Below are 461179 nucleotides of genomic sequence, written 5' to 3' on the forward strand. Positions count from 1 at the left end.
AAATAAATGATGTCGAAATCCCTGAATCTTATAAATAGTTGTCAGAAAAGTTTAGTAATATTGAAAAATTCTCATATGGAGTTGATTCCATTTTAAAGTATTTATTGGCAAAAATAAACTTTTACACTCATGACAGGAAATAATACTGAAAAAGTATAGACTTGTCTTTGGCTTAATTTTTTAAAGCAAACATTGCGAACAAGATTTCCACAAAGTTTCAAAATTGATAATAGAAAGAAAGACCAAAATTCATGACAGAAGATGCAAACTGTACCACAATAATTGTTACTTGAAATACTTTTTCAACCAATTCCTCTTTTGATGTTACTAAATTGAAGAATTTTAAGAGGCACGGAAATTCTCCCAGATTTCAGATCAACCGGCACCTTTCTATTCCCAATTTCTGGCGATTTATCTGACAATGCTTCAGCTAATCAATCGTTTTGCAACTGGAGACGCATATTTTTAGTTAATTTCAACGTCTTTACATGTTGCCAAAAAGTAAAATAATTCAGGCCAAAAGGAATTTCAGGCAATGCTTACCTGAAATTTCCTGTCATCAGTATTAATGGTACCCAAGTGGCCTGATGTTTGTAAGAAAATCTTGCAAAGTATCGCACCATTGTACAAATTTTGAAAAATTCGTGATCCATATTTTTTCTCCTAAACCCATAGTTCGAGATATCTTACTTTATTTATATCTATTTAATGCATTGTGGAAGCTAAATGAGCTGCAAAAAAAATTAATTTACTTTCAAAACTTACCTACAGAGCTACAAATTGTTTGAAACTTATAAGAAAAGAAATTTTATACAAAAGAATTATTTATTTCCTTCCCACATGTATAAAAAGGTGGAGAATATTTATACACTTATTAATGAAGTAGAACGTCAAATACAGTATGGCGATTGAATGAAAATATTTTCGTTCGTACCATTTCTCAATAGTCTCGAAATACTTAGTCTCCTCTCTCTGGTGTGATGCGTAAATTTGATCAGGGAACAGAAGGGTTTCAGGTTCGAGATCCGATTCCACCGAAGAACCGTCATGTAAGCGGATGTGGACCATGTTAAATCTTTCGAGGTCAAAAGTCCTCCCACTGGTATGATGTGGAAGTTTGGAGACGGAGGTGCCAGCTCCGATGTCGTCCTTGTCATCTGACCGTCAAAATTACTAGGTTTTTCCGAAAATAGCCCTAGTGTTGCTTTGAAAACGGGACGTTAGCATAACTGAAACTAAAAAAAATCAGAATAGGAAGGTAAAAACAAGTTCACAATATGCAAAATTACACCTTTCTTAGCCATTTAAATATCATGCCCGCGTATCACATGTGCATCGAGTTATCGTATCTTTAAATTTATGAGTTAGAATCAAATTATTCATAGGCATTATAATTCACTACAAAAATTACGTGAAATCTACATCTATAGTGTTCTCTTAAATTTTTTTTTTTTTTTTTTGTAAAATTAAGGACAGTAAATTCCAAAAAACGGAAAGTGCAATCTAATTAGAAGACAAAACAACTAAAGGCTTCATAGAATTAGAATTTTCAGTCCCAATATTCGCGGACAAATCCTGAAAAATTAAATTCCTTTGATAAGATATCGCAAGCGGAATCACTTAACATTCTCTACCTTAAGTATTTAAAGTTTGGGATGCTTCGTGCTCCATGTCTATATATTTCCATGACTAATAAGAAAAGCTCTAAATCATGTCATTAGCAATATAAAAATTGTCAACATATTAGTGAAGATGTTAACAAGTATAAAAAATTATTAAAATCCGAAATTTTGTAACGTGTAAATTTCAAGTTATAAAATTTTGTAAATTTCATATATTTAAATTTATGAGCAAGCATTATTAGTGTTTTGACTACGTGCATATTTTTTGTTGTATTACTTATGATTGTACCATTATTTTATTGGAAAAGCGATATTGTTAGTAAAAGATTTCTTACATATTTGTTGTTGTTTATGGGAAGTATATTATTAGGAAGATTAAAATATCAATATAGCAAATGTTCCCCAAAAATTGTGTAACGAAAAATAATTTTGTAAAGTAATTTGGAAAAGTAATTTTGCTTTCCAGATCTGTTGGTTCCGTCGTGGGTGGATGGTTTTACGGATAGCTGCTCTATTGGATGCTGATAGGATGCCAGGTCAATGACCCACGGGCTTGGAGACGAATTTGGCGACAAAATGGATTATACTAAAATCTTCAGGAATTTTAGCGATAGGACCAATAGGAGGCGAATTATGCTTTTTTTTTTGTTGTTGTTCGAGAACTTTCTACGCCATGCTCCGGAAGTTATCGGTTCAATCGGTCATATACTGAATTAACGACGAATTAGTTGGAGCAGTCCAGCGAAGCGCAAGTGTTGAGTGGATTGAGAATTGAGCCATGTGCCGAATCTTGGAGACAAGTATTGAAGCAGCAACGAGTTCGTGTGTTGAGTAGTCAGTCGTATAGTTGTGAGTCGGCAGTTCAGGCAGGCAGTATTAAAGCGAAGAAACAGTAGAGAATAGCAGGCGTTCGGAGAGACCCTAGTGAATAGCTACATTAATTGGTTGTTTACTACCTATTACTACTTGTGGCCTGTTGTTTGATATAAGCGCTTCTTTGTATTGCTTGTGTACGTCTCGGCTGTGTATTTGTAGTTTGTGTATCCGTGTTAACAAACGTCGCTATTTGTTATTGAGGCTTGCTGACTGTGTTACACCATACACCTACTACAGCGAACCCGTTGAGTTAACGGAATAATTTTTCGTAACAATATTAATTCATTCATATTTTATCATCGTCAATAAATTATGTTTCATCCAGTTGCAGTCAAAAATCCTGCATACTTCCTGTAATAAAATTTTTTCAAACGTAGCATTTAATGCTGTATTTAAAAGAATCTGTGTACTTAAGAGCAATAGGAATTTTTGTGAGAATTTTCGTCTTACATGATCTTATTCAAAATAATTGCTACTTAAATTTCAGATTATAAACCAAAAGATCAAATATAACTGTTAAAGTGTTGGATGTCAAACACCAGAAAAAAAAAGTAAAATCTTCAAATATTTTCCCTTTATTTGTTTTATAAAACTCGTATATCTCATTAAAAATTCAGCATTTTTCATTTCTGAAATACCTTAATAACTTCGTTTCATTTTACATTCAGGTACTCTAAAACAACGCTTCTTAAAACTGGTTACTTAAAATAATTTTGAGATCTCAAAAACTCACGTAGTTCCTGCTTATTTCAGAATATTAAATATTTGTAAGCAAAAATGTTTTCAAGAAATCATTCTCAGTTTCGAAATTCCATTACAATTTTTTAAACAATCAATATTAAATTAACTCTTTTCAATTTTCATTAATTAATGAGCCATTTTATTATTCATATTTCTATTTCTTTCTTCCAAAAACTTTTTGAAAGAAAAGAAGCGTTGCTAGAAGAAACCAAAGATCTTTAAGAAGCCGTGCTCTCAAAGCCCTTCTGAATGAGTATAGTAAGAATATTTGGTATATACTCATTATAAATGCAATAAAGTTTGGATACAGAGATTTCTTTTTTAACTTCTGAGCTTTAACCCTCAAATGCATTATGTTGCCAATTGTCTACATACAGTTCCACTTAATTTTATTCAAAAACCCGTTGATAACCATAAACAATAAATCATGTATGAAAGAAAAAAGTTGACATTACTTTTGGCAAGTAAGTTAAAGCGTGTTTTTTTTTTTTTTTTTTTTTTTTTTTGCATTTGAATGTGGTGGATGATGAAGTTCAGTGTGTTACTTGAATAGATAGTTTCTATTGTCGAGTTCCTATAAAGAAGTTATTTATCTAATCTAACTCTAACTATTAAAAATTACTTCTCATCTCTTATCAGATAAGCTATCAATGTTTGATATTGTATTTGAAAATTATATTAGATACAAGCTGGATTTTTTGGAAATACTGATTGTTGCCAAAAGTCTACATACAACTTTTTTCAAAATAAATATGCCATATAATTACCTGGATTTTTTTTATTTATTTTTTATGTAACCTATGACTATTTTCCATCAATAAACATTTTTTTAAACTCAAAACAAATAAGCATGCATTTAAGGTTAAGTGAGTATTGATACAAAAATAATTTAATTTTGAAATTCGTTGCACATTTCGCAATTGGGGTAAAGGAAAGAAACTCCTCATAGTATAATACCAGATAATGTGGGGAAATAGGCTCAGTCTAGCACTACATAACTGAATTTGCTCGAACTCAAAGAAATTAGAGGAAGACTCATTATGGATAGTAATTTTAACTCAATATTACAATACCCTGGAAATTTAAAAATATTAAAAGAAACGACGGAAAAGATTTCTACTCTTTTACCATCTGTTTGAAGATTCTTTGAACTTCCGTTGGCCGTTGTTTTCTTATGTAAAAATTCGGATAGCATAACATGAGCATAACAGTTACAATAATCCCTGTTTATACGGCTTAGTTCTGTGGTAACGGGGTGGCTGGCTGTAATTAAGAATAAGTATGATGTCAGATAATATTCATTTAGATGACATGATAATTACAATTCTATGTAACACTCACGTTATGCGAATTAATTCTGTTAATCTATTATAAAATATACATAATTAGTTTTATTGAAATCCTGCTCTTATTACATTTAGAAATGTTCGTTTACGAGGCCATGAGTATAAAAGGTGTGTAGTAAGATTTAACTGCAAAAATTAAGCATTTTTTAAGCACCCCAAAAAAACTAAGCACCTTTGTACATTCATGTTTACGTAGCCCCCACGAATTTTCTAAACATAATATATTTTCTGTTTTAAAATAATATTTAGTTTTTATTGAAAAACTAACAATTTTCAAATTTTAAATATGTATTTTTTCATCTTAATATTTATTTTTATATATGCACAACGTCTTCAACTGTAAAATAAGGAATTTTTTTCCTCATGCTTAGATCAAAACTGGATAAAAAAAATTATAGGACGCCGTAAAAAAACGATTAATATTTTATCCTGTATTAAAAATTTTCAAGAAACATTTAGTATATTTTTTATTTTATTAATATTGATATTTTTAAATCTCAATAAATATTTTGCATGAATATTAATGGATCCAAATGAATTGAATGTGGAAACAATCTTTGAAAAAAAATATTTGAGAAAAAAAAACTTTCTCATGTTTTAATTGAAATATTCTAATGTATGTCGAATTCTAAAAATGGTTATAATATTGTGTAGAGAGTGAATCGGACCTTATCGCTTACTGAGAATGTCAATGCTATTACTTTTTTGTATATGAATTATAGAAGTATTGTAATCGACAAAAAATTCGAACTCGAGATTTTGACGAATCTCCATGTTCCAAACCTCCCTGTGTCCAAAAAACACATTTTTAAAAAAAATCCTATCTGTCTGTGACAAAAATAATTCAAAAACGCTTTGAACTAGACGGATGAAAATTGGTATAGGTCTTAACACCGAATTTGCAGATTTCTATGAAGTTTTGAGCAAAATCCAATCAGAAAAAGTCTGGCTGTTCGAATATAAGTTAACACGATGATAACAAAACGAAGAGAGTGGGATGGATAAAATTCGGTACACATATTTAACATCTACAGAGTAGATATGGATCAAATTTTAAGCCAAATCCTACAGGGATTTGACCATATGTCTGTCTGTACTTTCAGAAACATGTAAACGCAATAACTCAAAACGCAGTGATTAAAATATATCAAATTCAGTACGCGATTTTGACTACAATTACAGTTCTGTGCCAAATTTTGGTTTGAATCGGTTGGGAAAGACGGGTCTCGATTTTAGGATACTATTAACCTCATGCCAGTGATTAATCGTCAAAAATCTCGCCAAAGATAACACAATAATTTCAGTAAAAATGCTAAATTCACAACAAAGGTTTATATTTCGTAAATATAATACGCAGATGTCACTCAAGGCGTTCTCTGGGAAAACACCTTTATGAAAGAGTATGCCAAAAAGTCTGGGGAAGATCACTCCTGCTATTCTTTAATTAATAATTGATAAAAAATGGAAATTTGATGGCATATTGATCAAAATCTATCTAATTATATTTATATGTTACAAACTTTGGAGATTTATATCAGTGATTCCCAAACTATTTTGGTTGTGGAACCCCAAAATTTGCTGCCAATGATCGCGGAACCCTGAATATTTTTTAATCAACGACTTTTCAAAATGCAATATCTGATATAAAATGAAACAAGTATTACTTTAGTATTTCAGATTTTATTTAATTAAACAAAACAAAAAAAAATTATCATAGAAATAATTAATAAAAATACAAAACATAAATTAAAATAAATGGAAAATCTTTAATGTGAAGAATGCACCTGCTTCTTCGATTCCATGACTCTCTTAAAATTGGGCGTTAGGTTTGATAACTGAACTCGCATATCTGGTGCAGCATCGAGTTTGTTACGATATTTGGTTTTTGTCGCAACATATTTTGAAAACCTAGCTTTACACAAATAAGTGGTTGCAAACGGCAATAGAATTCGAAAGCCTGTTTTGCTAAATTTGGATATTCATAGAATACATCTGACCAGAATATTGTTAATGAAACTGTTCTAAATTTGGCTTCTAATTGTGTATCCGAACTCAATTCAATCAAATTTTCATAATCCATGGAATGAAATCCTTTTGGTTTTCCTTTTATTTTAAAAGGATTTTGTACCCAGTAATTATCGTGATTATCTAGGTTTGGGAAATAATCATTGAGTGATTGTTATGAACTGGACAGATGTGTTTTTATACCATCACGAATTTCCATATCTAAATCCATTTCAGATTCTTCGAGAAAATCACTAAGCGTCTGGAAACACTGGAAGTTATTTTGTTCTACAGCTGAAATCCAATATTGTATTTTCCTTGAAAAGGCAACAAATTTATCTTTTGTTTCCAATATGTTGACTTGTTTTCCTTGCAGATCCAAACGTATTTCGTTCAATTTTTCAAATATGTTAGCAAGGTATGCAAGTGTAGATAGCCAAGCCATATTATTTAATCTGTCTGATAATTCAAATTTATGACCAATAAAATAAGCTATCAGTTCCTTTCACAATTGAAATATTCGTACAAGCATTTTATCACGCGATAACCATCTAACTTCCGTATGAAGAAGTAAAGTGGTGTGAAGACTACCCATATCTTCGCACATGGCTTTGAAAACACGTGATTGCAATGGTTTACTTTTGATAAAATTAATAATCTTCACTGATTCGTCTAGAAGATTTAAATGTCACCGAAATCCTTTTTGTAACTAATGCATATCTGTGAACAATGCGATGAGTACTGTTACATTTTTTTGCAACATTTTTAATCGTGTTACAGCACCTTTCACTTATCCTGTCATTGCTTTTGCTCCATCTCTGCATAGTTCAATACATTTTCCCCAGTTAATTTCATACGTTGTCATAAAATTATCAATGCAGTTAAATATATTCTCCCCCGTGGTGTTAATGTTCACATTTTCACATAAAAACAAATCTTCTTCAATTTTTTTATTAAAATCATACCGAACGAAAACAAGCAAAATTGCAAATCCAGCAACTTCTGTGGACTCATCTAGTTATAATACATAAGCGTTACACGCCTGCAACCGTGAAATAAGTTCTATTTCAATGTCATCGTCAGTATCGTTAATACGCCTTTTTACAGTATGGTTAAAAAGAGACACACTTTCAACTTGTTTACTATACCTTTCGCCCAATTTACGCGAAACGATATCTTGAACACAAGGTATAATAAGTGATTCACCAATAACATGTGCCTCGCCTGCTAGAGCAATACGGTAAGATACTTTACACGAGGCTTCCGTTATCTTTTGATTATCTGTTTTGAATTTCTTTACCATAAAACTCTTGCTTTTATTATGGCTTTCAAGTTTTCTTTTTGCCGGCGTTCTGGCATAGGGGTAGCGCGTCTTTCCCGTGATCTGGGCGTCCTGGGTTCGAGTCCCGGTTCGGGCATGGTTGTTCTTCATCTGTTCTATCTGTGAGATGTGTGAATGTGCCCCCCTGTAAAAAGGGGTTGTGCAAACGAATGTGATGCTTGAGTAGCTAAGACGTACTCTTGGCCCTAGTTGGTGCTACTAAAACAAGAGACGCTACCTTGGCTTAAAATCGCTGACTTCGTCAGCCAGCTTGTCCATGGCAAGTGCCATTATAAACAACAACAAGTTTTCTTTTTAAAAACAGAAATATCTTTGCCTTTTATCTGTTGGGTGATTTTTTTCCAAATGCCTCAGTAGATTTGCTGGTGCTAAGGAACTGTTTGCCAATATTTTGTTGCAAAGCAAACAAACCGCATCTGGTTTGTAGTAAATCCAATTGACATCTAGTAAATCCAAACGACAGGGAACAAGTAGTTTTTTATTTTTTTATACATTACTTTTATTATCATTTTTTTTTCTTTTCCATCTAATCGATGTCATTTAAGAATATGCAATGCAGACAAGTCAGTGATTTTTATGAAAACAAATAAAAACGTGCTTTGCATTGATCAACTGGTGCGGTTATAAGAAGCCAAGGGACATAGACAATCACCAAAGCAGTAACTCGGAAAAGAAGTTTGGAATATGCCACTATGGCCATCTATTGGTAGGATCGAAAGTTTGATCCCGGTTAAACATCCATACACCGGTATATTGCACGAAAAAAAAATACATAAATTTTGGGGGTTGATTGTAAACTCTCCGAGGAAAATGTGAATATATTAAACACCATTCTTATTTTTTTTAATCAAATAAAATTTGTCACGCGGAACCCCTTCCTTTTTTCGTGGAACCCTGGGGTTCCACGGAACCCATTTTTGGAACCACTGATTTATATAATATACATAAATTATATAATATATATAAATTTATATTTAGATAAAAAAATAGATTAAAATATTAACAGCTCAAGAGAATAAGAGAAGGAGCATGTACCATTCCCTGACACAAACATATATGTAAATTAATATCGAATGACATTTCGATATATAATGATAACAATTCTAACTCGATCTACTTTTTTTCTTGAAAATATCAAGCAATTAAAAAAAAATTTAAAGATCCATTTACCTTATAACATTAAAATCAATAGCTGTAAAAGTAAAGTTCAAATTTATTTTTTTAGATTAGAATTTCACCATTTTAGATTTCTTTTTACAGTTTATTTACTTTCATTTTAGAATTATATTTACATATATTGACTGTGAATAAACGATTCAGAGAACTGCAATGACACGCAAATATTTTTTTATATATATTTAGCCATGCATTTCAAAAGAAATTGAAAAGTTTACTAATTTTAAGGTAAAATCATTTTTCTTGTGACTAACCACTAACATTTAATTCAAATGCCAATGTATTTTCTCGTTGCATCGCTCCCCAAATATTTATGACAATAGATAAAACGCCCATCAAACGTAAACAAATCACTCCCTACCCACTCACAACCCATTATTTGAAATTAAATACATTCATAGATGTAAAATTTCCGATAATCAAATAAATAATTTATATACAATAAACATAAAATAAATCCACAATCCTAATATAGTTATAAAAATGTATCAAATGTCATACTTTAAAATTTGGCATTCATTTTTATATTTAAATGTGAACACTTTATTCTTTCATGCAGAAATATAAACGGAATAGTTTGATTAAAAAACGTATATGAGAAATAAGGTTTTTTTTTCATAGAATAAATATACATATTTTAAAGACTGATGAAACAATGAAATTAACATTTTATTTTTAATTTTAAGATAACTCGCGTTAGAAATGACATTTTTTTTAAAATTAATACTTTTGGGTTATCATTAAAAAAGGCAAAATTTGCTTAATATTTAATAAACCAAAGTTTAATTTAAAACTTTGAAAAAAAAACGCTCTCAATTTAACATTCCATTTTCCAAAATATATCTATACTAAATTTAGTACTTCTACGTACAACATCCATTTGTAAGACAGACAGACGCAAATATATACATATATTCATTTGTTAGATATGAAAACTCATTTTCTTCTTCTTAACCCCCTTCGTTCTAAAGAGAATCTGCCGTTATGTAAGCTGCCAAAGCTGCGCATGCACCAGTTGCTAGACGTTTACGACAAATGCATTCTATAACTAAAGATCTTTTCGATGCTGTTCCTAACTTTCCTTCGTGTTCTTAGTTATTCATTTACTGTAATGCTTCCGTGTGTGCTTTGCTGTATAAATAAATTCTTTTGATGTTTTGCAATATTCGCTGCTTAAATCTCCAACTTCGCTTTTATTCTTAGTAAAAAACTTATTTTATGAATTAAAATTCCTAAAGTATGAAAACTCGATACCTTAATTTGGAGTTTCCTGTCTGATTTAAAATATCCTTTTTTTTTTTTTTTTTTTTGTCTTATCTAAAACCTTATTATTTGAGTTATTGTAGCTGTTTTTGTTTTATATTACGGTAATTAAAACTGAAATTTAAGACATTTTTGATGAGTAAGACAACTGAAAACGAAATGATACATAATAATATAAAAAAGATTTTTTTAACTATTTTTAGTACATTTTACACTCATGTCCAAAATTAAGGTCACAAAAATATTTTTCAAAGTAATTCTAAATGGCTACCAGTAAAATTTAAACAAATTATATTTTACATATTGTGAAGGACCGGTAACACGATATTAACCTTTGTTGAAGGAAAAAATGTTGTTTAGCATTAGTTTTTGAGGAACTACTGAAATTAGACCGTTCAGGCATCTGGGATTTTTGCCTGCAATTTTGTGAATATTGCATTAAAACAAAAAATTTTTACCTGTTTCCCCAATGAGAATGAGTTCTCATAATCGTTTAGACGATTTCTTGAGATGGAGAGCCGTTGGCAGGCTTATAGCTGAGCAGTCTCAAGCGGAGGTGGCTCGATGGTTACAAGTGGCACCAAAAGTGGTATTAGGTTGTGAAATCAATTCCAAATCAGTGGTACTGTAACCAGGAAGGTCGGCCAAGGTCGTCACAGAGCAACGACGCCTGCACAGGATCGCTATTTGGTATTAAGAGCATGATGGCATAGGCTGACAACGACTCCTCAACTTGCTCGTGACCTTGCTGCTGCGTCTGGAATAAGAATTTCCAGACAAACAGTATACAGACGTCTAACAGAGAGGGCCCTTTATGCCCAGCGACCAGTTGAGTGCGTCCCTTTGACTGCATCCAACAGAAAAGCTCTGTTTTTTGTGGTGCCGAAAACATCAGTCTTGGGCACAGCAAGAATGGGGGCGTGTTCTTTTCAGTTATGAGTCGAGATTTACCATACAGAGTGACACTCGTCGAACCTTCATCTGGAGAGAGTGAGGAGCTCACTATCATCCCTCCTACGTAAAAGAAATCGACAAATTTGGTGACAGAGGAATCCTTGTCTGGGGTGGCATAATGTTGGGCAGTCTTACACCACTGCACGTCTTCGATGCGGGTACTGTCAATGCACATCGCTATAGGGATGAAATCCTTGAAGCCTATGTGAGGTTGTTTCGGGGTGCCTTTGGCCCAGACTTCATGTTTATGGACGATAACATGCGTCCACACAGAGCCCAGATCGTTGATGATTTTCTTGAGGAAGAGGATATTTGATGTATGGACTAGCCCTCGAGGTCTGCGGATCTCAATCCTATTGAACATGTTTGGGATGGTCTCGTAAGAGACATTGCACAGCGTAACCCTCCTCCTAATACCCCCCAAGAGTTAAAAGCCGCGCTTTTGGAAGAATGGGCTTTGTTGCCCAAGCATTTATTGACACCCTCATAAACAATATGAAAGCTCGTTGGGAAGTCTGTATAGCAGTGCAAAGTGGTCACACTCCATATTAGACAGGCTTTTCACGAGATAAATGCTTTATCTCTGATTCATAATGTAGCTATTTTTGATATATCCTGTTTCTTAATTCCCAATTAAAATCTTTTCCATGTTGTTATGTGTTTATGTTCTTTCTTTCCTTGTAGTGTACCTCTGTGCCAAATTTCGTGGCAACACAGTGAAGAGTTTTTGATTTTTCGCAGATTTTATGTTTGTGACCTTAATTTTGGACATGAGTGTAATATATAATGTTTGCCTGGCCTCTAACCTCCACGTAGCTGTTCCGGCCTCACGGATGAAAGGAGATGAAGTGAAGAGAGAGAAACAGTTGCGCGGGAATGCGTGGTTGACTCCGGAAAAAGAGTGTGTTTTTAGGAGCTCCGGTGGAAACTACGAGAAATGGGTTTAAATTTATATTGGAATTTAATTGTACATATGTATATAGCCATCAGTCATTTAATCCTTATAATACAACGAGAACCAGAAAATGAATCTGATTTGGTGATTAGATTACCTTGCAAAGGTAAACGTTACAAGCTTTCATTAACCATTGGATAGATATAAAATGTTTAAAAATAATATAAAAGCTGATCTGCTCGCCGTGCTTCATGTGATTGGAGAAACGGCTGATCAAACTTATAAAATCACAGAATTAAAAGAAATCTTCTTAAAATCGAAAGAATATCTGAAGGATGAAAAATTTGTCTCAGACTTTCTCGCCACTGCAGTGGCAGAACGTAAAAGGATGAGTAAATCTGTTGCGCTTGCAACGATAAAACGAAATGGAAGATGAGACGCATAACAGTACTGAGAATATTTTGCCTTCAAATATTGTCTATTTCTGTTCCTAAAAGGAATGAAGCTTGGAATCTATTTTTTGATTCAATTGAAAGAGCTTTTAAACATAAAAATGTTCCGAAAGAATATGTCTGAAATCCTGCCTAAATTAATCGGGGATAAAGAACAAATATATTGGTTTACATAAATGAGGATGATTTAAAAGATTATGAAAAAATCAAACCCTAATTTTAAAAGTATATGAACGTTTTCCTTTTGTTTGCTTAGAAAAATCTTAAAAAATCTAAAAGGCACTCAGGAGAAACCAATCAACAATTTGTATCTCGTTTACGATCAGGGTGACTTCACTATTGCAAGATTCGCAAAGTAAATGATTTTGATTGATTAATATATTTACTCATATCGAATAAAATTTTTGAAACTTTAGATAATGAGATTTCTGCTCATGTGGTGGTTCGTCAAGAAGAAAATTAGCTTCAGCCTGATGAATTAGCGAAAGAATGCAATATTTATTTTAATGCAAAAGGTAGATGTTTTGAAGAAATAAAGAATGAAAAACGATCTGTTTATCGAGAGTCAACATATGAAAACCTTCAACCTCGGTTAAAAAAGCCCCAATTAAATGAAATTAAATATGTTTCGAAAATGCGCGAGTGTTACATCTGTTCTAATTATTCACATTGACGAAAAATTGCCCAAACAGAAGGGATAAATATGAATAATCGAATAAGTCAAGTAATGATGTACAAAGAAGACCGATAAGTGTTTGTAAATAAACCTTGTGATAATACTGCAATCACCACTTCGATAAATTTTAAAAATTTATAGTGTTCTAAAAGCGTAAATGAAATTAATTTATACTCCTTCGCAAAAAGTTTCTATTTGTATCGCTGGAAGGCAAATCTATACAATAATTAATAGTGGCGCAGAAATTTCTATTTTAAATACTACGTTGATTCCAGAAATTGAAGGAAAGGGAAAAATACTATTAGAATCAGTTTTCAAAGAAAAAGTAAAGGCAAAGTTAGCAGTATTGCCACTATATTATAAAAATCCAGAGGATTGTGAATTTTACAGTTCTAATATGTTGTTTGCATTGACAGATTGGTCTGTTTGCTTATCCCAGATTCTAGTAACAAATTATATGCCAGATGGACTGGACCAAATGAAATAATTGACATTATAAATCCCCATTCTTATAAAGTTAAATTATCAGATGGTAATGTGCGACATCTACATGCCAACAACAACAAAAAAGATACTTTCATGCTAGAACACAAACTATAGGAGTTATTTTTTAAATTGATGTTGAATGTGGAGAAATTCACCCTACTACTATTAAAACACTTTTATAAGCAACAATAACATTGAAGTGGATGTTAATCATTTGAAAGAAAGTAAACAAACAGAATTAATTAAACTTTTAAGTAAACCTGCACTGTTGTTCTCCAGTGAAATTCAAGTTGCCAATGTTGGTGAACATAAAATTAGTTTAATACCTAGTGCTGAAAGGAAGAAACCGTATATTTACAAAATTCCTGAATCTTCAAAGCCTTTTGATAATCAAATAGCAGAGTTAAAGAGTAAGTCTTATAGAACTCAGCGAAGCAGAAATAGGATATCCCATAGTATGTGTAGCAAGAAAGATGGTAGTATGCGTTTATGCATAGATTTTCCGATTATTAAATGTGGTAATAAAACCCTTCGATAACCTTATGGAGAATATAACTAATTTAATCAATCGAATCGGACATGCTAACATTACCACTTGTCTAGATGTGCTAAAAGGATATTGGGAAATTCCTTTAGAAGAACAGAGTCATGATTTTACTTCGTTTAAGATTCATCGTGCCCAATACAAATGGAAGATGATGCCATTACACAATGCCGCAACATCCTTTCAGAAAATAATGAATTGTGGTTTCAGTGAATATCGTGAATTCTGCTAAGCATATCTTGATGATATTGCTGTATTTTCTTGTGACGCATCTTAAACATTTAAATAACGTGTTGTCTAAATTAACAGAACCGAAATTCGCCGTTAATGTTAAGAAAAGTTGTCTTCGCAAAAACACAGATTTAATCTAATCTAGGTCACAATATAGGTGCAGGAAGACATCAATAGGAGCCTGAAAAACTACGTGCTATTTAAATCATCGAAATGTCTAAAAACAAAACAGCTTTGAAAAGTGCGCCAGGTCTGCCTATTACTACCGTAATTACATCAAAAAGTAAACTGAAATAGCCAAACCTCTAACAGATTTAACCAGGAAAAATATTCTAGAATTTATTCCTAGTACTGGCATTGAGGAACCAGCATTCCAGGAATTAAATCATTTATTATGTGAAGCTCCTAAATTCTGTACTCCGGATCCTATGAAACCGTATGTTATCCAGTGTTACACTAGTTCCTATGGAGTTACTGCTTGTCTGTCTCAAAAGGACGATAACGGTATTTTATATCCTATCAGTTTTGATTGCCAAAAATTTAAAAAAGTGCAGCAGAACTGGGCAGATATTAAGCATGAAGCATATGCTGTAGTGTGATCAATTAAAAAATTCGAAACTTATGTACTTGGTATAAAATAAATGGTTGGTGCTGACATTTAAATAATAACTGATAACAATCCTTTAACATTTTTACAAAAATCGCTCCTCAGTCGGCTAAGCTAAAACGATGGGCTTTGGTTCTACAGACATGTAATATCCATATTTCAATGCCAATGGTCTATCAAGACTAGTGCTGATTAAATTCTCACGAGTGTTTATTTTAGATTAATGCAATAGTATGTTTGTATCAAGGCTTCTTTTCACCTGTACTTATATATTGCTTGCATTTAATTTGTGTGCCTAGTAGCATATTTTACATGTCCATTATTTTAGAAAGGCATCTATTCAAATTGTTTCATCTATAGTTACATGTATTATTTCTATTCAATTTGTTTGCACTAATGATATACGTTACGTGTCTATTATAACAAGGCATCTATTCATGTTTGACTGAAATTATTTGTTAAAAATGTTCAAAAATATTAATGCTTATGAGTAGATATTCTATTTTAGAATCCTGTAAATGTATATGGGCACTGTATGTATGTCAGATTTTACTCTGCTCTGTGTGGCGCAATATTATCGGGGGGGGGGTATGCCTCTAACCTCCACGTAGCTGTTCCGGCCTCACGGCTGAAAGGAGATGAAGTGAAGAGAGAGAAACAGTTGCGCGGGAGTGCGTAGTTGACTCCGGTAAGAAAATGTGTTTGTAGGAGCTCCGGTGGGAACTACGAGAAATGGGTTTAAATTTATATTGGAATTTAATCCTTATAATATAATAAACTTGTGTTGCCTAGAAAAGTGTCATCACTTGAGTCAAGCAAGGTACGCGACAATGTTGATTTATGTTTATAACATTTGCTATGTATCTGTTATAATTTTGAAATATTTTCAGTATGCCTTCCTTTGTCTTTCGCTGCAGTTTTATCAATTTAGGTAATTTTGAAACACTATAGTATATAGATTTTAGACTGATGATGTAATTTTTGGCATAAATGCATGAAAAATATATAAAGGATACTTATGATTACTAGCAATTGCTAAAAGTATATCAGGTAAGCAAATATGAGTGTTCAAGTAAGTTAACTGAAGGAGTATTCAAATATGTTTTTGAATGACAAATCGTAATAAAAACGGATTAGTCAGGAAAACGACAAAGAAGAATATACTTCAAATTAAAACTTGAGAAAAAGAAATTGTATAAATCTGTAGGAAAAGAAAGATTAGCATACAAAACTGGTAAGTATTGGGGAAATGTCTTTTTTTTTTTTTTTTTTTGCAGTGTAAATTACAAACTTAAAATTTATTTTATAGAAATGTGATTTTTTTTTTAATAAATTTCTTTTTTTAAAAAGATAGTTAAAATTTTATTTTGAAAATTTGCCATACATTTCAATTATAATACTACCATTTAAAAATAGTGTAGTTTTGAGATGTTACAGGATATTTTACACACTATCGCGTTTGGTCCAGCCGGCAAGGAAATTGCCATGCATCTTTGTGCTTACCATATTCCATATGCAAAATGACAAGTCATATAACCAATAAATAATTTTTTACTTTCAGATTACAAATAAAAAATGCAATAATACTGAAATGGAACCTATAAAGAGAACCAGAAAAATTCACATTTGAGATACCACTGCTATTCTGCAAATTGATATTTCGAAGCTCATATAATACGCTATCTCAAAAAAGCTTAACATCCGTACCTGGGACTTTGTCTAATTTATTTATGAAATTTCAAGACGATCTCTTAAGTAATTACCTCCTCCGTATAAGTCAGTTAAACACCACCAATTGTCACTGATTTGTACTTCCAGCTTAAGAAACAACTCTTTGTTACTTTTAAGTGATCATAATAAAATACCATATTTTTGTGTTCGAACTTATCGAATTAAATAAATGAGTCAAGAAGAAATATGTCAAAGATTGATGAAACTCAATAATTTAATGAAAATTGTTATATATCGGTAAAGAAAATTTCAAATGCCAGATTGATAGTTCAAATGATAAATAAATATTGTTTCGACATATAAATAATATTTTACGTGAAGAAATATATTCGTCCATGATCTTTTTGCATAAATTCATTTAAAAACAATTAATCTTTCTTAAAATACAATATGGAAATTATTCAGATTGTATAAAAAAGTATTAAATTGAACTAAAAGTTATTAAATATTCAAAATTGAATTAAAAACCTTTCCAAATTTTGCCAAATCTCACTCTTGTTGCAATTACTTCTAAAAGAAGTTTTTAAATACAACCGTTTTCGAAACAGCATTGATTGACAGTTTTATTAAAGGTACGGAAATGGCCCATATTCAAAAGGTATGCAATCTTTTTTATGACTTTACGCAGCCTGTAGTAAGATGCTGTTTGCTTTTAGCATTGCAAAGTGATATCAGTTGTGCTAATTCTATAACAATTTTGAAAAGAACATTTTTAAAAAAAACTTTCTACGTACATATAGCATGTAGATAAGAATTAATGCCTAATATCCCGAGAAATGTGTAAACGAATCAATATTAATACGACATTTTGTAAATAAGAATAGGCATCATATTTGAATGAAAATTAAAAAATGACAAAATAACTACAAAGTTAAAATTTTAGGAGGCTCTTTGAAGTTCTGAGAACTTGCAATACTAGGCACATACATGCCAAGAAAAATCGCATGTCAAAATGAAATGGCTCAGGCTTAAGATAAAATTCAAACATCTATTCTTTCAAAGATGAAAAAGAATGATCCATTGGAATAAATAAAGTGTTTCAAAAGGGTTGAAGCAAGCACTGCAACTGTTTACGTATTAAAAATAAGTAGGCACTGTAAACTGCAAACATATTCAGAATAAAATAGAAAGTATGTTTTAATAAAACTGCCCAGCTAACTGTTCTTTAAAATTGATTCAAACAGAAGGAAACAAAGATTATATCATTTTTCTTACTATTTAAAACAGCAAAAAATAGGTACAATATGAAAATCAGCAATGTTGTTCTTTAGATCAGTTACAGGACAGTTCTGAAATTTGAACACATTTTTTTGGTTGAAAGAATGCTTTTATAAATGACTGGACCAATTTTTTACCCCAAGTAATGCACCACAAGGAAAAAGAAAATTTCCTGAAAAATAAAATAAATAATAATTCCAGTAACGATCTTTGTGGATTCTGATTGCTCTAACCACGTAAATATTCATCAGCCGAGAGGCTGTTCTAAATAAAATTTGAAAATATGTCCAGCTGCTGTCAAAGTTGCACAATTTCTTCCCCAACTTGTTCGGGAATACATGGGCTTACCAGTATATTATATTTATACATATATATTGAAAATTTTAAAAATTCCAGAGGAATAGTATAGATGTGAATAAGTAAATTAAATAATGCTATCTAACACTCTGGCATGCATAATTAATAATGAATTTAATAAAAAATAATGTTACTACTTAATTTAACTAATTAAATATATTATTAATTAAAAACAATACCAATACAATTGAAATTAATTTTAACAAATTATCATATGAACGAAACGAATATTACACAATAAACAAATTAAACGAAGTTTATGAATTTGAAAAGTCCATAAAACACGTTCGCAGTCACGGATCACGTCTGCTATTCCGACCATCCATCTAATTCGACGACTCCGTCTTTGCTACCACAACTATAGTAGAGAAGGATTCGCCTAATTAGATAGATAGTTCGGTAAAATTAATTCAGATGTTCCGATATTCGTGTTATTTACAGATGTGAAACACAGGTGAGTCATGCGGCAATCAACGTGTTAAATGCTTACGTGCGAGTGACATTAAATTACTTGAGAGAACATGAAGAAATAATTATTCCAACCAGATTTACTATTATTGTTACAGCTGTGAGAGATATTTTGTATGATACAAAGGATTCTAAATTTGAATCATCACCAATTCTTTTAAATTTATATGGGAATGAACTGACTCCATTATATTTAAAAGAAAGTTAGTCTGCGAATTCCTCTTCTAGGAACTCAACTGCCACAATTTGTGATTTTAACGTATCCCCCTCTTCTCTATTAAAAAAAGGCATGCATCAATGAGAAAATTCGTAAATGCACGTCTCGACAGAATTCTCAAGTCTAGGTCTTACTGCTTTTGTGGCTTTTTTCCCTCCCTTGAGATACCTCTATTTACAATTAATAAATGCTCTTCAACATTTTGAATCGTGCATAATTTAATTAATAATAAAAATACAGGCATGCAGTTTTTATTATAATTAATTGAAGCAAAAGAAAATTTTTCTCCGATAGATCAATTGTCCAGAGGGGATTGCAAAAAAATTTAAATGTATCGTTTAAGAAATATATATATTTGAAAATTAATTTAATTAACTATAGTTCATTTCAGCAACTCGAGACTATCCAGAATCGTCCACAAATGAAACTTTCATTTTGGACGATTTTACCTCGCAGAGGGTTGATAAGCAGTAAGATGAGTGTATTTCCATCAACTCTTTGTTAAGCATTGGTCTTCATTCGGATGTGCTTTCTGCGAAGTATTATATTATTAACAACATTATTTTAATTCGAAACTATTCGAATTTTGTTTTCTAGAATCCAAAAAATATTCAGAGTAATAGAAGTCCTTCCTTAATATAGAATGTTTAATTACACTTGATAAATCAATCTATCATCAAGACTGTGCGAAGTTATTGAGAAAGATTATAAGCAACTACTGAATAAGTAAAACAAATTGTTCACTGTATGCAATACTAATATTTTTTCCGAACACCACGATGATAATAATACGTTTACATATGTCAAATTATTCAACTCGGTTAAACTACTATATATCACAGCAATTTTATCTTGGCAGAAATGAAACACACCAAAAACAATAAATTTAACGCATAGTGTAAAAGCAAACTTACTTTATTCAAAGGAAAACATTATGAGTGTAGTTAAGAAATTTCTTTACCATGTGGATTAAAATCTAATTTCTTAACAAAAAAAAAGTTAGAATTGGATTTATAATCCCTTTAAAGAATACGAGTCAACACTGACATCTATTTGCAGAAGTTCAACTAACCTTCAATGCACAAAATGAAACAACTTTTCACAGCATAAACTAGTCTTAAACTTGAGAAAATCATTTTACATGTCATTAAAAAATAACTATGTACATAAGAATTTGATACAGTACACAGCATTACAATAAAGCAATTGTAAACAATTTGCTTTTTTATGAACGAGAAAGAAAAAAAATATATATAGGTATGATCACAGCATTATACATGATTATTTCACATGCATGTCTCAACAAAAATTCTGGCAGTCCTATTTTGAGTTTTATATACACATAAACGATTTGAAAAGACGTACATAAGTGTAATAATTGTTTGAATACATGCATCATTGATATCAGGAATTAGAAGAATGATCACAGTATTTATTGCAGGTGTTAGAAATAAACATCCGTTAGCACAATCAACTTCGTAATTCCTTATTCTGCATGAATTCATAACACATAGGCAAATGATACACAATTACTAAAAAGCTTTTCAATTTATGCTTCTGTACAGATGAACAACCAATCTCATGAATTAGTTTCTTTTTAAAACTAGGACAGTTTCAAGAACACACAGCATATAAGATACATTAAAAAGTAAAACACACATTATATCACACAGGCATTAAAATTCGTTAACTGACAACAGTAATGTTTTTCCTACGCTTGCCAAATAGTGAAAACATTTAGATGCAACAGTAACATGCTACAAACAAAAATAAGTTTTAGAAAAATCTAAGAATTTTTTTTAATTCTATGAAATTAAATTTTTTTTGGTAGAATGGTTATCATTAGTAAAATAATTTACAATATGAATAAAAAATACCACTGTTGTAAAAATCTTATCAAAGCAAATGATTCAAATGTTTAACTATTATAATCCATAAATTAAAATTTAGTAAATTTCTAAAATGAATCTCTCCTAGCACCTCTTGATGTACTTATTTAGCACAAAGGAAAATAAATTCAAGTAAATACAATAACCAATTTTAACACAGAAAAATTGAGCAGTAGAAGGAATTTGTCAAATTAAATATAAAATTTATTTCATTAAAAAAATCGCTGATATAAAACTAAAAGGACCCTTATTTTTAAGTCAAATTTCTAAAGCTGATAATATATGTACGTTTATAAACACATTGTAATAATAAGAAAATTTAAATATATATTTACTGATTAATTACTTTTTCCTTTAATAATTTCATATTTAAATGATATTATGGTAAATATAACTACAAAACTTAAATAATATAACATGTTAAGAGCCATTTTTCATTCAATAAACTTTAAATTTTGCCTATTAATATTGAAAACTAAGCATATAATTGGGAAGGAAATAAATTTAAAAGATTAGCATGGAAAACTCATTCTATATTTGGCTAAAAATTAGCATTTGAGTAATCTCTTTATATATTTACATACAAATACCTAATAATCATAATCGGTTATAAATACGTACAGACACAGACATATTAAATCACATCATTCTTTTAATACCATCAATGGTCTGAAAGATATATGCCCCAATGGTATACTTTTAATACCATCAATGGTCAAAGATATATGGCCCAATGGTATACTTTTAATACCATCAGTGGTCAAAGATATATGCCCCAATGGTCAAAGATATATGGCCCAATGGTATACTTTTAATACCATCAGTGGTCAAAGATATATGCCCCAATGGTCAAAGATATATGGCCCAATGGTATACTTTTAATACCATCAGTGGTCAAAGATATATGCCCCAATGGTCAAAGATATATGGCCCAATGGTATACTTTTAATACCATCAATGGTCAAAGATATATGCCCCAATGGTCTGAAAGATATATGCCCCAAGATATATATAAGCAGTCAATTATTACTGATATTTCCAAAAGCGGGAAATAAATACTTTCGGACAAAGATATTTCATGCAGATTCACAAGAATAATAATAATAATAATAATAATAAAACGTAATATGCACATTTTAATGGAATCAAACATCTCTTTCTATCATAATATTTTAAAATAGATTTTACACACACATACAAAAAGAAAGAAAGGCCAGATCTTAATTGTAGTTTCATCAAAATATTTTGAAGCTATTGGTAAAACAAACGCATTTCAAATGTTATATAAAATCTATGAGAATATGTATTTAGAAAATGCACACATTTAACAAATTATATATATTTAGGAAAATTAAATCTAAATATCTAAAGATTTTAATGAAAGGCGTTTCAACTTCAGAACATATTAAGAATCTACTTCCTAACGATATACTTTAATATTTGCACAGTTAACTATCAAATCGAAATACAAACATTCCTGATAAACATTTATATGTAAATCAAGATTTGAAAAAATTGGATAATACAGTGAATTAGGTAAAATCAAATAAAATGCAAGAACAATTGAAAAAGTTATAGACAGTAAATAACAGGATTTAATACAATAAGTGGCTGTTTCATTACATTGGTTTTAGTTGAATGCTTGCGATACTTTACAACTGACTTTTAAACATTCTTACTGAAACTAAAACGATAAGAAAAATCAACAACGAATAAAATATTACGTCATTCACAGTATGCATGTACCATCTACTATTAAAACTTCTTTTAAAGTGAAGGTCTTAAAATGTTACAGGTTAATAAATCTTCGGAAGATATGCACAAAATTCAAGAACTTAGGAAAATGCTTTAAAAATATTGATTCCTTAATTACTTACTCAATAAAAAAATACTATCAGAATGAATTTTATAAGAAAATTAAGTTTTCAGAAGAAAAAAAAAATCAAAGCAGCAGAATGAAACAAATGAGTATAGATCCAAACAACCAGACTGATATTTGAGCAAAAGAAACAAGTTATTTGAAAAACACATCCTGTCCCCCCCCCAAGCCCGAAATCTATCCATTATTTTATATGCAATAAAGTAAATCTAGCTTTAAAAAAAACCACTTTAAACTTAAAATAATTTCCTTTTGTGAAAAACACCAAATTAAAAGTACAAAAACAAATCCATCGAAAATAAAAATCTTGCAATAAGATGCATCAAGGACAAATCATCAAAATACTGTACACCAGATTGAGACATTTTTCATCAAGTTCTGACAAGCAGAGTATTCAGTGAAATGATATAAATGTTCTTCCCTAATGGTTCCTCAATCAATATTTTTCAAACATCATTTCAAGAAATGCACTCCCAATGTAAATATGAGTTACAAAGAATATCATAACAATCTACACTTGAAGTACTAATAACTGAAAACTGCTGCTATTTTAACAGAATTGTAACATATTGTATGAATTTTGATGCAGCCTGTAATAAGATCTTATGACTGCAAAAAAATGTTCTATGTTGTTAAATGACAAGTTGTTTCTCAAGAGATAAAAAAAGAGTATTCAAGACTTCAAGAGTTTTCAATAAAACACAAAGAGGGCTCACAGAAAAATTAAGTACTTATTATCTTGACTACAGAAAATTCGTTAACACCTGAAAAAAATTAATTCTAATGATTTTATTGTGCTTTGGGGAGCTCAGAATGAAATTATCATCAACGTTAATAAGTTTGATAATAATAATCAGTTAACTGTTATATAAAATACTAAACCACTTGAATCACCATGCACACATTTTCTAACTGGAAGCACATACTATTCCAATTTCCAGGTAAATTATAGCTAGATTTATAGAAATGTTTCCTGCAAAATCATAGAACAATACAAACGGAAACAAGAATTTTCTTCCACAAGGGAACAAGAATAATGCAGAAAATTATTACTTAACAAAGGCCTGGAGTATATCAAATGAGTATCATACAAAGAAATTGAAGAAAAATATAAGCACTAAAGGGTAAATTAAATTATATAAGTGAACGGATATTTGCACATGCATATGAAAGTATGTTTATCAAATTTTTTTAAATTTTATTTCAGAACAAAAGTAATTCAAAGGATAAATGTCTTTAATTTAAAGTTATATTATTTTAAACAACGTTCAAAACAAGTTGAGCCTATATAGCCTCCATTCATGGCTTTTCGAACATTTTGCTCAAAAAGTCTTCGATTATTTTGCAATACTTCAGCTGCTTCTTTGTTCAAAGGATCTTCAGGATTGGGTTCCTATTTTATCAAAAGAATGCAATAAATAAATAAATAAAAATAAATCAATATTTGCTGCTATTATATATTTATGAACACATTAAAAATGTATCATATTTTATACCTTTTAATCATGAACACAATCTTGCAAATCCAAAAAATAATCTTACATATCCAAACTTAGATAATAATAATTTTAATTAAATAAATTATACTAACATCAAATCAATTTCTAGATGTTTGAAGTCAATCTTTATATTAAGGATGAATCTAAATCAATACAACTTTTAGGCAAGTTAAAATCAATAAATTGTTAAAATCTTCAAAATTAATAAAAATATTTTCAGAAGTCAGAAATGTGACTTTAGATACACTTATTCACAAAAACATTTATTCAAAACAATTCAACAATTTCAATTTATAGAAACAAAATTGTTCGAAAAATTTTCAATCATAATAATGATGAACATTTCAGTGTGATTTCAGATAACTGCAATTTGTATTCTGCAATTTAAATTGAAGAAATTTTTAAGTGCAGCTTTAATTTGCATATCCCTTTTCATAAAACAAAAAAAGATATGAACAAAAAATTTCATGTTCTTCCAGTTTTAAAATATTTCTTTACGAGCAAGAAGCAAACTTGGGTACTACAAAATGGTTTTTTAAATAATATATTTAGGAAAATACAATTTCACCTTCTAATTTTAACTTCAAGGAAGATTACTATTTGCCATTGAATACTGAAGTTTCCCATAATTTGCAGAACTCATTTTTTCATAGCATTTCTGCACGAAATGAAAATGATTTTGAAATAAAAAAGAAAGAAAGAAAACAAGCACAAATAGCAAAGTACTTTTTCTTTTTTTTGATAGTATATAAAAAATGAGTAGATATTTAAAATAGTATTCAATTCACTAAACTGAGCAGAAATTATTATAACATAGCGTACGCGTACTGTTTATACTAACATTTAAACATTATATAAGGCTATTTCAGAAAAAAAAAAAAAAAAAAAAGTTTAAATGCTTCAATTTTTAAACATAATATGAAGTGATGTAACTACACTGTAATAACAATCAGATTTATATAGTTCTTAATACCATTAATTTCTAGTGATTGCTTGGAATTTTAAAGGAAATCATATATCATGAGATATTTACCAGTACACCTAAACTAACTTATGTTTCCCTTTGACAAAACACAACAAATATAGAAAAATTTTAAGAAATTAACATCCAAAACAGTTTTAAATCTCCATTTTTTTCAGATCTATCTGAGCAGTTTCAAACACAATTTATAGTTATTAGCATATTTTCTTAAAAAAATATTGAAGTAAAATATTCTTCAAAGTATAGTGATTTGATCCGACTATAATTGGCCAAAACATGAAAATTACTAACATTGAATCTTAAGAGAAGCTTGTAGTATGCAAAGAGCGCTGGCTATCACAGAAATGGAAATCTATCAACTGGAATGTTTTATTTATTTTTAATTGATCTTAGGCTAAGATCAAGATTTAAATGAATTCAGTAGAGGACAAATAATATAATTCAACATCTAGAAACTAGAATTTCAGAAATTGCAAGACTGTTGGTGTCTTCATGCATTTTTATAATTAGTATTCACTGAAGAATCAATAAAGAATAGCAGTAAGATAAAACATACGACTTCAATTTTAATTTAAGTCTTTAAAAAAAATTAATACTTTTAATTTGGGGGTGTTAAAATAACAGAAACAACTACTTGCATTATAAGAAAAAGGCAATTGATTTCTTAAATTTTCAAACCATTTTACATAGATAATAGTAAAAAAAATGTAGCACTTACCAGAAATAAATACTGCAGCCCATAAACAATAGAATTGATAGTTAAAACTGGTTTCCAATCCTCTCTAAAAATGAAAATCAGACTCATTGAAAAGATAAAGATTACTATTTATTGCCAAAATAAGATCCTTAGCCTATTATAATTGCAATAATTAATGAGCTAAGGATATTAAGAAAATAAAAATGTCTTTCCTTTCTAACACAAATGCAACTTTTCTGTAATTTTCTGCACAGGCAAATTTGCAAAAAAACATTTTTATATGCAATGAGCGGTCAACAGATGAATATGAAAATACAATGAAAAAGGAAACAAAATATTTCAGTAAATCTATTGTGCTTATATGCACTTATAATGAAGCATTTAATAATAAACACATACAACTATATAATATAAATGATTAAAATTTGTAAAAAATACCAACAACACATGAGAAATAAACTCAAGTATAAAGAAGAGTCACAAAGTATGGAAATGTAAGAAAGGAGATTTATTTAAATTTACCTTAATAACACTTTCATTTGCTTCTTGAAAACATAATATTTTAAATACACATCAATTTCTACTATGTACAGAGCACAAAAAAACATGATCATATCATTAGAGGTAAGATTTTTCAGCCTAAGCCATTTAAGAGTAAGTCTGTTTCATGAACAAAACAATGAAGAAAAATTCAGACATGAGAACTTTTTAGGGCTGCTTTAATGAAAAATTTTAGAGTTCTATTCCCTCAGCATTTAAAATAATATTATATTATTTTAAAAGAGAATAAGTAAATTGTATCAAATATTTTAGGAAGATCCCAATATAATATAAGGGGTGGGGGATTTGGCAATCCACTCTACATTAAACATAATACTCAAAAGAAAATTTAAAACAGAAATCAAAATGTATAATTTTATTTGTAATGGCTCTGGTTTTATTGATATATCAATTCAAAATATAAGTTATTAATCATGTGACTTCTGTATTTTCTAAGAATCTGAATTTTCAAATAAAAATTCTAAGTACTTATTAACTAAAATAACAAGCAATTGGATTGAGCTTGTTTGTATTTTTTTAAAGTGAGTAAATTAACCAGTTTAACTCTTAAATGAAAATTAAGAGAATCAATAAATATTTATTAAGTTCCCAATCAGACAATTTTCTAATACTCTCAATGTCAATAATTATTCTCACCCCACCTTAAAAATTAGGAAATGCTTGGAAACGTTTTGAACCCAGTGCAACAAAATTAGCATCAATATACAAAATGCAAAAGATATTGATAAAAATTATTAATGTAAATTCAGAATTAAGTAATTTTAATAAAGCCATTTAAGTTTTTAAAATATGTTTATCGTTTTCATTGCAAAATATTAAATTTGATATGATAATCTTACAAGAGTGTATAGTATATGAGCAATATAAAGTACACACAATTGGCTTCATCTGGTAAGCTATCATTTTCATACCAATTTCTGGGGAGGTGGGTTAATTTATACCTTTATTTTTATTTTATCTATATATTATAAAACAGAAAGTTATAAATTGTAATAGCATTTCTGTGAGTAAGTAATCTCATTTTTCTTGAATACAATAAAATAAAAGTCAACCAATGAGTAATTTTTAAACTTAGTTTCATCCCTATCAAGCCAAGATGGGAAAATTATTAAAGTAAACATCAAAAAATTAAAGTGCATTAACAATGCAATTTAAGTTAGAAAAGATAAATACGGAATGAAGTCGTCTTTTACAGAATACATAAATAGCCTTCAAAAACTAATAAATCTTTAACTAAATTAGAATAATGCATCATTCACAACACAATTTTTTCTATAACCTTTATTATATATATTTAAGTTGGTGAATGATTAACTTTTAAAGCACAATAGTTAGAATTGGTCATGGTATACACTAAATAATCATCTGTTAATGCACAACCAAAAACAAGAATGAGGCAAAAGGATTCATACTTGCATGCTAAAGCTACTTTTCTGTAAGAACATTTAAGATATATTTTCGAAATATTAAGCAAATGCCTTTATTTCTCAAGCTTTACTATTTAATTTTCATAAAGGAGCACAGTAAAAAGAAATAATAATAATCACACATACTAAGCCGATTTTTAACCATCAATCAACTACTACAAGTATAAAAAAATCCAATATTAATCACAGTTGCTTTAAAAATTAAATATGAGGAAATTTTGATGGAGAGAAATAAATTTTAAATGTTTTAAAATGATGATGACGTATATAAATGCTTTAAGCATCCAAGAATGTACTCAAAAGATATCTTTAAACTCACCATGCAAAAATTATTTGCATTTATTTCTGATTTTTTTTATTATTGTGCAATGAGAACTTAATACTCATCAGGATCACTTAGAATCCTCACACTGGATCACACGATTATTGCTAATAATTTTAATCATAAATTGGCAAATACAAAAAATATTTCAAACATAAACTCACCTTAATATATTTAAACAGACATTTCCATCTAAATCAATGTTAGGATGATAAACCATAGTTTCACATTTCACTTTAGGAGGTTCATGAGGATAATTTGGACTAACACGAAAGCTGAAGGTGAAAGAACCACCTCGATAAAATCCCTAGAATACAAAGAAAAAATTATGAAATTCAGATGATAATTTTAAAATAATCAAATAATAAAAAGCTGTCTAAATGGTTAACATGCAAATGTTTCAAGAAGGGAGCTAACAAACGGATCTTCAAAATACAGTAGTCTCATTATTTGTCAGCTCATTTTAATAGCATGATTTCGGAATCAATAAATTAAAAAAAAATCACATATTATAGAGGGCATTTCATAGTTTCTAATATCCATGATATCTTTAGTTTAAATTACCAAGAAGTAATTTGTTTGTAGAGTATCAAGATAAAGCAATCGTGCAGTAAGAGTTTGAGATTCTAAGTTAATTAGGCCGCTATGATCAAGAATACTACAGATGGTTTTTCATTAAATGTTTTTTTTTGGGGGGGGGAGCGCTTTTTAATCAGGTGAAGTTTCATTTGTATTTTTTAAGATACGACTTTCATTATAGCAATGAAAGGGAACGATTTAGCGTTTCAATTGACAAACTTAATGAACTAACAGATGAAGCCAAAAATGATAAAACTGAAGCGGTGTGAGAAGCGCGAAGGATAGAACCTGGGACCTTGTGGTTAGCAATCCAGTAACTAAACCATTATACCAAAACGATTGTTCCGGTAGAAGAGTTGTTAACTGGCTTATATGCTATTCACCACAAAACAAATCAACAGGATAGTTTAAATGCAATCAAAACAATTTTGACATAAATTACAACAATTAGAAAGGCTTATATACAGAAATGGTGTAATTTACAAGAGAGAGAGCAACACACAATTAGAAAACACTCATCTGAAGTGTAAGAACTTATCACAAAACTTTTAAAAAATAAGTCTTTAAACATGCATTCCAATGCTGTTTTATAATTTTAATTTTGACTGATTTGTTTTTTAATTAGAAAATTTCTTTTTATAGTTTGAAATACAGAATTTTCATTCTGTTGTATCAGAGGCAGCATTAGCAGGGGGACAACTGCCCCTTCCCGGCAACCGCATGTCCACCCTTGTCTCTCGTCGACGAGAAATTTAGAGTTTCGTCGGCAAATATTTTCACCACTTCAAGACGGTTATAGAGAGCAGGACCTTAACGATTATGATAGTTCAAAAGCCCTCTTAAAGTTAGTATACAGTAAACAATCGAAATATCCAAATAACCTCGTTTGTGCATGTGAGTTTATTAGCCTCGGATTAGAAACATCTGAATTCTTGCCCGTTACTGCAACTCCTATTTAAAAATTATTTTAGATAAGTGACTAGGCTAAAAAAAAAAAAAAAAAAAAAAAGGCTGAAAACATCGAAAATTTTTATTAATTATTCTGGTTTTCTGAAAACTTTCTTTGGTAAAACCGTTTGGATACAGTGTCTACATTCATTTTATATAGCTTCCAAGACAAAATCATACATTTATTGATTTAGCATACCATATTCTGATGCAATCGATACAAAGTTGAATGCATTCTTCTTCAAGAATTATTCTCCTCTGGTTTAAAACTCATACTTTTGGCAAGTATATAACTGAGAAGAAACTTATGCAAAATTTTACAAATGTACACACTAAGTCTTGAAATTCATATTTCAAATCTGTTGGCTGTTTTTCCGAATATTTTTTTTTTTCTGACAAGTAAATCTTTAACATTTTGTTTCCAAAGAATTCAGTATTAACATTTCTGATATCAGCAGAGGAATGCTCATTAAAAAAAAAAAAAAAAAAAATGTTAGTTAAAAGTTTTTAGACCTTGAAGAACATAATTATTTTTTATGACACTGAAAGTTTTCAAGCAGCCAGTTATCTTTTTCATATCCTGTGCTAAAAATTGTAAAGAGCAGACAGTCTATATAATCGAATGTAAAAAATGGCTGAATAATTTTAACCAATGACAAAAAGCCTGACAGTAAAATCTTTGACACAATTAGGCAAAATATCGATATGATTTAGATTTTGGTGTTATAACTGTGCCCTTTTCAACATATAATATCAACTATTCTTCACTCTGATTTCTCGCTCAGAAGCAGCTGCATACTCTAGACAACTAGATTCTCTAAAAATTCTTGGAAAGTTTCTCATTCTCTGAAAATTTGAAGTATTATCCTCTCTTTTTGCTAGTGAACCTTAGAATAAATAATACATATTAGATGAAAAGAGGTTTGAAATTCCATGCAACCATTACCCACATTTATTAATAAAGTTGCAAATTCATCATTCTATATGTCGAAAATTTCCCACTTACTAATGGACTATATCTATTAAGATAGATAAAATCTACCACAAAACCAATTTTCAAGCAGAACACAAAAGTTTTGTAAATTATCTTTGGCTATGGAATGAAAGTTGAAGCCTCATATCTAATTTCAGCCTCCTATTCCCCCTCCCCAGGACTCCTTGAATGTAAAACAAACAGACTATATATTAAGATCAACCAGACTCTTAAATAGAATACCCTGAATGTATAGAACAATGACAAATATGCAAATGCATAATTATAAGAACTATATAAACTCTCATAATTACAAGAAGTATATAACTCTCAATATACTTCCAGGGGCCAATTTAGTTCTGCATCTAAGCATTGTGAAGACCAAATGAATGACATAACAACATTATCTTTAGCTGCTGGAACTGGTGAAGATTCCTTCCTTATGTGATGGATAGTCCTAATTGCTGCAACCTCTATCCTTTCTCTTCAGAAAGAAAATCAGAAATTGACAGTACTCCCATTTTAGCAGTACTTTTCTCTCTCTTTCTTAAGGTAAAATTAACAGTTTGATCAAATTGTTATGAAAAGTGTCAAAAAAAAAAAAAATGCATGACATCCGATTTATTGGTTTAAGATGTTGAGTTGGTATGCAAAAACAGACCTTTAAGTTTACACCTCCATGTGTTACTGAATTAGAGGTAGAGTGGGCAAGTCGGAAAATTGGTTTTTCATGTTTAAACAAAAGGTATTAATCTGAGAGGAAAAGCTTAACTTGAAAAGCTATAGATATTAAAAAGACCTATACAATGATCTATTAAATGTTAAAATAGCTTAATTATATGCCCTTGGCCAAGAAAGCAGATATGAGCATTGTAGGCCTTGGCCCACATGGGCTGTGATGCCACTAAGTTTAGTTTATACCAAGGAGAAATTTTAAAAAGTTAAAATTTCAGAATTTTTTTTGTAATTCTATTTAAGGACGAGTTAAACAGGTGGAAATACTCAGTAAAAACTTTAGATTAAAATCAGCATTATTTTTCGACAAATGACTAAATACTTTTCTATCTGTTCAAAATCGCAGGCTGACAACAACAAAAACCTCTTATTCCAAAAATATTGTTTTACGATTTCTATTGAGAATAATGATTGACTGCTAGAAAAAGTGATGAAAGCAAAATTTGAAGGATTTTTTTCCCCCTTGTTGAGGGGCGATTAGTTTTCAAAAATTGTTAAATAATAGGATTTCTGAGTGTAGTCATCAAAAAATGTATCTAGATTAAATAACTGTGACAAAATGTTAATTTACGATTTACAATAAATTAGTTTACGATAAATTTAATTATATGTTAATTTACGATAAATTTAAATTCCTCTTCTTTTTTTTTTTTTTTTTTTAGAAAATCAAATATTATAATTCCATCTAAAATCACATAGCAACAATTTTAGACATGTTTCTTCGGCCAGTAAATCGAAAAAAATGGAAATACATTTAGCTTATTTTTGAAGGACTTTTCAAGGACATAACAAAAAAAAAAAAAAAAAAAAAAAAAAATCAAATACTTTTGCCATGTTTCAAGCACAGCAAAATAAAATTCAAGGAGATTTCAATTATAGTGGGAATCTTGTATAAGTAGCATTATCAGTACATGGCATATTGTTTGCTTTTTACACATTATAATATACCTATTTTAGTAAAAATTTCAAACCACTTTAAAAATAGCTTCTTTTAAAAGAAACAAAAGACAAATTAAGTTTTTCAAGGACACGTTAATTAAAAAAGTATGAAATATTGTAAAGTTTCTTTACATCGAGAAAAGGCAAATTAAAGAGTAAGCCAATTTTATTCATCAATATAGCATTGCTTAAATATAATGCAAGAGCAATACCCTGACCTAGCCAAAGGTCAAGTGGGAAACTTAATGTGGCTGCTGAATAACAACCTCATCTAATATTAAAAAAACTAACTTCATTAAATACTTAAAATATAATCACTTTTTAAAAAACCATTCCACAAACTAAATGGTTAAATAATTAGGAGAGTGAAATTTAATTAGAAGGTTTTGCTTTAAATACAAAATGTTTCCAAAATTGTTAGAATCATTAAAAGAAAATCCTTTTTGCATCTGCCTACATATAAAAATCGCTATCTTAAATTTCAATTTCCTGTCAATAACACTAATAAAAAAAGAAGTTATTTTTGCAACATAAGTTTCAAGTAATAAATTCTCATTGTACAAGTTAAGTTTTCAATAAATTCAAAATTCTAAAATATTTTGTTTACATTCTTTAATTACATTTCATCATAGTCTTTGCATCAACAAAAGTAAATGCATACATACTTCATCCGGGGATATAATGAGTTTAAAATTCAGAAGGTCATCTGGTTCAGGAAACTCCATTTTGCATGTTTTTGGAAGATTAAGCTCATTGATATCTGAAAAAATGACATATTAATAAAGGAATTTTCTATAAATAACTGAAAATTAAGTTTTGAAATTTAAACTGCTATTTTTATGAAATAATTGTAACAATCAATATTAAACAAAATTTTAGTCTAATTTAGTCAAATAAAATTTAACTAATAAAGATATAATAAGAAAAACAAAATTTTAATTCACAAGCATTTCAAAAAGTGCATCCTAATAAGACAACATTTTATATTCAACAGTACAAAAGATACAACAGCTATCATGGTTCTATAGTTTAATTACATAATTTATTTACATCTTTTGAAAATTTAAAATTCTAATTTCCAATTTCTCATATTAGAAATAAGTTGATAAAATATTCTGAATCTTTTACTGCATTTTCTTAAAATAAGTAATTTTTAATGCATACTATAATGATTACATTAAATGTCACATTCGGTCATGAAAGAGCCTTATATGATAGTCGTTTAAGGCTCTTACATTGACACTCAATATTTAACTATTTCGGTAGAATTTGCTTAAGATGACCAGTCAATAAATTATGAAGATTGATACTAATACATATTCAACTATTCAAAAATTTATGAGCTATTTTAATAGCAATAATTACAATCTAACTAGAACTAACAACCAGAATTAAACTAATAATACTTTAAATTAACTCATTTTTCTTCAAAAATTGTTACAACCAACTTCATAAAGCAAAGAAGCCAACTGTCAACATAGCACCTCAAATTGGCACAGTCTTTGGCTCGAATGATGATTTTTATAGTATACCTATTTATAGTTATATATAATATTTAATTATGAAAAACTTTCACTGCAATGCATAAACCTAAATTTTTCATAATAAACAACATAAGTTAAAACACAAAAAAATATTAACAAGATTATTTTTGCATGTAATTTACACAAAAGAAAGAAAAAAGCATTCAAACTGTTGAATCTTTGAATGAAAAATGCAGCTTTAAGAATAAAAAGTTGACTTCAGTTTCATCTAAAGCTATCAAAATCTGTATTATACACAAAAAATATTTGAAAAAAAAAAACTATTTCTTTAAAACAATCACAAAAAATTAGGCATTCTACGAAATATAGAAGATGAAAGAATATTTTAAAGATAAATCTTGAAAATACAGAATCTACTGCTAATCTCCCCATGGCTCTCTCTGGTAAATCCTTCATGGTGCGGTATGCACAGTAACAAGTTTTTTATGGCGCATCAATGCATACATTTGCTAGGGACATATTACTACACAGTACAAAAAAGTAGAAATTTTTTACTGAAGATGTATTTTATGGCTCTGCTTTCATGGTGCATTAATACGTGCATTTGCAATTTCTGTATCACTATGCAATATGAGCAATCAAATAATATTTTCCTAAGATGCAGATTATAACACTCACAAAGAAGAAATAAGTGGGCAACCAATGTCAGTAAGCTATAGCTTGATTTGTTTATTACTTGGCTGCATTAAGCCATTTCTTTGCAGAAAAAATAATATTTATCTTCAACAATTTTTTTTTAACAAACATAATAAATGTTTGTTTCTCAAATTCAAACTTTGGATTCAAGTTTTTAAAAATTAATCTTGATATATCGTGACAAAAATTACTCCTAAAAGTTTTTACACTATAATTTGAAAAATAGAAATTGCATTTTTTTTTCTGCACAAAAAGATTTAATAAAATGCCTTAAATTTATCAAAATAGAAATAAATTTGGAAAAAAAATTGACGAGATGCTTTTAATTTTTAACATTAAACAATAGGAATTTTAATACTGTGACTGGTCAATGTTAATTGATATGGCAAAACAACATAAAATTAATTTCTGATTTCATATTAACTTTTATCACTAAACAAATATGGTAAAAAATAAAGCTAAGGCTATTTTAGTAATACAACCTTAACACAAATGCTTTACATTTCTGAATCCAAAATATCAAGAAAATGAATCAGTTTTTATATTAAAAAATTATTTCATTAAAATTTTTTATGGCAAAAATTATAACTATTTATTATTTTATAAATACCTACAACTTCAATGATCTATTTACCTGTTGCCTAGTGTGTAATTTTCCAAATATAGTAGAATATAAAAATAAAGTTTCTTTATCACACAGAAAATAAACAAAAATTTAAATCAACCAAAAACATTAAAAGTAAATTGCTCACATAAAAATCTCAGTTAAATTTGCAATATTGTCAATTGTAAGTAAAGCATAACCAAGATAAGTAAGATATAAAAACACAATGGTAAAATCTTTGAAAAAGTACATATCTTACCCCCACAAAAACTTAGTCTAAAACTAACATAGAAGAGATTTCATACACTTATTATTATAAAAAAATATATTTAATCAATATTTCATTTATTAAATCATAAATGCAGCAGACATTGTATACTGAAATACTGATAGCTTCTTTTCCTTACATTATAATATTTTTGAATAATATCATAACATTATAATTTTAATCTGAAAAAATATTTTTAATTGGATTTCTTTATTCAAAACTTCACTGCATTCAAATTAAATGAAATTCTGCATTTCACTAAAATTTATTGCAGCAGAAAAGAAAAAGATTAAAACAGACGAATATATATTTATTTATAAAAATTAACAAACATTAAATTTCCGGCTAATATTCATACAAAAGATATAATATGCAATCTTAAATATAAAAAAATAGTGTCAATTGCATCAATTCAATAATTAATTAATCATCTCTGTCAATGACTGAATTATCTGGACCATTACATATTGTTTTTTTAAGCCATAATGTATTCCTTAGGAGTAAAATTACATTTATTCTGAAATCTGTAAAATATCCTAAAAGCATTTTACAGCTACTAATTAACCTATAATTAGGGTGACATATCAGATCAGATGATAAATCTCATTTCTTAAATTGAAACCTTCACATCTAACTGACAATGTATCAGTGTTCACTAAATTTTTTAAGGAATTCTAATTCTTTAGAATATGAAGAGTTTAAACAACAGACTGTTTGGCTTTCATTTGAAAATGTTGGTTTATAGCAGCGGGGAAAGATTTTTAAATTAATCAACTGCTAGTTATTTTGACTTCACTGCCACAATTCTCTAATATTTCCTTTTCACATTACTTACCTTGTTTTTATGGCCAATTAAAAAAAATGTAGAAAAGGTTAAAAAGTAAAAAGTATATTCCAAATTTAAAAAAGATTAAAAACATCTAAATATTTTTTTATTTTTCCCGTTACATAAAATGAATATTTTTATAATAATTATCAGATAAAAAACTAGGTTGAAGTGAATTTTTAATATGACACAAATGTATAATGAATTGCTTACAACAGGGAGGTAAATGCATGGATTCAATGAACAGATCATGCACAATGCTTTGGAATTATTACGGATTAAATGCTTGCCTCACATTGAAGTTAAAATTGCATAGCCGAAGAAACCATAAAGATAATTGAAGCCAAACACCATCAAAATCAAAATTCCAAGCAAACAAAATGAAAAAAATTAGGTAACATATAAAAAATTCTCTACTCCCAGCTCTCTACTTGTCCAGACATTACTGATGAGCACTTTGTATTTAAAATCTAATATCTTGAATGCATTTTAACAATTAAAGATCATTTTAATTATTTTGTGAACATGCAAGTGAAAAACAGAAGGAAATGCAGATTTTATCAGTCATACCATAAGCATTTTAGAGAGAAGCTTAAAAATCAGAATCGTAACTTATTTATCAAAATAATAGAATTAAATACATACAGAAAATACTTTCATACTTAAATATTATAATATTTGTTTAAAATCATATTTGATACAACCTTTTCATCCCCCCCCCAGAATGTCAAAATTATGACATTAAGATTTTTATACTCTAAAAAATAGTATTTTCTAAAAAGATAAAATACAAATAAGCTAAAAGCTCAACAAAGTTAAAAATAACTTAAAAAAAAAAATCACCATATTATAAGATAATTTCGGCACCTATATTTTAAAAGCAACTACAATTAAAATATTTAAATGCTTTAACTGTCAACCACATTGAAACCATATGTGTAATAATACATTCAAAAAGCTGATCTCCCACAAATTTATCTAGATTTTCTGAAAAATCATAGTACTAAGATAGTTTTTACAAAAGAGAAATAGAGCAAGAAACTTCAGATAAAAGAGAGAAAACATAAATGTGATTTTTCTTAGAACTCAATAAGAGGTAATCATTTACATTTAAACACAGTTTCAGTAACAGCCTATTTATTTCAATTATTCAACCCCCCAGAATTTAGATAATCAAATAATGCATCATTGCCTTAAATACAATTTTAAAAATAGTCCAAATTAAAGATTAGTGACAATTTAATCCCTTTATAAACATTAATTTTTGCAATTTCAGCTTTTTGTTAAGATCAAAATATTGTTCGACACATTATTTGTTTTCACATCTATGTAAAAAATTCTTTAATTTAAGGAGAAGCAAGCATGGATTTCTATAACAATTTATTCTTTATAATGTTACTTAATACAATTTTTATCTTTTATCAAGATTTCTTTATAAGTGTCACAACTAGCTAGACATATAATCCAAAGTGGAAGGCAGAAAATAGAAATCGTGAGATAGTTTCAGTTGACAGCATGAGGAGGACATTATAGAAAAATACGAGTCCACAAAACTCAGAAGTTAAAAGTTTCAGTAAAACTCGAGTTAAACTGATAAGAAAATAATTATTTTTAGATAGTGGATAAATTGGAATTATTACAATTTTCCCCTTCTGTAAACCTTGTATGATAGCAGGGCTCCAGCTACCACAAAATTCTAAGAAAATGGAGGAGCAACTAAATATATTTAAATAATTTTAAAAACTTAACTGATCACTACTCATGGTTTGAAACAAATATTCAATATGCAAAAATACAACAAGATAACTATAAATGGATAAAAATTCAAATGCAATAGATAAAATAATATGAAGCAAAACCATAAACTTTACAACAGACTTGTAACAATTTATTATTTCAATTAGATTTGAACATAATCACATATATTAATTTTATAAAACCCTTAAAGAACAGAAAAATGTTTGTTGAAATACCAATGACTTTATAGTTAAATGTCAGTAGCAAATTGCTTAAAAACTGACTCTTGAAAAGAGTGCATCATGAGAAATTGCTACAAAAATTGAGCACCTTTTAAGCATCTTTGACAAAAAGCACTTTTGAACATGCATGCACAAAGACCATATATTTTCTAAGCATAGAATGTTTTCTAATAATGCATTTTTTATTTATTTATATAATTTTAAATATGTATTTCTTAAAATTTTCATGTTTATTTCTGTATTTATATAAAGTCTTCAATAGTAAAATAAAAGAATGTCACATTAATATGATAAAGAAATCATTCTGTAAACTATTATTATACTAAAAGATGAAATTGCCTTTTATTAGATTAACAATGAAAATCTGTTAACCTTTTCAACATTTCTTAAAATTAGCATACTTACAAGTTAATATGGATAAATATATCATTTCTGAAAATATCTATATTGATGTATAAGCATAGCATTACTAAAAAATTTAAGAATGCAGGATCAACAAAAATTTACATCATGTTTACACCAAAACTTAAAAATTAAAATTGATTCTTTAAAAATCTCAAATATGGCATAAAGATATTAATGGATTGAAATGCATTGATTGCAGAAAAAATCTTAGATAAAATAGGAAAAGTTGTTGTAGTTAAATCTTTTTTTAAAAATAGCCAAACAGTTTTATACACCCCCCCCCCCAAAAAAAAACTTAACACAATTAGTAAAACATCACTGTTTAAGAATTGGATAAATTTTTTTTCCCACTGAGCAAAGGACTTTGATAATCATTAAATTATGTTCTGACATGCACATTTAAATATTTCTGAATATTTATGGGGCACTATCGACATAGGATGGAATAATGGCACTATTAAGGAAACTATCAATACATTATAGAATTTTCTAACTAGCCCCTTGGTTGTTTTTAGCATTTTTCAAAACTTTTTTAACTTACCTTGAGATGTCCAGTTCTCTAAAATAATTTACATTTTACTAAAGCTGCATTTAATATAAAAAACATTGCTTAACTTAATTAAATAATTTATATTTTTAGAGAATGTATTATTAAAAAGGCATTTACTTAAAGAATTAAGCATCAAAAAGTTAATTAAAAGCAATGGAAATCAAATTTTTACAAAACTGACTTTTTGCAAAAGTTTCCTATGGTAAAAAGTTTTGTAAGAAACCTAATGTGGGATCCAATTTACAATTTCCCGATCATGAAGTTCAATCTGAACTGACAATCATTAAGACTAAATCAGCATAAATCCTTTAGCAGGAACATAGATAACTATTGAAACAAAGAGTAAAACCATGATGGATCTCTTTAGTTTTAACATGCATAAAATTTTTCCAGTGAAAGGACCAAGTGTGAAATTGGACAAACGTGAATAAAACATCAATTTAAAATAAAGTATGAAAAAAAAGTGATCAGAATTTTTCTAGAGAAAAGCATATTTTTGATAACTGATTTATTTGTTGAAGGCCATTATAAAAGCCAAAATACATGCAACTAAATACTCTTTCTTTCTATGCGAAATATTACAAAAATTTCATTGGTGTATTCTCAATTTTTTTTGAGATAAAAATCTGCATATGTTTATTTAAAATGCTTCTGAAATTTTTCAATTTTTTATTGATTGTTCTTTGTTTTTACTTTAAATTAAACCATTTATTATGTGTAAAAATAAAAATATGTTTGCACTTCTCGTTAATGTGTTATTTATATTGAAAGTCGGATTTATGAAGGAAAAGTAAGATGTACTCTCAATTGTTTTAGCAACTGATTATATTATATATATATATTATAGAACTTAAAATTTGCTAAGATAATTACTGTAAACCTACAGTTTCAAGCCGAAATTTCATTACATTAGATACTACACAATTCACTATCATAATTATGCACTGTAATGAATTATATTTCAAGAGAGTACAGTGAAACCCTTTCAGTATATCATTTCAGATATTGCTAATGGGGATGAAATATTAACCCATCAAGAATTTCTTCCTATAATTTATAAAGTTCGAAAAATTGTTAAGATATTTAAACGTTCCCCTATAAAAAGGATATATTACTAAAATATATACTAACTGAAAATAAAACAGTTATATGTTATATATAACTGTTAATGTTATATGTAGAATATATGTTAACAGAATATATGTTAATATTAGATTCTAAAACACGTTGGTACAGTTTACTCCTAATGATGGAACGATTTTCGAAACTGGGAAATCCAATCCCAAAAGCAATAATCGACTTAAACCTGTAAATTAATTTTTCAGATTGTGAATTCGACTTAATATCCAGAACTATATCAGCTCTACTTCCAATAAAACTGACTATTAAGGCATTATGTCGGAGAGATTCTAATTTATGAACAGCTAATGCAACAATAAATTTCATGTTGCAGTCACTGAAAGAACAGCACGCATCACAATCTGAAGAATTATATATTACGTTGAAAAATCGCACAAAAGAAAGGCATATCGAAATAGAAAATGTTTTATGGTATTTACACAATAATAATGGTTTTAAAAATGAAAATGAAAAGAAGAAAAGAAAATAACCAATTCAAATCTGATTAAGTTAGAGTAAAGTTTCTTAAAAATTTTTTTCCACAAACCTATCCACATTCAGAATTCGGTTCAATTATCGAAGATTATAATGTCACTACTGTCGATAGTTAAAGTCTCTTGAACAAAAATTAGATTTAGCGATAAATAAGAAAATTTCAACAAACCAAAATACAATGCAGAAATCAGCTATATCCAAAACCATTCGACAAGAAATCGTTTTATTTGAAGACGATTTAGAGGTAAATACTTGGAAAAAGTATATTGCGCATTGCTAACAGTACCACCAACTAGCGTAGATGCCGAAAGAGCGTTTTCGACAGCTGATAATTTTTACACAAAATTACTTTTTAGGCTTAATGACAGTACAATCGATGCATTATGTTTTTTAAGATCACATTTCAAAAATTTGTAATAGTACCACAGACTGAATAGTGATATTTACACTTTTTTTGTGATTTAAATAAATAAGATGTTTCTTTACTTTTTTGTGAATATATACTGTTATAATTTATAAGTTACAAATTATTTTTTGTGATATTTACACTCTCTAACAAAACTGGCAAATAAAACAAAGAAATACCTGTGTTTTATTTCTTTTTCTAAAATTTCTAATACCGGTATTAAAACCGGTATCAAGATTTAAAAAATACCGAATACCGGTATTGAAATTTTGGTCCGGTATTGCAATCCCTAATTGACACCTTTCTTTCTGAAATTATTCCTTTGCATTGGTTTTCTTTCTTGATAAATCAAGTAGATACAACCAGTATACTTTTTTAAATTCACTCTGTAAACAAAGATTTGTGATTATGTTTTTGATTTATTGTATACAATAAAAACAAAATTTTTGCATTTTCAAAAAAAAAAAAAAAAGCTTTTTTTGCAGGAGCTTTTTCAAAATTAAGCAATTTAAGGTGCTTAAAAATGTTTTTCAAATTTAAGCAGATTTCATGATACAATACACCATAATGAAAATGTATTTCAATGAATACAAGTTTCAATCAAGTCTGACCAAAACGGACATGAGCTCTGTGGTCTGCATTCAAGCAAAGAGAGGCAATCATAATACAAATCAACAGAGTACTGTACAGAAGCAGCAAAACATTTCTAAAAATTTATTTGATCAATTCTTTTTTCTTCGAATAGCAGAATCACAGGAAATAATCAAAAATCGCCCCTCCATGAAGAAATCATTCTAAATGGATCGATTCTTAAAGGAGGGTAAATAAATGGACTGGCATTTCATAAATTTTGCTTTTTTTTCCTATATATATATTTTTTTTAAATATATTAATAGTTACTTATGACTCAGTTTTAGTTTTATAAAAATATGCACTTCTACCACTGGAAGCTATTAACTAAGTTTGGAAATATGCACTATTTGGATGGGTTGCTTTACCAATAATTCATTAATTTCATTAATACTTTAAAAAATTACTTAATCTTATTTTGAAGGAGTTGCACTCAGATGCGCAAGAAAAGTGGATATCAATATTTTTAATTTATAGAATTATCTAAACTGTTTGTTTACATGTCATTTTCCTCAAGCAACAAAATGTAAAAATGACGAAATTAATACTTGAGAAACATTTTCTTTTTAGGAAGAATTAGATGGAATATTAATGGTTACATAAATTAACATACTTAAATATTTTTAATGGTTAAATCTGGGTTAATCTGTACTGCATCTATCTCCTGAGAAAATAATTTTTTCTCACATACAAAATCACATTCTTTCTACGAATCCAGGGTATAAGTGATCTCCAGTGAACTGAGAAGGTAAGCAGAGACAATTCTTTCTCAAATGAATAAAAATATTTTTTCATGTTCCAAAGCACCCGTAACCTAAAATGCTGTTTACTGCACTAATTGTTTTAACATCTAAGTAAAACATTTCTTGACTTAAGGAGTAGAAAACATGAATTTTTTTTAACTAAGAGCAATTTTTATTCCTTATCGAGATTTCTTTTATGTCAGTCATAACTAGCAGAGGAAGGAAGAAAGCAGGAGGCGATAGTGAGAAAGTATTTTAAACTTTTATACCTTCAGAATGGAATTTTGCAGAGGAAGCATTTTTGGTTTTCAGCACGAGAAGACTAGCAAGGGAAAGTGAAATCTAAGTTTGAATTATTAGGAAATATTATTTTCAGAATGTGAAATTATTATATCTAAATATTTAAAATAATTGGCAACCCCAAAGAACTAGACCCCATACCCAATAACTTGTTAATTCTTCCAATATTTATTTTCTGTAAAAGCTTATTATCCCTAGATATATCATCAATGGTTGTATGCTCCACTATTACTCTTCATCTTCCAAGAGAAAGCTAAAAAAACACTACTTCACAGTACATTCATTTCCAAAAGAAAACATGATAGCATTCCACAGACAAAGCCACTATATCAATTTCTATTTCATACGAAAAGCAAATACATAACTAATGGAGGCACATACACATACCTTCCATGAGATATAAAATAAAACATCGATAGCATCCCAGCTTCAATAACTGAATCAATTTTACCCAGTTATTTCCAGATTTTGCGAATATAACTAATAAGCATACTTTATATTTATTGTACAAGTATAATTTAAAATATTTTCTTTTATTGCGATAATATAATGTTAAAAAAAAGTTGACAGGACTAAATTATTACTATTAATAAGGTAGGCACAATTAGATAGTTATTAATTAATTTTATATCTAATACTTTAAAAATTCATTCTCCCTTATGGTATTAAAAAACACTTCTAGCTACACCACTAAAAAAGTAAATGTACTGGTTACAATTAAATAATGAAAAAATTGTGTAGGATTTAATTTAAAATATTTTGTCAAACCTTTCATTATGTATTACAGAAGAAATAATGTTCTCTTCTCTAATCCCATTCAATACTGAGAAGGGGAAAAAAAAAAAAAAAAAAAAAAATGTAATTTTTCTTAACAGTTTTTTTTTAAATGAATAATAAACAATTGATTGAGATATATCTTCAAAACAAGTACAAAAAACATTTATTTTTACATTAGAAATAAACTGAAACTTTACATTAAAGTTCTTTTTATTGCTAAAAAAAGATTAGTATTCTAATACAATTTTTATGATATTTTCCTTTCAGTAATTAGTACTTGAACAGAAAAAAAAGTCATTATGAAAACACTATACTCATACAAACCATTTTTCAAACAGAATGTTTTAGTTATTTTTTCTTAATAAGTAAATATTTTTAATTTCCTATGTTATCCTGGTTCTGTGCGTTCATATTTAAAAAAAGTTAACGATTTTGTATTCCAATAATTTATTTAAACAAGTCTAAAAGATATGATATTAGCAGAACTAGAAGTATAACCACAGATTTGAAACATTGTTTTAAAAGACAACAGAACATTGTTTCATATGCACATATTTTCAAGGAATTTGGAAAAAAAAAAAAAAAGAAATATTACCACAAAAACCACATTTTCATTCAAATTTGAACAAGCACACCTAATAAATCTTTAATCAAGAATAAAAAAAAAAAATATTTGATCACCTTTAGTACCAAAAGTATGATAAATATTTAAAGATGAATGTTATTGTAGTGCAGTTATATTTATCTAATTTCACTGGATATCTTCTTTTGTTGTTATTATGTATGCACTTGTCATAGACAAGCCCGCTAATGAAGTCAGCAATTTAAGCCGAGTTTTTCTGCAATAGCTTCTGAGCGTAAAAGCCCGTGAGCAACCGAAGGCAGAAGTCTCACTTCTAGCTCATATGAAGATGGCACTCACAAAATTGTTTGAACAACCCCTTTTCACAAGGGATCTCTTTTACACACCTCACAGATAGAACACGGGGAAGAGCAACTATGCCTGGACCGCTGGGAAGACATGCTACCTCTAGGCCAGGATCCTGGCCTATATCTTCTTTCAAAACATTTAATTGATTGTTTCTAAATATTAAACCTTAACGTCATGTCAGAATTTTGAAAATTCTTTATACAGAAAACAATTCATAAACATAACAACAGGTCTTTCCAAAATAATATAAGAATTATCAGAAAATACAATTTTTTTTTTTTGCATCTACTTTTTAAATTTCAATAAAATCTATTTTTCAAGGGGCATTTACAATTTAAGAGGAATTATGATTAGTACCTAATATCTCACAAGTAAAATCTTATAACATCTCACTTTTTTAAAAAAATATTCAACAATTCATTTTCAAGATTTTATGCTATGGACTTCCTGATAAAACATCTAAAATAATATCCATGGCAAGATTATTCATGTGACAGCAAAAAAATTTTTTGAAAGAGTAACAGAAAACAAACCACCAATATTGCACTTTAACACAATCTGTCAAAACTTATTCATTAACAAATGCTACAGAAAAAATTTCCACAGCTCCATACTTATAACATCTTCTATTTTTGAATTCTACAAAGCCAAAGGTATTGCACAAAATTAACATAAGAACACATGAAATGAGAAATTTCAGAAGGGAAATAGAAAATTCCTGCTTTTCATTTATAACGAAAGTAAGAAAAATTCAAAGAAATGTACAATATTCTCACAACAAAAATTAAATTATCATAATCCTCCGCTACAATTTCAAAACAAAACAAAAAAGGTAAGAAAACCCAAGTGTTTACAAGCTGTTCCCGCTTCATAAAGAGATAGAAGATTGTTTACCTTTAGTAATTCTTAATTGAGCAGCTGACGCTCGCTTCTGAGTATTTGCCTTAGCAGGAGATTCTCCATCCTTTCTTTGTTGTTTAAGCGAAAATAATTTAATCATTGTGTATCTCTGATATAACAAATAGTTTACTAGACATACATAGAAAACGAGAATTCAGAGAGAGATATACACTTAGATTTGTTGCCAACGGCTGTAGAGAAACTTGTGCAATAAATAATCACAGAGAAAAACTTCACCAATCAGAAAACTGGAAAACTACAATGAGAATGTGACAGAATTGATTATATTTTTATTTAGTCATTATATTCTACTTGTGCTTAATAGTTTTGAATAAATACATATTAATAAGTACATATTAAATCCTTGTAAATTGCAAACCTATAATTTTTAAATAGTTTAAGGTGAAATACCAAAAGGAATTTATATTTGTAATGTGCGTAAAGAAATAAATTAAATAATTTATTGAATTTAAATAACACAATTTATGAGTAGACTATAAAAAGCCAAAACTTAAGGAATCCAGGTCATCTTTATTTTTAAAAAAATAAGCAAAACATATTAACATAAATCTAGAAAAATAATTTTTTCAAGTGCTATAGGCAAAAAAAAACAAAACAAAAAAAAAAACTTGTAATCACAAAATTTTCTAATTACGCAGGAAAAGCATTAAGTTAATTTTTTTTCTTTCTTTCCGATCTTCAATTTATTTCTAACTTAAATGATGCTGACTGATGAAAATACAAAAGATGCAATAGCACTCATATCGTAATGGTTTGCACAAGGGTAACTATTGGGAACAATAGTTGTCGCTCTGTTACTATCCTTTCAAACAATTGAGACGACGTTGTCAGAAAGATTGTTGTTTTGAAATAATGACTACAGGCCGTTGAGGTCATTTACTGTGATTTATCTGTTAACTCATCAAACTCAATTTCTTTTATTCGTCTAGAAGAGAAGAAGAATTTGTAACAAAAATTTTATTCAACAACTTTAGAAATTTAAAATATATTTTATCATATTAGAATATAGTAAAGTGAATCTCGACCACACATTAATTTTGAATTAATTAAAAATAATAAATCTCACAATGCATACAATAAAATCAAAATTCATGTAAAGAAATTTCTTCTTGGGGGAAGGCTTGGTTTGATATACAATGAATACTTCAACCCACGCCACGTCTCGGAATTTTTGAAAATAAAAAGGCTCACACTTTACAGAATTAAAAAAAAACATTGCGCAAGATTGTTTCATTTTTATTCATAAAAGAATAGCATAATATAAGAACATAAAATAACCCCACAGCACAACATATGGGTTCGAGAATAGTAATTAAAAATGGTGGTTCAAATAATATTCCACCATGCATATTTGAGCATCAAAAAGATGGGATACCTGTAATTCTTTCGTGCCTCATAAGATTTAACATCTGATGACGACGAAAAATAATTATCAAATTAGGCATAACTGTACCAGCTAATCTATGAGCATTCAGAAGTTTCTTCTTTCTGATTTTTTTTCTTTGTAAAAAACTATCAAATACGCCATGTGTGTGAGGGGGGGAAAAAAAATCTGCTGCGAGTTTGTACTGTCATGTCCCTTACGGTGAAAGGGTAGTTGATGTTTTGGAAGCTATCAATATTTTTTACGAATTACAGCCTGAGTTTACAATTTTTCTCTTTCGTCATAAAGAATGGATCGATTCAAAATGTTGAAATTTATAAAATAAGTTAAATTAATGTTTTAATATATTTTACACAAAAACATGCTTTTTCTAATAGTATTTCCACAAGTTCAGATCTTTATTGTATGCAGAGGTAAATTTATTTAATGCCTATCTAATTTCAGTTAGAAAATCAGCAGCCTGAATTGATATTCTGCAAATTACGTTTTTCTTTGTATAAATTGGCAACTCTAGTAAAGCTTTCGCTGTTTCAGTTGTAAACATTTACATGTGAAAAAAGTGCAAGTTTTTCAAGTTCTAAGTACTGAGCAAATGTACCATGGAGAATCGAGAAAAAGAACATTTGTTGGCTTTGAAAGGTTTGTAAACCAGGAAATTTACTTATTTGTAATAAAACTGATTGCATACGTAAATAAATATATGTATGTTTTCTTTGATTTAAATTTGACAGGCGTTATAATTTTTATGAATTCCATAATTTACGTTCCATGATCTGTGATTTGTATCTGTGTCAGATCCATGAAGCCCAAACTTTCCAATTCTTACAAAATAAAGGAACTTGCACTTGAAATTTCACTTATTGAGTGTGTTGATGTTAACGCCCATCTCGTAGCGAAAACTGTCATGAAAAGCAGAATTGTTTTAATTTTAATGCTAGAAATATGGTGTATTTGTGAAAGCATTATATTAACAATATCTTTGTGTGTCTGTATACATATATTATTCATTGTATATTAGCTACTTTTCAGAAGAATTCATGTGAAAGGTCACATTTTATTATAAGTCAATTATATCTTTTTAAAACTACAGCAATAATAAAAAAGGTATTTTAATTGGGTAAAAGTATTTAATTGGGCTGTTTTAGTATTGTAGAAGAACCTTTAGGATCATAAGGTCATGGATTCAGTACATGAATACACAAAGAGTTATTGTATATGGAGATTTGGTGTATGTTAGACTTGCAGTTATGGGGCAAACATTATCACAGGGTATTACATGAAAGTTTCAAAAAATAGAGAGTTGACTTAGGTGCAAAGCCATGTTATTAAATAGGCAAATGCTTAGGGGTTCTGTAACTTTAAAGAGGTATGAATTAACTAAAGGTAATAAAAATTTGTGAAAAATTTAAGTTGGGGTACATTAAAAATTTCTGCAGATTTATTTAAATGTTTTCTTCTTCAATCAAGGCTGTGCTAATTTTCAATTTATTGAAAAAAAATGATATTTTTGAAACATAACTTTGAACGTAATTCATGATGAATCATGATTTTGTAAATCAATAATTACAATTAATTTTCGTTTTCAATTCTTAAAGTAATGTTTATTTGGAACTTTTATCCTTTGGACATTTATATGAATTCCTCTTATCAAAAGTAAAAGTAGGGCAGAAATTGCTGAAAACGTGTTTATTTTTGTTTCCCTTCGTTGGTTTTCTTTGTACATGATAATATTTCTATAAATACTATGATACTTCAATATATAAAAATGCTTGCTTTAGGCTTGTCATTTTAAAATGAATTTTTTGTTTCCTTCTTCAATCAAGGCTGTGCTAATTTTCAATTTATTGAAGGAAAAAAAAATATTTTTGAAACGTAATTCATGATGAATCATGATTTTGTAAATCAATAATTACAATTAATTTTCGTTTTCAATTCTTAAAGTAATGTTTATTTGGAACTTTTATCCTTTGGACATTTATGTGAATTCCTCTTATCAAAAGTAAAAGTAGGGCAGAAATTGCTGAAAACTTGTTTATTTTTGTTTCCCTTCATTGTTTTTCTTTGTACATGATAATATTTCTATAAATACTATGATACTTCAATGTATAAAAATGCTTGCTTTAGGCTTGTCATTTTAAAATTAATAATTTTTTGTTTCCAAAACTGAAAGATTCTAGCCACAGATTTCTATTTAAATATAATAAAAGAATTATGTGTCTTTTATTTCCAGGTATGTGTACTATTCAAGCTAATTTTTAAGCTTTATTTATTTTAATCTGAAATATTTTCCAGAAATAATGGTAAAGTAGTTGTGTAATAATTTTTAATACCTTTGTGAATTTAGTTTACATATAGTACTCCAAATGTATCTGTATGTAAATAAATAAGAAGGTAGATATTATTCAATTTTAAACACCTTTTATAGCCTTTATTGCATTAAGATATCACAGTCCCATTAAGATATTAAAAATATATTAATTATTATGGCCATTAAAAAAAAACACTTAAATTTGAAATTCTGTGCAGATATGCTTAACATAATATTCAAACATTGTTGTAATTTTCAAATAGTTTTTTTTTTTTTTTAAATTTACTTTTTTCTATATGAGTTTTACAAGTCCAAATTTTGTAATACATTTAAAGAATTTTCTTACATGGATAACATTGTAAAGCAAAAAACTAATGATTTTTTAGGAACTCTGAAAATTTTTAATTTATTATAATAATTTTTTTAAATCATTTTTTATCTTTATATTGTTGCTCTAGGCAGCCAAGCAGACAAATGCCCCATCCCAGTAAATATTCTTATTAAATAAACTTCAAATTAAAATCTAAATTCTTTTCATAAGAAATACAAATATTATTAATTTATTACATTAATAATATTATATTAAGTTAATGATTATTACAACTAAATAAAGCCAAAATTCAAGGAGTAATTGTTGCACAGAAGAAAAAAAAAAAAAAAAAAGAAAAAAAAAAGGTTGCTCAAAATTAGTATTACTGATAACTTTCAAATTCTGTTTTCAGAATGTAAGTGAATGTTAAAACAGCAGTGCAAAATTGGAATTTTCAGTAGTGTATTGGAGTTAAATATTTAATATATGCATGAAGTTATATGTGATCTCATACAATCTAAATTAAAAAATGCAATGTCCTTTGAAGTCTTTCAGGTCTACCTACAATAATGCACATAAGGGAGATTGGTAAAAGCATTGTTAATGCAAGATAGAATTACAGTGTTAAAGCTTAATTGTCAGCTATAAAATCCTTTCTGTTTATAAATGTTATGAACTTGTTCTGACATGAATTTTTTACTTAAATGGTAACATGTGTTGACTAAAACTTTATGTAAATGCCATTTTTGTGAATGAACCCTTACCCTCCCCCTTAAGGGATGTAGGAATGCACAATGGGAAAAAGAAAAAAATCAACTTCTTGTAAAGCGCTGACTATTAGTGGCTCTTAAAATTTTCAAACTAGTCTCCTTTCGAAATTAGTCTGAGTGCTAGATCAAACTTTTGGTACTGATTGGGTTTTCATGACCGTTGAGAATCAGTCCTGACAATATCTATGACTGGATTTCAAGGCATTACTTTGTGTATCTGCGAAGTATGTTTTTTTAAATTTTAATCCACTGTCTTTTCTGTAATATGTTTTTTTTATATTTTTAAATATGTCTAATTTTTCTAGTTTCTTGATTTAAAAAAAATGCTGTTTTTTAGTTTTATATATTTTTGTTAGAATAATTTATTTTATATTTAAGAGTATTTTTAATGGTAGAATGGCTCACTTTCATTTCATAGGTATGTAAATTTTGATTCCAATCTAACTTGATCGATTGCTCTATGCTAACCAGACTTGTTCGAACTTTTGATAATTATTGAGCTTTCGATGCTGATCGAATTTTCTTGACCATCAAGAATTAGCCCTGGCAATATTTTATGATTGGATTGCTTTGTATTTAGTGTATTTTGTATATCAGTAGAAAGTATGTTAGCTTTTTCTCAGTTTTATTATTATTCCACATGCTGTTCTGTAATATGTGCCTTTTATATATTTTGAAAAATGTATAATTTTTCTGGGGTTTTTTTATCATTAAAAAAATTTTCTTTTTCAATCTCATATTTTTTATTAATTTATTTTATTTCGTGTTTAAGGTCAATATTATTTTTAATGGATAAATGTTTATTAGTATGATTTATATCAGTTTATATGATTGGAATGTATGTTGCACTTTTTTCAAATTTCCACACAGTTTTAAAACGTTTTCTCTTCATTTTTAATTCATGTGCTTGTTTATTTTCAAATGTACAGTATTTTAAACTGTTTCAAAAATCCTGCATTTAATTGATTTAAGAAATTTGTTTGTGAAAATATTATTATTATTTTTTTTAAGATAAAAATTATTTTGGTAGTAATTTTTCAGTATATAATTGTCTTTCATATAACCTCTTTTTATTTCATTTTATTCTCTTCAATTTTATTTTTTTGTATTTTATTTTCAATTTTTTAAGAATTTCATATTATGTTAAAATGTTAATACAATGATTGGAAATGGCTTTTATATTTAGAAACATGGCAATTTATTGGAACGTTTTTTTTCCATTGAATTTTTAATGATAATTCATACTAGTGATATATACATTTTAATATAATACATACTAGTTATACGTACATTATCACTAATATATATTGACATAATATATAATGGCAAGTGTTGGTTTTATTTGATGTTGTTTCAAAATTGAATTAAAATTGTGAGACCTTTTCTAAAATTTTTAATGCATTACATCATTCTTCCATGAATAAATTTGCGCTCCATATTATTTGTTGTTCATGTTTTACTCATTTCAGAATTACTTGTTTTCATCCTTTTTTGATTTTTGAAAAAGAAAATTGGATGAAAGTTCCTTTAAGTTTAATTAACTAATCCACCTGTTGTTAAAATTTTGGAGTATATTTGAATTAAATCTGCCTATAATAATTTTAAAATAAGAATACAAATTTATGGTATTCATATACATAATTAGTTTTTAAGGCATTAGATTTAAGATTTCGCTTTCTAGTTTTATTAAAACTACTTACTTTTACTTGTTAAAGGCATTATTATGTTATCCCCCCACTTTTTTCATGAAGAATAAAAGAAGCTGCATTTTCTAATTTATAAAATTTACTACATTATTGAAAAAATGGAATATGATACATTGTAAAATGTGGACATTGTTTTGACATTGACACGATTTATTGAAGGAATTTTAACACTATTGTTTTTTAAATATTTTTATTGAAAAAAAAACACGAATATTTTTATTATATATAATGAAAATTCCTTTTATTTGCAGACTTTGTGATTTGTCAATATGGTAAGAGGTGCTATTTATAATGCAGAAAATAAATAATGAAATCGCGATATATCAAGAAATATTGATAAATGTTAGTTGATATATCATGATGATGAAGTTTGGTCATTTCTCAGCCTTAACTGCAATTTTACCTGGAACTGTTCCACAAATGCTCAGATCAGCTGGATTACAAACATGATCAGTCTGGAGAAAATTTTTGTTTATACAAAAATTAAAAAGCTTAGGCTTTTCTTCACAAAATCATTGATTAATAAACCAAATTTAATATTTTTTGTTCATGTGGTCCATTAATTCTATAGACGAGGAGGGGGGGGATGAGAAGATCCAAAGAACTTAGTTGGAGCAGTAAAGAATAATGGTGTATGCATTCTTGTGTGTCTATAATTGTCCGCAAAATTTGAAAACACCACTTCATCATTGGGATTTAAACTCTATGCAATATATTTTGATAGAATTGGTAGAGTACAAAGGTACAATATTACTCTAATAATCACATTGGCAGTTGGGGGGAGTTTGGAAGAATAGGTAAAATAAAAGTTTAGAATTTATGTCTAGATAAAAGATTAGAATCTATTTCTAGTTTCTCCTTTCAATAGAGCTCTATAGCCCCTTGCTTGATTGTAATTTTACCCTAGCTATTGTATTATTTGTATTTAGAACAGAAAATCTAATTTTTATGTTTTAGAAATAAATACAAATTCTTATTTTTTCAATGATTTTTTTCAATCTTATTATTTTTAAAATAAACATATTTTAAATGTATAATAAACTCAAAGATATAGTGTTTACAAACTAACTGTCAAATTAGGCTTGAATGTAATATGCTTTATATGATATGCATCTTAAAAGAAAATTCTGCTGAAGGAAGGATAGGACAATATCATTTGGGGAGGAATGTGACGTGCTGGAACACATTTTCTAGATAGTTAAATATGTTAATGACTAAAGTTTTTAATTTTTCTTAATATTGTTTAATAAAATTAATTATCAGGGCATTTACAATGTAGTAGTTAGTTGATGATTTTAAATTTATTAAAGTATATAAATTATTATATATTATTTTGTTATATAATATATATATAATAAAAAGCAGTAGTGTACAACAGTAAAAAAAGCTGACATTCCATTAACCAAAACAAAAATAAAATGAAATTGAGCACAGATGCATCTAAACTTGTTTTGTTATTCTTAATTTTGCTAATAATTATATCATATAAAGTATGAATATATACTGTAGACTTATGGCACTGTATCATTTCACATAAAAAATTATTTTCTACTTAAAATTATATTTACCACTTAATTTCAATTAAGAGAAATTCTACTGTAAGTATAATAAAGTTAATAATAAATTTTAAGGAAGAAAAATCTGAAGCTAAGTTATGAAAGCTTTTGCTACTTTAAATTAAAAAGAATTACTAATGTATTATTTTTTGCATAAAAATGCTACGAATATGGAAGAAAAATCATCCAGCAAGAGAAAAATATATTAAATAATAAGATATTGTAATCAGTGGAAATGGTTGTAAAATAAAAGTTTTCAAGATGTGTCTGCACCAATAAAGATTTCAAAATCAGCTCTTGTTTGGCATGTCCAAAACCATTAATAATTGAATGAAAAGGATATCAAAATATAATATTTATTAATTTTAATTTTTTTAAACATTGTTCCATTCCTCCCTTATATGTGTCCCATATCTCTCTTATAGAAGGGAGGTATAGGAGAAAAGTGTTACTGTTTTTAACTATACAAATAAAGGCTAATTGTTTGTATTTTGCTGTTCTTTTATTTTAAAAAAATTAATTAAATAATATATATTGTTAGATTTTTATAAACCACACTCGTTTAATTCACTAAACAAGTGAATTAAAAAAATTTTTGTGAAATTTCTCACTCTTCCCAACTCTTCCTAATGATGAGAGAATGAAGAGTTGATGCAGGAATTAGAAAAAAAAAAAAAAAAAAAAAAAAAAAAAAAACTAGTGCATTCTCTACCTAGACATTTAAAAGCTCTTGTTAATGCTGCAGGATGTCTTAATAAGTATTAATTGTCCAAAATATTGCAATATTTATTAATACGTTAGATTCCTTTAAAGTATATGAACACTTTTGCACAATAACTTCTTTTTGTTTCTTTTTGATTATTCATAAAACAAAAAAGTTTTTTTTTTTGTGTGTGTGTGTGTGTGTTATCTTAACATTTTAATGAAGTTTTGTTGGACAGTTTTAGGTATTTTTAAAATATCCACAATCTGAAATATTTACTTTTAGTAATGAATGTAACAATGTTTCTTTAAAATTTGTAAGTGTGTGAACACTTTTGGGAGTCTTTGTATATACCTCCAAACAAAGTGACTGCATGTTGATTTTCTAACTTAATGGAATCTGAACAGGCTTGATGAAAATTTTCCAAATGTTTCAGCTGATCTAGACTGTTCTAGAATCTGTTGCTGATGGTAAGGGAAGTTTTTCTAAACTGAATCTTATCAGCATGTCCTTGGAAAAAACAATTTGGCTTTGCAACCATGCCAAGTGAATGGGACCTTTTGTAAAACATTAAAAATAAGGCAAGATTTTACTGAAAAAAAGACAAGAAAAGTGAGCTTTTGACAAAATTTTTAATATTGATTTAGATAAATCATATATTTTAATAAACGACTGTTATTTATTCTATTGCATTTGAATTTTTGCATATTTGTTATTTTGCTGCAGAATCTTATGATGGCAACCACCTGGCTGTCATACAAGGCTGATATAGGAGAAGGAGAGTTGTAATTTTACTAATTAATCTATGCTCTAAAAATAATTCCTTAATGATTTGAACTCCAGCTTCACTGTGATTTTAACTTCTGAATTGTGTGGCTTATTGATTTTTTCATGGAACTAAGACACTGTGTCAACAAATTCTTTTCTAAAACTTTATAAGCTCAGAATGCTTTCTTATTGTCTTTTCTTCCTCCTTTCACTGCAACAGGCTCACCATGGCTTGGACAAAGAATCTTGATAATATATAAAATTTGACTATTCTCTTAAACTTATGAATAATAAAAACCTTTAAAGAACTCTATGCTGTTTTGTCAAAGCATGTTAATTATATATGAAACATATAAAGATGTGATGACAAATATTAAAGAGTTGCATTTAGGAAAAACTATTTTATTAAGCAGCAGTTTATTTTAAGATTATCTTCTGGAAAGTGAAATACTTAAAAGGGCAAAAGTTATGAAAGCAAACACAAATAGGAGGAACACAAAAAATCCCTGAATTATAATGCAGTTTGTTAATTCTGTATTTTTAGTGCCAGTGGAGTGCTCCTATTTAAAACTTTTCAAGGAAAGCAAAGGAGGCTGTAAGAAAATGTGAAACTGTTCTCCAGAACAAATTATCATACATTCACATATGTATATATGTAACAGAAATTGTTGAAAAATATTTTTTTTAGAAAAATAAATATTATAATCTTTAATTTGAACTTAATGAGTAATATACTTATTGGTTACAAATTTGGTTAAATTTTTCATATTGCAATGATAGAGGCATTTTTAGAGAATTGCGACATTACATTTTATTTTACAATGATGTAAATTTTATTTTAATATTTCATAGAATCTTTTTGTACTTCTATGTTTAAATTAATATTCCTGATTTAAACGACATTATTTGTTCTTTATTATTTTATTAATTTTATTTTGTAGTTCAAAACTTTGTTATTAATTCTTGAAAGGTTTTGCTTTTTTATTCTAATGATGTTCTAAATGCTTTAATTTATAGTCATGCGATTGACTCGACCATCCTTATATACGACACAACCAATTGCCGCTGATTCAAAGTATTTTGCTTGTGCACTTCTAAATGAGGAATTAAAACAAGATTTGGGCTCTGCAGAGAAGCTCAAGTATTGTAACTCTGGAAATTTATTGATGCTGCCTCAAAGTTTTGGGTAATTTTTTTATAGCTTGTGTTTTTTTACAAATTTATTTTATTGATTATTGTCCTTTTTTTTTACAATTTAATTTGTTCCAGATTTTTGAAAAAAAAAAAAAAATGTTTTTTTACATATTTTCTTTATTTGTATTGCATTTTTTTTTGTTGATTTGAACCTTTAATTATTGCTTATTAATTTTCTTACTTTCTTTACTTTTTTCAGTGTTTTATTAGTGATTAGAAAAATATGAAGCCTATGATGCAAAGATATAAAAATATTTTACTGACAGATAATTCAAATTTTTTCATTTATTATCGCTTTTAATGCTATATAGAGGGTAAGAAGGACATATATAAAAATTTCATCTTTATTTATATACATTTTCTGCTACAATGTAGCAAAGAAAAGCATAAATGCCATTTCTTATTTTTTATAACTATTATATTATATATATTGTGAGCTGAAGAGATGTGTATCATCTTTAATATATGGGAATGAGTAGAGAAGATGAGTGGCACCTGGGACAAATCACTTATTTTTTGCACCCAATTCTTGCTCATTATTTTTCTCTTGTGTGTAAAAGTTTCTATTGATAATAAAGGTGAATTTACATTGTTGGCAGTCCTTAGAACTGACTGCAATTCAGTGCAAATGTACTTTAAAGAGTGGGAAGTGAATGTGAAAAATATTTTTTTAAAAATTTAATTAGTAAAAAAATTAAGTAAAATTTTCACATTTTCCCCCATGATATCTTTTGAAAATATTATAGCATAGAAATGATTTTTGCATGAAAGTAAAAATAGAATGATTTTGCATTTCAATAAAAGGCCGTATTTTCAATGATACTAAATTAGTTATCATGGACACTACTCCCTAAGTTTAATAAATTAAAAAAAAAACATTTTTAATTATATTTTATAATATATACTTTTCATTGTTGTAATGAAGTTGAAATTGTTTTCCTTTTACTGCAAATATTATATCCTGGGTTTTTTCATGGGCTTCACTTTACTTTCCACATGCTAAAAACAAAATTGCTTTATCTGCACATTTCCATTTTAAAACTATGCTTTAACTAAAAAAACTGAATTCGAAAAAACTATGTTCAAAATATTCTTACATGGCTTCTCTTTTTCTGCTTTCTGTCTTGATTTTTACCAGTGCCTGATCATGTCAAAAAAATAACTTTTTAACACATCGTAAAAATTGAAATCAGCCCTTAATCATGAAGAAAAGAATAGAAATTTATTTTTAATTAACTATGTGTTCTCCTTTTTGAAAAAAAAAAAAAAAAAAAATCTGAAGTCAAATATTAAAATAATCCTGTTCCAGAAATTTTATAAAATTCAATTCATTGATCATGCCTGGCCTCTTTCTTGCTTTTAATTAAAAAATACTCCTTCTTTTTCATCCCGGCAAGTAGTGATAATTTTCTACATTTATTTGAAGAAAAATTTAAAGATTGCCTGTAAAATTATAAATTTTTTGAACACTCTGTTTTGGTGTGCATTTTGTTTATTTTCACTTTTCATCTGCAGCTTAATGACATTTTAATAAGTATTTTTGCTGTTGGTTTACTTCTATTTTTTCTCAGTAAAAATGTACCACTCCAGAATCCTGTTGATTTTACATGAGTTATACTTGATTTGATGTCAACCAACCCCAAATTCTCTTCATTTGCTTGTACTGTTCCATTAAAAAAATTCAAAGTATGCCATCCACCTTATCTTCAGTGCTAATTTGTCAAGAAAAAAAAAATGGGAAATAAATTTGAAAAAATGTTATTTTCTTCAAATATCTTCTATATTGAATTGTGTATTAAATTAAAAATGCATTTGCTTAGAGGATGCTTATATATTTTTTCAATAGCATCATGAACTGGTTTCTGTTTTATATGATCTTTGAAATTTATGATCAATTGAATCACGATTTACCTTTTTTGAAACTGATTTTTAAATTTCACATTTGAAAAGCAGATATAGTATTATTTAATTTTTAAGAAATTTTGCTGATTTCAGTGTTATGATTTTGGAATTTCAAATGTTTAATGATGAAATGCTTTAGGTTGCTTATTATACATATTAATATTTTGAAAATTTCAGTTTTTGTACCTTTCAAATAATTGATATTCTTTAGTAAATTTAAATTAAATTCAAATCTTGTTTAAAATATTTTCTATTTATGAAGTTTAGCATGGTACAAAAGTTAAAACTGACAAAGATAAAAATAAGTCAGTTATCACCCAATAGTTCTATTTAATCCCATACTACCCTAATAATTCCATGGATGTTAGCTCTTAGGTAAAATATTTTGGTGATAAATGCCAATAACATAATCTTAATAATAAATGGAAATTCTTAATTATCTCTAGCTACTTCAAAAATAATGCCCTAACCAAATATGTGAATAATTATGTAAAAACTAAAAGCTGGAATCAGTTTACATGTTTTGTAGCAAAAAAAATGGTATTTTTCAAAAAAAAAAAAAAAAAAAAAAAGTTTAACTTCTTTTAAATCTTCAGATAATGGTTAAGATATTACTATTTCAATAAAAAAACTTGATTTGGGCAAACAGTTATCAAGACTCATGGTATTAGAAGAGTTAACAATTGGCTTACATATTTACTCCTTGTATGTCCTTCACAAAATGATAGATAATGACTACAAAATTAATGAAAATTCAATGATGACAAAAAGATTGAAAATTCTGATCCTAGTGAAAATCGAAATTTACTTTTAAACACAAAGAATTATCAACATTGGTAGCCTCGTAATTTCAAACGAAGCAACTGTAGCAAATCAATGCCTTTGTCCAAACAGAATTTCAGGACTTGTTCCAATGTTAATGTCGATTTTTAAAATAAATTGCCACCTGCTCTCTGCAGATTTTCTGAAAATCAAGCAATTCAAAATGCTTATCATGGAGTGCAAACCTGCATTTTCAGATTACCTAGGCACCTTTAACTACCTAACACCTTATATTAACCATTTGAAGGAAGAATAATGAGATCAACAAGTAGTAAAAGCATTTCAATATTATTAAAAGAAAACCCTTAACATGTGTTCTAAGTACCGATTTGACATCCTCATAACATAGTATTTTGTGGCAAAACATCATTTGAAAATGATAAATTTTCAAAGTATAACTGTACAGCAAACCCGGAGTACAATTAACTTGCAAAGAAACACATGCTCATTGTTCTTGAAAATTAATCTTGTTTCATAAAAAGTTATTTTGTATTTTCATGGTCATATGTCATGTTATATTTCACTAAGCTTACATTTATTACTAAAATGTATCCCTATTGCAGTCTGCAAAATGATGAAAATTTGAATAAACTAGAAAATTACTAATGTAAATAAAGATATTCTTTCTATATCTCTGAGAATAAAATTACCAATTCTCACTATTCTCAGACTTCTCTTTCTGGAGTACATGTTAAAAACTTAAGAAATAGATTATTCAATTGGTCCCTAAAATTATTATGAAATGACTATGAAATTAAATGTAAAAATTGTGTTACTGATATTTAAACAGATATATTATGCAGACATCTGTTTTCTTATCATCATCAACATCCAATTTATTTACTTTATATCAGTGAAACCAAAACTCAACAAATGATTATTTATGTGAATGTAAATATTATGAAGTTAAAGAAAAAGAAAAATTTGCATAAAGTAGTTGTCCAATTTTCCTTAAAGCTTAAATTATTAAATCAAGCCCATGAATAATTTGATCATCCTTGTATTCAGATAAAATGATTAATTTAATTACTCCTCAATACTATGGACCTAATGCCACTTCTGATATTTCTGGCTTTTTAAACATTGTTCTGTATGTCAACTTGATAAAAAAGAAAGCAAAACAGATTTGTTACAACCAGAGGTGGAAGTAGAGGTTTACTGACGGCGTAGGGGGGGGGGGAGGTAGACAAATTCGACAGGGGGGGCAAACATAGTTTCTCTAACTTAGCTTCAAAATCATTCATATAATCAATTTTTTTATCTTATAAAGATCAATTAAGTATTAGTTATCCTATGCTGAATGATTTCACTTATTATCTTTTTAGATTTTATGAAAGTGTTTCCATTGAGCAAGTAAGTTATTCGATTAACCAAAGTTTATCCATTTCAGATGAAATGTGAAATTTTAGGTAAAATGACATATGGAGAGATTTGGGCAGGTGCATAGTGCGATGAACAGAACAAGCTTTTATAATTATATGAATTATATGTCTTTCAAAATTTGGTGAAAGAAGCATTAAGACCAAACTATGCATTAAATATTTTATTGAAATTATTAGCACACAGTGATCCTGCTCAACCTGTTTGCTGCTAAAGGCGACTAATATAAAATTGCCACAAAAATATTGTTTTTATGTCTGCAAAACTGATGCATTGGTCTTTAATATTCCCTTGCTTACCTTTTATTTTAATATTAGAGAGGAATCAAATAATGTTTATGTAGTATTTGTGTTTTATTTTAGTAAATTCTTACTATTAATAATCACAAATCTCATTTTGATGTTCCAAAGCATAATTGCTTGAAAAACATTTGAAGTTCATGTTTTTAGGAAATAATTTAAAATTTGAATTTATTCTTTTGAAGTATCCTTTTGTGTGATCTTTTTCTCATGATATAAATATAAGGCTTATAATTTGCTTATCTAAACTGAGTTATTTTCATTAGCAAGAAAACAATTTACCATTTCATTCATTTGTCTTTTTTTAAATTTCTGTTGTGAATTAATTGTAGTGTAATCCCCCCCCCTCCCTTAGCTTAATAAACATTTCTTTATAAAAAAGAAGTAAGACAAAAATACTTAATACTCCGTATACTGTTCAAGTAAAACTTCTTTTTCTATTTCTGCTATAAATTTTATAACCCATTTAGTTTTTTTTATAATAATAAGCATTTTGTTTTATTTATTTGACTTTAACTTTACTATAGAAAACCTCTTTAAGTGGCCAGCCTATATATTGGTCATCACTATCAACAACCACTTTTGCTTGACATAGAATTTCTGACTGTTAAAATAATTCGTTGAACAGTTACCGAAAACCCTCTGAGTTGCAAGGATGGTCACCTGCTCAGCTCCAATGAAATCTATTTGTATTTTAATAAGAGAAATAAGATTTAGTGAGAGAAAGGAGAATAAAAACTATATTCTCTCAAAAATGAAGCCAGAAATCAAATAAAAATTGTTCATCCCTTTCACAATGTAGAGAGAAAAGATAACTTTACTCTCTATTGGAGGGAAGAAATTAACTGTCCATTATTGCTGAAATGAGAGTAAGAAATCATTTTATGCTAGAAACCATTATCTTTTTGATCTTGACATTAAACTTCTCTACAACTGTTTTTTTTTTTTTTTTAAATTTGTTTTATTTTAACACATGCATTTGTTTTGACAAAGTAATTTAACAATGCCTAAAAGCCAGCAATAGCTCAACTTGAGGCAAGAAAAGTAAAGATCTTGGAGCAAATGAAACAGATGTTCGATGACAGCAGTGGCATCAGGCTATGAGAAATTAACCAGTATTTAGTCTGTTTTTCACAGAAACATCAAAGGAAATTACTCCAAAAAATTTACACCATATTAAATTTTTTTTTTTTATCTTTTCATCAGCACAAATTTCATATTTGTGCAATTTTTCTTTCATTTGTTGCAGATAATTGTGTAATGAGAATATTTATAGGTACTCCTATTCTGGGTAATGTTAAGACTGAATTATTGTACCACTATTTTTTAAAAATTCTCTTTTATTTTCAAACATGTCTAAAAAGTTTTGGGTTTTAACATATTTTATATAAAAAATGCTTTCTATGTTAAAAATATTTTGCATGAAAGGATTGTAATTCTGAGGAACGCCAGGCATCAATTGATGTGAATACAAACTCTGTTGCTGAGATGGATTGATTCTATGATAATGGTTAGAGGGATTTGATTTGATGGGTGCAGTCACCATGTAATAAAAGTATTACTTTAAAGTATGCATTTTCTACTGGGTTCAATTGCACATAGGCTCAGCATTCTGCATTAAAGTTTTAAAAAATGCTATTTTGGTAAAATATTTTTAATTTTGTTGAACTTTTGAAATTTTTTCTTTTTTAAAAAATAAATATAGGAGAAAAAAAAATGCCATTTGTAGTAGATAAAACAATTTACTGAATTTTTATGTGTGTGCTATTTTCTTTCCTATTTAAGTCATTGCATTTATTTTGCCATGTAACTAGCAATTTGTTGTTTGTAAGATTTGTTTTAATAATTTGAGCTGCGCTGTTTTTTGTAGTCTTAAATTTATATGAGTGATTTTGGTATCTTTTTGATTTTAACATAATTTGAAATTTAAGAACATTTTCTTGTCCTTCGTTTGCTACAATAGTGTACATTAATAAAGACCGAAAAATCTTTTTTTTTTCTTCTTTTTCTTTTTTAATGTCGTTAAACTAAGGAGAAGTTGCAAATTGAGGGGAAATGTAATGAAGAAAGAAAATTAATGAAATTGATTGATTTATGCATGACAAATGCTATGAAAATTGCACAAATAGATTGCTCTTCATTAAGTTTTTAAAATTTTTATATTTTTATCTGTCTGTTTATTATAGCATTTGATATTAAGTATTCAATGCCTTAAGAATAATAAAGTTTATTTTATTATATTGGGTGTATAACATCTGATTACACATTTCATACGAAATAAACAAAAAACATGTGGGATTAATTCAATGTGCAATATTTAGTTCCTAATCATCATCATAATTTTCATGTATCATCTTTTCGACGAATTACAATAACTTTTATGTATATACTTTGCAAGAAATTGTTTATATTTTAAAAAATAACAGCTTCATTCATTTACTTTCTTTATGGCAATACATACAGAATTAGAATCCCCTCAGGAGTTCACCTTTTGTAGATGAGTTCAGGTGTCTCAAGCTATTTATCCCTTCAAATTTACGCTCCCCTTCGCCTTCTACTTTCTTCTTGATTCCTCGACAAAGCCCATCTGTTTTTTCTCGTTTCTTACAAATAGTCGTAAACATCACGCTTTTGCCATGTGTAGAGAGACCTATTAGATGGAGAATGCACCGTGGACCACCTCCTCATTACAAACATTTTATACTTTCAGCTATCATGAATTACCGGAAAATATTAAAGCATGTTATACGCGGCTTTAGTCCGACCTTTATATCTCTTATCCATTGCGATATTTCAAATACCAAAGCTTCGGGGACGCTGACCTGCACCCGCCATGCAGAAGTTGATCGCGAAAGCACTGACCATACCGCTAGGGGAAAGTACATTAATTGATGAAACAATCGATTAATGTACTATTACTGATACGAAAAAAAAAAAAAAAATCAGTCCACCCTAATATGCATTGCTTATATGAACTCTGTGCTTGTTTAAAAGTTGATAGAGTCATTATTTTTCACTTTTTGTTTTCTCCGAAACCTTTCTATTTTACCTCTTTCTTACTTCATATGAGAAAGCTGTACTAACATGTATTGGATTTTAAGGAATGGGGGTGGTGTGGAGGTAGTATAACAGCCTCACAGTTTTAGATTTTCTAGTTTTCGAACTTTGTTTAAGAGTTTCTTTTTGATACAACTTAAATCTATAGCACTGAGGGTATTCTGCTTGAATAAGCAGGAAATATAATTACTTAGATCTCACATATTTGCTGAAATGTGCATAAATATTGCTTACTATTTTAAACAAGATTTATGTTATTTTTAACAGACTACTTGTCTTGCTTTGTTGGATACTCTCTTTTAGTTTGTTTGCTTTCTCGTGTTGAACCAAATTTTGTAAATAATGTTTGAAAAATAGAAATAATATATGTGTTTATATTTACCTGAATGAAGTTTGTGTTTAAAATTCTTTTATTTCAGGAATATATATCTAGGAGAAACTTTTTCCTGTTATATGAGTGTTCATAATGATAGTCAACAAACAGTTACATCTGTTCAAGTGCAGGTGTGTAGGAAATTTGCAAATATTTTAAAGATTATAAATAAATTTGTTTATAGATATAATTTCAATTCATAATTGTATAACTTATTTAATATGTTTCCAAATTCTGGCATGAATTTCATCTGAAATTACAAGCTTGAACACCGTGAATTAAATTAACTTGTTAATTATTCCAACTTATTTTTACTATTATAATTCTTTACTTTGTTACTTAAAGGTATTCCAACTTCAAAAAAAAAAAAAAAAATACTGATGTATATTTTACTTATAAACTCATTGAAATATTTTGTATTCATTTTTAATCATTTTTTTTTGTCATTTACATTACTTTTTCTAATAAATTCTATATATCATCTTCCTGATGTTGATTTTTAAATTAATAAAATATTGGATATTTATATTATTATCATTAAATATTTTTGCAGTGCTCTTTGTTTAGCATCATTTGCAACTGGAGAAATAGAAATTCTTTGAAAGTGAAGCAATTTTTTCATGTGTTCATTTAACAAGAAACTATGCAGTTTTTTTTTTTTTTTTTTTTTTTTTTTTTTTTACCTAAATTTAAGGAGTGTTCCTGAAACATTTCAGATCAGTTTTATTTATTATAAAAAATCCAAGTACCATGAATCATTAAATATGAAGATCTAAATAAATATTATAACTCAGTTTTGTGTGGTAGAAAAAAATAAATATTTGGAAAACATTTTTCTACTTGCAATAGCAGGTTCTATAGCAAATTTAGAAACATAAAATAGTTATTTTTGATACAATTCCCTTGTTTTAATGTTTTATTAATTAGTTGATGGTATGTCAATAATTACTATGAGTTATTTCGTTGATGAATATCACAGTTAATAATTGAAAATTACATTATTATTCACCTCATTTTTGACTGTATTTTTATTGTAGATTCAGTTCCTATTTAACTGTGATAATTTTTTTCTTATCATTTTAGGCGGATTTACAGATAGGACTTCAAAAAATTGTACTCACTGGACAGAGAGGAAATTACTGCTCTTTTTCTCAGCTGAATCCTGATGAAAGTGTAGATGATGTTATACATCATGAAGTAAAAGAAATAGGAACTCATATGTGAGTTGATGTTATAGTTTTTGAATGTAAATTAATAGTAATTTAATTTAATTTAATTTTTAAAAGAAAATTTAGGTTTAAATTATCTGTTTTACTTGTATTATGCTCTTCTTTAATGTTTGAAGTATTGTTAAAGAAAAGTATATATGTGATTATATGCACTAGTGGACAGTTTTATGAAAGAATGTAGAAAAATTTATCATTTTGTGAAATGAAAAATAGTGATGTAGTTGATGTTATTCAGTTGTTTGTAGTGTCTAACTGAATATCGTTTTATGTTGTGTGCAGCATGTAATGCATTAATTGTATCGGTTAGTAGATGAATTTGAAATAAAATATGTATTTCATTCTTAATTAGCCATTTATATCATGTTATAGTAATGATATTTTTCATTCTTCTCATTGAATATTTGTCTCTAAATATTTTCCCACCTTAATAAGTTGCTGTCACTTTTGCATATTATTATATGTTTAGTAATATATAATGAAGTGTAAAAGTCACAGCAATTCAACATTGAAATCTATTTATTTTCTGAAAGAAGCTGAATTTATTTTGTATCAGTTTTCAAATAGTATTATATTGTTTTAGTTTTATTTGGATGAAATGAAATTAGTTGTTTCTTATGGCACTTGCCAAGGACAAGCCCGCTGTTCGAAGACAGCCGATTTAAGCCTGAGGGGGAGCGTCTCTTGTTCCTATAGTAGCGCCATCTAGGGCCAAGAGATCGACTTAGCTACATACACGTCACAACCCTTTTTACGGGGTGGACTTCATTCACGCATTTCATTCACTCAACCACAGATCGTAATTTAGACCTGAATCAGAGAACGACCACCCCTGATCCAATACCCCCAGTGGTATTATTCTCGACATGGAGGACTGTGTGACCACGACAGATTTTACGCGCCTCAGCCACCAAGCACGCGGGGAATCTTCGGTCGGCTCGCAATCGAACTCGCAACCTAAGGGACGCGTTGTGTAAAATTTAAAAAATGAACTTCAAATTCTAATTTTTTTTTTGTATATATTTGCCAAAGAAGTAGTATTTTTTATATTACATTTTTGCTCAAAGAAAAATGACATAAATCTTATTTCTGATTAATTGTAACATCTATGCGTTAGCTTCGTTTACTTTCCTTTTATTAAAATTTTATGCATATTTTAAAAAAATAAGGTATGAAAATACATGAATAACCACAACAGGAAGTTCAGTGATTAAATTAATTAATCTTTTTGCTGTGAAATTTTTGTGATCGATATTAAAATTAATTTCTGAAAAATTATGTTTTCCCTTCCATCTACATTAAGTATGCTATATGCTAAATATTCAACTAACAAATTTTTAAAGTCTTTCCCTAAATTACTGTATTTTTTTTAATTAAAAATTACTCCTTTGCCCAATATTTTAGGCTTTATTGCTGAAAAATTCTATTATGTTTTGGTTCCTTAATATACTAGAATGAAAAATTAAAGGAATAGCTCTTATAACTCGCTAACTTGAATGGATTTATATTAAATTTTTATTTTGCCATGCCCAACATATCTTTACAATTGCATGTTTCTATAAAATATAAATCTAAATTAAGGCCTAGGAAATGTTACATAAAATGTTAGTAAAAGTTTGGTATTACAGATTTTTATGTATTCATAAAAAGATTAATTAGGTATTTCATCCACTGGATGTTATTCCTAATTTACTATTAGTTAATAGGGAATTAGGAAACAGATTTTTGTCTTGATGTAAGTTTTTAATAAAGAAATTCTGATGATGATGATAATAACAAATGATTTCTACCTTAAATTTAAAAAACTTAAATGCATTTTAATTACTTTACCTGTAGTCCATACTCTTAATTAAAAAATTATGCAGTTGTGAGTGAAAAATAACAAATAAAAATATTGAAAGCTTAATGTTGAAACTAATATAAGACTAAGGATGCTATTTTGTAGAAAAACTTTATATTTTTTTAATGTTTGTTTATTTTAAATTTTAGGCCCTCGGAAATTTTTTCTATAGTGCAAAAGTGTTTAAATCTCCCTATTCTAAAATCTTTGAAGCTTGATTTTCAATTGTAACACTTTTCCTTTACAAATTGCTTAGTGAATACAAATGCACATTGTTACTGCACTTATGCAAGGAAAAGACATTAGTTCTTAGTTAAAAAGCAGTGCTTAAAAAAATCTCTCCCCTTTTTTAATGAGAAGCATAATAAGTTTTCCTTACTAATTATACTTTTGCATTGAAAAGAAGTTGATTTATGGGCATGTGACATTTCTACTGTGCCTATGTATAAACTGCCTCTGCTCAAGATAATCAATTACTTGTACATTGCGACATGAACGCACATTGTCCTCTATTAGTGTTAAGTTATTGGATACTGCATCCTTAAGAAACTTAATATTAGAATCAAGAAATTCATACAATTATATTTTAATATTTATAGTTGCTTTGGTAAAAATATTTAAATCAGTGCAATTGGGTGGTAGGATTATAGTATGCCCATTCATAGTATTATCCCACCACCTTTGTACCAATACCTTTCACAGATGTTTTTAGGATTATTGCATGTGTTTTAATTCCAACAGATTTTAATGAGTCTAAGAATTCCTATGAAAAAGGTCCTCGGCCCAGATCTAATCATAATGATTCTAAACTAATTTGACTGGATTTGTTTTGCTGCCTGAGTTAATGAATGAGAAAGCATGGTTTTCATTGCAAGCAATCATTTTTTATTCAGCTTGTCACTCATGGTATATCTGTATAGTCAGTTTTCTGCTATTGAAACGAATCTGCGCTATATTCTGTTATCTGAGGCATGCTTCGATCTTCTCTGGACATCATGGCGCCTTGGAACTATTTCTAGACTCTTTGTGTGCCACTTTTGGCAGATCTGGGTTTTCATAGACTTTTTCCTATGTGCATCATTCTTCTATTTTTCATTCACATCCACTTCTCATAGTTTTTCAAATACCTCATCAATGGCATGTTTCATCTTACACAATAGAAAATTTTATCCAACTACTCGAACAATCCTTGAAAATAGAGTTTGAATCCTCCACTATCACCTTGTAGTTCGGAACGAACATGTGCAACAATTTAATACATTTCTGTGCAAAGAACATCAGATTAGATTACATGATAATGTTAATAAGCTTGCGCTGCGAGCCTACTTTTTTCATATGACCTCATTTGAATTGCATAAAATTTCTGTTTTGTGGTTGTTATTTTATTTTTCCTGCCAGTATATTTACTGAATCAGATTGATTTGAGTTTTCATAATTGTTTCATATAGATTATGTAACCAAGAACGAAAAATCTATGATTGTGTCCTTGTACATCATCTTGTTTATTTTGTAAAAGGATTATGGCTTTAAGTTCTTATTCTACCATTTATCCACTAAGCTTGGTTCTAAATTTAGTCAAAAGTGAAAAAAAAAAAAATACGTAAAAGTTTGGAGAGGCTCATATCCAGTTTCATTATCTCATCTTATTTAAAATTAATAGATCCGTTTTCACTGTTCCATCTTTAGTTATATTTATTTAGCATCTAAAAAAAGAAGATAATGATATAACAAATAATAATATAACAAATCAAAGAAAAGTCTAAGCAGGTCAAACTGACAAAAACAGCATATAAAATTTTTAAAGTTAATCAAGTACAAATTTTGTTATGGAAGATTTTTTTTTTTCCTTTAAAAATTTTCTTTATATGGCTGATGTTTTTTCCCTTTAAAAAGTTCTTGATATTTTATATAGGCAAAGAAAATTTGTAAAGACTTTTAATTGACCAGTTCTGATATTAAAGTAGAAATATCATTTTTAAAGAATATTTTTAATTGTTACTGCAGAAAAACAGAACATATTTGCAGAACACACATTTGAATTAAACAGGTTGCTTTGTTGTTGTGGACTAATTTTAGTAATGTAATAATCACTATTTGCATTAAAGACATTCAAACTAGTAAAAATAAAAAATTGTCCGATCCTTTTTGAAAATTATGTTGTCAACGAAATCTTTAAAAACTATTTTATTATATTTCTTTTCTTAAATATTTATTACTTTTTACTCCATGAAATTTTTTTGAAGTCTCTTCTTTTATTTGAAAAATCTCAGTTGTGGATCTGTTGGTTTTTATAATAACGTTACTACTAAAATGAATTCAACTGAGAGATGCCGCTTATCTCTAAATGTGCTATTCATATGCTCACCTGTATGTTGAAGCGCTTCGGACCTTGAATATTGCTGACAAAGGAATGTGATAGATTGTTTTCTATAAAAAGCCTGTTCTGACATTCGCCGCTTGAAGGAAAATGATCGTGCGACAATTGTAAATCAGAAAACTAGAATCAGAGCTGCCATGTTGGTGGTTAAAATTACTATAGATGCCGTTTTTTTTTTTTTTTTTCCCCCCTCCCTGGAAAGAACTTAGCTTTAGTAATTTTTATTTTCCCTTCAGTTGTAATTCAATTGACTAATGATGAAAAGGGGAAAGTCTCATTTTTTGTGGAAAAATATTCTCTATATGGATAATTTATAATCTATTCAAAATATTCTCTGTTCTTTGCTGTACAATAGTGTTTCCCAAAGTGTGGTACGCGTACCCCCGAGGGTACAATAAGAGTTTGATGGGGGTACAACTGAGGCTGCAGCCAAGATAATGGCAGAAGTACTGATAGGAGATAAAGCAAAACAAACTTTTGACCGCGTACCTCTCTCAAATAATACGGTTCATCGACGAATCGTTGAAAGTCTAATAATGTGAAACATATACTATTGTCTGATATTTCTTAAAGTCGTTATTATGCATTGCAAGTTGATGAGTCCACTGATATTGCGAATTTTGCAAATTTTATGACCTTTGTTAGATACGAAAAAAAATCAAGAAATTCATGACGACTTTTTATTTTACCAGCCTTTATTAAGTCACACAACAGGAGGAGATATCTTTAATGTTATGAATAAGTTTATGCAAGAGAACAAGACTGATTGGAATAGATGTGTTGGAATAAGCACAGATGGAGAAAAAAGTATGGTCGAAATTAATAAAGGACTCGTTGCAAGAATTCGAAATGTTGCCCCGAATGTCATATCCACACATTGTTGCATACACAGAGAGGCTTTGGAAACACGTAAGATGCCCGCTGAACTACAGAAAGTTCTAGATGAAAGCGTGAAAATTAACTACATTAAAAGCCGTCCTTTGAATGCCCAACTTTTTTCTCAAATATGTGAAGAAATGGGAAGTAGTCATACCCAGCTTCTTTTTTATTCTAAAGGTTCTGAATAGATTGTTTGAGCTTAGACATGAACTTCAATGTTTTCTTAATGATAGATTTGAGTTGAGAAATTGTTTACATGACTGTAAATGGCTTTGTAAACTAGCATATTTAGCAGATATATTCTCTGTTTTAAATTGCCTCAACTTTTCGTTACAAGGCAAAAAAATTTCATTGTTTCACGTTCAAGGTAATGTGAACACTGCCATCGCAAAACTAAATTTATGGCAAAAGAGAGGTGGTAGTGGAGAAATAGACTCGTTTCCCTCTCTTCATGAGTTTATAACAAGTTCGACTATTAAAATTGATGCTGATACTCTGAAATGCATAACACAGCATTTGGAGAGTTTGCAAGTGGGCTTGGAAAACTATTTCCCTGATTTAAACAAAAATATTGAATGGATAAGGAATCCGTTTAACATTAACACAACATCCATGCCAGAAGATTTGACGCATGCAGAAGAAGAGCAATTGTTGGAATTGGCTTCAGACGGATTTTTGAAAATTAAACATAGGGAGAGTACCTTAACATTATTCTGGTTACAAATGCAACATGTGTATCCGGTTTTAACAGAAAATGTTCTGAAATACATCTTGCCTTTTCCAACTTCATATTTATGTGAAGTTGCTTTTTCAGCATTTCTGGAGATTAAGTCGAAAAAAAGGAACAGATTATTGGACGTGGAGCCGCATCTAAGATTAAAATTAACAAACAGGGAACCAAATTGTGACGATCTGTCATCTCAGCACAAACAATTTCATGCTTCTCATTGTTCCAAATGAATGTTACTTACAATATAAATTTTATTTATATTTTATTATGAATAATTTTATTTCTCTTTTTTTATTACTTTGTGTATGTCACACACACACACACACACACACACACACACACACACACACACACACACACACACACACACACACACACACACACACACACACACAAAGAAATATATTTTTGTTTGTTATTAAAATACATCCATTTTTTTTGACGAGGGGTACTCAGTGTTACGAAAATTATAGAAGGAGTATACATATATCAAAAGTTTGGGAAACACTGCTGTACAAGAATCTCCCAATGACGAACATAAAATAAAGAAAGAAATCACACTCAGATATTTGCATTTGCTTTCAGCATCAGATGAGTAGATATCGACCAATGCGGAATGCCTGTTGCATATATACTGCATAAGTATTTATGAGACTGACAAAAATGTTCAAAATATATTGTTTGAAAAAATATTGTATTTCATATTATCTTTAGAAACATTTATCATAATTTGGAACTTTGCCATTTATATCGACGGGCATCGAATTATTGCTTCTCAAGGGATTCATTCAAAATCGATTCATTTTAAAGGCTCTATAATTCGATACAAAACTTTCACATGATCTACAAACACCAAGTATTTTATAGATTCTTATTTGATTCCATAAGAAAACACCTTCCCGAAATGGGAGGTGCTATTTAATTAGATATACCGGGGGGGATAACATTTAGATAACGCCAACACTTTTCATACGAAAACCTTTGATTTTATGAATGCATCGAAGGAATTCAAACGTCGTCACAGTAAAATATAAACAAAGAAATCTCTAAATATTCCTTAATTATGATACATAAAATCACTTATTGCATTCATAGTAATTCTTTAATGCATTATTTTATTACCAATAGGTGAAATATTTAGTTATTCTGATTATGTGAATTATACTTTCTAACTCAAGCACTGAAATTTCATACTGCTTGGTGATAAGTAATCAGCACTGATTATATTAAATCCATACTTTTCCTTTTTAATTTCATAAAAGCTGTGAACGAATCGAGACTTAGGAGAATTGTCCAGGGCCCTAATTTTCGTGGTTTGATCTTTTACAATTTTTTTGATTTTCTTTAACTATTGCAGCTACAGATTATTGATTCATAATACGTTGATATTTTGTCTAGTACTGAGTCTAGAAGTAATTTATTTCAGAACTTGCTTCAGGCAGCAAACAACAAATAAGTTATTTATTATATTTAAAATCCAACGTTTCTTTAGATTTTTATTGATTGAAATCTTTAATTTGAAAATAAACGAGCGTAAGCTCCTTTATAATATTACTACAAATTTAATAAAATATAGTTGGTCGAATTTTGTGACTGACAGCAAATATTTCGTTACGCACATAGGTGATTTTACACTTGAACATAATATTTACTTGTTTTTGAACTATAAAACTTAAATATAATATTCTAGATTATCTAGAAGTATTAAAATGTTAATTACGTTTCCAATTTATAAGGCGTAATCAGCTTGTTTCAGTAGTTATATTGAAAGTAGAAAAAATAAATAAAAATAAATCGATGATTAAAATATTTTTTAATTATTATTATTTAAAAGTATCACAACTGCAAAATAGTTTTTTGATTATATTTCATACAACTTTTGATTATACTGAGTGTCAATAGTAAAAACTGATCTATTTTCCTGTCTTTCACTTCCATATTCGAAATGCAAAGTGTATAAAAATTCAAAATAATTTTAAACTTGAAATTTTTAAAAATATATTTAATGAAGAATGAATGTTTTCCTAAATACATCGTTTTTTATACTTTAAAAAAAATTTCTATGAATTTAAATATAGAAGTTGCTTTTGCAATGAATTCTTCCATACGTAATGATATTCTGCATAAAAAATAATTCTATTTTTTATTAATTCTAAAAGAAAGAAATTTTTTAGATAAATATGCCGAACGGTCTGCTTATATTTAGTTCAAAGCTAATTAAAATAAATATAATGTATTCGCAAAAATTCTAAATCTGATACTTTTTCACTATTATTTAAACAGTGTCATGAATGTGACATTTTCTTTTGTAGTTATTTCTCGTATCTAAAGTTTGCGATTTCTATGCAACAAACAGCTGTCTCATCCATTTGACGAGGGCGTCTGACCTTGAGCATTGTGACAAAAGGAATGTGATAGACTGTTTCTTATAATAGGCATGTTCTTGCAATCCCCACTATAGAAGAAAAAGTAATCGTATGATAATACTGCTTCAAGAGCATTGTTGACGCAACGCAAAGTAGATAAGTGGCTTGGCTTTGGCTTTTTGGTCGGCCTTTTCTCAAACGGTTTTGCCTAAGAAATTTTTATTTTGGTTTAGGTTCAATTGTAGTTCAATTAAACGATGGCAAAAAGGAAAGCATTATTTAATGTAGAACAGGATGGCGAAGTTAGAAAAACAAGAACAAAGTTATTTGTGTATGTGAGCGGGACCAATTTTGAGATCCTTTTTCCTTATATAAAGAATATATTTGAATGGCGGAGTTATGCATAGTTGAATTGCATGATGAAAGCGAAAATATTCACGAAATGTTACATCATCCTTTAAGAAATTTCGATTCATGAAAGTTGCAAAATAACCTTCCTCAATCCTTTATTTGGAAATAGGATTTTTTAAAGTTTCCTCCATATAAATGAAGAGTAGTTTCTTTATTTTAAACTTCTTTTGACTTTAAATAAGGAAAAAAACCACGTTTCTTCATAGCTGGCCTTTATTTTCACCTCTTGTCAGTATCAGACACGCAAATCGATCGTTGTTTAGACTCTGCTGCCTATTTAAGAAGCAGTGAAAAATTCAAAAATAATATTGAAATGAGGCCGTGCGTTATATTTGATTATTGTTTGTGATAAGTTTTATCATGTTTTGGAAATTCTGAATTATCTATTATGAGTGTGAAATAAGTTTTATCTGTATTAAAAGAATTTAATTGCTTCTATTAGTCATTTATGATGAGTATGAAATCACTGCTCATTTGTTGTTTGAAAATAATAAAGTACATCTTTGCTAATAAGTGAGCTGATATATTTTGTTCAACCATTTTATTCAGCATTGGCAGAAGCAAAGTTCCTTCATGGCAAAGCGATTTATGGAAGCGTTAATTCATTTCAGTTTTGTTGATTTAATAGAGTATTGTTCATATCTGTTTAGTAATCATTGCAATCACCCTCATTAATTTCCAAGCAAAGCACTGAAAGTCTATCCGATATTTTAGTAGTTCAAGCGATGTTAATTTAAAAATTATTTTATATATTGATTCATTTTAATTAACTATAATAAGTTCCTTTTAACACCGGAGGCGGCGGCCGAAGTTTTTCGACGGTGGGGACAAACATCACCGGCGGGGAGAAAACTAAATGTTCCTTATTTTGCTTCAAAATAACATAGTGATTAATTTAATTTTTATACAAATTTAATTAAGTATTTAATATCTAATAATAATATCTTATATCTTTGTATTAATATCTAATAATAATATCTTTAATATCTTATAATTAACATTTATTTGCAGTAATGAACTATTTATATGGTGTCTGAGAATAAGAATTTTATGACCGAACAACGAGAAATACTAGGAAAGGAAGAATCAGTAACACAATCTCAAATTAATTGTATTGCACAGACATTGGAAACAAATTTTCACATTATTTAAATTTTATACCGAAATAAGATAATACCGGAAGCAAATGAAGATAATTATTAACTTATTATTAAGGGTGGCCAGCCGATCGGGAAAACTGAGAAACGTCTGGGAATTCCAGGGGAGGGGGGTCAGAAAAAAATCGGGGGAAAATCAAGGAAATTTATTACAAATCTGGGAAAATTTTTTTATAAATGTGTACTTTTTATTGAACATGGTAATTCACTGGTGTTTTTTCATAAGTAGAATGAAACATCGTTGGCATCTAATGAAAATCAAACTTTTACTGATAGTCTAAAACAGACTATGGAAGAGAAAGATTAACCACCATATCTAATTTATTGCATATATGTATAATTATATAATATTTTCACCGAAAGTTTTGTAGAAAGTTTTTTTTTATCAGAACGACAAGTTATCTCGAAAATCAAGTGTTCTCGAAATCCACTTTTAACAAGTTATAATTAAGTAACTGTCAAATGGAGATAACAATTGGTTTTTGTGCTCTTCACTTAATGAGCATCTAGAAGTAGTCAGCCAGAACATAATGGCTCGTTTGAATGTTAATATTGAAAATATTCGAATTAAATGTATCATTTGCATTAAAAGTATTTTTTCCCCTTCTTCTATTAGAGTGAAAGAATGAGAACCCAGTAAATGAATTTTGTGTGTGTGTGTGTGTGTGTGTGTGTTTTGAGTATGTTATCGCTTTTATATAAAATAAGAGTAATTTTAAAAATAAAATAAACGAGTCACCCTAAAATATTATGCTATGATATTTCGAACTAGAGACTCGAATATTTTTAAAATGTGTCTTAGATTGTTCGAAAACATAAACTACAGTAGTGATTAAATACAGATTGATTGAATTTCGAAATAATGATACTTTTGAAGATATGAATTAAAGTTCGAAATGTAGGCCTACTAGATTGAAAAATAATGATAACGAAGAAGAAGTGCTGGCTTAAGTGTATTATATCCAGTTTTGTTTCTTCATATTTTTCTTCATGCTTGCGAAATAATCCGATATATATTGGAAAAAAGAGACAAACAATTGTGAAGAGTAAGGGGACAGAAACGTAGACATGACGACAGCTACACTCTAGGAAGAAGGAAAAATTCAGAATTTCATTAAGTGTGCCGATAAATATTCATTTATTTTTATTTTTAGCCCATGGCCCCTTGAAGCATAATTATATAAACTGTGAATTTTTAAAACGGAGTGTGTTCTAAGAGATCCGTAAGGTTATCGTGATAATGTGTATAGCAATGTCAGTGTTTTGTTTAATTTTATTTTCAGATATGTAGTGTTAAGTTTTTGGGTTTAAATTTTAAATGACCTATACAATTTTCTATATTATTTAATTGTGGCCGATAGATAAGGAGACATAATGAACGGATTTCACATTCTGCAGTTTATATGGATGACATCACAAATCCAAACAAACCATTTATAGAAACATATATTCAGTTATCGGAAAAATCTGTTACATGCCATCAGTAAGATCCCTTTATTGTTGGATAAAAGATTCTACTGTAGTATGAAAATTTTTAGAATGTATGCTTGCACATCATATCTTTCAAATGTGTTCTTAACTAATGAATATTGTGACAAATATTAAATACTGAAGTGGTTTTCTTTCTTATTTTAGATTAGCATGTACTGTCAATTATACTACAATGAACAATGAGAAGTTACATTTCAGGAAATTCTTTAAGTTCCAGGTCAGTAATTTTTTAAAAATAAAATATAATGTGAAAAAATTTAGTGAAGATATTTTAGTGAAATGTGATATCTTTTTATAATTTGTGAAAAGCATTCTTAATTAATAAAACATATATAGAGTAAAGCACTATGTATACGTTTAGATGGGACAAACACACACACCAATAATGTAAATGTATTATTGAAATTTTAGTAACTTTGAATATAAAAAATTTAATGCTATTTCTGTAAGTTTATTTAAAAGAAATAATTTCAAAAAAAATGTTAAGATTGTACTAATATATTATTACATCACATAATAATTAAATTTTAAAATAAAGCATTTATCATAAAAGTGAGAAAAATTATTGCATATCTTTAAATGCGATTCTGCAGGGAGGTACCTCAGGTATGAGGGTGAGAAGTTTCCGGCATGGTGGTTGGTTCTTGCCCCCCGGGTGATTACAGAAATGGTGTGGAGTCGATTACCATCTACCGATGATGGGGCGTGTTTGATGATGGGATGTACCGTGGCCGGTGCTGGCCCTTAGGGCTCACTCTTAGTTCTCGCCAATGCTGTGATGGTGGCTCGGACATTCAGATTTTATCTTTGTGTCTCAGAGCAGGTCGGAGTAGTCTATGTGTGATATCTTAAATGGAAATTAAACGGTTATTATTCTATGTGATTTATGTGCATGCAGATAAGTGTTTAGATTTTTTAAAAAATGTCTTAACATTTCTCAAGTGAGGAATGTTACAACCGTCGACTATATATATACTGCTTTGTTGAAAATCGTCTACTGTAGATTTTGTATGCGTGTCCTTGAGCAGCAACTCGGCACGACCACAGTTAATTATAGTTTATGGTCTTTTAAAAAAATCTCCGGCTAGAATCACAATATAACTACACTGTTGTAACACTATAAACTCATGGGATTCCATCCGATTTTCTTTTGTCATTCTCACTGTATAACGTCCTATTGAATTAACATATTTACCATCTGCTATCTTTAGAAGCAAGTTCGGCTTATCTATGAGTATGGCTTTCTGTAGTATGGTACGGCGAATTTGTCAGAAATTATTGACTGTGAAGGGCCTGAGTTAGTTAATGCTATATCTGGTTTGCCTTTCATTATTACTTTGTTTTGATTTTCTTTCTTTTGGGTGATTGCCGCCATCGGAGGATTTTTTTCGCCGATTTCACCTTAGGTGATGGCATATCACTTAGTTTTCAACAGTTTCTCTGGATGGAGAGTGATTAGAGCGTCTATACATTAAATGTGACCTATTTCTGGGAGAACGTCTACTTTCCTGGTAAAACTGGGGTAATTCACTTCGAAACGCCAATTAGGGCTTCCGTTTTCTTTGATGTCGGCCTCAAACTGTTTCTGTCTGACAGCTACCGTGAGAAATCCGAAATATTTGACTTCTTTTCCAGCAGTATCGATAAACGTGATCTGATCAGCCATAGTGAAAACAAACCAGCCTGTCATATTCAGTCAATATAATTCTGACCCAAAAAATGTAATTTTGCTAAATTGAAGAGGGAAGCCTACTTGTTAATTGCCGACGAATTGCGGCGGCGCAAGAAAGAAGTGCGCTTGATCTTGGGTTTGCAGATTCTTCATCCAAATTCAAAGAGCATTCTACCATTCTTTGTATCATTTTCTAAAGAATCGGGATGAAGTTCTGCGGTAGAAGTAGAAGATGGTAGAAATCGTTTTGTTTTTTCTCTCACAATTTGGCTTACGTTAGAAAGTTGATTCTCATTGTTCTCTGTACTAATAACAGTATAGAGAAGATGGAAATCTTTCAAATCTCTTTCGTGTACCCGTCGTTGTTGCCACATATCAACATATTGACATCATTTAATAAATTTGGATTTTGTTGGTATATCTTCAGTTAATAAAACTTGATAGACATTTTCTTGGACGCCTTTTATAAGATAGACAATTTTATCATCTCACCTCATGTTAGGATTTACTTGGTAGCACAAATCTAGAACAGACTGAATGTATTGCTGACTTGTTGAGCTCGGGTTAACAGCTTTATTTCGATTCTATGAATAGGTAATAAGTTATCGGTAAAAGTGGCCGTAAAGATTTTATTTTAAGGTTTTTCATGATGTGAGCGCACTGTCGTTGTTTTCATATCGTTGCTTTGCTGTGCCCATTAAGAAGAAATAAGTATTTGCAAGAATCTTTGTCATCCCAATTGATGTACTTAGCAAGTCGATCAAATTTTTTTAACCTATTTCCGAGTGTTTACTTGCATCTCTAGAAAGGTTGGGATTTCTCTTATGGTATTCTTCTGGGACAAATCAAAATGGATATTTTAAAACAATTTTTGAATTTCGATTAAAAACTTCATTGTAAATATAATTTTATATTGCTCTCATAATTATAATTCCCTTGTTGGAATTTCGTCTTCCACCATTTCTTCAGCATTGTAAATGAAATATGTTCTAAACTGATTTTTTTTTCTATGCCAGGTGTCCAAGCCTTTGGATGTGAAAACAAAATTTTATAATGCTGAGGTTAGTATGACATACTGAAATAATTTCACATTTATTCATGCAATTTTAATTGATACTTTTTAAAGTAATTGTAAAAATTCAGTTTCTTGAGTGTAAAATATTAGCTTAATTGTTAGCTTACTTTTATATAATTTCAATACATATATTTTTATTCTCCATTATATAATATTTTGACATATTTTCTGGTGCAATATATATTAAATAATTAATGTTTACTGTCCCCCCCCCCCCCCCCGTTTCTACTTTGAAATCCAATTGTTTCTCTGAATTGTATAATAGTCTTTTCCTTACCTGAAAAATTAGAGGTTTCATTTTAAAATTAGTTTTCTTTTTGTCTCTAAAAAGTATATTTTGACTTTTATGGTTAATTGTAAGAATTCAGATTTTAATGTGCTGGTTTATTTTTAAACTTTTACGGTTATTAAAATCATATTTTACTGACTATAAATTGTTTTAAAAACGTGTTTGTCACAAGTGTACTGAAAATGTATGAATTTATGTGTGTAAAATTTTGAAATTTTGGTAATCTAACATTTGAAATAATAATAGCTAATGAACTGCTTTTCTTTCTTTTTTTCTGCATTTCTTATACTTTAGTTATCAGATTCAATGAAGAAAATACATAGTTTTTAGCACATAGCTTTTATAATTTTTAGGGTATATGAATTATTTATTCTGTTTTTGTTGCTTAAATTTATTAAAACTAACAGGTATTTTGTTTTGCATGACATCCCTTTTCTACCTCTACTTTGCATGTTTCAGGATTTTATAGTAAGTTACATTTTTTTCGTTTGTTTTCTTTTCTTGGTTCAAACTATTTTGTTGATAATTTTTCATTTCTTTTATCAATATCTTATTGTTTCTTATAATTTGAATGTTAATTTGTTCTTTGAAAAAATTACCAAATTTTTTTTATATATATTTTGATTTTTTGATATTCTTGCATTTTGTTTCTTAAAGAGTAGTCCAGTTTTATTTTTATTTCATGTGCTAAATATTTAAAATAATTCCTTTCTTTTTACCTTTTTTATGTAATAAAAAGAGCTTTGATAAGGGGACAAGAATCCCTGAGCATACACTTAAACTATTGATATATATTTAATCCAAGAATGTTTTATTCCATTGACAAAGTAGTTTGTAAGGATCAAAAGTATTCACTGAAAATTATAAATTATAATCTTATTCATTGAATTTTTTTCCATTATTTTTTTAGAATTTAAGGAATAAAAGGGGAGGGGATATTTTCATGTAAGTCAAGTCACAAATGTAAATTATGCAGTATTTTGATGCATAATTCACATAATTTTGCTGTTTCTGCAGTCATTTTTATGGTATGGTATTTCCATGATGTAAGAACTTGACCATTTGTGAGTCTTCACATTTTAGCTTTGGCTCTTTTTTCCTGGGGTGCAGCATTTCCACAAAATATTCCTTTTTAATTGTATTTTTGTTTTTGAACACTCTTACAAAATGTTTTCTAGCATTAAAAGAATAATAGCCTCTTTTTATTTAAGGGTATCTGTATAGTTGCTTGTTTTGAGTGTAGACACAAAACAGGTGGCAATGGTTTTACCAGGTGTAAATTCTTGTTGAAAAAATGTCTGTTATATCATGGTAAATCAAAAAAAGCATATAAGTAAGTAAGTATTAAAATAAAAATGAATAGAAGGTACTGGATTAAATATTCATCTCTAAAGCATATATAATTGAAATTTATAGCTTTTATTACTTAAAATTCAATTATGTAAATGTTTTTGGTACTTCTCGAAATTCAAAGATTCTTAATATACATATATAGATGCCAGTATTATTGGTAGAATTTGGAAGAATAGTTCTGATCATATAAATCTTGGATCACATGAGTACTGGGTTAAAATACATATGACATTACCATTTGAAATGCAGTTTAAAAGCTCATTTTATTATGATGCTTATACAATTAACATTTGGTTAGTTTTATTATTAGTATTATTATTATCTCAAGCTATAGTGGGAAAAAATCATTAGAAGAGTTTGACAGTTTATACTAAATTTCTTTATTAATATTTCGTGAATCTAGTGTTTTCTGAAATAATATATTTAAAATTTAATTTAACATTTCTTTTACTGGCTGATACAAATGTAGTTATGTAGTTTTAAAAGTTCGTGATTTCACTTCTCTCTTGAAACTAACCAGTTTCTCTTCTAATCACCTTGAAAGTAGTTTTACTTTTTAATCCTATTTCATCATCTCTCATTTGGTGGGTTAATCTATTTGCTAATAAGAGAATGCAATAATAGTACAGGCAGTTTAAAAGGATAAAGTATCTTATCTTAGAATGACATAAAAAGGAGGTGAAAGTGCTCTCTTTCTTTATGAAAACATTTGTTGATGTTAAAAATTTCACCTTCCTCATAATCTAGAGGTTAAAAATCTTACTTCACACTAATGTTGTTGACATTTTTTGCGCTTAGCACTCTGAAATGTCAAGTAATGCGCTAATGTTGGCTAAATATTTCTTGGTATGGCAAGCTTTCCAACTTTTTTTCATTTTATTTGCTTAAAGTTTTAGAGAAACATTATATATATATATATATATATATATATATATATATATATATATATATATATATATATATATATATATATATATATATATATATATATATAGACATAGATGAGACATCTTACATTTTTAAATTCATTTTAATCCATCGGGAAAGCATAATTATTTATAAGCAGAGACGCGGACAAGGCATGTCCGCCGCAGCGCGACACAAAAGCAGAAGTCGGGAAGAAGCGCGAAATAAATTATCTCTCGTCGTATATAACATGAGATATGGATAGGGCAAATATTTTTTTACAGTACTAATATATTATTAAGATTCTGATAGGGATTTCTGATGCTTGTCAATCACAAGTAAGGGAAACACAGGTATCTTTTAAAAAGAATGTGCTTACTGGACATTTTTGCATCCCTTTACGCGGAGCGTGAGAATGTGACGGCGTTTAGCCGATTTAGCAATTTTATAAAGCTTCTCTTGAATTAATTAAGTAGAGAAAGTGGAATTAGATCAAGAAATAAGAGAATGAACTTACTACGGGCTAAATTAAGATAAAACTTTGTAAATTAATTAGAATTGAAATCAGAGTTTAAAATATCATTACACACACACACACACACACACACACACACACACACACACACACACACACACACACACACACACACACACACACACACACACACACAACAAACAAACAAACAAACAAGCAATAATAATAATGTTTCTCTAAAATAATGTTTCTTTCTCTCTCTCTCTATGTATATATATATTATAATTTCTAATTAAATTACCATTAAAAATAATTTTGTAATAACTCGAACTCTGAATTTGCCGTAACTTATATAACTTATATAAATTTTAAATTGCACTACTATTATTTTTCCCACAGAATCAAAATGCTGAGTCGACAAATTCTTTCCTAAAATTATATAATCCTGAATCTTACGACCTCTTTTCCTGGCTTTTTGCTTCTGTATTCAATACATACTTGTCTTTGGCCAAACCATGGGGATAGCCATCATAACAAAAATTAAAAATAGAATTTTTTTTTTTGAAAGTATGAAAAATATAAAGTGTTGAAGAACTCAGCGACTTTTCAAATAAAATTATATATAACGTAACATAATTCTGCAGATGTCAGGGCGACAAGACAAATTTGGAATTAACTTCAATTTATTTTTTCATGGGAGGGCATGGTTTATATATGGGGATTACCGGTGGAACGCGTCATTTCGCTCCGAGACAGAAGAAGAAAAAGTCCTTGAAGTTTTCCTTTCAACGCTTTTTAATAAGAGATTTTTTTATATGGATTTTTTTTTTTAAATTTTTGTGTCAGTTCAAGAAAGGAAATCATAAGTATCTTCGAAAGGAATGCCGTGGGTGTTAGGGATTTTTAACCTAATCTTGCACCGTGAAAACTTTACTAGTCATCAAATTTAGAGTGATTGTTAGAAATAATCAAATATATAGAAGTGGGATTTAGATCAGAGAATAAGGCAAAATTTTAAATAATATGGGTTAGTTTAATATAAAAGGTAGGAAATTAATTAGGATTAAAATTAGGTTAAAGGATATTACATTTATACTGGTCATTACATTATACTTATCAAATAATACATTATACTTATAATGTAATATACTGAAAGGATATTACATTATACTTATCAATATAATGGAAATGCCACAAATAAAAGCAAGTATCTTTATAAATAAGTGTGGGACCACCTTTGGCATTCAATACAGCTTGAATTCCTTTTGGGAATCGAATCATACAAGTGCTGAATAGCGTTTAGAGGAATATTGTACCATTCTTCATTTAGATGTTGCGGAAGTTCTGGGAGAGATGCTGGTTTGGTCTAAAATAGACCATTACAGTTCGATAGTATTAAGGCCGGGGGCCAAGGTAGATGTTTCGCTTTATCCTCCTATTCATGAAATCATGATTGGACAAGTCCCGCTGCATGAATAGGATTATTATAATCCTGGAAAATTTAACCTCCTATAAGAAACATAGTTTGCATCATTTAATGGACCTGGTTAACTAAAACTTCCCTATTCTCCTACCCAGTGATCCATCCTTTCAGTGTTACGATTGGGCCTGCAGAAAACCATAACGCGGTTACCAATGCCATGGCAAATCCACCTCCTTGTTTGACAGTTGGAAGAATCACGATCATATGCTTGTACAGGTCCTCCAAACGTGTACCTGTTCTGTTGTAGAAAAATGTGGGAAAGATGATTTTTCTGACCGTATAACTCTTTCACTTATCAACCGACCATGTTTTCTGGTTATGGCATCATTGTAGACGACATTTAACAGTAACGTCTGACAAGTGGCTTGGGAATTGCCACTGTACCGTAAATATTCTGTTTATGAAGGTTCCACCGTAATTGTTTACGCTAGAGAATCCGGATGCTTAGCTCTGCTGTCAATTTGGCTGCCGTTATTTACTTTTTAGTCATTACAATCCGCTTCAATACCCATTAATTTGCATTGGTGAGCTTGTTTACCCGCGCTGTGTGTACGCTGCCATGACTGTGGATGCCGTACTTCAAAAAATGCCTAAAAAGTGGGATGTTTTTTTAGAATTGACCGCTTTAAAGGTCTGTGAATCTAGCATTTTACATTTATGACAAAAATCCAAGATGTATATAACTTCACTAAAGGTACTTCATGCTACCATGATATGTACTTTTTATATTTAAAAAACCTGTTAGCTATGATTACATTTTAATGTTTACGAAGTGTATTCTTCAATGTTAGTTTTATTCTCAGGTGTTTCTATTATTTTGATAACCATCTATCTATCTATATATATACTTAATGAAATTTTGTGAGTATGAGATTTTCTAAATATGAACCACTATTTTCTTTAAAGTTTATTTGCTTAGTTGTATTTGAAATTTGATTGATATCATTGTTGCCATTCTTTTCAGGATGTACTTCATAAAATTTTCTAAATAAATTTAGAAAAATATAGAAGGACATGAAAGTATTTTGTAAATGGAGGCGTCGTGTTTCCAATTCATAAATTGCATAGTTAAAGTGAAATTTCTAAAGCAGAGGCTGTTATAAAGCAGTTAGCTTCTTATTAAATCTTTAGTTTTTAAAAATACTTTTCAAAAGAAAACCAGATATTCTTAGGATAATACTAAAGATTAAATTTAGAACATAATGAAAATAATTATTGATTTGTTTGATAATTGTCTTTTGGTGATTGAAGTATGATTTAAAAATTTTTGTAATGGGCAATTTGACGGTATTATGTAGAAACGCCATCGATAATTGTTCCAAGTTCGGTTGCCGAATGATATGAATGACTGATTATGGAAAAAACTAATTTTTTTCTTTAAAATGTAATTAATGATATTATTAATTTAAGATTAAAATTGATATTGAAATCTTTAACAAGATTCTATAGGAATACGTTTATATATTTTGGTGTGAAAATTTTTTAAAAAGAACAAACATGTTTATCAAAAAGTAGAAAGAAATTTTTACAGTCCTTTTTTTAACTGTCCAGTTTTGTACTAATTTTTATTCTGCCAGACAGCTTCAGTTTTACTCTCTGAAATACAGGATGACTATTATTAAATTTTATGTTTTTCAAGCTTTCTATATTTCAAACCTTTCCACAACTTCAAAACCAGATGCAGCATTTCTCCATTAACTCTCACTGGGAGGGGAGGGTGATTTACTAACGTATATAACAATTTTATTTTTTAAATTCTGCATTTGAATTTGTTAATATGTTATGTCAAGTTTATTTTGTATCCATTTCAAGAACTCTTTTCTTGCTATGTATATGAAATTATATTTAGTCACCTTATGGCAATGCAGTAAGTAACCCAGGATGCAATATATTTTACTTTTTGCGCAAAATAGGATATATATGAAGTTATTTGATAATTTTTTAAAGTATGGCAATAATTTTAACTGCCCCATTTTTCATGTATTAAGTGAGCGAAATGGGATATTATGTAATTTATCAACAATTTGTGTTAGAAATGTACTAAAATTTTTCAATATTTTGTAATTTATTCCTTATGGTTTAAAATTAAATTAAATTTTTAAGCAAATTTATAGTTTTTAAAATGTTTTAAAATTAAGGAATGTTTTGCTTAATTCCTGAAGAAAATTGTGTTGCATTATCATTTTGTTTAATATATAAAAAAAAATGAGTCTGAAAATTATTTTGTATATATTTTGAGGTTTAAATTTTGTGTAAAAATATTATGCCCATTTTTTATACATTTTATTCTGTTGGACTTTTTGTATTACTAAGTTTTTAATTTTTTTCATCTACTTTTTATTTCTGCAGTGAAATTTTTTTTTAATTTATAAAATAGTAGATTGATACACTTTTATCTTTAATGTATAAGCGATTTAGAATATACATTTTCTATTTATAGCTGATTACATATTTCACCAAATATTTAAACCTTGTTTGAAACATAAAAATTTGATTTTATAGGTGTTTTTTGAATTGTTGGCTATTCTATTTTTTCAGGTTGACGAGGTAAATCATAATCATGTAATAATATGGATAATCAATCTCTACTTCTAATAATTAAATGCAATCATCTGATATAACTATTTCTTAAAATTTATTTTGATAATTCATTTTGGTTTAACTTCAACTGATGGTGTTTCCCTTTTGCACAATCAAACTTGCAGGTATGCCCAATTTTCACTTTTTTTATGGCATGTGTGATTTTTGTTTTGATATTGTCTTTAATTTGTTATTGTTAGATGCCATTTATAAAAGTATTAGTTGTTTTTTCAGATCTGCTTTTCTGAAAATTAACAATATACTTATGTAATCTGAAGTGAGTTATTTTTAATTTAAAGGATAGTTTTCAGATGGGATAAATACTTGGTCATATAATTTTTTGTAGACACATTGTATAAATGACAGGTATTCTAAAAGTATTTAGAAAATATTTCTTTAAATATAGGCTATGAATAATAAAATTTTCAATAGTTATTAGACAAATAATTGTCTTATGATACTTTTCATACCTCAATTATAAACTGACATAATTTTATTTCATGGCAACTTTGCTATGTTTGTTAGAAATCAGCAAAATTGAGACAAATATTTACATAAGAAATAAAAATGATTAATAGTTTAAAAAACTTAATATTTTACTCATGGTTTGTTTACAATTTAACAGAACTTTAAGCTAATCAGCTTATTGATGGTAAAAAAAAAATTCGTCAAGAAATTGTAGTAAACTCCATCTTTTAATGATCATTTACTAATTCTATAAAAAATTTGAGGATCTTTGACTGCAATGAATGCATTTTTTTTTATTGATATGTTTCTATTTTGCCTATGGTAAGCGGAGAGAAGAAGCTCGAAATCTTTTGGTCACTGAGACGTAAAATTCTTAAAAATTATAGGAAAATTGTGAATTTTTTGGCAGTTGATTTAACCAATTACTTCTAGCACCTCTTGATGCTATATAGATATCGGTGATAATTAAATTTGTACTCTCCTTCTTCATATGAGTATATTTTTTTTGTCACTTACTGTATTACAGACTGGTTTATATGATAGTTTGGTCTCTATTATTACTAAATTGAGTCTAATTTTTAAAGTTTGAAAGAAAAGCACTGAGAAATGAACAAATTACTTTTTAATATTAAACTGGCACTTATTATAATCTGTTTTTGTTGCTCCATTTAAATTTTTTGGAGACGTTATTTGAACTTTATAGAAAAGATTATTCAAGTATAGCGATATAATAATAACAATGAGGGAACGAAGGTAAATCGTGGATGGAAATGAAAAAAAGTTAGGGACATCAGTTGGTCATACTGCAAGTCAAGTTTGACCTAACTATAGTTCTAGTGTCTCTAATTTCAAAAAAGAAGGGTTGCTCTGGTCTTAAAATAAGTCAGGCTGCGATTAAGGTGCTTTCTTAGACCGTTTGTCGAACAGCCCCAATCTGCGTCTCTCTTGTGTGTTGATTTCTTTTCTTTCTTATTTTCATGCTTCTATGACGTTTTTGTGTTTTCCTTGATCATCGATTACTCAGAGTGAAAAACTAAGCTAAGAGCATTGAACTCTCAGAGGGAAAACAAGAAAAGTAGATTTAAAAAAAAAACAAACAAGAAATGCAAATTTTATAAATAATTTAAAGGAGTGTTGCAATTATAATGGACGAACCACTACTAGTTTTCTGGCTTAAATGTGCTATATTCACCATGGTTCTCACTCGAGCATTCATTTTTTGTTAATATAGTAGTGACAGTAATTGACAATATATTATTTATGACAGCAACCCATTGTTTGAGGCATTCAAATAGAAATACATGTGACATAATACATTGTATTGCAGTTAGTATATTCATGTGATTATTGTGCAAGTAAAATGTCTTGTTTGAGTATACTGGAACTTTTGCTTGCTGATCTGTATCTCTCTTTCTTGGGTGTTGCAATATTTGGTATGTATAATTCTTTAATTTTACACATTTTCTGAAGAATATACTATTTTGCTTTCTAAAATTTTGCATCACGTGAAGAGTTATGATTTTCTCTACTAAACTGTAAAATATGTGTGTAAAATTTGATTCTTTGAATAAAATTTAGTTCTTTTATGCACCATCATTACTTAGATAAGATGTGTATGTAGGTCTTTTTGAAAAACAAGGGATAGATGAGGAAAATTTATTGCTTAAGGAAAAAAAAGTGGGATAATATTTTTTTAGTTATAGTTATTTGTGAACAAATAGTAATTATTTATGAAAAAGTAATTCATTTGTTTTTTTTTTAAAGTTAGAAAGTCATATAAAATAGAAAAAATATCTATTTATACATTAATACTAATTAAAGTTTGTCTTATTTATATAATACTGGATTATTTATACTCCCCCCCCTTTTTTTTTTATCTGGAAAGGTCAAGCTTGGTTTTCTCCCATTCTTACTAAAATCCTTTATTTTCCTCAACACAGTATAGAAAGAAATTGTTATATCACATATTAGATTAAAGCCTAATTAAACTACTTAACTGAAAAACAATGACTATAGATATGTCTCATGAATACGTGCTATGTTGTAAATAATATAGAATTTTTTAATCCTTTTTATTTCTATGAAATGTCATTGTTACAAACAAATAATATCCCTTTTTTTTCCTTTACAGTCTGATGAAGTTTATCTTGAGGCTCCTCTTCAGAATATTACTTATGCACCAATGTGTTTAGAAAAAGTTGCATTAGAGCCTTCGCCAAATTTTTCTTCAAGGCAGTTGAATACTGTGGAAACTGAGAAAGGGTATTTACCGATTTGATTCATTAATAATCCAAGAAATTTTTTCACATAAGAACTAGAAATTTAATCATTATGTCTCTGGTGAATGAATACTGAATGTATTGCCATTTATAGTCTGTGCTTTAATTTGTTTAATGATCCCTACTCGATTTTTTTTTCAATCTGTAGCATCTTGTATATTGAAATCTGAGATGTCTGCCCCACATTGACGTACTTTCTGAGATATTTTAGCTATATTAAATTTACTGTTTCTGGAAGAATTCTTTTAATTTTTCAAGTGCAGATATTTAACAATTCTTTTTGAGAATCAATAATCAATATTCAATTCATTAACTCCTAATATATCTTTACAATTCTTCTTTTTACATGCAGTTGGGAAATCATTATCCTGCTTGTTGTGGCATAAAATATGAATCCAAATTTATCCCTTTTCTGTTTAGAATTATTCCTGTGTTTGGAGAAGTGAATTGCTTGAATCCCCAAGATAGCAGGCAATACTTGTTTTGTTTAACTCCTAAACCTGGCACTCAGAGTTATTCTAAACTGGTGAAGAATGTTGCAAGTATTGGAAAACTTGACATAGTATGGAGAACAAGTATGGGAGAAAGAGGACGTTTACAAACATCTCAGTTAGAAAGAATGGTATGTTTTCAATTATTGATAACATTTTTAGTAGAAAAATGAGTAAAATCTTCCCTTTCAGATAAAAAAGAAAAGTTTTCTTATTATTATTTATTTATTTTTTATTTTTATTTATTTATTTTTGATATTGAAACATTGAAGAAAAATTACAACTTGTTTGTACCAGCCAGTTTCACAATAAGTTAAGAAATCAGAAAATAATTTTTCCCAGAGCTTTTCATAGAATAAAAGATATTAGAGGAAAATTCTTTGAATAACTTGATGCAAAATGAAAGAAAGGGTATTTCCGTTGTTGAAAATATAGATATTCTTGAAATGATTATCATTTTAGAAACTGAAGGAAATGCATATAATGTCATTATCACATAAACATGTTAAAGAAAGACAGTTTTTGGAAATTAAATGCATGATGAGATATTAAACCAAGTAACTTATGTTAGAGAATTAATAAGTGAAAAATTTAAAGTAATATAAATGAAGCAGTAAAAATTATTTGTTGCAGTGACAAGCATGAAGATGCAGCGTTTATTATATAATGAATTAACATGGTGCATTGTATTGTTAAATAATTGATTCCTGGTTTTATTTCCTAATTTAAATTAACAGCAAACTAGGATATGATATCTTCATTTGTTTATGATTTAGCGGGGTACAGATTCAAGTGTAGGCAAATGAATGTTAGAGCGTTGTTAGTTAAAAATTTCAAAATGGTAAATAAGGCAAGATTTCTGCTGTATGCGCGCGTATGTGTAATAACTTCAAGTTTAAAATTGGAGTTTCTTAACTAAATATATTCATTCTTAAAAAATACTCTTACTTTAAATGCCGAGTTGCTTTTGGTTTTTCACACGTCTCCCAGAATATAACTTCTGTAATTTTATTTGTTTAATGATGAGCTCTTTATCATGGGAAAATCAAATGCATAAAAGAATTGTTGGCTTAGCAATTGTTTTGGAAAAAATCTTTTCTTGAACTTATATAAACTTTGTATGGATTGTTATGCTTTCTCTATTCTATCTTAGTATCGGTGCTTTGGGATCGTAACTTGAGTCTCTGATCATTATTTAACAAAGATATACATACATAATATGTAATGAATTTCAGTTAATCTATGTTCTAAAATAATTTATTTTCTAATCATTCGAATTTAGGTTTGACTTGAACTCTTGAATGACATGGTTTCTTATTTTTCCTCAGTTATATAAGTTCTGAATGCTTTCTCTTAGGATATTCTTATTGCTTAGGATAGGATATTTTCGGTAAATCCATCTTCTCGAACCTATCGAATTCTACATGCATTCCCATAGTCTCTTTCTGTCACATTATCGTGAGCATGCCACTCTGGCCCCTTTTGATGGTTTAAACGATGAGCATTTAAAATTCTCTTGAAGATAAACATTTTGCCTAATAATGAAGAAAATGGATAAAACAATGATTACAAACAGCCTTTTCGTGCTTATTTGCCCAGAAAACATTAAAAAAAATATCTGCAGTCAGAAAATTTTTTCTGTATGGAATTTTCAACCTGGCCCTAACTGCTCATCATTTGCTTCAAAAAGTTATCTTTCATTAAAAATCTGATAGTCCTCTAATGTTGTCTGCGGACTATCTGTATTCTATCTACTATTGTTTCATTTTACAGTTTTGCAGTCTGCCTGATTCAATCACACCCAATTTCCTTGCTCTGGACTATTTCGCGTTGTTCCTTGTTCCTGTATCGTTGTCAGGCCCCAGTGAAGATGCTTCAAAAATAATTCAGTTGCCAACTTTTTGATGGCTATATCTTTTTTTTTTTTTGGTTGTGTCATGTTTATGTTTTCTGTCTCCAAATTTCAAGGTTCTTTTGTATAAAAGCACTCTAAAAATATGTAGTTATTTGGTCCTCTGCTTCCTTTATGATGTCTCTTGCATATCTATGAAAAAAAAATAACAAATATCTTCTGTAAATTTCAACCGCATGCATACACACACAAAGCCTAACGAATGGCACTTGCAAAAGTGTGTTATAAAAAGGGTTTTTCTTACCAATATTTAAATTTGGTATTATTATGATTTTTATTATTCTGTTAATTGATTTTAAGTTCTTATTTGCAAAATTGATGTAGTTTTATTTTGTTTTTAAAGAAAGTTTCTGATTTCAATTGATATTATAATTTTAGAAATTTAACATGATTTGAAATTTTGGAAAATTTTAATTTGCTTATTATGTATTTTTTTGTTTTGAAAATATTTATATTACTGTTCAAATCTTACTTCAGGCCTAATATTGTATAAAATAGTTTCTATTTATTAATTCAAGATAAGGTAATGAAATTAACATGAATAAAACAAATAAAGATCAGTCAGAATGTTCAGAAGCTCAACCAATAATTGCATGATGCTTAGTTCCATGCATGTGAGCTCTTAGTTAAAATATTTTGAAGACAATGGCCAACAATATAGTTTAGATCATATTTGGAAATTCATCAATATCCTTAGTCAATTAAAAATGCCCTGATACTGTGTATAAATTCTTGAAATATAATTAAACATGGGGATGAATTTACTTGCTTCATAAAAGAGATATATTGAATCAACAGAAATAAACTCAACTATTATCAAGCACTTTAAATGATGGGAAGGGCTATAGTTCACTCTCCATTTTCTTGGAAAATTAAATTTAGGTAAACAATTAATTATCAAATTCCATGTTATTATAGTCTGTGTATTTTCTGTAGGCGATTCAAGGTCACATTTTCTACCGCGTTACTGGTACCAGACAACTAATAACGAGGTAGAAAATGTGACCTTGAACTTCCTACAGAAGATACACAAACTATAGAGGAATAAGCAGATGACTTAACCATTAATCTCAAATTTCTTTCTCGAAATCCTCCTAATAATCCTTCAAAATAGTACATAAAAGCAGCACAATCTATAAAAATCCAAAAACTTAATGAGAAAAATTAAAAATTCTGTCCATATTGAAAACCTAAATTTAAGTTCACATTCATATAATTATCAGACAAAATAAATTTAAATCAGATCCAACCGCAAGAAAAACTTCAAGCCTTTTCACTAAGTTAATATGCATTTTCAAAATAAATTGCCATCCTCCCTCACGGCTTTACAAAAAGTAAGGAATTTAAAATATTTGCCATTGTGTTCAGTTTCAAACTTTCAGAGTACCTGCAACACAATTAACACTTCATAACTTGCTTCACCAAATGTTTATACTGCAAAGGATGAAGATTCAATTTGACAATTATTGAAAACATTTGGATACTATTAAAAGAGTATCCTTGATACCAGCTTGACAATATCCATTCTTTTATGGTAACTTAATATAACTTAACCACTGGAAATGGTACCCTCGAAACTTTCTCGCATACTCTCCAGTAAAGGTCTCATTCCCCTTTATCCGCATACATTTGGAGACTTTGGTTGAAAACGCGAATACCTTGCATGGCATTAATGAACAGTAAGTACAAAAATAGATGTATAGCATTTTTACTGAATCTATCGCCTGAATCTGTATTTGGATGCATTTTTGCAGTTGTATAACGTATCGATCTGCATTTCATAAGCTATTATGTTTACATTTTATGTGGTGATTTGAAATTATAAAATGAGTATTTTTCACGGCAGATTACTAAATTATTATGCATGTAGAAATATATTTAAGCAAAATTTTGTTGGATTTTTTTTTATTTATTTATTTGCGATTGTATAGAGCGTTTTCACCCAGGATCCATTGAATGTTGCTTTGTCAATGTGATCTTTTAATTTTCTATGCTATCTGAAGGTATTAAAGATTTTTATTGGGAAACCTAATTCAATTAAAATCTTAATCAAGCAATTAAGTTAAGTAATCATGTCATTTTAATATTACCATGAAAACTCTTTCTCCGATTTAGACGAGCAAGACTATTTTTGTTAAAACATTTTAAAAATACAATCAACATGTATAAAATTTTAGTATTTAACATTAAACTAAAATAACATGAAATAATCCATTGAATAAACGTGTTTGTAGTGCAATAAAATATATTGTTTTGCTTTCTTTTAAGTATTTACTTCCAGTATTACATGTAATCACTGTATATCACATGCTTTAATGCTTAAGAAGGTATTTCAGTTATGAAACATCAAAATAACATATTATATTCTCTACAAATAATATTATGTAAGATACAACTGCTATTGTTCTAAACAATGTATCATATTGTGATAAGTAATTTTAATCTAGCTATTTGTGTTACTTTATCTAGAATTCTCGATTTAACATAACTTTCATTTTGCAGAACATTTGTAGATATAAAATGATGAGCAATTAAATTTTTATGCTTTGATAAATTCACATATATATATTTTCAAGTCTTCCTGACATTATAATGTTCAATTTTGGCGAATGTATATATATTGTTAAAATATATTATCATAGATTTTGCTTGCTGTAACAGTAATTGTTGTCAATTGAATTCCATGTTATTCGTTAAATAAATAAGAATAACTATAAATTCATTGATTTGTGTTATTAATAAACTGATTTACGTATATATAACAAAATTCTAAAGCTTAACTGTGAAATAATATTTAGGAGTTTTCTAAATGCTGCATCTATCATTTTAAAGTTAATAATTTAAATACTACATTGCTTTGAGTTTAAGTGAAACTTGCTGAATTTGTAGTATCCTTTTCAAATATGAAGCAATTTTTTTGTCTTTTATGAAAATATCATTTTGGTAGTTAGTGATAGTCATGAAGGTCGTAAAAAACATGAAATGAATAAATATTGCAGTTAAACTTGTTACAGATCTAACATTGCCTGATGCCACTTTGTGAAAAGGCTTTTCGAAATAATTGGAAATATGATGAATAATAAAGAATTGAGGAATATATATTTTGATAGTAAAAGCGGTTTGTAAAAAAAAAAAAAAAAAAAAAAAATTATTTGAAAGCTATTTTGACTTCTATCAATCTGTTATGCATAATAGAGTGCAAATGAAGTACTTTATTTAATTAATAAAGTTGGATTTATCAAGATTTATGAAGTATCATTTTATTTGATTTGTTATTCTCTTTGCTCTCATAAAATTAACACTCGAATTTTGTGAAAAATGACAAATATAGTGGTGGGACATAGCAAAATTTTTTTAAACATGAAATATTACTAGTTTTTTTAAAGAAATTTAGGCAAATCTTATATGTCGTTTAATATTGGATTAATTACTTTGCCTTGAAAAGATATAAATTTTTTTGTGTGTGAATGGAGTTTCATGTATGTTCTTTTTTTTTAAATTCTTCTGGAGTAAATCTGCATTATTGTTTGTCATTATTATTACTGCATTATTTTTTGAGTCATTCCTTGTATTTGCGTAATTGGAAAAAAAGTTAAAATATCTCATAGAAATATTTTAATGTGATTTAAAATCTCTTGTAGTCCAGTTAAAAACTCCAGTTAACCGACAATATCACAATAACATCATGTTTGAAGATATGAGCTAAAAAAGTTAATGCTTACTGAATAGAAGTTGCATGTTTAAATGGACTTAGACAATTCTATCCCCACGATAGTCTCTCCTAATCATTATGAAATAATGAAACATACCTGGCGGATTGAAAAAGGAGGAGGATGTAAACTGCAAGCCGCCTTTGAAAGTTGTGTTGGAGAAAATAGAATAAAAATTCCTGAATTTCATAAAATATATCGAACTATGTTCATTTATGTCAGCACATGGCTAAGTAGATTCAAACTCCGGTGACAATCTTCTAAGCCTACAAACATTCGAAATTTTATATGCCATTACGCTAAGGAATCCAGGGCTTTCATGTAACAATATGTAGTAATTATAATATGTTGTTTCATTTTGTTTTTCTGAAATATAAAAAATGTGTGTTTTAATTTTAATAATGTGTACAGCATTCAATCTTAATTTATTTAAATTTGGACAACAGGCAGAAGAGCATTGCAATGAATCTCCCATTCTGCCGTTTCTTTATATGATCATTACAAAGCAAATGAACCGAGAAGTTTTAGAAATATGTTTTCAGTTATCCAGAAAAATTTCTTATCTGGTGTAAGCGATGCCCCATTTCTACAAAATACAGAGGTTTTACTTATTTAACTTAAAGTTTATTTTCAAGTCTTTATTATTTTCCGTGAAAAAAGCTACAAAAATTTTTAAATTGAAAAAAAAAATGTTAGGTTAAAAGATCTACCTGTATGTATATAGATTCGAAATTTTATAAAAAGTGAATCAGTTGTGAAATAAATTACTTACTAATATATATATCAGTTTTCATTGCATATAGCAATGTTATTCATATGTTATGTTTTCAGTTTTATTAAAATTTTATTGATACATTTGATATTGTTAGTTCCTTCTGTACTTGCTAAAATGACATTCATGATGCTTTTCTACTATTGATTTATTTTTTTGATTGGATCATAGTTGTTGCAAAGCATTCCATAACAAATATCATTTTTCTTCTTCTAGGCTCCTGGCTATGGGGAAATCAGGTTAATTATTACTGAAATACCCAGCATTGTAATTTTGGAGAAACCATTCCCAGTTACTATAAAAATAATTAATGCATGGTATGATATATCTTATGGATATTATGTTCTTCATAATGACAATTCATTTGTAAAGCATAGTATTTAATGTATTTTAATATTCTAAAATATTTAGTTTTTGAAATAGTTTTTGTATGAAACAGGAATTAGCACTGTTGATTTTAATGAACTTGAGAACTTTTAAAGCTTGAATTTTTGTAACTTTTTGTAAATTATCTGATGTTGGATATAGTTTGGTTTGGTTGAAATATTTAAATATTTTGCAATAGTTCAGTTAAAAGTCTTTAGGAAAATTCAAATATTTTCCAACATTCATGTTACAATTTTGAATCCCTTTTCAATATCAATTGATTATTGATTTAAAATTGCCAAATGAGTTGTTTTTCATATAACAGATTCTTTTATTATTGATTTTAATTTCCTTTATTAATTTATTTTTTATTCTAATATGAATAATCCCTTTTTCGACGAGAAGAACAAATGCAAAACAAAAAAAAAAAAAAAAAAAAAAAAACACATTAGCATCTGTCCTCTAATTCTATTGACTTAACTTCATCAAATTGAATTTATTGCATTAATGTTAATAAAATATTGCGACAAATGATTTGCAAATTTATTATAAAATCGTGTTTTTGAATTTCACATTATTTATTTAGGTTATAAGTGTGACGACAGAAATTTTTAAATGCATTTCTCTTTTGATGCATTGCTTTTACTCTTTTCACTAGCATCTTGAGTTTGAAAGAAACTCTAAAAGAGACTAAAGAGACTTTAGAAAAATATAAAATGCAGGAAATAAATAAATTTATATCGATTAAACTTATCTTACAAGTGGCGGGTTTGAAGTTAACTGTGGCTAAACTATTGGTTTGATCGAAAAGTCTTGTCATATTTAAGAAAACAATTAATGTATTGCCTGTTATGTGTGATAATCTATTGTCATCTTCCATTCATCTTCATAATTTTTCATTGGAGGATCTTACTTTTCGGCGAAAAGTTTAATGAATAATTAACTAAGATTCTCGTCTTAATTAACACGTTCACTGCCACGGTTCAAGCCTGATATCCGGGCCTTCTGTCTAATTAGATGATCTCTTCTTTGCTATCTTTTAACTGCAGCAGAGAAGGTGTCATCTAATAATATATATGGCTTGGTACAATTATATATTATCTGCGACGCGCCAGCGCGTCAGTGGCAGCGAATGTGTTTAAAAGATGTGCCATATAAGACATTTTAAAGCAGGCGAAAATAGTGAGAGTCTGAAAATACGATGTTAGTCAATCTCCATTACTGTTTGACAGGTAGTCGTATTTGCAAGTGGTCTCATGTTGTTTTATTGAAACAAAACTCCATTATGATTGTCGAGTTCCAACCGTTTCTGAATTCATTCTTGTTATTTGGTAAGAATTCTTGATACAATACCTGTGATACTCAGCAAAACTTTGTGCATAATCATGCCGCTAATTACTTTTTTTTTTTTCTTTTAAAAGATATACGTTTCCAATTGCAGTTGCTGTAAACTATTTACTTCTAATCATCATTTTTCGGTTGCTTCAATGAAAGATCATTTCACTTCTACTTAATGAGCATTCCTTCATGTGAACTTTTTTGATTTTATTAAAAACCAAACAATATTGAGCTTGCTTATGCATCCGAACTTCATCATGTGGTTGATGAATGATTTAACAATTTCTTGCATAGTATAAAGGGAATTTGAATCGACCGGTGTCATTTTTTTTTTCTGCAGTGCTGTCCTCCATGTCTATCGTTAACCTCATTTGCCCTTTGTGAACACTCATCATAAAATGAGCCCTCATTTGAATTTATGTTAAAATACAGTATTGCCCCCTGCTCTAAACTTGCATGGTCTCTATATTGCCGATATACATTATGACTTTCTCGGCGACCTAGTAGTTTATATAATTATCAGAAAAATATTTTGTGGAACTTCTAAGCGATTATATTTGGACTTGTTTCCTTAAATATATTACAGTCATGTTTCTTTCTTCTATTATTTTCAAGTTCTTAATATCGCGTGTTACTATTATAAATGCGTTGAATATCGCCATATTTGCACTTATTTTTGAAATTGTTTTAATGAAGCTATATCGATAACAAATTTTATTTATAAAATGTCTATAAAATAATAGCTAAGAGATTAAATTTCTGCGAGATATATTTCTTTATCAAGAAAATGAGAAAAATATCTTCAAAGTTTTGAAATCGTATTAGATATACATAGCATTAGTAAACAAGACGAATTATCTATATGATTTTTTATAACACCGTTTAGTGATCTTTTAAACATAACCCTAGCTTTTGTTTTAGCTGGTTTCTAATTGTAAAAGATTATGAAACATCAATGAAAAATTCAAAAATTGAAAGAAAGGATTGTAGTTTTAGGGTTATCAAAAGAGGGAAAAAAAACCCAAAAACTTTCTTGCATGCATTTTTCTGTCACTGTTTTATATTCAGTCTTATACTCTGTTTCTGAATCTCTGTTTTATATTTGTTTATTTGTGACGGTATTTAAATAACGAAAAGTGAACACATTAATACAGAGACTTGAAATGAAATATTGATGAATTGGTATGTAAAATGAGAAGTGAAGACGTTAATTAAAAACTCGAAATAAGTTGCTGATGTATTTTGCTTCCTTGAAAATCGTAATAAAATCTTTAATTCGATGTGTTCTAAACTAATCTGTTTAAGGTAATTAGGGTCAAATAATTTAATTTTGTTATGTTTTAATGACAAATTATGTAGAGATGACTAATTCTGTGTGACACTATTTTTCCTTAAATTTTTTTATTGAAATTTATGTAAAGGATTTTTTTAAAAATTATTACATATCTATTTACAATATATTATATGAATTTGCATCTGCATAGTGTTGCATTTATGCTAATATATGTTTATTAATTTTTTTTAGTGACCGATCTCTTGATTTATTATTTACGCTTCGTAACTCATTCTCTAATGGAATTTTATGGCATGGTATTTCTGGTCAAAAGTTCAATAATTTAGAAAAGGGGTCACATATTTCAGTTTCATTAGAAGCCATTCCTGTAAGGCCAGGATTGCAGGTTAGTTTTATTATTTATTTGTTAGTAACTTGATGTGAAATAGTAAGAGTTGTGCGAATAGTAATTTTTTTTGTATCAAAGTTATAGTTATTATAGCCGAGTGATCATTGATGACTTATCTTGGGATCATGAGATTTTATGTGAAATAGAATTTGGCGAAATAAAATCAGTATTTGTAGCTATGTAGCTGCTTATTTTTTCCCATGTTATTTTAAATATATAGATTGTTGATTTAATAATATCATTTTTTGTCGTATTTAAACTTTAGAAATTCCTTGAATACGACGACAAATTCCTTGAATACGACGACTTTCGAAATTAATTAGTTTTTTTTTTTTATTACTTTCATTGCTATTTTCCGGCAATGTTTAACTTGGCTCTTTCTATTCATTCGACTTCATTCTTTCTCTCTCTCTTTTAAGAAAAAGTAAAGGGAGAAATTTCTGTGAACCTGACCGAAGGAAATACTGTGAACAAGAAGACTATGACATATGGCCAAAAAGAGGTTAAGGTCCTTTAAGATATCAAAGACTGTTTTCTCTAAATCGTAATGCGCTAAAATAGTTTTCATCAATTTCTGGTCGGTTCCCTTAGATGCCCTTATGACTGAATCTTCTATGAAAAATATGAATTGAATCTCATCTTTTATATGATGGAAATTAAAGGACAGTACATCAAGGCTTTCTGGAGAAATTCCGAAAAAAAAAAAGTGCAAACCTGGAATTGTTTTAAAATTTTGATCACATCATGTGGCTTTATACGCTTTTATTGAGTGCTAATTTTTTCTGTAAATGTCAAAGATGTGCGCTGTGCTATTTTTAATTCCTGTTTTGTTAGTTGTTTGACTTTATGCCTAGCTTTATATGGAACATATGCAATAAATTTAAACAACATGTTTACCTGTAAACTATTTAGTATACTTTATTTTTGCATTTGAATAAAAACCTATTTTTAACGGAAAGAAAGTTAAATTCATTAAATATTTTGTAAAGGTGAATTTTTTGTTCTTGATTTTTATCAAATTCTTCATTTTGTTTTCGCATAATTCCTCATAACGTTCTTTAATTATTCCCCTAGGCTCGGAGATTTCTACGACAGACACTGGATTATTAAAATGCTCTCTCACTGTCACTCTTTTTGTTGTTGTTGCTTTTTGACTTATCAAAATTATGCAGTCGCGTCTTTTCATCACATAACAAAACCTATGCTTTAAGACATACATTGAATCATATCTGCCTGTTCAGTTAATTGGGTTTAAGACTTTAATTGAGATCTCATGATTCACTGTAGTATATTATTTTCAATTCTCACTGAGCAATGCTGTGGCCAAAATAGCAGTAGGCATTTTAAAATTGTTTCGAAAAAATAAGCGAATTTCTATATTATTTACAGCGGCACCTTTGAAAAAATTTAGTTTGTGGGCTGAACAATATAGAAAATAAAGATGTAGGACTTTGTCTATTATACGTTGTTACATGCAGTTGTATATGTCACTCGTTGTTGCATCATCGTATCCTTGTCCAAGATATTTTTATAAATACAGACTTCTCATGCAGTGATTTCTTAATTTTTTTCTTCTAGGCATTTTGATTACTGATCTTTTATATTCAAAAGAAAGAGAAATTCCTGAACATTTTAATTCACCGTTTCTGTTCGTCACCCAGTAGTTTCTCATATCTATGAATTTAATTCAGTTGGGCAACTTAAGAGATATCTTGGATCATAATCACAAACAATGAAAAAATTAGGACATTTTGAAAATCTCGAGTGGTGTTATTTTTACGACTTCTAAATATACGAGTTTCTAAACGAGTGATAACTCATTTTGGTGTTTTTGGATTGATATATTTTACACAATCATGTGGAGTGGAGCGATTTGTGCAACACTTACTCATACATTGGTTGACAGGAAATTCTCCTTGCTGTTTTTAAATCTGTAACTGGTCGTATGAAAAGCAATATGGTATATTGCTAGAGATAGTGACTTCGGGATTCTCTCAATAACTTTGTCCCAGGGGCCTTTTTCATCTTTCATTCTTTCAATTGTTTCATCATTAGTCCTATACTTATGCCACTGCTCATTCCACTCATTTAAGCACGAGCAAATTCTCTATTCTTCATGACTTTGTATACTTTCTGAAATAATATATTTTAATGGACGGAAACTTTTGATTCCTTTAGCCTTTCGCGTTTTGTTCATGGGAAAATATTCAAGCGAGTAAACACATAGAACATCAATGAATAGTATAACGAATTTCTATTTATTGAGTGAAAGTGATCTAAAGTGAAAACATAAATATCCCAGTTGATGTTTGATTTTAAAATTGAAATCTCCCATATGATGGATAGATATATTTCTGTTTTTTCACTCAGGGTTTGACTCCAGTTGCCCCAGAAATAGTTACGATTCTGTCATCTTACAGCAAATAAGAATTTGCTGAATGGTCTTTACAAATGAAGTATATTAGAATGTGTTATTTGTTGATATTTGCTTTGTGTACACTTAAAAAAATGTATTTACTTTCTTTTTCAGAGTGTATCTGGTCTTGTTATTAAAGAACTTTTCCTTAAAAGGATATACAACTTTAATGATGTAACACAAGTTTTTGTCACCACCGATCATCAACCTGATGAACAATCTTCCTGATGAAATCTACTCTAGAAAATGTCCTGAAAATGTTTGTTTGTAAATTTTCTAAACTATGATTTAAAGTTTCTAAAAAGAATTTGTAAAATAAATTTCGAAGTTATCTTTAGCAGTCATTTTTTAAAAATTTATTTGCTTATCTCCTTTATCTCTGTATTTCTTAATAAATATATAATTGCATTTCTTTTACTATCACATATATATATATATATAGTGTCATAAAAAAGTGGTGCAAATGTTTATTTTCCTAAATATTGCACCTAGAGATATATTCCAGTTACAAAGTTTCATTTAAAAAGTTAAGAAATCATATCAAAATATTTTGGCTTCTGTGGAGGTTAAAATAAAAAGTTACAAAAATTAAATTTTTTTACGACCTTTACAGTGAAAAAGTGTTGATTAGTAAAATGTTTCTTTTATATTCATTTGTAAACACAGATAGTTTCAAGCTTCTATCTACAAAACTTGCTGAGATTTAAAAGGACTTGTCATAAATTTAGATGTGCACATTAACTGCATTCAAATTTTGATGTAAACTTTAATTATATCCAAATTTTAGAATTCAAACTTTTAAGATATCTCAGAGAAATAGTGAATATCCGAAAAATTGTTTGATGGTGATTGTGTGTTTGATATTTTGCTTTCCAACAGAAAGATATATTTCGGTGTCGAGGGTTTATTTTCCTAAATATTGCACCTAGAGATATATTCCAGTTACAAAGTTTCATTTAAAAAGTTAAGAAATCATATCAAAATATTTTGGCTTCTGTGGAGGTTAAAATAAAAAGTTACAAAAATTAAATTTTTTTACGACCTTTACAGTGAAAAAGTGTTGATTAGTAAAATGTTTCTTTTATATTCATTTGTAAACACAGATAGTTTCAAGCTTCTATCTACAAAACTTGCTGAGATTTAAAAGGACTTGTCATAAATTTAGATGTGCACATTAACTGCATTCAAATTTTGATGTAAACCTTAATTATATCCAAATTTTAGAATTCAAACTTTTAAGATATCTCAGAGAAATAGTGAATATCCGAAAAATTGTTTGATGGTGATTGTGTGTTTGATATTTTGCTTTCCAACAGAAAGATATATTTCGGTGTCGAGGGACATCTTACAATGTCGATGATTTATATTGTATGCCTTCGTTGCAGAATAATATTGTCTTTCCCGAATTTTCAGCATCCTTCTAGAAAATTTATTTACGGAACGGTTTAGAGTTTGCAGATTACAGGATTCTTGCTATTTGTAGGAGAGCGTGGCCTTATACAAATGATGAAATTGACGTTTTGGTTTATTTTTCAAATTACCCTCTTGTTAGTGTATGAACAGTCAGTTAAGAATACATCATTCAAATAAAATCTGTGCAGATAATACTTCAATGTAATTACTGACACCCATATACCATTCGCAAGTTCTACGGACAGATTATCAGATCATGATCAGCTTCTAGAGTTTTACTATTGGGTCCCATTTCAAATCTGCTTTTCCTCAAAAACGTAATTTGGGTGGATGAATGTGGCTTTAGTCGTGATGAAAGCATCAGTTGTCTAACGGAAAAAAAAAAAAAAAAAAAAAATCCATTCTTCGTTTAAGAGACTCATCAGTAGTAATAATTTTGTACAAATGTCTAATATAACAGTTTTAGAAATTCTCATTGCCTTTGTTTTGTACAACAGCAGTCTGAATGTGATCGATATATTGTCTATGAATGATTTGTCTTAACTATGGCCTCTGATAACGCATTTGTAGATTCATCGCTAATAGATGATGCTTTTTCTCACCATACATCAGCTGTAAGACAGTATTTGGATACTGAATTTCTTTATGCGTGGTTTGACTAAAAAAATACTTGTTGAAATTCTTATATCTATTGACTCCTCTTGACTTATATATATGACTTTCTTATGTTTTGTGTATAACACGTCTCTTGAAAATGCAATATATCTTTGTCGATGAATTCAAGAAATCTGTTTTGATTTTGCAATGAATGAACTTCATCGAGTATATGCAAGTATTATTAGAAAAAAAATGCATTTTTGTTTGGGTGCCGAAGGTGTTAGTTTTCAACAAGTTTTTTAAGAACCTCAAGTAATATTTTATTCGATCATCTTTCAAAAATTTAATTAAAGTTAATAAATGCATCATTATCCAAATACATTTTAATTCAGGTCTCTTAATAATTTTTTGTGATATATATATATATTATAGTGAAAAAAGGCAACGAAAGAATCATTCGAACACCAATCTAAGGTGTGGAAAATTGAGCTAAATCAATAAATTTGGCTTTTAATATCTCAGCAAGTTTTAGTGATAGAAAATTGAAACTTTATTTGCGTATAGATGTTTGCGAGAAAAACATGTTACTTATTGATATTTTTCAAAATGGGAAGCGTATAAAAATTTAAATTTTTTAACTAGTTCCCGACTTCTAGAGTAGCCAAAGTATTTTCGCGCATTCCGGTATCTTATTTGACAAAATTTTGTAATTGAAGATGTGTGCCTAGTTATAACATTTAAAGTAATAAACACTTGTTCCACTTCTTTGGGACACCCTGTATATACAGGGTGATTATAATTAAAGTTCCGATTTCAAAAATCGATAGTTTTAAAACTACTGGTCAGAATGACTTGCTATTTTAGCAGAACAATCGTGAGTCAGTGGAATTTTGTTTGGCTAAGGAAAAAAAAATAGTTCAAAAATATACCGATAGATGGCGCTATCAGGGAGAAAGACCAAAAATGGATTCGTTAAATTTAGGAATATTGTTAGCCAAAAGGAAACAATAAAGTTCAGGGTTTTACTAAAAATTTATCAGCGATAAGACAATACATTTTTATAGCGACAACAGTGGTAATGACAAAAAAAAAAAAAAAAAAAAGCTTCTTGGTACAAACACCTTACTGATGGCTGGTTAAGGCATAAGTTGTTCAGTATGCCCTCCGTCTTGTTTCGCTACTAATTGGAAGCGCAAAACGGTATGCTCCACAACAAATCCAAGGGTATCTGTACTGATATAATGGATGTGGTGTATAATGCTTGCCTTCAAGTCTGCTAGATTCTCAATCTGTCCGCTGTAAACAACATTCTTCAGGTACCCCCAAATCCAGAAATGACACAGATTTAAGTAGGGGGAATGTGGCGGCCAAAATGGCGGCTTATGATCCTAGCATCTCAGAAGTGAGTACTCACCAGCTGCTTAGCAGAAGTAGCAATATGCGAAGGAGCGCCATCTGGCATGAATATAGTACGATCCACACACTGACGCTGCTGAAGTGCCGGAAGGACATGATTACGCAAAAGTGCTTCATTCCACTTGCCAGTAATGGTGCAGGTAACGGGACCCGCAGGTGTGATATCCTCGAAGAAAAACGGACCGACGGCAAGCATTGTCGTTATTTCGCACCACACAGTGACCTTTTCAAACTGAAGAGGTAATGGGTGTAGCTGGAATGAATGCTCGGTCCTCCATATCCTGCAATTTTGCGTATTAACAGAACCGTGCAAATGGAAGTGGGCTTCGTCAGATCACAGATTGTTCCATGGCCATCCGTTGCCCACTTTCATCCGGGCAAGAAATCGTAGTGCAAAAGATTCATGTGTTTCCAGGTCAGCAGGTAGCAACTGCTGCACATGAGTTTTCTTGTACGGATAACAGAGCAAGATGTAACGTATGAATTTACGCAACGTGCTGATCGGCATATCTAGCCAAATCCCCGTGCACTGTTGATTCTAGCATCACTGTTAGTCTGTTCTTGTGATGCTGTAGCCACAACTTCCACTGCTGCAGCCGAAACTGATACCCTTCCTCTACTGCGTTTCACGCCAAATGAACCGGTCTCTTCAAATTTAGCAATCATTTTTCGCAGACCATTTGTGGTTATTGGACCCAATTTTATGGATTTTAATGTCCGAAACTTCCTGATAGCTGTGCACAATCATCGTTCTTATAAAAAAGCTTCAAGAGCAGAGCGCGATCCTTCATAGTCAGAGTCATGATGAAGTATTCAGGCAATGAGCTGGTGCTCTGCCTTTTTATGGCAGCGTCTGCGGTGCGCATGTCACATATAAGTAATTCGCATATCCCTAAACAGTGTGAATCCTGGCAACGCCATTTATCGGCACATTTTGGAACTATGTTTTTTTCTTCGCCAAACAAAATTTCATTGCCTCACGATTGTTCTGCTAAAATATCAAATCATTCTGACCAGCAGTTTTAAAATTATCGATTTTTCAAATCATAACTTTAATTATAATCACCCTGTATATATACAAGGTTGTCAGAATTAAAACATCTCTATTCTGAGCTCTCTATACAGCGAACTACGCAGTGTAAAGTCTCCAAAATTGTTGAACATACTATTAAAAACATGGGGAAACGGATTACGTGGAAAAAATTATTTCCAGAAGCACTGATAGATTGCGCTGTACAACAGAAAACATGCTGAAAAGACATAAAATACACATTTGTAACACATTTTATTCGAACATATCAAACATTCAATTACAAGGACTTTATCGATGCGTGGGAAACTGCTCATTATGGTCCCCTTTCTTGTAAAATCTGCATTCTGTGGACAGCTTGTTCAACTGCGGAGATTGAGATGCTTCTCGCATGCAGGATAATACCGCCTTTCAAATCTGCCAAGATTATCAGATGTCCCCGATAAATAAGATTTTTTGTGTCCCTACAGCCAAAAATCACAGGAATTAAGATATGGAGAACGAGATGGCAAGGTTGTCAGAAGCACACGACTAATTATTCTATCACTAGTAAAATGTTGCCGAAGAAACTGATGTACACAGAGTACTATGTGTGGAGGCGCTCCATATTGCATAAAGGTAATTGAATCAAGACATTGACGCTGTTGCATTTTGGATGCAGCAAATTTTTCGAGCACGTTTTAGTACCTCCTGATGTCACAGGGCCATTGCGCGTATCCTCTTCGAAAAAGAAAGGTTCAAGAATAAATGTGGCTGTGAATCCACACCAGACTGTAACTTTCGATGAGTGAAGTGGAATCTCTTGGAAGGTACAAGGGTTTCCCATGTCCCAGATGCGACAGTTATAGGTGTTGCCTATTCCACTAAAATGGAAATGTGCTTCGTTGCGCCATAGAATCTGTCATGGCAACGATGCATCCACTTCAACTCTTGCCAGAAATGTCAATGCAACGGTCAGTTGCTTCTCCCTGTCGATAAGCAGCAACTGCTGATTGTAACGAATTTTGTGCGGGTAAAATTATGCCATTTTTCTCGGTACGTTCCGAACTGTACTGTAGGAAACACCCAACTGCCGTGACACTGCACGCGCACTACAACGTAATCCGTTGATTATTCAACAATGGCGGTGGCAATATATTCAATGACAGCTGAACGAGTCGATTTGTGTTCTCGACCAACACCTCCTAAATTACAAAGCCTCCAGACGGCTGGAATGATTCATTCAAATTCGTCTAGCGATCTCAACATCCCGACGGCGAAAGTGATGTAGTTCCATGCTTTCTTTATAGTAAATATTTGGTTGTTATAAAATACTGGTTCAATAAATATAACGCATTTTTATCTTTATCATTCAAATAAGATTTTTTAACTTTTATTCTAACAATTATATTATGAAATATCTATAAAATGCATCATTTGAAAGTAGCTATAAAACTCTAATTTAAAAATATTCTGGAGAATTAATATAAATTATTTCTCTCTTTTTTTAAAAAGAATGAGCACGCATAAGATAATTTAACAATTTTATTTAAAAACACTTTTACATGAGGTATGCAAGCTCTCTCACAAGAACAAAAACTCAAATTAAAGGATATTCTGGAGTGCGATATTTATATAACTTTTCTCAAAAGAAATGGTCATGAATAAGAATGTTTAAACTATTTGATTTAAAAGCAGTTTTATATGAAGTATACAAGCTCTCACAAGAAAAACTCATATCAAAAAGATATTCTGGAGTGCAATATCTATATAATTTCTCTTGTAAATTTTAAAAGAAATGGTCATTAATAAGACAGTTTAAACCATTCTATTTAAAAACATTTTTTCATGAAGTATGCTAGTTCTGACAAATGCAAAACTAATTAAAAGATATTCTGGAGTGCAATATCTATATAATTTCTCTTGTAAATTTTAAAAGAAATGGTCATTAATAAGACAGTTTAAGCCATTCTATTTAAAAACATTTTTTCATGAAGTATGCTAGTTCTGACAAATGCAAAACTAATTAAAAGATATTCTGGAGTGCAATTTCTATATAATTTCTCTTGTAAATTTTAAAAGAAATGGTCATTAATAAGACAGTTTAAACCATTCTATTTAAAAACGTTTTTTCATGAAGTATGCTAGTTCTGACAAATGCAAAACTAATTTAAAGATATTCTGGAGTGCAATAATTACAATTTCTCATAAATTTTATAGAAAAGATCATAAGACATTAAAGTCGATTCATTTAGAAATATTTTTACATGATAAAAGCAAGTCGGGGCTTTCTAAATTGTTGAATGAACTTCAACTGCGTAAATAAAATTATTTTATGCAAGGTAAGTTAGTATATACAGTAAATGCATATACAGAAAGGACTTAGCAAATATACATGTTATATTACATGATGCACACAACATCACTCTTCAGTCTTGGATACTTAAGAGGAGCTTTCAGAATATAGTCACTTTTTTCATGAAAATATTCTATATTTCTTATAGCGTCTTCCTTTCTAAAATGCAGTTCACAGATCTGGAAAAGTGTTGAAGATAAATTAGGATTAATTAACAATGAAATTATATATATATATATATATATATATATATATATATATATATATATATATATATATATATATATATATATATATATATATATATATATATATATATATATATATATATTATTTTATTATTATTATTATTATTATTATTAAGATTCAGATAAATGTACACAAATTTAAAAAACATTACTGTATTATAATTTTCTTTAATGTACAGGGTGTGTACAATTAATGGACCCGATTTTTAAAGAATCATATTTTTGAAACTACTGCACATATTATAATAAGTGATCCATGAATTTAAAAAGAAATACACGAAGTTTTTTTCCACCATTGATCAACAGATGGCAGCACTTCATTGATCGTTGGCATTGAAATCCTATAATGGTGACAATGACAGAGAAGAGCTTTTGTGTATTACAGTATGTACGGGTTTCTTCAGTAATTTCGATGCAACGTGCATTTAGAAATTGCCACGGAAAAGAAGCACCAACCAACAAGACCATTCTGCGATGGAATCATCCATTTGCAGAAACAGGTTGCTTGTGCAAAAAGAAAAGCAGCGTCTCGGAAGAAGCAGTGGAAGAGTGAGGGAGAGTTTTCTTCGAAGTCACTTAAGAAGGGGTCAGTTTGCCAGTTTTTATTGAAAATGATCGTAAATATTCACGCCCTCTTGAACGAGTTTCACCAACATGTTATAAACAGATTGAAGTCTTGATTGAGAATTGAAGAACTAATATTTCGCATCACTATAATATTCACCATACTAATATTTTCTATTCAAAATATTGAAGGACTTTTCCTCATATAAATCATTTTTATTATCAAGAACTTTATAGGTAATTTAGAGAAGTTCGAAAATGTCAACATGTTGCATATGTTTGCTCACTTGGTATATTATCAGGAACACCCTTTCCCAAAATTGTGTCTTGAATACTGTTTCAAGCCTTCATCGCTTAGTGAGTCTACTTCTAGCCATTACTTAAGTTCTTGAGTTATTTCACCACTCTCAAGATATTTTACACAATTTATAGTTATATTAAGTTACGTTACATCATCTACATAGAACCAGAAGACTAGTTCGGGGTTGAATCATTGGAGATAAATTTTAATTTATTGTTACTGTTTTTATGTTGAAAGACGATACAAATAACTGACACAAAGTACAAAATGAACGATAGAAACAAATAAATGACATCGAAATCAAATAAATTATGAAGGGGAAAAGTAGAAAAATAAAAATACATAATCTCTACTAATAATAAAAATGTGTTTGTGTATGTGTTGGCGCTCTACAGGCCAGACCATCTGAGCTACAGCTACAAAATTTGTCACACATGTAGTTTGGAAGGGGAAAATATACACCTTGGGGGCGATTTTCTTTTTTTAATTTTCCGAAAATATTATTGTTTAAGAATAAATTTTACATCTTTCGAAAATTTAAGAAATTGTGTTTTTAATGATGCTAGTTTAAAAGTCAAACAAAGATTTCCTGAATTTTGACGATTTATTTATTTATTATTTATCTAATTTCCCGCAATAGATTACATAGATAGTGTGATTTTTTTTCCATTAAGGGAACTTAAAAAGGATTATTTTTAATTTATAAGTTGAATAAAAAAAAGTAAAATTACAATGCTACGAAAGTTACTGGATAGGTGACTGGACATTTAAGTTTTTAATAGCGTTACATTTTCGTTTTTATTATAAGATGTTATATTGCGAAAATTTTCTCACCTTTTCAGATGTAGCTTTTGACATCGACTTCTACTTTTTTTTTATGTGTTTGTGTGTGTGTCATATCGATGCAGGTATTAGTCACAAAAGTCACTGCAAATTTCGTTCCGAGACCCTATTCTTTTTCCCCCTTGAAAAAAAGTGGATTTTTCTAGAGATTCAAAAGTATTTATTATTTTGCCTTTAAAGGAATGTAATTTCTTTAAGTTTGCCATTCTTTTTAATTATGTAGAAATGTTGTTTTTAAATTTAAACATAGAAAATATTTCATTTAAGTTGTATCGCTTATGAATACTGAAATAACAGGCATTCAGGCAATCTACTATTATAAACAATTTCATATTGGAAGACTAGTTTCGTCACCAACACTTTTTACTGCCTTAAACTTAGATCATGAAGGAAATCTAGATGAAATATCTTTATTTAAATAAAATTAAAAAAAATTGTTTTAATCCATTAGAAGAGAATAGGAAAATTGAGTTTTTTCAGATATTTTTAAACTTAATTAAAGGCATTTGTAGTTTTCATGTTTTATGCATTTTTATTATTTCTATTATAAAAGTTGGTATGGGTATAATTTTATGTTTCTTTCCAGTACAATGAGATTGACGAAATTTCAAGGATGGTCACAAAATTCAGTCTCGAATTTTTGTTCATTGTTTGCTTATCTTAAGATAATTTAATCCTTTTTTCTGATGGAATCTCATTATTTTGCCATTAGTAAATGCGTATTGTTATAATTTTAGATGAAATTACAGGCTTGGATTCTTTAAAAAATTGCAATGAATTGAATGATGTTATTTATTGATAGTATTTTTAGCTTTTCTTCTGAACAATTTACTCACTGAAAGTTTAAGGATGCCACATAAAACTTTGTATTTTTTATTTAAAAAAATAATATTCTGAATCTAATTTTCATTAATTTTATTGCATTCTACAATTTTTTTATACAACTGTGGTATTTAATATATATGTCCAAGTTCTATTTTCGACATGTCGAAAAATGAAGTTTATAATATATCCTGTATATTTTTAAGGTGTTATTCGAAGTTTCATGCCGTAGATTACAAACATAAAACTGAATTTTCTAAAGTCGCTCAAGTTTGCAACAGTCGCGCTAGATTTAACAATTTTCTAAAATAAATTTCTTTGTTGGTGTTATTTGTGGTAAATTATTCGTGGAAATTTTTTAGGTAACTCTTTTATTTTGCTTATATTTTCACTATTTATTCTTTTAAACACAGGTGGTTATCAAAAATAATGGAAGTACCTTAGATTTATAAAGAATCTTTTATTAATATGGTGAAGAACTGCTTTTGGCATGTAATATAGCCTGGATTCGTCTAGGAATCGATTCATACAAGTGTTGAATAGTATTTAGAGGAATATTGTACCATTCTTCCCGGAGATATTGTGAAAGTTCTGGGAGAGATGTCGATGGAGGATATCAATTCCATATTGTACGCTGTAAAATAGACCATAACGGTTTAATTACATTGAGGTCGAGTGACTGTGCGGGCCAAGGCAGATGTTTAATTTCATCCTCGTGTTCATCAAGCCATGATTGGACAAGTCTCACTGCATGAATAGGTGCATTATCATCCTGAAAAATTTCATCTCTTGCAGAAAACAAAGTTCGCGTCATAGGATGGATCTGGTCCGCTAAACTTTCTCTATACTTTTCCATAGTGATCCTTCCTTTCAGTGTTACGATTGGTCCAGCAGGAAACCACGATATGGCTGCCTATATCATGACAGATCTACCTCCATGCTTGACAGTTGGAAGGAGACAATCATGAACATACTCTTGTGCAGGTGTCCTCCAAACGTGCACCTGTCCTGTTGTAGGGAAAAGTGTGAAACACGATTCATCAGACTATATTACTTCCTTCCACTTATCAATCGACCAAGTTTTGTGAGTATGACACTACTGTAGACAACTTTACCATTAACATCTGTGACAAGTGGCTTGGGAATTGCAGCTCTGCTATAAATGTTTTGTTTATGAAGGTGGTTTCTAACTGTAATCACTGACACTGGAGAATCCAGATGGGAATTGAGCTCTGCAGTCACTTCTGCTGCAGTTGCTCGCTTTTTAGGCATTACAATCCGCTTCAATACCCGTCGGTCTCTTTCATTGAGCTTCTCTTTCCGCCCACTATTTTGCTTTGCCACGCTGTGTGTATGCTGTCATGACTTTAGACACCCTACCTCTAAAAACGCCTAAAAACTGGGATGTTTCGGTCACACTTGCTCCATCTAGACGGGCTCCTACAATTTGGCCTCTGAAAATCTGAGAAGTCCGACATTTTACGCTTCTGGAAAAAGAAAAAAAATCCAAGAATTGCAGAACTTCAATAAAGCTAACACATATTACCAGAATATATACATTACTATATATAAAAAGAACTGGTGGCTGTTATTGTATTTTAATGTTACAAAGCGCATTCAAAAATGTTACTTTTATTCACAGGTGTGATTATTATTATTCATTTATTATTTTGATAACCACCTGTATATGCATTTAAATAAGAAAAAAAACCTGGTATAAAATAATAAATATGACAATATGTCACATTTGAAATTAAAAAAAGCAGTTATTTTTGTTTATTCAGAAAATTATGAAATGAAAATTACAGTCACCGATGAATTTATATTTATATAATTATTGGTATATATTGACAATTATATTGGCATGATTCACCAGGTAAAAACTAAAACTTTTAAAAATGGGAATTTTCATTTCATCTGCCTGTAATTCATCCTTCGATTTTTTCCAATTAATGTGAGAGTATAAACTTTTTAACTAAAAAAATGATTATAAGTTTTAGTTAATGAAAAAATTATTTAGTGAATAATAAATTATTTATGCTGATGAATCTTATCTCCTGTCTTGCAAGTCAAACACAAAGACCAAAACGTAGTAATGAAAGATACGATTAAATAAAGTATTCAGATAACAGAAGAAAAGATAAAAGTTTTTCCTGTAATTTAACTTGAAAATTCGGTAAAAGAAACAATTGAACGTTAGCAGTGTATTATAATCAACGAGCCAATGATAAAAAAAGCATTTGTTCTTAATAAAATATTGAGGAAAGACAATTTCAAGCAGTGTGAGAAAGATATAAAGTAATCTAACATATACAGGGTGGCCATAAAATAACTTTCCCTGTTTGGCAGCTTCTATTAATAAAATGAATGAACGAAACGAAACCATATTTCATATACAGACTGTGAAAAGCACAAAAAGATAAATTCTGCAGAAAAAAAATTAGAACTAAAAGTTGCCGATAGGAGAAATATTGGTTCTGCTGTCATGTACAAACGAGGAAATTTGCGTATCAAGATGGATTATGTAAAATTCCTAGTGCGTTCCTAAAATGAGAAGAACAAACGACCAGTTATTCGTTCTTGACTGTTGATGTGTGCTTAATTGGGCCCTACGTTAACTTAGCATGCTTTATTGGTAAAACTTTTCTATACTAGACAGTGTAATGACTGGCTGCTCTTAAGCAAATTTGCATGTTTTGAAATAGAACATAAGACTAGCTGTTATGAACATCAAAACTGACAGTTTACACGCAGCAGTGGAGAACGTTATACACCATATACAATATGTTGCACACAGAGAAGGTCAGAATATAGAAAATGTTGCACGGGGTCCAGGAGACCTTAATATTGATGAATAAAAGATTATTTTTTGTGAGTTTCATGAATTCCTTCATAATTTTACCCCTACAGGGCCAGTATTTTCCCTATTGATAACCTTTAGTACAAACGTTTTTTTTACTGAATTCATCTTCCCTTGCCTTCACAGCCTGTTTATGAAATGTGGTTTCATTTCATTCATTCGTTTTAGCTACAGATTCTGCCAAATAGGGAAAGTTATTTTGTGACCATCCTGTATATCTACACATACAAATTATAAAACTAATTAGATTAAGAGCATCAACGATAAATCAACAACAATAAAATATTCAATTAAAATGTGATTAAATTTCATTTATAGGTATTCATTATCATATCCAAATACAGTCGTCCTTTTGTGAGATTTTATTTAATCAAATGTCGTATAAATTTTTAAATCAAAATATCACATAAATCAACATGTCGTAAAACATATTTACTTAACTACCAATAGAGGCCAAACACCTTTGCTCTTACATTGCTTTATGTGATATGCTATTGTTATATGTTGTCAAGAAATTCCCTATATCGTCAGTGGTCCCTGCTGTTACATAAAAATGTTGTATGCTTTGCTATATGTAGTTTTTAATGTATCAGCAATGATATGTTCAGTATAAAGAATTCTTATTAAGCAGGAAAGAAGACGAAGATATATTCTTTTTGTCCGGAGAAAGTTTTAAATATATATCCTTAATTGATTAAGCTGTGCAATTGATGAGAGATTTCTAATGAGATGAAACATGCTGAGGTTAAACAATTGAAATTAGAGTTTGAGAATGAGTATTCGTCCCTTATCTTTTAAAAGAATTGTAGCCATTGAAGAACTTCTAGTACAAAATTCCTTCGTTACGTTGAGATACTTCGTTACTTCGATTATTCGCCAAATTTCTGTAGCAAAGAAGTTATGCCAAAATGGAAAAGCTACAGCAACATGAGTTAATCATTTGAATTGTTATTAAATTACAGGACAATGTTCTAAAATTGTTATTTTATTAGAATATTGTGCATTTCTGCGCTATCCTCAATTAATGAAATATTTTATCTGATTTCTTTCTTTCAGAGAAATAAAACGTTATATATTCGAAAAAATAAAGTATCAGCAAGCAATATTTATGAAAAATGTTCAAATGAAAACATAAAAAGCAGTTATACGAAATATTTTGGAACAAAAAGAGGCAGAAAGAGTCAGAACAATAGATCATGGGGGATTAACAGCTACTGGAAGTTGTTTACACAAAGTCTCTGACTGCGTCACTGGAAAATAACGTGGCAACGAAATTTAAATTCTCTAAAGCATTACTGGTTTATTAAAACTATATTATGCGCATATATGTTGCACAAAAATTAATGCTGGGATGATCCTTCTGCTGCCGATTTAAGTTAAATTTGATCCATTTTCTTTTGTTTAATTATGAATTGTAGTCCACATGAAAAAAAATTATACCTTAAAAATGCACAAGAATAATAATAAAAAACAGATAACGAGTTATATTAATGTATGTATTCGAATGATATATAAACTATATACCAATAAGTAATTGGACACCTGTGATAAAAGAGATAAACACAACTTATTCATATTCAATAGTTAGTAGAGCCTCCATCTGAGGCAGTTATAGCCTTAACCTTCCAGTGCATGCTTTCCACAAGTGTTTGGATGATGGACAGTGGAATTTTCTTCCACTCGGCTTAGAGAAGGCATGTGAGTTCTTTCACCAATTTTGGCATGTAAGTTCTCACACCCCTTAATTCGGCGATCCAACTCGTCCCAGAGGCTTTTTATAGGATTCAACTCTGGACTCTGGAACCAGTCCAATCGGTTCACTCCATTGTCATCATACTAATCCTTGGTGGACCTCGCAATATGACAAGTGGCATTGTCATCTGGCTTACCCTGATTTGGGATCAAGAGTTCTAGTCTATACAACGTGAAACATCCCCAGAATATAATTCCGCCTCCACCAAACCTTACTGTAAGCACAATGCATTCTGACAAAAGGCGTTCTCTATGCAAACGCCAAACACAGACTCTGCCATTCGACTGGCAGAGATTGAATTTTGATTCATCACTCCAGAGAACCTGTTTCCACTCTTCTGCGGTTCAATTTCGACGTACCTTGTACCACCTCAACCGAGCAGCATGGTTTGATTTTGTAGTCACAGACTTATAGGCGGTAGTACGACCATAGAAACCAAGCAAATGTGCTTCATTGCGGATGGTATTTATCAAAACAACAGTCCCGGGTGCTTGTTGGAACTCTTGGAGTATGTGGACTATCGATTTGATGCGGTTTTTCCGAATTAGTTTGGACAACACTCGTCGGTCTCTATCTCTTAGTTTCGTGGATCAGCCGGGTTGAAGCCCATTCCGATAATCACCACTCACCGTCCACTTCTTAATCACATAAGCCACTGTTGATTTTGGAATGCTTAACTCATTAGATATGTCCCTTAAGGAACGACCACTTCTGTGCTGCCCAATAATTACGCCTTTTTCGAAGTCAGACAGCTCTGAATTTTATGACATCTTGCATGCGATTGATGCCAATACTGTTTCCTATACACTATTTAAGTGCAGAAAGCGTGACGTCAATCAGGACCGCAGATATCCACATTTGCATGGGTGTCCAAATACTCATTGGCAGATAGTGTATATATTCGAATAGAGAACTTTCCCCAGTCAAACGTGCAAAATTGCATATAATTAGGAGATTCAATTAGTAACTTTATAGTTTGGATTCCTATTTTTCAGAACTGTAATTCAGCGTTATTGGGAAAGAGCTATGACACGAAAATCGCTTATACAACACTATTGAATTTTTCATAATTAATTTTCTGTTTGGTTATATATATTTTCAAGATTACTAATGATTTGAATGTTTGTGCATGAATCTCAAAATGCCATTATATAGATTTATTTTGTACTTTCCATTAAGCTGAAAAATGTAATGAGTTTTGTTGCAAAATCTCCAACCGCTGAATATACGGCATAGAAATCTATCATTTGAACATGGATCTTTATCATTGAATCTATTATTCTAATATTTATTTCTAGATAAACACAGTAAGAATTAAATAAATATTATAACATTAATTTATGATGTTAGAATAATTCAGTCATTATTTCATTGTGTTGTTTTGTCCTTTGCCAGTTAAATGATTTAATTTGTTTATTCAGATAACTAACTACGATTTGCAAGGAAAGTATCAAAGTGTTACAAGATTTGCAGAGAGCGCCTTTATCCGAGTGTCGTATAAATGACGAACGTTCTTGAGATAGACTGAGTGAAAATTTATAGCCATAAGGGGAAAAAAAACCCCCCCAACATTTTACAAGAATGAAAATTTGATTTTCCTACAATCTTGAAACTTTTTTGGTATGGAATAAAAATCCATACGTTTCGTATAGGCTTTTGAAGAGGCTAAAGTAATGTAGAAAGTCGTCATGCCAATAACGACAGTAATATTTTTTATAAGAGTAATAAAAAAACTCCTCATAAATTTTTCTAAAATGTGAATCGTTTCTTTATATTAAAGATTTTAATTTCTTACATAAAATTATACCATTTTATTGTTTTTGTATTGGCAGATAATTGTAAAATATTTGTTACAGTTCCGTTAAAAAATATGAACTTTACTTTGTAGGGGCCTCTTCCTCAAAGATGACGAAGAAATAGGAAGAACTACTTATGTTTGCTCTTTGTTATGCATATTAGAATATCGAAAGCCATAACTGAATCCCCTTTGCCCTTCAGATTTCTTTTAAATACAGAACAGGGTGTTTCAAAATTGTCGAAATGCGCTTTAACTTTTTATCTACTAGAGATAAAGATAAGTGTACGAGAGATAAGTGTAAAGTGTAAAAGTGTTTAAAGTAATCAGAAAACTATTTATGTATGCTATTAGTACATATATTTATGTACAGTGCTCACTTATCTCCAAAAGGTTAAGAGTTAGATCGCGTTTCAACCGTTTTGGAACACTTTGTATTCTGATGCGAAAACTTTCAATGAATATACTGCGTTCAGCTCTGGCAGTTGTTCCAAAGATGAAATTAAATAAATATTCTGCTATATTTGTTTTATTTTACCGGTTAACTTCTTGGTCCCACTCCTTTTGGCTCAGGAGATTTCTTTACTTATATTATCTTCTTCTAGAAAGGATGTTTAAGTGCATGATTAAAAAAATAGATTACTTTGACAAGACAATTAAAATTAGTCTGACTAAACGAAATACATTTTTTTTCTGTGATTTTAGAGTCTTGAAGAATTTTGGAAAATTTGTGAGCATTCAGCCATTTTGGTAAATAAAAAAAAACAAAAAAAAAACAAAACAAAAAAAACCCCGGAAATCACAAAAATTTCAAATGACCTTGATGAGTTTCTTTGGTGGATCAACGCTTCAAAAAACGAATATTTCTGTGATTCTTGACAAAGGAAGAAATTAGAAGAAATCATTTTCGACTTACATGAATTTAAAGTATTTCATTTAACTAATTAGAAATTAACCTTTCGAAGAACATACAATTGTATAAGTTCTATCTTAGAGAAATATTTGCCAACATTAATATTTAATGACATTGATTTCGATGAATTTTACTTTGTTTCAAAATTTGTTTAACATAATAAACCGGAAAATAAAAGAAATTACAGTCATTTCTCTGTAATGTATCATTTAAAAAAATTAAAACTAGATGCAGTTGTTTTATTTCAAACTTTCATATTTAACTCCATAAAAAGGAAATAAAATCAAAGTAATTCAAAGAAACGCCCTCGATTTATTCCCGCTGTTTTGATTTGAGATCTACATAGAATACAATTGTGCATTTCTCTCAACATGTATTTCATTCTTCATGCATAGCATGCAGTGAAGAGCTTAAAACGCTTAATCAGGTACCTGCATTTGAGAAGAATTTATGAAGATGGTTTTTTTAAAACTGGCTTTGCATATGCTGATTTGATATTGATGCTGTGTGCAGCAGCATTTATTAAATATAACATTATTATTATAAAAATCTGAAATAAAGCAGAAAAATATTTTCTAAGTCATAAATTCAGATATAAAGACGCAGAGACAGTACAGAGAGGCATTATTTTTATGCATAATGTTTAATCAACATTTATATAGTATGAAAAATTAACTGTTTATAGTCTTTCATTTGCTGGCAAAAAATAGAGGCTACCAGAGACAAGCTTCAGGTACTTTTTAAATTTAGAGATTCTCTTGAATCTTGTCTTTTTTTTTAAACTCTTAAAATACTTAAATTTAGTGACTTCTAATTCATATTTTTCTAATTGAAACTCTAGTCTTTCCATACACGAAAGTTATTCGTTGTGGTATTATCGAATTATTTGAAAAGAATTCTAAACAATGAATGAAAGTGAGTTAAAACTTTTATTCAGTTTTTCTCTTCTTTTTATTTCTAATTATTTAAGAAATTTGGGTTTTAGAGTTAACTTTTATTCATCCAAAATTTATAACATTTCAAAATTAACATATTTTAAAATGTTATAAATGATTAACATTAACATAATGGTTAGGGTTGTTACAATAATTAATTTACAAATAAAACTTCGAAAGCATTGCAAATTCGAAGAAAAATTATGTTTTAAAATCTAGATTGTTCAATTATAAAAATCCTGTCTTGAAATACAGAATTTAAGAATTTTTATTGTAATACACCCTTTCTTCTATCATTTTTCCGATTATAAACAATTTGAATCAATTTTAAGTAAGGTTCGAATTTCAAATGTTCTATTTGCTTGCCGAGTGCCGAGTAAAAGTTAATTAACAAATTCTTTTTAACCTGCTTTTCATACTAACATTTTAATATACCTTAATTTCCTTTTCAGAAAGTTTTTTTCTTACTCTTTGATTCTATTTCAGGCAATTAATTTTCATTTTACACATTGTTCTTTTTTTTTCGTCTTGAAACTTAAAAGATCCTCTAACTTGTTTTTATTTAGAATATACACGTTGCGGCCAATGGTGTGTTGAATAATCGGTTATTATTAATACTAACAGGTCATTATTAATAATAATCGCTTCTTTTGGTCAAAGTGAGAAATATCACCAATTCTTCACTTTAACCTGTTATTATTAATAATTCCCAATGAAATTTGGTCAATGTGATTAAACGGTTTATATAGGATTGGCATACGGGTGTACCTCTCTGTATATGCTTTTTAAATTTACTATGAAGTTTTTCTATGATATTTTTTTAACTTCCTTTTCTTTATTTCATAATTAATTAGTCTCGTCTTTTTTTAGGGGGGGGTGATTAGTCATTGAACAAAGCCAGTATCTATCAGTTGAAGGAAAATAAAAGATATTTTGAAGCATTAAAAAAAACAAATGGATTTAATGGCGGATATAGTAGATTATAATTTTTTAGGAGGGAGATCAATCAATGTTCTCTCTAATTTTTTCCGAAGGTACCAAGGTCTCTGTATTTTAAAAGTCTGTGGTATAGAGGTGCAGAAATCCAACGAAGATATCGGGGGGGGGGGGCTGAAAATTGTGAAAAGTAATAACTGTTAAATATAAACGCCAAAAACTGACAACGAAAGAATCGGGGCCTAGCTTGTAAAATAAACAATCAACTGATATTGTCTAGCTGTTGCCAATACATAAAAAAAGCTCGAAAAACTGACATTCACCAAATTTCATTAGTTATTATTAATAATAACAGGCTAATGTGATAAATACTCATAAATTATTCACCTTAACCGGTTTATTTGGTTATTATTAACAGTGACCGGTAAATATTAATAATAAGCGAATATTCAGACTGACCTTAACATATATATATATATATATATATATATATATATATATATATATATATATATATATATATATATATTTCCAAATAATATAATAATTCAAATAAATGTTTAAATATAATCCGGATCTCACCCACTCAAGTCCGCTTGTTAAGAGCAGAAGTCAAACGTACTTTCACATGAAGATGCTTTAGTTTCTTTGTCATCAAGTTTTTTTCAAATTTTCGATTCCTTTCCAAAATTTAATTTTCAGTTTCCTACGAGTAGAAGTGTTTTCTTCGAAGGGAGGATGCCTTACAAGAAATTCTTTGAACCTGCTTTTCATTCTAACATTTAATACAACTTAATTTCTTTTTCAGCAAGTTTTTTTTCTTACTTTTTGATTCCATTTCACAGACATCTAATTTTCATTTTACACATTGTTCTCTTTTTTCTTGAAAATTAAAAGATCCACTTATTTGTTCAATTCCTACTATAAGTTCACACTCTCCCTATATATATTCATATGTCTTGTTCAAATTTTCAATCGTTAATAAAATACTTTTCATTCATCCACTCAAGTTCAAATATATTTTTTAAAACTTGTAGTGGATAACACTTGATGTTAATACAATTTTTTCAAATATTAATTCATTAATTAAATTTAATTAATTAGTTTTATATGGGAGAAAATGATATAAGAATAATATATAAGAATATAATTGATTTCACTATTAATTGAAGAACTGGACTGCTCGAAACTCACTGGAAAGATTCATTGCAATAATGAAGTATTACAAGAGATGGATAGAATGAGAAATTATAGACCACCATCAGCTTCATAAATTAGAAAAGAAAACAAATAGAAAGCGAATAAATAGTAACAAACAAAAATAATAGTCTAACACCATATATAGAAAGGAAAATGGACAATTGCAAGGAAATTCACTTCCTCTTTTGGCACTTAATATTGTGATTCTGTCATATGTATACACATATTTATATTAATTATAATTATTTAATAAAAAGTAACTAAAAGAAAATTTTTCTTTGTTGAAATACGTAGGAATTGACTTAATTTTTTTTATATATATTACTTGTTTTTATTTAAGATTTCCAAATAATATAATAATTCGAATCAATGTTAAAATATAATTCGAATCTCACTCACTCAAATTTGCTAGTTAAGAGCAGATGTCAAACGTATATGAAGATGTTTTAGTTTCTTTGACATCAAGTTTCTCCAAATTTTCAATTCCTTTCCAAAGTTTAATTTTCAGTTCCCTACGAGTAGAGCTGTTTTCTTGGAAGGGAGGATGCCCGCCAGCAAAGACAGCTTTAAAGTCCTATTTTCAAACTCTTCTTTGCGAGCGACTTCAAAGGAAGAATCTGATTTGTTGATAGAGTGAGCGCGACTGATAGAAATCGGAAGCCTGAGGGAAGTTTTCCTCCTGCCGGAAAGTCCGGGATTTCGAATGATAGGATACGACAGGGAAATGTTTTTCGGACAAGCGCTTTTACCCAGACCGAAAGCTATTTATAATCTAGGTGGTGGAAAGGAACACTAATAACAAAACGTCTTGTAATCTACGGACCCCTTTGTTTTTCTTCACTACGGGTGGCCTGAGAAATCGACCCATAATACAGCCACCCTCGTATTTTGCTTATCACAATCCGTTTCTGTTTAGGACCGCCAGGGGGCGCTTCCAACTTTGAGCTGGTACAAAAAGTCCTGCCGCACGATCCTCAACTCCACAAGTCCTGGCGTTCTAAGAAATTGCCGCTTTTCTCGGCCGCAAAACTTCGAACACTTTCCTGCAGAATTTTTCTTTCTTTATCATAGTTGTAGAATTTTTGTAATTTGTTAGGGTACGAATGATAATGAAGGCGAATATTGAATAAGGTGTTTTAGAAGACATTCAGCAAGTTTTATCAAGGAATTGACCCGCGAAAATCAAAATTGGTAAGTGAGAAAATTATACTCATGTACATTAGAATTTGAATAATTTCTATATTAAGTTAATAGAATAATCTATTAAAAATACAGAAAGTAACTCAGAGGGTAAAAATATTAAATAATAAACTAACACGTTTATTTTATTGACGTTTAACGTTTAAATCGGATTTAACAAACAGTTAAAAAGTAACTGAAAGTTTACTTCTTGTTATTTACAATAAATTAACAAGTATACAATAATAATATAGGTTGAAATTTATTTCAAATTTTGTTTCGTGGTTTTTCTGTGAAAACTTCAATTCATTTTTTTATTAGAAACAAGAGAGAATGTAATGAATTTTTATTATAACATGATCCTTAAATCAAAAGCCTTCGCAACGATGATTATTTTTTGTTCAAAATGAGCTTCGTTAAAAGAAAAAACATATAATTCTTTATAAAAATGAATTAAAAAATATTTTTAAAAATTGCAAATTTGTTATCCGTATTCTATTCTTGACATTTCACTGAATTAAATTTCTATGGATATTTTGGATGAGTGAAAAGATTGAAAATCCATTTATGTTGAATATTTTTTCTACAATATTAGATTGATTCTATGCTTAGATGAAATTTTATTTATCTGAAGCTATTTTTTTTATTTGATAAGGCATAATACATAGAAAAATTAGCAATTAATTTTTTTATATAATACGTTTTACGATTAAACTTGAACGATAAGTGAAGGAAATTGAATTCCAAATTTCAGACTGTCGTACGTTTTAACTTGTTATCAATAAAAAATATTTTCCAGAAAATACTATACTTCCTTCATATTACTTAAATACTAATTTCCCGTTTAAATTTTAGTATATGAAAAATTATTTATTATTGTTTATTTATTATTGTTTAAGTATATTTTAAGTACATATTATTTATTTATTATTGTTTAAGTATATTTGTATTCTGTGCATTCTTTGCTGATATGAATGTTGACTGAAAAAGCATTTTTTCACAAAATATTTCATTGGAATTTTTTTTGAATAACACTTGAATAAGTTTTTGATAATACAATACTTCTGGAAAAAAATCAAATGCACATTAAGTAATTATGCATTTTATAAATATGTGTATGTAGCATATTCGAAACTAATTTTTCTGTATCTCACGAATAACACATTTTTATAAAGTATTTCACATATAAATGATTTATTTTCACTTAAAATTATGAAATCTTAATTGAAATTCTCAAAATTTTAAACGAAAGACGTTGAAAAGTTTCATGATAATAAAACAATATAATCATAAAAATGTAATAAAACAAAATAATCATACAAAACTCCCTACTAATTTAAATTGTTAAGAAATTGCAGTTTATAATATTTAATATGATAGTTTAAAGCTGATAAATCTCTCTGAATATTTATTAAAAAATAATATTTTTCCTAAATTGGTTCGCTCTGCGATTTTTTCTAAATATTTTTTTAAATACAGTATTTTAAAAATATTTTAATGTACTTTATTTATTGAAAATGTATAATTATAAAGTATTTATTTCATCATATTCACTTCAGAAGAATTAATGAATTTCTTTTTGAACAAATTATTTATTGTATTTCAATACCTTTGCAAGCATTTTATACTTCAAAAATATTGTACTGGATGTTACAAAATTGCATTTTAAATAGAAAAAAGGGAATCAAACTGTATATTCATTGCTGAAAATGACTTTTTAATAATTAGATTAAACACTGAGTGGCAAAAATAAAATGTTAAGAATATGCAAAAAATCTGCGTTTAACAGTTATGAAAACTTTCTTTGTAATGTAAAATATATGACCGAAATCAACCTTATCATCAAAACCGTTTTGATATCTGAAAAAAGCGAGGTAAATTTCTGAATGTGATTGACTTATAAAATGTGCTATACTGTTAACCATTTTTATGAAATGGCATGCATAGATCTACTACAGAAATATCTATTTGACCCCTTAGATTTTTAAAACTTTTATTATTAGCATCTAATATATATACTATACTAGCATATGCTTATAGTTGTACATTCTTGACTATTATTAGTTTTGATGCTTTCTATTGCTCCTCAATGTTTATGCGAAAAATCTTGAATTCATCTGTTTTAAGATTTAAAATAGTTCATAAAAAGTTGAACTAAGCCTTGTAATTATAAGCTGTGTAAAATATTTTTCAATTAGGAGTAAATCACATTTAAGTGCCCCTGGATTAGTGTTAGAAATATTGCTGATGTTATAAATAATTATAAGTTTTAATTGTTAAATGCAATAAATTTTTATACATTTATAATAATATTATAAATAATTATAGGCTTTGAAAAATTTACCATCTGCTTCATTATTTGATTGAATCCATCTAACAGGAAGGACAAAGATTTCGTTATGATGAAGGAACCACGATACAGCGTATAGAATGTTATAAAATTAGAAATTAATTAAAATTTTTTTAATTAGATCCTTCTCATGGGCAAAGAATGCATAATAAAGAACAAATTTGTATAAGATCACTTTCATTTACTATAAACGTATAATACAGATGAATTAGATGATATTCGAAAATAAAATGCTAATTTAAAAAATACCATGCCTTTTTTCCCCTCAAAATCAAACAAATCCAATTTAAATGGTGGTTAGGAACTTTGAAAATATTATTTGCGCGAGAAGACTAAGAAAACATATTCGTTATGGATTTTAAGTTATTTTCGAATTAAACTAATGAAGTCAATTCATTCGTGTTTGAGTACGGTGGCCTTATGGCAGAGTCTCGGTTTCTAAACTGCAGGGTTTTGGATTCGACCCTCAGTTCCCCAAAAGATCGTCATATATAAGGACCTGATGTGCGTTAAATATGTCGCATGTAGAACGTCTTCCTACTGAAAATTTAAGAAAAGGGGTTGACTTACATATCGACATCGTCATCTAACCATAATTCAAAATAAACTCACATAGCTTTAAAACAAGGGAAAATGAAAACTAATCACGTTCATTTGATATTCATCAAATGTGTTTACCCAGTTAAATTTTATAATTTATTGTACCTTTTGCTCCAGATCATCATAAGACAACGCATAGTCAGATGTTAGACGTCATATACAATTATGTTTGTCGTGTGACTTTGACGTCGTATGAATTGGTTCCATTAAAACAGCATCAATGTTCTGTTACTAATATAGATCCTTCTGTTAGAAAACAGGATAAAGGCGAGTGAAGTTTCTCTGGTGACAGTAAATCTGATCTATGTAAATCCATGTTCCTTATTCAGAAAACGTGAAAAAAGAATAATAAATTTATCTTGATTTATTTAACAAATATCTTTATTAGTGAAGAATCTGTGTGCTGGTTTGCATTTGTGAACAAATAAAACTTTTTTAAATGTTTAACGTTAATTATTATATAATTTCTTTCCTGTCGTTTCAGTTTTATTCTATTATGCCATATCGTCGGTATTTTTAGGAGAAAACGAAGCAGAAACTAGATGTTTCTAATTAGATTGTTAACTCTGTTTCACATTTTAATTTTCACTGTTTAGAAACATTGTTGCTTAAGGAAAAGAAAATAAACTGCCTTTTGAATATTTGAATTCCATTTAAATTTAATCTGGAAACATTTAATCGTTATTTTCAAGGAAATTGCAAATCTAGGTTTTCAAACTTGTTATGCGATGTTGAATTGTTGCTTTTTTACTCGTTGCCTCCTGTTATGGCAGCCCAATCGAAAATAAATAAATAAAATTTCGTTGTTTTAATTCATTGCAGATTATTATATAGTTAACACATTAACAATTATTTCATATTATTGATAAGGAAATTAACTCTATTTTTTAATAAGGCTCAAGCATCAGTTAATTTTCTTGTGCGATTTTTATTATACAGATAAAAAAATTGATGGGAAATTTTCCTTGATAGATGCATGTGCTTTCTTCTTATTCCTTTTCTTCATAAAAAAGATATTTATATACGATGCATGTAAAGATGCGATGTCAGTAATAATTATAAGAATTATTTCTTTAAATCTATAAGATATTTAATATCTTATCTATCTTTAATAAACAGATAAAAAATTTATGCGAAATTTTACTTCATAGATGCATGTGTTTCCTTCTTATTCCTTTTCTTCACAAAAAAAAGATATTTATATACGATGCGTATAAAGACACTACGGCTTGCAAAGAAACATAAGGAGCTCTAGACTTTCTTATTGTTAGTTTATTTGTCTTTTAGATACAGACTTTACAAAGATTTTAAAACACCAGAAATTTAACGTCAATAATCAATAATAGTACTAAGAATAATTTCTTTAAATTGGTAAGGCAGCCGTATAGTTGAAAGAAATATTGTTTTTAATGCCTGTAGTATTTTTACATAAAAATATATATAAATGCAATTTATTGATTTTTTTATTTTCAATTTCAATTTATAAAAAAGCATTAAACGAGTTCATCTGTTTAGAAATAAAATGTTGAGTAGTAAATTGATATGGTTATTGCTGTAAAAATTAATATCTAAATTTTTATCAGCTAATACATGAATTAAATATGTTAAGACAGACATGTAAAGTTTTAAAAGTTTAATTTGATGTTGTTTCTAATAAGCCTTGTTAAGAAACAAAGAATGTTTGCCATCTGTTGTGGTAAGAGCATTAAAATTTAACTTTTTTTTTTTTTCGAAATCCTTCTGTTAATCATTATAAAAACCTGACATATTTTTAAGCCAAATTTGAGATTACAAACTTATTAATTCAAAAAGTTAATTACCGTCCAAAAACTGATACTGTTTTATTAAAAAGTATTATTTTCACTCAGTTAATAGAGAGTTTTCGGTGAAGTACATAAGAATTAATTTTCTATTTAAGTTCCAAAAGCGATGAAAAATGCCAAGTACATCAGCGTTTTTCAGAGTTTTTATTTTTCAAGTAAAAGAACATATTTTTGCAGTCAACCTTAATTTAAGTTATTGCATATGTCATTTTCAATTGATACTTCATTAGATAACACAATGAATTCGGAACTGTCCTGACAAATATTTGTATACAGAAAAGAATTTATTTTGATTTCCCTTATTTAAATTCTTTTGTCAGTAATGTGTCAATTTTCATTAGTACTAACATTTTCTAGTCTTATATGTCCGTTAATTTTTTAAAAAAATCATCAAACGAGTTTTGATTTAGTTGCTTTTCCGCCTGTATGCTAATTCAGAAAAATGCTCGCACACTTGACACTCATTAAAAAAAAAAAAAAAAAAAAAAAGCAAGCACACAAGAAATAAAAAGGCGACTTCTGCGAAGAGAACATTTTAAATGAATTATAATATTCATCTGATGATTTATTTGTTAAAATTAAAGTTCAATATTGAATTCTCATTTTAAATTTTTCTGTATACACATTATTTCTGTATAGACTGAACAAATTTTTAGAAGTATTAGATTTCTGAAAGACGAATTAGAAATATTTTTCCATGCAATGTTAATGTGAAGTGTGATTTTTTTTCTTGGTGGTAACTGGCATTATATAACGGCACATTTTCTTTTGTGGTAATAGAAAACTGTTAGTCGTGAACAGCGCATAGATGACTCATTATGTTGCTTTTCCCTTTCTACCTCATAAGGGGTGCTGAACGAGAAGCAAGTGAATCCAAATAATTTGCAGTGCCTTCAACTATTGCAACCTAATGGTTCCCACAGTGGGTGATTATTTCCCCCTTTTGTTCACAAAATTTAATTTGCTTAAATTCACATACTTTCTCAGTTTGGACTATAAGACATTTTCTACAGAAAATTAACATGAGAACTACCAGAGATCGACATAGATATAGATTCTACCACAAATCGACCAGTCATTTTGACTGATCCGCTGGTTCCAGTGTTACCTTTGCGGAACTTGATTTTGCAGTATGGGCAATGTATTAATGAAATACCTCTGAGTGCGGCAAACGTTTGCTCTTTATGAATTACCGAAACAGAAATTAAAAAAATTATGTAATATATAAAAGGAAAAATACATTAGAACCATTATATTGTATATATTCTAGGCATTAAAAACGTAGTACATATATGAAACACATTGATAAAACAAAAGATAATGTGTAATACGTGATATATAAAAATGCACAAAAATCTTGCAGTTTATATAAAGTTATAGTGATATCGAAGATTAAATAGGATTGACATCTTTCCCAACGTTTCATTAGAATAATAAATAATATAAACAAATATGAAAGTGGCAATGGCTTGCGTAAGAAATCCATATATAAAATTGGAATTAGTAAAATGATGAATGATTTGCCGCAACTAAACAGACAAATAAAAATAAAAGCTATAATAAACATGAAAATGACAAATACTAAAAAAAAAAAAAAAAAAAAAAAAACTGTCAGATTTGATGTAATCAAATTTAATGTTAAAAATCAAAATCAAACGCTTTTTTAAAACTAACTTTGTCTCTAAAGGATGGCTTCTTAAGTAGAAGTTGCGATAAATAGGCTTTGGTACAATATTATATACATAGGATTTGGTACAATATTATATAAAATTTAAAGATATATGGAAAAAGTTGCACTTTTGGATAGAGAAAGAGTACTAAAAAATTCCTACTGTGAAACATAACTTAGTGTTTTCAGTTTTACGTCATCTAGTATCATGCTTTTAAATTAGAAAAATCCAGACAGATCTATTACAGAAATTCTTTGGATAAATGTAGTTTTGTATTTCCGGTATTACACCATCTTCAATATCAAAATATCTTGACTAGGGATTGCAATATCAGACTAAAATTTCAATACCGGTATTCGGTATTTTTTAGACCTTAATACCGGGATGCCGGTTTTAACACCGGTATTAGAAATTTTAGAAAAAGAAAGAAAATACAGGTGTTTCTTTGTTTTATTTGCCAGTTTTATTCGAGGGTGTAAATATCACAAAAAAATAATTTGTAACTTATAAATTATAACAGTATATAAAGAATCACAAAAAAAAAGGAACATCTTATTTATTTAAATCACAAAAAAACTGTGAATATCACTATTCAGTCTGTAGTACTATTAAAAAGTTTTGAAATGTTATCTTAAAAAAAACTAATGCCTCTATTGTACTGTCATTAAGCCTCAAAAGTAATTTTGTGTAAAAATTAACAGCTGTCGAAAACGCTCTTTTGGCATCTACGCTATTTGGTGGTATTGTTAGCAATGCGCGATATACTTTTTCCAAGTATTTACCTCTAAATCTTCAAATAAATCGATTTCTCGTTGGATGGTTTTGGATATAGCTGATTTCTGTATTGTATTTTGGTACGTTGAAATTTTTTTATTTATCGCTAATTATAATTTTTGTTCGAGAGACAATTCCTTTTCACTATCGACATTAGTGTCATCATAATCTTCGATAACTGAACCGAATTCTTCTGAATGTGGATAGGTTTGTGGGTAAAAAATTGTAAGAAAATTTACTCTAAACTTAATCAGATTTAAATTGGTTATTTTCTTTTCTTCTTTTTCATTTTCATTTTTAAAATTATAATCATGTAAATACCATAAGACATTTTTTATTTCGGTATGCCTTTCTTCTGTGCGATTTTTCAATGTAATATATAATTCTTCAGCTAGTGATATGTGCTGTTCCTTCAGTGACTGCAACATGAAATTTATTGTTGCATTAGCTGTTAATAAATTAGAATCTCTCCGACATAATGACTCAATAGTCAGTTTTATTGGAAGTAGAGCTTATATAGTTCTGGATATTAAGTCGAAATCACTATCTGAAAAATTAATTTACAGGTTTAATTCGATTATTGCTTTTTGGATTGGATTTCTGAGTTTCAAAAATTGTTCCATCATTAGGAATAAACTGTTCCAACGTGTTTTAGAATCTAATATTAACATATATTCTGTTTTATTTTCAGTTAGTATATATTTTAGTAATATATAATTTTTTATAGGGGAACGTTTAAATATCTTAACAATTTTTCGAACTTTATAAATTATAGGAAGAAATTCTTGATGGGTTAATATTTCATCCTCATTAGCAATATCTTCTTCAACAATTACATCGTCATTATCTTCATTGTCAATATAACTCTCACTCTTACTCTCTCCAAAGTTGGAATCCGAAGTTTCTATATCCACAGTATTTGGATTGTTCTGTTCTTTATTTTTTGGTATAATACATCTATTACTTCTAATTGAATTTCATGTGCATAGTAGAATTGCTGAATTGCACCAATTAACTTTCCAACTTTTTTCATAAAAGTTGCTCCATCAGTCGTTATGGATACAATATCTTCTTTCCATGTTTCGCTAATTTAGATTTAAGCAATTAATTAAGCCATTAATTAGCTAATTAATTTCGCCCGTTAGGGAGACATAAAAACAAAAACGTATACTATTTTGCTATGTTGGCGATCCCTGAACATATAGTGGAGAAAATTTTAAAAATTTCTAGTAAATATCGAAAAAACGGTATTTAAACTTGTGAATACCGGTATTACAAAATTGCACAAATGGCTCAAAATACCGGTGTTCGGTATCCCGGTATTACAATCCCTAATCTTGACTGATCAAATGTTTATTAATAAGCTAATTGCTTGATTTTTTAAATCCCAGTTTGCTACAAGGAAATGTTTATATACTTCAAAATACGAAAATGTAAGACAATAGCCTGCTGTTTAGATACCATTTTCCGAATTTCTTCCTTAAAGAGCAAATTTCTCCTAGAGCATTTCCAACATAAACAACTAAAAGAAATTCCCTTCTAGCTACAAATCGCTGACGAGGCAAGAAAATCTTTAGTAGAGAGATTAGATGCTATTCATAGAAGAGTATATCACCAAACAATAAACAGCTGAAAAATTACCGGAGAGGTTGGGACATTTGGTTTAAGGATGATGACTTCAGCAAAATCTATAAAGCATCAATAAACTTTTATTTACTCCAATATTCCATTTCACATGTTACATTACTTTCCTTGCCCTATTGTGGATAAAATATTTATTTAAAAGGCAGCTAAAGAGATATATTTTAAGAAACCAAAGCTTTTAATAAAAGTATCATTGATATTAATTGCCAATATTTTTCACGACGACCGCTATAATGTATTCAAAGGATGTTTTACGTTTTTTTTTTGTTACCTTTTGGCTACACGTTTTTATTTCCATTTATAAGCTTCACAAGACAATTATAGAGGGCAATAACGAGTATTTCGAAATTCCTTTTTAAATGCTTTTTGATAAACATTTGCAGAAATGGCCGATATATGGCAGTAGCGGTATTACTATTAGATTTTAACCGGAAACTTGGAAAATACCAATATAGCTATTGTATGAAAAGTTCTACTATTAAAAACATTATCAAAATATTTTTCTTTTTTCCATTATAAAAAATATATTAAAAAAAGGTACATTTATTTTTATTGTAGTTAGTTTATTTGGCACATTATATATATATATATATATATATATATGTTTAAATTTCACGAAAAAATAATTTAAAATTTAAAAAAAATATTTTCCCCTAATTATATGTAGCTATTCAAAGCACACACACACACACACACACACACACACACACACACACACACACACACACACACACACACACACACACACACACACACACACACACACACACACACACACACACACACACATATATATATATAAATTAATGCATTCTAGGGTGCACATTCAACTGTGCATCATTCAGAAAATAATTTCAAACGCGCAGCATTCATTCATCATTAAACTGGTTTTATATCAATTTTTTTTTCAAACAGCGTTAAAATAGATCTGATGGAGGGTCTTCACTTAATCTTTAGTTTTCGAATTCTGTGTTCAAATCATAAATGTTTTTGATGATATGTTTAGTGTTTCGAGAAAAAATTTATAAATTGATAGAAGAAATCTAGTATTTCAAATTTGTAGTTGAGCCCTCATATTAACGTCCTCTTTTGAGAAATTCATTGGGTAATAATTGTTATTTATGGCTAAAACTTGTCCTTACGTTGATGAAATTCTAACCATTGGATAACGGACAAGAGGATTACTCATTCTCTTAATAGAAATATTTTTCGAAAGGCCAGAATAGTCTTTCTCTCTTTTTATGTTTGCGTGTATTAAGCATAATAAATAAAAGTACTGAAATTACCAAACAATTTGATCTCATGAACTTCCATGTTTAGTTCCCTGTGATATTGTGAATCCCTGTGAAATTCATATTTTGAGTTGTGTCTGTTTTTTAAATACAATAATTCAAAATATATCTCGTGAGACAAATGAAATTTAAACTAAGCCTGTAAAATCTGTCTGTTTAATATGAACAGATTAACTCGAAATCGCAAGGAGTAAGATAAATGGTATTTCGCATATAATTTTACTGTTATTGTGCACGTTAGCTCGATAGCTGTAAAACACAACGAAGTACCCTAGTAGCACACATATATTATGCAATATTTTATGATATTAAACAATATTCGCAATATTGTATCATATTGTATTATATTAAATGATAAAATATTGAACAATAATCTATAATATTGTAAAACTGGATGTGCTACTTAGGAGATGGATGAATTTTAATACATGATCGTTATACCAATATTCTTGATTCCAAACAATCAACTAAACCTTGAGGTTTCGATGAGTTTCCTCGTTAAAACTTTCTCCGAATAAAAAAAAAAAAAAAAAGGAAATTACGCCTGCCAGTTTTTTGTGAATTCGATAATTCAAAATCTTACTGAGTTGACGTATGAAATTTGGTATATAATTTTGAAATGCGAAACAGAGATTCCTGTCACATTTTGAACCAAATTTCTGCAAGGGAAGTCCTCTATCCGTGCCTTTTATGTGAGCATAGTAACTCAAAAACACATCGAGTTACATGAAGGAAACTGGAGTGTGATTCATAATCAGAATTATAGATATGTATCGAACTTCACACCAAATAACCCAAAAAGACAAACGCTTAAATAAATAAAATTCAATATGTGAACTTGTGACCAAAATTTAAAATATTTAGCAATTTTGAGATTCATTTGATCAAAAAGAAAGCGTCATTCGACATACGAGTCATTTGCGGTCCTCTCCCTGTAATACATTCCGGAGATACACACTCTTTCAAAGAAAAAGGAAAGAGCATTCCGTAAAAATAAGTAATTCGATTTGTACTTCCTTTCGGCTATCCATGGGGCTCTGCTGTTCTTACTGCCCTTCTTTAGCCATAGTCTTAGCATACGTAAATTCATACGTACAATTCTTTACATACGATACATACATTTCAAACAATTGCAGTAACTTATAATAATATAATTAAAAAATATCAAATAAGTTTAATAAAAATAGTTTTTTAAAAGTGCATTGATTTATGATTTCAGCAAGCATAATTTTTTAAAGTTTAAATCATCTTTTTAGACTTCTAATTTCTAATTTATTATTATACATAATTAGTAATCTTCAAAGTAATTTCTTCCCAAATTCATTACCAAATGACGCTAGTTGTATGGAATCAAAATTTAACTAAATCAATCGATTAACTGAAAATTTTAAAATAGTGTATTTTCATCTGGAATACTAAAGCGTACAAAATTTCAAAGCTCTAGCTTTTTAGGAAGTCATTGAAAAATTTATTACAAACTTCTATAGTTGCAAACATGAAACAACATGACTTTAATAATGGGGTATAAAGATAATTTATGTTTAATCATACAAGCATATGATTAAAAAATAATTAAATCACTTACCTTATTTGTTTAAAAATATTTGCAACAAAAATTTCTAAAGTAAGCTAGTTGTTCTATTGTCTATATTTATATTTTTCTTTGCTAATGAATGTAAATTCTGTACGATTAGAAATACGTTTTTCTTTTAACATTTCAAGTAATGGAGAAGAATTTAAGTATACATATTAAGAATAATTCCTCTGAATAAAAAAAAATAGAGTTTATTAGATGAAATGAAATAAAATGTGAAACTTTCGAAGTATAAATATTGATTGTCATTGTATGAAACTTCATCTGACAAAAAGAGAATAAGAGCAACATTCATAAGCATACGACATTTATACTTACCGGAACATTATTCTTTTAATTCATGCCACAGGGCAACTGGTAGTCAAACGATAAATCCGTATGTACAACCAATCATATTATTGTATTATAACATATGATGAACAGATACTCTACCGAAGTTTCATAAAAGAAACTGTAAAGAAATTCGTATGATTATTCTAATTATCACTCCCAAAAACTATAGATTGTTTTTTTATTTGTATCTTGCACATTTTTGTATTTCTTGCTCTATTCTCTATATTTATTTTTTACATCATATTTGTTTGTTTTTTATTTTTGCCCTTTTTATTCACATAAAATACTTATAATTTATTTTACCTTATAAAGTTTTACTGTCCCCGAATTTATGAATACCGTGTACCTACTTCTGATATGTAGGAATCGTGTGATCTTCTGTATAGTGCACTGAAAATAAATCATGCAGCAATACAATGATAACCAATGTTTAAACGAAAAATATTTTAAATATTTTAAAATTTTAAATTTTTAGAAAAATTATTTAAAAATATTATTTAAAATAACTAATTGTTAAAAATATTTTAAGTAAAAAATATTTGTTGTATTTCTAATGCTGGTATTTTTTTTAAATGAGGATTTTTTCGTAAAGATATTATTAAGTTTTGGTCGTTTATTGTATGTTTATTAACATTTTTATCTATTTGCTTAGTATGAATTATTATGATTTTTATCTATTTGCTTTGTATGAATTATTATGATTTTTATTTATTTGTTTTGTGCCGTTTTAAATTGCACTTTTTATAACCAATCAAAAAAGATAGGCATAGGCTCATTTTTTTAAAAAAATTAGTGAATCATCTGTGGAAACTAATTAAAAGATGAAAAAAAGCAGTTGAACAATGACTTCAGTTGTTGAATTTAATCAGTTGTTTTTAATAATTTTTTTCTAAAATTTGCATTTGGAATAGTGTTGACTATTGTGACGATTTATTATTTTTAAATATTTTTATATACTAATCAATGGAATAGAAAATATTTTCTTTCGTAATATACTATCAAAACAATTTTTTTAATTAAAATAATCATTCTTTTTTAAAGCTAATAAAAAATGCAACTTCAAAAAAATTCTTTTTCCACTGAAGAAAAAAACCAATAATTTGTTTTTTCCCCCATTGTTTTTAATTCATGAACTTTTATTTTATTCCAAACAATCAAATAATATCTATGAAAGCATCAGTGCGTTTTTGGTAGTAGAACGATAGTTTTAATAATTTTCAAAATGTTTTCGGCAGTATTAGGATTCTATATATATATCTTAAAAAATCGCAACAATATTATATAACATTTTATGGGTCTTATTTTTTTTAAATTTCTTTTTTTGAAATGGATCAAATGGATCATATCATAAAAATATTATTATAAACAGATTTCATTGCAATTTTCGGAATTCTCAACCAAACTTTTCCGAAACGGATTATTTTTATTATTCATTCATAGACTTAGTTAACTAATGTTCTTATTGAAAATATCTTTTCCTTGTCGCCAGTTGGATAGCTGTATTATCTTCTTTCTCCATTTGATGTTCATAGATTTAATGGTAAAATCAGGAATGAAATATGGAAGAAAACACGCGTCAGAATCTTTGAAGAGAAAGAACTACTGAACCTTCCCTTGAAACCATTCGTCAAAAGAAATTTGAGGAGAGATCTTCCCACGTTTCTTTAAAAAGAGAATGATCAAAGCACTTTTTTTGATCCCCATTCAAGATTTGATCCCCATTCTTTCATCTCTTCAAACGGGAATTTTTTTGATATATTAAGGCCGAAAAAAATTCTACATTTATTTTCTTAATGTATTCGACTCGAAATAGGACGGGAGGTTTCGCGAAAGCTAATATTTCAGTTCTAGTTGGAAAATTGATTATCAACGATGAAAAACGCCCAAGATATTGAGACCAGAGACATTATTTTTTAAAATACAATATTATAAAAAGAAGCTTACATTTCTTAGGCTTTTCTCAAGAATGTAGCCATAAAATTACGCTGAATACAATATAAAAGATGAATTCATGAGCTCCATTCATTGCAATGAATATATCATCTATAAAGTCTAATTTGATTGGATGAATGAGTTTGGCGCAGCATAGTTAAAGGTGGCTTTTGCGCCAAAAAACAAGAACAAACTCAACCCAACTTGATTGGATGAAATATCAAGCTTTTATCATTAAAAATAATAAGTCAAGTAATTTATTATTGATCTTATATTTTGCTTTCGTATCACAAGCGTTGTTTCTAAAAACGATTTTTAAAACTTCTATATATGTAATGATATTAAATATTTTTTATTATGAAAATTGGACAGCAGAATGAAACATTTAATTTAAGTGTAATTTAATTCATTAGTAGAGTTTGACGGTTTTTCCAACCCGGTTTTAAAAAACCGGTTTTTAAAAGTAAATCTGTCACATTTGAAAACGGACCGGTTTTCCCTGAACGCCTGGATATTCTTCTTCAAAAAAACAAAAAAACCTATATTTTGAATTTTATTGGTTGGGACCGATTTGTCTAGCAACTGAAGGCTTAGGCGATGAGATACCAATTTATTAACCAGAAAAGGTATATCTGAATTTCAGTTAAATGAACTAAAAAATTAAACACTGAAATAAGTTTGAAATTATTATATGCTTTAGAAGAACGAATTCAAGAAAGAAGTAGAATTAGCAACTCTTTTGCTGTATTTGCACATTTCTAGTTCAAAAACCGAAATTATTGAGTTATCTGGAAAGATACTGTAGAATATTTCCGAATTCTTATGAGGAAACCAATTCTGATGAAGAGCAAATCGAAGAAACTATTCATCAGAGTAATGCTTTTTTAAAAGAAGCCATGGAAAAATCAATTCAAAAGTTTCTTGAGGACCCTGAAGAAAAACTTAAAAACCCAAAGACACTGAAAGCTGAATTTTCATCATTTGAGTCAACGAATAAAAGAACAAAAAACTTAAGATTAATTTAAAAACTTAGATTAGATAAACTTGTTATTTCATGCTATGAAAACTATAAAACTAAGCTCAGTAGCTAGTGAACGAGTATTTTCAATTTCAGGCAATATTGTGTCCAAAACAAGACTTAGCCACCGTTCAGTGGATATTTTATGTTTTTTAAAATTATATTTTCTTAGAAGAAATTAAAATTAGTGAAAATAATGTATTTGAAATTTTTGTTTGAGTTTTCGTTATTTTGTGTAAGTGAAATGTTTATGTAATTTTTAATTTTTTTTTCTATTTTGATTTTGACATTGATTTCTTTTTTTGTGATTTTATATAAATTAAATAAAATATTTTTCCCTGTTCTATTTTTTTTTTGGACAAAAATTCGAAAACCGGCTGAAACCGGGTTTTTTTTTTTTGGAAATATTGATTTCGAAAATCAGTTTTTCGAAAAGTCGGTTTTTGTATAAACCCTATTCATTAGTGTCTTAAAAGAGATAGATAACAGGTTACTATTACAATGGCAAAAAAAAAAAAAAAAAAAAAAAAAAAAAAAAAAACCAACGCACTTAGTAATAAATCATTTGAAAGTAAATTCATCAAATATATAAAATACACGAGATTTTGACGAATGTCCACATTTCAGAACTCTCTGAGTTCGAGAAACATATTTTGTATTATGTCTCTCTGTAAACACGATAACGCAAAAAAGTTTTCAGCTAGACGGATGAAATTTCTTATATGAACCTTAGATCAACTTTGTAGATTTTTATCAAATTTTCAACGCCAGAGGTAGAATGTCTGTCTAGTCGTTCGAGTACAAGTAAACTCAATAGTTGCTAAACGCAAAAAACTAAATAAAAAAAATTTGGTACACAAATTTAACATCCAAAATGAATATTTTCATCGAATTTTGAACTAAATCTGTCAAAGGGTTGCTCGTCTATTTTTCTATACTTTCGCTTTTATATAAACGCAATAAATCATAAATGCAATGATTTAACCCTAGAAGGCATGCCTTGTTATTTTTTTTTACAAAAAAAAAAATGTGCGTTTTGAATAATTGCATATAATTTAAGAAATATATTTAAAAAGTTTTAAAATTATTTTTTGGTGAAATTTAAAAAAAAAAAATTAAATTTGTCAAATGGCTACATTATGAATTAAATAATATCTTATTGACACAAATCACATTGTATCCCTTTTTACCAGTATATTTTTCGCAATGCAAAGGAAAAATATTTAAATAGTATTTTTAATGATAGAACTATTCATGAAACAGACATTTTGGTATTTTCTCAAACTTCGAAATTAAATATTATTCTACTATCGCGATTGCCATCTATCGGTCTTTTCTACAAATATTTATCAAAAAGAATTTTAAAAAGAATTTCCGAATACTCATTTTTGCCCTTTGAAACAGCCACTTGAAGCTTATAAATAGAAATAGAAACTTGTAGCTAAACGGCTACTCGATGCATTATAGGGTTAAATCAATGAAATTCTGTATGTTATCTTGTGATGTCAGCTACAGTTTTGTGTCAAATTTTGATTTCACACGGTCGGGAAAAAGATGTCTAAAATACATATTCTCACCATAGATTTTGTAAAAAAAAAAAAAAAAAAAAAAAAAAGATTCATGCCAAAGATCAATATTTTGTATCTATTGTTCGCCAATACCATGTAAGGCATTCGTGGCCTTACCCAAGATTCATAACTTTATGCGGGACAGAAGGATAAGACATTTATTTGAGAATATAAGAGAAAGATCACTCCCTCTGGTTTGTTAATTCTAACTAAAACGTAATAACGTTAATTTAAAATGAGATCCATTCCATTTATGAGTTTTTAACATGATAATAATTTTTTTTAATTATGAAACAATTACGAAGTATATGAGTAATGAAAATCTCAACATTTAGTAATAAAAGGAAATTAAAATATATTAGCTTAATAACTGTTTTTTCCTCAAGCTGATATTAAAATTGCAAGCTGATATTAAAATTAATTCTTGTATAAAAAATAACAAATTATATCAGAAAGCCAATTAATCAAAATCAATGCTACTGAATTTTAAATTTTAAAATTTAATTCTGTTAAAAAACTAATCATAAAGATTTTTAGTATTTAATAAATATTATTATAAGAAATATCACAAGAAATATGTATTCAGTTTCAACTTATAAATATCTGTATAAAAACTTATATAAGGGTAAGACAATATTTAATTCTGAAGAAGAAACAACATATTATAATCAAACTGAAGAAATGTATTCGAGGGAGAAAATTTTGATTATAGAATTCTGATTCTATTTTATATTTCAGAAGAGAATATTTCAGCATAAAATGGCAAAATCTCAGTCTGTACAGATTGTTTTATTTGGGTGGATATTTTGATTAAATTTTTAAAACAAGGAAATCCCAAAATTTTAATAGTTCTCTTTAAAGAATAAATTAAAGGTCCCGTGGCCTGATTCAGAAATCTATGATTTGATTGTATAAATATCGTTATGTGAGATTTTTTAAAGAAAACGTTAGAATACTATTTGCAATAAATCATATCATGAAATTCTACTAGTAGAATTCCCTTGTAAGTCAAAAAATTTCGTATTGTGGAAGTTCAGATAAGGGAACTTGATTTAGTTCAGAGGTTAAGCAGAATTTATACTAAGTCGACACTTGCGCATGCTCATTTATTTTCAAATAATACAGGAAGTTGAAACAACAATTTGAACATATTATGGGAGATTATTAGCCTGAATATTAGCATAGAATCAATGCTCCTTTCTGGAGAAAAACCTTGAAAGTAAATATTAAAATGGAAACATTGCCAAACTTTGAACAGTTTATGATACTTGGCTGTATAGTTATAAAATTGATTATCATGGAAATCATCAAATTTCCTTATTCTTTTAGAGAATATAAATAAATATATTAGCTATTGAATCTTTTCAACTCGTTTCCATTAAATTATCTTGTACTGAAAAAGTTAAATATACAGGAAATTAAAACAACAATTTATAACTTATTATAGAAAATTATAAGTATAAGCATAGTACAAAATTAAAAATAAACATTCTTTTACTATTGACTCAAGAATTTATTTGAGTATTGAATTTTCTCTGTCAGTAGCGTTGATCTTTTGATCTTCTTGTCATCATTCACTGGTTGCCAATCCAGTGAGCCACTCTCCTAGTTTCAAGGCTCTTCAATGTATACATTATTTACTCATGATGCTTTTCCGATATATAACCAATTCATATTGCTTTAAATATGATCTGAAGTGTTCACTAAAATACTTTGGGATAAATATTTTTTTCTTCAAAAGATTTCTTCATCTGTTTAGGAAGTCTAAAGAAATTCAGCAGTTGCCTACTGAGAAATGAATCTCAAAGAATCTCTCAATCACGGCTAAATGATACTTATATGAACCAGATTGTTAATCATCCAGTTACTCTCCCCATTAAATAGTGTATGAAACTATTTGTTATCATATGATATTTGCTTTTAAAAATAAATATTTTTGTGTCCGCGTATGAGGAATATTTAAAACGTCATTTTCTATGAGCTATCGAGTAGCGGCGTTTTTTTCATATTTTTGTACGCAGCTGAATAGAAAACAACTGCAGTATGTACGAAATATAATTTGTTTGTGAGGGAACCACTTTTTGAATTGTTTGATTGCCCGGAAAATGTATCACACCCTATTTTCCCCAAAGGAATAATAGCTGATATAAATCAAGATACTCAGCATGTGAGGAGCCTCAACATGGCAGGTAATAAAAAAAAGAGAGGCATTACAAACGAGTAAATAAACAATACAGTAGATTGGTTTTTCTGCTAATACCCAAATAGAATGCTACTTTTTATTTTATCGTATTCGAGGTGCAGAAAATATATTATAATCGTCAAAAAAATTCGAACTCGAGATTTTGACGAATCTCCACCTCCTGGAATAAGAAACACAAATTTATGCAAAATGTGTGTCTGTGATAAAGATAACTCACTAATATTTTTATCTAGACAAACGAAAATTGGTATATGGTCTTTGCACTCTATTTGTGGATTTCTCCCAAATTTTGAGTAAAATCTTTTGAGAGAAAGTCCATCTGCTCGAGATAACTATAAAAAGTAAAAATCTACATAAATAAAATTTAGCATCTACATTGTAGATATCTATCAAATTTTCAGCTAAATCTAACGACAGGTTGAACATCTGTCGGTCAGTACTTCCAAAAACATGTCAATTAAAAACGTAATGACTTAAATTTATGAAATTTGGTATGTGGGTTTTGGACTGAAAATGTAGTTTTGTGTCAAATGTCGGTTTCAATCGTTTGGGGGAAAGAACACGTCTAAAACATGAATTCACCTTTATTAGAAAGTAAGCGAGAAAGCTTTGGGAGACCACTTCCAGGAGTTCGTATACGTAGTATGTTTCGAGAAAGTATTATAATGCTCCTTAATTAAAATGCGTCTGATGAATTAGCTCATTTCAAACCTTAAAAATTATTTTTAATACTTGTAATCTATTTTTATTGTATTTTCGCTAAACATCAAATGAAATAAAACTGCTATCTCAAACATTTGTGTTTAATCTAACTTCCCTTCTGTTCTCTTGGAGAATTTGTTTCTAAAAAAATCTCTTCGATGAATGCTGAAGAAGCGTCCTTTTTTTTTACTCTCTCGTATGTGATATATAGAAAGAGAAAGTTAAATAAAAATCGACCTCGAGATTTTAATCTACACGTTTTAAACCATTTTTAGAATTTTGTCTTTTTGTTTATGAACTCGAACAAATAGCTGCATAGATGGATTAAACTTGGTATGTGATCTATAAGATAGTAGGTTTCCCTCGAATTTTGGTTGAAAATTGTCCACTGAAGGTTTTTCTGCCTGTCCGTCCGTGCCTTCTGGGAAACGAATGATAAGAACTAGATGGATAAAATTTATCATATGGTTTTATAATCACAATTGTTGATTGGTATTCCATTTTGGAACAAACAGTTGACTGACTTCAGATAACTGTTGGTTCATATTTCCTTGTGTATATGAAGGCAATGATTTTAATAATTGAAATTCATCCAATTATTAGCAAAATGGTATCTATCAAAGATCTGAATCTGTATTTTGAGTACAGTCTCTCAAAGAAAAAAGTCCTAAATACTTGCTTTCCTTCTACTATATACTTGATATATTATAATATTAAGTAAAAAATGATGTGGCTTATTGTGTTAATACACGAAGAAGTTGAAAGGAGAATTATCCCTCTTAATATCTTTAAAAAATGCCTTTAGAAAAAACTTAGAAAAGCAGACAACATTTTTGCTTTCAAAAGTGAAATATATGAAATATAATTCACTATATAATTAAATTTTACATATTAATGCATACAGAAATAAATGAGCTAAATGTTAAAATTTCACCTCTAGAAACGAATATCTTGAAGACGACCTTTGTAATTTTGTATGTACAACGAACGAATAATAATTACATCTTTGTATAGTAATGAACTAAAAATAACTAACGATTCTTAAAAGATAATTTTTTGGCTGCAGCTGCACAAAATTCTTTCAATGACCTGTCATCAAAATTCTTTTCAATAACCTGTTCGTAGGCCTTTTATATTTTTAGTTGTATCTCATCAACAAATAAAAAACAGATACATTCAACGTTTACGTTTTGACATATGCTAAGCATTTCATAGTGTGCTTTGTCATCTAATATTTTAAAATTAATTCAATTTAATCATCAATTCACATTTGATTGAATAAAATATTTGAGTCTTTCTATTCGTTTTATTTGCAGGAAAGTAAACAGCATGAACCTCAGCGTTAGTTGGAATTATTTACAACATTTAACGCTTATAACAAATAAGGGTCTATTTGTATTAATAATTCTTTTGATATGTAATAAAACAAACCTTTTTTTTCCGAGGAAGATATTTTCTAAATTTGCTTTAAAGGCTGTACAATAATAATTTCAATCATAATTTGATATAAGTTAAAATATGCAAAACCTTTGGACTATAACTTAATTTTTGCATTCTCGGGTATTCTGCATCTTTTCAAGAAAATGCATTTATCAAAAAATTGTTCAATTAAAAATAAATAAAAAAAAATTGTTACTTAGAGCAGCAAACTAACATCTTGTTTTTTGCAAACGATACAATTAAAGCCATAGATGCCAAATACAATTAAAGTCATAGATGGTTATAGATGGTCTAACCAGCAATTATGCATAAGATGGTCACATAAATGCATAATATTTAGGCACCATCGGCTGATATCAGGTGTAATCTCTAATTGATAAGATGTGATTTAAATGCCATATTTATTTATAAAATTGAGCTTTATCGAAATCTTGAGTTATTACACGAAAATACGATATTCGACTTAAAAGACTGAATTATGCATTGATAGTCATTCTAAAAATATTTATTTAAGGAATGCATTCTAAATATTACTGAGCTGTATCATTTGTCTCCTGGAAATTGCGGTGAAATTGGTCGATTATTACGTCAGCAATTTCTGACTAACGATACCTCTATCTAAAGAGGTAATCACTAGAGATCTAAATTGAAGCCTGTTTATACCTGAATGTTTGATATCAAAATGGCAATTTTGACCGGGAATATACATCCTAACCAAAATGATGCCAGCATTAAATTTAAAAGCTTTCTCAGTTCCATATCATTAGACCAGTAATGACTGACTTTTCGCTTACTATTTATCTACAGGCTCTATACGTTCATTCAATGCTTTTCCAAAATTTCCTTACAACACTTGTAAATTAACAATAAATTTATAAATGTATAAATTTGAAGAAGGGTAGTAGAATTAAATTAAATATCTAATTAAGATGGTAATAATACAACTTCATTGTAAAAGAAAAGCACAAAGGATATAAATTGACATACCTATGTTTCACAAAGCCGAAAACAATACTTGGAAATCACAAGAATAGCACCAGAGTCAAAAACGGCGAATCTTAATTTTTTTATTTTTCTGGTCTCAGCCGAATTCACTACTGAATTTGCCACTGAATCAGCTGAGTTTAGAAAGGGCTCTTCATATCGTTTCTCAAGAAGGTTCTTGAATGTTATAAGTTGACTCTTTCTACAACTAATTTCTAAACCTGTGCGTGGGATCCAAAATTAGATAAATTTCTTAAATCTTCCATCTGGAATCAAATATAGTGAGAAATTTTCTATCAGTAAGTTTTTCAATCAAATTTTTTCGATGTTCAAATATTAGGACGCTTGTTAAATTAAAGAAGCTGTTTTCCAGCTGAGAATTTTATACTGGTGGAGAAACTCGGCAGTTTCAAACGTCAACTTAACTCTGCGAGGCAAAAGAATTTATGCATAAATAGAGCGCAAATGAATTATGCAGAACCAAAATAATGTTAAATAAAAATAAAAACAATTCTATCCCTAATATCCCTAAATATAGTTAAAGCTTTTTGCTACACTATAGACAATGGCTTTTATTTTAGCCTCCACTAAATTGCAATATCAGCAATCCATACATTACGAGATCTATACCGTGCTGTTATATAATAATTATTAACAGAAACAGTCTGATTGATCTTAATTGAACTGAAATTTGATTTTCAATGCATAAAAGGAAGTACCAGGGAATAAAGTTTTCACTTTAATCGCATCACATTTCTATGATTTATCACATACTTCTTGATGAGAACTGAATCAACATAGCTGATTGGTTAAGTAGACATTCATAACTATTTCTAACGTTGTTATTTTTATGTAGCTGTTTTTAAGGTTCTTAATTTTTTTTATCTATGTTGTGTCCTGTTGAACTCTGATTTACTCTAAGAAATCTGAATTAAGAATATACTGAATATTTAAATTTCCCAATTAAAAAATATCAATATTTTTCATTTTTTTGTATAGTTTCCAGAAATTTGTCGAAATTTCAACTTTTCTAATAGTGTCAATGTTTCATTTCAACAAGGAGAGAGAGAGAAAGAGAGAGAGAGAGAGTGAAAATCGTGAAGCCTTTTCTGCTTCATACACCAACAATTTTCTAGAAGAGGAAAGGAAAAGTGTAGATTTTATAGAATACCAGTAATTGATAATTCGTCATTAATGTAGACTTAACGTAGATAAAATTATCTGAAACAATTACCATTGATATTATTATTTTATATTAATTTTCTTATCTTTATCTGAATCTTATAAACTCTTATATGTGATACTTCGTGTTCCATGTAGACCTAACGTAGATAGTATTATCTCAAATAATTTTCACTTATATTATTATTTTATATTAATTTTCTTATTTTTATCTGAATCTTCTAAACTTATATATGTTCACATTAGCTCTGTATAGTTCTCTTTACTGATAATTCATAAAATGTTCAATCTAAATTCTTTGTAAAATTTATGATCCGGTTGAGAAATAAGGGAAAGCGGCATGATGTTTTTAAAATTTATTATGTTTTATTGATCTTTGAAACAATAAAATTAATTGATCGAATGTTACTGTTTAGAAGAATAAAATCATTTGAAACCATGCTTGCACAATAGGATTATGATAAGAAGTAGATTCGGATTCAAATTAAATATTTTGTCTTCAAATTTAAGGAAAAAATTATAGAAAATTATTTTGCTTCCTGATGGAAATGACAAATGCTTAATGACTACTCTAGTTAGCTCATCTATAAGAACAACTAGTAAATAAAAGAAATCCGTTTTGAATACTGCTCAGAAACTGAATACAGTCATTAAGATTAAGATTCATTATTAAGATTCATTAATGACTTGAAAGTTTATTCTGAATAAGGATTCGAATTAGAACATGTTCATAAGCAGTTGATTAAATGAAAGTTTTTAGTCCTTTATTAGTATTCAAATTACTTATCTGCTGATCTGAACAACTATATCAGATTATCATAACTATATTCGTAGATTTCAGATGTTTTAACTATAGAACAAATGTCTCTCGATGCAAGAACTTTATTTAAAAGTATCGATAGTTAATCTTAGGTTTCGGGAATTTTAACCATTTATAGAAAGTGCGGAGGAGCTGAGTTATCAGGTAACATAGCAAATGATGCTTTGGCGAAATGATAACGAGCTCCTGATTTTACCTTAATAATTTAAGCGGAATTATTCTAAATATGAAACGCCTTATCATCTTTCAGTCTTTACATAATAATAAATGGAAGCAAATTTTAGTCTCTTACTTACTTACGCTTAGTACACTAACGTATCAATTTTAATTATCCTATTGCAGAAATTTAAAAAATTGCTTTTAGATACAATATTTGCAAATATAATTTAAATATTTTTGAAGTGAAGCGAATTGTTTACTTATATGCAGCAAAATAAAAATAAGATAAAAACACACTAGCCGATAAAAATTATGAGATGCCACAGAAATTGTTTTTTTTTTTCAGTCCTTGTAAATTGAGTACAATAAATTGAAAATAATGGAATGCAGAGATGGAAAGTTGAAACAGTAATTCATTTAAGAGCATGTTTAAAGTGATAAACAAATATTTTGAGAGACAATTATATATATTTTGGATATCACGGATTTCCGAATCTAATTAAATTTTCTTTTCCAGGAAATATTTCCTCTCGCGGTAATGGATATCATTTGTTGATAAAAAAAATCGGTTTACTAGAGTTAAAGATGTAATTGATTACGAGAAATTTCATAATGCCTTTAGCAAAAATGAAATTGGAAAACTACTTTCCAGAAAATAGAAAAACCTCAAACGAATAGTAAATTAGAGGATTAGAGAGGCAACATTGTCACATTTTTCACCTCTAAATTTCTATAAATACAAAAATGTAGAGAAGAAATCCTTCTCTTTCAATATTCCCGTTTACGAGAATATAGGGATTAAAATTTAAATAAATTACAATTTCCATAGATCTTTTTTGAAATTTGCTACAGAAAAGCAACCAAGAATGCGAATCCTATTAAATGAAGTAAACGAAGCATCGGATATGCGACGGATCATGCGAATACAAGACCAAAGTCTTAAGCATTTCATTTAGATCGTCAGTATTAAATGACAGAGAGCATGATAAATGCGTTTTGCAACGATAATACACGATTTTTGGTTGGCATGGCGTTTTTTTTATTAAGGATTTATATAACATTTTAGACAAGAAAGACTTTTTTTACTTAATATTTTGTTACAGAATTTTGCTTCGATGTTTTCGTTGCAGTTTTGGTTTTAAATTACTTTGAATTATATGTTTTACGCATTTTTATTCAAAATATAGTAGTTCAAAATCTTATTATCTAGGAAGAGAGGACAGGAACTGAAATTAACCGAATTGGATTTTCACTAAACTATATTTTGATACATAAATATCGTCACTCAAAAGGCAAAAAGTCGTATGTCACATGTTAGCTATATAGCTACTACATACGATGAGTGACGATGTTCTTCAGAAGATTAAAAGTGAATTCCTTAATAACTTCACATCTATGTTTCATGATTTCTTTTTATCACAATTTTTGTGTCTACGTTTTTGTTTAATATTCCTATTATCGAAATTTTTCATTTCCTTGTTATAAGCTACTTTCATTTGTTTATGAACGAAAATTGCTTAATTTAAAATCGGGATATTTTATTTATTTATTATGAGTAGGTATTGTACTGAAATAGCTTCTTAAACTTGATTAATGGGGCAGCATTGCCCGACATTGTTCTTGCGCTAATGAGTTCCGGTATACCAAGGAAAAAATCTATCTATATATTGTTGCTTCAAATGAAAATGCCTTTAATAATATTCAGAGCGTGAAAACGTTCTACTTCCAGATTCTCCAAGATTTGTAAGCAATAATAGTAAAAAAAAAAAAAAAAAAAAAAAAAAAAAATATTTTTACAAAAAATATTCAATTTGAAATATGATAAATGATTATTTTAAATCAAACGACTTTTTATTTACAATAAAAACCTTCTTGATAAAAAAAAATATTCAATTTGAAATATGTTAAATGATTATTTTAAATTTAGCGTCTTTTTATTTACAATATAAATCTTCTTTATAAAAATAATATTCAATTTGAAATATTTTGAATGCTTATTTTAAAACAAACGCCTTATTTACAATAAAAATAGTCTTTACAAGAAATATTCAATTTAAAATATGTTGAATAATTATTTTAAATCAAAAGATTTTTTTATTTACAATCAAATAAAAACACGTTTAGTTTTTTTTAATTTATTTTCCAACTGGAATCCGTAACAGAAATTTTAACAAGTACGTATTTTCGGGGTGATAAGTCCCGCTGGTGTCCCGCTCAAGTATCGTCCTCGCCATCAGAGCGCGGTTCAGAATTACGAGGTCCGTCCCAAAACAGCCCTAGTGTTGCTTTAAAACGGGACGTATGTCGTGATTAGGGATCGCAATACCGGACCAAAATTTCAATACCGGTATTCGGTATTTTTTAGATCTTAATACCGAGATACCGGTTTTAATACAGGTATTAGAAATTTTTGAAAAAGAAAGAAAACACAGGTGTTCCTTTGTTTTATTTGAGTGTAAATATCACAAAGAGATTAAGAGAGTGAGATGATATTGAGATTAAGAGAGTGTAAATATCACAAAAAATAATATGTAATTTATAAATTATAAAAGTATATAAAGAATCACAAAAAAGTAAAGGAACAACTAATTTATTTAAATCACAAAAAAAGTGTAAATATTACTATTCAGTCTGTGGTACTATTACAAATTTTTGAAATGCGGTCTTAGAAAACATAATGCATCAATTGTGCTGTCATTAAGCCTGAAAAGTAATTTTATGTAAAAATTACCAGCTGTCGAAAACGCTCTTTCGGCATCTACGCTAGTTGGTGGTACTGTTAGCAATGCGCGATATACTTTTTCCAAGTATTTACCTTTAAGTTCCTTCTTATAAATCCTTAAGTTCCTTCTTATAATCTTCAAATAAATCAATTTCTCGTCGGAAGGTTTTGGATATAGCTGATTTCTGTATTGTATTTTGGTTCATTGAAATTTTTTTATTTATCGCTACTTCTAATTTTTGTTCAAGAGACAATTCCTTTTCACTATCGAAATTAATGTCATCATAATCTTGGATAACTGAACCGAATTCTTCACAATGTGAATAGGTTTGTGGATAAATAATTTTAAGAAAGTTTACTATAAACTTAATCAGATTTGAATTCTTTTCTTTTCTTCTTTTTCATTTTCATTTTTAAATTCATTATAATTATGTTAATACCATAAGATACGTTTTATTTCGGTATGTCTTTCTTCTGTGCGATTTTTCAATGTAATATATAATTCTTCAGATAGTGATGTGTGCTGTTCATTCATGACTGAAACATGAAATTTATTGTTGCATTAGTAGTTAATAAATTAAAATCTCTCCGACATAATGCCTCTATAGTCAGTTTTATTCTAAGTAGAGCTGATATAGTTCTGGATATTAAGTCGAATTCACTATCTGAAAAATTAATTTACATGTTTAAGTCGATTATTGCTTTTTGGATTGGTTTTCTAAATTTCCAAAATTGCTCCATCATTAGTAGTAAACTGTTCCAACGTGTCTTAGAATCTATTATTAACATATATTCTGTTTTATTTTCAGTTAGTATATATTTTTGTAATATGTCATTTTTTGTAGGAGAACGTTTAAATATCTTAACAATTTTTCGAACTTTATAAATTATGAGAAGCAATTCTTGATGTGTTAATATTTCAATCTCATTAGCAATATCTTCTTCAACAATTACATTGTCATTATCTTCATTGTCAATATCACTCTCACTCTTACTCTCTTCAATGTCGGAATCCGAAGTTTCTGTATCCACAGTATTTGGATTCTTCTGTTCTATATTTTTTTGGTATAATATATCTATTACTCCTAATTGAATTCCATGAGCATAGTACAATTGCTGATTTGCACCAATCAACTTTCCAACTTTTTTCATAACTGTTGCTCCATTAGTCGTTATGGATAAAATATCTTCTTTCAGGGATAATCCATGTTTCGCTAATTTAGATTTAAGCAATTAATTAAGCCATTAATTAGCTAATTCATTTCGCCCGTTAAGGAGACATAAAAAAACAAAAACGTATACTATTCAGCTATGTTGGCGATCCCTGAACATATAGTGGAGACAATTTAAAAAATTTCTAGCAAATACCGAAAAACCGGTATTTAAACTTGTGAATACCGGTATTACAAAATTGTACAAATGACTCAAAATATCGGTATTCGGTATCCCGGTATACCGGTATTGCAATCCTTAGTCGTGATATAACTAAACTAAACTCGGGTTGGTAGGTGGTAATGAGTGGAAAAAGTTAAATCTTTTCAAAAATATGCCAAATAGAAATTGGAGAAAATTCGAGTTGAAAAATCCGATATTCCTCTATAATGAAGAATGAGAATGTTTATTGGAGCATTCCATTTCCTTGTATAAATATATCCCGAAGGAGACTCGAAAATATATTATCGTTAGTTGATTCGTCGTACTCTTTCTACTGGCTAACAGAAATCAAATGTGATTCAAGCAAGGCTTAACAATTCGAATCAAACTAGATTTGGGATTCCTGAATAATTCACACGAATTAGCTGGAAATCACTTATTTCGGCCCTATATAATAGGCGTATTTTATCTGAAAGCAAAATTTAATTGGATTTAAATAATTAATTTATCAAAATTTCATTTGAAAACAGGAACTAATTAAAGAGAGTGAAAACTAAGTGGATTTCGTTGCCGTTTCAAGGATTTTGATTCGTTTCATTTGTCTTTGGTAGATGTTGCTTCAAAGGTAGAATATATTCAAACTGAACAAGAATGAAGTTTATCTTTCCAATATTTACATAAAAGTGAGAAGTTTCTTTGTACTTTGATACTAAAGTACTTCTAAATGATTTGATGGAAAATTACTATTTGAAAACATTAAAAGTCTTTTGAATCAGCGTTCTATTTCTATTCACCAGGCCGTTTCGAAGTGAAATCCTTTAAATGTCAGCCAGATGTAATAATCCCTGTTTAGACGGCTTAGTTCTGTGGTTACGGAGTGACTGGCTGCAATTAAAAATATTTGGAACGCGAATATAAAATTGAATTCTTTTACTTCAAATGAATTTTTTCTCTTAAATCTTACCTTAACTTTTTAAAAATAAATTTCAATAAAATGATCAAATGCTCACACAAAAATGTTCAATGGTATATTTTCCTAAATTGAGAAACATTAAAATTAAACTTAGGTCGATTTGTTGCTCCGTTGGAGATGTTTATAAGAAAGTGTTTGCTGATATTCTGTTGTGCGGAAAGATTCGATAATAGGTTTCTTCGATGATTGAAAATACCCCTGCGAATATCCTCCCGAAGGGAAAGAACTCACCAAGTGGACTACACCATACTCACCATTAACTGAGTTCTCATTTTCTGAGTTCTAGCGTTTATTGCTTTTATGTTATTATCATTGTACCATTGGGCAAAGATGACTTTTTCGTTGTGATTTCAGGATATGGATCCATATTAATTCGAGAATTTAATTGTTGTCGCCATTTAGCCAGAGCTGAAAAGTACAAGAAGAAAAATTCCACAATTTAAGTCATTTAATTTAACAAGTAAATGAATTGTTTGAACAGAGTTCATTGTCTTATCACTAAGCTCTGAGGTCTTTGGAGAAATCGAGATGCAAGAATAGTCATATCACTGACCCTCCAACCCTCCAGAAGGCACACGGATAAATAATAGTGAATGATCGTACCGCCGCAACAGCAACGCTGGCGGGAACTGTGGTTGAGTCTTAAGGGCCATCACCGGCCGCGGTACAACCCTTCCCTAAGAAAGTACGTCCCGTCATCGATAGGAGGAGCTAGACCCCACCGTTTCATGTACCCTTCAGGATGACGAGATCCAATCACCATGCCTGAAACATCTCATCCTCATTTCGAGGTACTCCCCGGGGGGGGGACAGATGCAAGAATAAATATTCTACCATATTTAAAAATAAATTATAAACAATATTTTCTATACAAATATGATTTTTTTAAATACATTTTGATTGCAAAGCAAATTAACTGTAGTTTTCCAAAAAAGATGAGAATATCATTAAATGTTTAAAAAAATGTTTAACCGTTGGTATGTAATACATGACCCATATCAGTTTTTCTGAAGAATAGATTTTACTTAACATTTTTAGTCTTTTATTCAACCTTAGTAGTTTGATGTGCTTAAAGATTTAATTTAGTAATCGAATTTTCATTCATGAACTGTTTGTTCCTGTATGCAATAAAATATTTTGATATTTCTTTTCAGAGATTAATTATAATTTTATTGAGTAGTTTTAATTCCATTTTTGTGATACGATGTGGTAGTGAATTTGATAAGATAAAATAATTGATTTTAAGGTAGCAAGATATTTATAACAATTAGTTGTAAAATATATTGATTATTAAAAAGTAGCAAATCATCAAATTTAAAGGGTAAATTAAGATTAGGGTGCTAAAAAGTAGTAATTATTTTAAAATAATAAATATGGGCAGCAAAGAAAAGTCATGAAAGTGCGAAGCTCCGAAAAATTTTAAAGAAATTAAATCTTAATGAATATGATAAGAAAGAGAATTCGTGAAGAATAATTAAAAGTTGAAGTATATTATAAAAATGTAAAAAAATTAAATTTGCTTTAAATGTTTTTTCAGGGCCTTGCAATTATTTTACTCTTATTTTTTGATTAAAAATAGTTTTCCTTTTTATTCCATTTATAGGAATGTGTTAAAATTTTTTTAAAAAAACCTCATTACTGTTGTAAAAATTCCGATTTACAGCCATTAAGTTTATTTAACTTTCAATGGATGGATTTCGTTTACAAGAACAGTATTATTTATTATTTACAAAGAAAAATATTGTTTCCCTCTCACTTGTATTGCTTCTTTCCTATGAAAGTCAAAGGGTACTAATGAGCAATTAATAGCTCTTACATTTAACAATAAAGATATTTCTGGAGTAAATTCTGTTTGTTAAAGCAGCTTATTTGCAGAACCTTAAAAAAAAGCTTCAAGAAGATTTAAATCTTTCTCGAAACCCGATTGGGATTTACCTACTATTTTATTTGAATTAAATTTCGGATGAATCAGTAATGGGTTAATCGTAAAAGTAATATTTCTTTAATTTTTGGAAAATATTTTATAAAAAGTTATATGATTAATTCTGATAAATAAGCCGTTCCCGTTATTAAATTATTAGTTTATGTTATCCCCCCTGTTTTCGAACATCTATTTTATGTTGATTTAATTTTGTACTTTTTCGCTACTGATATATTCCTACTTTAATAACGTGTTCTTTCACTTGTATTGTTTAGCATCCTGCTGCTAAATAATGAGGTACGCTTTAAGCTCTGAAGACAGAACTTGTGTTCAGGAGCTTTAGATGAGCAGGAGACTGCAGAATTAATTAGTTAGGATCACATGCCAGTTGGCTCTTAAATTAGTGTGCATAGTTTAAGAGTTAAAACAGGGATAATTGTTGGAGTTGAGACTACAAACCTTTATTAATTTCCTAAACATAGTAACAAAACTGTTTAGTGCAATTCTGTGATATCATTAAATAAAAATGAAATTACAATGAGTGGGTTTGAGCTAGCTTATTATTTAAATAATGAGGAGAATCTGTCAAATTTGTGAATATGGCTAAAGATATACTTAGTAAAGTTTTAGTTATCTATTTCGTTTCAGTTCCAAATATTCTGTTCATTTGTTTTAGCTGAAAATGTGAAAAGTACCCTTAAGGTTATAACGTCTTAAAAGAATGCAGTCTATATACTTTGATTACGAAATGCATGACAAATGAATAAATTTACAAGATACGCAAAAATGGATTCTATTCTATTTTTAAATTATCAAAGCGACTAAAGTTACTTGAAAGAGGAGTACAGTGCAAAGTAGGATTAAAATTCGTGAAAACAATTTACATACATTGGGTGTCCCACGAGGGGGGACTTCGTAATTGAGGATGAAAAACTTCCGGCAGGGTAGTTGGTTCTCGACACTCCAGTGGGTATACGAAAAGATCGGGGTCTGTCTCCTCTCATTGATGATGGGGGTACTTCCTTAGGGAAGGGTTGTACCGAGGCCGGTGATGGCCATTAGGACTCAACCACAATTCTCGCATAAATATACATAAACAGACGCCTTGAGAGACAATCAATTTTATAATAGATTAGGCCCATAATTTTATGCGCATCTGCAGTTCTGGTGATAAAACTCTATGTCAAATTTATCGATTTGGCTTTCTGTGCTTTACAACTATCATGTTCACAAACAAGCACATAAAAATATAATTTTTGAAGTTTGTGAGGTCTGAAAAATTCGCAAAAACTTTTTAGAGAATTATTTGATGATTATTATACTATCTGATAGAAAAACAGGGTAATAAAATATCACCATTTATTTTGGCGTTTCATGTGATTACTGTAAAAATACAGTTGGGGATTGACAAAGGGCATACCTCTGTATAAAAAAAAAATCAGTAACAACATCTTACACATTAGTATCCAGTTTCTTTCATTCATACAAACAAAATGGAAAAAAATCCTACGAGAAAGAAAAATGTAAGTAAAAAAAAAAAAAAAAAAAAAGAGGGATGAGGCATAAAGAATATAGCAAGCATTTGTCAGAAGTCCAGTTTTATGGGAGCTGGCTAGTTTTTGCTGTTAAAAGCATTACATGAATGTGTGTGTTCTTTTTAAGTGTTTAACCCAAACTGCCAAAAATATGCCTTCTTTTATATTGCTTATTGTTACTTATATTTGTTATTGTATTGTATATACTGTATATTTATATTGCTTGATTTTCTTGATCGGAGTGTTTAAATTCGCCCATTTTGCTGCTGCACTTTGTATAAGAATGCTTATATTAAATGTTTTAATCCTGCTCCTTTCTAAAATTCGATTTTTTTTTTGCCTCAGTCATTATTTTTCCATTATTATTAAAAAAGAAGGCTTTCCTAGAATCTGAGTTGGATAATGTTCTTTTCTTCCTTGCCGGAAGAATAGAACCGGAAAAAGAGTAAAATGACAGACACTGGAAGAATAGAATGTTTGGGAAGATCCCATGGCTGGAGGTGGGGTGTGGACAATGGGAGTCACTTCTCTGACGTGGTCTATCTGATAAGCCAGTCATTCTCGAATTTCTGTCTTCGAGTATCCAATTTTTTTTAAAGTGGCTTTCTGCTTTTTTCTTAAAAATCTAAGAATGTCTTCTAAGTGTAAAGTACTTTCTTTGAAGTCTAAAATTTAAATTTATCTATGTAGTTAGAACTCAAGAGTTGCAATAATTAGTTTTCTGGTTCTTATGACAAAAGTTTATATTTTATAAATTAGTATTTTTAAATTATTAATTTTAAATTGATAAATTTTTAATATAAAGCTTATTGATTATTTCCAATACTATATAGTAATATACTAGTACTATCTAAAACTTTAAAATTATTAAATGAATTTGCATTAGTTGCATTATTAAAATTAAATTCATATATTTAAATTCCGATTGTACCTCTTTTTATTTATACATAGCTTTTCGGAAGTCTCAAAAAATAAGTATAAACAGAGTTTTAAGTGTGTTTTTTAACCATGTTATAATCTAACTTATGTAATGTGAATTCTTGAAAAATCATGCACTTAACACATGATAATGAAGAGAAAAAATTTGATCTGTAGGGTCAAAGTCATATGAAAGTGAATATAGTTTATTCTGCATATCTCATATATAGTATATACATTTAACACTTTCAATGCTTTCCACGAGATATCTCGTCTTTCAGATACTTCCAATTACAGGTTTCTATGGGCTAAAATTTGTCTCTTATGCCAGTTTAGATAGGTTGAACTTTCTAATACATATCTGAAGAATACTTTTACTTTTATCTAAACTGACATAAGAGACAAATTTTAGTCCACAGATACCTGTAATTAGAAGTATCTGAAAGACGAGATAGCTCGTCGGTAGCGTTGAAAGTGTGAAAAGAAATTCTGCTGTTGATTATATGACATTGGAGGAAAAAATGTTGAATTATGTAAAAAAGCCTATCTATTAATATTTAAGAAATGTAAAATTTTGGAAAAGTGCTGTTGCATTTGTAACAATTTTTGTCATCCAATTAACTCGATTTCTAAGAGATATTTAAATACTTAAAAAAATTCTTTATATTCTTGATTAGCTAACCAATTATTCCCTTGATTTGCATATCGAAACTTCGAAAAATTTATACAACATATGGCCAAATTATACACTTAAGAAATACTTTTATCTCTGCCATCTTTTCAAACGCTGTTATGTACTGAGAAAGTCAAAATAAAAATTTCAAAATAATATTTTTAAAATTATAAAAAGGGGTTAATCATCATAACGACTAGGATGACACAGAAATAAAGAATTCTGAAAAGCATCTTTTATTGTTCCCTATCAAAAAAATTGATTCTCTATTTTGATTTTTTAAATTTAAAATTGATTATAATTTACGAAAATTCTATTGACTTAAAATTCGACTGGCTTTAGTGTCTTAAATGTTTGATTTGAAAATTTCCAGTAAGACAAAATAGTTTAACACTTCGTGTATAACATGAAATATATTGCATGTGCATTCTTATACAATGTTATGCATGATACAGTTTTATTTTTAAATTTCGAATGTACTGAACATTTTTTAAATCTATTTGCTTTTCTTTTGATTTACTTCGAACTAGTTTTGGTATTCTGGAAAGTTCTTGATTGAAGAGAATAATAATTTGTAACAAATAAAACTCTTGTCAATCTTGACAAAATATTCTGTTTGGTTTTCCTTCAGAATATATAAATATTTTCAATTAGTAGAATCAAATGCATTAATTATCTTTTTTTAAGAGATTGATAACAAATGGTAATAAAATGAAATAAATAGTCGTATAATAGTCATGATACCTTTTACTACTTTATGAAATCCTAGAAATCTAAAATTAAACACTCTCTTAAAGATTTGAGTCTTTTTAACTTGTTAATAATATTTAAAATGATTCAAAAAAATCTTATTGAAAATAATAACTACGATTGAAAGGAAATATTGACAAAAATATGTATCTTAGAAATATATTATAATATACAACATTCTAGTAAATAAGGAGAATCAAACATATTGATGATCATCTTTATAAAAAAGATTGATAGTAAACGGCAAGAAAAGGAAATCAGCGATCAGATGATAAAATGCTGTTTTTTATCTAATCGGATATATAAAATTTGAATCTTTTCATTTTCATTTTTTAACAAAAAAGCATTAATTGCTTTTTCGTTCAAAAAATCTATTTGAATCTAATTATTATGACTGAATTGAGATATAAATGAATTAAATATTTCGGAATTTACTTGTGAGGAAAATGCGAAGCCATGGAGCTTTTATTTTTCGCATTGATACATTATTTTTGCTTTTTCCTTATGTGCGACCAACATTCAATGGTAAATCATTGAAGAATGGGTAAAACAGATTTCTTATTTTACTATTATTTTTTTTGAGAATCCTCGTTACGGTAAATCAAACCTTAGGAAGCCACATTCTTTTTGAATTGATTAATGAGGTTTCGGGCTGGTGTAATTTTGATGAATGGAATGCCGGAGAGCCTTATAATTGACTTAGCTTTAGAAAAAAATATCCCCCTTAGAGCTTAGAAAAGATAAATGGACACCGCTGTGTCACTCGTAAAACATAAAAGCTTGCTACATTATAGTGGATAAATTACAAGAGGAATTGATTTATGCATAAGCCTTTTAATTATGCTAATTATACACTGTTGCCAAAACGAAATAATTAAATGAGCAACACAAATGAGAGTAAGTTGTTTACTTGATATTTTAGGAACACACTTGAAGATGCTTGAAATTTGAATAATCAATCAGCAGCTCCGGCAAGAAGTGGGAAACAAATAAGTGAAGAAGGTATGCAATTTTTTATGCTTTAACCATTTGTTTAAATTAGTTTTAAAATTAATCATTATTCAGAGGAAAAATTGTATTTTAGTCAATAAATTATTTAGATTATATATATATTTTTTTTGTCTCTTAACTATATGTGAAGTATCAGATATTATTTTAAAGATCATAGACTTCGGATGACATTGTTTTAAAGTAAAATTGAAGAGTACATTCATCTTCAACGCCATTAATAAGTTATTTAGGAAGGTTTTAATTTATTTTCTTGTTTCAGAACATCTTTAAAGTGATGATGTGAATTTAATTTTATTAACTTCATGTAATGCATAAATCAAAAACAGCGTATCCATTTTCTAATTTAATAAGAAAATAAAGCTCAGAAAATTAATATTAAGAATATTAATGCGAAACGTCCCTTAAAACTCTTACTTTGCTAAAATTCAATTCATTTTCTGCTGATGCTGAAGTTTTTGAGACATTTGTAAAAGAATATAAAATTTGTGTAAAGATCCGTAAACAAATCATTATACGGATATATGAATCATTCAAAAGGAGTCTCATTATAAGCATCTCATGGCTGAGCTGTTAGCCAATGACAATACCACCAGAGGAGTTAGAAACTCGTTTATTACTTATAAACCAGCTTTACAATCAGAAATTCTATGTTAACACCCTCCTCTCCGAGAGGTTTGAGGATGTTATGCAGTCAAAAGTATATAAAATTAGAATAAAGAAAATAGAATCATAAACTAACTATATAGATGCAATGATAATAAATACAAAGTGGTTTTTAGAATGTTTCACTTCATTAAAATGGAAATTGAGCAATGAATTTGAAAAAACAAAAACAAATTATGAATTCTGTTAAACTTTGTTCTAATGCTTTATTATTTTTTGGAAATAATTTAATCTCTTATCAGCCTTGAACGACATCGAAATTCTTTCGGTTCAAAGCTATCGATTCCAGTTTACTTTCTACATTTTATAGAAATGATTGAAACTCTCTCTAGTTTGAAGCTGAATTACTTTTCTTAGTCCTCGTAAGAAAATTTTATTTTCTTGTTCAGTAGTAGTAATTATCAAGCAAAATATGATTTAATAGAAATAACCTTATGTACAATAAATATTTTCTTTTAACTCGAAGTTATCCTCTAATATTATAATAAAATAAATTCTTGAAGTCGAATTAGTAATCTTGAATTTTCAAACTGATCAACATGAGAATAAAAATAAAAATATGTGAATATATGATTAGAAAGTTCATCAACAGATACAAACAGCTTCTGTTGATGACTCTCCTAAGGCTCAAGATGTCTTTCGTTTTAGTACTCTCGGCAGCAAATTTATCTTCTCTGTTTGTTGAGCTTTCCAAAGGTAAGTAATTTATTATAGGTATTTGTATCAAATTGAAGAAACGGTAATAAAGGGTGTTTTAATTACCTTCTCTATCTATTGACCTTTCCACTTCAAGGTAAGTATTTGCAGGACATTAAAGTTTAGTTATATTAACGTCCCGTTGTAAAGCAACACTAGGGCTGTTTTGGGACGGATTTCGTAATTTTGAACCACGGTCAGAGTACGAGAACGACGCTTGAGTTGGCACCCCTTTTCCAAACTTCCACACCACATCAGTGGGAGTATATAGACGTTTGGAACGTATTGAAAGAAGGTGAATTAAAGAATTAAATTACACTATTTAATTTTTTAAACCTATTTTCCATGACATTAGACTTTAGTGTAGTTCTTCCCGTGAGCTATTATTGCAATTTCAAATAAAAAAATCAACGCATTCATTTTTCTTTTTCTTTCTGATTTAAACAGATCCTTGTGGAAAAACTCTCTTAATTTATAAAATAATAATAAAGAACTTCTTGTTCAGAGAAAATGTTTCCATCATTATTTTCCTAAGTCAGGCTTCATGCTCTAGCTTCGCCTCTTAGTAGAGGCAGTTGTATATGCATTTTGGTACACTATCCACCTTGGTTCAAAATTTACCTTGACCATAAAGTATCGACCAACTTTGAAATTTGATATCTACAAAGATCCTGTACTAAGATTAATTTTGATTCAGATGATCACTAAGCTTTCTGAGTTCTGAATTATTATGTTTGCATACACACAAAAAGAAAGATCAACAGACAAAACTTTACATTTGATCCCAAAATTTGATGCAGATATATGATTTTAGTGATAAGATCAGAGTCAGTTGGTATAACTGGGAACGAATTTTGCAGACCTTGTAATTTTTTCCATTTTAAAGTCATCGTATGAAATGGAAAACTAGCCTGAAATTTATGTGAAGGTATAATTCATGTTGTACAAGGCTCATTGAACATTGTCGATTAATAAAATTAAATTATTAACTAAAAAAATCTACCTAACAGGAAAATTTAGGATTATACCGATGTGTTCCCAATTACCCCATAGTTTATGGCATAAACTATGGGGTAATTGAGAACACATGTTTTAATTCTTGATCATAGTAGAGAACACATTTGAAGAGAATATAGTTGGAATGATGGGAAACTGCTGCATATTGCCTCAGAATTTATTTTCTGCTCGTTTCTGATTACCTCAGAGTTCTATCTTTTTTTAAAAAAAATTCAGTAAAAATTCATTTTATTTCGTGAAATATTGCAAAAAAGGTGTTGCATCTAACTATTTCTTCAATTTGATATAACATATAATCTTTCTATTTCAAATTTTGATGAGAAAAGGCGAGAATGAGCCTTTAAAAAAACAGAAATAACTGAATATTTGACACAAAGAAGAAAATATTTTAAGATTTAGAAACCACTTTAGTACGAGTAAAAGCAATTCAATTTCACTGTAGAAAGTAGAGCATCCACTTCAAGCAGAGCGTTCAATATCCTATTTAACTCATTTTACATTAATAATTACATTATTAAAATATACTTTAATTGAAAAGAATTTATTTCAGGGATAAGATCTAGCCGTACAGTTTTTATCTCATTATCGGAAATTTCAAAATATCATTACCAATAGGACAAATTTTGAATTAGTCGAATTGGTACTCTTCAAAGCTCAGTAACTCTATTAGTCCTTCAGATGTACGAATGAAGGATATTCATTCTCGCACCTTCAATGTAATTGATCAAAATATGTATATTTATAGAAAAATCAATCCTGGAGGATTTGAGATAAGCAACTTCCTCCATTTCCATAGACTCCGCTTCTTGTTGAATCAGAATCGTTATTTTTTGAGTACGTTCTCTTCTTCTTTGACATCAGCTTCGACGTTTCTGCTTTCTTCTATACTTGACGTGAAACGCCTTCACATCACTATAGAAGAAATTCACTATTAACCAAATATCATGCTCCAAAAGTAATAACTATTATGTATCACCTGGTAAAGTATTTAAAAATGTCATTTGTTAATCTGACTCGCAGTAATGAACTGGTTGGTGAAACGGGACTCTAGCGTGTTTCTAGATTTAATATCACATCCTATCACATAGTGAATTATTCCAAATATTTAAAAAATGTATGCTTTTATTACGTTTTAATTATATTCCTGATTACCCTGTGATGATGATTGTCAGAGCTAATGAAAATATTGAAGTGTTTTTCAAAAGAAAATCCGAAAAAGGAAATTGAAATGAAGATTTATTATAATCTACAGATACGAAAAAAAAAAACACATCCTAGCAGTTTATCATGCACATAAATAACGTAGGAAATAAAAGAAAGATTTAAGAAAAGTTTTAATTTCACTGTTTTTGAATACGGTTGCAATTAATGTAAACAAGTGGTAGAAAATAACATTGGAAAAGAGCGGGGAAGTATATTTCGTCTTCTTTTAGAATGTCTAAGAAAGCAATGTTTCTCAGCTCGCTAAGTGTACACTGATGAGCACTGTAGTCACCTTCTCAGGTACTCCTTGTTCTAAAGTCATTTGACTCTTCCAACATTTTTTTTTTATATTTAACTAATTTCTGTGTTGAGATTTTCATGTTCACTCTCGCACGGACGAATTTCAACACATATTTCTCACCTATTTTGATGAAAATTTGACAAATTTACAACTCTGAAATTAAGATCCCACATTAAATTTCATCCGTATAGCTTGTTCTATTTGTCAGTTTCATATTTATTTTCGGACATTATACCTAAAATGACTCTTTCAAACTCATGTAGGTCTATAACCTAAAGATTATCAGAATCTGGAGGTCGAAATTTTTGGCTAATGTAGTATTTTTCCATCGAATACTTCGAACACGAGAGAATAGAAGAAAGTGTAAATAAAGAGTCTAAGGCTTGCCGTCATAAATTGTTAGCTCATGAAATCTCTCTCAACTGGTTACTAAATTATTTATTATTCGGCTGTTATTCCAGTGAGTATGATAGTCGGTTCCAATCCCTCGACGAAAGCCGTTAAGCTGTAAATCTGTTTTCCTACAGAGCACCAGAGAGCTTCCGTGAATTTATCGGCACTTATTGGGGGTTTCTGCCAAGGAAAACTAATCGATTTCTGAAAGCATGGATTGCTTACGACTGCAGTCGATTAAAAAAGAATAGTTTTGAAGAAAGTAGCAGAAAGAAGACAAAGTATCCATAACAAATTTTGAATTGTATTTAAATGCATTTAAAATACAATATTTTTTTTAAAATTAATTAATTGAGATATGTTCAGTTTTTCAAATAATAGCAATGGCTTAATGAATTAGTTCACTACTTTATTGGCTTTTGATTGATTTATGCCGTAAGTTAAAAAAATGACCTGAAGACATGAATGAAAGAAAAAGCACTAATAGAATTAGAAAGTATTTTTTCATCCAGAGATTAATTTTTTTAAAGATAATTTAAAATACAATATTAAGTTGAGATATTTCTGACTTAAAAAGAATGGGAACAAACATTATTCTTGACTCCGGAATGTAGAAAATTAAAAAAAAAACTTTTAAAATAAAGTAGATGGGCACTGCAATTGGTTTTAAGAGCAGTTTGAAAATTCATATGTAGCAATATCTAAGTTAAATTCTTTTACAAAAAAAAAAAAAAAAAAAAAAAATCACCGTTGAAGTGTAAACACGGAAGTAACAATAATAAATACGAAAGCATCTTTATTTCGTGGTGAATACGCAAAAAATGGTCATTATTTTTAAGAAAAAGGAATTTTTTACTTAGTTTAAAAGGATGTTCAGGAAGTTTTTATGTTTTTATACTTATAATTAGGCTCTTGAACAGTAACTTTTAATCTTATGAGGATTTAATAAAGGCAATAAGAAAAGTAAGAGACAATTTGCATAGATTTTTTTTGAAAATGCCTGTTGTTTATCTGTTTATTCTTATCATTTGCATTGTTCAAGAGTTCTTAGAAAAGAAAATTCAGAATTACTAATGAATCACTTGACTAATTAGGTTAAAATCAACAAGAAATGTTATCCCAGGCATTTATTTGAAAGTGTGTTTGAATGAGGATATTTGTTTTTATAAATAATAAATTTCGATTTAAACGATAGTAGCATGTTTATTTATCTGTAATAGGGAGATTTTATAGCATTTCTAGAAAAAAAACTGGGCCATTGAAAATAAGGACGGATATAATTACAATAAATTCAATGAGTTTATTTTCACTTGACGAAACATGTATGCTTTCTTTAGCGCTTTATATCAATATACCTGCGGGGCTTTATGCTTATTAATCAATTATTAATTTTCAAAAAAACCTTAAATTAGATATCGCATAAATCTAATTTGCATTGAGGCAACAATTCACAATTCAACAATTTCACAAACTTTAAAGTTGGAATAATGAAATTTGGAAAAGATATCATCACAGAATTTAACTTATATTTTCACATCATATTGGTCAATATACTTCATGTTTAGACCACATACAATTTATTTTCAATGATACATAATATAGTTTTTTTCCAAATATTAGATATCGGTTATATTAAAATGATACAATTTTTCTCACATCTCTTCACATCCAATTGCAATTAGTATCATTTTTTTTCTCAAATGTATTATTTTGGATAAAAAATGCATTACTTTTTATAATTGAGCTTTTCACATATTATTTTAGATTTACATTAAGATGTTTCCTTACCGAGATTTGGAACCCAATAAGTTATTGATAAAAAACTGCTCTAAACCAGATGTTTCTAATTGTCAATGATTACATTATAGAGAAATAGAAAAATTCATTGTTACTGTGATTTTATGTTTATTTTCTTTTGAAAATATAACATAGCAAATAGTGCTATTAATATGCCCTTTTTTTGGCATTCAGCTCATAAAAACTATAAAGTCGTGAAAATAAGATTTATAAGGTTGGAAACAATTTCATTAGTTTCATTATCCATCTGTTAAAACAAATTTGTAGAACTTATTTAATCACATTTGGAAAGTGACTGAATCTCTTTGCCTTAAGTCTCTGAATTCTTAAGTCACGTCTGACTTCCATTCTGGAGGATGCAATTTGCTTCACGTCCTCTTTTGGATAATGATTATTACAGAAGCCTCAAAGTTCTTACATGAACTTTCAGGAATTATAACAAATTTATAATAATATTTTTGAACTTCCTAAGCCCTAAAAGGAAACTTTACTCTCATATACGTATAATTATGCATCATTACTTTTCGAGTGCAAAGGATAAAGAACGGAAAATTACTTTGCATATTTCTAGACAACAACTAGAGGAATATTTGAAATTTATTATTAATGTAGAAAATGTAGTATCAGGTATCGCTATTTCGCTAATTCCGAGGAGAAAATATAGACATTTTTATATTTCCAATATATTTGAAAGTGATGATTACCATATTATTAATTATACTTTCTGAATTATTCTGGTTTGCATCAGATCATTTAACTGGTAAGGTCATTTAATTTGTAATGCCTGATGACTCATTTATTCTGTAAATTCAACTTTTTATTTTTTAATGAGTTTCTGTTAAACAAATAACAGTCGGTTATTCCTATGGAAAGGAAAGCAGTTATTCATTTTTGTATTTATTAAACTGTATTCCATTTTTAGGAGAAAATTGGGTGAAAAATTATTTTCCTGATTTTTTTTTTCTATCTGTATAAAAAAACCAAAAAAATATTTTCGAGAATTCTTTCAGATTTATGCTAAGATGCCAAAGCGTTATTATTGAAAAGCATTAGAAAAATAATACAAGTGATAAGTCAAGTGTTTCTCATAATGCATTGTAGACAAAAGGAGAAATTCATTATTGTGATTTGTGTTTATTTTCTTTTGAAAACATTGCATGATTAAAATTATTTTTCTGGCATTCAATTGATAACAGATTCAATTGAATGTCACACGAATATACTATCTATATGACTGATAACACTATGTTATGATTATGTACAATGAATAATGAGTCCATTGTCATTGCATAATAAATATTGCTAGTAGCTCAAAGAAGCTTACCGAAAGGAGATGTACTAAAGTGTTTTGGTAAAACTTCCGAGGTTTTTCAACGAGTTATGAACCCTTTGACCAATGAATTTACTTAGCTTCCTAATTAAATGACACATCCCATTTGAGACATTTATTATAATTTTAATTCCTATAATAATATGAGGGATTTTGAGATACTGAAGGGTTTTTAAGTGATTTTTGCATTTTAATTAGTTTATACTTTTACTTAATTATAGATTTAAAATTAAAAATTCCTTCATTCGATACGCGAGTTAGACTCGTCATTATATACGAAGGGGTTAATATCAAAGCGTTGTTACCTAGAAGCTTCTTTCATCTCATCAAGCGTTGCGAAATCTAAAGGACCGAAGGAAAGGTGAAAGATCGGATTTAAGCGGGTGATTGAAGGTATTGCTCTTGAATTGACCAGTATTCTTAATGAGAAGAACGATGATAGTGGAAAGTTTTCCAATTAGTTTCGACTAGATTGTCTGTCACATTGAGGTAGGCCAGTGTTTCATCATATCTTTTGTCCCTTCCTACTTAATTCCTCGTTTATCCAAGTTTGCTAGAAATGTAATGATTGATTTAGACGGTGCGTTTGATTCAGCTTTTTATTTCCTTATGTCGGCAAGTATGGATGCTAATTGATGTCTTATTGCACCAGAATTATTTTCCTTAGATCGTTAACTAATTCTTTCACATTCTCTCCAACTTTCTGTCGGATATATTGGTATTACGTGGCTGTCTTTGGCTCATTATGCATACAGCGATTCTTATTTCTTCTGGTGTAAAACTCATTATTCTTGAAGTGAGAAAGAGGGGGTATAAGTGCTTGAAAATGTTTAAAAGAACATATGATTCAGTGTTCATTAAAAATGTTTATAAAGATATATAAATGAACTTATTTTCTATTTGTAATTAATTAAAAACATTTTTCGGTTTACGTTATCTTGCTCCAAAATGCTCAAATTTCACAGATCACCTACAAAAGTTTCTTCAGTTTCCTCTGAATTTTTTTCTGAATTATATTCTTTTGCTAAGTGTTGGATGTAGAATTTAAAAGGAGTCAGCAGGCATTTTTTTTTTATCAAATTCTTCATTTAATAATAAATTGCATTTTTAATCGATTTCGGCTTCCATTTTCGATTAATATGATATGATATCCGGCACATCTCTGTTAATATCCAGAAAAAAAAGCACGACTAACAAGAACGAGATAAGGTGAATTACTATACTATCATGCCAGCAAAAAACATTCTGTCGCCTTTTCGAAGTGGTAATAGTGATTAATACTTGCTGTTGATTAGATTTTACTAATATTATGTATAGAATATGCAAATTACTTGCCAAGGACTACATTTTATACAAGTATAAATGAAGTCAGAAATAGATTTAGTTAGCTATATAAAAGTTTCTTTTAAAGAAATTCTAGGGTGAGTTTGAGATGACCTTGTAATTTTGAACTGCGATTCGATGATGGGAATGGTGCTTGGGATGGTAGGCCCCTCTCCAATCTTTCGTGCTGTACCAATGGGGGTTTGGTTCAGAAGGATTTGACATGCACCGGGATTGCTTACATGACTGTTCTATTGTGGTGTCGAGTCTCTTGCCAGGAGCCTTCTGGTTCCGAGGCCTCGGTTATCATGGTCACCATTTCTGGTAAGAAGTTCTCCTTCTAATACGGATAACAAACTGTTAGTTAATTTGCGGAATTTTATGGTGCAAGTACTAATTTTTGCTGCATTGCGTCAAATCTACTTTTAAAGTTTTGGTAATATAATTGCAACCATTTTAATGAATGTTTTCCATTAAATGACCATCGTTTTATGTTATCAAAATGTTCGAATTATGTAGTCTGTGATGACTATGTTGTAATTTTTTTTCAGATATCAATTGCCATGAATAAATAGAAAACTCTTATTCTAGGCTGTATCGCTTCAGTAAGGTGACATTACGAAATATATATATATATATATATATATATTTTGACGAACTTTGCATTTTTCAGAAACATGAGGATTGCTTAACTGATTTATTTTAACACAACTTAGAAAACTGAAAAAGAAACAGTTTTCGCAAAATTTTCTCGCAAAAAAAATTATTCTTTGAAAAAACTCAAGGTACGTACATAATTCCAAGATTAGTTAATTGATTTACTTAAAACAAATAATTAACTGCTAAGTTCTTTCATATTACATTCACTGCGTGAAGTAAAGACTTTATTAAAAAAAATCTGAGTTCAGACTCAATTTACGAAATAATTTAATTCAATAAACTCACTTATAAAATTAGTTTGCCTTCGAGGCATATTAAGTGTTATTGTTTTACATTATTTATTATTTAATTTTTTTCAATTTCTTAAGATAGCGAAGGGGGTAGTATTAAAGACTTTTCTATGAAATTGTTTTAGATGATACCAGTTAAAACTTATGCTACGTTAACGAAAACAATTATAGCATATTGCTCTTTTCGAATATTTCTCCCGTACACCATGCTGTTTCAGATTCAAGCTATATTAATTAATAAAATTCAAAATTATCGTAATATATTTGATTTTTAATTTATAATTCTGTTTAAATAAGTAATACGCATTCCTATTGACAAATTAACCACAGTTTCTGTAGAGCTGGTTGTGTGTATTTAAGCCAAGGAAAGATGCCTTCTTGTCTCTTTTCTTATTTATTTTGCACACACACACATATAACAACACATGGACGATGACTTCACATATATAAGGTAACACATAATACTATTACAATTAAAGTAGAAATTGCCGCTAACAAAGAGCGAACGAATACTTCTTTTTGCCGCTAACAAAAGAGCGAGCGGTGCCTACTTGCACCAGTTTCACACCAACTCTCAGGGTCAAGTGTTTACAAAAACAGCTTAAGTGCGCTTCCCCCACATTCCAAACATACACATGGGTTAGCGCATACTGCGCCATCTATGTTCAGTATTAATCTTTACTGTATGAATACATATACAAAGAAACAAAAATATAAATAAAGTAATTAAATAAAAACAAAATATTATAAATAATAAAATCACATAAACAGTTTCCTATTCCTGAAGGAAATCGAAGTAAATGTTAGAAAAATCCCCCCCAAAACAAAATGGATGTAATAAAATAATTTGAAAATTGATAATATACTTCAAATGCTTACTCTCCCATTGGTGTAGAGCGGATATTTGAAAAAGAGTTGTTGGATCAGGAATCATCCTCGTCGTGTGATCACGGTTCAAAATCACAAAAAATTGTTTTCTATAGATTTAAATACAATCTTAAAAATATTTTGGCTTCTGACTCATGTTGGTATCCTAAACCTTTCGGTGTGTAATAAGGGTAACTTTAACTGTCTTAAACTTCTGTCCAAACAGTTTTTTTGTTTTGATTCCATTGCCACTCCAGTAAACAGAAAGTCCGTTTTAGAACAGTTGAAATGTCTGTCGCGAACTTTCTCTTTCGTCTTCTTATTGTTTCATATTCTCAACGGTGAACTATCTAATGGCCATGGACTCGCTGAAAATACTGTCCAAAACTACATTTTAGTTTTCTATTTAATCCTTTGAGTTAACAATAAACAGAGTTATGGTTTTTTTATCAATGACAGCAATTCCTTTCATAATTCTAGAACACGACAGCCGTTTATCTGACACTATATATATATAATATTATGAAATGTAATGTAATTGGTAGATCATAAAAGTCTACACCACTATTAGTTTATCTTGCATTATTTTGTCCCTCAAGCCGTAGGACCAAAGTTGTTTTCAATTTACGATTCACGTGGATCCATTACATCCAAGTCAGAAAGTAAACATTTCAAGAATCTGATTTGCGCCGTCGTCAATTCCAGTGCTCGGGTGACCCATTTTCCCAGAATGAAAATGCTCTATTTATGAGACAAGAGAAAACTCTCGCATTTACTTAGTTTATCCGTCACTTCTATTATAATCCTTTAGAATAGCTTTTCGAAGACATGCAGCTACATTGTCTTACTCTTTAATCTTGATGGAAAATGCATGCCAGGTATATTGGATTTGCAGGTGAAGGAATTTTTCGAACCTCCCTTGCAGTAATTTGTTAAGAAACTTTTCCTCTCAATTATTTTGGGTCTCGGAATTCTTTTGAGCTACAAATATTTCTAATACTAAATAAAAAAATCTTTCTGTGGAAGTGGAAGGTGAGAAAATTAATGGAAAGATTGAATTAATTAGATAGAAAAGTATAGAATTTTCACAAGCGATAAATTGTTGAAAAGGCATCATTATTAAATGCGTAGTGAACATTTGTTACTAGTGTGTGGGCGTGAATTCTAAAAGGACCAATGAAAGTGTTATTCTTAAGTTAATTTATAATGAAAATTTCTATGGCTGATGGATGACAGATTCCGTTAGAAGTAAACTTCAAATAAGATACGTGGGGCAGGAGCCAATTATATTTTAGCAGTAAATCAAGCTTTTCATTTGGGCAACTACTAGGTTTTGTAAAGCCGAAGATAATTTAAAATAAATGAAGTTATATAATTTAAATAATTGCATTATTAAATTTAAAGCTTCGTTTATTATCTCACTACTGAAAGAGAGAGGAAAAAAAATTCTATTTTGCAAATTTCGAATCTGTGCAACTGTAGTGATTTATACCATGGATTCTATTTCAACGTCGATTTTTGATAGTAATGAAAGAATACTTACAAAGGCAAAATAGAGTTATGATTAGTAAAATGTTTACTTGAAATTTCTATTACTAAATTGCTTAGAAAAGCAGGGCCACAGTGGTCTGATGGTAGGGTATCGGCTTTAGAGCAGGAGGAATTCTGGTTTGAGACTCGATTCCGACGCGTAAGTGGGGCTGTCGCAAGTTAAATCCGCCAGGGCCAAACGTCCTACCGCTGGTTTGGTGTGGAGGTTTAGAGATGGTGTGCTAATTCAGATGTAGTCTTTTTCATCTGACCGTGGTTCAAGTTTACGAGGTCCGTCCCAAACTATCCCTAGTGTTGCTTTAAAAAAGGCACGTTAATATAACTAAGCTAACGAAAGCACATGTTTTACTGATATTTATCTTTTCGATCTATGTGCAAATAATGGATGAACAGCTACCTAGCTCCAGAACTGAGTTCGAGTATTCGACTAAGAAATATCCACAAGTAATTCATTATTATAACTAGATTTTAAATTCCTTTCATGACATGTAAAACGAAAGTGATACCTAAAAAAGCCTTTGTTGACGATTTCCGACCAAAAGAGACCGAACTTTAAGTGAACTAAGCAAAAATAAAACCACTAGCGTACATTGACACTAATGTTTATCTCCTGAGAATACAGCGCAAAAATTCCATCAATAGTACCAAAAGTTATGAAACCAAAAGCCAACTATAATTTCCTATTCTCATTTGTAATTTCATCTTAGAATATGAAGTTAGTAATGCAAAAGTGAACTGATTTCACAAAGCGCACAACAGATTATTAACTATACGATAATTTATTTTCAAACAATGCAGAATTTGAATTCTTCTGTGACACTTACCGAGAACAGTAGTACCTCAAAATGTGCACGTAGAGTTGATTCCTAAATGCATAACTGTTTCGAAAATTAATTTGGTTATTAGCAAGTGTCTTATGACAATTGTTATTTTTAAGTTTCAAAGCCATTTCAGTTTGAGTATAATGTCACACTCATATGACGAGTGTAATTGAGCATTTCATTGCACGAATAGGTGTGCATTGTATTATTCACTTTGCTGTGGCTTCACGTCAATTACTCTATGTGTTTAAAATTTTAATTGGCTCATTGTTTTGACGTGTATTAGATGAACATGAATTGTTACCAAGCCATTTTGAGTGAAATAATTTGCCTTTTATTCTTAAGACTTCATTAATTTAAGGATACAGAGCAAAAAACAAAAAACAACTGACATGAAAAATGGTTATTTAAATGTTGGCTGCGATTTAAATAAAACAAAATTCTGTTAAATATTTAAGGAAAAATTCAAATGAAACTTAATTCCTTTTTAAATCTTGATTATTTTTTTATCATTTAAAAGTTTAATACAATTATCTTTGCCTTCTATAGTTTTCAAAAAAAAAAAAACCTTACATTTTTACTGGAGAAATACTGCTTTTTTAACTACATTACTGCAGTTTTACTGCTTTATACTCACTGACTGAAAATGTCTTACTTCCTTGAGTTATTTATAACCGTCTTTGAAACAAAACACACACATTTCCCAGTAAAAAATATGTATGTGTTCCCTATCCTGTAAATATGGAGAGACATTGTTTCAGGAGGGCATCTGAAGCCATCAATATTCTATTCCCATCCAAAAGCTGTGAGCTGTTTCACATCACTGGACTCAAAAGGATTCATACAAATGCAAAAAGTATATAGAATACAAATTCTTTCAAACATAGTCACGTAGGAGGATAGGGTCAACTACGGATAAAAACACGATAAATAATCTTTCAATGCGCTTTACTTGAAAAAGATATCAAAGTCAGGATTTGACTCCGCTTCAAAAGTAAACAGAATACAAAAAGGAATAGAATGGTATGTAGAGAGTTCAGTATAGTTAAGAAAGTTTGTTCAGTTGTGATAAACAGTAAAGAAATGGCAGAGAGAATTTCGTTGGTAATCCAGTACAATCTGATATTTGTTTATCAATGTTATTAAAGGAAAAATGTGAAAATAAATCATATGAACATAATACAAATTTATCATAACATTGCATTTATAGTGAATCTGTTATTTCAGAACAAAGAATATTTTAAAATGCGTATTGTAAAATTCATTCATTCACTAGAATATATCAAAAACTAGAGATATAAAAAACGAATTCTTATTATTATATTTATTCATTATGAATTAAACATTCTCTTTATTATGGAAGATTCAAAGATTTGTCTACCCATTTAGCATCAGTTAATGAAATTCACTCCCTCTTTCTCCAGAATGAAAAAATAATGTTAAAAGTGGATTCTGCTGAAATTTTTTCACAGGCCACATTTTGGCACATTTTAGCAATGAAACTCAGCTGGTAAACAGGTCAACAGATTTCTTTGAAATTGTTATGGTGATTAATATTTTCAAAAGTAGTAAACTTAGAATTATTGGAGCGATTTATCAATACGCAACTGAACAACATGTTAATCTGTTGACTTCTAGTTATCACTGATGCATTAACTTTCGATCATTAAAGTTTCTAAAACACTTAAACGCAGATGACATCTTAATGATTACTAAAGAGAATGTAGAGCAAGAAAATTGGTTTTAAGGACGTGTTTTCAGTTTATATGAACATTAACATTATATAACCACATCATGTTTTATGTAGTGCCTATAGTTGCGTTGTTGGAGGAAATACAAATCCTGCCTTTGCATTACACTCTCCAATATATCTGAAATAAATATTGTCACAGATAATTATACAGATACTGTAATATGTGTAAGATAATCTTTTTCACGAACAATCAAAGTGTAGACATCTTCCTAAAGAGATGTACCTTTTCTTGGCGATGGGTTCATTAGCTAAGCATTACTACTATCCTCATCTGCTTCTGCAAAAGCTTATTGTATCTTGCGATTTCTCATTATTAAATATGTGACACATCACCCTTCCCCCTGAGAATTTAGTTGGATGTATGTTAAATTCCTGTTTTCCTTTCTGTTCAATAGCAAAATGGCTAATTAAGAAAGTAATCGAAGAGCTGCCAGATGCTATGCAAGGTGTCCTTGAATTCATAGGGCAAAATTTAAGTGTAGGTAAAACACATATAAAGAGGCAATTTTGGTATAGCAATATGGGGGCGGAAATGAAAAATATAGGTGGAAAAAGTAAGTGTAAGTAAGTATAAGCAAGGCAGAAAAATGTAGTGTCTATAAGCTTCCAATTAACTCTGATGAAAACCTCAATTTGAAATTTGCATTTGCCGCTGCAACTGTTCATGAAACAACAGGTATCTTCCAAAGAGCATGCCAATCTCTTGCTAAATAATACCAGGTCTATATCAATTCTGGTGGTGGCCCATTTGGGCACTTATTGTAATACTATGTAAGTAAAGAGCTATCTTTTCATTTCCTCAACATTTTGGTTTTTTCGCAAAGACTTTTCATTTCCGTCCGTATATTATTACACAAAAAGTGCTTCTTTATACGTATTTTACCTACTTTCAAGTTTGGCCCATGAATTCAAGGACACCCTGTGTGCAATAGTTTATATGATAATTTGTTAACAATTCGCTCCGGAACGCAGTGGTTTGAAAAAATAATTAAGAAGAAATCTAATTTTTGAACCAGTTTTTTAAGGTTTTATTGGTATGCTAGAGTATTCTCCAACTTCACTTTGTACAGAGCAATTAAAGAAAGAATAAGCAAATTGTTTCTTGATTAAGGTTTATAAAGTCCAAATTCCATAGAAAAAGTACTTAGAATGATCTCGAGAGCCAAGAAATATCTTAGAAACAGTGACACGAATCTGGCCTTTATATTGCAAACACTGTCAAATTCTTGCATATAATTTCATCACTATATACATGTTATAATTTATTCCTAATTTAAGCATAATAATTCCGTCATTTACAGAAAGAAAATATTTTGTCCGAATCCAACATTTTCAATTTTTCTGTTGAAAGATAAATTTGCTATGTAATCAGAAATTGATTTATTTTTGCTTAACCCTTATTGGGAAAAACCTTAAATTTCTGTACTCTATGGCTGACTTAAGAAATACTCTGCTTTGAGCTACAGCCTTGCTTTTCCTTTTACACGTCTGACTTCCATGACTCTTGTATGAATATGTGTCCAGAAGATTTTCATACTCGCGTATTTTTATACTTGAGCTATAGTTTTGGTGAACTGAAATTCTCATAAAAGATGTATGGACATAGGTACTATATAAAATGTATTTCCGAATAGTCCAGTTTACTATTCATTTCTAATAATACGAAATCTACAAATCTTTACTATATTCAACCAAATAGTTATCCAAAAAAAAAAAAAACCCAGAAAAGTTTTCTACTATAGTCTTAAGCTGCATATAAAACGGGAGAGACAAGGAACATTGTTATCGATACCACCTCACTTCTCCAGAAAAAGGCTTAGTTCCAGTTGTTTTCTGCATCAGTGCTCGCGCAATCCGTTGGACAACTTTCTCCGACCCAAATCTCCCGAGTACTATTCTGATGGTGTTTTATTTCCTGTCTTCTGAGTTTTGTTATGGAGAAGCATTTTTAGCTACAAGTTTTATTTGTGAGAGGGCTGCTTCAGACTTTAGAGATCTCCTTTCTTTTCTTTTGCATTTTTTAAAAGTTTTTGCTATTTCAAAGAGATATGCGTTTATTATTATTATTTTCTAAATGATAGTTTTTTTAGACTGTCTAGCAATTGTTGTAAATTTTCCCGAAATTCATTCTTAATAAAGTTTAAGCGTATGGAGCTCTAAATTTTAATAAATATATATGTAGATTTTTGAGAAAATACAGCATTCGATATTATTATTTTTTACAAATTTTTGTTTTGTAAATTTTGAAGCTTACGTAGGAAAAGCGTGAGAATGATTTCTCTCCATTCCCTCTTTACAACGCTACTAATATGTGGACGAGAAGCTCCGGGTAGGTAAACGAGTTCTCGCTTCTCTTGTAGGTATGAGGACAGTTAACTACCATCCGAATAATGAGATGTATCTTTTGCGGAATGCTTTGTCTGGTGATGGCACTTGGGACTCTAATAACAGTACCTCTCTTGTCCGTAATTTATGTGACCTTGGATGCGAACTTGGACCTGAACAAGATCACTTGTGGTTACGCAGTTTAAATTTGGACACGAGTGTAATATATTTTTACAACCATAAATAAAAAGGATGTACATATTACGAGATCCAGGAATAAAAACTAAACGAACATCTACTCAAGATTACAAATTTTTTTTCTTATGAATGCTGTTGTCTTATTTGCAATTATCATTGTTTCGATTTTATTGCATTTCTCCCCTATCAGTTACTTACAAAAGAAAATCCTGAATTAATAAATAAGAGACATCAATTCTTTCATCAATTACTATTGTATTAATTACTGGTGTTCTTAAAATTCAAGAAATGTATAAATAAAAAAAACTCATTTACGTTTTTTTTATTGTGGGCAGTGTCTCAAAAATAAATTTTTTCAGCAAATTCTAATGGATTAATTGAAAATTTTCTATTTTAATTTTTCATGGGCCAAATGAAAAAAAAATTTGAAATATTAACTTTAGAAACACATTTTAAAATTTGTTTACATTTTAAGATACATAAATATTGAATCTAATGTTTCTGAAGTTACAGGAAATAAGCTAAAGTTCTTGTCAAAGTTTGAAGTAAACGAATTCCTAAACGTATCGAAATTTTAATAGTCTTTATATCCTTTGACATGGAAAACATTTTTATCCTCAACATCGATGAATCATATATTTAAAGAAGATGAAATCGAAACGAAATCCTAAAACACTTCACAATTATAAACATATATTCTATCATAGTAACAAAATAACTTTAAATAAGTAACAGTGCGCTCACTTCTATTAAAATCTATTTATTTGGTGAAATTATGAGTAACCTCTAAGAGCAATTTCAAACTACTAAAATTTCCAAATGTTGCCAGATTTTGATCATAGCAGGGTTTGACGATTTAGAAAAGCATAATTTTATATTCTATTTTATTTTCCTCTGGCTGTATTCTCTGCTTGCATGATTCATTTCTGTGATTTCAATCTTTCACACAATAGAAGTTCAATGCTATACTGTTTTGTTACTACTGTTAAACAACTGTTTTTCTCTTCTACTTTTCTGGTTGTTTCCAACCTTATATCCCAAAAAATTTCATGCTTGTAGTTGATAAAAACATAGAGAGAATCTATGATAATAGTAAAATTGTTGATCATGAAATAACACTTTCGATAACATGATATTATCAAAATCACGCTAATAGCACATTCAAAACTAATTGTTATGGCAATTCACAAACGAATAAAAGTTTAAAAAGTAACAGACAAAAAGTAAAGGAAAAGGGGAAAAAAGTAAAACGGAAATTATTAATTGAAAAATATTTTATTTGTATACAGTTATTGAAATGTAGAGGAATTTGTGAGATATATTTGTGAGATATACTGAAATATTATTTCTTTAATTCTCGTTATTTGTTCCGCCTCATTTCAAATTGAAATTCTTATTAGGAGTATTTCTATACTTTAAAGGAAGTTAATTCAAGAAAAAAAATTGCACTCCTACTTCATTTTAAGGCTTTGCTTTATTGTAACTAATTCTAGAAAATGGAATTCATTCAAGTTACAAAACAATTTCAAACTTCTTCACAAATCTTATTTAAAAAATTATACCGCATTAGAGAAAAATAGTATAGTAAAATTCTTGAACAAGCTTAAATGAAGGAATAACATATAAGAAAATGATTACCAAAGTATGTCAAACTTTTGGTTTAATTACTATAACTTTTTCGTAGAGTGAATTTCTAAACATTTAAACACATTGGTGACAATAGAAACTTTAAAGTGAAGAAAAGAGAAAAATATTTTGGAATTTGATAGAAACTGGATTTCTAATCACTAAAATGTTGCTTTCTTTAATCGATTATAAAACTTACTGTGATCTTTCGAGTGTATGAAGATATTTAAAAGAATTTCTCTTGCGGTAACTAAAGCCAATGTCGGTCATTAAAACAATGTTGGACGAACATTTTTGGAAGTTTAATACCGAAAATTCTTCCAATTTTTATTTTCTCATATACGAAATACAGAGAATGTGTTGTAATCGTAAAAAAAATCGAATTCCAGATTTTGACAAATCTCCAACTTTTAGACCTTTCTGAGCCCCCCCCCCCAAAAAAAAAAGGCATTATATCTGTCTATCTATCTATCCGTCTGTGACAATGAAAACTCAAAAATGTTTTGAACTAGACGGATGAAATTTGGTATATGGTCTTTACACTAAATTTGTAGATTTCTATCAAATTTTGAGAAAACTCCATTTAACGGAAGTTTGTTGGTCCGGTTGTTCGAATATAAGCTAAAACGATAACTATAAAACGAAGAGAGGTAGATAGATAAAATTTAGCACACAGATTTGACATCTCTATTCTAGACACCTACCAAATTTTGAGCCAAATCTAACAAAGGGTTGGCTATATGTCGGTCTTTACTTTCAGAAGCATGCAAACGCGATAAAAATGCAATATCCTAAATGTATAGAATTTAGTACGTGATTTTGTAACTACAATTGTAATTCTGTGTCAGATTTGCTATTATAAAATGTGATATTCTTTTTATGATTATGAGAAATTTCTTTTTATAAAATAATACAAGACACTAGTTTTATGTTTTGCATAGCTTTAGAACACGATATTCAATCAAGATATTTCATACAAGTTTAATAAGCGAGCTTAAATGTACGTGTCTTTTTCATAAATTAAAAATATTACATTGATTTATAATATTATTTGAAACTTACTGTAGTGATGCATGCATTTTGTATTTAATATTTTTTGCCAGCCAATGCAAATACCGACCTCCGAATGTGCTATGGAATTAGATACTAAAAATAATTTGCTTTTGTATAGATATTTCGTAGAAATCATTTGAAATTTATTACTTTAGTGCAAATGAAAATCCTTTGTTGAATCTTATCTCAAATGACCAGAATTATAAATAAATTTTAATTCCTTGCAAAAACTGATTTTTCTATCACAATAGCTCAACAAATTTGATAAAAAATGTTAATTATAAAAGGATAATTTTGGAATTCTTTATTAAAATAAAGCAAATAAAGAGTACCATCCCTGAAAATGAATTTGCAAATAAACTGATTTCAAGAATCATTAATGTTTATAATAATGAATTTTAAATTAAAGACTAAAAAGTAGAAAATAATTATTGTAAAAATTTCTGTAAATTATACAGACATTTCGTAGAAATCCTTTAAAATTTATTATTTTAGAGTTTTTTTAAAAATTTTTTTTTTATTTTTTTATTTTTTATTTTTATAAAAGTACTTCGTTGAATCTAATCTAAAGCGACTAGAATGATAAATAAATTTTAATTTCTTGCAAAAACTGATTATTCCATCACTATAGCTTAACACAATTTGATAACAAATTTTTAATTATAAAAAGATAATTTTGGAATTCCTTAGTAACAAAACAAAGCCACAAATGACTGAAATCATAAATGCTTATAAACTATTTTTTTACCGTTACAGCGGATTGAATTGTTAAATAGGTTTTCTGTGCAAAAAGGTTATATTGTTAATTAATTTTTTAAAATACAAATTTTAAAAAATTAATTAAGTCAAAATAAATTAATTTTAAAAATTAATTAAGTCAAAATAAATTTTTTTAAATAAATTTATTTTGACACACTTTTATTTGACATGAGTTGCTTTTCATTTGCAAGGATCAAATTTCTTAATCGATTTTTCGCTCGTCTCCTAATATAATTGAGTTAATTAATTTTATTTAAATTTTGATTCTATAAAGAGTAGCAGCCCTGAAAATGAATTTGCAAATAAATTGATTTGAAGAATCTCTAATATTTATAATAATTACTTTTAATTGAAAACTAAAATGTAGAAAATAATTGCTATAAAAATTTCTGTAGACTGTACAGACATTTCATAGAAATCCTTTGAAATTTATTATTTTAGAGCAAATAAAAGGGCTTTGTTGAATCTAATCTCAGATGACCAGAGTTATAAATAAATTTCAGCTCCATGCAAAAACTGGCTTTTCAATCACAATAGCTCAACAAGCGATTTTTTTAATTATAAAAAGATAATTTTGGAATTCTTTTGTAACAAAATAAAGTTAAAAATGACTGAAATCATAAATGCGTATAAACTATTTTTATTTTACCATTACAGCGGATTGAATTATTAAATAGTTTTTTTGTTTAAGAAGATTATATTGTTAATTCTTTAAAATACAAATTTTAATTTATTTTGACACACTTTTATTTAACATGAGTTGCTTTTTATATGTAAGGATCAAATTTCTTAATTTTTCACTCCCTTCCTAATATAATAGAGTTCATTAATTTTATTTAAATTTTGATTCTAAAAGAGTAGCCTTCCTGATAATGAATTTGCAAATAAATTGGTTTAAGGAATCCATTATATTTAGAATAATCGATTTTAAATTGAAGACTAAAAAGTAGAAATTAATTATTATAAAAATTCCTTTTTAATTAATTTGCCCTTTTCCTCTAGTAAGATAAATCCGTCAGAAAATTAATTTTTAACTTGATCTATTTTAAAGTTTAATCTTTAAATAAATCTTTAAATCTGAAGTTAATCTTTAAATAAAGTTTAATCTTTAAGATTTAGCCAGAAATAATGTAATTTAAATAACTGGATATCAAAAGAAAGCTATAACGATCTTTTCATATTTTCAAGCTAAGATAAGGAAAAACTAATGTTGTTCTTAGCAGTGGTTAATGGGTATAGAAAGAAAATGTGTACCATCCTGTACTTCTTTATCTTTGAAGCTAATGGACTTCGCCTAAATATGATATGCTCTTTTTGTTTGAAATGAAACTAGAGATGATCCTGAAATAGCTAACTTGGAAATATTATGTAGGATTTGGATGAAGTAGTTTCATTATTAGAGTCCAGATAATCTTAACAATACTTTCTTTAATGCAGTAGTGAAACGAAGAATTGCTTCACATTTTCATAAATTAGAGGCATTTTTTTAACACTCGAAAAAGCCTTTTATTGTTGCTTCTACTTTTACAAAATTAATAATTAGGATGTATATTTAAGAATTATTTTTCGTACAAATGAAAAAAGCAGGGAATATAAAATAATATTGTTATACGACATTTTATTTAAGTTGTCATGGGTGAAATCGACATCGGTTTTGAATGAATTCGAAATGATGCATAGAAAAATGCACTATCGTTAGGTTGGTCGATTGTTTTCTTTGTTTTATCGAGTTTTTTGGTTGAAGAACAGGTGAAAACAATGTTGCTGGATACTTGATATCGATTAGATCACTGAATTATGATATTGATTCTTCCTTAAATAGTGTATGTTTTTGTGTTTGAATCGATCAGAATTACATTTATCTTTCTCAATCTGACTTTTTATTATGTCCGAAACAACAACAACAAAGAACAAAATTGTTTAAATGGACGAATTTAAAAAAAAAAGACACGAAGATGAGGTCAGTGGCGTGAATACGAGTAAAATATCTATACCAATTGAAAATAAGGATGCAATAAATACTATAGCAGTTTTGAAATGCATTTAACAGCAAGATATGTAGCCCTAAACAGATGTTACGTTTTTAATGGCAAGCGTTCTGCAAGAAAGCAAATTACTATCATAAACATATATATAAAAACAGTTTTCTATTTACTATTTTTTATATCCATTATAATGCTACAGAAATTTTTTTTTAATATCATGGATTAAGTTTAATTCCTGGAGTAAAACAGAGTTTCACCTTTTTCTCCCCCTATTGCTTGATATCGACAATAAACGCTTGTATCAGTTACTTGAAATTCAACTGCAAATGAAGCCAAAAGCTTGTCTAACTGTTATTTAAAGCCAATCTCTATATTTAGAACGAGCCTTTTGATCCATTGATAATCAAATAATGATTTTAAATTCCTTTTTGATTCATTATCTTTTAAAAAATATTATAACAAGCATGATTTTATCATACTATTGAATTTAATGCAAAATTACAAATTTTTTTTAATTAAATTAAATTTTAATTTTTGACAACTTCTTAAGAATTTTAAAATTTAATTACTCTATTGTTTTTTCAAACTCCGATGGACCATTAAAAAAGACAAATGTGGGAAACAAAGTGAATTTATTTTCAAAAATTGTGTATAAAGATGTTTACTTTTCAACGTAATCACTATGAAGATTCAAGCATTTGTCATATCAGTGGACCTAGTTTCCAATCTTCTCTTTCAACACCGTTGCTGCCAGAGATATGCGATGGACTTTAAAGATCCTTTGAAATGTCTCATCAGTTTGGAAGTTTTTTGAATTTTTACTAAAAAAAGAGCACTGAGAAGGAATGACCGAACATTCACCATCCAAAGTCACAATCTTCGCACAATGGTTGGCCAGCTTATTGCTTGGGCGTCCAGGGTCTTTCGTTTCTTACGAAAGACTTTGTCAACTCATTGAATAAGATCTTCTGTCGAACTCTAGCTTCCTTTAACGGAAGAACCGAGTGAATTTAATCTCTTTTCTGGTTAGGATGGCAAAATGATAATTTCAGACTAATGATGAAATTCAAAAGTACATTAAGACTTATCTCACATCATTAGCGGCAGCGTTTTTTCGAAGAGAGGATCTGGAACCTGCTCTAACGCTATGACAAATGTCAGAATCTTCATGGCGGTTATGTCGAAAAGTAACCATGTTTGCACATAACTTTTAGCAATAAATTCAATTTGTTCTCTACATTTATCTTTGTTTTTTTATGGTTCATCAAAGCTTGGAAAAAATAACAACCCTCGTATTTTTGAAATTCATAAACATGAGTTTTAAATTATGATTATTCAGCCATAAAAATAGATAGATAGAGATTTTATTGAATTATTAATTCTGATTAATTATACAATAAATGCCAATTGAAATGATAATATAAGCATATCATGATTTTTGAATTTGCTTCTATTTATTCAATCAGAAATGAATAAGTTTCCGAATTTCTCATAACAATCATTCCTTCTTTCTAAAAGTTTTGATTCTAAAAATAATTATAATACGGTTTCATAAATATTGGTTTGGCTTTTTTTGTTTGAAGTTTCTTCATTTCTATCATGTTATAAATAATGAAATATTAAAATGAACTAATGAAATATTTGTATAATTTTTTTAAAGCATTATTATTTATATGTTTATATGTTGTGTAAAATTATTGGAACTCTTTAATTTAAGCTTAAAAAATATCTTCCTTTTAAAAAAATTTACTAGCTTTAAGAGAATTATTTTGCGGCTTAAAACAAGCAGCTTCGTCTGAATTTTTTATAATTTGTTTCATTTGTCCTGCATATTTATAAAGAGGGAATTTTGCTCATTTCCTGATCTGAAAGAATTTTAAAATTTCAACATTTGTGTGATTCAACTATTTTTATATTTTCTGAATTTTTTTTTCAATTAATCGATTGATTTGATTGAAATTCGATTCTATATATCCAACCGCCATCTTGCCACCTTGCGATTAATTTTAAAAAATTGAATTCTACATAATAAAATTCTAATTAAAATAAATTATAAATTAATAATTCATCATTATATCTAAAACGATCAATTATTAATTAAAAAATAATTAAGATAAAACATTCTGCCTTTTGGTTACTAATAAAAATGCGTTTGTAGAAATTGACTTTATTCATTTACTGAAATATATATGCATTTAATATTTAAGGAAGATTAATTTAATGTCTACCTTTTAATAACTTCATCTTCACTGCTAACATTATTAATACAGAATGTGCTTACATGTTTTTAGAATGATTTCGAAGTCGTTTAATTAATGTTTAAGATGTAAATATACATTTTAAATGTTCGATTTGATAGCCTTTATAACTCGATTATAAGTCTGCGTTTTTATTTCTATAATACAAGTTTTTTTTTTTTTTTTTTTTTTTTTTTTGAAATTACCAGCAAATCGATTTCCATTCCTTTTCTACAACTTTCCAGCGTCTACCAATCGTAGTGGATATGCATTTAGAAAGAGCTTTTTTCAACAGATCACAGATCGCACAATAATCTACTGATAAAATTAAAAAGATTTTGTAGAAATTTGTAGAAAAATTATAAACGCAATACCAGCATCAGTCATCATTTTTTCAAGGAATACATTTGTACTTTTCGATGAATGGTTTGTAGCTTATCTTGATGAAGCTCTACTCGTTGATAGTCATTGGAATAAAGAAAAGAAATTTCTTTTGGAAAGAAAGTAAAATTTTTCTTTTTTGGTCTTTTGAGTTGATTTTAACATTTTTATCCAATCTTCTGAATTTTAATTTCCCAATTATAGGAGAACTTTGCGACAATCATAAACACTTTACTGAAATTTTTTTGCATTGACGGAACTAACTTTGTAGATTTTTTCTCTTTGTTTTCGGAATTAAATAGACCTATTTCTATTGCACTCATTTAGGCAGACTTATGCTTCATCAAGGCTTTTATATTTCACTTATATTTATTTCATATTTTATTATTTTTATTTTTCATTTATATCCGTTTGAATAGTTTTCATACAGGGATTTACAAGCTATCCTAAGTTGAGCAACAAGCCTCGGCAAAAGTTAGTGAACATAATGTTTCTTCAGGTTTTAAGTTATAAATCTTGGTTTATTATTTTATTTATTGTTATTATTGATGTATTTATAGACTCTGCAATTGATTTCTGAATCGGTGGTGTGTCTCTCGTTAATAACAGTTTTCCTTAAGAAATATTAGAAACAGTTTCCACCTTTTTCGGGTATTCGTTTAGAGTCTTCTACTCACATTGAAATAATGATGGACAGTGTGTCCCTTTTTGATTAATAATGTTGCTTACTTTGCTCTTACGCATTTTAATATCATGCATTTCACAACTTTTCTAATTATGGAATAGGGATATTTCTCTCCGGAAAGCGCCTTCATTCTTTCAATCCCTCAATCCACAGCTTGTTTACATGCGCCATTTTGGAAGAAGAATAAATTTTAATGTAGGAGACGATATTTTTCATTTCAAATAATAAAATGTTACCAGAAATCTTTATTTCAAAACATTAGATTTTTAAAATTCTTTATCGAAATTGTTAAAAAAATGAATGAATGCCCTCTGTACGTATTACTCTTCAGAACTTGATATAAAAAATTTGTTATTTCTAGAATTCGTTATGAAATAAGTTTTTTTTTTGTGATATGGAAGTTTCTCTGTGAAATTGATGATTATATTATAGTTTCATTTTAAAGTTCCGCGGAATATCAAACGCGGTATTATTATCTAAAATTCATCAATCATTCGCTGCTTAAATAGCTGCTAAAAGGGAAATTATAACACACTACACACACATAACCATAGAAGACTGTTTTTATTGTGTGTCAAGAATAATATGCAGTAAAGTGCTTTATTAACAATTAACGTTATTTAATATCAGTTTTAATTCAAAACCATATTTGATTGCATAACTTACAAAAAAAAACATAAAAAAAGGAAATGTAAATGTAATAAAAATAATAATTTTTGAATGTGCAGAAAATATAAAATCCATTTTTCCTTCATAATGGCAGTACAAAAAATTATTTTTTGCCTTTTCTTCATCAGGACTAACTTCTGTTAAGAGTGATTAATACTCTTTATGGCACACCTATCCCCTAAATGTAGATTTTTCTTTTTTAAAAATGAATATAAAAAGGTAAGTAAGTTAAAATTTCGCTTTAAAAACCCTTTTTAATAAAATGATGGATGATATTGAAAATGATGTAAAGTTTCTCCGACTTAAATTTCTTTTAATAATTCTTAAGAATATAATGCTATATTATATGATAACATGACACTATATATAGCATTAAATAAAGAATTAAAAGTATAGTTGTAAAAATTGCCAAAAAATTAACCGAAAAAGAAATTTTCAGGAAAATGAAAATGTTTTAAAAATGTTTATCGCTTAATAAAGGCACAGCAAGAAAATCGAAGAATACAACATACTTCGATAATTTTCTGAAGCTTTTAATTTCAAAGATTTAAAACCAGAAAAGTATGAACTAATATTGTTAAAAAAAATCCAAAATATTTTGAGATAATAGTATTGCTTGGTTACGAATAGATGATGAGAAAAAAATAGAATTTTATCTTCGTAAGAATAAATTAAAATTTTCCGCCAAAGTTATTCAACGCATCACTAAACTCAATTATGCTTTTAATTTTAAAGAGAAGATTGATGATAAATATTATTGAAAGTAGTGATTAAACACTATTTTCTCCGTTTTCTTTATTATATCTTTGTAACATTTTGTAAATTATAAAAGTTTGACATTCTTTCTTATTATTAAAACCTATTTTTATAAAAAAAAAAAATTATAGATTAAAGAGACGCACCTTAAAATTTAACATCCCTTTCTCCTCTTTTGACTCATTTTTTAAAATAGTAATTTTTTTTTTTCATTTGGGGATAAATGCACCAGAAAAGATATTTTATCACTTCTACTATTTTCAGCAAAAATCAAATAGAAAATAAACTTAATTTAGGGATCCCTGATTTTTAGAAGGATTAAAATTAGTTTCATTTCGTTATGTATCTATTTAGCATAATGCCTTGTAATATTATTAAAAACGAATACCCGTTTACAGAATTAATCATTCTGTGGAGCTACTCAATTTGATACAGATATATTTTGAATGTCGAAATTGTGCAAATCAAGATCAACTTTTCTAAATTGTATTAAAATTCACATTACCGTAAAATGAAAGTTGATTTTAATACTTTTTTTTAGTTTTCATCCAAAACTTCCGAAATAATTTTGATGCAAAAATGACTTTTACGTCGTTTTAAAATGCGAAAATAAGGAAGAATACTAAATTTACTCACTATAATGTTTAGACAAAGTTTTTGAAATCTTTGCGTAGTTTCAAACAATTTCACATTTTGTTCTCTTTTCTCTGGATGGAGAAGAATAATTCTAGCATAGAGTTACTCGGCAGTGACTGGATAAAAAGTTCCGAAATTCGTCGATTTTTCCCTGTATCTCTAACTCCTTTTTTTTTTTTTTTTTGCTTGTTTCTTACATACTCGCATACATCATTGAAGCCAATCAAAAATTGGACGTCGAGATTTCAATAAATTTCTACCTTTTGAGTCCTGAAAACACACTTTAGTAATTATATCTGTATGTGAAGAAAAATGGAAAGAGTTATACGAATGAAATTTTGCATGTTTCTATTAAATTTAGTGAAAATTCATTAATGAACAGTCTGTATGTCTGTCTGTACAAATACACTTGAATGCAATGACTCCGAAATGCAGTAATTTAGATGAACGGTTTAATGGATGCGGTTTGATCATTTAAAGTGTAAATATGAACAAATGTTCAAGTTTTTTAATTGATTAACTAACTCTTCGTTTATGTGTCAGTTCGCTCCTATTCAAGTCACATTTTACTGTCTCATTGTATCTATTCACTCAAAAACTCAACAAGCCAGATGTGTGAAATTCAGTTTATAGTCCTTTATCAAAATAATAGATCCTTGACAGTTTTTATCAGTTCTTGTCAAAGGATTCTTGGGAATGAGAACACAATAACTCAGAAACATCGGTAACAAAATAAATAAAATTTAATATGTTGTCTTGGCATAAAAATTGTGGTTTTGTATGAAATTTTGGTATCAGTTGATCAGCTGAACGAGGTTCAAAATTACTCTCCATTTTCATTATAATACGAAAAAACACAAAAAAAAAAAAACACACCTTTTTAGTGGAAAGAGTTGAGAAGAGAATTCTCCTGATAGTTTTAAATATTTTTAAAAGATATTTGATTTATTTTTTAAATTTTAAATTTATATTTTAATGAATTATTTTTTCGGGTCAGGGGGGTTGTCCAGTGTTATCGTCCTTTCCTAGATTCCAAGCCTGACTTCTTGAGCTCCCTATACTGCAGTTAAAAAAAAAGACAAGATGGTCATTTTAGGAGAGAGGCACCACGATTATTGTGTTAATTACTCACAACATCTGTGGGAAAAATGATTTAAAAATTCTGAAATTTTAATTCATTAAAACGTAACGATTTTTGCGTATTTAACAAAAAGATTTTCCCATCTTTTAAAATGTATAAACTCATCTTTCTATTAGTATTAATTTCAATGCTATGACATTTATATGAAGCAAAGATTTTTTGTCTTATTTTTTGCTGAATTCTCCCCCTCCCCTGCATCAGACATTACATTCCGAATTTATCCTTCAAGAAAATTGATGATAAACCCTATTTGGAAGGAAAATATATTAAAATATTAAATTAGAAATCGTGTGAGCGTTTGTAGCAAAATGAATGCTTTCTTCTACAAATCTATTAATTTTTGAGTATTTCTTGATTGTTTATTACTTTCTGAATATTTGTAATACAAATTTTACTTGAAAATGAATCTTACTCAAAATTATTTTCCCCTTTTATACTCATGCAGCAAAAGGCTCGGATGCGATATATTTGAGAATCGAAGGAGGATAGTTTTATTTATTTGCTACTCTATAAATACTGATTTAGCCATCGACAATCTTCGAAGCTCTAAGAGAATATTTCTGAAGATAAAAATCCTTCTTCTCTTTTCCCTTTTACTGATACTGAATGCGACCTAATTTCTTAGTTGATTTGGATGCGCTTGTATTCGCTTGCAAAAATTCCTATCACTATACTCATTTTTTATTTGCATTTTATTTACTTTCTATTAGACGTTGTTTTGCCTACAGTTTATTTCATTTTATCCACCAAAAATAACTGAAAAAAAGCAGGTAAGAAAAGTATTCGGCCCAGAAACTATTGAATTTATTTTGTCGAATAATAAATTTTAAATGTTAGTCATTTAGCTAAATTGTTACTGCAAATAAAATGGGTGAACTAGCTAGTCAATGTGAGCCCGTTAGTTTGAAATAAATTTATAATGAGAAAGAAGTTGATTGATTTTGATCAATTTATTTAAAAAGATGGGATTTATTTTGAAATCAAATTGTAAGGATTTAACGGATTGAAAACTTTAGCCATAATTATAATTCGTGATTAATTATTATATATAATAACCGTGACTGATGAATGTTGTTTAATTTTATCCAAAGCATTATAAGGAAGCAGGATAAATATAAATATATTTTTAAAGAAATATGTTTTATTTTTCTACCAGAATTCTATAATTAAACTATACAATACTAAACAATGACATATTTCAGGGATTTTGAATATTACTTTTGCTTTTAACTATATCAGATGTTGCTTGCCGTGTCGCTAATTCAATTTTCTAAAATCAATTAGAAATACATTAGAATTTCGTATACATAATTTGGTATAATCTCATAAATCAATAAATTAAGGGAAGAGTTCAATCAGTCGTGAAAGGACTTTTCTGTGTAAATAAATTTCTAGGGGAAGATGATCTGACACTGATACAAAAGAATGTCGCTACACATATGATCTAACATATGATATCCTACAAATACAAAAGAGCTTTTCTGCATTTTATTAAAAATGATACATTAGCAAAGAAAATCTGACTTCTCTCGTATTTCCAGAGTGTGATCATGTAACAGGATCTTAGGCTGTACAAGAATAAAATAAGGCATTTTTTCTCCTCTTCCAAATTTTCAGGAGACCTGAAACGCATAGAAGATCAGCTTACAAATTGTAACCATCATTATTGATGAACGCGATTTGTAATGCCCTTGTATTGTTCTTATTGATTATGCTCTTATCATAAATAATTATTTCTCTCATCAAAAGTAAAAAAAAAATTAAGACTATTGCTCTCATCGTAAATAAAAACAGAATTAATGAACGTTTTATTTATTTCTACCATCTCCTAGATATAAGGGGGTAAAGATAATTTTTATTTTTTATCTTCGATTGCTTTTTAAGCTATGTATTTGATACTTCATTGAAAAGGCTTCAACAATTATTTTTCTCCCCCTCCCCATAGATAGAGCCCTTATAGAAGTACAGAGGCAGATATTTTTTTCTGCTTACATGTTCGGACAAAAAAAAGTCTACTTTTGCCTTCCGGCTTACCAACGGAATTTTTTTTTTTTTTGATTTTATCAAGGATTCCACCATTCATGCTTGATCATTTATATATGCATTTTCTAATAAAAATAATGACCACTTCAAATCACTAGTTTACACAGATAATATGCATAATTAAGATCAAACGCAGATTATTTTATTATTGAACACAAAAGCAGATTATTTTATTATTGAACACAAAAGCAGACTAATTAGTTTCAGTGAGAAAAGAAAAGTTTAAATTCTTATGAAGCAGTGACTGATAGCTTTTAAAGATAATATCAAATTGTCAATGATTTATTTACTCGAAATATCATTCACGAAATATCTGACTCACAAGAACTCTTTTTAGAATTATAGATGTCTTTCCAATATTCTAACAGATAAAAAGGAATTTTTGTTTGTTCATATTTTATCCGCTGCCGTACTGTCCAGCCGATGGTGATAAAAATTTGCCAACTTATTGCCTTAAACCTAGAAAATCCATGTTTTTCACATGGCCATTTGAATGTTGGATGCTCACGAAACGGACACCACAATTTTTTTTTTTTTAATCAAGAAGAAAAAAAAAATTATGTATTCTAAAGTATGCTTGAATTATAAAATAATAAAAAAATTGAATAAATATTATTTATACTTCTTCTTTATATATAATTTAATTTGATTGAATTTATTCATTGTCGACAAGAAAATAAATGCTATCCTTTCTATCATTCCTAATTAAACAAGATAGCTATTTCAAACGATATTTCTAAAATTATTTCTTCCGCAGCAGCAACGTGCCGAGTACCAGCTAGTTAGTTATAAAAATATATTTGTTTAAATTGTGAAGCTAATTTTATTTCTTTTTTTTTAAACAAAAAAAGCAAAAAAAAAAAAAAGATACCTGTCGAAAATCCATTCAAATATCAACAAATCTTTAGGTTCTAAAATCTAGCTGGAAGTGAAAATGATGCACACTTTGATTCTCACTTCCCCCGGGAAAAAAATGAATAAAAGGATTTTTATTGGATCTGCAAAAATGCTGATATTGCTCTCATATAACAAGGCGAGAAATTCAATTCTTCGTTCTCATGTGGAATATCATTACGAAACTTTTAAAACGTGATCTGTTAAGCAATTGAAAAAATCTCATTCTTTCAAACGTCTTTATTTTTTGGGGGTCGAATTTCCGAAACGCCTTTGAATAAGCCGCTCTTTTCATCTTCTAAAGCATTTCGGTGGATATAGATTCAATTCTTATTTCAAAAACTGAATGGTGATGACCTTTTATGCCCATTTAAGTGCTTTTAATGGACGATTTGATTTTATTACATTTTCTTCAAAAGAATTCTAAGGGATGAAATTTCTATTATATAGAAACTTCCATTCTTATTTATTTCTGAATAATATAAAATATAGTTTCAACTTGGTAACTAGTGAAGAAAAATGTTGTATTTCATTTAATAATTTCTATCTCAAAAATTTTTCACTAAGTAAAATATGACGAATTTTTGTGATATGAATATATATATATTTTTTCAGTAATGCAGCAATGCTTATTACTTTAATAATTTTTAATTTCTATCTCAAAAATGTTTTCACTTTATAAAATACGATGCATTATTGTGATATGAAAATATAAATATTTTTTCAGTAATGCAGCAATGCGTAATATTTTTAAAATTTTTAATTTCTATCCCAAAAATATTTTCACTTTATAAAACAGGATACATTATTGTGATATGAAAGTACAGATATTTTTTCAGTATATTGACAATGCATATTATTTTAATAGTTTTCATATCGCTACAAATTGTAGTAAGTCTATCGCAAATGAAAAATGTTGAAAAAGTTTTAACCGAATTTGGATACGATGTTTGAAATAAAAAAGACAACAATGTTTGTAATACAACGTGATCGTTGAAATTGTAGTTCAAAATAATTTGTTCCAGTTTAAAAATATAACTATTGACGTAATATTTCTAAAACATATGAGAATTCTAGAGTTTAGTTAAATGAAGGACACTTGAACTGAGGATGCAAAAGAGTTAAAAATTAAAATAAATTAAATTTTATTTCGTTGATATTTAATGACAGGATTACTTTTCTATCACATTATCTACAGGTGTGCCCCCATACTAACGGAAGCCAAATGATTTATTTCTAAACTGTAAGAGATAAATATATATGTTTAATGGAAAAAATGTGTTAAATGACGAGAAAATTATATTTTTCTTTTTTTGAGCCAATAAATGTATCTGTAAAAAATTAAAAAATCTGAATTTTTATGCCATCCCTTGGTCCTCTCATTTATATTTAGTGAAATATTTTTGGCACTAATAAATTAAGCAAAGAAAAGTCTGCTCTTCTGCAGGAGAAACTGCCCGAGTTATGAAGCTGTGAATGTCACTATTTAAGACGACTTTAGGCTATCTCAATGGTCACCTTGGGGAAGATTCGCTAACAAAAGGATGCCAATTCCTTGAGGCCATCACTGATTGGCTTAAAATCTTGAAATTCATTTTTCAAGTCTGTTTCAGTTAATTTTCGGCACAAAGGAGTGGATCATTTTTGATTAAAATTTTAGTGTCAAAAATATTTTACTAAACATGACTAAAAAAAATGAGTTACTTCATAAAAAAATTTAGAATATTCTGTTTTTTCAAATGTTCTTTTATTGACTCAAAAGAATAAAATATTACACTTTTCGCCATTTATAACATTTTTTATTGAATTATATACTTATTTCTAAAGTCATTGAGCCACAATTAGAGTGGACAACTTGTATCTGTACTTTTTCCGTAAATACTACAAATCTTTTAAAGAAGTTTTAAGTCTGCAGCGTTATTATAATTTTTTATTTTTTATCAATTAACGTAATTAATTAATGTTGATATTATTATATTTTGAACTTTTGATAGTAATTATAGCATAATTTTGCTAAAATATTTATTGAATTCAGATCCCATACCATCTAGGGTTAAAATCGATTCGTGGATTGCATATTCTTTAACATAGACATTTTTAATATCAAGAAAATCTTTTCTAAATATCAATATAAATTAAAATAAATAATGATATAAATTATATATATTTTTCAATCGCTTGAATCATGATTGAATAAACAACTTTTATTCAGGGATAGAATTTAAATTGAGAGAAAATTTATTTTTAATTGGTTTAGAAATTGGTGAAATCCTTTATTTTTTAAAAAAAATAAAGGATTTTCAAAATAAAGGAATAGAAAATTAAACCAGAAAAAATTCACGAATTCCTGAAAAAGATAATGATTTACATATTTTTCATTCTTTAGGAGATAATGTTACTGCCACTCATACTCATAATTACTGCCACAGATTTCAGGTGGTTGATATAAGCATTTTTGTAAGTCTGATTAATTATGAATCAATTTCAAGATGATTTATGTTAACCTACAGAATTGTAAAACGACTTTGCATTTATTTCAGTGGAATGTATTCAGATCAGGTTCAGAAATTTCATGAACTTAATAAAAATGTACACTGATTGAATTTTAGAGTACTATAATTGATTGAAAAATGTAGAATGATTGAATTTTGGGGAACTATAATTGATTGAAAAATGTACACTGATTGAATTTTAGAGTACTATAATTGATTGAAAAATGTACAATGGTTGAATTTTGATTTTGGGGAACTATAATTGATTGCAAAATGTACAGTAATTGAATTTTGGAGAACGCCAATGGAATTGACGTTTTGTTAGCCATCAGAAAAAACATAATATTTTTAAACCAAGCAGTTGGAAAACATGCATTGGTAACAATTAGAAACAGGTGAAACCATTTTTTTTACTAAAAGGGAAATGAAAATCTTTGAATAAGCTGAAAATCTTCCATATATATTTGTCAGGATACATGTTTAACATTTTAAAGAGATTAAAAAGCAACAACAACACTAGATCATGAAAATTGTGGTATCCAGTAATAATCTTGATGAGGGGGGAGGTTAGGTACAATAAAATATAACCGAATCTTTTTTATTCCATTGTTTTTGAAATTTATTTGGTGAAACATTTTGGGAAATGAATTAACTTGCCACAGCACTTTGTTCAAGTCTTGACTCAATATCTTGTCTCGTGCACTTTGAGTAGAAGTGATGGTGAAGAATCACTTGAAGATGGAATAGAATTTCGTTAAAAGCTCGTTGCTTTTAACGAGATTCTACTTCCACCACAAGAACTGCTTCTTCCCCCAAACCACTCAAGAATGGCTGCAGGCGAATTTGTCCATCCTCATCTCGCAGCTGTCCTGCTTTCTGAAAGCTAGGACCTCATCCTAGATGATTAGAAGAGTATTGGAAGACATGACTTGCCATAAGTCTCATAAGATATTGGAAGGGGGAAGAGGCACTTTTTTGTGTGTTTATTTGTGTGATAAATGCCATTCTTTCCCACATGCTGAAAGACTCCACTGAGTGTGTACAATTTTGGAAGAAATAGTATAATATGCGTATGTCTGATTTTTATATAAAGAAAATCGTATTATCTATAAAGTGAATCGAGTTACATCTAAGTCTGAAGCATACTGTTTAACAGATATATGTATTGCTTACTTAAATATGCACTTAGATTAACAGATATATACTGCTTAAACTTAATTTTTAAAAAAAATCTTTTTGTATCATTTTATAATTTATCGTTAATGAGTATATTATTGAGTTGATTTAGAAAACTAAAATTAAATGCAAGCATCAAAAAAGCTTTTTAATGTAAGGACTGCAAAAAAAAGGAAATAAACAATCTTTATAAACATTTATATAATAAATTTTATGATAATAATTGACAACCACAACATAATCAGCAATATTTTAAGAAGCGCATGCAATCAAAACAGATTTCAAAAATATCTGATTTCAATCTCAAATTTCAAAATAGTCAAATGTACTGCTTGATATGGATTTTTCCACTTGTTAAGGAATGTGAATTTCTGCAAATATCAGAACAGCAATACTTCCTTAGCAAACGAATATTATTCATACTTTTTGAAATCTTACTGCTAACTAATGAATACTTATAGGCGTGATTAAACTATGACGCAAAATAAATGTTCACCGATTATTTTTTGCCATAATTTTCGGCAAAAAATTGTAAAATTTAAGTAGAAAAAACACCTCAAAAAACTTTGTGCAGCACTTTAAAGAGGCAAAGGAATTGCCAATTTATAATGAAGTACACTACTATAATTCAGTGAATATACGCAAGAGTCAAACGCTCATAAATTAACAAGGGTTAATTAGTTAAAACGTTTTCTGCAAAAGGGAATTAATTATTAAGATACCTAAGGCTAGGATTGACTCTTTTCATAAATGATGCAGAAATAATAGACGAACTACGAAAGTTAAACAGAACAAAAACACAAATAACCGGCATTCAAATGAAAGATTTGTTTGGGATATTTGCTGTCGTGCCCACTTAACAGGAATAATTGTTCCCTTCATGATCTTGACTTTCAAATTAATAATGGAGATTAGCAAATGCTAAGGCTTTTGTTATATAAAATTATTTTTATTTTGAATACCTAATGAAACCATAGGAAGTAAGATCTAAAAGTAATGTGTAATGGGTAAACTTTATATAGATAATGTTCTATGAAGTTCTGATATTCAAAACTGAAAAATGAATGATATCTCACTGAGATAGTTGCGTTCAAAACTTGCAAAAGAGAATTTTAATAAGTATTAATGCTTTACTTTGCAGATTTCAGTCGTTAGTTTTTATTGGTGCTAAAAAGTTAATAAATGTTTTCCTTTCTACAGTTTATTCGACGACCACATTATGGATTTATAAAATAATTAATCTTTATCAAATAAATAAATTCGAACGCATATTTTTTTCTCCGTCTGTGTTCTAAATATATTTTAATAAGTAAATGAAATGTTTTTAAGCGATTTTATATAATTTTACTTGTTTCATGTTTATAAAGATAAAATTCTGCAATAGAATCTGTTCCATAATCAGGAAGTGAAGTAAAAGCTTCACATCCTGATTTATCATGATTCTATAAACAATTTATATAAAAAAATGATAAATAATCTTTGTTCAGATTGTGTGTTCCCCATGTCAATACAAAATCTTAATTATAGGATAAGTGATAAATTGCAATTAAATTATGATTTCATAAGAAAAGTAATATCTTTTTCTCAGTTAGAGAATTTATTTTACAAGATTCCCTAATATAGAGTGATTAAAAAGAATTATGGGAGTTGAAATAATATATATATATATATATTAATAAATAGGAAGCTAGTAAAACATTATTTAAAGCAAGTTTCGTGTTTGTAAGAATGAAATTTTAATATCGATTTTTCACCTATTTCCCTAAGTAATAGATTCCTGAAATTTTATATAGACTTTGTTTTTGACGACAGTAGACTATTTTAATTATTTTAGAGTTCTTATCTATCAATTAATGTATTTATTTAACTAACATTTATTTTACGGGGATGACACCATTTTATAACTGTTTTGTGCATATGATGTAGCAGTGTTTTAACCACAATTTTTCATTTTTTTTTATTCTAGTAATAATAAATAAAATCTCATACAGAAGAACCACTGGTACCAAATACTATTTTTATATTCAAAATTGATTTTTTAATAATTTTAACTAACATTATTTACCACTGGAATGAAATTAACCTTGTATGTAATAGCTTAACATACTCATTTTTAAATGAAAAAAAAAATTCCAGGACAAGATATTCTAAACAAAAAATCCTTATACAAGAACAAATCCAATAAGTAAATCCATTCTTGGGCCCAATCACCCATGTCACAAAAGTACTATCCGTGGTTCACGTTTTCTTTTTCTTCTAATCAGCCACTAGGTCAAAGCTAATGCTAAGTTCTGTCGCTGACAGTCCGATTAGGATCGATATCAATCATCATGTGATCGCCGTGCTTCGGCCAGCATTCGATAGATGCCAGAGAAACATCTATCTGCCGACATTTCAGTGAGAGCTGCACATCGGGAACTATCCCTGTCTTTATTTAGGGTGATAATAAGATAAAAAAAAGTGTTGGTGAAAAGGCAATGGGATGCTGTCCCATTTATTTGTGCCAAAAAGGAAATCGTACTTTTTTAGGTCTGTGAATGAAATTATATTAATGATCAGTGATAATTGAAAAAAAATAGTTCAGCTCTTTTAGATATTTACAATAATAATTCAAATTAAAAAAATTAAGTTGACCATTTTTAGCATTAGATATTTATATTAAATTCCTTTCAACTACAATCATAAGCACTTTTCAGAAATTTAGTTACGTTTAGTTCCAATCTTACGTTAGTTAATTTAACGTCTCCTTTTAAAGCAAGATAAAATTAAACTTAGGATCTTATCATTTTGAGCCATGGTCAGATAACGAAGTCGACGATTGAATTGCCACGTCCTCTCCAAGTTTCCGGATCTCATCAGTGGAAGGACTTTGATCTTAGATGAATATATTATTCTATTGATCGGATTTCTCATTTCCGACTCTGAAACGTGGCTGTTGCGACTCAGAGCACAAATGTGAAAAGAATTCAGAAGATTTCCCATACAACTTTTTTTAAAAAATCAATAGAATTTGGATGCATTCATTACACTGAAAATTAAACTTAATATATGCAAAAAGTGATTTATACCACCATTATTATAACAGTTTGATACTAAGTGTTTTAGGTTTCCAAATAAAAGGTGAGCGTTTAACATGGGCCATATTATAAGCAATGATCAGCTCCAAAATGAAAACATTCAATATGATCTTGATATGGCATATAAACCAAAAGTCGTCCCAAATTGCCCCCAAAAGCAGTATGTATTTGAAATCAGTAAGATGGAAAATGTATTGCCTTTGTTACATATAAATGGGGAATCGTTTCTTTTGCTCCAGGCCTTTAGCGCAACTTTTTTATGGACGATTACATTAGAATTCATCAAACTCACTCAAGGCACCTGGACATTTGTATTTTCAAAGAAACTGATTTTTCAATTTCAGTCTTATAAAATAGGGGGCAATTAATTACAGAAATATATATAATTTGTGTAGTTTTGAAAAGTCAAAAGTTTATAAATTATCCTTTCACACCGTTTCTAACTAGAGCTACTATGGTAGAAAGAAATAATTTTTTGCCTTTTTACTTGAAACACGTTTTTTTTTAAAACTTCGGAACGCATAGAATGCATTCTATTCATTACAACCACATGAAATTTTATACAAAAATATTTATAAACATGTTAAATATGTTAACACTCAGTTAAACATATTTTTTTGTGCTGTAGTATTAATCTTTAGAGGCTATTTATCATGCAAAATATTACATATTTTTTAGATTTTCACTACTTTGAAATTTTTATTATTAGCATATTTAAATGAAAATAAGTTCACTATAATTATAAAAACCTATGTTCAGATATTATGCTCATTTCCTCAGAATTAATTTATTGGGCTGATCAAATTGTGATTATGAACTTAAAAATTATCTCATCACAACACATATTTGATATGCAATTAAAAACAAATACATTAAGAAACAAATATTGTTCTACTGTTTTATAATTAAAATAAATAATTCCTTTTGTATGACCTAAATTTTCTATCAGATATTAAATTTTTCTTATGAAAAAAATCCGCTTTATTGACAAATGAAATTTCGACAATTTTCATTGTCGAGAACATCCCAGTTCCCTCAATGGGGACATAGTTTGGAATCAAAAAGAGCCAGTAAATCGATGAGTCTTGTCATTTCTCCAAACTATTGTCCTATCGCTTATATATGGGGTATTATGGGAAGAAGAATTTAAGTAAAAATTCCAGAATATAAAGAAAATGAAAACAAAACTTTGTCATGATCATGAAAGAAAAGCGAATGAATCTACTTTATATTTTAATAACTTATAAAGAAATAAATACGATAATGTTCTGAATCTGCATTATCCTCCAGGACATACATATTTATTTTACAATTAAATTTTTTTTATTCGCCAGCTAATGAATAGAATATTCATTAGTCTGAAATAAAGCCGGAGTACGCCTGTTTAGGAAAATATTTTTAGAATGTATATTAATTAGAAATACACACACGCACGCACGCACGCACGCACGCACGCACGCACACACACACACACACACACACACACACACACACACACACACACACACACACACACACACACGTACAGTTCAACTTTGTAGGATTATTTAAAGAAAACAAAGCAAAAGTGCCCCTTGTTGTTCTTCGGAAATCAAAAATAGCAGTTGAAAGCTTACATTCAAGCCATAAATGTACAATGTAAGCAAGTATTTATATCACAGCTACCGAAGAACAATGATGTTATATCTGCAACCTTTCAAAGCGTCCTTCCCTACATTCTTAAAGTGTGTGGGATTAGTTAGCTATATTCTTTGTATTCCTGGTTGGGGCTCACAGTGAACACTTGAGTTTAAACTTTCAGCGGTTACTTTTTTTTCCCCGATGAACAACAAGGTTGTACATTTCTGTTTTAATTAAATAGCCTACAAGGTTGGGATATCCATTTATGTACGCCCCGTGTATAGTTGGCATCAAGGGAAAGGGGAGTGTTCAACTTGATTCATATTTAGTGTTAGAGAATTCATAATGTTTTGGTCACGCAGTGTGCCTGTATATATCATTATATCTAAGTTGTCTTCTGAACTAATGAGGATGATTGTAGTAGACAAGACAAAAATTTAGGCCAAGTTTAAGGATGATTCATAGAAGTAGTGGCACGGTGGATGAAATTTTCTTTCCCAAAATTAGGCAAATGATTGCCTCCATATAATGAAAAAGTCTGTCTAACTAAATTAACTAACTAAAAAAGTTCTAACTTGCATTAAAAGTTTTTGATAGCAACAAATACTTAAAAAATAAGGGTTGAAAAGGGATTTTCAACCTCTAATTTCGTTTGACCTTGACCATGAACTTGTGAGAGCTCATTACCATGAATTGTTTTCTTTTTCTCATAGCTTCAGCTCTATGAATTGTTTTCTCTTCCTCGCGGCTTTAGCTCTAAAGAAATGCGAGGTTAAAATTGCGATGAAGGGTGTTATTTTCTGTATTCAATCATCCATCTTCGGTTGCTGGGGATATTTTTAAAAAAATCATACATTAGGGATAAAAACATGAGTTTCGAACGAGCATTCGATCTGAAATATGAAAGTTTGTTTCTTTACCGATTGTACTTGTTTGTTTCTTTACCGATTCTCGTACGTCGATAATGGTAAAGGAAAAAAATAATAAGAGAGAGTTTAAGAAATTCTATTAACAGATGCCTGAAAATATGAGATGATTCAAATTTTAAATTTGGATAACAGCTTATTTTACAATAATAGAGATCCATCTAAAGAATGTTTTTTCGCAAGAAATGCAAATTGCTACTTTTACGAAATTAATTTTTTTTTTTTTTTAGAAAATACAAGAATAAAAACTTATCAATTAATATCTGATCTTTAAACAAATAGTGCTTTCTTTAAAACTTAATCGTTTATGCAAAACGTGTGTGCAGAATTATAATACAAACAAATTAATTATTTAGCATAAAAGCTATTGAAAATTACTTCTCGTCATTATGTATTTTGAGCGAAATCTAAAAAAAGAAAAAAATCATATTATGTTTTAAAATCTTTTGCCAGCAGACAAAAGATTTATTTAGTTTCGATTTACTAATGAGATTTATTTTAAATTTTGTATACGTAAAAATTATTTCCAAAGAATCGCTATCTTAATCTTAAATGAAATGAATAAATTGCTCGAAAGTTTGTCTATAACAGGATAATTTTTGTTGTTACTTACTGTTTAATAATCAATATAAGTAAATAATTTTTAGAATCATGTACTAAATGAGCGAATAGTGACAGATGCATTCGCAGTCAATTTAAGGAATATTAACATAACAATACTAATATTCATTAAGGCCACAGCTAACAATACAGTATTATTTTCAAATTCTATTAAAGGGGATTAAAAATTGAGTTTTTTTTAACTTAAAAAAGAACTATCAGTTATGTTTACAAATCACGCGACTATTGTTAAAAAGAGAAACATTTGCAAAGGTGCAATTGCATTTCTGGTAAAAATTTATTTAATAAATATTAAATCAAGTAAATAAATGTAATTTAACTCTAAAATTGATAATGAGTTCCACCTAATTAACTATTTCCAATTAAAGATATAAATGATTTGCTGATTAAGTCATGAATTTCTAACTCGCTTGATAAACAGTTCATTATCAAACACAATTTCAAAGGGCAAATAGTACAAATGCTTGTTTTTTTAAAAATAAGATATTTTGTCGGTTTTTGTTTATAAAATGATAAATTATAGAAATTCGAAAAAAACATTCATTATCTTTCAAGCAGAGATTTTCTTTGTTACCATTAGCCAACTTATTTTTTTTATTAGATTTTTATAACTACATCCTCATCTGCCACGTTATGATAACAAGTGAACATATTCATATGCTTTTTTCATTCATAGATCTTTCTGCATATTATTATTTCAGATAATTTTTCTATAATATTTCAAAGTAGAAAATCGTTGTGAATGGTTTCCAATTATTATCATTTCTTATATGTTTGTAAATTATGTACATAGTTATTTTTGTTTTTTCTTCCGTAAATATTTTGGGTATTTCATAAAATTCCCGTAATATGCCCATCAAACCGTTCATTGACCAGAATGGTTACGGATACGAGGATATGGGACGGCGATCTGTTCTGTATCCTAATCTAATCTAACCTAACCTAATCCTGTCTCTCTCTAATACCTCTTGAATTGATTCGATTGTTTGATATAAGAAGTACACTTTAAGTACTAGAATAATTTTATAGTACATAAATAATTTTGCTATCTAATTCTTGGTTTTCTGATTTTATAAAGAACCTTTAAAGAGTACATAAAGCTTTATCTTAGAACAACAGTGTTTAATTTTTCATTTCTATTGCAAATAATTTCAAGCAAAATTATTGTAACTTTTCTTCGCTTTAAATTTGTTGAATTAATTGAGATCCAAGACTTGCTTGAAGAATTCACATCATTTCTTAGAAGCTTTTTTTTATTTCATGATATAAATTATCTTTTCCTAATTTCAAATAAGATAAAAAACAACGTAACTTTTTCTTTATGAATCTGCATGAATTCATATTTAATATGCAACATAATCCATATTTAATATGGATCCCTTTTTTAGATGGTATAGTTTTTTATAAAAATTAATCCATGTTTAATATGGATATTATGAACCCATATTTTCAAGAAAATAGTTCATTTCATCCTTATACAGAAATTGGGAATGAATGTCTTCAAGAATTGAATTTGTTAGAATTTACCTACCTTCCTGCGTTTCGAGCTTTTACTTACTGTATATGTGATATCGTATCATTAATTAGTATGATTTTAATTTGTCAAAATTACGCATTTATGGCAATATTTCTAAGAGCATTATAATCTTTATGATTTTTGGATCAAAATCAAGGTACTTCTTTTTTCTTAATTGTAAATTTGCACTTTCTACAGTCCTTATTAAAAGTAATTAAATTTAAGAGAAACATTGCTTAAATGAATATTGAATATGAGGTTTTTTTTTCAGTCATTCAACTTATCTAATTTATAATGAAACTATACATTTTGTAAAGACCTGCGTGTGATACAGTTTAAATCATTTTTATAAATGAGTTATACAAGTTCAAAGTCTGAAGAAAATGAATCTAGTTCAAAATTTCATAAAAATTCATAAAACATAGAAATTAAGAAAGATTATTTTACATTATCTTATTATTTTCATTTACTACCTGATATTATTAACAAAAGTTACAATATACTTTTAGATTTTGTGTTCTTGAAGCACAGAAGGCAGCAACAATAATATTAAGGTAGCCGACTACGTTCGAAGCAATATTTTTGAAAAATTGGATTTTTTAAAAACTATTTATGGTTTTTAGATGTATTGTCAATTATAAACACTATACATACAAAAAAATTATTTGGAAATATAATATATTTTGAGAAATAGGAAAATTTGTAGTAAATTTTAATGAAATTTAACCTAAACGGCTAACACTCTACACAAAATTGTAATGCAGCTATCCTATTTTTCTTTGCACACAAGTTATAGAATATAATGATGAATGAAATGAACCAAAATCTAAGAAACATTTTGAGTTGCAAAGAAATTATGGGTAAAAATGTACGAATATATACATTTTTTCCATAAATTTACAACTTAATTTTTCTTAAAACACCTATAAATAAAAAAAGTATTTCACCAACAATAAAACTTTTGGTTCATTTCGTTGCCCACAGTATTTAAAACACACGCTGAAATTTTTATGTAAATACTTCTATTAGTTTTTGAGATATCATGTTAACGGTGGAAATTTTTTATAAAAATTAAAGTTTAAGAAAATTGAAGTTAAAAAAATATTTTTGCTAAAAAATTGTTTAAAAATATCCTGGATGATAGATCAGACCTTCCTTTTCCTAGAAAATACTATTTTGGAAAGAGGAAATCCTGAACTACAAGAAATAATAATAAAAGAAGAATTCGCCAATGTAGTCGAAAACCAGTGTTTTTAACGTAGTGGACCCCTTAAAAAGAATTTTGTTTTTATTCACTTATATTTGACTTGAAATTTTTCATACTTATAAGGATGAAACTTTGATGAATCAATTTTATTGCTTTTAAGGGATGATTTTTGTGGAAATTTTTATTGATGAAATTTTCACTCAATTTGAAATGTTCTAAAGTTTTCAAATTTTGCGCACTTTAATGTTTTTGAAGAAAATTCACAATTTTTATAATTTTAGAGTTTAATTGTCCGTTTTTCGATTAATTTAAATAATTTTTATCTTCATACTGATGATTGCACCTTATAGTGAAATTGTTAAAACCTAATATTGAATTATAAATTAAAAACTAAAAAGTAAAAAATAGTTAAAATAAATTAAATCCTGATATTGAATTGTAAATTAAAAACTAAAAAGCAAAAAAATAGTTAAAATAAATTAAATTCTGCTTTTTAAATTAAAGTGTGTATTATAAAAGAACTTTCATTCAATTTATTTTAACTCCGTCAACAATTGCCTTTCTTTTCTCCAAATACCAAAAAAAGTGTTTCAGATGCATTAATATACGACAATTGTGGTAGATTCTACTTATTACTAAGATGGCTTTACATAGAATTTCCAATCAAAATAAGGCGCACGGTTACTTTTGGTTGCTTTCATACGCATCTGTATTTCTGATGCAATTTCACAAGGTGAGCACTCTTTGCTGTCAAATTATTACTCTATAATGAAAAAACAAATAAACTTTTAAAATGTTTCTTAATATTCGTTAAGAAAAATAAAACACAAAATCTATGTAATAATTATTTTTGGGACACTTATAGCTTTCATTACATGAGTATTATTTGTTGATGTATGTATTAAAGCAAACTAGTCAGAAATTATCAAAGTCTCCGCTCTGAATACTGTTGATTTCTGAAATCAATTTAATTGGCTGAACACTCATGGTTCGTGGAATTCATGGAATTTCAGGCACGCCTTATATAAAAGGCATGAAGTTACAAATATAGAATACATTTAATCAAAACATCGGTAAAGCTGGAAATTAATTCAGCGTAGAATATATTGTATAAATGATAATTTAGCTGTAAAAGAAGCCGTAATTCTAGTTGCAAAAAGTGGGATGACCTTCCAATGATGCTTTAAAACTGAAAACTTTCAATGTTGTATTCTTGATTATGTGTTGAAAAGGCTTGAAATAATCCCAACAATGAAATATAATGAATAAATTATAAAAAAATAAATAATTTATTCTATGAATGCCTACGACTATTGAACAACATGAAGTTTCTATTGTTCTATTGCCATTAAAAATTTAGTTAGATAAGATTGATGAAAGAACATATTTCGTAAAAAGTTAAAATCTTATAGCATTATTTGACAGTTAATGTGCCAGGAAGATTTTAATGTGTGAAAAGTCTTGAATGATGAAATTAATCTTGGTTCATATAAAGGAATCCCATAATGAATGTTAGAACAAACTTCAAAAAAATATTAAAAAAAAACGCACTAAATTTGTGATAATGGAAGCCAATTCGGTATATAAAATATATTATTTATTTTTTTGTTTTATATATGATAGAAACAAGCTGAAACCTCTTTATTTGTGATGAAACAATGAACCGTCAAACACGATAAAGAATGAAGAAAAACACAGAATTTGTCATTTTTCTGCTTATAAACCAGTTAGAAAAAAAGGCCCTTTTTTTGTACTTGCAGTTAAAAAGCCAACAGATTCTATCATCAACTAAAGAACTACAGAGATTTTAAGATTCAAAAGTTCTAAAAAGGGCATCTACTAAAATATAATAACAAAACATAAAATATTTAAGCAATCAAACCATTTATGATCCTATAAATAAAATAATATGGTTTGAAAATACTGAAGCAGAACAACAATCGAAGGAGAAAATGGTCGTTAGGGATGAGAACAAGTATTTTTGGGGAATGCGAGAAATAATAGAAAGAGAAATGGGGCTAACAGAAAAGACAATTCGGCTGAAACCATTAAATGTCACTGATTTACAGGTATTATTCCCGGTAACTTCCAATCATTCAACATTGTGATTTGTGGGACAAAAAAATGATGAATCATCACAGTTAGAACTATAAGATTTTGACAGCAAAACACGAGGGTGTATAAAGAGTACCATTTAATTTCTCCTACATAAAGTACATAAAAGTGAAGATATTGAAACCGTAAAATAAAAATGCGATAAAGGGATTCTGATTTATGTTCACATTTTAAGTCAGTCAGAATGTGAATTTTTTTGGCGAATATGTTTCTTTCTTTTTCTCTATTTCTAAACACGATACTCAGAAATGAAACAGACAAAAGAAGCGAAGTTTGGTACATGGATTATATGTCTAAATATAGATCTGCTTTAGATTTTTCGGAAACAGCTGGTATAGGAATTATTATACGCAATACATACTCGATTGTTTCCATCAATCTATGAAACTTAATATAAAACGCTTTATATTATATAAATATGCGAGGAAATCGAAAAGAGAACTTTATCTTAGGTTTGTTTGCATTACACTGAATAAAAATAATGCATATTATATCATTCTGTGCTGCAAAAGTTGCTTTTGCAGTGTAAAAAAAAGGCCTGACAGAACAAGCAAGATAATTACTATCTTCCAAAATAATCACAAACTGACTACTTCGGCCCACCGGAAGGTACACGGAAACACTTGAATGACAGGAATGCCGCAACAGAAACACTGGCGGGAACTGTGGTTGAGTTCTAAGGGCTATCACCGGCCACGGTACATCCCTTCCCGAAGGAAGTACGTCCCGTCATCGATGGGAGAAGCCAGACTCCTACATTTTCGTGTACCTACAGAGGTTGCTGGAGCCAACCACCATGCCGGAAGCTTCTCGTCCTCAATTACGTGGGACCCTAGTGGGACTAGCTTCCAAAATAAAAACGTCCATGAATTTACATTCTAATAAAATTATTTTTCATAGTTGCTGAAAAGAAAAAGAGAAATTTTCTGATTGGCCCATACTTCAACACGATAATTTTAAATTCGTTCAAAAATTTTCCTTTAAGCATGGGCTCAAGTGTACAAATGGTTAGAAATTTTTGCAAACGTGTGTGTAGTGATGTCAAGTTATCGTTTGGAGAAGGAAAAAGTAAGAATTCGAAGTTGGCTATTTTAATACGAATTCAGCCATATCTGTGAGGAAAAACAAATTAATTTCTCGTATTTATTTAAGCGAAGTTTAAATTTTCCTAATTGAATCAATATTATCTAAAATAATGCCTCTTAAATAATATAGCCACATTTGAACATAAAACCACACGAGTGAATTTTTCTCCCATTTTTTTAGATCACTTTTAAATTTTCTCAGTTTTCTTTTTCATCAATTTTTCCTTCCATATCCTTCCCTTTTTTTAAAGAAATTTCCTGCAATGTCAATTTGGCATTAGAAAAAAATTTACAGCTTTGCGTTTCCACTAAAAAATATTTTCTAAAGTTAGAAAACAAAAAGAAAGAAATTTCCTGCAATGTCAATTTGGCATTAGAAAAAAATTTACAGCTTTGCGTTTCCACTAAAAAATATTTTCTAAAGTTAGAAAACAAAAAGAAAAAATTTCCTGCAATGTCAATTTGGCATTAGAAAAAAATTTACAGCTTTGCGTTTCCACTAAAAAATATTTTCTAAAGTTAGAAAACAAAATTTATTTTATAATATGCTCTTCTCAACAAGATGACATATTAAAAATGCAGCCGAGAAATAGATAAATAAGTTTAATGAGTTTATTAAAGCATATAATGCTTTTTATTTAAATATTTCTTACTTTTTAATCCTAAATTTATAATTTTATTATAAAATATTATGGAATTTTGAAATAAATTTTTTTCATGAATTTACTATGAAATGGAGCTATTCAAATTTAATTAGAATTTCATTGAAATAATCATTTAACTTGTAATTCAATTCTGAAAAAATTGAATCGAATATGTCATCGAGAACACATGAGTGCACAAAATTAATTTCGAAACTATAGCACAACAGAAAATGGATGAAGAATCGACAATAAAATTTTGTCTTTACAGACATAAGTCAAATTAAATAAAAATATGTCAAAAGTATAATTTTTTTTTGTATTTCTATTTCTGTGTTTGAACATTAGCTGCGCATTTTCATTGTTCGTTAAATTATAAACTATTTATCGGGGATTCTTATAGTTTTACATGAAAACTCTTTGCACTCAAAATATAATAATCAAAATCATCATTCAATATTTAGTTGGAAGATTTTTTTATTTAAATATCATAAAGACGGAGAATAATGTTTATAATATTTGTTTCCATTTTCAAAAATTATCAAAATATGATGTTAAATGTAAATCTCAAAAATGATATCAAATTTGTTTTTTGTGTCTATTAATGCTATTTTATTACACTCAACTGAATTTTAAGAATTTGAAAAACATTGTTTTCTATAAACTCATTTAAAAACTCTTTGAACTCAGAATATAATAATCAAAATCATCATTCAATATTTGGTTGGAAGATTTTTTTATTTAAATATCATTAAGACAGAGAATAATGTTTATAATATTTGTTTCCATTTTCAAAAATTATCAAAATATGATGTTAAATGTAAATCTCAACAATGATATCAAATTTGTTTTTTGTGTCTATTAATGCTATTTTATTACACTCAACTGAATTTTAAGAATTTGAAAAACATTGTTTTCTATAAACTCATTTAAAAACTCTTTGAACTCAGAATATAATAATCAAAATCATCATTCAATATTTGGTTGGAAGATTTTTTTATTTAAATATCATTAAGACAGAGAATAATGTTTATAATATTTGTTTCCATTTTCAAAAATTATCAAAATATGATGTTAAATGTAAATCTCAACAATGATATCAAATTTGCTTTTTGTGTCTATTAATGCTATTTTATTACACTCAACTGAATTTTAAGAATTTGAAAAACATTGTTTTCTATAAACTCATTTAAAAATACCATTTTAAATAACTCTGAGCTCCGAGAAACTGCTGGAGTCCTTTTATCGAAAGTGTTAACAGCTTCTTACCCAATATATGTAGTAATAGGGATAAATATTTTTTTGAAAATCCTGTGAGCTATCTAGAAGCAAAAATGCGATTCGAAAAATAATTCAGATTATTAATGTGATCTTGTGCTTGCATGCAAATTTGGAAATAGTTTTAATAATGAAGCCAAAATCAGAATTTTATGAAAATACTTAAAGATTAATTTATTCTTTACTGCCTCATTTAACTACGTTGCTTAAAAATAATTACTGTACTTAGTTTGCATAATGAGCATTTGGGAGTGGAGAATTTAAGTCATGGTATCTATTACGTTTGTATTTCTCTTTTCCAATAATAAACAATAAAGCGAAATTTTAGACAGAGAATGAGGTCACATATCACAAATCCGGAACTTTTTAATTTGAGAAAGTGACTGGTGTGCCTTTACTGGAAACTTATCATTACTGCAGTAGTTCTTCATTAATGATGTCTTTTTTATTTAAACTAACTCGCTTCATGTTTGTAATTATGGGATTTTCAGTCACTTCCTTGTGTAGAAGATCTCTGAAAAATAGTAATGTATATTTGATATCAATATATTATTTTAAGATATTCGGAACTAAATTATTGGTAAATTGTCTACTTTAACTACATGTTGAATTTCGTACAAACGACATCATTTCATAATAAATTTGAAAAAAGTGATTTCAAAATTTTATATTATTTATAATAATGAGTAATAAATTAAAAATCTCAAAAGTGTAGAAAAATTCAAATTATCAAATTTTGCTCTTTTTATACTAATGAAAATGTGTTTATAAAATCTACTTTTATTATTATTTTTTTTCTATTTTACTGAGAGGTGGCAATCATTTTTGATCTATTATGCAATAATTATTTACAGCAAAAGCAGTACAAATGAATAATATGAAGAAAATGTTAACATCATATAAGTTTCAGTAATTTATTTATTTATAATATATTTATTATTACTTTTACTAATTTTAGACATACAAAATTTTTATGTAATTTAAACGAAATAAATGTAGGATCGTGCCCTCAATCGAAAGAACACTACACGTTTGTCTTTTCCATATTTTAATAAACGAACACAGGACTACACGAACATTAAGCAAAAGAACAAAAGTATAGGGTTGGTTGCAGTTCAGGCGAACATAGCATGGCTGTTATCCTTCAACTTCGAAGCTCACACACTCTCGCACCAAGTGTCTCTCTTTTAAATAGCAACGATTAATGGAGTTCCCGCCCGATGTGGACTACCTCCAACATAGCAAAATTGCGATGACCTGGCTTATAAAATATTTACACAAATTGTGAATCACATTGTCTCTAGCGGGATTCGAACTTACGATCTCTTGATTATGAGATCAGTTCTATGACCATTCGACCATGGAGAGCCCAAGTGTCTCTCTTCTGCCGTTTGCCTCATTTATACTTCTAGTTGGAACACTACTGCCATCTGCCGGCGAGGTACAGGGAGTAGCATAGACGCTCATACTACATAAACAATTTGAATAAAAGACTATTTTTATTCTTTATGCCCTTCGAATCGATAAGTCTGCTTTGTAATTAGAAAAACTTCTGAATTTGTTTTTCAGATCTGTGTCATGGCTAGAAAATACGATTAGATGCGTGAAAAAAAACGTATTTTTTCTTAACTTATGTACACATGCTAGGACTAAAAACGAAATGAAGATATCATTTAAATTTATTTTACTTCTATGGAATTACCAGTTAGCTTATAAACCTCTGCATTAGAGTTTTGCAGAATATGAATGCCTTAAAATTATACTACTTAATATCAAATCAGATTAACACAAAAAAATCATATCAGATTCCAAAGAATTTTACAACTTATCTTACAAATAACTGATGTAAATTGATAACAAAATGAATAAAGAAATTTTAAGAAAATTTGGTTTTAACTTTTTTGAAGACGACTGCAACCTAAATAAAGAAGCGTTACAAAACAATGTTAAAGAAAGCGAGAAAGTGTTCATTTTCCAGTAAAGTGCATTAAGAAGGCACTTGTTCTATAACTCGCTAAGGCTCCACTGTTGCGTACTGTACCTAATTACTTCTTGTTCCTAATTACTTTAATTGACTCTATAATAAATTCATATTGATCCTATTTCCGAAAAAGTCTTTGCCATAATATTTGTCATTAAGTTTTTCAAGATTTCTGGCACAAAGTGCTCACTAATTTTTTTAAAATTAAACTCATTCTAAGAGAAAAAAAATAGCAGAATTTCTAATAAATTCTATTATTTTATGTCCCACTTAATTGTTGCCAGTATCAAATAAAATTAATATAATGAAATAGAAATTGTATTACTATTTGAAGTAATTTGCAATTGAAGAGATTTAAGTTTCTAGTATGCTCTCTTAACCAAGCTGTTCAAATAACTGCTTTTTACTGGTGTTTATTAAGAAGCATTTATCTTATATAAATCATATAATATATTTTTACATCGTTCTAAAAATAGCAAGTGTCTGTCATTTGATTTGGATTTTTGTTTCTAAAAAATTATCCTTCAATAAGGTCTTTTTTTTTCTTCTTTTTTCATTCGTAATTTCACAGTGGTAAAAAAGTGTATGATTGGCTATTTCTCTTGGTATATCATCAAGGCTCCGGTTCTATATCAACATTTTTTCCTCCAAGAAGTTGATTACTTTTCCTTGCGTCGTGCAGCCGATACGGTAGCTGATCTCAGAGTAGAAAGATGTTTTTAAAAAAGAGTTTCAAGAATGCAAGAATGAAAGATAAAAAGGAAAGCTGACAACTATGATACATGACGTAAATATTCATTTCAACGTGCTGTCATATTATAGTAAGGAGAAATGTCACGCTTTTAAAATCGCTCACAGTAAAGAGTTTTTCGCCTCAAACATTTATTTCTGCATTCTTTCGTTACTGTGAATTTTTTAATGTACAGCGGAATCATAAAATGATTGTTTCATAGGCGTTAGAGGTCAAATCGGTGGATATTTCCTTCTTCTAAAATGTTATAAGAAAATTCAAATGCTTCGAAACCAACTGAAACAAAATTTAATGACAAGTTTAATAAAGAAGAGCAGAATTAAATTAATCTTAGATAGAGAAATACATTTCAATATTTATGATTATTTAAGATGTAACAATGTGTCATAAGATAGACTGTTTTTGAATTCTGACGTATTGAAGCATTTTAAAGACGCACTTCAACTTTTAACACATATTGAAAAAAAAATGTGAAATTGAAGCTTTTATTTTGTATCCATTCATTTTAAAATCCCGTTCTCCCACATGTTTAAATAGTTACTCAAACATTTATAACATTTCCTAGATGATCGATATTTAAGTTTTGTTTCATGTGTTAAAAATTAATATGCAAGCATTTAAGTGTGCATAAATATATAATAATTTGAAAATATGGCCGTCATTACGGGTTGTTATCTTGCTAAAAGAATCTCAGATATGATTGCCACAGATTAACGAACAAAAGTTGTAGTAGAAATTATCATGCGCACTAGTAGAGTACTTAAAAATTTGGAAAAATAATATTTACAGCCCAATTTTGATGTAAATATATAATAACATTAGAAGTTTTGCTTTCTTGTAATGAGATCTTCTATATCCATAATGTTCACGAGCAGTCAAATCAAGACTAAGCTTAAAAATGCAGTTGAAACAACTAGTGATCCATTAACAGAAAAATTGAAATGCTAAATATAAAATAATATTGGAAGTAAATATTAACAATGATCTCCAATAAATCTGCATAAATATAAAAAATAAAAATTGCAGACCTCAGGTCATTGACCGTTGCTACAATCCAGTGTTAAAAATGTAAATAAAATGTGAAGTTTATGCTGTAATACTATATTTTATTCATATTTATGTTTATTCGCTTACCTACAAATCAGTCAATTTAAACATTTAAAAAACCTGTCTGAGTTACTTGACGTTGATACAGAAATCGGGATTTTTCCATCCGTTAATCACCAACCAGAGTAGTACAGATGTTTTACAACTCCAATCAGCGCTACATATTCCGTTTCGTTTCGTTTCATTTCGTTTCTATCAAGTCACTGTAAGAGCTCGTGACCAATTTTTATTGAAGACGTCAAAACATCGAAGAACGCGATCATAGGAAACAAGTGCTGTGAACAACTTACTATGCTCCATGTAACCATTCGAGAAAAACGTCCGATCCTAACTTTCCTCCAAGGTAATGCTGGGTCACATACTGCATAACGAACATTACGAAAATTGCAGGCATTGATATACGAAATTCTTTAACATCTACCATATTCCGATCTCTCAACCTCTGATTATGAACAGTTTCGATCTTTGCACAATATTTAAATGACAAAAAAATTAAAATTTGAGAAATATGTACAGGGGCACCTCACGACCTTCTTGCATGGAATGCCAAGATCATTTTTCAAAAATGAAACTGGCAAACTTGTAAATCGATGGAAATCTCTCACAGAATAATGGTATATTCTTGATTAATAAAGTTATATTACCTAAATTTCTTTCATTTTTAAGGGCATCAATTCATAAGGCAGGAACATATGCAGTCGTTTAATGTTATGTATAAAATTTGCATCCATTCTATTCTATGGGGCTCCCCTCAAGATCATGTACGAACTTCAACAGTAGGTCAAGCAGACAGAAGCAAACACTTTCTGCAATAAAACATGAATCGCCATAGGTGTCTTTTTGCCAGTTAAGTAATAGAAAATGATACACCAGATGAAATATACAAGACAGATTTAATAAAATACTAATTTACAACAGAACAACAAGTTTATTGAATGGATAACAGCATGCAAATATTATATTGTTTCAGGTAGCATGTTTGTTGTTGTTATAGTGATCATATAGTCATCTTCCCTATACAAACACCACTAAATTGAGTTTTAGGTCCTATTCTTTTGCAAAAATTATGACCTTTTGAAACATTTTATATAATGTCAAAATGTAATTAAAAATATAAAATAATAATGTAAAATGAAAGAAAAAAGGTTTTTGCGTCTTCAAATTTTGGTCCATTACTGCAAATCTAAATTTTAGCAACAATGTAACGTGTTGGTGTAATAAATTTCTCAAACAAAGGCTATATTTCAGTGCCGACTTTTGTTTATTGTGCTTCATCTTTCATTTCTGTTATCTACCGCAAAAGTGTATTATGATGGTGTTATTCTGTTATCTGCAGCAAAAGTGTATTATGATGGTATTATTCTGTTATCTACCGCAAAGTATATTATGTTTATCTTCTTTGATAATTCTTTGGTTTAGGAAATAATTGCATTTATATAATATAATTCTATAGTGTTTGTTAAATAACACAATTTCCCTCATTCAAGTAATGTTTTTTTTTGTTTTTGTTTTTTTTAATCTTGCAATCCCATTTTCTCTAGTCTTCAGATAATATTACTTGACTAGAAGTAACCAGGTAATAAAACCCTTTTGGTTCCAGACATATGTATTCAATATCGACACGCCTGAATTAAAAAACGTCTATAAAAAAGACGGATTAAAATTAATTTTAAAAATCCTGTGGTAGTACGGGGAATATGTTGAGATTCTGATCGATAAAAATAGTTGCAGGTCTGCAGTTCTATACATAAAGAATTTTTATCCATTCTCTCATAATTCCCTTACTTTATTCTTTACATAAATTAAAATTCTTTAAGCATTCAGCAAGCGGTAAATAAACTGCTATAAGCATCAAAATAGTAGACTTTTAAGTTATTATTATAACCACAGCGATAATAATCGTGAAACTGATTATTGTAGTAAATCATTCGGATTGATGGAGGGCGATGAATTCCTCATATATCATTTTAATACGCGTTCCGTATTTGTGATTGTAATAAGCAGCTTCAGGGCATGAAATGTCCACATGCTATTAAGCAGCTGACTCGGAAATTAGTTCCTTGTTTAATTTGCGTGATATGTTATTATTAAGAGTCGGTGTCCTCGGTGCTAGAACCTTATATTTATTTAAGTAAGTATAAATTGGTTACGAAACTTGCGAAATAAATAATAATAAATATGTGTTATGAGTAAAGTCAGGAATAAAAGTGAAGTGCTAATTATATCTTTTATACATTAGAAAGTGAAAGTGTTGATGAAAGACGTCGTAAGATACCGGGTGTCCCATAAATTTGTAAATAATTTAAAAATTCATAAAAATTGAAGGAATGAGTATATTTTAATGCGGTTTGCGAAACTGTTATTCTCATGAAGGGGGATTTTTTTTCATACAAAAAAAAAAAGAAATAGTTCAAAAATTGTGGATAGAGGGCGCTAAACACAAGCAAAACATACAATTCTACGGGAAAAATACTTTTATTTGCATGCAAGCAATTGTTTACATGCGTATCACAACAGTACTACAGTATTTGTTCTATGTGTCCACCATCACCACAAATAACAGTTTGGAAGCGGGAGACAACACTGGTAACTGCATCGTACAACATATCCGGATGAATGCATGAGATTTCGTGGCGAATGGCTTCCTTTAGCTGCACTAACGAAGTTGGCCTATGGCGGTACACCCGAGACTTAAGGTAATCCCATAGCCAAAAATCAAGGGGTGTTAAATCTGGTGCGCGTGGGGGCCGTTCATGTGTAAAGTGACGGCTGATTATCCGTTCTTCAGTAAAAGTTCTTCTCAAAAATGCCTTCACTTCGGTGTCGATGTGAGGAGGTGCCCCGTCTTGCATGAATGTCAGTGTCAAGGACATCGTGTTCCAATAAAGACGGTATCACTTCCTTCTGTAACATTTCCAAGTAACTTGTTCCATTAACTGAACATGTCTTCCACCCTGCTTTTTTATAGGGCTTTTCAAAGAAGGGCCTACAATAATGGATACAGTGAAACCACACCAAACAGTAACCCGTGGTGGATGCAGGGACTTCTCAGTGTAAGCATGTGGATTCTCATGTGTCCATATTCTACAGTTATGGGTATTAACTGCTCCATGCAAAGCAAAATGAGCCTCATCTGTCCACAATATTTTCAGCAGCCATCGCGTATCTTCTTCAATTTCCGCCATTTGAAAATTCCAATCTCTTAACTGTATCATTTGGTAAGAGCTGATGTAGCGATTGCAATTTGTATGGGTACAATTGCAATACACCATGAAGGATACTGTACACCGAAGTCTTTGGTATACCAGTTATTCGTGCCACTTCTCTTGCGCTACTGACTGCACTTGTAGACTGTTCCCTTAGCGTGTCCATTTGCGAAGAGACATCGGGGGTACGAACTGTTGTTAAACGAGGTGCACTACTGCGTGGCCGATGATACAAACTTCCCGTTTCTTCGTAACGGCGTACTAGGGAAACAAGTCCAGCAGGAGTGATTGGACCTGAACCTTTCTTCAATCTTTTCTAGGTCCTAAATTTTCATGAGGCTTCAGCCGCCGATTCGTTGCTGACATAAGACAACTTTACCAATAGTGCTTTATCCACCAGTGTCAACATCTGAATACAAACCTTATGCAAATCTTTAGAAATGATGTGTCAATGGCTCACTCTGCCTTTCATAAGACTTTAATTTGCATATTTCCACATATTTGCTTGTGTGCAGCGCCCTCTATTGACAAATTTTTGAATTATTTTTTTTCTGTATCAAAAAAAAAAAAAAAAAATCCCCCTTCATGAGAATAATAGTTTCGCAAACCGCATTCAAATATACCCAGTCCTTCAATTTTTATGAATTTTTAAAGTATTTACAAATTTATGGGACACCCGGTATTATAATCAGAAGATTTATTTTTTTAAAGGGTGCAAGCACATATTGATAAAAATATCGAGTCATTTTATTTTACGGATATAAAATAAAAACTGATACGTACATAAATATGAACATGAATGAACGTGCATAAATATAATGAATGGACATTTATTTTGATACAATTTCATTTGAATTTATTGCCATCATTATCAATAATCAAATATGATTGCATTTGCCACTGCTCGATTGAGATACAAATTATTTTAAGAGGTAATTTGTCTAATGTAAACAATATAAGAGCTTTAAGAGAACATTTACATTTACTTTAGTTTCTTCTCCCGGGTGGCACCTCGAATGAGGATGAGATGCTTCCAACAGGGTGGTTGGATCTCGCCACTCTGTAGGGTACACGAAAAGGTGGGAGTGTGGGTCCTCCCATCGATGACGGGACGTACTTCCTTCTGGAAGGGTTGTACCGTGGCTGGTGATGGCCCTTAGGACTCAACCACAGTAGCCGGCAGTGTTGCTGTTGCCGCGGTCCGGTCATTCAGTATTTATTATCCATGTGCCTTCGGGCGGGTCGGAGATATGACTTTACTTTAGTTTCTAAAACACACAGATACAGCAGCAAAAAGGGTTTATATCCGGTGAAGAAGATGGGCAAACATTTTAATTGATGCAGTCTGAAAAAATTACATGGAGTCAAGCATGTATTAATCTGTCATGATGTGATGGTGTGGAACCTTTTTTAAATGGTTAGTTCTTTTTCTTATGGATGCATTCTGCCAACAAATCGTAATAAATGTGTATCAAAATGCCATATTTGTAATATTCTGCAGAGATGTTTATCCGTGTGTGGATGGATATCAAAAACAATTTTCCATTGCTTGTTCTGCAGCCCTAACAGGACTCTTGTTCTGAATTCGCTAATGAATTCTTAGAGTTTTTTTTTTTGGGGGGGGGGGTATGCTTGAAGCTCTCTGATTATGTGACATCATATTTATCCTCATAACAGTGTGTAGGTCAAAATAACGTTTCATCGGTAAATGCTTTTTTTTTTGCTACACTTTTGCTGCCATTCTGGTTCAGAAATTTCTCGCATCTTAGTAACCTTTTTATTATTAGCTTTTTAGACAAAACTTGTAGCGTTTCTTCTGCTATAAGCCTGATAATTAAGTTTTTCATTTATTTTAACTTGTACAGTTCTATGATTCACGTTTTCTTCTGTAATTATTTCATTTTTTATGATGTCACGAATTCTTTTAATGTACTCATTTGTATGAACTGAATATTGACAACTATTCCTAGATCTATATTTACAACCATTGTATCTAATAATCGATAAAAACGTCTTTTCTTTTGGCACTCAACTTCAAAATAATTTTAAATTTTGGTTTTAAATAAAAAGTTATTTGCACAAATAGGAAGTTGCAATCTCACAAATTGAGATATAAACGTCTTTACGAAGCGATTCAAATTAGTTCTTATTTTCTGAAGTGCTACAGTATTTAGTAGGCACTCTGTATAAGGGTACATTGTGGTTTTACAAAAATAAATATTACAATCTGATTTTACAAATATAAATATTACAATCTGATTTTACAAAAATCGATATTTATTGTTGGGTACATTGTACTATGAAATTATTTATCCAAAAATGAATTTTCTTAGGAAAATAATTATATAGAATAAATCTTCTTGATCTCTTTTCTTTTTATAAAATTTCAGAATTTTTATCATCTTTGTCGAGAAAAATTGCATAAAATTTAACGGTAAACTGATAAAAATATTGCAACACAATATAAAAATATTCGAAGGCTAAACAACTTTAGCTGCGAAACATTATGACAAAAATTTCCCCTGTAATGCTGGAAATTATGATTAATATCAAGTAATGTTTAAAAATTACAATACATATAAAGTTACTGTTATGGGAAATCTAACAAGCGATATAAAGGAAAGGAAATCATAGTTTAAAATTGATTCCAAATTTTGACCTATCAATCAGGTAGCGCTGGATTTGATAATTACCTTAGGCTGGAGAAGGCTATCAAAGATTATTGACTGAAAAATATTAATTGATAAAAAGAAATTTCTCTAATAGTATTCTAATAAAAAGAACAGTACTCTTTTTCTGCAAATGAGTGTAGTTTGTACTAGAAAATAATTTCATCCAAAAATAGAATTTTTTCGTGAGTACAACTGAGTACAATTTACCTTATCTTTAATTTTCAGCTTTATTAACGACTTATTAAAAATGGCATTGAATTTATCAACGCATTAATAAAAAGCATTATCCACAATTTTTACAAAAAGAGCCATTCCTGAAGAATCGCATTTGATTTGAAAATCAAGAAATATTAAGTCAATGTTTAAAAGCGAAATAATTTGATTATTTTCTTTAAATATTTATTCTGAAATTCTATTTATAATTCAGCATGCTTTTTTAAACTTGCTTCAGCATCGAAAACAATAGTTTGTTTTCGAAAGCTTTAGCTGAAAAGTAAGTGATTTTGATAATTTCCTATTGAGTTTAGGGAAATAAAAATGGTCATTTTTTAAAATTTATTTTATCGGAAAGAAATAAAGAGGAGAAAATTCTTCCATTGATTCATTTTGGCCTATGTTAAAGTCACACTCATTTAATTGATTTTTTTCTCTTGCAGCTTTAAAGCGAACATAAAACTTTAAAAGAATTTATTTCTTTATCATTTAAGTTGCTTGCACACACAAAAAAAAGTTACAATAAGGGACAAAAAATACGTGCTACGAGTCATTTCTCCCCACGGAGCGTGGAAAAGCAGAACGAAAAAATGTTTGATGTCACTGTTTAACGTTGGAGAATTTTTTTCCCGACTTAAATTAGTTCTTTTTGTGGCTACATAAAACTAATTACAGCTTGACATGAATATGCTAAGATTAAACACAAATATTCTTTTGGTATTTTTAAATCAATCTTCTCAAATATAAGAGAGTTTGTATCGTTTTCGGTTTCATTTCTTTTTCGAATCTGTTGAGCTCGGTTTCTCGTTTTCCACTTTCCAATAAAAACATTTTAAATAAAAAAAATGTGTAAAGTGCTTTGGATATGGATGATTGTATTCAACAATAAAAGAAAGTCATTAACTGTTACAAAAACTTTCATTCATGCATCTTTCTAATTTTTTTTAGCGACTGCCTGAAACATTTTAGAAAAAAAAATGTTTCTAAAAAATTTAATCAGTTAATCTATAAACAAGTTATATGTGCACGATATTAAAGAATCAAATGTGTAATGTGTGTGTGTGTTAAAATTTTGTTTGATCCTTTTTTTCTCTTCTTTATGAAGTAGTTGAAGTATTGTCATTATCAGAAAATTCGATGTCGAATTTTCAATGCATCTTCATGTTTTAGATCTCCTCTTCACACACACACACACACACGCACACACACACACACACACACGCGCGCACGCACAGGGTGAGCAGCGATATAGTCTTTTTAAATCCTTTAAATTCAAAAGGGCGTCTCGTTTAGCTAGGGAAGTAATGTGTACCTATAGTGATATAAATATGCTGAACTTATTGTGACAGATGTCAGTGTTCCTAGCGGCAAACTAAGGAAATTAAAAAAAATAATTTAAAAAGTAAAGGATACGACCAAAAATTCCAATTACAAATGTCCGCTGTAACATAATAAAAATGCAGGAAAAAGTGACATGGAATTATGTATAAAATTGGTGGAGACATTAGCGATTAAAATTACGAGCTTTCCATGACTTGAAAATGTTTTCGTCTAAATTTAAAAAAAAAAATGTATCCTCAGGTTGTTCCTACCTCCGTGTGCGTTTTTTAAATTTTTTAAAATTATTATTTTTGTTTACTTTCATCTTTGCTTAAATTTCGCTTCGTTGCTGACTTCAGAAAAACTGTATGATAATACTGGAAAATGGATTTTTCAAAATTTTAGACTAACCCTTTTTCAAGTCACTGAACGTCCACAATTTTAATCGCAATTAAATCTACTTAGGTGCAAAAATTTGAAGTCTATTGTGTCAGTTCTAATGTTATTTTAGTGATCACTATCTACTTAAAATAACGGAATCCTTTCCAAATGACCGTCTTGAAAGCAAAACCGATCATTCCTTTAATACGATAGATGTAAATTATATCATTATTATGATAAATCTTATTTTATTGCGATTTTCCAGAAAAAAAAATTGCTCTATAACTCATAAATTATTCGTTTTTCAGATTAAAAAGAAATTATATAATCAGCAACTTATGAATTACTTGAAATTTATTCTCGCCGACATTTTGCTACAGGAATGAAATCTTATACACCTCTGCTTAATCCAACTTATTTTATATTCTTTTGGAGAATTTATTTTTAAAGAATCTCATTAATTAAATGCACAATCCCCTTTTACTTTTTCTTACAAAGAATACAGAAACGGAAAGTATTCTAATAGTCAAAATATTACATTTGATTTTGATGAATCAACACGTTTTTCCCCTTCAGAAGCCACCTGAACCCATCCATCATTGGATGTGTCTGACTTTCTGCCGATAAAATGACTCAAAAACTAAACATTCTAGATAGATGGAAATTTGTATGAAATCTTTACTTTTAAGATGTAGAGTTTCATTAAATTCTGGGTCAAATACATCAATGGGAAGCTTCTCTATCCACCGGTATGCATATAAACACCATTATCTCCAAAATAGATGGCGGAATGGAATTCTTCATAATATTTTGCCATCAAAATTGTCCATCTATCATTGAATTCTCTATCTGTTGGTCTATTGTCAGTAATGTAGGAAAGTTATAATTAAAAATTATTACAAGCTAGACACGTGAATTTCTTATATAATTTTTGAGTCAATATTGAAGATCTGTGTAAAAATTTGAGTCAAATCAATTTAGAGATACGGTTACTATTCCAAAATACATGCTTAATTATCTTCGCTATACCATAAAGTTAAATATCATATAAGTATATGAGATAGTCAAATAGAGAACATTTATGTTTCATATAGAGAACATAAATGTTTATTTTAGAAAGAAATTGCATCACGCTAAAAATGTTCGGATTATTAATAACATAAATTAAATTTCAAATTCTTTTCTTTAATATTTTCGAAACAAGAGTGGACATAAATTTCCAACAAATATAAGGCTACTATAAAAGTGTCACTCATTTTTAAGACGCTATAAATTAAAAAATTTTACACGTACAGATATGAGTGACGTATGAAAAAAAAGATCGCTAACTCTTCAAGTTTTCTGCACACTCTACAAATGTTCTATATGTGTCCCTTGAGTCACCCGACACATGTCCAGGCGGTAGTCAAATTCACTTTCCATACATTTTGTAGTGTCATCCTATCAATGGTCATTATAGCAGCATTGATCCTTTTTTTGAGATCTTCGGATGTTTTTGATAGAAGAACATAAACAAGGTCCCTGATGTGCCTCAAAAAGATGTAGTTGTCAGTATTCTTTCTCGATCCCCAAATTTTTCAGTAACTAATATTTTAGAAAGCTTAACATCCAAAGGAAATGGATATATGGAATACGAAAAGAAATTTAAAATATTGCTGTCCATACACTGAACTTAAAAATTTGAGTTGAATATCGTACAATACAAAAAATTGAGTATTATTGCAACTGCGTGTTCGGGTCTAGAATTATATCACAAACTATGAATCGAAGGACTTGTCATTGTGCTTTTGAAGCGACTCTTAACCTCTTGAGACAAACAATAATGTTTTGAATCCTAAGATCAATTATTGTTGCAATTTCAATGCATTGATAATTGTGAAATGTATTTAAGAACATTTTATATTTCGTTTAACTTTTCTAATAAATTATTTCAGACCGTTTTAGAATCACATATGACTGTTATATTCGATTGTTTAAAATAACTGTAATTTTTTTACTATAAATCACCATTCTCATTAAAAAGCAAGGTAGCAACTGGTGAAATATTAATACTCCAATATTAATTTCCCAAACAGCTAGTGAGATATTAATACCCCAATATTAATTTCCCAAGCAACTGGTGAGATATTAATACCTCAATATTAATTTCCCAAGCAACTGGTGAAATATTAATACCACAGATATTAATTTCCCAAGAAACTGGGGCGATATTGATACCACTGATATTAATTATATTACTACAGGTCTACGTATAAATTCTAATTATTGAAATTAATTAATATAAAATAAACTACAATGTAAATAGTAAAGAGATAAATATTTGCAAAGCAAAAAGTCTCGGTAAAATACTTTTATTTTAAAATATTTCTATTAAAATAATTTTTTCATCATTTTATATTAGAGTTCTGTACTGATGTCTGTTGCGCTATTTTGGCGTCTTGCCAACTTCTTTTGTATGCGAACATGAACAATAAGTTTCCATCGTGTAAGTTTGCATTCTATCCGGAGCATAAACCGGGAATGTTTATGAAAGAGCATATAGATATCGTTGAGTTATTTCTTTCTTCTTTTCAGCATTTTTAAAATCTTGTTTGCGCAATTCATTTTTTCTTCTTTTAATAGATCACCATTTGTTTCAATCCAATTTTAATGATTAGTTTTAATTTGAGTATTCGTGAACATTATGTAGTTATGGGATCACAAACTTTGCATTTTGTTATCATTTGTTTATGCTGGACTGTGACAAAGATTAATAAGCCGAGGTTTGCTGATTCATAATATTCTCACTTGAATTGGAAGTTATTGCTGATGTTTTCCTTCAGTATTAGTTTTATTTTGCATCCATGCGAAGCTCTTATTTCAGCGTTTTTCAGAATTGAATTTTATTCTTCCTGATATCGAATGATTTCATAATATTTTTAATATCTCAAGCTCTTTTGGTATAAATTTATTCATTTTATTGTTCACTTAATCATACTTATTTTATTTCTCGATATTTATTTATGACAGAATTCATTATTTTATGGAAGTTCAGCCTTTTTTTCCCCAGACACTGTCATATCTAATTTCTTTCTGTTAGTGGATCACTATTTGTTTTAAATCTACTTTTGTAATTAGTTTTGATTTGAATATTCGTGAACATTATAGATAAAGAAGGCACTGTAATGAAAAGCAAAACTCTTAATGTTACTATATATATATATATATATATATATATATATATATATATATATATATATATATATATATATATATATATATATATATATAATGAATAACAATTTTTCTCATTTCTTAAGCATTCTTCCAATGTGAATGAGATCTTCTACAACTTAATCTGTTAGTTAATCTGTGACTATCATATCTGAAATATTGTTAACAGGATAACAGCCCCTTTAGCCCTTTAGACTCGGTACATCTTCTAGTTATATAATAATAGCAAAGGGTTGTAAAAAATATTTTTGGAGTATTATTTCACTTGTTCTGCACCCATATAAGCATACATTACTATTCATTTTCAGTATTGTTATTTAAGTCGTGGATTGTTTATTACAATGAACATAATTGCAATGTAAAAATTATTCAAAGCAATATCATGATAAGGAATGCGATAGATAAATAAGCGAATTTCAAACACTAAAAGCAGCTTGATATGTCCAAAAGAAGGAAAAGTCCTTTCTAGGGAAAAGACCTTTCTGTCACCGTCATTTGACAGAAACTTTGTTATCTGTTCTAATGACGGTGTCGAGAGACAAGGATGAATGATGAACGGCCGTCGCCGCTAAGGCTCTTTGCAGAAACAACAGCTGGCGAAAAGCTAGAGCTTAGCGCGTTGATTAGCGTTATATAGAGCTTAGAGCGTGGGTTATTTGGGACGGAACTCGTAATTCTGAACCGAGATCAGATGACAAGGACGGCATTCACTTTAAATTTTCATTCCACACCAGTTGAAAGACATTTCATAGATGTAGCATGTATCATGTCCTATAAATTTTCCATTTGTGGGACTGGATCTTAAGCCCACGTTCTCTCTGATTATGAAATCACCACGCTTTCATACCGTCTTTTAATGTAATAGATTAGTGATCAAAAACCGTTCATTCAGCGTTTTGAGTGATTGCACAGATTGAGCGATTGAACTGAGGTGGTCATAATAAAGAGAAGGAGTTGAAGTGATTTTATTTTAGCATTTGACATTTTGTGTCGGGAAGGAAGATTTATTTCTTGTGCTAATGATGAAAAACAGCATGCGAAAGAGCGGTAACATTCAAAAATAAAGTAAAATATCAAGATTAAATTTCCCTCAGCTTATCAAACATTTATATGAAAGCTTTTACAATTTTAAAATGAAATTATTTTTTGACTGTCAAAAGCTTTCGCTAATCAGAAAACGAGATGAAAGTGAAAAATCAGATAGTTTTGATTGAAACCCTTAAGAAAAAACATCGTTTTGAAAATAATTGGAAAAGAAATCTGTTTTTTTCTGTTTTACATAACTTTATGTATCAACTTAAAACAATATTTGAAAAAATCTCCTATAATTATGCAATCAGTGCAAAAGGGCTTTTTAAAAGGAAACAATTCAGATGAAATACTTGAAATGAATTGATTTCAATCCGATTATTTTGTATACATCTGTCATGAATATTTTTATAATGAACGGTTTTAATTCTGCTTAAACATTTGACTAAAAGTAACCAATTAAATTAAACTAAGTTCTTTTTCGTGTAGGCTTTTCGATTAGCTTCATTTTCTAGATACTATGCATTTCAAAGCAATTTGTAAATTCTTCTAAATTATTAACTAGATTAATAATTTAGAAGAAGATTAACTACATTAATTAATAACTAACTAATTTTAACTAATTTTTAAAAATCTGAAATAACCAAATAAAAGGATTTTACTTTAATATTATTTTAAAATGACATTCTTTATATTTGATATTAGGATAATATTAATCCCTCAGCAAATTTTCTCTAATGTCTAATTAGATAGTATGTTCTGCTTTTGAAATGTATTCTTTTTTAAATCCGAATAAGAGTCCATTAAGCATTTAAGAGATTTAAATAATCCTCATCATTTAGAGTCTTCTAAATTAATGAATAGATAACAACAATAGTCTTTCTTTCAAATATCAGTATATTTGTCATTAAATATGAAAAATTTGAATATTGATTTAGCATGTAATGGGAAAAAGAACTTGCATTTGAACTTGCAGTGCATTTGATAATTATACATTAGTACATTAATTAGTACATTTGATAATTATTGGAAACTTTAGAGAAAGTATTAAATTAAATATGCTTAACTTAGAAAAATCCATTTCTAAAATTTCAATTTATTACAAAATTTTTCCTACAATGTAATGTCTCTAATAAACCTCTGTCCCCTTTTCTGGAATCGAGCTAAAAAAGTAATTGAAGCTTAATTTAATTATTACGATGTAAAGGATTCCAAGGCGTCTAGAATTTTAGAAAAAATTTCATAACAAAGACTAATAAATTTAATTTAGAACGACTTTCTTTGAATTTAGAAGCAAGAAATCACGCCAGGTTATCATATAGAGTTATCATTTTATCTGAAGCATGTGTTATGAGACATTTTGCCAATATACGTTAATTTAAAAGCGTATTTCTAAGTTTCTGTAGGATTATGTATAAATTTGATCCATGTGTATGCTAGATGTTGCAGAGCCTAGAAGCAGATTTCGTCTTCGGAATTAAAATAAGGAATGATTCAACGAAAAATCTTCTCTATGCATGTACCTAGCCACATTAGTAAGTCCATTGGAGGAGTAAAATTAAAAAGAGAGAAAGTAACAGCTCGAGTGTTATACTCGTCTTTTGACCATGGTTCAACATTAAGTGGTTCAACCCCATGTAGAATTACATAGCTTCATAATGTGTAATTTAGTCAATCAATGAAAACAATATATGTATGATTATATTTTCATTCATTTTTTATCCGTACTAAAGAAAAACACATAATAAAAGTCTTTTAAATTTTGTTTGAACCTTCTGAATGCCTTGAAATTATACAGGACACTTCCAGAATTTCTTGATTTATATCATAAAATTTAAAATGTCAATAAATGCACACTATTCGAATTTGAATTAAAAAGTTCACTAGAAGGAACTAGTATGAATAATGCCCTGATATTCTGAATAACAACAAAAAAGACCAGTTAAATTATTTGAAATACTATCACGAATACACGCTTGAGCACCAAAACGCAACAGGAAATGTCATGAAAGCAATAGATCATATTTCTAAAGAATAAGCGCAATGTTAGAAGATCACTATGAACTCCGCTGAAATGAAGGGAAAAGCGAAAACTTCAATTCCGTTTGATGGTAAAGTGAAATTTTCACAAGAAAACTCGTTTAAGATATTAAATGCTATTTAGAAGTTTTTAACAAGAACTGTTACTCTCTCGAAATCAAATCAGTCATATAACGTAAAAATATATCATGTGGGTGTAGAATCTCAAAAAATACTGATGGCCTTATTTGTTAGATTTGGAGTAAAAAAGAATTTTTTAGGAAATAATTAAATCTGAATTCACAATTTATCCTAAAATTATTACAAGATGTTTCGTCTTACTTGTAGGGTTTTTGAGAAACTAAGAAATTTTACCGACAAGAAAATATCTGCAAAAATATAATGAAAGCGAGAAATCTTCCGCATCTAATAAATTTGTAATAATTTTATTGTTTTTGAAAAGATTAGTCGTTGCGTTCTTCCAACTGCAAGCCAAAGTTTTGACAATTAATATGTCTCTTATTTTTTGAAGATTTTTCTTGATGAATATGACATGTTTGTTGAGTAAAAACTAAAAAGTCGTGAAAACCTTCAAAAGCAATGTTTCTACAAAATCATCAGCATTTATTTAAAAAAAATTCAAGCGAGCTTAAAAAACTTTAATTGAATTTGTTTTCATTTTTTCTTAATTAAGACAATTTTCTTTTTTATTTTTCTGGCCATGATAAAAAAATTTTTTTTGACGGAAATGGGAAAGCAAATATTTTCGTCCTATCTTCAAAACCGATTTCAAGAAGAAAAATTTTTATGAAACCTTGTGCAATGAAAGAAGATAATTCAATGAAAAGAAGATAATTCAATTTTTTTCATTTTGTTATAAAGAAGTGATATTATACATGTTTTATATTGCAGCTTGGAAAATTTTAATGTTATAATTAAAATCTACTTTTGTATTTTAGACAAATAATGTTATGTTCTGTTACCTTTCTTGTAATCATAATCATTAGCAATGATCTACATTAACCCATGCCAAACTGCTGTGTATACATACTCTATTTTTCTGCACTTTCTCACTAATGAAGAAATAATCATTTATTAATTTATCACTCATTTATTATTATCTTTTCAATCAGCTACTCTAAAACCTTCAACAACATTTATTCTTCAAATGTGTAGTAAAATCTATAATCTCAATCTCAATTGAGTAGACTTGAAACGTTAATCTGCATTCTAAGAAAAGTATTTATAGAAAGAAAAAAAGAAAAGAATAAAAAAAAATCTTCTAGTACATTAAACAAAATTATTACTCACTTTCAACGATTTTGTGTATAGAAGTTCATTACGTCGATCTTTCTCGATTGAGTGAACTTTTAATTTCTTCATAGAAAGTGTGTTAATTAATGAAGCCTTTTATGAAGGAAATGACTATTTCAGGCATTTAATAAATGACTCTGCCATATGTGCACCATCAGGTATATTCAAAATCTAATTAGTTAAGTTCTAAAAGAGTATCATACTTACTGCCTATTAATGCGATTTATTCAAGTTGTTAAGAAAGAAAAACGAAGAGTTAATGGAAGAGTTCGCTTAATTTCTTCTAATCATATCATCGAAAAGACAGAATTGCTGTTAAAGCTGTTTCAAATACTCAAGAATTTTCTCATTTTTTAATGATGCATTGCGGCGTATAAAAATGAATTGAATGATTCACTACTCTTTTTAGAATTATTTCCTTTAAAAATGTGTTTAAAATTGAGGAATACCATTTTATGGCTCGCTGCAGAAATCATTTCGCGGATTAGAATTTCGTAAATAGAAGCCTTTATTTGTACTAAGGAATCTATCATAGATTGGCAGATAGAATCATTCATGATAACTGTAATCAAGCATGCCTTTTGACATTCAGCCTATGATATCACATCATTTTTTTATATCACGTCATTTTCTCTTCTAGTGGATGCAGAACGAATTCCACAAATATGAGTAGCTCGCTTGGCATGTGTCATATGACCATGAATTAAATACATTGCGTATTTCATAAGTAATTTAAGTCCAATACATGAAAAAGGGATAAAGCGATAATAACGTTGGTTATATTATTTCTAATGTACAGGTGCGCCATAAATTCGTGCAATTACTGTAATAATAGTTATATTTAATTTATCAAAAACAATCCATAACTTCTGAGCATATATTCCTTTCAAAGTAAACACAAAATTTGTGAAATGACTCAATTATGCAGGTTTTACTTCCTAATTATAATCAAAATCTTCAACCATGATCTTGTAAATGAATTATAATAATTTAATGTATTTTCAAAAGATAATTTAAGTCTAAAAAGATATCTTCATTTCTTTTTTATTGTGACACATTAACTAAAAGAAGATTAATCTTCAAAATTAAATTAGAATATCATTTTTTAGCAAAGAGCGAATGGCAAAAATATAGAAAAATACAAATATCGAGAACCATTTAAAAAATACGATACCTATTAAAAGATCTTTATATGTTTTACATTTTTTCGTAGCATTTTATTCTTTTTTCTCACCAAATGATTCTTGGAAATCTGATTTATGGGGAGCTCAGGGATTATAGACCTAGCCCTAAGTTGGTAAAAAAACATTCAATAAGAATCAGAAGTATCTTCTCCATGACATAAAATCAATAAAATATACTGAAGGATCCACGATACTAGCAAGTAGTCATATTGCAAATGGCTAACAATAGCAAAGGAAGTACTCAGATGGTATGAAAATAAATAAACAACTATTTTGAAATCGTCTCACCCTCAGTTGTTAAATATTAAAGTTGAAATACCTTAAAGGTTCCGAAGCATGCATCCAAAGTTTTTGAAATTTTTTTCTATTTTATTGATAATTTATTGAAACAAATTATCTCACTGATAACTTATGTAGTCGTATTAACCCTGTAAATGAGTCAATTACATCAACTTTTTCGATACTAACAATATAATGCTGGTTATGACACTGGACAAAAGAAAACACTTCAGACATTAGACAAATTTTTAGTATTAGGCAAATTTTAAATACAAGTTAGTCAATCGTAAAGGGAAAAAAACCCAGAATTTTTAGATCATAATCACTTTGAATATTCCGGCCACGAATAATATTCAACCTTTTTATATTTTTAACAAGAGTTTTTGGTGATTTAAAATAAGTATAATATATAATTTTCTGTAACTGGAAGGTTCATACAAGCAGTAATACTCCAATTTAATTCTTAAAATTACGTGAAATCACATCAGCAAAACTATAATATATTTTTTTTTATTTAGGAAGTCGAGGCTCAATTACTTATTTTTAAACAGGGCTTCAAAATCCAAAGGGCATTCATTGTTGTCTTGTTGAAAGGATATAGAGGCATAACTTGAGTTTGTGAAACTTAGTTCAGAAACGAGGTTTTAATCGCAATACCCGAATTCACCGAATAATGATTGTTATGTCGATTAAAATCTTTAAAATCGAATAACATTTGAATCACTTAAATGTTGAGATTTTCAATTGTTTGCATAAAAGATGGGGGTTTAATAAACTATTTAATCTAGCATTTTGAGAATTTAATCCTCAATTGTTCAGAAAACTGTTTTCAAACTTCTTAAATTCAGATTATGTTGTTACGACTGTTATTTGACACAAGTTGATGAAAGTACAGATATGATTATGTTTAATCTTAAAATCACATCTATAAGTAGAAACATTTCTGGAACAAACAATATATTAAACTGAAAGAAGATATATAATATCTTTCAGATGAAAATAGTTGAATCGATCAAACTTTATGGTTATTAAATCAGAAATAACAATTTCTCACAAGCATATCATATTTCTATCTTAATATAGTTAAAGAAAGATGTATGAATAAATATGAAATGTATATTTATACGTAAGAGAGTATTATATCTTTTATCTAGAATTATGAGATGAAGAATATGCATTTGAATCTATTCATAAAATGTATATTACGTTTAGTTTATTCTCACACAAACAGTGATTTGCATAAGGTATGATTTGAACAAAAGAATGCACAGATTACACAACTGAAAGGTAGTACTGCGTGGAAACGGTATAACTGAATGCCATACAAAATACTTATTGGGAAATATTGGATTGGATTATATATTAACATAAACCATATTTGACATTATTGAATCCGATATATGAATTATTTTATAAAAACAATACAAGTTCGGTTTAGTCTGCATTTGGAAGTTTAAAATAAAGTTTTATTCTAATAAGTAACTTTACTGGAAAAAGCTGAAATAGATCTTCAGTATATATGAACTATAAATAGTATTTTTATCAGATTAAATATCATAATTTTTTTATTCCATTCGTTTTTTTTTATTTCCATTCGTTTACAAAAAAGAAACTTTTTAATACATTAATACTTATTATCGTTACTGTTTTCTAATATATGAAATTTCGAGAATTAAAAGCAGTTAAAAAATTCAGTATATATCTTATTTTATGGATTTACAAAATGAATTATGTGTAATTTCAATGCGATTCTTTTAAACTTTCTCTTGACAGTCTATATTACGTCACCCTTAGCTAAAATTATATTGTTTTAATAAGAAAAAAATTAAATATTGAATATCATTAAATAGCCATGTCATCCACTGAAGAAGTTTCTATTCGTACTTAATTTATTAAGCGCTTCTTAATAAATTTAACAGAGATTTTTACTCAAGTAGGTTTTTATTTTTTGACTTAATAAAAGACGTTTTTTCTTCTTTTCAATCACTTTAAACGCTTTTATTTATTTGTTAAAATAGAATTTTGTAATCGATTTCCATTTGTTTCCCCTACAACCAGTATTTTAAATACTGAACACGTGTATATTCTTAAAAACATTACACTATTTTTAATATCACCAAAACTTAATTGTTAGTTAATTGATCAAGTTAATAAAATTTTGATTCCATACGAGTAGCACTGTATGACATTGAATTTGAGAAATAATTGGTTTCAAAATTTCATAATATTTATAACTTTTGTATACATGTGTATTCTGGGATACATTACATAATGTTTTAGTAACTTAACTACCAATTAATTTAATTATTTTTGTTGTTAAACCAGTAAAAAATCAGTGGACTTAATGATGAATTAAAAAAGATTCTAGATTGCATTAATATTAATATATTTAATATATTTTATATTTTTATAAAAATTTCAACCAATTTTTATTTGTACGTAAAATAATTAACCACTTTGTTGATAGAAGGAAATAGCTTTTGATATTCATAAGCAGGGAAGTAAAGAAGTTGAATTTTTATACATAGTATTTTCAGTATTTAATTAAATATATTTTGTTTAAAATATGTATTAAATTAGTTTGGATTTCTTAAAGCAAGAAAAAAAATCAGCAAAATAATATCAGACGTATTTTAAAATTTTATTATTTAATCAATTTTTAATATTATTATTTATAATATCAGTTATTAAAATTGGCTCTGTTTTAAAGAAATCATTCATCTATTTTGTTGAAACAAGGATGTCGCATTCTCTACTTTACTAAGGTTATTGATGTAGCCAAAGCCGTTTTAGACACTGTTGGACAGATCTAATCCTATTGCACTACTGAACAAGACAACAACAACAAGGATGTCGCAAAAAAAGTGCAAAGATTGCTAACTTTTGACATTAATTCGCAATTAGAGAGCAAAATCTGTTTTGGGAAGACACAAAACTTTGATGATTGGAATATATATATATATATATATATATATATATATATATATATATATATATATATATATATATATATATATATATATATATATATATATATATATACTTATAATAAAGCTCAAAGTGTGTGTGTGTTGGCGCTCTACAGGCCAGGTCATTTGATATACAGCTACCAAATTTGGTACATGTATACCTTAGAGGTCGGGAATGTGCACCTGGGGTCCCTTTTTTGAAATTTTATTTATAATTTTAATTATTAATTAAAAACTAACTTTCCCGCCAAAAAAATCTTCCATTTTCCCCACCGCCAAATGAGTAAGTCTTCAGTTTTTTTTTCTCCCAACAGTAATGAGGCTAAGGTTAACATTTTTCGGTGGATTATTTCAAACGATTCTGTTTATTTTCTTAATGTTTTATGCATTTAAAATTAAACATTGTTAATTAATCCATGTTTCAGATTCATTCTGAAGTACTTTGGAATTAAAATAACACAGAATAAAGGAAATTAAAAATGTATAATCTGCATAGCGTTGCCCCAACGGCCGTAGGAAAATTCACGCATGCGCATTGTTCTGATTGTTGTCATGACAACCACTATCAACGGATGATTTAAATTATGTTTATGTTAGTTGCATGCTTTTGTAAGTAAATTGTATTTATGTTAGTTATATATTTTTTGTATATGCTTATAGTTTTAAGTACATCGTTTTTTAAGTAGTTTTTTTAAACCTGTTTTAGACCGATTATTTTAAACGATTCATTTTATTTTCTTAGTGTTTGATGCATTTAAAATGAAACATTCTTAATTAATCGATCTGTTCATGATGAATCTGAGAAAATTTTGTTGACAAATTCTTGAGATATTACATAAATTAAGAAAGATATTCTTTAGTGCCCATAAAGTTTAAACGCTCAGTGACTCTATTATCAGTAATCATATTATTAAAAAAAATGCTTTGTTTCAGTAAAAAATATTATTATATTAATTGCAGATTAATCATTTACACTTTAATTTAAAGCATAAATTCTACGAGGGGTAACAGAAAATTAGAGAGATACATATGACGTTATGACTGAAGGCCTTTATAATATTATGAGCGAATTATATGACTCTCAAAATTTGGAGTTTTAAAATATTTTGCTGAAGAATCTATTAAAGTTGGAATTGCATAAAATATTTAATTATTAAAATTTTCACGAACATTAAGATTGGCGAACCGGCTGGTCGCCAAAGGCGGCTAGTATATATATAAATTTAAAATAATTGGAAATTGACTTTTAAAGGATGTATTACAATTGGAAGTTAAGAATACATGAAGAGCTCCAGCCTTTTCCAAAACAAAGTATTCTACTATATCTATAGAAATTTTAGGAATGCAAAATGTATCGCAAAACTTATTAATTATAAGACATTTATAGGAAAACAATTTAGGGCAGGATCATCTGAGTTAGTAAAAGTTTCGAAAATTAATGATGAATTTTATTTTTCTTTAGTAGGAGTCATTAAGTGTGCCTGTTCTTCGTTAGCACAGTCATTAATAAATGCTCAGAGTAATAAAAGCAGCATGTAAAAGCTGAAATAAATGAACCGGATTTTATTTATATTATTGTAACCGTGGCCAGTAACCCAGAATATTCTAGGAATGATAACAATCATTAGCATAACTTTTCTAACTATCGTTCTTCTTAGGATTAACAGCATTTTCAATCCGGGTTTCCTCCCACAATTTTTTTTCCTGATTTTAACCTTTAGACACATTTATTTACGTTCCATTTATGATAGTCATTCTTTAGAATTCATCTCAGTCTCGAAATAATATATTTTGACCGTTCATTTGCTTTTAGGAGTGGAATTCCTCTTCTTCTGTCAATATTACTTATTTAGTTTGATGAAGTCGGAATGTTATGGCAACTTGGCTTCCTTTTCAGTAATTAGTACATTAAGTAATAAAGAATCCTTATTTAACACAGAATGAAAGTAATGGAAGTTACCAAATTGATTAAATTTTGTGCAAATACCAGAATTAATGAAAGCTAACCAGTATTGAAGATTTCTATGAACCCAGAATAAGAATACTATTGACGCGACACATATTTCCTGCTTTCTCTATAAACTTCAGACAGTAAAAGCTTTATTTAACTTATGGCTTAAGACGAAAATAGTTTGAAATAAACATTTGAACTAGTAATGAAGAGAGTAACTATGTCACAGCAAAATCTCGTCGCAATCCTTTTTTTATTATTACATTCTACCAGAATAATTTGGATTCATGTAAGACAAGCCAATAAATGATTTCAGAAATCAATTTATAAGTATTTATACAGTATTTATCGTTATGCAATATATCCTAAAAGTCCTAAGCTATCCTAAAACTTCATTCAGATTTCAGTTTTCTAAAAGAATCTATTTCGTGACTTTTTAAATCTTGGATTTTTAAGAACAGTCTCCCAGAAGGCGAATGAAACAGCTTATTTTGCATTATGCTCAAAATCGAAACAAACGTTTTAACATGCCATCCGCAATCAACTGAAAAATTTCCTCTTCTCGTGGAATGAAACATCAGCAGTCAGTTTCCAAAACATCGCAATAGATAAAAATCATGAAATAGTTTTGGACAAAGTTTTCGAAATCTCTTCCAGATATCTGAAATTTCAAATGGAAGAATTTAATGCAATTGTCTCGTTTTGTAATCTTTAGTTGTATTTTATGAGGGGGAGATTTTGGGGCATACGAAATAACATGGCAAAAAATTAGATTTTTGTGTCTTTTCCGGAATATATACAAAGGCATATGTACAAAGGGAGAATCTTAATAAAGAAACACCTTAAAGTGTAATATTTTTTCAACATACAAGTACTTTAAGTGATACTTTAAGTGATATGTAAAAAGAGTCTTTTTTGTGGAGATAATATGTAAAGATTAAATGAGATAATTTTTTTCAATTTGTTCTTCTTTTTATTTGTAATAAACCAAAAGCTGTCTTGCGTTCTCGAAAATTAGTTTTAAAGCCACGTGTATAAAAATTAAGCTTAGTAATACCTCAGTAATGTTGTGAACACAAAGAAATCCTTAAAGGTGACCTATTCAGCAGCTCCTGAGAAGTCAAACATTCTATTCAGTGTTGTCATATAATTTTTGATTATAATCTATACTTTCGTAAAATAGATTATGTCATATAATTTATACTTTCATAAAATCTATGATTGGTCTTTTATTTTTCGATTGCATAAATTCATTAATGAAATTGAAGATGGTCTGAGATACCAATTAAGATAAGGCATTCTCCATATGAAAACATTCGATTCATTAATAACCATGATTTATCGTATGCTTTTCTTTTATTTAATTCATCAGCAAAAACATTCCTGTTGTGGTCACTTTTTGTACTTTCGAATGTACATTCTGTTATAAAAATGATTTGTTTCTGCATACCTGACTTGTTTTAAGAGTTTGAAAATTTCTTGGGACACAGAATAAAATTAAAAACACATCTTTTCGTTAGATAAGCCTCTTATCGAATACGGTATTTTAACATTTTGAAACATTGTGAGTAATTTAATAATTCCGAAAATATTTTCATCGATAACTTTCGTGAACCAGATAAAGTATTGATTTATTGTCACTTGTCACTTCAATTGAGGTCAGGAACGAGACTATGAAAAATGTTAAGGACATTACATCCCTGGCTTTGGAAATAACTGAAATTCTTATGAATTCTTTTCGTCGATGCCTTTCTTATCAGTTAGTTCTTGTTAGAAATTTTTGGAAGCCTGGTTATCTGTTCTCGTCAATTTCTTTATTCTCAAAGAAATAAAAGATAAATTATAGCCAGGACTGGTGAGGATATTAAAGCTTTTAACAAACGTAGAAAAGATAATATCCCAGGAATTTATTTGCATTTTCTTAAAAAATTTAATCTTACAAATATCTAATCTGTCTTCACTTTTACAGAAGCATTGACATATCGTCAACAAACAAAATGAATCGAATTTCGAAATATTGAAAAGAGCGAAAGAAATTGCTTATGAGAAATTTTCAAACCATCTGCTCTTCTCCTTGCCACTTGTTGAGCGCTATCATTGCAAAAGCATATACTTCACACGTTTCTTTCTATGAAAAGAAAAAAAAAATCCAGGGAGTAATTGGAAAATGCATTAGAACCATAGAGTATTAAAAGTAAATGGAAAAAGGAAAATAGTTATGAATATTTTAAGGCAGAAAACATTATAGTTATGCTAAAAATAAAAACAAATAGCGTATTAAAAAGTTATTCGCTTTCATGTTTAATAACTTTACTGGCCAGATAATTTTGCGATTGTTATAAACTTCTTATTTAGAGCAGTACAGTTTCTGCTAAAATATTGTATAAACTAATGGAGATACTTGTATTTTGTTCATAATTGTCTTTTATATTATGACATCCAAGCTAATATTCGCAGTTAAGAAACTTTTCTGATTAAAAAATTAATTTAATGAACAACCAATTTGTTATGATTTATTTTTCGAGTCACTTGATTCGTTTTAAAGAATATTGTAGTATCTCCAAACTGAATCATATTTCTATCGCATACAAGTAGTCTTAATTTATGCTTATAATGACTATAAGTTACATGATAAATTTAAAAAGAATCGACAAAAACAGTCTTTTATCAAACTTTTCAGCTTAGAATATAAAATATTCAATTATTTCATCTAACAAGATACTAAGACTAAATATGCATAAAGTTAGAATTGCTTTTTCACCTATATTTGTAAAAACTTGTTACCATTCCAAGTAATCGAATATAACGATAAATTATTCATTTCCTGAGAAAATACAAAATAAGAAAATACAAAATGAGAAGGCTATAAAATACAAAGTAAAAAGGATTAGTTAACAACAAACGATATTTTAAGATAAGAAGTGTTATAACTCGTCTAATGAAAATGCCATTAATATTGCATGCTAAAAGGAAACAAAATCTTTAACTTTATATTCAATTTTATTTAGACAGAAAGATTTTTTCGGAAAAGATAAAAGATAATTCAAAAACTAGATAATGCTATTTGATAAAAGAATAAAATAACATCTTTGTTGTGTTGTTTCTATAAATTTCTTAATACTGAATAATAAATAAATACTTGTTTCATATTCGAAAAAATAGTTGTATAATCGATTTTTTTTCACTAGCTTTCTGGTTTGCCAGATTTTTGAAATTTTGTTTACACTTATATTCTAATACGCTTAATTAGTATTTACAAAAATAAGTTATCTGTTTATAAATGAAAATTAAATTTTTATTCCATATGAGAGGCTTTACCTGGTAGGAAGTTTAAGAAAAAAATTATTTCTAGATTTAGTGTTATTAATGATGAGATGTTATAAATTAAAAACTAAAAAGTAGAAAATGACTAAAATAAGACACAATTCTACTGTGCAGTGGTTTATTAAATATAATTGTATTAAAAACTGAATTTTCTTAAAAACAATTTTTATTAATGTCATGTTTACTAAGTATGGTTTTCTAAAATTCCTTCCACTATTTTAGATAAGAGATTCTTAAATGATGGGTGATAACTTAAAACATTGGTGGGTAAAATAATATTCAAAAGTTAGGTTCAATCATTCCATGTCTTATTTACTCTTTCCTAATATACAGAATGACCATAAAATAAAATTTCTTGTTTTGAAAATTCTGCAGCTAAGATTAATAAACATAATCAAACCAAATATTATAGGCTAATTGTAGAAGACATGAGACGATGAATTACGAAAGAAATAACAAATATCGCCAACAATAGAGATTTTAGGGGAAAAAAATTGCAAATATCACCTATAGTGAAGTTGAAACATCTTCTCTATCGAAAATTTTTCAATAATTACACTGAATGCACAGAAAATGGATTATGTAAAATTTCATCAATATTCGAAAAATAAAATGCATATACAGAAATTAGTGATAATGATATACAGAATGAAATTAACACAAAATGACTCTTATTACTCAACATCAGGGTTCCTTACTGACGTGCAACGTTTATGATACGCTGAATTTCCTTGTGTACAAGTTGTATAATTTTTTTCTTTTCCGTTTTCCGTGAGTACCACAATCTACATACGAAATTGGTTTTCAATTCATTGATTAGTTTTATTTTCATATGTCCCCAAACAGGAAGTCATTATATTTTGTTTTCTGAATTGGTATATACTGTACTTACATGAGGTGAAAACGTTCCTCACATGTTGAATAAGTTGCTGTAATTAAATGCACATGTTGAAATACTTTTTGTTAATCTTTGTAATTTTTAAAAGAAATTTATAAATAGTTTCAAAGTTTATATCAAATTTCATTAGTATTTAGAATAATATGTATAGAATAAAAGCAAGAAAGCTATTTCATTTCATGTTGAACTATGCAATAGTAGGAACTTGTAAACTCCCCCCCCCCCAAAGTGTTTTAAGAGTATCTTTGGAATTGAAAAGTTTTTACTCAAATTTAAATTACTCATATTACATCATGGAAAATAGATTTTAAATCCAAAAAGGGGATGTTCTATTTTTATCGAATGCAAATTTACGTTGCTTCAAGGAATAAATCGGAGGGGGTCTCGAGTAATGATAGGAAATCTGAAATACTATAGGGGATTTCCAATCTGCTGAAGGAGACCTTCATGAATCAATATTCCATGAATAATTCAGATGAAATATTTCGAATCTTGCAGCCTGATATCAAATGTCAAAATAAAGATTTCTCAAAATACCCCAAGGAAGCAGAGATTGGGAGACAGATTATATTTAAGATTTATTTAACAGAAAACTATTTTCACAATTATGTAAGCATATTTTCTTGGTTCTCAGGGAAATAGTAAATAACAATTTAGTAGGATTTTTGCATGATAAAAGAGCAACCAATTGTAATAGTTATTACCAATAGCTATCACCGACTGGTGCAATTGTATTCAGCTCATTTCGAAAGATTTATCAACGTCAATATTAGAAATAAACTGCACCTATTTCTCTATTTCTGTCAAAGGATTATTTAACTAGTACTATTCCACTACTCTATTTTATGTATTTAGTATGATAAGAAATTTTTTTCACTTTTGCTCGCAGAGGGTTTGAACTGAATGAGATGTAGTTCAGACATTTAAAGAGATAAACTTTACAGACTCGCAAATATTTTATCAAGCAAGTTTCATATTTAATGCAAACATTTCTATACTGAGCACTTTATGTGCGACGACAGTGAGAAAATTCGTGTTTTCTTAATACTCAAGTAAGAGAACAAAGGTCTTAGATATCTTTTATAGCTGCAAATCAACTAATCATGATAGCGAATACTGACATTATCTTAACATTTTTATAACTTCATTAGCACAATTGTTGCATGATTCATTCAAAATATTTATCTACATCAAGTCTCTGAATAAGTCTCAAAATATTCATATACATCAAATCTCTGAATAAGTCCCAAATATTTATGTACGTGAAGTCTCTAAATAAGTCTCAAAATATTTATGTACATCAAGTCTCTGAATAAGTCTCAAAATATTTATGTGCGTTAAGTCTCTAAATAAATTTTGAAATATTTATGTACGACAAATCTCTGAATAAGTCTAACAAATGGTTTTAATGCACCAAACTGAAGTATGATTTGAGTAACCATTAACAAAATCTATTAATCTATTAACAAAACGGAATAAAATGTCTCATTTGTGAAATTTAACATTTTTTTCAAAATAGTAATAAGATTTAATCATTGTGATTATTTTTCTCTTTCTAAAAAAATATCTATAAAATTTCTATTTTCTTTTCATTTGAAAAATTAGTAGACAAAAGAAAATATTAACATGGTTGTGGCTATTTTCTATTTTGACTTTATTCTTATTAAAGGACATTTTTATACAAATTACATGAAAAGGAAATTTTCTATTTGTAATATATTAGCTCAAGTTGATGAGCTGAATGGACTCTAGATGATGCACGTAAAGATATAAAATATGCGGAGTAACAAATATTTTGGCGGACTTTAAAGAGAGTTTTTACAGACTTTAAAGAGAATTTCCATCTTAATATGTCAATTCAGGTCGTTGAACTCTATTTCAAATACTTTTGTATCTATCTTACGCTTATCCACGCAAAAAAAGGAGAAAAATAAATATTTAAATAGAACAAAAAAGTCAAACGAACATAACAAAATACAGAAGGCTTCGATTCAAACATTTAAAGGGATAAACCCTGTAGAAAGACAAATATTTGTAGCTAAATGCATGAATTATTTAGGAAGAGTGCTATTCCTTTGATCGGTTGTACCTTTGATCACTTCAGTCTATGCTAATAATTAGAGACAAAATTAGATTATGTATTTAATACATAATCTATAGTTCTACCAATTGCATGTTTTTAGCTTGACGCTATTTGAAAGAAATGCTATCTAATTTCTCAACTAAAAAGTAAGTATTACAAACATTACTTATAGCATCCTAACTTTTTTTGGTACAATTAAAAAGCTGTTAATGTGCACCACAGACAAATTAGTAAGTCCGTTTTATGCAAAATCTTTGTTGTTGTTGTTGTTTCTAAAAAAAAAGAATCATAAATTAAATATGAAATTACAAAAAAAAAAGTAAACTGTACCAAGTTGTACCTTTGATCGCTGTGATGTGTTGTTCCTTTAACTAGGTACAAGTTACAATACTTTTTATTTTGAGAAAATTAAAATACTTGTTAAAGATAATTTTCTTAGATGGTTTGATAATTGGTAAATTTTGTGTACCATTTCATTTATTTTTGGCCATGGAATCAATCGTAATAGATTTCTATTCCATTCTGAAAAACCGTTGCAATGTTTGGTTGGTAAATATGTTTTTGGTGACCGAAGTAAATTTTCCTTCTTCTTAGGATTGGAAGTTGATTCCTAATGGAAAATAAAAGCATTTTTTAGTCTAAAACATACTTCAATCTATAATTTGGTATGCTATATTGTGTAATGGTTTAGTTCTAAGTGGTTTAATCTTTAGATTATTTAGAAAAAACAAACTATGGTTTTTTTATAGTCCCAAAAAATTTCAAAAAAGAAATCAATTATGTAAGCAGGGACTGTAACGAAATAACTGACTGAAAAAATAACAATTATAACTTTATCAACTATTTCTTCAACATCATGTATTTTTATAAAATTGTTTTCATAGTTCAAATGTTGAGTTAATTATGGCTTTATCGTTTATTTTTAGGTACTTCGTTTCACGAGGCACAGACAGTGCGGGTGGTGGGAACGTTTTAAGATTTCAAGTCTAAATCGTTAGTTCTTCAAATTTGTCGACGAAACATATTCGTTTGTGAATAGCCAAACGAATTTTTTTTCATAGAAATCAACAGCTATTCTTTTAGTTTAATGCTATAGTATTTTTTTGATTTTTACTGTAATTTCGATGGTAATAGTCGATCGAAGTATTCTATGCGATTACGGTCAACTTTCTGGTATGTTAAAATTTGTTACCAATACAATAACTGAAATTATCAATCAGATGGCCCATGATTTGCAAGTAACCCTATCCCTTAATTAACAACATAATGGCTAGTGTCTTTGGCTGTCTTAAGCAAAAAATAATTATTAAAAATAGTAGCGAATGATTATTAAAATAATAAAATGTCTTTTTAATGTAATATTTTTAAATAATACAAAGAATTATTTTGGAGAGAATTTTAAAAAGAACTGAAATTTATTTATTCCATCTTTTCCTCGCTTGGACATAAACAATTTTTATTTATTTACTAGCCGCCTTTGGCGACCAGCTGGTTCGCCAATCTTAACGTTCGTTAAAATTTTAATAATTAAATATTTTATGCAATTCCTACTTTAAAAGCTTCTTCATCAAAATATTTTAAAACGTCAAATTTTGATAGTCATATAATTCACTCATAATATTATAAAGGCCTTCAGTCATAACGTAATATGTATCTCTCTAATTTTTTTGTTAGCTCCCGTAGAATTTATGCCTTAAATTAAAGTGGAAGGGATCAACCTGTAATTAATATAATAATATTTTTTACTGAAACAAAGCATTTTTTATAATATGATTACTGAAAACAGAGTCACTGATTTTAAACTTTATGGGTACTAAAGAATATAGTTCTTAATTTATGTAATATCTCAAGAATTTGTCAACAAAATTTTCTGAGATTCATCATGAGAAGATCGATTAATTAAGAATGTTTTATTTTAAATGAATCAAACACTAAGAAAATAAAACGAATCGTTTAAAATAATCGGTTGAAAGCAGGTTAAAAAATCTACATAAAAAACGATGTAATTAAAACTATAAGCATATACAAAAAATATATAACTAACATAAATACAATTTAATTACAAAAGCATGTAACTAACCTAAAAATAATTTAAATCAAGAATCATCCGTTGATAATATTGTCAACAATCAGAACACAATGCTCATGCTTGAATTTTCAACGCCAGTTACGGTAACGCAAATGCGTGAATTTTTCTACGCCAGTTGGGGTAACTCTATGCAAATTAGACATTTTTAATTTCATTTATTCTGTGTTATTTTAATTCAAAAGTACTTCAAAATGAATCTGAAAGATCGATTAATTAACAATGTTTAATTTTAAACGCATAAAACATTAAGAAAATAAACAGAATTGTTTGAAATAATCGGCCAAAAAATGTTAACCCTAGCCTCATTACTGTTGGGAAAAATAAAACGGAAGCCATACTCATTTGGTGTATACGGTGGGGAAAATGGAAGATTTTTTTGGCGGGAAAATTATTTTTTATTTAATAATTAAAATTCTAATTAAAAATTCAAAAAAAGGGACCCCTGGTGCACATTCCCGATCTCTAAGGTATACATGTATCAAATTTGGTAGCTGTAGGTCAAATGGCCTGGCCTGTAAAGCGTCAACACACACACACACACATTGAGCTTTATATAAGTACTAGCCGCCTTTGGCGACCAGCCGGTTCGCCAATCTTAATGTTCATTAAAATTTTAATAATTAAATATTTTATGCAATTCCTATTTTAATAGCTTCTTCATCAAAATATTTTAAAACTACAAATTTTGATAGTCATATAATTCACTCATAATATTATAAAGGCCTTCAGTCACAACGTAATAATGCATCTCTCTAATTTTCTATTAGCTCCCGTAGAATTTATGCTTTAAATTAAAGTGGAAAGGATTAATTTGTAATTAATGCAATAATATTTTTTTACTCAAACAATGCATTTTTTTATAATATGATTACTGAAAACAGAGTCAGAGCGTTTAAACCTTATGGACACTAAAAAATGTCTTTCTTAATTTATGTAATATCTCAAGAATTTGTCAACAAAATTTACTCAGATTCATCATGAACAGATCGATTAATTAACAATGCTTAATTTTAAATACGTCAAACACTAAGAAAATAAATAGAATTGTTTAAAATAATCGGCCGAAAACAGGTTAAAAAAACTACTTAAAAAACGATGTACTTAAAACAATAAGCATATACAAAAATATATAACTAACATAAATACAATTTTATTACAAAAGAATGCAACTAACCTAAAAATAATTTAAATAAAGTCCGCATCCGTTGATAACAATCAGTTGTCAACAATCAGAACACAATGCGCATGCTTGAATTTTCAACTCCAGTTGGTAATGCAAATTTGTGAATTTTTATACGCCAGTTGGGGTAACGCTACGCAGATTAGAATTTTTTAATTTCTTTTATTCTGTTTTATTTTAATTCAAGAGTACTTCAGAATGAATCTGAAATATCGAATAATTAACAATGTTTAATTTTAAATGCATCAAAGATTAAGAAAATAAACAGAATCGTTTGATATGATCGGCCGAAAAAATTTTAAGCCTAACCTCATTAGCGTGGGAAAAAACTTGAAGCCTTACTCATTTGGCGGTTGGGAAAATGAAAAGATTTTTTTGGTGGGAAAGTTAGTTTTTAATTAATAATTAAAATTCTAATTAAAAAATTCAAAAAAAGGGACCCCAGGTGCACATTCCCGACCTCCAAGGTATACATGTACCAAATTTGGTAACTGTAGATCAAACGGTTTGGCCTGTAGAGAGCCAACACACACACACACACAAATTGAGCTTTATATAAGTATAGATAGATTATTTAATAAAAACTCTTTTACTTGAAATGTTTGCCATTGATTGATTTTATTTAACGTTTTGCCATTTTGGATGAGTTCGTTTGTTTTTCGCTTGAATATTGTGCTCAATATTTTTTTTTTTTTTTGCTTTTATTTTCACTAAATATTAGAAAAATAAAATTATTCTACTAAATTTTTCAAATTTTTTTCGTAACGGTTTTTAGATTCTTTCTTCTCATTTTATTACTATCCATTTCCATTCCAATTTTCCAAAATTACCAATTCTTCAATTTGCTATTGACATTATTAAGTTCTCAGTTCCTTCGGCATAATTTTTATAATTTAATTAATTTAGTATTTTATTACTTTAATAAATCATTTGATTTTGCGCTAATTTAATAAAATAGAAAACATTTAATTTAATCAATAGAATTTTATTAAAAGTAATTGAATTTTATACTTGCGATATTATTTTATTTTAAATATTTGTCTCATTAATATTTTTAATGATTAAGATGCTATCATGATGTGCTCTTCTCTTAGTCTCAGTAAAGAAAAAAATAAGTAAAAAAAAAACAAACTAAAAGGTATAGAAGAAAAAAGATTCTCACAGACACCTCTAGAAAATTAATTTTAAAAGCCATGAAATCAGTCAATACCTCCAAAATTAAAATATTTGGAAAGGGATTTAAAGAAAATTCTACTGCTTTGATAATAATCCAGGAAAAGACTTTCGGAAGGTATTTTGAAAAGTAAATCAGATTTTTCAAATTAAAATTGAGTAAAAGTTTTCTTCGTTTAATAAATTGTAACGTAATGAAATTATTCTAAAAGGGACGAAGCTTTTAAAAGCTATTGAATGTTGTCAATAACTTATTCTATTGTGTAATAACTATCTTGTTCTTTTATCCGATTGGAAATCATTTTTTTTTCTTTTATATGGTTTTCGTAAGTACGGATAAGAGGCAGAGCATACCCAGCCAGAAATATAATATTATTTTAAACCATCACAGCTGTGTGGGGCTTTAAAAAATAAAATCGGAAATTTTGAAAAAAAAAATTTGGATTTTAATATATATATATATATATGTATTTTTTTGATAAAAGCAGAAGAGAAACCAATTCTTTTGATAATAATTACTTTTTATTAAAAATGCGTAATCAATGTAAAAATAAACAAAGCTTAGGCCAGCATTCGCGATAGAGTAGTAAATCTAATATCGGAAATTTACTACTCAATAAAAATTTAATATCGGAAATCAGTTATATGTTTAACATTCCCCCTACTTATAAAAATATTTATCAAAGGAACCAATGAGTGTTGTTACTTTCTCTAAACATTTAAATAGGTCTTTAGAGGAATAATTTTGATTGCAAATGATTTTATTGGCGATAAAAATCCTTTAAATCTGTTACACTTTTATCAATATATTTTATAAATATTTAAAGGCAGGGGTAAAAAAGAAATGGCAAATATGTTTTTATCGGTAACATTCAAAATTTATTTTGGAGTTCTATATTAATACACTTATTTCTTTATAAGCTTTGATAGAGGTTTTCAAATTTATCAACATAAATCGTTAAGCATATAAGTATTTATCAACATATCGTTAAGCATCATAGTGAAGCTTGCAAATATTTATTTTTCTCTTAAATGGATTATTATTTTAAGAATTTTTTTAAAATTTCTGAAGATTTAATTTGTAACATAGAAAATTGGTTTTATTTTTGTTGGAGAGATAATAGCATTGAGATGACATGTAATAATATCTTCTAGCACGATTTAATAGTAAGTGGGCGGAAGTTTTTCAAATAAAATTAAAAAGTGCTGTTTGCTGGGGGAATTATTTTTATGTGGAAAGAAGAAGCAGCGACAACTGCTTTCGATGTATAATATTTTATATCGCTCAAATACTTTTTGTGATATTTGAGTGATATAAAATCCGTCCCTTTTTTGTTAAATAAATATCCTTCAATGTCTTTTAAATGATTAAAATTATTAACTACAGAAAAATACAATGTTATTGCATCTCGTGTTAATGTTCAGAAATAATTTATATCTTAGAAAAGAATATACTATCTTTTCTAGAAAGAAAGTTAATTTTGTGATGAATTTAATATTAAAAAGCACACAATGTAAGTAATAGTATTTCTGATTTCCTAGATATCAGTTCGGGAACAGTTTTCATAACGTAATCATAAATGTTTGAGAAAAAGTATTTATTTACTCATTTTGTTTAAAATAAAAAGTATAATATGATTTTGAAACTAACAGGTGTCAGTTTTGTGGAAAACGTGGTCTAAGATTATTAATTGTATATTAATTGCATTTGCCGATTCTTGTTATTTAAAGATATTCAGCAAGCTATCGCGTAGCTGCATTTTCATTGGAAGTACTTTTTCATCAAATTTTGATTGATGAATCATAACGTCTTTGGCAGTTCCACTTGAAGAAGAATTGAATATTACTAATTTTACTTGTACAGTTTTGTTACTTCTCGAAACTTATATGCTCATTTATTTTATTGCAAGCTTTAAAAAAAGGAAGGAAGAAGGAAAAGAAATGTTAGACATTAGCAAGTACTGGGTGGATTTATAGAATAAAAAAGTGAGGGTTTTTTTTGTGATAATAATCATATAAATATAACCTTCAATTTTGATTTAGATAAATATTGATAAACAAAAATTGACTAATGTGAAAGATAAACCTTATTTTATTTAAAGTTACTCTATGAATACCATAAAAAATCTTCATTAATTTTTATAATTTTCCTAGAATTTATAATCGAGAAAAAATGGATTTCACATTTAGAACATTTTTATGAGTAATTAAAATTTTTCAAATATTTTAAATAAAATATTTGTTAAATATATTATCAAGAAATTATGATCAATTAGAAAATGAAATTATTGATTGAATAATTAAAACTAATTATGTAATCATTCTAAATCTAGTAACCTTGGAGTAAAAATCATACGGAAGTACATAGAACATAATGAAACTATATCAAGATGAAAAGTTTAAAGCATACCATCCAATTAGAAACCTTCTTATTCCAAAAGATAACCACGAATTTATTTTTTTAAGAATGGATATTTAAGAGATGGAAAACCATCTAAAATCTTCACTTCAACGAGAAAATAACTCTATTTTAATCTTAGATTCCATATAAAAAGACCTTTTAAATAGTATAAGAAAAAGATATCTCTTTTAATCAATTAGGTATGTTGGTTTTTGATTAAATGCTAAGTTTGTAAAACATTAGTATTCGTAGGAATATTTTCCTTCTCCATCAATAAACGACTAAGCTCCATTTAGGACTACATCGTCGTTAAAAATGACTGAAAAGTTTTCGAGGGATCCAAAAGATAGTTGACTCGCGAGACCAATGACGAGGGCATTTTTCTTTAGCAAAAGACTCGCTATCTTCACCTGCCGAATTTTGTTCAATATGAGGATATATTTATTAGTTCAAAGGCATTTAGAAACGTTAAATTTTTTTTGATACTTCAGAGAATTCTGGCTATGTATTTTAACAAATTAAATACCTAATTACAGGAAAATCTGGTCTATTTTCTGTTATGAGAAAGTCAGAGGATTGATGTCCCTTTAATTTCTGAAACAAGTCAATTAGATACTTTATATTCGACTCAAATGAATTCTCAGCAATTGCTTTCAACAGTAATGAGTACAGAATTACAAATAGGTCAAATTTTATATTATTGTAAAATAAGAGTAAGATTAATTAGTTCATTTTAAAAATGCAATTTGATTTATTATGAATTTTATGGGATTATTATCATTAAATAAAAAACCATCTTTGGATGCTACAAAAATTTAAAAAAAAAACTCTCATTTCATATTTTTAACTTTTAATGGTATCGTATATTCACAAACCAATAAAATTTACAAAGAAAGGAAAAATGGTTAGAGGAATTTTGTCGTAATGACATAAAACATGGGAGGGGAAAATAAACTGGAATTTGAAATTGCAGAATTTTTTTTCAAATCTGAAATGACTTTCTATGTTACTTGAAACTGAAATAACTGTGGTTATCATTCTCTTTTTTTGTAAACATAAACTTCTTTTAGATTTTTTAAAAATTCTGTTACTCTGATGTACAAATGATAGATTTAACATACAGAAACTGTTATACACTGTTTAATTTTTAATAATAAATGGCGTATTTAAAGCTACAATAAATAGCTCAGTTATTTCACTTTTTTTATAAGGGGATTTCAGTCAGAGTTTTCTTTTATATGGTTACCTTGATAAAAATACGATAAAAAATATTTTAAAAAACCCCAATAATATTTGCATTTTATCGTTTATGTAGCTCGTGAACAACATTTTGCAAGTAAAAGTGGATTATTTCACATATTTTTCAAATTTTTTAAGTAAGAATTCTCAAAACTTTTAATTTGCATTTCTAATTATCACAGGCAAAATTCATTAAAACCATGGAAGATTTAATGGTTATATATTACTCCGCGTTTATACTTTACTATTTATTCTCAACACCATCTATACCACAGAATCGCGACTAAGGGAAATGAAAATAATTCTTCCATACATATCCGATTTCCTAATTCTAGCTGAAGAACAGGGCTGTTTCTTGCTTTCTTTGTCCAATTACGTCTTTTTGAACAAGAAAGGAAACAACAGCTGCGGCATCTGATGTGCTTTTTTTTTCACAGAAAGGAATATTCAGTATACTCCTTCTTTTGATGCCAAACATTTTGGATAATAGTAATATCGAGTCTTATAGTTATGGCCAACCAAATTTCTCAATGACTGAAATTAAGTACTTAAAGGTGTTAATTATCAATTTTTATCATTTTTCAATCCCCCCCTTCTTTTCCTTTCGTCTTGTGCTCACCTAGCTAGTTAGATAACTCAGTATCACAGGCACTAGGGGTGCAGGATGGCGTTATGTTATGTTATAACCACAAAAAAACATAAATATGATTATTTTTCAAAAATTTATGTCTGAGAAATATACAATTTTGTTCAAAACTATTAGAAAGAATAGCATATCGTTTATTCACGAAGTTTTAAAAACTCTATAATTTGCTTTCTTTTGGGGATTTTCCAATATCTTATTTCATTCTCTATTATACAAATTTTGATTACTTTTTAAATACCGTTCTTTTTAGAGAAGAATATTGTTTTAAATTGTATATATTTTTTTTAACTTTTCGTAATTATTTGAACCGCTGATGATGAAAGTTATATTTAAGCGTGTACGAATTGGATTTATTTTTATTTTATTAAATCTTAACTACTAATTGTTTTTGGTCGATGAAGCAGATAAGCCAACACGAATGTTTTGAGTTGAGTTTAAACAATTATGTTGATCTTCGGCATCGAAAAAATGGGGAAACTGTTGAAAATCGAAAAGACGGGGATTCTATGGAAACCTAGAAAAAATAGCATATATTATCGTAGATGGGTTTCTATTATTTTGAAATAAGCTTGAGACGATAAAATCCTTAGTAAACAAGAAAGGGCGAGGTAGAAAGCCGAATACAGGATCTACAGAAGACTCTATGATTGTAAGAAGAAAAGGAATGACATATCGTCATTAGAGACAGTGGAATACTTGAAATTGAACAAATCAGCTCTGACAGTTTGCCTCGAATAAAAAACTCAGGATTGATAAGCGGCATGTAAAATAAGCGGCATGTTTTTTGTAAATAAACATACATCTCAAAGCAAAATATGGTAAAACTGTTGGTGTTCGAAAGATGAATCGCTCCAAATATTTACAATATTGGGGTAGTGTTTTACAATCTTATAAAATCCACTATGAATCTTTCACAAAAAAAAAAATGTCAATCAGTAGAGGGCGAATAGCTTAAATAAATGAATTCTACAAACAAAGGCGAAAATGCGATGATATAGGGATGTTTTGTCTCTAAGGCTACTGTTAAGTAAAAATAGTGATCGACGATAAAATAACTGAAATCATGTACATCAATATCCTATCCCATAGACTGAAGAAATTTTTTACAGATTTGTTTATAAATTGAATGTATACCTTTCAGCAGGAAAATCACTAAAACACACATCAAAGATTGCACATAATTATTTCTCAGAAAATAAAATTAAAGTACTGAAGTGCTCATCACAAACCCAGACCTTAATTCCACTGAATATTTATTGTCAATTTTTGAATCAAAAATTGCTTTTAGAAGGGAGAAAAAATAAAAAATAAGTTATGTAGTCCAAGAGAAATAAAATATATTTAGTCATTTAAGGATATCGGTCAAGTTAATTCGTTCTACGTATTGTATACATATACGACATTTCAAAATAATTTCATCTTTAAAGGGCTAAGCTATTTCCTAAAAGAACGATCCTGACAAAATCCTTTTGAAACAAATTTACATGTAGCTAATTTCCCAAATAATAATAATAGCATCAGCGAAAGAAATATATTATTATACAGCATTCTGAAAGCAGAAATACATCATCATTCCGTATTAAATACACACATATACAACTATGCTTTGATAAACTTCTTAAAATTGCATTATTGTATTATTTCCACAGTGGGAATTTGGGCATTTTATGTAACTCTACGTGAATGTAAAGTCATGAAAATTTTTTGAAATAGTTTTCCCCAGCTGTTAATGAAATTCCTGAGTAGGATATACGTATAGCTATCTTAAATTTTATTTACATCCATAATCCAAATGAGTTTTTATTTTATGATTCATATATTGCTAATTATTTTTGCTTTTATTTCATCATTTTAATATAACCTTAAGTGCATTAGAGATGTAAAATTGTAAAACGCTTATTTATCTTATATATATTTGCACAAGTATAATTTCTTAAATTATTTATATAATTTAAATATCAAGAAATATCTAATTTACTTGTTATATAAAGATGACTTAAAAATTCTGAAAATAAATGTAATTATTATATAAGGTTTCCATTTAATCGTGGTCCAATGTCTAATTTCTACTTTTAGACATGCATATGCGTCCAATAAGGAAAAGGCTTTAAATGAAAAGAATAAGTATAATTTTTGAAAGAGAATAAATGTATTGCTTAAAAAATTGCAAATTGTAAGTTTTAATTCACTCTTTGGGTCCTACTATTCATATTCAGTATAACACTCTTGATGAGCTATTATCTTAAATAAAAAAAAAGTTTCATTCTTCTGAGTTAAGAGAATTTAAGGTGGCTATTGAAATGATCTAAAATAATTTTAAAATACTGATATTTAAAGTTTTATAACTAGGTTCAGTTTTGGTGACAGAGGAGATGAACTTTTTTTGCCTGAATTGTTGGTGTAATGAAAATATTTCAGTTAATATGACTAAGAGAACCGGGAGACTGTATAAAAAAAGATAGATTTTTTTTTTCAAAACATATTTATTGACACAATCAATACAAAAATGTAATTTTTTACTTCATTTGAGTCATTTCTTTAGTTGAAAGTATATGCTTGTTTCTATAAATTTAGAAATAAAATATGATTAGAACAACAACTGTGTAACAAGTATTATTTATTTCCTAATTCATTCTTACGATTTAAGCTTATGATCTATTTTCAATAAGCTTGTAAATTATTTTTGTGGATATATTTTTAAATAAAAAAAATAATTGGGGAATTTTCACCTTTTTATCAATATGATTAAATTATATATAGTTTATATTTTTGCTAATAATTATTTCAGAAACAACTTTATTTATTTATTAATAAAGTAGGATAACCTTTGTAGCTTTAAAACTAATACTTTGATGAATCATTTCATTATTATGGGATACTTAATCATGGATATCCTTTAAATCACAATTATTATCATATATTCTATGAAAGCTTGGATTTTCATATTAGCAAACATATTGACAGATTTAGACAGACATATTTTTTTCATATCAAACAAAACTATTCATGCCAACGAAGTTTGAAGCTGAATTTAAAAGAATTTTTTTCTTGGTCTGTTTCTTATGATCATAAAATTTTTGCTTTAACGATGATGACTTCCATTAATAACTTGTAAAATTTATTATTTGTGAAAATTATGCAAAATATTCAACAAGGAAGAGTAATTATACGAAACATTCAACAAGAAGAAAAATTATACGAAATACTCAACAAGGAAGAATAATTATTCGAAATATTCAACAGCAAGTATATATGGAACAGCAGAATCAAATGTTTTTCTCTTGACCTCAATTATAAATTTTACTTCTAGGCTATTTAAAGCTGTTGCTAGAATAAAAATAAAAATAAAATGCGAATCCATTTAAAATAATAACAATACAAATGCAAGAACATAACTACAAACAATACTATTTTGCTATTATTATAACTGTCTCGGCATACAATTAGGACATATATTTAAATTACTCAATGAATAACATAAACAATTAATTCAGATTATTTTGTTTCTAAAAACAATATACTTTGTCTCATTAAAAGTTCAATGACTCAGAAATAAGACTCGAAAAGCGATACAAAAAAGGTAAACAATGAATTACACTTTCGTCACATTGTGAATGAAATAGCACAGAAAATTGCCATCACCATGTTTTTCAAACCGTAAAACCCCTGGCAAAACTCCCGCACATACTTAACATCCCGCACAATGGCAGATGACAAAACAGAAACAAAAGAAACACAAATAAAAACATCCAAATGCGCCTCTTCACAATCATTCGTTGAGGTATGTTTCGCCTCGGAAAAGTAGATATGACAAAATGGGCACACGTTCCACACACAACAAGCATTGCCTCTCTACATCAGTCTTCATTTTCCTCCTCTTTTCAAATGTCACCAGGAAAGAAACAGCGACGATTCCAAAGCTTCTTTGAAAACAGGAAGAGGGAGTCGCTCGTGTTTGCTGGCATTATTTCCATATATATTAGAAGTAACACTGATTTCGGTCACCGCATTTCTTCGGATAGTTGGGTAGAATTGTAAAAACTTGACTCCGATACGACACAGCTTTAAAGTTCTAAACGGGGAATAAAAATTAATAAATTGTTGAATTTCTATACGATCTTGTATAAGTTAGCAAACATAAATTTGTCTAAAGAATCAGTAAAAATATAAAAGCAGAGTAACTTAAAAGAAGTAAGGTTTTTCCGTAATAATTATTTTCTCGATGTCTAAGCAACATAAACATGTAATTAAGTCGGTTAATTTTGAAAATAAAACAATCAATATTATTATGAAAAAATGTTTGCAGCTACAAACTGAATTAATTTGTTTTCTTTTGATAGTTGGGCAGAATTGTAATAATTTGACTCCGATACGACACAGCTTTAAAGTTCTAAACGGGGAATAAAAATTAATAAATTGTTTAATTCCTTTACGGACTTATATAAGTTAGCAAACATAAATTTTTCGAAAGTATCAATATAAAACAAGAGTAAGTTAAAAGAACGTAACGTTTTTCCATAATAAATATTTTTTGGATATCTTAGAAAAATAGTGTGTGATAAAGTTGGTTAATTGTGAAAGTAAAATTTTCAGTAATATTATGAAAAAAAGTTTGCAGCTTCGAACTGAATTAATTTGTTTTCTAAGGTATTTTTTCGTATGAATAATTTGTTTCAGTATAGAAATATATTTTGTGAACAATAAATATTGGACAGATTCTAATTTTAAATTGGAAAGACTTGAACATTTATTCATATTTCATTTGTTAATGCCAATATTTATATTTTTTATGATTAATCATCATTTAATGTTTACAATCAAATGATATTCGCATTCAAAAATTAATCACTATAAAAATCTTCCGTAATAAAGAGAAGAAAAATTGCTTTTATTATGGAAGATATTTATAGTTAAAACGTGTGAAAAATTAGACTTAAAAGTATTCTTGCGATAAAATTCTAAAAAGTGTAAAAGTTTTCTAAAAAATATCAGAATTTCTTCTGTAACTTCATTCTATCCTTTTACTAAAGATAATCAAAAAAAAAAAAAAAAAATAGGAATAACTGATTAATATAATCTACAATTATAATCAATATAATAAAAAAGAAAGCATTTTACAGACAACGTGCCTGTTTGTCATGGCAATTTGATTATAGTCTAATGTACAGAAATCACAGAAAGTAATTTGAATAACATATGAAATGATTAAAACATAAATAACTGCGTTTGCATATTATTTCGACAAAATTATGTGATACTTTATGTATAGATAGACAAAGCAATTGTAAAAACTCCTTTTTCTTTGTACACATTTTTAAACCCCGCTTTATCTAAAAATGCATAAAATCTAAAATGTTATGATTATTCAGTGAATTGACAGGACTACACGCATTTCCTCCGGTGAGACTTCTTATAATACACGACGGATAATGAGATGAACGTTTAAAAATAAAACAATTTCTCGCAGAACTTACCAAGAAAAAAAAAATTCAGTAATAATAATAATTTTTCGGCAATAATTTTGAAAGTAATGTTAAATAGTTTAAAGTTAAAAAAATTAACTACAAAATCATTTTATACCTATATTCGTAAAATTGTCTTTTTATTTGAAATTTCAGTAAAAAAGTATTTTTTATATGCAATAATAATTTTTTTAGCCAACAGCTATGTATACCTTACAATAAAAATGAGTATTGAATTTGAATTTGAGTAACAACTGAGAAAATAAATATTCTCATGGCAATAATCATTTTAAATGCAATATTTTAGATTATATGGATTATGATTATATAAAAAAGAGAAAAAATCCTCTTCAGCAATACTTCCTCAAATAATCAACATCATTTAACTGCATTTTACTTAGTTTTTTCACATTCTAAATGTATTATCTACCCTAGAAGAGCTTTTCAGCAATATTATTATTCTCGATGTCAGGAATATATTTAAGAAAAAAATCTCATGTACACACTTTTAATGAAAAAATCTTAATTGGAATCATTGTTATAAAAAGAGGTTCTGAATGCAAAATAAATTTTTTATAGCCCCAATGCACTGTTCAAAGATAACCTTATGCGTTTTAAGCAAGAAAATAATTTAGGGAATCTTTTTTTCAGAATTTACTTTGTACGTGTTGATAGAACGGTTTCATTTACTTAGAGCAAGAGAACATGTATCTTAAATGAATCAAAATCTATTTTAATTTAAAACACAAAGTATTTTTTAAATCTAAGATCAACCTTATCTTAAAAAGTCTTGACTCGAGATATTTCATTTGTTAGCTTTTGAAGGAACATAAAATGGTTGTAAATTGAGTTTAGCTGCAATATATATCCAGATAAAAAGAGTGAAACTTCAGATTAAGAAATGTTGATGTTAGAAAAAAAAATGTAAGAAATATAATTGCTATGCTAATCTTTTACTTATTAAATGTTTTTTCCTTTACATTTTTCTTTTTAATTGCTGAAAGTATTCCCGTGTAAAACATTTAAAATATACTTTTAAACTTAAGCTTGATTACTATATCAAGATGCAATGAAAGGGAGAAACAGTGTGAAATATTAATTTCATTATCACATTATTTTTTCATTAGCATGCATATTTATGTTGCAATCCTCAAATTATATTATGATGGGAGCTAAGAACAATGCTGCTTAGAATAGTTATGTATAATAATCTTAATAAAAAACAGTTTTCAAATATATATATATATACACACACAAATATATATATATATATATATATATATATATATATATATATATATATATATATATATATATATATATATATATATATATATATATATATATATACACACACACACACACACATATATATATATATATATATATATATATATATATATATATGTGTGTGTGTGTGTGTGTGTGTATTCAATCAATCTTATCAGATGGCGCCACTTGTTTGTAATCAAAATTTAATTATATTACTCCATTATATGACTATTAAGGCATGAAAACATTAATTCAAAAAAATGTAGTCACCGAGAAGGTGTCTATAAAGGTGTAAAAAGTTATATCGTTACAACAAATAAAAAAAAGTGAAATTTTATAGCAAAATTCTATTTTTACAAACATGAAACAGATATAGTTAAATAATAATATTTAAAAATGATTTTCAAAAATGATTATGACAATTTGACAAGTACATTTTAGCAATTTCCCTTACGAAAGTAATTAGTTTATGATGATAAACAAATATTTTTCATGGAAATTTGCAGAATGATTCGGGAAAAGAAAAAGAATCCTAAATATTGCTATTATGAACAGTCCAGAATATTTTGAATTTGTATTGTCACACAAATATATGGATGATGCTTTCTCTGTTTACGAACCTTCATGTTGATTTATTTAAAATAATGGCCAGAGTAGTAATAATGGTAGCGGTCGGAGTGGAGGACAACAAAGGTTATGTGTTAACTTTGTTGTCGATACTGCTACGTTCAGTAGTGGCGGGGTGGTCGGCTGTACACAAGAAGAAGGTGTTACCTTTGTATAACGCCAAATATTTTAAGACAAAGAAATAATAATAAAATGTTCTTGAAAACATGTTTCCATTAATGCATTGGAGAGGCGAAAACTACTTTTAGATCAAAAATATGGAGAGCAAAACAATATCTTAAAAGCCTAAGGCTCTGATAGAAAGAAATAATTAAGTAAATTGGACTTTCACTTAAAAATCAAACTTATTGTATATTTTCAATTTTTAATGGATGCATAAGAATTTTCTTCCTTATGATATCCATTTTGGCTTAATTTATTATTGCATTATTTTCAGTGCTCTCAAATTTTATTTTGACTTTCCAATTTTTGATGGAAGATTAATTTCTACTTCTGGGTTAATTAATAAAAGTGTATTTTTAATTTATTATTTTTAGTATATATTATGCTTAATAATTCATTATTATACATATTATAAAGCATTGAATCATTAATATTTTTTTTAATTCTCTTCCAAAGAAAGAATTAAATACGAAATAAAATGTAATTAACTGTAATCAATTAACTGATAATTAAATTCTGTCAGAAATAGTATATCATGTCGTCACAATAGTACAAAATTGCAGAATTTTAATACATTAAAAAATAAGAGAAAGATTCATAGCAAAATTTCCCTTTTTCACAAATAAAACAAGTAATTTTAAATAGTGTTTAAGAAAAGTTCTATAACAAGTTGAAGGGTATAATAAGTAAGAAACAGGGCGAAGTAATAAATATTGAGTTAATTTGTTATTCTCAACTTATATTATATTATTACTAAGTAACAATACTACAGAACAAACCTCACATTTGAATTTTGCCCCCGAGAAGAAAAAATTAACAAGTCCAAAAAAATGCATTAAAACATATTTTGTTAAATTGTCAAGAGATATATTTAAAAAATTTGAATGTAACTTCTATTAGAAACGAAAAAAATTCATATATTTCCTAATAAGGATGAATTTTAAAGACCTTCTACAAAATATGGCTAAAAAAAAGGCACCTCTATAAATATACAGGTATTGGATTTATTATTTGTCATTCTTAAGTAGTAAAAAAAAAAACATAGTTTTTTTGAGAATATGGAAATACAGGGTGCTTCAGTACAGTGCGTAAAAACTTCTAACTAGAATGAATTGCCCCAAAACGAATCAGCTGTATATCTATGCATCATAATCAGCTATGCCTCTATGCATGATTTTTTAAATAACAAATCACTTTAGATATTCGCGCAGCATCACTTATTGACGAAAATCATAACTAATGTTTGTTTTTTCACTATGGACATCACTCGTATTATATGCTAAGGAAATTATTATTTATTGAGAGCCGTAGAACCGACCGACTCTTGAGCCTTTTAAATAGACTAACTATAATAACCTTGTACATAGTAGTTTAATTACATTAAAATCATTTTTCGAAGCATCATAATTGCAAATTGGTGAGGGAACTCATCATTTTCAGTCGTTGTGAGCTGACTTGGTAGACACCTGAGACTATTGGAACCTGAGTATATCATATCCTCCAAACTTCAGCACCATACTAGCTGGAGGATCCTTGATATTAAGCTTAACATGCAACATTTCCACCCATTCGGCTGATCAGAGGTGGAAAAGGGTTTCGACCATAAATTTCTAATGCTGTAATGATGAAAATAACATCAAAATAGTTAAAATGCTTTTCTAAGAAATGTGCAAGAAGATTACCAAAGAAATTATCGTAATAATAAAAATAACTCCAAAATAATTAAAAGGCTTCTTCGAAGAAATATGCATTAAGATTACTGAAAAAAATATCAATAATAATAAAAATAACAGCAAAATATTTAAAAGGCTTCTTCGAAGAAATGTGAATTAAGATTTACCAAAGAAATAATTCCGAAGCTCTTCAATAAATCTTCATTTTGTATTAAATATATAAATAGATCTCAACAATAATAAAAAAAACAATACAAAATATAACTCAAAAAGAAAGAAATAATCACCCTTAAAAGAACAATGAAAACTTACTTTCCTATTAAAGCAAATTGTTATTTGTCCACTGTCGGAATAGTTATTTTTCCATCCTCGTATTCTGAGAAAATCCGTATTTTTCATCGAAAACAAGTGCCATTTTCTATTTTTAGTATTCCAGAGAAAATTGCTAAGCTCTAATTCCTTAAAGGTAAAAAAATAAAACAAAATGTCCCGTGTTCTGAGAAGGGAGAAAAAAGTTGTATGCTCTTTACTTATAACTGAGTAGATCAAATTTTTTGTTTCTTTTTCTACATTTTCTCGCTGTTTTCTTCTAAGCTTTTCTTGGGAAAACAATATATTTAGAGAAATTCAATTGCAGTTTTAATGCGTTCTAATGAAAACATTTTGTCAGGGAAATTATTTTTTCTTATTTTATTTTGAATATCTGAAAAAGATTGCCTATTTACTAAATTTTAAAACTATTTGTGCTTAAAAAGCATTCACTCGCAAAATGAATTTTTTTTAAAAAATAAGAATAAATAGCAAAATGCCATTTTTCATGTATAATTTTTCATTCTTATTTTATATTTTTAAACTTTTAGAAACATTAGCAGCTCCATAGAACTTGAATGTTTATATTTTTTTAAAAATATTTTTTATCTTTTGCTGTTGTTTTATTTTTAAATTTGTCGCCAATTAGATTCGTTACTTTTTTTTAATGAATAGTGCACACACCCCTGATTAAAAATTTTGTTTTGCGTTAATGCATTTACAAAATTTAGACAATAAAATATTTAGAGCAAGAATTAACGCAACGTTCACTTATTAATTTTAATGTATTCGAATTTCTTATTTTTTCCAAATTGAAATCTTATATAATGCTTTATTGTTTATAAAAAGGGTGTTCTTTAAAAATTGATAAAAAATTAAGTAGTAGTCTTTTTTTGCTTAGAAATTTTTGCACATCTAAATGAAACTTTCAATAAAAATAAAAAGTTTCCAAACTGCATACTATTCTGGTTTTGATATAAGATAAGGCATTGTGTAACATAGTATAAAAGTTGAATTATATTATGTGGAATTTCAGTGTCATGTTAGCTCCTTTCGTAAAAAAAACAAAACATTGCAAGTAGTAATAAAACAGGGAAGCACAGTATGAAATTAATTTCTTTCCATTTTTTACAGCTTTCAGCTTTCAGAATCCAATCGAAAATGGTTTTAAATCTGTATTCTAAGGGAAAATTAATGTTCAACATTATTTACAATAGGAATTTGTGGAAATCTACCATTTTCGGATTTTTATTAGATAGGAGACAATATTAATAGCAAGTTATGTTTCATTTAATTTCTGAAGTAACTTCCAATACTTAATGTTGATAACTCATATTAAATTTTTATTATTGCTAAATTTGTTTACCAATTGTGCTTCTGACAGTATTTACTAAATATATATATATATATATATATATATATATATATATATATATATATATATATATATATATATATATATATATATATATATATATATATATATATATATATATATATATATATATATATATATATATATATATATATATATATATATATATATATATATATATATATATATATATATTTATTTAAATAAATAAATTTTTCACAAAATATTTAATATGTAGTAGTAGTTCAATTTTTTTTTCTCTCCTTAAATAATACGAAAAATAATTTTAAAGTAAAACACAAGGCCCTTTGTATTCATGAGTTAAATATTTCGTTTAAAGTAAATGCTAAAATATAACTGTTAAAATCTCTTTCTGCAGTATTCTCTTATACGCTATTGCAGTAACGAAGACTTTCCAATTATTTAAAATCAATAATTCCCCTTTCAAACAATGAATTCAATACTACTTGCTCTTATGATGTATCTTTAAAGCATTTCATATACAAGTGCGATAAAGTCCTTTTGTTTTAAAAGCTTATCAGAAACAACAGTAGTGGAAATTGGATGAACTCTTTTGCTTTTTTTGTCTGCTTTCTCTTTCTTTTCCGATCTGACATGCATATGAAGAAAGTTATTTCATCGGAAGATTGCTTCGCAGGAAAAGGCCTCTTTTCATTTGCGAATAAGATTGGACTCAGTCCAAATTCTACGACTGTCATAACGCTAGAAAAGCTTGCACAAAAGCTTTGTAAATTCTTCTGACATAATAGTTACTCAATTGTGCCCCACCGTTTGTAAACAGATCCCTGTGACTTAAATATGTAAATGTTTTTGTTTCCTGTTCAAGACAGTCCAATAAAGAGTTCAGATTCTAAATATCTGTATATTTTTATACAGATATGAATATAACATTTTTTTTTGTGCATTATTTTTCTTTTTATCATCTTTGCAAATAGATAGTTCTTGCCAAGAATTTAAGATTGATGTGGAAATATTGACAATTGTTCGGAGAGAGGAATTACAAATTATTAAAGCCAAATTTAAAATAAGATACTATCAATCATATAATAGCCGATTGAATAGATGAAACTTGGATGTCTATGAAAAATGGAAATTGATATAATTGCCAGACGTATGCAAAAATAGAAAGGAAAAAAAGGAAGCAAAGTAAATGGATAATGAAACAATTGAATGCCTATTAAATGTTTTTCGTATATAAAAAATAAATAAAAGAACTCAAGCCTTATTAAAAATATTTTTTTTTTTTACATTGAATGATTAATTTTAGCAGAAAGTAAATACTTATGACGCCGATGTTTAGTCTGAAAATTATTAAAATTGTGTCTTGATTTATGAAAAAAAAAAAATGAGTTGATTTTGAGAGAACCACAAGTTTTGCATGTCTGATATGTGATAAATATTTTTCCAGCTCTGCTATGCAGAAATATTTGTGTGTCTGGATCGATTTTTTTTAAATTTCGATTTTTCGATTTTTTTTTGTTTTAACTGAGAGTGATCATCAGGATTGGACTCGAAAAATATCCACTCCAAAATGCCGAATTAAGAAGTCAGATGCAATCACCCATCCTATTTTATCGAAAGTTCCCAATTTTATTCTTTGTTTTCCTGCTACTGTCAAATTCCTATCCTTCAGTGTGCTACTTTTAGGATAAAGGGGACCGCGTTGGCCTGGTGGATTCCATCGAAGAATCGTCGCGTAAGCGGGTCCGGTGCGTGCTAAATCCGTCGGAGCCAGCTACGCGTGGAAGCTTGTAGAGGGTGCTGCCAGCTCCGGTGTCGTCCTCGACATCTGACCTCTGTTCAAAATTACGAGGTCTATTCCAAAATATCCCCAGTGTTGCTTTGAAACTGGATGTTAATATAACTAATTTAAACTGAAACTAGGACGAAAGTGTCAGGTGGTTAATCTTAATTTAATCATATTAATGAATTTCGGAAAGCAATTTGTTTCTCAGGAAAAATCTCCAGATAGCAAGAAATACTGGGACAAGTTCTAACTCTATAGAAGGTATTCATTTTTGGATAACATGTGATGTGATTTCAACTATGTAATAGCAAATATTATCAAGGAAAGTGAACTCTTATCTACTGAAGACTTTAGAATGAATTAATATCAATAAATTGGATTTGCTAGAATTTTAGAATATAAAAATGTTTGCAAGAATATATGAAATCCATTTTGATGTATCTAAACCTTTTTTTATCAAAACAACTTCAAATTTTGAAGAGAAAGGTTTGTTATAAGTGCAAGTCATTGGCTGATTCTCCGACACGCCCGAAGGGACACGGATAAACTTGAATGACCGGACCACCGCGACTGCAAAATCTTAAGGGCCATCTTAAGGGCCATCACCGGTAACGTTACAACCTTTCCCTAAGAAAGTACATCCCGTCATTGATGGGAGGAGACAGACCTCCACCTTTTCATGTAAATACAGGGGTGGTGAGAACCAACCACCATGTCGGAAGCTTCTCATCCTCAATTACAAAGTGCCCTGTCGGGGAATTTTGTTATACGTAAACACAATACACCGATATCTACTGATAGTCTGTTTATTAAAGTTCAGCATTAATCAAAGAACCATGAAAATAAGGTGAATGTAACTGCACTTGCAATTCTTCCTTTTCTAAGGAATAAAAGAAATATGTTTCTCTGCTAGTCATAAAAATAGAGGAAAGAGCCAACCCTACAATTTTTTCTTTTCTTCCCATTTTATTTCTATAAGAAGCACACAATTTTTTTTATTATTATTTGGTATGAAAAGACTTTAATTTTTCATTTAACATCCCATTTTAAATTTTACATTGCTATTATTATCGTTTTGTTCATATGAAATGCTTTTCTTTTTCTCATCCAGCTCGATCGGAGACTCATTAGAGGTCCTGCACCTTGACATCATTTTTTATTCTCTCGCAATCTTCCACATGATTGAATCAACAACATCATATTTTATGATTAAAAAAAACCGAAGAATTTCTTGAATATAAATTGGTTGCGTACCAAAACTCAAAAATAAAGAAGAAAGTTTTTAAAAAATCTGGCTGCCTTTTATTATTTCTAACAAGAGAAAAATGTCTTTATACTATCACTTGGCAGAAAAAACTCATCTTCCTGCTTGTTTTAGCAATAATAAGGGCAATAAATAAGTTTGTAATTAAAAGCAATGTAAACGACAAGTGGGAAAGGTATGAAATATGCTACGTTGTGTAAATGAGTCAAACAACAAATTTCTCTTGCAATTGGGAACACAAACCGCCGTTTCTTAAAATATTTTTTTATTCTGCTTAAAAAAACGCATGATTTTTATAAAAAAAAACTAAATTACTTTTTCTGATCATAGTTTTTTTTTAATTTCCTGTTTAAAAGAGGTGGCTTGAAAAGAAAGCAAAATTAATTGGTCAATGTATGCGTATGCAATGCACTGAAAGCTGCGCTGATAAATAATTTTTTTTGTGTGTATGTATTTCGAATCAATCGCTTGTAGCACGTTCAATTTGAATTGCGCATTAAATTTGAATTCTCTCTCGGAATATTATCGTTATAAAGAAGTCACAATGCAAATTTTAAACATTGTATGATGGAAGTTTAACATGAATTCAGCACTTGTAGTTATTGAATACGAGCAAATAACTGCTATGGAATTTAGAAAATTTCTTCATAAGATAACAGCCAATATAAATAGTTTCCATAATAATCTTAAAACTTTGCGACTTATATAAATATGAATGAAAAATGTTAAGCTTTCTTGGTGAGGAGTGTAGGAAAAAAAATGCTTTTTCTTAAAAGTAATGAAATTGAGATACTTTTAAACTCGAATTCTTTATGTGATACTGGAATTTTTTCTCATGTTCACTTTTTAATACGTTTGAAAAACTAGATACAAAATGTAGCTTTTAAAAGATTAATCTAGAATGATCAAAATGGTTCTGTCTAATCTCTTTCTTAATGCTGAGTTTTTGTGCAGAGCTATTCATACCATGAAGCTCAGAATTTATTACATTGGTATTATTTTATTACATTGGTTCGTTTAAATACAAGCTTTAATGTTGAATGTTTATACGAAAAACAATTCCAAAATATCTAAGTATACTTTAAATTCAATTCCTTAACCGTCTTTTAGCTTTCAGTAGAAATGGCATTAAAAATTATTAATCCATGTTTTTTGCAGAAACAAAATATATGATCTACATTTTGAATATGTGAAGCAATCACCAATGTTTCAGATATTTGATACATTTGTCTATATGTTAGCAATAGACTGTTAGACGGCTAGCGATGGATTTTCGATCACCCATATTCTATTTATAACTCAATTGAAGGGATTGACCCTGTAGCTTTCTGTTTTGTGACCTTCAATACACGTGCACTTTTTCAACCCATTTCAGTGGATGCTTTTTAAAATAATTCAGTTATTTCTTTGAGCGCGGTCTCTAAGACCGCACCTCCCTGTTAGTGTCCCAGTGATAAACGAGGCTTAGCAGATGGCGCTAAAATTTGGGCCCCAAAATATCATCCAATTCACTGATCGTATTATAAAACAGTGCTCCAGAACTTTTAAATGGAGTAGAAAGTGATTTTAGTGATAAGGATAATTGTACAGAAGAGTTTTTCTGTGAAAGTTCACATTCAACTAATTCTAATATGTATGTTCAAACATAAAATATTTTTCTAGTGATGATGTATTTTGAAAAATTTATAAAATATATTAATATGCCAAGATATATATATACAGAATTTATAGATAGATTTTTATACTAGTTCTTAACCTATATGTTTAAAATGCCCTGGAAAGCATGCCAAGATATATATATACAGAATTTATAGATAGATTTTTATACTAGTTCTTAACCTATATGTTTAAAATGCCCTGGAAAGCCGTGCTATGAAAACCACACAAGCCGATAAAAAAAAGGGCCAATTTTACCCAATGTCAATTTTTTATTTTTCATATAATTGTTGAATTTTACATTATATTGTCTTCTATATACCTTCATATACTGTAAAAATAAATATGATTTAAAAAGTAAAAAGTAGTATGTTTTTTCAAGAATATTATTTATTGTAACATGTAATTTGAGAAGGAAATGTATGTTCCAATGCATTTACTTTTTTCAACGATAATATATTTTGAAACATTTCTAAAACATATCTATATATCAAAAAAAAATATCTGCAAAATATATTGGCAGTTTTTCATACTAATACATTCATTAGAAAATTTTATTTAAGTGTAAATGAAATGCAACATCGTAGACCGCACCTCCCCAGTGAAGTCCTAAAATTTCACCTCCCCAGTTAAGGGTTAAATTATAAATACACATTCTTCTTTATTATTGAATTACATCATGCAATAAACAAGAATATACATATTTTGTTTTGTTCTTCTTTGAATCCATACACATATATAAGATTTTTATAGTCGCCTTAGTGCACTTTTGAAGCAGAGTTTCTTTTTAGAAACTCAGCTTCATGACTAGAGGAGCAAGGGTTAGATTTCTACGAATTCCAACTAAATCTACGAATGATATGCAGTGGTGCACATTTAAATTATGGAGAATCGTGAGAGTGGAGGAAAAGCTTGCAATGTTAGACCATTGATAAATAACTCTAAAGAAATAAAACATCCAGTAATGAACCAAGTCCTTCTATAAATTAACATTATAAAGCCATCTGTGTGTTGGAAAAAGAATTTATATTCAATTATCAATTGAAATTTATTTTACCATGAAAATCTAAAGGCTCTACTTAATTAGTTGTTTTGTAATGAATGTGAATAGGGTTTTTCAAACTTTTAAGAGTTTTTAATTTTTTCCCCCAATTCTTTAGTTTCTCAGTTTATGAAGAATACTTTCAACTTCGTGTATCATATTTTCATGTTCTCGTATTGATTTCCTTCCTATAATTTTATGCTCCTTAAATTTTAAAATCCTGTTGGAACTGACATAGACATAGAAGGCATTAATAATAACTTTATAAATTAAGAGAATGGGAATTATTAATGATAATTGATCAGAGATGCATGAATTAAAATCTTTTTCAATTTTTCAATCAGAAGAATGATAAAAAAAAATGGAAAGACGAAACAAAAGGAATTAATTTCTTGAAAAAGAATAAAAGCCGAGGTAGCGAAAAAAAAATCATTTTTCTAACTGTATCTTTTATTAACTACTTTTGTTTTAAATCTTAAATGGGTTAAGATATTAAAATACTTAATCGTGCAATATCATTTCTTCAGATGAGTCACTTCAATTATTGGGGCCAAAAAGAAAGATTCTCTAAAAGGCTAATTGCAATAGTCTTTGAGATTATTCGAGCAAATAAGGTCTTTTCTTATATTAATTTGTCTTTCGGATCTGAGCGGATGAAAAGATTTGTCTTCATTTAATCCTTCAGTGTGATCTGGATTTACGGAGAAAGGCAAAGGAATAAGCTTCTCTAAGCGCAATGATTTCGGTAGGAAATTTTTGCTATTTATCTATTGAATCAAAACCTTATCTTTCATTCACTCATGAGATAAAAGAACTATTATTACTATTTTATTATTTATTTATTTATTATTTATCTACTGAATCAAAATTTTGGCTCTCATTGACTTGTGAGAAAAAAGAACTATTTTTATCATTTTTTATTATTATTTATCTATTGAATCAAAATTTTATTTTATATTTTATGAAAATTTATTTTATTTAACAAAATTTATCATGTTTTTATTATTTATCTATTGAATAAAATTTCATTACATTTTTTTTTATCAAAATTTATTATATTTATCAAAATGTATTATATTTTATTATGTATCTATTGAATCAAAATCTTCGCTTTCATTGATTCGTGTGTTAAAAGAAACATTTTTATTATTCTTTTATTATTTATCTGTTAAATCAAAATTTTATTTTATTTTTTTAATCAAAATTTATTATATTTATCAAACTTTACTATATTCATCAAAATTTATTACATTTTTATTATTTATTTATTGAATTAAAGCCTCAACCTTCATTGACTCGCGAGATAAAAGAACTATTTTTATTATTATTTTATTATTTATCTATTAAATCAAAATTTATTTTATTTTTTTTATCAAAATTTATAATATTTATAAAAATTTATTATATTTTTTATTATTTATCTATTGAATCAAAACCTTCACTTTCATTGACTCGTGAGATAAAAGAAGAATTTTTATTATTCTTTTTTTTTGGTGAATTTATGCTATATTTCAACTAAGATTAAAAATATTTATTTCCTCTTCTTTTGAAAAAAAAAAAATCTTGAAAGCAGAATATCTACCTGCAGCATTTCCGGAAATGATTGAATGTTGCCAACAGCTGTTATAATCCAGCCATCTGATGCACTCTCCTTACTTGTTTATAAATATTTCGTGCATGTAATAGAAGTCAGTTGGCGAACACTTTAACTATAAAAATCTTTTAACTTTTAAATAAATGTTTAAAAATCATATACAGAAATTGCATTATTATTTTGTCATAACCTTTTACACACCTTTTTCTTTTATACGTGACTCATTTTATATTTGTAAAGATGGGTATTTTGTAATAAATGTTTTACTCACTTACTCGTTCGATAGAGTTCTGAAATTCTCTACAGTTGTGTGTTCTTGACAGCAATATAATAGTTTTAGAACTCAAACATTGTTTAGTTTCATTTAAATTTTATTCGATATGAGGGACGCTGTTGGAAAATTAATTGGAAAAAATTAATTGAATGATAATAATAATTAATCTTCGTAAGATAAATTAATATTCGTTTGAATTAAATTAATTAATTAAGAAATGAGTTATAAATGTATTAAAGACAAAAAAAGGAAAGTAATATTTTGAAGGCACATTTTATTACCATATTACTAAGTAGGAAAAAATTATCAAAAATCATAAAAGCATGAATCATTTCATATAGTGAGAAAATTAAGTTAAAATAAAAAATAAAGATTTTTCTTGAACATTGAATAGAATTCAAAATGCTTCATGACTGGGGGTAAAATTTCAGTTCATTTTGAGAATTTTATCAGCACTTAACTCTTTTATGATTTTCTAATATTTTGGACAAAAAAAATTACTTCATTTCAATAAATGAATCAAAGTATTTTTTTAAATTTCTTTTTATTTCTATTATAAATATACTTTTTTAAAATGGTTTGGAATATCCTATGTTTTATATTTATCAGATGATAGCTCAGTTTTTGTTTTTACTTTCCTAATTGCCGATTTTATGCAAGCATCATCTTCTTATTATTGAGAATTTAGGGCAGCAATACTGAGTCTTCGACCTTTAAAATTTAATTTAGGAGAAAAATTAGATTTTAAAACTGACATATTTTTATGTTTCCCCAGTATTGTTTGATCAGAATAGTACAGCTCTTGCTATCAGTTACACTTTAATTTATCTTCTGTTCTTTTTTGAAAGCAGAGAATATTAAACGTATAGATATCGTTCGAAATTTTCTTAAAATTATGATATCAGTAGAGAGGGATCAAAAGTTTCAGTATCGTAATCATAGCAACAAAGAATACTCTTATATAAATCATCCGCTTTTCTTCATACAACAAAATAAACATTACAAAATAAACAGCGGTCCTTCTTTTTGTAATATATATTTTGAAACATAATCTTCAAAAGGCTAAATCTCAATGCAAATATCTGAACAAACCTCTAATATTTCTTTCTTGTTGGAATAAAAGCAAAGTTCAGAGTAGTCGATGCTTCCTCTGTTTGAATTCCTTTGTGATTTATTTCAAAAGAGAGGAAAACTGAGATATTTGAATCAAACTACCGAACGAGTATGTTATTTAAAGGTATAAAAGCTAGAGCAGTATTCCTTTAAATATATATTTGGTATTTATCATCTTTTGGACCTTATTGACTTCAGGGTTGTTGTTGTTTTCATTTTATGTATTCCTATACATCAACCGAAATTCTGAATTATTATATCTCTGAAATATTCTTTTCGTTTAAATTAAATGACACGTTCAAAATCATTTTCAATATCTTATTTCGATTTCTCTTGAAGGCATTTGCTTTTGTATAGCTAAAAACTTGCATACAAGGAGGGAAATATTCCAGAATCAGTTAAACAAAAAGTGCTTCAAATTCATTACGGTGCCCTCTATTTTAGCTAAGAGACTTGAAATGTAGGTTGTCGGTGGGATACTCACATTCTTCTAGATCTTCTGAAGTTGCCAACGACACACATACTTACGCTTTCTAGTAAGAAGGGTATTTTTTTCTTCATCATTTTTAGAGCGTATTTCTCTTTGCAGATCTCCGAGACAACGCATTTTGTTTATCAGAGGGAAACTGCTTCATTATCTACAAACGGGACCTTCTCTTTGTTGTCAAGACATGGCTGAGTGATCAGAGGTACCATTGAACAACTGATGTACACATGTAAGTACTTAGAATACATTTTTCTTTTGAATTTTTGTTTTAATATATGATAATCGAATGAACGGTTTTTAATTTTCATACAAATAATTGATCCAGTTTAAATATCTGTCCCAATTTTACAACTACTTTATGTATTTAATATCCCTTTTTTTTTTAATCTTTTAAAACTTTCTCATATAAGCATTTGGAATGCAATTTAAAACATTTTTCCAACTTTTGTGCTGGTGCAAATTATTTATTTTATGGTGACATATATTTTAAAACCTTCTAATGCTTGATGGATAATGTAAGCCATTTTAATATCAATCAGGGCATGTTTAGGCATAATACCGAATCAGTTATGCAAATACTCTGTATGTTTCATGTTTTGTATTTGCATTAAAATGTTTCAAAATATACTCGTATAAGTTTTTGGAAAATAAATAAAAGCATTTTTCATTCGATCTCTTGTGTGAATTTAAATTAACTAATTCCTGTTTTCAAACTAGTTTTTTTAATTGTTAGACATTGATGCCTAATGGATAATTTTGTTCAGTATATACATCAAACCAGTATATCATATAATAATTAAAATTCAATAAAAATTTATGTGTTTAAATATTTTTAATTACAATAAAACATTTGAAAATGAACAGTTTATTTTCAATTATATTTGTAGAATAAATCAAAGAAAGTGCACTTTATTTTACTTTTATAGCGGACGCCTACACAGAATGCGTCAAAACAGAAAGAATTATAGTTTCGTTCTTTACATATTTATACTGCTGGGAATTAGGTTCAACTTTTGAACAAACAAACTGTGTAAATTTACCATCAGATTTGTTGTTTATAATGATGTCTCTTAAGACGATGGAACTTTAATATAACGAATCAGTTTTAAAGAAAATAACTTCAAAAAACAAATTCCAAACAATTTTAGTTTACAAGAAAATTTTAATACTAAATACACGCTGTAATTATCAGAAGCTGGGAATAATCGTGGGAATTGAAAATAATAAAGAAATAGGGAAATGTAGAGTATATTTTTTTGATATTGCCTAACAAAATCTCAAAGTAACTGAGAGATTAATTTAGGAACAATAAACATCTCTGATATATTTTTTCTCCTTACATTTTTTTCCTTTAAATAAACGTTAAAGTTTCTTTTAATATTAAACAATTTAAATTGTTGAAATACAGGAAATTCATTGCAGACATTTCTTTCCTTTTTTTGTGGTCAAAGCTGATTTATGATGCATATGTTAATATTTAATCTTAATTTTAATGAAATTACGATTTTAAGAATTTAGTAATCAGAACGATTTTTTGTGAGTATTTTATTGACTTAAATCATTTTTGAGGTATGAGAAATACAGACATATACAAAAAGTAGCTATTATAAAAAAAAATTCTCAATTTTTATATTTTGTAAATTCATAGGAATTATGAATACACGCTAATTATTTGATAATAATCTCCGAAAATATTAACTTATATATTTAATTAATATAATGTATATTCATAATTACTTCGATAATATTAAAATGTATAGCAATTTATTTCTAATAAATTGCCTGTAGAACAAAGTCCGAAATAAATTTGATAATGAAATTTTAAAAAAATATTACATTTTATTCCTGGAAGTATTCACACATTTTGCATATTTAAGAAAATTTGTCTATTGTGCATGTTTTTATGTCATCCTAAAGCTCTTTGCTATCGAAAATAGTAATGTGAATTCAAAGAAATCATCCAAATATGAACTGAATCATTTCAACTTCAAATGTAAATTGTATATTTAATAAATTCACTCGATAGTCACACTCTTTTCTTTTTCTAATTCAAACTGAAGCAGAATTTGAGTCAAGGTAAATCATTATATTCGCAATTTATAGCTAGTGCACACAAACCATGTCTTAAGAGAAGTTTCGCAATTTAAATTGCCTATTTCGAAACATACCACATTATTATGAAACCTTCCCCCTAAGCATTCCAAATGAAATTGCTATGTCAGTAAGACTAATACCCTTACTTACTCTAACTGAAGATGCAAATACTGAGTAGCAATCAATGTGCCATTATTCAGAGAAAGCTCAGACAACTGTGAGTGGCCTGGCATGCATATTGAAATTTCAAGTTCTGAGGAAAGCATTAAATCTTTTTACATTTTCTTGTCTTATTCCAATTACCATCTTGCATATTTTTCATGACTTAGTTTTTATGCTAAATATTTATTAAAATGGAATGCTTGAAATTATATTTAAGGATTTGAGATGTACTATCTTAACATCATAAGTGCATAATTACCATGCATGGAAATTTTTCAACATTCGAGGCCAGAATCAGTTAGAACAAAATGAAAAATACTCTTTTATTATTTTATAGCATAGTGGCGCCTATAAAACAATCAAAATATAATATTTTCTTTTTCTTTGAATGAATTTCAATAAGCCAAACATTATTGCTCTATGCAGTTTTTGAGTGAAATATTTAAATATCTAATGAAACATACTTTCATGTTTCGCAAAACTTTTCTTAATTTACATTAAGCAACTTAATAAACTTAGATTTCTTCAAGCCTTATTAATACTTCAATTTGGTCGTTTGCATTAAACTACCATTATAAACAAACTAGATATCAAACTAACATACAATGATTCTCAGTTCCAATTTAATGTTAGTTCTAAGATATTTAATAATTACTTCCAAGCGCTCTTTTGTCATTGAATATTCCATTTAGTCTTTGTATATGGTATGAATAACATATTTTATTAGTTTTTAGGCCCATTTTTGTTAAAAACAACTGCTCATAACATATATTTTTATTTATCACTACATTTATGTTAACAACTGTTATCTTCCCATAAGTGCCTGTAATGTATATATCAAGAATGTGTAGTTCCTTATGAACTTTGTATATGAATTAAAATTCGTTGTTAATTTTTCCAGAAATATCTGCGTTGCTGAAAGACAGAAGACGCTGGAAGAAAAAAGTGAGTTCACTTGACTTTGAATATATATAATATGATATAATTGTGCTACAAAATAATAATTTAAAAATCATAATTTAAATGAATGATAATTTGAAAAGTTTAGCTTACATTGAGATTCATTTTTATTCCTTCATTCCCAAAATTATATAATTATATTATATAATTGTCATCGTAAGGAATTAAAACAATATATGATAAATCAGTAGTTTTGCTAGACAATTACTATTTTTTCATTTGCTGTACCACAACAGGCATGATTTGTCAAAATAATCCTAGCCATAAGAGACTGGAATAAACATCCCAAACAAAAAAGTTCATGCTAAAATAACTCCGACAAAATAACTCACATTCATAGTACAGTACACAATTATATAGAATTTTTTTAAATAATATACCAACATTTAGAAAATACCTATACTTTTATTAATATATCAGGATAAAAAAAATTACATTTCAAGATTACATGAAATAAATTATTGCTTCAGGGCGTCGATTAAGTTTTACATATTTAGTTTAACATCTAGAAAGCGTATACCTCTAGTAAGGCGGATTAAGCGATTTTCTATAATGTCCTGATTTTTATTTTCTAGTATATGTAGTATAGAGAAAGTATAGCAATCGTCGAAAAATTCGAATCCGAGATTTTGACGAATCTCTACGTTTTAGACCTCCCCGATTTCGAAAAACACATTTTAAGAAAATTTCTCTCTGTCTGTCTGTCTGTCTGTGACAAAGATAACTCAAAAACACTTTGAGCTAGACGTTTGAAATTGATATAGAAATCTACAAATTTGCAGATTTCTATCAAATTTTGAGTAAAATCTGTTCAGAGAAAGTCCGTCTATCCGACTGTTCGAATATAAGTTAACACGATAATTACAAAAAGAGAGCTCGATAGATAAAATTCGGTGCACAGATTTAATATCTATATTGTAGACACTTGTTAAATTGTGAGCCAAATCCAACCAAGAATTGATCGTCTATTGGTTCTGTTCTTTCAGAAACAAGTAAATTCAAAAATGCAATGATTTAAATGTATCGAATTTGGTATGGGATTTTGTCACTACAGTTGTAGTTTTGTGTTAAATTTTTTCCCAATCGGTTGAGAAAAACGTATATAAAACACAAATTCGATTTTTGGATATTATTAACGATTGCCAGGGATTGATTATCAAACAACTCTCCCAGGATGACAGGATAGATTCAAAATGTTAAATTTACACCAAAAGTTAATATTTCGTAACTATTGTACGTGAACGCCATGCAAGGCGTTCTCTGGCATGGTAAATTTATTAGAGAGTATGCGAGAAAGTTTTGGGGAGACTACTTCCTCTTGTTCAAAGTGTCTTTTACACTGCTAGATAGATATTCTTGTTTGTTTATTTGTTTGTTCCTTATGGCACTTGCCACTGACAAGCCCGCTGTTACGAAGACAGCGATTTAAGCCTGAGGGGGACGTCTCTTATTTTTTTTACAGCAGCGCCAACTAGGGCCAAGAGTACGACTTTGCTACTCACGCATCACTCATTCGCTTGCACAACCCCTTTTTACAGGAGGGCACATTCACGCATCTCACAGATAGAACAACGGAAGAACAACCATGCCCAAACCGGGACTCGAACCCGGGACGCCCAGATCACGGGGAAGACGCGCTACCCCTGGCATCCCAGGACGCCGGCATAGATATTCTATTTGTTGATGGCGTTATTAATTAATTTATTTTTACAACTTTTAAGTAAAAAATCGCATTTATCCAGTTCCTTGCTCCTTTTAAGGGATTTTATTAAAATTTGAAACATATTTGCATTTTAGGTGTAAAAGCTTACATACACATTTCACCGGTTTTTGACTTATCGTGTTTGCATATTAACAAGGAAATAGAGTTACAAAAGTGGGCTTGAGATATTCATGGAGGAAAATTTGAAGATTCGTTAAAGTCTCGAGATTATTTTGTTTTTGACGATAATTCTTTGTTATGCTTCGCATGTTGGGAAGGGAAAAATGAGCACAAAAAAGTTTTAAATAAATACGAAGCAAATGATCTCCTGCCCTGCAAGTCAAACGCAAAGACCAAAACGTGAAGTAATGAAAGAAACGATTAAATAAAGTTTTGAGATAACAGAAAAAGAGATTACAGTTTTCCCTGTAATTTAAGATGAAAATTCGGGTAGAAGAAACAACTGAACGCTAGCAGTATATTATAATCTATGAGCCAATGATTAAAAAGTATTTGCTCTTCCTAAAATATCGAGGGAAGAAAATTTCAAACAATGTGCGAAGGAAATAAAATAAGCTAACATGTACAGGGTGCTATAAAATAACTTTCCCTGTTTGGCAGTTTCTACAAATAAAACGAATGAACGAAATGAAACCACATTTCATATACATATTGTGAAAGGCATTAAAAGATGAATTTTGCAGGAAAAAAAATTAGTACTAAAAGTTGCCGATAAGAGAAATATTGGCACTGCTGTCACGTACGAATGAGGAAATTCCCACTGGACCACTCCCGCTGGTTTCGGAAGTAGTCGACAAGTTTATAGATAGATGAGTAGCCTAAAAAATAGCCCACAATAGATATTATAAAATAATTGAAATAATTATCTTTGGAATGATATATAATACTAGCGAAACTTAGAATAGATAAATAGAAACAGCAGAATAGATAAAATAGCGTCGCAAAACTTGTGAAGATCTGTTGCTGATGGACAGCGATATCGTAAAATAAGAGAAAACACGTATGGAAGTACATCGTGGAGGAACATAGTACCAACATATAAAAGGAGTCTAAGAATACTGGGTACTTTTCGGGTCTTGGCGGTGCAAAATCATGCGATAAATCCAGATAGAATTAGGTACTGAAATTTATTTCTGAATTAAAACGTAAAGCACAACGCATTGTGAAGAGGCTTAGGAAAATATCTTAGGCTTACAAGAATAGAATATCTTTGGAAGCATCCATCCAGCTTTTGCCTCAATAGAACATATCCGAAGGAAAACGCCCCTACTATATTCAAATCCTGCAAGTGTTGTCGCCATTTCAATCCCAGTTTATATTCGAAATACCACGCAGAAAGAAAACTTTATTCTGTGGATTCTGGAGAAAAAATCTTGATCAGATACTGTTATTCGGTGCTAAAGAAAATTTGAAAATAAATTTTAACAGCATCAACGTTGATTTTTGATGGTTTGTTTAAAGTTGCTCTTGAACTATTTTTTTTAAATGTTCTCAATAGATGGATTAACAGAAAAGTGTTATATCCCATTAGTCTATATATTGTTCACGAACAAAACTAAAGCAATATGTATTAATGTATTTTAGAAACTTTTACTGTTGAAGGAAACTTTGCATCCCATGAATGCGTTAAGTGATTACCAGAAAGATCTTCAAAATGCAGTGTTAAAAGTTTTTTAATAGAACAATTTTTTTTTTATCTATTTGTTTCGTCTAGGACAGTCTTTATGAAAAAAAATCAGATTTGACTGAACAGTATATTGGTATCGAATGTCTCCATGTTCATTTAAATTGCTGTTAGCATTGAATAGCTGTGCAAGAAGTTGATGTTATGGAAGGATTAGTGAAGAATTTCCCAGACGAATTAGAATTGTTTATTGGTTAATTATCGGTTAGAACTCTTTATTGGTTAATTTGGCCGCGTTGGCCTGGTGGTAATGTCTCGGCTTCAAACCCGGGGGATTTCAGGAGGAGGATTCCACCGAAGAACCGTCGTGCAAGCTGGTCTGGTGCAAGTTAAATCCGTCGGGGCCAAACGTCCACCCACTGGTGTGGTGTAGAAGTTTGGAGAGGGGTTCTCGCTCAGGTGTTGTCTTTGCCATCCGACAGTGGTTCAAAATTACTAGGATCTGTCTCAAAATAGTCCTAGTGTTGCTTTAAAAAGGGACGTAATATAACTAAACTAAACCAATCGATTACTTGGAAAATGTTTACATGGGACAAATAAGACATGATTACCAACCAAAATCACGTTTCGCAGCATGTATATATGAAATGTCCATGAAAGCGTCACCGAAGTTCTTTTAAAGACAAGTCATTGAGTGGAAGATCTAGAAAACTGCCCACTACATTTATCCATCAGTCTACAAATTTAAAACCATTTCCGGAAAGATTATATGATAGAAATTTGCAAAACAAGCCTTGCATTAAGTTTACTCAATTCGTACTCAAGATAAAGTAAATATATATAAAATGACGCCTGGGAGCATTTATAAAAAATTATGTAAACATGGAACCTATGGATTTTCTTCGTACCATTTCTCATAATCTTGAAATATAAGTTTTGTAAATTGATATATTAATAAAAATGTAAAATTCTCAGTTTTTTTTTTTTTTTTTTAGATATTACTCAAATTTTAAATTTGGGTTATTTTCTTGGAGTTATTTTAGCAAGGGAAATTTATTTTTGTTTTTTCATAGTTCATATGGCTCATGCTACTTTGACGAGATACCGACCACAAGATTCTAATCATTCGAAAAAAGTAAAATTCCTAGAGTAAAGTAATTTTATTCATATTCCCCATCGGAATCTTCAAACGTATTTCTTCTTCTATTAATATGTTAATTCGATTACATACTTTGTTACCTTTTTATGATTCAAAATGTTTTCTGTCATGGAATGTTTGTAATTAAATACTGTTATAAATGTGAAGCTTGAAGGTATTAATAGACTTTTCGACAGATATATAATGGAGTTAATATCTGTTGTGTAAACATGCAGCATTTTGCATCTTGCAGGAGGAAAAGAACATGACACCGCAGTACAAGGAAAGACAACGTGCTGTTAAATGCATGGTTGTGTAAAGGTGAAGCCATACGAATGAATATATTAATTATAATAAAATTAGGATTTCATTGGAACTTTTTAAGCCTTTAAAAGACAATTTTTTACTAGTATTGATGAATTTGGTTGGAGGCATATTTCCTATGCCCTACAAAGTGTAAAAGAAAAAAAAAGCGTGTTTTTTTGGGGGGGGGGGGGTATTTTAAAAAAAATTAGAAATGTGAGAATTTAATTTATTTATCTTTAATTTTAAGAGGCAAAGACATTTTTATTCCGTACTCAATATTTTATTTTTAGCTAATGTTGCCTGTTTTCCATCATACAGTCATGAGCTACCAGTTTACCAACATAACATCATCAATCAAATTTCTTATTCTTTTTTGCAGAAGAGCTCGTTTCTCTCATAGAAAGCCATTTTCGAAAGCGTTGGAAAAGATATATAATTTGATTTGTTTGCGGTGATTTTTGTTGCTCATATAGGTTTAGCAATTAACCCCCCCCCTTTTTAACATCATTACGGGATACAAATGATCTTCACTTGAAAAATGCTTTCATCATTAGAAATCCGTTTAATTTTCCTGAAATTTTCAGGGAAATTTTATTCAAATAATATATTAAATCCCACAAACTGACAAATTTTTTCTGATTACTTAATTACTTATTTCGATAGTATGTTTAATTCAAAATCTGTAACGTTTTACATTAAAAAAATATTATAGAATTATTTTTATTAATTACTTAAGGAAAAATTTAATTTACGTTTTTTTACTGTACAATTCATTCTACCAGTTAACTGTATTACCATCCAACACCCGACTTCCAGTAGAGTGCAGTACATTGCATGAGAGTGTTCTCTAATATGAGGCTGCGTTAACCTCTTCGTCGTCCGTAACGCGTCTAGCGCGTTCAGGTGAAACTTCTGCAGGGCGGCCGTAGCGCGCTTTAAGCGTTCTTTTAAATTTTAACACTTTTAAACGTTAAAATTTTTTTGTATATATTTACTTGTTTGAGTTTTTGTTTTTGCTTGTTCTAATGCGGCGAAGAACAGAGGAAAAACAGAAATTTTCGAGGACAGGAGAGGGCGGCGAAAGGGTTAATGAAGGATAGATATGGTTAAAAAATATAAAATTATTTTCTATCACCTATTTCTTAATGATTTATGTTAGAAGGAAATGTCGAGTGTTTAATATTTCTGCTTCTCTTTAACTACTGGTAGAATTCAAAATGTTTTGTACTGTTCATTTTTATTTTTCGGAATGCGAAGTAATAAGAAGGAAAAATAAAGAGGCGGGATTCTTAAATTTGTGAGACTATTATACTTTGCGAGTTACTCATATGTCAAAGTTTCTCAACATCCTAAAGTGCTTTTTGTCTATCTTTATAAAAGATTAAATTGAAAGTAAACAATCAAATATCTATAGCTATATAATCCTTCCTCCATTAGTTATTTTACTTGTTTCATGAAGCTAAAAATGTCCATATTTAAACAATAAACAAGTGATTTTGATGATTTTAAATATACATTGCTGAAGAAAGCCTCTAAAATCCATTTTCTTAAAGTTGTTTACATAAATTATGTAAATATTGTCGTTTGGTTGCCTCCAGCATTTTAAATGAAACAAACAAGCTCTCTTTGTGGATATTTTGCTTTTTTCATTATCTGAAAAGCCTTTTACTTTCTCTTATACGAAGAAGGCAAAGAAAAAGTTTTGGATTCTGAAAAAATTCAAATTCGAAACTTTAACGTATCTTCACATATCATATATCTTTGAATTCAAAAAACACATTTTTAGACTCATGCGTATCTGTCTATATTATAATTCAAAAATACTTCGAGCTTGTCGGTTAAATCTGGTATATGGTCTTTGCACCAAATTTTAAGATTTCTATCGAATTTTGAACAAAATCCATTCGAAGTTTGTGTTTCCGGCTGTTAGTGCTGGAATGGAAACCATAACTACGAAATATGAAGAACTAGAGAGAGAAAATTTTGTACACAGGTTCAATATCTATTAGTTAGATCCGTATCAAATTTTGGATCAAATCTGTCACATTTTGGATCATTTGTCATCTATCTGTCTGTGCTCTCTCATACATGAAAACGCGATAACTCAAATAAGAAAAAATTAAATAATTAAAATCTGATATATGATTATAGTAGCAGGATTATGTCAAATTTTGATTTCAGTCGTTTAGAAAAAATACATATAATAGATATTCGATTTTCTGGTATTTCTGTGCTAACCACATTTCAGCGATTGATTGTCAAAAAAATTGACAAAGATCGCAAGCTAGATTCAGCAAAAACGCTAAATTCACTCCAAAGATAGATCTTTTGCAATTATTGCTCAACCAATGGCATGTGTTTAATACATATCAATTTGTTTTACTATATTACGAAGTACACAACTCTCATGCCTGAAAATAAAAATTTGAGTACTTGTGACACTCACAGCCTTGCTTAAGCTCCACAATTTTATTCGAAGTGAGGGGGGAATAATATGCTTTTTTATATGCTTTTATTATCGAATAAAATTTAGTGACAAATTCGTCAAACGATTCATTGCCTGTTATATATCAAAGTAATAATTCAAAAATATAATAAACTAAATAAATGAAATTCAGTAAATGGTTTTGACACTACAATTATGTATCTATTTAAAATTATATACGCAGTCGATTAAAAGGAAGATATCTAAAAGTGATCCACCATTTTCTTGATTATTTTACAGTACTTAGCACAAAATATTCAATAATGTGTTAGTATGCAAATTAAAAGAAGGGGAAACTTTCCCGTTGGCATTTAATTTAATAAATAATCTTCCATCAATTTCTAGTGCTAAAAATGCAGCGAACGAGGAAAAGCATTATTTTGTTCAGCACTGAGTGTCAGAATTCAGATTAAGATTTAAAGTAATTTCGATGTCAATTACTTAGAATTTGTATTAGAATGTCATCGTGCTCCGACGCAATAGTATTCTCATCAGATAATGCGAGTGCAAACAGTGCAAAAGGAGCATTGTTTGCACTACTGCAACATGTTTATTTGGATTGCGGCCTGTTTATTTGTCCTCATTCAGAGGACACGAAACACATATTTAATTCACGAAGTTAATTGAAATCAGCATAATGAAATTTTAAATTCATTATGAGAATTATTACGGGCTGAAAATGAATAGTGTCCACAGATACAGTAGGAAAAACACCTTGATGCGATCAACGAAATTTTTCAGTTTTTGTATTATAAAAACATTGTTTCGTTAAATTAATAAGATAATTTCGTTAAGTTCATTTTAAAATTTACGAATGTTGCCAAGATAATGCAATAGGAATTGTCTAATTCAGAACTGACGGCAGTGCAATAAAAATTCGACTGGGTGAAAAAATGAGTGATGGGATTTGTCAGTATGTATTTATTTTTACTGTGTTGTACTTTTAATAATTAACGCGATAATAATTAAATGAAACATTTTTAATGATTTTAAAAATAGCTTCGTAAATTAAGTAATTTCAATAAAAAAATCAATATACATAGTTTTGACTGTAACACTTATGCTATAAATCTTCAAAATTCAGTCATATAATTGAAAGTTAAAGCATTAAAGTTTTTTAAAAAATGGGGACATATTTATTTATTTATTTTTTGGTTTAATACATCATATTATAAAAAAATATTTACATATATATATACATCATATTATATATATATTTTCGGAAGAAAAATAAACGAAAAAATTGGGTTTATAGAAGAATTCGCTTTACCCAACTATCATTGTATTGAGAATATATAGGTATTTATGTCAATTATTCTAAATAAAAAAATTAAAACCAGAGCTCTAAATACACTAATATCTTCTGCACAAACCAATTTCTTTGTCACACATTCATTGATATTACACCTATTTCGTTTCATTCTGGAAAAAGGCTCTTTTTGAAAAAATAAAGATTTTTTTTTTTTTTTTTTTTTTTTTTTTTTTTTTTTTTTTGTGGAAGAGTAAAACTTTTTGGTTTTCCTTGGCAGATATATATTTTGAGTGACATAAAACTTTAGTAAAGTTGTTGAAGAATGTTGTAAAATGTTAGGTGGTACAAACTTCACGAAACATGGGACGAAAATGGCCGACAAAATGGGGTTAACATCAATAAACTGGTTTTTCTAAGGAATCAAAAGGAAACAGACTTTCCATTTTTCTCATAAAAATAAAGCCATAAAATGGCATGGACTTTCGATTCAAAATATACCAATGTACCATAATTTGATTTTGATAACATTGAATGTCTGGAAGCAGAGATTGAGAAGGAAAATATGTCCAAATGGTTTATAACTGCTCCTTTGTTGTAGTGAAACAAATCGGGAACATCAATTAAAGAGAATCTGATTTTTGATTGAAATTCTCTATATGAAAATATTCAAATCCTTGCTCCATTTTTACATGGAATTAAATTCAATATCTTCGTATGATTCATAGTTTTTCATCAATAGCAATTATTTATTTTAATTTTAAAACTTGTCTGTGTTTCTTAATAAAATTTAATACACATCTGGTTCAATAATCTGAACTTCATTTAGGTTTAATTGTCTTTTGTACATAGTTATCTAAAGACTAAAGAATTAGAGTTTATCTAAAGTTTTAAAGCAACTCTTCATAGCAGATCCAATACTGATATATTTACTAACCTCATCTTTCTTTTTAACTATTACTCAAGAAAAGCTATTTGTAATTTAAAATAAAAAAACACTTTTAAAATTCGTTTTTTTTTGGAATAACTATATAAATGTCTTTCTAAATGTTTCAAGCATTTATTAATTAGCATCAACTTTTTATACGTTTTAATGCTTTTACAAATTTTCCGTGCTTTCATAACTCCTACATGCATCTCAATATACACCCCCCCCCCAAAAAAAAAAACTCTGTGAATCAAATTTTAAAAAAGCAAACAGTCGTGTAACACCGTACATACATTTATTTGAATATAAAATAAATTTGATGCTGTTTTATCTGTAGCCAAAGCCTTTAAAAGGATTTCCAGTTGTAGACGTCAGAAGCAATTTTGTATCTTTTGAGAGCAATTTAAATGGACCCGTTCATTGGTTTTGCTTGATATTTAGCGAGATATTTATATGTGAGATTCTTCTTAGATTTTACAAATAAAATGTAATCCCAAAATATGAACAACGAGTAAATTATACAAGAAATATTTTGCTCATCGCTTAGCTTCGTATAAAAATATAAGAACCCTTCACTTTGTGAATTTTTAGTGTATAGCAGTGTAAAGTGTTTGCCCTATCTGTAGGATGGTGAAATGGAGAAACATAAGCACAAACTAAGTCATTCTTTATTTTGCTCCTCACGTCAATTTGCCCTGGTCTCTACTACATAATAATAAAAAAATCAGATGTAGAATGTAATTATCACTGAAAATATTTTCGTGCATGTTACCTCAAGATAAATGAATACGAAAAAGAATTGCTTACTGGAAACAAAGCTCTCTAATACGCTCATTAGATATTTGGAGCCCAATTCTTCCTTTCAACGTAAAGTCACCCGATACAAAAGCTCCAGGATTGCCTCAGTGATCTCTATCGCCAGGATGTTGTTGAAATAAACTCGGTTTCCCCACTGCTTCCAAAATAATTCTTCATGGCAAAATGACCTTCATAGGTTTAGAAAATGAAGTACCGTTGTTATTCTTCTCCATCCCTTTGCTTTATACCATTGTGAATGCCACTGCCTATAGGAGGACTTCATTAGCATACATCTTTCGAGACAATAGATGAATAGGCCATTTTCATGAAGACTCCTGACCAAAATGTGGCATAAGACAACCACGGTTGCCTCAAGCAACTTCCGAATTCTGTTCGATATAAACAGATAACAAAATATTTTTGTTTGGAAAAGAATATAATGATCAGCTGTAGGTATTTCGTAAGCATGTCATTTGTTTCATTTATGCGACTATTGTAATTTGGTCATAGGACTAATATTAATAACTATCAGAAGGTTTTAATACCATGAAATCAAACAAAATGGAGGATCCATTCAAAAAATAGTAAACTTATCATTTACTATTATAAATAATTAATTGAAGTTCTTAAAAATCAAGGAGGTAAAATCGCTATGTAAACTGAAAGCAAGGCATCTATTTACAGTTCAATAGGTATCCATAGCCCACAAAAGTTCGCTTCTCTGAACGTTCATCTATACTTATATAAAGCTCAATGTGTGTGTGTGCGTGTGTATGTGTGTGTTGGCGCTCTACAGGCCAGACCGTTCGACCTACAGCTACCAAATTTGGCACATGCATACCTTGGAGATCTGGAATGTGCACCTGGGGTCCTTTTTTTTAATTTTAATTAGAATTTTAATTATTAATTAAAAACTAACTTTCCCACCAAAAAATCTTTTCATTTCCCCACCGCCAAAGGAGTAAGGCTTCAGTTTTTTTTCCCACACTAAAGAGGATAGGCTTAACAAATTTTTGGCCACTTATTTCAAATGATTCTGTTTATTTTCTTAATGTTTGATACATTTAAAATTAGACATTGTTAATTAATTGATCTTTCAGATTCATTCTGAAGTACTTTTGAATAAAAATAAAACAGAATAAAGGAAATTAAAAATTTCTAATCTGCATAGCGTTACCCCAACTGGAGTAGAAAATTCATACATTTGCATTACCATAATTGGCGTTGAAAATTCACGCATGCGCATTGTGTTCTGATAGTTCACAACTATTTTCAACGGATACGGACTTGGTTTTGAAGGCTTAATATATTTTCGACGGATTATTTCAAACGATTCTGTTTATTTTTTTAGTGTTTGATGCATTTAAAACTAAACATTGTTAATTAATCTATCTGTTCATGATGAATCTGAGAAAATTTTGTTGAAAACTTCTTGAAATATTATATAAATTAAGAAAAATATTCTTTAGTGCCCATTAGGTTTAAATACTCAGCGACTCTGTTTTCTGTACTCATATTTTTAAAAATACTTCGTTTCAGTTAAAGGAATGTTCTTATATCAATTGCACTTTAATCATTTCTACTTTAACTTAAAGCATAAATTTTACGGGACCTAACAGAAAATTAGAGCGATACATATTACGTTATGGCTGAAGGCCTTTATAATATTATGAGTGAATTATATGACTATTAAAATTTGAAGTTTTAAAATATTTTAATGAAGAAGTAACTAAAATGGGAGTTCCATAAAATATTTAATTATTAAAATTTTAACGTGCATTAAGATTGGCGAACCGGCTAGTCGCCAAAGGCGGCTAGTACAAAATAAGGCACAATCACATAATAAACAGCGAGCTTACCACGCCATACCAATTCATGGCTTGGACACATGGCTCATTTATAAATGTTCTTATCCCTGTAATAGTGCTTCTGAAGTATACATCCGCTGGCAAAACGATGTTGGCAAAACATAGATTTGTTTGTGCTGTACGCATAACAGTCTTTTTCATCTCCACATAACTAAATATTCTTTCTCATGTAAAATTAGCAAGATTTACTTTAATCGATTTTATATTTTAAACACACAGTCCCATTTGGCACCTCGTAATTGAGGATGAGAAGCTTCCGGCAGGGTGGTTTGTTCTCGACAGCTTGTGGGTATATGAAAAGGTGGGGGTTGGCTACCTTCCATTGATGACGGGATGTACTTACTTATGGAAAGATTGTACCGTGGCCGGTGATGGCCCTTAGGACTCAACCACAGTACCCACCAGTGTTGCTGTTGCAGCGGTTTGGTCATTCAAATTTTTCCGTATGCCTTCGGGCTGGTCGGAGTAATCAGTCTATGATTATATTTGAAACACAAACATAAATTTGCAGCCAATATCTTTAGTACTAACCATCAGGTTTATTTTACAAATAGCCATGAATTCCTTTCTAAAGCGATGACTAGATGCATCGTTTTCACATAATTTTAATGGCTTATTATTAAAAATTGCATACACACAAAATTTTTGTCTAACGAGGATTTGTTTTACACATACTACAAATCACTTTGCCAAGTTTCAAGGCTTTTGCATACCATCCATTCATAAGTTTTGCACGCTAAGGTGCATTGAAAAATGATTGCTTGATGAGATTTAGAATTTCGAATTTTTTCCCCCATCCTGCATTATAGCGCATTTTTTCAATAAAATTTTTTATATACAATTCGATGCAATACGTCAATTCCCTGGATTTGATAGCTTCTCAAAATTTACTGGCAAATCTCTATAAAATACCGTATCTGTCATGAAAAATCTAATAAAGTCCTTTTAGTGCTCTAGTCTTGCTTTGAGTGCGGTAATCGAAAAGGGAAAGAGCAAAGGCGCTTTCAGTGTTATAGCAATAATATGAGGAAATGTTTGTCAACATAAAGTGAGACAGAATATTCTTTTGACAGTTATTTGTGTATCTTGTCAAAACTCTACAGTGTATTCAATCGAAAGATGCTATTTGTGTAAATCCCTAAATTCACGCTTTAACAAGAAAAGATCGCAACAACTGAAATCGGATAATACTGAGATGAAACGTTTAATGACTACTTTGCGCGTAGTCGAATAATTTATCACTCACACGTAACAGAAAAACAAGAAATCCTCCCGGCAACATCATTCATAACAATAAGAAAACAAAGAAAAAAAAGATGCTATGTGAAACGGCGACACATTTGATGGTTATCGTACCCACCGCTGAGTTGTGCAAAGACCGCGCGTTTCAGTTTCCGATCTTGCCGCTATAATGAAGCATCGCACACCTTTAAAGGGGCAAGAGAAGTTAAAAAAGTTTACTTGCGCGAAACTGCCTAGATGATTTTTTTTATACAAGACAGAAAAAAAATGCACTTAATTTGCTGTGGAAAAGATGAAAGTCTCATTTCCTGAAACAACGAAACCGCTTTCTACGAATGAAAGATAGTCCTTTCACCTCCTTGGACTGAAAGCGCTGTTACGCGGAAAAGCAGATAAATGTACTTTTCCTAATAATAGTTTTTACCTGCATTTGCAGAGACATTTTATTTTCAGCTAGCGGTGGAATTTTGTCTTGCAGTGGAATTTTTCTGGAATGCACATATTCACGGGGAGTTGGTGTTTCTACTGCTGTAGATTTCTAAAAAAAATGGGTTTCTTTTTTCGACTACAAACTTATTTTGAAGTTCTATTAAGATTTTTTAAAACTGTCAATGAAGATCCTAAGTAGAACCACGGAACTTTGAAAGCTTGCTTTTCTATTAAATTGTTGAATTCTGAATAGGAATGATAATCGAAATAGCCGCTTTGTTGTCAAAAGTGTACAAATAATGATATCAATTGAATTTAATACAAAGCAATACATTTTGCTTACGTGTGCTTGAGATTGTGGCTGAAATATATGATTAATAATAATCTGCCAAAAAACGATGTTAGGTAACTACTTTGTTATCAAAATTTTATAAATTTTAATATAAATGGAATTAAATTTCAGGTTTATTTATTATTGTTTAAAACTCTATTTGTATTTTCTCTTTGTCCTTCAGTATTTAAACTTGGGATTGCGATTTTTTCTTTCGAAAATGAGTTGGTGAAAAGAAATCGTTTAAACTGTCCTATATATATATATGTGTGTGTGTGAGATTAAATACCGTATTGCAAGCTTTTCCTCATAAATGAAATTAATTATATTTTAAACACTAGCTGGTACCCGGTGCATTGCTGCAGCATAAGAAATAATTTTGGAAATATCATTTGAAATTTAAAAAAGCTATCTTATTTAATTAGGAATAATAGAAAGAATAAAAATTAATTTCTTATCGGCTATGAATACATTCATTGAAATTTAATGATATATAAAAAATATTTATTCAATTTTTTTGACTTTATTATTCAGATGCTTTAGGGTAGACAATATTTTTTGTGTTTCCGCCTTCAAGAAAAACAAATAAATTTCTTGTCTGTCTGACTTGTAAACATCCAATTTACAACTGGTCATGAGAAAAACATGGATTTTCTTGGTTCAGTCAGCACACTTGAAGTGACTGGCTTTGTGCCTTGTTGATGGTCATCGAGAATGCAAGTCTAATAGAAAACTGCTGTCGTTTGAAATTAAAAGGCATATCGGTGGGAATAATGGGAATGCATGAAATGAGCACATCTTCTCCATTCGACTTTTCGTTGCCTCGCTTCTTGCTGTATATTGGTCTTTTGATTCTGATGCGCGTGATCAGGTAGCATATAAACGTTGTCTTTCGATTCTTGCCTCATGTTGATCTTGAGATTCTGAAGCACGTAAATTTGCAATTCGTAAAGGATCTGCTTTAATGATCGCTTGCCGTTTATCGCTTATTTGAGAAGCTCGATTTCGCTTATTTCTACTTGCTGCACTGGTATATCTATTAAGTAACGAACGTTTGGGAGACATATTTTTTGTCTAAAAAATCAACATGATATACGCTTGTATAACCGCAACATTGTTCTTCGATTCACTGAATAAACAGAAAAATTATTGTTTGCACTGGAAAATTTCCATTATATATAACTCAACTTGATCGGCATCGATAATAATAATTCTATTTTGTATGTGTGGGATAAACTGAATAATATGTGCGGTTTGCCGCAGACAAAATATTCTGCACGCTGAATAACATCATCTTGGGTAAATGACTATTCATTAATGAAAAGAAAATAATTAATAATTTTTTATATATGTGCGATTAACTCCGAGTAATATGTACCGTTTGCCGTTTACTGTTTGTCTTTGTCAATTTTAAGCTATAACTTTTATGCAAGTGCAAGCAATAAGTTGCCAAGTTTAATCGTAATCGGATGAGTGGTTACGACAGTGCATAAAATACGAACAAACTAAAATTCATTTTTATATATTAGATACAATAATTGTACTATGCCTATAACCTTCGCGCAAGTGCAAGCAGTAAGTCGGCAAAGTTTTATCGTAATCGGATGAAGTACGGCAGCGCATAAGATACGAACACATAAAAATTTATTTTTATATATTACATTTATATGGAAATCATACAAGTATATAGAACACAATGATAATAAAGTAACCTAAAAGTTATTGGAAGCAAAAATTAATAAGATGGAAACAAATGAGCAGAATTATCGAAATATTAAGAAGCCTTAGAAAACTCACTATTCTCTTACAAAATCTCTAAGAAATAATATTTTCTTAGGAAGAAGAAAATTGTCGAGTTCTTGAGGAAAAGATCCTTATTACGTTGTCACATTGTCTAGTTTTCCTGAGCAGTGAGAGATATGTCTTTCTTTCTTCTCATTAGATGACTAAAATGTCCTATATTACTTTATTCATCAGTTATTTACTATCCTCATTAAGGAACTCATTTGCCTATTGAGTTACTTGGAAAGAGCTGTCCTAATCTCACAATCAAAGCTTAAATAATACTTTTGTCATTAACAGGAAGATTTTTAGATTGCGTTGTTATAAGGATTAAAGCCTTCAATTTGTTTATTGGTAGCACAAGCCTAGCAGATAACAAGCGCAGCAATTTCTCTCTATATACCAAATTGATTCTGGTTTGTTACTTTCCAATGGGAAAAGTTCTTTGAATTATTAAGGAATTTTATCTGAATTAGCTCCTCTGACTGAATGTATTTCCAAGACACCTTTATCTTCTGATCTAAATCAATAGAAAATAGGATCGGGCTTATGCATTTTAGTTCGCTCATTTCAGAAAGTGGAGTTTATATATATCATTGATTGTCATTTGAAGCAAACTAATTTAAATATAACTTTGAACTGAAATACGTGTTGCCTTTCGGATTAATATTTATTATTTATTTTTATTGAGCTACATGTATGTCTGGAAATGAATTTATCTCAGTGTCATAATTTTAATCCTGATTAAAACATTTTCACAACAAAGGATCTTTTTTAAGTAATGTACTTTCTAGGTTTCGTTGCAATACCTCTACAGAGCATAAAAGATGCTTCTTTCTATTAAAATTCATCAATTCCCTAGAAGATAGGAAAATGCATTATTTTTTCTAACTATTCTATTTATTAATATCCTAATAGTTGGTATTTTATCAGTGAATTATTAATATTAAAACAAATAAAACTGAAGTAATTTAAAGTTATACTTTAAATTAGTTATTTTTATGGAATATTTCATGTTTTATAAAGAGATCACTAAAATCTAATATTTAGTCAAACGGTGAATCTGTAGGATCGGACTGCGCAAATAGTAATATGCACAGAATAGATCTGCTTAAAATAGACCAATTACGATCAATTTACGCTCAAACCTTTCCTTAAGGATATACTTCCCATTAGTAGAGATGGATCCTATTTTCTGCCCGCTCTGAAGAACCAAGGACTTGTATACTATTTCTGGAAGCTTCTAATTTACGTACTTCCGATACTTCCCACAAAGGGCTATAAGCTGATATAGTCTATGTATTTTCTGTAGGCGGTTCAAGGTCACGTTTACTATCTCGTTACTGTTTTTTAGTCTCGCAACGCCGAGGCAAACAATAATGAAACTCCTTTTTTTTACACAGCTGTTAAGGTACTGTCAGCTTGACGTCTTTACTGAAACGTACTGGCGTGGGGAAAAAAAACAAGCTTTGTCAAAACCATGTCAACGGAGAAGGAGAAAGAGTGAAGAGTAAGGAAAACAAGTGTCCTTGAAAAGTCTACAGAAATTACACAGATTATAGTAGTGGATTTCGCTAGCAATTAAATTACGAGTTTGACAAATTTCTGTGTTATATAAAAAAAATCGAGTTGGTGTTTTCTATAAGGATATAAATAAATAAAAAATGAAAAACCTTATTTTTTACTTTTGATAAAATTTCCATTTTTAGCCTGTTTCTTAGATTGCATATGAAAGAATCCGAACTCAAGGAACCAGAAACTGGAATGAAAGTGAATTTGTAAAATTTTGGTACAAACAACTTTCATTGTGAAATTGGAATATTAAATGAAAAAAACATCTTATTCCAACAATATTTTTTTTTTAAGTTTTAGCACTCAAATTTTCACACTAACATTTAATTTTTTATTGTTATATATCATTCTGAAAACTTGTATCAAGCCATAAATAAATGTTCGGTTTGTTAAATATGCAGCCCTAGATTTTCTCATTCTCTTATAATATTCCTTGGTAGAATTAGTTTGATTTAAATAACATGTGGTTTTATTTTAATCAAGTATATTTATTTCCAAATACTGTAGGCTATTTCGAAGCTACCGGAACCACAATAAAAATTCGATTTATAGAAAATGTCGAATGAAGAAAATCTAAATCTAAAATGGGTACAACAAAAAAAAACCGACAATTACAAAATAAAAATGAGAGCAAAGACTTATTGAACCAAAAAAAAAAAACTAATTTTAAAATAAACTAAAAGTGATCAAAATAAATAAAGTGATAATAAATATTATTAAAAAAAATTTCAATAATTTAAAAAAATAATTTTTATTTAAAAAATATGCATTTTTGATAAACACGCAACATTTTGATTGTGACATTTATAGAATAAAGCTTCAAAATAAGTAGACCAATTCACATTTTGCTGATTTCCAACAAATTATGTGTACTTCTTTTTGAGACTGAATTAATTGCATAGCAGTTTATGGTAAACAGAAATTTATTCACTTATAAATATTGGTGTCGCATTTAACTAAAGAATACGATTCTGGAAGGATTTTTTAACTTTGACTTATGACTTCGAATGAATTAAAATACAGTCGGATTTTACATTGAATTGTAGATATTATTGATTGATATAAAATTTGAATAACTATTGAATTTGAATTCAAAATTCCGCAGTTCCAATGTCTATGAACATAATAAACTGCTAGAACTTTCCTTTTAAAAATTATTGCTTGGAGAAATAAAAGTTTCAATTCTAAAGGTAAATACAATACTCTAAGTAAAATTATAAATTTAAAATCTAATTTACGTATTTCCTCTTAGAATCCGAAAGCAAAGAGTGACTTGCTAAAAATTTGATTTCAATACTTTCGTATCGTGTGAAACTATTTTGTCACCTGATGCTTAATAATTTTATTTAGAAATAAAATTATCCCCTCATTTTTATCCCATTTCAATAAAAAAAGAATAAATAAAATAATAATAAAAAGAATAAAGAAATAAATACATTTTAGTTATGACACTGTCTTTTAATGCTCCCAAAAAAAATGAGTTAGTTGCATTCCAATTTCAAACAACAATAAGATTGACTTAAATGATTTTTCAAGAATTTATTCTTGCAAACTGTATTGGATTTTTTCTATATACTTTCAGCTGTCAAAATTCACGCTGATTAACTACCCTTTTTTTCATTTTCATTGCAGCGTTGAATTTCTTTATTGGAATTATGACAAATGGCATTTTTGACAGAAATTGATTTATTTTCCAAGTATTGAATTTTCTCGTTACGCGATAAATAAAAGTAATAATATTGATATGATGTCTTCAATTTATTTTATATTGGCGACCGATATAAATTTTAAACACTAAAATATGATTTTTCATTTGTTTTGCAAATAAATGATCGTTATAGTTAAATGCATTTTTGTTTTTTAATGAGTCATATCTGAGGCATGAAAAGTCATGCGTATTAATACATCATATATATACAATGTAGGATACCGTTATTTTTTTCAGGGACGATATTTGAAAATAATAACGATACGGGAATTTATTTTTCTGTTTTTATTGGCTTTGTTATTTTTAACTAAATACCAACGGCATCAATAAAAGGCAAATATGCGATTAAATATCTATGACAATATGTAGAAATTTGAACGTCTTAATCCGTTACTGCAGACGGGAGTCAAAATGACACCGCGTTGTTCATTAGCTCTGATTATCACGTGGTATTTTGTCCTTGATTACAATCATCTCAGTACCTTCAAGTTGTTCCTTCAGCAGTATATTGGAAAAAGTGAAAGTATGTAAATACATGCGTATAACCGAGTTATTCTTTTTCAAAGTTTTTGTTGTTATTTATGGAGTCATTGACTCTATGTCTCTGAAACTGCTTTTAACTTGAATAATGCAAAATGAATAAAGAAATATTCTTAAAATATGGTATTCTTCATTTTTGTTTGTTAAATTCTAACGGTTATTAACATTAGTGTTATTCCGTAATATCTAAACGAAGTAAATACTCAATAAAAGATTGTTTAGGTTTTTCTTATAACATCTTTCCAACATTTAATATTATAACATTTAACATTTTTAACATTAATATTTTTAGTATATTTGTTAACTACAGGATTTCCAGAATGTATTGTGTTTCCAAAATAAATTCCAACGCTGTTTATAAAAGACTAAAAAGAAAAATAACAATGGGGTCATCTTGACTTCACGTCTCTGGCGGCGTGAGGAAATTCATGTCTCCAGTTACGGGTTCAAATCATTAATTTGAGATTTTCAATGCTTTATTCAAGGTGATTTTATTCTCGTTGCTAGGAATTGAGTTTGATATACTTTTATATAAAAGATATATCTAAAAAAACTTTTGAATTTATTTTACATAGAAGAAAAATATAAACAGATAGATACTTGAATATTTATTAATTCCTAAAATACCGATTCAATATTGACCTTTCATAGCGAAGGATTAAAAGTAATATTTATAATAGTTAACATTTATGATGTTTTAAGAACATTAAGCAAAGAAATTGAATATTTTATTTAAATTTGTTTTCCTAGAATAGATAATAAGTGGAAAGAAATATTTAATTTAAAAGTAGGTTTAAAAACATTTAGATATAATAATAAATTGGGTCATGTTCGTGAGATTTAGTTTAAATAATCACAAAGTAATAAGAATATAACTCAAAATTTGTATTTACTTCCCACTCTGTTATTTTGAATATTAGATACGTCTCGAAAGGCAATGTTATTTACTTTGTAATTCATCACATTTTTCAACTCGTTCAAGCAAGAAAAATCTGAAAATAACAGCATTTTCATTGGAACTGACATTCATAGAAATAATGCGTAGTAAGTAAAATTTATGTATATATATCTAATATAGATAAAGTTTTCAAACAAAGGGTTAAAATAAAATATGGTAATATCAAAATCATGATTAGTACTGCCTAAATATAGAAAAACTAAATATAGAAAAAGCAATAAAAATTATCTAATCTAAATTTTTTATAGTATGTACAAATGTTAAATAACTGAATAAATAAGTTAAATTAATGGATATATATGCGTGTGTGTGTGTGTGTGTGGAATTAAGAAATAAAATCGAAACAAAGAAAAGCCCTTATATGAAAGGCCCATAAATGTTATAACTTTTCGCGCCAGCCTACCGAAACACTGATTAAAATTTCAGTTTTAAAAGAATTTAAATGAAATAGGACTGTCAGGATGAAAGAAAGGTTTTCTTCTCGGTAAAATACAGAAAGACTGGATTCAAATATATCAGATATTAATAAATGTTGGCAATGAAAATTTCATGAAGGTAGTAAGGCAAATAAACATTAGTCTTGTCCTCTTTTAGGGACTAATGAAAAGGGAAATCGACTAATTCAATGAACCATCATAGAAGGTGGAAATGCGCTATTGGAATAAATTTGGAATGTAAAATGTTCTAAAGTTACATCTCGTAGAATTGTGGTCTCTTCTATGTTCTGTGCCATGTTTACTACTAACTTCTAGGCACTGCTAAAGCCGTCTTTTGCAGTACAGTGGGATTGTAGATCCCAATAGATTGTGATTGTGTTTACAGATGAGATAGAATTCCTGCCACGGTGATTGCTACTGACGCGCGGAGAAGTAATAGGAGTTAGTAAGAGAAAGACTTCTGCTATGTGCTTTCCATCATATTCATAGCGGGTTACTCTTGTCATAACTGTAAGTATTATAGTGAAACGAAAATTTCGAATGACATTAGGATCTTCGTCGATATTATCCCAAAGATTCTGAAACTGAAGTGTTTCCCCAGTATGCTGTTTTAATCTATTGTGAACCATCCTTGAATGCGAAAGTCGAACTGTGCTCCAGCCAAAAAATACTTTGGCCCATTTCGCAACTGTAATCTGACTTAGCTTTAAAGTTGTCACCATTCTACCACGGCCTCCAAGATCATCACCACTATTACCAATTGAAAATGAAAAGGATAAAATTTAGATTCCAGCTTCATTCTTCTCCCCATTCCTTTCTAATTAATGCTAATATTGTTGAACAAGTTCAAAAATCATTAATAAATCTATACAGAATAGTATTCGATATTTATCTAACCAAATGCATGCGTAAATTCCAGTATAGATTCCATAAAATTTTTATGATGCACTATACAAATCTAATGCGCGTTTTATGTTTTCAATTCATAGTATTGGCGCATGCCATATACCATCTGGTACTAATTCGATGGTGCTCAATATTTTTATAACTGACATTTTTCATTGTTCGTGCTATTTTCGAGATATGCATGCTAATTCAGAATTTTGTTACTAGATAGTGTTTGAAGCAGTAGTATAACGTCATGGTATAGCTACTTTACTATGCTCAGACACACCGTTTAAAATAATAGCTATAACCATTATGAAGGTGGAAGAATTGGCGAAGGGATAGGAATAGGGGTCCTCCTTTATATTTTGCAAAATAAGTTGCAGTTACCTTCAAGAACTGAAAAGCGACATTGATTTCTAAAATTTAATTAAAAGTATCGTGTTAATTTTGAATTAAAGAGAAATGTTTCGTGAATTTATTTTCATGTGGAAACTAAATTCCCATTTTAAATCATGAAAGCTATTATTTTTTTCCTATGAAGTATTATTAGGTACACTCAGTTATGCCACTGCATATTAAAGAAAAGATATTCATTTTTATTCATACAGATTAGAATTTCTATGGCTTGGATACCATGCAATCAGTTAATTCGGAAAAGAAGCCCTATTTTCTGCAGATACATTTCCTCATTCTCATGGGATGCGATAAGTATACAAAAAAATTCTCTTTGAAGAGATTGCTCTTTTGAAATTAATAGATAGGAGTTATTCAATATTCTTTCAGGTCAGAACTCTGCAATTTGAAATGATTGACGAAGAGAAAGCAGCCTCCAATTTTCTCAACTAACAAATTCATGAACCAATATAAAGAATTTTTAAACATGCTTGAGATATTTTCAAATTGATGAGGCGTAGAACTTTTTGATTTTGAGAGCCCCTAAAGAAAGAATTTTACCCATCAATATTTTCTCTTATCATTGTAATTAATTTTGATTTAGTTGAACATGCTTTTGTAATTGTAAATATGAAATTTTTTAATCGACTTTTTATTCGCTTCCTGGTGTACTTGAATTTTTATATATTTATGTGTTCTGGATGACTACTCTATTTTAATAATGTTCCTATAATTTAATTAACAGTTGGTGATTAATTAAATTAAATTTTGATTCTATACATGTTGTGTCACGTAGAAATGAATCTGATATTGAGAAATTGATTTTAAAATTTCATAATATTTATGCTAATTGACTATCATTAAAGACTAAAAAGTAGAAAATAAAAATAATAAAATATCATCATTTCAGTGTGCTAATGTAGATGCAATTTTAAGGGCTACTCTAAGTTCATTTTTAGGAACATTTTTTCATGGAATTAATCATTCTTTTCATTTGAAATGTGTTGTAAAAAAAATTTGATACGTGAAAATTGTATCATTAGTATATATCCGTTAATAAATATGGTCAGTTACAGTTGCTCAAAAATATGGTTAGAGAAATCATTATTACTGTTTTATTTTAACTCTTTTGTATACGATACCATCATGAGTAATTAAAGGAAGGGAAAAAAAGACGAAACAAACTGTTAACGTATAAGATGCGAAATTAAGCCTCCATATTTCAGACGTTGCTATTTTCAATATAAAGCAGTAAATGTCTCATGAAAGAAATTCGGTTTCAGTATTTCATGCAAGAATTAGGTTCAGCATTTCAGCAAAAATAAGTTTTGCATGACAAAACTTATTTTTCATAAAGGCTGGCTCTGAAAAAAACTAGCTGCCCGTCATAATATGGTGGAAAAGCAGGACGTAAAGTTTTCGAGTTTTATAAATGCTCACTTATTACTTCCTCTCTATATCTTTAAAACGTCCTTTTTATGCCAAAATTCACTCTCATTCACATTTTCTGACTTTTTAATTAAAGTCAGTACGTAATTAGTTCTCTAGGATGTCATATAGCGGTGTTTTTAATATCTCTGTATAAAAGCAGGACAGATTTGCTTCTTTAAAACTCATTCTCTTAAGATTTTCAGATTTGGGTTTTATTATTGTACAAAATAACTGTCATAATTCATGAGATAAAATTAAAATTTTGATATGTACTTAAAACCAGATACACTAATATGCCATCCACAGTAGGATCAGCTAAGACCAACTGTTTTAAGCACTTTTATAAAGGGAACTGAATTATGAATTACTTTTTCTAGAATTTCGTACAATTTTCAAATAAAAATCAGATACAGAAATTCACTTTTCAAAACTTGTTTTGAATTGTTGCGTTCTCGTACAAAACGTGAAGGGCAGATGGCCAATCAGCGGTAGGGTGGAAATCAAAATCTGAAGCAGCTCTATTATTCTACTAAAAATACTAGCAGCTGAATTTAATTCATCGTATTTTTCAGTTCACTAATTCACTTCTATATAGACGAATAAAACATCCTTTGAACAGATTTCTTTCTAAATTGATAAAAATCTGCCATTTTGTTATAGATTTTATAACAAATATCATCATTCTAAATCATTGCATTTTCGATTGATTTTATCCATAGACAGACATAATTCCAGTTTTCGCACATATGGGTGTCTAAAACGTAGAGATTCATCAAAATCTCGATATAGAATCTTTTGATGATTACAACATATTTTCTTTGTATTATCTATCCGAGAAAATAAAAAGCATATCAAAAAGATAAACGGTGAATATCTTCAAAAAGGAATTTAACCTGTATCTTAAAGGCGTTTTCTAAATTACTTCATACGGATGAAAATTTATAAAATGCGATGTATACTTTCGTGCACATGCAAATGTAAACATCTTGCCTATTAAATGGGATTCTTATCAGCTTCAATACGATAAAAATAATTTTACACTAGATACTGATATTTATTTCACTCTAATTTTTTCATATTTTATCTATGCTACTTTCTACTTATATCTATGCTACTTACTAGTATGCTATTCTACTTTTATCTATGTAACTTGTTGCCCTTTTCCTTAAACTATTTTCTTATGTTCCAATAAATTCGTTTGCCCTTTATTATTTGTTAGCTTCTATTTGATAAAAAAAAACGAATATAAAAAAAGAATAAAATCCTGAGAAACAAGCAGAAGTAATTAACTCTGGGATAGTATTTTCAATGAAAATAGGTGTGATCCAAGTTATTCGATTTGTTTTATGCTGTTCGTTTGTAAATACTTTGATCACGTGTCTGAAACCCAATTCCACCGAATATCCACGATGTATGTGAAACATCAAATCTGTTGTGAGAGAGGATCGTTCCTCAGTGGAATTTTAAGAGGTATATCCCAAGATTCATCCCATATAATTTAATTATATTTCAGTAACGTAAATTTCGAAGGATTGTTTGGAAGGATAAACTAGTAAGGATTAACGTAAACGAGGAAGGATTACTAATTTGACCGTATAACTTTTAGACACTTTTATTTAATTTTTAAATTATGTTTGTAAAGATTGAATTTTGTAATTGATTTAGCCCTTCATTAATAATGAGCTAGTTATCTCAAATTTTATATACTTGTGCATTCTTGATGGCAAAACATTATCTTAATATTTTTAGACTTTAATTATCATAGAATCATTTCATTTCATCAAATAGTGATTCCATAAGCTTGATACCACCTTTCAGTGAATCCGAGAAAACAATTAATTCCAAATTCCAAGTGTTATAGTAATTACTCATAAATTAACGACTGAAAATCAGAAAATAATTTAGATAAAAAAATTCTTCTATTTAGTAAATTAATAAAAATATATTTTTAACAGCTTTTTAAAAATTTAATTCAAATAGAGAATATATGTACAAATCTGTTTCGATTATTGCATTCATTCTATAATCTGATTTTCTAGATAAAAAAGTTCTTCTATTTAGTAAACTGATAAAAGTATATTTTTAACAGCTTTTTAAAAATTTAATTCAAATAGAGAATATATGTACAAATCTGTTTCGATTATTGCATTCATTCTATAATCTGATTTTCTCTAGTCACTTCGGAGGATAATTCAAAAAGCAACATGTTTATGTTTATGCTCTGTTTATATTTTTTCTCTGCCTTTTTCTACTATAAATATTTTGAGCATTCGAAAATAACATACATCTGAACTACAACTTTACTTCGAGAGCTTTATGCCAGACAAAATATTTATACTTGTATTACGTGCTTTTTTAATGTTATGCTAAAAGCTAGTTTTTGAGGATGTAGATTTTGAGTTGCCGTTTTGAATTTATGATGAGTATGGTTCGCGTGCATCGTAGCCATAAGCGACTAAGGGGAAAAACGAATTCTGAAAGCTCAAGAAGTTTTAAGTTTACTAATATTTAGTTTATCAATTATTTATATGGTCAGTTAGGATTATTAGGTACACATTTTGCAGTAGTTGTCTTTTTTTTTTCAATTTAAAATGATCTCATGAGGTGGAAAACAGGTTTAAAATGCTCAAAAGGGTTCCTTAAACAATGGCCTTATTCCAAATTAAATTTTCTAATTTATTTATTAGCCAACCGTATATATACGTGCGTTCCCAAATACACCATAATACCTGGAGTAATTGGAAACACTTGTTTCAACTTCTGATTATAATAATTAGATGATATGAATAGTATATATTTGAAATGACAAGAAACTATTTTGTATTGCAACAGTATCTATTTTACTGCCAGTTCTCATTTACTCCAAAATACAGTTTTTTCGCTGCTTATCTGCAAAAACAGGTTCTATTTCATAAAATGTCACATTTGAATTATCATATCTGTTTAATGCTTTCAATCTAAAGTAATTATAACATTTTATCTAAAATTTCATGAGGAAGTGAATCTTAATACACATTAAAATTAATAAAGATAATTAGAAATTCTATTTAATAATGGAAAATAGGTTTTCCACTTCAAATGGAATGATAAATTTACTATTTAACTCATTATTCATTGTCATTAACACTACTTAAAAACATTTTAATTAATTGAGAAAATTTGCTTTCTATAATATATACTTTATATAATGAGGCTTCATATCATTATTAATTACCGACTTTCATACATTAAAGTAATATGTAGGTAGATCACATGGTAGATTTTTTTTTAAAAATTGTCAGTTGTTAATTCGACGTAACAATAATTATTATAGATTGGATTGAACGATACCTCATTCTGATATTTAATATAATTTTCTGTCATTTAATAAATTATTCCAAATACATAAACAATGTAGGTTTTTATTACATCAAACTCCTATTCTCAATTATCCCATGTTCAAAATCCCCACAGGTAATTAAGAGAGTTAGCCTGTTTCTCAGAAAAAATATAAAAACGAAAATTGATGTTTCCCTTGTAACTATTATATCTTTCAAATTCAAGAAACGCATAACTGATTAATTTATCCATCACAAAATCGTGCAGGAAATCAATGATGAAATTTATAATAGTTTGATTTTCACAAGACGGTTGCAACTAAAGTAAATAAGTGTTATAAAATAGCACTGAAAATGCGAGACAGAGTTTTTATTTTTTTCCAGAGTTTCTTAAACAAGGCATAAAGCAGGCCTTTTCTAGGCGCTGTAGCCATCACGCCCAATTACGATGCCAAACCGTATTCTTTTTTCTATCCACTTAAGACACAATTTTTGAGTTTTATCTAACGAAACTGAAGTGATTAAATGTGAAAAATATTTTTTTTATTATGAAAATGCTGAAAAAATGTATACTTCCAAAATTTACACTTTTGTCCCAGTAACTTTAAAAAATGACTTACGCCCATGTAAATATATTACAGAGCTTTAAATTACACACCTCATGCAAGTTCGTTTGTAATACAAAAATTGTATCCCTTCAATATTCCTTTTTCAAAAGATACATTTTATTCTTCCACTTAAAATTATTTTTCAAGCATTTATCTGCTTGAAAAGGTTTGCCAAAAGATATTTTCGAAAATGATCCAAGGCCATTAGATTATTTATCTATTTAGTTTTCGTAGACTTAATTCAATATCAAAACAATCGTGAAAAGTTTGATTTAATTTGGGAATCAAGTCAGCTATCCAATGGGTAATCTCATAAAATGAATTTCATTTTTGTGCACTTCTATATAATTTGTTTTATTATGTTTCTTAAGTTTAAATAGATTTTTTTCACTCTTTGTGATGTACTTGAACTCTACAATTTCGTGCAGTTGTGTCTAAAGGAAAAACAAAATTAAATTTTAAAAAAAACAGCATTTTGGAACTTTTAAAATTTAATTATTAGTCAATAATTTATTGCTAATTTCATCTAGAGGTGAGCTTAAGAAATAATTTAAGTTAAAGAAGATACGATATAATTAAAAATAATATTGTGAAATAAATTAAATACTTAAAAGAAAAAAGTATAAAAGGAAAAATATTAACTCCCTATCTTTTTATAATCCTTTAAAAAGCCATTTTTTTCTAATCATGATATAAAAAATATTTTTAGGATTGAGATTGTTTTGAGAAAAGTTTATTCATTTATCTCATTAGATAAATTTAATTTGGTTAATTGATAACTAAGTAACAAATCAAAACACACCATTTTGTGTGATATAAGGACTGAAGCATCTAAATTTTTGTCTTATTAAAAAAATGGTCAGAATTTATGCCAACCTGCAAAACTCCATACAAAGATTGATGAATTTGATGGGAAATGTACTTCCTATGGTCCTAGAAAGGGCTAATGAAGGAAAAAGTGAATTATATTTTTAATTAATAAAAGCCCTGATTTTTTTACAGATGCATTGTATTTCTAATCTTTTTTTGTAATAAGTATTAATACCTTAAAACTAAAAAAATGACACTAAACAAATGTAACGAATTATAAATGAGAAAAAAAGCATTAGTGCATTAATATAAGCACTAAAAAAAGTAACGAATTATAAATGTATGTAACATTGTTATATTTGTATGATGATTATTTAAATTTGCGAAGGAGAAAAATACTCATAATTATATGCCAAAGGACGAGCCACCAATATGCACGTTATACAACACATTTCTATCCTTTAGACAGATTTTGAGAAAATGTAACAATTTTACAAATTTAAGAATAAAATATTTTAACAAGTGTCTATTTGAAGTAGAATTTTTTATTCAAAAATAATTTTCAGTATAATTCTGGGTGAAAAAAAAGGTAATTCTTTATCAACACATAACGTGAGCAGCAGAGTACATTAAAAGTTGCATTTTAAATAACGATTCTATAATAAATAATTCTGATCCTAAATGAGCCAAATCCAGATCTTAAAATACATATTCTTGAATCCATATGATGGCCCTACATTTAAACATGAAAGGTAATACGGCAATGATCAGAAAATCTCAGCTATTCGCTAATCAAAACGCAGAAAATCATGAATGAAATAAGTATAAATCATTAATATAAACTCTATCAAGATAAATGGAGTCTCACAATGTTTGGATTTCCATCTAATCAAGCCACCATACTCATATCTAGACGGCAATGTCATCAGTAAAGGCAATATGATATTATCTTCTCTGGCATGACATATGAAGTCATGGATGCACGAAGAATCATTGTTAAGTAGTCAATTTGAATCGCAAATAATTAATATTGGTCCTTTGAGAAAATATGAGAACGTTCTGCCATTTTGCACGCCGATAATAATATTAGGATGGCTGCAAAAATGCCTCAGCGAATTTTCTCAGAAATGTATTTTTACTGCATAAATGTATTACAAAATGAAAATTTTGAGACTGTGCATTTATTTCTTTATTACACCAAATAAATCGGGTGTCTCCTTTCCTTTTTGATTCTGCAATTTTTGATTAACTATTCTGGCTTCCTTCCAGTAAGGGTAAGAATGGACAATTGGCGATTCTTGGAGACATATACAAAGAAGAAATACAAAAAAATAAATCTGTTTTTCTTTATATGTTTTCACCTTATGTTATGTTATTTATTTTAGACCCCGAAGATCCGCTTATTTATTTATCTCGAAGAAGACATATAAAACAATTTATTCAATTATCTTCTCTTAATAGGTGGATATTAACTTATTAATAACATAAGACAGAATAGAATCTTTTCTGACTTGTTAGTCCACTGAAAAATTTTTATATTCGAAATTTTCCGCTTTTTATTATATATATATCTGAATTATATTCAGATTTGAATTTTTTTTAAATGTACATTACTGTTGAAAGAATTAATGATGCTAAGGAATTCTAAATATTGGGCTATTTAATAATTTCAATCAATATTAATAATTCGCGTAAAATGTTAAATATTTTAGAAAATTTGTTTCTCTTTAACATTAAGCTTATAAGACCTTCAACTCAAAGAAATTGCAACACCAGTTCGAATAGCTTTTACTTATTCTACTTTTTATTACTATATGCAAATATATTTAAATTTTAAATTTAAAAAAATGTTCATTACTGTTGAAAGAATTTAACTCAAAGAACTTAACTTCAAAGAATTTAAATTGAGAGCTAAGGAATTCTTAATATTGAGAAATTAATAATTTTTATCAATATTAATAATTTGTGTAATGTTGAATTCTTTAGAAAGTTTTCTTCTCATGCACATTAAATTCATAAGACCTTTAACTGAAAGGCATTGTAACGCTGGTTCAAATTAGTGAATAGAGCAAAAACTTTGCAACATTTAAAAACTAAATTAAAGTAATTCAATTTTAATTAATTAAATTATAATTATTTTATTGATTTAAGTTAAACTTTTAACATTAAATCAATATTAAATAAAGAGACTGAAGACAACTGCCGTTCTGGTTTTACAATATATATGATACACTTTTCATTAACTACAAATTTTTCAAATCTAGATCATTTTTATAATAATTCTTCGATTCTATTAGTCTGCTTTTCCATATATATTATTCAATGAAAGAATATAAATTAGTTTCTATCGTTCTGATGGTTAATTTTCTCTTTGATTTCAAATAAAAAAAATTAATTAATTCAGAACAAGGAAATAAAGGTTTAAATAATGATGAAGAGACTATATATTCCCTGATAATGAGTTTTCCAGTTTCATGAAAGGTTCACATAAACGTCATATCTATATTTTAAAAATAATTTTTAATATATAAGTTTAAATATGAAAATTATGAATGCGAACATACATTCGCGTTACTTGCATTTAAAATGTATGCGAAAAAATACATATTCTTAATTAATTAAGAATCTAGAAACTTTTCTTTATTTCTGACAAAAGTTTTCAATATTTTAACTAGTATAAATCAAGACAAAAAAATTGGAATAAAATTATGAGTATTATCTTAAATAATACATTATTAATCTTAAATAAAGCAACGAACTATGCACAACTTCTTTCTAATAAAATCTGCATTATAAATTAGTTGCAAATTTTTAAATCAAATTTTCTGCCTGGATTACGTTAAATTCAATTAAGTCAATTTCGAATTTAATTTTAAACGAGATAATATAAAATACGAGCATTGAATCGTTTGCATTTCATTTCAGTCTAGTCGTATTTAATAAAAAGATTTTAATGCACTTAATACATTTGGGCAATTTTTCATTTCTTGCAATTATATCAGACGCTTTTGTGGAGCAAAAAACGTTTGTTTATAAAAAGTACTTTGTTTTCAAGCAAAAGGTAGCATTTTATGCCATGATAATTAAGTATCAGACAATTTTCATATTAGTGAAACATAATAAAAATAAAATGAATTTATTTAAATCCGAATTCACTGGAAACGAAATTAATATGGTTTTCATCAATTCTTAGAAGCACTTATTAATATTCATGAATTAAATAAACTTCAGATTTTGAATTTCAACGGAGAACATTTAAAGTGAAAAATGGAACAAATAAATTAACATATTTGAAACCGTCTGAAATTTTAGGGAATGAGAAACCGTAAAACTATATTTATTAAAAAAAATATCCATCTTGATTTTATACATATAAAAAGAAAGCTCTTATTCTAAATTCTCTTATTAATTAATTCCTAACTTACTAGTTCGAAATCTCTTCTGTCCAAATTGACAAAACTATAAATTATCCTTTTTAATCAATCGATAACTTAAAAAATAATTGTAAAATAAACGTTGAAAGTACGGTACTTTGGCTATTAATCTAATAAATTTTCAAGAATCAAGCCGTGACTTTCAAACACCATTTCAAGGCATTAAGTCCATTCGTGTTGCAGTAAAAGTCAATATTGTGGAAACCTTTAGAAATAGGACATGCTTTGAGTTTCTAAGTTTTGATGATTCTAAACAGCAATTTCATTCAAAGAAATACCATAAAATTATATATAATTTTCAGAATAATTTAGCAAAAAATGTAATAAAATAAGTTTTATAATTACTTTTTCATAGGAATAGCAGTTATAATAAAGAAGAAAGAAACAGAAATAATGACATGTACAAAAAATAACTCATTTATGGCAGTTAATATTTAATTTGGAAAATTATAGCATCAATTATGACCTATAGTGCAGTTCATCAATGGGTTTAGTTCCTCAGCTATTATTATGTGATACTCTTATTGGATTATTGTTTCAATTCATTGGATTTTAAACCTGAGTTGCTTTTGTCTAACAAGTTCTTTAACCCTCTCCAGTGATTTTCAATTCATGTTAAAGCCTGGGGTATTGTCAAGCCATTCCAGTAGTGAAATATTGTTGTCTTAAAAACTTTTTTTACATATTGCAAATCATACAGTGGCAACATAACCTGGAACTACATCTTATTAAAATAGACATTCTTCATTATCTGGGAAACGATTATATGTGGGAAGCAGTTATTTTGGAACGAATACTTCATTTATGTATTTTGGGGTATTTATATTCCAGTTAAACAAACAAAATCTGCCCATATCTCTTTCTGTCATACAACGCAGAAATTGGGTGTTTAATGGTAGGTATAATGCCATAAGGATGGAAATTCTCGCCTATCCTTCTCTTTACATATTTTATGTCATCGCTACTAAATGGTGAGATTTTGGTCTCATCACTTCAAATCACATAATTCTATTTTAATTATACCAAGTAAACATGGGTTTTTTCTAATTTAATCTTTTCAAATTTTTTTGAATTTAAAAATTGCTTTTTTAGATTAATTCTTGCATTTAGACCAGATTCCTGCAGTCTGCGTCGGATATTCCTAGCACTCAACTTCAAATTAATTGTGCCATTTTATACTCCCATATGATTTTGTTCTATCTCGTAGATTTGGTTTGATTATTCTATTATCACTTGGTATTGTGCACCTTTCCCTGCCTTTGCCAATTTGATTTTGTAGTGATTGAGTTTCCTTACACTCCTTCAAAAATTTAGAAATACCATCTTCAGTTGTATTTCCAACAGTTTTCTTACTAACTGAATTAATGTCTTGTTCATGCAATAGTAAAACTTCACATTTTGAGGGGGGATAGGCAGGCAATTTCTTGCACTTAGTATGGTTTGAAAATTTTAAGAAAACACAAAATAAGTGACAAATTTGATATATTAAAATTTGATTTGATTAAAATACCGAAAAATGAGCACCTCTCAACTCTAAAGCATGGCATCATTTCGCCAATTCTATTAAAGTCAAGATACCACTATATTTGCTGTCTAAACATTCGTGCTCATTGGCTTCATTCAAATGAAAAAAGTTATTTTTATCAATTAAAGCAATGCGGGCTTCTTTTTTCTGGTTTTTCGCTACAACTTTAAAAAATAACGATTATTGAGCGTAATTAAATGAATTAAATTCTTGGTTGAAAAATCTTTAAAATGATATATGACTTTATGTTACTACTGCAAATACTATTGCTGTTATGAGCCATTAAATCTTCAAAATGTACTTTTTCCGAAAGTTTTTCAAATTTTAGCCACTACTGTATTTTCAGACTTCTATTAAAGAAAAAAGCAATCATTTTTTTTTCAATGATAGAGGATAAATGAGGTGTCTTTGTGCTTCACAAATATTTACACAAAAGGCAAGAGTTGGTTCGAGAATATATATATATATATATATATATATATATATATATATATATTCCGAACAAAAATAAAAGCAAAAGAACAAAAATATATTAAAATGAAAGCATTTTTTGAATAAAATCTTTAATGCATATATTTAATCAATTAAATAAGGAATTCCTCGGATAACTGCAAGTAGTTTATTCACTTTAAAAGTTAAAGTTTCAGACGTTTATTACATCAAAATCACTTAAAGAGCTAAAATTTTCAAAATTCGTAATTCATGATCATCTATAGTTACCTTAATTAATTAGACTATGAAAACTTAACTCGTGTTAAAATGGGTAAAAATGTAAAACCAATTTAGGGCTGTTATTATAACCTTTTGTGTTTGTACAAAGGGGCATTTTAAATCTGTTATAAACTAATATTAAAGTTGGAAATGGGGTTTTTACATATTCAAAAAGAAAAAAAATCCCTCTATACTTAATTAGAGTTTTAATTCCACATTTTACTTCCCACACATAATTTAAATCTTAATTAAATTCTAGTGATTTGAATACGATTCTGTTGAAAACATGATTAAAATATCTGTTATTTTGAAACGAGAAACTACATCATATGAAGCTGTATGTTTCTGGATTTAATTTTTTCTCTTGATTGGCAAATCTAAGCGAAAATAATTAGCTTCCATAATAAATACGCAAAATTTCACAAGAGGTAATTAATAATTTTCTCTCTGAATTGAATTTTTGAATAAATAAATAGCAATTTCATTTTTTAAAAATACAAACTATTGAACATGTTTTTTTCCACAATAAACAATAAATTTTTCGAAATCTAATCTTTTCTTTTGATATAGAGGGGATTCTTTATTCTGATAAGAATGCCTAACATGCCCAACATACATCTACAAATGGCAATTGTATTAGATGTTTCAATAGTATTTGAAAAATGTGCATTCCTTAAATTGAAATTGCTTCCTGAAACTTTTCAGCAATAGCAAATGCTGAATGCCACCAAATGCATATGCTATTCTTTTCTCCAAAACTATTGTTTCTTTGTAATGTTAGTGAAATAAGATAATTTGCGATTTATAGGAAAATGTTGCCTGACTATTTCCGAAAACAAAAAGGATTCAATCAAATACAGAAACATATGAAAGCAAGTACCCGTTTACATTACATTTTCCCTCACTTTATAAGAAAAGAGAAATGAAAAATTCAATAACGTTGAATTTGGGAAAACATTTGAAAATTGAAACTAGAAACCGATTCAGATTGTATTTGAGATGATAAGCATTGTGCTCGTTTCTTTGTTCATTCTTCTTGAAATTTCAAAGGATGGTGATTTATAATTGAGAGATTTTTGGAAAATTTGGAACGAATTTTATGAATGAGAATTATTCTAGTTAGTGCTATTCATTATTTAGATATAATTTAATGGCTAAATCCGTCCAAATTACATTTCCGATGAAAGAAAGATTTGAATCCACCAGAACTGGGACCCAACCGTAAAATTCTAAATAATGATCATGATATGATGCCTATGGTGTCTACGAATGTTATATAGATGCTAGTATTTGTGATGAAATATTCTCTCACTCTCATTTTTAGATTATTTCTGAACTGAATACCCATTCATTAGCATGATGATAACTTGAAAAACAAATAAACGAAAATATCAGTTTCTGTATCTCTTGTATAACGCATCCTCCTCTTCGGAGAAGTAAGCTTCTGTTAATTTGCAATCGTTGCAATCGCTTAACCTTTCTGTAAATACGTTTTCTAGAAATATACTGTAAACTTGGAAAAACGATGTTTGTGTTTTTCTGCAGTTAGATCCTCATTAGAATTATATATACTATAAATAACAATATTTCAGAACTTTCCTCATTACTAAAATATGTCATTATTTTGAAAAGCGTTGACACACAAATACAAACAAATAATTTTCTTTTCTTTTTTGAAATTCCTCTACTTATCTCAGATATTTTAATGTTTCATTTCTCATATTTCGATAAAATAAATTTTTATATTGAAATTGAAACACAATAGAAGTTCTATCCAAATTTAAGAAAGCCCTTCTAAATTTCAAAATGAGCATAATTTTGCAAATTATGTAAAATCGTGAAACTTTGTGTGCGCATAGAAGATAAGAGAAACATTTTACATTTAAGAGGATGATATAAGAAAAATATTTTACTAAGTGCCACTTTTACACTGTAGGGGTAAAAAAATTTTTTTTTTACTTTGTATTATTCAATTATTTAATTTATTATTCCATTTTTTAACTTCTTATTTTGCTTAGAAATATCTACCTTACTTGACGAAACTCTGTAACTACATATTTATAATTTCAATAGCTAAAGAAATAATCGCTTGGTCCATTTTTTGAGATACCCTGTATAGATGTTATGATCTTTGTGATAAATCGAATAATAGCATTTACCGGTTATCATTAACAACAACCGATTAATCATTTTAACTGTAACATATATAAAGATTAATGGGAGTTTTTAAGCTGCATGAAGAAATTTTCGCTACAGAATTATTTTAAGGGAATGAGCAGGGGAAGAAAGATTGCACAACTTATTATGAAAAGACTGCTTAGAATGTTCTTGATAGTTAATTGGACAAACAGACGTGTTAGGGAAAAAAAATTGCACTACTGTTTTTGCTTCATTTCTTGTTTCAAATAGGCTACAACTTCTGAGCCGATTTCTTTTAACATTTTCGTTTAAACTACAAGCCTGGATAAAATTAACTGCGTTAGTAGAAGCACATGTTTGCAGGTTTAATTAGTAAATCAGCTGTCTCATACAAAAAATGTTACTTGCCATTTGCGTAGGGTTTCAAGTTTTTCGGACGTCACGACATTTAAAAACTTTGCAGCACTTTTTTTTGCATTTTGTTACATGATACGTGATTTCCAGAAAAAATTCGTTCATTTCAAAGAAATTTTTGATTTGAAATCGATGCCCGAATCTTTGTCAAGGGTCCTTTTAAATTTCGTCAGAGAGATGACACTAAAAAACAACCTGAATAATTTTAATGCATTGAAAATACATCCCTAATATTTTTTGTTTAAAGATAATGATTAGAAATTAATTAGACACTAAAAACAACCTGAATAATTTTAATGCGTTGAAAATACATCCCCAATACAGTTTTGTTTGAAAATAATGATTAGAAATTAATAAACATAGTAAAGGAAGATGTCTTTCGGGCGTATTAACAAAGTAAAGAAAAATCGCATGATCATTTTCATTTCAAGACTAAAGTAAAGTGTTATTGACTTTTGTACATATTTAAAATCATCTTACATAAATTGGTTTCAATATGACAACCCATTTATGACTGATTTTCTATGTATTTATCCTTTTATCTTCTCCCGGAGATTTAAATATAATGAGTATATGGAAAAGTATACGGAAAATATTTTAGAAAGTCTAAATCATTTTCTAATTACAAAGGATAGAGTTAAATTTTATGCCATAAGATTTTAATACATTTTATTTTCAATTATTAAATTCCCATAACTAAACCTTTTTTCAGATGTGATTAATTTTTGGTAATTAATCATTAAATTTAAGTAGTAACACCAATTCAAGAGACATTTTACAATTAAAAAAGTGTTTAGTTTCAAAGAGTTAAGGAAATAACCAAATAAAATTATTCTTTGAAAGTGCTGTATCCCAAATATTGACCACAATTTTAATAATTCTTATTGCATATTAAATCATTTCGTTAAATTTTTAGAGTACATTTACTTTTTAAAAATTGCACAACTCTGTATCTCTATGTCTCTATTTTTATGTCAGTTATTTCAAATTTATATAGAAATTTCAAAAATTAGTTCTTAGAAATTTCGGGAGAAAATAGTCTAGACTTAGAAATCCTTATTTACATTATCTAAAAGAAAACGTTATTCATTTGTTCTTGTGACTAATGCAAACCCTGATTGCGTTTTCACGGAAGGTCACTAATCAGGATTAAGTCGAGCAATAGAACTTTTCACAATATTTTCTTCTTTCTGATTTTGCAACGCTCCTAAAGAAAATGTAATTAGACGATCTTCAACATTTCTTTGAAATTCATTCAATTTTCATTTTAAAGCTGATTTATATTCATTTATGATTATATTGCATGATTTTTTTTCAATTTGGGGGGGGGGGGAGGATAAAATATTTTGCAAATAAGGTGAAGAATTATTTATTTCCCTTTTGCGGTTCGCAAGTAAAAATAAGCTTGAAAAGCACAAGAAAAATATCTTAGGAAAAACTTGCATAAACAAAATATAAGTTGATTACTATAAACAGCACAAGAAAAATATCTTAGGAAAAACTTGCATAAACAAAATATAAGTTGATTACTATAAACAATGCTTTTATAAGGGAAATAAAGCCAAAGAAACTTTTAAAACAATTTTAAATTTTCTAATTTTGATATCGCTATTGGTATCATATGTATCGCATAAGCATCATATGTTTCATAAACATTGCGTTAGCAATATATGTTTCACATTTACATATCATTTTGGCATCATATCTAAGAATATGACATGCAAAAATATCAATATATATAATTTCCAAGAAGCTCAGTAATTCTGTTTAGGTGTCTAGAGACTAGAAAGATTAATTATTTCAGGTTTTATTTAAATTTTTTATTCTGGATTATAGCGAAGATCAATGAGCTGAAGTCTGAGATTTTATTATGTAAGCTTACATTTTATCTCGAACAGAGCATGGAAGTATTTATACCATATCTATTAAGTACGGTAAAAGGCTTGATAAAAGATAGATGGAGAACATTTTATCTAATCGGTAAAAATGTTACTAGAGTGAGGCTTCATGTCGAAATTCATTATATTCTAGCTTTATGGGAAAATTAGAAGTTATTTCTTTCAGCAATTTGTTTATTTAATATTTGGCAATGCATTTTTTCTATTAGTAGATCACTATTTATTTCAATCCGATTTTAATGAGTGGTCTTAATTCTAGTGTTCGTGAACATTATGCATAAAGATACCACTTCAAGGAAACAAAAATTATTAAGACAGAGAATTGCAATATGGCGAGAAGGACAAAACCAAGGTAATAAAAATTAATTGTGGGATAGCTAACTTCACAATTTATTTGCGTTTTTTACGCTAGATTGAAGCAAAAGTTATTGAGACGAGGTTGGTTGATTCATAACATCCTCACATCATTTGGAGATTGTTGCTAATATATTATTTCTGCATTATTTTCATTTAGCATTTGGTATTGCCTTTTTTCTGTTAACAGATCTCTATTTGTATTCCTTTTTTTTAGTGATTAGTTTTGATTTGAGTATTCGTGAACATCATTGCAAAGAAACAAACTCTTAATGTAACTTTATATTTACATCTAAAATGCACTGTAAATAATAATTTTTTAAAATTTCTTAAGCACTGTGACAATATACATGAGAATGTCTACGACAATTTTTGTTAGTTAATCAGTGACAATCATGCTTGAGATATTATTAACAACTGACCGCCTAGACTGGCATATCTTTTAGTTATTAATTACTATTAACATTGAGCAGAATATTTTTTCTCACAACCTAAATAATTTTTTTTTCATTAGGAACATATTAATTATGCATTCATCTCACTTTCCTCAATTAAATAAATTGCCAAAAAATAAACCTTAATATTAATGCAGCATTCAGCGCTGAATATCATTTAAAGACGCAATTAACAGAACATCTAAGAGCCATTTATTTCAGAAATTGCATTTTAACTCACTCATTATTTTCCATATGATGATTTCGAATAATCTCATTCGAAATGATGCATCGAGGAGTTCCATTAAGTATTTAAACCCTTTGCGAATAACGAAATAGAGTTTATTTACTAAACAGGGAAACGCTTTTGCCTTTTGTTGCATAATCACTCTTTTTAAGCAAAAATTGATTTTTTTTCTTCTTTTTTTACTCATTACGTCTTTGTTTGGCTTTGTTAGATCGCTTAACAGCAACAGAAAAAAAAATCCCTTTTTTTTTTATCCCTCACGCATTCCAGCAAAGATCTTCTGAAGCCTTTAATCTGAGTAAAACAAAATCAAACAAACAAAATGGGCCTATATTACTTCCTAATGTAATTATTGAGCTGTGGTCCTGAATATATAAGTTAGAAACAAAAAATAAGGTTGCAATTAATGCAAATTAGCTATTCGCAATTGCCTTTGCACTTCTTTAGGATTCTGTTCGACAGATTGCTGCTTTCCATCTTCTGTATCTCACTCGTTGAGTTTAGAGAAATATTTACAAAAACTGATTCAGCTGAAGAAGCTTTTTGATTTAAATGAAAGCAGTGAGTTTAAATTGATAAATCAAAGCTTCGTAAATTTTTACTTGACAAAAAATAAAAGATATTTGAGAAAATTGATGTGCTTTTATTTCTAAACTAATTTTAAATATAAATTTAATACCTGCAGAAAATAAGTTCTCTTCTTTTAAAAAAATTCAAAATAAATTTACGAATAAGAAAATGATAAATTCTTCAAATTTGAATATTCCCCGAAAGAATTTCTATCATCTTCTGTTAACGTTTAAAGTTCAGAATTTTCGCCCTCAGGGAATTTTTTTGCATATGCCCAAAAATGCAACTTATAAATACTTTTTCTCTCTTTTATGAAATAAAATGTTTTGCAGACAACAAAATATTGAAGAAATGATTCTATGCAATAAGGAAATCTTTAAAACGTTTCTTTTAAAAAAGACTTTTAACTTTTTGCCGGAGTTTCATTTTTAAAACTAGATTGAATGCGCTTCTTAATATTTATAAAAAGCATATGAAAATAATATAAGAAAACTATTTTTCATTTCCTTTCTCATAAAAAAGAATGCATTATTTTTTTTTTTTATTTTCAAATAAATGCTCTTACGTACATTTATTTGAAAGCTTTTGATTTTAAAATTCACGCCATGCAAATGCAATAAAGTATATTTCAAGGCATACTGAAAATACACGATGAGATGAATTTCTAATATTAAAATTATTAAATTTGAAATTTTATGCGTTCTATAATTTTCAGTCGTTTCTTGAATTTGAGAAATAGTAAAAATTCAAAGATCTTGATTTAATAAATGAGCGGAAAGGGCAAAAGATTCTGTAATTGAACGAGTTAAGTTACAATGAAAAAGTAACTTAAAGTTACTTTACTAACTTAAGTTACTTTAAAAAAATTAAGCTTGAAATACCAACCAATGCGCAGTTTCTATTCATTTCAATCCCTGTATTAATTCCGGATTCAATGGACCCCCAAAGGAACCCTTTCATCATTTTTATTCTCGAATGATAAAGTATCTATTTTAATAATTTTAATACTTGGGTGAAAAAAAGAAAATTAGACCTATATTAGTATAATTTTAGTTGTTCATTTCTATTTATTTTTATGATGTTATAATGAAAATTATCGTAGCAGCACTTTACATTTTAAAAAGTGTTTTTAAAAAGACATTTAAGTATTGATTTAAGACTAATGGCATTCTAACTATGCGAAGTATTTACAATTCAAATTTTAAAATTAATTTATCAAAGACAAACCACAATTTAAAAAAATTTGAAACAACATTTATCACTTTCAGTCTAGTTATTTATTTATTAAACAATTCATACATTAGACTAACAACTGTGATAACTTCGACAATCAGAAATGGTTTTTTAAAACATTTTCTTCCCTCAAAAAATATTATACTCTTGATATTTTAATTGAAAATTTAAAGTTATTATTATTGTTGCAACTTAAGAAAACTCTAAATTCCTTATCATCTTAATAAAATATTTTCTAAAACTTTCCCAGAGAAGTCAGAATCTGCTTAATTAATCAAATCTGCTTAATTAAGCGCTTTTTGAAAATAATACCATATAACACAAATTGCAAACCACGAAATATTTTTCCCACCTCCTTATTCAGAAGAAATATTTCTTTAAAATTTCTTTAAATTGTTCAATTTGCTTGTGTAATCAAAAAGCTTATCTTGGCACTTCAAACATTAATACATATTTGCAAAATGCTGAGTATTGGTTATCTTGGACTATTATCAACAAAGTTATTTTTAAACGAAATCTCAGAGTATTGGATAACAGAATTGAACCTAAAAATTATACAGACATTTAATATACCATGACAAAATATGATACTCCAATTCTTTTCAAAAGTATAATGCAAAATTGCTTTAAAGGCATTGAAATTTATATCATCGATATTGAAAATAGTCTGTGATTCTTTCTATTCAAAGCATTCAAGAATTTATGTATTCGGAACTATAATTTTCTTTTTTGATTGAAAAATAACTTCTTAAATAAAAGGTCTTTATTAAGTGTGAATGATATATCTTTAACTATAAAATAAGAAACTTTATCTAAGCATTTCGCAGATCTCTCCTTTTATTTTGTCACTATGCACTAAGGCATGATATACTATAAAAAAATTCTTGGCACGAAAGGCCACTACACATTTTGTTATCTTATGCGAAACACTTTCGTATGAATTATTCTTCATATGTATCTATTTCAAATATATTATTCTTCACATATATTTAAAATATATGTGTTCATTCAAATACTTTTTGAAACTAGAGAAGTAATATCAAATACTGAATCATGCAGAGGACAATAAATACACTTTTATCTTTTTTACTTATTCGTATACGATGTATAGAGAAAGTATTGCGATTCGTCAAAAAATTCGAACTAGTGATTTTTAGGAATCTCAACAGTTTAGACCTTAATGATCTTGAAAAACATGTTTTTCACATAATGTCTGTCTATGAATGAAATAAAAACGCTTTGAGCTAGACTGATGAAATTTGGTGCATAGACTTTATATCACATTTGTAGATTTCTGATAAATTTTGAAGGAAGCCTTTTCAAAGTAAGTCTATCTATCTGGCTGTTCGAGTACATGTGAACTTGATAATTACAAAACATAAAAAGATAGATGGATAAAACTTGGTCTAACATCCACATTTCAAAGTTAATAAAATGGGATATGGAAAAGGATTTGAATTATCAGCAGTAGGGTTTTTTCATTGAATTGTTCATTGAATTTCTTGATATTCTAGGAATAAATTTGAAACAAAAATAAGCATTTATGTTGCAGACAGTTCTTTAAAAATTAGATTGTAAAAATATATATTACAAACATTAAGAGGATTCCGCCATATAAATTTTATTATCTAAATGCTTAAGAACATTTCAATAATACCCCTTTCAAACATGCTATTTCTAATATATATATATATATATATATATATATATATATATATATATATATATATATATATACCCCTTATATATATATATATATATATATATATATACACAGGGTGTCCCATAATGTTTACAGAGTCGGATAGAACAAGACGAGTATTTTGACATGTGGGGTCCCCGAATATAGCATTATAGTCTAATTAAGGTGTAAAGTTTGTATCATGAAAACTGAACAAGAAATGAGAACAAAACCAAGTGAAAAATGATTATAGAGAACTTTCAATGCAATATATTTTCGACACGTCAGTCGTTCGAACAAATAAAATGGAGAAGTTTGGAATCGAAGTTTTCAGTTCAATCTCGGTTTCAATTGCTGCTCACAAGTCATCTAATGTTGAGGTCTGTATGAGATACACTGTGTCTTTCAAACGTCCCCATAAAAAATTCGCAAGGGTTAAGATCCGAGGAGGAAGGTGGCCATTCTCTACCATTGTTTGTTTTGTAATGGAATCAAAATCGATCAGTCTATCGTGAAAACGCTCAGCTAAGAGGTCGAAGATTCGAGAGTGCGGTGAGGTTTAACACTTCTTGCATAAACCAATAATCACTTATCTTGTCTATGTCATGCAAGAATGGGATGTCACTGTCATTCATAAACTTTCACTTTCTGAACATTAGGCTCTGTCCTTTCACGCATTTTTTTTTCCTTTCGCATTTTCTCTAGCACATTGTCCAACACAGTGCAGATTTCCTTAAATCTTTTGTACGTTCTTTTGATCGTTGTGCCGTTTATGTTGTGGTGATTGCCGAATTTTTTTCACCACTCTATGATATGATTGTAATTCAAGTCAGCACCATGAAAACACGTTCAATCGAATATTTGCTCATTTCAGAAACACAATGAATACGCACATTACACAGAAATATTTTTAGCGAATAACGGGTTACTCATTCTCATCAAACCTGTGTTTAAACCTTATATGCCGTTGCAGGAATTTGCATATTCGCTTGCAGATACGCTTTTCCTCTCATTGGTCGCCGCAAATTTGCATAATCACTTAGGGAAGCTGCCATGTTGAGCAATCGTCGTATGCTTCGTAATTTGGAATACAAGCTTTAGGATTCATAAGTAACGTTTTTCGTGTAATTAGACTATGATGCTATATTTTGGGACCCCACATGTTACATATCAAAATACTCGTCTTAACGTGTTATATCCGAATGTGTAAAAATTAGACGCTGCATAAATTGTGAGAGAATCATATCTAATGAGACATCATTTTAATGAGAAAATCATATCTAACTTTTAAACAATTTCGAGGGAATATTTTCTATCAAAACATCTATTTTTAGAAAAATTAATTATTTCTATTTATTTTTAATAAAGTTTTCGATTTATATGTCTCGAAAAAGAATGTGTTCCTCGTTTGGAACGTATCGTACGTATTTTGCTTTTGAATATTTGCCGAGGAAATTGCTTTATGATGACTAGACAGTGTCTAATAACTGATAGTTCCATCTTTTCAATATACTTTGTGAATTCCATTTTATATTTTAATCTTATACTTTCTGATTATTATTTATACTTCACTAAACTGAATATATAAAATTGAAATGTTTTCAGGAATAGGAAGTGCATTCAATTTGAGAAATCTGTTTTCTTTATGAAAGATTTAAAGAAAAAAGAAAGGTTTTTTCTTAAATTCCTGATTTACAATCGACGAATCATAAAAAAGGATAAGAAACTTGCAGATGAATTTAAAAAAAATATGCACATCTGGAGCTTAAATCATATTTCATTGTTTGAAATTAAAGACAAAAAAGAAAAAGAATTTAAAAAACCATTTTTAGTTTAGTGTCGTAACTAAAACTGAAATTGCATCGGCACATCACAGGGGAATTCCAGAATTTTATTAGTAATAAAAGATGATATATATTTATTTAAAGAAGTACCAAATAATAATATTCTAGAAATCCAGAAATCTAGAAAAAAACAAAAGAAGGAACTTAACATTAAAATTATAAAGATTCTGTCTCTTGATTTCGCGTGCTTGCATCATAAAGTCAAATGATTAGAATGTTGATTTTCAATTCAAAATCTCCTTTTTTTAAAAGTATAAGTGCAGTTATAATTTAAAAATTTATTTAGAAAAATATATGAAAAAATTATTTTTGATTGCGACGAATGTGGTTATATAATTTACTTCTTATTAAGTGCTATGCAAATCATAAATTTATTTCATTGAATCTTTTCCAATTGAAAGATGTGTATAAAGTCGATTCAACGGTTTTCTTTTTTATTCAATTTTTATATCCCAATCCATATTTTCATATTAACACGACTTACCTTTATGTATTTACTTAGTTTAAATTATAATTTTTAACTAAACGTAAGGAAAAAAATCCACATAGAACTGGAAAACATTATAACTGGACAATTCAGATTGAACTTTCTGATTGCAGTAGAAAAATAGCCCTTGAATTAATTTAATTTATTTGGTTTTAAACTGCGGCATTTTTAAAGTGATCCTTTGAAGTTCCATCTTTTAATGTAGTTTCCAATTCTATTCCAGTTATAATGGAAAATAGCTGGCTCAACCTTCACGTCGGGAACTTATTCTTTTTATTAGTCATATTTCAGCTTATAACAGAAAACTTATGAATTCTTCTGATACTTAACGAATTCCATTTTTGATTATAAGCGAATCAGAGTTTTCCGATCATCTAATTACGTTATAGACAGTCAGTAACTTCTGAGATGTTAACTCTGGATTCAGAGGGATTCTTCAACTGGAATTCCGATGTCTAGTGGATACAATATTATTTTATAGATTTTCAATAAATCCTCTATTCTTGCATTAGTTTTTCCTTCATACTTTCCTTATTTCAGAAGAATTATTATTATCATTATTTATAACTTCACATGCATATTGATATTTTATATTTCATTCCTTACCAAACCGATAAGAGCCTCCCTCCTGAAAAAAAATATAAAATTATGAATTTCCTAAAGTTTAAAAAAATCTTGCTAGTGAATTAAATGTTTTTGCTTGGATATAACCACACGCATAAATAATGTATGATTATTAACTAGAACATTAAGGAAAGAAAAATTATCTTATTAAAACTCTAAGCATATGCTTGTTAATGCTGTAAAGAAATGATTATTGCATTTAGATTTACCAAATTTTGCAGAAATATGCTCTGAATGCTAGTCGTAGAAATTATTAAGATTTTAGCTAATTAAATCTTAATTCAAATTTAAGTGATAACCTGATTGTTTTGAAGGCTATGGTGGCTCTGTGGCAGTGTTAAGGCTTCAGGATTAGAAGGTTGCAGGCTCGAATGCAGATTCCGTCAAAATTTAGCAGTGTATAAGGGCCTTGCGAGCATTAAAAATGTAGAGAATAAAAAACGCCTTTCAGCTGCTGTGGTGAGGAAGTTTAAAAAGCATAATTATAGCATGGATGTTTTCATCGTCATCTAGTTTTAACTCAAAATTGTAATGTTCGTTCCAAATGATGCTGTTTCCAAATAATGCATTAATATAACCAAACCAATGTTTATAACTTTGGAAACTCAACATATTCTTCTCTTTTTTGCTGGTGGGAAATTTGGAGTACAAGTTCGGTATAAATTTTTCAAAGCTATTCATTTCCCATAGGAAAGCTACATTATAGGATCAAAAATTTCCGGATATTTTCGGATTCACATATTTTTTTTAATTTCTCCAGACTATATGAATAATTTGTGAATACGGCTGTCTAAAGAATATGCTTGAAGTCATATTGGACAGGAAAGATTCGGTCATCAAAAGATTTCGGGACCTACCAAACCTTGATGAAAAAGAAAAAAAAGATGGTATAATCCCGCTCCGCAGACAGCTGACAATGATTTGCAGATATCATCATAAGCTGTGCTTGGTACTTTGCGTCATAATTACATGCATTTTTATACATATTACACATATATTCGGGGAGAAATTAAGAGTATTTTCTAAAATATTTCAAATTAGTTTCTATTTTTAGCATCCAAACTTTTCAAGCAACTTATTTAAATCCTTTTCCCACAGACAGCTGATAATGATTTGCAGATATCATTATCAGCTGTACTTGGTACTTTGTGCAATAAATAGATGCTTTTTTATCAACATAATACATATATTCGGGGCGAAATTAAGAGTATTTTCTAAAATATTTCAAATTTGCTTATGCTTATAGCATCCGAACTTTTCAAGCAAATTATATAAATCTAATGCAATATGCTATCAAAGCATTATATCAAATTTTAAAGGAAGTATTTTGAATATTTGTGAAAGTGTGAGAGCTTGCAATAGATAATTTTTTGCTTCTCATGTACCAAACATTTCATAATTTTTTTTTCATAATTACCGCCACTGATCATACCCTAGATGCATTAATATATGTATTCGAAATTCAAACTAAATATGTCCCGTAGTAAAAAAATGTTTAAAGTTATTTATTAAAACAAAAACAAAAAAATAATGCAAGAAATAGTGTAGTGCTTATTTTAGTGTAGTATTTTCAATGCCTGTATGTTATGATTGAAAGCAAATGGCATTTTATGGAAATTAAATTCAGATTCTTTCTCAAAACGTGTTTCTATTTGTATTTAATTAAGAAAATTGGTTGTGTTAGAATGGTATAAAAGCATTTGAAATCAGCTAAAATAAAACTCGTAACGACCGATATAGCTCAAAACTTGCATTTGATAGAAATATTAAAAATAAGTGGTATTCCATTCCACTTCATGTTCACCCCAAAAACAATAAAGTTCTAATTAACTCCACGAAAACTTTTCACTTGACATTAAAATCGATATAAAAATTTAATTTCAATCTGTTTAAGAATTTTTCAATTTTTAACAAGTGCCTAATTACACTTGCCAGGTAGAATGAATTAAGAGTAGTAAAAAGAAAACATATTAATTATAAAAACATTTAATTTGAAATGCAGAATTTTTAGCTTATTTTTTGATATACTGAACATTCTTTGCTTTCATATTTCAAAAAAGTCATTTAGAAAAATCTGCAGTTTCATAATTAAAAGAAAATAAATGTATAGACTTCATATTCAAATTAATCATAGAATGAAAAGATGTGAAGGAATCCAAAAGAAACTACAATGAATAAAGTTGACATTGTAGTTTAAAACTTAGCACTTAATATTTCATATACAGAAATGACATTAGTAGGTCAATGCCTCATATATTTTGGAATGCCTCAAGTAACATATTATTATCCTTTTAACTTAAATTATTCTTTATTCATTTTTAGTATAAACTATCATTCAGAGTACACATATAAAATAATTTTTTTAAAAATATCTCTGATATTATATAGCGGATAGTATATTTTTTTCAAAAGAAATAAATTAAAGAATGAGAATAACTTTATTCGAAATAATTTGATACATCTTTTTCATGATAAGAAAGACAATAAGTACGATTTTATGAATAAGAAAAAAAGTGACTAAATATTCCTCATTTTGTTGTTTCAGTTTCATTTATTGCTTTCATGTTGTTTCCTTTTTTCTTACATTTTTAAATATTATTCTTATCTTAGTATATTAAAAGCACTCGTTCAAATTTTAATTATTTAGTTCTTTCATCATTGAATTTAAATAGTGTTCCATACGCCTAGATTTCTTCATTTATTTAAAAGATATTGAAACGATTTTTAAAAGCTTGGGTAAATTTATTACTAAAAATTTGTTATTTGTAAATTTTTCTCGCTAATACTCCCTATAAGGTCTTATTTTCTTCCATCACTCTTATCGCTGTTCTCCAATTAAAGAAGACTATCATGTTAAAAAATGCTCTTTTCTCGATAAAAAGAAACCTTTAAAACCTTTGTAATTTTCTTATGGTTTTATCTACATGTTCAATTATACTTATTCAGATGTTCAGAACTCAATTCAACCATAAAAAGTTGATATAGAATTTTTATTGGTAAGTTTCTGCAAATAACAATAAACTCCCTAGTACTTTTTTTTTATGGTTTGCGTGTAATGGGTGAAAGATCACCTACTCGAATCGATGCAAAAGCATACATCTGCGTGTTTCAAATGCTGACTACTTACAGTTAATAACCGGAAGTACAGTAATCTTCTACCTGAGAACACGTAATAAGAGCTCAGAATGTGAAAGGGAAATTTTGACGGTAAATCTCTTCGATCAAGCAATGATAAGTCCACGCACGCATTCTACTTGAATGCAAGTTGACCGGATATGTTCACTTAACCTTGGCATTATTTTTTCATAACTGGACAGTCATAACAAAGAATTGGCGAAAATAAGTTCGCTTTAAAGAAATAAGAATTATTTCCCTTCTTATGCGAATCGATTTTAACAAGCGTGGATGCTTTAGGAAATATTCAAGCTTTAAAAGTTTCAGATATCTGAGATGTAGCAATAAAAGAAACCCGTTGCATTTTCGCAGTGATTTTATTTTTTCTTTCGAATTGTAATAGGAGATATCGAATAAAAATAGGAATAGGAAGGAATAGAACTAGGAGAAGGCATGCTGATAATTTAATTGACTTCAGCAAAGATGTGAGATAAGATCTTTTTTTTTCCCACTGATTTATTGGATTGAAATAGGAGATTGCACTTGATTGCTCAACGAATATGGGTAAAAATGTTACTCAAATTAACTGTTGCATTTGATGAAAATCAATATTTTAGAAACTAGTTGGAGGACGACTAAATGCCATGTCATGGATTTTGGATACACTTTCGTAAATTGTACTTAGAGATTGCAAGACTTTCGATGAGCAAAATTGAATAGATTCTCATTTATTTTCCAAAAAATTATTTATAGTGTGATAGTTAAATTTTGAAAAATGTAACACAATAGTGTAACAACAAATTATTTATTGTGTAATAATTAAATTTTGAAAAGTGTAACATTAAACATTTTATAACAACAATTTATGAAACCAGCCGTTTTTTGAAATGTGTATCTTGGAAGTGTTTTCTAATTACATTAATTAATTAGAGTGAAGAGACTGAAATTTCTAAAGATTTCCAGAAACAAATTATCTTAATTATTATCGCTAATCAGAGATTTTATAATGCAGAAGCTATTGCTTATAATATCACTAGAGATTTAATCCATTTTAAAAATAGAATTGGATCATTGAAAGTTTTTTTAGAGACGATATTTAAATGAAATAATAGAAACAAGTAGGAAAATTAACTTAAGAATTTTCAATATCCATTAGTTCATATAATTGCCAGTTATATTAGCCTTGCAAAGTTATATGATTTCTTAAATCAATGAATTCATAATTTGGTTGATCAATAAAAAATTCATTAAAAAAATATAAAAAAGAACGTTCAACAAAATCAAGTTAAATATGTATAAATTTTAAATACAGTGGCGAATTTATTAATAAAAAAAGTTCCACTCTTTTCAACTCCAATTACAGAAATTTGAGAGAAAAAATTTAAATATGAAGATCACATATGTCCACCTTCTCTATTTCATCAAATAAAAAAACAATATTTCTTTATAGTATCAACTTACAGTCGAATTTATTAGATACGGATTTTTTGAGAGACAATTCTGAATAAAAAACGAATATATTTCATTCTTGTTACCTAGTTTCAAATATCCTTGCACTTCTAAAGTATTGTTTTCTATATTTTGTTGAAATATGAGGCATATTATATAAGAATAGTAATTTACCGTAAGAAAGAATTGAATGAATTTGGAAATAAATTCTATCATTAACAAGCACGGAAATTACTATAGATAAATATGATTACCACGTTTTAAAGTAATGTGTTGTAACAAAGTAAATATTACAGTAAAAATGTTGCTCTTTATCTAAGTAAAAATGTTTTGTATTTATTAATTATATTTCAAGAATTTTTTAAACGTTGTATTTACTACTATTCTTAAAATCCCTTACTTTCTAATGCATTTTTCTTTTTAAAAAATTCATACAAAAATTTCGTAAGAAGAAATGAGTTTCATATTATATATTTCAAACAATGAAGACTTATAGCCAAACTTTCTTTAATTAGCAATCACTTAAAAAGAGAAAACAACTAAAAATATCAGTTTTCCACTCGCTTTTTTTCCGAAAAAACTACATTTTGTGGTGGAACTAATTAAAAGGAAATTTTAATATTCAACTCCATGAATCTTTTAATATACTTTAATGTATCCTAATAATTGGGTTATCATCTTTCAAACATATTTAGTAAAATTAAAATATTAATAAAGAAAATGTAACCGATCAATATCAACTATTAATTAAAGAAGGATAATATTTAATTATGATTAAGTCTTCTATTTTTTAAAGTAAGCAGGAATATTGAATAATTACATATTATATTACATATATTATATATTACATGAAGGATTAAAAACCTCCTTTAAGGAAGTTAATATTTAGAAAATAACAGAAAAAAATATTATAGGGAACGTAATCAATCCAGTTGATGGTGAAATTTGAATAATACCTAACAAAAAGATTGTTTCTTGGTTTTCGATTCATCCTTTGGAAACAAATGGTGTTTCTGATTAAAATGAGAAATATAAGGAATAAAATTATTCTTACAGCTTTAATATTTTGATAGAATCTAAATATAATAAAAAATAGAGTTATCTCTCCTTTATATAATCAACATAGTTTTCTTAAAGTTGCTCGTTCTGCTTTGAAGTAGAAAATTAAATTTGATGTTGGAGCGAAACTTTTTTGACAAAGATTTCATTTCAAAAAAGTCTCGTTACAGATGCAAAACTTTATGAGTAATTTTATTGTTTTTGTATTTTTATCTCCTTTCTGTTATATTCATTTACTCAAAGGCCATTCTTTTTTTACCTTAGCTATCTTAGAAAAAGCATGCTTCTATTTGCCGTCCTCAATTTAAAAAAATCGCTAATTTTGAAAGAATGGAAAAGTTTGTGCAAATATTTTTTTAATTTACAATTTTTAATGATTACATTCTTATTTGTAAAAGTTCTGGCATATTTCTTTTTAGTTATAGAATGGCTCCTTCCCTCATATAGACCACGAAGGCCTAATTACAGAATTTTGGTTTCGAAGTACGATTTTCTAAAGGGTCGTAGTGAACGCAGACAAAGTGCGCGTTAAATCCAGCGTCGTCCAGAAATTCGTAGTTAGTAAAATTGTTCTGATTGAAGGAACAAAACCTACAGCATTAAGGATTTCCATGACATTATTTGGAGTTAATTTAGTTACCCATTTTAGCCATATTATATATAATAGTATGTTTATCTCGATTACTTGGTGTTGACATTCACTTGTTCTTTGTGTTATTATAAGACGTTTTGAATGGACCAAATGCATCCCTGTCAAATGGATACATTCGATTATTGTTCTGAAGATAAAAAGTCTTGAGAATTATACCACTTTTTGTCATCCTAATGGCAGGAATAGTTACGCGAATTTCGGGGTTGTCAAAGAGTAAATAGTGTAGGTCTCTCCGATCTTGGACAGATGTAAAATCGTTGATGAACATTAGTCTTGCAAAGTAATTGAAAAATAGAAAAATTATTTCGTAAGAAAAGAATAAGGGACAAAAAGTAATGTAAATATTAAGTCACTTAGTTAAGATATTGCTTAATATCGTATATATAATTATAGAATAGAAATACACAGGGTTAGCGAGAAATAAGTTACCCACTTCAAAGGCTCTAAAATGCTTTCTATTGGTCCATATAAGGTAAAATTTGAACTACAGATTATTCAGATGATACGCTTTACTATTAATTTTTAAAAAGTTAGTACAAAAATTCACCAATAGGTGACGTTGTAACACAAATGGCATTTATTTGCATATATTAAAAATGTGAAACATAATTTGCGTTACAGAGCATGTCTATTATCACTTCTTTTTTTTTTCTTTTTTCTTTTTCTTTTTTTTTTTTTTTTTTTTTTTTTTTGATAAAAAGAAGGCGGATTCTGCACGAACATTAGTTTATTCTCTGTTCGTCATACCTACGTTGCAAGAAAAAGTAATACTGGTGAAATTGTTCTACCAGAAGCAACAAAACTCCGTTGCAGCTTTAAAGGAATTTTGTAGTATGAAGCAGATACGAACAGATCCAATCTCTCCAGGTGCACTTCGCAAGATGAGCAGAAATTTGAAAAAACTGGACAACTTGGTATTCTTCCAGGTAAAGGACGAAAAAAAATCCTGTCTTAAAGCGTCGAAAATGTTGCGACCGCGCTCATTGAAGCCAGCAGTCAGTCGCCACATAATACTGTGAGTTTGCCAATTGTTTCCCGTGTTCTGGATATGCCGTATTCAACTGTACGAAAAATTGTACGTCAGATTTTGCATTTTTATCCCTACAAGATCAAGTCTGTGTACCTGTTGCAGGACGAGGACTTAAAGGTCCATAAAACTTTTGCACTTTAGTTCCTTGCTCGAATGGTGGTTGACAAAACCTGTGTTGAAAATGTATTAATATTTTATTTTATTTATTTGTTTATTTTAGAATGGCAACGTTATTTAAGAAATATTTTTTGCTGTCTCATTTTGTAGATGGCAACTTGTAGATCAATCCCAAGATGGAATAAACAAAGTTTGAATTTTTTACCGGTGGGATATCGTTTTTCTATTTTAATATAAAAAGCGAAAGAAAACGGTGTTTTTTCTTAGGCAGCTTTAACATTTTTTGGCGTCCGCGACAGGATTTTCTCGAAACAAAATAAATCAAGATGTTTCAAGCAATAAAAGGTTTTAAAAAAGAAGATCTGAAATACGTTGCGTCTGAAATTGGAGAAGACGTATCAGAAAATATTACGATAGTTGGATTAAAAGATCTTATTTTAAAAAGTTGTGAATATAAGAATGATCCAGAATTCGTTCAAGAACTTTTAAGTAATGTTATTTCGGAAAGGAAATTAAAAGAAGAAACCGAAAAAGAAGATAAAAGATTGCAGCTTGAAGCTGAAAAGGAAGATAGAAGATTGCAGCTTGAAGCTGAAAAGGAAGATAGAAGATTGCAGCTTGAAGCTGAAAAGGAAGATAGAAGATTGCAGCTTGAAGCTGAAAAGGAAGATAGAAGATTGCAGCTTGAAATTGAAAAAGAAATAGAATTGGCAAGAATACAATCTCAAAATAGAGGTCAGTCATTTTCTGCTAATTCTACTGCTGATTTAAATAATTATAAGAGAAAGTTTACACTGCCTAGATTAGAATTTAGACAATTTGGCGACGATATTAAAGATTGGCTCCCATTTTGGAGTCAATTTGAGCAAATACATAAAGATGAGGATATCGCACCAGAAGACAAATTTCAGTACCTAGTTCAAGCAACAATTTCTGGTTCTCGTGCTAGAGAGGTTGTTGAAAGTTTTCCGCCAACTGGCGCCAACTATCAAAAGGCTATTGATGGTTTAAAATCGCGTTTTGGTAGAGAAGATATTTTAGTGGAAGTATATGTGAGAGAATTATTAAAATTAATTATTTCTGTGCAAACAAAAGAAACATTTTCATTAACTTCTTTGTATGATAAGCTTGAATCATATTTACGAGCATTAGAAACATTAGGTGTAACCACAGATAAATGTGCATCCATTTTGTATCCTATGGTTGAATCGTGTTTCCCAGCTGAATTTTTAAAGGCTTGGAATCGTAGTAATATTTCCAGTATTAACTCTGACGCGAAAGGAAGATTGGATAATTTGATGCAATTTTTGAAAACGGAAGTTGAAGGAGAAGAAAGAATATGTTTGGCTGTAGCCGGTTTCGGTTTAGGAAAGGGCCAAGAATACAGACCTTTGAAAAAGAAACAATATAGCTCAGAGAATTTGAGAAATAAAGTACCTACAGCTATAGGTTTGTTAACGACTGCTGCAGATAAATATGTAACGAAATCTTGCGTTTTTTGCGGTGGTAAACATTCAAGTTCAGATTGCTTTACGGCTCAAAAAATGACTCTATCGGAAAGACAAAAAATAGTCAAGGAAAAACGATGCTGCTTTGCATGTTTATCGCCATTTCACGCAGTTAAAAGATGCCGAGCAGTTTTAAAATGCCTGATATGTTCTAAAAAACATTTTCCTATAATGTGTGATGTGCTTGATTCGCAAAAGATGTCTGTAGAGGGAAAAGAAGATAAACCCGCACTAGATGTTAATATGGCTAATTTTAATAAACACAGCCCTAAGATATTTCTTCAAACTCTCAAAGCTAAAGTGGTATCGGATAATAAACAGAAAATTGTGAGGTTACTTTTTGATTCTGCATCACACAAATCTTACATTTTGAAAAGTGTAGCTGAAGAAATGAATTATACACCCGTTCGATGTGAAAAATTGGTACATTCTCTTTTTGGTGGCGTTATCACTAATGAATTTAAACATAATTGTTATAAAGTAAAATTGAGAAATTTGATTGGAGATTTCGGCTGTAATTTTGAAGTTCTGGATCAATCTATCATTTGTGACAATATTAGACCGGTTTTTAAAGGTCCCTGGATAAAAGAATTAGAGGAAAATCAGATTAATCTAACTGATATTAGCGATACTTGTGAAGGCATTGATATTCTAATTGGAGCTGACGTTATGGGGAAAATGTTAACTGGCAAAAGAAAAGTCTTATCTTCAGGTCTTGTCGCTGTAGAAACTTTCTTAGGATGGACCTTAATGGGTAAGGTACCACAGGAAGAATCTTCGGAAGAAAACCTGGCTTTAACAGTGCTGTCCTTATTTGTAAATGAAGCTGAAATCACAAATTTATGGAAATTAGATTCAATCGGAATCAATGATCCTGTTGAGAAAAAATCTAAGAACGAGATTGATCTTCGGACCAAGGAGCATTTTCTAGAAACGGTAACAATTAATAAAGATGGTCGATATGAGGTTTGTTTACCATGGTCTGATGATAAGTCACCTTTGCCCGACAACTTGGATTTGGCGAGGAAAAGGCTCGACTACACTACCTCAAAACTTATAGCTATGAATATGTATGAGAAATATGAAAATATTCTTCTAAATTGGTTAGATGAAGACATAATCGAGGAAGTTCCTACCAACGAAATGAACTCTTATGGTAATTATTTACCTCACCGTGCAGTGATAAAACTAAGCAGCAGCACTACTCCAATTCGTCCGGTGTTTGACGCTTCAGCGAGATTAGCAAATTATCCATCTTTGAATCAGTGCTTGGAATGTGGTCCTAATCTCATTGAGCTTATTCCAAATATTCTTCTTCGATTCAGAGAGGGACAGCTTGGCGTTATAGCTGACATCAGGAAAGCTTTTCTGCAAATTAGTATTCGTAAAGAGGATAGAGACTTCCTTCGGTTTTTGTGGTGGGAAAATAGAGAAGAAAAGAAATTGAGAGTTTTTCGTCACACAAGAGTTGTTTTTGGGGTAAAATGTAGCCCTTTTCTTTTAGCTTCAGTAATTGAGTACCATATTCAAAAATGTGAAGGATTTGAAAAATCTTTGAAGAAAAGACTTTTGGAGAGTTTCTACATTGATAATGTCGTTACTAGTGTCGACAGTAAAGACCAATTAGATCGATTCATTGACAATTCTAAAACCTTGATGGCAAAAGGTGGTTTTGATCTTAGAGAATGGGAATGGTCTGGCGACTGTGAAACTAATTCAAAGGAAGAAACTCAGGTATTAGGTCTTATTTGGAATAAGAAATTAGACACTTTGAAAATTAACATGAAATGGCTGGATGGCATTAATGTGGAAAAAGTAACTAAAAGGAGTATGTTATCTACAGTACATAAAGTATTTGATCCTTTTGGATTCACTGCATCAGTGATGCTCTGTCCGAAAATAATGCTACAAAAGGCATGGGCATTAGGTACAAGTTGGGATGAAGAAGTAACTGGTGAGCTTCGTAAAGAATTTCTACAGTGGTTTCAAGAACTTAAGCATTTGTCTGACATACAGATTCCTAGGTGTGTTCAAGCATCTTCAAAAGATATAAGCAACTGCACTATTCATACGTTTGTTGATGGAAGCAAAGATGCATATGCTGCTGTTACATTCCTTAGAATAGAAAATAATGGTCGAATCGAGCTATTTCTACTTGCAGCGAAATCTCGAGTGGCTCCTTTAAGAGGCACAACTATCCCAAGAATGGAACTTCTTGCGACGGTGATTGGAGCGAGGCTAGCGAATTCAGTTGTTGAAGCTCTTGGTTGGAAAAATGTTACGATATATTACTGGAGTGATTCTACAACAGTGCTTGCATGGATATTACGAGAAGAAAATTGGTCTGTCTTCGTTAGGAACAGAGTCCAAGAGATAAGGAAGTTGAGTAATCCTACATCATGGAGACACATACCTGGTGATAAGAATCCGGCAGATTTACCTTCCAGGGGCTGCAAGGCAAAACATCTAGTCTCCCTAAGATGGTGGGAGGGTCCACAATGGATGAAAAATGCTTTTGAATTTCAAAACATTATGGGTTCCACCAACCATGATTGGAATGAAGAAGAGATTAGAAAGGAAAAGTCTAAGACGACTTTTATATTATCAAATAATGAAGCCTGTGGTGTTGCAAACTGGTACTACAGATATTTTTCGAACTATGATAGAATAGTTCGTCTTGTTGCATGGATCCTCCGCTTCATGAACAACTGCAAAAATATAACTGAGAAGAAGCATGGTGAATTAACCGCTACAGAATTTCAGGAAGCAGAAATGAAGGTTTTATTTATGATACAGAATGAGTCTTTTCTCCCAGAAGAAGAAAAGAGATTAAAAACCCTACAAGTATTTAAAGACGATCTTGGCATCATCCGTTTGAAAACTAAAATTATTTATCGCAAGGACAGTGAAGATTTTCTTAAACCTATTGTTCTTCCTCCGAATCATGAAGTGGTAAAGCGGTTAATCTATAATGCTCACGTTAAGAACTGTCATGCTGGAGTCCAGATACTATTGAATGCACTTAGAGAAAAGTACTGGATCCTAAATGGAAGAAAAGCGGTGAAACATGTGGTGGCCAATTGCATTACGTGTAAAAGATATAGCTCAAAGAACATAGAAGTTATAAGTCCCCCCCTTCCAGAAAATAGAGTAAAGGATGCTGCGGTGTTTCAGATAACTGGCGTTGATATGGCTGGACCTTTATTCCTTAAAGACAAGAAGAGCTGGGTTCTGATTTTTACTTGTGCAGTGTACAGAGCAGTTCATTTCGAGCTTGTTACTGCTGCATCGACTGATGTTTTTTTAATGGCCTTTAGGAGATTTGTTTCTCGCAGAGGAAGATGCACAACAATATACTGCGATAATGGCTCCAATTTTGTTGGAGCAGCCAACTATTTAAAACAACTGGATTGGAACCGCATCCAAAAATATGGAGCAATAAACTCTATTGACTGGAAGTTTAATCCTCCAACTGCTGCCTGGTGGGGCGGATGGTGGGAGAGATTAATTAGAATTTTAAAAGATCTTTTGAAGAAAGTGTTAGGACAGGCACGTCTCAATTATGAGGAGATGATAACGGTTTTGGCAGACTGCGAGCGTGTAATCAACTCAAGACCTCTAACTTACATTTGCGAAGAGGAAGCTATAAAACCAATTTCTCCATCGATGTTCATACAAGATGTGCATGAATGCAATCTTCCTGATATAGATGCTGTAGAGCAAAATTCTGTGAGCAATAGATTCAAATACAGACAAGCAGTGCTTAAAGACTTAAGAAATCGCTTCAGATCTGAGTATTTGGGTGCTCTCATACAGCGGAGAAATAAAAAATCAAGAAAATGTACAGTTACTGTTGGTGACATTGTTATGGTGGGAGCAGATAATAAAAAGAGACTTGTCTGGCCTTTAGGTCGTATCACAGAAATCATACCAGGTAAAGATGGACATGTACGACTTGTTCGAGTGCAAACTTCACAGCAGAATTTCCTGCGACCAATTCAAAGAATATATCCATTAGAGTTAACATCCTCTGATGACTTCTCCACTTCGATGACACCAGATGATTTGAATAAGTCAAATGACATCACCAAAACTTCTGACAGTACTTCTGGCAACGAGATGAAATTTAGTAGAGCCGGAAGAAGAATTAAATTGCCAGAGAGACTGAACTTGTGATTTATTTTGTTTTTGATTGGACATTTTCACATTAATTTTCATTTTTATATTTAAATATTAATTGAAAATTTGTAAAACGTTGCCATTTATTGAATCTCTTAACTGTGTTTAACTAATAGTATTATATTTTGATTATTATTTATAATCAAAAGGTGGGAGGATGTTGAAAATGTATTAATATTTTATTTTATTTATTTGTTTATTTTAGAATGGCAACGTTATTTAAGAAATATTTTTTGCTGTCTCATTTTGTAGATGGCAACTTGTAGATCAATCCCAAGATGGAATAAACAAAGTTTGAATTTTTTACCGGTGGGATATCGTTTTTCTATTTTAATATAAAAAGCGAAAGAAAACGGTGTTTTTTCTTAGGCAGCTTTAACAACCTGACCATGGAACATTCTTTAGAGTGATGATGCCCACTTTTGCCTCAGTGGGTAAGTAAACACCCACAACTGTCGAATTTGGGCAGAGGAAAACCCTCACGTTATCCAGGAATAACCCTTGCATCCTGAAAAAGTGACAGTATGATGTGGTTTTAAGGTACCTTTATCATTGGACCGTATTTCTTTGAAGAGATAACTTTAAACGGAGTCCAAACATGTTCCATTGTCACAGGAAAACGGTACCACGATATACTGAAGGATTTTGTAATCCCAACTCTTCTACAGCGTGGATGTCTTCAAGACATCATGTTGATGCAGGATGGTTCACCACTTCATATTAATCGCCATGTAAAGCGATTGTTAATATAGAATTTCACAGAAACACGAGTTATCAACCGTCATTTCCCAATAGCATGACCTCCTCGCTCGCCGGACATTACCCCTTGCGACTTTTGGTTGTGGGGTTATTTGAAGGACAATATCTACCGTCAAAGGCCCTCATCTCTAACAGATTTAAAGAACAACATTCTGAGCCATATTCTTAATATTCCGGCAGACTCACTCCGGTCATCTATAGAAAATATGGTTCTCCGATTGGAACATATTGTTGAAAATGAAGGAGGACATATTGAGCAATTTTAATTTTATTTTATTTAACAATTATAAACCATATTAAATGGTTTTATGTGCATTACAACGCCACCTAACGGTGAATTTTTGTATTAATTTTTTTTTTTTATTTAATAAATGTAAAGCGCATCATCTCAATAATCTGTAGTTCAAGTTTTATCTCATTTTAGGGCCCTCTGAAGTGGGTAACATTTCTTGATAGCCCTGTACTTATATTTCATATTTTCATTAATCTTTCTTTCAAGAGTAAATTGCAAATAAAAAAAAAACTCCAAGAAATGAAAAGAGAAAATTTACTTACTGTTTCCAAAGCATATTTACTTTCCGCCATTTCAATTTTAATTTAAGATTTGAATTAAAATATCTTGTGATAGACCATGAGACCAAGGTCAAATAGAGATGGCACACATAAATTACCTTTTGCTTCACAATCTAAGAAAATGATCTTGGAGGTATTATCTAATTTCCTCTAAATGAGAAATATTGTACCTCTAACCTGCTCAAAGGAATAACACATCATGGTGGTCAAATGTAGAGCACGAAAAAGTTTCACATTCAAATCTCTATAACTCATTTTTAGTTTTGAATAGAAAAATAAAAGTTTGCACAATATAAGATTATTAATCAGTCTGCAGTATGCATTCACTAATAACATTTCTTAGTAGCATTAAAAATGATTATGAAGCAAACTGTCTGCTTCTAATACTTATTCACTAACAGTGAAACTAGAAAAATATTTTCATTCATCTAAATACCCATTTCTTGAAAATAGCAACAACTTAAATGCGGTCATTAAGGGTTAATCTTTGTTTTAAACACAAAAACTTGTTGCTCATTGCCAACACAGACAGGAGAAGTCAATGGTATTACAGATAAGAAATGCAGCACTCTCTCCTATAATTTTTCTGTTGAAACATGCTCTAATTTTCAATAAAGCATTTCCATTAAGTTTTTTTTTATTGTGTATATAAAATGCTTTCTGAATTCTGCTTATTACCATTATTTATCAGCATGCGGTTAACATTTTTTATATTCATAAAAAAAAGAATATTGTAATGCTTAGCTGTGTGGTTATACAAACCCCTCTCTCTCTCTTGTTGCCCCCCCCAAAAAATGATGTGTTTCTTTCTTTATTTCTAGGATTCCCAAACATCTAATAACTAAAAAACATACATTTAATACTTATACTAAAAAAGTATATATTTTAACACTTTTAAATGTCATAACGTCTTAAATGACAATATGAATTTGATATATATATATGATTTAAAAATTTCTCTTTGCTAATATTTGTTTCTTAAATCGTCTTTATAACCGATTATTTTTTAAATAATTTATTTTAGAAACAACATTGTTTCATCGCTGTAACGTCTTTTGAAATAACTTATTGAGCCCATAAATGACATCATGAGTTCATCAATAACTCCCTTTTGTTCAATAACTTGCAGTATTAAGTTATTTAAATCAAAATAAAATTATTCTTTTGTTACAGATTATAAATCCAGCGTTATACTTTTGATTTATTCCTGTATTGCAAATCTTTCACTTTCCTATTACTTATATTAATATTATTTCTCGATGCATTGCAACTGAATTGGCACTTTTTATTAATAGACCACGGAACTAATATGTTTATGACTTTGTTACATGTTAAGTCAATGCATTTTTCAGGGAGAAAAAGTATTTTTACATCAGAACATAAAAAGGCATATTCTGAAATATTCATCGGTTATCTGACTCGTATAATGTCCTCTTTCTTCCAGGGAGAAATAAAAAGCTGCACTACATGAGGCAAATTTCATTTGGAATTTACAGTTTCGCTTCAGAGTCGAATCGATAATGTCCCGCTTTTGGAACTCGTAAAACCGTGATTGCCGGAATCGAGGTTGATTTCCACTCCACGATTCGCTGCACTTTCTCCAAAAGTCTCCGATGGTTTCTTCTTTGCCCCTTATTTCTGCCTCTTTGATTAAAAGTTTCAAGCCATAAATGAATCCAGCGAAGCGAAAATTATTATCAGCACACTTTCGGTTCATGTCTACTGTCTTAAATTATGTTATGCTGATCTTTATACTCCAAGCAAGTGTTTATTCCGTACCATTCGGTTGGATTTAAAACTTCTTTATTCAGATTGTCGAATCTCCCTTTCATACTGAAGTGAATTAACTCAAAATATTTAATTAATTTATTACTTTGGTAATAAGTTTCTAGGACATCTCACCAATTAATTCTGCAGTTATTAGGTGCTTGCATGTATTTTAATCAGCATCTATTGGTAAGCATGTGAAGTATCTAAATAAACGTCAATGGTTTTGGGTTTTACCAATTTATTATTACTTTAATGTTATTATTTTCAAAGACCCCAATCAAGGAAAGCTCCAAACTGTATTTTCCGCATTCATTTTTTTTATTTGAAGAAATATGCTGCCGGAACCCATCAGACACTTTTAGAAACTTATGGTGATGCTGCTCCGTCATACCCCAATTGTCGGTTTTGGTTTCAACGATTTAAAAGTGGTAATTTCGATGTCAATGACAAAGAACCACCTGGAGGACTAAAAAAATTTCGAAGACAATCAATTGCTAGATTTATTGGACGAAAATGGGAAAAATGGTAGAAAACGATGGAAAGCATTTTAATTGGTCTATATTGTACCAATTTTTTCCAATAAATGCCTTTTTAAAATGAAAAAAAAATTATTAAAACACATGCAAGCACCTAATATAAATGTTGAGAAGTTCTGATAAACGTTCTTGTAAGACCAATAATAACAGTTATTCATCCTATAAATATTGTTTTCCTAACATTTTAAATAACATTCGTCTCCTTTTAAATGACATCAATTACAAATTATTTTTACTTCTTTCTCGTTTACCTTAGAGGACAATCTTGCTGATTCATTGTAGTAAAGGTTATAACTCTGCTGTCGAAGAATCATTGTGAATGTTCACGAGTAAATTATTTACTCATTGAATGTCATTTGCAAATGATTTGAGCCTTTTTACTATATCTATTATCCCCATCTTATAAATCAATTCGTTTCTTTCATTTTTAACCGGGCACATATTTGTTAAGTAATTTGTATTGCAAATTATGGGATGTTCGAAAGAATTTAAGGACATCCATTCATTTCTAATCAAACAAATATTTGCATTACACCTTTCATTCGAAAATTGCAAAGTGTATTATATTAATATTTGTGCAGTAAATATTTTTAATTCCCATATTAATATCTACAGAAGTATCCTGCAGAAATCATTTGGATTCAATTTGAAATAAACCTTCTTTGAGAAAAGGAAAATGAAAAATGTCTGCATTACATTTTTATCAAGATATGAATGGACAGTGTCAAAAATGAAATTTTTAAATAGATGAATGCAGATTAATTCACTATTAACTAATTTTTATCAATAAACTTTCTTTATTGTCTGATACTCAGTAGTGAGAATCGTTAAACTTAAGTAAGAAAGAGAAAAATACTTATATGCTCCAATAACATTCCGATAGTTTTAAATCATTGTTTCAAATATATATGGACGGTCTTCTCAAATACGGAAAAGTGAATACGAAATTTTTAATTAAAGTTTTACATGGTTTGAAAAATATGAATTCCCGGCAATTACAAAAGATCTCGAATGTTAAATCTCTAACAAACGCCTACAAAATAATTAACTGCAGTTCAATTATTCTTGAACAACTGGAAAATGATTTATGCATTTTTTCAAAATTATCGTAAGAACATTTATGTAACTTTACAGCATATCATTCCATTAGTGTATATATTCACGGATAATTTCATAATTATTTGCATTGAATATATCCACATTATCCACTGAATAGAAGTCAAATTATGAATATTCATATCGCATTTTCAAATCTATCTACCATTATGTTCTAATATATAACGTATTCTGTCACACTGGAACAATTGTTTAAAAATTAAATTAAAAGAATATTGACAAAGGACGAGACCTTGTAAATGAAAAGATCAGGTATTTAAGGAAATAAAAATTAATTTAAAATTAAATGTATTTGAGTTCCGCATTTTATTTTAAATCAATGCTTGCCGAATGACCATGTTGAACCCGCCTCGTTGCATGGAGCTTTTCATAATTTCTTTTCTATTTCAGCTTTATTATATATCGTGAATGTAAATAAATTCTTCAGAAAATATTCCCATTCATTTGAAATTACATGAAGCAACTTATAATTTGGATGACGCAAACTAAACATTAATTCAATGTTACCTGTCTTATAGATCTGAATTAAAGAAGTGAGCAATATTCTTACTCTTTCAGTGCTTCTAAAAGAAAACATTTTTTTGTCTTTCATTCGCATTTTTTTTCCCCTTTAAAACTTGTTTTAAAAATTCTGTCACACAATTTCTGAAAGAAAAGTAAACAGAAATTAAGTATTCAAAATGTATGCGTGAAATTAAAATATTGCATAACTTTATCAAAAGATATCTTAAATACGCTGCACAAGAAAAAGCACGATCGAATTGTTTCCTAAATTTATTCAGTTAATTTAGCAGCTAGTAAAGAAGTTAGATTTTTGTTAAACATAATTTTGATATATTATTTCAATAATGTAATTATAAAAAACTCTCGTGTTCGTCCTAAACACGCCGTTTCTAAAATGTACTTACCTTTCAAACAAAAATTATATCAAACAAACATTAAATTTTTATAATAAAAAATATTTAATATTAATGTAAATTCGTGTCCGTTACCGAAAATTGTACTGTTCTTCATTAAGACTTAAAGATAGATTTAATTTCTTCTAAATTTTGTCTTATCTCATCTAAATGAGTCAAAATCACATCTGAAAAATATTTGGTATTATTAAAGTCAATTTCAATTATAAAATTCCCGATAATTTATCAGATTCTACTTTCATTTATAATAATCAGTTTGAATTTTAAAACTCTCAGACTTTATTTAATAACATTAGGTAATTAGGTAAATCTACAGCAACAAACCGCTCCGTCTGCAAAAAGCAATTCTTATCTAAACCGCATGTACCAGTGTTTTAATACTGCTAGTTAAAAAAAGAACCAGAAGACAGAACTCATAATCTTTTTCCTCCGATTTTTCAGACATGCCATAATTTAACCTTGATGAGCTAATTATTTATTAAAATGCATTAATGATTAGTTGATTTTACTAAAGTCAATGTTAATGTTCATCATCCGATGAAAAGCAATCTAACATTTACAAATCCCTTTTCCAATCCCTTTTCAATTTTTTTTGTTTGGATACATATTTATATTATCTGAAACAATATATGCAATCCAATTCAATGACACATTTTTAAAGAAGTGATCTTATTGCCTTTTTTAACCTAACTTCAAAAGTATTCTTATTAGCTTAAGTAGCGTAAATGAGTTTCCCATGCATTTCTTTCTAATCTTTAATCGAAAGCTTCGTAGATAATGATGTCTTCCGAGTAAAAATTTAGAATTAAAAGATTAACTGAGAAACTAATTAGTGGTAAAATTGAAAGATTTTACTTTATTCGCTAAAAAGTTACTAGAGCTTATCTTTTAAATAAGTAAATGAATGAAAATCTTTGAGAATAATAATTAATGGATATGTGATAAAATGAAGAAACGAAAAAAAAATATATTCGACAATTACTCAAATTTTTTATAGAAATTCGAGATTGATTCGATACTCTTATTTCACTAAATTTTTTTTATTGACTTAATTAATAAATTCGTAGAATTTATAATTCCTAGTATAAGTAATATTTCAACCGGAAAGTTGAAATACTACACCAACCAATCCGGCATTTTTTAATTATTATTTTGCAATTCTGAACGAATAAAATTTTCTAATTGAGGTTCATTTTCTTCCTAAATTTTATGGCAAAACGGAACAATTTTATTTCAATTCTGAATTAATTCGGACTCAATAAAATTCGAAGGTTTTAAATTGTTATAGACGTGTAAGCATACGCATAATTTCCTAAACATTATATCTATTACAATAATTCAAAAATAATTGTCTTTCTTGCTTTCTATTCTTATGTCAGATCTTTAAATTTTTTTTATCATGCATTGAATTAAATCAAAGAAGTTCTTTACACTATAGACATTATATGAAAAGAAAATAACAAACTTTTCTATAAATTTGAAACTTTTTCTATGCTTTTAAATTTCCCGAGCTTTAACGACATTCCCTAGCAATTACTGAAACATTTTGAAAAGATATAATTGTCTTTTTCTATAGACTCTTTAAGTGCTCAGTTATTGGGACGCAATAGCTTTAAAATAATAAAAATTAGCTTTTAAAGTGAATAACAACCAATTTTTTTTTGTATTTACAGAGTTTCAAAAATCTTAAAAATTATTTATCCCTGGAATGTTAAGAAAATATACATATAAACAGGATTATATGTTGTGGAAATATTAAAGGATTTTAAATATTCATAAATCACAAAGTAATTTCTGAATATAATTTTGTGAAGAAAGAACAAGACAAATGAAATTGGTTGATTTGAATATGTACGCAATTTAAATACAAAATATTTGATAATGATGAAAGAGTTCATTACATTGGCGGTTCGTTCATTAGGGCTGAAAAGTTGCAGCACTATTGAATTTATCATTAAAAGGTAAATTTTCTTCTTTATCGAATTTTTTCACTTTTTAACTTTAAGACTTGGTATTCTTTGCCTGCATTGTCAGCTAAGAGTCAATGATCAAAGAAAATGGAGAAAGGCTATAGAAACGAACAAATAAGACAAGACATAATCCAACAAGCAAGAAAATTGCAGATCGGATTTGTCGTGCTACCATTAAAAACCTACTGTGCGCACAATTGATTGGTGGTTTAGAAAAAAGGGAAGGGGTAAAAGGCAACTCTCTTCAACCTTTAAATTTGGAAGTGCTGAAGCTGCAATCAGACTAGACCCGGAGTGCCTATAATTTTCTGTTCTCTTCTTTTTCTTTTCTTTTTTTCTCCACACACCTATCTAAAGTCTGCATTCATACTTTTTTTTCCTGTCTCTTATTGGATGTTTATGAGTTTTAGTTTCGATTCTTGTTGTCTTGACAGAAACACATTCCTTCAATCAATATTCCTTTACTTTTGTTATTGGTTGCATTTCAAAAAATTAGGTACTTGGGTAGTTTTCTAAAATGTTATTCAGATGAAAAAATTTCTATTATTAATTTATTATTAATAATAGAATACATGTAAGAAACGAAGAAGATATGAAGATCCTTTATTCCACATCTTACCTGATATTCATTTTTGAACGAGCATTATTGAGCTGAATGGATGAAGATATCATATGTGTAAATATATGTAGGAAAGGAAGCTTAGATACTCTTATCTGTTGAATAATCACTTCACCTTCTATTCATAAAATTACAAAGCATATATAAAATTTAAAAAATTAGACTGTATATAGACAAAGTATGTTTCTTTAAATGCGGTCACTTGAAAGCTTTTTTTTTTTTTTTTTTTGCATCATTGGTTCTCAATTTCCTGTGACTCAGCTAATATACAATTAAGGAAAAATCAAGAATAATTAACTAGATATGTCTATAATCTAAAGATACAATAATTAATGTTTTTAATTAAATGCCAGTTTTTGGATTAACCTGTTGTAACCGGGAATAGAATAACAGACAAGCAAATCAGTGTCCTATCACCGCAGTCTTGCTGACTGTTGGATGGTTTCTTTGTGCGGCAATATTTATTCACTTTTTCTATTAAAGTTAGGTTTGGACACTAAATTGATTGAATTCTGATCTACTGTAAACCTGATTCTTCTTGTTTAAACTGAAATACATTTTATAAATCAGATTTTTAAATAGTTTTTTCCAAAGACACAATCAGGTCAGTCAATACATTTTTATTATGAACAAATGGATAAAATAAGTTGTAAAAATATCAGATACAAAATAGAACATACGAAACACTTTTAGTAAAGTAAGTAAAATACAAAGTACCCTTAGAAATAATGATGATAGCGTGGATGGTAAAATGTGTTGAAAGACAGGAAAGTTTTCCAACACAATTAAATGCATTACTAGCCATTTTCTAAACATCTTTGAATTTATATTACACGGGGTCAAGATCATGTATGTGTATTTCCGTTTAAACATAAAAACTCTTTATAAGAATAATAATTTCATTTTCTTTTCATATGTCGAATCTAGCTTTATTTTGAACAATCTGTTGTGCGAATTTTCCAACAGTTTTAATTTAATTTTAGCCATTGGAAGTTTCCCTAAACTGGTAAAGTTTAATTAAATTTAGCAAATATTTCCATTCTTCTGACCTCTATATAATTTATTATTTATTAAATTTACGAGACTGAGATAAAAAAAAATCTGTTATCTACCTCAGAAAAGTTCAAAAGTTCATTCTAAATTGATTAAATCAAAAAAATAAAGTCAAGTATCTTTGTCAGTTTAATCATTATTTTTATTCAAAAATATTCCTAGAGGCTTCTTAAAAATCATAAAAAAATGAAAAATTCCAAACGGAACACAAAACTTTTTGAAGAAAAATAAATAATTGGGCGTATCACAAGTGTTTTTGTTTCATCCGATATGAAACCGAACCAGCTTTATTCTGTCTTAGAACCTTCTTCGTTAATTTGGATTTCGATTTTCTTTCAAGTATCAATCAATTCTTTATATCTTTCAACTTGAATATTATATATGAAGTTTAGATAGTTTCTAAAACTTTTTAGGATATTTTATAAAAAGTATTTTATTTTATTTGAATCAAAAACCTGAAAGAGTGCAATGAATTATTTGCTAATGTTGGTTAACCCTCTGGTATATTTTAAACAGAAAATTTTCATTTTCTGTTTAAAAATAACATTTTCTTCCAATCTGGATTAAATTCTTATTTTTTGACCTACTTAATGCTCTGGTTTCATAAGAATAAATAAATATAAGACTGCAGAAATCTTATTGCGTTGAAAATGCATGAAGATGACTAAGGGTTTAAGCTTGCAATAATTTTTTTTAAATTTTAATCGTAAATTTGATCGAAATAAGTAATATTGAATTTTAAAATAATTTTTTAAATTTAGCAAATTCTTATTTTTTACTTCAAAGCTAGTATAAAGAGCATGAATGATTTCCCCACTTCTATAATATGGTACGTTTTGTATTTCGCTTCGTTGTATAGGGAAGAAAATAGAATATGCATATTAGAATAACATCTGCAGGGTTTTTTTTTTTTTATGGTTTGTTGGCTCAAGAATAGTTCTTTGACAAGACAACACCAGTATCTTCCGTTTTGTTTGTGATTTATCGACTCAAAAATCGTTCCTGGTCCAGACAGCATCAGTATCTTTTGGTTTGAACGTGGTTTATTGTCTCAAGAACCGTTCCTTGATCAGACAGCACCAGTATCTTTCGGTTTGTTCATGGTTTATAGGAACAAGAACTTTCGCCCCACTGAGGCTATTCAAGTTTCCTGGAGTTCATTCAGGAATGAAAGCAGAATTCAACCTAACGGTTGTTGGAAAAATTTACAGGCAGAGGATTGACTTAATTTTTTTACACGCTTCTACTTAACTTTACTCTTTCACATTTGTAAAGATTGATTTTGTAATATATTTTTCACTTACTCACTAAGGCGGTAGAGTTTTGTATGCGTGTGAGTTCTCATTGCTAATATTATTTTTCTTTTTATATTTTGCCTTCGAAGAAAAAAAAGGAAAACAAAATTCTATAATATGTATAATAATTAATTATACATTAAAGATGAAAAAGCAGAAAGGAATCCAAATAAAAATTATAATATTTATTATGCTAATTAAAATGTGTGTATAAAACAAATTTTATTACATTTATATATCTTCTCGTATTGTAAAGAGACTATGTTGCCATCATCATAAAATTCGATCTCAAGATTTCATTTTAGATATTCCTGGATTCGAAAACCCTGCTTTTAGAATTATTTCTGCCAGTCTATGAACAAGATAATTCAAAGCAAACCAAGATATACGAGTATGAACTTGAATATCTTCGTAGAACAATATTTTTACATAAGGTATTTATACTGAAATTTCGGGTTTCTGTCAATATCAGAAGAAAATCTGTCAGTTTATTCGCCCATTTGCATATGAGTATGATAAATGAAAAACACAAAGAGTCTGGGGAAATTTTGAATAGAGTTTTATTACAAGAATGTGACTGCGACAAATTTTGAGTCAATCATCCAATGGAATGAATTTTACTATATATTTATATCAAAATTGTAGAACTGTGCTTAATTTCGCGTTAAACCTTTCATTAAATTCACCGTGTGTTTATTTGTGCGTCGAAGTGTATGTGAAAACGGTAACTAAATAACACGAAACGCAAGTTTCGGGGGAAAAATTGGTACATGGTCCAGAAATCAAAGTTGCAGGTTTGTATCAAATGTTGGAGCCTATAGGTAAAAAGAAAGAGGACCGAAATTTAATCCCGTAAGCTTTACTATAAATCAGAAGTAAATACAAAAAAGCATCATCATAGTGCAAGGAATAAGCTCCATTTTTTTTTTTCAAAAATGAAAATTGGACAATATTCATTATAATAATCTTAATTTATCCTTGAAATTTCTATTTGAAAAGAATTTGTATTCATCGTATATTTTGTATACATTTTTGCATATTTTGAATATTGTCAGATCATTTTTCTATTAAATTAAATAGTTCCTTTCAAATTACGGTAAGAACAGAGTACGAAAAGAAATGGAAAGAATTAAAGTGATTTATGAAGCTGATTTCTGGTCAATTAAAAATTGCAATAGAATTAAGAAAAAGAATTCCTTACTCTCATTAAGGGTGAGTAACGGAAGTTAGGGGTCGGCTGTAAGAGGTGATTCTTGAGATATAAAAAAAAGCCTAGTTTAATACTTTTCCTAAATTTAAAATTTTCTAAATCTATTCATAAAATGCTTTTTAGTAAGTTTATCTTGGATTAGATCCAAAAGATAAAAAGAAAATTTGAATTCTTTTGCATCTAACTAGAAATTTTTTCTAGTAGCTAAATAGCAAATTTTATATTAAATATTTATCTGTTCTGTTTTAATTTAGAAAATAGGAAAGCTAATGTTTGTTTAAAATATATGAAAATAGTATGTAAAAAATAAATTAAATAAAATGTAATTTCAAAAACAAAAGTCAAAAATTATTTGACCACTCAGTATTTAATTAAAAAGTGTCATTGTTCAGATTCTTTTTCTAAATCAACCTGCACAGCAAATGACAATATCTCAAAAAAGTATACACTCCGTTTTTCTACAATTTCAAAACAAATAAAGGAAAATGTTGCATAGATGTTTATCGAGTCAATAAGATATTCCAAAAAGGATGCAACCCTTGATGGCGAAATTAACGTTTTTAACATATTTATGAAATCGCTTCTGTACCTAATATTTTTTTTTTGTATTTAGATCAAAAACGCCCCAACTCACACTAAAATTTTAACTTTATATAGATTTTAGTGCCCAAAAATTAATTAGAGGCTTAGAATTATGGAAGCACTATAAAATATTTCGAAATTCTCTTTAACTTTTGTCAACTAAGGCGTTTATTGCTGATAGATATTTCCTTTGGACATTCCGACTTTCTATAAATTTGTCATTTTCATTGAGAGAAAATAGAAGCTTCAAAGAAATGAAGACAGAGATATTAAATCAATTTCCATTCTCACGGTAATCTTATCTTTATGTTAAATTCGTCACAAATTTCATTTTCTACAAATGCATTTGCAACTCCCCATATAAAACGGCCTACTCTTAGATAATCTAATCAATTATTCAGAATGGTAAAATTTAAAAAATGTTCTATTCCAAATTAATATTTAAAAAAATAAATGCACTGGTATTCTTTTTTGTTTGGCGTGTTCATTTACAGCACTCCCTTAACTACTGCTATCTACCGAGAACTTATGCTATTATTCCATTCAGAACGATGATATTGGAATATCCCAATATCGAAAATATTCATTACTTGAAGGAAAGAATGAATGTAAACTCAATACTTTCATCTTAACAAAATAATAATAATAATAAATCTAAAATGCCAAAATAATTCACAAACATATTATAGCATTTAAAAAATATGCAAATGAAATTTATTTCCAAATTTTTCCTAGTTTCCTTTTCTCAGTATATATAATGATTTAAATAAATAAAAACAATTTCTAAAAATATAAACTGACGCATTATTTTTCGATGATTTCGTTTAAACTACAAGCTTCAAAAACATACATCGACCTAGTCAACTGTCCCTAAAGCCCAAAACTGCCGAATATGCAAATTTGAAATTCTCCCAAGGTCATGTGAATTTTAATCGGCCTTTTAAGAAACTATTCAATAAATCATAAGTTTTTGAAATCTTCAAATGCATGCGCTTGTTTATTCTATAGAGAATAAAATATTAATATATCAAAGCAATCGCTCAAGTCCACGGACTTATTTCGAAAGTAATCAGATCAATTAATTACATTTTTATTTTATTATGAAGAAAAAGTCCTTTAACTGTAACGTGAATGGAAAGTAAAAATGATTTGAGATATCCCTAAAGAATTCAAAACTCACGAAATATCTTTTTGTGATTTATTTTATAATAAAAAAGTGAATCTTCAAAAACTAAATTTATCTTAATGTTAGATTAAGATAGTTTTCGCTTAGACATTTTCAAGCAGATAAACGAATTTTTTAAAAAATACGAATAATTCTTAAACTTTCAAAAAAAATTAAGAACTTCTTCTATAACAAAGAATTTGTATCAAATCAAGTAGATTAACTTTTTTATTTTTTATTCAAATTAAATTAAAGGATAGAGAGTTAAAAAAATGAAATAAGATAAAAAGAAATACTTGGCGCAATTAATTTTCTGATTCAAGTACATTATGATTTTCTGACATCGAAACTAGAATAATTGCCGTTTCATTGAGTACTACTTATAATTATTTTCAAGCAAATATATCTCATGGCATTTTGCTGCTTTTAACTTTTTTCTTTAGTTAAAGAGACGGTGGTCTTCTAAATTAGAAAAAAATGACGGAAAAATAAAATTTATTATCTCCTAGCCAAAATATATGCTTATATTCACCAAAATTAGCAAAAAATATTTTTTTAATTAAAGACAATATTCCAAAGACTTAGTGGAATAAATATTTTTAATGACGTTTTCTCAAATCGATGTTCCAATTAGTTTAAATAGATTCAAAATGCTCCAAGTATTTTAATTTTTGAAAAAAATTACATGAAATTGATAATGAAATTTTAGGTTAATAATTAAAAAACTGGGTATGCATTTTATGTTTAGAGTTTTTTTAAATAGTTAAAAGTTAACTTTAGTTCAGAAAAACACGAAATTCTTATGAAAATTTAGTATGTGCGTATAAATATATTTCTAAAAAATTAACATTTAATCGGAATTACAAAAGTTTTGTTCCAACTTAATTTTTATTGAATAATAAGGAAAATATAATAGAAAAATTAAAAATTAAATAGCATGGAATATTTAAAAAATTTTTTTAATTTTATATATATTTTTAATTTTTTAAGATAATATATTTTGTTGAAGACTTTTTTAAATATATTTAACGATTTATATTTTAATACATATATATATATAAATGTCATATTCCTAAGCAAATAATTGGCAAAAATGCCTATTATAATTCACCGTACCCTTAAATCACAATTTTTTCTTAGAAATATTTCTCCATTTTATCATATTCACAAACTGTGAATTTCAGTAATTGTACTTTTTACTTGCACTGAAGATTACAAAGTAGCATTGTGCCCTTTTCACTTCCTATTCCCAGAAGTAATACGAAGAATTTCTTAAGATAAATGTACTTCTAAAATATTATTATAACATTTTAAATTTTCTTAGGGCTTAATTCTGGGAAATTAAATGGGGAAAATTAAATCGAATATTAGCTGCATAATCTTACCAAATTTTCTTCACATTAAATGAATGAAATCCTAAAAACTTATCCTCATTTTAAATTTTGTTACTTTATTTATTTCATAGTTTCTAATTACTCTAAACATGAGAAGCTTTATCTTTTTCTAGAGTTCTGCCTAGTTGCAAGCGTATCGTTCGGTTTATTAATGCATACATATCCTTTTCTCTCAATTACTCTAAATATCTACTAACTTTATTTTATCGAATAAGGATTTCCTTCAAAACACTCTCTTGAGATTAACTCGCTTTTAAAATGGAATTTAATATTTTAATCGGCACATCTGTTTTATTTATTAAGTTTTCACGAAGCGTTTCACTAAGTTTTATTTGCTGATACTGTGCTGTTGGGAGTTTATTTTGGTAAAAAGAATTTTATAATAATAAAGCATTATACACGGTAAATGTCATTTTAGGAACATTTTATCCATGTTTATGCTTACGTTAAGTAATTTTTATTAAACCTTATCTTTCACAAAGACTGAAAATATTAAATAGGGGAAAGTAAACGTTAAATAATCTTGTTATTCGTATGTGTGTGATGTTATAAATTCATATTTAACAATAAACTTTCTATTTTAGTGAACCGAATTTAATCTTAAAATCTATTTCTGTGACATAGCTTCAATTAAATTTTAAACGTTTCATTATTGTTAAAAATTATTGAAAAAACATACTTCATGGCCTTCCTTAAGGTGAATTTTCCTAATTCTTTAAACATCTCTATTTAAGTATTATTATTGCTATTTTTTTTTCATTTATCGTTTTATTATTTTTGTTTGATACGAACTACTGCTTTTGGTCGGAACGATTATTACTATTAATAATATTTGTTGAGATTTAACACCAAATGGAGATGTTAGGATACATTAAACAACTAATTGAGCATTAAATGGTGATATCTTTGCTGATTTGTCTTCAAAAAATAATGATCTGAGATTTAAATTAGGACTTTCCAGAATACCCGAAGAGTTCTGAGATCTATTTTGAATTTGTAACTCGTATTACTATTAAAGAATTGTGCATATTTTCAGTACATAATAATAAGTTGATTATGATATTGCATTATATGCTAATATTTATTCAAGAAATTTTGAATCCCGTAATTTTTTCTTATTTCCTTAAATTAATTTATGCTTCTGTTTTTGTGCAAATGAGACGAATAAAATGTTTTTAGTCCATTAAAATGAATGCTTGTTACTCCATAGAATACTTGCAATATTTCGATTAATCCTTTTCCCTTCTTAAACCAAAATTATTTAAGGAAGGAATATTTAGATGAAATTTTATTTTTAATTTTTACGATTGAGCAACAGAATACTGTTGGATAGAGGAGATACATCAGATATCAGTCTTGGTTCCGCTGTGAAAATTAAATAGAAATATTTTAAACTATCTTTTAAAAATTTATGAAAAGTAGATAGACGAATACTAACAGTTTACTCTTAGTGTCATTTCCCCTCACAACGCCACTGCGAAAATAACTCACATGTAATTCAATTAAAACTAAGGAAAATGAAGTATGTGAATCCATGAAAATTAAAAATTGAATAATACTGAGAGATACATTATTATATGTATAAGAAATCGTTGAAAAATAATTATCTTAAATCTTAGGTTCGAACTTAATAAATCTTCCATATACAGCAAAGTCAATGAAAAAAATCTTTCATTATGGATTTACATTTCTTTTAACTGAATAAGAAATATAAACATATTTTTTGGTTGAAAGTTTCAAATGTTCTATATGGAAACCTTATCTGATAAATCACAACTTGGATAAGGTGTTTTCGACGCTTCTTTCTCGAGAAAAAGAAGATTTAATTCCAACTGACAAAACTGCTCCAAAATATCCTTTTCGAATCCTTACCACGTTCATTATGATTTAGGGGGAAATTCGAGAACACACAAAGCTTTCCAACTCTCGTGGCACAGAAACAAGGTTTTTAGATTTTCCCGATGCAAAAGAGCTGTGACCTTTTGTTACTGGAGATTCTCCTTTGTGATTTTCCTTTTGTGCCGACTTTCAAATGGTGTCCTGGGTTGCTTTTCAATACTTGGATACTACTCCATCTCTTTTTCATTTAAGTGTGGCCGTGAAACTTCTGTATGGATCCGAGATTCCTTCAATTTGATTAGTCGCAGTGCGCGACTCGGAGAGAGCTTTTTTATTAGAGCTTTCTTAGTTTGCTCTTTTCAAAATTCTTTCTTCAATGAGCGTTCATTGTTCGGCTTACATCTACTTATGGTTTACTTTCTTTGTTGACAGCTTAAAGTTGCTTACAAATGCCTCATTTTTTTGTTCTATTCCTCGATGGAATTCCTGGAATAGTTTGATTCTTTTCGTTACTCTTTCACACGATGCATTCTGATTCGATATTTTCTTCGAATTGTTTGTAATTGAAGCTCACATTTTGAAAATAATCAACAACAAACTTGTTTGCGGGGTCAAAAGAAGGCTGTTGAACATTTTCGATGAAATAAAGGAAAGAGAATTCATGAGGGAAAAAAAAGACGCTTGAAATTGAGGAGAGAGGATGAATCTCGAATCGAAATCAACGGCAAGGCATCGAATGAGTTTTTAGTAAATGCTGTATTGTGATATATTTATCGATTTTCCAAAAAAAAAAAAAATGACAGCCAACTTATTTCTAATTTACTGAAAAGGTTAGTTGTCAGCTTACCAAAAAAAAATAAAAAAAAATCTTCTATAAAGTGAATGATAAATATCGAGAATATTCCAAACGAACAGTAAAAAAGTTTTTAGAAGAAAATTATTATGTTCAACTAGATTTTAGTTGGCAACCAATATCGTTAGAGTAGAAATCTCAGAACTTAGCTTTCTCCTCGCTTTCCATTAAAAAGCTTTTAAGAAATTGACTACTTCAAGATTAATTTTTATCTTATTTCTGACAAATCTTATCTCTGAATCTCTTTTATCTTATCTCTGAAAAACTAATCAATGAAAAAATAAAATAAAAAATATCAGTTTTAATCATTAAACGCTATCGAATTTTTCAGAAGATCTAATAAATACAATAAATATTTTGTTTTTGCGGAATATTTTAACTATTTTGTTCACCAGGAATTTTTCATGCAAGCTGGAAAATTTTTATGTTTATTATTATGACAAAGGTTGTACCATGTCCTTTCCAAAGACTAGTGGCCTTTAGTTTTTAACAGTTTATCTAAACGACTAGTTTTATTTCTCTAAACAACAGAGTTTTTTTATCTCTACTTTTTTGTCGAAATGAAACTTAATCATATGGCTGTATTTAGATGCCTCGAAAATTTCATTTCAATTTAAAATACTGATTTTTCTACAAACCACTTAAAATTGACAGAGAAAATACTTATTTGCTCATTATATTTTGCTCTTTCGTACAAAGTGAATTTCTTGTTATAATGCAGTTCGTATTTTTTATATATTTTTTGTTAATCTAATTTAATTATATACAGTAGAATAAAACAAAATCCAAAGTTGATATATTTTCTTCAGTCCCAAAATTCTAACTGTGTGCCTGGATGGAGATTCTTCAAACAACTCTAAATATCCGAATTCTAATTTTTGATTACAATAACTTCATTTTAATTCTGTTGAACTTTGAGCCGCAGTGTTAAAAGATACCGATTATTTAATTTGATTAATTGAGAAGAGGAAAATTTAAGTGTCACTTACAATTTAAACGTTTTGCATGAAAAAGAAGGTATTGAATAGCTTTTCATGCAGGAAAGGCGTCTAAAAGGCAAATGCTATATTTATTATATCGGTGCCATAATACTAAATTTCAAAAAGTCTTTTAAAAAATCTTATCATCTGAAGCGATTAAATCAAAAGAAAAAATTATATCGGCTGTAATCGAAATATTTTATAGAAAACAATGAAGTGTGTAATTCGGTGAAATTTGAGTTTTGTGACGTCACATCGATGTTCAATTACATAATAATGTTTACGTCTTTTATTTTACATATATTTTTTTAATTTCATTTTATGTATTCATATCTGTTTTCGTTCTTGTAAACATTTAAAATCAAAACAGAAGCTATCCATTCTCCGAGAGAAGAAATATAGGGTGTTCATTAATTATTGTCGGGGTTTCCGTACCTCATAACTTTCAAATAAAAAATATTACACAAAAACCGATTACGTATTCGTAAATTACAACTGAAAGAATTTTACGTGGCAACAATGCGATCTTAGCGCATTTGCAGTCTGGGTAATTATGACGTCATAAATAAAAATGGCGACCGTGCAAGAACAAGCAATGTGTGTATTGTGGTTTTTCGAAACTAAATCAGTCATAACTACTCAACGTCGCTTCAGGACCACGTACAAGAAAGATCCTCCTTCGGATAATTCTATCAGACGCTGGTTAACACAATTTCAGGAAACTGGTAGCGTTCTACACCGAAAGGGAGCGGGAAGACCGAGCACATACGACGATATGGAACGTTCTCCATAACCGCCTTCAACTGAATGCCTACAAAGTGCAAATTGTGCAAGCTTTACATTTTAATATCATTAATAAAATTCTTTGAGTTGTAATTTACGAATATGTAATCGGTTTTTGCGTAATATTTTTTATTCGAAAGTTATGAGGTACGGAAACCCCGACAATAATTAATGAACACCCTATATAGTGTTAATAATCAATACAAGTGTTTATTTTTTAGTCATTAGTGTTATTTCAGAAAAGAATCCACGAGATGTTAGGAATTATAAAATAAATATTCGGACAGCTGAAAAATAAGTTTTTAATTAAAAATTCACTAAAAAACAAACAGTTTTCGTTAGAGTTTCATGTAGAAGCTTTTATTCCTGTAAATAAAAATATCGGCATTTGCAAAAACTAAATACTTCCATAACATACAACAAAATATTTTAAACATTCAACATTCAACAAAAATATCACTTATTATGCGTGTCATAAAGCTCATTTTAGGCAGAAAATTTATAAAATTGCTTCTTTAACAATTCAAACAAATGATAATTATTACTATTACATACCATACATGTAAAGTATACCATTTAACTAAAATTAATATGCAGCTGATTATATTTAGTATATATCTAAAATGTATATTAAAAATACTTTCGGCTTTTAAAGGAATTCGATTCAATTTTTATAACGAATTTTTTACTAACCATATCCCCATAATTTACTAAAATTTGGATATATTACGAATAACTGAACACCAAATATCTGTAATTCTTCAGATTAATAACAAAAATAACCTTTCATTATTCGCAAGAAATTCCAACTATGTAATTTGCTAATTAATTAGGCTGGCAGAGGAAATAATAATGACATCTCCGACAGTTGAAACTTGCATAAAAAAATCGTAAAATCAACATTATCCTGATGAGATACAGAAGTTCCGTTATTTTCATTTTCTATATATAGAGATATGCTTTTGATGAAACTTGTGTTTGCCTTTCATTGATTCGGAGGACAATAATTGCAAAGAAAAGGCTATAGAAGGCTGTCGTAAACATCATATGAAACTCATCATGAAGCTCCCCTTCATCATTTGTGATGGCCATATGCGGTATATCCGCCTCGATACCTCCTTTCAATGATATGATCTGACGTTTCCTAATGCGCAACATGGAAAGAATTCGAACACATTCGTATTATCTTATATTATTATTTTGTCATCGTACTGATGGCAGAGCCCTGTGTTGCTGCACGTACATATCTCTATACAACTTCTTTTATTTGTTTAGTATTTGAAAACCATGAGATTCTTTCTTATATTTGTAGTCTCAAAGCCTCTAGAGCCTATTAATGATGAAGTTTGCAAATGGCAATAAGTTTTTTAGTTTATGCTCTTGATATCACTACATATCAGAAGATAACATTACATACATTCATGAAAACGGTTTTTCTATTAATAAAATTATTTAAAGAATTCCAGATTAGTTAGAAAATCTCATACTCACTAGATATGTCATCAGTGGTCATCAGTGGTCACACACACACACATTCCATCCCACAGTTTCCATTTTCCATAGAAAAAGAAAACTTGTAGGAACCTCAGACTGAATAATTGGATCCATTTTGCCACTTAGCAAGCATAGCTAACTAGTCAGAATATTCTATTTTTGTTGCAAAAATATATTTTAAACTAATACTTTCGTTTGCTGTCATAAAATATAATTCATCAAAGGTGATTGACAAGATTCAATTAATACTATTGACATGAAGAGGAACGACTGATAGCCGGAAGTTGTAGGTTATAATTTACAAACAAAACACATCGGCCGTTTTATGATTTGATTTGGTAAAAAATGCATTTCTTTGAATAATTAAGAGGAAAACTGTTATATAGTTTTTACAATCGAAAGTACAATCTGAACTAACTGAAAGCAACTGAAAAAACTTAAAAAGATTAAAATATTGTTTTATTGTATTAATTTCCCTTATATACAATGTTAACATTTGAAAATGGTAGAACAATGTTTCTTTTCTATAATATATATAGAATATTGAGATCAATGACGGATAAGTCTTAATGAAGTAAAAAGCATTTGAAATATTTTTAAATGACTCTTTCGAGGCATTTTTTGACAATCTTTAAAAATTCTACCTGAATTTACTTTTTGTACACATTCTTCTCTTCACTTAAAGGATTTTTCTATGCAAACATTTCGAATTCGTTGTCATATTTAATTTTGTTTATTCACTTTTCATTAAAGAGCACTAGCATTTCAAAACATATTGCATTTCAGCATTCAAGGGTATTTTATAGGTGTTTTATGTTTTATTATTTTCTTGCATACGAGGTATAGAAGAAATACTGCCATTGCCAAAAAAATTCGAACTCAAGATTTCGACGAATCTTAACTTTTCAGACCTCCTCGAATTCGAAAAAGAAATTTTTGGCATTAGGTCCATGAGCACGATAACTCACAGACGCTTTGAAACAGTTCAATTATATTTGGTACGTAAATTTTACACTGAATTTTCAGATTTGCACCAAATTTTGAGTGAAATCCATTTAAAGGAAGTCTGTCTGTGAAGTTGTTCGAGTACAAGTGAATTCGATAATTACAAAACGTTAAGTGCTAAAAATTTGTGTGCAAAAAATTTGGCACACAAGTTTAGCTTCTAAACTGCAGATTCTTATCAGTTTTAGAGCCAAATATATCTAAGAGTCGATTATTTGTCGGTCTTTCCTTTTGCATGCATGTTAACACAATGACTTAACTCAATGAAACTCTCTACGTTATCTTGTGACTACATGTAGACTACAAATATGACTACAAAGTAGCTCAAATATGACTACAACGTAGCTCTGCGTCAAATTGTAGTTTCAGTCGGTGGAAAATAAGGCTTCTAATATGCATGACAGATTCAATAAAAATGCTTGATTCACTCTGAAAACCTATATTTCTAAACTATCGTTCACCAATGCCATGTCAGGAATTCATGACCTTACCCAAGGTCCACAATTTTATATGGAGGAAGGATTATAAGACCTTAATTGGGAATTGTATGAGAAGGTTTCGGAAAGATCACTTCCGCTGCTTGTAATATCATAAAGAACATTTTAACCAAGTATTTTTACTAACTCCACACACCTAACTTTTAGATATAATGTAATTATTGAAAAAACTAAAATTCTATAAACTTACAAGGAAAACTTCTTAAAAATATGAAAGTAAAAACAAATAAGCTTCTTTTGAGGATAAAATCCGATTTTTATCAATGGGTTTTATTTAATTTTAATTATTTTCACTTGAAACGATATAAAATTTATCTTCCCTTTTTCTAGTATCTGAAGGCCAAGCCTTGAAGGACTTAAAAAGGTGAAAACAGCCCTATCTTTTGAGATAAACGACAAAAGCCAACAAACGTTTTCAACACACTTCAGAAAAACTTTAAAAGAAAAAGCTTTTCTCTCAAAAGTTCTCGAGTTACGCTTCATAGTTTTCCCGCAAGATTGCTTTTCGAGAGTTGAACAATGTATCCTCTAATGGAGCAGAACATAAAAATGCCGCTTCATTTTTAGGGTTTTTAAAAGCGGATTATTTTCACCCTTGTATGCATCGCAAATGAATGTCCATTTAAATCTTGATTTAGATACCCGTATTTCAAATAAAACTCTGCAATCTTCTTCGTCTGGAAATTTCTATGCATGAATAAATTTTTTCGATGCACTTTTGACAATGAATACAACGGAGAAAAAGCGTTTTAATTCCTTCCCAATTCTAATGCAGCCTTATTCTCAGTGCATAATTCATCAGACATTCTTTCGTGAATAACGTCCGTCAATGGAATTAATCCACTTTTAAATAAAACTTATTTGAATAACAGTTATTCGCATTAAAATTTTTTCTCTAAAAACATCATATATTAGTATAATGTGACTTTAAATTAGCATTTTTTTTCAAAATTTGTTTAAAAATGACGCTGTAGAGTCGCTGTCAATTACTAAGTAGAATAGAATATTTTCAGAGCTTTTGTAGTCAAATTATCTTTGTATAAAGACTTGGAATTTCTTATTTTTTAGTGAGCTATCATGTGAATTATAAGTGTAATATATATACTATCTATTCAAAATGGAATCGGCTCATTCATTACATTTTTTTAAATATTTTGGCAGAATAATAAATATTCATCATAAAAAAATTTCTGTTATCCTTCATTTTAATGCTTTGTTTTCATTCTGCTGCAGTCTTTTCTTTTACTTTCATTTTAAATAAAGCACGTTCATTTTATGTTCGCCTTCCTTTTCTTTTGAACACATTTTTTTTTAAATATACGATACCGCTCAAAAGTTTCTGTTGTATCTAGTAAATAATAAGGAATATTTTCTTCCATTGATTGCGACACTGAGGAAATCTGAGGGAGTATTCTCCTTACATTTTCTCGAGTACTCACACAATACACATGCTTTGGTGCTTAGCTTCGGAGACAAGTGAAGAAATTTGATTTCCAATCTCTACCAGTTCCACGATTATATTTAAAGTTTGAAATAGTGATGTAGCATATTGGTATAAAAAAAGCATACGATATTTTGCTTCTCTTCTTCATTGCGCTATCATGTTCATATATATGTTACGGTAAATTTGATTAACTCGTAATCACATTTACAGTTTAGTGATAATTATATATAATCAATAATTATACATAATCACCACTAAAATTATCGGTTATTATGAATAATCACCGGTAATTACACATAATCACCACTAAAATTATCGGTAGTTATGAATAATCACCTGTAATTATACAAAATCACCACCAAAATTATCGGTTATTATGAATAATCACCACTAAAATTATCGGTAGTTATGAATAATCACCTGTAATTATACAAAATCACCACCAAAATTATCGGTTATTATGAATAATCACCACTAAAATTATCGGTAGTTATGAATAATCACCTGTAATTATACAAAATCACCACCAAAATTATCGATGATTATGAATAATCACCGGTAATTATTTATAATCACAAATTCATTACTTTTATTTTAACATATACATTACAAAATCTACACTTTGAAGGATTTAAGAGTATGATAAAACCATATGTCAACATAACTATCTAGATATCTAACTATCTACATAGATCTAGATATTCTATTCACATGTGAGTAGACTTCCAGAAAAGGATTTCGTCGATAGGTGTAGAAATCTACAATTATGATGTGAAGATCCTATACCAAATTGGATCCAACTGCTTTTTACGTTTTTTGAGTTATTGTGTTCATAAACAGTCATAATTTCAAAAAATGTTTTTTTTTTCCGGATTCAAAAAAGTCTAAATTTGAAATTAATAAAAATCTCGAGGTCAGTTTGATTTGCCAATACTTTTTCTTCGTACATTTCTCATACAAGAAAATGCAATAAATAAATAAATAGAAAAGAACAAACAATACATTCGACCTGCAACTTATGAAAATTAACTTTCAATTTCGATGGAATTTCTCATAATTAGTGCATGAAAACTAATTTTTCAACAGTTTGCTTTGATTCATTTCTAAAGCTCACAATGACACGTTGCTTAAAGTCACTATATCATGAACCACTCTGTACATGTTTAATCATCCAGAACAGGCCTCTTTCACTTATTCCTCTGGCGACTTCTTTTCCGTCAGAGGAATTCGATTCCTATTCCACAGCTGAAAAATAAAACGGAAAAGAGTAACTAATTGAAGATATATCAAAGGAAATTTACAATAGCTATACGAGAAAAATTTTCTGAAATCTTTTATTTCAACTGGGTTTTACTATTTTTTTGTAGAATTGTTTAAAAATCTGAAACAAACAGAATCTTTTTAGAAAAAAATGTGACTATTAATATCATATTATTCGAAAAATAATAGAAGTAAAATCCATACACTCAACAAAAACAAGCTGTTTGTGAATTGTTTGTCACGTTTCCGCGAAGAGTGTCTCCTTGAAACTCAAAAGATTTTTTATCATTATCTTTGATATAACTGGAGAAAATAATAACGGGAAAACTTCCATGAACAATTCATTAAAATGCATATTTTCGTCTTAACGACCTCTTGTAAATCCTTCTCAGGCGTTTCTCACATTTTTCAGATGCCCATTAGGTGATAGTAATAACAATTTTCAATATCAGAATTCTTAAATATTTATGCATGTACTTTTATTCTCTGAAAAAAACTCTCTTTATTATCTCTCTTTATTATCGAAAGTAATACGAGTTTGCATGAATTTTGATCTATATGTGGATCGAAACTCATATAATTATCATTTCTTGGCAGATATCACAAATTTGTATCTAGACTTCAGGAGACAGTATTGAGACAATTTTTTAAAAATATTACAGCCTATGACCTCATTACCACAGAGCTAAGCCATGTAAACAGAGTATTATTGTGACTGCCTATAATGCTCATTAACAATCAAAATTTTTGCATAAGAAAACAACTGCCAACAAAAGTTCAAAGAATCTTCAAACTGCTGGTAAAAGCCTAGAAATCTTTTCCATCATTTCTTTTAATATTTTTAAATTTCCAGGCTATTGTAATACAGTGTAAAAATTACTATTCATAATGAGAATTTCTCTAATTTCTTTGAGTTCGACACATTCTTTGTGCAGAGCTGGATACTGCACTGTCAGTATTGAGACTGACAGTCACTTCAGGGGAAATTTTTCTAGAAAAATTCAATTTAGAACCATTTTAAATTTAAAAGTTTTAACATTTCGAAGATATCAATTTCATTTCTACACAGTATTTATTTAAATTGTTATTAATTGTTGTTTAATTTAACACATCAAAAATATTGTTAACTATGATCTAACTCAATCTTTATTTTTTATATTTCTGTTTTATTTAAATACCCATCTTTTTACCATGCTTTCATTTCTTTCAAAATAATGATTTGATTATGCCTAAAAGCAGACACAAGACAATCGCTGAAACGATGGCAAGAAAAGTTAACCTCTTATGAACAAATGAAACGGATGTTCGATTATAGCAAAGGTTTCAGGTGATGAAAAATTAACCAAAACTTCGCCTTTTTTCCTCTGAAACGTAGAAAAATATTATTCTGGAAAAAAAAAATTCATTATTTTAAACTTAAAAATTTTACTTTTTCAACGATATTAATTTCACTTTTGTGCAACTTTTATTTTCAATAACTATTAGTTCTTAAGGAAATTTAATGCATACGATTTTACAATAAGTAAATTTATAATTGCTCCTTTTCTGTGCAACGTTAAGGCTTTGCACTAGTTTACCATTATTTTTTAAATTCTCTTTTATTTGAATACTTATGTTTTGAAAAGTGTCTTCTATATTATAATATTTTACACAAAAGTAATTTTTACATTAAAAATATACATAGTATAGTATATTTTGAATGTAAGATATAATTTTTAGCTAATTTTGAATGCTTATGAATATTTATTTTTGTAAGCAAACAAAATTTGACTAGGGATAAAAATTTCCAATTCCCCCTCCCCCCCCCCCCCTATTGAGTGGGAAGGTAAAAAAAGATTGTATTTAGAGCGATAGTAATAAACTATAGTTCCAAAACGACACTTTCCAAAGTGATACTTTCCTCTTCATCGAAAAAAATGTGTATGTTTGTTTTACGATATTTAATTAAAATGCCACTCATCTAACCACTAGCCTTTTAAGTGCTTTAGTATAATTAGATCGCTAAAATATGAAATGCCTGACTCACAGCCTTTAAATATACATTGAATCTGTACTTTAAAATACATCTAATACTCAATTAAATATAATTTCTAGTGAAAAAAATTTAACATGGATAGAAAACTATTTTTTGTTTTGTTTATGAATATATTTCATTAATTATAGTAAGAAAAGTAGATAATTTCTAAGATTTTAAAGATAAAGCTTTGATTTTCGGTTAAAATGAAGAGAAAGGTAAGAGCAACGAAATAAGTTAAGAATTGAAAGTTTGATTAATTTTTGTGCCTTTGAGTAAAGTATTAAGGCAATTTTTCCGTTTTTATACTATGAGATATAAATAAACACTTTATTCGTAATTTTTAAATTATAATCATACATTTCCAGTTATGTATGTTACTTATGACACAAAAAAGTGCATTTAAAACCGTTTTAATGCTTTATAGAATGGGATTTTGAATAACAATTGTATACGTTAAATCTCGGGAATCAGTTTTGAGTATATGAATATAATTTCTTTAACGATAAAAAAACACGTAAGAAACGCATATTTTCCAACCATATTTGATTAAATGGTTTAATTGTTTCAGTGACAAAAGCATGTATGAAAAGAATAATTTATAACTGTGTTGAAATATCAAAAGATTTCTCCTGTTTCATGCAAAACTTCTGAATCTACATATTGAGAAACTTTTGGAACATGTATACTTTTTGTCAGATATTCAAACAATAGCAAATTTAAGTAATTAAAATGGTGTTGGCTTAAAAAAAGTTTATAAAAATTTATCTAGATGAATAGATCCATATGAAACTACAACATTTTTCATCTCTGATCAATTAAAGCATTTCAAAACTACGATGTCTGTTTTCATGTAGTTTTAAAATAAAACAAAATCACAAGAAATATGGAAATCAGAAATTAAAACTGAAAATACAGAAAGAGCCAAGCCGCTACAAAGAAAACCAAACCAAAATTTAAGAAATTTAAAATATTCAGTAACGAAATTAGGCACACATCCTTAAGTAATAGATTTAATCAAGCAATTTAACAATAATTATCAAAATGGTCAGAACAATCGGAAAAGGTACATAATGCGTACCACGTGCAAGAAAAATTATAAAAATGATAAAATATCAAACCTTTTTTAAAAAATTTCTTGAAAAACCAAATAACACAATTAGGAAAACATCCACAAATTAAAGAACTTATCAAACAGTTAAAAAAAATTTTTTTGAGAAAAAGATGAATGAAGAAAAAAAGAAAAAAGACGCTGCGAACTTCAAACAAAGAAGAAGAAATTAGTAATTTGCAAAAACAAAAACAAAAAAAGCGTAAGCTACCACGCATCAAAAATAGAAAACCACTCAGCTCTATATATTTAGTAACAATAAAACAAGACAGAAAATCAAGAAGAAACTGTTAAAAAACAGAAAAAACCCTCCCGAATGAAACTATCTATCTTAGAATAATTCTTAGGAAAGCCGTTAGTGTGTAATTTTTTTAAGAAGACTGCTTATTGCCTCAGTAAAGAATTTTTGTTATTAAAATTATGTAAGCCTGCTTAGTTCGGAAAAAATTAAGTTTTTCAAAATTTTAGAATTTAAATAAGAATGGAAATTATCCAACAACTTTGAAATCAAACTTTTCAATTTTATCGTAAACAGATAGTAAGGTTTTTCCGTTAGAAATCTCTGTTTTAATATCCAAGTAGTTTCCCCTCCATTAATGTTAGTTAGTAAAATTTAGTTTTAATTATTTTGTTCAGCCATTTATAATAAAATCAGAATTATCAACGTTGAACATAATAATTCATATAGTTATAAATCCGTTTATCCTGTTATGTTTAATCATTTTTCTCTCATAGAAATGCAAAAAAATATTAACTAAAACACTTGAAAAAATGGTTCCTATTGGAATTCCTTTCACTTGTTTATAAATATTAATCTCATTATAATTTTCTAAAATTCTAAAATATTTCGAATGTATTAAATTTATGTAATTCAATATCCTTATTCTAATACACATTTAAAAAATTCAAGAACAAAATTCTATTAATTTATCATGTGGCAAATTAGTGTAAAAGTTTTCAAAATCGTAAGTATTAACTTCATTAATATTGTTTTCATTTAGAAATTCTAGAATTTCTTTATTGGCATTGATTCTAAAGTTATCAATTTTAATTTTATTACAAATAAATTTCAAAAACTTTTAAAATGTTACCCCATGTAATAATTGTAACTACCAGTGCTAGTAGTCACGAATCTAAATTAAAAAATTTTTATGGAATTTGACTGTTAGAATCAAATTTGGATAATTTGAAGAACAAGTCTTAACGTTAATCATTTTTAATAACTTTAATTCATCTCTAACCCAACATTCGTTTATCTAAATCCCTTTTTTTTCACTTGCTAATAAAATTAATTCTAATAAGTAAAAAATAAGTGTAAGTCTATCCAGGTCAAAGCTAATTACTAAGTTAATTGAAAATGAAATGCTGATTGAAAGAGATCATATTGGAGCGTTTTAATTTGAAAATATCTAAAAGTAAGAAACCGCTGCATTCGTTATTTTCTACAATTTTACTCAAAAGAAAATATAAAAACACGAAAATACTCATAAAATACTTCAGTCTGTTTAACAAAATAAACCTCAACAGTTTTTTTCTTATCAAAAATCAAAAGATAGAATTTCAAAACTGAGATGAAGCATTTTGCACCACAAAATAATAAGAACTGCAAGCGTTACGCAACTGCATTCTTTTTCGTAAATCGGCTATAAAGAAAATCTCGTATATCACATTGTTTTCCTGCCTTTCGCCAATTTGTTCCACGAGCTAAAGGCTGCTATCATATCTTTCCATTTACCAAATCATATTTCTCCTGGGGTAACGCACAAGCTGAACATCCTTGGAGATTCTTTCCTAACTTACCTAGAAGTATAACACCAGAAATTCTATACCGAAGGTAGGGACTTTTTTTTTTTTTCTTTTTTCACTTCTAAAAGGACAAAAAAAAATACATTTTGTTTATCTTCGCGTCGAAGTGGTTTAAGATAACTCCTAGCGTTAAATGAAGGGAACTAGACTGCCATCTAAAGGTTATATATACGGTCTACTAATTTATATGAATTCTAGTTTTTCTGACCCGGCCTTGACTGAGGATTACATTTGCTTTTTTAAACTTTACATTTAGACAAAGAAAAAAGTACCGGAAAACATTTCAACAGAGATCTCAATTGACTTTTATTAAATTATAGAGTCGTAAAATATTAAAACTCAGGGGGAAAATAACAAATCTTTGAGTGGCAAAATAAATCATCTAAAGGAAAGAAAAGAAATTTAAATACTTTTTGAAATATTTTATTAAAAAATGCTTTTCAATATTTTTAAAAATTTATGATACAAGTCCAAGATTGAGAATTTAAGGTCCAAATTCCTACATCTTTTTTACACGTGCTTCTTTTTCAATTTTCAATGAAAGATTCATCTTTCCAAAGAATTTAAATAATTACAAATTCTTGTTTCTTATTTGAAATTAAAATCCTATTTTTTACTTTAATTTAAAAGGATTTTTTTTTCATGATAAAAAAGATTCAATTCCGTAATTGTAGTTTCACTCGCTTTTTTACGTGTCAAAATTTTCAAATTTTGTTCATTTGAGTATTTCCGATCACAATACATTCTTTTAACATTTATAGAATTTAAACATCAATTAATCGATTAATGAATTTAAAGTTGATTATATATCAGCGTCGTCATCTGACAGTGAATCTGTGAAAAAGCTGTTTACAAGATTGCTTAATATTTATAATGTCAAATTATAAGTTAATAACCAAAAAGTTGAAAATAATTAAAGTTAAAAACATTTTTAGCATGCTGATCTGTTTTTAAAACTTGTTTTTATTAATTTTATTAAAAGCTAAATTTTTGTCTGTGTTGTTATTTTTCTCTTGTATTGGTTTCCGTTGATAATTTTTATTTGGATTTTTCACTTGTTTGCTTCCTTGAGAAGGGCTTGCCAAAAATTAAAAATTATTCACGTATGGGCCTGAGAAAAGAAATACAGTTTCGGCTTCTCTAAAGTAATCCTATAAGAAACTGCTCTCAGATGATCTTTAATTCTGATAAAATAATTATACGCTGATCATAGGATATTTTATAATATGAATCATAATTAAACTCCAGATGCAAAATGTAATATGACTTCTAAATAGGAAACTGTTACATAGAAAGAGAAAAAAAAACTGACGTTATTAAACACTAAAATCCTCAGTCCTTCATTATTCAGTACTACAACATCTTGCACATTCTTAACACTTCTCAACATTATTAAAATGGGCCGCGGTGGTCTGGTGGTAAGGCCTCGGCTTCGGAACCGATGGGCCTCGAACTACAGACCCGATTCTACCGAAGAACCGCCTGGTGTGCACCGAAACCGCCGAGGCCAAACACCCTCCCACTGGCATGTGGATAATATCAAGGAAGCTTGGAGAGGGGGGCGCCAACCCAGGCAGCGCCTCCTTCATCTGACAGCGGCTCAAAAGTACGAGGTCCACCCCAAAAAATCACTAGTGTTACTTTAAAATGGGACGTTAATATAACCAAACTAACATTATTAAGAATAACAGCTGCTCTTCGATCCTTCTGAGAATGTGTGCGTCAAAGACAAGGTATTGTTACATAACAATAAAATTGCATAGAAGCATAAAATTATTTCATCTATAACAGTCGTCAATCAAATATCAATTAAGGATGTAGCAAGAATGTATAAAAGAGTCATTGTGTGAAAGACTAAGAGCATAAGTTGCCCATTTCCAATGCCGTATTAAATATTTTCAACCATTAGCAAGTTTCTCAGAAATAGCGCATGTTATATTTCTAGTAATAGTAATTGCTTTCTGGCTAAAATTTTATGCAAGAAGCTCCATTTCTATTAATTGTAACTTCCTCTCATCTGAAACCGTAGATTTTATCGATTTTATTTTGTTGCATAATAGAAAATTTTAAAGAACTCATTCGATAACTCTCTATTAATCAATTCTCTGTTATTGATATTTTTTAATAAAGCATTAGGATGAGAAACAAAATTATATAATAAATGAAAATTCGTAACTTTTCTAAAAATAATTTTAATGATAATCTCTCCTTAATTCCAAATAGTAAACAAATATTTATAATATATTAAAATGAATCTGTATTCAAATAAAATTTGACGTAGCACATTTCTAAATAGAATTTATTCTAATAATCAGGCTCTATTTAATAATATGTAAAGGTGCAGTTTTTAATCTGAATTATTGAAAAATATACACTGATTTAAGAATGAATCATTCGCACCTTACACAAATATAATAATATTCAAAACATAAAATATTCCTAGTATAATACGGACTAGATATAATCTTTGCAACCGGTCATGGTCCTTTCCCTTCGTACTTCAAGCGATTTCATATTAAAGGATCGGATTACAGAGGCTGCAGTGAAGTAGGGGATCCACTTCATCACTAGATGCCCTCTCACCACATCTTTTCATCTTAACAAACCACCCACGACCTCGAATGAATCTGATGGATCAACTTTATGGGAAAAAATATGTCCAAAATCAAAATTATAAACCTTGTGCGGTTTCTGCAAGACAACGAAGAATTGATCTCCCCAGACCCAAACCCTGAATAAATTTTTGTCTCGTTCCTCAATCAAGCCCTTCTTCAAAAAATATTAGCTTCTTCAAAATTCCTCATCTCATACTCCCTACCAAACATTCCCTTTTCATTATTGTATTTTATATAATAATTATTTTGTTCACTGTATGTAAACATTTTTTCACCTTCTTAATAAATATTTTCGCGTATATCCATTCAACCGACAGGAAATACTAGAGATTTCAAAACGATTAGATCATATCGTTGTATAAAAATAACTAAGAAACAGATATTTAATGTACATAAATGTTTCAATTAATAAATGATTCATAGAAACATTCGTTATAAATTATAATATAAATGGAAATTTAATTCTAGTTTAATATTTCTATTAGCCTTTGAAAGTTATTTTTTCTTTTGTTTTGTTGTTTTCACTTTCAAATTTGTGACTAAAGAATTTTTTCTTCAATTTAATACCCTTACAATGCGCAATTAAGAAGTTTTATCATTTAATTAATAATTCTTTGTATTGTAATCCAATGAGAGTTTTCGGTTCTTTTATTGTATTAAAAATTACTTAAATATTAGGTTCCAATTTTTAAAAAAGTAATTTGTTCTTTATAAAACTCTAAATTTTGTACTTTCATCAGGTTTCGTTAATTCCATTTCCAGCAAATTCTTTTTTACTATTTCCCAGGAGACTTCTTCAAATGAGAATGCACCGTGTTATGGAAAGGAAATAATCAAAAACTACATCCTTAAAAAAATCTTTCAAAGTTTTCATCATTGGTCAGCAAATCTCAAATACTTTGACATATAGAAGGTCAAAAATAACAGAAAATTGACATTTTACTTCCAGAGAAATATCAGAAATACTAAGGTTTCTATGCGGTACAGAAGTCAATGAAAGCGTAATACCATTTCCTTCTTTTGTTATCTTTTCCTTCCTTTGGAACGAAAAGGTGATGTAACAAATAATGTTGTCATTTCAAAGGATGGACACGACAAATTAATTTGTTGTAGAAAAGGATAGAAACAAAAGAAGTAACCCCTAGAAAGAGGCAGTGGGTTTTCACTCTCTTTTCCTCCTGTTGAGGAATTCAATCAATAAACAAGTGAAACAATAAAAGAACAATTCAGTGACAGTTTTAGAAAGAATGGCTTGCTATCTCAAAGACAAAAAAGCAGGTGGAATGACTTCGCTTCTTTTCTGCTTTCGTAGATGATTTAAAACTTTACAGAAATATTCTAGAAAAATAAGATATTCCTGACTTTATTAAATGGGGGGAAAGTTAATATTATTAAACTTATAAATATTTGAAAATTTATCAATAAATTCATACCATCTTTTTTCAGAAAATAAGTGACAATCTTATGCATTGTTTTCGAATTTAAATGCATCAATTATAAAAAGAAACTCATTTGTGACTTAAATCTTATTCCATAAGTAATTAATAAGAAATTAAAGATATGAACTTTAAGTATATTGTATTAATTTTTGAAAGAATTTTCTAATTTTTTTGAATTTGATTCTTGTTTACTCGTACTTAGTTTCTAAAGTAAATAAAGTAAACTAATCAGCCTTCGTATTGTTAATAATTTAAAACAACTATTTGCACAGATGTCACATACTCCGAAGATGTAAACTAGCTGGGCATATTATTAAACCTGAAATATCCAATGCTGTGCAATTCTATAAACGTTAAAAAATTTATCATAACTTTTGAATGCTTATTTTAAAACAAAAAAAATTACTCTTAATTAATTAAAACTTAAAATATTTTATATTTATGAAAAATTGTTTAAGAAAATAGAAATTATAATCAGAGGATTAAAAGTTAAAAAATCACACATTCTTTACGGTATTAAACATATATAAAGTTAGAGGGGAAACCATTGTTTTCTTCTTCTTTAATAAATACATGTATTAGATTATTGCTCTAAATATAATCATTAATTGATTTCATTTGCATAATATTCAGTTTCTGGCTCTAACGACTTTTATGTGAACATCCATTTCAAATGATTTTATGTGAATAGAAATTTCAAATTTAATATTATGTAAAATGCCGATAAACATATATTACTTACATAAATTTCACTTATCGGTTGGTATACTACTATATTTAGTTCAGGCATTGATTTCAAGGTTTTTTTTCATGTTTAGGCATCTATGATTCTTTCGTAATTTCATCAAATCAATATTAATGCCTAGAAAATAATTTTTTTCTTCATTCAAGAAGAGTTACATTCATCGGAAGCTTTAAACTGTAAAAAATGAAAGAAAAATTACAAGAGTTAAAAATTAATTGCTCTAATGCCAGAAAAAGGATTGTAATTAATAAACATTACATTTAATGTTAAAGTGGTTTTTAAAATGCAAGACAAAATGCCTATCCCTAGACAACAGAAATTTTTCATAAGCTAGAACACCCACGCACGACTTTCTCCCTCTCTCTCTACAATTTTTTTTGTTGTCATTGCTCGTAAATTTTGTCTTTTTATTTGTTCATTTTTATTCCCGTTGTCTTAATTAAATGATACGGCATATCTACATTAACGAGGAAGCAAGTAAATGTAAAAAGGTTGAATTATTCTGATGAGAATTCAAGAAACTATACTCAGGTAACTTCGCTTTCTTGGAAAACATTTTCAAAAACTTTTTTTGCATATTTCGAGAATTACTTCTTTTGGTTTTCTCATGTACGATGTAAAAACAGAGGAAAATATTGCAAATGTCAGCAAATTCAACCTCGGAATTGCGATAAATGTCAACACTATATATTTCCCGAAAAGACTGAAACGAGAGTGTTGAATCAAAGGTACTTAAACCTCCAAAAATGACGATTTCTGAAATATGTTGTCATATAAGAATTGTCAACTTTATGGCTTAGAATGCTCAAGAATAATTCTTACCACTTTACAGAGTATTGCTGTTTTGAGTGTGAATAATTAAAACATTGTCAAAAAGAGCGGAAAATAATAAGAATTACAAAGGAATGATAATATGAATCAGAATCAAAATAAAAAGTAAGTTACTGGTATCTATAGGTCCGAAAAAATAGTTTTGGAATTATCATTGTCTCTTTGTGTTCGTGTGTACATGAACAAGAAAGCTTAAAATAAATAAGGCAGAGAATTGGAGCAATTGGTGAATGGTCCCAGTACCCCGAATTAAATCTGTTTGATCCGAATAAATAAATAGAAAGATACTCTTAGCCTAAACTCATCATATGATAAAAATCGTACAAAAAAGGTTAAATTAAAGTAACTGACATTGGTGTTGCCATTCTTTTAAATTAAAATATTGCATATTTTTATTAATAATTGCATTAGTTTATCTGCACATTGCTACTCACATTGAAAGAAATTATTTTGTACCTTTTAAATAAATGCTTTTGTTTACCTCTGAGTTGATGTACCTTTTAAGTAATAATTAAATTGTATAAATGTACTTAAATTAAATATTATAGTATTCTCGTTATAGACCTTTAATTTAAACAATATTTTTATTTGGAATATAAGAGACAATGGGACAGAAGCATACCGAATTTTTGCTTTTGTTTTCACTTTTAAAATTGTTATCGGAAAATAAAGAAAAAAAATTTTTATCAAGCAGTTGTAATAAACCAATTTTATATCAGATTTCTATAAACATAAATAATTTATCAAATTTAAAAATTAAAAACAGATTATTTTGAAGTAATAAAACGTTGTATGTAATGTAATGTAATGTTGGCACAAAAAATTATTTGAAAACTGAATCCATAAATGCAAAATTAAAGATTTAAGATGTCTCGAAGATATTTACATATCCCTTTCATGGAAAATTTCTCTTGTTGAATAAGAACGTAAGAATATTAAATTGATTCTAACTACACAAAATTTTTCGGCAACAAATACCTTCGTCAAGATTCTATTTAAATAACAATTAGAACAAGATTTTTACGAAAATGATACGAAATTATTCTTTATCGAGACTAAATATTACATTTTTAAGTAACTTCAAGAAATTTTTAAAAGGGAAAATTCATTATCAATTTACAGAAGTTTCAAACTTATTTTAATTATTTCTTAAAAATATAAATGATTAATTTTGCCGACAGTTCGAATAATCACTTCGCTGTATGCTTTCGAATAACTTCCGAGTTCGTTTCTGAGAAACGCACCAAAAATACTTTTCTCAATCTGAAAATGTAAAGAAATTTTCATTGAATACATCTACATTTTTATTTTTTAATTATGCTGATTGGATTCATGATGCATATAATCCCACTATTTTTAATTATACTCTTCTCAAAATAGTTTTACAAAGAATTTCAATAATGTTTAAAGCAACTCTCTGATTTATACTTTTTTCGAAATTGAAACAAATGGTTAAGTATTATCAATAATTATGAAGCAACCAATAATGATGAAATCTTTACTTTCAGAAATTACTTTTAAATGCTTCATTGTTTAAAAGCTAAAAAAGATTAATTATTTGATTCATCGATCTGAAGTGTAGTTTCATTAAAATCTGTATCGTTGTTGTTGTATCAAAATGTCATAAATCAAAAACCATATATAGCAAAATATGAGACATTTTGGTGTAATAGCTGGAGCCACTGATAACATGTGGTAAATGCATATTTTATATAACAATTTTAAAGCAGATGTAGTTAACCAATACAAATGTTTCGCATCAGTAAGATGTTTTGGTAAATTTAATATAAGACGTTTTGATATAATACTGATGATATATTTTAAAGGGCATATTTAATAGAAAAATCAGAAAATTCACTATATTTTATTCAAAATTATATATATATATATATAAACACATTTATCTGCATTCAAGGTCATCAACAAGTAAATATTACAGACCCTCAATTAAATTTTCCGGCTTTTGTATATGAAAATCTCTCCATAAGACAGTAAAAAATTCTTTTGAAATCCTTTAAAAAACACACATTTTTTTGTGTGTGTGTTTCAAACGTCAACTATGCAAAAAATTGATTTTTTTTTCTTTATTTCAAAGCAAGGTAAAAAAATAAAAATATATTAAAAATTTGTTCAACAACTTCCAACACAACCTAATGGGATTAAATTTTATGACAATGTCATCTAACAATTACGTCAATATTTCGCAGCATTTTTTTGTGACAAAGTAGTTTTATTTTTAAATATTCCTTTAGCCTTCAATATGAGCTCCTAATTATCTATTTTCCTTTTGACAGGATAAATTAAGCTAAAAACTCAAGTTATTGTTTAAAACTAGATAGTCCTTAATTTAATTTTCAAAAAAAATTTGTGTCAGTTGAATAAAATGTTATTTAGCTTTTTTTTAAGTTCAATAACATAAAAATATTCAGAGTTTCGATTTTTAAAAAACAGAACAAAACAAAATCAGTTTCGTGAGGCAAATCAGAATTGCATTATAAGTCTTGGCTGTTTGTTTTCTATGAGGTATATATACTATTTTCAGGACAGTTTGATGTGCATTCATTCATAAAACCAGAAATAATAAGAGACTGTATTCTTTTATATTTTTTGATAAATTCACAAAGTAAGGCCATAGAATTTATTTTTAAAATATTAAACTTTTAAAAGAATTTTATTTCAGAAAATTTGATGGGCTTATAAAAAGAGATTTTCTTAATTAAATCTGAAATTGAAGGATTTGTAATATTAGATTTAATTATGTAACATTTCTAAGACTTTAAATTTAATAAAAAATAGAAAATATCGTACATAACATTTACATAATACTGACTTAAACTAAATTTAAATAAAAGGTTTATAAGTGAATAACGATTCTCAAATTATTTTCTTATAATTTATACTGTTATATATAATGGGGAAAAGTATGATTTTTCTGAGTTTCTTTTTTTTTTCCAAGATGAAAATATCATATCTTTATAAAATAGATGTGTAAGATGAGAAAATTGTAAAGAATAAATCCTCCAGTAGTTTTAAAAATTGCTCGTATTCTAGTGAAGTCATACTTACAAATATCAGTTTCAGGAAAAGTAGATTATGTGTTTGCCATGCTATTCAACAAAATTTTGCCGTGTAGGTATCAAAAATTTTCACTTATTCTTTTCAAGCTTTCCTCTCATCTCGTTGAAGCTTCGGAAACGTAGATCCTGATAATGCTTCACAATTACGAGATCTATAGTTTCGTGTACTATAGATCTCGTAATTGTGAGATAGATAGAAAATAAAAGTAGAAGTAGTAGATAATAAAATGTAAAATCTCTTTTTATTACACAGTTAAAGAATCAAAAGTTACTTCAGAAGCTTCAATATTTCAGTAAAGTTTGATATTTGAAAAGAATTTAAAGTGAATTTTTCAAGTAAAGGATGAATAAAAAGATTTTATTTCTATGGGACATTAAACTTTTCGGTTTCAAAATTCAATTATATCGAACTCTAAGTATCCGAACTCCATTTATTGGGGTAGTTTGGAAGAGTTGAAAAAGAAATCTCGAATAAAGATAAAGAAACAACTGACTTTTGCTGGTGTTTTCCAGCAGAGATATTTTAATAAAATACGAATGTGTAAAAAATATGAGTAACTTTATTTTTGTAGTCAATAAATTAAGATTTAAAAGAAACTTTCACTTTTACTCAGAGAAATAATCTTTTTTCATCCATTATCCAACTACTGGATACTATGTAATCCGAAATAAATCGGAAAATTGCAATTCTATTGTATTAAAAATGATGTTATCATTTAAAAAAAAGTGATGTACCAATTTATGGCATTTTATTAAATATAAGAAACATTTAGAATCTACCTTGTTTGCCAAGAATATTTACTATGTTTCATTTCAATTAAATTCCCTGTTCACAATTCACTTTTCAAAATGCCCCGATAAAGTCCGATAACAAATATAACCCCAAAATTAACTTCATGCTGTAATTTGCTTTTAATCTTTATTATATAAGAATCCTTGCATCTGTTTTATCTTTGATCCCAAGCATGCTTTTAGTCAAATACAATACTAGAACTTTTCTGATTTTATGAAAACTGCGAATAAGAAAGGAACCAACCAACATTCTTATTAAATAGAATCATTCATTCTCAGAATCATTACTGCTCGTGTTTCGAAAATATTTCATAATTATATTACAAAGAAATCATTCTTCATATTGATTATTTTTATTATTAATATAGATTATCTTAAATATGATGCAACGTACTTATTTTAAAGAGGATTATAAATTAATAACTAATTGAAACTCAATCGGTTATAGAAACTCAATTTATGATTTTATGACATTAAACAGACTAACTATATCTTTGGTGATAATACTCAAAATTTAATAATTAAGATTTCGAAAATTTCGTTTCTGTTTCATTAAACTTCGAGTGGAAAATATAAAGTATTTGACAGATTGTCATAATAATTCTGAAAAATAAAGATCGGCAACAGTCTTCTTCTAAAGATAAGAGCATAATACACTGCGTGAAAATTGCAGTTTCATTTCAGCGCTTCACTAGAAAATAGTTTTTAGAAAAAGAAGTGGGGGGGGGGGAATATTTTTAACTTACAAATGGGAAATCATTTCGCTCCCCCTGGCAAAATAAGTGTGTAGGTATCTGTCCTCCAAAGAATTCTGTCAAAGATATCTGTTCTCCAAATGATAATATTTTAGGCCTGCATTCTTTCTGTAAATTCCTTGATTTAAAAATCGTTTCGCACAGAATACAACGAACGCTATAATATTTTGGAATAAAGATTCAAATTTTTAATATTATAAACGTATTAATAAGTGAGTAACTCATCATTATCTTTAACTAACTCCTCATTTATAAGTTAGAGTAACTCATCATTATCTTTAGCTAACTCCTCATTTATAAGTTATAGTAACTCATCATTATCTTTCTTGCTGAAGGAAGTAAAACATTTCCAATTTTTTTTTTCTTTTTCTTATAATTTAAAACTCTTTTCAATAGACTTTTTAATTTGTTAATTATTTTAAAGCGGCAGTTTTTTCCGAATTAGTAGATTTGCTCGTTAAAGTAAGCCTAAAGCGTTATAAAGCAAGGAGGATACGTAGGTAAAGAGACTTGATTTCCCAATCTTTATTAATTTAGAAACTCGACATACCGATCAAAGCCATTTATCTTATTCATTTGATAAAATATTTTAAGTATCTTTTTTCGAGATCTGTATCTTGGTTTCAAAATGTCTCTTTCCCCTCTGTTTTTCATATTACCATGATACTGCCGAATTATCTTCGGTTTTGTTGAAATGTCGGATCTAATGACAAAATTCGAAAATGTCGTTTTATAAACGTTTTAATATGTGTGGTATTAATACATAAAAAAAATGATAAAATGCTCAAAAAACGTTAAAGTAATTCAAAAAAAATATTTCATATCATTTTGCCATTCTAGATTCGAATATTTTCAAATTAATTAATCCACCGATTAATTAAGTAGAGAAAAAAAAAGAGTTGTTGCATTTAATACGCTATTTGCTTTCAGTTTAAAATTTGTAACAGCTTCAAAGATAATTTTACTTGAATTTTCGTGTAATCAGTTTTAATTATTTGTTTCTTGTTGCTACTTTGATGACTCTCAGTAGTTTAGACGCTTTGAAGAATTTTTAATTTTGTTATACCACAGAGAAGCTTTCTACTTCCAAGAAATTTAATAACATAAAAAAGAAACCAATTGGAATTTTTTTTGTTTTCTTCAACGAAACATTTATCAAATAGAACCATCAACTACAAATTAATATTCAGGTCATAAAACAGGATCTAATAAATTTATTTCTACTTTAGCACAAGGGATTTTCAAAATGAGATGTGGATTTTTCCAATTAGAGTTTGAGTTAATTACAAAATTAAGTTTTCCTTTTCGTTTCTGATTGATTGATGATGCCTTTAAATCGAAAATAATTTAGATTTTTTTTTGCGCTCATTTAACTTGTAAATAAAATGGTTATATTTCCTCAAAATATTAGCTGGTTTCCAACTTCATTTTTGGATGATTTTTTTCCTTCCGAATTAATATAATTTTTTGCGCTCCTTTTGGGACCTCAAACGGAAAAAATAAAAATCATGTTTTTCCCAAAAACTTTTTATTTTAAATTTTTCTATTGCTCTTGATTATTTCGTATTTGTTTTAATAAGGAGTCCTTCTCAATTGGTACTAGTTGCACAGCAATTTAAATAGTTCCGGCAGAAAAAATGTAACAATACGCAAATAGCATTGAATTGAGAAAATATGGCAAGTAATTTATTCGAAATGTGCAAAAGTTATTTAAAGATTGTTTACTTTTTAAGGCTGAATATCATGTTTACAGTTTCATCATACTTAATCGTAAACATTTTAATCAAAACTTAAAAATTTTAAACCACGTTTTTGGGAAAATTCTTGCTTCTTGAATGACTTAGATTCTTATGAGCTCAAGTACTTGCAAAGAGTTCTTTCTGTTTTCAATTTCTCACAGTGATTATCCAATAATCTGTATTGTATTCTAAACAGATAATTTCTTAAGTAAACTCCAGAATTATCCACGCACTCAGAGGTTCTGGAATTATGAAATAAACTAATATCATTCTTAAAATTTCTTACTTTATGTCTGGTTGCATAAAGAAAATCATTTTAGTTTCCGAAAAACATTTGCGATCTTCACATAAAAGAAATTGCTCTTTTTTCGTGTTGCTAAACTCAAAAAGTTAAATTTTGGAATTTCATTTTTTTATTGACATAGTTAATATGTCATAAAGTTTTGCAATAATGTACAATTTTCCTACCGTTATTTTATCAATTCCGAAAACTTTTGCCTCTAGAATCGGTGAGGAGTTTAATTTAGTTACATTGACGTCTCGTTTTAAAACAACACTAGGGCTATTTGGGGACGGACCTCGTAATTTTGAACGTCGATCCAAACGACGACCCCTGAGCTGAAATCCCTCTCTTCCACACCACACCAGTGGGAGCACGTTTGGCACCGACGGATTTAACGTGCACCAGACCCGCTTACATGACGGTTCTTCGGTGAAATAAGGACTCGAACCTGAAACCCTCCGCTTCCGAAGTCGAGACCTTACCACCAGGTCCCCGCTGCCCGAATCGGAATGGAAGTGAAAAAAAAAAGTCGATAGGTCTTTATATATAAAGGAAAAAAAAAGTCTCATAAAAATCTAAAAAATAATTTCACCTGGTGATTTCCACTCAAATGTGCCTGAATATTATCTGATTAAATCAGAAATATTAAGCATCGGTAACTAAATCAAAATAATAAGTTATTTAAATCAATTTCTAAGGGAATTAGTCTTAATCAACATTCAACTCTCCATTTTTTTCTGTCTCCCCGTATCTTTTAAATTCCTCTTAAATATTTCAAAAAGATTCCATGTCTTTAAAATTTCAGGATTATCTACAAATTATCTAAAAATCATGAAGTCTGATTATTAGTTTTACAATAAACGTTTGTAGGTTGTAGTACTGCAATTTGAAGCATTTGATAATAAAAATTACCAGTTTATCAAATCTAATTAATTGTTGAGAAATAAGGAAACTGTACTTTTGATCAAACAATTCAGGAATTTTTATCACTTATAAAAAATTTTATTACATTTATATCTTTAGAGATAACGTGACTTTTAATTAAACACCATTTATTAATTTTCCATCAAACACAATACACAGAAATTTCTCAAAACTGCGCTTTCCAAATTGATAATTGAATTTGAAGAGTGAATAGTCAAGTACGAAAAAAGCATAATGATATTTATTTAGAAAAATATAAATAAAAATTAATATTTCTACCATTTTTATGTCTTCAGTTTTTTCACACTTATTCCTTTTTTTGTTTGTTTGTTTCTTTATTCTCTTGTTAAATTGAAAGATTCAATGCTATAATGTTGTTTCAAAGACAGAATAAAAGGAATTAATAATGCTTAAAAAAGGAAAAAGTCTTTCACAATATATTGCTTCTATATTCCATCCGCCTACTTTAAAAATAAAAATTCCTTTGTGAATTTTTGAATTGATTTCTAATTTGCCCTTTTCAATATCTCAAAAACATTTATTCCCTTTCTCAGCATGTTTTTATTCCCTATAAGTGCATGAGTGAATCATTCACTCTCAACACTTAACGTAAAATGACACATCAAAAATGTAACGGTGGACATTTATTGAGTTGTGACTACACGCATTCTGGCATTCTTTTATTTCTTTTTTTTTTATGAAGCGGGATATTTCTTTGCTAAAACAAACCCGAGGGACTTCATTCTTAAGAAAAGACTCTAAGGATATGGATAAAAGTCAAAGTGGATTTGAGTGAAATTCAAGAAAAATGTACTAGACAAAATACTTGTATATGACAAGAAAGAATTTTATACTGACGTGAATTTTTGATCTAGATCAAAAATATTCGAGTTGTGCATAAAATCTAACGCAAGGAGACCGATTTTTCACATTACTAGTGTTTAGTTCTGTGTTCAGCATTCAACTGTATAAGTTTTGCTTCTTTCGGCCTTTTTAATATTATAATAAAAAATAAATAAAGTCTTTTTCATGTCAAGTTTTGGGAGACCGTTTGCTTTCAGGTGTGCGGTTTATATTTAGCGTTAAATAGATATTTAACAGGAAATTTCGAATGTCATGTGAATTCAGTTCTTGGCTCAGCATAAGTTTTGCTTAAGTTGCATAAGTTTGCAAACTGCATAAGTTTTGTTCCTTTCAGCCATTATAGTGTCACAATAAAAATTAATCTCTTTAATGCTTTTTCATGCCTTCTTTGCCTAGTTTTGTGTAACCATTTCCTTTGGGGGGAGGTTTTTTTTTATATTTAACGTTAAAAAGTTAGAATAAAAATTAGCATAAAAATGAGACATTTTCTCTTCTCAAAAAGGGGATGTGATATTCGTTATTTTTTCGTTTTGATTTGTGTTTAATTGTTTCGTATTTTCCGGTTACATTTTTATTTATTTTTTTCTGTTCTTAGTCATCAATTATTATATAGGGTGGATAAAAAATAGTTGGGAAAATGTATGACTTAATAATTGTAAATATCAACCGCAAAGTACCACTTCAATGGATTATTTGAATTATATTTTAATTTTGGAGATAAATGATTTGGGTGTTATTTTTCTTCATTTAAGCAGGATGACCTTCACAGTTGTTCATTCCTCTTTCTGTGTTCATACAATAATAGAAAGGTATAATAGTCCTGAAATTGAGAAAGGTTGTCTGTTGTTTCATAAAACTCTTTCCGAAGTGCAAGTGAAAAAAAAAGTCGCCAAGAATAATAAAAAAAATTGCTCTGAAAAGAGACCTTACTTATGCATGAACATGCTCACAAACATAATGCATGAACATATGCGCATGCAGGAACATGTTCACAAACTTATGGGCAGAATAGATTTACCCACAAGACGTTTCAAAAGAAATGGAAAGAATATATAGATCAAAAATTTATGAAAAAAATGAACTATATTATTCACTAATTTATAATCATGTATTCTATCATGTAACTAATAATAAAATATATTCTTTTCTCCTAATTGTTTTCTTTACGCTTGTATTTATATAGGACACTCTTGAAAAATATATAAGAACTTATATGAAGACCTTAGCTTTTTTTATATGACTATGAAAGTATTATCTATAAAAATTATCAAATATGAGAAAAAAATGATGGGATGTAGACTTGACAGAAAAATTAGAAAATTGTGGTTCCAGTATAAAAATAAAAAAAAAATATCCAAAAATGCCGTTTTGAAATAATTTATGTTTTCTAAGAAATGACACTCTATGATCACAATTAGGAGATTCCAAATACTGATTTTTGGAAAATGTAATCTAATTTATCCATCTCAACGTATATTTATTTCACTACAAAACAGATCTAGATCTGCTAGATACAGATATTGACCATGCTGAGTCAAACGCGTGCTATAAACTCCTACAATATATCTTATTAAACAATTTTTCTCTATATTGAGTTCAGTAATTCTCTATTCCTTTTATTATTGCTCTTAAATTAAATTCAGTATTTTTTTCCATGAACATGTAGATTATATTTTAAATGTTTCAAATCCATCAAGGGTAAATGTTTTAATGGAAAAGTTAAATTGACTTATGTTTTGTTTTATTCATTTTATATCAGCAGCAATAAATTCAATACATGCTCACATAATGCAATTCAAATGCATCGCATCAATTTGATTTCATAACAAGATCTTACCTTGCCATAAGAAAAGGACGTAATACCACAGCATTGCATAAGACAATGTGCAATGAAATGTAAAAAGACAAGTGGATTAAAGTTAGAAAAGTTAAGAATCATTTTTATTTGGAAGATTTAATTTATTCATTTACAATGTCTTTATTTAAAACAAAAATTAAAAGCACCATTAGTGCTTGAATCCTTGAGATTCCTGCTTTTTATAGGTTTATTTAGATGAAAAAATCATTCAATTTTTTTTTCCTTGCTTACTTTAACCTGACTTCTTACTTTTCAATTTTAAAAATACCATTAAGAAATATATTCGGATCTGGAATTTATTTTGCTACACTTTCTTGCAATAAAATTAGTTATTCCTATTGTTGCTGCTCCTAATTCCTCTCAACGTAATCTTATTGAAACAAGAAAAAATTAAACTATTGTTTTAAAATTCAGGTTTCATTAATGCCGCAAAATACTTTCAATTTTCATTAAAAAACCCTATTCGGATTACTATAGTAAACCTTTTTAAATTACTCGACTGGCCAACAAAAGCAAAATAAATATAACCCTGATATTAAAGTTGACTCTTGGGTTTTGAATTTTAAATTATGTCTAGATTTTTTCATTCATTTTAATTCTAAGAATTCTTTCCGGAATTTCCTTTTATGTTTTGGGATTAAATCTATTTTTGATATAAAATTCAAAAAAGAAGACGGTGATTCTTTTAAATGTTAAAAAGATATTGTCTTTTTAAAAAAGGCGTATTATTATTTTAGAATCAGAACAACCGTTTATATAGGGAGAAAGTAGGTAGCATGGTCCATTTAGTGTTTCTAGGGCTTACTTATAGAAAGCATCCCATTAAAATACTTAAATTGCAATCCTAACTTCAGGTCCATCACGTATGGATAATAAATTGACTTAATTGTTTTATCTTTTGCCATAGAACTTTCTTTGTGAGCCTGCAAGTGGTCATTTTATATAATTTTTGACGACTCCTTGTATTTCTACAATTAACAATAAAATTAAGTAACTATTGTTCTTATCTATGATTTTCCACATATAACCCTTATTCTAATGAAAGTTTCGTTTCCTTTTCTTTGTCCGATTTTAATCGTGTTCATGTTTTCTTTTTTCTTGGTTGCATTGTGTGGTGCCAAAATTGAGTGATATGGGTCGTATAATCAAAACCAAATTTTAAATTTAGGAAACGATGCCAAAGTTCAAGAAGAAACCTGAAGGCGAGGGCCAAGATGAGTGTCATGAAGCTTGTAGTTGTTACAAGTTGTTGTGGTTTGTAGTTTTGGGAAAGCAAAATGTCCGTAAAGACTGCTTTTGGCCAATGTCATGTGCACAAGTGCAATACAAAGAAGAATAAAAACGATGTTCAATAAATACTTGACGGATACGAAGCAAAAGTAGTGGAATATTAAAGTTTAAATTCAAGTTTAATACCTTTATCTAAGACATAGTTTCTTTAAGCTTGATTATGACCTTGCAGGATTTTCTAATCTGCTACGTAAATTTAATCGACAAACACAATTGATTGACAACTTTTTTTACCTGTTTTATTAAAAGCCACTCAGAATAAAGTTACAGGGAAATTTCATCAAGAAGTTTGATATGCTGTGTATTATTTACTAAGCCAGTGGTTGAAGGGTTTATTTTAACCAGTGATTTAGTACTTTGATATTATTATCATTATTATAAATTAAATAACTTATAAGACGACGATGGGAATTTTTAAAAATTCACTTTCAGTATTCTAATTTAGCTACAATAACGAAATATTTTCATTTGCAACCAAAATTTATTTTTTATTTCAAATCTTATGTATTTAGTATGGCTCACTCTACACGATATAAAAATCGGAAAAAAAATCGCCATAAAATCATTTGTCGTGTAATTTGTGAAATTTACAAATCACGCCTAATAACTATTTTTCTTTCCTGAAATAATTTTTAATATAATCTACATGAAGAAAAGTATTCAAAGAAAGGGTTGATCATTTATAACTCATTCCAACAAATAATATAAATTTTAAACAAAATTTTCCTTAAGCTGGTTATATTATACGTTCTTCAACAAAAAAATTCCTCGAAAGAATTCATAAAGCACCCATACATTGTTCCGTGTTATTCTATTATATATTGCTTTATAAGTAATTTATATATTTTGATAATTTATACAAAATGATAATAAGTAATTTATACAAAATGAATAGCAAATATATTATGCTAATGAAAATACATCATAGGTTTCTCATGCTTTATTTCTTCGCAAAATATCATACATGATGAAATCTTCATAACGTTTATAATATCAAGAAATGTAAATTTAATTCACAGGATATCTATAGGAATATAAATGCATGCGATGAATCTTTATTAAACTATTTTACAGTTCGAAAAGAGTGCTTCTCCTTTTCAATCCGAATTTTTTGTGTGTATTTTTATTAATTATGTATGTATTATTTATTCTTTTTTTTCCTTAAATCTACAAGAAACTAACTATCTTTGCATAGTTTTTCCACAAGTTATATGAAAAAATTTTCATACATTTTTTTAATAATCGGGAATCACTTCTGTGGACGATATATGTGGAGGTTTTTGATATTTAAATGAGTTTTTCGACTTTGATTATGTATTTTCATTTTAATTTCTTAAAGAAATTAGTTACTCTAGAAAACTATTGTTATTAAAATCATAGCAAATATTCCAAAAGCTAATACGAACTCAAATACATTCTTAGTATGAAATACTTCATACGAAATGATCTCAAATGTAAGAAACCACAAACTCTTGTTAAAAATGCACGTTTTCTTAAGATTTTTTTCCGTCGTAAATTATATTATTGAACTGACAACTACCTTCCACGTTCGTGTTCATATGATACATCTATTGAAAAGGATTATCTAAAGGAACTGCGTAAAATGAATTGAGCAACTGACGCTTCTTTCTTCACGTGTCACATTTACGCATCTTTGGACAGGGAGATATTTTTTTCCCCAAAACTTGGAAGATAAATGACAGCCAATGTAGTCTTATTATAAGGAAAAATTTTCGAAGAACTTTTCCATTGGTTTCATTGAGATAAAAAAATTGCGTTTCTCTTAACAATTTTTTTTACATGCAAGCCTTATGAGATTCCATCTTCCTTATATTCATTTGTGTCAATAAATAAATTATTAAGCAGTTCGCCAAAAGGGTTTAAGAAAAGATACATGTTTCCGAAAAGTATTTGTCATTTATTATTTAGTCTATCCATTTAGAATGAAATATAACTTGGGGAAAATAAAAAAATAACATATGTTTCATTTGGAAGTATACAGAATTATTTCAAATTTATAAAAAAAACATTATAAAAATAATACTCTGGCTAAAAAATTTTATATATCCGCAAAATGTATAAATAAATAATTCATCATTTAATTCTCTTTTAGCTTCAGCATACGAGTTCTTACGATAAATCAATGAAACTAGAACATTTCACCTCAGAAAAATATTTTTTATATACATTTTTCTCTATGCCACTTGCACTAAAGTTAAGATGAAAATATATATTTGACGAGATTGCCATCTGCTGTACTGCACTTGAAAAAATTGTTTCATCGGCTTTCATTTTTGATAAAACATTGATATTTTTTTTTCAAGTATTGTAAATATAAAGACCAAATGCTTAAGAAAAATAATAAAAAAAAGAAATAATTCTTTCAGGGTTATTAATCTTAATCTAATATTGTGCTTATTATGTTTTAGATTCTTTTTATATAAATATAATACAAGATTAACAAAACGTTCTAAGAAAAGTATTCCTTTCTAATTTTTTGTGTCGAATTGCACCAAATAATTTATTTTAAAGCTAATATTAATGTAATAATGCATATAATCAGACTTAAATTAATAAAAAATTTGCTAGAATTAGTTAGAAGATTATTTTGCTGTCTTTATTAGATTCAATTTAATATACGTCTCATAAATACGACCTCAGATGAAATGGGCGAAAAATTATAAGCGGAAATATGGGAGGAGAATTCATTTGATTTGATGGCATAAAACCCCATAAATTTGATTTTAGGAATATTGTTTGGATGGAGCTGAGAAATTTATATTTCTATAACGCTCAGCCAAAATCTAAATATTTTATGCGATTATTTCCAAATATATAAGACATACCCAAATGAAAGTGAGACTGATTCTAAACACATTGTTATATGGTCGAATTCTGATATTTCTTTGGCTGTGTAGCTCTGGAAAAATCTGATATAAAGTGGTTAATGGAGGGGGGTCTTTGAGGGAAACAAAAGAGTCAAACCGAATAGCTTCATGCCGCTAAACAGGCTCAGTGCGCAGTAATCAATTTTTTTCTGACAGAATGCATTAGTGGAACCAATATTTATTCTCGAAGGAGAAAAGCTAGAATACTGTGTCGATCACGAAGGAGGAACGATAGAATACTAAGTGTCGATCACATAGTGTAATTTTCCGATGGTACTTGGTTCTAAATTTAGGTATTTGAGCACATGCCACGACCATATCAATTATAAGTAGTTGAAAAATCCTGGCACCATTTGAAAACTTCGCATAGTGTCATGCACTCTGCCCCATATGTAATCGATTGTATGACTACTGCTGACAAGAGCTTCAACGCAAGCTGCGCTTGTTTAGAGGAATCCATGACTCGATGTTATTTGTTTGGTTGATTCCGTTTTACTCAACGACACTACAAGAATTCTTTTAACATACATAGATATCTACCAAAGAAACTTCATTGTTCAACTACGTGGAATAATGCCGCTGGAGCCAACATCCAGTGGCATTATCCAACCTGCATTATCCTCCTCATTATCCAGCGGCATTATTTGCCCTCATCCAGCCTGGATGACCTCCACTGTATTCCATTCTATATCCAAATATAAACAGAAATGATAACAAAGTAAGGATGAATATTTTACAGAATTTTAGAGACATTCAGCAAAGAAATTCTTCTCCTAACGGCTTGGCAATGAAATATTAAATCACATTAAAATTCCAAAATGAATGCCGATCACATAGTAGCATGTAGTGATCCATATACACAATAAAAAAAATCCATTTAATTTAATTAAGGACATGAAATAAAAATAGATATTAAAGACGCTTATATATTATGAGATTAAGTTTTACTGAAAATCGAATGAAAGAAGTATAAAGAACTGTTTAGTTTAATTAAAATAATTCTTAACAACCAAATAATTTTTTTTTCTTTTTTTATAAAAACAGGTTAATAAAATAATTTTTTGCAATTAAAATGTCAATAACTTCCCCATTTATAAGAAATTCAATAGAAGAATTTTTAAATAATGAAATTTTCATTAAAATGGTATTTAAAGATTTGTCCTTGGATTTTTTTAATATAAAAACCACATATTGTATCTATGAAATATTGAGAATTTTAATGCGGTATGAAGTCAGTTTTTTCGTTGTCTAATGACGAACTCATGGTGAAGTTTTCATTAGAAACCAAGAAAAAGGTACTAAATGTTGCTTAAAGGTAAAAATTCAAAATATAAATTAAAATTTTTAAAATGGTACTTGATTTTCCACTGATTCCATTCCTTCAAAGAATTTTTTTTATCAAATATGATAGATGCATATACAATGCTCTTGCACAGTGTGAGAAATTTTCATTTCCATTCTTCTGAGAGGAACGATTTTATTAAGGAATATCGCCAAATATATTCGTTTTATCATTAGATATTTAATTTTATTTGACGATTTTAATAAGCCTGATGTGGACTGATGCATGATATAAGACTAATTTATATACTTAATCCAAAGTGATTATAAAATTCAGTAAAGATGGAAATATATAGTGGCATATGAAAGTGATTAGAAGATGTTTCACTTATATTTGAATTCAATCTTTAAATTAATCTTATTATGAATTCCCTCTGGAAAGTCGTAATAAAGAAACTCATGATGATTTTTCATATTTTTAAATAGATCTGTCTTAAGATTATTACAAAATTACGTACATTAAAACACCCTATATGTTGTTGTTGTTGTTTTGCTATCAGAGTTTTAATGATTGATATGATAAAGTCTCTGAAATTGGAGAATTCCAGGTTCAAGACCTGATTATACCAAAGAACCGTCATATATGAACGGCAAGTGCATATTGGATATGTTATGAATCTAACACTCGCACTGCTGTATTATGAAAGTTTAAATATCCAGAAGCTAGCTGCGATGTCGTTGTCGTTCTCGTCTTGTTAGCTCGATTCATAAGTGCAATGTCCGTTTCTTAATAGCCATCGTGTAGATTAAAAACGGAACGTTAGTAATTTTTAGAATCTAATCAATCAACAAACTCGGCAAAATATGTTATATTCTGAGAATGGACAATTCATCTAAATTAATTCTTCATTACAGAACCAAATTTTTTCGGTCACACAAAGGCCCCATTTTGCCGAATTATATGGAGGGAAAATGCACATTAAATTGAAAGATATCCTTTATTAAGTTATACTTAGATTAAATGATGGATGAAAAATAGTTATGAAGAACTTCCTTTGCTTGAAAAGTAAATAATTTCACTAAATATATATCCATTTTCTTCTTTTCCCTATCGCATTTTTTTATTTTTAATCTCTCGCTAACTGTTGAGGGTGTGCGTAAATAACCTCACATTCACTTAAAATATTAATCACTTTCTATTCATGTATGCAGTAAATTTTAAGTTATTTTCAATAGAATGAGACAACAAATAGTGCTTAGATGGCAGCGTGGCAGTTGTGTCATGCTTACTTTTTTTAATTATGTAAACGTTTTTATGAATTGAATTGTTATTCATTCTATTGCTTATAGTACAAAGCACGTTTCAGAAAATTAAAGTTTTAGAAGTAATCATAAAATGAAGATTTGATTTAATTATGACATTAACATTATCACATTATCATCATTAATTAAGTCCATTCATTACATTAGGTCTTGAGGTTACTCTAATCAACTACGATCAACAAGAAATGCATCTAATAATTTTGAGCTGAGATAAACTGCCAAGGACAACGCCTAAACTAAGCACTCAAATCAATGAATTTTGATATTACACCAGGAATAGGGCATTTAAATCGATTCGAAAATCGAAATTCGGACATCAGACTACCATAATTCTTTGTGTTGCAACATCTAGTGGAGATAACTTTTTCTAAGTTTATTAGAAACACTGGATTGAAAATAATCAATACACTGATGATTTGATATCAATAGAACCACGGTGAATTAACCGTAATTCATTTAAATTAAATGAATTCTTAAGATATTTGTGAAAAATTAAATGTAATATTTCGTTTATATTTCGGAATTCCATTGGACACTACTCCTACAAATGATTATTTTAAGCAATGATATAAATGATCTTCTAATGAAAAAAAAAATTCACAATTCGCAAAACATTATTTTTAAATTTAATGTGATGCAAACAAATGCACACAATTCACACCAAGAACAGACAATGCATTCCACTAGTAAGACCATCGTGGGTGGAAATTGTTGCAAGAAAGTTTGGACTGAGATTCGAGGCAGTAAACGTGATACCTCAAGACCAAAATTTCATTAATATTTAACTCATAGTCTGCGTTTTACCTCTTCTTTAAGTGTTCTATATTCGTGTTGCTTTAATGTTTAGTTTTAATAAATGCTTTTTTTTTTTCAAAAAAGTTAGATCGTAAAGTTTAGCAAATTATATTTATTCAAAGTAACTTTTTTCATTACTTCCTGAATTCCTTTCAATACCCTTAAGTCTAAACATTTAAAAAAGATTATAGCAGTAAAGAAAACTTTTACCAGCCTCGTATTCCACTATATATAAGAAAATCTAATCGCTTCAAAAAAAAAGCAAAGAGAAATATGTCAGTAAAGAATAAATTTTCAAAAATATACAGGAAACCTCAAGCACTTAGTAATTTATTTTATACTCTACACTTACATTCTCAATATTTTGGAAATTAACATTTAAAATATTTCGGAAATGATTTAAATCAGGTACACCTTAAAATACATCCGCATTTCACACCATTTTCTGTAACGGAAATCTTAAAAACTAAGCAAAAGGGAATTATTTCATACAATACAACTTTCAAACTCTTTTTGGAATGTTATATGACGCAAAATCCGTTGGTTTCAGGACTGAAAAATAATAATAATAGCTTACAAAGAATCCATTTGAACTTGCATCTCACACAGATTGTTCTTCGATCATTAATTGAAACTAGCAATTTCACCTTCATTTACTGATTTTTAAAATGAAATAGAAGCAAGAATGTCATATACTGGTGGTATTCACTTTGAAACATTTTCATCCGCCATCCGCTTGCTCTTTATAACTAAGTCGGTCTCGCCTTTAAAACAACAGTCGTAAATATATTCAGCTTTCCTTAGAAAGAGACCGCTTTTATGGATTACATCGATCTATTTTTGGAAATATTCTGCGAAAGAGTGACATTTAAAAACAGAGAAAAACGTTTTAATGGATTTTTTCTAGCTTATCGGAACGCGGAAAGTATTCGAGTATAGATATCTTTAAACGAGTCGAATCGGTAGCACAAAACGAGATCAAATTTACAGAATATTTTCAAAGAACGCAATAGTCCGTCAAAATGTAAATCGTTTATTATTATTTTTTCTTTTTCTTATTGGGAAGTGGAAAATGACTTTTCTTTCGATATGGAGAGTTTCTATTGGCCCGAACTCTCTAAAAGTTTTCTATTTACCGTTCATTTTCGGAAAATAGGAGCTGATGTTCTGTCCGCGAAATAAAGGAGGTAAAGATGCTTGAATTAATAATAGATAAGAAATGTTATACCTCTACTAATAATAAAAATGAAAGTGTGTGTGTGTGTGTGTGTGTGTGTGTGTGTGTGTGTGTGTGTGTGTGTGTGTGTGTGTGTGTGTGTGTGTGTGTGTGTGTGTGTGTGTGTGTGTGTGTGTGTGTGTGTGTGTGTGTAGAGAAATATATCTAAAACATGAAGATTCATTGGAAATTCGACATCGGATTTTCTGACAATGACAATGCTTTAACTACTTCATAAAGAAGAGAATAAAAGAGATTCAAACAAAATTAAGACACAAAATATTACACTTTCGGCTCTTTAATATTCTTTCTTCAGTTCTTTGACTGGACTGCATTCACTTGATCCAGACCACATATAAACTTGGCGCATATGTACTTTAGAGGGATGGGTACCTTGAAGCGATTCTCTTTTTGAAACTGTGGGCCGCGGTGACCTGGTGTTAAGGTCTCGGCTCGTGAGCCGCAGGATTTCAGTTTCGAGACCCGATTCCACCGAAGAACCGTCGTGTAAGGGGGTCTGTTGCACGTTAAATCCATCAGGCCAAACGTCCTCCCGCTGGTGTGGTGTGAAGAGGGGGGTGCCAGATCAGGTGTCGGCCTCGCCATCTGACCATGGTTCAAAATGACGAGGTCCGTCCCAGAATAGCCCTAGTGTTGCTCTACAACGAGACGTAAATATAACTAAACTAAACAAAAGCTTTTTGAAATTGTACTGACTTTTAATTAATTAAAAAATAAGCAAAATTTTGGAATTTTTATACGACAACTTCCGGAAATATTACAGTAGAAGCACAATTTTTACAGCATCTTAAAAACCCAAAAATTATATTTTCAATGATGTCACATTTTTGCCATATAATTTTTTTCTACTTTAAATTAATTTTAGTAAAATATTTTAAGTGTTTTTTTGCGAATATATATACATTGTTGAAGTGAAATTCGAATAGTCCGCATCGTTGCTACAACTGTTTCCTCCTAGCTTTTTTCCTATTGCTTTGATCAATATATGAAGATTTAGCTTATTTTTCCATGCTGAGTAGATTTCAGTATAAAGCATGCTTTTAATAAATCCTTTGATAGTTTGTTTCCTTTAAAATGGAAGTTTAAGTCCAGAATCAAACAACGGTGATTTTTCAACTGTGCCTATTTTTGAACATTGCTTTTCTTTCCTTTAATATAATTGGTTGTATAAATATGTGGACAAAAACTAAAGTAAATGTAAGAGAAAACGAACAGAACCAATGGTAGGCTTTAGAAATAGTGTGAGTTATATGTCTATCAAAATTTGAAATTTAAAAATATTTTGCTGAGGAAACAATTGAAATTTTTTGCTATTGTTAATCCCAGAGGACCAACTGATCACCAAAGGTGACTAATTTAGAATAAAGTAATAATTTTTATTAGTTATACTAAGGAGCTATTGTTTTAATAATTTTTATGATATTTCTATCATAAAACCTATCAGTACTAAAAACAAGCCAATTGAACAGAAAGGAACGCGGTGTAAATGTAAAGAATTTGGATCCAACGTAATGAAAAGCATAGCTTATCTTTTGAATAATAACTAATTTGCTATACTTCTAAAGACGCTAGATGGCTTATATCTCGTAAAGCGTCTAAATTAATTCCGATAAACTTTTACAATTTTGAATGCTTTGCTAAAAAAAACTTATTGGAATTTTTAATTTATAAGAATTTTCAGCATTAACACTCAAAAGAAAGCGCCCTTCATTTTACTTTCAAATCTAAAGTATAAAATTTTCAAATGATTTTATCTAGGTTATCGTTGTTTAATAATGCTATCGCAATTCTTGACTTTTGCATCAGACATTTGTCTTACATTTAAATGATTAAAAGAACACTTCCCTGATGATTCAAATCGAAAATTTCATTTTTATAAAATAATTAATAATAATAATAAAATGTGTGGTCAAATTTAATCTAGTGTCTATAGAAATAAATAAAAAATTCCTCTCGGCTTGCTGGATGGCAAAGGTAGTTATTGTCTAAGTTACTATTTTCAAATTCTTATCGTTCCTTAAATAAAAGCCAACGGGAATGGTCTTCCCGAAACATTCTCGTATACCCTCTAATTAACTCTCCCCGCATGAAATTGTGGACCTTACATAAGAGTACAAATACTTTGAATGGCGTTCACAAACAGCATGCAAAGTAATTACAAATTACAGATCTGGTGATAATTACAAAGTACAGATCTGGTGATAATTACAAAGTACAGATCTGGTGATAATTACAAAGTACAGATCTTTGGCATGAATCTACTAATTTTACAGAATCTATTTTGAGAATACGTGTTTTCGACGTCTTTTTGCATGCTGATTGACACCAAAATTTAACTAAAATTGTAGTCACAAGACAATATAAAGAATTTTATTGGTTTAAATCATTGCTTTATGAATTATGGCATTTACATGCATTGGAAAGCATGAACCGACCGATGATCAACTCCTTGACAAATTTGGTTCAAAATTTGATACGAATCCCCATTTTAGATGCTCCACTTTATACCAAACTTTGTACTTTTGTAAACTTTGTACCTTTGTACTTTTGCGTTTTGTAATTATTGTGTCCAATTATACTCAAACAGTCGGACAGACATACTTCCTCTGAATAGATTTTACTTAACATTTGATAGAAACCTACAAATTTGGTATATGAAATTTCATTTGGCTACCTCAAACCATTTTAAAGTTATCTTTGTCACAGGAAACAAACTGACTAATAGACGGCCATAATATGTCTTTAATATGTCAAATAGGTTTAATAATGCCAAAAATATGTCTTTAAGATTCAGGGAAGTCCGAAACGAAGAATTTCATTGAAATCTAGAGTAAAATACTTCTCTGTTGCGACTTAAGGCACTTTACAAGTTCGCTGACAATTACTTTTTAAGTGAGAACCTCTTGTTTTTTCAGGAGCGCCAACAAGGGCAAAGAGTACGCCTTAGCTACTTCATTCGTCACATTCGCTTGCACAGCCCCTCTTTACGAGGGGGGGAGGTCACATTCACACACCTCACAGATAGAGCACAGAAGAGTAACAACCATGCTCGAACCCGGGACGCCCTAATTACGGGGAAGACGCGCTAACCCTATGTCACGACGCCGTCACAATATTTCTCGATACTTTGTATACAAAAGTAAAAATGAAATATTACATACTGAAGCAACAATAGTTAATGTTTATATTGCTATCGAATAATTTAATATTTATTGGAAAATAAATAATATCAAAGTACAAATATTATAAAAATAATATACAAATATAAGCTTGTTTATATTATTTGCAGTTTTGTGACGAATTTATTGTTCCCTATCGAGATACTTGCATTTATGGCCTTATCACAAGCCATTTTCATGTTCTATGTTTCAGATTATTGTAGGAAAAAAATTATATAATTTATAAACATTCCAGCATCTATAGACTTACTATAAGTGGCTTTCATGTACATGATCACATATCTAATTCAGAAGCTTCTATAAAAATTCATTATTTTATGTGAATACAGTAGTTTATTTCTATAAATTGCTTGCATTCTAATGTTCAATCAAAGCTATAACAATGCAACGATTATTTTAGAAAAATCTCTATCTATAATATCTTGGTATTTAAATAGCGAAAAAATTTCTGCATGATATATTATTTTGGATATATAAAATCACTTGAATATTTTTGAATATAAAAGTTTCACATTAAAAATTAAAAATCAATACTATTTCCAGCTTGTACTTTTGGGGGTTTCCTTTTTACTGAGGGCTGAAAACTCAGGGTCACTACGAGTGCCCTATCGGAGGGAGCTTGTCACAAACGAGGGATTTTGATGGACGGTCTTCCACTATTAAAGTCACTTTCTCCCCCGGATGAAGTTAATGTGGCCATTGGGAAATGGGGGAGATGTAAAAATCAGTCACATGTTTCCCGTTCTATCGTCAATCAGCATCCTAGATTAAGAGCGGGGGAGAACTAACAGGCGAGAAAACATAAGTGGAACAGCCCCCGCACGGTCTGATTTTCGATCACAGCTAAATGAGCCATGACTTTTACCACAAAACAGAAAGCAGTTGATTGTGAACAGAAGAGGCTTTTATTTGTACTATATTCATATTTTAGGGGAAGGCTTGAAGATTATAAAAGGGTATTTCCATTATTTTCAAAACAAAAAAAAAATCGAACGTCTGTTGAAAATAAACAATAGATGAAAATACTGTTAAAAATAGCGGGTTCAGCTGCTGAGTTCGATCTGTTATTTTTCCGGTCGCTCTTTCATTCGCACTTCAAAATACGGTATGTTTACAATATTTCGTTTTATAATGCTATTCAGTGCATCAAAAATATATACAACTATATTTTTCTTTAAAAATATAAATTGTTTTTTAGAAAGAATAGGTTTTTTTTTGTTGTTGTTTTGTTTTTCTGAGAAAATGTTATTTCTAACAATAAAGCGCTTCCTTTGGCCATCTGCTCTTGTTTTTGTTGTATCAAACTCATGGGATCAAGGGGCTATTTCAAAATTCTGAATTTATTGAATCAAAAAAATAGAATACGCTATGAGAAGCGTCATTGGCACAATTGTGATACAATGATGGATTATGATCCTCAATAACAAGTACGTATACAAAAGAATCAACTACCGGAAGTAGCAGCTGTGCGAGCAAACCATCGACAGATCGAGAACATGTAATTGATATACCGTTCAAAAGATTTCAGATTTCAGAATCTAAATTTAATTCTTAAGGATTTTTATCCTCGAATTCCGAAGTCGTTTCATCAAAATATTGTTTGTCAAATTAGTCGAAATATTTTATTAATGAAAAATAATAGGTCAGCTAGATATGCGTATTTACATAATCATAAAAGTTACCATGTCGTTTGCAGTTGCATCAAAATTTTGAATGTTTCTCTGCATTTGGTTTCCGACATATGACATTTGATATAACATAGGTGATATGCCTTATATGGGTGTCACAGTGTTCGAATCCGAAGTTTCAAATCACAAGTAAATGAACATTGACGCTTAGTACAAAATGGGAAGCAACTGATTACAGTCAAAAGAGAGCAGATGTGGCAAGTAGATCTTATTTGTAAGAAAGACAGCTCTTTCATACTTTGATACAAAATCCAGTTATTTGAGAATATGTCAAAGAGAAATTATTTTAAAAATTTGAAACGTTAGATGTCAATATTAGATACTTTTTTACCTTACTATTGTGTCTCAATCAGCAGCAGATACACTGGGTAATCGATAAAGTCCTTTAAGCCCTGTAAATTCCAAAAGTTTGTCTTAAATAGCCATGGAAGTAATTTGTGCCTGTAGTAAAGAGACTATGTTGAATTTATTGAGAGAGGTTATAGTGGCCCTATCTGCAAAATAAAGAAGTTACAAAAAATAACCAAAAAAAAATGGAGGAGATCGACCAAAAAAATCCTTTAAAAATGTACTCTATACCATAACAAAGACGCAGGAAAAAGTTTCATGGAGCTATCTGCAAAACTGGCTGAGATATTTGTGATTAAAATTATAAACTTTCCGTGATTTGAAAAAAGATTCGTCCTAAAATTGAGAAACGCTTTCCCTGGAATTATCATACAATTTTTCCGAGATAAGAAACCGACTTTTTTTTTTTTCGACCGTTCACCCAAGTTTTGACAAGTTTTTTTTGTTGTTGTTGTTGTTATTGACCGTTGACCAGTTTTTTTTTTCTATTTATTAGTGGAAATTTTTATAAATAAGGCATAATCAAAAATAATTTTAAATTATTATTTATGGTTGACTCTTTAAACCTATCTTTGTAGCAATAAATTCATAGATGCGCGTACCAAAACAGGCCACTGTAACTCGCAGCGAAGCCGCACAAAGTATCCGATATCTTATAGAAATCGTAAAGATTTATACCTTCTAAATGAATTAATCTTCGACCTAAAACTGTACACTGACAAGTAACAGACGTGAACACCATTTTTACTCCTGTGACAATTCACTGCTGACAGGTGTAGCACGTCGTTGGCGATTCTGTGACAAAAGCATCTCAATGTGCGTGGCACGTTTTTTCACCGCAAACGGTTCAAGAAATTAATTGAATAAAAAACACTAATTGTTAACAAAAAAGCTAATTATCAAGCAAAAGATATTTCGTAAACCAAGTAAAGAAAGACAAGTTGCATATTTTATAATTAATAATTAAATTAATTATAAAAAAGAATTCGACTAATTTTAAAAAGGCTAATTGTAAAGCTGTATCATTGCATAGTATAATTTGAGTATTCACATTTTCCGAATTTTACTCATTAATAATGTTATTTTATGAAAAAAAAATTTGTGTATTTCGTTTTATGAAGGAATTTGTTTTAATCTTTTGTAATTTTATTATTAATAATTAAATTAATGATAAAAATAATTCAAGATGAGTTTTAAAAAGGCAAATTGTAAAGCTGTATTATTACATAGTATAATTTGATTGCTCACATTTTTCGAATTTTACTCGTTGATAATATATGCTATTTTATGAAAAAAAAATTACATTTTTTTTACGTATTGTGTTACGATGGAATTTTTTTTTCCTCTTTTGTAATTTAAATATTTTTAAAAAACCAATAATATAATTTGTTGAGTGGCATAAGTCACAACGATAATACGAAGATCACCAGGTCTTACAAAGATTAGATGCAGATAAAATAATCAAAATTTTCAGTGCGTGAAGCATCTTCTACAGATATAAATATTATTAATTCATTTCCTAGATGAAAGTTTAGAATTAGAATCAAAATGTACATGTTGTCATGTTTCCTTACCAAGAATAATATAGAAGAATTTCAGATATTATAAACCAAATGGCACTTACCTTTTCATTTCTTAGAACTTAAATCAATCTGCTAAAAAATTCAATACAGTAAAGAAAAATTCAGATACTTGCTATCATAAAATATTAAAATAAAATAAACGAATAAAGTTTGATTCTAAATAAAAGAATTCACAAGTGACAGTAAGGCATTTATTAAACACGACAAAGGAATTTACTGTTTTTTATTACAGCACTGTTATTAGCTACATTTCTTTCTTTTCATTCTTTATGTTCATTTTTATAGATTAATGATGTATAGAAACCTTCTTTTAAAAACAAAAGAAAAAATATTGCTAGTTTCAAATATAAAATATTCTAGCAGCTCACATCAAAGATACAGAATCTGAAAGAACGTTACTTATTTTATTTCATGCTTTATTCATTAAATTATGCAAGATGTTTTCTTCATTATAGAAAAAAAATAAATCAATACAAAAATGTTTTAGAGCATTTGAATCAAATTGTGTTAACATCGAACTAGAAAATTAAATCATTGTTTATTTCTTGAGTTTATTTCAAATTTATTAGGCTATGCTTCGAAACTTAATTGATAACTCGATAAAAAATTCCTTTGGAGGGCTCCACATAAAAATCATTGCAATTACAAAAACACATCTTGAGCAAATAGATTTATAATGTTATTTATTATTTGTTAGACGCACAACATTTTCAACGAACTCTTTAGAAATATCATTTCAATTTCAAGCAAATGTTAAGAATAAGTAACAAACCTGTTGATAGATTCCTTTTCTGTGTAAGGAAGTTATAAAAAATTCCGCTATCAAAAATAAAATGTTTTCTATGTTCTTTTTTTTTTCTCCCTTTGTTTGTTTTCGTTTTTTTTTTTTTTTTTTTGCAAACTTTCTAGCAACTTAGTATCTGCACATCTTTAATAAGGAATAATTGTTTCTGGGTTATTAATTTAAAGATACGAGTAATAAAGTTTGCCTCATTACTTCACCCATGAAACAGCTGGAAAGGAAAGAAATGAGTCTGGGAAGCATGGAGAGCATTTTTCACTTTTAATGACATTAAAAAGACACGAAACGAAGGAAGAAGAAGAAACCTCTCTCCGAGGCAACAAAACCAGAATACGAAGGGAAACAACATTCATAGATTTACGTATCTCTAACGAAGTTATTTGCCAATTCAATTTGGAACAAACGGTCGTTTGAAGAAAAAGAGTGGAAAAAGTGCCAAAAAGAAATTGAGCGATTTTCGATTCAATTGAAATCGGTGTTGAATCAATTGAATGTACTTATAGGCTTCTCAGATTTCCAAAAATGCATTTTAAAACTATTTCTGTCTGTCCATCGATATATGAACACAATAACTAGAAAAATTAACTTATATATTCGAAGTTAGACAAATAAAAAAAAGATACGATCTTCATACCAAATTATATATATATACAAGTAAAAACATAATTTGTAAGCAGTTTCGTGGCCGAAGAGAGAAGAGACACTTTGATTTTTTTTAAACTTCTCTTTTATTCCATTCCGGGAGGTATAATCTATGTACAAGCAAGAAGTGACGAGGTGCATCAATCTATAGCATAACACAAAAGCAAAAGAGAGCAAAATATATTTCCCCTATGATTATATTCCATGAGATTCTGATAGGGATTTCTTTACACGAGTCGATTTAAGTAAAGGAATTAGAAGTAAAAGAGTATTCTTAAATATTTCTATATATTTTATACATGTATTTATTATATAAGATTTTTTACATTCTAACGATTATTTATTTGACAGACTTGAATAATGCTTTAGAGAGCGATATTTGGTAAAGCATATTCCCTTGTGCAATGGTATTAGGCACGTTTTGCAGCAGTATCTTGTTTTAAGACATTAAGGACCGCTCACAAGTTTTCTCGTGTTGCGAGTCCCATCTGTTATTGCTTTATAAATAACAAAGCTATGATGATTTTAGAACGTACAAGTTTGCCCAAAAATATGCTATCTCAGGCGTATGTCTTACAGATTTCTTTGCGGTTCTTAATGCGTTAAATATTTGCATTTGTTTGGTTATATATCAATTTAGCCAAAACACATGGAAACGAGATATCTCGTGACCCAAAACAACGTTCAGTTTGCTAAAAAGGAGAAATCTAGTGACCCGTACGCAATGCGTTAATATCATAGTTAGGCTCCCAAAACGATAGTTAAATTTATTTTAAATAATTCTCTGTTTTTAACTGAATTATGCGTCTTTAAAATTATCTTTAAACTAAAATTTATTGAGCAAGTATGTTTCGGTTACTAAATTCTTTGTCGTATTTCCTTTCAAAGAAGAAATAATGAAGTAATTTCCCCTTTTTCATCACCATTCAATTAACTGAAACGCTTTAATCTTTCTCTTCCCCCTCTCTTTTCATTTTTTGCTTCTTTTAAAATTTTTATCAATAATATTCCTACTTATTATTGATTAAGATAAATCTTTTATTTTTATTCCGCTATTGAAATATTCACAGTGTATGTTTAAATAAATATATTTCATATCAAAATAAAGATTAGATTTATAAACGAGTTTTAAATAAAACATTGGATTTTCATAAGTAAAACCTCTTTTAATTCTGAAAAATATATACCTCTTACAATATTTTTAATCATGAATATTTACTGAAGACTTTTTTCCAGAAATGAAATTTAAAACTTCATTAAATTAATTTGTAAATTGACAATATTCTGGGGGGAGGTCCCTGCGTTCTGCAGATAAGAAAATCATGCATAAATAAATTTTAATTAAGTATGATAGTAGGATTTCTATGAATATTCACAATAGAAGCTTTACGCATTTTTATAGGAAAATATTGTGGTAACCCTGTGGCATGGACTATAAATTTAATAAAATGTCAATTATATATTTTAATTAAATAGCAGTAATTACGAAAATGAAATCGATAAATTTGAAAATGAAAATGAAATTAAAAATGGCATCTGTCTTTAATAGTTTTATATTTCAGATCATAATCTGTAAACTTTAAACAAGATTAAAGTTTTAGTAAAACGTGTACTGAAAATATAATCAGAAAAGTTGATAATCAAAAGAACCGTGAATAATTGGGTTAATGATAATACTCTTGTGTTTTTCCGTACCTTTTATTGTGAAATTTTTATCTATTTTACATGATGTAATTCGTGCTGAGACACTCACCTCGTGCCTCAAAATTATCAAGGATAGTTATCATCAGAGCATATCATCGCATTGCTAAGATGAAAACCAATTTACCTCATTAGGAATTTGGAGCATAATTTTGTCTTCTTTTGGGATTATTTTTATTTTGTGTGTGTTACCTCATATTTACAAAATTCGGCACTACAACAGTTTGGTAGAAAAAATTACAAGAAAAATATATAGGTAGTCCTGATTTTAGCATATCCTGATGAAATCTAAAAAGTGAAGCCCTGTATAGCACTTAAAAGCAAAATCATAAGACAATGGAGATATAATTGTTCTAATTATAATTGTCATCAAAGAATAGAAAATGAAGGGTGGGGACCTGTTTTAAATTCATTTAAACAGTAAAATGTAATATGAACCTGAATAAATTATTTTGTGAAATAGTTATATGACAACTATTAGAGTGTACATCGAAAATAGAAGAAAACTGTCTCTTCACAAATACAAAAAAAAAATGTAGGATTATTTTGATGTTGAAAATTAATCTAAAAATATTTACAATAAAATGCATTTGATAATAATAATCTCTGACAAGAAATATGGATCAACTAAAAAAGTCGGAAGTCTACTGTAGTCTACTATAAGTCGAAACAAGCGTACATGATGTCCACTCTAATTGAGGTGTAATAATTAATTTCCAAATTGTTGCAGAAAGGCATATACTTCAATTTGCGAAAATACTTTAAATTTTGTGAATAATTATATTTTATATTGTTTGCGTCAATAAATCTGCAGCTGAAAATTTATAATATCTAAATTTAAATACAATCCAGTTTCTATAAATCATATTTAATAAAATATTTAATAACTCTAGTGCTTTAAACAAAAAAAAATCCCTTCTTTTGCATTCATATCTAACCGAGTTGTGAAGCTTTAAATTTTCTTATTTTAAACCAATCACTGATCCTCCCGTATTGAATAGAAAAGCAATCCATTAGACGATCTTGCCTGAGGCAACCGTTGAAACGGTCTAAAAACATCTGAAATAGAGATTTTAAAATCTCTTTATCTCAGTCAGATTTGATAGTAGATGAGTGTAAATTTTTCTTAAAAGGTTAAAGTATCAAAATTTTTTTACTAAACACGTCTTATAGGGCCGGGAAATTGTGTAAAATTTAGCTTTTGTAATGTTTTCAGCTGTTCATTTACTTGCATGTAAGCATATAATACAAGCCATTATTTATCACTGGGCTTACTCAAGTCTTACATTTCAAACTGAAATCCAAGAGAATGGACATCATGACAGTAAACGTATTGTGAAAAAATTGGAATATGTTGTTTTGACAGATATTTTGACACCATAACTTTATCATATTGGAGCACCTATGTCTTGATCTTCCTGCGACGGAGACTTTTGAATGCCTATAATCATGAGTTACACACATGTTTTTGAATTGACTGAAACCTGCTCTAATTAACCAACCACATAATACTGTTTCCTCGTCCTGAGAGAAATAACAAAACGGAAAATGTGCAAACTGGAAAATGTACAAAACGTTCTGGAACTTTTCCAACGTAATGGTATATGTAACTATTGCAAATTGGAAATGTGTTCTAGATTTAATTTTAGGCAATTAATATACAACCCCATTCACCAGTTTTTGATTTCTTATTCAAATTCCTTTATTCGTTTATTATTATTTATTTCAAAATCCTTTATTTAATTTGTAGAAATACAAATAATATAATATGTGACCTGGACCGTGTTGATATGTAAACATGAATAATTTTTTTCAATATAAGGTAATATCGTTTTTACACTTTTATATTTATAAATTTTTATCTTGTCTAATTTTCAATTTTTATCCTTTTTCAGGAGATTGAATATAATCAAAATCTGAAGATTCAGCAAGTCCCTTTAGTGGCCATTAAACTGTACCATATAGAACAAAAATGTAATGATGGATGTGGATGGATTTGGACGGATGGATTTTCAAAGCTCAGAAAGCTTACAAAATTAAACGATTTAGTTCCTAATTTTCACTTATTATAAATACAAAATTTGAGCCTCGATTCATGTATGTTAATCAGCTGAATAGATATAAGGGGAAAATTCAGGGCTAACTGACGGAAAAATTATATAGTTTAAAGCGTCTGCAAGAATCAAACTTTTCTGGCACTTTTTCTTGGGTTGGTTAAGAAAACTGCAAAGAGCTGAAATGGCACTCCTTAATGAAGACAGTTTTTCTGCAGGGGAAGATGAGTGCGATTTCTGCCCATCTGCTCTGCCTCTTGTGAATTTTTCTGGGATGGTTTTAACCATTGATGATGAGCTGGATACGAATGGGACATGGAACTTCACAGAATATGTCCCTTATGAACAACGTCTGGAAACTTACTTGGTTCCAGCAGTTTTTGCTCTTGTTTTCATAGTTGGTTTGTTGGGAAATGGTACTCTGATATGCATTTTTCTTCTACACAAAACCATGCGAACAGTTCCAAACACTTACATAATGAGTTTGGCTGTGGGAGACTTTATTCTGATTGTTGGAACGGTTCCTTTTATCAGTACCATCTACACGTTTGAAAGCTGGCCCTATGGTGAATTCATTTGTAAGCTTAGTGAATTCTTAAAAGATGTTTCCATGGGTGTCACTGTATTTACATTAACCATGCTTAGTTTTGATCGGTACATAGCTATCGTTCTTCCAATGAAAAAGCACACAGGAAGAAATGCTAAAACCATGACTATTCTCATTGCTTTCGGAATCTGGTTCATATCTGTCGTGTTGGCCTCACCAGGGGCTTATTTTTCCTTTTTGTGGGAAGTATCAGTTAGTCCAGACAAAGTCATTTATGTTTGTTATCCATTCCCGAAGAATATGATGCCCTGGTATCCCCGTACTGTAATACTCGTTAAATTTCTCTTGCTCTACGGCGTACCTTTGATTTTAATTGGTTCTTTCTATGTTATGATCGCCTGGCACTTGATTACAAGTTCAAGAAATAATGTTGGGCAGAACCCAAGTCATGTTAAACAGTTGAAATCTCGCACTAAAGTAGCTAAAATAGTTTTGGCTTTTGTTGTCATATTTGCTGTTTGCTTTTTCCCCTCTCATATATTTTTGATTTGGTACTATTTCGATCCAAATCCAAACGCGCACTATAATGGATTCTGGCACACTTGGAAAATCATGGGCTATGTTCTCACTTTTGCAAATAGTTGTTTAAACCCCATTGCTCTATACCTAATCAGCAGTGTTTTTCGCAATCATTTTAAACGGTATCTGTTCTGTTGCTTTTGCAAACCTGTTGAAACACGGAGAGAGACTGTTACTCTCCATAGCACAACGTTGCGCCATACCCCTGAAGGGACTGTCAGAAATGTATGAATTTCTTTGTCATGATTGTTCGATGTGTATTATATAGTAGATAGTAATATTAATGTAAATGCATCATACCTTTATTCGATATCTCAGTGTTGTACTTGGTGTGGTGAAATAAATATGTGTATAAAGACAGTTTATTATTTTATTATAATATACTCTCATCACAGACAAATCTAAATTCAAAACACAAGTTAACAACACAATTGTTAAAGATCAAAGTAAATAAAATATCTTACACAGGAAAACTGTAAAAGGCATTATTTAATTAAAAAAAATACTTTTAAAAAGAGATGGAAAAACAAGAGCTAAATTTTCATGGGCATTCTTTTAATCAAGAAAACTTTACGGAATCAAGAAAAAATCGTAATTTAACATAATTTTTTCCAATGAGTATTGCTTAACCCATTTGATGAATTTTGGTAACATTGAGTCGCCGAAATATAACTATATTTTGGCAAAGACAACTCTTTGAGACCGAAAGACAAAGAGTTGAAAAACTCACTTCAGTATAGCCTGATATATTTTGAACCAAAAAGATAATAATGCCGCATAACTTAAAACGCAAATCACTGTTAATTGAAACAAAACATGCCTCCAGTCCATTGATCTGAAGAAACACTACAACGCTCGAAAATTACAAATACTTGAAAATTTGTCAGCAGTCTTACTTAAGATTGATTTTTTATCACAAAGATGATAAAAATTGTGAAAAATTATTAAAATATGCGGCTTTATTGTCCAATTTTTTTTGAGAAAAAAATCTTGTTACAGATTTTAATGAGTGTTTTTTCTTATTTCTTTCAACTATAGCATCCATTTAATTTCTGCAAAACAATGAAAAACAGATGCTATAAAATTCTTGATTACAGGTCTCTGCTTCTTTGAAATTAATATGACATTACAGTATAACTGCAGCCAACTTTTTTCCTCTGAACTCGCTCCATATGACCTTTTGCTCGAATGAAGTATTCGATTAAGGACTACTTCCGGAGAAAAGTCGTGACAAGGCATTGGATGATGTGGCAAAAGAACCAATCCCCATTTGCATCGTTGAATGAATGATGAAAAATATTTAGTTGCACAGTTTTTTTTTTTCCTCTGAACCCACTCCCTGGGACATTTTCTTCGAATGAAGGACCTCTTCCGGAGAAAAGTCGTGATGAAGACTTTGGAAGATGTGGCAAAAGAAGCAATCCTCATTTGCATTGTTGAATGAACGATAAAAAATACTTAGTTGTACAGAGCAGTTATAAATAAGCAAGTCGTATTAATTTTTTATTAAAATAAATGCTGGATTTTTTTTAACGCAGTAATATATCACTAAGTATTTAAAACTTTTTTTCGTTATATCTTTACTCCTTCATATAATTCATCACTATTGAAACTATTTATGCTTATAAGCAATCTAATATTGATGTCTAGAAAATGCAAGCATTGTCACCAATTAAATATTTTAATTCCAAAATCTAAAAATAATTGTTTATTTTATAAAACCTTATATTCTCATGCCACTACGTAAATTCAGAAAATAGCTTCTACAGGTAAGTACAGGTTAAATGAAAGCTATTAAGCTACAGGTTAAATGAAAGCTTACTAAGCAAACAAATAGTTATCCACTTAAAGATATCATTCAAGTTTGTCGTGAGCACCATATTCCCACTGATTTCTAAACTAATATTATATCACAATTCAAAAACTAAGTAAATCTGAGGAGCTTCCATCACCAAGAAATAAAAAAAAATAATGTAAAATAACAAATGTATTAATCATATTAAATGGCAGTGAGTAATATCAATATTAATAGGAATCAAATTACATTCACTTCAATATAATAAGGAATAAATATTTATGTTTAATACATAAACAAACTGTCAAATTGTATTGAAATATCAAGCTTTATGTATGCTTTTCAAATAAAAAAGAGTAAAGAATATTTCCATTAATTTTAAACTGGAACCGTATTTCCAAGAAATATAATTTACTCTGCTGACAGCTAAAGGCAAACTGTCAGCGAGTGGGATAAAATATACAAAATTGACTCAAATGCATCTATATTTCAGTTCAAATAAAATTAAAATATATTAGTACTTCTGAGAAGTAATAAAATATATTCTCAAAATCCAAGGAAACACTTGTACTTAGAAATATTTCGAATATGCTATATTTTAGACTCGAAAATGGTGGAGTTTCTGAGAATAGTCGAATGAATTTTAGCACCTTTCTACAAAATCTCGCCTAAATTATTGTTCCCGTAAAGAGCATTAAGATTTTAACTTTGATGCGTTAATATTGTTGACACTTGAGAAATGACATTCCATTCTCTTTTCATGACAAGGATGAAATTTATCTGTATCGAAATCGCCATCATTACAAAATGTTTAATCAACATTTTAAAAAAATTACTGTTTCCTAATGTTAGTTTTCTATTTCTAAACAAATTCGATACATCATGCCAAAGTTATCAATATTTCTACAAAAGAAATCTTTTAGTAAATATGGTTCATATTTCATTAATTTAATAAAAAAGCTAAACTGAATAATGAACATTTTGAGAACATCGAATACATTAACTTTCTTTGTATTAAAATGGAATATAAAACAATTATTGGAGTCATAGTTTAAAAAAATATTTCAAGAGGATAACAAATTTCATCCTAAAAACACTCTTAATTTATGTCACTTGCCGAGTGTAACAAGTTTACTTGAATAACACATAAATATATAGAGTAACACATAAAATCTTTCAGTATGTAAACAAATTAACCAGAACAATATTTTTTTTAATGAAAAAGCTTGCCGAAAATGAACAAAAATAATTTTTGCTCTTGTGAAGAAAATTTATATAAATCATTTCACAACTTAAACAAGCAGCGGATGAAAACAGTGGATAATAAGAAAAAAATTACTGTTTCTCAATTCAAAAAAGAAAAACATGTTCCATAATAGATTCTATAGAATCCATTTATGTTATACCTAAAGCTGCAATAAACTTTCACATTAACAGTAGCATTTGAAATTACATTGAAAGCACTTAATCAAAGAACCATTTTTTTTTAATCCAACCACGTGATATAAATTCCAATTACAGGCACACGGTAAAGTACAATTTTGGTGGAACCAGCTTTAATCAAGTATTAAACGCTCAATTAATCAGTTTTTTCTATCATAAAACAAAAAGGTAAATGATTTCTTTGAAGATACGTATGCTTCACAAGAGCGGACATAAGAATAAAGCCTAAATAAAATATAAATTCTTTGAAGTATATTATTAAAATTATTGAATAATATTTTCTCATAATAATATCCACAATATACAAGTTAACTTCTTTTTATAGTGGTCCTGAAATGGTTTCAAGCTACATATTTTTCCTGTTGGATGACATTGATCATAATTCATTTCGTCATCAGGATCAAAACAAAAATTAACCAAGCTCTTTTTTTAGATATCTAAATGATTAACCCTCATATTAAACATCTTAGTTCGTGTAATCGAACTTAGTTCGAATCATCTTCCTTCCTCATCAGGTGAATTGTATAAAATTCTTCCCTGGAAACAATTAATATCACTCTGAAATAGTTGAAAATGTCTCAATAAGGAAACGATAAGGAATCCTCTTTAAAATGACAAAGACACTAGAGGAATCTGAATGAATGACAAGTATTGTTGATCTAAAAATTATCAATTCTTCTCAGAAAAAAACATTCAAAAATATAACGTTAAATGAATGTGAAACTGAATCCGGAATAAAAAGGAATGAAAAGTACTAATTTTTCATGAATTTCAATTTTGTGACTGCTTGTCAAAAGTCATTATTGTTGTTTCTTAACAAACAATTCAAAGGCTTTGAATTAGATGAGATCCACTAAAAAAAATAAGGATTGTAGATACATCGTTATCTGTTTATAGATTGAAACGGAATCCAAGAAGTTACCTGTTCAGGAAATAATAAATTTATTTCTTTTTCTTAAGGAAAAAAATATTAAATCTGTTTCAAATATTTTCAAACTTAATACTTTTATACCTGAGTAAACCAGTTTTTTAAAAATAATAACCTAGGTACAAAGTAGCAGATGAAAATATAAGATAAATCAAAACAACGCCTAAATACAAGGAAGACATCACCGCACCTTATTCATACAGAAACACAAACACTATCAGAGAAACAGCTGGAGGAATTTGTAACTTATTGTGAGCTAACACATTACCTTTAACATGTGTAATTCATCACTTGCGAGTGGAATATAGATGGGATAGAATACAGAGAAAGAAATTGCTCTCGGGTTGGCGAAATTTCCCGAAAGGGTACCGAAGCAATCAGCAAAAGAATTCGAGATTTAAAGCGTATATCATCTTCCAAAGACGAAAACGTCCTGAAGCGTAGAATATGTTCAACGGCCTGTAAATTCAGCAACCGATAATAGATTATAAAATATTCGGTGTTTCATTTCAAATAGGAGAGAATAAAAATCGTATTGCGATTGTGAATAATCGTCATGTTTCTAGTAACTTATGAAACTAACTTTATATGTTGAATAAGTAATTTCATTTTCCTACAATAAACACAACAGTCACTGAACAGAATGACTACAGTAGCGAAGGTTTATATCCAAGGATACAAGGAATTATTTTACTGAACAATGATGATACATCCTTATTCCGGAACAGAAAGTTCAGATTAAGGTAAACAAACCGCAAATGTGTCAATAAGGTATTATTTTTGAGTGTCAATGAGTATTGAACACTCAGAAATGAATAATCTTAAAGCGTGCATTCAAGTATCATTGAAAGAATTCAGATACATTCTCATAGTATTGCCTTTTATTTTTTAATCATTTAAATAACTAGATCGACAAACCAGGAAATTAATTGATATAAAAAAAACTCCTATATTTAATAACAGAACTTATAGCGATAGAACTCAATCTTGAAATGAAGCCAAATGATAATTATAATTCTTGAAACTCCAAATACCAAAATTTTTAATTTCTGTTAACTCTCTGGTGTAAGATTTTGATACATGCATTCAAATATGATTGAAACAGAATTCAGAGAGTTAGAAACGACTTTATTATTTTTTTATTCCCCTTCAGATTAATTACCTTTATCTCTTTAGTACTAACCACTTATGCTAAGCGGTCAAATCCTCTACTAATGAATATCAAATATTTGCTATTTATATCCTTAATCCTATCGATTTGAAGGATGAGGTATTCTCTAATGTATCTTTTTAACGCGTGACAGGCATAAACAATTGAATTTGCACATTCTGTTTGTTGTGAACACGGTAAACTGAGCAGATTATTCTCATGGAGCCGCTCACTATGCATTTTTGTTTGATACAGAAATACATTCTTACATAAAGGGCTTATTATAAAAAATGCAAAAACGCAACATTATTGGAGGGATATGATCACTAATAGATGCATTAAAATATAATTGAAACAGTCTCCAGATATCTTTATTTTTTTACTCCCTTTTAGATTAATTACATCACTTATGCGAAGGGGTCAAATGCTCTATTAATGAATATCAAGCATTTGCTCTTTGCATTCTTAGTACTATTGATTTGATGGAAGAGATATTCTTTAATGTATCTTTTTAACACGTGACAGACATAAACAATTAAATATCAACATTCTGTTTGTTGTGAACATGGTAAACTCAGCAGTTCATTCTCATGGAACCGCTCGCAATACGTTTTTATTTTGATGTTTCGTAACACATCCTTACATCAGGGATTTATAAAAATGGCAAAAAAGCAACATTATTATAGGAATATAATCACCAATAACTGGGAAACATTCTTCAGAGATATCTAACCTTTAAAAATATCAGAGGATAAAAAACCGGGAAACTAACCAGATTGACATTTCCAACAAAACAAATAATTTTTCATATATGTCAAGATTTGATTGACCACCTCAATCAACTTGCCAGAGCATTTCAATGGGAAACTTGAAATAGTTAATACTGCACAATTTCTTTCTCATTGCTCATAAAATTTTAAAATTTAACCGCGAAAATTAACATTCTACAATGATAAGAACACAATATTTATATAAGAATCTGAGAGTTGTAGAATAATCTTTGAGTAGCATTATACTTTTTATAGAATGAAACTGAAGAAATTCATGATTTATTTGTTATAAAAATACAAAAGTGCCAATAATTTTGGTAACACCATACCTCATATTCCAGCAATAGTCCAAGCATAAAATGGATAATGTATACTGTAAATAAGACAAATACACGTGTATGCACACTAATAGCAATATCAATTAAACAAAAAAAAATTCTTAAGTAAGGAGGTAGAGCAAATAAATGGAGAAAAACTACAACAAAAGATAAACAACATTTCCCACAATTAGTTAACTTTCGTGTAAAAGGACGAGAGCAAATAATTTTATTATTGATCCATATGTTAAGTATGAAAGCGAAAAACACCAAAATAAAAAAAAATACATTTATTCCGAAAAAATCCAATAAAACTTTTAAAAAATTGCTTTTAAATTCGAAAGTCTGTTTAATAACAGACTTTTCACATAGATTTATTTCCAAGGGATTTCTTTCATGTGATTATTAAAGAAAAAGTCTTACGCTTCACGGTCAATAAATATACTGGATTTACAAAAAAGCCTCACTGAAACCCTCTGTAATGCGATTTCCCGAATACTAAATCTTGTCAGAGAAACTTCTAGCTTGTTTAAAATGGCATTCCTTTATTTGATGGATATTCCTGGAATTTCGAAATCTTTTAGAACTTTTACTGCGCTTACGTAGATTTTGCAGTATTGCTTCAAGTAGAAAAAAAAAAACTTCTTTAATAATCTTGTACCATATTTATTTATATTTATATATATATATATATATATCGAAAACAATTCTGATATAGTTAGAAAGCATGTAATTTTTCTTTAAGTCTTATCACTTTTTTCTAAAAGGGATAATTTTTCTATTTAGCAAAGGAAGCCAATGCATTATATTGGGATAGCACATTTTAAGTCCTACTCGTTTGCTTTCTTTTCAAAATTCTCAATGAAGACTGAAACAGCTACTTTATTTACAAGATTGATTCTTTAACATGGCTAAGTTCTCAAAAGAGATAAGACAAACATTCCTTCACATAAAATATGTTTATACATATTCATCGACAGATATTCATAAATTTGTTTCCTTTTTTGTGGTTAAAAACTTTGCACATACCTCTAGAATTTCGACAAAATCTTTCATGGTAAGTGTGTATATATATCTATGAAAACAATATTTCGGAAAGCTGATAACCTCAAGGAATCTCACTTACAGTTTTATTGAATTCATTCTACTCGAATGCTCCGGGGAGTTTTTTTTTTTTTTTCAGAGTTATTCGAGCGCGTAAAATAGCATTCCTCAGGTAAAAAGGTGAATTTGTGGGAAAGAATGTAGAAAATTTAAGCCCACTCAAACGTACCTAACTTTAAAAAAGATAGATTTCATCTCTTCAATGAACACAAAAAGGGTCACTGAGGAAAATGAAATATTCTGAATTGTTGAGAAGAAAAGCCATGCATGAATTATCACTCAAATTTTGGACACAATTTAAAAACCTAACAGGATTCGATTTCTCCCAAGAAATCATCGAAGTGTTAAAACAATATGCAAGATTTGCTGAAAAGCCGTCACCGACTCTTTGAAGCAAAAACCCTCTCTCGGAGTACAAAAAATACAAAGCGAAACTTACCTCTATGGCTTATCATTTAAAAAAAAAGCAGCTTAAAGCATTGTTCAAAAAAAATTTTATAAACACAGTTTAAAAGCAAAATTTTACTAAATACAAAGCTGAAAAACTCTCTAATCTAAAAATTAAAAATATAATCATAAATTAAGAATTTAAAAAAAAATCTTGAGGGTAAAAATTATTAAGGAACATCTCAAAGCAAAGCATTTTGTTTACGATTGCGTAATTATTAAAATTATTTTTATCAAGTTAATGAAAGTAATATAATAGTTTTTGCTTTACAATATGTTCAGCTAACTTACCAAAACTATTAACTACACGAAACATAAAGTGGAAAAAAAGTAAGCGGATAATATACTTTGTCTTTAAAATTCAATTTAAAATATAAATTCAAATAAACATTGTAGAATGCGTTATTTCAGATGTAACTTTTATTGATTGAATGGTAAAATATATAAAATAGCATTTCTTTGGAATTATCCAAAGTATTATCAAAATTTCGACGTGACTGAGAAAGTTGGAGAGTGAAAAAAAATAGATATTACTTTTAATATCCCCATGTACCCATGTAATTGTTACTTTTCTGTTATTGAATAGATTCCTTTGATGCTTTTTTGAAAAAAATTTCAATGTGTCATCATCATTAAATGGATCTTTTTTACATGTTTTGATTATATCGCAGCTGCCATCTGATAAGAAAATATTTTGATTTCCTTTCTCAAGCAATTAGATAATGATAGAATTTGAAATAGCTTAGACCACTTACCAAAGTTTCATTTCAATTGACCCGTTTTTTATTTCTGTACTCACACACAAATTCAGACACTGATTGGAATGAAATGCTTCGGTGTACGTTGGTGGAGATAAGAAAATTGGTATGGTAATAAATTGACTTCTGAAATCAGCAATACCTTTTTGATTGCCAATAAAGGTTTTTCGTTTAATGTCCTTGATCCCTAAAATTGGGGAAACGTATTATGGATATGGATGAGTATTAGAGTATATCCAATGCTTTCGCACTAAAATACAAAAAAAAAGAATCAAAAAGTGGAATTTATCGATTTGACTCGCACTCTTTCTTTCACGCGAATTTCTCTCTACCTTTCACACAAACTTTATTTCATCCTCAATTAATTACTGGCCCTATTTTAGTGGTTCAAGTTCTTTTTATCAGAGTAAACGATTTATTCATTACATCCCAAGGCTGATAGGTTCATATACTGCTTTTGCCATTTTTACATTTGGTGGATTGTGAGATATTAGATTTGTTGTGCGGTTTTTACAATTACAGGTAACTTGACAATGACAACAGTAGTAGCACTCGTTTATCTAATAGCTTATTAAAGCTGTCAAATATTATGTTATTCAAAATGCTTTCTTCTTCATGTTTTTGTACAATACAATGATGAAACTCTTTTTTGCTCGTTCGATGTATCAAAAGTAATTATATTGAGGATCTCATGGATATCTCTAATATTTTCAATGTGTTTCAACAACTATACTTCCAGTAGTTTTCAATTATTATAGAATCCTGAAACTATATTGCAAATACTACCTGTATGAAAGAATTGAGTTTTACATCTTACATCAAAATTAAGTGCTGCAATTCTTTAGAGCTGTAGATATTATCTGTGATGTTTCCCTCACTCTTTCAGCATGCATTTCAGTATTCAAAATAACACCCATATTGTCTCGAAAGGAGCAGTACGTAAAACATGATTGCTAACTTGGGTAACAACAATAATTATACATAATATGCATATTATCATGATATATCTAGCATCATCTAATGAGCTGCAACACGAAACGAATCTTATTGACGAGACTGCTTAGTGGTCTCCTTGCGTGTCTACAAGAAATATTAAGCCCTTATAAATGATACTTTATCCAGCTCCTTTGGTGTTTTACAACATTAGAACCGATGTTACTTTCAGTGTATCTGTCAACAACAATTGTTACTTGATCAGCGTAATACTTCTTGCTTCTTAATACTTCTTGATCTGTAGTTTGTTAGCATCACCAAAGATACTTTGCTTTAGTCATATCATGTGATAAATAAACCTGCCTCCATCAAGAAAAAAAAAGAAAAAGTTGTCATTGCTATCAGAAAGAAATGATTTCAGAATTAAAATTTACTCTCAGATGCTATACAGGTTTTTCTTTTCTTGCCATTGATATGATGTGGAAGTGTGAAAGGCGAGTCTTCTGCTCAGGTTTCATTCCAGCCATGTGACCAAGACTCAAAATAACTCAGTCAGTCTCGTAGAGTCATTGTGTGTCTTCAAGACGAAACATTGGGTCAATGATTCAATCAATTAGCTGGACTATCAATCAGTGGACCACTTATATAATAATCACATTATACACACATCTACTTATATAATAATCACATCACTACATGACGCAACAGAGATAGCGCAGAATAACCAAAGAAAAAACTGTCAATAAGTTGCTTAAATATACTGGAGAGCAATTTCTTGCTACAGTTCAACGAAGGCAGAAGCAATGTTTGTTTGCAAGTAGCAAAAAAAAAAAAAAAAAGTGGTGTGTTGATTTCAAATTAAAAATGGTTATAATTTTTTTTTTTTTTTACATTTAATAGTTTTAATAAATAACTAAAAATTAAAAATGAACAGTAAGTGATCTTAATAGATAGAGTAATAACGATAAAAAAAAGTTCATAAACCTTAAGAATAGCAATTTCAATAAGAGTTTTAATGAACCAGTAGTATGCATAATTTTACCTGTTAGCTCACATGATTCACGTCTTCTGTTTAACTTTGACACTTTTGATTCACGTCTTCTGTCTAAATAGATTGCCTTTTCCCCACTATCTATTAAATAGTGTCGAGAGGAGATGATCTAATTAGATAATAAGCATGAATTATAGACATGAAATAATGCATCAATAGCAAACATATTAAAATAATTATATTCAAGTGTAAATAAAATTTCAAAATCAGTAATATAAGTTTCATCTAATGTACGCAAAATTATATTTTTAAAATGAGATTATTTTTATCGAATACGTCGTAAAGCAGGAAAATCCTCGAGTGTATTGATGACTACAAAAATATTTTTACACATGATCTCTGAGAAAACATGTTACGAACGAATTCAGCTAAAGAAAACAATCAGAAATGGTGACAAGTTCGATATAACTTTAGTTTTGAGTCACAGACAAAAATTTTTCTTTTGAAATCGGATTTCTCTTCATAGAAATCATCCTAGATGGTGTACTGTTTTCATATTTTCTTGATTTTGATAGTTAAGAAAATACTTTGAGCAATGACACAAGTCGCAGATTAATTTTTCATAAAAAAAATCAAGTTACATAATTATATATATATTTTTTCGAAGCAATAAAATAATCTTCAGTGAATCTTGTAATCAGTGAATCACCTTTTCGATGTAGAGGGATTGTATGAAATTCAAGATGAAAAATAAAAATGCAAAAAAAATGAATTACAGTGTTAATTAATATGGCACAATTAAAAATTAAGCGGAAAGTAATTTTAATAAAGTATTAATACTATTAAAAAAATTTCAATAAAAATTTACATAATAAATAATTTTATTAAAGAAATATTATATAGAGAGTATTTTGAATGTAACTAACAATGACATAACTTTTCAAAATAAATAGTACAACTGGCATCTAACATGTAGAAAATTATTTTTTAAAAATAAAAACATTTTTATAGTTTTTTTCTTTATTTTTCAGATAAATAAAAGTTTTAAAGAATTTTTCACTTATTACCATTGAGGGCAATTTCATTTCTGATTTCAAAGTAAGCAAAATAAATTCGAACGACAAACGAGTTTTTTTAAGAGAATAATTTTGTAATAAGAAATTCAAGAGACCTAAGGTAAAAGAATTTAACTACATACAAAATTAGTTCAATAACTTACCCAAATTACCCAAATTCGAAGTTATTTCCATAGTCCTTGTTTCAATTTTACTTTTAAATAAGATTCGATCGTTGTTTTAATTTAGCAAACAGCTAGTATCGAAAATTTACAGGTAGCTACACGGTTATTCAGCAAGATTTCTTACAATTTCATTAACAATTTGACTGCCAAGTGACTCACATGTGGTTCATACCTTCTATCTAATTTGTCCATATCTGCTATTTAATTAGTCCATACCTGTTATCAAACTAGATGACCGCATTGCTACGGCAATTAAGAAATAGGAAAGAAGAGATTAACCAGATCCGAATCACAAACGTAAATCATTGTAGCGAACATGGTAAAAATTTTCGCGAACCAGAAGCACAGTTCTCTTTACTAATTACCAAATCCCACAAGGGGGCACCTCAAATATGGGATGAGGATTTTCCGGTGTGGTGATATATTCTTTCCGTCTTAGTGGGTACACAAATGGTGTGGGAGAGAGGCGAGGCTATCCCCAACCAATGATGGACGTGCTTTAAATGTTAGGGGTTGTACCATGACCGGTGACGGACTTTAGGAATCAAAATTAGCTCCTGCTAATGCTGTCACAGCTGTTCGGTCATTCAAATTCTTTCATGTGCCTTCAAGGTGAGTCGGAGTAGTCGCTTGTGATTACTAATGACTGGAAATCCGCTAGTTACTACGCAGAGCAGGTCATGTGTCGCACAAAAACAGAGCTGCCTTCACTGTGTAGCAATTTTGTGGTAATTCATTATTAGTAAATAGAATTGGCAGGAAATCGTGGGTCATAGAAACTACACTGCCTTCACTGCATTGCTGGTATGTCATTATGTAGCCGGCCTTGCACTTCAGTGAAACTCAGGAAAAAAGAAATATTTAGAATATGTTAGGCGAAAGGAAAATAAAGCAAAGGTCCACAAATGTAGGTTTCTTGTCTGAACGAAAACATTGTGAACTAATGGAAATGATCTTCGTTTCATGATCGGAAAATTTAATTCGGACAACGGTAAAAAAAACCTATCGTGGGTGTAGTACTATATACGTTTGACGATAAGAACTTCTTCAGACTGAAAGTAAACACTTCGGCTTTGTAAGCAATGTCTCCTTATTATCTTTTCATGAAATTAAGAGATTAATATTTGAGTTCTTGTGTAAACACTCGATGCATTCACTTTATACATTTTTTACTAGCAAATGATGAACGAAAAAAATGCTTTGTTTGCGAGGATAATGTTTTACGAATACAATGCTTTGTTAAATGTTTATGTTGATTTTGGAAACATAATTTATCTTTAAGCACGATTATTCAATAAATGACGCACAGTTAAGTTAGTTCTGAATATTTGCTCATAATAGTAAATTAAATCAAGAAATAATTATCTATAGATGGAAATTGGAATGACAAATAATTTCATATTTTCAACTTTTTCAATATTGGACCATCACTCAATTTTAAGATTCATCTCAAGTTAATCATATGAATTAATAACTTATTAATTCATAAGATTAACATAATCTTATGAATTATGTTATTAATAACGCACGTAGTGTCATAATGAAAGCGCAAAATTATTTATTCAGGCTCTTTGAAAATGAATACAATTGAGTTTGAAAGACATATTATTTACATGAATCTGTAAAATACTGGACAGACAAAACTTTTTTCGAAACTTTGCTGAAAAGTTTAACGATATTATTAAATATGTAGTTGTATGTATTATTTTAAGAACTAAACTTCGAAGTTAAAATTTAAATTCTTGCTTATTTAATGTATAGGTCCCACGAGCGGTGCCTCGTAATTGAGGATGAGGAGCTTTCGGCGTGGTGGTTGGTTCTCTCCAGCCTTGTGGATACACGAAAGGTTGGGGTCTGGCTTCTCCCATCGATGACGGTACGTACTTCGTTAGGGAAGTGTTGTACCGTGGCCGGTGATGGCCCTTAGGACTCAACCACAGTTCCTGCCAGTGTTGCTGTTGCAGCGCACCGATCGTTCAATTTTTTCCGTGTGCCTTCCGGCGGGTCGGAGTAGTCAGTTTGTGGTTTGCAAACTGATTATTTAATGTATAGCATATTTAGTCATATATAACATAGTTGCTAATTTCATTTAAACTCTGCCAAAATAGCAATAGTATTCTGTCTCCAATTAAATCCAAAGAAGAGCTCTAAGAAACTTTCATATCATTCTTAACTATTTACAATCAAGAAAATATTGGATTATCATTAACCGATCTACTTTCTAACTATTGTTTTTTACATATTCACATGACCAATTGATAATCAATGTCTGCGAATAATTTAATTATTTGTTTTCATCAAATTGATCGAATCAATTCAATTCAATTCAAGTGGTGACAAATTTAGCAACATCAAACATTTTATTGCGTCGCATGGAAGGTATCATGATCAAATGTTGTGCAATATAATATGAACAAAGATTCTGAAATTGAATTGGTGCATGGTTAAAATGGCTGTTATTCAAATGGCAACATTATTTCATTTCATTTCTTTGAAAGGTAATCATTTCTTTCTTATCTTTAAGATAAAGCGACTGAAACGATAAACTGTCAATTTCTTTTTATAAAAGTTTGATTCATTATAATTAGAAATTCAACAATATCTCAACAAATTCTGCTCAGTTAAAATCCAATTGCTATATCTTGTAGGAAATTCATATTTTTCAAAGATTATAATGATTTAAAATAACATAAATATTCATGAAAATAAATCGGTAAATGAAATAATATTTAGTTAAATTTTTCTATTATATATAGATAGACAGATATAGATATATAAATTACTATTCAGAAATTTCTTCTGTCACATAATCTGCTGGCTTTGCAACTTTTTTCTCGCAAGTTTTTCTAAGAAAGCCGGTTTTTTTTTTTTTTTTTTTTTTTTTCCCTTTGCGAAGCTCCGATGGGAGATAAAAAAAATACAAGAATAAAGAACAGAATGAATGTACTACCAAAATGTATGCCCTGTAAGTCAAAAGGCTATGCGGACACTGTTTATTTTTCCAAGACTGATTAACGCAACATAATACTATAAATGCCTGTTGCTGTAAAAATATCTTATCTATAAATGTAAGAAATATTTTTCATGTAAGAGGTATCTTTATATTTGGATTTACATAAACTCCATACTCAATTTTTCAAATAGCAACAACAATTTTTGAATACATATCAAAATTCTGCAGATTAAAATAAATAGCTCGAAAGTTTATAACATTTTGTAATTTTGAATACGGTTGATAAATGTAAACAATTGAAATCATCAATTCATAATGTTAAATGAGAGTTCTGGTTATTTTATACATTTCAAAATATACTTAATCTTAGAAAATTATTCTTATTTTCCATTAGAATACTCATGAAAAAAGACGAAAGTTATGATTTTTTAAAAACAATATAAAATTATATTATATATTTTTTTATTAAATTTTAAATTTATAACTTTAAAAATTTTTATATAGAAACTCACAAAAATGTTTATGTCAATGAAACTAGGAAGGTCTAAAACATCACTGCTCTAAATTTTATCCGATTTCGCCAGTTATGTTTGAAGTTATATAGCATGAATCGAAAGTTTTTAGAACAGTGTAATTTTTATTTCTTTGGGGATAGGGGGGGTCTTAATTTAACAAGAGGATTTTTTTGACAACAATAATAAAAAAAAAGTTAAAAGAAAACGGAAAACAAAGCTTGTCTTTCAGTGCTGCTTTAGATTAAGATATTTTTTAATTAATATAAAGATTGGGGGAATCGATGCATGTAGCAAATTCTGCTCCATTCGATGCCATTATATTTCAAGGGAAGTTTTTTTGGTATAAATTGGAACTGATTGCAATTGTAGAATGGCTTGTGAAATCTTTAATTAATTATGGAAGCACGGAAGCAAAATTCTGCATGAAGTATGAATTTATTCAATGTTAAATGTAGAAATGGGTAAAACATTGATGAATAAAATACAAAAGCAACGACTTGTGCCAGCATAATGCAGTGTCAAAATTATTTTGACAAAAACCATTTTTAAATGGAGTTTTAAAAAATAGAAAAAAATCTTGATAATATTTAGGTTAATTTCTTATTCTTACTTAATACTCCGTTTAATAAAATGAAATTGAATGTAAAAAAAATTCTTCAAAATACCTAAAAATATGATATGGCGTAAGCTTGAACATGTAAATCAGCTGCATTATGCTATTTATGTTTTACTTTTAAGGGGAAGTTTAAAGAAATAAGCATCTCTCTATTATTTTTCAGCTGCTTCCAACAATGTTTGATTTAAGCTTGTTTTATTAATATTAATTGTTAAAATTATCGAGTATATTTAAATAACGAGCTTTTTTATCGATAAACCAGTAAAATAGTCTTGAAAACACTATTTAACCATTATTTATTCACTTTTGTAATTAAATATGCAAATAAAAACCTACGTTTTGAATTTTTATTTAATCATGTTTCATTTCTCTTCAACTTACTTATTTGTAAATTTTTAAGAATAATATTAATCTTTTTTAGACCAAAGTTAACGACCGTATTAACGACTACACTGAAAACTTGAGTGAAGGAATGTATTAATGAAATAACCTAGTTGCTGTGTTTGGATATTTTGAAACAGCCCCTGCATCTTTTTCCTTGCATATCTCCGTTGATTTTGAACCGATTTGTTTGCTATTTCTGGGAATTTCTCATTACTTAAAATAATTTAAATGATAAAAAACTTAAGATTGCAATCGGAAACTTTGATGATTACGCAAACATAAATATGTAGCTGGCCCCTTATGTAAAAGCTGTTTGCATATCTTTAAAGAGGACATATTTGCAAGTTAAATGGTATAGCTTCCTTGAATTCAGCTTTTATACGTTACGAGAAACAAAAAAACGTCCTTTTTTTTTTTTTTTTTTTTTGACTGTACAATGATGGTTACTTTTCTACATAATCGCCTTAAATATTTAGGTATTTGTCATGCCGGTGCATCAGTTTTCCGAAGCCCTTTTTAGAAAAAAGTTACCGCCAGTAATGTGAGATGAACCATAATGTTCTTTAGAATCTCCTCATTAGTCTGGAATTATTATTTTGGCATCCTAGTCAATTCTTTTATTCAGAAAAGAAAGGAAAATCACTTGACTTTAAGCCGTATTCTCCATGAAAAAAACATAAAATTGTCGTAACAGATTGTCTTGTTCAACGAGTTGATCAAGTTATTGGAAAGAAACGGAGGGTTAAATTCCGGGCAACGAGTTCTACAACCAACATGCCAAAATTGCAGTTTTGGAGGATAAATGTTTAGACATTCCTGCTCCATATTCTTTTCTTAAAAGAAAATTCTAAAAACTTTCAGACTCTAAAGATCTGCTAGGAAACGTTAAAGCCCATCTCATATCAATGGCGGCAACGTTCTTCGAACAAAAGATAGGAAACTTAATCCGGCGATATGATAAATCCACGAATCTTCGTGGCGATTATGTCCAAAACTAATCATGTTTGTATATAACTTTTGGCAATAAATTCATTTTGCTCTCTATTATTTTTTTATAATCCACTGGAGTTTGAAAAAACAGGTCTCATAAATATAATCTCCAAAATAACATAAAATCAAAATAAGTTCTAGTCGATTAAGATATAAGCTACAGGAATACAGCCAATTTAAATTCATCAATTGAAAGGTCTCTGTAACTTGATTTCAGAGTGTTATATTTAAAACCATATTCTACATAAATTATGAAGTAAAGCCTGATTGACATCACCTTTGTTGTATGTCAAACATATTTCACGAAGGTGGATTTTTAGCTCAGACATCATTCGCATCGCATGAACATTATTTCAAATTATGAGAGCCATCCTCATATAAGGTTGATATAATAAATCAGTAACACAATACAAGCCTTAAAACACCATGCATGCTTCAGAACTATGGTTGAGGTATTCAGTTTTAAATCCTGTAAACTTGAGAAAAATCATGAAAACCTTGTTAACCAGAATTATATTATTCTACTCAATTATTGTTAGAAAAAAATTTCTCCTTAGACTTTCGGCCATTCCGATTTCTCGAAACATATACATTTATTACTAGAACCGCTAATTTAGTTTTAGAAACCACAAATCAGTCAAAAGATCAGACAACTACCGAAAGCAAAGTTTTCTTAAGCTTTATGTGGCTTTCTCTAGTTTCCCGAAATCTCCCTCTTCCCCAAGATTAATTGAGAACAGACATCGAAGGCTGCCTTCTGAAAGATGACGTGCATAGGATTGTAATTAAATATGGCATCGTCTGTAACAGATCATCTAATCGTTACATTGTCTTTGGCTGGAATTCATCAATTATTTTGGACACAGAGTGCAGTAACCCTTTTCAGATATGCTCAGAGGGATGCACTGGGACCAAAATTTTCTAAAGAGAGGGCGGAATTACACTGCAGGACCAAAATTCTTTGGAAAAGATGGATGAGTGATTTCAAAATGTCTGGCACTGATATAACGCATATATATTCCTCGGAAACTAACAGTTTCTTTAAATATTTTAGCAATTAAATAGTTATTGAAAATTCAGCCTAAATAAATGATCTGGTTCATAATGTAACTTACGTAAAAACAATGTACTGATGTTTGTAATGAGTATAACTGAAATTATTTAGTGTTTATAAAATGAGAAGAACGGACAACAAGGTTTTATTAACATCAATTAAAGTTTTATTTTGTTTTTTATTTCTGGTGACAGTATAAAAAATTATAAAATTTTCTCCCATAATTCTGAGACACTTATATAGGATGTAAACTCATTAAATATAATTAATTTCTCTTGTATTGGAAATTAACATCTTTAAGATGTCCATCAGCTCCCTTTTTTCTTTGGATAAAAGTGTCAATCCAGAAAAAAGTTATTCAAAAGAAAGGGATATGGTTCTATAGAATAGATATTTCCACAAAGACTAACTTCACATAAATAACTGGGTTAAAACCTAATTTTAGACTTCTTTAAGCAATTAAGTTTCTACATAAAAAATTTTTCAAGAATTTCACCTATTCTTTTGCATTACATACTTCAAGTTTCGTTGTAATTAAATACTTTTTTTTATTTTTCATGAATACATTAACTCCGTAGATTTCAATCAGAGACGGCTTGATATTTAAATGAAATTTAATAAACGCATTATATCTCATAGAAATATATTCACTAGATTAATATTTCCTTTACAACTCATTTATTATTAATTGTAGATAAAAAAAAAAGAGGCATTTAAAGATGTGTTTCAGCACGAAACAAAACTTTTGAAGGATTAAGTACTTAATACTAACAACCTGTTTCGTTCTCGAAAAAAATTCCTATAAAATGTTTGCAATTAATTTCATTGTTATTCTAAGGCTTGAGATCAGTAATTTTTAAAAACCTTCTAAAATATCTGCATTCTTTGAATATGAATGTGAAGTAAAAACGCCATTTGAGTATGAAACCAATCTGAACTAAGTATTATTTTAATGTTTTATAATTTGAAAAATTATTAGCGACTGAAGATGTTTTCTTTTGTGATTGGATAATAATTGGTTTCTAATTATTCACTCATCACATTTGTAACTATTTATTCATCCCAGTTTTCAAAAATTAATTTAAAATTAAAAGAAAAATTTATTTTTCTTTGCACAGTAGTTTTAAGTTTTCATTAAAGAATATTTCCATTGTTCAAAGTTCGCTATTCACTAATTGGACCCAAGTGATGAAAATAAATGTGAAATTACTAAGGAAAAAAATTTCTACAGCCTTTAGGGCTATGGTCTTCTGGTATTATTCGGTTTTCAGCTCAGACTGAAAGGAATTAAAATTTTATTATTAAGTCATGAGGTTGACCTTACAAATTAGATGGATGTTAAAACTTGTTTGAAGCTGGCAAGGAAAAATTATTTAATTAAAACATTTCCATATATTCTCGACTTGACAGGATAAACCATGCAGGAGCAGGGTTCTGTAATAAAGAATGAATGTCAAACATAAGCTAATTTAAGTAGGAACTTTAAGATGGTATTAAAGGAAACTTGAACTGGCCGAAAAGTTCAGCTGCATTTAACGTTTGAATAATGATGCAGCTAACCTTTAACTTAAACGTTAAACGATACAAGCCTTAAAATGAAACAGAATTTAAAATAATACACGAAAACAGAAAATATTTGACGCAATTGCCTTTATAAACATGTACGCATACATACGTATTAATTAATACAAATAATCAACTAATTGCATTGGTAGTAAATTGAATTTTAAAAAATACATTTGACATACAACATACGTAAAAGTATATTTATTGTTCTCTGAAAAGTACAACAGAATAGCTTATATCAGAATAAAAATATCAGGATGAAATCTTTGCTAGAAATTATAATGTTAGTAAAACTGCGATTTCAGGCATGTTTAAGGAAACTGCAGGGAAAACTCTTAAGATTTTAAGATAATAGAAAACGAAAATTATTTTATTGATAAAGTAGCATATCATATTTTATATTATAAAACAAATTACCCTTTCATTTATAAATACATAATCAACTTGTATATTTTCCTAATTTAAAAGCCGTTATTTACAACGTCTGTGTAAAAAGGAAATATGGAAATATATTGTTTCTATAAAGCTTATGTTCATTTAACACCAACAATTATTTTAAATTTGCCATTTCAACTATCTTATGTTGACAAAAAAATTCAAATTGAAATATACCGTTAAGTTTATTCAAATTGTTGTTAAAAACATTTTTTGTACTTTAAAAATGATAAGAAGCCTTTCGTATTCTACAATTAAACGAAAATTGCTGTATATATAGTGTATCTGTGAAATCTTGAAACAAAAAAGAAACGATAGAAAATAACATAAAGGGTAATATTTGCGTTACTCTCAAGTTCTCGAAAATAAAGAAAATAAAACTTGCTCGCGCTGACCTTTAATTAAGTGGAAAAGCCTCAAGTTCGCAGACAAAACTTTCTAATATGCTCTTGGATGAAAGACTCCACAAGGTTCAAATTTGGAAAGTTGGAGGGTAAGTCAAAGACCCGAGCATATCCAACAAATTTTAGAGTACATATTACTAACATAGGATTTTACTAGGAAATGAGGTTTGAATGTTTCCACACCCTTCATTTCTTTTTCAAAATATGAATCAATACTTTGTTTCAGCAACACGCCTGCTTTTCTGATTGTAACAGAATCAGATCCTGTATTCAAGACCTTTCTTTCTATTTGCAAGAATGTGCAGATATATAGTTCAAAAATACGGTTTTACTTCAGTCTCCCTTTTTTTTCAAATAAATAATCACAAAATTGATTAAGAGAATCTTCAAACAGCCCTTATCATTCCACAAACAATTCAAGGAAAATTGACGAACTTAAATTAATCTTAAACTTAATTAATTAATTAATCGAACTTAATTAATTAATTAAAAATTAATCTAGGTGCAATGGTGATTTTATCACTATTTAAACCTCCATTTCTAACGATAATTTATTTGAAACCTCTGTGTGTGTGTGTGTAAAGAGATGCATGGCCAAATCTCAAAAGAGGAGACCGAAATAACAAACTTTTTTTATTTAGATTATACGGTATTTTTTTCTTAGTGAAATGTTCTAAGCGGCTTAACTTTATCTAATAGCTTAAGACCTTAGTTGAAATCATGCCATTCTGTGCAAATGAGCCCCCTAATTAGAATAATTTAAATTTTTCCCTGAAATGTTTAAAAAAATTTAATTTAAAAAAAAATTTACTCCAGTTTCTAAACCTTAGTCTTAACTATGAATTCAGCTGTAAATATAAGGATCTTTTTTTTTTGCCTCTTATGACACAGACAGTTGCAAATTATCTTGTTAAGAAGTTAATAAATTGTGATTCAGAGCAAAAAGGATGCAAAAATAATAATTGTAGGTAATTAACTTCTTGAGTAAATTGAATTTTATTTCCTTATTTGAAAAATGCAATAACAGTTTTGCTATTCAAATAGCTAAATTCTTCTTCATGAATGGTGCTAACACGTTTATCAATTTTTGATAGAATTTAATAACTATTTTTATGTACAATATAATTATTAACAATACTTCATGAGTTTTATCTTTAATAAATCAGTAAATTGACTTCACTTTTACTTAGGAAAATTTCTCTTCGGATATACGAGTAAATGATACTTAATATGAAACGTCAGTTTATAAACAAGGGAACATCATTTGCTGTACTTAAAAAAATATTTTAATAGCATTTTAATTGCAATTAAAGATGTCTGTTTTTCATGATGACCATTCTCAAAACATCTATCTAATATGTTTTACATAGAGAATTCTTCGGCATCCGACTACAAAATTTGGCAAAATTTTAAGTGTTGTTGTCATTGTTTTTCCATCAATTTACTGTGAAAAAAGTGTATGCAATTTAATTTGCTGTATAAACATCGTTAAGATATTAATCACTACATTACATCTAGTTGTAATTAATTTGGGATTACATAGATATTAGAAACATATCAGCCTTTTTGAATCTTGGACATATAAGAATTCTCTCGGCTACTTAGCTATATTAACATCAGATTTAACGTCATTAGGTCCACACACAGAGTAACAGAGTTCATAAAAATTTAATCTTTAGCCCGCGATCCTCCAAATGCCAATACTCTGCCACTATTTCAACGTTATCCGGAAAGAATGAAAAAATAAAAACATGCAGGACAATTACAAAATTATTTTCGGATTTTGAAATGATGCGATTTAAAAATATATATTATGTGCCCTTCAATCTTAATCTAAAGAAGAAAAAACAAAGCTTTAAAAAAAAACATGCTTTCACATTTCTACTTAAGCGCAAACCCAATAGCGAATTAAGCAGTAAAAGGAAAGAAGTTTATTTTTGATATCGCATATCTCAAAATCGTAATCTTCGGTATCACATATCTATGGCGACAAATGGGTAAAATACCTTTAATTTAAAAAAAAATCTAAATATTTATTATTTGTTTAATAACAATGAGTATTTTGCAATAAATACGGCTATAGACAAGTTGTATGAGTTTCGCCAACTTAAGGAGGGGCTTTGTTTGTAAAAAAGAAGTCTAAGTATTTTTCGAGATATATAAGATAGAGTTGGATACTGCTGTGCACCTATTCCATAAAATTCAACAAATCACGTTAATCGTTATTTGAATGCTCCAAATTCAACCGCTTAGAAGATTTTACATTGCCGGCTACATTTGAAACCGTACTGTATACAATTGCTGCAAGAAATGAAGCCGAGTGACAATGACATGTTTCAGCCTTTATGGAAAGATGTGAACTAGAGTATACATGCATGCCCTATATCAAAAAGAGGGCATATAGGACATCTGCAGCTATTCGAAAAGAAAACTGAAATATTTCCAATTTAAGAGGTACTAATTTTAACAACAATAATAGTTTTTTGAAAATTAGGAAAATTTACCACATAATTATTTTGTAATCACATTCACTGTTTTGCCATTACTTCTAAAAATTATTATCACACTGATTCTTAAGCAATGCAATTCCACACGCAATTTAAGGTATCGGTGTAATAAATAATTGCAGATTTGGGCATGCTGAAAATATGAAATGCTATTTCATTTTGAATACCATTTATTCTGATCTCTAAAATAAAAAAAGGTTGCACAAAGTAGTCAAAACGCTTTATATATTTACATCTACAGCATCAGAGAAAATGCCATGCTATGACAGAATTCTTTCAAAATACTAGGAATAATTTCCTTGATAAACCTATTTAAGAAAAGCAGAATGAAACATATAGTAAATGTTATCAATAATCTCTTGAATTTTTGGAATAAGATCTAACACAGTTATTGCCACGAGTGAAACATTTTCCCCTTAGTAACATTTACTGAGTTCTAGCGACGAGTAACAGTTATGTTTATTTGTTAGATCTTTTAGGTCTCCACTTGTCCTTGGTATCAGATCTTTTTACGTAATGTAGCGCATAATATATTATGATAAACAAAACGTTTGCAATACCATTGGGAAATCAATAGCTGTGTTGTAGACGCGATAAATTGCTCAACTAATTCCAGAACTCTTTTCCATTTCAAATAGGAGGTAGCAGATGAGAAAAAGTTGACTTCAAATTGTGTTCTACTAGAGTACCAGGGAAAAAATACATCACCAGGTTTGTGAAATGGAAATTGGTTTACAGAGCATTAAAGAAATGTAGCACTTCGAAATAACAGTCATTAGATTTACTGTTCTTATTGCAAAAGTTTGATGTTTTCATACGACAGGTTTTTGATTCTTGCCTTTACTTATATAAAAAGCTTTTAAGTTATACAATTTCAGAAAAAGAATGATGTTTCATTTTTAATCATCAATTGTATTAAATTGTCTCAAATTAACTTTGATCTCTGCAATAGTTTATGCTAATAAGAAAACTTCAACTAAAATCTCTTAAAATATTTTTGATTTTATGATTGATTTCAAGATAAAATCCATATGCTTATTAATTTAAATAAATTTTGATTTATTAGTAAGTGTGAGTAATTAATAATTAATCAGTACGTCAAGATATTTCATTGGAATCTGAGATTAGAGACTGGAAGATTTTGATTGCCTAAAGATTTAGCGAGAACTTAACCAGTCTTCTTTTCAACGTTAGGTATTAATTAGCACATTACTATTTCGAAAAAATAATAACAATTAATTGATAATTAATGTGGTTATTAAAACCACATCCTACGTATATGGCCAAAGTGTTTACTATTGTTTTTTTATGATTCCTGAAGTTATTGAAAGATAATAACTGTAATCAGAAGTGGTTATATAATAGAGTGCATCACGAAAACGTTTCTTTGAAATTCAGAATTTGAGTTCAGCAAAAAATTATTACTATAGTTACATATTTATCAAAAAAAAAATAGTTTTAAACTGAATAATACTTAAGTCTCCATAATATTTTTTTTGTCAAAAACGTTTTTTTTTTTTTTTTGCTTTGTTTTTTGTTTTTTAAAGCATAAATAGAAAGCAAATTTTTGCTTTCAAGGATAAAAATGTGAAGTTTAAAATGTCAACTAACAGTAAAAATAATATAACTGTGCCACATAAAAATTTGGTGAACCAGATCAGCAAGAATATTGTCGTTTTTTCACAAATTAAAGGTTTCACTGTGGACAGATTCGTTTGCTTCTAGTCTATTTTATTTTTAAACTTTTGGTAACCGTACGAATAAAACTACTTCAAAATTGTAATCAGTTCACAAAAACCATCTTTATTTGTTGAAATTAAGGCTATTTTTGGAGTAAAAAGAGATAAAACTAAATAAAACTTAAAAATAATTTTATATAAAAAAGATTATATATATAAATCATGCATAGTAAAATATCATATTCATGCATAATGCAGATTAGAGATAATGAAACAGAAAAATACAAAATGAATTTCCAAGTTCAGAATTATAAAGTTTAAGAGGTTAATTAACAATAACAAAATGTATGTCATTACAACTTAGGTATCTAACCAACTTTACAGAAAAATGCATTTATAATATACAAGTTGTTTGACTCACGATAAACTATTAGATATCTGACAAGCAAAAAGATACATGAAGCTTTACAAACAGACTTAAGACCAAAAAGGCTTTTCAATCACCATAAAACAATTATGATATAGAGCCTCATATGGATCTTATTAATTGGCAATTTATAACAGTTATGAAATTATCTCTCATACCTCACTAAATTAAACAAGAGCTTAAACTGATCATTGAAATGCAGACTAGCGATATAAAGAAGTTTAAAAAAAGTCCTTTGCTCTCACAAGCAGTAGAAATAATTGTTAAATAGATTTCAGAAACTTCTAATCACATTTGGGATTTTAAACAGCGAGATGGATTCTTAGATCAAGTTTGCTACACAGGGAAAAAAAAAAAACTTTATACCCGTCGTTTATATCTCACAGGGGGAGGGGGCACCTCGAAATGAGGATGAGATGCTTCCGGCATGGTGGTTGGAGGGTGCACGAGAAGGTGGGAGTCTGGCTCCTCCCATCGATGACGAGACGTACTTCCTTAGGGAAGGGTTGTACCGTGGCCGGTGATGGCCCTTAGGACTCAGTGTTTCTGTTGCGGTGGTCCGAACATTCAGTATTTATTATCCGTGTGCATTCGGGCGGTGTCGGAGAGTCAGTGGTATGACTTACATGTCGTTCATACCTGAAAAGAAACATCATTCCAAATCTGTAACTACAGCAGAGTAGGAATCAACATGGAAAAAAATGCTATTTTCTATAAGGATATACATATATAATATTTTACATATTAAATAATATTTGTAATTTTTTTAAATAAAATTCTTTTTAGTTTAAAATGTTATTTAATTTTATTTCTCTTACTCTAAAAAGAAGTTCAGTTTCGTAAAATAAAAATTAAGTTGGATCTAGAAAATACATTTTAATTATGAAATAGTTTTTATTCTTTTGGTTACAAGAAATTTTTAAATAGAAACGTAGGCTGGAAACAAATGAAAACCTTCAAAAATAGATCATCATTTTTTGAAAAATCGATAATTTTACTGCTAATCCGGTGCACTCGAACTTTACATGACACATATATAATTTTTTTACTGTTAATTAAAATTCTAAACTTTACGTTTTTATACTTGAAAAATTTTGCTTTCTCCCTCTTTGTGTGTGTGTGTGTGTGTGTGTGTGCAACGCGCGTGTGCGTATGTGTATGCGTGCTTGCGTGAGTATGTTTTGTAATGAAAATATACATTTGTGACAAAAAAAAATCAAACTTTCAACGCATTCCTATTTAAGTATATTTTCAATTTGTCTAAAACTGTTTTAGCAAATTTGTGACAATAGGGACAATTTTCAATCAAATTCAAATTTTGAATTTCAAAAAAAAAATCATGATACACCCTATTATATAATTTACTATGGACATCCAAAAAAAATCAATAAATTCTTTCGTATATATACTCCCATCAAAATAAATCCGCATTTCAAGACTAAGAACTATAAATCATTCGATTAATTTCAAGAAAATGTAAATACATGATTGAGTACAAAACCATGAAAGAACGATTATAATGAAAATAGTTTTTACAGAGAATTAATACCTTGTAACTATATCTTTTGCTCTATTAAATAAATAGTAATGGTGAAATAAAAAAGAACAACGAGCTCTTGAATTTTAAAAGCTCCAGTAATCTGAAAAGAATTTTATAATAGAGAAAGAGGTATTTAGGTTTTCAGCATTTAGCATATCGTATGTTTGTTTGGCTCTTAAATTCATTGTAAGACCAAAAAATATCCATTTGGTAATAAATAACTGAAAACAAACATTTTTTTCTATGAAAATACATGGAAAACAATGTAATTCTGATGAATTAGCTGCCTGTTTAGAAATTCAATTAAACCACAATGTTTTCAAATCGTTAAGAATATTATATTTTTACCAATACTAAAAAACATGTCCTCAAAGGTCAGTTCGTGAAAATTCAAGCTTGCAACAAATCTAATGATAGAAATCCCTTTTTTTACTATTTGTAGTCACTCATTAAGTTTCGTAACTCGGAATGGTAAAAAAAGGGACAGTATCATTAACTAAACAAAATGGCTTTCTCGCATCTCATTCTAGATACCGTCCTGTCAGGAGTAAATTTTTGTTTTCTTTTACGTTGTCCTTAAAAGAATGTTTTTGAGAAACTGGAGCATACCTGTTTCCTTCTTTACTTTCGTGACAACATTTAATTAGATAAAACAGTTTTTTTAATTGTATAGTAGCTTTTTAATCATATATATATTATGGTGTTTAAATAAACTAGAGAGTGTAGAGTCTGGCATTTTTAGAACTATTTCGATGCAGAATTTTAAAAAGCATTTGTTTTGGAGTAAAAATTTCCGGAAACGGCTTATTATTTGAATTGACAAATATCATCTGCTACTTTAAAATTTTATTTTTTTCAAAATGTCAGATGTAAACAAGTATAGATTGAAAAATACGGTTTTGCAATTTCTAAAGAGAAATATTTTTATTCCATCATTCAAAAACATTGTGAAATGCATGGTATTAAAATTTCAGAGTGCAAAACAAACAACGTTATAAATGTGAAAGGGGAAAAACCACTTATCATTACTTCTACATGAAAGAAAGACTCCAAGCGATTACCTTAAAACCTTGTTTACTATTTCAAATATATTTCTAAAGTGAAATTGCTAGTAGCAAGAGAAAATCCGCCGACGCAGAAATAAATTGCATAGTTTTTAAATATATTTGTAGGAATAATAAATAATATAATAAACTAAGATTTACAACTTAAAAAAAAAAAAAGAAAAACACATAATGGGCAACAGCATTTTCCGAGACATGTGACTCAACGCAGAACAATTTGTAAAACTCTGTATGAAAATTATTTAACAGGAGATAATTGAAATATTGTGCCCCTTGAAAAAGTATGAATTTACCTAAATTACCGCTACAAAAATATGTTTATTCATTGTTGGAAACGAAAAGAAAAATATAAAAAATAGGTTCCATCAATGCAAAGAAACTTTCAGTAAGGAGTTCATGATTGTTGCAGGTTTCTCCCACGATGGGAAATTAAAAATAAAAGAAGTGGAGAGTAAGAAATGGAAATGTTAAAACCAACTCAACGTTCTACCAAGAGAAAGTTTTAAGCCCTATATTTACAGAAGAAATTTCATAATTTTTTCCCAATAACTTTAAAAGAATGAATCTAAACAAAGTAACAAGTCATACTTCGAAAAGTATAAATACATATCCTGTAAAAATGAAGGCTGATAAGGGCTTTGCATATATTTTCCAACGCATTGCCGCGATGTCCCCTAATTTTTCGCCTACGGACTACTGTGCCTTTTGTTTGTTGGAAACACTTTCTAAGGGCAAACCCACCACGATTGATGGACTCTGGAAAGTAATATATGGAAGTGGAGTGGAAATCCAAACCCCTGGAAATTTTATGATTTAAAAAAAAAATTACGACGCAGATTTTCAATACGGAATAAAAGGCTAATAGATAAACATTTAAAAATTTATATTCTTTATATTTTGAACATTAATTAAAAGGCCACGAAATAATTCTAAAATTGTGCAGGCACGCTCTTTAATTGCAACAAATAAAAATTAAAATGACTACTGTTGACGCAATAGTTCTTCTGATGTTTAGAAAAAAATTGCAAGGAAATGCTCAAATTTTAATTTTGCTTTAAGCTAAAGCATTAGTTTTGACTCTCAGGCTGTTTAATTTTGAATTCTAGAATCATGATGACATTCGAAAAAATATTTCATTGATTCGATTGTGTAGCACCTTGAAAGAAGGATAGAGTGATTTTTTTCATTCTTTTCATCATTCCCACTCTTCTCATCAAGTAAAGCATCCTCCTCTCTGCATGTTTTAATACACAGTTAAATTCGTATCACAATAGAAGTAACCATCAAAAGTAGAGTTTGATTTCAAATTTTTCATTTAGCATAACCGATGTATGAGCCACTCCTTTGGATAATAGTATTGAGCGGTAACGAGATGAAACACATTTTTATTTCAGTTCAAAAAGGAAAAATCTACTTGTTTTATATTCAAATCAGGAGATGTACTATCGAATATTCACGATACTATAAAAAAATTTTTAAGATCGCAATGAAAAGGTATGAAACGGGAACAAAATAAACCGATTTTCTAGTTAGCAACTTACTAATGAAAATTCATTATATATTTAAATGATATTTTTTGCCTAAAATTTCAGAGATTTTAGTTTTATATCTCGTAACTTACTAAGGTTAGATTATTTGCGAGTATTGTTAGCCTTTCATATAAAGAAAATTTGTACTCATATCATAAAAAATGGGTGCATGCAACGTCGGTGTATCAAAGTGGCCTAGCTAGTTATGCTTGAAACTATCGGGAGTACTCTTCCCCAAACTATCTCATCCTTCCAAAGAAAAATACATCTTCCCTCCTCATAAAAATTGTAGACTCTGGACAAGGTAATGGACTGTACAAGTTCTCGTACTTTTATTTTCATATTCCCGCATATGAGCATTTTGTGCTTCTTGGTATAGTGAAAAAAACTGAGTATGTATTTTGAACAATCCTTTTTGACCGATTGAAACCAAAATATGACTCATAATTACAATTTTAGTTACAAGATCACATACTAAATTTCATTCGTCTGATTCGTTCCGTTCTGGGAATATCGTATTCATACGTATGTGGACAGATTGATAGACGGTCAACCCCTAGACAGATTTAGTTCAAATTCAAAGTTTTATGTTCTGTGATGTATAAACGCCTAAAGTTTATATTGCCAAATCAAAAAATAAATAAAGGGTGTCCCAAAATTAAAGTAAGATTTGAATTTGCCACCATTCGTGCAAAAAAAGTGTTGGCAACCCTATTAAAGAAACCATTTGACAGCTGATAATTTAGAGATTGTAAAAATGGAGCTTCCCACGATAGAACAACGTGTTTTCAATGTTGAGCAATATTTCAAAGATAATGAAACTCCGGCGGTCACAGTTCGAAAATTTGAGAATTGCCTCTCCATAGACAGTATGATTTAACACCACTGGATTTCTTTTTATGGGATTATTTGAAGTCAAAGGGTTATGCCAACAAGAGCACACGCACGCGTGCGTTGAAGGAGGAAATTCAACCCTGCATCAATGAAATTCAGTCACATCAATGCAAAGTGGTCATAGAAAATTTCGACAAAAATATGCGTATGTGTCAGCAAGTAGTGGAGGCCATTTGCCCTATGTGTTATTCCATACATAAGCCTATTCTGTGTACTTTACGATTCAATAAAAATACAATTTTAAAAAAATTCATTTAAATCTTGCGTTAACATTTTGTTCTATCGTGTAATGCTCCATTTTTACTAACCCTAACCATCAGCTGCAAAATCATGTTTTTTTTTAAATGTTGCAATACTTTACTACAGGAATGGAGGCAAATTCAAATCTTGTGTTAATTTTGGAACACTCTTTATAAATAAATTTTTAAAATTTATAATGATAGTTCAGGAAAGAAAGTCAGTATCGCGCGCAACCAAATATAATTTATTGCAGTTTTTGTATTTACCAGTTAGAAAATCCCAAAGGAAAAGGACTGATTATGTGTGAGTCTTTAAAATTTGTAAAGAATATCTGCTTCCTTAAATTATATTGAGTAGAAGTTTATTTCAGATGTACCATGTTAAACAAGAAAGCGTGCAGATGAAAATTACTTTCATATTCTTACAAAATTTTATTTGAGGCTTTAGAAATAAGGTGTCAAGAAAAGAATTGAAACAAAATTATTTCAAAGAATGAAGCTTCGAATGTTCCAAGTTAAATAAGAAAGGTTGCGTGAATTTTATTTGAGTAAAAAATACATCTAAAATACCTGAAAATTAATATCTCAGTGCTATCAAATCTGCCACCCATATATGGAAAATCATGAAAGGAGCTGCTAAAAACTGTTTTGATGACAAAAAAATTCGATAATTAATACCACATATTTTGATAATAATCTTCAAGCAATTTCAAATCAAAGAAAAAGGAATCCAAGTAAATGATCACTACACAGATAAACATTTTTATTGGATGTGTGTGGGGGGGTGTCCATTCTTATTGTGACACAATAGACATATAGATCTAATTGGAAAAATCCCTTAGATGACAGAAATAAATATTTTATATTGTTTGAAATAAAAAAATATGTAAGTTCTAACTTTTTAGAAGATATACTCCTTTTAGACATATTTAGTAAAAATTGTCGACACTCTAAAACATACGATAAATAAAATCCCATTGTTTTATGACTAAATTGATCTTTTTAACCTAAATAGAAGTCGCGTACAAATTTATTTTAAGGAATAATTTGTAAAAGTAATAAAGCGGTATGTTTCGAGAAATGTATTTATTGCCTAAAATAACAAAAATATAATTTTTTCATCGTTTAAAGCATTTCTCCAATTGGAACTATACATAGGGTGATCGATAAAATCTTTCTAAGTTCCTTAAATTCTAAACGGCATCTCATAAAGGCAGAGAAGTAGCATAAACTTATAGTAAAGGGACTATGCTGAAATTATTGAGAAAGATTACAGAGCTTTTAGCGGCGAAATAAAGAAGTTATAAAAAAATATAAAATATAAAGAGTTCAGTCAAAACGTCCAATAAGAAAAATGTACGCTCTGCGATAGCAAAGAGTTTTCATAGAGTCATCTGTAAAATTGGCTAATATATTTGCGATTAAAATTATGAACTTCCCGTGACTTGAAAAAGGATTCGTCCGAAAATTGGAAAATGAATTCTTCAGTACCCTCACCCTTTACTCTAGAATGCGTTTTCTTTTCTTTTATTTTTTTTTTTATCCTTAACCTTGTTTACTTTCTTTGCTGCTTAAATTTCACTTTAACATTACTTAAATCGGAAAAACTCTAGAATAATGGTGACGAATACATTTTATGTATATGTGACAGTATCAACAACAAAATATTTTTTAAAAGAGCTGAGGGACGACTGAAACCGATACCACAGACGGCTAAACCTTCACGTTTACACAAACCAGTTTCGGTAGTAAAAATCAGTGAGGAAAAAATTTATGGGACACCCTTATAGAAGTGTCTGACTGCTTAAAGATTCTTTCCACCAAAATGAATAGTTAACCTAACTTAAAACTAAATTGCCCTTGGAGATTACGTCCGCTGGATCGTCAACTGAATTGGCGTGTCTCCAGTCATCATTTGGACACAAGGATTCAATTACCTTCACACGATTACAAACGAATGTTTTTAGCTTCTTGCGAGTTTTTATCCACATTAAAATGAAGTTAGAATAGTTCACATAGAAATGTGATGTTGTTTGCATGAGAGAAATCACCTTTCATGAAAAAAACGAGCTAACAGCAATATTGCAGATATTTTCATACCAGATGTAAGTAAAGTCTTGAAAAGATAAACTCTTGATTCGCAGCACAAAAGTCTAGTATACATCTCATCCAGTGGCGTAACCAAGGTGACGTAGGCAGGGCAGTAACTCTAGACGCTAGTAACAGAAGGCGCAAAATCGAGGAATAAAATAGTCGCGTTTAAGAAGAAAGTGTGCATTTATTTTCAAACTCTCATTGCTCACATTCAAAGACTTCAAAATTGAAAACGATTTTTTTCTCTCATTTTAATTTCTCGATAAATTCAATTTATCACGAAATTTCCAGAATTTAAATCGCTATTTAATTTGACTAAGTAAAATTAGTCTTTGACATTGATTCATGAACTTTTGAAGATATTTTTAATTTATAAGCAGAGACCAATATATTCTTGTAATATAAATGAATTAATATAAATGAATCATGAGAATAACGTTTCATATAACTAGATTTTCTAGGCTGTGTAACTAGAGTATAAAGAAAAAAAATCAATATGACATCGAATTTGATATAAATTAGTTCATAAATGCATATTCTTCTTTGCCGAACCTTCCATTTGTCAGCAAAAAAAGTCACTAATGTTTTGTAAAGACTAATAGAGACTGCTTAGAAATTCTATAAACTAAACTGAATAAGAAGAACCCTAAAATAAAATTCGCTAAAAATAAAAGTGCTAGGAGCAGAAATCCTAAACTATAAAAACTTTGCTGCGATAAAAAATAGCACGCATAAAATAATGAACTATTAATCAGATATTTTCAATACTTCTTGAGACAGGATTGAATTTCTTTCGTAAGTAGTTTGTTTGAATTGTAGAATAACGAGGACAGAGACGTTGACAGTTTTTGGTCGTTTTTCAAAATAAATAAAAGATTAGAGCTGCATTTGAAAATGAATTCTGTGCCAGGAATTCATTACTGTTTTATAAACTGACTCAGTTTAAGAATTTTTATAACAAAAAAGGTTAAGATTTATTTAATATTTCGCTTAATTACAGCTCAATATTTGACAATGAATAATTAATCAACTGATTTCTCTGTAGCTACATAAACTTCCTGAAATCCAAAACAGAAATAAAATGCATACATTTCATGAAAATGTGAAATATTTTCCAGTACTGAAGTTCAGCGTCGAAAACTTACTTTTATTTTTTTTAAATCATCATTCTAGTTTTGTCTTCATTTAATTTCAAACAGTATTCTTTTGAATTTAATAAATTATTTTTTATTTGATCTCTTTATTATACAGTATATTATATAAGGGCTTTTATGAATAGCCTACACTCATTTTTTTAATATTTCCAATCATTATAACATCGATTGCTAAATTATTTTCATAGAGTTGACTCAATGAAAGAAAGAATCCAAATTCTTTAAATATATTTGTTTTCTGACAAGGCGAAGGTTGCTATGAAGTCTTATCTCAGTAATATAAGAATCCCAAAATCTCATCCGAGTTCCCAGTTGTAAATGTAAAAAGAGCTCAATATCCATAATCAGTTTAAATTTTACATTGCCAACTGCCTTCTCAAATTTAATTTGGAAAAAAACAAATTTGTGTTTCCAGAAAAGAAAATGAAAAAGAAATTTTTGTTTCCAGAAGGAAAAAAAAAGAAAGATTTTGAAAAAGAAATTTTTATTTACAAGGGGAAGAAATTTTTATGTCCAAGGGGAAAAAATTTGAAAAAGAAATTTTTGTTTCCCCGAAAAAAGAAATCCAGTTCAAGAATATTTTCTTAAATACTTTTGAATTGGATTTCTACATCTTTCAGTTCCGTGTATTTTCATTTTTTAAATTAAAATGAAAGAAATATCTCGTATATTTTATTAAAAAGATTTTCTAAATTTTGGTTTGTGACAAATATCTCTTTATTAAAATTTCGGTTTCTGACATTAAATTAATATTTTTAATTCTCTAAATATGTGTCATTACATTACGGTTTTTTTTTTTTAGCAAGAATCTTGGATTTTCATTTGTAAATTATACATGAAAAATTGTTTATTAATTCCTTTTTCATTGTTTAATATTTGTCATTGAAAAATTAAACAAAGTCCAGGCGTATTACAGAACAAAGCATTTGCTTTTATTATAAATGAAATAAAACGTTGACATTATAAGCTAATATATATAAATTATAATACTTACATAAATATTTGAAACACAAAATATGTATGCAAATTTAAAATTACTAGTTCATTCAATAAGTCACTTGTCATAATTTCATAATATTAATCAATATTAATTTAATTATTAAATGAAATTTTTGCAACGAATGCAATTTTAAGAAATTTTATTTAATTTTGGTTATTCTGAAAGCAATAATTGCGACAAAATGAACTTCAAGAAATAAATTAGAAAATAAGAAAAAAAAAAGCAATGCTGCATTAAAAGGCATGATCTAGCAGTTCTAGAACAAATTATTCGAGTCTGGATGTTGCCAGCCAGTCTGCCAGTTTGCGTCTCCAGCTGTTCTGCTGGTTATATTTGAAATTTTCTATTGGCAACTTCGCCTGAATCCATTGAATATTGAAGTGAAGATGGGAAAAGGAACTCTCTCTCTCTCTTTGGACTTTGGTTCCTTTTCAGTGGTTTGCAGTATGCAGTGGTTTGCAGTAACAGTGATTTGCAGTATTTTCGGCAGCTGATATATATAGAATCGTAGTCTGTATGACCTCCGTATCGAAAGGTCAACATGAATTAAGCGTTATATTTTAAATTAATTACTTCTGTTTGTAAATAAATATTTCAGTTAGTATCCAACAATGTTTTCGGGAGACAGATCATAAACTACACCAACAGCTACTCAATACTGTTTGAATTAAATTTTGAATGCATGGAGGAATTGCAAAGGTGTTGAATGTTTCGCAGCTAATGGATTAATCTCTTATATTTAACTGCTGAAAAGATGTTTGACGGAATGGCTTGACTTGCTAAAAATATGAGATTTATTTAAGATTATTTATCATTTTGGTCAAGCATGAATTTCATTTATCCAACAAATGCATATTATTTAGGTAATTATAAAATAGTTGGATGAAGTACGACTTTTTTTCTGCGCAAGAGTCAATTTGTTGACCATGGCGCTTCAGACAAAAAAGTAAAATTGTATCAAAATAAAAGCGTAGTATTACAAAGGTACAAAAATCGACGCAAAAATTCTTGGATATAAAACTGAACAATGCTAATAAAAATATAAAAGATATAAGTTTCAGCTAACTATAACACAGAATTTAAGAAAAAAAAACCTAATTGCTGCGGATGTTTTTACTCTGAAACTAAGTAAAATTATTATCTTATGAAATGCACAACTAAATATATCTAGGATTTTTTAATAAATATTTCAACCATAAGTTGTAAATATCTAAAAGCTTCAATTCTTATAAATAATTTAAACCATTGTTAATTCGAAAATAATTATCCTTAATAAATAATTCTGGGAGTTAATTTTGATAAACATAAGGAATTTTTTTTAATCCATCAAAGTTACACGTGATTCTAGCAAATATCTCAACTATTATATTTATTATGTGATTAGAAACTACGTATTATATTATATTGCATAAAAGAATAACATAAATTTATAGCTGCAGATTCCTTAAGGAGAATTGTCATTTAGTTATGAAATACGCAGTTAAAAATATCTATAGCTTTAGAAGTATCAGATTCTCCTAAATAGTTTATACATTCTTAATAAATAATGCAGGGCAAATCTAACTCCGAAATCAAAATTATGCTTAAGATCATATAAAAAGAAAAAAGATGACTTAAAATTTATAAGCTATAAAATCTTTACTATCCTTTCATTGTTTAAGAATAAAGTAAAATTCTTGATTAAAAAATTATCTGAGATGTCAAGATCTTTTTCAAATGAAGAAAAGTGATTTGGACATTTGATTAACATTGAAATTGATTTCACTGAAATTTTTACAATAAAAACTACTGTTGAGAATCATATTTAGAAATATTTGTAAAATGTATTAAAATTGGAATGGACCGGGTATCACCTGAATATGTCATTGAAAAAAGGAGTTTTAGCTTTAAGGTAGTATAAGAATTATTACTGTGCGATAACATTTTTAGAAATTATCACTACTACCACCGAAATTTCGCTTCATTTTTTATTAATAAATCGTTTTAATGTTTCGTATAAATCATTTCTGGGTTCACATTTCCACCCTCCAAAAATATATTTGTGCCAAATTTAGTGGCATTAATTTAAATGATTTGGCCTGTAATACGCTAATGGACAGGTTCATATACTTTCGCTTTAGTATTAGAAAATTGTACAACTGACTTTTAATATGGAGGGTTCTTTCGTCTAAAAGCCATCATAAGGACATATCATGATAATTTTTTATAAAATCATTTCTAAAGTTTTTTAAATGTTTTTTTAACTTGCTTTGGAAATGTTTGATACATTAACTACATTTAGAGCATATACTCATAGATCCAAATCTTTATTTTGATGCAAACGACGCGTATAAATGTCGTACAAAATAAAAAAATTGCCATTCGAAAATAAGTTACCATTGCCAAAATAAGTTAAATATTTTCCACAATACATCGGGTATTCCCCGTACTTTAATTGTATATCCGGAATTCCTTGTAGTTTATTTGGACATCGGGTTTTCCCCGATAACTGTTGAAACGAGATACATAAAATGCATAACTATGAAAGCTCTTACTAAATTCTGATTCATGGGAATAATGTGGTATTTTTAAGTTCCAAGAAATCTTTTCTTTGATTTTTTAACTATTGTCGACATTAACGTCGACCTACAGCTACAGAACTACTCATCTCTTCAAAAAATATTTCCCCAATTTTATACCAGCTACACCATTCACTTCTTTGCGATTTTCGAATTTTCAATGTCTTTCTCAACAATGAATTGTTGATTTTTTTTATCTCATAAGAATAAAATATTATTTGCTTACTACGATTTTTTCGCAGAATTTACTATGCAATCATTGCTGTGCAACCCATAGTATGCGTTCGATGTGTATATACGTAATCGCTTGATTTCGATTACGCATCGAGTGAGGGATTTTTAAAAATTATTTCCGCAGTTCCGCATAAATAACTGGTTAATACTTTACCCAATTCAAAGGAATTTAAATAAGAAATTTGAACAGTTATTTGCATGAAAGTTTATTATATTAGAAATATATAAAACAAATATACATTTCCGTTATCTTGTCAGGGATAGAAAAAAAATATCTTGAGCACATCTTTAAGATAATCACATTACCTCTTGCTAACCATTACGTTTTGAAAAATAATTTGAGGGCCGCTGTGGCCTGGTGGTAAGGTTTCAGCTTCGGTACCGTAGAGTTTAAGACTCAAGACCCGATTCCACCGAAGAACCGTCGTGTGAGCGGGTCTGGTGCACGCTAAATCCGTTGGGGTCAAAAGTATTCCTGCTGGTGTGGTGCGGAAGCTTAGAGAAGGGTATCAGCTCAGGCGCCTTCCTCATCATCTGACCAAGGCTCAAAATTATGAGGTTATTACGAAATAGCCCTAGAGTTGCTTTAAAATGGTATGCTAATATAACTAAACTTAATTGAAATGTAATTTTATATACTAACATTTTAACCACATTTTTATTAGTAGTATTTGTCTTTGTAATTGTTATATTGTTTTTATACTCAGTTTAATTAATCTAATAGAGTAATTAAGAGACTTTGATCAACGACTTAATAAAATAACTTCATAAATGTTTTATACATAATTATTTGGTTTTAATTTCTATCTCCTCCGGCGCGAAATTCCATGACCAGTAAAATTAAGTGGATTGCACTTAAAATAAATGTAGAGTAGCCCTGTATTAGCATTTGTCTTGGGCGCCATATTACGTAACTACGCCTTTGAACCACCGTGTTCGATTTTTGAACACAAAACATTACTACAGCATAGACCTTTTCAGACGCATGTTAGGGTAATACAAATTTATGGTTATTGTATTAGTGACTATCACACTCCTAGGAATTTGCAGTTAGTATACTACCGTAAATCCTTTAAAAACTTTAAGTATTCTTTTAGATCGCTTTGTAAAATTTTATTATTCTAATTCAGCCTTTACAGCATGTATCTGAAAACAGACGTGCTTTTTATGAATTTGTCAATAAGTCCCCAATGATCAAATAATCTATAACTGGAAGACTCCGTACTTTAAGAATGTACTCTTCAATTTTACATCACCTGAAAAAAGAAAATGTACGATGTTAGACGCCACAGCATTCAAAATGTCTTGACAGTTTTCAAATTTGATGAAAAAACTTAATTTTTTTGTCATTTTATAACAATAGATGATTTGAGAACCATTTTCAGAAATGCATTCAACCCTTCTTTAAAGGTTATATCGATTGAACTTGTAAGGATTTAGTTTCTCTAAGTTATTTGACCTGTTTAAAATGCCATCCATATAGATATCAGTAAGAAGTACTGCACATGCTTGGGGAAATTCAATTTATTCGTCCTCATCTAATGCCTTTAGCGTTGTAATGGCTAAAAAAGAAGCACATGTCCATAACCTATATGTCCCCACAGTAACATGGATTGAACATCCACAAAATTCTTTGCTAATCTCTATCTTAATCATCTGGCATAACATTCTCCGTATGTAAGCACTAAATGCAAACATATCTTGATATACTTAATCTCGAAATGATTGAGAAGATTCGTTTTGGATTGTTCCACCATTTAATGAAATATAATTAAACAAAACTTCATTTCTAGAGCTTGCAGGTGCATAAAGAAAGACGTACGAGAGTGTTGATGGGTGATAGAGAGTGTAAATGTAATTCATTATAGAATGAATACTACATTTGTAATATTCATTATTTCCTTGATTAGCGCAATCAAAAAAAAATTGCATGTTATTAAGCTGAAAATATTCGCCTATAAATACCCAATATTGTATGACTATAGTTTTTATACATATATATATCTATCTTATCTATATATTTCTAATATAAATTTAAACGTCTTTCAGCCATTTCTTTGGAATCACCTTATTCAAACCTTGTACTTTCTGTTATTGGTATTTTAATATTATACATATTAGTTTCATTCTTTTACGTGTGGAATTAAAATATTCTTCAAGGAATTGCTTTTCGAAGGTTTTAGATGTATCCGAGTTATCGATGATGTCCCTAGAAACCTTTTGACAGAAAATAAGTTTTATCAGCATTTGCCGAATTATGTTTGCCCGAAACTCATCCGGAAAAAAGTTATAAAAGTGTACCCTTTATTATTTCTGTTACTAAATAACCGGATACACTATTTTGTTATAACGGTGAACAATCATAAAATAAATATTTTTCTGCCTTTAGTAATTCAAGGAATAATTCACATCTTAGTAATGCATTATCTTTACTGAGATGTGAAAAGTGGGATCAATAAATTTTATTTCACTTTGGACATCTAAATTTAAAACACCAGTGTAGGGTCTATAAGTTGTAAATTCTATTATTTTTAAAAAAACTTAAAAATTATACAATATTTGGTAAATCATTATTTTCATTTGATATTTTTGTAGTTATTTTTTATTTCCGCTAATCAACAAGTAGTGGTGTGTAAAATTTTCCCCTTCTATATATACTCTGAGGATGAGTAATGTCTGCTGTTAGAATATTAACGACAGTTCCATTATCCAACAGATCTTTTATTTTTAACTTTTATTTTCATTGTAGAATTGAGCTGTACAAAGTATATTATTACATCCTAGTTTGGAATAACTTGTTAATGCAACTTCAGTTCTAGAACTTTGAAAATATGATATTGACGTGTCACCCAAATGAGTTGTGGTTAGAATGGACCTCACTGCATTTTGAACGGGAACGGAATTCGTTTTTGTTTGAACATCCGTATAACTACTCTAGCTTTTCGACTCAAGATGGGTTTAAAAATTATAACCCGAACTTTGACACATTCGACTGACGAAAGCTGATTTATGAGGCTCATTATGAAGTTTTAAACATTTTCTTTGCAAAAATGTTGTCGTTCGATTCGTTGAGTAATGCTGTTCTTCAAAAATTCAAAAGATCTTTGAAGTGGAGTTCGACCTTGAGCAAGACAAATAGTTTTAAATCATATTTGCTTTTATTTTAATTAATAAAAGCTCCTTTTCTTATTCATTGCCCCATTATATTCGTTACGTTATTTATTATTAGACAGATTTTTTACTCTTAAATGATTCAAAACTATTGCTATCAACTACAGAAATTGCAAGTGCTAACTTAAAGAAGAAATTTCTTTCAGCTCCAAAGATAATTCATAAGATTAAGTTAATGCAGTCTGGTTTTAAACCTTTAAAAGCTCTGGTGATTTTGTTTATGGTATCTGTGATATTTCTAAATTTAATTCTTGCAATTCCAGCATATTTCAGATGTGCATATCTGTAAAAGTTCTTTCATTCACGAAACCGTCTTCGTGAGCTAAAAGCAGCGGCTCAGATATGTCGTCGCTTGGTTTAATAAATTTTACTTATCCATAGAATGCGGTGCTTAAGCAGAATAATTTTGGCTACTTTTTTAATCTTTGTTATCAATCATTATACACGCAGATTAAATCTTAAAAAAAGAGAACACTTTAATTTCCCTTTTAAAAATCAATAATGGAATTTTGGATGATTTAGATTTTTATTTCGGTATGATTAGTATATATTTTTAAATCTAATTTTGAACTTCTTTATTTGTAAGCATTTGATTAGCTCTAAATTTACTTCCGATTCTTCTCTTAGAGCTCCTAAATTCAGTTTTTCTAAATCATAGGTTTTCTTTTCTCCTTCATCTTCTTCATCAAGGAAAGTAATCGTTAAACAGTTGTTTAATTTTTTTAATTATTACACCTTGAATGTTGTTCAGTTTTTGTTGCACAAGTACATTTTCTTCTTTTAGTGATTTTCAGCGGTCAATGAATTTTTTAACATTAGTCAATTTTCATTTGATTCTACCATCAAAGCGATTAAGCTTTTGAGTTATTTGAAGTTTTCTATTTTGTTTATCAATAACTGTTAATCCACCTTCTATAACCAGAATCAGAAAGGAGAGGATTAATTGATACAGGATCTCTTGAATAACAAATTAAATTTTGTTTCGATTATTTTGCTGATGGAGAGCAAATCGTAGCTCGTAGGTGAGGCTGAATGCCTAAGTATTTATTTTCTCCTCTTGGGCAAAAGATGCGATCACACATAAACGATGCTGTGACTCTTTCATGGAAATTGGTGTATCCTTATAATAAGCCACTTACCTCTTGTGTTGGAAAGATGTACTACGCACATCGAATTACTTTTGTCACAAAATCGCCAAATACGTGTTCTACCCGTCGGCAAGCAATTATCGCAGAAAGTAAAAATGACGTTCCAACCCATCGACTGAGATTGTTTGCCGCAGCACAGTTTACAAAGGCTCAATCTAAGATCGAAAATTAATTCATTTAGAAGAAAAATCATTTTCCGATTTCTTTAAGTAGTCAGATACTTCGTACAGTCTCTCTACGAGTTACAAAGGACTGTTTTGGCATACGCATCTGTGAATCTTTTACCAGCGCAAGCGGTTAAGTGAGCTACAATAAGTAGGAGGTGTTACACGAAGACTAACACATATCATCTTTTTAATCTCCGAATATACGATAACCTCCTGTTGAGAAAAGGTGATCAGATACACTATGCTCCAAAATACTTTCATATAATCGTCTCACATTTCCAAATCTTATATTACAGAATAATCATTTGTGGTTTTAAAAAAATCCTCACAAGTAATTTGACAAAAACCAGACTTAGATTTTTAATGTACTTCATGTGTGATAAGAAAAAATTCTCCCTGTAGAGAAACATCACAGAACCGACCCATCTCTGAGCTGATCTGGGAATCCTTTCGAAAGACAAATAAATCAAACAATTTTCCTTTCGATTTTTATTTTGATATATTTTTACTCATTCATTTTTTTTATCTTCTGCGTTGTTTTTAATTGTGTACTTGTCTTATGTATGCATATTTCATAATTGTGTTTCGTCCCTGTTATATGTATTTTCCTTAAAAAATGAAATTCACCTTCAACATATCCAAATCAGAAAGAAACCATAGGGCTCTCAAAATGTGAATCTAGAAGATTTAATATAATCTAATGGGACAAACACACCAGTAATCTCGTGTGTAACTTCCGAAAAAGTTAGCAATTTATGTAAATAATGAAATCTTAATGAGTCTTTTCCAGTCTTTCAATTAATATTTGTTACTTAACGGTAAATACGATATTTTTTGGGGAAAAAATGCATCAAGCTAAATCACGGGGAAAGAAAATGGAAAATAGAAAAAAAAGTGGAATGGAAAAGAAAATGCGATTTAAATTATTGAAATACTGTTTATAGCGTAACAGTTTCCAAGTTTCAAAAGATTTCAAAATCATCAAAGTAATCAAAAGAGAAGTGAGTTATCATAGTGATTTTTTCAATTATTCGTTCTGTTTCGTTTGCAATTAATCTATAGTGGTTTAGGAACATATTTTTGATAATACACATGTGTATTTATCTGCAACAATAACAATGCAAACTATAAACTTACTGTCGCCACTTCATTGTAAGCCTATGAAACAACAACAATTTGTTTTGCTCTCTATCATAGTAGTCAATAGCAGAATTCAGAAACTCATAATATACACACACAAAAAATCTGTGAATTTCCTCAAGCTTTAAAAAACTTATTTTTTAACCATCCAATCGTTTAAGAAAGGAAAAAACATAGTTTTAGCATTACAGTTTGCATAAAGAAGGCCAACCGGTGTCTGTATTATTGAGATGAAATAGTAGGATAAGTATTATTAACAAAAAACTACACACTATCAAACCAGCATTATCAAACAGGGCTGCTTTATTAAATGGAATTTGTGATGGCATTTTCGTCAGGGTTGCGAATTAGTTACACGTGTTCTACACACGAACACGTATTATTTGCAGAAGAAACTTTTTGACAACCTTTAATGAATAAATCAATTGACGATTCGTTATTCATTATTAGATTGTATACTTTTCACTAATTTACATCTAAAACACTTTCACTCATACACTTTAAATTTACAGTCTTTATTTGATGAAAAACATCTTAGAGACAGTGGTATTTTCCATAATATTATTTTTTTTTTAATTTCGTGCTCGGGTATATATTAGCTTCTGCTCGGCATATCTAGTTATTGCAAGCGTTTTGCATTTCAGCTCACTAGTAATTAGAATTGTATTATTCATCTAAATAATGCTCTATTATCAATACATCTTCAGATATGGCGCTGCTTGTCTCATGTGAAGATTTTGCACTAAAAAAACTCGTATGGAACTATTTGTACATAATTAAATTAAAATATCTAATAGGTGAGAGGGTTTTTCACTAGAAAAGCATTATTACAAGTAGGATGGCATGTGTGTATTTGGATGCCTCCAATACCTTGATAACATATACTTCTGTAATATTATTTATTATTACAAATCAAAAACCATTAAGAACTACACCTTTACAGGACAGACCAATTCAAAGTGATTAGTAGAGTTTCTTTATTGATCATTAATTCGTACATGTTATCCGATGAATGGCGAATAATTCGTAATTACAACATATACGAATTTATTCGTATATGTTATGCGTGTGAAGCGATGGAATTATGAAAATTATTGACTGGTATAGTGGAATTATTTTGCAAAACTCATAAGAGAAAAAAAGTTTAAGAAAAGCATATCTGAAATCATTTAGTGACAAATATTATCAAAATAATCAATGAAATTTATAATTGTGAAAGGGGCAGTTAAGAAAATAAACTCCGAAAATGAAAATCGCTTCAGCATCCACAAAAGAAACTTGTTGAAAGAGAAAGATACAAGAAACTACATTATAATAACGCAAAAATTAGACAAAGATTCAGAATTCCGGGTGTATAACATTGCAAAAAAAAAAAAAATCTACCGTTACTTGCGAATAATTCTTGGTATTTTTCAAATTTCGTAAAATATTTTTATAGCATTTTTGTTTTTATTTTTTTCGTGAGTGTCTTCTGTTTTGCATAATCGGAGCATTATTTGTATAGCAGCTAAAAAAATCATTTTTGGGAAAATTATACTAAAAAGCTCTGATTTTAGATAGATCATAAATTAAAGCATTTGTCAAGAATGGTCGTTTCAGAAGCAAATAATGGAATAAAGTCACAGTAGAACTAAACTGCAAAATTTCATCAATTATATTTCAAAAAGTGTGAATTTTAGTTCTGAAAAGGCTTAACAGATGACGCCAAATATCAAATGATTTTTAACAAATTAAATGTATGTTTCCTAAATCAGCATAAATTCAGAGCTTTTCTAAGTAAATCTTGGAAATGCCCCACCATCAACAAAAGCAGAATTTCTGTATTTTTCACGATTCGTAAGATATTCATAGTTAGAACCACATTAATTCCTTGAAATATGATTTTACTTAACTTCCTAATTAGATGACACATACTATTTGGAAAATTTATTATATTTAATTCCTAAAATAATGTCAGGGCAATTGAGATACTGAAGCCTTTTTTAAGTGTTTTTTGCATTTAATGTTACTTAATACTTTTACTTAATTGCAGGTTTAAAATTAAAAATTCAGTAATAAGATGCAAGCGTCAGATTCGTCATTGTATGAGAAGGGGTTAAAATGAAATTTTTTAATGTTTAATTTTTTAGATTAAAGTATCATTTTGAAGCTAAGTCAAGTGTATCGACAACGGATTTCGAATTTCTGAACCATCGACAACTACAAAAACGGCATCTAGCACTCTAAAAAATTTCGCATCGTACTGACTCAAGAATATTTGACACAAAACAAGAAATTTCACAAACAAGGTAGACTTTCCATCAGAATCTATGCACTCTGCTCTTATCAAATCATTTGCTTCTGTTGCACAAATTTCTTATGAATATCGTTATAAATTTTTAGCAGCTTGATAAAAAAAAAAAAAAAAAAAAAAAAAATGTCTTCATAATAAAGTTGTTTGGAATGCAATTTCTATTAAAGCATTTTGCTTCGAAAGTGAAAAAATAAACTGATTAAAATTGACTGAAAACGAAGTGCAGGAATGAAAAGAAACGAATACAAATGTAAGTGCCATTAATTTATTTTCAACTCAGTTTTAGTGCTTTGGTTTAGGCACCTTTATAAAAAAAAAATGAAATTAGGAAATATGGAAAATAAAATGGCACTGCTTAGAAAATAAGAACAAGAAATAATCATTGCTTAGAAAATGTGAAAAACAGCAGGAATGGTCTTCCCGAAACTTTCTCGCATACCCTCCAATAGAAGTCTCATCCCTCTTCTTCTGTACAAAATCGGGTCCTTGGGTAAGGCCACGAATATCTTGCATGATATTGGTGGATGATATTTACGAAATAGATCTATGGCGATAATCTAGCACTCATACTGCATCTACCAGGAGACTGTGAATTTTTAAGCCTTTTTGACAGACGACTGACACCAAAATTTGACACAAAATTACAATTGTAGTCATAAGATAACATATAGAATTTCATTGACGTAATCATTGCGTTTATGAGTTTTATGGTTTTACATGCATGCGAAAGCACAGACTGATAGACGATCGATTGTTTGTTGAATTTCGTTCAAAATTTGTTAAGTATGTACATTTATATGTATCTATGTAAATTTAAATGTACCTATATACCAAATCTTATCGACGTATCTTTTTGCGTTTTGTAGGCATTAAGTTCACTAGTACTTGAACAGACAGATAAACAAACTTCCTGAGAATGGATTTCTTTCAAAATTTGATAAAAATTTCCCAGGTAAATTTGGTTTTAATTTTATATGCCAAATTTCAGCCTTCAAGCTCAAAGCGTCTTTGAGTTATCGTTTTCACAGACGTACAGACAGACAAACAGGCATAATTCCAGGGAAGCCTGAAACGTGGACATTCGTCAAAATCTCGAGTTTTGAATTTTCTTTGAGAAGACTTCCTCTATACTTCGTATACGAGAAAGTACAATGATGTCCAAAAATAAGGTCACAAACATAAAATCTGTGAAACCTGATGAACTATTCACTGTGTTGCAGCGAAATTTGGCACAGAGATATATTATAACGGCAGAAAGAATGCAGCAACATATCAATATGGAAAAGATCTTGATTGTGAATTAAGAAAAACGGTATATCAAAAAGGGTTAAATCATAAATCAGCGATAAAGCATTTACCCCGGAAAAGTCGATCTAATATGGAATGTGACCCCCGGGGACTCCTATACAAACCTCACAACGAGCTCTCATATTATTTATGAGAGCGCCAATAAAATTTTGTGGGAACAAAGTCCGTTCTTTCAAAAGCGCGGCCTTTAACTCCTGGAGGATCCTGGGAGAAGGGTTACCTTGTGCAGTGGCTCTTCCTAGACCACCCCATTCATGTTCAACAGGATTGAGATCTGGAACCTCGAAGGGTAATTCATACGGCGATTATCCTCTTCTTCAAAAAATTGCTCAACAATATGAGCTCTGTGTGACCGTGCATTATTCCAGAACAGTCTCACATAGGCTTCAAGGACTTCATCTCTATAGTGATATGAGGTGACTGTACCCACATCGAAGTCGTGCAGTGGTGGTCGACTGCCCAACATTATGCCGCCCCAGACAAGTATTCATTTGCTACCAAATTTGTCTATTTCTTTTATGTAAGAGGAATGAAAGCGTTCTCCTTGTTCTCTTGAGATGAGATGAGATTCACTCTGTGGCGAATCCCGACTCATCACTGAAAAGAATGCTTTCCTATTCTTGTTGTGTTCCTCTATTCTTGTGACAGATACGTTCGGCTCCCTAAATCAATCGGGTTTCCCCATTGTATGCTGTAAAAGGGATATACATGGCTGGACGCCGAGAGTAAAGGGATCTCTGCTAAACGTTTATATATTATTTGCCTGGGAATTCTTATTCCAGACGCAACAGCAAGGTCATGAGCAAGCTGAGAAACCGTTTTATCCTATGTCGTCGTGCGCTTAATACCAGTAGCTTAATATCCAGGAAGGTTCAGGTGACCAGGAAGGCGGCCTTCCTGGTGACAATATCACTTGTTTTAGAATCGATTCCACAACCTGGGTACCATTTTTGGTGCCACTTGTAAACATCGAGTCACCTCCGCTTGAGATTGGCCAGCTTCAAGCCTACAGGTGTATCTCCATCTCAAGGAATCATCTAAACGATTTTGAGAACTCATTCTCACTGCAGTCTAACTTATTTCTTTTAATGCAATATTCACAAAACTGCAGTCAAAAATATCAGATGCTTAAAGCAGTATCTGGGAACTTAGTCCCAGTAGTTCTGCAAAAACTAAAGCTAAACAACTTCTTTTTCTAAACCGAAAATTGAAGTTGTGTTACACGTCTTCCAAATATATAAAATACAAATTCTATCAATTTTACTGGCAGTAATTTCGAATTATTCTGAAAAACATGTTTTTGATCTTAATTTTGTACATGAGAGAAAAAAAGTTTGAAATCAAATTTGAACATGTTATTTGGAGGCATCCCATAACTTTTATCACGTCAGTCAATATTGTATTTTGTTATTTAATGAAATCAAAATTTTTCCAGGAGTTTTGCCTTCCAGAAGTACAATAATACAAATATCACAATATTATTTAAAAATTGTTCATATTTGAAAACTTAAATATTAGAACTTTTTTTTTACTTTTTGCAAATCACTTATAAACTGCCATCACAAGTGCAGAAAAATCTTACTTAAATCAGAAAATATTTGAGATCTTTCATAAGTCAAGAGCAACATACCGCCTTTCCTCTTTTATCTAATGATTCCTAATAAGACAAAAAACTAAATTCTAATTATAGTATCTACGAATTTAATATTAAAAATATAAGAAAATGAAACAACATTCACATATTTTAACCTTATTCTAGTAATTAGTGTACCAGTTATTTATTAAAAGCTTATAAAGCAGTTATTTTTGCTATGTGATTTATTGCAGATTATTTCCACAGTAAAATATAAGTTTTATATAAGTATTTTATTTATCTTAATCATACATATCTTAAATTTAATTCAATTTTCTCAATATAATAATTGTAAAATGTAATAAATTATCATATGAAATTCGTTTCAAGACCTCGCTTTTATTCAGACTAGTCGTTATGGGCGGTTATTCAAGTTTTGACCATTTTGGCCTTATGCCAAATGCAAGGTTCACTTGTGTTTATTTATTACGATGAAGTGTTCTTTTTTACACTTCAATTACTACCCCATTACCATTTTTTCAAATTTTATTTCATTTAGTTGATAATAGAGGGCACTAGTAATCAATTCTCTTGTAATTGAATCTGTTAATTTCATATCACAGAAAACAATTTTGAATGAAACATTTCATCTATAAAAAAAACTACATTATTTGTTTAATTATATGTATAAAATCCTAACAGGCGGCATTGTTTCGCCTTTATTTGGTAGCCATTTATTCTAATCCTTTTCCACTTATAAGGGCTGTATTAAGTTCTAAATTATAATAATTTAATATATTACAAATCAATGTCAGAACATTTTTTATATTCAGATTTAGGTTTAAATTTAAAATTCAAGTATTATTAACAGCTGTAATAATTATCAAGATTGTGGTTTCCGTCTTCTCAACCGTTAAAAAAAGATAGAAACCTATTTCAAACTATATATTCCCCCACTAGATGGCACCATATATCTACATACAACTGCTTGATTTTTCACGGAAGTGCTCTTTCTACTGAGTGATAGTGCAACAAAATTTCCAAATCATAGTAATTTTTTTTCTCAAATAAGAACTGAAAAATCTGTGTGAAAATAGAATTTTCTTTGATCAGAAGAATTTAAAAAAAGCGACTGAAAAAAAAATGTAAACTTTGAAATAATAATGACCAAAGCAGTATTTAATTCCTACTTTAAACGATAATTATACCTCCTTCAAGTTTTTTTTTTTTTTCCTTCCTTCTTTGAAATTTAAAATGAAATTCTAATTATTTGCTCAGCTAACCATAAGTATCTCTTTCTTTAAATCAGTTTAAATTATGGAACCTACTTCCACCTAAATCACCAGAATACTACAGTTTTAATGATGACATTTGTTAAATGTCAGTCTCTAAAAATTAGTTCCTTAAATATATGCCAGTTAATGTGTAGAAAAAATCAATCAAAGCACTTTTATTTTTTTAATTTACGAAAAACTCCAGCAGAATGAAAAATTAGAGTTTATTTTATAATGAATTATCTAATTCGGAAAATGGTGTTTTCCCGAGCTAGACTGGAAATTTCCAAAAAAAATAAAATTTCTCTCAGCTGAAATTATTTTTGTTGTTGTTGGAATGCTTTCACAAAATGAGAAAGCAGCTTTAACCTCTTCTTATCGGGGGGAGGGGGGACGATGTAGGATTACCAAAACTCACTGCCAAACCAATGCTATTTTTAGATACAACGTCCCAAATGTATCCGAGAATAGGTTTCACTTTTGAGGCATCTGAATGTATTTTGGCTAGTTTTGTATTTGTCAAATGATTACATAATTAACAGAACAAAAGCAATTTTTTAGTAACTTAGAAACTTAAAAAAATAATTAAACATATAATCAAGTTTATCTGTAAATTGCAAGCTATATATAGTAAGAGAACTGAAAACTTCAGCTAAACTTGAAAACTTCTCGAAGTTGGAAGTATTATGTTTATTCTTCAATTATATGAGCACAGTTGTTATAGGCATATATTATCATTAATGATATTCAATTATACATTCTTGGCAAGTGTTAAAAATTAAATTGAATGTTGAAATATTGTGAATTGTATTAACTATAACAACTTCAGATTTTAATTTTACGAATCCACTTTATATTAATGTTTATTTCATATATCTTTAAAATTTGAATGAATTAAAACTATTTATGAATGTTTAAATCATTCATTTTTAGTTTTCAATTGTAAATTTTATGGCTCCTCTTAATCCTAATATTTGTTTAATCGTATTTTATGCTATGAATGCTATGAAACAACTTTAAATTGTTGCATGAATGATAATTATTCGTTTTGTTTTTGTTTTTTTTTGTAAAAAAATAAATAACAGGAAGATTATATTTTTAAACGAACAGAAGAGTTTTAACCTTTTTTTTTTCCTTTAATTTCTTGTTAAAAATTATTTTACTCGTCATTTCAGAGAAAAATTCTTAAAAATAAGTGCAAACGCTTATTGTGCCCTTTTAGTGACATCTAATGAATAGAACAAATAGCATTTTTTTCATTTTTAGAAGAAAAAGCATTATATCTTTAAAATCTTAAGCCACACTGTAATAGCAAAACATATTTGCAAATCATCACTGTTACCGATACTCTTATATAGAGTTTGATTTAATATTTTGATTTTTTAAATTATAAATAGTTTTAATTTTAAATGTATAATCAGTATTTTTTATGCATGTATAAACGGAAAAATGAATGACAAGTTAGAATCGGAATAACATAAGAAATTTATTTCTTTTTCTAAACTTCCTTGAACGGTTTTTATAACAAAGGGATAAATTATATTTTTGAATTGAATGTTTTCACTTGATTTGTTCAGATCAATTTAGGTTTAAACAGTAGCTTTTTGAGTCTCTGTTCAGCGAAAAAAAAAACATTTGGAAATGTTTTTCAATTCCTACTAATGAAATTATAACTGCATGAATAATGAGAGTTAAAAATAAAAATAACATCATTATAATTCTGAGACAATTGTTATCAATTGCTATATCATTGTTACCACAAAAATCATTGTGAGACTAACGAAATATAATGATATTTATAATTACAGCCTTTAAAATCGCAACAAACGTTTTTTAGATATAAAATTTTTGTCTGTTTATTAAAAAAATAGCTCAATAAATGACTATTGGGAATAATAATCGGCTTTAGAAATTCAGTAACAAGGTATCAATTGCAATAAAAATAAGCTAAATAAACATTGGCCAAAATCCAGGATTGAGTTTTAGCAGGAAACTGTATTGTACTAAGTTATATAACAGAATGTAGTGGAAGTAAGCTCAGAGATTCTGAACTTACACCACTAGCAATTCTTTAACAAAACTCGCAGCTAAGAACATGAAAAGTGATTTACTTTTTTTTAAATTTGAACTACACTTTAATCAGGTTTTCAAAATTATTTTCAGTATGATGATATAATATTTTCATGCCTCCATTTCATAAGTACACCGTGAGAGTTCTATCAAATAAAAAGTTTTAAGTTGTTGAAAGTTATGAAAATTCAGGGAAAACATTTATATTATTTGGGACATATATGGTTCAATAATTAAAAAAATACTAAGCATGAGTATTAAATGCTTAAGGAAGGAAGAGTGCTTTAGATTTTAAGAAATTAATTTAATTTTTTCGTAATCAAAGAATCGCAGATCAACCGTTATTTGGTACACTTGGATCATTCTTTAAATAATTATTGATATACACAGTTTGAAAATGCTAGTATTTTAAACATTTGATGAATTTTACTCTTTCTGTATTTAATCAAAAGTTATTTTCACTTCCTAATTATTTTCAATGGTAAAACAACAAAACATGTTCAACAGTAGGAAATAAGTGAGATATGACCGAATGTGGTGTCAGAGAGTAAAAGCCCTCCCATTCATTTTGAGTTATATATAATAATTTATTATGAAATTTGATTGCTCGTTCAGGGATTAATTTCAAATAGAAATGAAATAGAATCGTTTGAATTATAAATCTTTACCTTACACTACGACATAGTTATTTAGCTTTAAAATTTTGTTTAATAAACCTAGGCATTTATTAGAAACATTCTTTTCACAAAATCAGCATTCTATTTTTCTACATTATCATACCATAAAATTAAGAAAATTTGAAGCAATAATTAATGATGAAAACTTTTCACAATGTACGCACACTCTATGAGCTAAAAATATGTTTAAAATAGAACACCTGGGAAATAGAATCTAAGATTTTTTTTTTTTTTTACTGAAGGTGATTAGAAGCATCTAAGTAGATATAAAAAAAAATACTCCATACTTATTCTTACTATTCATTTGTCAAAAAAAATAATAGCAATTCATACGGAATATTTAATAAAAATAAACATATAGTAAAATAAACATATAGTAGAATAAACATATAGTAAACATAAGGCTATTTTATGACACTTTTTAAATTTATTTAATGGAGTTCTGTCATCCTTCCCCTCTCTCTTTTTTTAAAATAGAAACATTAACTTTGCTCTATGGACAATGACGTTCAGTTTCAAGAGTTTTCCAAGGAATTGTCCCTTTTTTCGTTTAAAAAATTAATTAATTTTTAATGATTATGTATCTATTGTAAAATTTCGAGCACAAGCATAACCTTTCTTCTTATTCACATCTTTTATAATATTCATAATACGTGCAAAGAATGCCATAATTTGATAAATTTATTTCAGGATATATGTTATATAGGGACCAAAGAGCATATATCATACTCCAACTATTCAGTATGCTCAAAAATTCCTACACTATTCATTCTAATAATTAAATAGTGATTCGTCCTCATGTCAGTAAATAATCTTTAAATTCAATTTCTCTGATATCCAAACAGGATTTCATATATATATTTGAGTTTATGCCACCACCCTCAGTTAACATTTTCAATTTTCTAATTTACAAACTTCCGAAATCTTTGACCTCTACATTAACAATGGCTATCAGTCAATAATCATTACTTATTTCTTGTTATTTCCTATCTGAAATACTTAAGTAGCATTTCACTTGATTTAAGGCAAAGAACTGGTTTCAGCCGCAAAAAAGAAAAAAATATCAGAAGGCATGTTCATATTTCTTTAAAAGTGTTTCATTGAAATATAAAATTTGCTTAAAAGTATAGTAAGTTAAATATCAAATTTGCTTAAAATAGTTCTGGAAAATACTTCTTCATTTGGCATTTCGTTGAATTTTTAATTTCAATTTAAGAAATAAAGAATCAACTTTCGCCTTCCTTTCTGCAGCCAAAGAGGAATAAAAAGGAGGTCAAATTTTCTTTTTCATGAATTAGAACTATAAACGAGGACTTGCGTCGAAGAGTGCTTCTGCAGAAGATTGATTTTCAACGTTGTCATTTGTGTCATTGCATAATATCCCAACACGGAGTAAAAATAACATCTGGCAGCGGAACGAAATGAGATCATACTACAGTGAAAAGATAAAAAGCAGCAATCCTGAACAGTAGACAGTCTACCTTTTATAAAAAGACCATTACCAAATATGTATATTAATCAATACAATAAAATTATCGGTTGTAGACCTAGACCAATAAGAAAAAAAGGTGTTATTTCCAGCTCTAATTCAACCTGTTTCTGAGTTTCGCTTTTTCGTAATGAGGGAACGTTATATATATAGAAGCAACTTCCGCTAGTCTCTAAATATACGGGCCCTACGAAGGCCTTGCGTTCATCTGAGTCGAAGTCAACACGTGATTCTACCACAATGCTGATGTCCTTGTTCAGCTATATCATTCTTTGAGGACAAAGTGCACGTCTTTGGCATGCTGCCTGATTGTCATTGGAATCTCTCAATTTTTACTAATGGGACGTTTGTAAACGCAGGCGGATGCCAGACCGTCAATGTGGTGATGGACTCGTCAAATCTTTTTGATGTATCTAGTGCAATCGGCTAATTTCGAAGGGACTTTACTTTAGTTGCTGAACTCCAGATGGCGCTGCAACGACCTACTCTTTCTGTTTTGTTTGTATTAAGTAAACCGATCCGAATGAAGGTTCGGGGTGTGTGCGAGGTGAATTCTTTGCTTCTCTTCGTTTTCTATCCTGTTCTTTCTTGGCACAATAGCGATTCACTTTTTCTCGGCCGAGAAGTGATTTTCTTGCGCACTGATTATGGAACGTGTGAACCCGCGTCTGATTTGCAGGTCAGCCCCGCAGACAGGAAAGTCTTCTGGATGTAGAGCAAAATTTATCTCGAGTTAGGAAGTTTTGATGTCCAAATTTTGGGTTTCGGAATTCTCTTTTTTTTTTTTTTTTTTTTTTTTCATTTATAAAAGAAAAAGAGAAGAAGTCGAGTTTGTTTCGCATTGGTTCTAAGTAATTTAACAAAATAGTGAATAATACTGATAATATTTCCGAATAAATGAGCATTTCATTCTCTTGAAATTCAAAGTTAGTGAAAAAGAGTTCTTAAAAAATAAATATATAATATTTACAGATTTACATATATATATTACAGATAACATAAATATTTTCGTTAAATATGATTATTAGTAGCAGCATTACTTATCCAAAAGTGACAAATTTTGAATTTCTTGCTTTATCGTCATTTCTGAAAAATCCATATTTTGAATAGCAATGTATACACACCAAAAAGATAATAAAGCAATATTTTTGTATGTTTTAATTAACTATTCTTTTACCAGTTCTAAATGCAATACTATTGAATTCAAACAATGTCATTGTATTTCACTGTCAAGGAACAAGGACATACTTCAGTTGGCACTCGCTCTTCAAATTTTTACACAACACCAACAAAGAGCACATTTGTGTCAAGGTCATATTTAACAAAGAGCTCTGTAGTCTATGTCATCTAGTAGAAAATGGAAACTCGAATTCGCACATTCTTCTATTCACAAAGCTGAGATTTTAGAGTTAATGTCTCGTAAGCAAGCATAAAATTGTTGCAGTTTTATTCGTAACCATATTCTACTCAGCACTTTATTTCTTTCGTGAATATAATTTATGTTTAAAATGCTAAATTGCTTTTTCTTGATTTATCAAAACTGCTCATACATGCTTAGAAAACATTTTTATACAGGAACATTTAAAGTTCAACAATATAACCTTACATGTCATAAAAATAACGTAACAAATTTAAGTTATTTTTATGACATATTATTTCTATGGCATGACGTAAGACATTTTGCGTATTTATGGTTATCTGTTTTTTCCATCAACATAACGTCGGTCTTCACTCTTTTGTTCTATTATTTTTTAAATAAATCATTTTAAAATGTTTTTAAAAAATAAGTTAAGTCTAAAATGAAAAATATAGCATGCACAAATTTTTACATCCGGCATTCAATAAATTATGCTAACACTGGTTTTTTTTTTTTGATCTATGTAATAGCACAACTAATTTTCCAAATAGTAATAGCATCAATTCTTCCGATAAAATACTCATTAGGCAAAAAGCAAGTGCGAAATTATCTGTTCAGTAAGACCACGACGGGACCTTCAACAACGTACTGATTTGTTATTTTTATTGTCACTCAATCTTTATCAAATGGATCGGAAATAATCAGAATCAAGATTTTGAGATTCATTTTTTTTAAAAAATTAGCTAAATAAGTGTGTTTTAAATTATATTAATTTTTATTCATCTTTAATCTAAGCTTCAGTTACTTTTACTTGGTATCTTCGCAAATGAGAAGGTGAAAAAAAATTGAACTTATGGATATTAAATTACTTATGGATAATGAAATAAAGTGTTTTTGAGAACAAAAATGGGTCGTAATTTTTAGAGCTCTTTTATCTGTGCTGGAAAGTCATTATTGGGAGATACATTTGAGACAGAAACTCTCTTATGTTTCCATCTCCCAAACTCATCGTCTTTTATCTTTTCGTCTATATGAAAAAGTCAACATTTAAAGATTCATCACTAAACATTCTGATTAGATACTTGAATGATATAAATCTCTACCTTTGTCATATTCAAAAATTCTTATCTGATAATCTCCCTTTTTATTTTGTAAGTTCCGACCTCAAGCAAAGTCGCCTAGATCAACTTAGATCAGACATAAAAAGAAAAATGTAAATAAAAATTACTATAAAAATTCTAATAAAGATAACATTTGATGGATTAATACTATCAGACAGAATCAAGTGAATAATCTTAATTTAAAATGATTTGTTAAAACTACAAAATGGCAATGTTTGGCTTGCCAATGATTACTTTCTGGTTATTATTGCCTCAGACTCCGTTTGTCACTTTCTTTCTTAAATGTAAATTAATTAGAATAGCCGAAAAATTTCTAAAAATATTCTTTTTCTATTTGATGAGATTTAATTTCAACCGATGAAAAACCCTTGACACATGGATGACCAGCTCAGCTCCCTCAGGCGAGAATTATCCAGGTTTGATCGTTCTTGGAGTTAAAAAGAACTACAACTTCTCGTTATTTTGAAATAAATTGCAGTTGAGTAATGCAGTCGGAAATTCAAAATAATTAAACACTGAACTTCATTCAGTTTTCTTTTTCCTAAAGGGAATGAATAGCTTTCTTGGTCTTTAACCAAATTCTAGTTTGATTCTGGGAAGATTGCATTCTTATCTCTTCTGTCTGTCACATTAATGAATTGACAGAGGTTGAAAGAAAGAAAGTGTTATGAAATCTTCAAAGATTTGCTTGTGCTTAATAAAAATCCAGGGTCGTTCCAGTATTATATAATCGTGACAAAATGTATCTCAAAATTTGTGACATAAAACATCGTTAAAACAATCATTCTAATGATGTTCACCATTTTTATTTAAGGATAAAACTCATGAACAACCAAAATGCCTTTTCTCAGACATAATTAGCTAACTTATATCTTTCAATTTTCGAAACTTCTTTGATATCCACAAGGCCGCAGACTTTTATTGTTGCAGACAAATTACAATAAAAACCAGTTCAAACCATAAAACTACTAATCATCTCTCTCTCTCTCTTTTCCATTTTTACTTTATTTTATTGTCACTGCCCCCCCCCCTCCAACCAATTCTGATAGTTAGCTGGTATGATTATTTTTCTTTTGTTCTTCATAACTAGCGTGATAACTTTCAAGGACGTTTAAGAAAAGTTTAAGAAGTAATGAATTCATGAATATATTTTAACATTAGATAATCTTCGGAATATATTTCCTAAAGACATACAACAAAGAGCATTTGACTATAACTCGAGAAATGCTAAATGTTTTTGTCCGATCATTATCTAACGTATACGTCAACGCTCCGGTGGTCTGGGAGCAATGAGAGCATTATTAAGATCTCTGGGTCAAAACTGATTACACCAAAAACTTATGAGATTTGTGGGTCTGGAGATCAGGTTTGTTAGGATTCCAGCGCCTTAAATTTAAAAAACTCATGTTGATTGTAAAATATGGAGAGTGGAGTGCCGGTTCAAGCACCATCTTCATTGGTTACAAATTTCAGGGTGCATCTCCCTTAACTCTTGTATAGATTCAGATAAAGCAATCAATTATAGTTAACAACAAAATAATAATCTCCCCAAAACTTTCTTGCATAATCTCTAACAAAGTTAAATTTGTGTTTTAGACTTGCTTTTTCCCAACAGATTGAAACACAAACTTGATACAAAACTGTACTCTTAGTCATAAAACCACATATCAAATGTGATATATTTAAGTTCTTCTGTCTTTAATTATCGCGTTTATATGCATTTGAAAGTACAGACAGACAAACGTTCCATCCCTTGAAGGATTTGGGCTCAAAATTTGGCAAGTGTCTACTATATACATGTTAAATCTGAGTACCTAATTTTATGCATCTAGTTTTCTTCGTTTGGTACTGAATGTGTTAACTTATATTCGAACAGCCGGACAGACAGACTTTCTCTGAAGAGATTTCGCTCAAAATGTAATAGAAATATATAAACATATACAAAATTTCACCCGTCTAGCTCAAAGCGTTTTTGATTTCTCTTTGTCACAGACAGACCGACGACAAACATTTTCCAAATATGCGTTTTCCTAACAGAAAGGTCTAAAACGTGGAAAATCGTCCAATTCTTGTGTTCGATTTTTTTTTTTTTTTTTTTTTTTTTTTTTGCGATTACAGTACATTCTCTGTACTTCGTATAAAAAATAAAAATGCATTTAAGCTCTTTCGCAGGAGACCTGAAATGGAAAGGCTGTAGCAAAATAAATAAGCACGCTAAAAAAATATTGAAGCGAAAGGGGATAAGTTAATTTATTATGTTTATAATTGGTTTCAAGGAAATAATATTCTAAATCAAAAACTTTTCGCAGCTTCAATACTGTATACAATATAATATGTTGGTGTTTCTGTTCATTAGGCTGTATATTTATAGAATGGCCCATTTTGCAGGATATACATGAGCAACTAAAACGGGGAAAAATGTTTCGATGAAATTGCTTTTAAAACTTAATGCTCGTGACATTTTGTTTATCAGAGTATGATAATACAACCATTTGTAAATGGGATAAAATTCTCGCCAAAATTATATGCAACAAAATTTGCTCAATTATTTCAAATGTTAAAAGTTAAAGCCTGATAGCTTTAAAAAGGAAATGTAACTCTCTTTGGCTGATATGATGGCTGAATGGATTTTTTGGAAGAATTACTTATACCCTCAAAAGTCCAAGTAAACTACCAAGCTCTGCAACATATCTGAGAATTTCCTGCATGTATGAAAGAAAATATACTATAAATGTAGCAAACAATCTATTTTAGCAATGTTTAAATATTGTGCAACACAAAACTATGCATAAAAGAATATCAATTAGGTCTCTACTTAGAAAAAATTTTATGTACTGAAATAAGAATCAAAAAAGTAGGCAGCGATTCTCAGTCTATTAATGTTTAAGACCTAACTTTCCGCGTAAGTTTCAATGTTGTGTGTGTCCGTGTGTTTTCCTCTCTCTTTCTCTTTCAAATAATTTTCAACATTTACTAACAAATGTCCTAAAAATAAGCACATACTTTAAAGTATTTACCGATTTTTAAAATAGCATTCTTCTTTTGTACAAGCAGAATGTATCCTTTCTTAATTGGTTTCCATAATTTATATTTTAATGAATTTTGTCTTCTAACGGTGAAGAACCAGAAAATATGACCAGAACATAATGACGTTTTAGAGTATCTAAAGATATCAAAATTTTAAAATTTCCTGAATGTTAAAAGCATGTGTAAAGGTTTAAAAATCTTGGCGACGATGGATGTATTATATTACATCAAAGCAAAAGTAACTTTATAAAAAGCAAATTGATAGGCTTTCTTATGCTGTGTGGTCTGTTTTCAAAAGAAACTTGGTAACGAAATTAAAATCTAAGCCTTATTTTTTTCAAGGTTACTTTTCAGCATCCGCCGCTAATTTTTAACAATTTTATTCTCTCGGTTACTTTCGGGATGAATAATAATAATAAATTTTTTTTAAAGCCGCCCTTTTCAATAGAAAAAAAAGCAGTCGTTGAGCAAGATTTCTTGTTTGACTGATTAAATACCGGATTCAAAGGCGAATGCCTTTTACAGTCTACGTGAAAAGTTTTGCGAAAGGTACAAAGATGTTACATTTACTTTATTTCTGGTTGGTACCGGTCTCCTTGTCCAACAAAGGACAGAATATGCAGTCCAAGGACGTCTGATTCTTCAAAATGAATAGGGAAAAAAAACCGATGTAATGTACAAAAGTACGTCATACTTTTTTTTCTTTGAAAAAAAAAGGCAAAATCAATAATAACTGCTTAAAATGCTTAACTTAAAACAAAATTGATTTTTCAATTTTAATCTAATAAAATAGTGGGCTTTTCACTGATTATAGAAATTTATAATTTGTATAGATTTATAAAGTCGTAAGTTTATAAATTATCCCTTAACTATGAATCTAACAAGAGTCTCTATAATAAAGAGATAAAGTTTTTGTCTTTTTCTCGAAACACCTTTTCTTCAAATTTCGGTACGCATAAAATGCATTCTATGCATTACAATCTTATGAAATTTTTTATGCAATAATACTTACTAACTTTATGCATCCGTTAAATATATTTTTAATTTTTCTGCGCAATAGTATTAGTCTGTAGAGGCTATTTATCATGCAAAATATCATTTTTTTTAAGATTTTCAAATTGCAAGCATTCATTTTTTTTTTAATTTTTATTATTTGCATATTTAAAAGAAAGTAAATTCACTGTAATTATTAAACATATGCTCATATAATATACTAATGTTAGAGTGATTTTCTCAGAATTATCTTTTTCTAAGCATATCGATTTGTGGTTACGAGTTTAAAATCTATGGCATCACAAAACAATCGCCATTAAAAAACAAATACTTTAAGAAACAATTTTTTTTTTTTTTTTTGCTGTTTTATAATTTAAAAAATTATTTGTTCTATATGTCTTACATTTTTTATCAGATATTAAATTTTACTCGCGAAAAAAAAGCTTTATTGACAACTGAATTTTGGTAATTTCGACAATTTTCACTGTCGAGAATACCCCAGTTCCTTTAACCCTTTGCACTCGGAAAGATAATTCGATGCATAATTATTCAATTAATATTTTTGCTTAATATTTTGTTTGACCTATTCATTACACCAAAAAATAAATATATG

General features: G+C 28.8%; 4 protein-coding genes across 5 annotated transcripts; 3 read left to right on the plus strand and 1 right to left on the minus strand.

The window, feature by feature from the left end:
- Nucleotides 1-20105: 20105 nt before the first annotated feature.
- LOC129960333 (NEDD8-conjugating enzyme Ubc12-like) lies at nucleotides 20106-45926 on the minus strand. Its single transcript, XM_056073705.1, has 5 exons — nucleotides 45744-45926; nucleotides 33302-33396; nucleotides 28627-28769; nucleotides 26174-26237; nucleotides 20106-24367 (listed from the first exon to the last, which is right to left on the minus strand). The coding sequence occupies exons 1-5, from the start codon at nucleotides 45847-45849 to the stop codon at nucleotides 24227-24229; spliced, it is 549 nt and encodes a 182-aa protein (XP_055929680.1). The 5' UTR covers nucleotides 45850-45926; the 3' UTR covers nucleotides 20106-24226.
- Nucleotides 45927-47651: 1725 nt separating this feature from the next.
- LOC129960017 (trafficking protein particle complex subunit 13-like) lies at nucleotides 47652-102383 on the plus strand. The gene is made up of 11 exons (XM_056073023.1): nucleotides 47652-47793; nucleotides 56293-56461; nucleotides 64349-64433; nucleotides 65386-65522; nucleotides 76924-76996; nucleotides 79468-79512; nucleotides 89212-89342; nucleotides 89780-89981; nucleotides 96461-96561; nucleotides 99474-99627; nucleotides 102161-102383. The coding sequence occupies exons 1-11, from the start codon at nucleotides 47754-47756 to the stop codon at nucleotides 102272-102274; spliced, it is 1251 nt and encodes a 416-aa protein (XP_055928998.1). The 5' UTR covers nucleotides 47652-47753; the 3' UTR covers nucleotides 102275-102383.
- Nucleotides 102384-123007: 20624 nt separating this feature from the next.
- On the plus strand, nucleotides 123008-400358 carry LOC129960695 (neuropeptide CCHamide-1 receptor-like). Of its 2 annotated transcripts, XM_056074259.1 has the most exons (5): nucleotides 123008-123198; nucleotides 159063-159142; nucleotides 269761-269887; nucleotides 272816-272859; nucleotides 398762-400358. In XM_056074259.1, exon 5 carries the CDS (start codon nucleotides 399105-399107, stop codon nucleotides 400275-400277), a length of 1173 nt encoding a protein of 390 aa, XP_055930234.1. In that variant the 5' UTR covers nucleotides 123008-123198; nucleotides 159063-159142; nucleotides 269761-269887; nucleotides 272816-272859; nucleotides 398762-399104; the 3' UTR covers nucleotides 400278-400358. The 2 variants fall into 2 exon arrangements, with proteins under 2 accessions (XP_055930234.1, XP_055930235.1); XM_056074260.1 differs by lacking the exon at nucleotides 159063-159142.
- Nucleotides 168117-333354, plus strand: LOC129960392 (uncharacterized). The gene is made up of 5 exons (XM_056073813.1): nucleotides 168117-168198; nucleotides 174212-174370; nucleotides 176177-176281; nucleotides 329072-330700; nucleotides 333326-333354. Exons 1-5 carry the CDS (start codon nucleotides 168117-168119, stop codon nucleotides 333352-333354), a joined length of 2004 nt encoding a protein of 667 aa, XP_055929788.1.
- Nucleotides 400359-461179: the final 60821 nt, after the last annotated feature.

Source organism: Argiope bruennichi, chromosome X2, assembly GCF_947563725.1.
Source record: "Argiope bruennichi chromosome X2, qqArgBrue1.1, whole genome shotgun sequence".
In the NCBI taxonomy this organism is placed as follows: Eukaryota; Metazoa; Arthropoda; class Arachnida; order Araneae; family Araneidae; genus Argiope; species Argiope bruennichi.

Bases quoted from the DNA above. Each gene is read 5' to 3' on its own strand.
- LOC129960017 (XM_056073023.1), top strand. From the start codon at position 47,754: ATGGAGAATCGAGAAAAAGAACATTTGTTGGCTTTGAAAG. The intron at 79,513-89,211 runs GTTAGTATGACA...TTTCCTTTACAG, and splicing joins CAAAATTTTATAATGCTGAG to TCTGATGAAGTTTATCTTGA. The intron at 96,562-99,473 runs GTATGATATATC...AATTTTTTTTAG, and splicing joins ATAAAAATAATTAATGCATG to TGACCGATCTCTTGATTTAT.
- LOC129960392 (XM_056073813.1), top strand. From the start codon at position 168,117: ATGACTGTTCTATTGTGGTGTCGAGTCTCTTGCCAGGAGCCTTCTGGT. The intron at 174,371-176,176 runs GTAAGTGTAAGT...CTTCTCTTGTAG, and splicing joins GAAAAATATAGGTGGAAAAA to GTATGAGGACAGTTAACTAC. The intron at 330,701-333,325 runs GTGAATTAACCG...ATCTCATTTTAG, and splicing joins TATAACTGAGAAGAAGCATG to GGCCCTCTGAAGTGGGTAAC.
- LOC129960695 (XM_056074259.1), top strand. From the start codon at position 399,105: ATGGCACTCCTTAATGAAGACAGTTTTTCTGCAGGGGAAGATGAGTGC.
- LOC129960333 (XM_056073705.1), bottom strand. From the start codon at position 45,849: ATGATTAAATTATTTTCGCTTAAACAACAAAGAAAGGATGGAGAATCT. The intron at 33,397-45,743 runs GTAAACAATCTT...TCATTTTTTCAG, and splicing joins TCAATTAAGAATTACTAAAG to ATATCAATGAGCTTAATCTT. The intron at 28,770-33,301 runs GTATGTATGCAT...TTTGTATTCTAG, and splicing joins TCATTATATCCCCGGATGAA to GGATTTTATCGAGGTGGTTC.